The 576,716-nt window shown below is 38.6% G+C and overlaps 5 protein-coding genes, 1 non-coding gene and 5 pseudogenes across 14 annotated transcripts; 7 read left to right on the forward strand and 4 right to left on the reverse strand.

Annotated features, from left to right (window-relative positions):
* Positions 1–52,883: 52,883 nt before the first annotated feature.
* On the forward strand, positions 52,884–78,418 carry HMGCR (3-hydroxy-3-methylglutaryl-CoA reductase). Of its 2 annotated transcripts, none has more exons than XM_028114471.2 (20): positions 52,884–52,986; positions 58,364–58,551; positions 59,226–59,337; positions 59,615–59,702; positions 60,625–60,709; positions 61,623–61,728; positions 64,506–64,612; positions 64,723–64,839; positions 65,264–65,424; positions 65,545–65,792; positions 65,993–66,171; positions 67,427–67,621; positions 68,408–68,566; positions 68,714–68,871; positions 69,848–69,953; positions 75,002–75,172; positions 75,477–75,617; positions 75,701–75,859; positions 76,300–76,454; positions 76,601–78,418. In XM_028114471.2, the coding sequence occupies exons 2-20, from the start codon at positions 58,387–58,389 to the stop codon at positions 76,653–76,655; spliced, it is 2,667 nt and encodes an 888-aa protein (XP_027970272.1). In that variant the 5' UTR covers positions 52,884–52,986; positions 58,364–58,386; the 3' UTR covers positions 76,656–78,418. The 2 variants fall into 2 exon arrangements, with proteins under 2 accessions (XP_027970272.1, XP_027970271.1); XM_028114470.2 differs by lacking the exon at positions 52,884–52,986 and adding an exon at positions 56,302–56,505.
* Positions 77,518–199,138, reverse strand: CERT1 (ceramide transporter 1). Of its 4 annotated transcripts, XM_088023351.1 has the most exons (20): positions 198,638–198,830; positions 192,926–193,060; positions 166,977–167,093; positions 144,373–144,480; positions 143,432–143,570; positions 138,172–138,255; positions 126,032–126,189; positions 121,889–121,981; positions 110,421–110,507; positions 107,949–108,041; positions 107,361–107,438; positions 100,941–101,036; positions 97,682–97,814; positions 96,664–96,734; positions 94,001–94,129; positions 93,344–93,473; positions 92,290–92,426; positions 88,726–88,878; positions 88,183–88,250; positions 77,518–79,711 (listed from the first exon to the last, which is right to left on the reverse strand). In XM_088023351.1, the coding sequence occupies exons 1-17, from the start codon at positions 198,731–198,733 to the stop codon at positions 92,299–92,301; spliced, it is 1,875 nt and encodes a 624-aa protein (XP_087879477.1). In that variant the 5' UTR covers positions 198,734–198,830; the 3' UTR covers positions 77,518–79,711; positions 88,183–88,250; positions 88,726–88,878; positions 92,290–92,298. The 4 variants fall into 4 exon arrangements, with proteins under 4 accessions (XP_087879477.1, XP_087879478.1, XP_087879480.1 ...); XM_088023352.1 differs by lacking the exon at positions 88,183–88,250; XM_088023354.1 differs by lacking the exon at positions 77,518–79,711 and having other exon boundaries at positions 87,056–88,250; positions 198,638–199,138.
* Positions 130,617–132,341, forward strand: LOC114217642 (glucose-6-phosphate isomerase pseudogene; annotated as a pseudogene).
* On the forward strand, positions 130,648–131,052 carry LOC148164362 (glucose-6-phosphate isomerase pseudogene; annotated as a pseudogene).
* LOC114217680 (U2 spliceosomal RNA) lies at positions 172,803–172,995 on the reverse strand. The gene has a single exon (XR_003611020.1). It is a non-coding gene; the product is annotated as a U2 spliceosomal RNA (small nuclear RNA).
* A 192-nt stretch (positions 199,139–199,330) lies between the features above and the next one.
* Positions 199,331–265,411, forward strand: POLK (DNA polymerase kappa). Of its 2 annotated transcripts, none has more exons than XM_088023350.1 (15): positions 199,331–199,427; positions 220,223–220,365; positions 226,841–226,960; positions 235,097–235,249; positions 238,137–238,268; positions 241,379–241,532; positions 245,653–245,892; positions 247,082–247,206; positions 248,794–248,960; positions 251,966–251,998; positions 258,514–258,610; positions 260,804–260,975; positions 262,572–263,528; positions 264,374–264,416; positions 264,597–265,411. In XM_088023350.1, exons 1-15 carry the CDS (start codon positions 199,331–199,333, stop codon positions 264,679–264,681), a joined length of 2,718 nt encoding a protein of 905 aa, XP_087879476.1. In that variant the 3' UTR covers positions 264,682–265,411. The 2 variants fall into 2 exon arrangements, with proteins under 2 accessions (XP_087879476.1, XP_087879475.1); XM_088023349.1 differs by having other exon boundaries at positions 199,405–199,423; positions 220,203–220,365.
* Positions 265,412–265,450: 39 nt separating this feature from the next.
* On the forward strand, positions 265,451–266,063 carry LOC114217624 (uncharacterized protein C1orf50 pseudogene; annotated as a pseudogene).
* An 83-nt stretch (positions 266,064–266,146) lies between these two features.
* Positions 266,147–333,200, forward strand: ANKDD1B (ankyrin repeat and death domain containing 1B). The gene is given in 17 exon segments (XM_088023181.1): positions 266,147–266,158; positions 271,870–272,406; positions 282,119–282,209; positions 283,573–283,676; positions 286,406–286,504; positions 294,900–294,998; positions 295,105–295,209; positions 305,718–305,816; positions 306,566–306,664; positions 310,994–311,092; positions 317,235–317,333; positions 319,855–319,953; positions 322,442–322,540; positions 326,567–326,662; positions 330,571–330,772; positions 332,966–333,027; positions 333,030–333,200. Coding segments are annotated over 17 exon segments (2,172 nt in total).
* Positions 333,201–337,345: 4,145 nt separating this feature from the next.
* Positions 337,346–374,937, reverse strand: POC5 (POC5 centriolar protein). Of its 4 annotated transcripts, none has more exons than XM_028114577.2 (12): positions 374,809–374,937; positions 371,153–371,246; positions 365,120–365,261; positions 363,089–363,172; positions 360,816–361,021; positions 358,717–358,893; positions 356,524–356,628; positions 354,753–354,932; positions 352,281–352,434; positions 348,624–348,898; positions 341,143–341,319; positions 337,346–337,690 (listed from the first exon to the last, which is right to left on the reverse strand). In XM_028114577.2, exons 2-12 carry the CDS (start codon positions 371,234–371,236, stop codon positions 337,550–337,552), a joined length of 1,725 nt encoding a protein of 574 aa, XP_027970378.1. In that variant the 5' UTR covers positions 371,237–371,246; positions 374,809–374,937; the 3' UTR covers positions 337,346–337,549. The 4 variants fall into 4 exon arrangements, with proteins under 4 accessions (XP_027970378.1, XP_027970375.1, XP_027970376.1 ...); XM_028114574.2 differs by having other exon boundaries at positions 363,089–363,175; XM_028114575.2 differs by lacking the exon at positions 374,809–374,937 and adding an exon at positions 374,549–374,792 and having other exon boundaries at positions 363,089–363,175.
* Positions 352,681–353,739, reverse strand: LOC114217577 (eukaryotic translation initiation factor 3 subunit F pseudogene; annotated as a pseudogene).
* Positions 374,938–381,127: 6,190 nt separating the features above from the next.
* Positions 381,128–381,846, forward strand: LOC114217557 (phosphoserine phosphatase pseudogene; annotated as a pseudogene).
* The last annotated feature ends 194,870 nt before the right edge of the window (positions 381,847–576,716 follow it).

A 576,716-nucleotide genomic window follows, 5' to 3' on the forward strand; every position in this document is an offset into this window, starting at 1 on the left:
AATTCAAACTGATTTAAGCAGATAAAAAGGGTGAGCTGGGTCATGTAACTGAACCATCCATAAGTACCCAGGTTGAGAGGAAATTTAGCTCAGCTTTCTTCTGAATTCATTAGTTTGAGTTAAACACTCAAATAAATTGAAACACATCAAATGTATAAAAATCCAGAATCCTTGAGGAAAACACAGGCTCATCGACCTCAGCTGCAGCAACTTCTTCCTAGAAACATCGCCAAAGGCAAGGGAAGCAAGGGCAAAAATGAACTATTGGGACTTCATCAAGATAAAAATCCAGAACTTCATTTTAAAATAATAATTGGTAATTTAGAAGGTTGATAGGTACCATTTTATTATTTTAAAAATTAATAAAGGGGAGGAAATAAAGCATTTATCCTGATGTTTCTATACAATCAGTATTTCAAGGTGACCAAATTGTTGATTAGGGAAAATTTTCCTTATAGAGAAATCACAGCTGATAAATACACGAGATACAATAGAATTAGAAAATCATCATTTTGCAACCCATGAAACAATGGATCTAGGCAATGGTCAGCAATAGTTGCAATAGTTAGGCAGAAGAGTAAAAAAAAAAAAAAGTAAAGTAAATAACTAGACCTTTGTTTTTTCACACCTGCACACCTACATCTTCCAAGTTTAAATCATTCCTAAATTCCTAGGTAAAAGGCTGATGGAGAATTTTACAGTAGACAAGTCAGGATGACAACACTTAAAACCAATAATAATCTTAACATCACTAAAAGTCGACAACCAAATATGTACCTCCTGGCACAACACTATATGAATAAATGGCACTTACCTGTGAAGCAGTCCAAAAAAAAAAAAAGTTAAAAACCTGAATCTAATCAAGACTCTAGATCTGTCAGTTATTTATATGCAGGAAGAGGGGGCAGAGGAATAGACGAACACCATGAAGATGAAATTTACTAAACCTAGGATATGGGTATTCTATAGAACAAATGACCTGGTTTCTTTCAACAATTAAATATCATGGGATTTAAAAAAAGGGAATGAGAACTCTTTTACATTTAAAGAGATCCTAAGAGGGGCGCCAGGGTGGCTCAGTCGTTAAGCGTCTGCCTTTGGCTCAGGTCATGATCCCAGGGTCCAGGGATCAAGCCTGGCGTCAGGCCCTTCGCTCAGCGGGAAGCCTGCTTCTCCCTCTCTCACTCCCCTGCTTGTGTTCCCTCTCTCTGTCAAAATAAATAAATAAAATCTTTAAAAAAAAAAAAGAGAGACCCTAAGAAAAGGGGAAAAAATCAAGTAGTTAAAAAGGAAAATTGATTGTTAATATAAATACTAATACAGAGTGAATTAGCAAAAAAAAAAAGAAAAAAAACTTGAGAAGAGCATTATATCCTTTTTAAACCAACAAATATTTGTAAAAAATTAAATAATACAAGGTAGAATAAAATTAAATTTGATTATAGTAAAATTTAAATCTTTGAGGATTCTTGAAACCAATTAATCCTTAAGAACTATAATCAAATTTTATAGCTTGATTCCATTTAGGCTATAAGTCTTTAAATAAAAAGTCCTATATGGGAATTCTTTACTTGTTTTAAAGGTGAATTAAAAGGAGAATGTCACCTCTACCACGTCAAATTTGCATTAGGAAGAAAAATTCCAAAATCATATCCAATAGCATGTATGCTAACCCACAAATGCTGGTGAGGGTCAGTGCCCTGAAGGAGGGCTGAGAATAAGGGCCTTTCCCTTATTGGCCTAGCCTTCTTATGGATGAAGCAGACAATAAAAAAGTACATGAATGAATGAGATAATCCAGAGAGTGATGCATGCCTGAAAGAAATAAATAGGTTGCTGAGATAGAGAATATGATTAGAGATAGCCTCTCTGAGGAGGTGACATTTGACCTAAGACCTAAGGCATGGACATAATTGCAGAGGTTCCGAGACAACCTAGAAGAACAGAAAGGAGACTTGTGTCCCTGGAGCTGGGGAGTAAGGGGAGAGTGGTATGAGATGAGGCCCAAGCACTAAGCAAGAAGTAGAGTACATACAAGGTGTAATGTGATGAAATTTGTTTGCAAGTATGGATTTAGAAAAAAAAAAAACTTATTATTTTGTACTTACACAATATATTTGCTTTTATAATAAAATTCTTTTCTGCCTAGCGCTTCATATCATTTACATCCTATCCAGGTTGCTTTAGATCTCAGAACTATGAAATGTGAGACTTTCATGGAAGATTTGATTTATCATAACCAAACACAACATGAATCACCAAAAGAGTAAACCCAGCAGATATTTTTCACTCAAGTAATATTATCCCCCCAAAATAAAGCTATATAAAGTGTTTCACCGAGTATTCTATAGTATTTTAAAATGCTTTTTCCAAAAGAATCTTCATTTACTCAAAGATTTAAACATTTTTTAGAAAATGGCATTCAAGCACAAATTAGAACTGTTTTATGAATGAGGGATGCCTGACAGGCTCATTGCCTTTATTTTTAAGATGATTTATTCAATTGTAGTAGAGAATGCAACCTTTGATCTCAGGTTTGTAAGGTCAAGCCCCACAGTGGGCCTAGAGCTTACTTTAAAAAAATTTTTTTTAAATAAAAGAACTGTTTTGTGAATGAGATATAGACATAACCAGAAAAATCAGGATACCTGAAACCATTTCTCAAAAACTGCAAAATGTGAGAGCACACAAAGGCAAGCTTACACAGGATTGGATGTCGGTTCAGGTTCAGTACCCTCATTGTTTTGTAGTTGTCACTATAGTTGATTCATTTGTATAGGGATATGCTGACCACAACTGTACGTATGTCCTTTCTTAGTGCAGAATTTAAGATAGAAGCTCAACTTTAAAATGGCACAAAAAAGATATGAAAACACTACAGAAGTACTATGAAATTTAAGATAGTAACCTAATAGAAAATTAATATTTTGTGATGAAAAATTTCTGGAGAATAACTAATAGCATCTGTTATTCTGATAAATGACAAAAGGTATATCATAATATTGAAGTCCATTAAATCAGCAGAGGAAACTGAGAAACCTAATGGGTAAGAAGCTATGCTTGGTTCTGATAGTAGATCACAGGGTATAATCAGTATGTGCTACCAATATTTGTTTGGGAAAACAGTGTTTCTCACAAGCTAAATAGGGGGTATGTTCAAGAGAGAACCAGCCTAGTTATATCCTGTCTGGAGGGAAAACAGTCTCAGCAGAGAAGATGGGAGTGGACTTCTGTGTTCTGCCTTCCAAGAATGGAAAAGGGATCATTAATAGGATATGTGCTCCCAGATTAAGGGAACTTCAGGAGAGAGATCACCAGTGGAGGATCAGGTCCCCAAAAACATTACAAAATCACTTATGATAGGGCGCCTGGGTGGCTCAGTTGGTTAAGCGACTGCCTTCGGCTCAGGTCATGATCCTGGAGTCCTGGGATTGAGTCCCACATCGGGCTCCCTGCTCAGCAGGGAGTCTGCTTCTCCCTCTGACCCTCCCCCCTCTCAGGTACTCTCTCTCTCTCTCTCATTCTCACTCTCTCAAAATAAATAATAAATAAATCTTTAAAAAAAACAAAAAAACAAAATCACTTATGATAGAGTCATCTTTAAACAAACAGTGGACGCAGAGAGTGCAAAGCTGCCTTAGAACAGTATCACTTAATGCTATGTTGGTAAATGTTTAACAACCGGCCCTCTGGGAGGGGAATGGGGAGTTCTGATTTGTAGAATTGGCAGATTTCTGTGGTGTAAACACTCCAAAACTTATTCTACACATTATTTCTTCTTTCCTCGTTCTCCTCCTCCTTCACTTTGTTAACCGCAGAGTCTGGCTCCATAGTAAAAGCTAACAGAATAATGAGGAACTAATGAGTTGTGGGTATTTATTGCCTTTATTTTTAAGATGATTTATTCAATTGTAGTTTATATACTTTAATTTTTAATAGTGACTATATTCAATAACTTACAAATTCCTGAAAATTTACTTAGCTCTTACAAACTAGTAGAAGCTGGTCCAGTGCTCCTTTGACTCCACCCTTGTAAGAACTTCCCCACCTCCTTCCCCCCTTCTCTGTCTTCCCCATACCCCAGGGCCAGAGCGGTAAGACTTAATGGTTAGCTGAGGGCAAGGGAACCAGGAAAGAAAAAGTAATGTGTAGAATAGGTTTTGGAAGTCTCAGTTCGCTGAGAGTCCTACTTGGGGGAGAGCGAATTAGCCCTGCATTCAACAATGTAGATATTACAGTAGGAAGACCATGTAAAAGGTAGAGGACTGGAGGGGGGCAGGCAAGAATGAAAACAGAGGTGAAATGATTGCTAAAGGAGAAAGGTGACAAAACATAACAACCACCACTGTATTTGGGCTTATGTTAATTGTGGTTGCATCGCTTAGACGTAATCTACCTCAGTCAATGCTTGCCAGCATGGGTTGACTGCGACTTCTTTAATTATGTAACTGGCTTGTGAAATGACGAACTAGATCTCAACTATGAATTGCCATAAAGAAATCATGTTACTTTTTTCTTTGTTAGGAAACACTACCAACTGAAAAGCCAGTTGCAACTTTATGGCATTCTGTGCCTGTGCCATGACATTTGGTCTTTCTCCCTAGAATATCCTTTCTCCCTTTCTCTTCTCAATCTTCCTTTGTCTCATTTAATGCTTTCCTTTACTGTGCCACACCTCTCCTTTTGTAATCATTGTCTACAGTGTGATATTTTAAACTAACGAATACACATTTACATTTTTTTCACAATACAGATGATAGGAGAAGAAACAAACACTATATAGTCTAATTATGCTTTATCTGCATTTCACTGGCAGTTGTCATATGTCAGGGAACATGCCATGACTGTTTTAATAATATATGGAAGTGCCAGGTCAATTAAACGAAGAAACACTAACCTTTTTAACACAAGGTGCTAGAACAACTAGATAGTAATATGGGAGAAAATAATGAAACTTGTCCCCTATGTTATTACATACACAAAAAATAATTTGGAGTAAATCATAGAACAAGTGTCCTATAATCCAGGGATTCTATTTCTAGAGAAATTTCTGCACATTGGTATCAGGACACATGGACATTACTCATAATAACCCAAAATATAAACAACCCAATTATCCTTCCATGGGAGAATAGACCTAAATGTTTATCAGGGGGAGAATGGATAAATAAATTGTGGGATATTATGTGATAGGATATCTTATGGCTGAGAAAAGAAATGAACATACCAACACTGATGAACGTTTTAGAACCCATTCTTACAAGGTTTAAAAACAAACACACATAAAAAGTATATTATTTAAACCCATTGTTATGTGATAAAACTCAAACTAAAGGGATAATTTAAAAAGAAAATTCAGGGTAGTGATCACCTCTCTGGGGAGGCAGTTGAGTGGTATGGGGAAGAGCTCACAGGAAACTCAAAAGAATTGGTAATGTCCTATGTCTTCGGTTGTGTGGTTAATCACAGTTGACTGTTATTATTATGTTTCATAGCTTCCATATGATGTATATATAAAAAAACAAAAATTATATATATTACAAATATAATATACATGCAATATTTTATAATAAAACACAAAAGTATATATGTATTTTTATTTAATTAAACAAAAATTACATGTGTACATATACTATACATATATATAATATTTTATAGTTAAACGAAGAAGTATAGGGGGAAAATGTAAGGGTATAAATGTGCTAAAATGCTAACAGTCACCCTGAGTAGTAGAGTTCTATGTAATTATTTTCCCCATTATAATTTTCTACATTGTCCTAATTGCTTAAATGTTATATAATACTTTTACCAAAAAAAGTAATTTTTTTTTTAAAGATCTTATTTATTTATTTGTGAGAGAGAATGAGAAAGAGAGAGAGAGCAGGATTGGAGGGGAAGGTCAGAGGGAGAAGCAGACGCCCTGCTGAGCAGGGATCCCGATGCAGGACTCGATCCTGGGACTCCAGGATCATGACCTGAGCCGAAGGCAGTCGCCTAACCAACTGAGCCACCCAGGCACCCAAAAAAAGTAATTTTTTTGATGTCACAATGTCACGATGCTATTGCGCAAATTTCAACTATGACAACATTGCCTTTAAATATTCAGTCCTCCCTAGTCAGTCTTACTTACTTTCTATCTTTTGAAGATATACTACCTGTTTCTGTGTTTAAGTTCTATCTTTACTATTTCTGACAGCTCTATGCTTCCTTTGAGTTCTGATTCTATTACTGAAGCCTTGAATGAAAATGATGACTGCTTTTTCCCACAGCCCTTTAGCAACATCTAGTGGGTGTCTAAAGACAGGACAAGACAAACATTTTCTTACATAATTTAAAGAGCAACAGTTTTTGATGGCAAATCTGACTTAGCAAAATAAGTCTTAAGTCCTCAAGACAAAATAATCTCTCCTGGGATTAAATAACTTTAGATACATGGTGTGTATGCAAACACTTAGGGTAAAATATCGCTGGCATCTCCTCATCTGGCCTGCTGTGAACTTGACATTTGTTACTACATATAATGGGCATTATCAAGAGTTACACAGTTGTGTAAAAACCTCCAAAAGCAAAAAGGAAGAACTTGTGGAGAATGGCATCTATAAGGAATAGAAGTTTCCTGGAATATAAACTTCCCCAAAGATCTTTGCCATTTTTTTTTCCCTTTGACTTGCTGCATTACCTCTCCCACCTCACTCTCACTAAAGTTCTGGACCTAGATAAGTAATGGGTAGTAGCTGATGAGTGAGAGAAAAGCAGCTCTGAATTTCAGTCTTTAGATGTAGATAAAGAAAACATGGTTGCAACCCCTCTGGTCCTTAGCAAAACGAGTCCTATCAAAGACAGCTCTCTCCCTAGAAAGCCGGTGACACATTCCTAAAAGTAATTTGCACTTTGATGTTTTCAATATATGAGGATCCTCTCTCAACATTATCCGGTAACAAGGAAGAGATGACCTGAGATCAGGCACCTTGGGCCCTTCAGCTTCTTTACTTCTTAACTCTCTTACCTTAGAAACTTTCTGTAACTTCTCTCTGCTTTAATTTTCTAGCTGCAAATTAGGTAGAGATTAATCCAGGCCCTGAAATTTTTATAGACATTTCTCCATAATCAATTAACAATTATTTATGAAAATGCTTTTACTCGTAGGAAAAATCCACAAAGACAAGATAATAGTATTAACATTCCCATGCACATGTATGAAACTAGTTTCTCCTTAAGGCTATCAACACGTGAGCCTGGGTTGAGTTCCAAATGAGTTCAGAAACCTAGTTCTGCAGTCTGGGACCATTTTTATTCCAATTTGGCTTGTGGGACAGGGAAATAGAGGCATTACTGATGAATTCTTGAGGCGGTATGGTGAAGAGGCAGCAAAAATGAGGCTGGGGACAGGGGGGATTTGCCCTATCAGCCATCCAAATGTATTTTAAAGCTCTATAATTAATAGAAAATAGCATGATCCACTGGAGCAGAGATAAACAAATAGCTCAGTTAAAGAAAATGGGAACCCCATAAACAGATCTATGCATGTATGAAAATGCTTGGCAATGCAGATCAATAGAGAAAAAAGGAAATATTTAAGAAATGGCATTGGTACAGTTACTTGTGTACAAAATATTAAATTTAAGCCCATACATCAAATTATACACAAAAATCACTTCCATATGTATCAATGAAAAAGCCAAGTTTCAATATGTTTAGAAGAAAATGTAGAACATCTTTATAATCTAAAGGTAGGGAAGGCTTTCATAAACAAGATACAAAAAGCAAAATTAATAAAGAAAAGGTTGATAAAATGAAGAAATTAAGAATTGTGCTCTTTGAAAAGACAAGGAGAGAGAAAAAATGGCAGTGCACAAACTGGAAAAAGATCATTTGTAGAATATATAACCAAGAAATTATTAATAGCTAGAGTATATAAAGAAATATTCTATAGCAATAAGAAAAAATCAAGCGATGACATAGAAAAAGGTGCAAAGGTCATGAGCAGGCATTTCACACAAGAGGATACCAACTGGTGGGTAAACACATGAAAAGATGCTCAACTTCACCTGTCATTCAGTTCATATCTACCCAAGTATATTCCCTTGGAAATCTTACAAATGTGTATGAGGAGACAAGTACAGAATATTCACCAGAGCCTCATTCATAATTAGCAAAAAGTGGGGAAAGTTATTAAGAGGAGAATAGATAAATAAATTGTGAAATATTCCTATAATAACTATAGCAGCAAAAATGAATGAATACAGTTATAAGACACACATAACTCAGAAACAAAGTGTGGCCAAAGAGTAAGGTATGGTAAGAACATGCCTATTTATATAACTTACAAAGGAAAAGCCAAAACTATTCAAAATACATTGCCCAAAGATACACAGATCATATAACATTATAAAGACAATCAAGGTCAAGTGGCAGTGGCACAGTTTTTTTAATTCAAATTAATTAATTTAATCTTCCAAATTCTCACATAAGGACAGAAACTAGATGGCAAAACTAAAAACTCACAGATAACACTTACCAGTCAACAAAATGACAAGGTCTCTCCACGGACCAGAAAACACAAATGGGTGAAAATAAACACCCACAGTTGCAAGAGTTGTGTGGTAGCAGATCTGTACAGGAGAAAGCCAAGGGAAACAAGGATGTCTCACAGACCTGAGAACAGGCAAGCTCCAAAACAGCCAACGGATACTCATTGGAAAGCATGAGGGGCCCATCTCAGAACATCCATTTAAATGGAGAAGGGTGTTGTCCAATGCAAGAGGGGATATGAGTATGAGGGTCCTTGGTAAAGTCTGAAAAGGACTCAAGCAGCTAGGCCATGTGAAGTTGGAAAGACAACCAGACAAGGCTGTCAAAATTCCATACTGAGGGCAACGGCTGAAAATACAATAGAAAAGAATAGAGATGCAATGTGCATCTCATAAGAATGCTACCTATGTTTCTGTGTTTTTTATGCATACATTATGATGATGGGAAAAACGTTTTTTGTTTTGTTTTGTTTTGTTTTTACAGTTGGTCCCAAGCAAAAAGTTTGAAAAGCATACTTCAGTTGCTTTCCAAAATCTTTGGAATTTTAATCTTTCCTACTCTGCTTCTGAATTATGTTCCTAAAACTCTCCTGTGGTCTTTTTACTTAGACCTACCTACGGACATTCAGACCTGTTTTTCTCTAAGTGAGATCCACTGATACTGTGCATCCAAATCACCTGGGGTACTTTTTTAAAAAATACAAATTACTCAGGCCCCTTCCTACACCTAGGAAATCAACATCTGGTGGGGAGGCTGAGGAGAGTGCATATTACACAACTCTCTCCTAGCATATTGTTGGGCACACTACGTGTGAGAAACTTTAAGCCTTGAAAACTTAAGTATGACCCAAATAGGCCCACACATCCACCCATGAGGGATACAGGCACTGTAAGATACAGGACAAGGATATTTCTATGGCAAGTGAGTGGCGCACATAGGAAGAAGTGAGGGGGTGTTATTTTCTGGTCTCCTAAACCTAGTTTGGGGTCCTGTAGGATTAAAATGAATCTTGGCCGAGCTGAACACATTAGGAGCCTCTTTGTTTCAAGCAATAGATCCTGATGACAATGGAGATTGAGTTTCTACTTGTTCTGGCTTAGATCTACTTGGGAGACATGAAAACATATACCCCTCTATTTGACCTCTTTAGAGAGGGGTTCTGTGATAATCAAGTGCCCCAAGTCTGGACTAAATAGAGGTTTAACGAACCAATGCAGAAAGGCCAAGTAGCTTTTTGATACATCGGTCAAGAAAAGATGAAGAGAACGATGAGCCTTTCTACCCTGGGACAAAGAGGGAGAAGAGACATTCTCTTCTCTCCTTCTTCCCTTGTTAAGACCTCACATGACTGAATGGAATTTTAAGTCTTTGAGCAGAGAGTGAAGGTGGATGATGGTGTTTTTCTGGAGTCCCTTCACTGGGTTCCTGGTGCCTTGTTTTGTGCTGCTTGTATGACCTACCTCAGTTATAACACACATGTTAGTTTTTAGTAAAGCACTTCAAATGTAGAAGTTGTTTTCATATGTCAATTAGTAAGGCCTAATCACCCAGGAGAAGGGCTCAATAACTTGTATTTTTAGTAGGCATCTCCTATGACTTTGTAGGAAACTCTAAACTAAATGGAAAAGCTGTGGAAGAGAATAAGCAATATATAGCCTTTAAATTTCAACATTTATTCAGGTCAAAGTGAAATCAGGTGTCCAAGCTGCCATTGCACCATTCATTTTGTAGTTTGTGACATTTGTAAGTCAAATATATTGTGTCATAAAGGAAGGGCATCTGGCAGGCTTATTTGTGTTTATATATTTATCTGGTCCCAGCTGACAATGAAACCCACCTTCTCCAAGTGACGCCAGCACTAAATAATTTCAAACAGGAGCCCTCTGCTCAGTAGTTCCTGGTAAACTGGGTGAATGATACTCCCACATCAATCCAAATTCCTTTCAGAAATTATACAGGGAGTCACCTGGGGTGCCTCACTATTCTTTTTATTTGCCTGTACTGTTGACTGAAGGATCCTAGGCCATTACTTGACATTGCCTGCCACCATGTGGTTCTACTCCAGGTTTCTGAGGTCTTCTTAGGCTCCAGGTGTTGACTGTACAGATCCCTCAACTATAGATGTCATGTCTTCTGTCTTCGACACTTTCCCTACTTAATGTCAGGCATTCCAGAGTAGCACTGAGGTTAAAGTGGCACTGATTTTTTTTTCCTTCTCTACTTTTCTTCAAATCCTTGGAAAAGGTAAGGTCAGTGCATATCCTGCTGACTTCAGAACTGCCCCTTCCCAAGGGGCCCTATATTTTCAGACAAAGCTCTCGTGCCCTGACTCCTTAGGTTGAGAATGAGTTTTCTCCCAGGAACTTCTGCCATTCTTACGGCCCTCTGCTCTATCATACTAAGACTTTCTCAAACCTGTAGGATAAATAGGTTATGCTCCCATTCTGGGCTTACCACTGCATGGCATATTCTGAAGAAGTTGCAGCAAAGAGTGTATATACAGTTTGTCTGCAAGCTGTCAGATGGCTAGATTGCAGAAAGTCTAGAAGATATTGTTTGGGAATGTTCTAAGATACAGTTACAGTCATCTCAACTTACTGAGTGAGAACATGCCAATTACTATACATACATTCAACCTTACAACATTTCTGCAAAGTAAATCATCTGATTTTATAGGCAAGGAAAGGGGCTTAAAGAAGTCAAGCAGTTTGCCCAAGTCACAGAGAGTAGGGGAAGGAGAGATTGAAAGGAGACTAGGTGTGCTCCCAGGTCCAACTCCACAGTCTATAGTCTTCTAAACTCAAGACTTTTTGAAGTGGAAGGGCTTTAAGAAACCAAATCAGTCGAGATCCTAGGGGATCAAGATTGTACTTCACTGTGTTGTTTAAGGAAATGCAGCTATTCAAACACAAATCAGACAGGCGGATTATTCAAAAAGAAATTTTAGATACAGGTATTTCCCACTGCTTCATTGCTATCAGTTCAGTGAAATCACAGGTCATGATAACACTGCAGAACTATTTGGTGGAGGCCACTTGTAGGCAAACAGGCTTGCACAATGGAATGTAGAAAGGGCCATGTTGAACACCTGGCTGAATACAGATGGGCCCACCTCAAAATGTCCAGAGTCCCTAATTGGCCAATGGGCTACTTACAACTAGGTACAGTTCCCAAAAAAGGGAAGATTCCATATGTCACCATACCTCCTCATCTTCCCCCTTTAAAAATGGCCCCCACCCACTGCTTCTCCTCCACTGTCCTGCTCACAGCTCCCTTGCCGTGTATTCAATAAACTTCTATCTCCTTTGTTCTACCTCAGGTGAATTCTTTCACTGCTTATGCCACTGGCTTCCACTCAATCATTGCCCCACATTTGGGGGGCCCCACTGGATGGAGAGACACCCCATGTGGGCACCACAATTAAATCACCATTTTTGAAAACCCAGAATTCAGATATTTTGAGTATGAATCATTGTTTAAGTTTTTGTAACTGGAGTACAGACCTTTCCAATAAGTTTAAACTGATCTGAAACCAAATTGTGTTAAGTGAGAAGGCACAGCTTTCCTGAAATGATAAATATTAATATATAATTAGTAAAACTGTCTTAAAATTCCAGCCTCTAGCAAGCTTCACTCAAGCACAAGGTAATGTTTGGGTTCATCTAACAGTGAAAGAACATTCTCTTTTATAACTGCTAATCTAAGAGCTGGAATACACTTTTTAAAAATGTTTATAATACTGAGACTTGAGTATATCAAAATTGAGAAGAGCTCTGAATTAATAGAATCCATGGGTTCTGATGAACCTTGAAATATCATGTGGCAAGATATTGAAAGGTAGAAAAATAGGCCACCCCCAAATATTCCACACTGCATAAGGATTATTTTGAGCCAAAGGCAAATGAGAAGAAGTAAATACAAGAAAAAGCTCTCTGTTCTCCCTCATTTGTCTAAAAGCAGGACATAAATTTGTAAAGGTGTCCCCCCTCACTTCTTGAAAAGAAAAAACTCTTATGTTTCTTTTTTACTCTTACACTCTAATTTCAGAACACTCTGACACCAGATATGTGGGAGGTTTTCCCTCCAAGAAATTCTCAGATACCAGCTGGGTGTCCTACAATTTAACTTGATTCTGAAATTACCTGGAGATAGCTTCAGATCCCACAGGTTAAGGGCTTAGTCCCACAAGACTGCCCCTTCTTCAAACATTAATCACAAGTCCAGGTAACAACCAACAAGCTACACATTGAAGGTTCCCATGATCCCCTCCTCAGGTTAGATCTTTTGCTAGTATGGCTCACAGAACTCAGGAAAACAGTTTACTTGCTAGATTATCGGTTTATTATAGAAGATTGTATCTCAGGAATAACCAAGTGGAAGAGAGTCAGAGGGCAAGGTATGTGGGAAAGGGCTGAACTTTCATGCTCTGTCCAGGTGAGCCACGCTTCTAGCACCTCCATGTATTTACCAACCTGGAAGCTCTCTGAACCTCATCATTTAGAATTTTCATGGAGGCTTCATTACACAGGCATTATTGAGTAAATCATTGGCCGTTGGTAATTGATTGAACCTCCATCCCCTCTCTACTCACTGTAGGTCAGGAGATGGGGCTGAAAGTCCCAACCCTCTACGCACAAGGTTGGTTTCTGTGGGCCATCAGCCCCCATCCTGTTGTTATCTAGGAACTTTCCAAAAGTCACCTTATTAATATAAATTCAGGTGTAGTTGAAGGGGCTTGTTATGAATAAGAAAAGACACTTTCACCTTAATCACTCTGGAGCTATTTGAGGACAAAAGACCAAATATTATAGCAAAAGATGTTCCCATTGCTCTAATAACTTAGGAAATTACAAGAGTTTGGGGAGCCATGAGCCAAGAATGGTGGTCAAAGACCAAACTATATGTTTCATATATCACAATTTCACTCCTCTCTACAAGGAAGGACACAAGGTATTCATCAGAGACAACTCTAGACTCTTATCAGCCCAGAGTCTGCACAGAAATCTACATAACAAATTTTGTGAACTGGTCCTTATCTTCCATTGGCTCCCCCCAAATTTACCTTCCCACAATTTGCCATCCTAGAAACTCAATTTTTTTTCTTTCGTCTTGTCATTTCTCTAAAAATTTACTGTTCTTTTGTTAAGATGTATGTAAACTCGAGGTCTAACCACCCCCTTTGAGTTACGCATCACTGAGTTCTCCCACATCTAGGCACAATGTCAGTGAACTTCTGTTTTCCTCTTGATAATTGGTCTCTCTTTTTTTTTTAAAGATTTATTTATTTATTTGAGAGAGTGAGAATGAGAAAGAGAGAGAGAGTGTACATGAGAGGGGGGAGGAACAGGCTCCTCGTTGAGGAGGGAGCCCGATGCGGGACTCGATCCCGGGACTCCAGGATCATGACCTGAGCCGAAGGCAGTCGCTTAACCAACTGAGCCACCCAGGCGCCCCTTGATAATTGGTCTCTTATAATCTAATTTGCAGAACCTCAGTTAGAGACCCTAGGGGAGTAGAGGGAAAAAATTTTGTCTCCTTCCCTACAATATTGTCAATGCAAAATGAACAAACCTTTTAGAATCTCTAAAAGAAAGAGAGAGTTCTAGTTGTCCTAACTTGAGCCCAAGTTAGGACAACTCCCTAGGAAACATGGTCTTAACAGGGAAGTAAGTGTTCCAGAAAGTGGACAGTTTTTATGTGGTATATACTTTTTTACACCTCATAAAAGCACAAAAAATTGTAGATTAACATATAGGTAGGAATCATGAGTTTTAACATCAAGGAGCTCAGGGAATACCTTAAGGACAAGATGGTTTTCTTTAGGCTACTCATTTACAAAGCTTGGCAGGCCGTGAATGAGGCTTTTGGTTTAAACAATGTTTATGTACAGTCACGCTGATTTAGAAATAAATCCAAAATGGTTTCCCTTATATTCAGGCCTTTAGAGAGTTTTTCTCTCATCTGTATGAGTATTTAGATTGTCTTAAATATGAAAATGTAATTTTTATATCTTTCCCCTTTATGCACAAGAAAAATAAAATTCAAATCTTTATGCTTCATATCCTTCAAAGATTTGAAGATTAGGCCACCAGCCACACTTACTTTAGTTCTCAAGAAAAGAGAGATTCATTTTTCAGTTACTGATGATCAGGGTTCTAGGTTTCAGGGACTACCTAGAGAGAGACAACAGTTTGAAATACAGAACCTGAGGGAAACAAAAAGAAAAAGGGGAAAATTTCCATAAGTCTAACAAGGGAAAACAGCAAAGTGAGGTGGGAGGCTCCATGGGTATAGTTATATGGTTTTATTTACTAAGGCAACACTGGCATGCCTTGCTTAAGAACAGTCTTCATTAAAATTTGCTAAGAGGATAGATCTTATGTTAACTGTTCTTGTAAAAAAAAAAGTAATTAAAATAATAATAGTAATAAAGAGAACAGAAGGAAACTTAGAGGTGATGGATATGTTTAATGCATAGAGTGAAGTAATGGTTTCATGGGTATATACTTATGTTTAAACTCATCAAATTGTATACATTAAATACGTACCACTTCTTGCTTGTAAGTCATACCTCATTAAAAAAAAAAAAAAAAGAACAACAGTCATCATATGGTTGTGGCATACGTCTCAAATCCCATTTAAGGACTTGTTTGAATGGTCTCTGATAACACTGTAAGTAGGCAACTTCCCTGTTCCTGAACCCCAAACAACAACCCTCAACCCCCAACGTTACATTACATTACCCAGGGCATATGGAAGTCTAGGAAAGGTGCGTGGTGTGTGTGGCTAGAAACCTAGATGAGTGGAAATTCTTATATATACCTACACTTGTCAGAGAAGAATGAACTGAATGATTCTGAAATCCACGAGGATAGGGCAATATTAATAACACCACTTAAGGGCGCCTAGGTGGCTCAGTCAGTTAAGCAGCTGCCTTTTGTTCAGGTCATGATCCTGGGGTCCTGGGATCTAGGCCCACATCAGGCTCCCTGCTCAGCTGGGAACCTGCTTCTCCCTCTGTCTGCTGTTTCCCCCTACTTGTGCTTTCCCTGTCAAATAAATAGAAAAAATTAAAAAAAAAATAATACCATGTAACATTAGCATTGCCATGACCTGCTCAAAATTGATCAATGACTACCACTGAGGTGGTAAATGAGGTGTTCATTGGTCACCTAAACTGATTGGATTTTCTTTCTTTTCCTCATTCCTTTGTATTATGGAGGGGGGAAAGATCCCATACACCATATTTTATCATTAAGAACATTTTATGATACATGATTGTGTAGTTCACTATTGAAATAATATGGTTAATGGAGTTTATTTTTGTTTGTTTTCTTGCAAGTTTTTTTTTTTTTTTGGTTAATGGAGTTTAAATGAGTAGGATGCAGGTTAATGGAAAGGACACAGGGATCTAGTGCTTGGAGTTGATAATATACTCAAAGGAAAGAGACAAAAGAGCTGGGCCATCATATTTTCCTCCAGGTTTTTTAACATGAGACAGCAAGATTATCAAGGAGACAGGAACTCAGAGTGAAAACACCGTCTTGGAGAAAAAAAAAAAAAATCATTCATTTAAGGGCGCCTGGGTGGCTCAATTGTTGTGTCTGCCTTCAGGTCAGGTCATGATCCCAGGGTCCTGGCATCAAGCCCTGCATCAGGCTCCCTGCTTGGCGGGAAGCCTGCTTCTCCCTCTCCCACTCCCCCTGCTTGTGTTCCCTCTCTCGCTGTGTCTGTCTCTGTGTCAAATAAATAAATAAAATCTTTAAAAAAAAAAAGAAAAGAAAACCCTTTGGGGCATCTGGGTGGCTCAGTAGTTAAGCGTCTGCCTTCAGCTCAGGTCATGATCCCAGGGTCCTGGGATCGAGCCCCGCGTCGGGCTCCCTGCTCAGCGGGAAGCCTGCTTCTCCCTCTCCCACTCCCCCTGCTTGTGTTCCCTTTCTTGCTGTGTCTCTCTCTGTGAAATAAATAAATAAAATCTTTAAAAAAAAATCATTCATTTAGCTGAAACGCATCAAAAAAGAGGAGAAAATCTCAAGACTTGCTCTAATCAAAGTAAACAACAAAAAGCAAGAGAAAGAAAGTTGTAACACAAATAAGCATGCAGTTGAAACTGCTAACGGCCACTGCTCCTTTGCTCCAAATGCAAAAAAAAAAGAAAAAAAATTACCTAAGAAGCAAAGAACTAACAGAGTTTCTGAGACCAATTATCTCTCACTTGAAATCAGAAAGAATACTGAGCAGGTCAAGACACAAATCACAGACCCCTGAAACAAATAATATATTATATGTCAATCAATTGAATTTAAATTGAAAAAAAAAAAGAGGCAAACGCTTAGGAGAGTAAAGGACTACTTGCCTCATTGCACCTGCTAGAAATGGGTGGTCTCATGGAAGACATGGGGCAGTGGATGAGACAGTCATTGTTCCTTCTTCTCAGGCCACCTACTGTTTTGAAAGCTCTAGTTGACAAGAAGCTCTGATATTACTTCTCAAAGCCTCATCCTAATTTTCCCCTGATGTGACCTTGCTTTTGGCTTGAGAGATAGTCATCTCAGAGATAGCATCTGAAAAGCTGTAATGTGGGCTGTTTTTGATACAACCAAAAGTCAAGAATGTGTCCAATCCTAGTATTTTTCTGTTGACTTCTTTAAAATGTCTTATTTGGTAAAGTAAGCAATAGACAATAAAAGGAGAAAAGCATAACACAAATAATCCTACTGTCAAATGGGGTACTTCCTGTCCTAGATTGTTTACTTACTCCCCCAGAGTAAGGTTCTTTAGCCTTTATTTAGGCTTATTTTGCCTCTCTGGCTACCTACTCCCACTATGGTTCTGAGGGGGAAACTGTTCTATTAAACCATGGGCTTTCCTCCTTTGGGTCTCAATTTCCTCATCTATAAATGAGGTGTGAAAATGCATCCCTGATACCTCACAAAATGGTTGTGAGACTTAAAAGGAGCTAAATTAAACGTTGGGACTTGAGGGAGTCCAATTAAAGACATCCCTGTTTCCGCTAGTCATGTTATGAATAATTGAGGAATAAGACAGATGAATATGTCAGATAGAAAACTACAATACCATATTTATTAGTGATAAAGCTAATACTGGAAAATTTGCTTATATCCGCAAGCAGATAGAATTCCAAACATGGAATCCAAGAATTAAAAGGATTTACCCAGGGACTGACGCTCAGTCAGTTAAGTGTCTGCCTTCAGCTCAGGTCAGGATCCTAGGGTCCTGGGATCAAGTCCCGCATCGGGCTCCCTGCTCAGCAGGGAGCCTGCTTCTCCCTCTGTCTGCTGCTCCCCCTGCTTGTGTGCTGTCTCTCTCTGTCAAATAAATAAATAAAATCTTAAAAAAAAAAAAGAAAGAAAGAAAATTGGAAGAAGGTGCTCCATCCAAGCTGGGGCAATCTTGCCTCTCATAGCATCTCTGTGTTAATTCGGGAAAGGCTCCTTTCTCTAAGCTCTTCTCACCTCTGCCCCAGTGCCAGGGTGCTCGGTTAAAAAGGAGAAGACAGACTGGATTTCAGCAGCTTGGCCCAAAGACACTCAAGCAGTGAACAACTTGCACAATAGTACACTGTGCCCCTTGACACTCATGTGTCAAGAATATACATCCCTAAGAATGGACCAGAGGTATAATCATAGGTCTTTCCCTTTCAGCAGCTTGGCCCAAAGACACTCAAGCAATGAACAACTTGCACAATAGTACATTGTACCCCTTGACACGCATGTGTCAAGAAGATACATCCCTAAGAATGGACCAGAGGTATAATCATGGGTCTTTCCCTGACTTGGTTTCCTCACACGTTTGCAGTGATAAGTACTTAGCTGGACTTGAGGGGTCTCCACTGCAGATCTCTGGCCACTCTTTCTGTACTTCCTCCTTTCTGATACTCTGCTCACAAATTCTATCTGCCCAGGCCTTTCATGTCCCAAACTCTATTCCCCAACTCAGGGAGACCTCTGGGCTCTGCCTGGGTTTCTCTGGTCTGTATAAGCCTGGAATCTCTCTCTAACTGGTGAGTTTGGACACTCAAAAGGTTTGCCTTGCTTATTTCCTCTCTCTCCCAGACAACTGTTCTTTGCTGCTTGACAACAAATATCTTCCAAATCATTTTTTCATACATTTGGTCTAAATTTTGTCTAGGTATGAAGGTAAATACAGTACTAGTTACTCCTTCTTGATCAGAAATGGAAATCTTTATACATGTATTTTTAATTTCCATTAATACTTCCATGCTGGTTGTACCAATTTCTACTCCAACTAGCAGTGACTTGTAATAGCCCATGTGTTCATGTGCCAGCCACAAGACAGAATGTTATGGGTGAAAATGGTATCTTATAGTAGTTTTAATATGGGTTTATCTTACTGTAAGTGATATTTAAGAACCATTTGCATTTCCTTTCCTATAAACTCTTTATTCATATCCTTTGCCCATCCTTGCTAGGTTGTTGGTCTTTCCGTAATGATATATTGAGGTCCATTGCTTCAAAGGGTCATATCACGAGTTGAAGGTCACACCAAGTCAAAGGATAATGCTGTTGTTATGGTACATCTTATACCATTGGTGTTTTATTTATGAAGTACCATAATATTTTAGATTTTATCTTAGTATTTCTCAAGCAGAATATAAAACTGAAAACCCTTTCTAGTAGCTACATTAATGTTCTTTTTTTTTTTTTTTTTTTAAAGATTTTATTCATTTATTTGACAGAGACAGACACAGCGAGAGAGGGAACACAAGCAGGGGGAGTGGGAGAGGGAGAAGCAGGCTTCCCGCTGAGCAGGGAGCCCGATGTGGGGCTCGATCCCAGAACCCCGGGATCATGACCTGAGCCGAAGGCAGACGCTTAACGACTGAGCCACCCAGGCGCCCCTACATTAATGTTCTTAATACATGTCTTTTTTTAAAAAAGATTATTTATTTATTTATTTGAGAGAGAGAGAGAACGAGAGACAGAGAGCATGAGAGGGAACAGGGTCAGAGGGAGAAGCAGACTCCCTGCCAAGCAGGGAGCCCGATGCGGGACTCGATCCCGGGACTCCAGGATCATGACCTGAGCCGAAGGCAGTCGCTTAACCAACTGAGCCACCCAGGCACCCAATACATGTCTTTTTAATTGTAACATTCTTATGGGTACAAAATGGCACCATATTGTGCATTTTTTACCCTGAAAATGTTAAAGAGAAGTAATGAAAAATGAAGTTTACACTGCCCCATCCAACGTTTAACCTGAAAAACACCCTTTAGATATGTCTTTGTTCTATCTTTTTTTTTCTACCAATAACTAACGAGTCTCTCTTTTTCTCCTTAATTGTTATCCATCAACTCCTCCCCTAAATTTTGACCAGAGTAATCATCAGATCATTGGCTATTTTAATGAAAGCAATTTCAGGAAAGTGGGAAGGGGCAAAATCTAGAATGTAATTGTTTGGATATTTCATGTTAAGCTGTCCTGACGTTTTCGTAAAGAAAACAATCCACTCACCACAGCAATAGTTAAAGATGTAAATTTTACTGATTACTTCATAGGAGAGATAGATGAAGGAATTTATATCACATAGCTCACAGAATTTTCTAGAAAATTCCTCATTAGACTTCTCCCTAATCTTCTTTTCCCCAACTAGCAGCCACCAGCTTTCCTTCTTATTCAACTTCTCACACTAGTCTGCATATTCCACCTGCTCATGAATACTAATACTGTCTTTAATTTGAGAAAGGTCACCATATTGAGGAGAGTAACAAGCCATAGACCAACTGCCTTCCTTTAGAAGACAATGAAGGATTATACATGTAAAAAAATATATATATGTTCTGCAACATTGATTTTCTTTCTGAATTGCTTGTGGCAGCCTGATTACTTAATACAAAAAACACTTCCTTCTACGTAACAGTAAGGTCATCAAGGAACAGTCCGCCTGTCAGATTTCATAAAAAGATCGTCCCCAAACAGATATATATTAAAACAAAATAAACAAAAACCCTCTACCACCACTCTTACCATATATACAAACCTCACTGTTGTTGCCGTTAAATTGTTTGAAAATCTGCTATAACATCATGTTCTCTTGCCTCTACCCTGCACAACTATGAATTGTTGCTCTGTTGTACCATCATGGGGATGCATGGTTCTTTGGAATGCATTGTAGCTGTCCCCTCCAACATAGCGGGGAAAGTAATAACCTTTATGAATGTTTATAACAAGCTAAGTAACGACAACTTACACTATCAGCCCACCATGGAAAAAATATGCAATACCAAAGATTCTTGTAGTTTCCTCTTAAAAATCTGTAGATGAAAAAATACACCTGTGTGGAGTTTAGGATTACATAAGAAGATATGGTATTATTCCACGTAGAATAAAGGAGAGACAGATTGGATTTGGCAGAAAGCTCTCTATTATTTTGGGGTACTATTGTTTATCTTCATTTTTAAAAGCCAAAAAAAATACGTGTGTCTGTTTGTCTTAATACCTTGGTTTCAAAATTGTTACTGTTTAGACTTGTACAGCTCAAGGGAAATCTTAAGTAATCCAACCATTAACTTTTGGTTGAGTAATAAAAGCTCTCATATGGTCCTTGCTTGCAATCCTGGGCCCTCCTTCTGTAATTAATGCTACACTTCTTTTTTTTTTTTTAAGATTTTATTTATTTATTTGTCGAGGGGGGTGTGGAGAGCACAAGCAGGGCGAGCTGCAGAGGCAGAGAGAGAAGCAGGCTCCCCACTGAGCAAGGAGTCCGATACAGGACTCGATCCCAGGACCCTAGGATCATGACCTGAGCCGAAGGCAGATGCCTAACCGACTGAGCCACCCAAGCATCCTTAACACTAAAGTTCTTGTGCATTTAATATGAACTAGACAGGGATGGTACAGATAGATAATCATTCTTGTCTCAGTTTGAGTTTGGTGATACACAAGTAAGCCAGTTATTGCAATGCAGTATGTGAAATGGGAGGCACTTCACTTAGACTGGGGTCTGGAGCCTGGGGTGGGAAGTATTAAGGAATGCTTTCAGTTTTTATGGTCCGGGAAACATTAGATAGATAGATACATAGATGGCATTAAAGTCTTAGATGATGGATTTTTTTCTGTCAATAGCTAACCCTTGCTCCTTAATCATTGACTGACCAATTCATTTCTTCTCAATTGAATTATAAGGTATGTTGAATTACTATTATATATTATAATGGAACGGGAGTTTACTTTTTGGTTCCATTCATTTTTTGCATTCTTGTGCTGTGTCTAAACTTTTCATTATCATGGTTTTTTGATATTTTGGTATCTGGTAGGCCTAGTCTCCCTAAAGATTCTTCTTTACAAAATTTTCCTTGTCATTCTTACCAGTTCTTTCACGTGAATTGTAGGATTCTTTTGTCAAGCCCTCTCCTCCCCAAACAATTCCTGTGGCGAACTTGATAGGGGTTACATTAAATCCACATATTAATGTGGGCTGAATTGACATGTTTCTACTCTTCAGTCTTTTCACACTTTTTTTATAAGGAGCAAAGATTTATTCATATTACCTTAGAAAATTAGGGGTTTATCATAAGAAGAGGTAGTGGATACATCTATTTACATTCTGTGCATATTTCTGAAGTTTGCTGTTTTCCTCCTCATGGCACATTTATGTTTTTTTTTCCTTTAAATTTTTTATTGTTATGTTAATCACCATACATTACATCATTAGTTTTGGATGTAGTGTTCCATGATTCATTGTTTGTGCATAACACCCAGTGTTCCATGCAGAACGTGCCCTCTTTAATACCCATCACCAGGCTAACCCATCCCCCACCCTGCCTCCCCTCTAGAACCCTCAGTTTGTTCTTCAGAGTCCATCATCTCTCATGGTTCGTCTCCCCCTCAGATTTCCCCCCTTCATTCTTCCCCTCCTGCTATCTTCTTTTTTTTTTCTTAACATATATTGCATTATTTGTTTCAGAGGTACAGATCTGTGATTCAACAGTCTTGCACAATTCACAGCGCTCACCATAGCACATACCCTCCCCAATGTCTATCACCCAGCCACCCCATCCCTCCCACCCCCCACCACATATTTATGTTTTTTTAAGTTATCATTGATACTTTAGATATTTTGGTTGCTATCATGAATAGGATTACTTTTGCTTTATATTTCCTTTTAAAGACTTTTTTTAATGTTTTATTTTATTCAGCTACTTTATCAAGTGCTGTTCTTTCTTTTCTTCTTTCTTTTTCTTTTCCCCCCAGAAGTTTTTCCATGGATTCTTTTTGGGCTTCTATGTAAACAAAATCATTTTCAAATAGTGACTATTTAGGCTCCTTTCATTAAGTTGTTTTCAAACCAGTCACGGCGGAGACAGCATGAAAGATGGGAAAGTGGGTTTGAAGGCATGGAGATCAGATGAGAAATTATGGTGATCAAGAACTGAAGCAGATTAATAAGGGTTGAATGGAGAGGATGGATTAAGAGAAATTCAAAAGGTAGAAAGTGCAGGACCCAGTGACTGGAGTCAAGGGAGTACGAGAATGACCCTTAGACTTCAGCTTTGACTGAGTCTGCAGAAATAGAACTAAGCAGATAATTCTTGTGGATAAGAACAGGGTTACTCAGGTTACAATTAAGGGAACTTAATTGTAGCAGTTTATGGTGTGTTCATGAGTAAAATAAGGATACGAGGATTTCTGGGCTGCAGAGTCTGGGGCCGGGTTTGGGGATAGCAAGTCAGTTAAGCCAGGTGTTCTTGTTCTTGTAGCAGCTTGATGGGCCCTTGCATTTATGGTGACAGCTTCTCTCTGTCCCTGTGTTATTTCTATCAACAATCTCACCCTCTGCCTCAGGTCTACTACTTACTCATAGTTTCTGCTTATTCATGGCTTCTGCGTACTGTGTTCTGAGTGTCTTTTGGATTCTGCTCCTGCTACCATCTACTTGGCTCTTTCCTCAGTCCTACCATTCAAATTTCCTAGGAAGAGAATTGGCATAATCAATCACTGTCCTTATTATAATTGAGCTTTCCTATCAGGGCACTTAATAGGCAGATGATCCGTTTCTGGAATGGCTGCCTTTAGGCAGGTGTTCACTCTTCATCCACTTGGCTGAGGTAACCTGTGGATAAGGGAAACACCTAAGACTTCTAGAGTCAGCAAGATTTTTGAGGGAAGGGGCTCAACATCACCAATACAGAAAGGGCCTGTGGATATGGCCACAGGCTACGGTTTATTCTCTCTGGTATTACACTACACAAGGAAGAACGGGCTTGGGAATTGGGAGCGAGGGAGAATCGCAAATTAGGTTTCCAACACATTTCGTTTAAGCTGCCTGTAGTATGTCTCCCTAGATATGTCCTGGAGGCTATGGGAAATTCTGGCCTGAAATTTGGGAGGTTCTGCAACATTTTTCAGGTCTCTCTGTTAGTACCTACTATATTATAATGATTAATTAACTTGTTTCAAAACACCAGGTTGTTAGCCCCTTGAAGCCAAGAATTTGGTCTTTTTCATCTTCATATTCTCAGTGCCTGACACATAGTAAACACTTAATAAGTATTTGTTGAATGAATGAGTGGTTGTGGTTTGGAACCTGAACATTAAGAATGTTTCATAGTAAATTGATAATACGACCATAGTATCATGGTATTTTCCCTATTTTGTACTTGAAAAATACTAGAAGGAAAAGGAAACATTTTATCTTTTGACATCTTTCAGTATATATCTATGATTTATATAGTCCTGGTTCAACAAATGTATTAACTTACATCATCTTTCATATTGTATTCTTTTTTCCATCTAGCATTTTTTTGTACATGGAATTCCAAATATTAAGGTATCCACATATGGATATATTTATCATCTTTCATTGTTTCAATATATCGGTCTACTCAGCCATGTCCCAGTTGTTGGAATTTGGGAAATATTACAGTGTCCATCAGCACAAGACTGGTGTATGTGTATAAATTAACTTTAATCTCACCATAGAGGTAATTAGTTAATGTTTAAAGTCCTCCAATCAAGAATACACACTCCCTAGAGAGCTACACAAGCATTCCAAATATCTTACTGAAATCTACACAAGGGTTTATTAATTAGTTAAGGAATATTAGATACAATTTTTAGACACAATGTTTGATTGAGTGGTGTTCCAGGGGCACCTGGGTGGCTCGGTCGGTGAAGCGTCTGCCTTCAGCTCAGGTCATGATCTCTGGGTCTTGGGATCGAGCCCCGCATCGGGCTTCCTGCTCAGTTGCTTCTCCCTCACCCTTTCCTTCTGTGCGTGCTTTTTTTCTCTCTCTCTCCCCCTCTTGCTCTTGCTCTCTCTAAGTAAATCAAATCTTTCGAAGAAAATGAATGTGTTCAACATAGGATAGCTGACAGCCTGAATCTAGGTGTGTAGAAGTCAGATCTACCACCTGGACTTTGTAGTACTGTGAGCCAATAAATTCCCCTTTGTGGGCAAGCCAGTTCACATTGGATTTCCTGTCCCATAACAACCCAAAGAGTCCCAGAGGATACAGGATTTATCCATTTGCTTCCACGATAATCATAGATTCTTAGCAAATCTTAGAACTTGAGCCTCAGAAAAGTTTAAGAACTTGGGAAATGGAATACCATTGGATGGTGGAGCTGGGATGACACATAAATCTTGTGAATCCATAGCTAATGTGTGCGCTCTCTCTCTTTCTGTACATTATTTGAATAGGTCACACAATCACACATGGGGAAACTCGTAATACATCAAAAGGTTAACAACGTCCCCCATCTGCCCTGTTCCTGGCACCCTACTCCCCATGGAGGGTTTCTTCTTTATCTTGCTGGAATACGTTAGTTTTACATATTCCCTTTCTTACACAAAAGAGGGGATCACACACAGTTCGAAACTTTTAAAAAAATTAACATAGATTGAAAATCTTGCTATATTAGTAACAATAACCAAAGAAAACACTTATACAGTGCTCTCTTTGTGCCAGGCACTGTTTCTAAATGTTTTATATAAATTAACTATTTAATCAACACAACAATTGTACTGATAGGTAATATTATCCTCATTTTAAAGACAAGAAACAGGGTGCGGAGCAAGATGGCGGAGGAGTAGGAGACCTTGATTTCGTCTGGTCTCAGGAATTCAGCTGAATAGGGATCAAACCATTCTGAACACCTACGAACTCAACAGGAGATCGAAGAAGAGAGTAGCAACAACTCTCTGAACAGAGGAGCGACCACTTACTGGAAGGTAGGACGTGCGAAGTGAATCCGAGGCGATATTCAGGAGGATAGATGGCGGGGGAGGGGCCTCCGTCGGCCGCTTCTGGCAAGTGATAGAGCCGCGGAGCACAAAATCGGAACTTTTAGAAGTTGGCTCTGCTGAGGGACGTCGCTCCAGTGGCTAAGCGGGGGGCGGTACCCTCGCGGGACAGTGCGGTCTCAGGACCCTCGGGGTCACAGAAAGACCGGGGGTACCTGAGTGCGGCAGAGCTCCCAGGTATCGGAGCGGGGAAGCCAGCTGCAGAGACGGAGCCGAGGCGCAGGCTCTCAGCTTGGGGTTGCCATAAACTGTGATCCATGGCCCAGTCGGGCCACTGCTCCTCCAGCAGGGACCCAACAAGCGGCAGAGCTGGGGAGACTCCCCTTCCTCCCCCGGAGGAGCGGCGCGGGAGCACACTGCAGGGATCTGCTGGGTTTGGAGACTCCACACGGGGTCGGGTGCCAGAGATAGAAACGCTCAGTCACAGGCCTGGTGAGCACGGAGTGCGACCGCAGACCGGGGACACGGGAGTGACCGCTTTTCTCTGGGGGCACACTGAGGAGTGGGGCCCCGAGTTCTCGGCTCCTCTGGGCGGAGATTGGGAGGCCACCATTTTCACCCTGGTCCTCCAAAGCTGTACTGAGAGCTTGCAAGAGAACAAAAGCTCCTGAGAGCAAACCCGAGCAGCTTGCTTAGCCCGGACCGACAAGGGCGGGGCAATTCCGCCTCCGGCAAATACATTTGGGAACCACGGCAACAGTCCCCTCCCCCAGAAGATCAGCACGAACAGCCAGCAAGCCAAGACCAAGTTTACCCATCAAGGAGAAAGGGAGAACTCCAGCGCTAGGGGAATACTGCACATAGAATTCATGGCTTTTTTACCATGATTCATTAGTTTTTCAAAGTTAATTTTTTAAACTTTTTTTTTAATTTTTCTTTTTCCCTTTTTCAACCAACATCTTATCAATCCCTTTTTTAAAAAATTTTTTTTATTTTTCATTTTTAGAGTCATTTTATCCCTTCATAGTAGTTACCCTTATTTTTGTCATATATATATAAGTTGTTCTCTCTTTAAAATTTTGAGATACAGTTTCTTCTAACAGATGAAAATATACCCTAAATCACTAGTGTATGGCTTTGTTCTAGTCTCCTGCCTGATCACATTCTCTCTCCCCCTTTTTTTTGTTAAATTTTCTTCTTTCTTTTTTCAAACAACTTATCGTATCAATTCCTTTTATAAAATCTTTTACAATTTTCATCTTTACAGTCATCTTCCATCCCTTCATTGTATTAACCCTTATTTTGTACATATATAAGTCTTTCTTCCTTTAAAATTTTAGGAGGCACTTTTTTCTAACAGACCAAAATACGCCCAAAATCTAGTGTGTGGCACTGAACTATGCACTAGCCTGATCATATTTGATCATATTCTGTTTTTTTTGTATTGTTCTGTTTTTGTTTTTATCTTTTTTTTTTCTCTCTTTCTTTTTTCTTTCTTTCCCTTTCTTTTCCCCTGGTTTCAGGTCTTTTTTGATTTGTATAGAGTATATTTGCTGGGGACGTTGTTAACCTGTTAGCATTTTGTTCTCTCATTCATCTATTCTCCTCTGGACAAAATGACAAGATGAAAAAAATCACCTCAGCAAAAAGAACAAGAGGTAGTACCATCTGCTAGGGACCTACTCAATACGGACATTTGTATGATGTCAGACCTAGAGTTCAGAATCATGACTTTAAAGATATTAGCTGGGCTTGAAAAAAGCGTGGAAGTTATTAGAGAAACCCTTTCTGGAGAAATAAAAGAACTAAAATCTAACCAAGTCGAAATCAAAAAGGCTATTAATGAGGTGCAATAAAAAATGGGGGCACTAACTGCTAGGATAAATGAGGCAGAAGACAGAATCACCGATACAGAAGACCAAATGATGGAAAATAAAGAGGCTGAGAAAAAGAGAGAGAAACAACTACAGGATCACGAGGGCAGAATTCGAGAGATAAGCCATATGATAAGACGAAACAACATTAGAATAATTGGGATCCCAGAAGAAGAAGAAAGAGAGAGAGGGGCAGAAGGTATATTGGAGCAAATAATAGCAGAGAACTTCCCTAATGTGAGGAAGGACACAGGCATCAAAATCCAGGAGGCACAGAGAACTCCTCTCAAAATCAATAAAAATAGGTCAACACCCCGACATCTAATAGTAAAACTTACGAGTCTCAGAGACAAAGAGAAAATCCTGAAAGCAGCTCGGGAGAAGAGATAAGTAACCTACAATGGTAGAAATATTAGATTGGCAACAGACCTATCCACAGAGACCTGGCAGGCCAGAAAGGACTGGCATGATATCTTCAGAGCACTAAGTGAGAAAAGTATGCAGCCAAGAATACTATATCCAGCTAGGCTGTCATTGAAAATAGAAGGAGAGGTAAAAAGCTTCCAGGACAAACAAAAACTAAAGGAATTTGCAAACACAAAACCAGCCCTCCAAGAAATATTGAAAGGGGTCCTCTAAGCAAAGAGAGAGCCTAAAAGCAGCATAGATCTGAAAGGAACACAGACAATATACAGTAACAGTCACCTTACAGGCAATACAATGACACTAAATTCATACCTTTCAATAGTTACCCTGAATATAAATGGGCTCAATACCCCAATCAAAAGACACAGGCTATCAGATTGGATTAAAAAACAAGACCCATCGATATGCTGTCTGCAAGAGACTCATTTTAGATCCAAAGACACCCCCAGATTGAAAGTGAGGGGGTGGAAAACCATTTACCATGCTAATGGACACCAAAAGAAAGCTGGGGTGGCAATCCTTATATCAGACAAATTAGATTTTAAAACAGACTGTAATAAGAGATGAAGAAGGACACTATATCCTACTTAAAGGGTCTATCCAACAAGAAGATCTAACAATTGTAAATATCTATGCCCTGAACATGGGAGCAGCCAATTATATAAGGCAATTAATAACAAAAGCGACGAAACACATTGACAGCAATAGAATAATAGTGGGGGACTTTAACACCCCCCTGACTGAAATGGACAGATCATCTAAGCAAAAGATCAACAAGGAAATAAAGACTTTAAATGACACACTGGACCAAATGGACTTCACAGACATATTCAGAACATTCCGTCCCAAAGCAGCTGAATACACATTCTTCTCTAATGCCCATGGAACAGTCTCCAGAATCGATCACATCCTAGGTCACAAATCAGGTCTCAACCGGTACCAAAAGATTGGGATTATTCCCTGCATATTTTCAGACCACAATGCTTTGAAACTAGAACTCAATCACAAGAGGAAAGTCGGAAAGAACTCAAATACTTAGAGGCTAAAGAGCATCCTACTAAAGAATGAATGAGTCAACCAGGAAATTAAACAAGAATTAAAAAAATTCATGGAAAGCAAAGAAAATGAAAACACAACTGTTCAAAATCTTTGGGATGCAGCAAAGGCAGTCCTGAGAGGAAAGTATATAGCAATACAAGCCTTTCTCAAGAAACAAGAAAGGTCTCAAATACACAACCTAACCCTACACCTAAAGGAGCTGGAGAAAGAACAGCAAATAAAGCCTAAACCCAGCAGGAGAAGAGAAATAATAAAGATCAGAGCAGAAACCAATGAAATAGAAACCAAAAGAACAGTAGAACAGATCAACGAAACTAGGAGCTGGTTCTTTGAAAGAATTGACAAGATTGATAAACCCCTGGCCAGACTTATCCAAAAGAAAAGAGAAATGACCCAAATCAACAAAATCATGAATGAAAGAGGAGAGACCACAATCAACACCAAAGAAATACAAACAATTATAAGAACATATTATGAGCAACTCTACGCCAGCAAATTAGATAACCTGGAAGAAATGGGTGCATTCCTAGAGATGTATCAACTACCAAAATTGAACCAGGAAGAAACAGAAAACCTGAACAGACCTATAACCAATAAGGAAATTGAAGCAGTCATCAAATTTCTCCCAACAAACAAAAGCCCAGGGCCAGATGGCTTCCCAGGGGAATTCTATCAGATATTTTTTTAATTTTTTTAAATTTTTTTTAAGATTTTATTTATTTATTTGACAGAGAGAGACACAGTGAGAGAGGGAATACAAGCAGTGGGAGTGGGAGAGGGAGAAGCAGGCTTCCTGCCGAGCAGGGAGCCCGATGCAGGGCTCGATCCCAGGACCTGGAATCATGACCTGAGCCGAAGGCAGACGCTTAACGACTGAGCCCCCCAGGCGCCCCTCTGTCAGGCATTTAAAGAAGAATTAATACCTATTCTCCTGAAATTGTTCCAAAAAGTAGAAATGGAAGGAAAACTTCCAAACTCATTTTATGAGGCCACCATTACCTTGACCCCCAAACCAGCCCCATCAAAAACGAGAATTACAGACCAATATCCTTGATGAACATGGATGCAAAAATTCTCACCAAAATACTAGCCAAAAGGATCCAACAGTACATTAAAAGGATTATTCACCATGACCAAGTGGGATTTATCCCTGGGCTGCAAGGTTGGTTCAACATCCGCAAATCAATCAACGTGATACATTAACAAAAGAAAGAACAAGAATCATATGATCCTCTCAATAGATGCAGAAAAAGCATTTGACAAAGTAAGCATCCTTTCTTGATCAAAACTCTTCAGAATATAGGGATAGAGGGTACATACCTCAATATCATAAAAGCCATCTATGAAAAACCTACAGCGAATATCATTCTCAATGAGGAAAAGCTGAGAGCTTTTCCCCTAAGGTCAGGAACACGGCAGGGATGTCCACTCTCACCACTGCAGTATTAGAAGTCCTAGCCACAACAATCAGACAACAAAAAGAAATCAAAGGCATCCAAATCGGCAAAGAGGAAGTCAAACTCTCACTCTTTGCAGATGATATGATACTGTATGTGGAAAACCCAAAAGACTCCACCCCAAAACTGCTAGAACTCATACAGGAATTCAGTAAAGTAGCAGGATATAAAATCAATGCACAGAAATCAGTGGCATTCCTATACACCAACAAGACAGAAGAGAGACAAATCAAGGAGTCAATCCCATTTAAAATTGCACCCAAAACCATAAGATACCTAGGAATAAATTTAACCAAAGAGGCAAAGGATCTGTACTCAGAATACTATAAAATACTTATGAAAGAAATTGAAGAAGACACAAAGAAATGGAAAAACGTTCCATGCTCATGGACTGGAAGAACAAACATTGTGAAGATGTCAATGCTACCTAGAGCAATCTACACATTCAATGCAATCCCCATCAAAATACCATCCACTTTTCTCAAAGAAATGGAACAAATAATCCTAAAATTTGTACGGAACCAGAAGAGACCCCGAATAGCCAGAGGAATATTGAAAAAGAAAAGCAAAGCTGGCAGCATCACAATTCCGGACTTCCAGCTCTACTACAAAGCTGTCATCATCAAGACAGTATGGTACTGGCACAAAAACAGACACATAGATCAATGGAACAGAATCGAGAGCCCAGAAATGGACCCTCAACTCTATGGTCAATTCATCTTTGACAAAGCAGGAAAGAATGTCCAATGACAAAAAGACAGTCTCTTCAACAAATGGTGTTGGGAAAATTGGACAGCCACAAGCAGAAGAACGAAACTGGACCATTTCCTTATACCACACACCAAAATAGACTCCAAATTGTTGAAAGACCTAAACGTAAGACAGGAGTCCATCAAAATCCTAAAGGAGAACACAGGTAGGAACCTCTTCGACCTCAGCCACAGCAACTTCTTCCTAGAAACATCGCCAAAGGCAAGGGAAGCCAGGGCAAAAATGAACTATTGGGATTTCATCAAGATAAAAAGCTTTTGCACAGCAAAAGAAACAGTTCACAAAACCAAAAGACAACCGACAGAATGGGAGAAAATATTTGCAAATGACATATCAGATAAAGGGCTAGTATCCAAAATCTATAAAGAACTTATCAAACTCAACACCCAAAGAACAAATAATCCAATGAAGAAATGGGCAGAAGACATGAACAGACATTTTTCCAAAGAAGACATCCAAATGGCCAACAGACACATGAAAAAGTGCTCAACATCGCTCGGCATCAGGGAAATCCAAATCAAAACCTCAGTGAGATACCACCTCACACCAATCAGAATGGCTAAAAATAACAAGTCAGGAAACGACAGATATTGGCGGGGATGCGGAGAAAGGGGAACCCTCCTACACTGTTGGTGGGAATGCAAGCTGGTGCAACCCCTCTGGAAAACAGTATGGAGGTTCCTCAAACAGTTGAAAATAGAGCTACCATACGATCCAGCAATTGCACTACTGGGTATTTACCACAAAGATACAAATGTAGGGATCCGAAGGGGTACGTGCACCCCAATGTTTATAACAGCAATGTCCACAATAGCCAAACTGTGGAAAGAGCCAAGATGTCCATCAACAGATGAATGGATAAAGAAGGAGTGGTATATATACACAATGGAATATTATGCAGCCATCAAAAGGAATGAGATCTTGCCATTTGCAACGACGTGGATGGAACTGGAGGGTGTTATGCTGAGTGAAATAAGTCAATCAGAGAAAGACATGTATCATATGACCTCACTGATATGAGGAATTCTTAATCTCAGGAAACAAACTGAGGGTTGCTGGAGTGGTGGGGGGTGGGAGGGATGGGGTGGCTGGGTGATAGACACAGGGGAGGGTATGTGCTATGGTGAGCGCTGTGAATTGTGCAACAGAATCACAGATCTGTACTTCTGAAACAAATAATGCAACATATGTTAAGAAAAAAGAAAAAGAAGATAGCTGGAGGAGAAGAATGAAGGGGAGTAAGTCGGAGGGGAAGACGAACCATGAGAGACGATGGACTCTGAAAAACAAACTGAGGGTTCTAGAGGGCAGGGGGGTGGGGAGATGGGTTAGCCTGGTGATGGGTATTAACGAGGGCACATTCTGCGTGGAGCACTGGGTGTTATGCACAAACAATGAATCATGGAACACTACATCAAAAACTAATGATGTAATGTATGGTGATTAACATAACAATAAAAAATTTTTAAAAAAATTAAAGACAAGAAACAGTTGTGGGATTGAGCCCCGTATCAGGCTCTGTGCTTGCACAGTCTGCTTCAGATTCTTTCTTCCCCACCCTTCCTTTCTGCCCCTCCCCACTTGCTGTCATGTGTGCTCTCTCTCTCTCTAAAATAAGTAAAAAAAAATCTTAAAAAACAGGTGACCAAATCACAGGTGTAGAGAGTTTCACAAAATGACATCTATGGAACCAACTTAAGAAATAGAACTTTAGGGGCACGTAGTTGGTTCAGCCAATTAAGCATCTGCCTTCAACTCAGGTCATGATCCTAGGTTCCGAGGATCGAGCCCCTCATTGGGCTCCCTGCTCAGTAGGGAGTCTGCTTGGGATTCTCTCTTTCCCTTTCCTTCTGCTCCTCCCCCTGACTTGTGTGCACGTGCACGCTCTCTCTCTCTCTCAAATAAATAAAATCTTAAAAAGAAAAGAAACAGAACTTTACCAGCACCTAGAAGCCCCTTCCTGTACCCCTCCAATCCCTCTCCTGCCTACATATAATCACTGCACTGACTTATAACAGCATAGATTTGTTTTACCTGTTTCAAAACTTCATGTAAATTGAGTCACATAGTATTTACTATTTTGTGTGGGCTTTCTCCCACAAAATTATGTTGGTGAAATTTATCCATATTGTTGCTTGTAGTTTCAGCTCATTTGTTCTCATTACTATATGTACAGTATTTCATTGTGGAAATATATCACAAATTATTTGTCTATCACAGATTAGAAAACCCAGAAATGGACCCAGAACTCCATGGTCAACTAATCTTCAACAAAGCAGGAAAGAATATCTAATGGCAAAAAGACAGTCTCTTCAACAAATGGTGCTGGGGAAAATGGATGGCTACATGCAAAAGAATGAAACTGGACCACTTTCTCACACCATACACAAAAATAAATTCAAAATGGATTAAAGACCTATATGGGAGACAGGAAACCATCAAAACCCTAGAGGAGAACAGAAGCAGCAACCTCTTTGACCTAGTTGGTAGCACCTTCTTGCTAGACATTTGCGGGAGGCAGGGAAACAAAAGCAAAAATGAACTAATGGGACTTCAAGATAAAAAGCTTCTGCACAGCAAAGAAAACAATCAACAGAATTAAAAGGCAACCTATGGAATGGGAGAAGATATTTGCAAATGACATATCTGATACAAAACTGCTACAGCTCAGCAATTGCACTACTAGGTATTTATCCAAGGGATACAAAAATACATATTCAAAGGCACACATGCACCCTGATGTTTATAGCAGCATTATCAACAATAGCCAAATTATGGAAAGAGTCCAAACATCAATCAACTGACCAAAGGATAAAGAAGATGTGGTAGGTATACAATGGAATAACACTTAGGTATCAAAAAGAATGAAATCTTGCCATTTGTAACTACGTGGATGGAGGAAGAGTATATTATGCTAAGGGAAATAAGTCAGTCAGAGAAAGAGAAATACCATATGATTTCACTCATATGTGGAATTTAAGAACAACACAGCTGAACATAGGAAAAGGAGACAAAATATAAGAGACTCTTAACTGTTGAGAACAAACTGAGGGTTGATGGAGGAAGGTGGGCAGGGCAGGGGTTAAATGGGTGATGGTATTAAGGAAGGCACTTGTGAAGAGCTCTGAGTGTTATATGTAAGTGATAAATCACTGAATTCTACTCCTGAATCCAATGGTGCACTAAAAGTTAACTAACTAGAATTTAAGTTAAAAAAAAATATGGGAGTAGGGGAAGCAGATATGGGTATAGATGAAATAAGATTGGCCACAAAGGAAGATGGTTGAAGGGTGCAGGAAGATTGCTTCTGTTTCCCTATCAATTTTTGTGTATGTTTGAAATTTGTTATAGCAAAGTATTTTTAATGTGTATACAAATTTGTTAAAATGATTTTCTTCTTTTTTTGTTTTCACCAGAATAGGGAATTCCTGTCTATTGTTTGTTATGAGATTTTAATCATGGGTGAGTACTGAATTTTATAAAATATTTTTTCTGCATCCATTGAGATAATAATACAATTTTTCTCTTAGTATGGTGAATTAAAATACCTGCTTTTCAGATGTTAAACATCTATTGCATTCGTCGATTAAATCTCACTTGGATGTAGTGTATTATCCTTTTTCTATTTCATAACATTTAATTTTCAATCTTTTTGTTGGGATTTTTGCATTTATGTTCTTGAGAGAGATTGGGCTGTAATTTTCAAGTTTTGGTATTGTGGCTATGCTCATTAAAAAAAGTTGGAAAATGTTTTTCTTTTAATTCTCTTGACTATTTTACGTGAGATTGGTGTTATTTCTTCACTATGTATTCGGAAAAACTCATTGATGAAGTATTCTGGGCTTGGGGTTTTCTTTTCTTTTTTTTTTAAGATTTTATTTATTTGAGAAAGAGAGTGAGAGAGAGAGAGAGAGAGAACAAGTGGGGGGAGGGGCAGAGGGAGAAGCAGACTCCCCACTGAGCAGGGAGCCCCATGTGGGGCTCTATCCCAGGACCCCAGGATCATGACCTGAGCCAAAGGCTGACACTTAACTGACTAACCCACCCAGATGCCCCTGAGCTTGTGATTTTCTTTGTGGGAAAGTGTTTAATGATAGACTCAATTTCCTTTATATATATTACATTACTCAGATTTTCTATTATACTTTCATTGTGTTTCTAAAAAATTTCTCATTTATGTAAATTGTCAAATTTATTGGCATAAAGCTGTTTATGATATTATCTCATCTTTTTAATATTAACATGTTGTAATGATCCCTTTTTTCATCCTGAATATTGTTAATTTCTGTTTGTTCTCTTTTTTTTTTCTTAATCAGTCTTGTTGGCTTTATCAACTTTCTTCATCTTTTTAAACACCCAACTTTTAGCTTTGTTTCTTCATTGTAGGTTTTTTATTTTATGGATTTTTATTCTCATCTTCATTATTTCCTTCTTTCTACTTTCTTTAGGTTTAATTTGACATACTTTTCATAGCCTCTTGACAAGGAAATTTAAGTAACTGATTTTTTAGCATTTTTTTATCTTCTAAATATATGCATTTAAGATGACAAATTTTCCTCTATGTGCCACTTTAGCCACATTTCACAGGTTTGGATATAAATTGAATCCTTATTATCATTCAGCTCAAACAATTTTTTTAATGTGCTTTGTGATTATTTCTTTGACCCATGGATATTTGAAGTATATCATTTAATTTTTAGGTTATAGGGAATTTTTTGTGACTTCTAGCTAAATTCCTCTGTCGTCAAAGAATACTCTGACTAATCAAACATGGATTGACTTCCAGCTTGCTAGGAAATATGACAAAATTATCAGTCTTATTGTACTGATTATGTATTCTTTTTGTACTCTATACCCATCACCTAATTTTTCTTAGTTACATTATTTTTATACTATTGGAGGTTATATTTATAGTTAAATGTATACTTATATAGTTATAGAATCATAATTTTTGCCAATATTAGTCTTAATTCTATATTTATCTATTTTTATTTATTTATTTTTTAAAGATTTCATTTATTTGACAGAGAGAGAAAGCACGAGCAAGGGGAGCGGGAGAGGGAGAAGCAGGCTCCCCGCAGAGGAGGGAGCCTGATGGGGGACTTGATCCCAGGACCCTGGGATCATGACCTGAGCCGAAGGCAGATGCTTAACCATCTGAGCCACCCAGGCGCCCAGTCTTAATTCTATATTTAAATTGATATAAATTTACTAGTCTTATTACTGCATTTTCTTCATACTTGGGCTCTCTATTTTTATTTATTTCTTGGGTCACTGAATTTCTTCAACAAGTAACATATCCAAGAGCACTCATGAGTGCTGTACTCTATGAGTATCTTCATCCTGATAAAGTCTGCCTTTTATCTTTATACCTGAAGGACAATTTGCTTGGTTTCAGTAGATTTTGGTCACATATATTTTCCTTCTAACAATGTGTAAATTTTGCTCCATTTCCTTGCAGCATTAGATTGCCTTTTGTCCTCTTAATATTGATTTCCAAATGCTCTCTTCATTAGCTGGATTCATCATCTATACATTTTTTATGAATGCCTGAGTGTTACATTCCTTAAGTAATTTCATGTTTAGGAATTTCTGTCTGCTGCATTTACAATTAAGTTCAACCTGGCTGGGTGTAATATTTTTGGGTCATATATATATATTTTTTAAGAGCTTATAGACATAACTCCATTGTCTTCTGGCATTAAATGGTGCTATAGAGAAATCTAAGATAAACATTTTTTCTCTTATGGTTTTTGTGCCTGGAATCTAAAAACTTCTCTTGGGACACCTGGGTAGCCAGTAGGTTAGGTGTCTGCCTTCAGCTAGGGTCATGATCCCAGGGTCCTGGGATCCAGTCCTGCATCAGGCTCCTTACTTGGTGGAGAGTCTGCTTCTCCCTCTGCCTCTGCCCCTCCCCCTGCTTGTGCTCTCTCTTTCTCAAAATAAGTAAATAAAATCTTTTTAAAAAAAGAAAGACTTCTTTCTTTATATGTGAAGTTTAGCAACTGAACCAGACAATGTCTTAATTACAACATTCTTTCTTTCAATTTCTTTCTGATCCATTGCATGTCCTTTCACCTGGCATGTCAATATATTGAATTCACAAATGTTTTTCTAGTATGTTTTTTGCTGCTTTAAAAAACTTTTAATTATAACATACACGAATACAGAGGAAATAGTATAATGAAATCCTATGTAACCATCATCCAGCATCATCATTTATCAACATCCCCCAATTTTGTTTCTGAATACTTGTTTTGTTTCACTTGGAGAGTTCTTTATGTCAAGGATGGCAAATTACTCTTATGTTAGCTAATTTTTTTATGCCCTACATATTTATATTTTATTATCACATTGCTTTAATTGATTTGTTTTTTCACTTTGCATTTTCTATGGCATCTCAAACCTTTCTCTTTACCAGTAATTATATATTTTAATCCTGTCTAATCAATTCACTGATATTTAAAATTTGTTAGTTCTATAATGGCCTTATTTTGGAGCTCAATTCATTTACTTAGTGCTGCAACCTCCTTTTTCAATCCATTCTGTTATTTAATCATCTAGTCTTTGAATTTCTGTTCTATTGAATTTATATTAATATACTATTCTATAATGAGAAAGAGTTGGGAGAATGTTCTTTTCCTTGAGTTGTATTTTCTTCTAGAGTGAGTTCATTGTCTACATTTTACTTGCTAGCTTACTTAATTCATTTATTGTTTTAGTATGGTATGTTTCTCTAGTTGCCATGCCATTTTTTCCCTTCCTGCTCATGTTTAAAGTAGTCTGCCATGTCTAGACTCTAGAGCAGTGGTTCTCAACTTAAGGTGATTTTGCATCCTGGAAAACGTTTAGTAATATTTGGAGACATTAACGGTTGTTACAACTGGGGCAGGAGTTGGGGGAGAAGGGTGTGGTAGTTACTATCAGCATCCAGCAGATAGAAGTTATGGGCCTGCTAAAGGGATTCTATAATGCACAGGATACCTCCTGTCCCCAACAACAAAGAATTATCTAGTCCCAAACCGTTAAATGCTCAAGTTGAGAACTCCTATTCAGAGCTATCTATTCATATGTGTATGATCTATGATATGGAGAAAACATCCTCATTACTCTTCAAAATATATGGAGGAATCCACAAACCTTTGTGCATCAGAGTCCACACTTTCTGCCCTCAAACATTCACGGCAAATAGCTGTGTACACAGTGTGTACTGATCACCAGTGAGAGCTTTGTACCTTCAAAACACTTAAGCTCACTAATAATCATTTACTGAGAATCACAGGGTGTAGGGAACCATTTGTCAATAGATACAGTCTTCCCATCAGGGATGGGAAGTGCCCTGAAGTGCCCCAGGGAAGAAGATTGAAGAGACAGATGTCTCCACACGGACAGCCAAGTAAGAGCCAAAATACCATGGCAGAAAGGAGCCACAAAAACACTATATTCTCTGTAAGTGCTGCATTTGGAACTTCTCTGCGATTTGCTAGTCTAGGTAAACACAGAACAAGCAGCCAGATATCAATATCCATTTCTCACATCCAGGAGAGGGCCAACTCTTCAATGCCATCTATACCTGCCTTGGGCTTATGGGTTTCCCTTCCACAGCTATAGTTCATGAGGGAACGTAAAGCTGGTCCAGTGCAGGTGGGAGACACTCCTGGAGGTGTGGGCCAGAAGGGAGTGGAAGATAAAAAGGCAGGAAATGCATTAGTACTTTTCTCCCCAGCTGCCTCCCCAGCACTGATGATCCCAGAAGGCTGTAAAAAAATTCAAGAAATTCTGTGACTATCTCCATCTGTTTAATTTTATAGCTATATAAACTCCCATAAAATGGTGGGTAAATAATTTTGTAACTATGTGTTTCTTGGATCTCCATCAGTGGCTAACCCACTTGGCGCAGGCTGAGAAGATCTAACCAAATCAGATGGCCAGACCCCCAATAGTCCTGGAGTTAGCTCTGGTTTCTGAACGTTAGGAACCTGACAATTTTATAGACTCATTTAAGGTGTTTGACAGCTTTCAGCAAATTGGTCAATTGGTAAATTGGCTTTTGAAGAAATTCTTTTCAGGAATATGACCTGGATCCAACTTGTCTCCTTGACACTGGTCCTTTACCACTTACACCAGCCCTTAATATGTCACCCCTTCTGAGCTCTGGCACTGCCAACCTGCTCCAGCTCCTAGTCTACTTCTCAGGTCTCGGACCTCACCCCTATAATGTCTACCACAGAGCCATTGATCAACTTGCCTGCCATGCCTGAAGTCCTTCTAAACTCCTTTTTACCCATAGCTCTCATCGTTGATCCCTTTGAAGCATTGTCTCTTTTTGTGTTAAAGCTCACTGTTCTTAACTCCACCATTATCTGTCTTTTGAACTCACTATTACAGGTCAAGGGTGCTACCCTCTCTTGCGTAGGCTGGTCCTCCTGTATTATAGTGGGAGGTCTCCGGAGTGGTTCTAACTCATCCTCTACAAGCTGTTTTTACTCCTATCATTTCTGATACCAAATGTGTGATGTTTTTTCTGACAACACTTCTCCAACTCTCTGACACCAGCTGGGTAACCTACAATTCAATTCAATCCAATTCTGACACTATTTACTGGGCATTAGAGTCAGTTCTCTGCAAGTGAAGGACACAGTCTTGCAAGATTGCCCGCATTTCAGATACCAGTCACATGCGCTTCTGACCAACTCGCTCTTAATTCAGGGATTCCTATAAACCCCTTCTCAGGTTTGATAATTCACTAGAATGACTCATAGAACTTTATATTACCAGTTTTTTTTTTTAGTAAAGGATACAGTTCAGGAATAGCCAGATGGAACAGATACATGGAGCAAGGTATGGGGGAGCTTCCATGACCTCTCAGGGCACATGACTCTCTCAGCACCTTGATGTGTTCAGCACCTCAGAAGCTCTCTGAACCTCACCATTTAGGGATTTTTATGGAGATTTCATTACACAGATATGATCAATTAAATCATTAGCCATCAGTGATTAACTAAATCTCTTAGCCCTCTTCCCTCCCTGGAGGTTGGTTAGGAAGGGGGCAGGTGCTGAAAATTCTAACCTTCTAATCATGCCTTGGTCTTTCTGGTGACCAGCCTCCATCCTGATGGTATCTAGAGGCCCCCAGCTACTAGTCTTCTCATTAGCATACAAAATACTCATTGTTCCACAGGTTCTGAAGATTTTAGTAGCTGTGTGCCATGAACCAGGACCAGATCAAATATTTATTATTTTTTAAAAGATTTTTTTTAAAGATTTTATTTATTTATTTTAGAAAGAGAGAGAGAACACAAGCAAGGGGAGTGTCAGGCAGAGGGAGAAGCAGGCTCCCTGCTGAGCAAGGAGCCCGAAGCGGGGCTCGATCCCAGGACCCTGGGATCATGACCTGAGCCAAAGGCAGATGCTTAACCAACTGAGCCACCCAGGCGTCCCTCTAATCCTTATTTTTTAATTATATCACAGTATCCCAAACAAAACAAAAACTAACCAATTCGACCATCAGTTGCTACATTTCTGAAACTGGGAATCAAGATATTCCTACCTAACAGCAAAAAAATTGCCCTAAATTATTTAAAGGGCAGTTGTCGTTGCATTTCTGGATCTGATAACATACCATCAATTATCACATATGAGCATACCACAATGTTTACATGTTTAAGTTACTTATATTTATATATACTAAAATATGCTCTCCTTCTGCCTCAGTGTTCCCAGGGATAACCCCACAGTGGTCAGGCTTGCACTCGGAGGCCTGTCCCCTGCCTGTGACCTCACCAGGAGTGGGCAGTTAACCCAAGCTGGTCCAGCTAGCCTCTTCCACATGATTTTGAATTGTGGGGTGTAGAGGCTGGGAGTTGGAAGCTGCCTGTCATCACAGTACTTCTCTATCATCTGTAGTTTTGCTTTCTGTGGTTTCAGTCCCCCCGCTGTCAACCTGGATCAGGATACCAAGGCAGATGTGCCTCCTTCTCATGAGTCACCAGATGTCAGAGTACCTATTCATTCACCTCATGGCATCTCACCATGTAGGCATTCTTCATCTCATATCATCACAAGAAGATGAAGGGTGAGTACAGGATAAGGTATTTTGAGAGAGAGAGAGAAAAGCCACATTCATGTAACTTTTACTACTGTACATCGCTGTAATTGTTCTGTTTTATTATTAGTTATCATTAATCTCTTACTGTGCCTAATTTATAAAATCAAACTTTATCATAGGTATGTATGTATAGGAAAAACCTGGCATATATAGGGTTCGGTACTATCTGCAGTTTCAGGCATCTGTTGGGGGTCTTGGAACGTATTCCCTGCAGATAAGGGGGGACTACTGTCATAGCAGAGCTTTAACCAGAAGATCCCTGAACTCATGCTGTTGAAGTTCTTACCCTCCCTGAAAGCCACTTATTTAAACTTTTTCTTATATTTTACAAGATCTGGCCTTGCATTTTCAGATTTGTACCATACCAAGCACTGCTTTCAGCAAGCAGAAAAGAGATACTTCATTGTGGCTGGCTCCACTGATTGGCTGACTTGAGTAACCATTCCTAAACCCCTCTCCCTTGCAGTTTCTCCTGATAGAGAATATAAGATAAAGAAATTTAAATATTCTTTTTCCTGCTTCTCTTGCATCTAATGGTGGCCATGTGATGGCGTTCTGACCAAGAAGACATAAGCAGAAGGCTTCTGAAGAAGTTTAGGGCAAGTTTTTTTCTCATTAAAGAGATAGATGCAATTGGCATGCCCCTTCATCTTATTCTTCCTTTGAACTGTAGGAGAGGCAAAACTTTTCCTCCATTCTTTTAGGGTCTCTGCCTGGTCTCTTCAGTTGACATAAGATAGATTAAGAGGACAAAGGCATGCAAATTTTATATTTATATCTACAGGGAGACTTCATAGGAAAATGAAGTCCCAAAAAGTGGTTGGATCCGAGTGTTTTTATACTAGGCTGAATAAAGAGTAGTAATGGTGAAAAAGTAACTAAAACATATGGGAAGGCTAAAGGAAGATAAGGTTTATTTTAACAAGGTCTGTTTGTACAGATTTTCCTTGGCCTCATCTTCTCATCCCTGGTCATAAGAACGTTCTTTTCCTCCTGGCATAAGGAGAGCATCTTTCACATGGGAGTTTTATCTTCTGCTTCCAAGAAGAAAAGGGAAAGTCAGAATGCCCTTTTTTGACCTGCTATTTTTCAAGTGTCTTTAGCTCAAAATAATTTTTTCTGCCAAAGTGGCATATTTTGAGGTGGCATATTCCACTACTCTCAAGAACCTGCATCTAATACCTGGAGCTTCAGCAACCACCTTGGAACCATGTGTCAAAGGCCAACAGAATTGTAGAGGTGTTATCCCTGACACTGAGCTGGTAAAGCAATGCTCACAACCACCTCCAAATTTCTTGATATAAAAGGGGAAAGATATGTTTAAGCCTCTATGAGTTAGGTTCTCCATTACCTGCAGCTGAAATGAACTATTCAAAAGCAGCTCCTCCATAAACACCCATGGTCTTAGTGCAGAGAAATACTTCCTGGTAGTAGGCAGTAACCAAAATGTACATTTCACTAATTCTATGCTGCTTTCAATTGTTTTCTAATCACTCCACGTGTTCCTCCACCAGATGAACTACTTAAAACATGGGAACCATACCATCCTCCTTATTTACAATTCCCACAATCAGCAGGGCTGGACCATCAGAAAAGTGCTTTCCAAATACAATATTCTGTTCATGAAGCACTAGGATTCCAGATAAGGTACACCCCTAGAATCTGTAAACAGTACCAGGGAATAGTACCCTTTGAAACCAAAGAAAAAAATGAACGTGATTCACTATTGGCAGAAGTAACTCACCCTATGAGAGAGCTTACAGAGGTGTGGCTGCAGAGAACACAGGGTTTTGTATATAAGAAAACCAGAATATAACCACTTGACAAAAGATAAAATTATATCTACACCTCACACTACACACAAGAATAGACTCCAAAGGAAGTAGAGATCTTGATGTAAAGAATAAAGCCAAATAAGTATTAAAAGAAAATGCAGATGAATTCCTTTACAACCCAGGTGTGGGAAAAGGCTTTTTACCTATAATTAAAAATCCAGATGCCATGAAAGAAAAGACTGCATTAAAAAAATTTTAAAGATCTTTTTGCATGGCAAAAAATCACTATAAGCCAAGTCAAAGGACACATGACCAACTGGAAGAAGGTATTTGCAGAACATATCACCAGTAATGGGTGAATACTGACAACAGGCACATCTCATATCTAATAGCACAGAGTGGAGTGACACAGATTAGAGCAATCCTGTGGGCAAGCAGGAACATAGTAGCATTCACCACCTACCTCCCACTCATTTTAGGATTCAATAGTTAAATCTTAAAGGCAGAAAGATTGAAAATGCTTAACTATCTTTAGGTAGACTCTCCCAATAGTCAGGGGTTTCAGACCTAGTGTGCGTAAGAATTTCTGTCAAATCTGTAAAAACAAAATATGCACTATATTTTATGAAATGTAAAGAGATTTCAAGAATATTTTTGACTCTGACATTTTCCCTCCCCACGCTGTTTAAAAAAAAAAAAAAGCCTGAGATTTTACTGGAATTCCATTTTTACACTGATTTTAGAGGCTACTCCCCCCCACCTCCGCCCCAGAGATAATATGCCTCCTCTGTCTGGCAAAGATGAAAATTTAGATACTGGAAACATAGTAACTCCATCTGTGCATAAATTCTCCATGAATTTCTATTTAACTACCCATCTGCTCTCTTTTCCTTTCTTTGAAATACTTACTGCAAGAAATGTTTGTTGATTTCATATGACTAGACAAATTCCTGCTTAACAGTGTTTCTAAGAGAGTTTTCCTGTTAGAATCATCAACAAATATATATTGATCACTTTCCATTTGTAAGCTAGAGTACTGGCAAGCTTACAAAGTTTGACTGGTACCAGTTACAGGGGCCAGGCCAACTCAGAGGCCAAGGATAACCAGAGTGAGAAAACAAGATACTTTTGGAACGTGATTGATGAATGGAATACTATTGCCTAGCCATGAGGAGGGAATCATAACAATTTCAGGGGAACAGTTTCAGGCCATTTCCTAAAGTACCTTAGGGATGTAATCAAAAGAGGCCCAATGAGAAAGTAAAAGAATGAGAAGACAGGTAGCTCATAATGCAGTCCTCATAGCAGATGAGGTACTTGGGGGTCGCATCTCTTCACCACGTGCCACCTTCAGGTGCAAGTGTGGTCGACAATTCCTAGCAGGCTGAAATCTTCTCTCTTCAAGTGCCCACTGTCAGGTCTTTCAACTTTTTTGCCTCGGGGCTTTCCCAAAGCCTCAGTATCTCAGTCCTTGCACACACACAGCTGGAAGTATGCTCCAGAAGGCATTTCTCAACCAAGGAGGGACTGGGGTTGGTGAATAAATGGTCCCACCTCACCTGGCCATCCTTCAGAGGTTCATTATACAGGGCTCTTCAGAGGGTCCCCAGCAGGATTGAGCCCCACTTGCCCACAATGGTAACTAGCTGGATATTGGCCTTTCCTTCTCTTCTACACTTTGCATGCTTATTCTGACTTTCCAGGGTCATCCCCCAAAGAAGCCATTGCGCCCCAGTTTTTGACTCAGTCTTTGCCTTTGGGGAACCCAAACCAAGACGGCCCTACTCCTTTCCTATGGTAAAGGAGGAACAGGATCCACTAAAGAGGCAGGTTGAAGTTTTAGACTCAGCTGGGCCTGCTGGAGAAGAGTGGACCAGAGGGAAGTGGCTAGGTCAGGAGGAAAAGAGTAGAGAGGAATGCCTCCACCGTACCTGAGGCCTGTCAGAGTTGGGATGCCTTCCTTCTCTGTACCACACTATACTTCTCTCTTTTTCTTTTTGTTGCAGTGAGAAGGCCACCTAAAGACAGAGACCAGTCCAACTGCTTTACTCTCACTTTATTCCCTATTAAACACAATGTCACACAATGGCCACGTATTGCCATCTGTGCTTTGAGCTCTTTACCAAAACTGGGATTATCTGGTGGTCCAACCAGTCCTAGATTCCAAAAGAAATATATTTCTCTTGGTGAGGAGTAGGGTAAAGACATAGGGCTTTGTCCACAGCCTGGAGCCAAGCCTCTAGAGTTTCCAGAACAACTTTTTCAATAAAGGGCCAGGGAAGAAGAGGGGTTGCCCTGGCTGCTTTCATCACCTTTCTGAGGGTAAAATTATTAGCCCATGGTGACATCAATTATAATTTTCTTAACTTTTCTTGGTGTATATGGGTCAGATTTCTTCCTAAATTATTTATAGTGAAGTATATTTCAGAAGAAAAAGCAAGTGGTAGATCAAAAAGAGGCATTGAGCAGAATATTTGCAGATGTTTTATGTTTTCCCTTGGGGACAATGAGCAGTCTATCTTTCTGAAAGAAGCATAGAGACCCTGGCAGTGCCTTTCTTGAGAAGAGTGGATACTTTGCTAACCCTATTCACTTTCTGTGAGAAGGGGAAAATTAGCTTCAGATATGCCTGGACCCAACTAGGAAGAGTTTACCAAGAACAACTCATAGCACAAATTACCCAAAGCCTAGGAAGTGCAAAATGGAAGGATAAAAGTCAGTTTTTAGAGATGAGCCAAGACTGATTTATCAGTGTTCACTGGACCTCCGAAGGATTGGCCTTTGGAAGCATCATTAACTGTAGCTTTAGTTTAGTCCAGCTGAGACATATGGGGGAAGAGCTGCAAACCTTCTCAGGGAGGCAAGATCCACAGGCAGAAGAAACTTCAGAGTGGGAACCTATTGTGGTTTAGAGTTAAAATCGCATGGAGACATGCTAGGTATTTAAAATACACAGGAAAAAGCAGTGAGTCCGGATAATGAGAAAATCAAGACAATAAAACTGTTTAGAAAGTTGCTGGAGCTCATTCATTCATTCAGTGTTATAGGTGCTGAAGACAGAGCAATGAATAGGACTATTGATGCCCACTATTTATTCTAAAAAGAGAGCCTGCTTTGCTAGTTTATCAGATTACTTCTCTACATTGGACCATTTGTAACAGTATATATTTTTGGCGGATTTAGCTAAAAGTCAAGTCTAGGTGTTAATGAGAGTTCCATTGACATTTTAAGCTCATGTTTATAAAATAATGTGTCTTTGATCTTAGGTTTATGTCCTTTCCTATGCCCCCATACTCTTGATAGTAAAATTTGTTTCCTGTTCTTGAGTTAAATTAGTCAGCAACTGTATTTGGTCCTCAATATGTGTGCTCACCTTGTATAGGGACAACATAGAAGTAAGAGAAGTGGGAGCCTTTCTTCAGCTTTGAGCTGGGCACATTGCTGCTGAAAATAAAGATCACATTCCCAGCTCCCTTGTTGCTAGGTATGACCTTGTACTCCTGGTCACTGAGATAAAAACTGTGAAAAGGGAGTGGACTCTGCTGGAAAGGGCCCTTCTTCCCCCTCTTGTTTTTATTCTGCTCCCTCCAGAGGATTGAAATGAAGGTATGAAGGCCAGAGCTCTACTTGCCATCTTGAACCTCAAGGTGACCGTGAGGATGGAAGACATGCTAAGGATGGTGGAGCAGACAGATAGAAGGGTCCTTGGAAGCATCCTGGGCTGCCCTGTTAATCCTAGACTACTTGTCTCCCATTTCCTTTACCCAAGAAAGAAAGAAATGCTTATTTTGTTTAAGCCACTTTTAGTTTAGGTTCTCTGTTACTTGTAACTAAGTTTATTGCAATTTGTAGCAGATATAGTTAGGGTCCTATACACTGCTTGGGCCACTTTTACCTATCAGCAACAGTAATTTTGTATTAAAATATTACCTACTGTGTGCAGCCTTGGGCAATTCCTCTTTGGCTTCTCTTTCAATGGGGTTGCTCAGGAAAGCTGAGGAGGGCCTCCTTGGGTCATTATCCTTTGTTTCACATTTGCCTGGTGTGATCTTCTCTACCTCCTTCCAAGCTCTTCTCTTCTCCCCCCTTCACCGTCACAATTTTCTTCTGCTGTCTCTCAACTGGGAGCCATTCAAAGCTGGAAGGAGAAGATGGCACTGGGAGGATGAAAGTAAACAGGAGGAAGACATGGGGACATAATAAGTGAGCTGGCTACAGCCTGTGTCATAAACAGTGCACTCACCTCTTAACAACTGAGACTAGGACCCTGGTTGTTACTGAGGGAGGAAAAAATAGTGCTCATATTTGGGTCAAAATTCATTCTTCCCTCTTTCCTTTCCCCTCCTTTCTTGGTCTTCCATTGACTCCTTTGTGAACCAGTCACCTCAGCTAAGAATCCCTAAGAATCTCAGAGATAGAGGACACTCACTCCTGATTATAGATAGGCTGCTTCTACGTTGCGTGAGCATTCTTTTTTCCTGAGGCGAGTAAATTTCTTTAAAAGAAAAACAAATTATTCCAAAGCACATACCTACTCCCAATTGGTTCTACAAAGCTGGGGAAAGGCCTAAAGAGTGGAATGGGGAACTGTGAGGAAGAAAACAAACAAAAACACAGTTAAACAGTGAAAGCGGGTTTGGTGGGCAGAAGACATCTTGAATCATGTGCACCCGTTCCTGTGGAGACCTTTGCTCCTAACTGCAAGAGAGGCTCCAGGTGCTGCAGTTCTAGGAAGTTTTAGGAACAAACAAGAAGCAGTTTCCCTACTGAACTAAAGCAGCAGCAGAAGAGGAGTAGCTGAGACTTTTAGCCACTGTGAGATGTCACCTTCGTGACAGTAGAAACTTGGGATTTTCTGCTAACCTGTTCCTGACTTCCCCCACCTTTTAAATCTCTCATATTCCACAGTACTTTAAGATTTCTGCTTAATTAAACTTTCCACTCTTGATCCATCTCACCACCATTCTTATTCTCACAATCTTGGCCCTATTAGCTCAGATAGCCTTTCTTCAAACCACTTCCTTATCCCAAACTCCATACCTTATCCCTTTTCTCAGTGGACCCTCTGCAGATCTCACTCAGAGCACTGACTGTGTTATCTGGAAAGGTTCTATTTGTGTCTGCTTTCTTTTCTTTTTTTTTCTTTTCTTTTCTCTTCTTTTTTCTTTTTTTTAAGATTTATCCATTCACTTGAGAGAGAGAGAGAATCACAGGGGAAGGGGGACAGGTAGGGGGAGGGGGTGTGGCAGAGGGAGAGGGAGAGAGAGAATCCCAAGCAGACTCCCTGTGGAGCATGGAGCCCAATGAGGCCGATCCAATAACCCCAAGATCATGACCCGAGCTGAAACCAAGAGTCAGATGCTCAACCGACTAAGCCACCCAGGCTTAGTTTTTGTTTTGCCTAGCACAGAGTAGGCCCTCAGTGAATATTTCTTGACCTTAGGCAGAGAGGCAATCAATCATAGTATCTGCCAAAAGCTAAATGGCCAATTATCACTTACAATGTACTAGTTAAAAAATTATTCCCTGAAAAAAAAAAAAGGTTGTGTAAGACACACAGAGAGAAAACTGTCCAAGGTTGGAAGATACAAATTTGAGCACAGCTCGGAACTGTGAATGAGAAATAAAGAAAGAAAGAAAGAAAGAAAGAAAGAAAGAAAGAAAGAAAGAAAGAAAGAAAGAAAACTCTTTTTGATATTATGAAAGGTCTTTTGCAATGGAGTGTCAGAAGCTTAAATAATTACATGTGTCATACAATGCAATACATATTATGTTAATGCAAAAGAGAGTAGAGTGGAGTTGTTGAGAGAATGTACTTGGGAGTCAGATTTCAAAGTTCATATTCCAGTTTGCCACTTCCAGGCTGTGTGAACTTACTTAATTTTCTGTTTCTGTAGCTTCATCATTTGTAAAATGCAGATTCTCCATGCCTTCCTCATAGAACTGTTATGAGAATTATTATAAATAATATTAATATAATAACAATTAATATAAATAAAGCACTTAGGAAAGTGGCTGATACACAGAGTTACTTAAGTATTTATTATTATTATTTTTGTTGTTGCTATAATTTCCTGTCTTAAATAATGACCATGACCATAAAAAGAGGGGAAAATGAAGTTTTATATATATATATATAAATATACACACATACATATATAATATATATACATATATATACATTTACATAAATAAATGCTTAATGTAATGTGGATTAAGATGGCAATATGGGCCATCCATTAATTTAAAAGAGGCTCTTAAAATTATGCTTTTGTGAAATAAGTCAATCAGAGAAAGACAAGTATATGATCTCACTGATATGAGGAATTTGAGAAACAAGACAGAGAGGAGCATAGGGCAAAGGAGGAAAAAATGAAACAAGATGAAACCAGAGAGGGAGACAAACCATAAGAGACTCTTAATCTCAGGAAACAAACTGAGGGTTGCTGGAGTGGTGGGGGGTGGGAGGGATGGGGTGGCTGGGTGATGGACACTGGAGAGGGTATGTGCTATGGTGAGCGCTGTGAATTGTGTAAGACTGATGAATCACAGACCTGTACCCCTGAAACAAATAATACATTCATCTACCCCTCTGATTTCCCCCCCCCTTCATTTTTCCCTTCCTACGGAAAGGAAAAATGAAGGGGGGGGGAAATCAGAGGGGTAGATGAACCATGAGAGACTATGGATCTGAGAAACCAACTGAGGGTTTTAGAGGGGAGGGAGTGGGGAATGGTTTAGCCCGGTGGTGGGTATTAAAGAGGGCATGTACTGCATGGAGCACTGGGTGTTATATGCAAACAATGAATCATGGAACACTACATCAAAAACTAATGATGTCATGTATGGTGATTAACATAACATAATAAAATTAAATTAAAAAAAGATAGTAGGAAGGGAAAAATGAAGGGGGGGAATCGCGGGGGGGAGATGAACCATGAGAGACTATGGACTCTGAAAAACAAACTGAGGGTTCTAGAGGGGAGGGGGTGGGGGGATGGGTCAACCCAGTGTTGGGTATTAAGGAGGGCACATATTGCATGGAGCACTGGGTGTTATAGGCAAACAATGAATCATGGAACATTACATCAAAAACTAATGATGTAAAAACTAATGATGTAATATATGGTGATTAACATAACAATAAAAAAATTAAAAAAAAACTAATGATGTAATGTATGGGGACTAACATAACAATAAAATAAAATAAATAAAAAACAGTTATTCAAATAGATAAACTCTAAAATTAAAAAAAATTATGCTTTTATAAACTCCTTGCTCTGCAAGTAAACCCACAAGAAGACACATAGATTCCCTTGACCCCATCCCCCTCATTCCCCTTCTATCTTGTGTCCATGCCAAATTTTGTGATTTATCATTAAGTACAAATTACTAGTTAAGTGCAATAAAGATTCTTTTGAAATACATTTTGGGACCCATATAGTTATTTTAAGTACATAAAACATAAAACCAGACAAAGTTTCTTTATTGCTAGATTTTGAACTCATATACTCATTGGAATTCTCAATTAAGCAGAATTTGGGAATAAAAGTTTCCAAATATTGGTCTAAAGCCTTTGTGGAAACACCTTCATAATCTTTATTTGGATTTACATTAGTATGTATTTGTGTAAACTATAACTTCTAATTCTGTAATATCTGGCCCTTTAGGTTTCTAGGGACATTAAAAATGTGACAAAATTTCTGGGCTGTCAGTACTTACAGATTTTTCTTCCTTCGTTCCTTCCTTCCCTCCTCTTTCTTCTTCTTCCTCTTCACTTCTTCCACTTTTTCTTATTCTTTTCTCCTTCTCCTTCCTCTTCCTTTTGATAAGACTCAGAATATTGCAATCATTGGTTAGTTAACCCTAGTCTTCTTCACTAAAAACTGTTTCCTTCCACTATAATTAATTCAACAAATATTTAATGACCATCTATTCTGGGAAGGGACATAAGGTTCATAAAGGTAGTTTCCATCATGTTTGTCGCTGTATCTCCAATGCCAACTGTGGTGCATTGGGGTGACCCAAAAGTATTAGGTAAAGAGATGTGAATAAACGTCCTATACTGAAGCAGTGAAGTATAGAAGAATCAGCATAAGCTTTAGATGTGGGCTCAAATCCAAGTTTTCCTAATTATTATTAAGTGGTCTATAACAAGTTGCTTAACTTTTTGAGGTAAATGGAGACAATATCTGTTTTATAAGGATTATGAAAATTTAGCAAGATGATAGTTTACTAAAACTCCTACTGTATAGTATGTTCCAGGGACTGTGTTTCAAAATATAGGGCTTTAAAAATTCAGTGGATTATAATTCCTGTTCTTTTATTTTATTTTATTTATTTATTTATTTATTTTTTATTTAGAACAAGCAGGGGGAGCGGCAGAGGGAGAGGGAGAAGCAGGCTCCCCACTGAGCAGGGGCTCTCTCCCAGGACCCTGAGATCATGACCTGCGCCAGCGGTAGATGCTTAACCAACTGAACCACCCAGGCGCCCCTATAATTCCTGTTCTTAAGAAATTTCCACATAATAATATAAATCACAGAATATTATGGAAATATGTGTTCAAAGTAGGGAGGAATGACATGTGTTTGAAGGAATCAAAAAAGGAGGTGGCCTATGAAATGGCCCTTAAAGGACAGTTAGAATTTCAACAATTAAAATGGGTAGGCATATCCAGGTTAAACAAAGAGAACATCAGCAGAGAGGTAAAACGGTACTGAGTGTGACTGAAAAAAAGGCCAGTTACTCTTGGCTGAAATGTAGGGTTGATACAGGTAAGTAATGAGAGATACACAAGAAATGTGGGGTGGGGACATATTGGTGGTGTCAGGTTCTTTAATCAAGTAGACAATGAGCAATTCCAGGGGGCAGGCCTATAGAATAATAGGATCCTAAGGTGGAAGTGCCTTCAAAGTGGAGAGACCTGATAGGAGAGGCTATTGCACTCTTTCATCTAAGAGATAATAAAGGCCTGCAGCGAGGGTTAGGGCACAGAGAATGCAGAAGACACAGGAGAGGCACATTTCAGAATCAGCGGTGTGTGACTAGCGAGCGCTCCACACAGAAGCACTGTGCTGAGGGGCCCCAGTGACTGGAACTATTTATACAGATGGGTAAGTCGCAGGAAGGTGTCGTTTTAGATTTTTGAATATGAGTCACCTTTGAGGTTTGGGTTGCACCTGGCTGCCACCTTCTCTTTTTTCAGCTTCACCTCTTCTCCACATCTCTCTCTCTCCACTAAGTAACTGGGCTTTCTACCCTCAACCTGACCCTGCGTTTATTGTCGCCCACTGCTTCCCACTGGTGCTTCCCATAGTACTCTCGCAGCCAGGATGGCCACAGGTCAGGTCCTGGCCTGTAGGACACTCCACCCGCCAGATCCCCTATCGCCTTCGCCTGAGCAACTTCCATGTTTGCGCCCCCATGGCCCTTGGACCAATAGGCAGGCCCTAGTTCTGAGACTCGACTGGCTATTGGTTGGCCGAGCCATGGTGAGAGATGGTGCGGTGCCCGTTCTCCGCCGCAGTAAGAGCTGTGGGAGGTTGTTAAGGCGACCGTTCGTGACGTAGCGCCGTGAGGCCGAGCAGCACCCAGGTGATTGGTTAGACGATCGGACGATCCTCTCTTATTGGTCGTAGGCTCAGCCGGCTCGGAGTGTGCGTATGTCGAAGGTTCCTTCCGCTTCGCGTCTCCGTTGACTGGAGACAGGCGGAGCGCCGGCTCCCGGATTCGGTGGCCTCTAGTGAGATCCGGAGGTGAGGCGGGCGGTGGCAGCGAAGGGGGGCCGGGGCGGCGGGGAGCGGGGCAGTGGTGGGTGGAAGCGGGGTTAGGGCTGGGTTGATGGCGGTTCTCGGGCTCCTCCTGGCCCTGCCGGCAGCTCCTGCGGACCTGGCGGGAGCTGCAGTGGCGGCTTTGCGGGTGTGGCGGCCCGGTTCCACGGAGACTGTAAGGAGACATCCTTGAGGCGCGGCCAGCCGAGTGGCGGCCCGCACCAATGCTGGGGGGAGCCCGGCGGCCGGCCTGGGCCTGAGGGGCGGGCGGCGGGCCGGCTTCTTGGCTGCCGTCGTCACCGTCGGTGGGTCGGCGGGGCGTAGCCGCGGTCGCCCGCCCAGTCCGAAGTCGTCGGTGTAGGCTGGCAGTCACGATCATCGGGGCGGAGAGAGTGCCAGGTAGCGTGACCTCGGAAGCCCCTCGATTCGAGAAATGCTGGGGGTGCGTGTGTGTGATGTGCTGGGCCCGCAGCTCGAGGAGAGGCCTCGACAAGGTCTATCAGGTGCAGGCGTTCACGCCCAGGCGCTGCTGTTCGTCAGCACCTTTCTTTAAAGTGATGGGGAAGATTTCCATAAATGCTCCTGACTCACACAGACCCTTGAAAAGAACCGTGGATCTGCAGAGAGGTGCCGGGTCATTTCCAGGAGAGACGAGTTGAGAGGATGCGGAGCCCAATGTAGGGACTTGCCCAAGGACTTCAAGTCTTCTTCTTCTTCTACTCCCCCACCCCCCTCAGTTTTCTTTTTTGTAAGTGTCTTTAGTCTCCTTAGTGCTGATGTAGTTGAGTCCAAACCTGGTAGGTTTTCCGGAATTATTTGGTTTGGGTTAGGAAAGACGTACCTTGGAGGTTCAAATATAGAACAGTCGGTTTCTGTCGTAGGAGAAGGCAGATGTATTCCATCTTAAATGGTCGTCTGAAATATTTCATAGCTTGGTTGAGGGCATGCCGCCTTAGAGTTGGCCCTGAAAAGTCATAAGAAACATTTGTTTCTGGGCTATACTAAATAATCATGCATAATTTCAGCATCTTAATTCAGAGAATGTGTTTTTTGCTCATGAATATATTTTACTCTCCATGCAATGAAAGACATTTTCTGATTTAAAGGTAATCTAGCAAAGGCCTGGAGTGTACTATGGGATCGACTGACTGGTTTTTGAGGGCCTGCTGTGTTGTGTCTTCACAGGATTTGTGATAAACTTGGTAGTAAGGACCAATGGGATTTAATAACATGAAGGTTAAAAAAATGTGCAAAGATTAATTATTAACATATGAGGCTCATGTGTGGCATGAGCCTTTCAGGATGAAGTGTGTAATGTGCTCGTGTGTGCTTTTTTAATTCTTGTATGATCTACTTTTTATACCATGGATGGACAACTACATGTATATCAATATCTATCTAGGTTGACCCATATGAAATTGCAGGTATTTGAAACTTGACTTTTTTTTTTTTAACCTACAAAAGTAGCAGTTTCATATGGTTCCACTTAATACTTGTCTTTGTCAAAGAACTTTGGAGCCCTAGCTTAGTAAGTGAATAAAGAGAGATGTGACTTACAAAAATAAAGATGTGACTTACTCACAAGGGTGTAATAGAATGGGGTGTAGAATCCAGCTTTCCTGATTTCCAGTGCAAGATTTTTTTTCCCCTTAGGATACTAGGTTGAGCAACAGAATGCTAGATCCTGTTGGAACTAAAAATGATACAATGTAAGACATGGTTCTTGTCTTCAAAGAGTCAAAATTTACACAGCATTTAATTTGAGAGCTGTGTAAGGTATAATCAAATGCTAGGATGTATAGTGCAGGAGGAGTGCAGGGTAGGAGGAAGGAGATTGAGTTGGATGCCAAAGCATCCTTTTCTGCAATTGGCTATGGTAGGTGGTTTCTTAACATATTGGACTGGAGTTTGAGGATTCCATTGAATTTAAATCATCTTTTCTTTTGAAGAATCTGTGAAATGTTTGTGGCGTATTTCAGTGTGTATAAGCAAGGCATCCATTGCCTATTTAGCTTTTTTTTTTTTTTAAGTAAAATGTTTTTACTGCAGCATAGCCTGAATAGTGTCCATTGAATTTGCATGAGCTGTCCTATAGCCTGCTAATGCCACTTGCAACTGCTGATGAAGGTGGAAGACTGGATTCTTTGGCACTTAAATACTTTGCATAATCACAGGGAAATGGGTAGGGTGCTTATGAGAAATGAGAAGGTGTACAATTATGGTTACTTTTGACACACCTTGTACGTTCTTTTACTGAGTTTGTATTTCCAAATAGGTGAGCTTCTCTGTGTTTGGGGCTGGTTCACAGAATCATGTGTAATTTTTTTCTGAATGTTGCAAAGAGTTTATACCTAGGAAAGAAATGTCCCAGAATTGACAATGCTACCATGAAATCTTTTAAAGGGACAACATAATGTGCCTAACATATAATTATGGGTTAATGATGCTAAACCAATTTGTGATCAGATTGGGGTGTCTTCCTGCTAGCAGCTCAGATTTTAATCGAACTGAATTAACTTTTTAATAGTGAAGAATACATTGACATAATAGGGAATAACCTAAGTTGAGAGTTTTTTTGGCGGGGAGAGAATGTTAGAAATCGTTTTGACCTAGTATTGATATGTATTTTTAGTTGATTCGTTTTCTGGAACATTGATGCTAGTTGATCCTTTAGACCAGTTTGTAGGATTTTGTTTCTTGTTTTTGAATATAAGAAGGATGTTATGTGACAGAAAACTATCCTGAGGGGCGCCTGGGTTGCTCAGTCATTAGCGTCTGCCTTCGGCTCAGGTCATGATCCCAGGGTTTTGGGATCGAGCCCCGCATTGGGCTCCCTGCTCTGCAGGAAGCCTGCTTCTCCCTCTCCCTCTGACCCTGCTTCTCCCTCTCCCACTTCCCCCGCTTGTGTTCCCTCTCTTGCCGTGTCTCTCTCTGTCAGATAATAAATAAAATCTTAAAAAAAAAAAAAAAAGAAAACCATCCTGAAAATCTAGGCTCTTATGAGGCTTTTGGTTATAATGAAGTGGGATTCAAATCTAAGATATGATTAATACTCTCCAAAGCTTTAAGTCCAAGTCCCTGCTCATTTAATAGAAACTAATTTTGTTATTGTTCATTTCTGGAAACAGTGTATAGACTGTAGCCTCTCTTCCCTACCCCATTCCCCTTTAATATGTTCCCTGAATGCTCTACATTCAGTCTTTAACTGGGGTGGGGAGGTTGGGGGTGTGATAGCAGGTGGGCAGTTATATTTATAGCTTTTTGGCTTAAAGTCATTTTTAGGTCTATTTCAAGATGGGTCAATAAAATACTGTAGTTTATGAGTTTATTTTTAATTAAGCAGGTATTTGTTGAGCAACTGCTGTGTGTGGGTGCAAGGTTCTGGAGGATAAAATGAGGAACAAGACTCAGGGAGGAAGGTTGAAAAAGCATGAATAAACAGGCAGATGCATGCCACATTTATAGAACTTAGTGACTGCCAGCCTTTTAAAACTGAGACCCACAGTAAGTAATACATGTTATGTTGGAACTATACACAGTCATATATATATATATATATTAGTTTCATGAAACATCAGGTTTTAAGAAATAATACCTACTGGGGCACCTGGGTGGCTCAGTCGTTCAGCGTCTGCCTTCGGCTCAGGTCATGATCCCAGGGTTCTGGGATCGAGTCCCGCGTCGGGCTCCCTGCTCTGTGGGAAGCCTGCTTCTCCCTCTCCTGCTCCCCCTGCTTGTGTTCCCTCTCTCGCTGTGTCTCTGTCAAATAAATAAATAAAATCTTTAAAAAAAAATACCTACCTATACTATATTCTTACAGCTATTTTTTTCTATTTTATTTTATTAAACAATGTTTGTTCTTACAAAATTGATTTCATGATTGAATTGATCCAGTGAAAGGTTGTCACCTACAGTGGGCAAGGCAGCTGTCCATTTGGGGCCAGCTGTCCACTTGGTGCAGCTGAAATGGGGAGAACATCGTGTGACACAGTGGGGGATGTTGTTCAGGAATTGCTTTGGTTCCTAAAAGCTACTCTTATTTTCTTTCCCTTAACCCTTTACATAGAGTAATTAACTTTGTTTTTCTTCATTTGTTGCCTTTTAATTTTGTCTTCAATAAATGAGTAATTTTCTTAGTTATTACCATAAACATGAGATTCATTTGAATTCTTGCTAGTGTCTCAATCAGTAGCCTTACTTTTTAAATCTTAATTTGAAATAGATTTTTATGGGTAGTTAAATATGCTTTATTGTAAGCATTAATTTTAGTATAAGAAGACTTACAAGTTCCTGTATTAGAGACCAGTGACTATGTCAGATTTTTTAAAAAAGCAGAATATCAAAATTATTGTAATTTAGCCAACAGACATGAGGAAGTTTAGTCATGGTAGTTACTAGATCAAAATTACCTGTATGTTCTCCAGGGGCGCCTGGGTGGCTCAGTTTGTTAAGCGTCTGACTCTTGATTTCAGGTCAGATGGTGATCTCAGGGTCTTGAGATTGAGCCCTGTGTCAGGCTCCATGCTCAGTGGGGAGTCTGCTTGGGATTCTCTCTCCCTCTCCTTCGGCCCCTCCCCCTCTGCGTGCGTGCCCTCTTTCTCTCTCTCTCTCTCTCTCTCTCAAATGATCTTTAAAAAAAAAATTACCTGTATGTTCTGTTGGGAATTTTTGAGTGTCATAGACATCTACTTTGGCCAGCCATCCTCTTTTTCCAGTACTGTAGTGGCATTTTATTAGCTGTAAAATTTGGAAAAGACTTTTTCTCTGGTGACAGCAAGAGTAGGAAGTTTTATTAAACATCATTTTGCTAGTAACATTATGCCATATGTTAGATGGGATGGAAAAGTGTAATGGACCCCTACCTTTGAGGAGGACACTCAACAAGTAGATTGTTTGCTATTTGCCTTTTGTGTAACCAGAATGTGGAGAATATAGAGGGTGCTTATGGACATTTTATACAAGGGTAATTAGAAAACAAATGTGAATAGTTGTTTCTCACTTTTCCCCCCCTGCTTTGTTGCTCTTCCTTGGCTCAGATAATATCGTGGGCTGAGATATTTATTTGGTTTCATCATAAATGCTTGAATTCATACAACTTGTAAGAAATAGCTAGTTTTTAAGTTGGTTGCTAGTGACTGATAGAGGATTTAAGTTTTGTGAGTAAAAAAGTAATACCAGAGTCCTCTTATTTTAGTTTTATAATTATTTTACAGAACTAATAAGGAACACTGTCAAATAGTGTTATACGTATGTATAAGACACTGTGCCTACAAAAGTAGGGCTTACAGTGCAAAATCTTAAAATCTTTTCCTAAAAATACAGTAACTGTGTACTGAGTGTTCACACTTGATATTCCTTTCAGGATCCAAGAATTCTGTAGCTACAATGTTGTCAAGACTTTTCCGAATGCACGGCCTTTTTGTGGCCTCCCATCCGTGGGAAGTCATAGTGGGGACAGTGACACTGACCATCTGTATGATGTCCATGAACATGTTTACTGGTAACAATAAGATCTGTGGTTGGAATTATGAGTGCCCAAAGTTTGAAGAGGTTTGTGAAATTAATTTGATATTCACTAAATTTCATTTTCAGTTTCTGAAGAGCATTCATTTCCTTTTAGTGACCATATAATCTAAAAAGTTACAAGCAGGGGCGCCTGGGTGGCTCAGTCGGGTTAAGTGGCTGCCTTCGGCTCAGGTCATGATCCCAGGGTCCTGGGATCGAGCCCCGCATCGTGCTCTCTGCTCAGCGGAGAGCCTGCTTCTCCCTCTCCCTCTGCCTGCTGCTCTGCCTGCTTGTGCGCTCTCTCTGTCAAATAAATAAATAAAATCTTAAAAAAAAAAAAGTTACAAGTAAAATCTTTTAGTATTCATGAACTTACCTCAAATTTCTATTTACTTACGTAGTTTGGAAATACACTCTTTGCCTTTTCTGCATAAAATGAGTGTAATTGACTTTACTTGAGAAAATAATAGCTAACAGAAAAATGATTGGCTTTAAACAGATTGTTTAAAAATTGGATTTAATTTTTGATTTGCATGTTTAATATTTTTATTTGACTTGTATTGTGCCTATATTTATATTATCATGGTAATATACAAACTAATGATACATACAAAATAAAAATTCTTTTAGTTGCTTATTTTATTTTATTTCTTTTTTTTTATAGTTGCTTATTTTAAAAGGTAAAGCTATTGGGATTTTTTTTCTATCTCTTCCAATAGGATGTGTTAAGCAGTGACATTATAATTCTGACAATAACACGATGCATAGCAATCCTGTATATTTACTTCCAGTTCCAGAATTTACGTCAACTTGGATCAAAATATATTTTGGGTAATCATTTTATACATTTAACTTCTTGTGCTATCAAATTTTTGATTTGCTATGGAAATACATAATTTTGTTTGTTCAAATCATGTATGTGGAAATGTGTATATTGCTTAAACTGCACTGCATGCATTTAGTGATTTCCCAATTGGGAGTAAACATTTTGATATTTAAGATCTTAATCATCGAAAATAATACTTCTTTCAGAATATTGTAGGGGACTGTACGTTATTATTTTTGTAATAAAGGATGATTTTTTTCCGTTTGAATTTTGTCATTTTAGGTATCGCTGGCCTCTTCACAATTTTCTCAAGTTTTGTGTTCAGTACAGTTGTTATTCATTTCTTAGATAAAGAATTGACAGGCTTGAAGTAAGTATTTAAAACATAAATACACTTTTTTTCAAAATATATTATTAAGAACCGTTCTCCAAGTTATAAAGTATTATAATATATACATTTCAAAAAGTTTATAGGAAATATGGGGAAAATTTTCATGCTGTCATTTAGCTAATGTTAATACCTGTTAATGTTTTGGTATATATCCTTTCCTACTTTTTTTTTTTTTTTTACATTTAAACAAAAATTCTGAGAACATATAACTTCTTTATGTCTTTATAACTTCTTTATGCCTAATAATAGTTTATCAACATCTTTGCATGTCCTTAATGCTAAACTAAATTATTTGTATTGGTTGTCTAGTATTCCCCTGGGTGAATATATTGTAGTTCATTTACTTATTCCTCTAGGATTGAATTGTTAGGTTATTTAATTTCATCTATTAATAACACTGTGATGAATGTCTCTGTGGCTAAACTTGTGTTCATATTCATTCTTAGGATATATTCCTAGGAGTGAGACAGTGACTATGTTAAGTTTTTAGGGCTTTTGAGTGCTGTTATTGCCAACTGTCTCTCCAGAAAACTTGTTCAGTTTATCCTTCCACAAATAGTGATTAATGTTTAAAAATTGTATATATTCCACTTTTTTTCCCATGTTGATTTAAGGATATATTTTTTACTTAGGATGATATTTTGCTATAAAATTATCAAAAAGTATTTCTGTGTAAATACATTTACATTTTTAGCATTACAAATATTTTGAGCAATGCATATGTTTAGTTTTGAGGATGTCAAAGAGGAGTGAGTATAAGGTGTACCTTTTAGGCTGCGAAAAGGTATACATACTAAGGAATTGTACAGTATATGAGGCAGTTGTTTTATTTTAGAAAGCATTTTTAAGCCACATTTTTTCCTGTTAAATGTACCTGATCATCTTGATTTTTTTTTTCCAGTGAAGCTTTGCCATTTTTCCTACTTTTGATTGACCTTTCCAGAGCAAGTGCTCTAGCAAAGTTTGCTCTCAGTTCCAACTCACAGGTAAGTATTATTTTTAAGACATGAATGTTAATAGTATTCCTTTCTTTCAGTTTGTTTACATTAATAGGAAGCATTAATAGTTTCTTCATAGTTCAAGATTCAGGATTTGCCCGCAGTTTTAAGTTTACCTGTCAAGTCTTAAGACTGGTCTTCCTAGGTGCCCCAGGAACTGTCCCATTTACCTAACAACTTAATTATAATTCCATAGCTTCTGGAATTTGGAATCTTTCCCATTTTCCTATTGAAGGTTTTAGAAACTAAGGTAGTAAGACTTTTGGATAAGTAAGAGTATCTACCTACTGAAACCTATCAGAGAACAGGACAGGATGTAATGGAAGAAAGTTTCAGGGTAGATTTATTTCTAAAACTTTAGCATTAACCCTAGCATTATTTTCCATCTAAAGTTTTATCTTGGTGTTCATTAGTCATTTTAAATAAACTAACATTTTTAATAATCTTGCATCAGAGTACCTTAGTATAAAATAGCATGTAATTCTGCCTTGATTATGTATTTGATGGATGTTTAGACCCCTTGAGCATGTTGACAAACATATGGTTTAGGTTTCATAGTATTAACAAGGTCTCAAAAAATTTGCAACTAAGAATGGTCAATAGTAGCCAAATATAAAATGTTATAGTATTTCATTATGTGGTATTTAAATGGCAGGATTGATGCACGCTTCAGAGGAATCTTCCCAAGTAGCATCTCACTTAGTGGAAAGGGAAAGCAGGACACCGTACATGACCTTTTTCTTAATCCTTTGCATCTGGAATGCCTGTTAGTGGTATTATATTGTCTGTTTTACTCTTTGTATGGCAAATTAGATTTTAGTAGAGGCCCTGGGATGCTCTCAACGTTTTTGAAAGTTGTTTTGTACTTTACTCTCATTGATATGTTTGGTCTGTGTTTTAGGATGAAGTGCGGGAAAACATCGCTCGTGGAATGGCAATTTTAGGTCCCACATTCACCCTTGATGCTCTTGTAGAATGTCTGGTGATTGGAGTTGGTACCATGTCAGGTTTGTAAGCAATTTTTAATATATTTTAAAATAAGTTTGTAGATGAAGGGAAAAAGGAACATCTTAGGTTGCATTGATTATTCTTAAATTCTGACTTTAAAAGTCTGACATTACTCTTAAAAGGTTTTAATTGAATGAGTATATGGGTTTATCTGACCTTATGTCTGTCTGCTTTAGTGAAAACTTAGTAGCAGGTTACTGATTTTTCACTAATGCCACCTTCTCTTTCTATGCTCCACTCTTTCGATGACTTTGTAGCGTTTGTGTTTTTTTTTAATTTAGTTTTTAACCAAGATTGTATTCCAAGGTTCATCTGGAAAGCACCTTCCAGTTCCTGCTGTTGCGCAGACTAAATTAGTAACTTGGTTCCTTGTGTTTTAATTGTCATGTAGGAGACAGTGAAGAGTCAGGAGTGGGCCAGATCTAAGTTAGATCCACCTAATAGGCTGGTTGGGATGATTTAATCAGATGGCATGCAGTACATCTTAGCGAGTACCTAGCATTAGTCTCAACACATGTTTCTTACTCCTTAATTGGATAGTAGAGAGTTAGATGTTAAATATCAAACATAGGACTCCATTATATAGGACAAAAATTGTGGCCTGGCATGGAAATTTGCCAGAATGAATATATCATGCTGTTGTTAAGGATTCCTAATCATTAAGACTAGACTTTATGGTTTTCTCAGGGAGCTACCCTTTTTCTAGTCTATTCCTTGGGAGGCCTGGGTGGCTTAGTCGCTTAAGTGTCTGCCTTTGGCTCAGGTCATGATCTCAGGGTCCTGGGATCGAGTTCTGGTTCTCCCTCTGCCTGCTACTGCCCCTGCTTGTGCTCTCTCTCTCTTTCTGACAAATAGATAAATAAAAACTTCAAAAAAAAAAAAATTCCTTAAAATCTACTTTTGAGGTATAGTTTTGAGTTTTGACAAAGATAAAATTATTAAACCACCACCACAATCAAGAAAAATGTTTTTGGTTGGGTGAAAACATACCTATGTGATTTTATTCAAATAAAAGAATATATAGGAAGGTGAAGAAGATTAGCCAGGAACTGACAGTAAGCCATGAAACCAAGGATTATTCATTTGAAATTGATGTGGAAAGTAGGATGATGAATTTTGGCATGCTGGGTCAGAGAAGTAGACAAAGGACATGATAAGATTTATAGTTGGAAATTAGGAGACATATACAGCTATACAGAAATGCTATAATTAGGGATTTGGCTTAGGGTAGAAAAGGACAGGTTTAACACATTAATGAGGAAGTAGCCCTTTGGAAAACCACTAAAAAAGAAAAAAGTCTTAACTTCTTGGAAATACATAGACTGGTGCTGTCTCTTCCTGTAGTAGCCGAGTGGCACGGAGAGACTGTTCCGGGATGGAGTGAGGAAGAATGCAGAGCATATGGCAACAACAGTAGTTACTGTTGTGCATACGGAAACAGCTGATAACTAAGTTGTAAAAGCATTAGTCAAGTATTGTTTCTGCGATCTCAAGTCTGAAAAGATTACATTTGGCTACTATCTAAAGTGTCGGTTGTTCGGAATGCTTTTGTTAAAGCTAGCTGTTTATTCTCTTGAATTTCCACGTTTGAGAGTAATTGCTGTAGATTTTTTTTGAAGTATAGTTGACACGATTCTGTAGAATTTTAAGAACAATACAGTGTATGCTTTCGTTCTATTATTTAGTCAAATGATCTATAATAATGCAAAAATAAAATATACTGTTGAGTTTCTTGTATTCTAGTTAGCAGTTTTGTAACAGGAGGGAATAACTTTTTATTTACATTTCAAAACATTTTTATATTTAATATGAGTGACATCAGGAATATGTTTTATATTCAAGTTTATTTGTAAAGTTGAGGGAATAGAGTTTGGTAATCAGAGGTCTTTTCAGCTCTAAAATTCTGTTACCTTCTATTTGAGAAGATTACCAAGTGATACCTTAAACATTTTATAGTGGAATGTTTGTTAATTTTGGATCTTGAGTTGCCTTTGCACATTATTTAATTTTTCGGTTAGATTAGTGAAATTAGCCAAAATTATAAGAACATAAATAGATACAGTAGAGATTATATTGAAATTAGGGTTCAGTAGTACACATAAAGTCTTTATTATGGTACCGTATCAGGAATGGCGTAGCTGGCAGTAAGGTTTACTTTAATAAAAAGTCTTTGGTCCACAGGTGAATTGCTTTTCTGGTAAAGAGTGGAATTGGGTCCTAACTGTGGGAGGTTTGCACGTTAGTATAGCCTGGCCTTGTTGTTCTTATTTCCGAAGAGTACTACCATTTCATAAAAGGGGATTATCACACGTATATTTAGGTACAGCAACTGTGCCTGGCATTGTGACGGATTTGAGCCATGGGAGAAGACAGGTTCTCCTTCCTTGAGGGAGCTATTCCTGCTGTGCTGTAAGGCTTGGCATCTTACTGGAAGAAGGAGTTCCTCCTTCTTCCAGTAGATAGCAAAGAGCTTACTCTACTAATATTTTCTTTTCTTAAAGATTTTATTTATTTGAGAGGGAGAGAGAGCACAGGTGGGGCGAGGGTCAGAGGGAGACACAGACTCCCTGTTGAGCAGGGAGCCTGACCTGGGACTAGATCCCAAGACTCCAGGATCATGACCTGAGCTGAAGGCAGATGCTTAACGACTGAGCCACCCAGGCGCCCACCAATATTTTCTTGTATTTGTCTGCTTAGAGGAAAAGTCCCTGTGATGTATGCTGTATCAAAAATACATGTACTTTACTAATTATACATTTAATTTTTCTCTAACCAGGGGTGCGTCAACTTGAAATTATGTGCTGCTTTGGCTGCATGTCAGTTCTTGCCAACTATTTTGTGTTCATGACTTTCTTCCCAGCTTGCGTTTCCTTGGTTTTAGAGGTAAGAGCAGTGCCTACGTATGGCATCAATAGAAAAGTGATGTTTCTCATCACATCCGTTCACATAGATAAAATCAGTACCTTCTAATGTAACACTGGTTTACTTCATAGCTTTCTCGGGAAAGCCGCGAGGGTCGTCCAATTTGGCAACTGAGCCATTTTGCTCGAGTTTTAGAAGAAGAAGAAAATAAACCAAATCCTGTTACTCAGAGGGTTAAGATGATTATGGTAATTACATAGTTTTCTTCTCCTTTTAGTATCTTTAGTTCCAGTGTCATATTCTGCTTTTTGACTTTTTTCTCTCCTTCCGGTTATCTTTCTACAATTGTCTCTTTCGTTGATGTTCCTCTTCCTTTTTTTTTCTTGTTTCTCATTTCTTTGAGGCTCCTCATCTCTCTCCCCTAAACAGATTTTTGAAGTGCCTCCATTTTATGTCTCTTTGAAAACCTGTTCTTTGCTCTTTGAAAACCTGTTGTTTGCAATGTCTCCAGTAGTTCAGTGGGCCACCGCTTTAGTCACAAGTGTGGGGCTCTCTTTTCATGCTAAGGGGGAGGCCATGGGAGATAGTATCTGGTTATCCAGATGCTAAGGATGAGAAGTTGAGGTTCCATTGATATGCAGAGGATACATAATTTATAACATTTTATTTCAGTCTCTAGGCTTGGTTCTTGTTCATGCCCATAGTCGCTGGATAGCTGATCCTTCTCCTCAAAACAGTACGGCAGAAAATTCTAAGGTTTCTTTAGGATTGGATGAAAATGTGTCCAAGAGAATTGAGCCAAGTGTTTCCCTGTGGCAGTTTTATCTCTCTAAGTAAGTCACCTGAGACCTGCTTTGTTGGGTATTAATCATAGCACTCGTTGTTACTAAAAGTTAGTTTGTGCCTTTTTTACTTCTGAGTAATAACATTTTAATTTGCTTTCTTTTCTTTAGAATGATCAGCATGGATATTGAACAAGTTATTACCCTAAGTTTAGCTCTCCTTCTGGCTGTCAAGTACATCTTCTTTGAACAAGCTGAGACAGAATCTACACTCTCATTAAAAAACCCTATCACATCTCCTGTAGTGACTCCCAAAAAAGTCCCAGATGATTGTTGTAGACGTAAGCCTGTACTGGTCAGAAATAGCCAGAAAGTCCATGCAGCGGAGGAGGAGACAGGGATAAACAGAGAAAGAAAAGGTGATTTCTTGTTCTCTTTATTTTCTGTTCTTCCAATACTGATTGTCAAGAAGTTGGGTTCATTTTAAAACTTATGTTCACATCCTTCCCACCGTCTCCTGGGACTGGGCTCAGGGTCTCCAGGGTGCGGTGGGAGGAAAGAAAAAACAAAACAAAACGTATGTTCACAGTTACGAGATTCCTTTTGATCTCTTGAACAGTTGAGGTCATCAAACCCTTAGTGGCAGAAACTGACAGCCCAAACAGAGCTACGTTTGTGGTTGGTAACTCCTCCGTACTTGATACTTTGCTGGAACTAGAGACACAGGAACCTGAAATTGAACTTCCCACGGAGCCTCGGCCTAATGAGGAATGTCTGCAGATACTTGGGAATTCAGAGGTGAGGAAAATAAAATTAACTCAAGGTTTGTATTTTTCTTAAGAAAAGGAGGGTTTTTTTGTTTTGTTTTGTTTTTTATTAGAGGAAGGAAGGAAGTCGTAGCTCCTGAGTACCTACTAAATTCTGGGCATTGTGTTGTGTGGTTTGCAGGTAGTGGCCTTGTTTATTTATTGCCCACAACCTTGTGAGATAGTTAGAATTACCTCCATTTTTCAGGGAAGAAAGAGAAAGCTGGGGCTCTGGGAGGCTTAGGTATTTCCCAAAGTAAGACATTTAGGAGATGGAAAGCTCGGACCAAGAGTCCACGGTTTCCTGACCCGAGGTCAGTGCCCTCTGTACTTCATTGGTGTTGGCCAGACAGACAAGCCCACTACTCTGTTCTCGTGAGTTTTGGGGCCTAGAAAAGGCTTAACTCAAAAATGAGCTTCGAAGACAGAAGAAAGGTTTTTTTGTTTGTTTTTTGTTTGCTTTGAAAATAAGCTTGATGCTCACGAGGAAACTTGTTTTCCTTTCTGACATGTGAATGGATGTTCTGAGTCCATTCAGACTTTAGTGTGAATATTGTGTTCCATCCGTATCTACTTAATCTGGTTCATTCTTAATTTATGTGCCCATGAGTGAGAGTAGCATCAGGTCTGTTTTTTTTTTCCACTTTTCCTCGTTCCTCTTAACATGCGTACCGATAATTTGAACTGTCTTGCTTATATACAGGGTTAACAAAATTTAGAGGGTGGGATTCAGAATCTTAATTGCAAATTTTTTTTCCTATGAACTTGACTTGCAAAATTTAGTGTTTTGGTTTTATATTTGTTTAGTGTCATTTTTTATTTTTTTATTTTTATTTTTTTTAAACATTTTATTTATTTGAGAGAGAGAATGAGAGACAGAGAGCATGAGAGGGAAGAGGGTCAGAGGGAGAAGCAGACTCCCCACCGAGCAGGGAGTCCGATGCGGGACTCGATCCCGGGACTCCAGGATCATGACCTGAGCCGAAGGCAGTCGCTCAACCAACTGAGCCACCCAGGCGCCCTGTTTAGTGTCATTTTTTATAAAGAATTTGCTTTCATTTTGATATTCTTATTTCCATACAAATCATCTCCTTTAGAACTCCAGAGTTCTTTGAGTTCTCCTCTACTGAGAACATTGTTTGTATTAAATGCCTTATTTGTTATGAAGAATATGAAATGCACTTCTTCAAGTTTTTTGTCATCCCCTTCCACCAATCCCTGCCAATTTTTTTGTTTCATTTCTTTAGAAAGGTGCAAAATTCCTTAGTGATGCTGAGATCATTCAATTAGTCAATGCTAAGCACATCCCAGCTTACAAATTAGAAACTCTGATGGAAACCCATGAACGAGGTGTATCTATTCGCCGACAGTTACTTTCCAGAAAACTTCCGGAGCCTTCTTCTCTCCAGTATCTACCGTACAGGGACTATAATTACTCTTTGGTATGTTGTTTTCTTCATTTGGGAAAGTTTGCTTTGAAGCTTTTATTCTTGTAGCTTTACTCTTTAGCTTTTTAGTGTTTTTCTCGACTAGTCTTTTATATGTACATAGCGTATAAAACATTTTTTTCAATCATTTTACTGTAACTTTGTATTCTGTTTATGATTATAGGTCCTAGAAAGGAAAAATATTTTTCCTGTTACTTATATAGTCATATAGTTACTTAGTGATTTTAGGACTTTTACCTACTTCTTTTTTTTTAAGCCCTTATTTATTTATGAGGGAGTGAGAGAGAGTGTGTGTCTGTGTGTGTGTGCGAGCACAAGCAAGGGGGAGCAGCAGGCAGAGGGAGAAGCAGGCTCCCTGCTGAGCAAGGACCCTGGGATCATGACTTGAGCTGAAGGCAGACACTTAACCGACTGAGCCACCCAGGCGTCCCAATACTTTTTAAATACTAGAGAGTAAATTAAAGGGGCGCCTGGGTGGCTCAGTCGGTTGAGCATCCCAACTCTTAGTTTCAGCTCAGGTGGTGATCTCAGCATCATGAGATCAAGCCCTACGCTGGCCTCCATGCTCAGCAGGGAATCCGCTTGAGATTCTCCCAGCCTTTGCCGCTCCCGGCTTGCACGTGTGCCGCCCCCCAAAATGAATAAAATCTTAAAAAAAAAAAGAGTAAATGATTTTGTTGAAAAATACACTTAAGGTTTAAGTTTGAAGAAAATTATTAATGACAAGGGCTGTGTATTTGCAATACAGATTTTCACTTGGTGCCTGACTTTACCTTTTAGGTGATGGGAGCTTGCTGTGAGAATGTTATTGGCTATATGCCCATCCCTGTTGGAGTGGCAGGACCTCTGTGCTTGGATGGAAAAGAATTTCAGGTTCCAATGGCAACAACAGAAGGTTGTCTGGTGGCCAGCACTAATAGAGGCTGCAGAGCAATAGGTGTAAGTTGGCATTTATATATTTGCCTGTTTTAAGATTGGCCCTGAGGCTAGGTAATGAGAAAAGATTTGGGGACAGTCAAGGACACCTTTTGCGACGAGCCGAAGTGTTTGCAGGATTAACGGGCTTCTGTAACATCCTCTGTGTAGCTTGGTGGGGGTGCCAGCAGTCGAATCCTCGCAGATGGAATGACTCGAGGCCCTGTGGTGCGTCTTCCCCGGGCTTGTGACTCTGCGGAAGTGAAGGCCTGGCTTGAGACACCTGAAGGATTCACAGTGATAAAGGAGGCTTTTGACAGTACCAGCAGGTATGGCGGGGGCGGGGGGGGGGTTGTATATGCATTTATGTTTATTTCAGAGCCAGTGTCATCTTCTGTGATTGGTAAATGTAACTGTTAACATATATTGTCTGCTTCAGGTGACCTAACAAAATATTAACTTGAAGTCTATTTATTCAAAATGAATAATATTTATGCTTGGTTTGGGGGATGTGGGTGGGGACATAATGTTGATCCAAATGAATACCTCCATAGGAGTAAATAGAAAAAAATAGTGTGAGCTACTCAGTTTGTGTGTTGTTTTTACAAGGTTCACTTTGATTATACTGTTACTTTGTCCTAGAAGAGCATTGACTTAGAATTGCCCTAGGGAGGAGTTGCCTGAAAAAGATTTTCCAAGCAGGATAGAAGTAAATATTTGTATAGTAGATTTACTTTGAATACAGAAAATTAAATTTATAAAGAAGCATCATCAGTATAAATGATAGCCCCGTTTTATTTTTTTATTTTATTATTTTTTTTTTTAGAGAGAGCACGTGTGTATTAGTGGGGCGAGGGGCAGAGGGAGAAGGAGAGACTCTCAAGCAGGCCCCATAGTGCATGGAGTCTGACGTGGGGCTCCACCCCAGGACTCTGAGATCATGACCCAAGCTGAAACCAAGAGTTGAACGCTTAACCAACTGAGCCACCCAGGCGCGCCATTGATAGCTCCATTTTAGTTGAAGCTTATATGTTTGTTTAATTATTTATTTATTTTTTGACTTTTAAGGTGTGTCTGTGATGATGGCTGTCTGCAGCAGCTCTCTCTTCTTGTGACATATAAGAATAAGATAGTTGAATTAGTGTTCTAATGTAATGTTTACTTAAAGAAGAAAATACATTTAATAAGTAATCTCCGTGAGCATGCTCTTATGTATAAAATAAATCAGCTGAACTGGATTTTTTAAGATAACTTCCATCTTCTCAAAAAAATAACAAAATAAAAAATCTTTGCTTTTGTTTACAGATTTGCACGTCTACAGAAACTTCATATGAGTATGGCTGGTCGCAATCTTTATATTCGTTTCCAGTCCAGGTCAGGTGATGCCATGGGGATGAACATGATTTCAAAGGTGAGCCTGGATAGACTATATTAGAACTTGCAAGACTGATTGTCCCAGGGGAGGGGAACAGGGTGTCAGGGAGATAAGAGTGGGGAGCAGACTTGCTGTTTATGTCCTATATTTTTGAATTTTGTTTCGTGTATATATACTACTTACTCAAAGAGTTAATTGATTAAAAGATTTTTATTGAAAGCTAAATATTGATTCATATAACTCATCAGGCATTTTTTTTTTTAGGTCTTGAAGAGGGTTTATATTTTATTTTATTTTATTTACTTATTTATTTTTATTATGTTCAATTAGCCAGCATGTAGTACATCATTAGTTTTTGATGTAGTGTTCAGCGATTCATTAGTTGTGTATAACACCCAGTGCTCATCACCACACATGCCTTCCTTAATACCCATCACCCAGTTACCCCATCCCCTCCCCCCTCCCCCCTTCTGGAACCCTCAGTTTGGTTCCCAGAGTCTCTCTTGGTTTGTCTCCCTCTCTGATTTCTTCCCATTCAGTTTTCCCTCCCTTCCCTTGTGGTCCCCTGCTATTTCTTGTGTTCCACATATGAGTGAAGCCATATGATAATTGTCTTTCTCTGCTTGACTATTTCACTTAACATAATCCCCTCCACGTCCATCCATTTCGATGCAAATGGTGGGTAGTCCTCCTTTCTGATGGTTGAGTAATAGTCCATCGTATATATGAACCACATCTTCTTTATCCATTCGTCTGTTGAAGGGCATCTCGGCTCCTTCTGCAGTTTGGCTATTGTGGACATTGCTGCTATGAACATTGGGGTGCATGTGCCCCTTCTTTTCACTACATTATCTTTGGGGTAAATACCTAGTAGTGCAATTGCTGGGTCGTAGGGTAGCTCTATTTTTAACATCTTGAGGAACGTCCATACTGTTTTCCAGAGTGGCTGCACCCAGTTTGCATTCCCACCAACAGTGTCAGAGGGGTCCCCTTTCTCCACAGCCTCACCAACACTTGTTTCCTGTCTTGTTAATTTTTGCCAGTCTAACTGGTGTGAGGTGGTATCTCATTGTGGTTTTGATTTGTATTTCCCTGATGGCTAGTGATGTTGAACATGTTTCCATGTGTCTGTTAGCCATTTGTATGTCTTCTTTGGAGAAGTGTCTGTTCATGTCTTCTGCCCATTTAACTGACTGCATTATTTATTTTTTGGGTGTTGAGTTTGAGAAGTTCCTTGCATATCTTGGATACCAGCCCTTTATCCGTAATGTCATTTGCAAATATTTTCTCCCATTCTGTGGATTGCCTCTTAGTTTTGTTGACTGTTTCCTTTGCTGTGCAAAAACTTTTTATCTTGATGAAGTCCCAATAGTTCATTTTTGCCTTTGTTTCCCTTGCCTTTGGGGACGTGTCTAGCAAGAAGTTGCTGCGGCTGAGGTCAAAGAGGTTGCTGCCTGTGTTCTTCTCAAGTATTTTGATGGATTCTTGCCTCACATTTAGGTCTTTTATCCATTTTGGGTCTATTTTTGTGTGTGGTGTAAGGAAATGGTCCAGTTTCATTCTTCTGCATGTGGCTGTCCAGTTTTCCCAGCACCATTTATTGAAGAGACTTTTTTCCATTGGATATTCTTTCCTGATTTGTTGAAGATTAGTTGACCAAAGAGTTGAGGGTCCATTTCTGGGCTCTCTATTCTGTTCCATGGATCTCTGTGTCTGTTTTTGTGCCAGTACCATGCTGTCTTGACGATCACAGCTGTGTAATAGAGCTGGAAGTCAGGCATTGTGATGCCCCCAGCTTTGCTTTTCTTTTTCAACAATCCCCTGGTGATTTGGGTTCTTTTCTGGTTCCATACAAATTTTAGGATGGTTTGTTCCAGCTCTGAAAAATGTCGATGGTATTTTGATAGGGATTGCATTGAAAGTGTAGATTGCTCTGGGCAGCATGGACATTTTTGCAATGTTTATTCTTCCAATCCATGAGCATGGAATGTTTTTCCATCTCTTTGTGTCTTCCTCAATTTCCTTCATAAGTGTTCTGTAGTTTCTAGAGTACAGATTCTTTACCTTTTTGGTTAGGTTTATTCCTAGGTATCTTACGGTTTTTGGTGCTATTGTAAATAGAATCGATTCCTTAATTTCTCTTTCTTCAGTCACATTGATTAGTGTCATCAGGCATTTTTTTTTTTTAAGATTTTTTATTTATTTATTTGAGAGAGAGAGAGAATGAGAGATAGCACAAGAGGGAAGAGGGTCAGAGGGAGAAGCAGACTCCCCGCTGAGCGGGGAGCCCGATGGGGGACTCGATCCCAGGACTCCAGGATCAAGACCTGAGCCGAAGGCAGTTGCTTAACCAACTGAGCCACCCAGGCGCCCCAGGCATTTCTTGAATAGTATTTGTATTTGATATGTTTAATTTAGATTTGGCATTGTATGTGTTCTGGGTCTACTCAAAAGGGCTGGGACAAATCTTGGGGTTAGTGCTTCTTAACGTTGTCCTATAAGCCTTAAAAGCTCACCTCTTCTAGAGACCCCAAGACTTGTATGTAAGAGGCCAAGTTCATTTGTATAATCCATTTATTTTAATTATTTTCTTATTAGAAGATTGTGTATGGCTTACATTTTATTCTACTGATATTTGTTATTTACAAATATTCGCAAATGTGTTAAAGTCAATTAGGTTATCAGAATTTATTTTGTGGTTTACCTGTATATGAGGACTGTTTGAAAAGAAAGAGGATAGTGACTAAATATGTAGCTTTTAAAAGTTCTTAAAAATAAACAGTACAATGGCTCCTCAAAAAATTAAAAAGAATTATGATCCAGCAATTTCACTTCTGGGTATTTACCCAAAATAATTGAAAAGAGGGTTTCAGAGACTTATTTGTACAGCCATGTTCATGGCAGCATTATTCACAATAGCCTGAAGGTAGAAGCAACCTAAGTGTTCATGGACAGATGAATGGATAAATGTGGTGAGTACATAAATGGGGTATTACTAAACCCTAAAAAAATAGGAACTTATCACATATGCTAAATGAACTTTGAGGATCACTTGCTAAGTTAAATAATCTGGTTAACAAAAAAGACAAATACTATGCAAAATTACACTTATGAGGTACCCTAGAGTAGTTAAATTCATAGAGAAAGGAAGTGGAAGGGTGGTTACCAGGGGTTGAAGAGAAAGGAAATAGGGATTTGCTGTTTAATGGGTTTGGAGTTTCAGTTTTGTAAAATGAAAAGAGTTCTGGAGATGGGCTGTACCACAGTGTGGATGTACTTAACACTACTTACCTATACACTTAAAAATAGTTAAGATGGTAAGTTCTATGTCACATGTGTTTTAACCACAAGTAAAACACATTTTTTTTTAATTGCCAGTAAGTATGTTTTCAGTTATTGAGGTACGAGTTGGTAATTGAGTTAATTTCACTTAATTGGAAGTCTTGTTTACATTTTTGTAAGGTTAATCCCGATGACTTTCATTTACAATAGAATTTACTTTTATGTCTGACTTCTCTTTACTGACTTGGTAACTTGGGCTTTTGGGTAACACTTGAATAACTGGAAGAGGTAATTTATTACACATCGATCATGGGTTGAGTTACTCCCAGTGACATGATTACGAGTATTAATATTCTCACTGAGTATTTTTAAATTCATTTTTAAATTAAATTTAATTAAAAAATTTTATTTAAATTCAACTTAGTTAACATATACTGTATTATTAGTTTCGGGGGTAGAATTTAGTGATTCATCAGTTGCATATAACACCCAGTGCTCATTACATTAAGCGCCCTCCTTAAGGCCCATCACCCAGTTATCCCTCTCCACCCACCTCCCCTCCAGCAACCCTCAGTTGTGTTTCCTAGAGTTCAGCCTCTCTTATGGTTTGCCTCCCTCTCTGTTTTATTTTATTTTTTCCTTCCATTCCCATGTTCATCTGTTTTGTTTCTTAAATTCCACATATGAGTGAAATCATACAGTATTTGTTTTTCTCTGATGGACTTATCTTGCTTAGCATAACACCCTCTAGTTCCATCCATGTCATTGCAAATGGCAAGATTTCATTCTTTTTGATGGCTGAGTAATATTCCTGTGTGTGTGTGTGTGTGTGTGTGTGTGTGTGTGTGTGTGTGTGTACACACACACCACATCTTTATCCATTCATCTGTTGATGGACATCTGGGCTCTTTCCATAGTTTGGCTATTATGGACATTGCTGCTATAAACACTGGGGTGCATATACCCCTTCGGATCACTACATTTGTATCTTTTGGATAAATACCTAGTAGTGCAATTGCTGGGTCATAAGGTAGCTCTATTTTTAACTTTTTGAGGAACCTCCATACTGTTTTCCAGAGTCGCTGTACCAGCTTGCAATCCCACCAACAGTGTAGGAGGGTTCCTCTTTGCATCCTCGCCCATTTTTTTTTTAAAGATTTTATTTATTTGAGAGAGAGAATGAGAGATAGATAGCACAAGAGGAAAGAGGGTCAGAGGGAGAAGCAGACTCCCTGCTGAGCAGGGAGCCCGATGTGGGACTCAATCCCGGGACTCCAGGATCATGACCTGAGCCGAAGGCAGTCGTTTGACCAACTGAGTCACCCAGGCGCCCTCTCACTGAGGTTTTGATTTGTATTTCCCTGATGCCAAGTGATGTTGAACACTTTTTCATGTGTCTGTTGGCCATTTGTATGTCTTCTTTTGAGAAGTGTCCATGTCTTCTGCCCATTTCTTGACTGGCTTTTTTGTTTTTTGGGTGTCGAGTTCTTTATAGATTTTGGAGAGTAGCCTGATCTGATAAGTCATTTGCAAATATCTTCTCCCATTTTAATGTTCTCATTATATTCTCATGTATATCCCTGTTCATCAGTGACTACAAAGAACTTTGTTTTCATTCCTAGAAAGAAACAGTAGGAGTCTATACCTGACTGAGAACTTCATGGCTGTGATGGCTAATAAAGCTGTTTTTATGTTATGCTCACTTTCTTGTATTTAGAAATATTATAGTTATTGTACTTATTAGTATTAGCTACAAATAAAGCTTCTGATCTATGCATTTTAATTTTATGTGTTGTTGACAGGGCACAGAGAAGGCACTTTCAAAGCTTCATGAGTATTTCCCTGAAATGCAGATTCTAGCAGTTAGCGGTAACTACTGTACCGACAAGAAACCTGCTGCTATAAATTGGATAGAGGGAAGAGGAAAGTCTGTGGTTTGTGAAGCTGTCATTCCAGCCAGGGTTGTCAGAGAAGTGAGTGACTAGATGATTATTTTATTTTGTTAATCTTTAATTGGGTTAAGGATTGGGGAAAGGAATATTAACATTTTAAGTAAAGCTTAATATATGGGTGTGTTCTATGTTAAAGATGAGTGTTGTATCTTGCCCATCTGTGTGTGGTATTCACGTGAACAAACTTGACTGATACTCTTTGTTGAGGACAAGGCTTAAGTGGGGCCATATCTAAACTCTCTTGCTTTACCGAAAGATAGATCTAGGTAGTGTGCCCTGAATCTTCTGGTGGAACATGTAAAATGTCCACACCTCTGTTTGCTAGGTATTAAAGACTACGACAGAAGCTCTGATTGAGGTCAACATTAGTAAGAATCTGGTGGGCTCTGCCATGGCCGGGAGTATTGGAGGCTACAATGCGCACGCGGCGAACATTGTAACTGCCATCTACATTGCCTGCGGACAGGTGAGGGCTCAGCCTCCACTCCTCTTCTCTTTTGTACTTCTAAGGAAGAGAAGTTCTATACTTTTCCTTTTTATTTTTTTCAGGATGCAGCACAAAATGTTGGTAGTTCAAACTGTATTACTTTAATGGAAGCAAGTGGTCCCACAAATGAAGATTTATATATCAGTTGCACCATGCCATCTATAGAAATAGGAACTGTGGGTGGTGGGACCAACCTGCTCCCTCAGCAAGCCTGTTTGCAGGTATGACACCTCAGCCCCAAAGTCGGTTGACCTCAAGCCTAGTTCTGACTTCCTGGGATTCTCTATTTCTGCCTGACATCCTCTCAATCACCTGTATTTTAGCTGGTCTTTTCATTCTTTTGCTTCTCACGCCAGCCTAATCTAGTGTGTCCAAGTAAGCATGCTGAGGCATATGCTTAGTAAATTGAGAAAGTAGTTTAAGAGAGCGAGTGAATGTTCATCTACACTGAGTAAGTGCCCTGCAAACCAGGTTGTGGATGTTATGTGTACTGTGGTCTCTCTTGTCAGTACTGGCTATCAAATCTTGGAAACTGAGTATTTTTGCTGGGGTCTGGTTCTACTCTGATGCCATTGTAGTTGCCCTTATTTCAGTTGGTAGAGAAGGAAGTTGTTGCCATGACTTTAAGGGTGAGTCCTGCTGTGTCTGTCCCTGGCTGCAGATGCTTGGCGTTCAAGGAGCATGCAAAGACAATCCTGGGGAAAATGCCCGGCAGCTTGCCAGGATCGTGTGCGGTACGGTAATGGCTGGGGAACTGTCACTGATGGCAGCGTTGTCAGCCGGACATCTTGTCAAAAGTCACATGATTCACAACAGGTAAGACTTAAAGATCTATATAACTTGTTTTCCCTATACTTAAGATCTGCAGTACAAAGACCTACTATGCAGGTACAGTAGTCCTAACTTAAAATTCTGCATTCTTGGTATTTTGTATATCTCTACTTTGTCTTTTTCTGCCCTAGGTCAAAGATAAATTTACAAGACCTTCAAGGAACTTGCACTAAGAAGGCTGCTTGAATAGCCCAGCGGCTCTGAACTAAAACATGGGCGTTGGGTTCTAAAGGACTAACATAAAATCTGTGAATTAATAAGCTCAATGCGGTGTTATGTTGAGGATGAATAGACATGATCTGTGAGCCAACTGCTTGGTGTTTGGCTGTTTCTGAAAGGTCTGAGATCCTTCTTTCCATGCAGATTTCTCAGATCTAAAAATAGTATAGTACATTACGTGCTGTGCTCTGGAAGGATCTCAACATGAATACCATGCTTTAAGGCATCCACAGATGGTAATCTACAGCTCACTTCTGAAAGAGAATACAGGCTGGAAAAAAGTGTTTTCTTTTGATGAAATCCATGGAGCTCGTGATGATCAGTGTGAGATTGACCCTCTCCATCCTCCCTTCCCCTCTGGTTGAAAATGGATTTTTAAATTATACTCTAGCTGACAAACTGATTTCATAGTTAATTTATTAAGTCTGGGTTATAGGACTTTAAGAGATAAGAGCTAAGTTTATTTTTTTGTAAACTAATACTTCATTTGGTGCTGGTCTATTTTGATTTTTTTTTAGGGGGGTAGCCATTGTGATTCTTCAGGAGGGGACTTCCTTTCTTCAAGGGAAGAATTACTCTTATTCCCCAACGACTGAATTATGTGCTAAGCAGTGCTAAATTGTTCTCTGTCAAGAAAACAAATCACTGCATTAATCTCTGCGGACTGTTTATTCAGAGAGGCCTTTTGTCTAAGTATAAATGTCTAGATTGCTAGAACGTATCTTCTAGCGTAAGGCTTTAAGGAACAGTTTTGCATTCTTTGTTAAAGATACAAGAGCTTTTAATATCGCCTAGACAAAGGTGACTCTCTTCCTCAAGAACGTATAAGTCTGTGACCTCTCAGAGCTCAGAGGGTGGAAAACAGGTTTGAAAGAAAAATACCATTTCTCTAAGCCAACTTTAATTACTTAAAAGACAACTGAATTTATTTAGTGGAAAAACCTAGGTGGGTTTTTGTAAAGAACTGTATCAAATCTGTATATGTTGTAATAAAGCTGCTTCTGCTAGGAGTTTACTGAAAGTGTTAAAGAAATAAAAAAAAAATCAACTTGTATACTGATAAAACATTCTAAGCTTGGGCCAGAGAAGATAGTTTTCTTTAATGTTGTCCAGGAAACCCTGGCTTGCTCATTGAGCCCATTGAAAGGGAAATCAGCTTTCAGAGCCAGTGAAGGTGCCACGTGAATGGCCCTGGAGGAGAGTGCTTCGTTCCTGCGGCCAGGAGGTTGGAGACTGAAACATTCACACAGGGCTCTTTGATAGACCCATAAAAGCTCTTAGCTTCCTCAGGGGGGTCAGCAGAGTTGTTGAATCTTCATTTTTTTTTTTAATGTGCAAGTTTTGTATAAATAATAAAGAACTCATTTTATATTACATCTAATGCTTCAAGTGTTGGTCTTGGAGAGAGAAGATGGACTCTGAAGAACGTTCCAGGAATGCCGTGGCAGCATGGAGAGCCTCTGAGTGATTGTGTCTGCAGTACTGTTGTGGGAGGATTGACCTTTGCTGTTGTATGTAAAGTTTAAATTGCTCTGTTGTGACTTTGAGCCAGTGACTTCTTATTTATCTGAACTTTTCATGGAAATGGCAGTGAAGTGTGAGTCTTTATTCTGGTGACTGTAACCAATATTGTCTTGCTAAATTAATGTTTTGTACAATTACTAAATTGTATACATTTTGCTATACTTTTTGCTCAGTTCCAGTAAATTATGAAAAGGAAAGTAATGCTGTTCAGTGTAAGCAGTAACCTTTTCTTTTGTTTGGATTGCCCCTTGGCCTGAGGCCCAGGAAGCTTGAAATCAAGTCTGGCCAGAGTGGTAACCTAATAACTCCTCTGAGTGTCCTGTGACCATTTATCATTTTCCGTTATATGCTCCCAATTCCTACGACGTTAATGGCAGGCTAGTGTTGTATGTGTATTAAAATAACTTTTTTTTTACTCAAGAGAATTTGATTAGTTCAGCTTTATCTCATCTCAGCTGGACTACTTTTGGATCTGGGGGCATGAGGGTTGGTTGAGAGGAAGAGGGCATAAAGACCGGCAGCCAAAACCAAACGGCTGTTTGTTGGGCATTGAAGCTGCCTCAGCTTCCGTGGGGAGCAAATCTTAGCACAGCTGGAGCTGGCCTCTTTAAAGGCTGACTGCCCTCCGCTATATTTAGAAGTGAAAGGTGTGTGTGAACCACTTAAGAACCAAGACCCAGACACTAGAAAATCCGTTTGAATTTGTCTCCTGAAGTGACATGTCATCACGTGTGGACAGGTGACAGTGGAGAGTTTGCATGCCCTTTTCTGCTTGGGGGACACACGTCAGGATTTTCTTCATCTTAGGAGAGGACAGAGAATTACATTGAAAGGAACGTCTCATGTGAAAGGGTCTGAGTTCAGACAAGAGGACACAGAACAGCAAAACACATCAGTACGAATCCACTGTGTGCGTAAGGTTGAAATAAGAGCGGTAAACTCGTTATAGAATGGTTTTTAAATACTAATGTTTTTCCGAAAGTATCTGCTATGGATAAGACTTGAATTTATTAATTAACTTTACCCAGTTAGCAAAGATAATTAACGAATAACCTCTGCACTGGAAGCTGAGAGGATCGCAAATGATTTCGTTTACAATTCTATTTTAACAGATTACTTTTTCATCGTGATGTACATGGAACCTGCCACCCCCTTTTTCTCTTTTCCTCCCGAGCAGGTTTGAGAGCCACTGACGGAGGCACGGGCACTCTTGTGTCAGGAGCTGAGACATTTTCAAGCAGCTGCTCCCTAAGGCCAGTGTTAGAGCCTTGTGCTAACAGCTGGCCTCAGGAGGCAGAACACGAGAGTGTTTTCATCCAGTGGTTCTCCCACTTCAGTGTGCAGCACACACCTGGAGGACTTGTCACAACACAGATTGCCGGGCTCTGCCCCCAGGGTTTTCGTTCTCTTGCTCTGGGCTGGGCCAGGACGTGAGCAGTTACATTAATGTTGCCGCTGCTCTAACAGTTTCAGATCTCACTCTGAGGTGCCTGGCATTCCTGTGAATGAGGGTATTAGAAAATTGTTGATTCAGAAGCACACAGTTGGAAAACACCTATGGAGGGACCAAGTACTGGTTAATAAGACTTAATTAGAATGGATCCTAGAATTAATTTCGTTAATATACCTAACCTACTAGAAGAGTGCGTTACTTGGATTTGGTGAGACACGCCTCCCCCCCCCCCAACAATAAAGTGTCCACATCTCCAGTGTTAGCAGCCTATTTGCCTCACTCTCCTCCCCCTTGGTCCCTGCTCTCTCCGAAGGGGCCAAGAGTGGGGGGGGGGGGGAAGGAAAAGAAACAGGTGTGTTTTAAAAGAGGTTTGCAACTACCACTATCTACTCACTAGCCTCACCTCGCTGACCTTGTAGCCCCAAAGTTTGACTTCTTTGTAGTTTAACTTCTGAGGATTGCAGCCCTGGAGCGAGCAGGATTACTCAGCAAGAAGCTGATTTGACAGACCACTCTAATTGGTTAATTCTGAAGCCAGTTGTCAGCAAGCATAAAGGGAGAAGGGCCTTGTGCCAGGTGCCAACACAGAGTACCTCCTGTGTTTTGTTGAGGCAACTCTTAGCAAGAAAGCACAAGGAAGTAATCAAATTAGAAGGGCTGTAGTCATCTACCCTATGTTGATTATGGAATTCCTTTGCTTTCCTGTCACTTGAAATTTGAAATGGTCAACAGGGTTTAGTGGATGGGGTGGGGATAGGGGACAGTTGAGGGAGCAATTCTGAGTCTCCATTTTAAAATTATCTGGGATTGCATATGTTAGAAGCGTTGGACACAATAAAGCAAATCTTTAAATAATGTGTGATGGAAGAACCTCCCTTCCCAGCGCTCTCCTACCCCTGAAGCTCACAAAGGAGATAAAACACAGGAACCTCTTCCTCCCTGCCCATTTCACTGCCTGGACTTGGGCTGTAGCCTCAAAGGGCTCTTAGAGTAAAACCATCAAGTTTTAATGCATTGTTTGCCTTAGTCTTTTTTTTTAAGATTTTATGTATTTATTTGACAGAGACACAGCGAGAGAGGGAACACAAGCAGGGGGAGTGGGAGAGTGAGAAGCAGGCTTCCCGAGAAGCAGGGAGCCCGATGGAGGGGCTAGATCCCAGGATCCTGGGATCAGGGCCTGAGCTGAAGGCAGACGCTTAACGACTGAGCCACCCAGGTGCCCCATGCCTTAGTCTTTTCTGATGTAGGGTATATATAACCTGTGAGAGTTCTACCTCATTCTTAAGCCTTTATTGCTCGTAAGAAATAAATACACTCAGATCTGGAGCAGCCCACTCACCTCTGGCCATCTGGATGCTCTCACCCACACTACAATCCTTGGTAAGTGGCAAAAGCTTAAAGTTGCCTTGCTGGGTATTTGTAATTTTAAATGGAAAGCTCTTGGGGAAAGGCCCATCTTTTAACTTGTTTAGGACAGTGCCTACTTAGGCCAGTAGATTACACACCTTGAACACCATCAAAAAAATTCTGGACACATATCTCCAATAAATGTGTATTTCTTGATTAATTATATTGAATTATGTACATTGTCAAAGGACTAAAATGATAAAAGTATATACAAATAAAAACTGGAGATCTTTTCTGTATTCCAGTGGTAAATTTTGCCCACATTTTCCTTTAGACTGAATGGAGGTCTCTTGAAGACAGGGATGGGACCATGCCTTCTCGTTCCCTTAGTGCAGTACCTTACATTTAAAGGTCCTCAGTGCTGTTGAATGGCTGGCACAGTAAGTATAATCAAGACTGATCCAGAAGAGAAAATAACAGTCATTCACAGGGGAAGAGGGCGGCAGTGTGGAGGGAGATGGGAATTCAGAGACCTCCATTCCAGCCGTGGCTCTGGTGCTAACTAGTTGAGAGACCTTAGGTTATTTTGCTTCATGTCTCTTCCTCTTTTTCTTATGAAGTGAGACAATGCATTAGTGGCTTCTAAGGCCTTATGTAACTCCACATATTCTATGAAACACTGTATTTAGGCTCTTCTGTATAAACAATCATTCTATTACCCAGCGACAGAAACAGGAGGTATTTTGTCAGTGGCTGTGGGATGGATCTCATGTCTGTCTGGTTTAGGGGACAGCCCAGTACCTTCTACAGACCACCACAGGGGCTGTGGACAGCGGCAGCTTAGCCAGTGGCCTCCTTTTTCGTGAGATCTCAGCAGCTGCTCAGCTAGACCCCTCCGGGCTGCCACACTGGCTCTGCGATCCCTTGCACATGGCTACCATCCCTGGCTGGGAGAGCTGCATGGCTTCCTGAAGTTTACATCCCAGGGGAAAAGAAGATAGTGGTGTCCCTCTTCCTGTGTCTCCTCCTTTTGTATGTGACATACCCTTCTTGGCAGCTTTACCCCCTTCTCCATTTATCCCCGTTTTCAAATACATACCTTTGGTTGAAGTTAAAAACCCTCTGCCCCTCTCAGCTCCATTGACTATGTTTTACAACCTATCCATCTCTTCTTTTTCAGTAGTTATTTACTGCCTCAAACATACATTCTATTGAAACTGCTGATTTTAGGGTGGTGGTGGGGGGGCTGTGTTCTTAGGCTTATCAGCCAGTGGGGCTGTAAGCTGGAATCTAGCTTATTAGCTGCTAGACTAATACAACAATGTCTCAGTAGTTCTGGAATCCAACTCTGGAGGAAGAAAAGCAAAACAACTGAAGAGGGAGAATTGAGGGGCTGGTATAATTAAGGTCAGAAATTAGAAGCCCGAAGTATGTTTTGAATGTTGACTGAAGGGAGGAGAGAGAAGTTCCTTAGAAGGTAACTTGCTTCTGACTGCTGACAGACATGGAGGACATCCACCTGACTGGGGTGATGCATTCGTAGAGGGGACCAAGGGGCGTCAGGCTGGCAAGGCAGACAAGGTGCGGCCAAAATCTTACAAGTAACTTTTGTATCAGACTGAAGTCAGGGAGAGTGGACTCTGTTCTAGAGATTAACGGCACTGGTAAAACATTTAAAAAAGCAAGAGGCATTATGTATTATAGGGTAATTTGATAGTGGCAGAGGAAAGAACTGATCGTAGGAGAAAGGCAAAGACATCACTGAGGAGACTGCGATTCTCCAGTTTGGAACTCTTTCCCATTCAGCCGCTATTTCATAAACATGGGACTAACTGCCTGCTCCAGTTTGAAGCACAACGCTAGCACTTCCATTTCTCCAGTTTTAAAAACTCGTTATTTCCCCTCCCCATTTCTGACACTGGCACAAGAATTATTTACAAGGAAAAATGACATTAGCAATAGACTTAATTCCACATCCAAACAAAACCAGGCACCAAGCCCCATTGATTTTTCTTAGATGTGTCAAACAGTAATGCTCAAAAAAGCCGTTCAGTGCTGGTAGAATTAATCAACTCCCAACTACTTCACATAGCCTTCGAGGTTTTCCACGAACTGCCTCTGCCTCTCGTTTTCTCCCTTCCTGGACATACACCTGCACGCAAAACCATGGACAAGCCAAGTAACTTACAGTTCGGCCCTAAGCCCCCAAATGTTTGCATCTTGTCATTCAGCTCAAAAGACAATACCTAGTAAGTGTATGGTTGACTAAATAATTCCTGACATTTGCAGAGTGCTTTAAGTTCTCAAAAAGTTCTAAATACATTATCTCACTCTTCACCGAACAACCCTGTGACGTAGGTGATTTTGTATTCCTTTATAGAAAAGAAATTCAGACACTGAAATGACTTGGCAAGATCAAAACTGTTTAAGTGAGAGAGCCTGAAAAACTCAAATCTTCTGTCTTCTAAGCCATTCCTTTTTGGTACGTTAAGCACATGGTAACCAGAACCTGATAAGAAATTCACTTAGAAATAACAAACTCTACCGGATATTAGGAATGAAAAGTGAAAAGTCACAAACCACAAATAATGGTTTTAAATTAAAACAAATAGGCAATTTACCAATTAATTTGGTGCTATCAACATGGACAGAAGTTGGTGGACTTGTTAAAACACAGCTGAGAAGAATCAAAAAAACAACAGAAACACTTTTGCATGTCTTAAATGTGGCTAAATATATCATTCAATGCACCTTACTTAAATGCTTCTGATTACAAAGCCTATTTCCTCTGTGATACATTTCTAAGAAGCTTGGTTATGACAAAAACAACATAGGCCAGATGTTCTGTTTACTGTTATAGCTCCACTCCTGTAACACTGTGTGGCATGTAGTAGGTGCTCAATAAACATTTGCTCTGGGAATTGCTGCTGAGTGCTGGAGAATTAATGCTACCTATATATGGTCTATGCTCATGGCTAATATGCCTTGGACATTGACTGTATCCTAATGTAGGTGCTGCACACAGACTCCCCTCTGCTGGACCCCGTTCCCGTTTTGGCCTTCCAATTCCAAGGAAGAGTGCTATGAAAGAACCATAGCGAACTGATAGAAGGGGATCTACAGCTTGCTTTAGTTGATACCTCAGTGGTCATTTGGCAGCAGTAGGTGGCTCACACCAACAATGATAGCTATGTTGGAGGTTGTCCTTGGATTGAAAAATTCAATAAAAAAACCTCCTTGGGCTTGGTGGTTTTTGTTTTTTTAATGATATGAGTTCTCTGTCTTACCCCTCTGAGCTAGAGGACGGGAAGGCAGTTAAGGCATTTAATGATGGTCAGATTTATTCTTTAAGATAAAATTTATACATCTGGTGGGATTTTATGACACATAGGTATTTGGGATTTTTGTGAAGCCAACAGTGAAGTATGTTAAGACCCATATCCCAAAAATGCTAGTCTTCAAGGATGTCAGTTCTTTCTAGTCTGACAAACCCTATACTCTAGATATTAAATACCTAAGGCAGTAAAAATCAGCAGAATCTAATGAAAAGACAAGACTTCGGAGTCCCTCAGTGGGCCTGGAACCCTTGGTGGCCTGGTCCCTCATGGTAGAATAGGGCTGGCCTCACCACCAACCGGCAGCAGCAGCACTGTAAGGGAAGACGTTCATTAAAAGGCAGGAATGGTGCCTGGTACAGACACTGAATGGAGACGTCCTCATTCAGCACCTCGACAATCAGAAAGCCTGGGTAAAAAAATCCTGGCTGGACATCTTTTAGGATGTTTAAAGACTGTTAACATTTGTTCTAGTACTAAACTTGAATTCTGTGGAAGAGAGTGAAGAGGCCAAAAAGTACCTTTATATTTGTTTAAGGCTATCCAGAGTATACAGACATGGAAGGTGCAGAGAAAATGTTTTAATGGGTAAACAATGCAAATGCTAACAAAATGAGTCCTGTTGTAATCTAGTTCAAAACAATGGCAAAATCTAGAAGATGCCATAAAACCAACTCAATCTGAAGTAGCTAGTTAGAACTATACTTATTTGCACGTTATATTTCAGGTCAAGCCTAAGGCAAAAAGTGCAGGTACTTAAAATCACTCTTTAAAAATTACTTAAAGTGTGCCATGAGGACCACATACTATTTGTCAATAAATGTAACACATTAAAAAAAAAGTCTAATACAACAGCCAGATTTTCTCTCCAGCACCCTACCAGATTAAGTAGTCAGCCTGTGTTTAGAGGTCACGTCCTTTTAAGATGGCATGTATCTTTGAGCACTAGGAGAGAAACATGCTCAGTGCCTTTCAATATAACCCATGGAGGAACTCACTGAGTGAATTGCAAATCCATACTTCCCATCTTGTGGTTGTTCTAGAGCATATATTTCCTAAGTGTACCAAGTGGAGTTGGCCACATTATTTAAATAAATTAATGAGATGATTTATTTATGGCTAAGTACATGTAGTTGAATTATAAGTGTGCATGACTGGCACTGTGCTTTCATTTTAGAAATACCCAACTGCATATGGCTTTACTTTTTAGCAATTTGAAAAAACTCCGGACCAGCTTCCTTAGTAAATTCATTTCACACTGTGATCCACTACACACGTGTGTGTATATATATACATATGTATATATGTATAAAGACCCACAAAATATGAAAATATTCACGTTATGTACTTGATCTATTCCATTCTATTTTGTTTAAAAAAAATTTATGTTTTCTTGATCCCTAACTCGGTTACAATCCAGTTTAAAAACTACTGAAGTCGAGTTCCTTTAAGCTTTTAACTGCTCAGAATTATGCAGGCAGTATCTTGGGGTTAAGGAAAACAATCAAGCAAATACATTTGTCCATAGTATTTTAATACTTTTCCACTTTTAAATACTGGTTTTAATTTTGTGATTGTAACATGGAAGATCCAACTTTATTATTTTTTAAAAACATCATCAGGATCATAAAGCTATTATAGAATAGTTATACTCTACACACTCCCAAGGTACTTTAAAATGATTATGTTTTGAGTTTGTAGATGAACAATGACAGTATTCCAAATACATTGTCTGTACAACTCGGACTAAATACTGGTGAAAGTGTTTAATTGGACAAACAACTGATAAGCTTAAAGATAACCAGCACAATTTCACAAGAGAACCAGCTCAGCCCAACTACAATTTTCTTAATAGCAGCTGACACTGATGTTTGTACAGGTGTACAAATTAGCCACTGAAACTGAACAAGTGGAAAACCTGTTGCTCCTTTCCCTTATTTTGTATTCTTAAGCCTCTCTCCCAGCCATCCCCTCCTTAGTCTGGTGGTCTTTGTGGCGATCCCAAACCAAGAGCTGCTGTGATCAAAATTAGGAGTCCTCATTTCCAAGTGAAACACTGTGCTCTCTTGTCCTGTACAGTGGGCACTCGGGGACAAATCCATCATTACCAATATTTTTCAAGTTTCTATCACAGTACAAAAGAGTGAGTAGAAAAGAGAGTAAAAGGGTATTGTGTTTTGTTTGGGGAAGAGAAGAAATTACTGTGTTTGGGAAAACATCATGTCCATTCAAACGGCTAGTACCTCTCCAAATTTTGACCTCTTTAAAACTCTTTTTGTATTCCCCAACTGATTTCTAAATCTGATCGGATGGGATTAAGCTCTAGTGAAGTACCTGTACAGTTATCTAAAGGTAAACATGTCTTTTTCTTTTTTTTAATACAAGTATTTTTAGTGTAATCATTTCATTTACAGAATTGCAAAAGTGTATCATTAACATTTAGTGCAAATGCAACTAAAGGTAATTAGATTTAGACACTGCTTTGTAAGCTTTCCATACCTTTGTAAAATGAAGCTATCCAATTGAGTTATGAGTTACTTCTCCGTGTTCATGATAGTTACCAGACATGGCAAACAGAGAAACATTTATAGTGGGCATAGAGAATTTTTTTGAAGATTCCCATCAGCGGCTATGGTGAATAAACCCTCCCTCCCAACCCTCCCATATCCCATCCCAAACCCACAGCTGATTGTAAAATAAAATACACATTTGAGGTATAAACTTTTCTTTTTCAAACATCACAATATAAAATGTTAACTGGTGATGTAGTAAACTCATATGATAATTTGTCTTATTTGCCTTACTAGCATTACCACCATATAGGCACTTTTCCACACAGTCAAATTATGAACAGCGTTTTTCTGTAATAAGGCATATTCCATGCACATCATTTAGAGAAAGGTAAATTAAAAAATAGAAAAGATTTATGGAGCATGAAATCTGCGTGCATGTAATATAAGCATATGTTTTATATGTATTATTTCTCTCTGTACAGAATAATAAATACCACTATATCTGATGCAAGTAATTCTCTTCCAGGATTGTGCATATTAAGTGATCAGACTAATCCCATCATTAAATTATCACCTTGCATTCATCATTAAGACTCCATTACCATGTATGAAATATATACAGGACATGTTCCAAGTGACATGACTTTCTGCTTTACAAAATGGGTCTGATTTCTGTGTTTCTACAGAGATGAACAAGTCAGCAAAGCATCTACAAAATGCCTCTGACGTATGTAAGCACATTTGTGTATAAACACAATGAAGATTTTGAAGTGGGCAGTCATTTCTACTTCAGTGAGTCCCATTCCTTGCCTCAACTCCATGCTTCAAGGTTTTTCAGAGGCCTAAAACTAAAGAAGGTATTTTACACTTAAGTTCTTACAGCAACTAAGGGAAGAATTTCAGTTTGAATCACATGGAATCCTTTACCGCTCTGCTGAAAATTCTGAGCAAGAGGCAAAGAGGAGCACTGCTCACGTTTTCTATGCACATCTTGCAACAAAGCCTTTAAACGGACCCAAATTAGAAGAGCTAACATGCCTGTTACGAATACCAGAGACACTGAGTCAAATGTCAAACCCAGACAGCCTGATTTACCTTAATGAGAAATACCGTGTATCTTCTAAAAAATTTCAAGAAAACATGAGCTTGTTTTATCCTTACCATTGTACCAGAAAGTAGTTTATACCCACAAGATTTGTATGTTTCTGTTTGGAGGCAGGCAGAACCAATTGAGGAATTACCAAATTGTGTTTGTAAACAAACTGAAAAAAATCTGTAGCACACAGTACACAACTAAAAATACAACAGAAATAGAAAGATACCTGGGGGGGGGGGAATAAAGCTTTTCACACTTTCTCCATCAGAACCAAGGTTCTTCATAGGAGTAAGACTATAGAAAAGGCAAAATCACAGGTTACTGACAGCCCTCAGTTATTAAGAGACACTAGGTAACAACATGAATCATTATAGAAATCAGCAGCAATGAATTCTATGATTATACAAAGCAAAAAAGTCAAAAAATTCTGAACACAGATTTAACCATAGGCCTGAAAAAAGAGCCCCATCCAGGTATTTGGTGCACAGAAAACACATGCCCCATGTGCATTCAACTTTTGTGCTTTTCTTTTGTGCACAAAACCTGATACAAATGAGGATCTTAGGCCGGACCATAGTAAATTAAAAATTCTGAAAAAGTTTCCAAAAATTAAAGCATCAATTCCTAGTTGTGATTCAAAGTTGATTTTTTTTCTCTTCTAGGAGCAAGCAAATAAAAATATAGCCATATACATGTAATTTTACATGTATTTATAGTTATATGCTGAGCGAGGATATCTAACAGGAGACAGCTAGTGTTAGATGTTCACCTTTGCTATTGCAATATTTCTTCATTTTTGTACACAAGGCCAGGGTGTTGGGCCACAGACAAGGCTATAGATCCTATGTTCCAGCTTAGAGCATTCAATTTTGTTTTTTATTTTTCCTCCAACATGGAATGTCACACAGCCTTGCTTCAGTCACTGCAGGAAAGAAAATAAGTAAAATAATTAAGCAATATATTATTACTAACAGCTGCAAGACTACCCAAAGATGTTCCTCCTACCCTCTGAATTCATAGAATGCATAGATCTCCATTACAAATTTATGCTTTAAAGATTTCCACCTTTAAAAACATAAACTTATTAACCTTACATATTTAAAACTTATCTCATCAGCAAGGAATAGAAGGCCTAAGGAATATTTTGAAAGCTAGAAAAAAAAAGGAAATACGCCACAGATAAATAAGCAAAGAGGAAATAAGTCAGAAGTCTCTGGATTTGTACCCCCCCAAACCAGCATTTCTTTCTTCTTAGTCTTCAATAAAAATTATGCTATACAATACCATTTATCAAGAATTTAAAGTTTTATTTAAGCTCTGGGAAAGAGTCTGTCTTATCTTAAACAAACATATTCAGACATTGTCACATAAGTTTTAGAGTTTTGACTATGAGGGGCGCCTAGATGGCTTAGTCAGTTAAGCGTCTCTCAATTTTGGCTCACGTCATGATCTCAGGGTACTGAGATCAAGCCCCGCATCAGGCTCTGCACTGAGCGTGGAGCCTGCTTAAGATTCTCTCTCCCTCCGACCCCCACCCTATGCTAAGATCCACTTCATACCTACATCTATCCAAACATTGTGAAACAAATACTACTACAGGTAAACAAAGATTTTTCACCATGTGTTAAGGTTTGAATTTGGTTCTTTGTCAGAAAGCTCAACTGGATTCAAGGCCAGAGCTAACTTTTGGCCAGTGAATCTTTTCAGGTCTCTCTTTACGTACACTCACATTCACCCAAAAACAATGCTTCCCCCTTCCTCTGAGATAAATTTCAAGCCCCTCCCCTCCAGGTCCTGTGTGCATATATATGCGTGTGCACACACAGACATACACACACACAGTCAATAAAACAATGCCCCAAATCCAACAGTTCTGAGACAAATATTGTTAAGACTATTAGCATGTATTTTTCAAATGCTTAAGAAAATTATTGTTCTTTTCGAACACAGTTGAAAGCATGTTCTAGTTGTAACTGCATTTTCATTTCTTTTGCTTAATACACAGTTATATTTTCTGCCCTGCTTATCAGCAAGGCTCAGGGTAGAGGTGAAGAAGTGAGAAAGCAGATTACAGCAGCACACTTGGTCTTGATTAGAGCAAACAGCATTCTTTAGCCATCTTAAGGCTGTGGGGAGAGACATCCAGTTAAGTCAGGTGACAAGCCTGCTGCCATCACATGGCATCACGTTTCTGGTTTATTTGAGATAACAGTGCAGAGACAAAACCAGCACATTTCATGTCCAGATCTAGCCATAACAATTCTAAAGTACAAGATATTCTAAAAATTGCCAGCACATTTATGCAGTGCACTTATGCTTGAAGAAAGAGTCTCTCAAAGCTTAGGCTGTATCCCAAAACACTAAGCATTCAGATAAGACCAGAATCTGTTTAACATTTTCAGGTAAGCTTTTTCCTGGGAAAAGCTAAGTATTTGCGACATCACTGCAACAACTCTTGTGTTAGTATATGACAATAAAGTTAGCCTTTGAGGCTTTTTTTTCCTTTAAGAAAGGCATACCAAAAACAGCATCAGAAATCAGAATTAGTTAAAAATACCAGTCATTATACAATTATTGAATGTATCACTTTTATCTAAAGAAAGTGACTCAAGAATATACATTTCTCAGCCAATAACTTAATATTCAATATAGAAGAGAATGAGAGGCCATTCATATACACTTGTGACTTATGAATTATATTTTGGTAATCTCTATCAAAAATTTAAATGTTGACACATACTGAGAGTTCACAGCAACAGAATTATACAAATTGTTCTCAAACGGACCAAGAAATGTTCAAACTATTCATAATAAGAGAAATACAACAAAAACTACACTGAGAGAGTATTTTTTACCTACCAAGGTGGAACAATCCAAGTTCTATTTCATACACTGAATGAGAGGGTCCAGGGAAATAGGCACTCCAATATGCTATTGCTGGTGAGACAGTAAGTTACTACAACCTCTACAGGGGGTGATACCTAAATTATAAATGCACAAACCCCCTAGAGGTGCTGGCAGTGTTATATCTAGTAATTTATCCCACATATCAACTTGCAAGTGGATATAATTATAACACTGTTCTAGCAAAAACTGGAAACAACCTCAATGTCTAGCAGTGGTTAGATACATTATGCACATCCGTATGCTGGGATACTGTATAGCCACAAAAAAATAAGGAGGGAGGTCCACGGTGTTATGCAAAGACCTTTAAAGTAAAGCAAGTGCAAAAACAAGATGCAGAACAGTGTGTTTTCTTAAACAACAACAAAAAAGTATGCGTGGGAGGAATACACATGTATTTGCTTGTTCAGGCATACAAAATTCTCTGAAAACATACTCAAGAAACTAGTAATAGCAGTTTTGCTCTTCTGTTTGGGGCTGGAGGGAGGGCAAAACTGGGTGAGTAGGGGGCAAGGGATAAATGTCACTGTTTATCTTTTCAGACTATGAACCATGTTAACATAGCTCAGGTCATTATCCCAGGGTCTTGGGATCGAGTCCCGCATTGGGCTCACTGCTCAGTGGGGAGTCTGCTCCTCCCTCTCCCTCCCCCCATGCTTGCGCATGCGCTCTCTCTCCCCCCAAATAAATAAAAAAAATCTTTATTAAAAATAATAATAAACACGATCCCAGGGTCCTGGGATTGAGCCCGGCATCAGGCTCCTTGCTCCACAGGGAAACCTGCCTCTCCCTCTCCCACTCCCCCTGCTTGGGTTCCTCTCTTGCTGTCTCTCTGTCAAAAAAATAAATAAAATCTTAAAAAAATAATAATAATAAACATTCCAGCTCTTTGTGCAAAGACATTCAGTGCATATTTGGCAGTCAAAATATGGAACCGATCCAGACATTTATGTGGGACTGGCTAATATATTCTGCAGCATTCATATAACAGATTTTAAAGGAATGAGATAGTTTTATATGTCTCATATCTTTATATGAAACAACAGTCAAGATATATTGTTAGGTAGAAAAAGCAAGCTGCAAACAATAAGTATAGAATAAACACATTTTTAAAAAATAATAATATACATCACTCACAACATACATACAGAAGTATGGAAGAATAAACAACAAACCTAAAGTAATTTCTGGGAAGGGAAAAATATGGGGAATTTGTCCTTCTGGAATTCTATGGCTTCATAATGTTAAAATCTCTTAGCAGAAGCAGATACTATCTAACACAAGCAGGAAAAAAACACATTTTAAAGGCCAAAACTACTACAACTTTAGGAACATCATAAAACATAGAAACTACTTCCAACAATTAACTAAATTTTAATATCTGCAAGGTTAAAGTTTTTTAAAAAGGATAATATATATCTTCCAGTACCTGTTAATACTAGAACAAAATGGGTTTTCCCGCAGTTTTTTCTTGGACGTAAGAAGTAAAACGTTTTAGAAACTTTGGATACTCTCGCTTTGCCACTGCCCTTAACACTGAGGCTGGTGCCCATCCTCCAGGGTTCACTGCAAGATAAAAGAAAACTAAACCTGTTAAGATACAATTCTCCAAATGTATGTGAAGCACTCATTTTGTTCCTTTGTTTTTAAAAAATTTCTCACGTTGGAATAGTTAACATCTCTTAAAGTCCTGACCTGACCATTAATTCCTTCATGCTACCACCAGACAAGAACACACAGCAAATAAGAAGGCATTTATTACCTGGCTAAAATGTTTCTGGCCTAAATTATATGCAAATATTAATATAGCAACATTTTAGGTTATGTTAGATTTGTCAAACTCTACTATATTCAAACTGTCTCTTTAAATGTAGTAGCAGTTATGTCCCTGTATAAAAAGAAGGTTCGAGGATTTGATTAAAGGGAATCCAATGACTCTTGCAGGTCGGAAATGGATGTAGTAAGAAACCTAAGCAGGCAATGATTCAGAAAAAGCCTGACAATGAGAAAAAGAATTGTTAATTTCCTTAATCATTATTGCTTATACTCCCAGTTATACATATATTTTATTAGACAAATATATAATAAGATGGTTCTTAAAGCCAAGCATATGTGAAAGTGATCTAGAGATGAAATATTAAAATTTATCTACCCAGCCCCAGTCTCAGAAATTCTGATAAGAGTAGTTCTGGGGTGAAATTCAGACATGGGTATTTTCAAGTTTCCTGATAATTTTGATACACATCTCTCCAAATTAAAAATCATTAATCTAAATGATAAAAAAACTAAAAAGACATTTAGATCATAGTAAGAAAATCCAGGGGCGCCTGGCTGGGGCTCCGTTAGAAGAGCATGTGACTCGATCTTGGGGTTGTGAGTTCGAGCCCCATGTTGGGTGTAGAGATTACTAAAAATAATAGTAAAAAAAAAAGAAAAAGAAAATCTGTATGACCAAGTTGCAAAAAGAACCCCCAAATACATACCATTAGCTACATATGTAATCTTGCATAGGATATTGTCCCTGCTGATCTCCTGGTTCCCCTCTGGTGGGCTTACCAAGGTTTGACAAATCATAGCAATATTTATCTTGGCACGGACACATCGATTGTTCAGCTGCCAAAACAAATAACAGAAACGAAACATCAGTATAGGAGATGCCTAGTATTTTATAATCCCTATTGGTCTAATAGTACATTAGGTTATCCAAAACCACAGCTCATCACCAACCTCTCCAACCAAATCTTATAAGGACCAATAGATAACACATGCCAAGCCTCTATGACAGCAGAAATAATTTTCTCTCCTCTTAAGCAGTAGATGGACCTAACCCGAGATAGAAACCCAGAGGTTTTGCTAGCAGTTGATCATGGCTTGAGAGAGAACTGTGGAAGCAGCCTTCCACTATCCACCTCTTCAGTTCTGTGTCATCTAACCTCAGAAGGAAAGGAAAATAGGCCCTTGCCGGGTGTTCACAGCCATCACTGCTGCCCTTGGCTAACACATGGGCTATACTGTTCCAAGGAGCCAATCGGATATAAAACAAAATCTAAGAAATGTGTGTCATATGTGCTTATCACTCTTGTTCTGCACTGTTTAGCTTTATACTGTGCGACCATACACATTTATACAAGTGCACTTACAGGAGCACTGTCGTGATCCACAGAAAAATTACACACTATCCAGGTTTCAGGGTCATTTTCAGTCAAAGCTGGGATCTTTCGAATGGCAGAAAGATATAATACATCTCGCTGAGAAGCAGGCCACACTCTCTGTGGAAGAAGTAAAATATCTTTTGAAAATATAAAACACTCTTAAATTCATATGTAATATGGAACTAACAGAGAAACAAATGTAAAACCAATAAATATCTTACGCAAAGGTAAAATCTGTCAAATTTTAAATGGAAAGCATCTGAAAGTACCCAGCCAAGAATTATGAACAATGAATTAATGGCTTTGCAGAATAATAGCATCAAAGGAATAATCTATTTTTTTAAACTGTGGTTATATGTAACAAAATTTTTGCCATTTAAAGCATTTTTAAGTGTACAATTCAGTGACATTACATTCATAATATTATGTAAACATCACCACTATTTCCAAAATTTTTTATCATCCCGAATAGAAACTTTGTACTCAGTAAACAATTAATTCCCCATTACCCCCTCCCCAAGTCCCTGGTAATGTTCTGCTTCTAGGTACAGTATTAAACCTCTGTTTAAAGTGTTCAGAGACTTAAAAGCTAAGATTTCAGTGTAAGAAGACTGCTCCTTTTTATACTACAATCACATCTGAAGAATACCAAATCAATTAGATTGAATCTTTCAACTTTATGGTATGCAAGGAAACATATCATGTTGGAATGATATGGAAACAAGGTCTATGAAAAGTGAGACTATGTACTTTTAGTGAGAGAAAATATGTGCAACGCCTTTCCTAATTGTTGAGTATAATAAATAGCCAACAACAGTGTCAATACAACACAAATCATTCGGAAAGTAAAATGGTTAATGTTTTAAAGATGCTAAATTTAAAAAATAGAAGAAAGCAGGCTGAGCAAATCTATGTGAAGCCAATAATAAAGGGAAATCTGGCTGTGTTAGAAGTAATGAATGCAAATCCACGGGACGATGGTAAGATGAAAATTTAAAGAATGAGAATGACTTAAAAGTATCAGGAGAGAAGTAGCCCTCTTTAAGATCAGATTATAAAATAAGCCAAATTTAAAGGTAAAGTTGTATAGCATTACTGAATTTTGTTGAAAAAAATTATGCCAGGACAATTTGTTTGAATTATTCAAACACTTGTAACCCTAACTTAAATTTTCTTACATTTAAGTGACATTATTTTAATAGTTTTTAGCTTTATTTTTCAAAAAGTGATCGTAATACAACCTATATAAATCCTTTTTGATGGTTTTTATGAAATGAAATACTTCCAGCAGATTGTTTTCCAAGATCAATTATCTTCAGATTGTAAGATTCTTCTGACTCTAAATTATCGGTCATTTCTATTCATTCTAAATTATAAGGCAATTAATTAGTATTTTTAACATTTATTGAATTTTAAGTTTCGCTTAGACTCCCCAAATCTGTACAGTGAAGCAGAATCTTCATTGTTACACACTTTTTTAATTGAAGCAAAGGTGACCTATAATTTATTTTTTATACATTTCTTGAGCAGCTACCATGTAAAATCAAGCCCAGTTCAAAATCATTACATACAAGATGCCTCCCATGACAAAACTGAGTTCAAGAAATACAGAACCCACAATACTGTCATATATTCAGCTCAATTAAAAAGCTTTAAATAAGAGAAAAATGAAGTACCTACTAAATTACTGTATTTCTTATATAACCTACAATATTACACCGAATGGATCTTTCCAAAATTATAGTTCCTTTTTAAAATTGAATGTTATATTAGTTTCAGGTGTACAATATATTGAATTTGACAATTTTATACATTACTCAGTGCTCACCACAGTAAGTGTAGTCACCATCTGTTACTGTAACCTTATTACAGTATTACTGACTACATTCCCTATGCTGTACTTTTCATCTCTGTGATTTATTTATTTTATAACCAGAAGTTTGTACCTCTTAATTCCCTTCATTTATTTTGCCCATCCTCCCATGTACCACCCCTGTTTATTGTTCTTTACACAATATATTATTTGGCAATTTTCAGGGAACAAAGCAGAATAAGGTAAGAGAAATACTAATTCTTCTATTTTAAATATCTAGAATAGCAGAGGAAGAGATGAAGTAAAAGTGAAATGAAAGGTGAACCAATTTAAATGACAATGTTTCTGTATTCTCTGATATATGACCAATTCCTTAAAGTTATGCTTAGCAATTTTCACTTGCTTTCAGATAATCCACTTAGATGACTTTCATTATCCACCAGTCTGAACATATATTAATAACATACTTTCCATTCCCCTCATTACTATGGTCACAGGAAACTATGATTCACTTTTGTATTTGGTAACAATCACTCATCTATAAATACGAGATGCTACAAAAACATTTAGCAGGGTATCAGTATTTTCTAAACTTTAAGTGCACATAACTAGCTGAAGATCTTTATCAAACACACTGTTCCTGGATATTTCTCAGGTTCTTGTCTCAGGTTCTCTTTAAAGGAGCTGATATCCTTTCAAATAGGTGACATTCATGCATCATTAAAAAAGTCTTTGGATCTTTTATGGCATTTAATTTCCTACCAAATTTTACTTAAGAGAATTTCTATGTCTCAGTTTGAACTACAATGAAATCCTTTTGGGATGAAGAGATCTTTACCTTGTGCGTTTGATAAATGATGATTGCATTATCAGCTAATGTTTCCACCACATGAAAGTTTTCTATAGTTGCTGAAATGAAGAGAAAATATTAGTAGCCAAAAAGATATTACCTCTTCCTTGAATGTGATTAACTTCAGTTATACTGATGGACACTGTGATAACATGAGCAGGATTCTGCCCTATCTTGCCTAAGTCCAAAGGGAAGGGAGTTAATACTTCAAATTAGGGCTACAGACAGTGGCCATGAGACCTGATCACCAGGAAATCTCACTTTCTTTGGCCCAATATCTAGCTTCCACACAAGAAAGCAATTCTAATCACATTGCATTATTCAAAACACAAATTCCTATCTAATACTATGACCATTTCCTGTAATCTCTAATTTACTGAAGCTGAATAAACTGTTCTATATAGGCTTAGGTGACTATATTTGTGAAAAAAGAACGTCAAACTGTTACTGATAAACATCTTAAGATGTTCAAAACTACCTGTATTTATTAAATTTGGTGCCTAAGAGGAAACACACACACACACACACACACACACAAACGACACACACACAACACACATATGCCAAGAATAACTCTAAACAGACCACAGCAGGACTTGTCTAGGGTTTACTAAGGAAACAAACAGTCTGGGAAAGTAGATGATAAAACAGAAACCTTTAATTTTAGTCCTGGCCCTTCTACTAATTAGGCTCTGTGGCTTCTGACAAGTCGCTTATCCTATCTGAATTTTACTTTTTTACCTACCTATCATGCAGGATTATTGAAGTACTGGATCAAATGCTATAATATAGTTAGAAGCATTTTGTACAGTGTTTTCACTGTACAAGCTTTATTTCACTGTAAAGCTCTATATAAATGTAAGTTAAAAAAAAAAGTAAATGCAAGCTATTATCAGATTTTCCAGATATTTTCTACATGAACTTTATAAAACTGTAGATGAGATGCAAACACTGGGTTTATTCAAAATAATAATTATATTAGGATATATTAATAATGGCAGCTTACTTTCCCAATCATTGCGAACATCAACATTCCAGAAGTAATTGCAGACCTCATGTCCTGTAACACCTTTCACTGCATGGGTAGCTTTCAAAGGATCCAGAACAATTCCGTTTTCTTCTACTTCCCTTCTATATACCTAAAGAGGATATATTTAAAAACCTGTTTAAAAAATAAAAATCAAACTCCTAAAGTACAAACCTGAAAGCAGGATTTTAAGTTTTGCTGCTTTTTAGAATTTCATTTATGAAAATCTATTTATGGTAAATATTCTGCTAAAACAAAATCTAAAATCTCAAATTATTGATAACACATAAAAATACTTAAAACTACAAATTTGGGGTAAACTTCAACAATGAAAAACATGCATATGCAATGAACACCTAATTACCTGAGTGGTTAAATTAAGCCTGGTTAGAACATCATTTCCTTAAGGATACTGATTTAAGGCAGTTTTGTTCAATGCTATATACCCCGTATTTAGAATAGTATCTGAAACACAGCAGGCTCTCAATTATTTGTTGAATGACTCAAAGCTAAAATGACATGAAGATCTATGCTATCTTGCTTTTTAAAATTTTTTTAGAAAGAGAGAGAGAGAGTGTGCGCGCACAAGCGAGCACGCAAGTAGTGGGGAGGGGCAGAAGGGAGGGAGAGGGAGAGAGAATTTTAAGCAGGCTCCACTTCTAAGGTAGAGCCCAACACAGGGCTTGATCTCACGACCCTGAGATCATGACCTTGGCCAAAATCAAGAGTTGGAGGCTTACCTGACTGAGCCTCCCATGAACCCCTATGCTATATCTTCTTTTATTTTATTTTATTACGTTAATCACCATACATTACATCATTAGTTTCTGATGTAGTGTTCCATGAATCATGTTTGCGTATAACACCCAGTGCTCCATTCAATATATCTTCTTTTAAATACTGAAGTTGTGTATCTAAAGTGCTGAGTTAAATTAATTAGCTCAAAATTATAGGTTTGTTACTTTAGGGAGTTTTAAGTTCTTTTGAGAAATGAGTAATCATGTTACTATAGGAAGAACCAGCTCTCAATTTATGGAGTGCTTTATGGGTCCAGACACTGTTAGGTTAGTTTCTCTCTTAAAATCTCTCTCACCAAACTACTTTTCCCTACATGCTTATTCATGTTATTGGGACTGCTATTTTCCCAGTCACCCAAATTGGAAACTTTAGACTTTTAACTCCTCCCTCACACTTCACATAGCTCTTAAACTTGTCACTAAAATTCTATAAGACATCCAACAGCTTGACTTTTATACTACTGGTTACTTCTTTTAGGTAGGCTTTCATCCCCATGTACTTGATTCTCTTAAGTGGTATACTTGGTCTCTAGTTTCTTCCTTATCAGTTTAGTCTTCCTAAAATGTTACTTTGCACACAGTGGCTAACCTACTGCTACAGACAACAGACTATTCTCCTTGGTGGGCTATTTTATACTCTCCATAATCCAATCCCTCTCTCTCTAAGGTTGTGGGCTGTAGGAATACTTAGTCTCTATTTCTCATTCCCATGGAGGGACTTTATCTAGACTATCACTCCTGGTTTCTCTTCATCCCTTCACTTTCTCTTCCCTAGGGGGGCAACAATGATTTATTGGAATGTTGAGTATAGAATAAGAACTGGAAGGCTTGCCTCACCCCTTTTTTTTAGAGAGAGCATGTGTCTTGGTTTTCCTCTGGGACTTACTCTTGTGGGGAAGGCCTGTGATTATCTAGCTATGTCAGAAACATTATGTTTAATTCTCAGGTAACATATTAGCAAGACCTTGTCACTGCTGCTCTGAAGTTATATTCTCCAATCAGCTTATGAGATTTATAGCTAATATTTTAGCATTTCATCTGCTTATTTCTTATTTCTTAATTAGTTCCCTATTCAGGAGGAAAATAAATTCCAACATCTGATATTGTATCTCTACTGCTAGAATAATTCTGGTCAACACAGTCTATGCAAAACTCCTGAATAAGAAGATCGCTTTCAAGTTTTTGCTTGTGTTTATATTTTTTATCTAAAATATCCTTGCCTCACCTTTGTCACTATCTTGCTTCCATTTCCAGACATAGTTCAAATGCTTCTCCTCAGTATAAAACAATCTGTTTCAAATCATCATAGAGATCTTTCTTTTCCAATTTTCTCCACTACTTATCTGTGCTCTTCGTTGAATACATTATCAGAGAGAAACAAATAATGTCAATATCCTCCTTCCCCAACGAAAGTTTCAGCTTGGAGAAAGTCTTATTAAAAATCTCTTTGTCTGGGGGCGCCTGGGTGTCTCAGTAGTTAAGCGTCTGCCTTCAGCTCAGGTCATGATCCCAGGGTCCTGGGATCGAGCCCCGCATCGGGCTCCCTGCTCAGCAGGAAGCCTGCTTCTCCCTCTCCCACTCCCCCTGCTTGTGTTCCTGCTCTCGTTCTCTCTCTTTGTGAAATAAATAAATAAAATCTTAAAAAAAAAAATCTCTTTATCTTTAGCATAGTGCCTTGGGCATAAGGTATTCCAAAATTCAATGCAGCTGCTGTTTTGAATCCATCTCTAAATCTTATTCCTTGCTCTTATTCTCTGTCTCTTGTGTTTAAGGATGTGAACAAGATTAGCAGACTCATTTCCAAATATTGAAAGAGGATGCAATGAGAGAAAGGACAAGAAGTGAGGGATAGATGAAAAAGGGGAACAAAGTGACATCTGGGTACAATATTTAGTACACTAAAAAATAAAGAGAAATACCCAAATGGAGAGCCATCAACTAATTACGACTTATTCATACCTAAACCCCAAATTTTATTTTCTCCATGGCCCAGGCAAAACAGAATGGTTTGTACATAGATTTTTACTGTGATCATAAAGAAACTGTGTAAAGGGGCGCCTGGGTAGCTCAGTTGTTAAGCGTCTGCCTTCGGCTCGGGTCATCATCCTGGGGTCCTGGGATCAAGCCCTGAGTTGGGCTCTCTGCTCAGCGGGAAGTCTGCTTTTCCCTCTCCCACTCCCCTTGCTTGTGTTCCCTCTCTCACTGTCTCTATCAAATAAATAAATACAATCTTTTAAAAAATAAAAATTAAAAAAAATAAACTCTATAAAAACCAAAGTACATTTTACTTCTTAATATCTGGTGTTTCTTTGATCATATGTAGTAATTTGTTTAAAAGGAATTTTAAAAATGCTACCCTCATTCACATCAATGGTTAGTAATGATACTATGACTGTAACAGAGCTGCAGTTAGCAACCTATAAAATTTTACTGGGAATTACCTTCATTTCTCCTTCTTCTACAACCAACTGCCAATTAGCATCTCCACCCACATCCTGTAACGAGTAAGTCATGTGGTTTTGCACCATCTCTTCAACCTTGGAAAGAAAAATAAAGCCCTAAGAATCCATATCCAATGAATAGCCATGACGTAATCTCTAAAACAGAATGGTATTCAGTTTGTTTCAGTTCAGAAATGTTCTGAGAAAGCTGAGCAACCAAATGCACAAAGGTTAGTAGATTTTATATAGAGTTGAAGAGTTTAGTCCACATTCCAGATATCATATCCAGGTTAATGACAGGGGGGAGAAACGGAGAGAAAGAAGATGCTTCACTCAAATAACATACATTGGCCTAATGTGCATAAAGTGAGCAAAATAAGCATTTTCTGGAAAAAAAAATTCCTTCACCATAAAATGCTTCCTTACAGAGATAATGTCTTAAAACAGAAAATCACGTGACCCTAAGGGTAAAAGGGACACGAAGAGATGATCTAGTCCAGTGTCTACATTTAAGACTACAAAGATAATAGAAAGTTTGTTATATGGCAAGACTTCCCTACGAAAAGATAACTTTCATTACTTTGCTGATAAATTTCACTTCTACCATGAATATAAGCCACATTAAAAAATAACCAATCCCCCATCCTTTTGACTCCAATTTCACTGTTTCACATTCTTTTAGGGAAAATGCAAATATTCATATATGCAAACATTTACAAATAATCACCTTTTAGTGTCTTCCTTTAAATTATTAGTCTTTTTACTGAAATTTAAATAAAACCTGTGCTTTTAACTGTCACAAATTACTCCTACACATTTTATATAAGCAAATAAAACTGAGTATTTCACACTCCTAGAATCCACAATCACATTCGCTGGTAAGATTTCATGTGAGTGCTATTTGCAAACTCTCCTAGTTTGAAACGTGTTTTTAAACAGAAGTGATAAAAAGATGGTTTCTGAAGGACTTGCTACTTTAATCATGTATGCAGAGACACTTTTTCTAAGCTCCATTTTCTAACCTTTACATAATTTTGTTTTATATAATAAGTACATTAAGAGAAGGCAGGAAAGAGTTGGAAATGTGTATAATATACTTCCACTTAATTTATTCCTAAGTTTAACTACTTATTTTACATAAAATCTACTGCATTCGTTAGGGATACAGAATAAGAACCAGGTTTACACATATTTTGAAATAAATACAGTAATGGTTTGAGGGCAAAAATTGCTAAAATTATTAACTCTGGGGGTATAATTTTTCTACACAAAAGGATGTTATCAATATGTTACAGTGACATGTATGCCTACATAAAGTTTTCTAGATTTCAGAATGCATTTTTGCTTGAGGTATGACTTTAAGAATCTCCCTAATTGGTAATAATCATAAAAAAGTTTTTGATAAAAATTTTATACTGAGGTTCTACAATCTATTTTTGTATTAACTAAAGCACTAACGTAACATTTTATACCTTTATTCATAATCCTCAAAACACTGTGAATGGTGTTGGGCTACTGACTTGAAAGAAATTTCAAAATGTGACAAACAGTACATTCTATAATTTAAAAACTTAAAAAAAATTTTTTTACACTGTTTATGTATTTAAGTAATCTCTACACCCAATGTAGAGCTCGAACTCATGACCCCCAGATCAAGAGGTGCATGCCAGCCAGGCGCTCCATATTCAATAATTGTATAAAGGCTTCATTAGAAAATATAACTCCAGGGGCTGCCTGGAAAAATCTGCGTGCCTAATTTTGAAATCTGCTCTGAGAGAATGAGGACTAATGCAGGATTTCCAAGTTATGAAGACATTCAAAACGTACCTGATTTCCCAAAGAGGAAGGAACAAAGAGAGTTCCAGTTAGTACGCATCAATTGAACAACTGCTGTAGCACTGGCTTGCCTCATTTGTCTGTGTCACACTGTGATTGGGAAAAACTTTTACCCTTTTTAGATCCAAAGATCTTAAAAATTTTAAGATATGAATATGTACTTTGTAGGTGGGATACTAGGAGTTGAGAACACCAACATTTATTATGAGATTAGAAGCAGAAAGAAATGCTTCCCAGAAAAAGACCTACTTTAAGTAGACCACTTGTGAAAGAAGAATGTAAAGGATTCTACTCTGCTAAAAAAGAGTTCTGTTTTAAAAAAAATTTAGTGCCAGTTTCAGCTCTTTTGTCAGAAACTATGTAGGTAATTGTATTTTTGTTGGGGAGATGATTCCTGCTAACTTATTTCAAATGTTTGAATAATGAGAAGATATTTTTGTGTTTTGACCCCAAAGAAACTAGATTCCACAAGTGAAAGCTATTTACATAGGTTAAAAGAATGTACAGTAAGCACATTTAACATCGTCTTTTTAGACAGATGAAAAATTATATTACTACTGTGTTACCACCGCACCTACAGAGAAGTGTTCATTCAGCCTTTTGTTCTTATGTACTTCCCTGACTTAAGAGGGCTTGAAAAAGTTCAACAAAGAAATAAACAAGATGAATTTAGTGCTGTGCTTCTAGGAAATTAAAGAAATTGAAGTACCCAATTACTGTAGTAACCATCTCTGCAAAGCTTTCATCATGGTATCTTTATCCATTATGGCATCTTCCTTGAGGTAATATCACTGAGATTAAGAAGAGAGGTGATAACAGGTAAAATCTCACTATAATGAATTTCACGTTCACCGCAATAAAATCTGAAGTAGTAAGTGTTACTATTGGGGCAGTGACTCGGGCATTCGTGACCACACTGACAATTTGAATCTACCCTAATGATCTGCTCTGTTTATTGTTTTGTTATGACTACATATCAAAAATAATTGGGAAACAAGGGGCCATTAAGTTGAATGACAAGAATAAACACAAGCCAAATTTACCATTTTAGTAGGCTCAAAATTTGATACACTAGGAAATATTATTACTAGTAACATCTGCTGTCACTTTAAAAAACAAAAGACTGGATCAAAATTACTAAGGCAGGTTTCATCTGCTTTAATAGTGTTCACTAGTTTTAATTAGACTAAAATAATTTCAGGAATCGTGCCCTTGATTTTTTTGGACCTAGAGCTGAAAATAAGCTGACATCACAGCATCTTAGTAAATGAACTATGAAAAATGGAGATAAAGCACATTTAAAATAAGAGATGATGGCACACCAATTCTAGTCTTTTCTTCCACCTCCCATTTGAGTCACTCAGTATGCCAAATGGAGGCTAACTGGATCTTTCTAACATTATCAATACAAAAATTTTTATTGATGATAAAATAAAAATGTGATGAACAAAATTCTAATGAACAAAAGTCCAGAAGGATTCAAAGACTGCTCAGACCTCTTTTCTCTTACTCATGTGAAAGGAATACAACTATGCTTATTACAGAGTCAGAGGGATTTGTTGGATAGAATAACTTATTAATAACAAATTAAGAGTGTACTGTTAACCCAAAAGAAAAATGGACAGGACATGAATAGTCAATTCACCGAAGAAATGCAAAAGGCCAAGAAGCAAAAATACTACTTTTAGTCTATCAGACTGGCAAAAATTGGCTGAATTATATATAATATTCAGTGTCAATATAACAAAAGAAAACTGAACTGGGAGTGTATCTGGTTCAACTTTTTAAATGAACCGTGGCATTAAGAATAAAAAAACCTCAGAAGTGTGTATGGCTTTTGTCTTAACAATTCTACTTCTAGGAACGTATTCTAAGGAAACAACTGTACAGAGTGTACAAAGATATATATACACACACACACAGATGGTCTGTATATCAGGATGCTCCTGTAACACTATTATAATATTTATTTATAATAGAGACAAACTGAAAATAAATGTTCAATATTAGGTGAGTAGGTAAGTCCTGTATGCACATCCATATTAACAGACAAGGAGATTAGGACCCATGTTTACCGATGGAAAATGGGCTTAATTATAAACAAAAAACCAAAAAACAAAACAAAAAAAAGCTGGTTACAAAATAGTATATGTGAAATTGCCTACTTCGGTAGAAAAAGACAATTACTAAAGTGTGTGTGTTTAACAGTATGTGATTTTATTTACTCTACTTTCAAGTTCTGCTAAATTAGAATGTATTATTGTACAATAAACAGGGGAGGGGTTAAATAAATAATTACCACAATAATAAAGTGTCACTACGGACATAAAGGGGGGAAAGAGCTTAACTGCCAGAGCCCAAGTCTGCTAATGACAACAAATACTTTAGCAAGGACAATAAATACTTAAAGAGCTCAATGTCATTTTTTCTGCAATTTTGCCTCTTTTGGCATATAAAGCAGTACAACAATTAAAAGCTAAAAACAGAATCTGAATTATCATGAGCATCATATATTAAAAAAATTTCACCAGAAAGATCTTTTTCAAATTATACACGAGTTACACAAAATATTAAAAAGTACGCTACAATTTGGCAAAGTCTTGTAAAAATCTGGGCTCCTGTGTCTCTAAAATATTCATCTATACTTGAAGAATTTCAGGTGTTTTAAAGCTCTTTGGTTTGGGTCCAAGGTGGGCATTCTGAAGCCTTAATTCTTAAGCATCTATTGTGGCTTACCCTCTTTTACTGCTCTCATTACATTTTCATTTATAGCCCGTTTATTTGTATAATTTAAGGGTAAATGGTGACCAGTCCTGATGAGCTTTAGTCTGTTACTTTATTATTTTAATGCCAAGTGGAGTGTAGCAGAATAAACCAAAGTATCCCAATATTATCTAGTTTTGTCACTGATTTATTGCGAATATGAAATGCTTTTAAAAAGCTTTCATAAATGAACAAAATTAAGAAATACTGGAATAAGTTTGGTTCTGGGCGATTTCTGATGCAGAACTGATACATCTCTTTCTCAAAAAAGTTCAAGGAGAAAAAAAGCAGCAAAAGTAATACACTTTGGGTCTTAACCTTCATTTTCTTCTTTACTGCATAGTTAAAAAACAAATGTAAATTTTATTCATAAGTGTAAACTAAGAAATCTGTTCTAAATTATGACTTTAAAAAACAATTACAGAATACAGTTGACCCTTGAACAATACAAGTTTGAACTGCACAGGTCCACTTATATGTGGATTTGTTTTAATAAATATAGAGCAGTACTGTAAATTTATTTTCTCTTCTTTACAATTAATAAAATTTTTCTTTCTCTAAGTTACCTTATTGTAAGAATACAGTATATGATACTTGTTAGTCAACTGTTTATATTATTATAAACTATTATGAACTATTTGTAGTTAAGTTTTTGGGGAAGCAAAAGTTGTATGTTAATCAACTTTATATTATTATAAACTATTATGAACTATTAGTAGTTAAGTTTTTGGGGAAGCAAAAGTTGTATGTGGATTTTTGACTGAGGGGGGTCAGTGCTCCAAGCCCCCCCATTTTTCAAGGGTCAAGTATACTCTGATAGAGAAAAAATAATGCAGAAAATTTTGGTTATTCAAAGAAATTATTATAATAATAGCTAGTAGCTATATAATAGCTAATAAAAGCTCACACTTATCTAGCTTTTACAAAATGCCAGGCTTTAGCCAGATCACAGTCCTAGCCAAATCACAGAAGTGAAGCACAGAAGAGTTAAAAAAGTTGTCCATGATCACACAACTAACCAGGATTTAAACTCAGTCATTCTGACTAGAGAGCTCAGCTTCTTAACATAAGCTAACATAATGTAAAATACAATCACTATAAAGATACAAAGCTGAATGGCAAAGATATAAGGATTGAAAACTTTAAAAACTAATGCTGATACTAAAAAACATTCCTTCGATAATACTTTGACTTTATTATGAAGGCAGGGACTGTAATCATCTAGCTTCCTGTCTTAAATTCCTAAATACTTAATAATGCATCTGAACAAGAATATTAATTTATAACATCCAAGGGTAATTTGCATAACAAAAATAAAATCAGTTCAATGGAGCTTAGTATGACAAGAGTAATGAGACAAATATTTTAAAAAGAAACTTCCTTGTTGAATTATCAGATACTTTAAATTAGATTAGAAGTGGGGCTGCTTAAACCTGCTTTTATGCTGTAACGTATCCTGTAAACCATGCTCATCAAAGTTGCTGAATCCTGTCTGAAGAAACAGATACTACATGATATTTAAAAACCAGGTATCTTCTACTTGTTTCAATTCAATTTGAAATCTTTCAGGAGTACCTCCTATATGGCAAAATTCTAAGCTATTCACAGCAGAGGATACAAAGGGCACATGCAAGCCTGACAGAGGAACTATTTAGTAGATAAGGAAGGCCTTTTTTTTTTTTTGCCTTTTTAATGCTTATTGTTACTATTTAACTCAAAACCAAAACAAGTGGCCCAACCAAAAGATATCTAGGAACTGGGAAAGCAGGCCGAAATATAGCACAGACAGACTCAAGTCCACTCTATACAGTCATACAGTACCTGGGAGCTGAATCTGTGAACATCGTCAGAGGCACTGACTAGATCAATGGAAGACATGGAGGAAGAGCGACTATAGGGCTACCAGAGACAGACAAAGAAAAAACCAAGTAATCAGAACAAAGGCACAACAGAGCATTCAGTACCAACTTCCAAACACAAGATAAAGAAAGAGAGAACAAAGCACTATATGAAACAAGCTTAGCAGCAAGTGCTGACTTCATGCACCTATTATGGTTTATGCTCCAAAATCTTTCTAAAAAGAATGCAGTGCTTCCAATAATACAAAATAATATCACTTAACCCCAAAGAAAAAGTGATTTAACATAACTGGTTCCACTTCTGGCTAACTATTTTGGACTAGCCATTCCCTATACCCCCCAACCCCCTTTCCCCTTAAACAAAAAAGAAAGAACATTATATTCAGAAGAAAATTTCTAACTGTTTTGGAGGATGTATATGGAAGAAAGTATACAATACCAAAAAAATCTCATTCCTAGATTCAAGAAAAGGGAAAACTTATACAACAAGATAGTTCCATCAACAGTGAAGAACAATATATATTTTCAGTAAACTCTGACATTAGCTTACCTTTTGGACAAATCTATGAGTCCCCACAGAAGAAAAGGCATCTCCAGATGGCATGGATGTAGGCCAGTGTAATCTGACCTTTTCACTCTGTGACTAAGAAAACATATAACATTAGGTGGGAGGGTTTTAAGGTGTACTTTGCAGCTAAGAATGAATACTAAAACCTGAAACTACCAACATTTAATGACTGAACACTTTAGTACTTATAAATATTTGAATTACAAAAATACTCTGAAGGTTCAAGCCTTGCCATGTCCTGACACTTACTTCATGTATTCTAATTCAATCTCTTCTTTCAGACTCCATACATAACACTTTGAGTAGGGATTGGTTCTTTGAATTTGCTAGACTCTCCAATACCAGTATGGCATTATTTACCACGAATCCGTACTAACACTGCTGTTGAAGTAATTTCTTATATCTAAACTCTGGCCAAATTATTCTAATCATTCCACTTCATCAGGGTTGTGCAGGGCCATACCATCTGAACCACTGTCATTGTTTGCTTCAGCTGTGTTACAAAGAACGTAGCACGGATATCTTTATCTCCTTTCCATGAACGTGTTCGGCCTTCAACCCACTGTGTCACTCCTGTTAAGCTGCCACTTAACTTCCTTCCTCCTCCTGAACTCGCCCAGTTTCTTCTCACTTACTCAGTATCTACTAAAGTACCAGAAGCGGTGCTGTGCTGTGCGTGTGCTCATCTTCTAACTATGCACAAGACAAGGGGTAATTTCTATTCAACACTATCTGAACAGAACTGCTAAGATCTCATTTCTCACTCACCACTTCACTGAAAATTTCTTTCCTTATGTTGGTAAATAACATAGAACAATGTAAACTCAAAAATGTGTCACTGAAGAATACCTTAGTAGTGGCTGTGCTGTTGGGGAGTCGTGTGCAAAATCTACGGTATACAACGAGGGAAATGATCTGAATCTTTGGAACTAATTTCATGGATTACTGACGCTTACTATTCTAGAGCATCACCACACTATAATTACCCTTGTGATATCAACATGCCCATGAGGCAAGGAAGATCATGGTCTGTTTAATGACCCATTTTGTAGAATATCTACCACAGTGTCAAGAACAGACTAAAATCAAATAGACCCATGAATATTTTTTTTTCTAAAGTTTACAAAAGTTTTCATCGATCCTCTTAAACTCCAACTCAACCACCCTATTTGGTAGAGTAGCATTTTAGAGCCAGAAGCAATGATTTGACCCATCTTGTGTAACTCCTTGTTTTACATATTAGAAAACCAAGGCCCAGAGAATTTAGGCAGTAAGTTTACAGCCACATAGTCATTGGCAAGACTAAGATTGAAGTTGTCTTGACCTACTCTCCCCAAAATACCACAACTTAGATTAAAACAAAAACAAAACAAAAAAACATCAAAGTGAAGAAGAAGAAGAAGAAGAAAAAACATTTAAAAAGCCAACACAAAGATACTTCTTCAGGTAATACTTTAGGCATCTAAAAATGGAGCTCATTTAGGAACTGAAAGCTTCCATTCTTATTGAATGCTGCATAGCATCTTTTTTTGGCATAAAAAATGACTAATAAGCTTTATAAATGAATGTAACAAAAACTTTTTATCACTGATTTAGAAAAGAAATAATGAAAGATAAACATGAAAAGCAAAAGTCACTATTGCAGGTGACTTACCCTCAGGGAGACAGACCAGTGAATGGGCATAATGGCCATGACTACCTTAGCAATGACAGGAATGAAAAAGCCAACTTTTCTATGCAAGTTCATTTGTAGTATAACCAATACACTTACGAATTTATTTGCAAGATGCTTAAAGCCCTGGGAAGAGTAACTAAAATTCACCCTTAAGTACCATCTAGTGGTGATATATGGTAACTGCATTGTTACAGAATTAAAAGGATGCAAAGGATCAAACTGATCCTGAGACTAGAGTTGAAGGATTTAAGAAATGTTTTCCTTCAATTTCCACAGAAATAGCTGGGTATAACTGCTGTGAATTTGATAATGATAAAATACTGAACAAAGTTAAAAGTGAGGAAGATATCGAAGGTGAAGGTAGTGAAAGCAATAAGGGAGTTAAATTCTTGGTCATCTTCCTTGTGAATTCCTATGGTTGGTAATTGTGATACAGAGAAATTCAGACTGTTTCACTCAGATTAAACATATGCTTGTTCTTAACAGACAATACAGTTGGATACTTCAAAGGGAAGAGGCAGAATATTTCCATTTAGGTTCATGTTAATTATGCATCATTCCTTTAAGTGATCAGTGGTCTCCTTTCTACTGCTCAAAAATTCATCAATGAAGGAACTGACCTGTAAAGATTCTTCTACATTTGTGACTCCGTGTAGACACAGTTCATTTTCTAGGTTCACAGTTCATTTCTATTAGGTTCACAGTTTTCAAATTCCATTTATATAAAATAACATACATCAAGGAATGCCTAGTGTTAGAATTTTTAATAAAAGATATACCTGTTCCTCTATTTTATCTTGTCTGTCAAGAGCAGCTTCCACAGCATCAAAGAACTCTTCTTCATTAATCAGACTGTTTGGACCTTCCTATTCAAACACATGGGAGAAAAAAATCACTTAAAGAAAACAGAAAAAATTTCCCTTACTGAAAAGCAACTTAAAAAAAGACCCTTTTATCTCATCATGATTACCAAGCAAAAGAGCTATTCATTACTAAATCTACAGGGCACACCAATCTTTATGCTTACTTGCCCCATTAGCAGCATTTATGTGAATGACTCTCTTCGAAGAGTTCTCTCCCCGCTTGGATCCTAATTTCCCAGTTCCTCTCTGCCCAAGCCTCTTCTTTGGAATTAAATGTGGGTGTTCCTCAGGGTTCCACACTTGCTCTCCCCTCAGCACTTACTCATTTCTAAGGCTTTGGTCATCATGAGGTGATTCCCAAATTCATAGCTTATCCATCTCTCTCCTGTTAGACCTTTGCATCCAATAACACTTAAGACCTCCTCAGGTTAATGATGCAGTTCACATGCAACATGTCTAAAACCTGTTTCCTCCCCTACCTCTACACCAATCTAAGGCAGATTGCTGGGCCTGTCCTGGATTCCTCCCGCTCCCTTCATTCATTCACCACACCCTTTAATCTTACTTTCTAGATATCTAAAGTTTATCAGTGCCTATTCCTACTGCTCTATGTTAATTTAGGCTATTTTTAATTCTAACCTGTAAGACTGAAAAAGTTTGGGAAGCCCCCAGTTCACAACTGTCAACTTCAATCCATTCTCCTCACTGCAGGGAGCAAGAATGATTTTTCTAGGCTCTAAATCTGAAAACTTCATTTGCTTAAAATCCACTGCCTGAGGCTCTGTAAGGATTCTTCCATAACTTGCTAGCCAGTCTAACCATTCCCTCCTCTCCATCGGCTCCGCCCTCCAAAGATAAGGCCTTTCAGTTTCCCCGGGGCAAAATGCTTTTTTTTTTTTTTTTTGCTTCTGGCTTCCAAATGTTTTCCTTCTTCTCAGCCCCTACAAGCAAACACTCTAGGCTACTCACCTGGTTAATAGCTACTCAGCCTACTCATTCTCACGGTTTTACTTAAGATGTTGTTTTCTCTGGGAGGCCATCATCTCCGACTCAAAAACCTCTTAGTGCTAACAGTGCTTCATAACTGCCTGTTAACTAGCCTGTTTTCCCATTACATAGGTAGGGCCCTCAGGCAGGATCATGTATATCCCCATGCCTAGTACAGTGTCTTACATACATAGTAAACCTTAAGGAATGAATTTAAGATTAAAAAGTAATTTCTGAAGCTACAGATGACAGAAACATTTAGGTTTTGTTCAATAATTAGAACATCATAAATGTTTGATAAGAACCAAAATAAGGTGATAATCAGAATCAGTGTCTAAAATCCATGCAAACGTAGTACTCACACAAGAATATAGAATAATTTAGAATATAGGGGTGCCTGGGTGGCTCAGTCATTAAGCGTCTGCCTTTGGCTCAGGTCGTGATCCCAGGGTCCTGGGATGGAGCTCCACATCTGCATCTCGGACTCCCTGCTCAGCAGGAAACCTGCTTCCTCCTCTCCCACTCCCCCTGCTTGTGTTCCCTCTCTCGCTATATCTGTCAGATAAATAAATTAAAAAAAAAATCTAAAAAAAAAAAAGGAATATAGAAGGCTCAAAATATCAAAAGGAAGGGGAAAAAAAGTATAAAAACAGAGGCCCTAAAGGCCCTAGTTCACTTAAGAACTGGATATTTAACTTGATACCACAGGGGGTCAGTGAGAAAAAAACTGAAGTACCCTTAACCATTTTCTTCTTTAAAAAAGAAAGAGGAAGTACATGTCAGATGGATGGAAAAATGATCGTTTATTCAACAAATGCCACTAAAATAAAATACAGATTCCTACATTATACCATAATCCTAAAAAATCCAGATGTACTAACAATATATTTAGAAGAGACCATTAAAAACCCAGTAAACATAATTATTTAAAGTAGGGAATGTTTTTTTAAGCATGATACCAAATGTAGAAATAAGTACATCAAAAGACTGAGGGATTAATTACATGAAAGTATAAAACTTTTATATGACAAAACCAACAATCAAAAGTTTAAAAAACTAAAAAAGGAAAAAAATAATTGAAAAATGAAAAGCTAATCCTCCACATCTTCTAAATCAACAGAGGAAAAAAAACTCAAAACCAGGTAAAAATATTAAGGGGCATGGATAAATGAGTCATTAAAGAAGAAATGCAAATGACCAGTAAACTTTTTTTTTAAGAAAGTCTACCTAATCACATCAATAAATAATTTTAAAAAATCTGAAACTAGTTAACAAATGTACTTATTAGCACAACATACCTCTGATGAGGGAACAGAAGGCAAGCTGAAGACAAAGCACAAGCTGACACCCTGAAACCTCCCCCCACCCCCTATTCCTGGGTGGGACACGTGTGACATCCTTCCAGGAATCTCCCAACTATCTTAATGTTAATGCCTTGCTAGAGGAGAAAACAACTTTGACAATGGCAAGGCCTCCAGTATCCTGTGAGTCTTCTTTAACACATGAAAATCCTCTTGAAACTTCCCTTTTTCCTAACCTCCCCGACCCCATAGTGTATAATCAGCCACCCCTCACAACCCCAGGGGCAGCAGCTCTTTCTGCCCACGGGTCCTGCCCCTGTGCTTTAATAAAACCACCATTCTGCACCGGAGACGGTCTCAAGAATTCTTTCTTGACTCCAGACCTCCTCTCACCAAACTTCACCTATATTCCAAAACCACATCATATGGTGCCCAATGTGGGGCTTTTGAGTCTTTGGAACTGAACTCTGAGCTTCAGTACAAACTTGGTGAGTACTTTCTCTTTTCCTTTACTTTCAATTTCTGTTGCTCTTCAAGGAGTATGGTCTTACTGGAACATTTTCATGTCAATTGCTCAGGCTGCAATCCTCTAGCCCATGGCTACTCTATGGGGAGGAGAAAGCCTGCCTTTTGGCTGGAAGTTAGTACCCTGTCCGGGATGGTAATAAGACCCAGAAACTTGATGCCCACTCTGTATTCCTGTCCTATATACAAAGTTGTCTGTCTTGGGGACACCTAAGTCACCAGGATGGCTGCCAACCTTAAGACTCCCATGTGAAGTTTCCTCCTGACTGATCTAATGTGATCCCGTCCACATCCCTGGTCTAGCTGCTTCTGGCCGTGGGACCTCCACTGGGAGCCAGCTGAAACCAGTACCAGATGGAATTAAAACCCAACTGGGGACCATTTCCTAGGGAAGTTGACTATAAAGACCCCATGTGTTGGAATGTCACTTAGACCATGATGGATTTCCATTTTTACTATTTCCCATCAAGATCCTCTACTACTTAAAGCTACAAAATTTAGTAATTTCCCCCTTGTAAAACTTTTCCAGTATTTTCCATGGGTTAGAAATGGCAGAGCAGTATGCAACCATCAGGGCACAGGACGGCACAGCATGTTTTTCAGTCCGTTCACCAGGCACCCATAGGCAGCCTAGGATGTGATGTGGGGGGAAGGGACGCCGGCATCCCTTCAGGGCCTTTTATGGCAGGAATGCCTTCACAGGAAGGCAGGATGGTGATCAATAGTGATTTTTGTTTGAGGGACATCTCTTTTGACACACGAAACCTCTGACATAACCTGCGTGGGACGCCACCTGGGAGCCAGGGGGGATTTGGTAATGGACCTTCTTTACTTTTCTGGGAGCACGGCCTCAGTAGGCTTCTTCTTTGGTTCCCAAGGACTCTCCCTTGGGGTGCCTTTTAACCTACTGGAAACAATTCAGATTGCAAAATTTAGGAAAGGACTGAGCTCCTGTAACACTGCATGGCCTCAGGATCTGTCAGTTAGATCTCTTCTGCAGGAAACAGGGCAAATGGACCTACGGTACCTTCACTGCTTGTACATAGGCCTTCGCTGCTCTACACCAGGACCCCGACCTAAGGGCCTCTTGCAGAATGTGTATGCCCGAATGTGTTGGCTTGTAACCCGCCCCCACAACATACTGGATGATAATTATCTAAATAGGCCCCTCCAAGTAAACCCAGGTTTGCTGGAAGAAACACAGGCCATCCCAAAGGGGACTCTGACTCTCTCTCACTGTTCTTCCTAATAGATGTAGGGGCTTCTTCCTTAATTCCCGGGTTAATGGCTGTAACTGGAGCCATCTGTGATTAGTCTACCTCAGGACAAGGACCTTAAGGAATATTCCCAAGCAGCTGCTGAAACTCCCTTTGTTTTGGGGAAATTCCCTGTCTTCTCTTGGCTGACATGGACTGCTTATTCCCCCCTTGTTGGCGGGGAAACATGGCGTCTGCTCCTCTGTTGGAGCTGGTAAGCTCTAGAACCGGGAACCCTCTCTCTGCCTTCTGGCAGCACTTTGCCTCTTTTTTTTTTTTTAAAAGATTTTATTTATTTGACAGAGACTCAGCGAGAGAGGTAACACAAGCAGGGGGAGGGGGAGAGGGAGAAGCAGGCTTCCTGTGCAGCAGGGAGCCCAATGTGGGGCTCCATCCCAGGAACCTGGGATCATGACCTGAGCTGAAGGCAGACGCTTAACGACTGAGCCAGCCAGGCGCCCCAGCACTTTGCCTCTTCTGTCTCCCCCTCCCCCTGATTTTGCACCACCTTGGGTGCGACCTGCATAACTGGCTTCTAGACCATCCTCAGTACCTCAGGCATCATGGCTCCTTCTCCCTTCACTGTCAAGGAGCAAGAAGAGCACCCCCTGGACTTAATACCATCTACTCCAGATTTCCCCACTAGTGTCTCAGGTAAAAACTGACAATGAGGAGGATCCAGGTGGAACATAATTCAATATTTAAACTAATTTAAGGTTGTTGGCTTAATTAAGATACACATGTCTTTTAAGTTATCAGCAGTAAACGTGAAACTTTAATTCTATCCAGGTTTGCTGAAGGTCAAATAAGCTCGTATTATCTCTTTGCAAATTGTTTAGCAAAAAGATGACTAAAATGATGATTGTCTCAAAGTTTTCATGGGTAATTGTTAACATAGCTTTCAAAGTCTCTGGTAACCTGAAACTTTAAAGTTTTGCTTGGATGATAAATGGGATTAAATTTGTTGGACATCTAGGTCTCTTCCAAATAGGATAAAAGGGCTAAATCATTGATTACTGGATGTAAGTTTGTGCTTTTGACTTCTTACTGCAAAGGAACTAAGGATGTTTAAATCTGTTGGTAAGCATATTTTGTGCTTAATTGATTGATAAATTTGCCATCTAAAGAATTCTGGTGTAACAGGCCACAATTGGTTACTACTTAGTCTTCACTGGAGACTAAGGTTTCTAAGAGTGCAAAATTCTGCTAAATGTAATTAAGACTGATGGAAATAAGGGAAACAACTCTGTATATAGAAAGTAGAAGATATGTAAGGAAGAAATAAGGAATGGGAATGAAGGTAAAAGAAGGTAATTTTGTCCTAAATAAGATGGTTGTTTGAAGAGATGGCTTGGGACAAAATCTGAATGCAAAAGAAAGTTGTAGAAGGTTTGTGATGGGACAACTTTGGAACGGAATTTTAGGTGTGGTCAGGATGGACCTTAAGATTGAAATGAGTGGATTTTCAAGTACATTGGTATAAGCTTGAAAGTCTGCTTTCTCTCTGTTCAAAAAGACAAGTTTTCTTGAACTGTTGTCTGCTCTTGATAAGAAAATGTAAACAAAGGTTTTTTTCTCTTTTGTCTGCTCAGAAAACCAGTTTATGTTTTGCCTTTATCAGGTCTTTATCATCCTAATCCTATTTAGGTATGTGCTTTAAAACTTTCTAAGGTTTTAATAAACTTGCCCAAGATTTAAATCATGAACTAAGTCTCGTTGACTAATTAGGCTTGTTTGTTTGGTATGTTACCTTCTGGTAAAAGGTCATCATCACTCCATTTTGATTATTAAAGTGTTATGTGTCACAGAAATAACCAGATTTCCTTGCCAGCTACATTGTAACCTCTCATCAGATGTTTAACCATGTCCATTTTTTAGTCTTGTCATTTATAGCTATTCTCTTGTAAAATGTTACATCTTCAAGGAGAACTAAGGCTGCATTCAAACTAAACAAGAATTAGTAACATGGGACTAAAAGAACTAAAAGATTATAGTGTTGTGACTCTCGTTTGAAAAACTGCTGGCTCTTTACTATTTGCTTTTCCAGACTAAGGCTTTCTCTTAAGACATCAGTAATATACAGAAATAACAATAAAGCATATTAAAGCATTTAACTTTTCTCTCTACCTGAACCCTCTCATTCAAAAGGTCTCAGTGAGTATTCGTTCACCCATGGCAATCATAATCATTTGCATAAGTTCAGTAAGAATCTTCTCCTTGTAACAGGACACCACTGGAAATGTTGGTTATTTTACCAAGGCTTTGACTGGAATGTCATATTTGAGAGACATGCATAGACTCAGATATGACCAAACACCTTTTTTAAGATTTTATTTATTTATTTGACAGAGAGCGAGAGAGAGAGCAGGAACACAAGCAAGGGGGAGTGGGAGAAGGAGAAGCAGGCTTCCCGACGAGCAGCGAGCCCGATGCGGGGCTCGATCCCAGGACCCTGGGATGACCTGAGCCAAAGGCAGACGCTTAACGACTGAGCCACCCAGGCGCCCCTGACCAAACACCTTTAAGGAACTAAGACTGACTTTATGAAACCTGGAGCCATAAAGCCCCTTGGAAATGTTGGCCTGATACCTTGCTTACAGAGTTACCAGCAGCCTCAACAGGTGAGTAAAGAATGTCACTTCCTGGCAGGTGCAGGAAGCTCAGGATACTTTGGGGACCTCGTGAAGAGAAATTCGCTCAAATCTACAGGTATTGCAGGCATGTCTGATGGCAAGTACTTGGCTTGGCTTCTGGCCTGGAGAGGCTACTAAAAGTTCAACCTAGAGATTCCTCATAAAGGTTCCAGCAGAGCAGATTCTAAAAGATGTATATGATCATTATTCTTGCTGAGCTTATGTAAATAATTATGCCAGGTTTGTTAAAATTGGACTTGTTTTACAAAAGAAGTAGTCTTGATTTGGCTATTTCTGGAAATGAGGGTTATTTAAAGAGAAAAATTATGTTTCAATAACGCACCTTTAGTTTTGATTGTCCTTAGATGTTGTTTGCTTAAGCTAGATAACTTGAGGTAAACTTCACAGAAATAGCTTTTCTGTTTCTACACAATAGCTCCTGTATAGATAATCTTATTGCATGTTATTCTGTGGGGATAATAACAGGACCCCATGGGCATATGATTATTTAGGATTAATTTCCCAACAATTATATAACTCAACTAGCACCTTGACCAGTTGTGTGTGGCTGAGATGACAAAATCCTTCCCTAAAAGCCAGAGCACACCCCACTCCATAGGGTTAACTATGGACCTGTGGAGATAATGGATGGCCCTACTTTCTTTATGACTGGATTGGATGATGTACTTGGATGCCCTTATCTCTTGATAAGTCTTCTCTCATTTGCCAGTAATTCCTTGTAATTAGGATATTAATGCCTTACCTCAAACAGATGGAATTATCCCTTAGTCATATTTATCCTAGAAGCCACCTCTATTGAGGTACAAATGCAAATAGAGGCTCTAGCCAAGCATATAACAGTCTTTTTGGTAGGAGCCTCAAAGCTTACTTTGGGACAATGACCAACTGTAATGACCTCACATCAGGTCCAGAGACCAAAAGCCACCAAGAGATTATGGGAAACGACTTACTAAACACTAGGCAATGCTTATAGATATGCCTGAAATATATTTAAAACTTGTCAAACTTTAAACCCAGCTACCCTTAGGCCTGGACCTGACCATCATACTTCTGTAGTATAGAACATAACTGTTCAGAGGTTATTGATCTTGTTTATTCTAGCCGACCAGATTTAAGATGCCCCTATTAAAAATGCAGGTGACAGTTGGTTTACCAATGGCAGTAGCTTCATGGAAAAGAGGGGTAAGAAAAACCAGGTATGCTATAGTCAGTCTTAACTCAGACTGCTGAAGCCAAAGCCCTGTCAGCAAATACACCTCCCCAAAGCAGAATTAACAGCGCCCACCTGTGCTTTACAATTGGCAGAAGTCTTAAAAATTAATATCTACAGTGACTCCAAATATGCCTTCCTAGTACTGTATGCCGTATGGAGCAACTTAAAGAACAGGGGATTATTGTCAAGACATAACTCCCCAATCAAATATGGGCTTGAAATTATTACACAAATTTAAAGGATGGCCTTCCAAAACCGAGTAGCCCTTGAAATCCCGACTACACTTCAAAGAGGCCCAGTATTATATGACTGGCTTCTTGCTGGGACCCAATGGCTACACGACTCTAACTTGTCCATAGCTTCCCCCGGGCTGGATAGGTCACTGTACTCTGGGTTTTGCCTGGAGGCATAGACACATTATTAAAACAATTACCAACCCAGCTAACCTTCCAAATTTAAAACAATGGTGGACATGTTTTGTGTGACATTGGTATGACCACACCTAGCAACCATCTTTGTTCCCTCTTTGAGACTGGAGATTGTTTGGCACATGAAAACTCTTAAGTACATGGTCAAAGCCCTAAATGACACTCAAAATAGCATTTCTCTATTAAATACGAAAGTAATACAAATGCGTGAAGTAGTTTTACAAAACTTGCGCTATCATAAAAACAATGCTGTGTATACATTCTAGACTACCACAAAAATATTTCTGGGTTTCTAACTGACATGAATACTCAAGTTGGCACTTTTTTTTTAAAGGTTTTATTTATTTGAGAGAGAGAATGAGATAGAGAGAGCATAAGAGGGGGGCGGGTCAGAGGGAGAAGCAGACTCCCCGCCGAGCAGGGAGCCCGATGTGGGACTCGATCCCGGGACTCCAGGATCATGACCTGAGCCAAAGGCAGTCACTTAACCAACTGAGCCACCCAGGCGCCCTCAAGTTGGCACTTTAAATGATCTCCTTCCTGTAGTGATTGCTTAAAACTCCTAAACTGGAGGAAAATTATCAAAGGTCAACTATCCAAGGTCTTTTATTCAGACCAATATTAACCTTATTTTGTCATTTCCGGTGTCTCCCTTCCTAGTGTGAAGACTTCTCCAATGCCATAACTTCCAGCTAACAGATCCTTTCTACTCAAGGAGGTTCATCTATGTTGATCTCGTTGGATTCAGCTGCCTCCCCTTTCATAACTCCCCTATATGTTCCCCCAAATGACCAATACTGACCCATATGTAGGGACATCTCTATGCCCTATTCAGCCGGAAGACGTTACAGAAGATGAGATCTTCCACCTTCAACAACCTTGAAGATTTAAGGGTCAAAATTGTTCAGGGGGTAAATGATGAGGGAACAGAAGGCAAGCTGAAGACAAAGCACAAGCTGACACCCTGCAACCTCCCCCCACCCCCTATTCCTGGGTGGGACACGTGTGACATCCTTCCAGGAATCTCCCAACTATCTTAATGTTAATGCCTTGCTAGAGGGAAAAACAACCTTAACTTGACAATGGCAAGGCCTCCAGTATCCTGTGAGTCTTCTTTAACACATGAAAATCCTTTTGAAACTTCCCTTTTTCCTAACCTCCCCCAACCCCATAGTGTATAATCAGCCACCCCTCACAACCCCAGAGGCAGCAGCTCTTTCTGCCCACGGGTCCTGTCCCCTGTGCTTTAATAAAACCACCATTCTGCACCGGAGAATTCTTTCCTGGCTGTTGGCTCCAGACCTCCCCCCACCAAACTTAATCTATATTCCAAAACCACATCACCTCCTTTTTCCATCTTGCTTTTTCCCCACAAAACCCTTGTTGATAGAAGTAAAGATAAACAAGCATACAATTACACTTATATATGGCTGGTAGGAGATACCATATATTGTTAAACACATGGGCTTTTTGTATTTTCTATAATCTTCCTACATGAACATCTGGTTTTACTTATAATATGAAAAAAATTAGGTAATTTAAAAGAGTTGACAGTTCACCCCCAAAATAAACCAAAAATAGCAAAAACAATGTGCTTAGCTTCAGAATAAAAATAAAATTGTAATAGCTTGTATTCCAGTAACCTTGTTTTTTAAAACCCCGAGGGTAGCTAATTATACAATTTTTACACATTCTAGAAGGAATAATTGACAGCTCAATAACTGTGACGTATCACAGCTCAAGTCTCATCATTTATGAATTTCCACACCTGGAAATCAATTCCAACATAAAACATACTCAGTCAATAGCAACTCTATTTTTTTCCTTTCTAAAGACAGCGAGAAATTTTTCTTCAATTTTTTTTTTTAAAGATTTATCCATTTATTTGCGAGAGAGAGAGTGAATGCAAAAGAGTGGGGGGGTGGCAGGAGAGAATCTTCAAGCAGAATTCCTGTTGAGCACAGAGCCCAACTTGGGGCTTTGATCTTAAGATCCATGAGATCCTGACCTGAGCTGAAACCAAGAGTTTTGCTAGCTGACTGAGCCACTCAGGAGCCCCTCTTCCCTATTTTTTAAAATATAAACTAACCATAATTATTTTTTTAAATATTTTATTTATTTGAGAGAGAGAGAGCGCTCCCGCGCGTGCACATGCACACGCGGGGGGGTGGGGGGGGGAGGAGCAGAGGGAGAAGCAGACTCCCTGCTGAGCAGGGACCTAGAAGTGGGGCGGGATCCCAGGTCCTTGGGATCACAACTCAAGCCAAAGGCAGATGCCCAATTGACTGAGCCACTGAGGCGCCCCTAAACATAATTTTTAACATTCTACTTCTATCTCAATGATACCCTTTACCACTCCATTTTTAAAATGCATTTCAGGAATATCAACAATATTAGTGACTATTACCAAATATATTTCTTATACCTTTTTCCCTCTAAAGAAATATAGTGGAAAAACAGCTTATAAAATATTAATATCTGTGCGTGTGTAGAGAGAGGGAGAATTTATTAATCGTTCAACAAAGAAACAAAAGAGGAAAAGAAGTTGGTTTCAGGTATTTTCAAACAACAAGGACAAGGCAATGAGGACAGTTCGAGCTCTGCTATGGACAGGACCTCACAGTATATACAGCACACACTAAATCTTTTTGTCTGTATAGTACTCAGGGTTTTCCTCCCTAAGTCGCGTTTATTAAAAAAAGAAAAACAAGAATTAGAAGACAACATTAAAAATTACCGTCCTCCACAGGAAAGATAAAAACTTGTCCTATAATGCAGACAGGCCTAATAAATGAGTCTTTGAAAAGCCTACACTAAATTCTCAAGTCAATTAAAAAAAAAAATCTATTTCAGAATAAGCCTTTATATATTATGAAATATACATTTAATTAAACACTGAAGAACATACTACATATCTAGAATATTTAAAGGCTGTAAAAGTATTATTTAAAAATTAATCACTTTTGAGACAGATATGGCCTATATTTTCCTCCTTCTAAAATAAAAATATAACTTCATACCTCATAATCTGGCCCTCCAAAGTGGGATTTTTTCTTCAGTTCTGTCATGGCATTTTTGTATGCTTCCTCTATTCTTCTTCTCTTCTCAATTTCCTGTTTTGTTTTAAAAAGAAGCAAGTGAAAAATTATCATTTAGGGTGGGGATTTTCTCTGCATTTCACTGAAATTTTATAATTTGGCCAAACAACAATAACAAAAACCCCACTCTATTCCTGTGAAAAATGAGCTTGATTCGGCCCTAGAAAACAGTTTTTCTCTGAGCTATACATTACACACAAGATACCATTTAAATCACTACTAAGATCCATCTTATAGGTAGGTTATGGATTTATTTTTTTTTTAAACATTTTATTTATTTGACAAGAAAGACACACAGTGAGAGAGGGAACACAAGCAGGGGGAGCAGGAGAGGGAGAAGCAGGCTTCCCTGCTGAGCAGGGAGCCCAATGTGGGACTAGATCCCAGCACCCTGGGATCATGACTAACCAACTGAGCCACCCAGGAGCCCTAGGTTATGGATTTAGATGGATTAAGTATCTATACTTAAAAAAAAAAAAAAAAACAAAGAAAAAAATAAATTAACACCACAGAAATGCCTACAAGGTATTCATGTGTTTGCTTTCCCCCCTCCCCCCCAGTAAAAGCTGTATCTATTTTGCTTTCAAGAAAAAAAGCAATGGATACCAGGAAGAAAATAACTCAATTAACAGATGAAATCAATGAATGTTAAAATATATTCTAAGAAAGATAAATTTCTGGTACTTTCCCACTGCTGGTTAAAACTATTTCAGGGATGAAAAAGAGCTCAGATTTCTACTTTAACCCTCTCCTTCAATCTGTAGTTCTAAGTGGTTAAAAGACCCAAGGTCAACTTAGAAAGGTTGGCTCTGACACCAATCTCAAACTTATTTCTACAACAATGGATTGCACTGGTCAAATCTGATAACTGAAGTCTAACAAGCTTGTAAGGAACCTAATGCCTTTATTCTCTTACCTCAAATACTTAAGGGCTAAATTAAAGTCCACATGAACTCACACAAAGCTAACTACTTCCAAATACCTATCTGAATTAAAGTTCATGCAAATCAGTGAATTAGTTCATTAAAACCAAAGGGTAATTTCTGCATACTCAAGAGAAAGCGGGTCTATAGACCCACCAGAATAGCTAAAATTACAAAACAAAACAAAGAAATACCCACAAAAACCTGACAATACCAAGTGTTGCCAAGGGTGAAGAGCAAATGAATTCTCATCTATTGCTGGTAGAAGTATAAACTGATATAACCACTTTGGAAAATTGTTTGCCAATATCCACTGCAGCTAGCATATACCCCATGAACCAACAATTCTACTGCTAGGTATGTACCTATATCCACCAAAAGCTAGGTACAGGAATGCTCACTGCAGCTTTATTCATAATAGCCAAAATATAAAAAAACCTAAGTGTCTATCAACAGGAAAAACTGATAAGCAAATTGAAGGCTTACAATGAAATATAATGAAAAAGAATAAAATGTAACAACACAAACGAGTCTCACAGTCAATGTTGAGGGGGGAAAAAAAGTCAAACACAAGTGTATATATGGTCACGTCTTGAGATGGTGGTATGGTATGGACCAGGGAGGCATGAAGGAACCTTCTAGGTGCTATAAAAATTCCTTATCTAATCTGAGTTGTGGTTAAAGGGGTGTATACATAGCACAAAAATCAGCAAGCAGTACACTTGGTGCATCTCACCGTATTTATGCTCTACCTTAATTTTCAAAACTGAACACAACAAAAACATATAGCACAGCAACAATATTCAAAGGGAAAATGAAAAAGCATGTGAAATTACACACACGAGAGCCTATTAATGCAAGCAAACATCTTCGACGAATAGATTTTCTCTTGCTAACACTGTTACTAAAATTGTTTAATCTCACAATTTTTGGTCTTCTTGGACGTGACTAGCTAACAATTAAGTATACTTCTATAACAGAAGGGATTATCATTACAGGTAACCAAGAAAAATCATCACCATTAGATATTAATTTTCTATTATTCAGCTGAAAGAATAATGGAACTGACATTAGAAATCAAAGTATAAACAATTCTGCTATCAAACAGCTGTTATTATATCACCTATTACCTATTTAATTGCTCTCCTTAGATTAAGCTCCTTGAGGGACAATTTCCTGTTTATTGCTGTTTCCCCATTTCTAGCTTAGAGCTTAGCACTGTATAAGCATTTAAATACTTTTTGAATGAAACAGAAATTTCAATTAAACAATATTAAATTATCACTGTGCTTTCCTTCCCAAATATATCAATTACTTCAAAATTTGTTGATAAACACTCTCCATTCAAGAACTTTCTATTCCTTAAGTGTGTATACACACACACACGTATACATGTATGTACACCACACATATATACATAGGTATACACACACACATACATACTACGTATCAAACATACCCACACTCTTACATTTCATATAAAACGTAACTGGGATCCTATTTCAACTTAGAGAAAAAATTATAGCGAGTAAGATTTGACATCAGACCTGTAAAAGACTGTAAAATGCAGTAGTTTCTCAATTTCAATTAATATTGCCATCTTTTGTGGCTTTTCTTTGCTTAGATGTTGCAGAGAAAAGCAACAAAATCATTTTTTCACAGATCCTTTATTGCTCCTCAATGAAGAAAAAGAATAGATAAATAAGACTGACAACAATGAAGTTAAGCAAAAGTTCACTTCCCTTTTCAGCGCTGGAAGTAAGAAACTTGATTGCTGAAAGGATGGGAAAGCCAGGTTTCATTTTTAATGAATATTTTTTAGGTATTGTGATTAGAATATATGAATGAAGATGATTATTCCTTAGTGAAGGATGAAAAGACGAGAGACTGAAACCTTAAGAGAAAAGTGCCACAAAGTTTAAAATAAGCTAGTCTGGACAAGTTGAACGATTCTCTTGAGCTATGTCTAATGGAGTTAAAGGGTTGTCCTGTTTTCTCAACACATTATTTTTGTGTGTACATGGAATCTTCTAAAAAGTAAATTTGATTCACATTGTTAGAGAGTTGAAATCTCTGAAGATAAAATAGTTTGACTCCAGAATAATGAAATGTCTGTACCCTAAATATACATTTTCACTGCTTGTTTTTAAAGAATATCTATTACCAGTCAATATGGTTTACTGTCACCTACACTTGAGAATTCTTTTCTTCTACACAGAGGGACTTCCTTAAATACACAGTACTAATCAAACCCCTGGCCATCCTGCCATTACATCAGTGGTAACATTGCTTTACCTAGTTTCCTGCTCAAATTGATAAGACCTTCAAACACTAAAAGCAATTTGACTCATTCATTAAGGCTGGATTCTGACTAGTGTCTGGCCTAGTATTCAGAGCTGAAATATAAAACAGAGTAAAATTCTTCCAACTGCTACTTAGCATCTCTGGACCAGTCTCTGGGCCTCTCAGTTTCTTCTATAAAATGATGGCATTAGACCAGAACTAAATCTTCTAAGATATGTTATAGTTCTAACATTTTATTATTTTCCTGATGTTGAATTCTAAATAGAAGTTTTCCTACCAAACAAATTTACTGAGCCATAGCTGACGCTAGGAACTAAAGATTCATACTGTAATGTTACTGTCAGTGCTCAAGCTTAAACAAAGGTGGAAGCAGGTGAACATGAGGCAAATGTTCCATGAACAACATATGTTAAATAATAGCACAATGACCCTGGAAAGTATATATGGCTACAAATGCAGTAAGTTAATGTTTAACTTGATAAATTGGTGTTTCAGTTCATATAACTTAAATGTAGCTTCACATATTTCATAATAAAGCTAGGTAATGTGAAGTGGTTCATCATTTCTATTCCAAGGCATTACTATTACTACTACAAAAATTTCTCTATTAAAATCCTATCATAAATTTGTGTTGTATAGTAACTGAATACATAACTGGTAAATCTCACTAGGAAAATGAGTTTAAGATGCCTACAAACTTTCAGAGGAGTAGTACCCCCTGCTACTTCTATCAATCCCAACAGATTTTTCCCTAAGAAGTTAGTTTAAATGTTCAATCAATATATAAAGCTGAAATAAAATCAGATCATTCTTTAAAAGGAAGAAAAATGAGACTTACCTTATCCAGTCTCTTTTGCCAGCTGTCCTCACGTTTTACCATTAGCTCGATACAATGAGAAAGTGTAGCAAGGATTCCCGCAGTAGTTGCTTTAAAAGTTATCGCCTCCCCTTTAAAGTCTATGCCATTAATTCCTCTTGGTGTAACATGTGGAAATACTGGGGGGAAAAAAGTTCCTCAATGAAAGTCTTTCTAATGAAGAAATAACTCTTCATCAAAACTTAAAACTAGAAAATGTTTGAAAGCCAGCAAGTCAGAGCAGACTTTTGGATTATAATTTCCCTCTTGTTGGCCAACATATAAAAATTTCCATTCCATACTTCATAAGCAAAGAAGCTTGCGGCAGCAGATGTACTTTCATATCTTTTTTCTGGGTTCTGTTTCCTAAAATCTATTTGCTGTACTGCACCTAGTGAACAAAGTGGTAGGAGGAATAATACTTTAACAATAACACCCTGCCGGCCTAAAGCAGGACCAAATTACAGCAAGAACTACCGTACATTCTGAGAGACCTAAAATTTAAAAAATATCTAACAATAAACTGTAGAACCGAATAAGGTCATGTAAAACTTTTAAATAAATATCCACAATTAAGTCTGAGACCAATGCACACATTAAATGGCTCTTATGTTTACATTTTATAATTTTAACTCAGAGTTCGCCTTTGAATTAATGAAAAATCTTACAACTCAACAAGATGCAAGCAAGACAGCATAGTATCTTATACTCTTACCTAATAAGAAATCGTTCCAATAGAATACTTATAAGTGAAATAATGATACTTTCAACTTTAAAAACTCATGTAGATATGAGAGCAAGGGTATAATCCACAAAAGAACAAATTGATAAAGTGAACTTCATCAAAATTTAAAATTTCTGCTCTTAAAAGTATTGTTAAAAGAATGAAGGTTATGTAGAATGAATAAGTCTACAGGTCTAATGTATGGCACTATCACTATAATTAATAATACTGTGCTGAATACTAGAAATCTGCTGAGACAGATTTCAGGTACTCCCATTACAAACAAAAATGGTAACTATGTGAGATGATATGTTAAATAGCTTGACTGCAGGAATCATTTCACTATGAATATCAAATCATGTTATATATCTTAAATACATATAATTTCCACTTAAAAAACGTACAAAAAGAGAAGAGACAAACCACAGACTATAAGAAAATCTTTGCACAGCATATATCTAATAAAGGATTTGTATCCTTTATCAATGTTACATATAACATATATTAATATAGAATATCGACACATTCTATACTTCAATACAGAATATACATTGTCATCTCAAAACTTAACGATAAGAAAATATATAACCCAACTAAAAAATTGGACAAAAGATTTGAACACACTTCAATACAGAGATATGGACAGCAAATAAGCACATGAAAAGATGCTCAATACCATTAGTTACTAGGGAAATACAAATAAAAACCATACAAGACACCACTACATACCTATTATAAGACTAAAATTTGATCTATGTTTTTAAAGATTTATTTATTTGAGAGAGAGAGAGCGCACAGGCATGTGAGCAGGGGAGGGGCAGAGGGAGAGGGAGAATCCCTGAGCAGACTGCCTTCTGAGCATGGAGTCCCACACAGGGCTCAATCCCAGGACCCTGAGACCATCATCTGAGTGGAAACCAAGAGTTGGCCACTTAACCACTGAGCCACCTAGGCATCCCAAGACTAAAATTTAAAAAGACTGACCATGCCAAGTATTGGTGGGGATTTGGAGGAACCAGGACTATCCTATATAGCTGGCAAAATGAACCTTGGTGGTTTTTTTTTTTTAATATTTTATTTATTTATTTGAGAGAGAGAGAGAGAGCATGAGAGGGGAGAGGGTCAGAGGGAGAAGCAGACTCCCTGCTGAGCTGGGAGCCTGATGCAGAACTTGATCCTGGGACTCTGGGATCATGACTTGAGCCAAAGGCAGCCACTTAAATAACTGAGCCACCCAGGTGCCCCCCTTGGTGGTTTTTTAAAAAAGTTAAATATACACCTACCATATGATTCAGCCATTCCACTACTGAGTATTGACCTCAAATAAAACGTATGTCCATAAAAACACTGCACATGAATGCTCATAGCAGCATTATTTGTAACAGCCAAAAACTGTAAAACAACCCAAATGTCCATCAAGAGATGAATGGATAAGCAAACTGTTGTATCAATACAAGGGAATACTGCTTAGCAATGAAAAGAAATCAAATACTAATACAAACAGTAGCACGATGAATCTCTAAGAAAGAAACCAGGCCAAAACCCTCCCACATACTGCATAAGTCCATTTATATTAAACCTGAGAATATGCAAACTAACCTATAGTGACAAATAAAGAGATCAGAGTGGTTGTTTGGGAATAGGGAGAGGAGGGATGACAAAGAGATGGAGAAAACTTCAGAGGGCGATAGATATGATAATGATCTTGATTATAATATCTTCAGGATAACATAAAAACTGACCAAATCATGTACTTTAAATAATGTGCAGTTTACTATAGGTTAATTATATCTCAATAAAGCTGTTAAAAAACATATTTTTTCTTATATTTTCTGAAAAGCCTTTCTATCATTGTAACTTCTATATTTTCTATCACTCTTACCAAAACTGCAGTTTCATTATAAACTATTTTTATTAATGCAATGAAATCAAAGGTCATCTGTGTTCTGCATAAAAGAATGTGTACAACTAAAATAATGTGTCCTCTTCTGCTGAATGCTAATTTATATATTTAATATATATATAAGCTATATATAAAAGATGAAAGAGTGACATGAAATGTTTTTGAAAAAACTCTAGAAATACAGAAATGTACATCTTCAGCTGTACTTACTACTTTCAGAAGCAGCCACCTAAAATCCTTTCCAGAATGATACAGGGATTATGTCATAGACTAAGGTTTCAAACAGTTGATATTTTCAACACTTTATTTTAGTGTCTCACACACAGTAATGTCTCTGAAATAAATCTCTCATGTTACATCTGTTAGTAAATGAAAGTCATGATGACAAAACCTCACCTTAATCTGTTATCCACTGGGCTCCTCTAAGTACTGGTTACTTTGATTTTTGCTCCAAGTCTCTTATACCTTATACTGTAGAACTATATCAATCTTGATGGGAAAACTTAAGCAGAACTCTGAAGTACTTGGTAATTTTAGATAAGCATACTCATCTAAATATCTCAGCTAAAAACAGGAAGTGACTATTTTTTTTTCTTTTTTAGAGAAGGGGAGAGAGAAAGGAAGGGGTGGGGGGAGGCGGAGAGGGAGAGAGAGAATCTTAAGCAGGCTCCATGCCCAGCCCAGAGCCTGATGCAGGGCTTGATCTCACACCTTGAGATCATAACCTGAGCCGAAATCAGGAGTCGAACGCTTAACTGACTGAGCCACCCAGGTGCCCCGCCCCCCCCTTTACTTTCTTTCTTTTCTCCTCTTCTTCCTTCCCTTTTTTTTTTAAGAGAGGGAAGTGGGGGGGAACTCTTAAAAGAGACAAAGTGACACGCCATAGTTCCTCTGGCAAAATGATACACTGGAATATAAGGAAATCAAAAATATGTGACTGTAACCACGTCAATGAAAGGCAGAAATAGAAGAAATTAGAAAATGACCTGTAAATCTAGATTTGTAAGTATTAGGCTCCAAAGATTACCATTCAGATTTATAGTTCTTTCAGTTGAACTCTTAACCTTATATACTTTAAAACTCTTTTAAAGGTATGAGCACTCAGAAAATTAAGGAACCTATAAATTCGTATCAACATGTCAAAAATAAAAACAAATGCTGAGAGAAGCTGAGCTATTTGAAATCCTTTCATTTCATTAAGACTCTCAAACACTATTTTTGAATAGCAGGCAACATAAGGGGGAATCCCCAGTTTCTGTAGTGAGTTTTTTTTCATTTCCTTGCATCAAAAAGATTGTATATGCGTCTGTATGTGTGTGTGTATGGTACACAGACACACAGGAACAGAAAAATATTGGCAGGTAAGTCCTTCTGAACATACAGGATGGTAATTTGTTTAAATCTCTCACCTGTCTACTATGATAAAGAAGAAACATGGTTGAAGACTATGACACTGATATCAATCACACTAGGGTCAATAATCAGTTAGTTCTGGACTACTGGCCTATTGTAGATGTGCTTTCTCTTAAGATACAGTTGGCTAAAAAACTGAATTTAAAATATTTTCACATGAAAAAGGTCTCCGAGCTAAATGGGGATGAAAGTGACTGGTGGTACAAATTTTCTGTTTGGACAGTTAATGCACAGGCACACAGATTAGGTTGAAAGAAAGAACAGGGTATTATTGCTCATGTTTCCTAGAGTAATGCATGTTTCATTAACACTTTTCCTCTTCGTGAATTTCATCAAGAGTATACCTTGATTTGATTGATCAGTTATAGTCATTCTTTTATATAGTTGATGACATGACAAAATGCTCTTGTATATTATTTACAAAATACAAAGAGATTTAAGTTAGAAAACTGGTCAGAAAATACAGCTAAATGGTAACAACTGGAAAATATAAAAGACACAAAAAAGTCTCTTCCTCCTCCAAGCTCGTCCGAGCCCGTGTACCCCGCTGCTGTCGCCATGGCCGCGCTCACCCAGAGTCCGCAGTTCCAGAAGCTGCAGAAATGGTACCGCGAGCACGGCTCTGACCTCAACTTGAGTCGCCTTTTCGAGGGGGACAAGGAACGCTTCAGCCACTTCAGCTTGAACCTGAACACCAACCTTGGGCATATTCTGGTGGATTACTCAAAGAACCTCGTGACCGAAACTGTGATGCAGATGCTGGTGGACCTGGCCAAGTCCAGGGGTGTGGAGGCTGCCCGGGAGCACATGTTCAGCGGCGAGAAGATCAACTTCACAGAGGATCGGGCGGTGCTGCACATGGCCTTGCGGAACCGGGCAAACACACCCATTCTGGTAGATGGCAAGGATGTGATGCCAGAGGTCAACAAGGTCCTGGAGAAGATGAAGTCTTTCTGCCAGTGAGTCTGGAGTGGTGACTGGAAGGGGTACTCAGGCAAGCCCATCACGGACGTCATTAACATCGGCATTGGCGGCTCTGACCTGGGACCCCTCATGGTGACTGAAGCCCTTAAGCCGTACTCTTCAGGAGGTCCCCGGGTCTGGTTTGTTTCCAACATCGACGAGACCCACATCTCCAAAACTCTGGCCACTCTGAACCCTGAGTCGTCCCTGTTCATCATTGCCTCCAAGACCTTTACCACCCAGGAGACCATTACGAATGCGGAGACGGCGAAGGAGTGGTTTCTCCTGTCGGCCAAGGAACCTTCTGCAGTTGCGAAGCACTTTGTTGCCCTGTCTACCAACACGACCAAAGTGAAGGAGTTTGGGATTGACCCTCAAAACATGTTCGAGTTCTGGGATTGGGTAGGAGGATGCTGCTCGCTGTGGTTAGCTATTGGACTCTCCATTGCACTACATGTGGGATTTGACAACTTCGAGCAGCTGCTCTCAGGGGCCCATTGGATGGACCAGCACTTCCGTACGACGCCCCTGGAGAAGAATGCCCCCGTCCTGCTGGCTCTGCTGGGTGTCTGGTACATCAACTGCTTCGGGTGTGAGACGCAGGCCATGCTGCCCTATGACCAGTATCTACACCGCTTTGTGGCCTACTTCCAGCAGGGTGACATGGAGTCCAACGGGAAGTACATCACCAAGTCCGGCACTCGTGTGGACCACCAGACGGGCCCCATTGTGTGGGGGGAGCCAGGGACCAATGGCCAGCATGCCTTCTACCAGCTCATCCACCAAGGCACCAAGATGATACCTTGTGACTTCCTCATCCCCGTCCAGACCCAGCACCAGATAAGGAAGGGTTTGCATCACAAGATCCTCCTGGCCAACTTTTTGGCCCAGACTGAGGCCCTGATGAAGGGGAAGTCAACAGAGGAGGCCCGGAAGGAGCTGCAGGCCGCAGGGAAGAGTCTAGAGGCCTTGGAGAAGCTGTTGCCACACAAGGTCTTTGAAGGAAATCGGCCAACCAACTCTATTGTGTTCACCAAGCTCACGCCATTCATTCTGGGAGCCTTGATTGCCATGTACGAGCATAAGATCTTCGTTCAGGGTATCATCTGGGACATCAACAGCTTTGACCAGTGGGGGGTGGAGCTGGGAAAGCAGCTGGCCAAGAAAATCGAGCCTGAGCTTGACGGCAGTAGCCCAGTGACCTCTCACGACTCTTCCACCAATGGGCTCATCAACTTCATCAAGCAGGAGCGTGAGGCCAGAAGCCAATAAACTCATGCCCGGCTGCAGTCCCTGTTGTGACTGGTCCTTCTTGTCGCTCCTCCCCAGAGATGCACTGCACAGTCCTGCCCAGAGCAGCCGCTGGTTGCGGGCTTGGAGCATAAGCCCTTTGGGGGAAGCTAGTCTGGAATTGCCACCCCGCCCTTCCATGTCCACGTGCCCTCTGTTTTACAACTGGCTGAAGTGTTTCGGTGCAGCTGATTTTTCTGACCATGTTCACTTTGTTCATGTACCAGATAGAAAAATAAAGATGCCACAAAGGAGAAAAAAAAAAAAAAAGACACAAAAAAATCCACATACGTGGCCGTCTTCAACATTTAATACAATTTAATCATAAAAAATGAGGGTTTAGGTAGGGAATTTTTCATTTTAGATTGCTTTAATCTAAACTAAAGGCCAAAAAATCTAAGCATATTAAGTCAGCTAGTCTATTTTTTTAATAACAGTTTTATTGAGATATAATTCACATACCACAAAATGGACTCAACATGTACAATGAAACAGTTTTTAGTATATTCATAGGTTTGTACAAGCATCACAACAATCAAGTTCAGGACATTTTCACAAACCACCCTGAAAAATCCCATACACATTAGCAGTCACTTCTGAGTCCTACACCTACCCACCAATTTACAGTCTTCAGAGTATAAGGTTTTTGCTTCTTTTGTTAAGTTTATTCCCAAGCATTTAATTCTTTTTATAAACTGCCATAAAGATACTACTATAAATGAAACCATTACCTTAATCTTCACATTGTTCATTGCTAGTGTATAAATACAATTTTTTTAAAAGTAAGCTCCATATCCAATGTGGGCTTGAATTCATGACTCCAAGATCAAGAGTCACATACTCCACTAAATGAGCCAGCCAAGCACCCCACAATTGATTTTTTATATATTGATCTTATTCCCTGCAATCTTGCTGAACTCATGTAAGTTCTAATAGTTTAGTGGATTTCGTATGCTTTTTTTCTATACAAGATAATGTCATCTTTAAATAGAAATAGTCTTAATTCTTCCTTCTGAATTGGGATGCCTTTTATTTATTTTTCTTGTCCAGTTGTCCTAGCTAGAATCTTTAATGCAGTGCTAAACAGAAGTGTCAAGAATGGACATGTTCCTGATATCAGGGGAAAAGCATTCAGTCTTTCACCATTAAACGTGATGTTCATTGTGGGTTTTTCACAGATACTCTGGGTAGTCATTCCTAGTTTTTTGAGTGTTTTTATCATGAAAGAGTATTAGATTTTGTCAAATGTTTTTTCAACATATACTGAGATGACCACCAGTTTTGGCTTTTATTCTACTGATATGATTATTGTATCAACTGATTTTCCCATGTTAAGCTAATGCATCCCATGCATTCTGGGATAAATCCCTTCTGGTAATGGTATATAATCCTTTTTAGATGTTGCTGGATTTGGTTTGCCAGTACTTTATTGAGTATTTGTATCTATATTCATAAGAGATATTGGTCTATAGTTTTGCAATATCTTTGTCTTGTTTTGGTATCAAGGTAAAACTGGCCTCAACAAACAATTTAAGAAGTATTCCTCCTAAAGTTTGGAAGAATTTGTGAAGAAATAGCATTAATTCTTCTTTAAATGTTTAGAAAATTCAGCAGTGAGGCCATCTGAGCCTGGGCTTTTCTTTGTGGGAAGTTTATTGCTAATTATATCTCTTTATTTATTATTGGTCTATTTGCATTTTCTATGTCTACTTGAGTAAAGTTCAGTCATTTGTGCCTTTCTAAGACTTCTGTCCATTTCATCTAAGTTATCAAATTTGTCGGCATACATTTATTTATTGCTTTCCCCTTTAATCCTATTTCTAAAAGGTCAGTAGTAATAACCTTCCTTTCATTTCTGATTTTAGTAATTTGAATCTTCTTTTTTTATTTTGATCAGTTTAGCTAATAATTTTAATATCTTTTTGGGGTGCATGGGCAGCTCAGTGGGTTAAGCGTCTGCCTTCGGCTCTGGTCATGATTCTGGGATGGAGCCCCACATTGGGCTCCCTGCTCAGTGGGGAGTCTGCTTCTCCCTCTGCTCCCCCCACCCCTGCTCATGTTCTCTCTCAAGTAAATAAATAAAATCTTCAAAAAAAAAATTTGGTATCTTTTTAAAGAACAAAGTTATAGTTTGTGTTTTTTGATTAATTCATCAAAATTTAATTTTGATATCTTTAATTCTGTTAATTTGGTATCTTTTCAAAGAACCAATTTATAGTTTGTGTTGTTTTTTGAGTCTCTTTTTTTTTTAAGATTTTATTTATTCATTTGAGAGAGAGTGAAACAGAGAGAATAAGTGGGGGGAGGGGCAGAGGGAGAGGGAGAAGCAGACTCCCCACTGAGCAGGTAGCCCGATGAGGGGCTTGATCCCGGGGACAACCTGAACCCATGGTAGATGCTTAACCATGTGAGCCACCCAGGCAACCCTCTTTCTTCTTTTATCATAAAGGTGTTTCAGCTATAAATTTCCCTCTAAGCACGGCTTTAGCTGCAGCCCATCTGTTTTGGTATCTTGTATTTTTGCTTTCATTCATCTCACAGTATTTTCTAATTTCCTTTGTGATTTTTGTCTTTAATTCACTGGTTATGCAGGAGTGTGTTAATTTCTATGTACTTATGAATTTTCTAAATTTGTCATTGATCTCAAATTCTATTCCTTTGTGGTTAAATAACATACTTTGTATGATTTTAATCCTTTTAAATTAGTTGAAGCTTGTTTTATGGCCAAGAATAAGCTCTCTCCTGAAGAATGTTACATGTACTACTGAGAAGAACATATATTCTCCTATTGTTAAGTGGAGTATTCTGTACATGTCTACCAGGTCTGATTGTTTATAAGCATTTTATTTCCTTATTGGTCTTCTTCCTACTTTTTCTATCAATTGCTGAAAGCTAGATATTTAAGTCTCAAACTATTATTACCGAATTGTCTTTTTTTTTTTCCTCTTCAATTTGGTCAGGTTTTGGTCCATGTATTTTGGGGTTCTGTTATTACATGCAACTACATGTTACAATTGTTATATATTTCTGATGAATTGAAATTGTTATCATAAAGTCTCCCCTTTTGACCCTAGAAATATAAATTAAAAAAAGATAACACAGCATACAACAGAAGAAAATTTACATTAGAGGTAAATAAGAAGTTTATTCACAAAAGACTGAGCCAACAGTCCTTCTACCATGATCTAAACTCCTGAGGTCTTTAACTAAGGAAGGTGTTTTTGTAACCCAAAATTCCTCCTCTGGTCTAAAATTCAAATTACTTTAATTGCCTTTCTTATCTTAGAACCTGTGGATGTTTTACTCTACTCTTCAAAACCCACCCCTAAACCTATTCTTGAAATACATACAACTTACTATCAGGTTGGTATACTAGAAAAACTTAAACATATTCACTATCACAATATGTGATCTAAACCAAATCTTTAATGATGGCTATAATGGTGAGTATCATTATAATGACCACTCTCAAGAATGAAGTATCATTTCTCCTTTTTCTGATGCTTGCTGGATCTAGTGAAAGACCCTGTCTTTATTTGAGAGATGACTGACACCCTAATCCCAGGCTATGATTAAGTAGTACCAGGTTTTTAAAGACTTCATGTTTTGTTCACTTTACCAGATTATATACAAAGCTTCCAACTTATTTCTAGAGGTTAACCACAGAAAGATACTTTCCATCTATGGTGATTAACAAGAGTTAATTTTCATCAACACTAAGAAAGGAATTACTTTAAGCAGTGAATTCCAGAAGTGTACTTAAAACATGACTCATGATTTAAAAAATTATGCAAACATCTTGTAGGATATTTCTCTAAATGACTTTAATAACCCTGTCTTCTGTTGCTTGGTTTCAAGACTCTTTTCAAAAAAAAGAGATGGGAGGCTTTCCTCAAATGTCTGGATATCTGGCTATCTGTTCATATTTAAGAGTAAATTACTGGAAGCTCTGTAAGCATTAGCAGGGTTTTTTAATTAGTGGACTTAATCAAATGGTGATCTGGTAGTGAGACAGCTTTTTCATGGTAGACATAGAAAATCTCTATTAATAAGTCCTTTCTTTGTGGTCATTCAGCATCTACAGAGTTATGATCTAATTTTGTATCAGAAAATATATGTTTGGTTGATGCGTATTCTGGAAACACAACAGAAGAAAGGAGCTGCAGTAAGTAGACTGTCATTTAGTGCCCGGCTTAGGGTTCTTAGAGATAAACAGAACAATGAGGCTGTTAAATTTCAACAATCAGTATATAAATTTCCACATAATCCCTTTAATGAAAGGCCTATCCTTTACTATGCCAGGTATTCCTGAATCTAGAACCCTCCAGTTTAATTTCTACAGAAAGTAAGTTTCCTTTCAATTCTGGGGAATGTAGGTAGGGGAGCTGACCAGGACAGAAGATTGGACCTGAAAGTTTTACAATTTTTTCAATAATTTTTTCAATGTCCAAACAAAATATTTTTTCTATTAAAGCAGATTATACATTGTGAAGTTAAAATGTAACTTGAAAGAATCTTTCCAAAATAATCCTCTAATTTCACAAAGGCAAATCTAGATGACTCAGTAAGGTTCAATATTTTAGTCCCAATTTGGAAGGATCAGTTTGTAGTAAGAAGCTAGTATTTTGCAAGACTGGGAGGGGGCAGGTCATAAGGAGGAAGAGAGCCATGATGAAAATAAGAAACAGGAAGAGGGAAAGAAAGATAAAATGGGGAGAAAGAAGCATCAGACTTTAGTATCAATAATGGAATATTCCACTGTGATCTCTGAAACAGAAAATTAATGCCATTAATACAACAATTTGAAAAATTATTTAAAAATAGGTATAAATTATACTTCACATTCTTTCATAACTTTAGCAAAAATAAGCACAATTAGATTAACTTATTTGTTTTCACAAAGCCTTATTTTTGTAATTAAAAAAATATTTTGCAAACCTATTCATTTTTTCTTAGGATATGTCAAAAGAAGAGTACTGATTAGGAATCACAGGTTTCTGGTTTTGTTTGTTTAAGATTCCTCATGTAAGTGATACCATGCAGTATTTGTCTTTGGTTTATTTCTTTTACTACAAGGCCCTTGAGGTTCATCCATGTTGTCACAAATCACAGGTTTCTTTCCTTTTTTTTTTCACAGATGCCATTTATTTGTCAGAGAGAGAGAGGAAGAGACAGAGGGAGCGCAAGCAGGGGGAGGGGCAGGAAGAGGGAGAAGCAGGCTCCCCGCTGAGCAAGGAGCCCCTATGCAGGGACTCACAAATCACAGGTTTCAAATGAACAATTCAGAATTCCATCTAATAAGTTAGCCGTTATAAACAGAACAACAATAAATGAGTATATGAAATAAGCCACCTTGCTCCTGGGTCTGAAAACAACTGCGCTATGAAATCAGATCTATTTTTAATAATTTTCCTTTAATAACACTGAATATGTACTTTTCAATACCAGTTTATTGAGTGGAGACAGAAAAGAATGTTGAACAAAGAAGTATACCCTAAATAAACATTCAACTCCATTATAATGCTTCTTCCCCCAAGAAATAAACTTTCAGTACTAGAAACTGATTTTACCAAATACTGCTGAAATAAATAAGTGGGACAATGTCTGGAATTCAGAATGAGTGTTGTTAGATAATGAGTGGCCATTATTATTTAATGTCAGAATGTATATTTTACTTACATGTCTTTTCCTAGAAGGAACTTTCATTTTCCAGTAGTTAAACTGCTTTTAAAAAATTGCTCAATTAGATAATTATTCTTGTTATATACTTAGTTATAACTTTAGAAAAAACACTTTATGTAGCTGAGAGGAAAAAAATGTACTACTTACACTTTTCCTTATTGCCATTAGTGTTATGCAAGAAGTCTCCATCAGAACGTGTTGTAGGAAAGTCATCTTCATCATCTTCTACAACTAAATAAAATATATTTAAGGATATTAGGGTGAAAGGAAATAGGAATTAACCAGTTTATTCTTATGTTCGAATGAGTCAATATATTCTGGATTCTGTGAGCACAAGACCTTATTTACCTTTGTATTTTCAGTGGTTGTCAAGGTATGCCTAATAAACATGCTGTGGAATGTCTTTAAATACATTATTATAAAAACTGCACCCATTCTCATTTGTGTAAGGGATAATACTGAGATATGAATTATTTTGTCCTTTAGCCTTCCTATCCCTTCCTACCTAGCTTGGGCAATTTCATAATTCTACCAGAGGCCTGCAAGGGCTGAAAAGGAATGTAAAAGAGTAACTTGCATGCAGAAGATGCCTTAACCTGCCTCTGGGAGTTCTTAAATTTACTATTTCTGGATATATAGGGAAAACAGAATGACTTACAGGTGTGATATCAGTTTTCATTCATCCTAATGTGTCTGTACCTGGACATCCCTTTTAACTTACCCAATTCCAGAAAAAACAGAATCCCCCATGTTTTCCTTCTGCATACCTTTTTTTCTATGTACTATCCCTTTTTCTACTACCTAACATACTTTAATCCTCTGTATTATGTATTCCACTTTTAATGCAAATTTATAAACCTCAGCCCCCAACCTTATTCTCTGCTTTCTATCACACTTAATGGCTTCTTCTTCTTTTTTTCTTTTTTTTTTTTTATTTATTTGACAGAGAGAGACACAGCGAGAGGGAACACAAGCAGGGAGAGTGGGAGAGGGAGAAGCAGGCTTCCCGCGGAGCAGGGAGCCCAACGCAGGGCTCGATCCCAGGACCCTGGGATCATGACCTGAGCCGAAGGCAGACGCTTAACGACTGAGTCACCCAGGTGCCCTGGCTTTTCTTTCTTTCTTTCTTTCTTTCTTTCTCTCTCTCTCTCTCTCTCTCTCTTTCTTAGGTACTCCCTAAACATTAAGAAGTCTTCATTCTAAATTAATGTCTTACTTCTTGCCTGTATCTCTACATCAAGAGTAATTTTGCTCTACAACAAACATTTCAGCTACTTTAGCTCGTGCTCTCTCTCTCCGATAGATGCAGAGCCCTCTCCTGTTCCTTAATCCTCCCCTAAATGGTAGCAATCACCATGGAAAATACTTTTGTTCTGTGCTGCCATTTTCTAGTTACTGGGCTATTTCATTTTTTCATCACTTAAAAATTTTGCTACTCATCTACAACAACTTCTTCAAATCATAAACTATTATCTACTAACACCTACTATTCATTTCTATGAATGAACAGACAATTCATATGGTCAATTCTAAGAAATTCACAGCATACTGCTCTGCTTTTAAATCAGTACTTACCACCAGACAAGATCCTGACCTTGATTCAATACTATTCGGATGAACTGTTCTTAAATATTACTGAAAGGTTTGTGCCTCATTTATCTCATTAATATCTACTCTGGGTTTCGTATCTCTAACCATCTAATAGCCTAGTACCACCAAACAGGGAATTTTCAACTTTCTTTTTCTAGCCCAACACTTAATATATAAAATTGATGAAAACAAGAGCTGTTCTGGCTAAAAGAGTAGACTGCCCCTTTCCTTCCCAACCAAGTACTCCTTGTCCATCCCTGAGGCACCTTTAAGGGATATCTGACATGGTTTGAAACTACTGCCCTAATACAAATCCTCCAACCCAATCATTCCTGCTTTCCTTATCCTTGCAGTAATCCAAATGAACCACATTAAAAATAGCAGCTATTATTTACTGAAGTTTTGCTGTTGGGCACAGTGCTAATCTATATATTCTTACTTAATTCTCACAGTCATATGTGCGGGATATAATATCCACTTTATAGTTGAGAAAAGAAATGTGGAAAAATGTTAAGTAATCTATTTCAAGTCATCAAACTAAAATGAACAAAAGAACAAGATTAATAGAAACTTTCCTTTAATGTGATACATGTCTTCCTTTAAAATTAAACAGTAAGTTTAGGTTAGAGATAATGTCTTCTATTTCTGTAAATCCATATATCTAAGACTTTAAGGGTTAATTAAATCCTACTGAAGCATGTGTGGGAATGGTAGGGAGGAAGTTGGACTGAAAGTGCCTTACTAACAGTTCTGATAAAACATTTTATATAAAAACACTGAACACCTGAAATAAAATGAGAATTTGCTATTATTATTTCAATGACACACTTAACAAAAAACAGCGATTCTTAAAATTCTTTAAGCCATAAAAAAAGACTTCAAACCAAAAACATTCAACCCAGGAAAGTTATCATTCAGAACTGATGGAGAGACAGTCTTCCACACAAGCAAAAGCTAAAGGAGTTCATCACCACTAAATCAGCCTTACAGGAAATGTTAAAGGGACTTCCGTAGGCTGAACAGAAAGTACTCTCATTATCAACAACAAAAAAAAATATGAAAGAATAAATCTCACTGGAAAGGTAAATACAGAGTAAAGGTAGTGGATTAATCACTTATCAAGTTAGCATGAAGGCTAAACAAACAAAAGTAGATGAATTCACCACCCATAATCCACTGCTGTCATAGACTTAGTATTGATAATTTAATGAAAGATCCTTAGACTCAGTTCATCAACTCTGATCTACAAAGTAGGAAACTATGGTCCATGTCCTTATTTCATCTTTACCTAATATGTATTCTTAAAAGCATCAGTTTTTCTTAAGATAGCATTTACAGGGACATCAGTTGTTATGGGTTGAACTGTGTAGCTGCAACATTCATATGTTGAAGTCCTAACCTTCCATACCACCGAATGTGACTCTATCTGGATACAGCATCTTTACCGAGGTCATTAGGGTGGGTCCTAATCCAATATGGCCAGTGTCCTTGTAAGAGAATGAAACTTAAACGCAGGCACTTACAGGAGGAAGATGATATGAAGACAAAGGGAGAAGACAGCCGAGGAGAGAGACCTAAATAAGATCCTTCCCTCATGGCCCTCAGAAGAAACCAACCTTGGTTACAACTCATCTCAGACTTCTAGCCTCCAGAACTGTGAGAAAATAAATTTCTGTTGTTTAAGCCACCTAGTCTGTAGTACTTTGTGATATATGTTAGTCTACCACTGATGCTATTTATTCAAACATGAATAGTTTAAAATTATTTTTCAAAACTTCTATACAACCTGGTTATCACTGCATCCCAACTTCTACTCCTTCCACTATCACTTTTGCCCTTGACACGTTATATACTATTGATATGATCACTTAAAAATAAATCAATTCCGTATATATCCTGTTTTTGTTTAAAAGGCTATCTACAAGCAAATGAAAAATGATGTGTAGTGTTTAATTTGATTAAAAAGGAATACACACATTTTTCTTAATGAAGGAGAAAGAAGTTCAACTGCCTTTATTTTTAGAGAAATAAATATCAAATGTTAAAGAGCCTAAAACTTAAAGCATATCAAATATAAAGAACTTCAAGGCTACTTAATTTAGACAAAATTAAGTACTTTAAGAGGAATATGGGCTTCTGCTTCTGACCAAGGTAAAATAAATAGGTTTACCCTCTAAGCATGAAACTAAAAAACTGGAGAAACTACACAAAACAATGATTTTCAAGATATTGGATATTAGGCAACAAAGGACAGTGATTCCTGAGAGTCAGAAAACAAATAACATGAGCCCTATGATTGCTCCAGGTTACTGTCTCGGGAGAATTTCCAAGTGGTAGAATAAGGAGGAAAGCAGAAGGAGTCTGGCAGACTCTCTAAGGTGAGAAGTAGATGACAGTACAGAAAGACAAAGGCAAATGGAGGTCAGACAGAGGACTACAGACGAGAGACCTGTACAGAGAAAGAATTCCAGAGAAAACAGAAGGTCCCCTTGAGAATTCAGTAGAGTACTGTTAGCACATACAAGTGAAGAAACTATAGAGGTCAGGGAAAGAACCATATGAAAAAATTCCAGGGACAGTATCCAAAACCTACATGGTACAGGGAAAAGTTCCTGTTTCCACAACACAGACTGGAAAACCTCGTAATTCATAGGCTACTGGTTAGAGAACACTGAAGACTCTTGCCTCAGTAGTGGGGAAAAATTAAAACACATAATTGTAAGGTTCTTATACTATGTTGGAAGTGGTATGTTATCTGAAGGCAGACTATGTGTAGTTAAATGTACATACTATAACCCTACAGTAGCCACTAAAATAACAAAGAGTTATAACTAAAAAGCCAACAAAGGACATAACAAATAAAAATTATTTTAAAAATACTCAATCCAAAAGAAGGCAAAAGGAGGAAAAAGAAGAGAGAAGACCAAAGAATCTGAACTCAGATCAAACATATTTAATAAAACCAAGAAATGAAACCATGTCAAGTAACCTAGTTATACTTAGTGCTATTTAGTAATACTGCTATGAGTAATTCATTTTTGCCTTCATGGCAAATAAAAGGAAAAATGAAGAACAGATGTTAACAGTAGTATCTTTAGCAGTAACAACAAAAAAATAACTTAAAAACTCACATTATGAGTAAGTTAAAAGAAGATCATCTTGCTTAAATAAAAAAAATTCACTGAATATTATTTTTAAATCTCTATGTAGCTCCATTATTGGTTTCTTCTTCTATGAGAAAAAGGCCAGAGGAAGGGATGGGGAGAGAAATGTGAAGAGAAAAATAAAGGGAGAAGAAGAGAAGGAAGAGTGGAAAAAAGAGATGGATTGATTTCAGACTTGGAGGATTTAACATAAACATGCTTCTCTCTAAGACTCATGATGGGGTACAATCTTTTTTTTTTTTTTTTTTTAATAAGCTCTAGGCCCAATGTGGGGCTTGAATTCATGACCCTGAGATCAGGAGTCATATGCTCTACTGAATGAGCCAGCCAGGTGCCCCATGGGGTAAATTTATTAGACATGATCATGTGAAATGTCCCATGTTACCAAGATGATAGATGTATTTTTTAATGGAATAAAGAGTTTAAAAATCACTTAAAAAATTTCAGTTGTATCTGGTATGTGGGGATCAGATTACTTAGGATGCATTATTAAAGTATATAAGTTATATGGACACCAAAATCTGTTACATTGGGAGTTTTCAGCAAAAGTGACTATAATTACCTTTATCAGTTAAAGACATTACCCTTTAAGATCAAGAGGCTTTAAATCCATTCATTCTCCAAGTAATAATAGTGGTAATAGCCTAATTAACCTTTATCCCTTTGAAGTTCATCCTTGGAGACAGCATCAGCACAGGCATCAAAGTACTTCTGTAAAGTATCAACTTGTCTACATAGGATATCTCTAAAGGTTTCCATTTCAGCCAATTTTTCACGTAAACTGTGGCCTTTCTGAAAAACACATAAAAGGGGGCATGAAATCCAAGTTAATAAAACTGGAAATGATTTACTCCTATGATATTTCATCACCTTTTAAGGTGTACATCTTATTATTGAGAGAATGGGGTAAGGAGAGCTGTCAGGTTCAATATAATACTTCCAGGAAAAGACTTGAACATGACTAATTAGTGGCTTGACAGTGATAAGCTTGAAGGAAATAAGGCAGCAGTAAGTCTGACAATTTGCTAATATAACATTTAATATTTTCAAATTAAACACCGTGAGAAAAAATTGTGTAAGACTTTGGGCAAATATGTTACTGGGTGACCTTCCAAAGGAATGGTGAGTGTCATCTACACAACTCTTAAGAGGGTGTTGTTTGGTCAAACAGAATCTTTGATTTCATTGCAATGGAGCTACTTTACAACTCTTTAAGTAGTAGAAGACTGAGAGTAACGTAAATGATTCGATTCCATATAGGTACAAATGAACTTTGTCCAGTGGATATACTTAGTTACTAATCTCTGAATACTGACCAGCTTTGCATATATTAGCAAAATCCTTTCAATATTCCTTATATTCTCCCTTGAACCAATTTTTCTTTATATCTTAACTCATTAAGGAAAGAAATAAAATCTGATATGTTCATTTTATATTTCTAAGAATCATGATTTTGCCCCTTAAAAACTATTCTATAACAACAAAAAATAAATTACACTGTAGAAAATTTCTTTCAAAAAACTATCACATAAGTTCTTTTCACAACATTCAGTAGTAAACTCTATGCTGCCTTAAAGCATACATAACCACAAACCTTGAATGAAGAGGTGGATGTTGCAGAATAACCACTTGCTCCAGACACCAGTGACACCATAGAGCCATGTCGACGTAAGCTGGATTCAGACCCATACCCAGATTCAGTCTAAAAATGAAAGTAAACTAGGTGAAAAAAAATTAAGCAGAAAGTACTTAATCATCACAAGAAGAAAAGTTGTAACTATGTGAGGTGTTGGATGTTAACTAAAATTATCATGGTAATCATTTCACAATATATACATATATCAAATTATTATGTTGTATACTTTAATACAATGTTATATGTCAATTATGTATCAATAAAACTGGAAAAAAAACAGGAGAAAACGAAAGTTTTCCTACAAATCAATAGGGTTATTAATAACAATAATTAGCAGTTTTGAGTCCATTCAAGAAATATTACCAAGCCACTGGCGTTAGTAATGCCTTTCCATTCCTAATTGCCATTTAATTTAGAAATTTACTGAATAACAACATGTTGGGCTAGTGGGCTGAGAGTGTTTAATAACAGGAAAACTACCTAGAGTAGGCAAATTCATAAGGATGAAGTAGGACAGTAGTTACTAGGGACTAGAGGGAGGGGGAAATGAGAAGGAATTTAACAGGCACAGGGTTTTTGTTGGAGAAGATGAAAAAGTTCTGGAGATGGATGGTGATGTTCAACGTGAGTGAACTTCACGTCACAGAATTGTACACTTAAACATGGCTAAAATGAACAAATTGTTATGTATATTTTACAATAAAAAAAACTGGACAGAATAAGGCTAAAAAGATAATAAAAAAACTTTCAGTACTATTTCTTTATAGGTTAATCACTTATCCTGACACAGCTCAAATATACTGTCTCAGTGAAGCCTTTTTTAAAATTTTTTTTAGATTTTATTTATTTATTTGACAGAGAGAGACGGCGAGAGAGGGAACACAAGTAGGGGGAGTGGGGGAGGGAGAAGCAGGCTTCCCGCTGAGCAGGGAGCCCATGAACCCTGGGATCATGACTCAAGGCAGACGCTTTACGAGGTGCCACCCAGGCACCCCGAAACCTTTCTTTTTATACCAGGCAGTTTGTCTCCATATCCTCAACCATTCTATATCACGATACGGCATTTACCACTCGACTATTATAGCTTACATTTTGTAATTACAATCAGAGTTGGATCTTCTAGAAGACTGTATCTTTTAAAAATTTTTGTAGTCACTTCAATAGTTCATGGCAGAAAGAAAGTTTCCAATTTCGGGGTGCCTGGGTGGTTCAGTCAGTTAAGTGTCTGATTTCGGCTCCAGTCATGATCTCAGGGTCCTGGAATTGATCCCCATGTCCCTGTGTCAATCTCTGCATGGGGCTACTTATCCCTCTCCCTCTGCCCCTCCCCCCCACCTTGTGCACCTGCTCTATCTCTCAAATAAATAAAATCTTTTTTTTTAAGATTTTATTTATTTATTTGTTTGACAGAGAGAGATACAGCGAGAGAGGGAACACAAGCAGAGGGAGTGGGAGAGGGAGAAGCAGGCTCCCCGCTGAGCAGGGAGCCTGATGCGGGGCTTGATCCCAGGACCCTGGGACCATGACCTGAGCTGAAGGCAGACGCCAAATGACTGAGCCACCCCGGTGCCCCAATAAATAAAATCTTTAAAAAATAAAAAAAAAGAAAGTTGTCAATTTTGTCAGTCTGTTAAGTAATCACACCATGGAAGATAGTTAATTGAACTCCTGGATATTGGGGTACAGTTAAACTCCACACTGTAATAATACTTGGGGTTGGCATTCTTCGGAGCACCAATTTTATAGCCCACCTTTGTTAAGACAAAAGCAGTACTAATGATATAGACGAAAGAACTGAACATTTGAAAAAAGTAACTTCCAAGTACCTGAAAAACCTGCTCAAGTATTCTGGATCTTTGCTTACTTTCTACAGTTACTTTTAAAAACAACTATGAATAACTTTAGTTCTAGTCACTAAACTCAAGAGGTAAAATAATATCTAATCATTTTCGGTATCACACCCAGTAGCAACAATTAGAAGTTTTTTTTAGCTTATCTGATTTTCAAGATTAAGATTAGGAATCATTAAAATTAAGTACAATATATTATAGAAACTATTTCCACTGATATTTTACATCCTCTGTGTTCTAGTTCCTGAAAATCCATTACATTTCCTATACAGCTATTGGTTTACCCAAGACATCATTCTTTTTTTTCCCTTTTCAAATTTTTAATTTAAACTCTAGTTAGTTAACATATGGTGCAATATTGGTTTCAGGAGTAGAATGCAGTGATTCAAAACTTACATAAAACAGCCAGTGCTCATCACAAGTGCCCTCCTTAACACCCATCACCCATCTAGCCCATCCCCCATCCCCCTCCTTCCATCAACCCTCAGTTTGCTCTCTACTGGTAAGAGTCTCTTATGGTTTGTTTCCCTCTCTTTTTAACCCCCTCCCATATGTTCATCTGTTTTGTTCCTTAAATTCCACATTATGAGGTGAAACCATATGGTATGTCTCTGACTTATTTTGCTTGGCATAATACACTCTAGCTCCATCCCCATCACTGCAAACGGAAAGATTCCATTCTTTCTGATGGCTGAGTAATATTCCATTGTGTGTGTTCTTTATCCATTCATCAGCCCAAGACATCATTCTAACTGAAAAACATTCTTTTAGGTATAAGAACATTAAATTTTTATACCGATTTAATTAATAAATAAAATGTTCGTGCTCTCATTTTTATGTAAATGATATTAATACTAGTTCAGAATATTTTTCCAGTTCAGTAACACTTCATTTAACTTAAGTTTATTATTCTAGGAAGAAGAAGGAAAAGGAGGGAGGAAGAGTGAGAAAGGAGGAAGAGGAATCCACAACCAAAAGAGCACACAACAGCTCATGGAAAAGAAATAAATATCTTAGGCAAAGAGACTAGAAATTTATCCATGTGAAAACCAGTAGTCTCCTAAAATTCAAACTTCCAGGATATAATGTTTGCCAAACATTCAAAGTGAAATTGTCATACTTCAATAATGCTTGTTTATATAAAAACTCTATGAATTATAGTGCAATACATTTTTAACTATCAATTTACTAACAAATTACATATAAACTTAAGACTGCCTGGAATCAAAGCTCTTCTCCAAGACATACCACTCCTCATCTCAAAGCAAAGCAATGTTTTAGTGATGAAGCAAAATAAGTATTTTTGTGCCAGAAAAAATTAATGAAAGGGTAAAGCATGCACTTTATTTTAGTGCATTTAAGAAATTTGATTTTAGCGCAATTTAAGAAAATTGATTTTGTTTTTTTAGAAGAAGATAAAACTAATCTATGACAAAAGTAGGCCAGGGAGCAATGGGGGCAATGGTTACAAAGAGGCACAAGAAAATTTGGGGGTACAGATTACAACTGTCCAAACTCAACTGTCCAATTAAAATGGATACATTTTAAGAATGTAAATTGTACTTCAATAAAATAAAGGAAAAAAGGTAAGCTTGTTTCCATATAATAGAATCCCACCAAAAGATAATTCTAATTACACCAATCATATAGCTCACAAAAAGTAAGACTTTTGAAATACTGTGTCCTAAGCTACTAGGTTCTTTACCTAAAATGGCTCTAGTTTCTTCTCCTCTCTTTTGACAATAACACTAACTAAGTGTAGTCTTTCTACACTTTAATCGTATTGGTTTGGTAAAGTTTCTCATTAGATTTAAATACTGAAGACTGGAGTTAAAAATAAGAAGAATCTATCAGTAACAGAATAAAAACATAAGGTACTTCTCAGTTGTTTAGATACCTATGTGTCATTCATTTCTAAACAAATTAATCTGAATTTCCTATTTAAATACAGAACCATCCTCTAATTTACAATCGAAATTTTATAGTATTAAAATAGATTTTGGATTATTTATTTTTAAAATATTCAAAACCATACAATTTGAAATTTAAATCCAAATAAATCTACACTCTCCATCTAGTTGCTTTTTGTCAATGAGTCTTAGAGGAAGTAAAAACTACTTATTTTTTAAAGATCTTTTCTTTTAAGATCTTGAAACAAAACAGAAATACCACGTTTTTCTAAAGGTTTGTTCACCATAAAACATACTTATCTCCTCGTCTATTTTTTCAGGTTACACTATTTCAAAACAAGTAATATTTCCTCACAACTAAGACATGATAGAAAAAAGACTCTAACAGCAATAACTGATAGTGTTGTACATTTTAAGTAATGGCTAATAACTGTTAGTGTAATTGTATTTCTACCTTTAATAAAGTTTCACTTAAATAAATTCCATTATGAAGCATAAAAAATCATTCCAAGGAAAAAGAAATAAACTATAAGCAATTGTGCTATTATCCAATTTCAATAATGGATATTCATTTGTCACACTATTTCAGTCAACAACTGCACAAAGGTAACTTAAATACAAATAAATGTTAAATATACATATATTCACACAGACGTATCCTCACTGTTTAAAATCTACTCATTCTAGGAATGTCTATAATTGTGCCAATGATACTGACATTGCAGAAAACATTCCTGACAGTATTACCACAACATTTAGAGTAATTTTATGACATAGCCACAAAATGGATCAAATCATTTTTGAGAGTCACAAAATAAAAATTAAAGAATACTCTCATTACTGGGGCGCCTGGGTGGCTCAGTCGTTAAGCGGCTGCCTTCGGCTCAGGTCATGATCCCAGGGTCCTGGAATCGACAGACAGAGACACAGCGAGAGAGGGAACACAAGCAGGGGGAGTGGGAGAGGGAGAAGCAGGCTTCCCGCCGAGCAGGGAGCCTGATGTGGGGCTCGATCCCAGGACCCTGGCTGGGAAGCCTGCTTCTCCCTCTCCTACTACCCCCTGGCCTGTGTTCCCTCTCTCACTGTGTCTCTGTCAAATAACTAAATAAAATCTTAAAAAAAAAAAAAAAGAACACTCTCATTACTTTAAAGAAATAGCTTCAAACTGCATAGTTAAGCTTGACTGCCTTTCTTATTCACATAATGTGGCTCTCATTTAGTTTTAGATTTCTCTAAAAAAATCTAATCTATCATCAAAGATATCAATATTTTAAAAATATTTGGTCATAGGTGCTAAAAATATTTCTAAAAGAAAAGTTATAAAACTATTCTGAAAAGGGGCAATGTTTCTGACATCTCCTTTGGCTTTCCAAGATGTTCACTCTGAAGGCAACAATACTCATCCTGAATTTATAAGGTATGCTTTTTGAAGGCAAAGTGGGGTGAGGGAAACAAGGATGGAAATGGGAAAAAATTACTTTACTGCCACAATTGATATTCTGTTAAATGTTCTTAAAAATTGTAACATGCTTTCAAAACCTCATTGGTATGATTTTGGGACTAATACTTCAAAGGTATGCTGGCTTTTTCTTAATCCCACTCACTGTTCCACAAGAAAAAAGAAGTTGAGCTTACTTAAAACCACTAATTACCAATATATAATATTTTGAAAACACAAAATTCTATCTAAAATTAATAATGTGGAATTCAAATACAGTTACTTTGCAAAAATATCCTTCTTTCCCAATTTGCGTGTTTATAAGCCAGATTCCTGAACATGTTTTGCATAAACAAAGAATGCTATTTTTGTTCAGTGAAACACTTAATTATACACGTCCTATATAGAACAAGGTTTATTGCTTTTAAATACTACAATGAGACCACACCTTTATTATAATATTCCTTTTTATTAAAACCAAAAAAACCCTCACAACAAAAAAACCCGCAATCTTTTGGCCACTAGAGGGGATCAGTAGCATTTTCCAAGTAGCAGTATACTTGGAAAACGGATACAAAGGTTACTACTGGTCAAAGTACAATAGTAACCTCTAGATTAATTCCTTTATGTGTACCTTTACCCTCTGTATCTTGACTTTTTGAGAAAAATTAAAGGCAATAAATTAAATCATGGTTCAAAGTTATGAATTTAATAAAACAACAGAAATACCTAAGAACTGCTTTGAAAAGAAAACTTCCTCAAAGTCACAATTAAATTTTGTATTTTGGCTTAATCATATGAGAGAGAAAACTTATATAATTTTATACAATCTGTTCATCATCCCATCTAGACTCCAAAGGCAGTGGTTAAAAAATATAGCAAAAAGGCTGACTTATTTTAACAGCATCCACCTTTTGAAAAGCTTATCCTTTTTCCTAATAATACTCTCCAGCAAGAAACACAGCAAAGAAATTGAGACAGAAATGAAGTAACTTCCTTATGGTGTCAAAAATCATCTAGTTATTAGTGGCATAGTTCCCTCTGCCCCCAACTATGCTGTCTCCTTCCATTTTAACTATGGAAAGAGAGAATATACAAGATTAAATGCTAATATAAAAACAATGGAGCATTTTCCAGAAATTAAAATTCTGAAACCCATAATATAACCAAATAAGCTTGCTAAGCTGTGAGCATCCATACACCTTACATTCAGTATTATTTTAAAGCAAACCACATGAGAAGCAAGACACTAACCAATATAACTGTGATTTAAAATATCATGTAAGTTGCAGCGGCAACAATTCTATTTTTGTCTAAGTAAACATAAACATATTATTTGAGATAAGAAAATTTGGCATAACAATTTCATGCCCGTAAACATTAAAATCTCATCTACTTAGCCTTTTAAATACTTATGGACACCACCACCCCCACCACCCCACAGAGCAGCTGCCTCCGAAGTTGCAAGAACCCAAGGATAAAAGAGAAGGTTCTAGTATCACTATAACCACTAAAAACTCTACAAGTCAGTCACTATCTTCTTGGGCTTAATTTTCTTATCTTTAAAATAATATGAGTAGCTTTTCGCAACGGGTTTGCCGCCAGAACACAGGTGTCGTGAAAACCACCGCTCAACCTAAACCAAAATGGGAAAGGAAAAGACTCACATCAACATCGTCGTCACTGGACACGTAGATTCGGGCAAGTCTACCACTACTGGTCATCTGATCTACAAGTGTGGTGGGATCGACAAAAGAACTATCGAAAAATTTGAGAAGGAGGCTGCTGAGATGGGAAAGGGCTCCTTCAAGTATGCCTGGGTCTTGGATAAACTGAAAGCTGAACGTGAACGTGGTATCACCATTGATATCTCCCTGTGGAAATTCGAGACCAGCAAGTATTACGTGACCATCATTGATGCCCCAGGACACAGAGACTTTATCAAAAACATGATTACAGGCACATCTCAGGCTGACTGTGCTGTCCTGATTGTTGCTGCTGGTGTTGGTGAATTTGAAGCCGGTATCCCCAAGAATGGGCAGACCCGTGAGCATGCCCTTCTGGCTTACACACTGGGTGTAAAACAACTAATTGTTGGTGTTAACAAGATGGATTCCACTGAGCCACCCTACAGCCAGAAGAGATACGAGGAAATCGTTAAGGAAGTCAGCACCTACATTAAGAAAATTGGCTACAACCCCGACACAGTAGCATTTGTGCCAATTTCTGGTTGGAACGGTGACAACATGCTGGAGCCAAGTGCTAACATGCCTTGGTTCAAGGGATGGAAAGTCACCCGTAAAGATGGGAATGCCAGTGGAACCACACTGCTTGAAGCTCTGGATTGCATCCTGCCACCAACTCGTCCAACTGACAAGCCCTTGCGTCTGCCTCTCCAGGACGTCTACAAAATTGGTGGTATTGGTACCGTCCCTGTGGGCCGAGTCGAGACTGGTGTTCTTAAATCTGGGATGGTGGTCACCTTTGCTCCAGTCAATGTTACAACTGAAGTAAAGTCTGTTGAAATGCACCATGAAGCTTTGAGTGAGACTTCCTGGGGACAATGTGGGCTTCAATGTCAACGTATCTGTCAAAGATGTTCATTGTGGCAATGTGGCTGGTGACAGCAAAAATGACCCACCAATGGAAGCAGCTGGCTTCACGGCTCAGGTGATTATCCTGAACCATCCAGGCCAAATCAGTGCTGGATATGCACCTGTGCTGGATTGTCACACGGCTCACATTGCTTGCAAGTTTGCTGAGCTGAAGGAGAAAATAGATCGTCGATCTGGAAAAAAGCTGGAAGATGGTCCCAAGTTCTTGAAATCTGGTGATGCTGCCATTGTTGATATGGTTCCTGGCAAACCTATGTGTGTTGAGAGCTTCTCTGACTATCCTCCTCTGGGCCGTTTTGCTGTTCGTGACATGAGACAGACGGTTGCTGTGGGTGTCATCAAAGCAGTGGACAAGAAGGCAGCTGGAGCTGGCAAGGTCACCAAGTCTGCCCAGAAAGCTCAGAAGGCTAAATGAATATTATCCCCAGTACCTGCCACCCCAGTCTTAATCAGTGGTGGAAGAACGGTCTCAGAACTGTTTGTGTCAATTGGCCAAGTTTAATAGTAAAAGACTGGTTAATGATAACAATGCATCGTAAAACCTTCAGAAGGAAAGGAGAATGTTTTGTGGACCATGTTTTTTTTGTGTGTGTGTGGCAGTTTTAAGTTATTAGTTTTTAAAATCAGTACTTTTTAATGGAAACAACTTGACCAAAAATCTGTCACAGAATTTTGAGACCCATTAAAACAAAAGTTTAATGAGGAAAAAAATGATATGAGTAGTCTAGGACTGTAATTCTCTGTATTAAACCTGAATACCTAAACATAGGCTAAAAATGCACATACGCAGTGAAGGCCAAATGTAAGGCAGTCCTTTGTTGAACCAGATGGAAAGATAAAACACAACTCACTGATATAATGTACCATATGAGGAGAAGGTCAACTCAGAATAATTCCCAGGAATTACATCACCTTATGAATCAAAGAAAATTTAAAATATATTTAAGAAAATGGTATTAGAGAGGATTTTATCATATTCTAAACTGCCTAAATCCCAGCAGCACTCCACTAAGTAGAATATTTGCTTACTCTCAAGATATTTTTTTCAAATAATACTGGAAAATTGAACATTTGCTCAGATTAGTCCCAGAAAGATTCTTTTCTTTTCAGATCCCATTCTTGTATCATAATTTAAAAGCCAGTATCACACAGATCATCTGAAGGTCGTTTATGGAACTTGATTATTTATTTTGCATTTTCTTCTACTGGAACATGAGATGAGCTTTCCTTTACAGAAATATCTAAACAGGCCAAGTGTTGTAGTGAGATGAAACTGGAGGTGTTAAACAGGGCCTTGTCACACACCCTAGTTAAGTGTTCAAATAATGTTAAATAAGGAAATTAGACACTGCCTTATTACAATCCAAAGTACTACAAAAATGCCCAAATACAATATGGTACCATAGAAGTAGAGAGTAACAACAGCTACCCCCATTCTTTTCTTGACTTCAGAACTCCCTTTCTTGCACTTACAATTTGGGGCTTTGGATTCCATAATGCATCCTTATAGCTAAAGGGGAAATTAGTAAGCTACCAAGTACTTCCTCTGTACTAAAAGCTGTTTGTCACGATCAGTGACACAAAAGATAATCATTATTCTAAAGAATTTTGACACTCTGAAATTCAGACTTATCTTTTAAAAAAATTCCTCCTTTAAGGGAGTCTGGAGGTCCAACTGTCTTTTTTCTGTGACATTAAAATAGAGGTAAGAAATAACTAGATAACTATCAAATTAAGTGGTATAAAGACAGTCTGTTAAACAATTTTTTCCACCCTAGTTTTAGAAAGCAAATACTAAGGGATAGGGAGATCTTTTCTGTTTTGCTCTGAGAGGAGAGCTGATGAGGGTTGAGTAACTTTCTAAAAAAAAAGTTTTAGATATTAATTCCAGAAAGCCACCTTGAATGCATTTTAACAACAGTAAAAGCTAAACTTGGGATATTTACTTTGTCTCAGGCACGATGCCAACACTTTAAGTACATTATCTCATTTAATTCTTATAATAGCCTATGTGAAATGGGTACTATTACTATACCCATTTTACAGGTGATTTTATTTAATGTCTTCAGAGTCACACAACAGGTAAGTAAGGGAGCCAGGATTTAATTCCAGATTCAAGTGCCCATGATGTTAATCATTATGCTACATTGTCTCAATATCCAGAGACTTTGCTTCTATTTCTTTCAAATCTCTTTTTAAAACCAATCCTGAGAATAGTTCTACTGATTAGATTTTATTGCCCCACTCCCACTCTAGTTTTTAAAAGTAGTACCTGCCTGTTATAAGGAAAAAAGTACAAAACTACCTTCAATCTTTTTAACTGAGAGAGTTATTCTTCACTGTGGTGTATTTCCTTATTCTCTGTACATTTCCCCCTCAAAATCTTATTGAGATAAAGTTTCTTTTCTTTTTTTTTTTTTTAAAGATTTTATTTATTTAACAGAGAGAGACACAGCGAGAGAGGGAACACAAGCAGAGGGAGCAGCAGAGAGGGAGAAGCAGACTCCCTGCCGAGCAGGGAGCCCGATCCCAGGACTCCGGGATCATGACCTGAGCCGAAGGCAGACACAACTGACTGAGCCATCCAGGAGCCCCTGAGATAAAGTTTATATCCTGTTTTCCTTTCCATCTAATATAATTTTCTCCTTATAATATAGCTTTGTTAGTGTTTTATTGTACTATAATTTTGGAATTTATTAGGCCAATTATTAGGCCTGTAGATTTTTTTGGTCTTTGCATTTAGTATTTATTGCCTTCCTACATAAAGCATTTTTCTGCAGGTGAGTTGTGTTTTTATGATAGTTTCTCAGAAGTAGAATTGCTAGATTTAAGGGTATGAGCACTTTTGATATCTCCTGTCATGTACTTTCCAAAAAGAGTGCACTGATGTACATTCCATGTGCAGAATATGCAGGTCGTCATTTCACTATAACTTTACCAGTACTATTAGTTTTTATGACCCTTTTTAAGTGAGGTAGATTAAAAATGTGTTCCATTGCTTTTTTATTTTTGTAGAGGTGATATATGTTTACTGTAAATATTTCAAACAATATAGACAATACTGAAAACTACAAAAAAGAAAATTTAGGCCATTTAGAAATGACCAATGTTCCTTCTTCCAGATACTTCTTTGCATGTACAGCCTCACATTTGTACATAAATGATACTATACTGTTTTGTAGCTTTTCTTCCACTCAGTAATAAGTTATAGGTATTTTTTCATGTTTGATAGAGATCTCAATTTCTCCCCTACTCCCTAAAAAGGAATACATGCCTTTTTTGGAAATTTTAGGTTTGGGGCCAAAGTCCCAGAATAAAAAAGAATGTTCATCTGCTGACCATTTTATGTGCATGTATTTCTTTCAGGATCTTTGCGGAGAAGAATTTAGGATTCTAAGAATTCCAGTTTCCTTGGCTAATTATAATCTTACATTTCAATAAACCTGCAAATACTTCTTAAACATTTGTAAAACCTGGTTTTTCTCTTACTGGGACGTTTAAGGGAGCTTCAAAAAGCAACAATAACTGTTTTGCCACTATCCCCTCTTTGCAATTAGATAAAAAGAATAGAATTATGCCTTTTTTATCCCATGCCTGCGGAATTTCCTTCTGAAAGAAAATATGCATTGGCCCGTTTTTTGGGGGGCAAACCATAAAATAAGAAAGTTAAAAGAGTACTACTGATACTTTGTTACGTCTGCTGCTAGCTTTTTAAAAATTTATTTTCCCCTATTAAGTGTTCCTAGAGTAGCAATATAAAGGAAAATCCTGCCTGTGTTGGGGGTGAAGGGGGAATACAGTAGCTTACATTTATCAAGCACTTATGATATAATATAAATACTGAAAAGTATTGCTAAAGATTTCTTCACTGTGAGGCACCTGTCTTATTTCCTTGTCTATTTCTTCAAGTTCCACTATTTCAAAACAGGTAATACCTCCTTACAACAGAGATATGCTAGAACAAAAGACTCCCATTACAGCAATCCTGATGTAACACATTTTAAATAATGGATAGTAAATGAATATGGATGCTGATAGGAGTTTGGTGTAATTCTACTTCTCCCTCTAACAGTGCCTTATAAGCATAGTATGGACTTGATCTTATGGGAAATAGGAAGCCAAACAGGATTTAAAATCGGAAGTAAAGAATCAGATATCTATTTTTAAAGAATTACTCTGGCTATACTAGATAGGATTTTAAGAGGAACAAGACTTAAAAGCAGTTAGAAAGCTGGAGAATTTATCCAAACGAGTCACTGAGAGACCAGAACTAAAGAATGGCAATGGGAAAACACAGAAAGGGAATTAAATGATGACAATACCTAATTACTCCTCTATCCCTCTACAGACCAAAGGGATGTTTCTGAAAAGAAAAAGAGGCTGGAAAATGAACAGTGATAGAATTCCTATCAACCATATTATCTTGTCTGTCAAGGTCATGGGCTTTCCATGACTGAAAAATGACAAGAATTGTTTTCAGCTAGGATAACATTTTAACCTATAGGATACTTATTTATTTTGCTACCTATTCTTACTGTTTCTAACCCAAAGCTATCTTTCATCCTGCAATTCCAAACCAACCCAGAATATTTACCAGACAATAAAGACCATGTGAGCAAAATCTTTTTTTAGGCTATTAGCTAAAAAGATTTGATGAAGAAGAGCTGTTTTGTGTTCTTTGATTTTTCTAGGAAATATTTTCTCCCAGATAATGGCCAATAAACTCAGCAAGTAAAATTACAGAATAGTTTCCACTGATGTCAAATGCGTAAGCCATGCCACCCACCATTACTTTTCTACATCAACCATAAAAAACAGAATCCCATCTGTCTTGGTGACTGTCAGAAATATTCCCTCCTGATTAAATAAAAATTCAAATACAAAAACTGTAAAAAAATGACTTTTGTAGCATAAAGCCTCATTTTAATAATTTCTACAGTAATAATATAGGACAGTTATTGAACTCTAGATTATCTTTTAAAAATCTCTCTTATCTAAAGAAACATTTTGTAAGCTAATTATAGACTAATAAAGAATAGAGTAATATTCATCTAAATTGTCAGTGGCAAGTGATGTAGAAAATGGGGTTCGGAGCCAACAGCCAAGAGAGAATTCTTGAGATGTCTCTGGTGCAAAAAAGTAGTTTTATTAAAGCACAGGGACAGGACCTGGTGGGCAGCAAGACCTGCACTGGGGTTGTGATGTGTGACTGACGCCCTCCCTGGGTTCCCTCTCTGTGTTTCTCTCTGTCAAATGAATAAATAAAATCTTAAAAAAAAAATACTTTGCTAAAGGCAAAAGGTAATCTTAGCTTAACATTATCATGATCCTACAGGATCCTGTAAGTCTCCCTTAACGTATAAAAATTCCATTGGAAACTTCCTTTTTCTCTACCCTCTAAGATACATGTTGGTAATCATCCTCCAAGCATATGTTCCATTGATGTACTTTTTTTTTCTTTTAAGATTTTATTTATTTATTTGACAGCAAGAGAGGGAACACAAGCAGGGGGCTGGGAGAGGGAGAAGCAGGCTTCCCGCGGAGCAGGGAGCCCGATATGAGGCTCGATCCCAGGACCCTGGGACCATGACCCGAGCCAAAGGCAGACGCTCAACGACTGAGCCACCCAGGCGCCCCTACCCCTAGGAAAGTATTAACATCGAGGCAGCCAAGTTTCTAGAGAAATGTCACTCTGCCTGTTTTAAGGACTTGTCAATGGGCTATAGGCAGTAAGGAAATTTAATTTTTTTCTTTTGCCTTTGTTTCCCACGTCAGCAAATATGTGGTATTATAAAAACTTGCAAATTTGGTAAATGCTATACAAAATTATACATTACATTTTCAGAACATTATTATTTGTATAACTGCCAATCCCACCTTACCTTTTAAGCACAAGTAAATATGCAATTAATTATAAATGGACCAAGAGTGGCCAATTCATAGTAACCTGGAGTGAAAGGGCAATCAGATTTTCTTAAGACATTCACTTTGAGAAATGCCAAGAGATTCGAGCAGTGAGGAGTAGGAGCTGAAGCTGAAAAGAAACCAAACAGGAAAAGGTCATGACAAACCAAGAAAAAAGAAACTAAGAGGACGGGAGAGCAAAAGTCATTGTTAAACAGGAACTATGAAAGAGGAAAACAGAATGAAACTAAGCTATAACTGTAGGTGGGAGAGGTGGGTGATAGAGTAACTGAGTTTTGTTAACAATAACAACACTCAGAGTTAAGTATACAGATCCAGTTTTCTTTGCAGGTAGCGCACTGCAATTTTTCTTGGTTCATGGCAATATTCCCATTTCTCAAGGTTAACATGGATTGGCCTGTATTCCCTGTAACCTAAAAAACTTAATTAAAATAAATGGACCTATGACATCAATACCTGTGTGATCTTCTCAAATTTTCAATATTCATCTGATCTGGACAACTATGTTCAGCATTAGCAGATATTGCAAAAGTGTTTCCCAAAGCATTTGCACCATTTTACACCTGTTGCTCCACATCCTCACCAACAGGTGGTATTAAGTCCTTTTTTTCTTTTTATTTCTTCTTATTTTTTAAAGTTACACTGCCTGGTGGATGGTGGTACCTCACTGTGGCTTAAATTTGCATTTTCCTGATGACTAACAGCATAGAGTACCTTTTCATATGTTTACTATCCATTTGAATATCCTGTTTTGTGAAGTGCCAGTTCAAGTCTTTTGGCTATTTTTGTTTTTATTTGAGCTGTGTAAACTTTTCTTACTGATCTATAGGGCTCTCCTTGTCTTTCTGACATAAAATGTTGTCAAGCTATATTTCAACTGGTTACAAAGTTAGCTACCTAAATATCTTTGTTTTTTCACCAATGTATAATCCTTGGATTCCTCTTTTACCATCTGGGTAAAAGGTAAACACCTTCCAAAGATAAAAGAGCATGGCTGATATAAATTAGTGACATTCCCTCTTTTCTATATGATATACTTTACTGAGTATTTAGGCACCATACGGAAGTACAAAATGCAGATGTCAGCTCAGGTGAATTCAGCTTTCAAAAATTCCAGGTTAACAAAAACTTACAAAGTTATTTTAAAAGCCCTTGACAGTTAAATTATTTTTATTCCAGAACACTAAGAATTTTAAAGTAGGCTGGTATTTTGTTTTGTTGATTTCACCTCAAACCTCAAAAGTGCTGGCTGGTAGTGTGCAGGATCTACACTTAGGTGTTAAAAAAAAATTTACTAACCATGTATAGATTACTACTGTAAACAATTTAGTAACTAACTCCCACTGGTAAGAACTGACCAAATTCTTGAGCTTAATGAGAGAAACATCCAGAAACATAAGGAAGTTTTTTTGCTAGTTAATGTAGTCCAGTTGTGATCCCAACTACTTGGTTTTTCTACAACTTCTATGAGAAAATGACAGACCCTTGACTACTCTGGCAGCTGCTAGACTTGCACTTCTCTCAAAAATGAGAACTCGTGAATGTAAAGGAAAAGTAAAATTTGATTCCATCTTCTTCCCTCTATCACCATGATATGATGCAAACAGGTAAACAGAGAACTGGTTGTAGTCCACCAGTCACATGGAATTACTTATACAAACAATAATACACTAGGGGCACCTGGCTGGCTCAATCAGAGGAGCATGTAACTCTTGATCTCGGGGGCATGAGTTCAAGCTCCATGTTGGGGGTAGAGATTAAATAAATGAAAACAAAACTAAACTAAAAATAGTGGTTAAAAATTTATATCTGCATTCTTAAGGCTTTGCCAAGTAAATCAGACTCAAAATGCAAAGCTAAGTTTATATGATAATCATTTATAAAGCAGACAAGTATAGAAAGAATTTCTAGTATCTGTTAAGAACATTTTCCAGTATTACAGTTGATTAAATATGGCAGAGATAATATGACTTTACATGACTTTGATATTTAAGAAGTGCTAAGAACAAGTATATTCTGCCATCTAGCTATTCTAAAATAGTTTCCTAATAAGCTTATGTCACATTTAAGACAAAAGAAATTAAAGTGTCAAATAAGCAGAAACTGCTCTTAAAAACAGAGAAAAAGCACGAAAATCAAGTTGACTCTGAGATAGCATGGGAAAAATTATTTCATTATGGCAAAGAACACAGTTTTTAAGAGGTCTTTAAAGTGAGTTTTGGGCATCATTTAGGCGGCTCAACCGTGAGAGTATTTTGGTAAGAAATTTTTTTCATACTCCATCTCATTTCAAGCAAAATATGTATCTTCTCTTCCAAAAATTGTTTTCCACTTCATTTCCTCAGAAATCCCTAAACTTCTCAGGCTGAGAATAAACCTTTCTTCTGAAAGTATTCAACAGAGCTTCAGATATGAATTAGTGGGCCTTCACAAAGGGATATGAATAAATTTATAAACATTAAATTACAAAACAACTGCCTGCAGATTCCCATTACAGAAAATAAACACTAATAATAATTACCATTTGGATTCTTCCTCCCTAACTGTGTATCTTCCTATGATTCCTCAATCCTTGGATAATTTCCAAAATGTGGGGAAAGTCTGCGTGGCCCATGATCACCAAAATTTCAGATCTACTAAGGTTCTCCCTTATGGAAATAAAGGAATGTCATGATTACCACAAACAAACTGTTGGAGCCAAACAGCATAACTTTCTCAACATGATTTTTTTTTTTTTTTAAGATTTTATTTATTTATTTGACAGAGAGAGACACAGCGAGAGAGGGAACACAAGCAGGGAGAGCGGGAGAGGAAGAAGCAGGCTTCCCGTGGAGCAGGGAGCCCGATGCGGGGCTCGATCCCAGGACCCCGGGGATCACGACCTGAGCTGAAGGCAGACGCCCAACGACTGAGCCACCCAGGCGCCCCTCTCAACATGATTCTTAAATCCGCTAGTACCAGGAGAACCTTCCTGCTAGTTTTTTTGAGGGGTGGCAGAGTATATTTCTTTCATGGTAAGAAGAAACTATGTTTAGTCAAAATCACATTTATTGCAATTGAAGATCCTAGGAATAATCTTATGATTCTTTTAAATAATAGCATCAATAGCTTATCACATTTCTTTGATAAGCTAATCATGCAAAAAATGTTCACAGAGGCCCTTTGATAATACACAGACACATCTAGTAGAAAAGTATGTTTCCCAAATAACCCAAATAAAACCCAAATAAAATAACCAATAAAAACAACATCTTAATCTTTACATTCAGACAGCTTTTAGTTTTCAAATAATTTTCACAAACACCATCTCATTTGACCTCAAGACAACATGAGAGACGGCCAAGAGATTAAAAAAACAGCAACAAAAACCTTATTTTTTAAAAATCATTTATTTAGGGGTGCCTGCGTGGTTCAGTTAGTTAAGTGTCTGACTCTTGATTTCACCTCAGGTCATGATCTCGGGGTCTGGGATGGAGCCCACTGGGCATGGAGCCTCCTGAGGTTCTCTATAGCTCTCTCCCTTTGTCCCTCCCCCTGCTAGCTCTCTCTCTCTCTCTAAAAATAAAATAAAAATCATTTACTTAGTAGTGTCTCCAATCTTAAGGAGAAATGCAGAATACAAATGCACTCCACACAATAAAGCGAGCACACTATATCAAAATAAAATTACTGGTCTGGTATACATACATCCCTTGGTATATTTTAAGTCGAAATAGAATCTTTGAATTTAAGAATGACCTCAGGAATATCTTTCTTTCACAGGGGCTACTGTCTAATGTCACAATGAATTATGCAACTTCCAATATAATGCCAACATTTAAATCAAAGAATCATCTTTTAAAAATTTTTTCTAGTGAGCAAGTTATTTTGGAATGAATACCAAGGAGAAAAAACAGCAGCAGACAGAGAATATAGAACCTGCTGTATTTCTGTCAGAAATCATTCTAACAGCAAACATGAAGATTAAAGGAAAAACAAAAACTTCAAAAATCATAAATTTCTTCCATAAAATCTGTTTTACAAAATACTGTAAATTATTTCAAGTGGAAAATTTATGTGTCCAATGCTTTGCTGATTCCTACAAAGTTGTGTATCTGAGTCTTTAAAGAGCTTATGGTCTAAAATAAATACTAGAGATACGAAGAACATATAAAAACTATGGGAATATTGTGATTCAAGAAGTCTGACGGTTTACGTCAACAAAATATTTCACATAAATTTCACATAAATACATACTTATAGGATGGCAGAAGTGCTTGTTGGCCAAAAGCTCTGGTTCTCAAGTCAGACAGACCTGGGTCTGAATGCTGGCTCCTTTAATTAGCAATTTGACCTTGGACAAATTACTTAACTTCTGTCTCAATTTCTTCATCTATAAATATAGGATAATGTTAACCTTATAAGACTGTGAGAGCAAATGGAGATAAAGTATGTTTATCACCATATCTGACATACGTTAATCCTCAAAAATGTTAGCCATTATCACCACCACATTATTATTATTAAAGAAGTCCTATAAGATAACACTTTTGGTGTATATGAGTGTGTGTTAAACAGATTGATACACAGTTATTAGAATGAGTAAAAGGGGCCACCTGGGAAGGAAAGAACAGAGACCTCCAACTTCTTCCAGATACTAAAAATTACTAAAACCTGTCAGGGAAGCCCTAACAAAGGCTTAAGAACAAGAAAAGGAATGAAGGCCCACCTGATGACATCAGAAGAGAAAAAGGCCCACTGTTCCAAGTGTCTTGTCACTGTAATGAGGAAGTAAGTGTAAATAGAACTGTATGAGCTGGAAGCATGGGAACTCATCAATTTTGAAGTACAACAAATTTGGATGAGTTACTTTGTTTGCTTTGTTTTTGTTCTGTTTTTGTGGGGGTGGTGAGGGTGGTGTGAGGGGGAAGGCACACAAACAGCATACTGTTGTCTTTCCTCCTCTAAGTAACTTAACAAGGTCACCCAGCTATTAAGTAGTATAAGCAATAGTGCCAGGATTCATTCCCATATTTATCAGACCTCAGAATCCACCACTCCAACACTAATCGAAACAATATAATGCTCTTTTTGACAGTCCATGGGCAGAAAGATGAGTTCCTATTTGTCTTTCACATATATGGCAGAACTCAAATGATAAAATCTAAAGGAGGTAAGCTTATGGGAACTATTTCCAAATAGTCACTTTTTTTTTTTTTAAGTACGCTCCACATCCAGCATGGAGCCCAACGCAGGGTTTGAACTCATGATCCTGAGATCAAGACCTGAGCTGAAATAGAGTTGGATGCTTAACTGAATGAACCACCGAGTTGCCCCTCCAAATATTCAGAGTCTACCAGTGGAACTGATAGAAAGCAGAATCAACATAAAATTGAATCCAAAGAATCCATGAACTAAAAGGTAGTAGAATCTCAGGCAAGTTACTTAAATTTAATCTAAACCTCGTTTCCTCTACTATAAAACTATAAAACAGCACTTCCCTCACCTCTCAGGAGAGCAGGGAGAAAATAAACACATGAAGTACATAATGCAATGATTAGTACTTGGGTGATCCTCAGTAAGTAGGAGCTGTTATCGTCGTCGTTATCATCAACATCATCATCATGCTTTAACAATTTGGTATTAATTCTGAATTATCAATATAACAATGCATGCATAAATAGTAAAATTACTAAATTTAGGTTCCACACTCAATATTCTTTAGTGATACTGAAGAATGAATTAGGAAACATTTCCTCACTACCTCCCTTCCTGGTCTATGGGGAAAAAAACTGTTGAATATGTGTAGTGATTGCATTTGAATTTTCTCCCTTCTAAGAATTAGTTTAGTAACTCAGGCAATTTATTTTTGGAATTCATATCAATTTAAATATTCGCTGATATGTTGCTTAGTTGGCACATATCACATAATTTATATTACAATTAAATAACTTAATAACAATTAACATGATAGCTCCTTCACTATTAATCAACTATTTTTAGAAATCAGAAAGGAAAAGTCTGTACAATGCATCTGAAATCCTGCTGTTGAATCTTTCTCTTTTTTTTGAGCCTTTTTCTAAGAACTTAAATTCACCCAAAATCTGTTATCTCAGTTTAAGTCACACTGCTCTGGACCCAAAGATTATTACTATTATTATTATTTTTTAAAGATTTATTTATCTGAGAGAGGGAGGGAGTGCGCATGTGCATGGGGGGAGAGGGAGAGACAAAATTCTCAAGCAGACTTCTCACTGAACAGGGCTTGATCCCAGGACCCTGAGATCATGACCTAAGCCGAAAACAAAAGTTAGCCGCTTAACTGACTAAGCCACCCAGATGCCCCTGAGACCCAAAGATTAAACCTATCCATTGTTCAAAGATGCAAAGAAATCAATGACAGGGAAGAAATATATGCTTTATGCATCCTTCTTCACTCAAGGAGAAAATACAAAACGGGAACTTGCAGAGAATTCAGGTTTGGCTTTACTAAGCAAAACAAGCAAAATAAAATATGCTTAATTAAAACAGAAAAACCAGCCGTGTAATCTATATTAGCTGATTAAGCCTTTAAGTCATAAGTTAAAAATATAAAAATTAGTTCTACTTAATAACATCTTTAATCATTTGTAAGAGGGCTGGCCCTGATTAAATACACAATACTGTCTCTTTACGTGCACATTTAGTAACTCACTGAATGCAGAATTCTTCATCCAAAAACAACAGGTATAATTTAGTAAATTTAATTGTCACTCCAAAGCCTTTTATACTTTACTGTCATAAATGAGAAAATATATCAGCCACTCTGGTAAGTAACTTTACATCTATTACCTCATGTATTCCTTATACACACTAAGAAGAGGTAAATTATCATACACCCAAAGTCGCATATGGTACATAGCAGAGGATGTAGGTTCTGAATTAAGGTCAGCCTAGATCCAAAGCATTAAGAATCTGAAATTCTAGCTCATCTCTTTTACATAAAAGAAAACTGTTTCCCATTTTTAGAGTCTTTTCTGAAGTAATAAAGATAACATTCACAAAATTTTAAGATCTTATTTTAAGTAATTTCTACACCCAACATGGGGCTTGAACTCACAACCTTGAAATCAAGAGTCGCATATTCTTGTGACCGAGCCAGCCAGGTGCCCCAACATTAACAGAATTTTAAATCAGTAAAATATTAAAGCTAAAACAGAGGGGAAAAAATGGGCATCACAGCCAGTTTTCTTTATGCCAGGAAAAATTCATTATCAATAATCAAGAAATAAAAGCTAATGCATGATCAATATCAAAAAGAATATACCTGTGATACCTCAAACAAGACAGGTTTTTCTTGTTTTAGTGTGTGTATGTTGTGTGGGTACATGTTTTGCACCTGTTAAATGACCAAAACAGGTGTTTCAACTACAACTCTGTGAAACCCAAACAAACAAGTACAGACAAGCATATGAATAAGTACAAAGTTCTTTTAAGTCACACTCAGGAATGGCATCATGAATTTACACCCTTCCCTATTCCTTGTTTTATCATAATAAACTAAAATAGCTAATAATGCAGATTTGATATCACACGTTTCTTTAGTCTACATACGACTTATTCATTTTTTGTTAAACATTTATTCTTTTGAGAGAGGTAGAGAGAGAGAGAAAGAGAGAGCATGGGGGAGGGGGGCAGAGGGAAAGGGAGAAGCAGACTCCTCGCTGAGCAGGGAAGGAGCCCATACAGGGCTCCATCCCAGGACTTGAGTTGAGATCATGACCTGAGCGGAAGGCAGACGCTTAACTGACTGAGACACCCAGGTGCCCCTTATTCACACTTTAAATAACAAGAATGTGGCTCACATTTACATAGGAAATACTTTCTAAAGGTTTATTATTAAACAGCTCCTTATTTGAAAAAAGTAAATGATTTACACGTCTACACTATGAAATTACCCAAATGGCTATAGATGACTACAAAAATGAACACTGAAGCTTATAAATATTAGGGTTATACATCCAATATTATTTCAAAACCTTTTATCCAGATCATACAAAAGGCATTCACTATGAAGCAAATCCTAAGTATAAAAATCAAGATTTGTTTTATTAAAAAAAGGGTATATTTTGTTTCAATTAACAATGAAGAACATTTGTTGGTGTGCCTCTCAACTTGCTAGATGGAGTGCCACCCAACTCATGAATTGTTTAATAAAGCCAATTAGATCTTCAAAAAAAAACCAATTAAAAACATTTGTCATAACAAATTCCCTTAGAGCAACTGAAGTGTTAGAAAAAAAATTATTTCAAAAACTTATATCTGGACTGCTTTTAATCTTTACCACCCAAATAATGTTCAACTTTTTTTTTTTTAATTTATTTGACAGAGACAGAGACAAAGCACAGTAGACAGAGCAGCAGGCAGAGGGAAAGGGAGAAGCAGGCTCTCTGCTGAGCAGGGAGCCCGATGTGGGGCTCGATCCCAGGACCCTGGGATCATGACCTGAGCTGAAGGCAGACGCTTAACCGACTGAGCCACCCAGGCGCCCCTAATGTTCAACTTTTTAATAACACATATTACATCTCAAAACTTTTTTAAGTTTTTTTATTTATTTGAGAGAGAGAGAGATAGCAAGAGCAGGAACACAAGCAGGGGGAGTGGGAGAGGGAGAAGCAGGCTTCCCGCTGAGCAGGGAGCCCGATGCGGGGCTCGATCCCAGGACCCTGGGATCATGACCTGAACCGAAGGCAGATGCTTAACGACTGAGCCTCCCAGGTGCCCTTACATCTCAAAACTTTTTAAAGGAGTTACTATCAATCTCTTGCCTAACCCTCCATGGACAGGTAGACATTGGAGCCCCTACCTTGTGCTGTTCGATGGCATCTATCCACTGTTGTCTGTGATCTGGATCCTGAGCACGAAGATACCAAACGCTATCATTTACACTAATATCAAATCGGCACTCATCAAAATCATGAGGCTGTGGAGAAAAAAATAGAAAAGGAAAAGCAAAGCTAATTATATTCTTAGAAGTGTTATACCAAAGAGCAAAAACATGAACATATCCATTCTGGCTGGTGGGAGACTCCTGTTATTTTTTTTATTTTTCTACTCAAATAACTTTTTGAAGATGTCTCAGATAAAGAGCACAAGAGCTCCAAAAACTAAATTTCATTCAACTATTCCTACAAACAAGTTGATACATAAATTTATTTCAAAAACAGAGCTAACATTTTCATCAAATGCTTTGAGTTAGCTTAACTAGTGGGAACGTCACCATAAGCACAAAAAAACCCACCAAAATAAGTTTTAGGGAAAGTGTTTACTACTTTTTTCCCTGCCTCCATTATTCAAAAGTAAATTCTCATAATGAATAGTTGTATTTCATTAAATGTGATAAACAAAATATTTTTACATTCTATCACAAAATAATGTTAACATTTCCTCAGAGTATCTCAAATTAACTTCTAACTTTTTAAATGTCTTTGATAATAACAGTCAGGAGAGCTTCCAATGAAAAGCAAAAATAAAATAAACATTACATTAGACCTACGTTAGATAGAAGAAACTGCCTGCATCAAAAAGTAAACATCTAGTGAAAATATCAATTATTTGGTTCAGTCTTTTACATTCTTCGTAAGAATATATAAAATGAATATTTTACATCCTTGATTTTTGCTCAGTAAATGAATTCAAATATGATGGGATCACATCACATATACCACCTCTTCTTCTACCAGACAGAGTATACAGAGAGTCAATCAATTTCTTCTCCTGTGAATAATCTTATTCTTAGAGGGCAGAAAGTCCTCTCTGGTCAAAGTAATAATAAACTTATTTGATGAATTGAATCTACATATTGCATTTCCAGGATTTATTCGTTATTCTTTCCTCCTTTTAACAGCATCAATCTTTTATCTCTTATGTTTAGCAAAAACACTGTAGCTTCACAATGTTCTTTTGATTACGAAACAGTTTCTCTTTTAAGATTAAAACAACAAATCATAGTTCTGACTGGCTAAAGATGTAAGTTAAGCATTTTCCGAATCACAATGTGCTCAACATCATAGTTCGGATTATGGTGGGAGGTAGAATATAATAGAAAGAAGAAAAAGGAAAAAACAAGACTGCATACCCTGCTTCAGTAATTATGAATAAAGAAACACATAATAGACAACATTTAAACGCTCATCAATAATGACTATAAATTTAATGAAATGCCAAATATTCAAGCCTTAAGAATGGAATCCAGCTACTGAAAGAGGTTCCTTGGAGGGAGCAAAGAACAACCAAGTAAATAATTTTAACTGATCAGTCTACTGTTCTAAATAGCCCAGAAGTTTTTAAACTTTCACTTCATAATCATTCTCATTATATTTCTAGCTACCATTCCTGAAAATGTTTTACAGTTTGTATTGTTTAGTAAACTCATTAAAGCTTTAGAAAATAAAATACATATTAGTTCAAAATTTACTAGTTTTTCTAGCAAACACTTTTTCCTCCTTGACATCTTCAAAACCTCCTCACCATCTTCCAGTGAGTACAGTGCCACATTTAAAATATTCCTGAAAACAAAAACCTACCACTAGGCTTCCTCTGGATATGTGTGAGTTAATAAAATCTAAAATCAGTATGTAAAATTTGCCAAATTTCTAAATCTACCAAGTATACCAATTATGATTTCTTCTCGTTTCAAAGTTTAGAAATGTGGAAAATTCAAGCTTTTGATAGACAGAGTTGCATAGAGATAGAATAAAATGACAGTCTAGAAAGCTGGAATTAAAAGAATTTGAAAACTTCAATTGAATGTCACCCATTACTATGAGATGCAGTATCTCCATACCTATATACAGAGATGGTGGTTGACAGAAAATGTACCAAAAAAAAGGTAGCGAGTTCTACCATCAACAATCTGACAGGTTGGTGGCATAAAAGAGGGATGCACCAATTGTCAGGGGATACAGAGTTTGTAAACACAGAAGCCTTGAGTTCCCAAAATGTGTAAAAGCGAGGCAAGCTAAGTCTACAGGGCAAAGAAAATGACAGACTTCTTAACAGGACGTGTTTCAGAGAATATTGAAGTCTAGACAACCAAGCTCACAACATGTGTCAGTGCACATACAACACCTCCCAACATATAACAGATAATTGCTTGATTCAAACACAAATGCAATGAACACAAGTCAGATTACTTTACTCTCCCAAAAACCAAGTTGTGTCCCCACTGAGAATGCATGCTATAGAAGAAAGCCAACAACAGAAAGGAAAATATCAAGGAAAATGTAGGTGGGCCTCATACTTCACCCTGTCAAAATTCACTGTTAGGGACAAAAAAATTTATCAAAAGGTGAAATGGCACTTATATCTACTGTCTTGGTTTGTCTTAGTTCTTTGGGCTTCTGTAACAAAAATACAACTGGGTAGCTTAAACAGAAATTTCTCACAGTTCTGGAGGCTACAAGTCCAGATCTTATTGTCAGCATGGTAGGGTGTTTGTGAGGGCCCTCTTTCTGATTTGCAGATGGCTGCTTTCTAGCTGTGTCCTCATATAAAAGAGAGAGAGCTCTCTGGTCTCCTCATCCCCTCAGAAGGGTGCCAATTTCATCATGTGGGCTTCACTCTCATGATCTTACCTAAACCCAATTACCTCCTAAAGGTCTCACCTCTGAATACTACCACAATGAGAAATTAAAGCCTAACATAAATTTTGGGAGGACACATTCAGTCCAAAGCTTCCACTATCAATCAAAATAACCTTACAGGAACAAGATGCATAAATCCACAGAGAAAAATAAACAAAAATTTCTGACAATATTATTGTATTTATTTATTAGAGAGAGAGAGAGAGCACGCGTAGAAGTGGAAAGAGGGGCAGAGAGAGGGGGAGAGGGACAAGTAGACTCCTGATGAGCAGGGAGCCTGATGCTGGGCTCCATCCCAGTACCATGAGATCATAACCTGAGTCAAAGTCAGATGCTTAACCAACTGAGCTACCCAGGCGCCTCTTGACAAGATTTAAAAGTGGAATGTGGTAACTGAGTTAGCAGGCTTGAGAAAGCTAAAAATTAAACAACTACAAGAAAAAGAAATCAAGCCAATTTGTATGCAATGATGGAAAAGCAAGGGAACTGGAGGCATCAGGTAGCCATAAAGGTAAAGGTAAGGGTGTAGATGAAAACAAAATTGATCAAGAGTCATTAAAAGATGCAACTAAATCCCTGTAATCCCAAGCATTGGTGACTACTCACCTACCGCTCTACCAGTGTGCAATATTAGAGGCCCCACTCTTACCTCTCAGAGAGATGATATCAGACAGGTTTAAGAAGTAAGGACAGTCCTACATAGTAGTGGGTGTGGGGAAAGGAAAAAAAAAAAAAGCAGATACGGAAGTACTCATATTAAGGAAGTATTCATATTCATTTCTTCCCCCTATTTGACTCCCAGAGAGCTAGCAGCCACACTTGTTCCTTCTCTCCCATTCTGCCTGCACGAAGACTCTTCTATGAGAAAATTAAGTAGTCCAAGAAAAAAAGTGTATAGTAATGATATTTGAGGGTTTTACACCCAGGCACTTACTCAGTATGATAGTTCTAAACCATGAAGATAAATAAAAATTTACCTTTCAAATCTGGTAGATATGTGTAACCAAAATGAGAGAGTAACAAAGAGAATTAAGAAGCATCTGAGATCCAGGAAAAGAAGCAGAAAGGGACTTCCCAGGAAGACAACAAGGAAAATGCCAGAACCAGAGTTATGGAGAAGACGCAAAAGCCAACACTAGAAAAGCATGACAGGGTGCTTTAGAAGAAATTTCTGTGGTGGAGGCAAGAGTATAATGAAAAGACTATCTAAAAGGTTAAATTCAGCGGACAGAATGTAAGAAGACTTAGAAATTCAAAGAAAGTCAACCAAATTTTTAATGAACTTTTATCAGTAATATATAGTAAACTTTATCCATTTTAATCACTGCCACAATCAAGATGGAAAGGTTTTCATTTACATGAGCCCTTGTGAAGATTCCTCATCCTCTCTATGTAAAATCCCTCCCTCTGACAATACCTTCCAGAAACCAGGGATCTGCTTTCATCTGCTATTTATTAGTTTGCGTTTTTAAATAAATTTATGTAAATGAAATCAGTTTGTACTCTTGTCCTTCAGTGGTTTTACTCAGTCTATTTTGATATTATATATATATCCATTTTGTTATATCTTACCAGTAATTGATTCTTTTTATTGCTCAGAATTATAATGAATATAGCATATTTTGCTTATTCACCTGTTGATGAAAAATTTTTTTCCACTTTTTTGTTATTTTGAAAACATTTGTTGTGAAAATTCATGTCTTTGTATGAATATGTATTTTCACTTCTGACCTAGGAGTAGGATGCCTAACTCATAAAAGTAGTATACATTTAAGGAACTGCCAAAAATAGTTGTAAATTCTCACCAGCAGTCCATCAAAATCCAGTTACTCCACATCCTTGTTTGGGCTTACTTTTGGACTCTATTCTGTTCCATCTGATCTAAATGTCTATTCTTGGGGCACCTGGTTGGCTCAGTCAGGAGAGCATGCAACTCTTGTGATCTGGAGTCAGACGCGCTACTGTTGCGCCATGAGGTCCCTTAGCATGCAACTCTTGATCTGCGGGTTGTAAGTTCAAGTCCCACGTTGGGTGTAGAGATTACTTAAAAATAAAAGCTTTTTAAAAAAATGTGTATTCTTACTCCAAAAATGCTAAATTACTGCTGACTAATAGTCCTGAAATCATGTAGTGTTAAATCCTCAAACTTTACTCCCCTTTAAAAAACTGCTTTGGCTAATCTAGGTAGTTTGCATTTACATATATATTTCCAGACACATTTAGTACCGGGTTGTAGTAATTCGATAGGTTTTCTACAGTGTATTATGGGACGGTGTGATCTCTTAACAATATTGACCCTTCCAATCCATGGACATTTCTCCAGTTTGTCATGTCTTCTTTATCTCTGCAATCTCATTTTAGCCTTATTGTACAGGTACAATGCACAATGACAGACTGATTCCTGAGTATTGTGTTTTTTATGTTACTGTACATGGAATTGTTTTTAAAATTTCACTGTTTATAGTATATAATACACCTCATAATTGTTTATTAACCTTATGTTCCATGACTGTGCAAAATTCACTTATTACTTCTACCAGCTGTTTAAATAATACACCTAAGGAATCTATAAAACATTGATGCCATCTGCAAATAGTTTTCCTTCTGCCTTTCTGATCTTTATGCCTTCTTATATTTTTCTTGCCATATTGAAATGACTAGGATGTTCAAAACAAGGTTAACGTTTAAGTGGTAAAGGCAGACATCCTTGCCCTGACATTAATCTTAGGCGATAAGCATAAAATATTTCACTATTAAGTATGATGTTAAATTATGTGTTTTTGTAGATGCCCTCCATTAGGCTGATTTTCCTTTCTACTTCTAGTTCCCTAAGAATTTTTTTTTTCAATTTAAATGAATGTTCAATTTTGTCAAAAGATTCTTTTTTTTGCTCTGCATCTACTGAAATTTGTTATGAATTTTTGTCTTTAGTTTGTTAAAATGGCAAATTACAATGACTGATTTACAACATTAAATTAACCTTGAATTCCTGAGATAAAGTCCGTTTGGTCATGACATATGATCTCCCCTCCTTTCTTTTTGTCCCAAGGGGATGTACCATTCCTGGAGATACTACAATACAAGGTTGACGCATGAAGTGGAGATGGAACAAGCTCCTATTCCACCCCTCTGTTCCCAAAATCCATTTACTATATTGTCCTTGGATAGAGTATATATCAGATATTAAAATGGCAAGAATAGATACTACACATTATCATAGCCAAAAACCTGAGAAGTGATACATAAACCTTTTTACATACTATTGATTTGCTAATATTTTGTAAAGGAATATGGTATTTATGTCCACCATAGAGCTGTAATTAATTTTCTTGTGATGTCTTTATTAGGTTTAGGTTTCACAATTATGCTGGCAACATAACAAGCGTTGGAAAGACTTTGCATGATATTGGGACTATTTCTCTGAATGTATTAAAGAACACACCAGTGAAGTCATGCGGGCACGTTTTCTTGGTGGAGGAGTTGTTAGCAACTTCAGTTTTGTTAGACCTTGGCTTATGCAGATTTTCTGTATCTTAAAAGTATTAAAAGGGAAAAAATAATCCTATAATTACCGATATACATTCACTTTTTCTGATACTCTTCATTAGTTCCTAAAGATCTGTTTGCCTCTGGGGGTTATTTCCCTTCAGCCTGCAAAAGTTCTCTTAGCATTTCTTAATGACATACTGGTCTGCCCACAAGTTGTCTTAGTTTTCCTTTATTTAAACGTATCTTTATTTAACTTCATTTTTGAAGAATATCTTCACTGAATACAGAATTCTGGAAGGATAATGTTTTTTTATTTCATTCCATTATAAGATGTCTTCTGGCCTCCATGATCTTACCAAGCAGTGTACGGTCCTTTGAATCCCCCCACTTATGTGCCATTTTCTCTAGCTATGTTCAAGATTTTTTATCTTTGGTTTTCAGCAGTTTGACTATATGTTAAGTTTCTATTTGTCTTGTTTGTTGAGCTTCTTGAATCTGTAAATTTATATTTTTCACCAGATTTTGAAAGTTTTACTATAATTTCTTCAAATATTTTTTCACTTCCTTTTCTTTCAAGACTCCTAAAAACCCATTTAATTCTGCTCATTTAAAACAAAAACAAAAACAAAAACCCCAAATTGGATTAAGAATGACTTCTTTTGATCTATATTCAAAATCCTGATGATTTTCTCTGTCATCTTTATCTACTGTAAGTCCCAGAGAATGAATGGTTTTTATTTCGGGTATCGCTCTTTGCATTTCTAAAATTCCCATTGGTTCTTTTCGTATATTTTCTTTTTCTTTGCTGAAATGGCCTATCTTTTCATTCATTACAAGACTTTTCTTTTACCTCACATAATTATAAAACCTTATTTAAAATCCTTGTCAGATTATTCTAACATCTTGTTCATCTTGAATTTGGCATTTATGTCTTTTCCCTTGAGAATGTGTTATTTCCTGACTCTTTGTATGCTGAGTAATTCTGAGTTGACCCTGAATATTGTGAATGTTAGGTTGTGAACTCTGGATTCTGTTATATTGTTCTGAAAAAATACTGTTTTTGTTTCAGCAGGCAATTAACATGCTCAGACCCAAATTGCTAATTCTGTCATGTGTTTAATGGGCAGCAGTTAGGATCTCAGTTCAGAGTACTTTCACTCTGGCTTGCAACACACACAAATGAGGGGTCAGGTACAAACTTGGGCAGAGTTTTATATTCAGAATTTGGGGTTCCCTTTCTCTAGCTCCTTTTTTCTGGATTATCTACTCACTAACTGCATTCCTTCTACTGGTACCTACAGCTAAAAAAAAAAAAAATATATATGGCAGGTGTTCTTTAAAGGAATTATAGCTCCCCCACATCTCTGATCTCTGCCAAGGTGGCAAGTTATTCCGATCACTTTTCAGACTACTTTTCATCTGCCTCACATCCAGAGATTTGGGTAGAGTTTTTACACAATTTTGAATTCCCCTTTTCTGGCTTCTCCTTTGTGGATTCCCTCCTCGTTTTCCATCAGCCCTGGTTGTACCAGAACCTTTCTCAGGTTCTGCTGGTCAAAAAGATGCCTGTCTGGTTTTTCTGTTAAAGTTTTAGCCACCCAGTACCACCACAATGGAGACTTCATCCTTATTCTACTCATTGCCAAATATCCTGTCCAGAGCTCATGGAAGTCAAAGACTTAAAATGACCTAAGCCAAACATCTTTTTTTTTTTTTACAAATAAACACAAAATATTAAAATTTCCTTGTTCAACCAATTCAATGACTTAATCAAGGAACTAAATAAACCCTATCAGATTTGAATAAAATACATCAAACAGGTGCTCTAAATTACAAGAAGAGAAGCTGATTCTTGCTCACTGGGGTTGATTTTGAAGGTATCAGGCAGCTCATATTGCTAAGAAATATAAATAAACAAGATCAAAAAAGGGAAAGGAGCCAGGGGAGACTAAGTAAGAGAACTCTGAGACTACACCACAAGTGTCATCGGTGTGGATAAGGGCCTCTTCCTCTTCTGGACCTTGGAAGCCACTACTGGCACTGCTGCTACTAGAAACTGGATGCTGCAGTTGCCAATATTGTCTTGAGAAAAATTCCCTGTCTGCTTTTCTTTATGATCCTGCTTCACAATCAAGGTAGGGCTGGGGGAGACAAGGGGCAGTAGATGTGGGGAGGGTAGCATAACAGCAGCCTGATAATGTAGGCCTAATTCATATGCCCATATACTAATTAAGGGGAGTTGATGGGCTGGAGGGATGCTGGGGTTGAGAGGAGAAAATGAGAATCTGGCTTTTGCAGATTGATTTGGAAGACCTTCTACTCAGACCCACAGCAGGGAATTCTTTAAAAGCTCATTTGATAATGAGCATGCCACTTATTTATCACATTGTCTCCCTTAAATCCACCCTTTTATATTGCTTTATGCTATCGCGACTGGGATGCTACAAACTACATTTTCCTCCACTAGTCTCCTTTGTTAGGTTCTGCCAATAGGGACAACATGCTAGAAGGAGACGAAGTCAGGAGGAAGGTAGAAAAAAAACCTTGTGTTTTTGATAGCATACTGTTTCCATCAACATCTGTCCAGCAAAGGTCCTTCGTCCCGGCAGGGGCAATTAGTTCGAGTCTCCAGCCTCTTTTAGAACTCTGTGAACCAGACTCACCTAGCCACCTCAGATGTACGAGCATCAACTGTGCAAGGGCCACTTATTAGATATTTGAAGTAGAGCTCTACAACGTCCCCCTTCAAACTACTGAGATATTAGTACCAACTATGTTGGGTATACTTTTCCTTCTAGATGTCTGAGACTCAGCTGCAGAGTGCATTTCCTTCTGAGATAGCAGATAAACAGTGAACCCCTCTCCAGATGTCTGAGCCTCAGCTTCAGAAAGTACTCCCTAATCAGGCAGTCCTTTCAACTCAGGTTTAAGCCTTAGTCCCAAAAGGCTCCTGTGATACTGGTACCAGCATCAGTGGGCAACCCATTCTCTTCAGAGATCCAACTCCCAACTCTACAGGGCTCTCTCTCCAACTTACAGGTTCTGATAACCCCAACTTCATCCCTTCACTCCTCTGGCCCTAGGATTTGTAAAAGCTGGTCTCTGCAGTTACTACCTACACACTACCCACAATGTTTTTCTTTTGTTCTTTGAGTTCTGAACACTTACTGCTGAAATACCTGCAGTGGTTTCTGGTTCCCTGAGTGGACCTCTGGATGATGCAATAAGCAGTCCAAAAATAGCAAATGTTCATTTCATAATAGAGTATTAGATACCATTCAAAAACAGTATTTCCAAAGGTTGGAAATTTGACATCTTAATATGTGGGAAGAAAATAAAGAGGTTACAAAAGCACATGTACAATGCGATCCTAATCATGCCTGTTGCCTTAAGAGCACTTTAAAGTATCTATACAACCATTTGTGATTAAAGACTGTGTACAACAGAGGCCCTGTTTGGCACACCAGTATAATTCGGGTCCTAGGACAGTGACCTACACTGAAAAAACATTTATTTATCGAATGTGGAGACTGAAATTCAGAAAACTACCGTCCGCGTAAAAACATGCGCACCAATGTTCATAACAGCTTTATTTGTAACAGACCCCAAAAGGGGGCAACCTAGATGTTCTTCAACCGGTGAATGGTACATAAACTGTTATACATATACTACTCAGCAATAAAAAGGAACAAATTATCAATACACTCAATAGCCTAGGGGATCTTAAGGAAATCACGCTGAGGAAAAAAGCCAATCTCAAAAGGTAACACTGTATGATTCCATTTATGTAAAATTTTCAAAATGAGTAAGTTATAGAAATGATGGAAAGATTACTGGTTGCACGGGTTAGGGATGAGAGAGTAGGCTGGAGGGAGAGAAGAGAGAGAGCAGTGACTACAAAGGGGTAGAATGCGGGTTCTTTCTGCTGGTGGAACAGTTTTGTAATTTATTGTATTGGTGGTGACAAGTTATAAAATTGCACAGAACTACACACACACACCTGTATGCATGCACATGTGCACACACACAAATGAGTACACGTAAAACTGCTAAAATGTGAATAAGGTCTGTGGGTTGTACCAATATCAACTTCCGGGTTTTGAACTGTATACTACAGCTACGTAAGATTTTACCATGCACAGAAACTGGATGAAGGATAAATAAAACCCCTGTGCTCTATTTTTGCAAATTTCTGTGAAAGCACAGTTATTTCAAAATTAAAAGTTTTTTTTAATAAAAAGATATTCAACAAAACGTTCAAAGTGGACTATATGAGATTATCATCACTTGTGCAGGCTGATGACAGAGGCATTAAAGGAGGCTGACTGGCTATATTCAGAATCTAACATACATGGTGTGATCTTGGGAAAGTCCCCCCAGTTAGGGAATGAAAATATTACTATATAAATGTAGAAACTAGATCCTGTCAGCACCCTAAGACATTGACACATGTATCAGTGAACATATCATATAATTTACAGGGAGGAATAAATGCTCTGGGAAGCAGACATTTCAGTTTTCTGGTAAATGCATTCCTTATAAGAATTCCACCCGGAAATATGATAACGATAATCTGAAAGTTTCAGCACAGAATCAAAATAAGGAGAATTAGTTGGAAGATTTTTAGTGGCAAGTAGCATACCAAACTTAATCCAGCGTTTTTTCCAATTTTCCTTTTAAGTCATAGAACCCTTGTTCTCCTCCACACCCTCCAAGTCTTAACGATAACACTTATATATTAAAAATAAAAAGCTGATAGGCTAGGGGTTGGAGGGAAAGAAGAGCAGAGACATCTGTGCCTCTGATGTGATAGCCTGAGAAGGACGTCACATCATTTTAGTGTATTCTGCCAAGGATGCATAACCCGAATCAAATCACAAAGAAACATCAAACCCCAAATAAAAAACATTCTAGAAAATAACTGGCCTGTAGTTTTAAAAAATAGCAATGTTACACTAGACAAAGAAAGGCTAAGGAACTAATTGTTCTAGATTAAAAGAAACTAAAGAGACATGACAACTAAATACAATACATGCTCTAGACTAAACTTTGTACTGAAGGGGAAAAATATACTATACAGGACACTGCTGGAACAATGGATGAAACTGGAATACAGACTATAAGTTAGAAAAAGGATTACTATATGAAATTTCCTGAATTTGCCAGCTATAGTATGGTAATACCTACTAAGAGAGTATCTTTGTTCTTGGAAATTATACACTGAAGTACTAAGATAAATCAAGTATGATATATGGAACCTACTTCTCAAATGACACAGGGAAAAATATAAGGCATGTGTGCGTGTGTATCTAGAGAATGATAAAAGAAATGTTAAAATATTGCTGAATCTAGGTGTCAAAGAAGTTATCACATTACTCTTGCAACTCTTGTATATAATTATTCCAAAATAAAAAGTTAAAAATGATTTATAAAAAGAGCTGTCTCTTTCCTTACAAGAGTCCCCTGAAAGCGAGCTGCTTAATCTCTCTTTATATCCCACTATCAAAGGGAGACAATGTCATCAAACAGTTGACAAAATCACTAATATTAAAATCAAAGATTAAACACACAGGAGAAAAAAAGGAATTCTGAAGAAACAGTCAATGACTTGAGGATCAAAAGATAAACTTACACAGACAATACCATGTGACACACGTACATTCATGTGCACACAAATGTACACAATTTATAATTTCAACCAGGCCTCTTCCTCCAACCTCCAAACTTTTACCTAATTGCCTCTTCTATATCTTCTCCCGAATGCTTAAGAGGAATCTCAACACATCCAAACATGGCCATCTGATTTGCTTCACCAAACTTCTCTTGTAGGCTTCTATATTTCTGTAAATGGTAACTACCAATTGCTTAGACCTGAATCATCTGACCCTTCATTTTTCTCACCTGATATGAGGCATCCATCAGCAAATCTGCAAACCTTGTCAGCTATACATTCCAAATAAATCTGGAATCCAATCATTTCTCATAATCTCCACCAATACTACTCTGATCCAAACCACTGCTATCTCTCCTCTGGATTATTTGCATAGCCACCTAGGGCTGCCTAATTCTGGCTTCCTGCTTCCATCCTTGCCTTCTACAATCTATTCTTAACAAAGCAGCCAAAAGTGATCCTGTTACTAGGATTAAATCACTCTACTGCTCAAGCTTCCAATAATTTCCCTTCTCACTCAGCACAAAAAGTCAAAGTCCTTACAATGATCCACAAGGCTCTAGACAACCAGGAGCACCACCTCTGTGACTACTTTTCCTACTGCTTTCCCCTTGCCTATAAACCAGACAGGCCTCCAGCCAGACAGACCTCCTTATAGTTCAACTAGCCCTGGAGGAACTTAACAACTGCTACTCCTTACCAGGGCTCCATTCACATTAATTTTTCTCTTTGAGATTTCTACTCAAATACCTCATTTCGCCCATTATAGAACTCCCCGCCATACACACAAATTTTAGGCTGTTGTCTTACAAATGGTATCAACTAGAACTGGCAATGTGACATATAAAATAACAGTGCATCTTAAAGTTGATGGTCAGACTCATTAAAATACAAGTAATACTTTGCCAGAGAAACCTTCCAAGACTCACCCTACAATAAAAGATGCTAAAATAACAAGAGCCACTTAATAAAAATGTTACCTACTTTAAGAGAGCAGAACCTAAGATTCCCAGACAAGGTTAGTTTGCATAATCTCACTGTCCCCAGTTGCATAACATCTTTCCTAAGACTTTGTTTTCCTTTTCTGTTTGTAAACCTAACACACAAATATTGAGGGAAATGTATAGGAAAGCAAATTATAAGTATTCAGTATTCATTTCAATTTTTTTCATTTAACATATTGCCTTGATGTATCCTCTGGGTATTTTGTCTCCTATTTTTACCTCAATTTTGGGAATTTCTGAATAAACAAAACTCTGCTTTTAATATTTACCCTGAAGTAAAGGCTGGACCATGATGCAGGCAGCCCTGAATGTATTTTCAACATGCTCTGACATCTAAACCTGTGCTGTCCAATATAGTAGTCATTAGCCATGTGTGGCTAGTTTGAACTAAGATGAGCTATAAGTGTAGAATACACACTGGATTTTGAAGACTTGGCAGAAAACAAAGAATGTAAAATATCTTAGTAGTAATTTTTTTTTTTTTTTTTTTAAGTAGGCTCCATGCCCAGGGGCACAACATGAGGCTTGAACTCACAACCCTGAAATCAAAACCTGAACTGAGATCAAGAGTCAGATGCTTGAGGCGCCTGGGTGGCTCAGTCGTTAAGTGTCTGCCTTTGGCTCAGGTCATGATCCCAGGATCCTGGGATCGAGCCCAACATTGGGCTCCCTGTTCTGCAGGAAGCCTGCTTCTCCCTCTCCCACTCCCCCACTTGTGTTCCCTCTCTTGCTGTGTATCTCTCTGTCAAATAAATAAATAAAATCTTTAAAAAAACCAGATGCTTAACTGAGCCACCCAGGCGCCCCAATAATAATTTCTTATGACTATATATTAGGATGACAATATTTTGGATATATTAAGTTAAATAAAATATAATAAATCAATCTCATTTATTTCTCCTTTTTTGATGTGGCTACTAGAAAATTTTCAATTACATATGTGACTTGTATTTGTGACTCACATACTTCCATTGGACAACCATGATTTAAAACTTTCATTTATTTATCTATGTAACCAGCCAATCAATGAAATATTTATGAACATCTATGATTTACCAAGTACCATTTGAGGCACTGAGGATACAATGGTAAGAATGAACAGGTCCTTAACTTTGTGGAGCTCACATTAACCAAATCATCACACAAGAAATGTAAAACTTCAACTGGTAACAAGCCATAAACAAGAAAGGTGCATCATGTTAAGAAAGCCTATAATAAAGGAAGTAATCTAGTCAGGTAGGCCAGGGACGGTTTCCAAGGAAGTAATACCTGAGCCAAGAGAAGGATGAAATGGAATGAACAGAGGAAGAAAGAAAGAACATTCCAAACAGCAAGAAAAGCACATATAAAGATCCATGGCAGGAAAGAGCAAGCCTAGATAAAACCCTGAAAGTATAGCATGACTGAAATGACACTAGGAGAGGAGGAAGTCTGGCAAGAAATGAAGTTTAAGAAGACGGCAGATCATGCAAAACCTTATAACCCAAGAGAGCCTGAAGCCCAGCAGAGAAAGGATAGTATAATGCATTTTCTTTTTTTCACTGAGCCTGAAATACTTCATTTCACTTGAGAAATTTAGATATTAATTCTTTCATCTTAAATTACTTGAAGACATCAATTAATAGACACAAGGAGATTATTAGGATGACTAAAGGAGGTAACATATGAAATACCTAACAATGCTTAGCACATAACAGTTGCTTAGTCCATGTTTCTTAAGAATCTTATAGTTAAGACAAAAAGATGAGGAATGGTTTGTTGAAAAGTTGTGGCTTGGTTTGGACCCAGAGAAAAGACAGGGTTTTGATAGTGGAGGAGGGAAAAGACATTCTGGATAATGGAAAATTCAATGAACATTGTTAGCAGAGAATGTCAAGGTGCCAGTTAGACCAGCAGTCAGGTTGATTTGGAGGATGTTCATCTGTTCGACTCATAACTACTCCGTTTCTGAGACAATCACTTGACTTAACAATTTACCAAAGTCTGAACCTTTAATATCCATTGTCCATTCGACCGCTAGCACCAACACAACTAATAGCAATTCCTCTGCCTTTATGTGTAATGACTCCATTCACTTAAATGTCAGATCAAATATCAAAGTCCAGAGAATAAGCGCAGTTAAGATAATGAGATATCCATTTTTTACTTGAGCATAGCTATTTTTCTTGTTTTAGGAGAGCAAGAAACTTCAGCATGCATCAGAATCCCTAGAAGACAGAAAGCTAAAGCTCATGGCGAGTTTCTGATTCATTAGGTCTGAGATTGGGCCCGAGAATTTGCATTTCTGTCAAGTTCACGGCAGATTTTAATGCTAATGGCCTGGAGATCACACTTTGAGAACAATGTTCTCTGCCATAGCTCCCTCTTTGTTATTTAATACTTCCTTGTTTTGATAGGGCACATTTTCTAAAAAGAAAGCTTTGTAGAATGTGTATTTGCGTGTTTTTTACTTTTTATTACGGGAATTTTCAAACATATGCAAAATAAAGAATGGGGTAACAAACCCCCTTTTACCCCCCCACCAGTTCAAGCCCTTCCAGATGGATTATTTTGAAGCAACTTCTAAACATATCATTTCATCTGTAGATACGTGAGTATGTATCTCTAAAATAAGACATTTTAAAAGCCACAAGAAGTAAATTTTTTGAGACATCTTAAAATGCTTTTATCTACCCTTATAGTGCCTTAATGGTTTGGCTGGATATAGAATTTAGTGTCGAAAATAATTCTTCAGAAGCATGAATGCATGGCCCATTGCGTTTTAGCTTCTAGTGTTTTGAGAAGTCCATAGTCATTTTGAAACCTTATCCTTTGTTGTGATTTGTTCTCCCTCTCTGGAAGCATGCAGGATCTTCGTTCTTCCCAGTGGTCTGACTCAGTACAAGGACGTGTCTTTAATAATGAGTCTTTTTTCATCTAATATGCTGGGCCTTCCTTGACCCTTTCAAAGTGAAAACGCATATCCTTTTTTTTTTTTTTAAGATTTATTTATTTTAGAAAAAGAGAGGGGAGGGGCAGAGGGAGAGAGCAACCCAAGCAGACACTGTCCTGAGCGCAGAGCCCCATGAGGCTTGACCCCAGGACCCTGAGATTACGACCCTAGTGCAAACCAAGAGTTGGACACTCAACCGACTGCACCACGCAGGCACCCCAAAATTCATGTCCTTTATTTCTATGAATTTTTCTTGCATTCTTTTATTTTTTATGTTTTCTATAAAATGTTTTCTTACATTCATCTCAGTAAACTCATGTTTCTGAAATCAAGATTTTTATACTCTTGTATTCTTTTATTGACGCTACCTTTCTTCTCTCTTCCTCAAGTTTCTACTGCTCAACTATTAAAATTCTTGGATCATTCCTTAATTTTATCTTTTCTCTCTTTCACTATCCGAGCTGAAGGCAGATGCTTAACGATTGAGCCACCCAGGCGCCCCTCTCTTTCACTATCTTTTTTATCTTCTCGATTTTCTGGGAAATGGTTAGAATTCTATCTTCTAACCCTTCTGATTTTTTTCATCACTGCTACCGTATTTATAATTTCTGACAGTTCTTTTTAATCCTTTCTCTTTTATAGTATACATTTTTGTTTCATGATTCCAAATTCTCTGAGAATACAGAGAAACCAAATTTTCTTTCTTTTTGTGGGATATTTGAAAATTTGTTGCCTCATTTTGTATTTATTCTCTTGATCTTTTTCATACTGGAAACCTCATATGCCTGGTGGTCCTTGACTGTTCATTTCTAAGAGCTGGGGATCCACAAAGCTGACCGGAACCTGAAAAGTTCTGTATGGGCAGTTTATCAAAGATGAACTTCACTGCTGGCTAATCCAGTTGGGCTACTTCGTTGAAGAAGTTCTGATGTTATCTTTAGGTCTTTCCTGTTGGGCTGGTCAGATTCTCTAGACAAGTCTCCAGCAATCTCCTGCCCTCAGTATGAAAGTTTGTCACTTAGAGCTTGCTGAACCACGTAAGTGAATAGGGTGAAGTTAAGGTGTCCGTATTCAGTGCACACTTCCCCTAACCACCTCTATTTTAGTATCATTCCTTGTTTTCAATTGTTTCTAACTGTATATCCGCACTCTCCAGCCCAGAGACCACCATTTTATTATCCCTATAGAATAAACCTCCTATCTTTACCAGGTTAGTGCAGGGGTAGGTCAAACACCCAACTGCACAGAATTGGGAGAGAAAAATCTGCGGATCTGACTGCTTCTTAAACTGATACTCTGTATCCTTATTTTTTACAACTTTCACATCCAAATTCTTATTAAAGTGTTATATTATTGCAATGTAAATCTAGTTCTCAGATTTCCCAACTGATAATTTAGGATTTGGTTTCCAGGACCTATTAACTCACTTTGCACTTGTCCATCTGTTTTCCAGCTTCTAAAATGCTCTCTTCTATTGTCTTATCTCTGGTTCTCCCTTTTCGGTTTAACCCACTGACTTTGGGCAAGGAGATCAAGTATATGCATCTTTACTGAGATGAATTTCCTAATTTTTTAAAAGTCAAATGAAACCGCTTAACAACTTTAACAACAGGAGAAAACTTCACTGCGTGAAACTGGGTTTATATACAAGTTTCAAGAATCATTACCCAGGGGCGCCTGGGTGGCTCAGTTGGTTAAGCGACTGCCTTCGGCTTGGGTCATGGTCCCGGAGTCCTGGGATCGAGTCCCATATAGGGCTCCCAACTCAGCGGGGAGCCTGCTTCTCCCTCTGACCCTCTCCCCTCTCATGCTGTTTCTCTCTCAAATAAATAAAATATATTAAAAAAAAAAAAAAGAATCATTACCCAACCCTGTCTCCTTGCCCTCAATACATTATCATTTTAGAGACCACCTTAATTTCTGGATGAGCCTCAACTAATCACGGCTTTTTGGTCTCTTAGTACCTTATGACCAATTTATAAGTGATCTTTTTCCTTTTTAAGTTATAAATTCTCACTAGTGGGTACATATACTTTTAAAGAAATAATTGTTGGATAATATATATTCTCTAACTTGGGGACCAAGAGAATATATCATTCTTTGTCAGCCATGGTTTTCTTGTTTCAGTGACGAAACAACAAAGGTCAAGCACACATAGCACTTACTCCAAAGAAGCTCAACAGCAATACCAGTGAATTGACTACATGATGAATTGTAAGCAGGTAATTTTAAACCTAAAGCTCTGTCACTTAGTGTCACTGTATGCCCAAATTAAAAAATAAAAATTTAAAGAATGTGAGAAATGCTAGCTCTCTATAAATAACCTATTTAAAAACCTAATAATAGTGCTGGTATCTGTAAACTATACTGGGAAATAAATAGCCTTCAAAGGCTCCTAAGAATTCGAGCACAAAGTCTGCAAAATATACATTTAAATATGTTTTAAATGTAACTGATTTTCTGATGATAGTGACAAAAACCAGCCTTTTAGGTTAGGAGAAAATATTTGCCAAATATGTGTCTGATTAAAAAAAAAACAACAACCCATGTCTGATAAAAGTTACAGTATCCAGAATATCCAAAGAACTTTCATAACTCAATATTAAGAAGACAAACAGAAACAAAAGATTTGAACTGACATATCACCAAAGAGATACAAATAACAAGCAGATGAAAAATTATAAATTATTAGTCATTATGAAAATGCGAGTTGAAACAACAATGAGATATTACTACACAGCTACTAGACTAGTTAAAATAAAAACAAAAAACAAAAAACAAGCAATGACAAAATGTTGAGCAACCAGAATTCTCATGCATTGTTGGTAGGAAAATAAAATGGTACTGCCACTTTGGAAAAGAGTTTGGCAGTTTCTTATAAAGCTGAACACGCATTTACTGTACGACCCAGAAATCCCATTCCTAGTTGTCTACCCAAGAGAAATAAAAGCGAAGGTTTACACAAACAGCTGCACATGAATATTTACAGCAGCCTTACTTATGGTAGCCTAAACCTGGATACGAACACATATCCCTCAACGGTAAAGGATACACAAGTGTGTACGTCTATCCAGTGGAATGGTACTCAGTAACAGAAAGGAACAAGTTAGGGATAAATGCAACAACATGGATGACTCTCAATAGCATTATGCTAAATGAAAAGCCAAACAAAAAAAGCTTCATTACTGTATGATTCCATTTATATAACATTTTGGGAAAGGCAAAACTACAAGAACAGTGGTTTCCAGAGGTTGGGGATAGGGAGGTAACTGACTACAAAGAGGCAGGAGAGAACCTTCTGGGGTGATGGAAATTGTCTATATCCTTCTGAGGTGACGGAAAATGTGGTAGTGATTACATGATTGTATACATTTATGAAACCTGTAACTGTACACTTAGAAGGGGTGAATTTTACTGGATGTAAATTATACTTCAATAAATCTGAGTTTTAAGAAGGCATGACATGACTTAAAAAAACAATAAAAAAATAGAACAAGGAAAAAATTTGTCAGGAACATGCAGAAAGCATATAAAAACTGTTTATATACATATATGTACACACACACATATATATGTAAAGAGAGAATGAGAGAAACAGAACAACTTGGTGGAAGAAAAGTGGTCAAAGGAAATGAATGAGAATCTGTTCAAATAGGAAATGGAACATATCCTGGCTCTAATAAGTTATCTGCCATCTTTGTCACCCTTTAATAAAAGCCTCTGCCAGCTTCCCCTTTTCTTTATTTTTAAACTGTAGGCTTTATTTCTAATACAAACATTAAAATAAACTTAAAGAAATCTGAGTGCCTATTATATACTAAGAACTGTACAAGTGCTTCTATGTTATTCTGTTGAATACACATAAGCATCCCATACTTAGATCTTATATCCTCCCCATCCTTAACCAGTTAAGGTGAAAACTCAGAGAAAGGTACCTTTGGTCATAAGAAGAGACAAGATGAAACCCACGTCTGACTTCAGAGCCCACGAATGAAATGTTAAGCACTTTGGAAATTAAAAGATATAATGCTAAATAAAAATACTAAACATAAAAAACTGGTATATGCGAAGCTTAAAAGACCTTCAAGAAAACTAAGAAAATAAGCCTCCTTCTAACTGTTTAAGCAGGCAAATCTAGAAAATTATGTATATTCCTTGCTTTATGGAAACATCAATGCTAAAATATAGACTATATTTATCATAGAGATTTAACAGAAGGCATTAATAGTAGATCACAAATTTTAAAGAGCTGCTTTATAAATATTTAACAGGCATGTTCTTGCAAATCTTACACAAAATAAAATGCATCATATATATACATTTTTTCCCATGCTCAGTGACATGTGATAAAATAACACCAGATGGGAATCAGGAGACTTGGGTTGCAGTCTTAACTCAAGTATTTAGTATCATGGGTTGAATCGCGTGCTCAAAATGTATATGTTGAAGCCCTAACCCTGCATAACTCAGAATGTGACTTTATTTGGAAACAGGGTAATAGAGATGTAATTAGTCAGGATGAGGTCACATTGGAGTAGGTCCCTAATTCAATATGACTGGTGTCCTTACAAAAAGGGGAAATGTGGACATGAATATGTCCATAGAGAGAACACTATGTGAACATGAATGCAAACATGGGACTAATGCATCCATAAGCACCAGAATGCCAGATGGCCAGGAAACCACTAAAAGCAACAGAAGGAACCAACCCTGATTACACCTTGATCTGACTTCGAATCTCCAGATCTGGGAGACAATAAATTTGCTGTTTAAGCCACCCAGTTTGTAGTACTTTGTTAGGGCAAACCTAGCAAGCTAATTACATTCTGTAATTACATAATTTTGGGCAAATTATTTCAATATTCTGGGTCCTACATTTCAACAAGTATCCTTTTTTATATTTTTCCACTTACAAAACCTTTTACCAGGGGCGCCTGGGTGGCTCAGTCGGTTAAGCATTTGCCTTGGGTTCAGGTTATGATACCAGGGTCCTGGGATCGAGCCCCAAGTCGGGCTCTCTGCTCAGCGGGAAGTCTGCTTCTCCCTCTCCCTCTGCTGCTGCTCTGCCTACTTGTGATCTCCCTATCAAATAAATAAATAAAATCTTAAAAAACAAAACAAAACAAAAGCCTTTACCAAATATTTTAAATATTTGAATTATCTGAATTACATTATTAGAGGCACATTCAAGCTATCTAAACACAGAAGATATTTCCAAATGAACTGAACAGACATTATTAGTTTTTCAAGGCATAAATCTTAGTTTAAGATTCTAATTTCTTTAGAAATTCATAGGCAAATGCTCCTCAAATAAGAATTACCAACTAATATCTTATCTAGTACTTTTACTTGTTGTATATACCTTACTCTTTCTACCAGTTCAATATAGCAAAATTACATACTTCATAAAAGGCCAACTTCTTAAATTTCTCACTAATCTAGAGTTCCTTGTGTAACGATTATTTATGGCACATTACTCATCTTTGGTGATATCCAATTTGCTAAACATTATTCTGTATCATAATTTCTTACTTTATAATTCCACCTCCAAAAACCTTTTGGACCTGATTAGTCTTTATTTGGCACTTTAAAACTTCTTTGTTTAGTTTTATCGTTTTCTTCAATTTGAATACCTCCTTCCCTTGCTTTTACATCTCTATTAGCTTCTTTAATTTTGCCAAGATCTTTCAACTTCTCCTTCAACCCCTACTTACCAAAGAACTACTTGGCTTTAAATTTTTAAAATCCAGCAATGAACATTTTCACTACCTTGCAGTTTTCCCTCTGAAAATATTAAACCATGAAATTGTGGATATATTTCCCTATAGCCAACCTACAAGAGTAATAGGAATTCCATTCATTTGGTAATTAAAGAAGTTGTACAAAGTTTCAGGTATACAAAGTCAGATACCTAGAGTGAGTTGGGACTACAGACCCTAGGCAAACCAATTCTAAAGACATTACTATTTTCATTATACCAATATCTCTACCTACCTAATTCCCAAAACATCTTATCTCAGTAAATGCAAAGAAATCACTTCTTTTATCTTCATGAAAGAATCATGAAATGTTGGTTGATGAAATATTAGTAATATAATTTTAAACATGCTACAAAGAGAAGGAATACACAAACCAAGTGAACAGAAGAGAGAGCAGAAACAACCTCAAGTACACACACAGGAATGTAATATATAATGAAGGTGACATTTCAAACCAGTAGAGAAAAGCTGAATTATTCAACTAATGGCATTAGAATATACAGTCATTTGGAAAACAATAAAAAGCTAAATTCCCACATCACTCCTTAGACTAAAATAACTCTCGTAGGAATAAAATTGAAATGTAAATTTCAGATGAAAATATAGCTATATATTATATTGTAGTATTTTAAGTGGTAAATACTATCTAAACATAACTAAATGCAGAAGCCATAAAGGAAAAGGTCAATAAGAGTATGTAAAAATTTTTAATTTCTGTAAGGCTATAAAGGACTATAAAACAAGGAAAGAATACACAAATGACAAATTGTGGAAAGTATTTGCAACAAATATGACAAATGGCCAATTACCATGTTATCAGGAGCTTCTATAAATCAATAAAGAAAGAAAAGAAAGAACAAGAAATGACTATATGGAAGAGGAAAAAGAAATTAAACGGTCTATAAACATATGAAGTTATTCTCATAAATAGAAAATGCAATTTAAAATATTAAGATATTATTTTTATCTAGCAGTCTGACAAATATTTTAACATTTGCCAAAACCCAACTTCCTCAATACTTGAGGGTATGGGAAAAGAGACACTCATACATTACTGGTAAGACTGAAAAGTGGTACTCTTTTGAATAAGTCATTTGACAGTAACTATTAACAAATTTTAAAATAAATGTTTGTTCCCACAACAGTTCCCACACATCTGCAATAAAAAAAATAGATATGATCTAAATGTCCAAAAAGAGGGAGGGGGCAAATAAACAAGATAGGGTACATCCATACAATTCAACAGAATATAGTAGTTAACACCCAAGTAATGCTAAAAGAAAACAAGGTAGAGAACAACAGATTTAATATGATGCTATTTGTGTAAATAAAAATGAAGGATATAAACAAATAAATGCTTGTAAAGGCATTCAAATTATTTGGAAGAACAAAACAGAAATTTAACTTTTTATTTCTTGAATGCAGGACTAAGAGCAAAGAGAAGCATTTACTTTTTAAACCTTTTCATGCCATGGATCACATTTTTTTACCACGAGTATTTTATTTAAATATAGAATTTAAAAAATAAAAAACAGTTTAAATACTACAAAAACACTACTTTTGACTGAAAAAATACAACTAACATATATTGAACATCTACTATTTGGCAAGTTTTGTAGCATGGACTAGGTCTTAAGCAAATAACAAACTATAATAATTCAGAAATTCAATACTCTTTATACCTTTACTCTACATACAGATAGCTTATTTTTCATAAAATGAAAAAGTAGTTTTTTTCTCACTCACTCACTTACAATCCCTTTACATTAAGAATTATTTCCAAATAATAAATCCTCCCAGGAAATACTTTATTCTTTGAAAATATTTCACCCAATTTATCATCACATAGCCAAAGAACGTGATTGAAATAAATTAAGAATGACTTAATTGTTAAACTAAAGTTAAGAGTGAATTTAACAATGAATTAGGTTCTATCAGAAAAGGTGGGCTCAGACAACAGGTTCACCAACAAGTAATATGTTAATGGTTACAATTCTTCAAGTCCAGATTTCTTCACATATGAATACTGTCAATTTTATAAGGGTGCTATGTGGGCAAATTCAACATTGACATTTACTTTTTGTCTTCCGAGATGAAGTGATACATATAATAGCCCATACTTAAGAAAAGCGAAAGATACCTATTTAACAGAGAAGATTAGCATTACATTTTTGTAATTTAACTCAAGTGCATGTTCTATTTGTAAACCACTGTGAGAAGTTCACTGAATTCAGTTATATTTTGTAATTTCCTTGACATATGTAACAGTGAACCTTTGAACCCACAGAGCAAGGAAGAGATTGAAAGTTGAAGGGTTTCAGGAATATAAATGTTTGTGTTTCTCCCTACAACCTGTTTCACTGTATGGAGGGCTACCACTCAAATTTGCTGCCTCATTCATATTTTTACCTTCTCTATCACTACTTAGCTTACTGAATACCACTAGGTCCCTTCCTCATCTCCTTTCATATCGTATCACTCTCCTACCCATTTCTTTGACCATGTACCACAATAAAAGTTCTGCATGCAAATATAGGTATAACAACAACAACAACAAAAAACTACAAAGAAATTAACAAGTTGTTTTTTTCTGAGCAGATGCAATATAATTGTTTATTAAAATTTTTTCTTTTCCTTAAATAAGCCATGCACTATTACCACAGTTCATAACTCAAAACAGGGTAACTATATTTAACTCTACAGAAACCAACATAGTACTCTAGGAATACTAATATTTAGTAAACAATAAAGATAAAATTTCATTCCTCCCATTTTCACATCAACCAACAATGTGTTTTCAAAGAATCAAGTGTAATAACTAACAAGCATCTGACAATATGCAAAAGGAAGGAGAGTAAGAATCAAGGAAAGACACTTCAAAATTAAAAACATGTTTGCATCCATTATTCTGTCCTCTAGCATAATGATCTATTTCAGGGGAAATAAAACCCCAAAATACAAAACTATATACAACTTCAAAATACACCATATAACGTACAACATACATACAAGTCAATACTGAGCTTTTATGTTCAAAGTTTCTTTAAAATTTCTTTAAATTTAAATTTCTTTAAAATTGTTCCCAAGAATGGAGAGTAGTAGTTTCATTCTTAACAAACAATTCCTCTGCAAGTTTTTCCAACTCAATATCCAACTAAGTTTGTTTTCAAACTGAATATACATGAGGGGTAGAATGTATGAAAAATAAGAGCAAAATACTGTAAGATTTTCCTCAAATGTGTAACATAAACATATGTAGGTCAGATTTAGAAGTCAACAGACTCAAAGTATACTTTTCACTTTTATAAGCAATATAATTTCTATCCTGCAAATTCTCTTTGAATGTATCAGTAAAATCTATGATTAGGTTTTAACATACCCATTTCTAGATTTTCAGTATAATACCACCCTTAACTGACCTCCACTTAACTGACCTGCTTTAGCCAACACCTTTTTTTGTTCTTTTATTAAATATGCCATGGCACACTGACTATTCTCAACTTATATGCTATTTTTAGCATATTTAACCACTTCTGATCCCACAGGTTGAGTTATGTTTAACAAATCAGTTGGTTGTTCCCAAACCTGTTTATGCCAGTTTACCTGATGTGGTCCTTACATAATTAATATTACATAAGTCTATGGAATACGAATGCAAAGAGAGTTGTTTCTATGTAAACTAAGTTGAATGCAGACTAAGTAGAATGACTCAATAAAGGTGAGTCATTCTTTAAAAAGGTACTGAATTAGACAAAGATGAGACATCTGTAAAATATTAAGGAAACCATAAAAAATCAGAAGAACATATACTTTGGGTTTTTCAAAACTATCTTTAAGTTTTTATTCCACTTTAGAAAAATCAAAACTGGAAATTGCAAATCATGCATTATGGATATAGTTTACAAGAACAACTTCTCTCAATTCCACATTCAAAGAGATGGTGTTAACATTACATCAAAAAGCTGGCAAATGAATATAGATATAAGTATTTTAAGTTAAAATTTTTAAATGTTGATACATTTTTTTTTTTGTTTTCTGCTTTAACTTCTTCAATAACCTGCCACATAACTGTCCTAATCTCATCAGATATGAAGTCTTCAAATAAATTTTTTTTCTGAATCTCTTAAGGGCTTGCTATAACAACTAGAAAAACAGTACCTGTCTTTATAACTTTATGGAAAGAAGTATTAGACTCTATGCTCCCCAAAGGCAAAGATCTTTCTCTTATTCACAGATATATCCAAGCAGCTAGAACAATTCCTAGGGTACAGCTGATGCTCAATAAATACTTGTTGAATGAAGAAGAGGAACTTACTGTGATGACAGCCTTGCTAAGACAGATGGATCCTCTGCAGCCATACTCTGTCTCGTCTTCAGATTTGTAGTAACTCAGAGTATTATTTTTTAAAACTACCCAACGATCCTGCCACCCATGAATGTAGTTTGTCCACTGGAGGTAAGGGGGTGTGGGGGCGGGAGGGAAAAGGAAAACAAAATATAAAAGTCAGTATTTTAGAAATCCAAACTTTCTGAAACAGCTATCAATTTAATTTTAGAACCAAAATGTGAGGAGTTCTAGCTTAATTATAAAGAGAATAAATGACTATAAAAAGTGAGAAGCTGAGATTTTCTAGATTGTATGATTTTCAGTAATTTTTACAAAATTTTAAATATTATATTTTCTTCTTTTTAATATTTGAGGAATAAAACTGACACAGATTTCAGTTAAAAACTCTGCTTTTGGGGCGCCTGGGTGGCTCAGTTGTTAAGCATCTGCCTTTGGCTCAGGTTGTGATCCCAGGGTCCTGGGATCGAGTCTCACATGGGGCTCCCTGCTGAGCAGGAAGCCTGCTTCTCTGTCTCCCACTCCTCCTACTTGTGTTCCCTCTCTCGCTGTGTCTCTGTCAAATAAATAAATAAAATCTTTAAAAAAAAAATCTGTTTTTTTTGTGTGTCTTCATCCTCCCCTCCTCACCAACTTCATGACACTTAAGATTGTTTTGGTCTCTACCATAATTAACATATTCAATAGAAAAGTAAGTTTGGTTTATAGCCTCTCATTCTCCTACTCCAAGTACTGCATGAAGCTTTCAAATCAACAGAAGTATGAAGCTAATCATAGCCTAATTCTACTTTTGTTTAAGTTGTTCTTATATGAACATGTATATTTATAACTACATCCAAGCAAAAATACTAGATATTAATCTTTAAGTCTATATCAACTTTACTTTTTCGTCCATAGAACTCAATACTACATATTAAAAACAGTTAATTCATTTTCCAAGTTTCTCTGAAGATTTATTTTTTAAATCCAAGAGTAATAATACAACTATTAAAAAAACTGGTTTTCAAAAACACTTGAATTATATCAGTTTCCAGTGCCTATAAATGGTTTCTGTGTTGCTAAAGTCTTGCTGCACACTACAGATCACAATCAATAAACTTGCAAAGCCAGAAATGCAACCTCTATGGGAATTCTTGATTTTGTATATTTTTATGCTCTGGGGGTTTTATGTATGTATAGATAATTCTAAAAACCATCTAATTCCAACACTATCTGCCAAAAACTAATTAAAAATGGACTGTCAAAAATATAGCGCATTGGCTCAGGCTCTCTACCCACTGAGAAATCTTTACTTTTCTATTCCCTACTCAGCATGTTTGAGACAGTTCAGCTCTTAAATCTTCTAAGGCCCACCATTACGACCCTTCACTGAGAGCTCATCCATGCTGGCAATTTAACACATTCTTTCCTATGAGCTCCCTAATCACCATTTCCTTATTTCTAAATCCCTATGAATTACCACCACTTATACACTGACTCAAAACAATGATGGTTACATACAAAACCGAATTCATCTCCCCCAATAAGGTGCACTTTCTTCCCTATGCTCCTATTTCCTTTGCAATACTGGTATTTCTGCAGTCAATTCAGATTCAAACCTGGCTGAGTGTTCCTGTATTGTATGGACAGAGTAGTGCATACAAAATCAGATAGACTCTATTAGTTACGTAAGGAGTTTCGACAAGTTATTTTACTTTTCCGAGCTTTACTTTCTTTGCTTGTTATTTGAATGGCTGAAAAAAAATCATGAATACCCCTACTATATTCATAAGAGATAATGTTTCTTGTCCATCTTTATAGCCTATCAACTCCTATTCATCTTTCCTTCATATTAAACCCTTAAATTTGGCTCTTCTCTATTTTCAATTAGTCCAATCAAATTATCAGGTTACTAGACTCCTGAGAAGGTTTAACAACCTTACCTGTAGCATCTTTTGTATTTTCTTTCATAACTTACACAATCTTATTTACTTATTAAGCACATTGGCTTACTTATCTTACATTAGTCTCACTGAACCACTAGCTCCAAAACTTACATGGACAACTCCCCATTGCCTATAATACAGATTGTTTAGAGTGGTATACCTTAATCCTACCTCATTTCCAATTACTGCCCCTCAGAAGGCTGGTAACTGTGTGACTGTGGTCAAGTTACTTATCCTCTGTTTCTTTGTCAAACTCTCTCTCTTAAAGTTGTCAAGATTAAACAAGAATAGACTTACAACACTGCCAGGGACACAGTATTTTCTCAGTTGGAGATAGAGTTGTGCAGAACTAATGAAGCTTAACCTTCAGTGCAGTTCACTAGAACAGACCTCTTGCAAAGTGACAGAATGGGTTCCAGCAATTGTGTCCATTTTTTAAGTTTTTTTCTATAGAGGACCCAATAAATTAGATAAGCTTCAAGACCCTTTACTCAGTAAATGTTAGCTTCTCCCAGAAGGCAGATTTTTGCCTTTCTCATAACATTCCCTCAGTCTTCCCCATCTAACAGAGACAAGGCAATATGCTATACACAGAAGCAGAATCAAAGATTTCTGTTCCCAATAGTCCAGTGAGCATAATTTCAAGAGGAAAACAATACATTTAGAGGAAGAGTCAGAACAAGTTACAAATAAAATACTATGGGAGCTCAAGGGAAGGAGATCTAAAATGGTTGGCAAAATAAGAAAAGGCTTCATGCTAAGAATAGAGTTTGAGATAAACTCTAAAGATGGGGGCTCCTGGGTGGCTCAGTTGGTTAAGCAGCTGCCTATGGCTCAGGTCACGACCCCAGGGTCCTGGGATAGAGCCCCCCGCATTGGGCTCCCTGCTCAGCGGGGAGTCTGCTTCTCCCTCTCCCTCTGCCCCTCCCCCTGCTCATGCTCCCTCTCTCTCTAACAAATAAATAAAATCTTTTAAAAAACCAAACCTCTAAAGATGGATAGAATTTCAGTCACAGCTAGGTATGTGGAGAAATAGAAGGTAAACCTTGAAGGATGGAGAGAATTCACAAGAAGCTTGATGACATTTATTTTATCCAGGCTTAGTTTCTCTCAAGTCCCACTAAGGCATGAATCTTTTCCCATCAATATCCATCCCGATATTTGTTATAACCAACTAGAATTACTGTCTCTCCAGTGTTCGTGGAACCTACATGCTTAAGAAGTGATTCCATAGGGGCGCCTGGGTAGCTCAGTCAGTTAGGCATCTGCCTTCAGCTCAGGTCATGATCCCAGGGTCCTGGGATTGAGCCCCACATCAGGCCCCCTGCTCAAGGGGGACTCTGCTTCTCCTTCTCCCTCTGCCCCTCCCCCATGCTCACTCTCTCTCTCCCTCAAATAAATAAAATCTTAAAAAAAAAGAAGTGATTCCATAGAAAATATGCTTCATAGATATTTCCATGTATTTTAAATTACCATACAGAAAAAAAAACTCTGGAGTGGTATATTTCTAATATAAGTTTATCCCCTCCCCCCACTCCAAATTCATTCCATTTGGGAGGGGAAGAAACAAAACACGTTAGTATTGAGACTTATCTACATTACTCAATTGAAGGAAAAGAACAGTGGCTGAGTTCTAACTCTTGTATAAATTACCAGGTGAATACAAACGGATCAAAATATATACGTACTTTAACTTTTAAAACCTGTTTTCAATATAAAATATTCTTTTTTAAAAAAAAGATTTTTTTTAATTCATTTGACAGAGAGAGAGAGAACACACGCGCACAAGCAAGGGGAGCAGCAGGTAGAGGGAGAGGGAGAAGCAGACTCCCCATTGAACGAGGAGCCCAACTGAGGGATCGATCCCAGGACTCTGGGATCACGACCTGAACCGAATGCAGACGCTTAACCGACTGAGCCACCCAGGCATCCTCAATATAAAATATTCTTGATTAAAAAGCTTCCAGAAATCATTATATGTAACCATACACTGTTAAATTTCACAGAAATTTCCTTCATAGCTGTTAACAAAAATACCAAAAACTATATTCCTGTTGATTCTACATATGCAGCAATATCAAAGTTATTTACCTACCACAGAAGTGATCAGAAAGTACACTTCTCGACATTTAAATATCAAGGAGATAGTTTTCCATTTTTTGTCATACGGTATACCAACTATACTGCTCTGCAAACAGTAAATACTCAGAGCTTTGGGGACTCTTTCCACCCGTCACCCCTCAGCCCCCCAAAATGGTAGTATCAAATAGGTCAAAAGTTCAGCCTGTTTTATAAAATACTTACCACCACCAGAGTACTAGTTTGGAAGTCAGCTTTCATTTAATGAGAAAAGTGAGGAATCTACCAGAATTGAGAAGCAAAGAACACACCTGAAATTCCACCTGAAAACGTATAGCTCCTACAGAATGTGTTCAATAGATTCTAAACTACATCCTACATTCAATCTAAAGAAACCCTAGGGAGCTTCACTTTACTGAAAGGCTTTCACTGCAATTCCAATGATCACAAGACACATCTTGATTTTTCTGCTATGTAAATTAAAGTTAACACTTGCAAGCCTTAATTCTGACATTCATGTCTTACCTAACCCCTTTTTCACCACTTTCTAAAGATAACAGAAAAACCTAATATGACACAATTCTACAATAAATGTCCAAATGCTTAGCCAAAATATGTATACTGGAAGCAGGGTGGTTTCTTAATAGTCAGTGGCTGCACATGATCTTGTATCTTATGACCAGCTTGCTGAGGGACTGGCCATTTCTAAAACTTTAATAGGAAGAGAGAAGGAAGTAAAAAAGGCAATGCGGATCTTCTCATAGCAAAAACTTTAAATGAACGAACAAGCCCCAAACCATGTACTATCAAAAGAAGAAATCATCCATCTTCTCTCCTAAAAAGGGCCTCATCCACTTTAACTAATTAGCCTTACAGTCCTACTACTATTCTGCTTTGCTAAAATTTTTAAAAAGTGTTTTTTAAATTTTCAGCAAAGGTAAGATGTGTTTTCCTTACTCTGGCCCTTTGCAAGAATATTTTATTATTAATAGTTCTCTTCTTCCTGGACTAAAGGTCAGCCTCTATTCTGACATGTTCCAAGTTACTCTATTTCTTGTACCTATCACGTGTCGATTCACTAGCTCTTTTCTGAACTGGGGAAAAGGATGAGGGGAAAAAGTACAAAAGTCCTCCTCACTGAGACCTCTCACTATATAAAACTTGGCATAGTTTACCACCTCAGATTTCCGCACCATGCCCAGTTGCTCCGGCTACTGTCCATACCGCCCCATCCACAGAATCTTCCAAACCTGCTCTGCATCTCCGGACTAACCTCGTTTGAAAAGGTCCGATATGTACTGCTCCCATACCCGGTCGTTCGCACACCGCTGTTGCCCAACCCGGATTCCTACACCCGGGACAGATGTCGCCGAGTCCCAGGTCACGGTGCGCATCCTACTCCCAAACCGAATCCGGGGTTGGGACACGTCTTCTCCAGTCTTCGGCCGCCACCCCCGGGCCCAGGGCAAGTGAACAGGACAGTCCCCTTCTCCCCCCACCCCCACCCCAACCCTGGCACTCCTGCGGCAGTACTCAGCCCCGCACCCCGGCACATTCCGCAGCCCCCGCCCCGGGACAGTCCGTGACTCCCGCCCAACCCCACCCCATCCCCTCAGCGGCTCGCCTCGCGGCAGGTGGAGTCTGAAGAGGGGGCCCCTCGGACCCGCGGGTTGCTCACCTTGCTGAGGACTCCGCAGCGCTCCACAGGCGGCCCGGACTCCGTCTCCGGATCCTCCTCTGAGCCCGACGAGTTCCAGCTCTGGTTATCCGACATGGAGGCGCGACAGCCGAGCAGGAGACCGGCCCCCGCTCCCTGAGCTGCGCCGGAGGAAGCGCCCAGTACCCGGGGTGAAGGGTCGGAGAATGGCGAAGGGAAGAGTGGCCGCTCCGGCGCGGGGGGGAACTGGAGGAGGGACGAAGTCCGACCGCTGCGCCCCCGCCGCCGCCGCCGCGCCTGACACCGAGCGGACCGGGGAAGGACGACAAGCCTGCCTTTCCAGCCGTCAGCCGCCGCCGTTGCCGTGACCCCTGCGCTGCGCCCGGCGCCACCACCCGAACTCAGCCCCTTCGATGCCAATCTCAAACAGAGAAGGAAAAGGAAAGAAGGGAAGAGAAAATCCAGCTGCAGAAACCCAGGATCACTCACACCTCCGCTACCGCCGCCATCTTCCTGCCTGGCCCACTATTTACCCTCCCCTCCCCTTTCCCCTCCCCTTCGTCCTCCCATTCTCCCCCTGCTCCCCGCCCCGTCCCCCTCCCAACGTCTGACGAAGCACGCCGAGGGCTGGAGGTCCCCCCCCCCGCACCCTACCTCCGGTTCTCCCGGGTGACGCAGGGTGGACAGGTGGGAGGAGCAGAGAAAGGAGGAGGGATGGAGTCCCCGTTCTGTTGCATTCTGGGAAGGACGCTGCTCCGTCAGTCGCGCAGCTTCCTGGGAGTTGTAGTCGGAATCCTGAGGCAACCGGTGAGTGTTCCGCGCCCGGAAGGCTGTCGCCTTAGGGACCGGTCAAGTGGTGGGTGGGCTTCGTTGGACAGTCGTGTGATCCGTCCCCTCGGCCACCCTTCTATCTCTGCCTAGTGTGTTTATGACGAACCTGCGGAGCTTGCGGGCCCGGACGTGAGATAACTCTCTGCTGAGGATGCCGGGCCTGCCTTCCACGGCTGTTTCCTGAAAGCCCGGGAGCATCTTGCCACTTTTCCGGGGTGGGAGTGTACCGGGCGCTTCTGCCTTTACCCCGGGCCAGTGGTTTGCGACCTCTCTAGTGAAAACGGGGTTTCTTTCCGCCAAATTCCCTCTGCAAATGTTGAAGGTCTTTTTATCTCGCTCTTTAGAAGTTAAACTTCAAACTTGATGTTTCCCGCGTTTGGAGGAAGAATTCTCAGTCCCTTCTTACCAGAGCAAGCACTTCATATTGTTGATTGTTACAGAGTGTTCATTTTGTTGGTAGAAATTTTGAAGATGTCAGAGAATAAATGAAGTTTGAAGAATTTTTAAAGTAAAATGGGAATGTAAAATGATAGACTGGAGTTTATTCTAAGTTGTAGATGAGTACCTTACTGAAAGCCAGATTAACCATATCTACGGACCTATCTCAGAGATAGGAAAGGTTGTAGAGTAGAAACTTCATTGTATAAGAAAAACCAAAATACAATAGTCTTACTGAATAATAGATTATGCAATAGGAGTCTGGCTTTAAGACTAGAATTGAATTAGTACAAAGAAAGACCAATAGAAGATCTAACGGATCTTTGTCTATTTTTGCATAAATTATAGGGACAGTTTTTATTGTGAGATCTTTAATTTGTCGCTTCTGTTCTTTCTCCTCTGGTTTCCTACTTTTACATCATGTCAATTTCCTAATAATTGCCAACAACAAAATTCGTTATTAAACGTTAGAAAGAGTACCTGTGTACTGCAGTGGCTGGAGAATAGTGAAATTTTGAGTCTAAGGGAAAAGGCACAGTGGCCGGAAATAACTCTGGTGGCGGTAGAGGCCAACTTAACTGGGATCTTCAGGAAGAAACAATGATGGGAAGTGTCTCTGAGAAGTACCTATGATACCTTTTCGTTCCCCTAGATTGATGCTTATACATGCTGAATCTGTTGTAAATAAGTTACAGATCGTTTTTCCATTGTGAAATCAAGTAGTAATTCATAATTGAAAGCCATACAGTTGAATAAAACCTTGAGATAATGCTTTTGAAAATACTTTGACAACATGCTAATTAACATAATCCCAAGGTTGTCATTCAAAAAAGAAGAAACCCACTTAGCGTGTTTTCCTCTTTATTGAATTACTAAAATATATCTTTAGAATTTTGAATACTGTAACAATTAAGTTTTACTTTCCCTTTGGTTACCTAATATGGTTAGATGTAACGTTTGATTCTTTTTTTTTTTAAAGATTTTATTTATTTATTTATTTGAGAGAGAGAATGAGATAGAGAGAGAGAGCATGGGGGGGGAATCCGAGGGAGAAGCAGACTTCCTGCTCAGCAGGGAGCCCGATGTGGGACTCGATCCCAGGACTCCAGGATCATGACCTGAGCCGAAGGCAGTCGCTTAACCAACTGAGCCACCCAGGCGCCCATGTTTGATTCTTTTGAGCTCTAGGTTTTAAAAGGACATTAGTCTTAAGGAAATGATTGTGAATTATTGAGAAATCCACTTCATAATGTGATTTAGAATCATGGGAGCATAGTATATATTTATATTGAAATTGAACTTTCTGTTGTCTTTTGTGCATTTCTAAGTTGTGTGTGGTTGCAACCACCAGCACTTACATCTCTGAGGTTCCCACTTAGTAGGAAATTGCTTCACTGTAGTAGTCTGTTTCTAGCTATAGGGCTGAGGGAGGGGGCATTTTGAGAAAAAAATCATTTAACATACATTAAAATCCCATGATAAATGTTTAAATGGATGTATTAGACTGCATATATTACTTTGTTCCCTAGAATGTGAGTTCCATGGAGGCAAGAATTTTAAATTTTTTTCATCCATTTTTTTCATAACTTTTTTCTATCCTTAGTCCCTAGAATAGTACTCAGCGCATAGAAGGCATTCAATATAATTGGTATTATATTCTAACTTTCAGTTAATAATTTAACAAACATACAACATCCAGGATATTATGCTGAAGACTGGGTGATTTTAAGATACTAAAAAGTTAAAAAGGGGGCGGGGGGGGCAGGGCTCGGCCTTCCAGGAGATTATAACAGAAAACAATGTAAGAAAAGTACAAATGTAACTTTAACAGCTGAACTAGTGTTTGAAAGAAGGTAAACTTTTTTCCTACCACTTGACAGTAACAAACCCTGTTTTCTAACCCTGTTATCTAATCCTTCTCCTGGATCTTTGTAGGCCCCTTGCCCCAGGTCTTTTTAGTTAAAAACAATGGCCATTTGGAATTCTAAAGAAAAAGGGATTGTCTATATTTGGGGATCTCTTTCCACCAAGTTATCATGTAAACTATTCAAAATAATATAAATTGATCTTTTTAAATAACTTGTTACTGTGTTTATGACATTCAGAGTGTCCCCTAAATGAAGTTCAATGTAAAAGCTACTCTTCAAGCCTCTCTGCCTTTTCAATTTAACCAGAACTACTTGACCCTTTAAATGCATTGTTCCCCCTGTTTTGAATACTAATCAATCATATTAGCTTCTCTTCAATGTTCCTGTGAGGCCTGTTCAAGAACTGCCACTATGGTGATTCATGTGAGTTCAGAGTGAGCAAGCAGATAGTCCCTGGGTATAAAAACTAGCTGGCTTCATCCTTAATAATCATATGAATTTGGATGTGTATTTAATAAATACTAACTTAACAAATAGCATTATTAGTTTAACCAGTCGCTTTTTATCATATATATCCCAACTGTTGTGCTGTTAAATGCATTTGTGAATGAATATTTGCATAAGTATATCAAAATGGATATTCATTTGTGTGGTGGTGAATGCATCTATGTCCATGTCTGAACATGTAAACACTAGTTTCAGAAATGTAAAGGACTACAAGAAACTTGCATGTTTTCATCTTTTGTGATCTTATACAGAATTATTGTAAAATACCCTTACAAGTGTATTCACAAAACTGGGTACACTGTGTAAAGTGAATACAGGAATATTGAGGTGATTGCTTCCCATAGTATCTTAATCTTTTGTGTTGGTGCAAAAAAAGATTGTATTTCACCTATCTATGATTAACATCTGGCATGCTTATCTTCCAAATTCATGGTTTTCAGTTAAACTTAGATCTTAACAGGTATATTCATATCTAGTGTAGGCACCCCAAGTTTACACAAGTGTCTATGAATGAACTTTAAAGGATCGTCAACTTTCTGAGGTAAGCGATTCAGCCAGCAAAATCAAGTGTATTCAAGAATAGCAGAGGAATTGCAATTTTGGACAAGCAGACCATGGTGAACCATAGGCACATCTAGAGAACAGAGAAGAGTCACTTTATAGAGGAAAGGAGGAAGTTGGGAGGGGTTATTTTGAACAAAAGTTCTTTGGAGGAAAATGAGTTGGAAGTGGTAGTGACTTCTCATTGGCTGCAGGCAAGGGCAGAAAGAAGAGAACATACGGGTCTGATCCTGTCGTCTTGGGGAAGCTGTCTACTTCAGTGTCCTATGCTTCATTTCCTGGAAATCTTTAATTTGAGGTCAGTAGTTGATGTGCAGGTCTAGTCAGGGTTTGGAGCTTCCTTTAGATGAGACGCATGAATCTGGGAGTCAACTGTTGGAGTTTAGTGGCCCAAGGTTGGTCCATACACTTGATAAGGGCCTTTCCAATGTGGTTGAAGAGAATCTTTTTGGAGATGTCTTTTCCAAGAAATGAAATCCCCAGGTTGCAGTTTGTGGTGTTGGAGGGCTTCATCTTCCGGGAGTGTGCTGTGAAAAGATTGCCCTATTAGAGCATAATTATTTTGGGGGGATGTAATTTGGCCTTTGCAATACTGAAATATATCTCCTTTTATTAGGTGCAGGTCAAAAGAGGTGGAAGCTGGAGGTATAGAGCACTCAGTAATTATTCCAAAGGGTGAAAGTTTATGAGTTCTAAAGAAATAGTGAGATTTAGGACCATCAGCGATACTTTTGGCCAAGGGAGTTGGAGGGTTTCCACAAATTTTGCCAGTTGAGTTTTGATGATGCTTTTGGTTGGTTTGACTAGTTCTAAACACTGAGTATGGTAGCAGTGAAAATGCTGTAGAACTGGTCAAACAGCACAGACTTGCTGTAATATTTGACCAGCAAAATGGGTTCCCCAGTCACTGTGGAGCTCAGGAGGGGTTCCCCAGATGGGGATGATTTTTTCCAATAGCATTTTAGTTACCAAAGAAGCAGTAGCTTGTCTATGTGGAAAGGCTTCAAACCAGTGGGAAAACATGCAAATCATTACCGAAACATATTTGTATTCATGAGATGGAGGTAGCTGAATAGAGACCATTTAGGAAACCTCAAATAGTCCTTTGGGCAATTTAAAGTGCCCAGGAGCAGTGTGAACAGATTTCTTGAATTGTTTTTTGGTGAGGGCAGCTTGCTATTGCTAGACAAAGGGAAAATCTTTCTTCCAGCTGGATTATGCAAGCTTTGACAAGTGGTATGTGCATGATAGTCTCCCTTCATGGCTTCCTGAACACATTTTCACAGGATCTATCAGATTTTTTGAGTAATAGAACAAACTTTTGCACTTGGTGAAAAAAAAAAAAAGACCAAAAGCTAGTCATAAAATCTGGTTGAATAAAAACCTGTTGTTAATCTGACCAGATTAAAAAAAAAAAAAAATCTGACCAGATTATGTGCGTTCTTTACATATGAATGGTCCCCATAGCCAGACAGCTGTGGAAATTTCTCTTTCCTTCCTGCATATGCTTTACTAGTTTCTTTCTCCTCATTTCTCCTCTTCTCCTGCATTACTATTGTTTATATGTATTGTGTATTACTATTGTCTGTTAATATTTTCCCTCTTGTACTCCTTGTCTACCATAGCAGTCATTGGCAGCAGTGATGGGACAAGCAGAGGAAGGAGTAGATGAGAAATAGTGAGAAGCTGGGAGAAAAGTAATCTGTAATGGAATCTTCCATCCTGTTTTAATTGACTCATAGGAATAGAGAAGGGAAGCTTATGTTATTGCTATTCTTAATTCTTACTTCAATCCTGTTTCCTGCCTCAGTATCCCAGGAGCCCCTAATCCTTTCACATTTTTTCAGGCTCTGTGATTGCTCTTTGTTTCCTGGTCTCAAATCTAGGCTTGATATCTTCTTCCTACATGTTAATCTCATATTTTTGTTTTCCTCCAAGGGGAATAATTATGATTCTAAATGATGAGTAGCATTAAGTTAGGTTATTCCTGTTCTGGAGATGAATATTTAAGTAGGCACTGCCAATAGTTACTTTCCTTGCTTTCTTTTTTCTTCCTTCTGTTTTCTAACCACCCATACTCCATTTGGATCAAAACACTTTTGTTTTATTAACATCAATTACTATTATATTATGCTGATACTGCTAGGTTTTATTCTGTTACTCTCATTCCTAAGGTGACTTTGCATATATGTCTTGGATTCCCTTGTGTATTGATTTATTTTATTTTATTTTATTATGTTAATCACCATACATTACATCATTAGTTTTTGATGTAGTGTTCCATGATTCATCGTTTGCATGTAACACCCAGTGCTCCATTCAATACATGCCCTCTTTAATACCTATCACTGGGCTAACCCATCCCCCCAACACCCCTCACCTCTAGAACCCTCAGTTTGTTTCTCAGAGTCCATAGTCTCTCATGGTTCGTCTCCCCCTCCGATTCCCCCCTTCATTTTTCCCTTCCTACTATCTTTTTTTTTTTTTTAACATATAATGTATTATTTGTTTCAGAGGTACAGGTCTGTAATTCAACAGTCTTATACAATTCACAGCGCTCACCATAGCACATACCCTCCCCCATGTCTATCACCCAGCCACCCCATCCCTCCCACCCCCCCCACCACTCCAGCAACCCCCTTGTATATTGATTTTTAACATCTTTAACTCAAGGACAACTGTATGGGGTGGAGGGGGCTACTCATCGATACCTTAATGCACTGCATGTAGCTACTTAGGAAAATGTCACATCCCATAGAAAGTTCTAACATTTGGCAGTAAGACAGTGATTTCAGAAACAGAATTTCAAAGGGCATATAGGGCTACCCTTTTATCATGTTTCCTGTTGTATAGAGGAGAGCCAAGCCAGGCATGTTCCAAGCAGAAATATTCTTTCTTACTATTGAATAAAATTGAAATTATATTCCATTATCTTTTATTTATATCTGTTTGGTTTTGTGGGATAAAAACTTGTCAGGGGTGGTTGGTATTTCATAGATTTCACTATAACAGTAAAAAATCCTTTAGTCTAAAAACTACATAGTACACATCTATAATAGATGAACAGTGCTATTAATACCCATTCTCTGCATGTACACTCTTTGTTTTTAACCCTCAACCTTTTCAGTCTCTAAATTTTAATCTCTTTAACTTATATTGAGAAATTCACTTGTTAATATGTTAAAGTCCTACTATATAAGCAGTATGGTATTTTTAAATATTGATAGGATCCTCATAATGGTTATTTTGTAAATGTGGTTTTGCTTCCTGTTTTTCTCCCCAGCCCTTTCATTGTTTCACTTTTACTGTAATTTCAGATCCTCTTCTCCTTAGTCAAGTAAGCTGAAAAATACTGTGGTAGAACTATACATATTGTTATGGTGATACAGTTTATGAATATACAGTTTACCTTCATCCTCATTTAAGGTATTTATTAAGACTTGCTATGTAATTGTCCTGATTGGGGTGCTATGAAAATAGGAGATATATACCACACATTTCATAGATTCGTTGCTATCTAGCATTTTACTGTCTAGGAATACAGGCAATAATTAAGTGTAAAAAGATATTGATATGTTTTTAACAGTGACAGCATTATTAAAGGACAAGTAAAGATTTAAATTGTCTGTCACATAGTAAGTGTTCAGTAAGTATTTAAGGATGAATGGAGTAAGTTTATGTGGTTGATGATTAAAGGGAAGCTGTAGGAACTACAATTAACGAGGCTCAGGAAAAAAATCACTAACAGGTTAAAATTAATGAGAGACTAAAGAACCAAATTCCAGCATGACTTTTTGTAAGGAATAAGTATCATTTGTTAAGAACCTACTCAATGTTAAACATTGTTTTAGGTTTATTATATTTAGTATTCACTCTTCACAAAAATCCTGCAAAATAGACATCCTTATTTTACATACAAAGAAATTAAAGTTCAAAGAAGTTAAATGAATTGCCCAAAGTCATAGCTAATTAATAGTCTAGTTAAGATTTTGAAACTCGGAGACTTATAATATGTACTTTCAATATATATAAAATTGATTTTAGACTCAAAAAACAAAAACAAAGACAACTATTATCCTGAAATGATTAAACATTTGAGAATCTGTTAGAGCCTGATTACATTCTGGGTATGTTGCATAGTTTTTCTTTAGTTTGAAATTTTTCTTTTGAAGAAAATTCATCCACATACATTTTTAGGCTGCAGTAGTATATTATTTAGGCAGTTTACAGTGTATTTCTATGATAACTAAAGGGATGTGCTACCAAGTCTATGTTTTAATTATCTATAGATAATTTAAGTGATTTCTTTTGCAATTATTCTTTTATCTAATGTTGATAAAGGAATTATGTATCGATTTAACTCTTGATATAAGAGTATTTCTCAGGAAAAAATGTCATTGGTATCTATCAGCATTTTATTTTTTATATTTTTGAGTAATTTTATGAATAACCTTGAGAAGTAACAAACAAGGGATGGTGAACAATAACTTTATTAGGAATTGCAATAAAAATTAAAACTTAGTAAACAAATTTTTATTCTATGTTTTCCTGAAATGAGTAATGAATGTCCTTTGAAAGCAAGTAGCTGCTCATCAACTTTTATGCATGATCCTGGATGTTTCCATCCTATAAATAAAGATTCCAGGTATAATATGCCTCTTTAATAAATTCTAGCTTATCATTATGTCTGGTTCTTTATCTTGCACTTGTAACATCAAAACGCTGTAACATTGAAAACCTTGACATCTCATAATCTTGTTAAAGAGAAGACATCCATTTTTTTCCTCCATAATTGTAAAATATTTTCATTTTTATATTTACAAACACCACTTAGAAGTACAAGTCTAATAAGGTTTTCATTTCTACATCATCTGTTTCCTTCCTTTCCCTTTTATATACACATCTGCCTTAGACATTTGTTGACTTACAAACCATATTAAGTAACTTTTAGTGCATAAATATCATAAAAGATGAAAGGACACTGTCATATGTCCTTGGGATGTTCCAAGTTCTTGTTGCAAAATACTCTGTGATGAAGTCCTTCCTGTTGAGTGACTAACTGGATGGGGATGCCATATTAGCTTTTCTTAAAAATTCGTTGTTTACTCATTGATTCTTAAGTTTGAGAAGATATCTATTTGAATCATCTGAAAATTCATACTCTGAGATTTTGCTTGTAAGATCAATTTCACCATCATTATAGTCAAGAGTGCTGTTAGTTTCTTTACATTCATCTTCCTATTTGTCTAATAATTGTGAAACTTTTCTGTCAGTTTTCTTCTCTTTGCCAGTATGGGCAGAAAATGAAAAATTCAGAACTTTCAACTATGGTTAGCTTTCATTAAAAGCTTTTATCAGTGAAAGCTACCAAAACCCACCCCCCTGCAAAAATGGTGTCTCTATACTTCTCTTATACTTTCCTTCAAAGATGTACTACTGTGGGCAACACAATTAGAAAACTGAAGGATGATATAATAATGATGATTTATTTCACAGGTCATCTTTCTGGTGATTCCATTATTCACTTTCTTATGATTTTATCTTTTAGCATAAATGATGAATAATGATTAATAATTCCTAGGATAATGAAATAGCAAAATATTCAAGATACAGGAAAGTAAGATCCCTAAGATACCATAATGTATCTTTCATTTATAAAGGGATCACTATAATGTATCTTCAATTTATAAAAGAGTCAAATCCATATAGAAGTTGCAAGATAGAGTGAATTTTATTCTGTTAAAAATTTAATATTTTGTTCTTTGGAAGATTTCTAAGAAAAAATATGATATGAAATATCTGTGCCTACAGTAAAGTTGCTCAAAGAAGAAACTAAAACTGGATCTAATAGATCCTTTTATACCAAAGGTTAATTTAACTATGTTCCTTAATCTTTTTTATAACCAAACACAAACTAGTTTGGATTTCCTTCTATCTCAAGTAAAAGGGTTAGCCATTGTAATTCCAAAATAATAATAATTTGAACAAATAAGGCATTCGTCTTAAAGATCAAAGTACATATTGATATACTACTAGTTCATTTATCTTTACCCAATCCAGTGAAATTTTTGCTTTAAAAAATAGATGTATTAAAGTAGATATATAAAAAATCTTTTATAAAGTATATAATGTTTGCCCATTGAGAATAGTTAGCAATACCTAAAATATTAACAGAATTTTTTAGTTTTTTACATAAGAAAAGCATGGCTATCATAGGATCCCACAATAGCAAGCATTTCACAGTAGAACCACACTTTATAAGTCATGATCTGAGAGAATTATCAAAAACCAAAGTGAAGTCAAGGGGATCAGTGCCCTACATGTAGAAATATTTTCTTTTGCCCGCAAGCAGACATGTGAAAATCTAGGAAAAAATGCTAATAAATTCCAGAGACGAAGGCCTTTTCTAAAAAGACCTTTGCTTCTTTCTAGTGATTATTGCTAGTTTTTTATGGGATGAAACCCAAACTATTTTGTGATTAAGATTAGTATATGATACTGCAGACAGAGGTTAAACAGGTACATAATTTAAACAGATTTTGTTAGTCACCTTCTTGACAAAAGGGTCGGGATATTTTTAAGTCTCGGGAAGCGTTTTTTTCTCTTCCTCCCTGGGGGTAATTTTAGGGAAAAAATGTAAATATATGCAATATGGGATGGGAGAGGATGAGGAAGGCACTGCTGCTATATGTCAAGGGACAGAGAAAACCTTCAGATTTTTAAAAGGACAGATGAAGAGGAAGCAGGAGTAAGGGAAAGTGTTCGTGCAAAATACAGGAACCTGGAGTAGCTCTGTCTTTTGAAGGGGGGGGATGGTGCCTGGGCACATCATAGCCAAACTGATGAAAACCAAAAATGAAGAGAAAACTTGAAAGCAGTCAGAAAGAAATGACACATCACATACAGGGAACAACAGTATGAACTATCATGATCTTAACAAGTAATGGAGGCTAGAAAACAGTGGAGCAACATCTTTAAAGTAATGAAAGAAAAAGACCTGTGAACTTTATATCTGATGAAAATATCTTTCAAGAATAAAAAAGTAAAATAAACCTGCTGTCATCTTAGTTAAATATTTAGCATACTGATTAAGAATGTGGGCTCCGGAGACAGAATTTTGGATTTGAATTTCAGCTTGGACACCTCTGGTGATCAAGGGTGAATTACATAAATTCTCTAAGGTTCAATTCCCTTATGTATTTTACCAGTATATACTTTAGTGAGATAATATCTAAATTAGTGAGTAATCATGAGAAACAAATGAGAGAATGCTTTTTAAACACTTAGTACCTGCTTAGCATATGGTAAGTTGTTTGAAAATATTATCATTTATTCATATGTATTTTTAGCAAGTATGGCCAGCATTTATGGAATTTCATGCTTTTTATTTTCATCTTTTCGCCCCCCCAGCTTTAGAGAGGTTGGATATATCTTGAAAAGGGAAGAAACCACTGACAATATTGTAAACAAGAAATCACTTCTGCTGCTACTTTGACTTGTACAGAGACCAGATTTCGGAAGCTCTCATTTTCAGAGAAAATTCGTTCTTTTTATGAATAATGTTTTCCCTTTATTTTGTGTTGCTTTAGGCAGAAATGTAGGGCTTTTTTAGATAATTGATTTTTACTGGTATTATTACATAAGGCAGTCCCGGGTAGAAGAGAACTGTTTGTTTTAGATGCCATGATTATTGAATATATTACCCTTTGGATCACTAGAAAGGTCTGTAGTTGATTCCTAAATATATTTTAGTAAAGTCTGAATGGAACATCATATCTTAATAATTTTATTTTAGTTTCTTTGTCATTATTTCATATTCTTCATTTAGAGACTTCTTAGGCTTTTAGAGAGTTTTTAAAATCATGATGTCATCTAAAAGTAAGTTTAGGCCATAAATTTTGTTTTATATTACAGTTATAAATGATTTTATCTATCATTTATACCCCTTTCACATTCCATGTGAAAAAAAACCACTGTTCCTTTTTGAAAAGATGTCGATAATTTTCTGTTTTACCTTCTTTGTGTTTATCATGTAATGGCTAAACATGAGGGTTTTGAAGCTAGGCCTGAAATACAGTCTCAAGTCCACCAATTGTTAACTTATCTAAGATACATCTAAGTCTTCACATCTTAGTTTCCTCATATCTTAGGAAAATTAAATAGAAATATACATGTAATATACATGTAAGATCCAAATGTTACTTTCTTATAGTTACTGCATTTAAAAAGACTTCACTGAGGTGTTACCATTAATTGTATTATGTTCTGTATATTAATCTGCCCATCATTCATTCATTCAACATTTATTAAGAAACAAGCTCAGTGGCCTAGCACTGTACCAGGTTTTGCCCTCTTGAAATTTATATTTCCGTTGTATTAGATACTACAAAAAAACACTTGCCTTATTTTTTTCTTACACAAATTCTAGCGGGAAAAGGCATTTGGCATAAAAGTTATTCAGGTTGATTAGTTTATTAGTATATTTAAAATTTTCACCTTTATTCAAATGAAGACATTAATAATCTTTAGGATACAACTGTTTTATAGCAGTGTTACTCAAACTTTGGTCTGTGTACAGTGCTGATCCATAATGAGATAATTACAGAATTTGAAAGTAAGCTATACATTTATTATCTAACAGTTTGGGTGGATCAAGGATCCCAGCATGGCTTAACAGAGTGTCTCTGGATCATGAGGTTGCAGTCAAGGTGTTATCTAGGACTGCAGTCTTATCTGAAGACTGGACTGGAAGAAGATCTGCTTCCAAACTCACTCGCATGGACCTTCTGTCAGGGCTGCCTCACATGGCAGCTGGTTTCCCCAGAGTGAGTAATTCATGAGAATGAGAACATCTGAGATGGAAGTCACATTCTTTTATAACTCATTTTCATGTGTGACATCCCATCACTCCTGCTTCTGCTTCTTCTATTTGTAAGAAGTGATCACTTAATTATATATTATGATATTCATTTGTTGTAACTTTTTCTTCATTTTCCTACCGTCTATGAAGTACTTTTAAAGGTAATTATCTTAGTAGTAGTAAGAAATGCATATTTCATTTGTATGGGGCACCTGGGTGGCTCAGTCAGTTAAGTGTCTGCCTTCAGCTCAGGTCATGATCCCAGGGTCCTGGGATAGAGCTCTGCATTGGGCTCCCTACTCAGTGGGGAGCCTGCTTCTCCCTCTGCCTCTGCCGCTCCCCCTGCTTGTGTTCTCTCTCTTGCTCACTCTCTCAAATAAATAAATAAAATCTGTTTTAAAAAAAGAAATGCATAGGGGTGCCTGGGTGGCTCAGTTGTTAGGCGTCTGCTTTTGGCTCAGGTCCTGGGATTGAGCCCCGCATTGGGCTTCCTGCTCCGCGGGAAGCCTGCTTCTCCCTCTCCCCCTCCCCCTGCTTGAGTTCCTTCTCTCGCTTTGTCTCTCTCTGTCAAATAAAATCTTAAAAAAAAAAAATGCGTATTTCATTTGTAGATTAAATTTTGTTTCTTAGTATATTTGGCAGTATAGAAATGAATAATTCTTTTTTAAAAAAGATTTTATTTATTTTTTGAGAGAGAGAGAGATAGCAAGAGAGAGCACAAACGGAGAGGAGAGGGAGAAGCAGGCTCCCTGCTGAGCAGGGAGCCCCAAAGGGACTTGATCCCAGGACCGCAGGATCATGACCTGAGCTGAAGGTAGATGCTTAACCGTCTGAGCCACCCAGGCACCCCAGAAATGAGTAATTCTTATGCTGGAAGCTACTGTCAACATTTGACCAGTTTCATAATGCTATACTATGTGCAGATTAAATAAGAGGGTCAGAATGAACTGTAATAATTTATTGGCATTAGGTAAGTGGTTTTAGCAAAAATATTAACTTAGGAGGTTTTGCAAATATGCTAAAGCCATTATGGTTTAAAATTCTGAAATCTGAGAAATTGAAGCTGTTAACTTTAATAATTATGAATATTTTATTTTAACCTTTTAAAAATTATAGTTGTATAGTAAGAAGCCAGACTTTAAATCCCAAAACTAGGTTGCTATTATTCTTAGCTTCAAGACTTGAGTAAAGGAGGTGACAAGCTATATGGTTCTAATCTCTGCTGAAATAAGTGGATTTCAGTGTCCACTTTGAGTCTTCACCCTTTGAGGCCTGGTCAGGAAGAGAAAAACATTTCCAACAATTACTAGATTAGAAAAAAAAAAATTCCAGAAGGAAACCACGGCATGGAATTCATTTTCCTTTTTTAAATAAAATTATGGTGTCCTCCAGAGGCAGAGATGCATCTTGCTTACCTGTTAAGATTATATAATACAAGTGTGTTTTTAGATTAAGGGTTAAAATTATCTGTTAATATAAACATTTAGCATATATTTACTTTTTAAAAATATACATATCCTAAAGTAGAATTCTATAGATTATTTTGGGAATATTCTGGATATAATTTAAAATCTTACTCTGAGGAGCACCCGGGTGGCTCTGTCAGTTGAGCATCCGACTCTTGGTTTCAGCTCAGGTCATGATCTCAGGGTCCTGGGATAGAGGCCTACCTTGGGCTCCATGCTCTGCTTGAGGCTTCTCTCCCTCTCCGTCTGCCCCTCCTCCTGCCTACGTGCATGCCCTTTCTCTCTCTCGAATAAATAAATCTTTAAAAATAAATAAATAAATAAATAAACTCCTGCAGTAGACTAATTAGAGCTCAAACCTAAGAAATCAGCAGCACTGGATCAAGAAATAATATCATGAACAGTATCAAGGACACACTAGAACAATGTAGCAGAGGGGATAATTGAAAGGATCATTTTTCCAGGATAGGAAAATAAAATAATATCATGTACAACTTTGTTATTAAATACTATCCTTCCAATAATGTATGATGTAGTATAGTAATAAATAGTATAATAGCTCAATTTCTTATTAGTAGTGTAACCCCACCTATTATCCTGACTTCATTTGCAATTTTATATTGAAAGTAACACTAGAGATTGTAGAACTTAAAAAATCCATTACAGTACCAAAAAAGGTACTACAAGAGGACCCTTTTCTCCTTTTCTAAGAACATACGTTTTCAACTGTCCCTTAAAATTTATGCATTTTACTGTGTACTAGTCTGTGCAGTATCAGTTCTATGTAAGTAAATATTTTTGCTGACTTGATCTAATACCCAAAGAGAGAACCTCTTGGTATACTTCCTTCGTGTTAATGAATCAATGTCCTCAGAAACAGTCAACTTCTATAAGATATAAAGTTAATTTTTCACAGTTGTTAAAGGTCCTGAGTGCCCTTATTTCTGAGTGTAAACAAAGTCTTCATTGTTAGAGATTCTGGAAGACTTTACCAAATATGCAACTCATCATCAAAATAGGAACTTATACACTGAGCTTTGGAGAATTTACCATTGAATTGACACTTTAGTGAATGTGTTTTGTATCAGGATATTTTTCATTCTGTACTAAAGAAGCAGATAATTCAATTATTTATTATATAAAAGTGAATTTTATATGTCTGTAGAATTAGATAGAGTGTAGGCTTTTTAACAGCCTTCTGTCCCATTCTTCTTCATTGGAATAAATTAAATGGTTAGAAAGCTCAGGAAGGAAAAAGGCAATCGAAGAGAGTATATGCATAGTTCTCTCAAACACTTTATGTCCTCGGTGAAAACTTGTGTTTTCTTTTAGCATACATCCCCATGGTTTGGGATCTGTAGAGTTACATTCTTTCTTTCTTTTTTTTTTTTAAGATTTTGTTTATTTATTTGACATAGAGAGACACAGCGAGAGAGGGAACACGAGCAGGGGGAGTGGGAGAGGGAGAAGCAGGCTTCCCGCGGAGCAGGGAGTCCGACGTGGGGCTCGATCTCAGGACCCTGAGATCATGACCTGAGCTGAAGGTAGACGCTTAACGACTGAGCCACCCAGGTGCCACCGAGTTACATTATTTCTATTATTTCTCTTGGTGATACATATACATTTAAAATCTTTCAAATCATTCTGAAATAATTTTAAATTTTTTGTTTGTCTTATTTTGCAAAGATATTAAAAATTAAAGCCAGAAATACAAAGTTGCATCCATGCCTTCATTCCCATCATATAAAAATTGTGTTCATGTAGTTTGAGTACATGTGTTCACATAGATATGTGTAAAATAATTGGAGAGGAACATAGAAAATAATCTGTTAAAATTTGGGGGTTGTGATTTTTATTTTCTTGAAAATTTTAAAAATATTTTTACAGTAAATGAAAATGAAAAAGGAATTTTTTAGTCAGGCATTAAGTGGGAAATTACTTTAAAACTAGGGTAATATTCTTAATTCATAGTATTTAAATGTAGATAGTAAAAACATTTAATTACAGCCTGAAGTTTTGTTTAATCTGTTTAATCTGTTCAAACAAACCTGTTAAATATTTGAACATTTAGAGGATTAAAAATAATATTTGTTCTTAAGAAATATACAGGTTTTTCTGGAAGAATTTTTGGGTTTGGTTATTTATGTGTGTTAGAAATAGGAAGCAAGCTCCACCTAGGAACTCAATGTAGTTTAGTTTTCTATCCTTGTTCTCGATCTCTGCCCCCCCCCCCAGCTTCCTCTCTATCTTCTCTCCTTTATCTCTCTCACTATCCTTAGTATGTTTTGCACATTTTCTGGTAGATTTATTCTAGGTGACTTTGGTCAATGTGCTAATCACTTGTGATATTGTTTACATAGTTTTGTGAGCTTTTTATAGGTAGGAGAAATCCTACCACTCCAAAACTTGTTCCTCAGAACTCCTGCTTAAAAATCTAATTTTCCATCCTTACTACCACCAAAAACAAAGGTTCGCCTTATATTTTTTTAAGTGGTAACCTGAATAGTTAGTGGTAGAATCAGACTGGGAAGAACTTGAATATTTTCAGAGAAAATGTACTTTTAAACCAATATACTAAACCACAAGAACCCAAGTTCTTTCCTTTGCATTGTGTATAACCATTTCTGCTTCTGAGTTGAAGTGAAACAGACTGTCTTTGTAGTATCAAGCTATAAAAACGTTTTATTTTCTTTTTCATAATCATAGGACAAATAGTTTTTTTGGGAGCAAAACAAAATTTCATCTATGTGATCCGTGAACTTTGGCTTTTTCTTGAGGTTGCTTACAGTGAACCTTTTTTCCTTCCACAGTCTCTGTATCTTGAAGAGAGAGAAGTAAGGAAAGTCAGACTAGTGATTATCACAGCCCTGGAAATTTGGCTTAACTTTAATAATAACTATTGATTGAGAGTTTATTATATCCCAGATGCCACTAGGCACTTATATACTTCCCTCACAAAGCCATTTAAAGTAGTATTAAATCTCACTTCCTTTAGAAAAATATGGAAAATACTTTGTGATAATCTTTTGTGCATCTTTTGTGAATATTATGTGATCATCTCTGCTGGGAGCTAGCTCTCCCTTTCAATTTATGAATGTCTAAAGAAATTCAGTCAGAACTAATGGGGAGAATAGACACAACCGGGACTAGTGAGAGATTCTAGAAATTTGAAAATAACAGAAACACTAACCAATAAAAACAAAAGCAGGTTCACCACAGGGACATAAATGATAGTACTAAAAGGAACTCATAGGAATTCAAGTATAGTAAAACTTAGTATGTTTTATTAACTTTGTCCAATAATTTTTTGTAGATTTAGATATAATTGGAACATATTTAATCAAAGAAATTAAACAAGGCAATTTAATTTCCCAAAGAATAAATATAAGCTAGAATCCTTTGAACATTAATGGAACCTAGCAAGCATTCTAACTGAAAATCAAAATATGTCCCAAAAGCTTTAATCATTTTAACTATCAAATATCCTAGGAAAATAAGGTTTATAAAATCAAAGGTAGTTTAGTTCATATACCTGTCCTTACATATTTAATGTTGAAATGAGGAAAAACTACAAGTATTTTAAAATTATTAACTTCAGAAAAGTAGTTTTTGTCACAATCTTTTAACATAGCTGTGTAACCTTGCTATGTGAATAAAAGAATGAAAAAATGTTATAAACTGAGTTTAGTCATCCAACAAATTATTTATTGAGCACCTACTTTGTGCCAAGTACTGTTTGAGGCTTTTGGGATACATCAGTTAAAACAAACAAAAAGCAAAGTTCCCTGCCCTCTTGGAGCTTCCATATTCACAGGAGAGATAGACAATGAGCATAATAAGTAAACCTATATTTATTGCTCTGTTAGGAAATGATAAGGGCTATGAAAAAAATGGGTCATTGGGAAGAGGGGGGTATTTAATCAGGCTGAAATTTAAATAAGGATGTCAGGGTAAATCCTCATTGAGAAGGTAACATTTAAGCAAAGACTTGAAGGGAGTTTAGTCAAGAGAATAGCTAGCTGAAGAACCCTAAAGGAGAGAGTTCAAGGTTAGAACGTGCTTACCAGATTTGAGGAACAGCAAAGAGACCAGTGTGCCTGGAGAGTAGTGAGCAGGGGGGAGAGTATTAAGTAAGAGGGAAGACAGGTAACAGGTAATTGGAATCCAGATTCTGTTGGGACTTTGGCTTTTATTCTGGAGTAAGATTGGGGTGCTGTTGTAGTTTTCAGCAGAAGAGTGATATGACCTCATTTGTGATTTAGAAGAATCAGGCTGGGCTATTGTGTTGATAATTGCCTACATGGAGGGCAGAAATAGACCATTTAAGAGTCTGTTGCATTAATCCAGGCAAGAGATAATGGTGGTTCAGACTAGAGTGAAAGCAATGACAATACACAATAGGTTAAATTCAGGGTACATTTTGAAATCAGAGTCCATAGGATTTGCTGACCATCTGGATGGTCATACAAATTGATGGTCATAACTATTGATTGAGATCTCATACACTCATGGGGTGTATGAGAAAGAGGGAGCTCAAGAATGACGACAAGGTTATTTACATGAGCAACTGGAAGGGAATGGAGTTGCCATCAACTGAGATGAGGCTCAAGGCTGCATCCAAGTGGAACTGGTTTGAGGGATGGAAGCAGATGACAAGATCAGTTTTGGATATGTTAAATTTAGGATGCCAGATGGGCATTTGGACTGTAGCTATAAACTTGGAAGTCATTAACATGTAGAGAATAGTAAACGTATCATGAAACTAGACATAAATGGTCTGGTAATTGGGCATCAACATGACAGAAGATAGCTGAAAACTAACTTTACCTGCCACAGCTTTGCCTGGTGCCAGCATTGCTGGTAATAACCCAGTTCTTCTGACCCAATTAGGGACCAAAAGTAATTCTCAGAGTTTTTGGGCTAACTAAAATATTCTTTATGCAATAGTAGGCATTCAATAAATGTTTCTTTTCCTTTCATGCATTTCATCACTTAAAGGACAAGGCAGCTTGGGGCGCCTAGGTGGCACAGTCGGTTGAGCGTCTGTCTGACTCTTGGTTTCAACTTAGGTCATGATCTCAGGGTCTCAGAGCCCTGGGATGGACTCTGGTGCTGAGCACAGAGTCTGCCTGAGATTATCTCTCCCTCTCCCTCTGCCCCTCCCGCTCGTGCTCTCTCAAGCAAATAACTTTTTTAAAAAAATAAAGGACAAGGCAACTTAAATATAGTATGTCTGCATTCAGCATCTTCACTCTTCAGTGGTGTTGGTTTGGGGAAAATATGAATGAATTACCTTCACCAGTTTTATTAGAAAATGGTAAGTAATTGGGCTACTAAAGCATAACAAAATATAGGATGATATTAGGCTGAATGCGATAGTTGAAGAGAAAAGTCATATGATAAAAAGAGAAAACTAGCTTATATTCTCTTGGGCACTGGGAAACTATAGTACCAAGTGGTTCCTATATTTTGGGCACATTAGAATAACCTGAGCATGCCTTAAAAAATACTGATATCTGGTTCCTACTCCCAGTCCTTCTGATTTACTTGTCTCATAAGTAGAATCAAACAACAACAACCTGAACTCATAGGTGCAGAGAACAGATTGCTAGAGGTGTGGTTGGGGTAGGTGAAGTGGGTAAAGGTAGTCAAAAGGTACAGACTTCCAGCTATAAAATAAATAAATCATGGGGGTATAATTATAGGATGGTGACTATAGTTAATGCTGTATCATATATTTGAAAGTTGCTAAGATCTTAAAAGTTCTCATCACAAGAAAAGAAATTGTATAACTGTGTGGTGATGGATGTCAACTAAAAAAAAAAAAAAAAGGAAAAGAAAAGGTCCTTAAGGCAGCATAGAATAAATAGAATAAATGAGCCCTCCCTAAATCTTGCAAATAAGAAATCCCTGGCATAATTTGTTGTTAGATGCATGGCAGCTGTGCACCTGGTCATTTCTTTAGCGCATAAGTGAACTCAAATTGGAAGCAGCTGTGATGTTATGGCGGCTGTATTAACTTGAAGTAAGACTTGGATTCACACCAGTTCTTTGGCTCTTTGGCTGACTTAGGATGGCCAATTCCCTTAACCTTCCTGAAACTCCAATTTCTATCTCCCTAGCATGAGAATAACCAAATCTGTCTTGCATGGTTACTATAAATATTTTAAAAAGCTAATATATGTGAAAGTAAACAATAAAGAACTATTTAAAGATATTAAAGAATTATTATTTAAAAGGATTTTTCTTAACTTTAGAAGTGACATCATAAAATGTAATAATTTCCTAGAAGTGAACAGATTATTATTTTTTCTATATTTTTTCCACTGCTTTAAAAAATGGAACTCTGGGGTGCCTGGGTGTCTCAGTTATTAAGCGTCTGCCTTCGGCTCAGGTCATGATCCCAGGTCCTGGGATCAAGCCCCGCATCGGGCTTCCTGCTAAGCAGGAAGTCTGCTTCTCCCTCTCCCACTCCCCCTGCTTGTGTTTCCTCTCTCGCTGTGTCTCTCTCTGTCAAATAAATAAATAAAATCTTAAAAAAAAAAAAAGGAACTCTGTATACAGTAGGTAATGAATGCTGTTGAACTTATGTTTAGTAGAGGAAGTGTTATTTTGTATTTATTTTCTATACAGTGTGTTAATATGTGAAAAACATGAACTTTGGACTCAGGCCTGGGTTTCAACACAGATATTATCGCTTATTAGCAAGTTTGTGTCAGTAGACATGTTCTAAGACTCAGCTTTCTTTTCTCTTTATATTGGGGATAATAACATTTACCTTTCAGGGCAGGGTTGCTGTGTGAGGTTCAAGTGTAAAGTGCCAAACATAGTAGCTGGCACAAAACCTGCAGGAAATGTTAATTCCTTTCTTCCCTCTGAAAGTACAATAATCTAGGGATAGTAATTTAAAAATCTGAGTAATAATTTCTCAATGACTAAAAATTCTTAAATGTTTTACTTGTTTGGCTGATTCTATATCATTTTAACTTTTAAGTGCCTACCTCCTCACCATGAATGCTTTAAAAAGCACTGTTTATTTTTTGTGTTTTTTTCAGATAATAAAAAAAGCTTTAAGTTTACACCATGGATAGGACCAAGGAGAAGAATGGCAATCACAAAGATGATTTTCTGCTTAGGGTGGGACTTAATGATAATAAAGCCGGAATGGAAGGATTAGATAAAGAGAAGATTAACAAAATTATAATGGAAGCCACAAAAGTATGTTTCTTGTTAATTTTGCTATCACTAATTTAGTAACTTTTTAACTTTCTGTTTAAAATAAAATCAGTAAGTTTTAAATATCTTTTTTATTGTATTTTTTAATATTTTAATGTATCTTATTAAAACAAATAGGTATGGAATAATCTCCCTTCTGTTCTTTTACTCTTGTTCTGGCCATCCAGTTTTCTGCCTCATATACACATAGTATGCATGTAAAAGTAAAATAACATACATGTTCTTTTCTCACCCTTTTTCTTAATAGAATACTGTAATTGTTGTGTTTTTTGTTTTTGTTTCAATTACTGTAACTTGGAGGTCTTTCTATATAAGTAAAGATCTTCATTTTTATGCCTGCAGTGTGAATATAACAAAATTTATTGAACCAGTCAGAATGTTTATTTATGAACATATAAGTCATTTCTAGTCTTTTGTTTTTAGCAACAGTACTACAGAAAATAACCTTGTATTTTATAACATTACACATGTAAGAGAGATTCTAGAAGTGGAATTATCCTACCAAATACAGATAGCAAAAAAGGATATATGCATGTGCAATTTTTATGAATTGGCCAGTTGCCCTCCATAGTGGATGTATCAATTTAAATTTTCACTGCCAGTACATGAGAGTGTATTACCATGGCGCAACTGTGCCAGTACAGTGTGTAACTAAGCTTTTGGATTTGTCAGTCTACAGTAATATAGTGTAGCATTAATTTGCATTTCTTTTATGAAAAGTGAGATAGTGCATCTTTTCATAGGTTTAAAAAGCCACTTGTATTTTCCTTTTTTTGCAAACTGTCTCTTCTTGTCCTTTGCACAATTTTCCACTAAAATTATTGTATATCTTTTGACTTTGCTTATGGTACTTTTTCCTGTGCAGAAGTTTTTTTTGTTTGCTTTTTTATATGTACTTGAATTATTCAACTACATATGCTTTTCTCCAAAGTCCTAAATGTTTTCTTCTAACATTTTTTGTTTCATTTGTATATTATGAAATATCCATGTAGAAAGGTGTAAAATTTAAGAAAATATCCTTATTCTTAAGAAATGCATACCAGTATCCACAGCAACTCACTTTTAAATGGTTTAGCCAAAAAGAGGAAGAGGAGCATTTGTGTGTGTTCGTGTGTATGCATGTTTGTGCAAGTGCACATATAGGAGTTGGAGTGTGTTTGTGTGCATATACATAGGAGTTGTGGGAGAAACTAAACGTAATAGGAATCTAGGTGAGGACATATGGATGTTTATTGTACTATCCCAACTGTTAGAAAATTTGGAAATTCCAAAATAAAAAGTTGAGCAAAAATTATTTTAAGTGGGTTTAACGTAGAGATACCATTTTAAAAGTAAAAGAATTGAGATGAAGTAAGCAAACAAAATATATGGATCCTGATTGGATCTTGGTTTGAACAAATATTTTTGGAACATTTAAGGGAATTTGAATACGGTGAGTGTACTAGATAGTATTAAGGAATTATTGTTAATTGTATTAGCTGTGAAAATGCTATTATGATTATGTAGGAAAATGGCCTTATTTTTATTTTTTTTAATTAAAAAAATTGGGGGGGGAGAAAGAGCACGTGCGAACAGTGGGGAGGGACAGAAGGAAGGGAAAGAGAGAGAATCTCTAAGCTGGCTCCACACCTGGCTTGGAGCCCCACATGGGGCTTGATCTAAGGACCCTGAGATTATGACCCAGGCTGTAATCAAGAGATGGATGCTTAACCAACTGAGCCACCCAGGTGCCCCACAATGACCTTATTTTTAAAGATGCATAATAAAATACTGTATGGAATAGTTAAATGTCATTATATCTGTAATTTACTTTAAAACAGTTCAGTTAAAAAAAATCAATGAAGAGGGGTGCCTGGGTGGCTCAGTCGGTTAAGCGTCTGCCTTCAGCTCAGGTCATGATCCCAGGACACTGGGATCAAGCTCCATGTCCGGCTCCCTGCTCGGCGGGGAGCCTGCTTCTCCCTTTCCCTTTGCCTCTCCCCATACTTGTGCTCTCTCTCACTATCTCTGTCACTATCTGTCTCTATCAAATATCTTTAAAAAAATTTTTTTTAAATCAATGAAGGAAATAAGGCAAAATGTTTGTTGTTAAATCTCAGTGATAGTTTTATATATTTGTTTATTGTACTACTCTGTTTCTCTGAGAGTTTTGTGAATTTTTAACCATAAAACTTAAAAATAGGAATAAAACCTATGCCCCTAGTTTTCAGGTTAAGAAATAGAATATTTAAGCCATCCTGGATTTCCCTATCTTTCCTCTCTTTTCTCTGTGTCCCGGGAACACTTATTAAATAGTTCATCCTTCTCTTACTGATCTGCAGTGCTTTCTTCTATTCCACTGGATTATTTGTTGTTGTATCTTTACGACATGATCTTAATTACAGTACTTTATAATAAGTCTTGATAACAGCTAGGACAAGTTATTTTTTTGCTCTTTGTTCTTTTTCAAGGGTATCTTAGATATTCTCAAAACTTTGCTCTACCACATAAACCACTGAACAATGTGGGGGTTAGGATCACTGACCCCCTCCCCACACACACACCGTTGAAAACCCATGTACAACTTTTGAATCCTCCAAAATTAACTGCTAATAGCCTACTGTTGACTGGAAGCTTTACCAGCTTTTCCAGCTTTACTGGAAGCTTTACCACAGAAGATCTTAACCAACACAGTTGGTTAACACAAAATTTGTATATTATGTGTATTATATATTACAATAAAGTAAACTAGAAAAAAGAAAATATTATTAAGAAATCTTAAGGGAGAGAAAATACATTTATAGTACTGTACTATATTTATTGAAAAAACTCCATGTATAAGTGGACCTGTGCAGTTCAAACCCATGATGATGTTCAAGGTTCAACTGTATAGACATATCAATCATAGAATGATAGATACATATCATCTGATTGACATGTATGAATCATATACATATACGTATACATATATGATTTATATTTTATATGCCTTACATATATTTATATATTAATATATTAACATATTTATATATTTTATATCTTATTTCTCTAGTGTGGGTGGATGGGAAGTTCATCATAAATATCTTTTTTAAATTGAAATTTTCTAATTGTTACTGCTTCACAGCAATGCAGTTTACTTCTTTAAAAGTTTTATCAGAAAATTTTAAACATACACAAAATTAGAATACTAAAGTGAATTCCTGGGTAATCCTCACCCACCATCAGTAGTTACCAACATTTTTGAAAATGTTGTTTCATCTATGTTACCCTCCCTACTGAATTTTGGAGATGGAAATTGGAGTATTTTAAAACAAATCCCAATAACTTGGACAAATTTCAAGAAATTTACAATTTTTGCAAAACTGACTCAAGAAAATATGGAAAATCTAAATAGATCTTTAACAAGGAAATAATTTAGTAATTAAAAATCTTCCCTGTACCCCTCCCCCCCCAGCAAAAAAAAACAAGTCACAGTGGCTTCAGTGGTGAATTTTTTTTTTTAAGATTTTTTACTTATTTGTCAGAGAGAGAGAGAGGGAGAGAGCACAAGCAAGGGGAGAGCAGGCAGAGGGAGAAGCAGGATCCCTGCTGAGCAGGGAGCCCAATGCAGGGCTTGATCCCAGGACCCTGGGATCACGACCTGAGCCAAAGGCAGATGCTTAACTGACTGAACCACCCAGGCCTCCCTTCAGTGATGAATTTTATCTGACATTTAAAGAAGAAATAATACCAGTATTCCACAAGTCCTTTCAGACAATAAAGAAGGATATAACCCTTACAAACTCATTCTATGAGACCAGTATCACCTTGACATCATAGCCAGACAAGCAGAAGATTATAGATCATTGTAAATAGAAAAGTCCTCAACAAAACGTTAGCAAACTAAATCCAACAATATAAAAGAAAGGTTATATACCATGACAATGCACTTTTCTCCTAAAATCAGGGACAAGGCAAGGATGCCCCCTCTCATGCCGTCTATGCAACATAGTCCTAAAGTTCTAGTGTAGTCAGGCAATGAAAAGAAATAAAAGGCATTTGGATTGGAAAGGAAAAACTAAAACTATCTTTTCACAAATAACATGATGTTACATGTAGAAGCTCTTAAGGAATTTCAAAAGGAATGCCACAGTTTTACCATGAAAATTACAAAAATTAATTGAGGGCAGGTAGAGATTTAAAAAATGGAGAGACGGGGCTCAGTCGGTTAAGCGTCTGCCTTTGGCTCAGGTCATGATCTCAGGGTCCTGGGATCAAGCCCTGCATCGGGCTCCCTGCTCTGCAGGAAGCCTGCTTCTCCCTCTCCCACTCCCCCTGCTTATGTTCCCTCTCTTGCTGTATCTCTCTCTGTGTCAAATAAATAAAAATCTTAAAAAAATAAATAAATGGAAAGACATTACATGTTCAAGAATGAGAAGACTTAATATTGTTAAAAGGATAGTTCTCCCCAAATTGATCTGCAGATTCAATGTAATTCCCCATCCAAATTACAGAGGCTTTTTTTTTTCTGCAGAAATTGATTAACAGACCCTAAAATTTATGTGGAAATGCAAAAACATCTAAAATACCCAAAACCAGAGTGCCTGGGTGGCTCAGTTGGTTAGGTGTCTGCCTTCGGCTGGGGTCATGGTCCTGGGGTCCTGGGATCAAGCCCCACGTCAGGCTCCCTGCTCAGTGGGGAGCCTGCTTCTCCCTCTCCTTCAGCTGCTCCCCCTACTTATGCTCTCTCCCTTCCTCTCTTTCTCTCTCAAGTAAATAAGTAAAATCTTTAAAAATAAAATAAAATAGCCAAAACAGTTTTGAAAAGGAAAAACATGGAAGTCTTTGACTTTCCTGTTTTAGAACTTACTATAAAGCTACAGTTATCAAGACAGTGTGGTACTGTCATAAGGTTAGACGTATTGAACAATGGAGCAGAATTAAGAGTCCAGAAGTAAATTTTTGTATTGATACTTTATTGATTTTTTGCTAAAAGTACCAAGGCAGAGGATAGTCTGTTCAGCAAATAATCCTGGGACAACTGGATATCCAAATGCTAAAAAGATGAACTGAGACCCTCAATTCATACCATACACAAGTTGAACTCAAAACTGAGTGAAATGTAAGAGCTAACGCAGTAAGAACTTCTGGAAGATAGGAGAAAATCTTTGAGACATTTGGTTAGACAAGCATTTATTAGGTACGACACCAGAAGCGCAGTCAATAAAAGAAAAAGTCGACAAGTCAGACCTTATCAGATTTCAAAACTTTTGCACTTCAAAGACACAATTAAAAAAGAAAATGATAAGCAACATACTAGTATAAAATATTTGCAAAATATTTATCTGATAAAGGATTTACATCCAGAATATAGAGAGAATTCTTACAAATTATTAATAAGACAACCTAATAAAAAATGGGCAAAAGATATAAATAAGACATTTCACTAAAGGTATAAGAATAGCTCATAAGCACATGAAAAGATGTTCAACATCATTAGTCATCAGAGAAATGCAAATTAAAACCACATGAGGTGCCATTCACACTATTATAGCCTAGAATGGCTATGAGATAGACAATAACAAATATTGGTAAGGATATGGAAAAATTGGAACCTCATACATTGCTGGTGGGATTATAAAATGGTTCAGCCACTTGGGAAAACAGTCTGGCAGTTCCTCAAAAGCTTTAGCATGGAGTTAGCATATGACACAGAGATTCCACTTCTGGGTACCTCAGGAAAGTGAAAACATATGTCCATGCAAAAATGTATATACAAATGTTCATTACAGCATTTTTCATAAAAGCCATAAAGTAAACAATCTAAATTTCCATCAACTTGATGAGTGGATAGATGTAGATGTTATGTTTAGTGATGGGATGATAGGTAATTTTCTAAAAGTGATTTTCTACATTTTCTTTAATGGCTAACATTAAAATTTTTTAAATACTTTATTTTTGTATTTTTTATTATTTTTTTAGAAAAGGTGGGGTGGGGAAGAGAGTCTTATGCAGGCTCTATGCCCAGCATGGAACCCGACACAGGGCTCAACATCACAACCCTGATATCATGACCTGAGCCGAAATCAAGAGTTGGATGCTTAACTGACTAAGCCACCCAGGCGCCCCTTAAGTGCTTTTTAAGTAAAAGTGAAGGAGGTGACCGATGACCCAAATGACTAAGGCCTTGGATATGCCCCGTGGGTCCTGTCTAGGACACATTGTTACTTTCTAAGTAACATATTGTACTCATCTCAAAGAGTTTGTACTGTGTAAATACTGCCCCCAAAATTCTAGGTAACTATAAATTCATTTTACAGGCAAGGAAATTGAGACATAGAAAAATTAAGTAGTTTTAGGGTTCCTAGCTAGTAAGTAGTGGAGCTAAGTTTTGAATTCAGTTATTCTGATTCTAGTCTATACTGTTAGCCACCATGGTTATACTACTGATGCTTTCCTTCTGACACTTTTCTTATGCTTTGTTTGTTTTCTTATGTAGGGGTCCAGATTTTATGGAAATGAGCTCAAGAAAGAAAAGCAAGTCAACCAACGAATTGAAAATATGATGCAACAAAAAGCTCAAATTACCAGCCAACAGCTAAGGGAAGCACAATTACAGGTATTAATTTAATTGTTAAATAAAGTGGAAGCTGGTAGAATAGTAATTGATAGTTAAAATGCATCATGGTCAAGTCATAACTGAAAACAAGGTAATATATAAATGTTCATTATATTGTAAGGAATAAAGTTTGACAGAGGTGCATACTTTGTTAAATATTACTCTATTCTTTTATATCAAGACCCCATACCTAGGCATTGTCACCTCCATTATACAGAAGAGTAAATGGAGCCTTAGTTGGGGTAAATAACTTGGCTAGCTTCAGAGCTAGGATTTAATCCAAAGCCTATGTTCTTTTTATTATATACATATTTTGTAGCTAGAAAAAGGCCATAAGATAAATGGTTTCTTCAATGCCGATTTTACAAAAATGATTTGGGGGAACATGTTAACTAATTAAATTAGAAATTTAACACATAATTGTGTTGTACTAAAACTAGGGTAGAATGCCAAACGTGCATGAATTTTTAAGATAAAACACCAGACTGGAGGCTTTTGGCTTCTCCACCATCTTTGGGGAATAAATACTCAAGAGTTTCCTCCAGTATTTAAAACTATTTCAGGAGGAAGGTTTGAGTAGAGCAAAGCTGCAGGGCATTGTGTTCTCAATAGTTCTCATAGATCGAGAACTCAAAGTAGTCAAGCTTCTGCTAGTAAAACTGAAGTTTACTTTTATTTTTTATAAAGTTTACTTTTATTATTTTCCAATCATATGTTATTTATTTCCAATCATAAATAACAATAAACTCCTAATTATATGTATATTACTCTCACAATAGACTTCCTTTCTAATTGTATCTGTCACGTAATATTACATGGTATAAAGTTTACTTTTAAAGACAGTTTTTACCCTCTATCAAAATCTGATTCAATTTAACAAAGCACTTTAGGCCATTAATAATGATAAAATTATGTTACTCTTCTATGCTACAAAATTATTCTCCTGATAGAGTTCAGAAATGATAAATTTTATTCTTCTTTATCAAACTATACTGTGTCATTTTTTTCATTTATGCTTTCCTAGAGCACAAGCTAATTTTTTATCTTATGTGTTAAATGGTCTGCTATCATGACAAAAGATCATTTGCCTTTGTCTTTCAAACCATCATTTTTAGTCTTCATAGTGTTCTACTATATGGAGGTACCAGAATTTATTTACCCAATCCCACCAGGGTTTCAGTTTTTTGTTTTGTATAATCTTGTGATGATCATTCTTATCTATATATGTTTGCACTCTTGTCCTGTTATTTTCACCAAACATGGTACAGTTTTACATTTTCAACACAAGAATGCTAGTTTCCTCACATACTTGTTTAAAACTAGATTTTATTAATTTTATCAGTCTTTTAGCTTTTGCTGGTAATGTCCAAATATTATTTCATGGTTATTTTAATTTGTCCTTCTTAGATAATAAGAGGGAAAGAATATGTTCTCTCATATTAGCCGTTAATATTTCATTCCTATGGGCATTTCCTTCCTTTTTTATTCTGTTAGTATATAGGCTAAGTAGCTGGCACAAGAGACCCCAAAATACAATGGTTCAAATCAGATAAGAGTTTCTTTCTTTCTCACATAATAGTAAGTAGTCTCAACTGATTGGGTGGTTCTGCTCACCATAGTAATTTAGGGACCTCGGTTCTACATCGGATTGTTCTATCATCCCCTAAGTGTTATCCTTACCTGGACTGACAAAATGGGATTATCTGTAGTCTATATTTCAGCCCCCAGTAAGGAGGAAAGAATGAGGGAAAAAAAATGAAAGGTGAGTAATTTGCTATTCAGCAAGTAAAAGAGAAGTTGCTCATATTACGTCAGCTCACATTCTTTTGACAAGAATTTAAGTTTCATGGCCACACCTAACTGCAAGAGAAGCTGTACAGAATATTTTCCAGCTGGGTGGCCATATGCCCAGATAAAAATCTATTACTATGAAAGGAAGAGAGAATGGATTTGGGGGTTCAACTAGCAGTCCAAAACAGTATCCTCTGCCTACATTTCTAGAGGAGTTTATGTGTTTTTCTCTTGATTAATACATCTTATCATAAGTTAAAGATTTTTTCCTCTGCCATTTGTTGTAAATATTTTCCCAATATGTTGTTTGTCTTTTAATCATGCAGGTTTTTTTTCTATACTGTTTTAAATGTTTATGTAATCAAAAACGGCAGTATTGAAAAACATTTTTTTCTTGGCTTTTGTATTGAAAGCATAGAAAGTTATTCCTTACAACCAAGCCTATATGTTCTTCTAGTATCTTTATAGATTTTGTTTATCTTTAGTCCATTTGGAATTTGTTTTTGTTTTTGTTCTAGAGGGTGAGAGAGGGAGTGGGGAGGGGGAAAGGATAGAGGGGGAAAGAGAGAGAGAACCTTAAGCAGGCTTCCTGCCTAGCGCAGAGCCTGAGACATGGGGCTCTGTCTCATGCCCCTGAGATCATGACCTGGACCGAAATTAAGAGTCGGAGGCTTAACTGACGGAGCCACCCAGGTGCTCCTGGCATTTGTTTTAATGTGAGATGTTAAGTATTTTTTTCTTAAATGGAGAGTATTACATTTTCACTAATAGTATTATTCTTTCTAAATGGTGATTCATTTGTCCCAACACCATTTATTGAATCATGAGTCCTTTCTCCACTGAACTGAAATGAGGCACTTCCATATACTAAGTTCTCATTGTACTCATTGATTTGTTTCTGGATTCTCTCTCTTACTCGATTGAATCTTTTCCTGTATCAGTACCATGCACTTTTAGTTATTCAATGATAATAACACTTTAATATCCTACCTCGCTACTATTTTTTAAAATTTTTTTCTCATACGTTGTTTCTTTCAAATAAATTTGAGCATCATTTCAACAAGTTAAAATTCCATTCTGTCTGTAATAACATTGTTTTTAAATTGATATTAATCCTTGGCAATTTATTTTCAGAACTTCTTTCTGGTAAGTTTTATTGATCTATACAAATATCTCTAATAAAATTTTAAAGATAAAATGCATATGAATCATGCAATAAAATAACTTTTTGCTGTTTCCTCTTTTTAAAGCTCCTATCCTTAAATATGCTAATAATTTGAAGGATTAGAAAATACTTTACATTGTATAACAGAGTTTCACATTTTGTTACAGTTTTAGTTGACTATTTCTTGGGAGACTCTGACATCTTTTGCAAGGGAAGTGGCAGGAAATATGTTTTATGTTAATTGTTAAATTGTTTCATTTGTTGAACTTCCTTTAAAAGAAATTGTATAAATGGGAGGAGATTAAGGAAATCCTAAAGAATCTAAAAGATCTGAGAGAAAGAGAGGTTTTCATGGGAAATGCATTTCTATTCTAGAGTCATACAATTTCCAAATAATAGATTTTATTTTGTGTACTACGATGGTAGGAACTATTATTGCTAGTCAAGCTGTGGTAACTAACCTCTGTTGGCATGAACTCCCACAGTTTAATCAGAACCTAAGCATTCTCTCCATCCTACCCTCATTAGACTTGTTAAAGATGCAATCATTTTTGTAGCTGCCAAAACATCTTGTTATAACATGGATTCATAAATTGAATAGACAGCCATTCATGTTGTATTAAATGGCAACTACACAGCAAATCAGTGCATTTTGACTATTTTAACAATTGATTTTATGAACTCAGTTTTCCTGAACAATTTTTAGGGTAATTATAAGTTAAGAAAATGAAAAACAATATTTCTGAAATAGTCTCCTGAATGTAATCAAAAAAGGGGATTTTTTTTTAATGCAAATAAAACATAATATTGATATAAAACACTATTGGAGCTTGGTTTGAAGTTATTTCAGTGTTAAAGACATTTTAAGATCCCTTTTAGGGAAACATCATAAAATAATGGAAAGAGTACAGCCTTTGGAGTAACTTGATTTACAGGTCCACTGCTAACATTTTCCAGCTGTGTGACTTAGGGCAGATTACTGCATCTTACTGAGGTTTAGTTTTCTCTTCTCTAAAATGAGAATAATTATCATCTCAGAATTATTTTGATCATTAAATGAGTTAACATAAGAAGTACTTAGCATGTTATATAACACATTTGATATACTCAATAAGTGTCACTTTTATTTCTAAAATTATAGGTTATATCATTAAGCCCTTTCCATATCCCTGGATAAGTACATTACACGAGTACCTCTTTAAACCTTTGGGGGTTGGTTTAGTCCCAGTTTACAAATAAAATGAGAATGAGGGTTAACTTGCCCATTTTCATGTAACTAATAAGTGGCAGAGCTGAAACCCACAAGAAGCTCTTATTCTTAAACATGGTTCTTAACTGGGGCAAAAGGGATAACATACATACATGTGAGAGGCTCAGATCAGAACTTGGGAGTCATTTGGAAGGAAAAATCATGAAAACATCAACGAAGATTTCAGTAGAAGAAATTTGAAAAAAGCAGGGTGGTGTGCATTTGGTAGATGCAGAGAAAAAAATGTTGAGAGGAGGGTGACTAATGAGAGTAGAGGAAAATGGAATGTGTGAGTCACTCAGTGGGGAGGTTTCCTTTTGGCAACTGCACTTGTGCTTTAGGCACAGAAAAGATAATAGATTGCTGAAGAAACTGTCATAGAATTATTGTATGAGGCTAAGGGGAACTTTTTTCCATTTGGTTTCCTTTCTATTTATTATCTTTTTCCTTTCCAATATTTCTGGGTTAACATACTTCAAATGCTGCTCCCTTATTCTCAGTCGACTCGTATCTTAGGTATATTTTCTGGATTAACATATAGTAGTTTTTAATCCACCCTTATTTTCATTAGTCTCCATGATTTGTTTACATCTTTTTTTCTTTTTAACGTCAGGATGCTCTTCTCTAATTTACAGTTTAGGTACTGGAAGAAGTTGTTTTAAATCTGGATGATAGATTGGAGTAATGTTGAAAAGTTCCATTGATTAGGGTGGTGTCTCACTGCATGAGATCAGCCTTCTCCAAAATTTTTCTACACAACCTACCCTCTCTTTTTTAAGCAGAAATGTATATATGTATATATGCTATGAGGCTCACCTCTTTCTGTCTGATAAGGAAAGAATTTGAAGGCAAATAAGGTCCTTTTCCTGGTGGAACTCATAATTTAGTATCTAATACAGTAAGTGCATAGTACAGCAGGAAAACAACTAAGGGAACACTGAATTCTGTGGCATGAAGGACAGAGATCTAATTAAGCTACAGAGAGATATCTGAGCTGACCCTTCAAGGCTTTATGACAGAACTCGGAAGGACATACTAGACAGAGAAACAGCCTGAAGAAGGCACAGAGCACCCCAGGTCGTTCAGTGAGTTGCAGCCTAAACAGAAGCAGACCCTATAGAGGCTCACTGTGGCTACTGGAGACAAATAGGATTCAGGGTGATTATTTCTTTTTCTTTTTTTTTAAATTTTATTATGTTACGTTAATCACCATACATTACATCATTAGTTTTTGATGTAGTGTTCCATGATTCATTGTTTGTGTATAACACCCAGTGCTCCATTCAGTATGTGCCCTCTTTAATACCCATCACCAGGCTAACCCATCCCCCCACCCCTCTCCCCTCTAGAACCCTCAGTTTGTTTCTCAGAGTCCATAGTCTCTCATGGTTCCTCTCCCCCTCTGATTTCCCCCCTTCATTTTTCCCTTCCTACTGTCTTCTTTTTTTTTTTTTTAACATATAATGTATTATTTGTTTCAGAGGTACAGGTCTGTGATTCATCAGTCTTACATAATTCACAGTGCTCACCATAGCACATACCCTCCCCTATGTCTGTCACCAAGGCACCCCATCCCTCCCACCTCCACCACTCCAGCAACCCTCAGTTAGTGTCCTGAGATTAAGAATTCCTCATATCAGTGAGATCATATGATACGTGTCTTTCTCTGAGTTATTTCGCTTAGCCTAATACCCTCTAGTTCTGTCCACGTCGTTGCAAATGGCAAGATTCTGTTGTTTCTTTTTGATGGCTGCATAATATTCCATTGTATATATACACACCACATCTTCTTTATCCATTCGTCTGTTGATGGACATCTAGGCTCTTTCCATAGTTTGGCTATTGTGGACATTGCTGCTATATAAACATTGGGGTGCATGTACCCCTTTGGATCACTACATTTGTAGCTTTGGGGTAAATACCCAGTAGTGCAATTGCTGGGTCATATGGTAGCTCTATTTTCAACTTTTTGAGGAACCTCCATAGTGTTTTCCAGAGTGGCTGCACCAGCTTGCGTTCCCACCAACAGTGTAGGAGGGTTCCCCTTTCTCCACATCCCCGCCAACATCTGTCGTTTCCTGACTTGTTAATTTTAGCCATTCTGACTGGTGTGAGGTGGTATCTCATTGAGGTTTTGATTTGGATCTCCCTGATGCTGAGCAATGTTGAGCACTTTTTCATGTGTCTGTTGGCCATTTGGATGTCTTCTTTGGAAAAATGTCTGTTCATGTCTTCTGCCCATTTCTTGATTGGATTATTTGTTCTTTGGGTGTTGAGTTTGATAAGTTCTTTATAGATGTTGGATACTAACCCTTTATCTGATATGTCATTTGCAAATTTCTTCTCCCATTCTGTCGGTTGTCTTTTGGTTTTGTTAACTGTTTCCTTTGCTGTGCAAAAGCTTTTTATCTTGATGAAGTCAGGGTGATTATTTCTAAAAGAGAAGTGTAGGCTTAACCTGTAGCTAGTGGGAAGCTAGTATCACTAAAATGCTAAGAAGGAAGGCCATGAAAAAAAATTTTGCAGAATGGAAGCAAGGTTGAAGTCCAACAAGGAGAAAAAGGCAAATTATACCCCTGTAACTTTCCACTTTTGAAAAAACCTGCTATAGGGATCGCCACATGATGGAAATTGCTTTCATTCCAGAGCCCACCCAGCTCACTTGCTTATATCTGGCTATTTTCCCCTCAGTTTTTTCTTTTTCTTTTTTTTTTTTTTAGATTTTATTTATTTATTTGACACAGAGACAGACACAGCGAGAGCAGGAACACAAGCAGGGGGAGTGGGAGAGGGAGAAGCAGGCTTCCCGCCGAGCAGGGAGCCCGATGCGGGGCTCGATCCCAGGACCCTGGGATCATGACCTGAGCTGAGGGCAGACACTTAACGACTGAGCCACCCAGGCGCCCCTTCCCCTCAGTTTTTGATTGTTTTGCTATGCAGCTATCCATTGATCCTTTAGTCATAGATTACATTCATTAAACTTGTACCATGTGCCAGCCACTCTTCCATGCTCTTTCTGTATTCTAGCTTATTCAAAGTGATCATAGATCAAAATGGTCACACAGCCAGCCACCCTTGGCTGCAGGGAAAGCAGGGAAGCATATTTAGCTTCTTCAGCCTCTATAGTAGAGGCCACAAAAAAGGAACACTTGGAAATGTGTTACATAAACCCTTTTCTTACTGCCCTACTTTGGTTATTTTTACTTCCTTTCATTTCCCTTTCTTCTTTCTTATCAATCCGATGCTTTCTCACTAGAGAAATAAAAAGTGCTTTAAAGATTAAGGTTCTTCACTGTTATATTTGACATACATATTGAAGTTTCATGACAGAATAAATTATAGCTTAAATTTTCAATTTTGATTTGTATTGACTAACAGTTACCAAATTTTAGCTTTATAAAGGCATTTCTACAGAGGGAATGTTTACATTATGGTTGGTATATTCACTTGTACAATACTATTCAGCATAAACATAATATACCAAAGAAGTATATAATCATTCATTGTACATTTCCTTTGTTTCTGTCTTAAGACATTAATGTTAATGAGTCAAATGAGAGATGTTTATTTTACCTAACCTGAAGCTTTTTTTTTACAGTAAGTTGGTCCTCAGATTTATAAAGCAGAAGAATCATTTGATACAATCAGTTGGAATAGTTCATTTATTCAGTAAATATTTATTACCTATCATGTGGTTGTAGTTATTGAGAGATTAAAGTGTTGGTAGGGCATGATATTTGAGGTTTAACTGCCTGTCTTCATGAAAATAGATGCAATTACCAGTGTTAATAAACAACAATCAAGTATATATAGATAGGCGGGTGGATGGACAGGCAGAGAGAGATGCCTACTAAAAGTGAGATTAATGTGATGACTGGTGCTGTTTCAATAGCATGTTGACTCAAAATATGTTAACTTTTTAAAAATTAAGGTTGACAGATTTGCAATGGAATTAGAACAGAGCCGGGATCTGAATAATACTATAGTGCACATTGACATGGATGCTTTCTATGCAGCTGTAGAAATGAGAGACAATCCAGAATTGAAGGATAAACCTATTGCTGTAGGATCAAGGACTATGTTGGTAAGTAGGTAAAGATCAAAGACAAAAAGGAAATTTCATAACATATTCGAGTAAGCCTTACTGGTTCATGAAGGGAGAAGCCTTTAGTAAGCTCTGCCAGTTTGCTGGGCATTTTCCTGTGTGCTTTATATGTGTTCAATTACTGAATCCTTTCAACATCTCTTGCGGTACAAATTTTTATTTCCATTTGACAGACAAAAAACAAACTCAGAGAGGTGTTTAAAATCTTCCCCAAAGTTACAAACCTGGTGAATGGTAGAGTGGCATTGTATCTTTCTGTTGCAAGCTGTATTTTTCTTAAGTAACTGTTCCGGTAAAAGGGAATTGGAGAAGAAAGAAAAGGAAGTGTTACTCCAGAGCAGGTTTGCAAGCAGGCCAAATCTAGTCTTTTTTTGTAAATAAAATGTTATTGGAACAATCACACCCATTCATCTGTTGTTGTATTAAAAGAGCAGAGTTGAGTAGCTTGCAAGAGAGACCATATGATCTGCAAAGCCCAAAGTAACTACTATCTGGACCGTTACAGGAAAGGTTTGCCAACCTTAGGTCTAGGGTAATATATTTTATTATAGTACTACTGTAATTAGTTTTTCTCATGACTTGGAACCTTTGCTTTTCTGATTACCATGTTGCTCTACCTTATCACCACCCTAACCATAGAAGGTAAAGATGACCAGGATTGCTATATGTGGCTAAAAGTGTGTGGGGAATTAATAATGGCCCCTGGAATAGATGGATTTTGGTATGAAAAAACATGTAAGAGAAACAAGGAGAGTTCTTCCCTGTTCCTAACTCCTTCAAATGCTTTAGATAGCTATAAACCTAATTCCTACTGAGTTACTATTTTATTATAATCTCTTTGTTTATCATCTCTGCTCCCATAAGTATGCAGGCTACTAACAATTCAGGTTCCAAACAATGTTTACCGAAAGACTATTTCCCTTTCCTACAAATCATCAGCTGATTTTTGAAAAAAATGTATTTAATTTTATTGAGAATATATATCACCATATATTTATATGGAATTATCTATGTGTGCATATGTATATATATTTTAAAGCTAAACCCACTGCTAGATCTGCAAAATATTTTCCTTCCTATAAATTATATCCTCCTAAAAATTATTTCCAAATTCAAAATGATTATTTGCCATATTTAAACAAAGATTACTCCTTTTGTATTCTCAACTAATAGACTTCATTTCTAATGAGATTTGAAGTAGAATTGTTTTTGTTCTATTAAATTCATAAAAGCGTTTTTACAAATTAATGGTAGTGATGGTGCATATATGATTATTTCAGTCTATTACAGTTAGAATTCTTTTTTGAATAATTTGATGGATCTTCAAAATGTTCTAAGTTAGCACTCATAGTTGGAACATAGACCCTTAGCAGTTATTTATTGCTGCATAACAAACCCCTTTAAGTACTTAGTGGTTAACCATTTATTTGCTCATGATTCTGTAATTTGAGCAGAGTACAAAGGGGATAATTTTACTCTATCTGGGGTTGGCTACAGTTATTTAGCTGGGGCTGCAGGATCCAAAATGGCTTTATTAACACCCTTGGCCTTTCAGCCAAGGTGGCTGGAATGGCTTCCAGCCATTGAGCTTTCCCCTCTCCACATGGTACATCATCATTTAGCAATTTAACCCAAGACCTTTACATAGTTGCTGGATCCCCAAGGAAGCAAAGGCGACTTCATAATGCCTAGGCTTCAAGACTCACATAATGTCACTCCCTCACATTCTTCTAGTCAAAACAAGTCATAGTGCAAGTCACTTGGCATGAGGGACTAGAACCTACCCTTGGATAGGAGGAACTATAAAGTATTGTGGCTGTGATTTACAATCTACCACAAATCTAGAAGATAAAGGAAGTCGTATCATAAATTTTGTTCCAGATTTACTACAGATCTAGCTTTCATATCCATTCTGTTAGACTTATCTGTGTTTAAAACACTGATTTGTCTTTCTAATGCCATCTGCATTTTCTCTTCCAGAATACTGATCAAAGATTAACATAGTTTTGAGTACTATCAAGATTTTTTTAAATGCCATTTGAAAGCCACTTACGGCAAATTGATACTATTCTGAAGTAATCCCTTCATGTGATAGATTCTGTTTTACATTTCTTTGAATTTTCACTAGAGATTTCATTTGTGATAAAAAAAACTTTTTTATAAATGGTACTGTGGTATAATCATCAACAGGATTTAAAAGTAATGTTCTCCTTCTTACTTTCATAAATTTTTAGTTCCATCTCCTACTAAAAATGTTTTCACCAAAAAGGATATTCAAGCCTTAAGAAATAAAATGTAATTTTAAAAGCTCTTTTAAGCTTTCATCACTTCAGTTTTTGAAATTTAATTTGGCTGACTATATAATAGAACCTTTGACTTTTGTTCTAAATGAAAAATTTCAAAACCTCAAATACTGCAAATTCCAAATCTGTACTATTATACCATGCTGTTACTTTCTATACTGTTACTTTCATTTAACATCCATACTGTTTGTACTATAACATTACTTTATAACTATTATTTTCATGTAGTATCACCCACTATCATCCAAACTTTGATATATACTATGTTACAGGTATGCCTTAGAACCAGTCAAGTTTAGTTATTGGAAATGTAAGAGAACCTTTTTATTAGTCTTGTTTATTACCTGGTATCACATAAATATGGAGACAGTAGTGAGAGAGAGGGTCATGGTATCACAATACCATGATAGGATAAAGTAAAAGCTTGATTCAAAACTATGGCCTATAAAACAAATGTCCTTGACTTGAAAATGCCCATCAGTAATGTCTTTCTTATGAATGCATTGATCGGTATGTCCATTTAGGTTTGTATATTTTTTCCCATGTGGTCCGTTTTCTTTCAGTCTACTTCGAATTATTATGCAAGGAGATTTGGTGTTCGCGCAGCCATGCCAGGATTTATTGCTAAAAGACTCTGCCCACAACTTATTATTGTGCCTCCAAACTTTGACAAATACCGAGCTGTGAGTACAGAGGTAAGTCTGATGAAGCACTCTTACTTACGGCCTTTCACTGATTTCCTGTCACCTACAGAGTCAAGTCCAAATGGCCTTAGCACATCAGAATTCAGCCTTAATTTATTCCTTTAAGTCTTACCTCCTACCACTTTTGATAACTGAGCTGAGTATACGGAATACACCCTTCTATTTCCCAGATCTTTGCTCTTCCACATATTTTTTCATCTGTTTAGAAACTCTTATCTACCTAGAAAACTTTGAATTGTCTTAATTATAATCTATATTAACCTTAGTTGTTTTTTTCTTAATGTGCAACATACATTTTTTTCTAGAATCACCTTATATTTATAATTTACATAATCTATTCATGTTATTAATTTCAACCTCTTGTGAATAAATTTTTTATCAAATGTTCTTAAACAGTAATGAAATTCCTTTATTTTGATTAACTCTTTTCCTTGCTCCACAGTCTAGTGAAGATGCTTATGAGCCTTTAATGTTCGAGAGACTGATAATCAAGGAAAAAAGGGAATCATCTTGCTTTGAAAAGGATCTCTGAAATATAAAGATTTGATTACTTAGTAAAATTGTCTGAACTGTCATATATGAAAAATTGCCATTTTCTCTATTTTTGATAACTCGTTTAGATAGTGCTAAAACTTAAATCATAAATTAAAATTTTAGAATACTACATCAAACAGTTTCAGACTACTGTAGTAAAATGTATTGTGTTAAAGACTGCTGTCTGAATTGAAACCCTTAAAAAACTATGGCTTAAGCACTTACTACCATTTAGTCATGTAGATGATCTTTATATTCGCTCCTCTTATTTGTATTCCACCTCATGTACTCTAGAAATGAAACCTCCCCAAATTGGAATGGTACACCACCCCAAATTTTTAAAAAATTCTGTTTTTCATTCTTTCAAAAACAGTCTGTGGCAGCAAGTGCTTTTGCCTATCTCTGAAAAGGTGGTGGAGAAGGGGGAAGCACGTTTATGTGTGGTTACTGCTTGTCTTTTTTACCATATTCCTGATGAGAAAGAGATAAAATGCTAACCATAAGTATTACGGGCTTTCATTAAGTTTGAAAATCCTTCAGAGACCTTCTAAGAAAGAATTTTTTTGAGCCCTGCTTTACCTCAGTAAAACTTATGACAATATGGTAATGAGAGCTAAATTGTTTTTAGTTCTTTTCTGTCTAGTTACTTACAGAAATTGGAGAAATCTTTCTCAAATTTGAGCAGGATGTAACTAGTTTATTTGCAGATAGCAAATGGGTTCTTTTTTTTTAATATTTATTTATTTGAGAGAGAGAATGAGATAGAGCATGAGAGGGGGGAGGGTCAGAAAGAGAAGCAGACTCCCTGCTCAGCAGGGAGCCTGATGCGGGACTCAATCCTGGGACTCCAGGATCATGACCTGAGCCAAAGGCAGTTGCTTAACCAGCTGAGCCACCCAGGCACCCGCAAATGGGTTCTTATGTGTGAACGAACTACAGCACAAATTCACTGACTCTAACTATATTAGTATATATGACTTGGTTTAAAAGTTTAAGGAAAGCCATTTTTATTTTATCCAAAAGAATGGAACAGCTTTAACTGTTGGAAGCCTAAGTGCTTGAATTTTACTGGAACATGTCTATTTTTGTTCTTCAAGCAGTATCCTATGAAAAGGAAGTTAGTGAGTACTCCATGTCTCTAGGGAGTACTTCTCATTCAGAATAATCTTAGTTGGCTGCCAACTCCCGACTTTCCAGAGTTTCATTTTCACTAGAAAGATTCCATTTGAGTACATTATAAAACTGGTTTCTTCCAGAAGAACAAAGCTAATTAAGGTACTCTCTGAGTAAAGCTTGGCCAAGTTTTATATCACCATTTTCTAAAATTACCTTTGACTCAGCTGTTCATAATTAAATTAAGCTAAAAAGCTTTATTTTATAAAACTTCAAAAAAGGTTTCCTCATGATACAGCAGACAGATTTTAAATACTAGATGGAAGGATAACGTAATTCAACAAATACATTTTTCACAAATATGTATATATTATTTTGGCAACCATTTCCTCCAATTTCAGTTAATACTTCAGTGGTTAAAAAAATTTATAGTTCCATGTAATAAAACTATCTTTCATAAATGGCATTTCTGGAACCATGGAAATTCTGATCTCTTTATTTATCTCAAGATGCAGCTCCAGACTTTTCCCATTTAATATAGTCACAAACTTCCACTGTAGATTTTGTCATCTTTTCCATTCCAAATCTCGATAATTGAGCTTTGTTTTCTGAATGGATACATGCATTAGTGTGTTTTGAGTGGAGTTTTATGTGCATATTATAATTAATTAAAATAAAACTACTTTCTAAAGCAACATAGTACTATTATATAAGATTATTCCTTCTTAGGGGCACCTAGGTGGCTCAGTTGATTAAGCATCAAATTCTTGATTTCGGCTCAAGTCGTGATCTTAGGGTTATGAGTTCAAGCACTGCTTTGGGCTGCATGCTGGGTGTGGAGACTACTTAAAAAAAAAAGGATTATTCCTTTTTAAAATAAACAAAAAAGGTGAGGGGGAGCAGGATCCTATTGTTCCCACTTCTACTTTTGACCAGTTACTTAAAATTATGTTACTTAACCAGAATGATGTCTGAGATTTATTTGAATCATTCATTATATCTAGATAAAGGTGGCTGAATAGAGCTTGTATCAAATGAAGCTCTTTCATGGTCTTCTGCCTTCATGATCTATTTTATTTTTTATTTTTTTAAAAGATTTTATTTATTTATTTGACAGAGAAAGACACAGCGAGAGAGGGAACACAAGCAGGGGGAGTGAGAGAGAGAGAAGCAGGCTTCCCGTGGAGCAGGGAGCCTGATGTGGGGCTCCATCCCAGGACCCGAAGGCAGCCGCTTAACGACTGAGCCACCCAGGCGCCCTCTTGATCTATTTTAATGCAAAAGAGAATTTGGACAAACTTGTGCTAGCAATAAATTATTTATTCCCTAAATCCATGAGCTATTGATTGCAGGATTTTTACTATAGTTGCAAAGTAAGAATATTAATGTTTCTTATCAGCTGTTATATTACAGGCTATGGCAGCAGAATTGAAACCATTTTGTTCCTTTTGAAGGTTAAGGAAATACTTGCTGATTATGATCCCAATTTTATGGCCATGAGTCTTGATGAAGCCTACTTGAATATAACAAAGCACTTACAGGAAAGACAAAATTGGCCTGAGGACAAAAGGAAGTATTTAATCAAAACAGGGAACTCTCTAGAAAATGGTAAGCAATTTATTAGAATGATCAAACTAAAAAACAAACAAAAAGCCCTTTGAATTAACTCATTTAACTTATCAGCATGCATAGGTGGTAGAACTAGATATACCTTTATTATGAAAAAGTATTAAAAATGAGAAATCAGAAACTTACAGTATACCAGTGGAATTTCTAAGTTAAATTTGTAACTTTTAAACAAAAGAGATTGGTTTAAATCATTTTTATTTTATTTTATTATTATTTTATTTTATTTTAAATCATTTAAATCTCTAGAGTTTAAGAATGTGCAGAGCCCCTGAACAAAGTAATTTCATAGCAGTTCTTTTCCGAAGATCTAATAAGAAAGGATTGAATCGTGTTGAATCTGAGGAGGTATCTATCTAAGGTGGCCTTTTGTTGTAGTTGTTAAAAGAAATTAAATTTTTTAAAAATTAGCCTCAAACATATCAAAACATTGGATGGGGTTTTTTCCCGTTTTCAAAATTATCTGTAATCTGGTTATACAGTGATTATGACTGTTTTCAACCTTGCCAAAATTAATGACTCCTAACTCTCTTCTTTGCCTTAGAACTTATTGTGATTCTTTCGTATACACTGATATAGAAGTTTCATCACCCTGAGGTTTTTTCCAATGATCCCTTTGTTACTAATCCAAAATAGTGTCAAAGAACATGTAGCTATTACACATACTGCTTTCAACCCTCTGTCAGAGGTATGATTACTTCAAATAGCTGTCCTGGACCCCTGAGCAAAGTTCACCTGGATGAAAAGGTAGAAACAGAGGGTTTACTCACAGCCCACAGCTGTATTTCAAGTGCACAACTCATTGACTTCTTCAGGTGGGGACAGCCAGTAGTAGGGAAACCTGTTTGTAACCTTCCCTGAGGCAAAAATGGTGGATCTTCGATGGCATAACATTCTAACTCTCATATTGTTTGGGGCTCACATCTTTGGAGCAAGTTTAGTGTGGACATCAAATCACAACTTCACTATCTTATTTAGAACTCTAAGGAACAAGTCTCTCGCTTTAATAGAAACATTAAATAATAAACAAGCATCATCATTCCTGAACACAGAGGCTTAGAGCAAAAGATTTTCTGAAGTAAATCTTTATTGTTTGGTGGAAGAGGCACACAAAGCCTGATGTCAGTTTGCTTTACATACCCATTTATTTCCTTACTTTTCACAAGAGAAGGTGGGGAAACCATTATATGGTTATATCAGAGCATCTCCCTGAGGACCTCCTATAACAATTATGTTCACAATATGTTAAAAAAAAATTACCCTGGGACTAAGGTAAATATTTTTATTCTCTATTAATGTTCTTTTCATTTATTACACTATGTGCAAACTTTCTTGGAGATGTGAACTTTCAATTACTTATGTACTTTACTCTTCCTGTATTTCATATTTTTAAGCAATTTAAGTAGTTATAACTTTTTTTTCTCATATATAAATCCCTGTGGGCTGGACTTTTCAGCATATCTGATTTCACATTATGCCATGGGAAGCTGTCAACAGTGAGTTGGCACCATGGCAGCTGATTGATATATCTTCCTCTGAAGTCCAAGACATTTTTCTGCTGTTTGCCCCTTTTCTGAAAGGTGCAGTCTTTGGAAAAGTATTGCTAAATACTTTGTCTATAAACAAATAAAATAATTATTATTATTTTATGTTTATTCTGCCATATAAATCTGCATGGTAAGCGGGAGGCAATATAAGAAACCGAAATACCATATACTTTTAGCACTCGCCATCCATATAGTCCACATAAAGATGGGATGCTTTCATCCTAGTGTTTCAGATGATAGGAAACCTTAGTTTTGTACTCTGATCACCTCAGTTATGGGGATTATAAAGGCTTTTTTTTTTTTTCAGAAAGCAAATAAGAAACTACTTGAGCATTAGTCATATAGCCAGGCTGCACAGAGAAGTAGACAGATTGAATAATAGGTAACTGGGCCATTCAGTAGCTGCTCTAACAAGGACAGAACCTGAAGGCAGCATGCTTTGCTTCCTACTCAAGTGTTCCATCAGTGACCCACCTAAGGGTACTGTGATGGACACATGAGGTACAAAACACGGGATAACTCTGCAGAAGGGGCTTATGAATGTCACAGGTACCTTACTCGGTTTGTAATTTTTGTGCAACTGTCTTTACCTTGACTTTTACCCATCCAGATGGGGCAAAGGGGGCCAGGTAGACACCACTTCAACTGTGCCGCAGCCGTAATGCTTTCTGAAATGCTCTGCATTTTATTGTTTCTTTAAAGATTTTATGTATTTATTTGACAGAGAGAGACACAGCAAGAGAGGGAACACAAGCAGGGGGAGTGGGAGAGGGAGAAGCAGGCTTCCCACGGAGCAGGGAGCCCAATGTGGGGCTCGATCCCAGGACCCTGGGATCATGACTTGAACCGAAGGCAGATGCTTAATGACTGAGCCACCCAGGTGCCCTGATGCTCTGCATTTTAAAACCAGACTATGGAAAATGAAAGTAACTGAAGGACCTAAATAATAGCTAATATTAAGTTTGAAAATAAGGCTTATTTTGTATATGGCCTGGGAATTCAGATTTGGAAAACATTTGTCTGTAACTGAATTCATATTATGTGCTTTATAATTTAAAACTAATCTGGTGTTTGTCATATTATTTATATTATCTTTAGAAAACCTTCCTTAAAAGGCCTAGTTCATTTTTAAAATAATATGCATTTATATGTGTCTTGAAACTAGAAATTTAATTTTTGGCTCTGCATTTACCTCAATTTGGAAAACATTTATATGTAAAAAAATTATGAAATGAGATCAGAAAGCTCTGTTGTTAATCTTAATTTTTATAAATACATTAAATTGTATTTCTCTTCCATTAAGCCCAGAAAGTAATCGTTAATGGATTTGTTCATGAGGACATTGTTAATATTGGTATAGATTTAAATATATTTTACAGTCCATTTGTGAAAAATGGCAAATAAAATGAGGTAAAAACCAGATTACTATTTTTACTTTACTTTTTAATAGTAATATTAGGTTGTAGCCTACTGATAATATTATAGCTAATCTGATTAGACTTTAAGAATTTGTATATTTAGGGGCACCTGGGTGGCCCAGATGGTTGAGTGTCTGCCTTCAGCTCAGGTTCTGATCCCAGGATCCTGGGATCGAGCCCCACGTTGGGCTCCTGGCTCAGCGGGGAGCCTGCTTCTCCCTCTCTCTCTGCCTCTCCCCCGGCTATGCTCTCTGTCTCTCTCTATCTCTGTATCTCAAATGAATAAATAAAATCTTAAAAAAAAAAGAATTTGTATGTTTGAAGAAGTGTAACTTCCAGAAGTAATTACTGTTTATTTCAAAAGTGCCCTCAGTAAAAGTGATACTTTATACATAAGCAAGTCAAAATCAAAAAAGCATTTTTTTAAAAGATTTTTTATTTATTAGAGAGAGAGACACAGTGAAAGAGGGAACACAAGCAGGGGGAGTGGGAGAGAGAGAAGCAGGCTTCCCGCTGAGCAGGGAGCCCGATGCGGGACTCGATCCCAGGACCCTGGGATCATGACCTGAGCTGAAGGCAGACGCTTAATGAGTCACCCAGGCGCCCCTAAAAAAGCATTTTTAAAAGAAGAAAAGTGAAAGTATTTTAATATCTGAGAAGTCTCTTCCATGAATGAAGAAAATTTAAGGTTTTTTCCCTCCAAAAACAAAACTTATTTCTCAGGCATAATTATTCTTAATTGCTTAATTCCTTTTTCTCATTCCTAAATTCTAATTTAATGGGTAAAGGAAAAAAAAGCTTTCTTTCTTTTTTTTTAAAGAAAAAAGTAATGTGACTCTGGGCCCAATTCTAGGTTTCAATTAATTTAGGTAAGATAACACAAATTCATGATTTTTACATAAGATGTTTTCTCTTCAAATGTATACTATGGAAGTAGATAATATTCTTTTTAAGAAAAACTTAGAATCAGTATTTTCTTTGGTAAACAAAGAAATATAAATAACATTTCTGATCTTGGCTCTTAGAAACAAAACTAAAGTAGATTTGTTTTGTCTTTAGAAGGAATGTAGGAAAACCTCATTTATGAAGTATGTACTTCTTAAAATGAAGATAATTACTGTTCTGTTTATAATTTAGAGAAACCAGGAAAAGAAGCTAATAAACTGAATGAGCATGAGCGATCCATCTCTCCACTACTTTTTGATGATAGTCCTCCTGATTTGCAGCCACAAGGAAATCCTTTGCAAGTGAACTCCGAAGAACAGAATAATCCTCAAATACTCCAAAATTCAATTGTTTTTGGAACATCAGCTGAGGAAGTGGTAAAGGAAATTCGTTTCAGAATCGAGCAGAAAACAACACTGACAGCCAGTGCAGGTACTTAAGAGAGATTTGGTGGCTACCATAGTTAAAATTTTCAGACTGGCTCATTCAAGTGTGATATTAGTATTTTCTCATTATGAAGCATATAGTAATGTTTTACTTATCCTTTTTGATTCAACCTCTAATGACTTTATGTAGTCAGAATACTGTGAACCTACAGGTAAATTGGAATTAAGCAGAAAAGCCTATGAGCCAAAAGAAAAAATCTATCCTAAATCTCACGTAGCTATCCTTTTTAAAGCATACAATATATTTTAACTGGTTTAGTACATAATACTTTATTAGTTTTCCTTTTGAAGTCTTCAGCCCTGTCCAGGATTACTGTGCAGGAGAGACCCCAGGTGACCACAGAGTAGAAAATAGAAGAAGCCCTAACTAGCAACATAGCAATCTGGGGCCAGCTGGTGAAAGGAAAAAGAGTTTTACAAATGTCAGTAACCCATGAGGGTACCACTGTGTCTTAGCATAGAAACTGATATTCATCATGAGGACCCTAAATTATCATTATGATTAGGTTAATCTTTTTTTTTTCTGTACCAAAGTGTGAGAATAAGTAACAAATTTTAGTAGGATGTGTATAAAAATTGAATTGAATCATTTAATGATTATTTTTGAATATACCTATTTCAAGTTATCTTAATCATTGAATCTCCTAGAAATTTTAAAACACCTTTCTGATAAATTCTAATTTGCTTTGTGAATAACATAAAAAGAGTGCATATATTTTATTATCATTGTTTTAAATATAATACAACCCAGAATCTTTGTTTTTTTTTGTTTTTCTTTATGTAGATAATTTATACAAAAGACCTTTTCAAAGAGTGAACATCCATCCTAAATTATATTCTGGATCTTTTCTATAAGTCAACCCTGTATTGCAACTAAAGATAGTCTGTAAACTAATAATAATATCACTTAAATAAACGCAGAAATTACTCTTAGACTTTAAAATACCATGGAGATTTAAATATTCCTTATTTCTGCTTCCACAATAAGTAATACAGTTCCTTTTCCTAAAATTGCATTGAGCCCTGGGGACATAGGTAGTTATCAGATGTTATTTTTAAAGTACCATTCCACATCATTTCAGACTTTTTGCATTCACCATTTCTGTATTGTCATCTCATATTTTAAAATGATACATGTCAACTTCTTTGAGTCATCAGAGTGTTCTTCTTTTAAGGCATTGCCCCAAATACAATGTTAGCAAAAGTATGCAGTGATAAGAATAAACCAAATGGACAATACCAAATTCTCCCCAGCAGACAAGCTGTGATGGACTTCATCAAGGACTTACCCATTAGAAAGGTAAGATTTTGTATAAAATTTCTAGAAATTTTATTTATATAAAATATAATGTTATTCATATTTAAATATAAACTACATTTATAAACACATATATATATATTCTGAAGAGATGCTACTTAGGATGGTAGTAATCATTCTTTGCTGAAAAGTTTTAGAACAGTAGGTAACAAGCAAAAAGTATAATGGATGATTGAATTTGGATCTGAAGAAATCTTTCTATGAAACCCTAAAATTGAGGTTTAGGAAGTTTGTTTGCCAAAAAGTTTTAAGAAAGTAACAGATGAAAGACTTTTAAGTGTACCTCTGCCAAGAAGAACAGAAATTAAGAAGAATACTTCTAAGGGTCCTTTCAGCTGAAACAATATACTATCTTGGTTCTAAAGTCTAAATTGCCATCAGATTAATAGGTATGATACTTCAAAGAGATTTAGAAATTTATTGTTTTTGCCCAAAAAAAAAAAACAAAAAAAACCCAAAATACATTTCTATCTTTAAAATGGTAAAACGATCCCTTAGGGGTTATAGAAAGGGCGTGTTTTATTATTTTTTACAGCTTGTAGATTTCTCTGCATATATGCTTTTTTTAAAAACAATAATTGCACTACACTCTATTTGATGCTCTGGGGCTTGCTTTTCTCACATCACATACAGGAGTGAATTTATTTTTTTATTTTTTTTTAGAGATTTTATTTATTTGAGAGAGAGAGAATGAGAGATAGAGAGCACGAGAGGGAAGTGGGTCAGAGGGAGAAGCAGACTCCCTGCTGAGCAGGGGACTCGATCCCGGGACTCCAGGATCATGACCTGAGCCAAAGGCAGTCGCTTAACCAACTGAGCCACCCAGGCGCCCGCAGGAGTGAATTTAAATAAACATTTTTCAATGCCCAGAAGAAAGGCTGTATCAGAGAATATAATGTATGATCACTGAATAGAATATGTAAGGTGTAGCTATAAAGCAGTGTTTTCCATTGTGTTTTTCAAGATATGAATAGCTATTCCATTAAAAAAGTTTCTGGGGTCAGAGAACTTTGGAACATATCAGCCTTAGTGGGTAACAACAGATAATATTATATTAAAGATTAATACGTTTTGCAGTAAAAAGTTTATTTTAGATTTGCTTATTCCACCATTTACCAAGTTTCTATGACCATAGAACTCTTTTTTTTTTTTTGCCTTTTAAAAAAAGATTTTATTTATTTATTTGAGAGAGAGAGAGAGCATGAGTGGGGGAGAGGGGCAAAGGGAGAGGGAGAAGCAGGCTCGCTGCTGGCTGGGAGCCTGATGTGGGACTTGATCCCAGGACCCTGAGATCATGACCTTGCCTGAAGGCAGACTTTTAACCGACCAAGCCACCTAAGCGCCTCTTTAATGCTTTTTTTAAAGTTTTGTGAAATTTTAAATTTTAAATTTCCATGCAACACTAGTTTAGGAGATGTGCCTAGAAATAAAGTAGTTTTCTTGTATGACTTGTGAAGATGGTCACATTATTTATACCTTTTATTGGTTATAAAAGGTATAATGAGATTAAATATCTGTTCTTGCCTTAATGTAAAACTGTATTAATGATAAATATTGACTCTTTTCTAGGTTTCTGGAATAGGAAAAGTTACAGAGAAAATGTTAAAGGCACTTGGAATTACTACTTGTACAGAACTCTACCAACAGAGGACATTGCTTTCTCTTCTTTTCTCTGAAACATCTTGGCATCATTTCCTTCATATTTCCCTGGGTCTAGGTTCAACACACCTGGCAAGGTATCTGTATGTATAGTCATTCTGTTTTTTCCTTATCATTTGCTGAAATAACAATTTTAACCATTGACATGGAGGCTATAGGATAACATGTTTTTTTCTTTGTTTTTAAAGATTTATTTATTTATTCCAGAGAGAGAGAGAGAGAGAGAGAAGGAGGGGCAGAGGGAGAGAGAGAATCTCAAGCAGACCCTGCAAGAGCACAGAGCCTAACGCAGGGCTTGCTCCCAGGACCCCGAGATCATGACCTGAGCTGAAACCAAGAGTCAGATGCTCAACTGACTGTGCCACCCAGGCGCCCCTATAGGATAACATGTTTTAAAATTTTTTTAGGCTAGTTCATTCTGGAATATAATTTTTGAATTAGAGTCAAAAGATTGCAGGTGGGAGGAAAGGAAAAGAGGAACAAAGAATCACTCTTTGGCTGTTGGCTACAGCAATTGGTTAGACAAGAAGAATGATGAGTACTTTCTTTTTTGTACCTACCTTGTTTTTTGTTCAGAACACGAGACTAATGGTGGTCTGATTGTTGAGGAAAGAAAGGTGGCTTATATTCCAGAATTTACCCCATAAGTGAGGAGATTTAATGATTCTTTGAAAGCCTTCATGAACAACTATATTTCTTTTCTTTTTCCAGACGTGTAAATGATTGGCTGATTCATTTAGCACTGAGTACTTACTTCATTAGTTACTGTTCTAGGCACTGGGAAGAACAGTAGAAAATAAGACAAAATCTTGCCTTCATGGAGTTTGCAGAATAGTGTGGCAAGTAGGAAGTAACCAAATAAACAAATGAAAAGAGTAAGGCAGAGGAAGGGACTAGAAAATGACTTGGGGAGTAAGAGTGGGTGTTGGCAGCCATGATCCAGAGGCAGGGACCTGAAGGGGCCAGCCATGCAAAGATGTAGGAGAAGAGGAAATGGCTGAAAGAGAGGTCCTGTGATTCTTCCCTGCCACTCTTTCATCTCAGTCTTTTTTTTTTTTAAGATTTTATTTATTTATTTGACAGAGAGAGACACATGAGAGAAGGAACACAAGCAGGGGGAGTGGGAGAGGGAGAAGCAGGCTTTGAGCCCGATGCGAGGCTCGATCCCAGGACCCTGGGATCATGACCTGAGCCGAAGGCAGACGCTTAATGACTGAGCCACCCAGGCGCCCCTCGTCTCAGTCTTAAAAAGAAATATCCTAGAGCTAGAAGGGTACACTGTTGAGAGTGGGTGAAAAGAAGGGAATTTTTAAAAAGAATGGGAATTAACATGGGGCACTATTTTTATAATTTTGTCATCATCCTGTCAGCCTGCCCCCAAAATAATTCCTTTATATACCTAAACTAAAAGAAAGCAAGATTACTGAGGAGGCATATGAAATAAGTTTGATAAAATAATTAAACCTGCTAAATCTTACAGAGATTGCAGGTACTGCTTTACTCATCTGTCCACGCTCATTCTTTTTTGTTTTGTTTTGTTTTTTATTTTTAAAGATTTTATTTATTAGAGAGAGAGAGAGCGTGTGCACGAAAGAGCACAAGCAGGGGGAGTGGGAGAGGGAGAAGCAGGCTTCCCGCTGAGCAGAAAGTCCCATGTGGGACACTATCCCAGGACCCCAGGATCATGACCTGAGCCAAAGGCAGACACTTAACCAACTGAGCCACCCAGGCGTCCCCCTGTTCCTCATTCTTTAGCTCATAGTTAGCTGACTTTGATCTTCAGTGGATATAATGAAAAGATCAGAGAAGGAAATCACACCACTATAAATAATCTAGTATTTAAGGTAATGGGAAATAAAACTTTTTTCTTTAACCCAAGAATTATCCTCTTTTTTATTTCCATAGGGCTTGAAAACAATGTAGTTCTTGATATAACATAGCATATATTAATCTGTGGTATTTAAAGATGCAGGTAATGCTTTGAAGTGAAATTCATAGGTGATTTATAATAATGTAAAATAGCAAACCTCCTTTCCCTTCTATGTACATTCTCTATTCCCCTATTCTGTTTTATTTTTTAATCCTTAATACTTCTTACCTTCTGACATACTCCAGATTTACTTCTATATTTGTTTATTTGTCTCCCTCCAGTAAGATATAAGTTTCTTAAGGATAAGAACTTGGTCTGTTTTGGTCATAACTGTATACCCAATGCCTAGAACAGTACTTCATTCCTAATAGGTTCTTTGAATATGTGGAAAATGAATAATCTACATGTCATTTCAGCTGTTTAGTTTCAACTACTTCTATCAGAACAGCTAGAATTCAACCAAACTAGATGGTTCAGATTCCGAATCACCATCCTATTGCTGTGTCCAAATTCTAACTGAAGTTCTATAGAGTGGTATAAATGAAAAATAAATAGCTATAGGAGAACACAGTTATATACTAGGCCAAAAACTAGGTAATTGATATTTAATCATATCATATAACTGTAAGCCATTACGCTACTAACTCTTACTGGTTTTTATAAGTCATGGTTTTTATATTCACACTTCAGTAGAAGCAGTTTATAATAACCTATTTTCAAATTTGTTCTTTTTGATAGATATAGACTTGATCCATTATACATATAATCATATTAGCATCTATCTGTATTTTTTGTTGGTAGTTTTATTTTGAGATTTTAAAAACTCGCTGTTCTTGGGGCGCCTGGGTGGCTCTGTCATTGGGTGTCTGCCTTCAGCTTGGATCATGATCCCGGGGTCCTGGGATCGAGCCCCACATGGGGCTCCCTGCTCCGCGGGAAGACTGCTTCTCCCTCTCCCACTCACCGCCCCCCCCGCCCTGGCTTGTGTTCCCTCTCTTGCTGTGTCTCTCTTTGTCAAATAAATAAATAAAATCTTAAAAAAAAAAAAACACAAAACCTCCCTGTTCTTCATGGTGTATAAATTTTAACCAAAAACATTAAAGAGATCTTTAAATGGTAATTGATATGTTAAATCCTTTTGGTTGACTAAAAAGAACTGAGTCTCCTTTGAAAAAGCAAAGAAAACTTTTTTTTTCTTTTTTTCATTTCAAGGGATGGAGAAAGGAAAAGCATGAGCGTTGAGAGGTAATGTTGTTATTTTTAATTGTTCATAATTCATGTTATTTTTAACTTTTAATCTTTAGTAAAATATCGCTGAAATAGAAAAATCTGTGTGCAAACCAAATGACATTTTTCAGTAGTTGACATTACTAAAGTAAATATTCCAGTACAATGCTTTATTATCTTTGCTTGCTATGCTCTCCGTGGGAAAAAATTTAACTACAGTTATTTTTTTTAATGTTGGTTTCCTCCTATTCAACGAAAACCAGTCATCTTATGGATTCTAAATCTTAATTTCTAGCGTTGTTTATAAGAAAAATTACTGAGTAGTTATTTGGGAAATTTAAGAAGGGACCATGGAAATTCTTCCTGAAACTCTTCAAATGTTAGTGAAAGGGTCAAATAGTAAGATATTGATGAAAGAGAGGTTACAGGGGACATAGTCCAGTGGTTTACAATCTTGTTTGGAAGACAAATGAAATCTTGATGAGACTTTATTGTTTTCAGAAATATGTCACTGTTTGAAAGTCCCTGAATTATCTCCTCCAAACACCAAAGTTCCACTGAGATGTTTAAGAACCACTGAATTAGTACAAGGTTGTGTTCCTTTTTCACATATATGTTTTTTTCAAGTGTATTTATTTATTTTTTTTAGTAACCTCTACACCCAGCATGGGGCTCAAACTCATGACCCTGAGATCAAGAGTCCATGCTCTTTCACTTGAGCCAGCCAGGAACCTCCCATATATGTTATTTTTTATCAGAAAGGCTGAATGACTTTTATAAGACAACATACTCAGTAAATGACTTTGATAAACATTGCTGTTTTAGGCTGTGATTTACATAAAAACACTCAAAGGAAAAGAGGGGGAAAAGATTCTAAAAGTGAGATGGTACTGTCCTATTTAATGAATTTTTTCTTCCATTTAGTTATACTATACTGTCTTCTCTCTTTTTGTTATACTAATACACTTAGTATACAAGTATATTAATATTAGTTAATTTAAGAAAGGGCCAACGGAACGGGAAAAGATATTTGCAAATGACATATCCAATAAAGGGTTAGTATCCAAAATATATAAAGAACTGATACAACTCAACACCCAAAAAATGAATAATCTAATTTTAAAAATGGGCAGAAGATAGTATTTTTCCAAAGCAGATATACACATGGCCAACAGACACATGAAAAGTTGATCAACATCACTTGGCATCAGGGAAATACAAATCAGAACCACAATGAGATACCACCTCACAACTGTCAGAATGGCTAAAATCAACAATACAAGAAACAACAGATGTTGGTGAGGATGCGGAGAAAGGAGAACCCTCTTACACTGTTGGTGGGAATGCAAACAGATGCAGCCATTGTGGAAAATAGTATGGAGGTTCCTCAGAAAGTTTAAACTAGAGCTATCCTACTATTCAGCAATTGCACTACTAGTTATTTATCTAAGGAATACAAAAATACTAATTCAAAGGGATACATGCACCCCAATGTTTATAGAATCATTCTCTACAGTAGCCAAATTATGGAAACACTCCAAATGTCCATTGACTGAAAATGGATAGAGAAGAGGTGGTATGTACATATATATACCTATACATACAGTGGAATATTACTCAGCCATCAAAAAATGAAATCTTGACATTTGCAATGATGGGGATGGATCTAGACAGTATTGTACTAAGTGAAATAAGTCAGGCAGAAAAAGACAAATACCATATGATTTCACTCATGTGGAGTTTAAGAAACAAAAACAAGCATAGGGAAAAGAAGAGAGGTGCAAACCAAGAAACAGACTCTTAACTACAGAGAACAAACTAATGGTTACCAGAGGGGAGGTGGGTGAGGGGTTGGGTAAACAGGTGATGGGGATTAAGGAGGACACTTGTGATGAGCATCAGGTGTTGTATGGAAGCAATGGACCACTATATTGTACACCTGAAACTAATATTACACTGTATGTTAATTGGAATTTAAATAAAAACTTAAAAAAACGAAACAAAAAGGAAACTATACTGGGGGTTGGTGGGGAGAAAGGGCCAGCAAACCAATAGATCTAATTAGTTAACAAAGAAGGAAGTACAAATGCCTCTTGAAACATTGAAAATATTCCCAGTCTTTTTTATAATTTAAGAAATACAGGTTGAAGGTTCTTAAGATAGCCTTTTTCACTAATGGGTTGGCAAAGATACTCTATTGGCCAGACTATGGAAGTGTAATAGCTATGAACTCTGGAGGGAGTATACTAGTTTTTTATTGGTCCTGTAACATATAACTACAGATTTAGTGGCTTAAAACAATACAAATTTATTCTCTTACAGTTCTGAATCAGGAGTCCTAAAATTAAGGTGTTGAAAGGTTGCAAGCCTTCTGAAGTCTCCAGGAGCGGATCCATTTTCTTACCAAAAACTTTTAGAGGCTGCTTATGTTCTTTAACTGATGGCCCCATCCTCCATTTCAAACCTAGCATTTTGTCTTTCTATGATTCTCACCCTCCTGTCTTCTGGACAGGATTACATGATTACAATGGACCCACCTGGACAATTCAGGATAGTCTCTCCATCTTAATTTAATCATATCTGCAAAGTCACTTTTATCATGTAATGTACTGGGTTCCGAGATATTAGGATTTGGACATCTTTGGGGGCCATTATTTTACCTACCACAGGGGGCAAGCATTTTGGCAATGTCTGTTAAACTCACAGATATACATGCACTTTGATCCCACAGTTTTTTTTCTAGGAATTCATTCCACACATGTAATCATATGTCATCTTATAAGTATATCAGGTTATTTGTTATTTTTTTATGATAACAAAAGATAGAAAGTAACTTAAATATCTAAAAATAGAGGATTGGTTAAATGATCTTACATCTTTAAATTAGAATATTAGGCTGCTGTATAAAAATGAGGGAATTACTTATTCATAAGGAACTCTCACCAGGATGAATTGAGAAAAGAAGGTGCTAAACAATGTGTCTAATAGGCTTTTTTTTTAAGATTTTATTTATTTATTTGACAGAGAGAGACACAGCGAGAGAGGGAACACAAGCAGGGGGAGAGGGAGAGGGAGAAGCAGGCCTCCCGCTGAGCAGGGAGCCCGATGCGGGGCTCCATCCCAGGACCCTGGGATCGTGACCTGAGCCGAAGGCAGAGGCCTAACTGCTGAGCCACCTAGGCGCCCCTGTGTCTAATATTCTGTTTATGTAAAAAATGCAGGGGAAATGTTTGCTTGTTTGCTTATACAAAGAATATTCTGGAGAAATTTAAATGAATAGGAAGCTGGAAACATTGGTTGGAGGAGAACTGGGTAGCTGGGGTTAGAGTTAGAAGGGAGACTCTTCACTGAATAGTCATCTGCTCAGGGTTTGAGCTCTCTTTAGCATCTTCCTCTTTTATGTTAATATGACCTCTTGCCTTCTTTCAATACTCTTGTGCAGATGAATTCAAATTTCTACTTTTAATCTTACCAGCCCTCCATTTCCAGTTGTCTATTAGACAACTCTACGTAGGTGCCAGGAACCATCCCCTTACATCTACTTGAAGATACTTCTATTCCAAAAAATATATGTACAATAATTAGAATAATGTTCTCCTGTATACTTTCTTAAGATAACCCTCTGTAGCAGTCTATATACATATATACCATAATGTATTATAAGTTCTGAGGGCATTATCATTATCTGTTGGTGACTTTAATCAACTTTAAAAAAAAATTCCAGTGTAGTTAATGTACAGTGTTATGTTAGTTTCAGGTATACAATATAGTGATTCAGCAGTTCCACATATTACTCAGTGCTCTTCAAGATAAGTGCATTCTTAACCCCCATCACCTATTCACCTGTTTCCCCTACCCACCTCCCCTCTGGTAACCATCTGTTTGTTCTCTGTAGTTAAGAGTGTATTTTTTTTGTTGTCTCTTTTTTTTCCCTTTGTTTTGTTTCTTAAATTCCACATATGAGTGAAATCATGTGGCATTTGGCTTTCTCTGACTGACTTATTTTGCTTAGCATTATGCTCTCAAGATCCCTCCATGCCTTTGCAAATGGCAAGATTTCATTCTTTTTTTATGTTTTATGGCTGAATAAAATATATATATATATCTTTATCTATATCTATCTATATATATATATATATATACACACACACCACTACATCTTTATCCATTCATCAGTCGATGCTCTTGGGCTGCTTCCATAATTTGACTATTGCAAATAATGCTGCAATAAACATAAGGGTGCATATGTCCCTTCAAATTAGTGTTTTCAAATTCTTTGGGTAAATACCCAGTAATGTGATTACTGGATCGTAGGATAGTTCTATTTTTAATTTTTTGAGGAACCTCCATACTGTTTTCCAGAGTGGCTGCCCCAGTGTGCATTCCCACCAACACTGTAAGAGGGGTCCTTTTTCTCCACATCCTTGCCAACAGTTGTTTCTTGGGTCTTTGATTTTAGCCATTCTGACAGGTATGAGGTGATACCTCATAGATATCTCATTATTTGCATTTCCCCGATGAGTGATGTTGAGCATCTTTTCATGTGTCTGTTGGCCATCTGTAAGTCTTTTTTGGAGAAATGTCTGTCCATGTCTTCTGCCTATTTTTTAATTGGATTATTTGCTTTTTGGGTGTTGAGTTGTCTCATTCTTTATATATTTTGGACATTAGCCCTTTATTGGACATGTCATTTGCAAATATCTTCTCCTATTCCATAGGGTGTCTTTTGGTTTTGTTGGTTGTTTCCTTTGCTGTGCAGAGGCTTTTTATTTTGATGTAGTCCCAGTAGTTTATTTTTGCTTTTGTTTCCCTTGCCTTGGGAGACATATCTAGAAAGATGTTGTCAGTGATGTCAGAGAAATTACTGCCTGTGCTCTCTTCTAGGATTTTTATGGTTTCAGGTCTCACATTAGGTCCTTAATCCATTTTGAGTTTATTTTTGTCTATGGTGTAACAACACGGTCCAGTTTCATTCTTTTGCATGTAGCTGTCCAGTTTTCCCAACACCGTTTGTTGAAGAGACTGTCTTTTCCCCATTGCATAATCTTGCCTCCTTTGTTGAAGATTAATTGGCCATATAATTGTGGGTTTGTTTCTGGCCTTTCTATTCTGTTGCATTGATCTGTGTGTTTATTTTTGTGCCACTACCATACTGTTTTGATTACTATAGCTTTGTAGTGTAACTTGAAATCTGGAATTGTGATACCTCTAGCTTTGCTTTGCTTTTTGAAGATTGCTTTGGCTATTTGGAGCCTTTTGTGGTTCCATACAAATTTTAGGTTTGTTTGTTCTAGTTCTGTGAAAAATGCTCTTGGTATTTTTTTTTTTTTGAGATTTTATTTAAATTCAAGTTAGCTAACATATAGTGTATTATTAGTTTCAGGGGTAGTATTTAATGATTCATCAGTTGCATATAACACCCAGTGCTCATTACATCAGTGTCCCCCTTAATGTCCATTATCCAATTACCCTCCCCACCCCCCAACCCCCGCTAGCAAACCTCAGTTTGTTCCCTATAGTTAAGAGTGCTGTTGGTATTTTGATAGAGATTGCATTTAATCTGTAGATTGCTTTGAGTAGTGTAGACATTTTAACAATATTTGTTCTTCCAACCATGAGCATGGAATGTCTTTCCATTTGTGTCCTCTTAATTTCTTTAATCAATGTTGTATAGTTTTGAGAGTACAGGTCTTTCACTTCTTTGGTTAAGTTTATTCCTAGGTATTTTACTGTTTTTGGTGCAATTGCACATGGGGATTGTTTTCTTAATTTCTCTTTCTGCTGTTTCATAATTAGTGTACGGAAATGCAATGGATTTCTGTACATTGATTTTGTATCCTGTAACCTTGCTGAATTCATTTATCAGTTCTAGTAGTTTTTTGGTGGAATCTTGGGTTTTCTATATACAGTATCATGTCAAATAGGGAAAGTTTTACTTCTTCCTTACCACTTTGGATGCCTTTAATTTCTTTATGTTGTCTAATTGCCGTGGCGAGGACTTCCAGTACTATATTGAATAAAAGTGGTGAGAGTGGACGTCCTTGTCTTGTTTCTGACCTTAAAGGAAAGGTTCTCAGTTTTTCCCCATTGAGAATGATGTTAACTGTGGGTTTTTCATATAAAGCCTTTATTATGTTGAGATATGTTTCCTCTAAACCTACTTTGTTAGGGGTTTTTATCATGAGTGGATGTTATACCTTGTGAAATGCTTTTTCTGCATCTATTGAAATGATCATATGGTTTTTATACTTTCTCTTATTGATGTGATATATCAGACTTTAATCAACTTTTTAAAAAATATTATAAATAAAGCAAATGTACCTTTGGTAATCAGTTTAACTACAAATGATCTTCCATTATTTAGGTAGATTTTAGATGTTTTTACTTAATTATATCTTACTTCATCTGAAAATTTTATTTTGTACTGCAGAAAATATAACTTGATGCTAGGCTGTTTAAACATACTATATCACTCCTATATTATCCTGAATTATAGTTTACTCTGTGCACCAAAATGATTTTTGTCTTTCTAGGACATTCAGTGAGATAAGTAAAGCAGAAGAACAATATAGCTTGTGCCAGGAGCTTTGCAGTGAACTTGCTCAAGATCTGCAGAAAGAAGGACTAAAGGTACTTTATTTTGATGTGGTGTTCTTAGTTTAAAAAATTTTTTTAAAGATTTTATTTATTCATTTGAGACAGAGAGATACAGAAAGAGAGAGAGAGAGAGAGCATGAGGGGGGAGAGGCAGAGGGAGAAGCAGACTCCCCACTGAGCCGGGAGCCCAACGTGGGGCTCAATCCCAGGACCCAGAGATCGTGACCTGAGGTGAAGGCAGGCATTTAACCATCTGAACCACCCAGGTGCCCCTAGTTTAAAAAATTTTTAATAATAAAATGCTACCTTAAAGGAAGAGTTAGGTTTTGTATTTGAGTACAAATTAAGAAACTTTAGAAAGGATTATTCCCCATTCCCAATAGAGACAAATTCTATTTTGACCTGTAATTCAGGCCTATGATAAGATGATTAGATGAAGAAGCAACTTACAAGGGTGGGCTGGCTCCAGTATAATTCCAGAATTTATACTACTTCAGGAGTACACTTGAGTAAGTTCAAAATCAGAGTTATATTGACATTTGAGAATAAGGCAAAGGTAAGGATTTCTGTAGAACTATACTTATTATAAATATCTTTCCAACCATCCTTTAATGTTTTTCTCAGGTAGACAATGCTTTTCTAGAATAAGCATTTTGTTTCAAGGCCCTTGTTCCAGGTTGTTTCACACATTGAGAACAAAACCCAGAAGGTTTTAAATTTCTGTTTTATAATCTCCACTCACAACAATCCATATTCAGTATTTTCCAAACTCTGAAACCAGAGGTGGAGTTATTACAAAGTATAATACAAACGTATTCAAAGGTTATTACAAAAAAACAGAAAACAAAGTTTATTACAAAAAATGGGATATCTATATAAGTATATTTCTTTTTTTTTCCTAGTGCCCTCCCCTATATATTTCTTATTATCCTTCTCTATGACACCTTGAGTATAAAAAGAGTTGATTTAAAAATTTTTTAATAAACCTGTGATTTTAGAATCATTTCATATATACAGAAAAGTAGTATAGATAATATAGAGAGTTCTGATATACCCAGTTTTCCTCATTATTAACATCTTATATTATTTTAGCCATGTTGTCATAGTACATTTGTCAAGCCAAGAAACTGACATTAGCACATTGCTATTAACTAAACTCCAGACATTATTTGGATTTTACCTGTTTTTCCATTAATGTCCTCTTCCTGTTCGAAGATTCAGTCCAGGGAACCACACTGCATTTTGTTGTCTTGTCTCCTTATCTCCTCTAATCTGTAACAGCTTCTCAGTACTTCCTTGTTTTTCATGACTTTGATGTCTTAAGGAGTATTGGCCAGGTATTCTGCATGGTGTCTTTCCTTCTAGGTTTGCCTGATGTTTTTCTTATGATTAGACCAGGGTTATGGATTTTTAGAAAGAATACCAGAGGTGAAATGTCCTCATTACATCCTTTCAAGGTATAGGATAGCCACAAGGTATCACGAGTGATAGTAACCTTTGTCACTTGATTAAGTTAGTGTTCGCTAGGCTTCTCCACTATGAAGTTACTATTTTCCCTTCCCATACTCTATTCTTTGGAAGTGAGTCAGTAAGTCAGCCTACTCTCAGAACTTCCAGGAGGTAGTAAAATATATGTAACACAGAATTTACCATTTTAACTATTCTTAAGTTACATTTCTGTGGCATTAAGTTCATTCATATGGTGCAACCATCACCACTATTAATCTCCAGAACTTTTTCCTTATCCCAAACTGAAATTCTGTACCCATTAAACAATAACTGCAAAGGGAGTTCTTACATGTAAATGGGTTAGCATAGTATCTGGCATATAGTAGGCACACAATAAGTGTGAGCTGTCTGCAAGACCCTTTCAATGGAGACCCCTTTAAGAAGCCTTTTTCTTCTCTTTTTAGGTACTGAATTCTGAAAGAGATTTAGTAAAAATAAAAGTGATCAGTTAATGTTGCCTTTTATATAAAAAGTTCTTTTATAAAAATCCATTTGGGTAGGGGAGTAATAATTATTCGCTAAAATGCGATTTTTAGATTACTCATATATTTCAGTTATTCTTTTTGACAGATTTCATTACCACGTTTCATAAATAATTGATTATACTTCTGTATTATGTGTATGTAAGAGATGTTTTTGAATTTTTTCTAACCTACAAAATAACTTTTTTCTAGAAGTTAGAAAACTGTATATAACAATGTATTTTGTTGGTTATAGGGTAGAACTATTACCATTAAACTGAAGAATGTAAATTTTGAAGTAAAAACTCGTGCATCTACGGTTTCATCTGTTGTTTCTACTGCAGAAGAAATATTTGCTATTGCTAGAGAATTGCTAAGAACAGAAATTGATGCCGATTTTCCACATCCCTTGAGATTAAGACTTATGGGTATGCCTTTTCTTGTTTTTCCTTAAATCTGCTAGATTTTCCCAAAGAAATCAACTTGGGAAATATTCTCTCCTTCACTTTATTTCTTAAACCTGTTTAGGAGTTTGTACCTATGCTGACATTTTTCTTAATTCTTAAAACCTGATGTATGTGAAACCATACTCATTAATTTAATTCCTGTAAGAACCAATTACAGTTGTTCTTTTCCTTCCTACTTACTGAAATCCTTGGGGCTAGGTATGTTTCAAAATTTAAAACCTTTCAGATTTTAGGAAACATATATCGTACATATTGAGTATATTATGTAATACTTCTTTGGTATCTGAGGCAGCACCTCATGATAAACACATTAATATTTTTGTAGCAAAACAAGAAAATATTCACACTAGGTTGGAAAGAGTCTAAATAGCCTCACATCAATTCAGTCATCAATTACCTTTTGTTGCTTACAATTTTCAGAGCTATTTAGATTTCAGAATTACAGATAAGGGTTTGTGACAATATAAAACCATATCTGCAGCCATGGCATGGTGAACAAACAAATTAACAAACCAAGTTTCTAAAGTGAATTGGGTGAGAGGATGTCCATGGATAAGCTCTCCAGATGCCAGCTTTACTGCCAAGAGTGGATCATTAGCCATACTTTCATATATGAAACATTGCACACACTTGAAATCGATTGACTAAAGTATGTTGATTGAGAGAGCTAAAGAGTGGATGTTTATAACAGCTTCATTCATAATTGCCAAAGTTCGGAAACAACCAAAATGTCCTTCAGTAGTAGGTAAATGGAAACTGGGACAGACAATGAATATCATTCAGTGCGTAAAAGAAATGAGCTATCAAGCCATGAAAAGACATGGAGGAACCTTAAATATATTTTATTAAGTGAGAGAAGCCAATTTGAAAAGGTTAAATACTGTGTGACATTCTGGAAAAGACAAAACTGTGGAGACAGTGAAAAGATCAGTGGATGTCAAGGATAGGTAGCACAGAGGATTTTTAGAGCAGTAAAAACTATTCTGTATGATGCTATAGTGGTGGATACATATCATTAAATACGTCAAAATCCATACGATGTTCAACACCAAGAATAAACCCTAATAAAAACTATGGACTTTGAGTTTTAATGTTGTGTCAACATAGGTTCATCAGTTGTAACAAACATACCACTCTGGTGCAGGATGTTGATTGGAGGAGGCTATATACTGGGCAGAGGATATGTAGGAACTTTATACTTTTTGCTCATTTTTGCTGTGAACCTAAAATTGCTCTAAAAAACAAAGGCTACTGGGAAAAAAGAGCTAGAGTTGGTATTTAATAGTATCTTGTATCAGATATTAATTGAAAGACATATAATCATGCCAACTCCAACAGATACTATTTAGTGATACCCAGTTTTATAAAGGAAGGTAAATTTCGTACAAAGTACTCATTTTGAAAAAGTATACTTTAATTCAGAAAATATGCAGTATTGCTTATTTTTCTCTAAACATCCTTTTGTATATATGTCACAACAATTTTACGCAAAACATTGTTATGCATTATGAGTGAATTGGCTTTGTTAAGAAATTAATTGCGGTTGGTTTAATTTAGGTGTACGGTTATCCAGTTTTCCCAATGAAGAAAACAAGAAACACCAACAAAGGAGCATTATTGGCTTCTTACAGGCTGGAAACCAAACTCTGTCAGGCACTGGGTATATACTAGAGAAAACAAACAAAGATCAGTTTCTAAAACCTCTAGAAATGTCTCATAAGAAGAGTTTCTTCGATAAAAAGCGATCAGAAAGGAAATGGAGCCACCAAGACACACTTAAATGTGAGGCTGTGGATAAACAAAGTTTACAGACATCACATTCATTTCAAGTTTTAAAGAAGATGATGAATGAGAATTTAGAAACATCGGAGAATTCAAATAACTCTCAGATATTTACCTGTCCAATTTGCTTTAGGGAACAAAGAAGCGTCAGTCTGGAAGCCTTTAATAAACATGTAGATGCATGTCTTGATGGACCTTCGATCAGTGAAAATTCCAATGTGTTCTCATGTTCACATGCTTCCCCTACAGAAGTTAACAAGAAAGAAAATGTACATCCTTCTTTCTCACTCCATGAGAAGCAGGATTGTGAAACCCATCAGAAGAATTCAGAAATCAATTCAGTAGATTGTATAGAGCTAGTAGAGACTGAAGATAACCCACGTAAAGCAGAAAGTGTAGACGGTTTAAGTGATAAGCACAGCAAAGAGGAATGTGCTAGTCTTCCAAGCAAATCATTTAATATTGAGGAATGTTGTCACAATTCTTCCTCTACTGTTTCACTGGAAGATACTGGGTCATTAAGTCGGCAAGAATCCTCCCAGCCTCATTTACATGAAGTGATAACAGACCAAGCTCTAGTTTGTCCTGTTTGTAACCTAAAACAAAAGACTTCAGATCTTACCCTGTTCAATGTGCATGTGGATGTATGCTTAAATAAAGGCATTATCCAGGAACTGAGAAAGGATAAAGTTAATCTAGCTAACCAACCCAGAGAAAGCACCAAAAGTACTGGTGAGTTTGCAGTCATTTTAAAGAACTCGATTTTCTAGGAATGTTTTATTAAAATTAAGATTGTTGTTAAATCTAAAGCACATACTATTAAAGGGACAGTTTGTGTATGCTGCCATTTAGGGAAATGTTAGTTACCTTAGCATAGGTTAGAATTAACTGAAGCCATTAGATTTTAAATTTTGGCAAAACTGTTCTGGGCTTGATTTAGCACAGAACGAACTCGAAAGCTTGGGAGCTGAGTAATCTAATCAAAGTCAGAATTCCCATGAAATGAATAAGACAGGGATAAAAGGTACAGCTTAGGGAATATAGTCAATGGTATTGTAATAGTGCTGTATGGTGACAGATGGGAGCTCCATTTGTGGTGAGCACAGCATAGAGTATAAATTTGTTCTATTACTATGTTGTGTATAAACTTGTTCTATTACTATGTTGTGTATAAACTTGTTCTATTACTATGTTGTGCACCTGAAACTAATATAACATTGTGTGTCAACTATACTTCAATTTAAAAAAAAAAGAAAGAAAGAAATTCCTTTTGCTAAGGCACAGTGGTAAATTAACATAATCACACAGCCAGAAAGCCTCTTTAAGTTGTTTTTTGGTAGTCTGACTCTAGCCCAACTTCAAAAATAAAATTAAGTCTTAGTAATACCATAAAATAAGTAAATTACAAAGAAGTTATGCAATAAAGTTAGTTTTTGATGTGTCTAAATATGAACTATGTAGTACTAAAGAAGTTTTTATTATCTCTAATCAGTCAGCTTTAACTTTTTAGATTTTTATAGAGCTTTTTAATTATTTCATGTTCATTATGGCATTTCTTGACTTTTCTTCCACCAAAGATAACTCAGGCCGAGTTCAGAAGACTGCAACAAAACCAAAAAGGTATGGCTAATTTGAGTTTTAACAGAGCTGGCTATAAAATTGGTATATTTTGAGGTTTAATTTTTAGGTGTTGTTAAAATTTGCTCTTATAAATCAAGTAAAATTTAAAAAATCAATGATTCGTAAAACATTTTTCAAATATCTTCCTGCATTTTAACTGTGTGTTCTTTTCTATTCCAGGCCAGGATTGGTGACAAAGTACTCAGCATCAAAGAAAACAAAACCAAATAATCCCAGACACACTCTTGATGTATTTTTTAAATGAACATTGAACATTTTATCATTGAACATTTTATTCTTAATAGAAACTTTTTATTTTATAATCAATGAATCTTTTCTTCTTCATTAAGTTTATAGATTGATGTAGTGAAAGGCAAGTGCAATAATTCTTCCCCAAATGACATTTCTTTTATATGAATTTGGAATATGTTCTAATTAACTTTTGTAAACACCTTTTGGATAGCCATGAGAATTGCACTTCTATTATACATCAATCAGACAATCAGTCCTGTTAGAGATAATTTTAAAATGAGAAATTAGGAATGGAATCAGAAAGTGATTTGTTTCCTTATCATGTTTTATAGTGAATGTAAAAGCATATTTATAAGGGCTCGCAGAGGTTCACACAAACCTAGGTTAGCATAAGAATTTTCAGTACTGGGGCACCTGTGTGGCCTAGTCAATTAAGGTTAAGCATCTGACTCATGATTTCCACTCAGGTTATGATCTCAGGTCCTGAGATCAAGCCCTGAGCGGGGCTCCACACTCAGTGGGGAGTCTGCTTAAGAATTCTCTCATTCTCTCTTTGCCCCTCCTCCTGCTCATGTTCTCTCTTTCTAAAATAAGTAAATCTTAAAAAAAAAATTTTTTTTCAGCACTTAACCACTTTGTTGGTACTGGACTGCTATATTTATTTTAGTAACTTCTACAACTTTGTATATTCATATTTTAGATCCTACTGTCTTCAGATACCTCATGAGCATTCATAATTAAAATTTATTGGGGCGGGTGGTAGGGAGGTTTCAGGTGTTTACATGGTGGATGCTGCAAAGCTGGGGCAGACGGAGGAGGTCCCTGAAAACCAGAGAGTTCAGCCGGCAACAGATTGGGGAGGAGCCCTCCTGGGGTGCACCTTGACCCCCAGTGGCCTGGCCCTGGTGAGCCCCTACCACACCCACTGGGCCAGGGACCCCTTAGACCTTGTGGCACTTGCAGAGCAGGTGCAGAAGGCTGATGAATTAATCTGAGCAAATGCCACCAACAAACTGACAGTCATAGATGAGCAAATCCAACATTTACTAGAATAAGCCAGGAAGGTTTTGGAAGATGCTTACAAAGATGCTGACTTGCACCACATAGCTTGTAACATGGTAAAAACAAAAAAACAAAAAACCTGGCAACATTTACTACCCTTATAAAGGGGAGAGTGGTCAGCAGTATTTTTCTATTATTTCTCCAAAAGAATGGGGGACAGGTTGTCCACATGACTTCCTTGGTGCTTACAAGCTACAGCATGACTTGTCCTGGACTCTGTATGAGGATATCAAGAAGCACGATGCTAAAATCAACGTAGTGGACAAGTTGCTAAGCCAGCCAGCGGCCCTGCCTCTAAACATTGAACCCACCTTCCAGGGATGGACTCACTGAGAGTGGACTCCGATAAATAGTTCTCACGGCAAGGACCAGTCATCTCCTTGTTGCCCTCATTCTCTGCCTTGATGGGAGGTGTCATGAGAATTGAGGTATTGTGGGTGTATCATGAACTTCTTGAAAAGAGACCCTGTGTGGGGCACCTGGATGGCTCAGTCAGTTAAGCAGTTAAGTGTCTGCCTTTGGCTCAGGTTATGATTCTGGGGTCCTGGGATCAAGCCCTAAGTGGTAGTGAGGCCCCCTGCTCAGCCAGGAGTCTGCTTCTCCCTCCGCCCCTCCCCCCACTCATGGGCTCTTGAGAGCTTTCTCTCTCTCTTACCTCTCCTCTCTCTCTCTCAAATAAATAAAATCTTTAAAAAAATTATAAGTTCTATGAAGAATATGAGCTTGGCAGAACAGGGATGGAAGTTTTGTTACCTTCAGGAAAATAGTATCACAGTATTATTTTCTGTATTGAAAGAATTGTTTAAAATAGGATTATCCATTTTTTTTTTTTACTTAGAATTCCTTTATCTTATGAATAAGCACATGGTTCACTTTACAAAATATTTAGTCTAAAATTCAAGGTAATTAAATTTCTTTGTAGGACTTTAAAATGGTGGTATTTCATTTCTTGAGAGTTATGTTTATACTTTACACAGATCTATAAAAAAGGATAAATTGTACTCTTTATTTTTATTATAACCCTTCAGAGAAAAGTGTGCAATACAAAAGATTAGTGTGTATTAATATCTCATTTATCTTAGTTGTATTTCTATCACATTTTATTAATATTCGTGAAAGAAGATAGCTTAATACTAATTAGCTTAAATAATTAATCCAAATACTTTTGTGCTATTAATACAATATTTTTCCAAAAAACAATTATTTAACGGAAACATGAAGATGGGACCATTTTTCTGTTATTTTTTAAGGAACTGAAATTTTTGTCTCTTATATTTTTGTTTTCTCTTTTCTTTTCATATTTTATAACTCATTATCTAAATTTATGAAGACATAATATTTTAGAAATAGGTTAAAATAGGATCTTACACAGGCTTTGGCCAAAGTGGTAACTTGACTTGAAATAGATTGTTTAAAGTTAGATTTAGGGGCGCCTGGGTGGCTCAGTCGTTAAGCGTCTGCCTTCAGCTCAGGTCATGATCCCAGGGTCCTGGGATCGAGCCCCGCATCGGGCTCCTTGCCCAGCGGGAAGGGAAGCCTGCTTCTCCCTCTCCCACTCCCCCTACTTGTATTCCCTCTCTCGCTGTCTCTCTCTCTGTCAAATAAATAAATAAAATCTTTAAAAAAAAGTTAGATTTAATATTTATTAGCATGCCAGTTTTAGGCCTTATATTATCATATGCTATAGCAAATTCAGAATTGTAGAGCTGTGGGTCTTGATTGTGTGATTTACATATCTAAATTCTTTACAAAATTAAGTTCAGTGAAGTGCTGGTTTCATGTATTGAAAAGTTAATAGCATCATATTTAATTGTTCCTATCTTGCCTCAGATTTATTTTTATTGTGTTATTTTCATTTCAATGATTCATTTAATTGAATGTTATCATTTAGTAATATTTAATAATAATTTAAAATAAAATTGCAAGTGTTGAATTGATCTTTTAGCCAATAAAAATGGTTTCCTTACTTTTCTACTCTTTTCCCACCTCTGATTCTTTCTCTTTTATTCTCTTTCCCCAGAATTCTCTCCACATTCTTTTCTATCTGTTTTATCTAATGTACCCAACTCATCTACTTTTTATTATGATTTTGCTTTGGGGTATTTTTAGGAAATAAAGCAAAACTGCAAAGGACAAGCACCTATGATCTTACCTACTTAGAGCATCAAAATACAGGGAACCACCTGGGAGAACATATTTGTGACACATGCAAGTGGCCAAAAACTAGATCCAGAATATGTAATCCAGAAGATATAAATGACTCCTATGTTTAAGTAAGAAAAAGACAAATAGCTAGTAGAAATTTGACCAGATGACTTTAAATGTCACTTTACATAAAAGGAAATCCAAATGACCAGCAAACATGCACACATTCTCAGCCATTTTAGTAATAGGGAAATGAAAAAACCACAAAGAGGTATCATTACATCCCTACCAGATTAACAAAAATGAAAAGATCCAATGTTATTAAATTTTGGTGATGATGTGGAGCAATGTGAACTCTTCTTTGAAGACAATCACTTTGGAAAACAGTTTGCTTTTCTTCGGTAAATTTGAAGATGTGTACATTTAGCAACCCAGCAATTGCACTCCTAAATAAACACCTTTGCTGGTTATCTTCCATTTGCTCTCCAGATTTACTCTTGACCCTTGACCCTGCTTTATGTCCAGTAAGGGGCTATGGCAATGGGGGAACCACTACAGATTTCAGGGAGAAAAGATGAAGTTGGGTATTTATTCCCACATGTACCTTATTATATGATCATCTAGAGCTGGTTAGGTCCCTTGACCAAAGGTCACAAGTTTTTTATACTGTGTCCTCTCCTGTCTCTTCAGTTTTTTTTTTTTTAAGCTTTATTTATTTAATCTCTGTACCCAATGTTGGGCTCCAACTCATGACCCTAAGATCAGGAGTCACACACTCTTCCAACTGAGCCAGCCAGGTGCCCCTCTCTTCAGGTTCTGATGATCCTTTCCTTCCCTCACCCCTTCAGCCTAGGGGTGGCAACAGAGCCTTGCTGTTATTAGTTTTGGGGTGCTGCAGCATCTTTTGTGTTTCCCCACACCTTTGTAAATGGTCCTTTTTTAAAACTCATCTCAAAATATTTTTTTTCCTTCCAAAGCCCTGATATAATGTCTTGGGAAAACTACTGAACATGTTCCTTAAGAAGTATGTACAACAATGCTCTTAGCAGCACTGTAATAGCAAAAAAAGGGAAAATAAATATTAATTTAATTCTACCATTGTATATTCATGTATATTCAAGCAATAGAATTCTACACAGTGGTAAAAAGGTAGGAAATAGTTAATCAGAAAGTAGTGGGAAACTCGACTGCATAATTTGTGGTAGTGGGGGACTGCATTTGCGCTTTCCCCTGGGGAAAAAAAAGAAAAAGAAAGTAGAGGAATATCTACTAGTTAGCTCAGTGGGTTAAGCGTCTGGCTTCAGCTCAGGTCATGATCTCAGGGTCCTGGGATGGAGCCCCACATCTTGCTCCCTGCTCGGTGGGGAGTCTGCTTGTCCTCCCCCCCACTCATGCACTCTCCCGCACGCGCACTCTCTCTCAAATAAAATCTTTAAAAAAAAGGAAAGTAGATGAATATCACGAACAATCTGGAGTAAAGTAAGTCATAGATAGCAAGTCAGCATGCCATCAGCATGAATACATTTATATAAAGTTCAAAACAGTTAAAACTATTGTTTTAAGGATTTATCTGTATGAAATAAGATTATTAAGAAAAGCAAATATGTTATTGTCCTGAAAGAATAATGATTTCCTCCGTGGGGAGATAGGGAAATGTGCTTGGGGAATGTACATAGAGCTGCTGGGATGCTGACAGTGTTCTGTTTCTTGGGTGGTTGACTGCATAAAGGTTTACCATAAAACTATTCTTTAAACTGTACATATATATTTTATATACTCTTGTACATATGTGACCAAAATCATAATAAAAAGCCAGTACACAAAATTCCTGAAAATTCAACAATCTGCTCTTGCAAGCCAATACAAGCCAGCGCCCACATATCATGATTGGCATTCAAGGCCAATCAAGTCACACTGCATAGCTTATAGTTTCCTGAATAGACCAAGCTATTTCTTCCTTCTGGTATGGTGCTTGGTTGCTCCCTCTGTCCAGAATGTGCTTCCTGGGCATACACTCTCTTTTCCCACCATACACAACTATTCATCTTTCAACTCAGCCCAGGGGCCACCTTCAGGAGAGGGTCCCTGCCCTCTGGAAAAACTGGTCAGTCACTCCTTTGTGCTCCTATTTCTCTATGAGGACAATGAAACATTGCGTTATAAAGGTTTTATTACTATGGCCTTTTGGGGTGGCTTGGAAGTATTTGGAAGAAGGCTCCAAAACATACTCTTTCACCTAAGGCTAAAAAAATGCTTTTTGAGGAAATATTCCATTTTGAAAACTGTACTTGGTGCCTAGTGCTGATTTTCTTTTAAGTAATATTCCATTTTGGAAAAGTAGTGCTAAATTTGAACATACCTGGTGCTGGTAAGATTTTAGTGAACTTCACAGAACAATGGTGTTTATTTCCCAGAGCAAAAACTGTCCTTTTGTTGTATAATTAAGGGATAATCACTTTTGCTTTGTAATACAAAGCAAAACAGTTGGATTAACAGTTGTTCAAGAAAAAAAAAATGTTATTATGGTGAGTATTGGAAACATAATTCTATTTATTAAGCAAACCGTAATATTGAACTGTTCTCCTTACAAATGTGAAGTAATTTATGACAGTCTTTTCTTCTTCTTTTCTGTTAATAACAGTTTTATTTCCTCAATATTGCTCAGAGAGACAGAAGTAAATTCAGAGGCAAATAGTGTTAACTCTACTTCTAACGCCAGTTTCTTAAGTTTATTATGATTTCAAACTCAGAATACATTCATATACATAGAAATACATACATTACATGTGTGTGTATACACACACAACCTATGCCAAACCCTTGTCTATTATTGAATTCTGTCTACCCTTGTAGGACCTCTTGAAAATGCCCACTTCTGGGCGCCCGGGGGGCTCAGATGGTTAAGCGTCTGCCTTCGGCTCAGGTCATGATCCCAGTGTCCTGGGATCAAGTCCCGCATCAGGCTCCCTGCTCAGCGGGGCGCCTGCTTCTCCCTCTGCCTCTCTCTGTCTCTTATGAATAAATAAAATCTTAAAAAAAAAAGAAAATGCCCACTTATTTTCATTCCTTTTGTCAAGTCCTCATCAGTTGCCTAATCTCATCCAACACATTTCTCAGCTTTCATTAGTTTATTTCTCTTTAAACCATCTTGTGCATTTTTATAGACAATGCTTTCCTAATATTCTTAGGCGTGTGTGTGTGTGTGTGTGTGTGTGTGTGTGTGTGTGTGTGTGTATAAAAGGGTGAGTCAGTTCTGGGGTCAAATCTAGTTCCGTTTTATGAGGACTTAATTTTTTTTTCCACTCCTAGAACGTGCTAAACTTCTTTGACCTCTGAAACCATCCACAGGTGTGAGATGTGCCATGGTTTTATTTTGTTTTATAATGCATCAAACCCCCTGTGCTTGAGTGCGGTGGATTCAGGGCAGAGATCCTGGTTGTCCTTCAGTATTCTACTCTTCCTTAATATTGTTAGAATTTTAGCTAGGCACATAGTTGCCTAGAATCCTGCATTTAATCAATTTTTTTATTTCATAAACCACTAAGAAGAAAATACTACCTAAGATGGGTAGTCCAATAGGTTATGACTGGGTTAAAATGGGATACCAAGGGGGAGCCTGGGTGTCTCAGTCTGTTAAGCATCTGACTTTTGGTTTTGGTTGCGGTCATGATCTCAGGGTCCTGAGATCGATTCCCACTTGGGTCTCACGCTTACTGGGGAGCCTGCTTAAGATTGTCTCCCTCTTCCTCACCCCTCCCGCACTCATGCTCTCTCTCTCTGTCTCTTGAAACAAATCTTAAAAAAATAAAATGGGATACCAAAGTTTACACCTTCAGAGAAGAAATGAGGGTCTTACTTTATTCAAAAGAAAATTCTGGAAGCCCATTTAGAAATGATTTAATATTGAAGTTCTTATAGTGGTGGTTATAAATCCAGCCTGGACATTTCTCAAAGTTGTACGAAGAACTAAAGTGTGAGCGGGGCGTTCTCTCAGAGCGCTCTCCTTCAGGTAAAACCAAATCCGAGGACCGCGCAGGCCACACCCGCAGGTGGTCCCTCCCAGGCTGCCGAGCCGCCCGGGCAGGAGCACGGGGGCAAGCAACCCGGACACCGCAGGGAAAAGAGAGCGGCCCAGCAGTGCCTGCCGGCTCTCCACGGGCGGCGAACGAGGGCGCACGTGGACCCTGCCCCGACCATCCCGGGTCACCGGGGTGCCGCGAGGGAGCCGCTGCAAGGGGCGGCCGCGGCCGTGAAGGGCCTTGGGACAGACCTGAGGGGTGCGGCGGCCCGGCCCTGGATCCCGAAGCCGGAGGGGCCTCGAGAGGCGGCGGCGGCGGCGGCGGCACACGAGATCCGTGAGTTCCAGGAGGCGGGCTGTAGACCGCGCGGTGGCGGCGCCGGTGGGCGGATGGGGGCGGGGGCGGAGGGAGTCCGGGCCAGGCGGTGGGGGCTCGTGTGCAAGGTGCCGCCCGACCGCCTCAGGACCCCGTGGGATCTGGGCGCCCACCCCCCGCCACCGCATCACCTGTGGGTTGGTTTGCCACTTGGCAACCCCCCTCCCCAAGTTTTGACTCCGGCTGTTTTATTTCAGGTGAAACCTATATACTGTGGTTGGAAGGAAAGAGCTATTCTTTCACTTTAGGGAAGAGGGTTTTTGAAGAAATGATTAAGCCCTATTGCAAATAAGGAAGAGAGTTTCATGTGGTGTTATCTCCTATATCCTGACTCACGCGGTGACTTACTGTGTGACTTTAAATCACTTAATCTTTCTGTGCTTAGGTTTCTAAAGCATGGGGTGAGTCTTCTGTGCCTCTTTGAGAATAAACTTATAGCATAAACTGAGGCACATTGTTGAAGAGTCTTCAAAAGTTGAGAATGATTTCAAGGCTGTTAACAGAGCACTAGTCCCTTAATAATGTTCAATTAGTTCATCCATCCGTCGGTTCGTTCATCTAGAAATATTCTCAAGAGTTGACGATTTACTAGACATATTTTAGATGCGACTTAGGCAGTGGGAGCGTGACAGTCCACGTTCTGGTTTGGGTGGAGGGTTGAAAGACGCTAAAATAAGTGAGCGAATAAGTGAGGAACGTCTTTCAAGGCAGTGATAATTGCTGCGGAGGCCACATAGCCTAACCCCAGCTTACGAAGTTTTTCTCCTGTGTTTTCTTCTAAAAGGTTATAGGTTTATGTTTTACATTTACATTTATGATCTATTTTGAATTAATTTTTATATAAGGTATGAGGTTTACATCAAGGTTCGAATTTTTTCATTTGGACATCTGTTTCAACCAAATTTTGGTTTCCATTTGTTGATGCCAGTATATAGAAATATGATTGATTTTTATGTGTTGACTTCGTATCCCACAACTTTGCTAACCTCATTTATTAGTTCTCGAGCTGCTTTGTACATTCCTTTGGATTTTATACGGAGATAATCAAATTGCTTGCAACTAGACAGAGACAGTTTGATTTCTTGCCAATCTGTATGCCGTTTAATTTACTTTTACTGCTATACTGTACTGGCTAACACTTCCACACAATGTTTTAAAGAGCGAGAGTGGACATTTCTGTTTCTTCCTGAGCAAAAAAAGCTTTGAAACTTTCATGATTAAGTATGATGTTGGCTGTCAGTTTTTTGTACATGTTCTTTATCAGGTTGAGGAAGTTCCCTTCTATTGCCATGTTGCTGAGAGCGTTTTTGTTTTTGTTTTTACTCATAGATGGATGTTGAATTTTTTAAAATGCTAAAATGTTATCAATAGATCATATAGTTTTTCTTCTTTAGACTATTTGTATGATAGATTACATTGCTTGGTTTTCAAATAATGAACTAGTCTTGTATTCTCAGGATAAACCTCACTTGGTGTGTTATATTTTTTATGTATCATTGGATTTGATTTGATAATGCTTATTCAAGGAGTTTTGAATCTATGTTGATGAGGGATATTGGTTTATAGTTTTATATTACTACAATGTTTTTGGTTTTAGAATGAAGGAAATGCTGATCTCATAAGATGAGTTGGGAAGTTTTTCCTCTTGTGGTTTATGAGAGAGATGGTATAGATTTGGTGTTATTCTTTAAATGTTGGGTAGAATTCACTAGTGAAAGTATCTGGGCATGAGGACTTCTTTCTTTTTAATGCACATCTGAATGCTTTTTAAGGGCATGAAGATTTCTTTTTAGAATATTTTAAATTACAAATACCATTCCTTTAATAGTTATAGTATTATTAGGTTATCTATGTAATCTTGAATAAATTTGAATAGTTTGTGGTTTTCAAAAATTATTTCATTTCATCAAAGTTGTTGAATTTATGTTCATGGAGTTGTTCATAATATGCCTTCATTATCCTTGTATTGTCTGTTGGGACTGTAGTGCTATGTCCTCTGTCATTCCTTATATTGGTAATTTGTGTCTTCTTTCTCTCTCTCTCTCTTTTTTTTTTTTGTCAGTTTTGCTAGAAGTTTACTGATTTTATTGGTATGTTCAAAGAACCAGCTTTTGTTTTCATTGATTTTTTTTCTGTTGTTTATCTCTTTTCAATTTCACTGATTACTGCTTTTACTTTTGGTATCTTTCTTCTCTCTGCTTGATTTAGGTTTATTTTCCTTTTTGGTTTTTCCTTTCTTTTTTTAAGATTTATTTATTTTAGAGAGAGAGCGCATGTATGTGGGCAGGGGGTAGGGGCAGAGAGAGAGGAGAGAGAATCTCAAGCAGACTCCCCGCTGAGTGCAGAGCCCAGCATAGGGTTCCATCCTAGTAACCTGACATCATGACCTGAGCCAAAATCAAGAGTCAGTCATTTAACCGACTGAGACACCCAGGTGCCCCAGGTTTTTACTTTCTTAGGGTAGGAGCTTAGATTACTGATTTGAGACTTTCTTTTCTAATAATTTAATGCTATGAATTCCTCTCTTAGCTTGGCTTTAGCTGCATCCCACACATTTTGATATATTTTATTTTCATTCAGTTCAAAGTATTTTCTAATTTCTCTGGGTTTTCCTCTTTGATACGTGGTTCGTGTGTGTGTGTGTGTGTGTGTGTGTGTTTATGTTGGAAGTTTTGATAGTGCTGGGCATAATACCTTCCCTCTTGGCTATATTGTTCTGGGGGTGGATAGTGGCTTCCCAACCCTTCCATTCATCCATCTAACAAATATTTATTGAACACCTACTAACACTCAGAACTGGAGTTATTTCAGCTTCCTCTTTGTATTCTGGTGAAGGAAACAGATAGTGAGCAAATAAGCAAATATATATGTATTACAAAGTCAAGTAATATCAAGTGATATGAAGAAAAAAAATGAAGTAGGGTACAGGGGCAGAGAACAACAGGAGAAAGGGGATTGGGTGGTCAGATACGATTTTTTAGAAGTGGTACCAGTTGAGCAGAGACCTGAATGAAATGCAAGAGGGAGCTGGGCCTTGTTTTTCTTTTTCTTTTCTTTCTGTTTTTTTTTTTTTTTTAGACTGTATTTATTTATTTGAGAGAGAGAGATCACAAGCAGGGAGGAGGGGCAGAGAGAGAAGCAGGCTCTCCACTGAGCAGAGATCCCGATGTGGCTCTCCATCCCAGGACCCTGGAATCTTGAGCCGGAGGCAGATGCTCAACTGACTGAGCCACCCAGGCACCCAGGGCCTTGTTTTTCTACGTCAGCATGGTCTCCTCCTGTTCTGGTCCTTTTACTTCATACTTGCCCAGCTCCTGAAGGTATTGGAGTTTTTGACCCCTAAAAGTTTAAGTGAATGATTCAACTCTGTGTAACCTGTTGTTTTGGGCTGAACATTTATCTTCATCTTAAACATTTCAAAAAAAAAAAAGAGACATATATAGTAAAGTAATCTAAATGTTATTTAATCAAGCTGAAAATTGATATGCTTATTATTTGTCTAGATTATTTTTTTAAATCTGTCACTTACTAGCTAGAAGGTAGACAGTGGTATGTTGGTAAATGTTTGATTACCAGCTCTGGGGGTGGGGTGGGGTGGAGTGGGGGGGAATGAGTTCTGATTTGTAGTATTTTCCCGTTTCCTTTGTGTAGTACTTTCACCATGACTGATTTAAAGCTACAGTATCATTGGACACAGTTGGGAAGAGCTACAGCCAGTTCTTATTAGTCTGTACAAACTGGCTTCTTCACACTGCCAAAGGTAGTTTTATAATCTCCATTTACATTTGAACGTAAACATTCAGAATTGTTACAAGATAACTCAGTAAATTGTGGGCAAGTCTGCAAACATTTTGAAGCCTAGGGATTCTGATGCAATTGGCTTGGGTTGAAGAACTTGGCATCAATTTTTTTTTAAGGGATTCAATTGATTTTATTGTGAAGCCAGAGCTAAGAACCATTGATTTAGTGGATTAAGAATCTTGTATGATGGGGCACCTGGCTGGCTCAGTCATTAGGCATCTGCCTTCAGCTCAGGTCATGATCCCAGGGTCCTGGGATCGAGCCCCGCATCGGGCTCCCTGCTCAGCAGGAAGCCTACTTCTCCCTCTCCCACTCCCCCTGCTTGTGTTCCCTCTCTCGCTGTGTCTCTCTCTGTCAAATAAATAAATAAAATCTTAAAAAAAAAAAAAAAGAATCTTGTACGGTGCTTCCCAGTTGTCTTAGAAGCTCCTTCAAAATTACTTTTTCTTATAGATGTGGTAGACAAGGGACAAGATATTTGACTTCAGGGAAGGAATAGAATCCACGTGTCATATTTCAGGACACCACAAGGTCTTGATTTACCATGGGACGTACCCAGGAGGGAAAAGACCAGGAACTAGAACTATACTCCCATTGGATTAATATAGAGGGACAAAGAGCTGGGGTCAGGGCTATGTGGGAATGAGGAGAGAGTTGAAAGAAGTCTAGTCTAACTGACAGAATGCATTAGCTAAAGCATGTGACAGTGGGCAGTTTGAATCTCCACTGCAGTAGTAGACTCTCATGCTGACACCCTGGACACTTGCTGTGATTGAAAGCTTGGGGTTTGGATTCAGGCTGCCTGGGATAGTTCTATTATTTATGATCTTTAAGAAATGAGCAAGTGGTTTAGCTTTTCTAAGTCTCATTTTCCTCATCTGTAAGATGGGGGTGATAATGTCTACTCCATCAGGTTGTTAATTTCATAAAAACCCCACTGTGCTCGGACATTTAGAGATCAAGTAGAAGAGGAAGAGCCAATAAAAGAGACTGGAAAGCAGCAGGTAGTCTATCAGAAGCCTGAAGAAGAATGTTACAAGGAAAGTATGGCCCTCTGTCAAATCTGCCAAGAGTTTAATGCACACAAAGAGAAGCGATGACTGGGCTTTTTGGCAAGGTGGAGTGATCCTGATAAGCGCAGATTCAGTGAAGTGATGGGAATGAGGTCTGATTAGCACGGAGGTGAGATGAAACTGTGAGGTGAGGAAGGATAGACATCAATTATAGAACACTTATAAGAGTTTTGGGGGAAATGGTAGGTTGAGAAATGGAGTGGCATTTGGAAAGGATGTGAAGTTAAGAGAGTTTTTTTCCACTGGAGTATTATAGTGTCTCTGTATATGTTGAAGGGAATGGTCCCCTGGAGAGAGATTAAATGATGCAGAGGAAAATGTGACAATTTCCAGGAGATTGATACATGAAATAATTGAAAAGATGAGAAGGGTGGGATCCAGTGCTCAAATGGAGGAGTTGGCCTTGGCTAGGTGTGGGGATGCTTCATTGACTATAATAATAGTAAAAGCAGAGAGTGTGTATAAAAGTAGGTAGGTAGGTTGGTGGACTTAGTGGTTGGAAAATAAGGGAGTTACTATCTGATTGCTTATGTTTTCTGTAGGCAATATTATCAATTGAGAATTGGATGTTGGTGATCATGGAAACTAAATTAGGTACATTAGTAGATTGTGATATTTGAAAAGAAAGGAAAAGTCATGGAATTGAAGAATGGAAGGCTAGGGAAATGAAGTAGGATTCCTGTGACGAGATTGTACTTGAGATTAGTGGGTAAGAATTTAGGAGTATGGAGGTGACTGGGTGGCTCAGTTGATTAAGTGTCCGACTCTTGATTTTGGCCCAGGTCATGATCTCAAGGTCATGGAATTGAGCCCTGCATCAGGCTCTGCACTTGGTGTGGAGTCTGCTTGAGATTCTCTCTCTCCCTCCCCCCCCACTCCCTCTGCTTGTGCACGCATGTGTGGGCTCTCTTTCTCTCTAAAATAAATAAATAGATCATTATGTAAAAGAATTTAAGAGTATGTTAGTTATATGCAGTATGTTAGTCTCTGTAGTCAGGGTAGACTAGCTTTTCCTGCAGCAGCAAATAACACCTAAATCTGAGTGACTGAATATAATCAAGATCTCCTTCTTGCTCAGACAACATGTCTAACAGGAGGGTCCCTGCTCTGCCTAGCTTCTCAGGAAACTGTGTGTCAAGAAGTGTAAAGAGACCAGAGCACTTGGGTGGCTCAGTCAGTTAGGTGTTTACCTTTGGCTCAGGTCATGATCCTGGGGTCCTGAGATCGAGCCCCGTGTCGGGCTCCCTGCTCTGGGGGGAGCCGCTTCTCCCTTTCCCTCTGCCCCTCCCCCCAGGCTTGTTCTCTCTCTCAAATAAATAAAATCTCTAAAAAAAAAAAAAAAAAGTAAGAAGAGGCCATTTACTCTACTTGCAAGCTAACAAGTTAGCCAACCATGGTATCATGGACATCACGGACACTAGCAGAAGACACTTCTGGATCAGACACAGGGGACTTTAGTACTCACAGGAGGAGCGGTAGCCAGAGTGTCCACATTTGTGTAGATTCCCCAAGTCCCCGTTCCACAGGGAGATGCTAAGCGCACCAAGTGGCACCTGCATAAGCTGTGAGTTGTGTTATGGACGAATCCTGCACTTAGGGAACCCAAACCTTTTCTCTTGGGCCAGAAGCATGCCTTACTCTCTCTATGTTTTAAAGCAAGCCATAAGCAAACTAGCCCCTTGCTCCAAAGGAGGATATTAGCTCTCTTTTTTGACACAGTTGACTGTGCCAACATCCTGGAAAAGATGGTCTAGAACAAAAGCAGTCAGTGCTTCTGCTTATAAGTTGTACAGAAATGGGGGTGCCTGAGTGGCTCAGTCAGTTAAGCATCTGCCTTTGGCTCAGGTCATGATCCTGGGGTCCTGGGCCCCTTGTATTAGTTTGCTAGGGATGCTGTAATAAAGTAAGCTGGTTGGCTTAAACAAAAAAATTTGTCTCAGTTTTTGAGTCTAGAAACCCTAGATCAAGGGGTCGGCGGAGTTAGTTTCCCCTGAGGCCTTGTTCCTTGGTTTTTAGATGGCCATCTCCTCCCAGTGTCTCCACGTGGTCTTTCCTGTATCATATCTGTATCCAAATTTCCTCTAAGGACACCAGTCATATTGGATTAGAGCCCATCCTAATGACCTCATTTTAATTACCTCTTGAACGATCCTATCACCAAATATAGTCACATTTTAAGGTACTATGGGTTAGAGCTTCAACATGTAAATTTTGAAGGATTACAATCCAGCTACAACACTGCAACATTTAAACACATGGCTTCCAGGGTTGATAAAATGGGAAGAGAGCACCTGGAAGGTGACACGGGAGCTTTTCACCAACTCTGGCCCAAGGAACATACCATCACTTCTGCTTTCAGTACAGGGGACGGACCTCATCTAAACTGCAGCCAGACTGGGATGTGTTTGTATCCATGCACTCAGATAGGAGGGGAAAACCAGATGTCGATGAGCACTAGCCATGTCTCCCACAGCACAGTTGTGTGTTTCTCTCCAGTACTCTTCAGCTGTTCAGGTGCAGAAACGGAACAGATAGCAGGTGGGTTTAGTCTCAGAATTAGGATTCTGCCAGCTAGTCTGATGAGGAAAGAGAGTGGCAAGGGAGGTAAAGGTGTTTGTGTAGAAGGGATTTCAGAGGTGGACTATAGGATCTAAACTGGGTAAGGAGTGGAGTAAGGGAATAAGGGATGTTTATATGAAAAGCTGGTAAGAACAGTAGATTGGAGGACTCGATGAGGTTGTAGAATTTCAGGACTGGGAGAATTAGAACAGGTAAGTTGGATGGATGAGGTGGTGGTCAGACGATGGGATTTTGGGGGGGCATTTCCTTTTTTATTTAAATTCAATTAATTAACATATAGTGTATTATTAGTTTCAGAGGTAGAGTTCAGTGATTCATCAGTTGCATAAAACACCCAGTGCTCATTCCATCATGTGCCCTCCTTCATGCCCATCACCCAGTTACCCCATCCCCCTCACCTCCCCTACAGCAACCCTCAGTGTCTTTCCTATGCTTAAGTGTCTCTTATGGTTTGTCTCCTCTCTGATTTCGTCTTGTTTTATTCTTCCCAGGTTTTTTTTTTTTTTTTTTTTTTTACTAACCAGAATCATGCTCTATGTATTGTTCTTTGATGTGCTTGTTGGAGATGTTCTTAGCCTAGCACACTCCTTTTATCCATTCTGTATTCCACAGAAATAGTGTCACTGTTTGGGTTCCTTCATTCTGCTGTTATAATTATACCTACTTTTGTGCACAAACTAGAGCACCGGGGCTGGAATTTGAGGGGAAGAGTGCCAGTTTGAGCCCTTGGCAATCTGAAGTGAAGGCGTGTTGACTTGGCATTGAGCAGGTGGCAGGCCGTGCATGCTGACTTGGGCAGGAGGGCGGCTGGACTGTGAATTTTGGACCCAAAGGCCAATGGCATCATGTGTGACAGGGACGTGGCTGGTTTTGCTTTTAACTTTTGTTTTTCTGGGAAACTCTCTCTCTCCTTCTATTCTAAATGAAAGCCTTGCTGGATAGAGTATTCTTGACTGTAGATTTTTTCCTTTTAGCAGTTGGAATTTATCATGCCGCTCCCTTCGGGCCTGCATAGTTTCTGCTGAAAAACCCACTGATAGCCTTATGGGGTATCCCTTGTATGTCATTGCTTTCCTTTCTCTTGCTGCTTTTAAAATTCTCTCTTTATCACTACTTTTGGCCATCTTATTTACTTTGTGTCCTGGTGCAGACCTCTTTGGGTTGGTTTTGTTTGGGGGTCTCTGTGCTTCCTGGATTTGGATTTTTCTTTCCTTCCCCAGATTCAGGAAGTTTTTAGCTATTATTTCTTCAGACAAATCTTCTGCCCCCTTTTCTCGCTCTTCTCCTTCTGGGATCCCTATCATACGACTATCACACTTGACAGTGTCGCTGAGTTCCCTGGGTCTATTCTCATTTTGTGTATTTTTTTCCCCTCTCATCTGCTCAGCTTGATTACTTTCCATTACTCTGTCCTCCAGGTGGCTGATCTGTTCTTCTACTTCCTCTTGTTTGCTATTTATTTGAGGTGGTCTATTTTTATTTCCATTTAGTGAGTCTAATAGCTCTAATTGGTTCTTTTTTATGTCTCCTATCTCTTGATGGAGAGTCTCATGGAAGTTTTGCACTCTTTTCTCAAGTCTGGTGAGGATCTTTATGAGCATTACTTTAAATTCTCTATCAGACAGATTAGTTATCTCTGTTTCCCTTAGGTCTCCTGCTCTGATTTTGTTCTGCTCTTTCATTTGGGACATATTCCTCTGTCTCCTCATTCTGTCTATTGCTGTGTCTGTTTCTATGTGCTAGGGAAGTCAGCTACATCTCCTGCACTTGAAAGTAGTGGCTTTATGAAGAAGAGGTCCTGCAGCGTAACGTCTCTTTTTCACTAGAAAATGTGCTTCAGGAGGTGTCTCCTATGTGTGTTGCTACAGGGGTGTCCTACCATTGTGGCTGGGATGTGTTTGCCTTCAGTCCAGCCTGTGATGGCACTCTGCCTGTTGTGGGCAGAGTCTGGTGCCTGTGGTGTTAGTGGGCTGGTCCTGGGCTGCCTTGGGCTTGAGTTGAGTCAAACCAGGTGTTCGCCAGAGATGAAGTAGCACCAAACTGCAGGCACTTTCCCTGTATTGTCCCCTGAGAAGCTTTTGTTGATGGGTGGGGCCTGTAGTCAGACCAGCTGCCTGCCCCCAGCCCACTGCTGGGGTCACAGTCAGACTGATGTGTGGTTGTCTTCCCCTCTCCCTGGAGCAGGACTCACTTTGGAGTAGTGCTGACCCTTGTCTGGGCTGCGTGCACACTACTGGGCTTGTGGCACTGCTTTGATGGGATCTTGTGAAGAACGATCGGAGTGGGTGGATCTGCTTCTCTGTGGCCTCTTGTCTATGCCAGGCTGCGGAGAGTCTGTTCTGCCAGTTTTCGGGCTGCTTTCTGGGTTATTTATGACGATGTGGGTGGTCTGTAGGCAGCCACATGGCAAGGCATGAGCCCAAGGCCCTCCTACTCCACCATCTTCCCAGCAGCCTCAGACAATGGGATTCTTGAAGATGTCAGAGGTAATGTAGTTTTTGATGATGATGTCAAAAGAATGACCCTGGGGTGCCTGGGTGGCTCAGTCATTAAGCGTCTGCCTTCTTCTAAGGTCATGATTCCAGGGTCCTGGGATCAAGCCCTGCATCAGGCTCCCTGCTCGGCGGGAAGCCTGCTTCTCCCCCTCCCACTCCCCTTGCTTGTGTTCCCTCTCTGCTGTGTCTCTCTCTGTCAAATAAACAAATAAAATCTTAAAAAAAAAAAAAAGTATGACCCTGAAATTGGGTGGCTGAGATCAGGTGGAACGAAAGATTATTCTACATGAGGGAGTCAGAGAACTGGGAGACCAGAGTATGGGATTTGTCATCTGTGTGGATGTTGAAGTCACTTAGAGTGGGGCCCACAGGAGGGTTAGAAGGCAAGAGGGGGATCCAGGTGAGAGAATGAATGTGTATTTCCCCCATGAAGATACTCTCGGTCTTTGATTAGACTTGGTAGTATTCTAGAGTCTTTGGCAGATTATATTTTCATTATTATTATTGGGAAACTACTTGGCAACTCATCCACAAAACCTCTTAGGGGGCTTTCTTTTTAGAGATGGCCTGTTGCTGATTTCAGATCATTCCAATTCTGACTTTATCCTCCTAAGAGACCCTACATATTAAAAATACTCAATAATACTTTCAGATCATTCCAATTCTGACTTTATGTCCCCTGAGAGATCCCGAGTTCTCCTGCATATTAAAAATACTCAATAAATCCTAAAATCTTCTCTAGGCTAGTTAATAAAACCTGCCACCTGAATGTGTATATGTGTTTAATATGTAATGTTTATAGTAGGTATGAATCTACTTTTATCTCTTTTTATATAAATGAAAATAAAACATGTTTATCCCTTTAGCCTTTGTATATGTTTATATGATGTGCTACATTTTAATGATTTGTTTCTGCTGGCCGGGCATCTGCAGTGGGTTCTGCAGACAACAATTTTATCTCTGTAAACTTGTATGGAGCATTTGGGCTCCTGCCTGTCTAATCTTATACAGACATCATTAAAAAAAACCGCAAGTCCATGGCCACCCTCCGACCTCCTAGAGGCAGATACTACATTGCTGACTTCAGGGTGGTCCTTGGAAATGATGTTTTGTTTTGGACCAGGAATATTTTTAAGGGTGTGAAAACATTTGCATTGTGAGCCTCAAGTGAAATCTTGATAATACAGCTCTGTAAAATATTGATGCAAATTTCCTATGTTCAGATTGGCAGAATGTGAAAGGCTCAAGGCTGTTGTGTCGTTTTTAAAGTCACCAGGTTTGCCACGTGAGGTTTGCCTTTTTTTTCTTCACCCCCCCCAAATTCCTTCCGTCATGCTTGCTTGCTTTCTTTCAGTACTGCCAAATCAGAGAAGCTTTCACAATGCTGCAAAAAGCAATAATTTGGATCTTATGGAGAAGCTGTTTGAAAAGAAGGTTAACATTAATGCTGTGAACAATGTGAGTAGAAGTCACAGATGTGACAAGTGAGTACTCTAAGGGTGGTTTGGATTTACACAGTCCAACTGAAATAATAATAAAAATAAAAATGATTGTGCTGGATGAGGTGAGGGAGAGCTCTGTTGTTGGTAATTCCAGAATGTGTAAGCTAAAGGTGGAATCAAGCAGAGGAATATATAATCTTATCAGAGGGGAAATATATAGTCACTATGTGCATCTGTGCAAAGTCTGTGGGTAGGCAGTAAAGCCAGTTGTCAAGGTTATGGGCCTGGACTTGATCCTGGATTGCAGCCTTTGGATCACTGGCCTCACACATTCTGGAAAGGCAGAACATCTTTTGCTTCACAGTTTCGTCACTGCTTTCTCTCCAGGGATGTCCTTTGTTGTTTGGCCTTCCAAATTTAAAATCCAAAGGAGCATGGGTTTGTATTTTATCGCTTTTGAAATATAGTGCCTTTGCATGTCGGACACTGGGGCCTTTTCTAAAGCTTGGCTCTTACTTTATTGTTCTTCAAGTGTCTGGGTTTAGGAGAGAAGTCTACTGCTAGAAATATGAATTTCCTACTGCTTCGTTTTGTAGAGATTTCCTGACAGCTTTTCGGGGCAAGGTTTATCAAAGTAGACAGGTTTAGGGCTGTGTTAATTGCCTAGGACAATCTGTGCAGTGGATCAAAGAGGAGATAACAGAGGTGGATTTAATGCTAAATGAAGCAGAAGCTTTAGTGTCCTTACTGGTACAGACCCCTTCCAAGGCATGGGGGAGGGCTCTAGCAATGTATTCTCATGCTTATATGGTTTTGTAAAATCTAAAAAAGTAAGAAACTTTAATTGCCATCAGTTCAGCTTTTTGACTCTGGCTTTAAAGAGGGCTCTCTAGAGAGTGTAGACTACGTTTCACAACACGTAGATCTGTCCCAGACAGTGACGTCATATGAATTGAAGTCATGCATCATATGCAGTGGAAAGATATTTACTGGTTGTGCATATGTATATGGAAATTTATGTGTCTGTGTGTATATTGTATGCATGTGTATCTCTGATATGGTTATATATAATATTCATTGTCCGTAGGTATCCTAGAAAGAGTAGAAAAATAACAAAGTTTTGCAGGATATCAATTTTAGGAACCAAACAAAAACAAAAACAAAAAAAAAGGAAATGAATCAGAAAGGAAAGAAAGAAGCGAGCAGGGGCCTTTGCAAGTAATATCTAGATAAATTGTTGAGTAAGTAAAGCAATAATCATTTTTCCAAGTAGCAGGAAATAGATTCTCTAATGTACTTTTATAATAATTAAAAATTTTTTCACATAAGACTTTCTGATATTTTTAAAAATATTTTATTTATTTGAGAGAGAAAGAGCACAGAGGGAGAGTGAGAGGGAGAAGCAGACCCCCCCCCCGCCCCCACTGAGCAGGGAGCCCAATGTGGGGCTCCATCCCAGGACCCTGAGATCATGACCTGAGCCAAAGGCAGACATTTAACCAACTGAGCCACCCAGGTGCTCCAAGAAATTCTGATAATTTTAAACCATATTCTTATGTTAAAGTAGTTAAAAAGATTTAATGCTAAATGAAGCATGATTTAGGAGACAATCAGGGCATTTTAACTTATGGTCACTGTGGCAAGTTACCAACTCTCAATGAACTGTATTATACTTTCTAATGACATCTCTTTTAGTCCCATTTACAGCAATTTGTTTACATGGTTACTTGTAGAGTTCCTTAAAATCTGTGATGATAGAGATGAAAAAATATTTATAAGTGGTTTTATTGAATTATCTTGGATGCTGTTTTGGCTTGACATACCAGAACACAACTCTAAATTGCAGACAATGTCAGGATAACTCATGCTTTGTCAAACTCCAGTTTATCATCAGTTTAGCTACCAAGGATATCAGATATTTAATTTTTGCAATACTTTATTCGAAACAAAGGAGGAAATCCATGTGCAGGCACCTTCTTTGGAAGCAAAAACAGTGTCTAGAATATGGGAAATATGACATGTGTTTTACTTACAAGCAAAACATCTCTTCTCTGAAACAATGAACTGTCTCTGGACATCCCAGGAGCACCTTGTTGGCTTTCCTTTGAAGCAACAGATAGTCATAGCTTTCTTTTTCTGTGTCTGCATCGTTCTTTTCTTTTCTTTTCTTTTGTCTTCTCTTTCTTTCTTTCATTCTGAAGCAGTATGTTTCAGTAAAATAAACTACAAAAAATTATAGAAGGAAGACCATATACGGGGTTGAATATCTAGGAAAATTTTTGTTTTGCATTATCAATATATTCTAAGCAGAAAAAAATTGCTGTTATTAATAATTGCATATGGGAGAAAATACAACTTTTGCTTTTTATTTTTATTTATTTATTTTTAAAGATTTCATTTATTTGAGTGAGAGAAAGAGAAAACACATGTGGGAAAGGGGCAGAGGGAGAGGGAGAGGGACAAGCAGACACCCTGCTGAGCACAGAGCCTGATGCAGGGCTCGGTCCCAGGACCCTGAGATCATGACCCAAGCTGAAGTCAGACGTTTAACGGACTGAGTTATCCAGGCACCCCTACAACTTTTACTTTTTTTAATTGAAATCCATTACACTGTTACAATCAATCATGGGTTATGCCATGCACATATAAACATATGATAGAAAAGTATGACCGTTTAAGACACAGGAATCATAAAGAGGCTAAATAGCAATTAGATGACTGAAAACACAAATTATGTTTCTTCAGATGAACCGCAAAGCCTTGCATTTTGCAGTGGGGGCAAATAATTTATCTGCGCTGGATTTCTTGCTTAATCACAAGGCAAGAGTGGATATTGCTGATAAGGTAAGCTCCTCTTCATTTGGTAGAATGGATTGGAGCATAACCAGTGTATGGGGAAAATCTGGTCACTTCAGTTATCTTTTTTTCACATACACACAGAATATTTCCACATTCAGTTTTCACTTTGGAAAGATCTCTTATTTGGTAACTAAATTGTTTACCTATTACTTGTAGGACTTAGGCTTTTGCTAATTTTCTCATATTGACCTTATGGCCAGTAATATGCATTTGTAAGAATAAGGTGGTTGCCCATAGTATAATTTGGGACATGGGGGACAGAAGCTAACTGGCCTCATGGACATTAAATCTTGACTTTGCTGTGTGAACTCTAATAAAGCTTATTAAGTACGTACTATGTACTGGGCACCAGTCTTAGGACTTTGATACTGAGTGCCCAACCTTGTCTCCCAACCTTGTGAGAAAAGTGTTACTAAAAATACACAGTTTTCATAGGAAGAGCCTAAGACAGAGAAGTTGAATATCTTGCCCAATAATTACATCTAAGAAGGGGTGAAGGCAGGATTTGAACCAAGTTTACCTGGTTCCAAAGACCATGCTGTTAGCCCTAAAGCAGCTTAACTATTTGTCTGCCTTGATATCAAAACCCACCCTAAGGATTTTCTCCCTACTTTTCCCAACTTCACTTACTACTTTATCATGGCGCAAGAAAACCACTTGGGCTGGATATACCCAATATCACATTCATCATCTCCAGTTGCAATGAAAGATGATGGTCTTGATTTTTAGAATCCTATGGACTGTGGCTCCTGGTTCTTAGTTAACCAAATGGGCCATTGTTCCTAAAGTGTTCTGAAGGTTTTCACAGAGCTATTCTATTTTCTGTCTGGATTGACTCATTGGAAGATAAAACTCAGCCCTGCTTTACTTTCATTCTTCCAGGTCCTGGGTTTAGTATGTGCTTAGTAAATCTTTGGAAGATGAGTAAATGAAGTCAGATCAAACCAGCTGGTCATATTGTTGGTTTTGTTGGTGTAGACATGGCCTAGACATGATAATGATGAAATTTTTTTTTGTTTTACGAGGGGAGCACATCCTTCTCTGTTTTATTCCTCTGAGATTGGTAGGCAAGTCAATTGATATGTAATAGAATCAGAATGAAGAAGTACCCCTTACTAAAAATTGGCACTGAAAGCACTCCAATTTTGTGAGGGTAATAAGTTGTATTATGGTTATTGTACTTAACATGTTGTTTGGGTCTGGAGATTCTTATTTGATTATTTTGCAATGTTAGCCTGCAAAAGATGACTTGGTAATAGACCTGATTGCCAAGAGTCTATTCTTAATTTTGACGTTGAAACCCTGATACAGTAACTTTTTATTTTAATTTTTAAATTGACCGTACAATTTTCTTTCTTTTTGGTGTACAGTTATATGAATTTTAATGTATGTGTAGATTCATGTAATCACCAGCATAATCAACATACAGAACAATTGCATCACCCAGAAAATATCCTCATGCTGCATCTTTGTAGTCAAACCCTTACCCACCCTGGAAACCACTGATCTCTGCTCCATCTCCATAATTTTGCCTTTTTAAGAATGCCATATAAATGATGTCATGTAGCATATAACATTTTGACACTGGCTTCTTTCACTCAGCAAAATCTCTCTGAGATTCATTCACATTGTATGTATCAATAATTCCTCCCTTTTTGTTGCTGAATAGTATTTTAGTATATAGATGTGCCACAAGTTTATTTATGCACTCACCTGTTGAAGGATGTTAGAGTTGTTTCAGTTTTTGACTATTACAATTAAGCTGCTATCCCTTTCACGAAGATAGCGCCAAAGGCTAAGAAGGAAGCCCCTGCACCTCCCAAAGGTGAATCCAAAGCAAAGAATTTGAAGGCCAAGAAAGCAGTGCTGAAAGGCATGCACAGTCACACAAAAAAAGATGATCTGCACATCAACTACCTTCTGATGGCCCACGACACTGCATTTCCGAAGGAAGCCCAAATATCCTCGAAAGAGTGCCCCCAGGAGAAACAGGCTTGACTGCTATGTCATCATCAGGTTCCCCCTAACTACTGAGTCAGCCATGAAGAAAACAGAAGAGAACAACACACTTGGGTTCATTGTGGATGTTAAGGCCAACAAGCACCAGATCAAACAGGCTGTGAAGAAGCTCTATGACATGGATGTGGCCAAGGTCAACACCTTGATCAGGCCTGATGGAGAGAAGAAGGCATATGTTCAACTGGCTCCTGACTATGATGCTTTGGATGTTGCCAATAAAATTGGGATCATCTGGGCACCTGAGTGGCTCAGTTGGTTAAGCGACTGCCTTCGGCTCAGGGCATGATCCTGGAGTCCCGGGATCAAGTCCTGCATCGGACTCACTGCTCAGCAGGGAGTCTGCTTCTCCCTTGGACCCTCCCACCCTCATGCTCTCTCTCTATCTCATTCTCTCTCTCAAATAAATAAATAAAATCTTAAAAAAAATTGGGATCATCTAAACTGAGTCCAGCTGGCTAAATCTAAATGTAAATTTTTATACAAACAACAACAAAATGAATAAAGTTGCTATCAACATTTGTGTACCAGTTTTATGTAGGCGTAAGTTTTCATTTCTCTAGTATAAAGCCCTAGGAGTGAGATTACTGGGTCATGTAGTAAGCTGTATACAAGAAGCTGCCAGACTATTTTCTGTAGTGGCTGTGCCTTGCATTCCCAGCAGCAGTGTAACAGAACTCCATTGTTCTACATCCTCATCAGCTCTTCTAGCTTTCATTTTTTTCTCCTCAATGTTTGCCTTTCTAATGGATGTGTATTGGCATTTCTTTGTGATTTTAATTTGCATTTCTTTAATGGCTAATGATACTGAGCATCTTTCTTGTGTTATTTACCATTTGTATATTTTCTTTGGTGATGTGTCTATTCAAATTTTTTGAGTACTTTTTTTAATAGAGTTGTTTGTTTTCTTACTGTTTGGTTTTGAGAGCTCTTTATATATTCCAGATACAAGTCCTTTGTTAGACCTGTGATTTGCAAGTATTTTCTCACACTCTGTAGCTTAGCTTTTTCACAGAGCAAAAGTTTTAAATTTTGATGAATTCCAACTTATCTGTATTTTAAATCTTTTTTAAAAAGGATTTTATTTATTTGACATAGAGAGAGAGAGTACAAGCAGAGGGAGAGGGAGAAGCAGGCTCCCCACTGAGCAGGGAGCCCAATGTGGGGCTCGATCCCAGGACCATGAGATCATGACCTGAGCTGAAGGCAGCCGCTGAACAGACTGAGCCACCCAGGCACCCCCCAACTTACCTGTATTTTAAAAATGAATCTAGGTGTTGTGTTATATCTAAGAAAGACTTGCCTAATGTGTCATGAAGATTTTCTCATATTTTTCTTGTAAAATGTTTAGAGTTGTGTGTTTTACATTTAGATCTATTGTCCATTTTGAGTTATTTTAAGTATAAAGTATGAGGAATAGGTCAAGGTTCTTTTTTTTCTTGCAGAGGGATGACCAGTTTCTTCATCATTTGACACCAGTGTCACTTCAGGTTTCAGCACTTTTGCAGTGCTCTTTGGACCTGCCCCACGGGTCCAGTCTGAGACCTGGGCAGTGGTCTGCCCCATAGTTCAGCATTCCAGGCCTTTGTCATGCTGTGTAGGGTCTGGTCCATGTACGGATCGGAGTGAGGCCTCACACACAACTTTATGGGCTTACTTTCTCAAGCTTCCACCTCTCCAGCCTCATCACCCCCACATTCCCCGGCTCCAGGGCCCCTCCTCCCCTTTTCCTGGTGTTCTGACTAGAAAGTCAAGGGGGTGGTCTCTGAGCTCGGCTATGTACTTCCCATGATTAGGTCTGCCTCTGGGACTGAGGGAGAAAAATAAGCAACATGGGTCCCACCCCACCCACTCTTATGACCACAGTTCCTTTGGTCCGAGAGGATTTCTCTGTCAGTTTTAGGTGCTTGCCCACTTAGTGCTGTTGCTGTCCCTTCTACCACAGGGTTCCAGCTTTGGGAGTGAGGCTTGCCTGGAACAGGACCAGAAGAGAATAGAGAAACAGTATTTCCCCTACTTTCTCTGTCTTGCTCCTTAGCCCAGAAAGAGAGGGCTTCTCTTGGAGTTCTTTCTGTCTGTGCCCAGAGCACACTTCTGTGACTTATACTGCCTTGAGTTCAAGCTGGAAGATATGGAAGGAAAAAAACAAAAACCAAATCAGGAAACCCTCTTTGTTTATATTTTTTAGTTTTGGTTTACTTCCCAATCTACCTGCTACCATTTACTTCTCAGAGTCCTCAAATAGCTACTCCATGCATTTTGTCTGGAGATTTCAGTCACATCTGGTGAGAGAGACAGTGTACTTACTCCATCGTACCCAAGACCATAATCCCAAATCTTTAACATACTAAAAAGTGGAAGGAATTGTACAATGAACACTTACACATCCATTGCCCAGGTTGATAGCATCTTTTCTTTTACACAGCATGTCTGAGGATCACCATGTTTCTAATATATTAAATACACTACTGGTTTCTGTCAGAGTGTAAGTCAGTTATTCCTGAAATGATGAAGAGATGTTCTAACGACTTATTCTTTTTGAGGCTTTTCCAAACATACATTTGGAAGCTAGCATCAACTTTTTTGTAATTTGGTCTTGTGAGATTGAAATGCTGTCAGATGGGAAATATGGTATTAGTACATATATATTCCAGATGTATCTCTGTACTCCACCTTGAAAGTTTCACTAAGTTTAATATTTCTATAACTTAATTATTCACAGTGGTATTAGAACATAACTAATAAATTGCTTTTTATAATTCAAGCAATGCTGTGTTTGGTCAAACTTTCTTTATCTGGGTCATGAGCCTTGAGTTTGTCTTGGCAGATCTGTCTTCTAACACCTATTTGTAAAGAGCCAAAAATTGAACCCCTTCACCATCAGTATTTATTCATTGCCTGCTCTGGGTAAGTCTCAATGCCAACTACTGGGGATTTAACAGCATTTAAGTTCTTGTTACTCAAAGTGTCGTCCTGAGACCAGAAACACTGGCATTTCTTCGGAGCTTGACATGCAGAATCCCAGAGCCTACCCCAGACCTCCTGAATCAGAATCTGTGACTTAACAAGATCCCCAGGTGATTGTGTCAGGAAGCACTGGCAGGAGATACAGTCCCTGCTCAGAGGGGTGTACAGTCTATTAAGGGAGCAAGGACCAAGACCATTGACATGATGTATCTTTCAAGGCACTGCAAGCTAAGGATCAAATGCATGGCCCAGGTGCTGAGAGCTTCAGGTTCAAAGTTGGTGGCATCCCTGAATCTTGGGAACAGGCACACTAGATAAATGGAGGCTCTTACTCCAGATGTGAATCAAGGATCCCAGATGGAGAGCAGGTGGCGTTTAGAGGATAATGACAGGCATCAGCTCTCAGAGCTTCTTATCTCTGGGAAGGTAGTCCGTGCATGTGCTCCTCAGGGGACGTTAATGACCTTCTCACTTGTGATCACACTGGTGATAGGGACAGAGTGTCACCGACGGTGGACCTTTTACACTTTACAGAGCATTCTGTACACTCTGAGTGTAATCCGTGACACATGCTCACAAACTGTCCTAGGCATGTCAGTTTATTATCACAAGACATAATTTTATGAATATTTTTGTAAGGGAACTAACATTTGTGAGCAGTGATTCTTTTCCTCTGAGGAATGATGGCTCCACTTGGAATATATGGCTTCAAACGTTCCTGTTGTTGGCAGTTTGAATTCCTGGCTCTTGGATTTTATGATTAGTGTTTGAAATCTTTCAGTGTTGCCTGCTTTGAAATTAGGAATGACCTATTAGGAAAAAATAGAGCTCCTATCAAAGTGTGAATTATCTTCTTTCAAAAATATTTCTGGGGGTGCCTGGGTGGCTCAGTCGTTAAGCGTCTGCCTTCGGCTCAGGTCATGATCCCAGGGTCCTGGGATCGAGCCCTGCATTGGGCTCCCTGCTCCGCAGGAAGCCTGCTTCTCTCTCTCCCACTCCCCCTGCTTGTGTTCCCTCTCTTGCTGTCTCTCTCTCTCTCTCTCTCTGTCAAATAAATAAATAAAATCTTTAAAAAATATATTTCTGACTTATTTTTTGACATATGTGAAACTGGATTTAGTATTCCTGAATAGAGACCATTAGTTTGTAGAGAAGAGCAATTAAGGAGTAGAATTGTATTTAGGGCACATTTCTTGAAAAACCTCAACTAGTTATTGTACATCATTAGTCCTTGGGAAAAAGTGCAGAAATTGGTGAGCACTTTCTGCATATTGGAATTGTAAATATATAAATAGGCTTGAATAGACTAACTCACTGGGTAGTGTGGCAGCCGAAATGTAAATTTTATAGAGTATGACATTTAAAGCAGGGTTTATCAACAGTGGCCCTATGACATTTTGGTCAGATGATTTTTTGTTGTTGTTGTGGGAGGCTGTTTGGGATTATAAGATGTTTTGCGGTATCTCTGGCTTCTACCCACTAAATGCCAATATCTCCACTCAGCCCCAGCAATCAAAAGTATCTTCTGACATCTCCAAATGTCCCCTGGAGGCAAAATTGCCCCTCTCCCCCACTGAGAACAACTGAGTTAGAGTTACACCTCAATAATCTGGGATTTCCTTTTCACTTCTCTGTATCTGTACTTCCCTGAGAAGCAGAGAATACGTTAATGCAGTTTCTGTGGTAGCCAAAGTAAATGCCAAAAGGCAAATTAAAGTGCCCCCCACAGACCCTCCTTCCTTGTTGATTTAGTCATATTGTATACATCTAGCAAACTGGTTTCATGGCTTACAGAGTCAATTAAGATGCAAGTAAGATGTGCTGAGAAGGCTTACTTTTTGGAAGGATGGCATTCAGAAGGCATTTAGAAGGACTTTAACAGAGCACTGGATGATTTTTTAACAGAGATGAAAGGAAACAGAGAAGCAGACACAGGAACTTACAGGTAAGGAACCTGAGGCTGAGTGTTAACTAGAACATAGTATTTGAAGTAGGAGAGCCAAATTGAAGGTCAGTTTCTTTTGACTCTACAGATCACACTCATAAAGTGTGCTCTATATTACTTCTCTAACTTGGGGCCTAGGATGCAAGTCCCAGCTTCCCTAGTTTAGTACCCTCCAATTCCACCTTCCTGAGATAGCCAATGTTAACTGCTGGCTCTTTCCTTTCACACTTTTCTCCTGCTCATTCAGTCTACAAGTCTAACTGCCCACAGCGTCCCTAAGGGTCAGTAGGTCCTTACTGAGTCTCTGTCAGTCTATTCCATGCATGTGTGCATGCACATGCACACCTATATAATTTTTAGAGAGAGTATTTCAAATGATTTATATAGAAATAGGATTCTTTTTATAACCTCAGTCTTCTCTGTTTTTTCTTTTTTGTGCACCTGCTCCTTCTCCAGTAACTACCTTTAACAACGCGGAGAATGTGTGTTTATTTCTGTACTTTTGCTCATGCTCAGTAATCATATCTATATTGGCAGCGAACATCTATCTATCTACATGCCCACCTTAGACAGATATAGATACATATGTGTACACATGTGAGTTTTTGTCGTTGCTTGTTTTATAAAAAATGGGATTATATTTTTTTGTGCATCTTATTTTTCACATTTAACAGCTACCTCGGAAATCTCTCCAAGTCAGTTTTTATCGCTCTAACTCATTATTTGTAATGGCTGCTTGATGTGATATGACTGTGCCCTAATTTGCTCAGCGTTCTTATATTGATGGACATTTACCTTGCTCTCCTTTTTAAGGGTTACAATTAATATCCTTGTTTACATAACATTAGGTTCTAAAACTCTTTTTCAGGGGATAGATTCCTAGTAGTGGGATTGCTGGTTGAATTGAAAATTTCAATAGCTATTGCCAGATTGCTGAAACCATAATTGTTCATTTCCACTAATACCTTAAGAGAGCACCTTTTTTCGGTCCACTTTTTCAATTGGTTTAATTGCCTTCTTTTTGTTGATTTGTAAGAGGTTTCATGTATTAGAAAAAGTAACCATTTATCTTTATTAAAATACATTTTAAAAAATCTATCATTTGTTTCTTGACTTTATCATCTTTCCTTTTATAACTTGTGGATCAAGACACTGTACCTTACAGTCTAGATTTTCTTCTAATATTTTTGTGTGCTTTTGTGTGTGTGTGTATAATATGATATAGGATTTAATTTTATTTTCTTCCCTGTAGAGAATGACTTGTGCCTGTACCACTTATTAAATGTCTTCCTTTCCCCCATAGAATTGAAGTATCACATTTGCTGTATATTAAATTTTTTCCCTATTTGTTAATTTTCAACACTTGAGTATTATCTTGGCCTTTGTTAACTGAGGTAGTGTGTTGTAGCTCATTCCAGTGATAGACGCTTTTCTTTTCTCTTCTTGGGGAAGCACGGCTTGACAGTAGTTCACCTTGCAGCCTGGTCTGGAAGTCTCGAGATCATGCTCATGCTCATTAGAGCTGGAGCAGACCAGAGGGCCAAGAATCCGGTAGGTATGTGGGTCACACCTGGACATAGTTCTCCCTGCCCCAGTGCAGGATGGGGAAGCTCTCAGATCATTGTGTATATATGTCCCCCACCTTGGCTCTCTTCAGGATGGAATGAATGCCCTCCACTTTGCAGCTCAGAGTGATAATGTACGCATCGTGGAGTACCTCATTCAAGATCTGCATTTGAAGGACCTGGCCCAGCCTGATGAGGTGTGTTTGCTATAGCAGGACAGGTCCTATGTATACCGCCCCCAAATTCCTCTTTCTTCCTACTCCTGCTAGAGCTGCCAAAGCAGCCAGCACAGACAGACCTGGCCCTATAGCTAGCTCCTCCATCACTCTGGCAGAGGACAGAACAGATGAGAAGTGTTGGTGTTGGTGGGGGCCCAGGCATCTCCTGTGGGAAGGGCAGGAAGTATTGAGCAAGCATCCAGATTCTTTTTTCCCTCCCGGTCCCTTCGTCCTGGCTGATTGTGGACAGCATCCACCCTATTTTGTATTCAGAATGTATGTTTGCATTTTACTCCATTATGCTTGGCCTTTTGGGAGTGTATTTGATCCAAGACTATGCAGTAATGGAATCAGGGAATATAATGCGGTGTTACCATATTTGTGTACATTCTTTTTCTTTTCATAAGGAGATATATACTAATAACAGTCACCACCTATTGAGTATTTATTAGTGTTGCTAGGTACAGAGGAAAGCTATTTACATACATTATTTCATTGAGATGTCTAGGGCCTGGTGTATATGGATGCTTAACAAATCATTGCTATGCAAATCAATGAATGAATTATCCTGTTAATTCCCATAATTCCCATAATCATATACAGAAAGATTTTGCTTATTTTTAAAGGTGATGAATTTGAGGTTCAGAGAAGCTAAGTACCTCGTCCAATGTCCCAAAACTGGAAAGTGAGAGCTAGGATTTGAATTCAGGTCTAGCTGACCCCAGTCACCATGCCGGCATGCTGTCCTGTCTCCCTTCTCAGATGGGCGTTCCCTATGTGCCAGGGACTGTCTTTTTCCTGGAATATCTTCTTCTAGACTTTTCTCTAGGCTTTTCTCTCCCCTGTTCTGTCTAGGGGAGAATACCCTGTGAGACTGAACTTTTGATTTCAAATGGGACCTCCTTTTCACTGTGCCTAGAACATTATTCTCCATAAAGTCTCTCCAGAAATTAAGCAGTAATACCTCATTTCACCTCTTGTAAAAAACTTTCACATTCTTTTCTGACCTTAGTCTTTTTTTTTTTAAAGATTTTATTTATTTATTTGACAGAGAGAGAGAGCACAAGCAGGGGTAGCGGCAGGCAGAAGGAGAAGCAGGCTCCCCACTGAGCAAGGAGCCTGATGTGGGGCTCCATCCCGGGACCCAGAGATCATGACCCGAGCTGAAGGCAGATGCTTAACCGACTGAGCCACTCAGGTGTCCCTGACCTTAGTCTTAACAACAACAACAACTCTTTCTTCAAATGAAGTCTATAAATTTGTTTTACTTCCTCTGAGTATGACTGAGTAACTATACATTTACAGCTTAGAGGCAGACAGACTTGGACTGTGGTCTGGGCATATATATTAGCTATGAGCTTTAAGCAAGTTTTCCAACTGCTGAAAGCCTCAGTGTGTATAAGGGATGATTGGGGAGGGGGGTGTTTTGGCTTCCATATAATTTTTATCAGCAATACCTCCATGGTTTCACATAGATGATTGATATTTCCCCAGTTTTATGTAAAAAGGCCTGTGCCATTGAACTTCATTGTTAAGCCATTCCACCACCCCTTTCCAGTCACACACTACCCCTAAGCCGTTCCTACGTAGCAATATTGGAACAGCCACTGTTGGGATGTTTGAATGAGTTAATGAGTATAAAGCACTTACTTAGCCAAGAGCCTGATACATGGTAAGTGCTCACTAAATGGTAGTTATTATGACAATTATTATAGGATAAAATACACTGATATCCTCTAATTGATAATCATAGTCAAATAGTGACACAGTGAGGAAGTTAGATCATTCTAGTTTGATTGATGCTAAATAGGGATGTGACCTGTGAATGAATTCCACTCAGTTCAATTTAGCAGATCTTTGTTGAGGGCCTGTTATCTAGGAGACACATGACAGTCTTTCCTTTCAGTGGGCTCTGGCTGATTTCACAGGAGACAGCAGGGTGTGGGGAGGATCAGGTAGGCTGAAGGGGCTCAAGGACCAGAGCAGGTTTCTGGGAAGTCTTGGCCACATCTGCAGCTTCTGCTGGCCAGCAGCCTTCTTGGCCACCATCTCTTTAGCTGGCTTTGGGGCTGTCCTGTCCCCACCCCTCTCCCTCCTCCCCTGTGTGTTGGGAAAAATGCGGAGGAGTCTTGGCAGCAGACTCTGCAGACATGTCCAGCTGAGAGATGTTAAAATTAAGATGGATTCAGAGACATATGAGGAATGAGCAAATAATGAGTCCCCTGGCTCATTTAGGGAGAGAAGAATCTCTGAGTCCACTTTTAGTTCTGTAAGAAACCTAGATGGATCAATGCAAAAGACAAAGTCTTCTCTTTTTCTGAGATCTGTGAGTGGGTCAGGGATGTTGGCAAAACCCAATAGGATCTGGGATCAGGAGCTCAAGGTGTATTAATTCATCATTACATTTTTCCATCTGTGTTTGCTTAAAAGTACTGTGGAACTCACTGAATGCATTTGATAGAAATGACTGCTTCACCTTCACAGCTGGCCCTCTTGCCTACTTTCTTCTCAGCAGAAAGTGATGGAGAGCCTGCTGACCTGACCAGCATTGGCAAAATTCTCTTTAGCCCAGAGGGAACTCCAAAAGCTAGCAAGGAAAGCCTTGTGGGGAGGAGGTCTTTATTAATAAAAGAGATTTCACTAGGCCCAGAAGAGTGTGGGTGGGGATGAGAGAGATGGAAGACACTGGAAAATATTTTGAGGTTTCTTCCAGCTCTGTGGCCTCTCCAGGGGAGAGAGATTAGAGCAGCCAGGAGAAGTTATTGGTAAAGTAGTATAGATGTTTTGAATCTACATGTGAACTTCCATCTAGTGGTCAAAATAAGTACTCAAAATGTTTGGGGTGGAGCAGGGGCAGAGAAAGGAATGGCCTTAGAGTATATGAATAGTTGTTGAATATTTTCATAAGAGTTTGGTGGTACCCTGTTAGGTTGGTTTCAGCTGTAGACTTATGGGAACTTCCATTGGTTTAAAGGAATCTTATAGGAAGTCTTTAGAGATCAAAATGCAAAGAAGCTTCCCTTTTTGGAGGGTTGGGAATAATGAGCATGAGGGGATTTGGGAAGACATACCTACTTACATGGACCTGAAGCCGGTATTTAAGGGCTCCAGTGTGCAAGGGGGGGACCTCACCCCACCCACCCTAGTTTCGTGACTGCATATTTAACACGCTGCTCCTTCAGCACTTTTTTTTTAAAAAAAGAGAGAAAGAGACAGCGTGAGAGAGAGAGCACAAGCCGGGGGGGTGTTGGGGGGGCGGCAGGCAGAGTAAGAGGGAGAAGCAGACCCCCGCTGAGCAGGGAGCCCAAAGCGGGGCTCCATCCAAGACCCTGAGATCGTGACCTGAGCCAAAGGCAGACATTTAACCGACGGAGCCACCCAAGCGCCCCTCCTTCGGCACTTTTTAATTCATGGCAACTTTCTTTTTCCCTCTCAAATCTCTAATTATTAAGGAAACTGCTTGGTTTTCCCTTATGCCGGGGTTCTGTTGTGAGGGTCACAGGGTAACGGGAAATGTCGTGGGGGGTAGACCTGCACACGGGGCACTGGGGGGCTTTGTGCTGGGTTCTCCCTGGTTTCCTCTCAGAGGCTCTCCTCCCATCATCTCTGGGGTCGCTGTGGGAAAGGATGGTCAGTTTGGACTTTGGGTAGCCATTTATAGTGGCTGTTTATGAAATTTTTGCTGAATTTGTTAACCTGTCAGATTTGATAACCCTGCTAATAAACTTAAAAATGAAAAATAATTTCTAATAAACAGTTGCAACCTCTCAGAATTATTCACATGCTAACAATTTAAATACATTGAATTAAAACAGGTTAAATAGACATTGTGTTAATTAAGGAAAAAAGATAACAGAAATTCTGGCCCCTCCTTATTTTCATTAATTAGGAAAGGGAATCGGGATCCTGAGCTGGGAAGGCACTGTGGTTTCTCTGAAACGGGAGTTCTGACGCCAGGTTCCACTGTCCTGGCTGGAAGATCTCCCTGCCTTGCAGGTAGGAGTCAGTCCCGGGGGACTGTACTGGCTAGAGGCCAACTTGAATAGCATTTTAGAAGGGTTTGGTGGTTAAAAAAGGAAATAAGACATGGTAAGAAACTATATATTTTTTTAAAAAACATGTATTTTTAAAGTTGATGTTATTTTCTCTAATAATGTAGGCTAAAATGGGAGAAAAGATTTATATCTCATTTTACTGTCACTTCATCTTTATTCTACCTTCTGATATGTTTCTAAGATATGGATTACTTTAAATGCCCTTATTTTGTGTAATTTGGCTTTCACATTTTTTTTTTTCTTGCTGATAACATTTTTAAAGGGCATCCAAAGTTTAAAGTAATAGCTGTTTTCTTGGTGAGGAAAAATATTTCATCCGTGATAACCTCCTATTACTTATCAGATTAGGCTTTCTTTGGGGGTGGGTCCTCTGTCACTTTGTTTAGCCATGCAGAAATGCAAGTCTTTGTAGCAGCCAAGGGTAAGAGTAAGGGCATTTTATTTTTTTTAAGATTTTATTTATTTATTAGAGAGAAAGAGTGTGAATGCAGGAACAGGGGGAGGGGCAGAGGGAGAAGCAGGACTTGATCCCAGGACCCTGGGATTGTGACCTGAGCCGAAGGCAGATGCTTAGCTGACTGAACCACCCAGGTGCCCCCAAGAGTAAGGCCATTTTAAAGTTGAACAGATGAGCACTTGGTGTTATACACACCTAATGAGTCGTTGAACACTACATCAAAAACTAATCATGTACTATATGCTGGCTAACTGAACATAATATTTTTTTAAAGATTTTATTTATTTATTTGACAGAGAGAGACACAGCGAGAGAGGGAACACAAGCAGGGGGAGTGGGAGAGGGAGAAGCAGGCTTCCCGCGGAGCAGGGAGCCCGATGCGGGGCTCGATCCCAGGACCCTGGGATCATGACCTGAGCCGAAGGCAGCCGCTTAACAACTGAGCCACGCAGGCGCCCCTAACTGAACATAATTAAAAAAAAAAAAGTTGAACAGACCCTTGGTATTTCTAATAGTATTTGTCCCCAAACTGCTAACTATGTATTAGTTAGACTTTTTTCTGTTATGAGTGATAAAAATCTAGTTTAGTCTAGATTAAGCAATAGAGGTAATTTATTTATTTCTAACTGAAGAGTGTGAGGATGTATCTGAATGGCTTGAGGCATGGCTGGATCCAGCTCTTCTTTTCCTTCCTCTCTAACTCTCTGTTGTCTCTCTGTTGGCATTATTGATAGATACACTCTCCACATGCTGGGAAAGCTTGCTCCTAGCAGTTTCAAGATATTCTTATAATCTTTTTTTTTTAAAGATTTTATTTATTTATTTATTAGAGAGAGAGAGCACACATGTGTGCATGAGTGGGGGGAGGGGCAGAGGGAAAGGGAAAGACTTTCAAGCAGACTCCCTACTGAGTGCTGAGTCTGACTTGGGGCGTGATCTCGCAACCCTGAGATCATGACCTGAGCTGAAACCAAGAGTCAGATGCTTAACTGACAGAGCCACCCAGGTGCCCCTCTTACGGATATTCTTATGGATTTTGATTCATAAGAAAGAAAATTCCTGGGCGCCTGGGTGGCTCAGTTGGTTAAGCGGCTGCCTTCGGCTCAGGTCATGATCCCAGGGTCCTGGGATCGAGTCCCGCATCTGCTTCTCCCTCTCCCTCTGCCTGCCTCTCTGCCTACTTGTGCTCTCTATCTCTATGTCAAATAAATAAATTAAAAAAATCTTTAAAAAAAAGAAAATTCCTATCATCAAATGTTCATATATAAATCTCAGGAACGACTCTGTTTGGCCCTGCTTGAATCATCTGCCCAATCCTGAACTGATCACTGTGACCAGCATGGGTTAAGTGGTCACTTCATGGGCCAGTTAAAACCTGGCAGTTGACAGCACTAAATGGATAAATGGCAGAGTACATGTGTATATAATTGGGGAAGTTCTCTAAAGGAAAATGAAGCTGCTGTTACTAGAAGAAAGAAACATAGAGACAAAGCAGCAGATGTCTACTCTAGGACACAACACCCTCATGTATTATTTATGGTCTCTGTGGGTAAAGGGCTAACAAAACCCCTTTTGCTTCTGCATGAGAATTTAAACTTTGGTTAGCTTTTTGGCTCTGTGTCACTGCAAACAAGATAAGCATTGCTTGTGATAAAAATGACCCCTAATTAGGAAATTGCATTTGCATTGGGCTCCCTGCTCAGCGGGGAGCCTGCTTCTCCCTCTCCCACTCCCCCTGCTTGTGTTCCTGCTCTCGCTATCTCTCTCTCTCTGTCAAATAAATAAATAAATCTATCTTTAAAAAAAGAAAAAAAAGGAATTGATTGACTCACTCAAATACTTCATGCACAGGTAACTTCAGGTATGTCTGAATCCAGCAGCGCCCATGATGTCAGCAGGGCTCTTGTCTCTTTTTGCATTTTTCATGTGTGCTTGCCACTGTGCTGGCTTCATTCTTAGGTGGGTTCTTCTTGTCAGGTGACAAAGAGGGCTGATGACTGCTTAGCCGATGACTCTAGATACAAACAGAATGTGCCAGAAAAATATCCCATAGTTGACTCTGATTGGCGTAGCTTGGCATGTGACCATCCCTGAGCCAAACAATGTGACCAAGGGATAGACTGTGGAAGAAGCAGGAGCCTGTGATTAACAGTTCTAGAAAAACAGGGCACAGGCTCCCAGGGGAAAATGTCACCACCAGTGCTCTTGTCTCTTGTTCCCTTGCATTAGCAATTTAAAAGGCCTTCTTCCATCATTTCTTGTCACTTGCCTTCCCACCCACAAACACACACTCATACTGAGTTATGTACCCCCACATATCACCAGCTCTCAGTTACTGCATTTCATTATAATTACTTGCTCATGTGTCCATCTTCCCTGTTGGACTCAGAGCTTCTTGTTGCTGACCACAATATCTGGCATATTCATGGATGCTCAATAATTGTGGAACAAATAAGTAAATAATTTATAAGGGTGTGTGACTAAATGTTTTCATGTAGTGTATAATCATGTCTCTCACACATCCTTTTTTGTGATTTTTTTTAATATAAACCTTTATCCATTGTCACCATTTGCAGATATTTGTATAAGCCAGACACAATAATTTTTGGTCTGTCATTTCCAAAGTGTTGTTCAGGGATCAAGACTAAATTCTGTTTTTCAATTAGGTGTCTAATAACTTGCAGAAAATCAGAAAACTGGGGGCCCAAGCAATCCGTTTCTTCTCTTTCCACTTCCTTAGTGAACTCATGAGAATGATGATGAGAGCCAAGCCTTCCAGGGTTGAAGGTTGGGGATGTAGGCCTCATTGGCAAACATGTCTGGCTCAAGAATAATGAATTAGGAAAAATTTTTGTACTACTTTGTTTCTCCAGCTTCCATAAATGCGTGAGTACAGAGTTCCATAGGGCTGATCCTTGTAGACATTTTTTTTTTGCCATTATTATTTCAGCATTTTCCTTCCTTATCCTTCCTTTTTTTCCCAGTTAATGGGGAATCATGTGTTGTTTGTCTCAAGTTAACAGTCTCCATGATCTTTTCATTACCCTGCATTAGCAGATCAGATAACAAATCTCAGATTTAGGAACCTTCTTATAAAGAGGCTTGTATCTTGTTTTCCACATTTCAAACATCTTGCTAAGCTTTTGGTTAATAACACACCAAGCCAATTTGTGAGTGTTTTCTTTAATTGAAGAAAATACTTCTGCCTCCATCTTGCCCCCCAACTTCCTTTTTCTTCTTTTAAATATCTGGAGTTAGAGGGGTGCCTTGTGGTTCATTTGGTTAAATGTCTGACTCTTGGTTTTGGCTCAGGTCATGATGTCAGGGTTGTGAGACAGCCCCACATTGAGCCCTGCCTTGAGCCTTGAGTAGGGCTCCATGCTCAGCACAAAATCTGCTTGAGATTGTCTCTCCCTCTCCCTTCCCTTCTGCCTCTCCCCCTGCTTGTGTATGTGCGAGCACTTTCTCGCTCAGATTAAATAAATAACATCTTTTAAAAAAATATCCTGAGTTTGAAAATTAAGTCTTCTGTGGGTCTTTCACTTTCTTGATGACATTTTGGCTATTGCAAATGGACCCTTCAATGGCAGTGTGAAAAATTTAAGAAATTACCACAGTCAGAAAATTCTACATTTGAACTTTCCTCCCCAACAAATCATACCTAAACATCCTTATTAAGCTATGTCCTCTGGATGTTGCCTAATTTTTCCATTCCAATTCATATAGACCTGTTCTCAAGAGTATTCCTGTTGATTTTTGGTGAATGTTGGAGATAAATATATGAGCAAGCAAGGAAGGCCTAAAAAGAAGCAGTAGAGGGCGCCTAGGTGGCTCAGTTGGTTAAGCGACTGCCTTCGGCTCAGGTCATGATCCTGGAGTCTCGGATGAGTCCCACATCGGGCTCCCTGCTCAGCAGGGAGTCTGCTTCTCCCTCTGACCCTCTTCCCTCTCGTGCTCTCTATCTCTCATTCTCTCTCTCAAATAAATAAATAAAATCTTAAAAAAAAAAGAAGCAGTAGATAAAATTCCATGTCTGATTGAGCCATCTAAATATTAAGTCCTGGAGAATTTCTGCTTCAAACATTTTTATCAGTAAAGCAAGGCTTAATGTGTGATGTGCTTGCTAGGCACCTAGTAGCTTCTCAATAAATAGTTGAATGATAGAACTATTCAATAAACACGGAAAGTTACTGGACCATTTCCTTACACCACACACAAAAATAGACTCCAAATGGCTGAAAGACCTAAACGTGAGACAGGAGTCCATCAAAATCCTAATGGAGAACACAGGCAGCAACCTCTTCGACCTCAGCCACAGCAACTTCTTCCTAGAAACATCGCCAAAGGCAAGGGAAGCCAGGGCAAAAATGGACTATTGGGATTTCATCAAGATAAAAAGCTTTTGCACAGCAAAAGAAACAGTCCACAAAACCAAAAGACAACCGACAGAATGGGAGAAAATATTTGCAAATGACATATCAGATAAAGGGCTAGTATCCAAAATCTATAAAGAACTTATCAGACTCAACACCCAAACAACAAATAATCCAATCAAGAAATGGGCAGAAGACATGAACAGACATTTTTCCAAAGAAGACATCCAAATGGTCAACAGACACATGAAAAAGTGCTCAACATCGCTCGGCATCAGGGAAATCCAAATCAAAACCTCAATGAGATACCACCTCACACCCGTCAGAATGGCTAAAATTAACAAGTCAGGAAACGACAGAAGTTGGCGGGGATGTGGAGAAAGGGGAACCCTCCTACACTGTTGGTGGGAATGCAAGCTGGTGCAGCCACTCTGGAAAACACTATGGAGGTTCCTCAAACAGTTGAAAATAGAGCTACCATACGATCCAGCAATTGCACTACTGGGTATTTACCCCAAAGATACAAATGAAGGGATCTGAAGGGGTACGTGCACCCCAGTGTTTACAGCAGCAACGTCCACAATAGCCAAACTGTGGAAAGAGCCAAGATGTCCATCGACAGGTGAATGGATAAAGAAGATGTGGTATATACACACAATGGAACATTATGCAGCCATCAAAAGGAATGAGATCTTGCCATTTGCAACGACGTGGATGGAACTGGAGGGTGTTATGCTGAGTGAAATAAGTCAATCAGAGAAAGACATGTATCATATGACCTCCCTGATATGAGGAATTCTTAATCTCAGGAACAAACTGAGTGTTGCTGGAGTGGTGGGGGGTGGGAGGGATGGGGTGGCTGGGTGATAGACATTGGGGAGGGTATGTGCTATGGTGAGCACTGTGAATTGTGCAAGACTGTTGAATCACAGATCTGTACTTCTGAAACAAATAATGCAACATATGTTAAGAAAAAAGAAAAAGAAGATAGCAGGAGGGGAAGAATGAAGGGGAGTAAGTCGGAGGGGGAGATGAACCATGAGAGACGATGAACTCTGAAAAACAAACTGAGGGTTCTAGAGGGGAGGAGGGTGGGGGGATGGGTTAGCCTGGTGATGGGTATTAAGGAGGGCACGTTCTGCATGGAGCACAGGGTGTTATGCACAAACAATGAATCATGGAACACTGCATCAAGAACTAATGATATAATGTATGGTGATTAACACAACAATAAAAAAATAAAAAAAACAATAAACACGGAAAGTTGGTAGAAATCCTACGTTTGAAAATGAATCTTGTTGTCTGGCTGTGAGTTGGCACTTCCCCAGGTGCTTGGGAGGAACGCTTCTGAACAGTACTTTTCTGCCCCCATAAAAATGATTCTGTGCTGATGGGGAGTTCCCACAATTTTGGGCAACAACTCAGAACTGGATCTGGTTGGGACTTACAGAGATTATTATTGCCTGGGAAGGGCCTACACGCCATGACCAGAAGCACCGTCTTGGTCTCCTTGTAACCAGCAAACTGCTGTCCATCTTGTCAGTTGTCTTGCTTGTCCAATAAATGTGTAATAAACACTGGAGGTTTGTGATTGATTTTCAGAAAGGAAGAAAACCATTTCTTTGGGCAGCCGACAGGGGCCACACTGAAATGATAGAAAAACTTATCTTCCTTAATCTACACACTTCAGAAAAGGACAAGGTGAGTTGGACTCTTATTTCTTTGCTGAAAACAAGAGAAAGGGGAGTGACACCTGGTATATAGATTTAGTGATGTCATTTTGGTCAGGAATGTTCAGTTGTTACTACAGTCAGAGTATGGAATATCCAGATAAAATGAACCTACTTTTGCAGTGGAACATCCAGATTGCTAATTTTCACTCCATAAATGTTTGTGAAGTCAACAGACTACATGGATTTTTCCGCTGTTAACTCCAGTTTCCTCTTTTCCTCCCCTGAGGTCTGCTGGAGACTCAGTCTCACCTGACTGGGGAGGGAAACCCTAATGGACACCCATATCTTTCTGCACATCTTTGATTATTTTCTTAAGAGGAATTCATACATACACATGGAATTGTGCGTCCAAAAGTTTTGCACATTAAATCATTTGGTATACATTGCTAAACTATCTCCCAGAAATCTTTCACCAGTTTACCTTCACATAGGTCATATGGGATTGCTTCTAAATTGTTTCACTTTTTGTTAGCAAATTAGCAGCAAAGGTAGAACAAGGAGCATGGATGGTTTTTCCCTACTGGTTCAAACAACTATGTCTTTTCATTTGAAACTTTAAAAAATTGTAAATTTCACTTGAAACTATGGATAATGTGGCCCACACTCTGGACCACAGCTTTAATCAAATGAAACCTCTCAGGAGCCCCATTTCAGCCCTGTTGGAGGGGCATGTTGCTCAGTGCAGAGGACTCTATCATGAGTTTGTCTCTGTTGCAGGAGGGGAATGCTGCCCTGCATCTTGCGGCAAAGCATGGTCACAGTCCTGCAGTCCAGGTGCTGCTAACCCAATGGCAAGAAATAAATGAGATCAATGAGGTACGTGAAGTTGCTCATTATAGGTAAGCACAAGACTCAAAAGTGGAAGGGTGGGAGGAGTGGCTTTCATGGGAGGAAAACAAAGGTGTTAGTGCTGCAGAGTGTAAAATGTCATGCTAAAAAATCCCTTCTTTTTTCTTTAAAGTATCCCAGCAAGTCATTTGTTAATCCATTCATTTATTCACCCATTCCCTCAAAAATATTTAATATGTAATTTATGCTATGTAGAGTATGTATTCTTATTCTAGAAGCCTACAGGCCAAGAAGGGCATGAAAGAAGGTGGGAGCTGAGAGGGCCAAGGCAGAGATTAAAAAGGGCTGTGCTCACCAGGGGGCGGGCTTGGCTTTGATTTGTAGACCTTGCAGGGTTTTAAGCAGCAAAGAGAGATGGACTCCATTTTGGGTATAGGCCTGTGACTGTCACAGTGGTTTGAAGAGGGGCTTGGTGCCTGGAGAGCCTGGAGGTGGGGACACCCAGTCAGGTGATACTGGAAATTGCTAAATCAGGAGCTATGGAGAAAACCTACCACCAGGACACTCACAGGGAGCAAATAGGATGAAGTAATAGGAGGAGGCAGAGGCCGTAGGATTTGTGACTAGGGTTAGAGAGAGGGAAGAATTTTTGATGCCCAATTCGCCGGTTTGGATTACTGGGAAGGGGTAGTGCCTGCCCCTGAGCAGAGGCGAGCAGGTGATTGAAATCGGTAATAAGGATTTTGGAGGACTTTACTCTGAGGCACCTGCAGGGTGCACGTACATTCAGGTGGGGAGCAGTGGGGAGACAGAAACTCTCTGGGGTTCAGTGGAGGTTAGGGGGATGGAAACTGGGCGAAGGCTTAGGTGGAGAAGCTGTGGCTGTGGAGGCAGATTTGTGAGTCATCTGCTCTAGATAGTCACTTTTAACCTTTGGGTCAATGAATTCTACATGATCTCTTTGGAAAGAGCTCTTTGGTATCTCTCTGAGCAATTCTGTAAGAAGACAATCATTTAATTTAAGGCACCAGTGATTATAAGGTATATCATTATTTTATATGACACTAAGAAAAAATAATGCCACCACTTAAACCATGACACATACAAGCTTTTTTTGTCCCTTAGAATAGTTAATACTTCTTGAAAGAGTTTTTTGGACTTTTATCTTAGATTTTTCATTAGACACATATAAAGGAACAAATAAAAAAGGTAAGTTGGTTCCTGAACTTCACACTGAGCTTAATTCTTCTAAATCACTTTCTTACTCAGAGTCTTGATGTCTTTGCTTTTCCAAACAAAATACTGTCCTTTTTGCCTTCAGAGGTGCTTGCGATGCAACATTTCTTTAAAGGGTACCCCACTAGAGTTTCTGAGATTTTCTTCTAAGCTGACACCCATTCTGATTTAATGCACACTGCAAGCAGTGACAACAAAATCACATCTACTATCTGGTTGACTGAGATTGTGAGATGCATCCTGATCCCAGATACGTTAAAATAAGCTGGTACTTAGAACTGGTGGCTTATGACCATAAAAGTAGCAACTGTGGGCAACATAATGAAAATGGAAGGGTATGAGAGTGAGCCTCCATGATGTCTGGGCCAAGTCGGTGTTCTTTTTGGACCAGAGAAGCCCACCAGGCTAGTCCCTTGCATCCCTGGACTTGTGCACCCAGAGATTAAAAGCAGGGCTCTGACTGTGTGGGTCAGGTCTTGGCTCCATCAGTCTTCTAGGTAGGTGATCTTGGGTTTAGTCCTTAGCCCCTCTTAGCCTCAGTTTCCTCTTCTGTCAAATAGCCTCCTAAGGCCATAGTGAGGTTTAAATGGGAAGGCGATGTCACACACAGAGCACCAGGAATAGCGCCTGGCACATGGTAAGTGTGCAACAGATGGCGTCTGTTATCACTGGTGTGGTCTGGGTGCAGTATATGAGTTTGGACCCGTGGTATATATTGCTATTATCCTCATTTTATTCTCTTCAAGTTTCTGGGGGCAGTTAAGCCAAGCTTTCACTTGAGGATCATGGACAAAAATAGAGCCTTCATTTGTTTACTTTTGTGTGTGTTTTCTGACTGTCTGGCATAATGATGATCAGGTTTAATTGGTTTAACTTATTTAAAGAAGATCTTGAGAATTTGATCCTCTTGAATAAAAGTTATGAATGATGTGTGAGAAGCTACAAACAAAACAAAACATGAATCACCTAGGGTAAATCTTAGGTGTGATTGGCCTTCACAAACCAATATAGGTATCATAGCCACAGGATTTTTTTTTTTTTTAAGATTTTATTTATTTGACAGAGAGAGCACAAGCAGGGGGAGTGGAAGGCAGAAGGGGAAGGAGAAGCAGACTCCCCACTGAGCAGGGAGCCCGATGTGGGACTCGATCCCAGGATGCTAGGATCATGACCCAAGCTGAAGGCAGATGCTTAACCAACTGAGTCACCCAGATGCCCCCTGTAGTCACAGGATTTAATTGAAAGTCTTAATCATGTTTGCCCTGTTCTAATACTTTACCACTGGAATGTGTGCACTTGGACTTCACCTTTTAGCTATTTTTGAGTTAGGGCACATTGGAGAGAGCTCATAAAATCCAACTAACTGTCATTGCAGATTATGATAGGTTTCATCTGCACAAAATAATGACTAGTGATAATATTAGCCTTTTGGATAGGACCCCAATATTCATACAGTCCTTGGCTGCCTGTGTTTCCTGTTGTAAGCTGTTGCTGCACCAGTTGGAGTGACCCCTATGAATATACCCTAGAGGAGTTGTCTCTAAAGAGGCTTGGTAGCAAACTCCTATCAGTAAGGAAAGTTTGGGTGTGCATCTGTCACATATATATTTATAATTAAATTAATACACTACAAAACATAAACCAGAAATATACAGTTAAAAATTTAAGATAAAAATAAATATAAATAGTAGTTCTTGTATTTTTTCACACTGAAATGATTATTTTAGAGATGTTGGAAATATTTTCCTTCCATTTTCTTTGTGTTCCTATGCATATATATTTTTATCGGCTGCCCAGAGTTCATTTAACTCTTCTTCAGCTCTTGGACGTTTTATTTCATTTTCCTTTTCTTAAAAGTAATGCTGTCACAAACCTCTTTGTATAAAAACTGTGGTTTGAATTCCTCACTATTTCCTTTGGGTATATTCTTAGAAGTAAGATTGTTGGGTCAAAGGTACAAATGTTTATTAGACTCCTGATATATTAAAGATGTGAATTCTTTCCTTCACATTTTTTTGCTAATGCTTTTCCCCACTGTGGTTTGCCATTTGGCATCTCTTTTCCTGGAAAATGAGAAGGCCTATTATGGGGAGAAATTCCTTTGTAACAGATGGCAGGCCCAGGCACTCAGGTAAAGCAGCGTGGATACAATTTTTCCATCCCTTTGAGATGGGGACATTAGTTCCATGCTCCTGCATCCGTCTTGACAGGATTGTTCATATCTAATTAGCTACAAGTAAAGCCTTCTGAATTTGAACTAATGCATTTGTTAAGCAGAATACTGCCCAAGGAGGGAGATGGTTAAGGAATGGGAAGGAATTCTGCATTTCTTCCCGGTATTTTTAGGAAAGAATCTTCATGAGGAGGGGGAAATATCCATGTATTGTGTGATACCAGTTCCTTCTTTTCTTTCTGCGTTTTGGCCTAAACTAAGCTCTCACTTTGTCCTACTAACATTTATCATAATGAGTTTCAGGAAACCTAATTACTGAGAAAGAGTATTACTGTTTGTTTTTTTTAAAGGACACACAACAGTTTAAATCAGTTTTAAACTTTAAAGCTGTACTTGGTACAAGTGTGCACCATTTGTATCTATATATCTATTTTGATAAGTTTCACACTGCATTGTAACTAGTATTTCCATGATTATCTTGCTTACTAGGCTGTTCCCTTCTTGTGGGCAGTGTTTCATCTTTCCAATCACAATGCCTTCGCCGGACAGGCAGTAAGTGAGAAATAAATGTTTGCTAGATAAATTAATAAAGATTAAGGGTATAAATGGTGGATGGAAAGCTTGCAAGGAGGCAGCATAACAGGATAGGCGAGGGTGCAGGCTTTGGAGCCAAACAGCTGAATTTGCATACTAGTCTTGTCCCTTTCCAGCTAAGGCTTAGTTTCCTTTTCTGTAAAATGGGTTAATATTAATCCTGACCTGACAGAGCTGTGCTTTTAACTCTGCCAAGGCATATAGTCTTGGCAATATAAGTTGGCATATAGATGCTCAACAAATGCTATCCATTAAGAGTAATACATAAAAGGTAGGGAGAAAACATGCTGTTTCTCAAGTAATTTCATTCCTTGCCAAAGGGCGATTAATTTTAATTTTTTTCCTTTTTTTAGAATGGAGAAATACCATTCTTTCTGGCTGTTAAAGGAGGTCATGAAGAAGGCGGCAAAGTGCTTCTGGCAGCGGGCAGCGATGTCAACATTCCAAATAAAGTATGTGCTCCGTGCCGTGTTCACTCACACGGGGTGGGGGTGGGGGGCATGGGACTCAGAATGTTCTTTGGGCAATCTGGTCTTGAACTGATCCACTCACTAGGCTTTTGTAGAATTAATATTTATAATTTGCTTTGTTTGAGGTAAGAATTAATGATTTACCTCTGATATTCCCCTAATTACTTTCTCTTTGGAAGCATTGCCATTCTTCCTATTGAAAGGAATAATTGAAAACAGGGGCAAAAGGAGCAGATAGTTGATACTTCTCAAATACAGAGACTTTCTCATTCTACCTTGTTTTCTCCCTAACAACTATACATGCCTGGCTTACACATAGTAAATGCTAAAAACAAAACAAAATAAAACATTATTGTGTGAAAGCCCAAGTGGTCAGTCTGGAGCCTGAAGAAGACATGATGGTGCCTTCTTGTAAACGCAGAATGCTTTTGTATTTAGGCATGATGCTAAGATCCTGTGTCACTTACCTTCATTTTTTGGTGAGGGAACTGGAATTTAGGAAAGTTAAGGAACTCGTTTAGGGTTATCTGACTAATCAGTGGCCATGGTGAGGATTCTAACCCTTGTGGTGGCCTTGCCTTTCAGATGGTTTTACCTTCTTTTTCTATTTCTTGAAGTAATTTTAAATTACAGTGAAAGTAACAAGAAATTTGAATAGTACCAAGGGGGTATATTCCAACTGCACATCTTGGTTTCACCTCCCCAGAACTAATGGGATTAATAGTTTGTTGAATCTGGCAGGAATTTTCCATGCATTCACATGGAAACTGTGATGAAGCACGCACATGTGTGAGTACTGACACTACCACATGGATCTGCGGCTCTGCACCTTGCGTTGTCTTTTTTTTTCTTTTAAGTGCACCAGTATGTTTTGGAACTCTCTCCATGTCAGTACAATGGACAGGCAAACCTTTAAGATATTGCAGGTTTGGTTCCAGGCCATTGCAAAAAAGTATCACAATAAAGTGAGTGAAATGAATTTTTTGGTTTCCCAGTGCGTATAAAAGATTACTGTGGTCTGTTAAGTGTGCAGTAGCATTAGGCCCCTAAAAACAATGTACATACATTAATTAAAAAATACTTTATTGCTAAAAAAGCTAACCATCCTCTAAGCTCTCAGTAAGTCATAAGCTTTTCACCGGGGGTGGGGGGGGGCAGGCACGGAGGGTCTGGCCTCAGCGGTGAGGGCTGCTGACTGATCAGGGTAACGGTTGCTGAAGGTTGAGGTAGTTGTCGCAGTTTCTTAAATGAGACAACAGTGAAGTTTGGTGCAGTGATTGACTCTTCTTTTTGTGAACCATTTCTCTGGAGCAAGGATGCTGTTTGGCATTTTACCCACAGGGGAACTTAATTAAAAATTGGAGTCAGTCCTCTCAAACCCTGCCCCTGCTTTATCAGCTAAATTTATGCAGTATTCTAAATCCTTTGTTGTCATTTCAACATCTTCACAGCATCTTCACCAGGAGTAGCTTCCATTTCAAGAAACCACTTTTTTTGCTCATCTGTAAGAAGCAACTCCCCATCTCTTAGTTTTTTTATCACGAGATTGCAGCAATTAAGTACATTTTCAGGCTCCACTTCTAATTCTATTTCTCTTACTGTTTCCACCACATCTGCAGTTACTTCCTCCACTGAAGTCTTGTGCCTTCACCTTGTAAAAAAAAAAAATGTAGTATCTGTGAAGTGCAATAAAGCAAATCAATAAAAGGAGGTATGTCTATAGAAACAATGCCTTTTCAAAAGGTGTAAGGATAAACGCTAGGATCGAGAACAGAGTCCCAAACTGGTAATGTTTTATACTCTTTATTCTGCTTGTGGAAGTGTACATTTGTACAATGCTTTTAAAAAGCAGTTTGTCACTTACCTTTCACCCAGGTTTGAAAAATTCTGTTAAGGGAATAATCTTAAAAAGGGAAAAAGCTACATGCATTAAGATAGATAATAAAGTTATCTCCAATAGCCAAGAATTAGATACAGCCTGTACATGCTATGAATTCTAGAGGAAAGCCAAATAATGTTTGGTGTACCTTTTTCTTGGAAAGTTATGTAGCTGTTAAAAATATTAATGGTAAATACTAAATATATTACAATAAAAAAATGTTCATGATATGGGACGCCTGGGTGGCTCAGTCATTGAGTGTCTGCCTTTGGCTCAGGTCATGATCCCAGGGTCCTGGGATCGAGCCCCGCATCGGGCTCTCTGCTCAGCAGGAAGCCTGCTTCTCCCTCTCCCACTCCCCCTGCTCGTGTTCCCTCTCTTGCTGTCTCTGTCAAATAAATAAATAAAATCTTTTAAAAAAATGTTCATAATAGAACACTAAAAAAAAACCAATATGTATTTGTGCATACATCTTCACTGTCTGAAATTTATATACACATGGACAAGACTGTGAGAGAGTGGAAAATAAAGATACTATGACTTGATTCCCACTGGAGTTGCAGGCTTATTTGTGCAGTAAATGAGCACCATTATTTATGCAGTAAATGAACACCACATTAAGAATTCATGGAGCCCATGAAATTCTCAGAGTGTGGAGAGCTGTGCTGTTTTTCAGGCATTCACAGGTGCCTCCCTGCCCTCAGTCTTCAGCCACCCTTGGAGTCCCTGGAAAAGCCTCCCTCATTATCAGGGTCCTATTGGGCTCACTCCTTTTGGCTAACTCCATTGTTCTGTGCCCTCCCTCCCTTCTGTACTTAATTCTGTTAGCCTCCAGAGAGGTTTTGCTTTGTAATGGCTTTCACATGCTCACATTCTCCCCACCCAACTAGGATTGCAGACTCCACATTGTCCATATCCTTACAGCCTCAGCCTCATCTAGGCAGCCTGGAAATTGTCCTGAGTCCATTTTTCAGCTTTTACATTTTTCTTGAGTTTTCCCTTGAGTTCATTAACACACTTCCTGGATCAACAGCCTCAGCCCCCACTTGCTGTTCACACCTGTCTCCGCCTAACCCAGGGAAGACCCTGGGGGACCCGAGCGGTGTGCAACAAGAAACCAGCAGCATGGACAAATTACTGGGGGGACATGTTAGGCTTATTTTGCTCTTACATCTGTAGGTGATTACTGTGTTTGATCTTGGAAATGCTTCACCTCTTGACAGTGATTTTTCTTGCTGTCCAGGAGATTGCTTTTGTGCCCTAACCCCCAACTAAGGGGAAGGGGTAAAGGATTGAGCCATTTCTGGGAAGGTAATTGGAGATTATTGGATTTAGCTGACAGCAGAGGCTTCCTCCATTTGTGCTGGATGTTATGCTGCCCAGAGTTTGGGCTGTAGGTTCTCTTCAGGGTCGTACTAAATGCCCCTGGTCCAGGGAAGACTTTTGTAGATGCTAACAACTCCTTTCTGGAGGCCCTACCCTTACATCTTATTAAACATATTTAAATGCCCCAACATTCCACATTAAAAAATTGTTTTTGCTGTAAATTATTTTAAAAGGCTTTTTAATTGGTGCTTTCATAATTATTTGGTTATGATAAACTCCCCTAATTTATGATTGACTCTGGTTTGTAAGAACTCTGTGTATACTTGGGAATTTGAAGAGGTGAAAAAATTTAACCTACAAATTGTTTACAAATGTAATGAATATTTTATGACTATTACATTTAACAATCAATGAAGTATGAATATGTCAATTAAATATTTATTCACTTCAATTTCACAGTTTTCTTTGGGTATCTTGGAATCAATAATTTTTTTGGTAAAGGTTTTAAACATTTCTGTGGCTCTTAAAAAGTCTGTAGGCCCTAACTCAGTGTTGATGGTGCCCCCGGGGTAAGATGCTAGACTCTCACATCTCTTCCCACTACCTCCTGGCTTTGGGTTCTATGCAAACTTGCTTCTGATTCAGATCTTCTCATTGGAGGGGGCACTTCTTATCATTCTGATCTCAGCCCCAATGTTACCCTATCCTAGAGGATTTTCTTGATCACTCACTGGAAAGTAGCCATCCAGTCCTGCTGTTTTACTTTGTGTTGTTGCACTTAGTACGAGCTGTTATTATTCTCATAACATCTAGATCTAGTAAATAGATTTATTCTCAGTCTACTGATTGATTAATCTGTCTGCCAGTCTGTAGGTCTACTGATTGTCCACCTCTGCTGGAATGTACTAGTGGAGATCTTATTTACCATCCTGTTTCCCCACTATCTAACATAGTGCCTGGCACATGATAAGTGCTCAAGTTTTTGTGTTTGTTTTTGGTGTGTGTGTGTGTGAAATGAATAATATGATAGTTATGACTACTGTACATATTTACTAGCTCATTTATTCTCCCAATATTACTATGGCTTGAGAAAAAGAGGTATGATGGTGTGGTAAACAGAATAATGCTCCACCCCAAGGGGGTCCCCTTCCTAATCCTTGGAACATGTGAAGATGTCATGTTACAAGGCAAAGTGGAATTTAGGTTGTGCATGGAATTAAGGTTGCTAATCATCTGACCTTAAAATGAGATTATCCTCAATTATCCAGGAGGGCCCAGTGTACTCACAAAGGTGTTTTAAAGCAGAAGAGGAAGGCAGGTGAGGAGGTCAGAGCGATGCAGGGTGAGAAGGACTTAGCTGGCTTAGAAGTTGGAGGGAGGGGCCATGAGTGTGGGCAGCTTCCACAAACTGGAAAAAAAGAAGTGGATTTTCCTGAGGGCCTCCAGAAAGGCCTTAATTTTAGCCCAGTGAGACCCATTTCACACTTCGGACTTCCAGAATTGTAACATAATACATTTGTATTGTTTAAGCCACTGAGTTTGTGGCAATTTGTTATTAGCAGCAATAAAAACTAATACAGGTAGTTATGTCCTTTTTTACGGATGAAGACAAAGAGGCCTGTACTTGAGAGGTCACTTATTCAGGGCCATAGACACATTTAGTAGCAGCTCAAGCTAGAGTCCAGGTGGTCAGTGTGTGTACTGTTCTTAGGAGCATCTTATCTGTTGCTTCATAAGAAACTACCGGAAGTGCAGTGGCTTGAGCCGACAGTACGCTATTATCTACCGCTCACGGCTTGGGGGCTTGGGCTGCGCAGAGAGATTCTTACTTTGGGTGTGTTATGTAGTCACAGTCAGGTGTCAGCCAGGGCTTTGGGCATTTGACTTAAGTGAGCTGGACGTCGCTGGTGGCTCGCTCCCGTGCCCCGCAGTTGGTGGCAGCTGTCAGCTGGGAGCTCAGCTCGGGCTGTGGAACAGCACTGACGTGTGGTCTCTCTTCTCCCAGATTGGCAGCTGGTTTTTAATAGGCAGGAAGCAGAAGCTGCCCGGCCGGTTAGCGGCTACACCTGCCACTGACACACTGTCCCTTCTGCCGTACTCTGCTGATTGGTCCGAGCACTCACAGGGTCCACCCAGATGCAAGGGTAGACCTCGTGTTGGGGGAGTGGAAGGCTCACATTGCAGACAGGCACATGAGATGGCAGTTACTTATGCAGCCATTTTTGGGAAAATGTTACATCCTATAGAACCTTGTTTGGTGGACCTAGAAACACCTCATAGCAATCTTACAATTAATCAATCAGCAACTATCCAGTGACCTTACATTATTGCAAGGCACCACGCTAAAACCTTTTGGAGGTTGGCAGGATAATCAAGAGCAATTTTGCCATCTAGTGTGGACACGAAGTGAAGAGACTTGAGCACACAGAACAGGGAAGGAGAGGCACTGAAGCTGGGTAAGGGGCCATCAGGGAACACTGCACAAAGATAGCAGTCATGCTAAGCTTTGAAACCAGACCTGGCAGAAGGGAGAGCTGCAGGTAAGCCGGCCAAGGGGCAGGGGGTTGTTGAGGCATTTCCTGGGACCAATACCAAGTCAGCCGTTTTGGTTCAAGGGGGGGGTTTTGCAGGGTGTATGGAGAGAAGACTTGGCCCTTGTCCACTTTGTACTTCTTAGAGAAGGGAAACAGGGATTTAGCTCATATTTGCCTGAGGCATGTGTTACCTGGGACTCTCCTATGGGAAACACTTAGGGGAAATAAAAAAGAGGCCCTCAAAATAATCAAAAACACATTGGATTTTATTTCTTAAATTGTTGTTCTGTTTCATTGTATTAATTAATTACCACGTGATGAATACCAGAAAGCATGCTGGATTGTAATGGGGGTCCTCCTTGCCCTTTCCACCTGTGTCTTGCAGCTCAACATCAGTGCTTTGCAGATGGCAACCCAGAATGGCCATACATCCCTTGTCAGCTCTCTTCTCAGTGACAATGTCGATCTGCACCAGAACGCAGAAGTGAGTCTATTCTAGTAACATGGACTTTGATCCTGGGGCCGTGAGGCTGGCTGTGTGGGGAGATGCTCCTTGCAGATACTTTGGGGGGATGAGATGTTCACAAAAGAGGAACTCTTTCTGGGAAAGCTGACAGACTTCTTTTGGAGACTGAGTCTTAATTTTGAGAAATAAAATCCAAGGGATGAATTTTAGAAAGTCATTGAAGTTCCGGAACAAAATGAATTCTTTGTGTTTTAAATATTGATATTTGCTGCAATAAAACTTTCTCAGGTGTCTAGAGACGCTTTTATTCTTGTATTAAATCTATCAGTCTGGGAAAAAAAGGACACTGCTATAAATGGAAAGGAGAATGATCATGTTCCCCCTCTTTACCGAGTGATCTTGTTTTTTTTTTTTTTTTTTTGAAAGTCAATTCTTTTTACTGATTTAGGTTTTCTGAAGTTTGAGTTGGCTTTGGTAGCATTAACAAAGGACCTCTGTGCTGAAATTAGATGGAAAACATTCCTCTATTTTTTACCCTATTTTCATTTCTCCTGTGAGAATGTTATTTCTTCTGATCTTGCTTAGCCATTACTATTTATTATATGAACTGGAGAGAAGGGATGTGATTTGATCACATCTGGTAGTTTTTGGAGAACAACGTTAGGGAATTTGCTCTGAACTCACCTGGTCTATCCAAGGATGCTTCCTGTTTCTTGGGCGGGGTGGGGGGGCAGTTGGGTCCCAGCAAGGCCGGTGGCTCCGGCAGGAAGAACATTGCCCACTTCCCTGGGCCAACGGATGCTTTCTCTTTTTTCATGCTTGGTGCCTCAAGAGAGAACATTCTTCCTTAGTAGAAGAGGCCTGCACAGAAAGCCTTCCTCCCACCCTGCCCCAACCAGTCCCAGCATGTCCATATCCTTGTTCATGCCTGTGGCAGCCTGACCTATGCAGCTGTGGAGTCCTACCACCCCCTCTTCTCCTCTTCCTCTGTGTCCTGGTGTGGCTCTTGCACACTCAGTACGTCTCTCTTCCATAGGTTTCTTTCCCAGTAGGTTTCCTGGGAAGGAGCCTGGTGCCAGTGTTAGAGTCAGGTTGTCGGATAGGGGTTCGAATCCTGTCTCTGCCACTTTCTGGCTCCAAGGCCTTGTGGAAGTTATGGAACGGCCCTTTGCCTCGTATATAAAGTGGGGAATAGAAGATCTAACTGCTAAGGTTATTGTGAATGAAAACTATTAGCCCAGAGTTTAAAACAGAGTATAAACTGTTGGGGAAGTGAGTATGCATTAACTAGAATTATAAAAATATGTTCCATGTGCCTACCTGGTGCTTATTATTGATATCTCTTTCCCCTGAGCAACCCTGCCCTCTGTCCCCATCACCTGCCCTCGCACATACCTGCCTTGGCTCTCAGCTCGCCTTCTGTGCATGGCCTCCCTGGATCTTCTGAGCGCCCTGCTCTTTCACACGTGCACCCCCCCCTTGCCACCCACTGCCTTCCCTCCACCCTGACTGCCCCTCAGCTCACTCTCACACCTAACCTCTTTCTCCCCACCTTTCTTTCTTTTCGGCTGCCTTCAGTACCCCTGGAGACCTTTCTCTAGGGCCTCCATGTGCCAGCGGCCACTGGGTGGTGGTGAAGCAGCAGGAGCTAAGTGTGGGGTCGTAGAGGTGGTCATGACCACCTGGTGGGGCTGGGAAAGAAGCCTGCCTGTGGGGATGGCTGAGAGGGGCTGGGACATTCCAGGTGAGTGAGGGTGAGGCTGTAGGACAAGCAGCTTAACCGCAAATGAGGAGGAAAGGGGAGCAGGCTGGAGGGGTTTGGTGAACATCCTGCGGCTGTATACTCTATCTACATGGGAGAGCTACACATGAGAATGGTGTCCCTGGGTGAGTGGGGCATTAGTCCCACAGAGTGCTATGGGGAGAAAGAGCTCTAAATCACATCAGTTCAGGAAATGCTGAATGTGCATGCCTTTTCCGCCTTGTAGCTATTCCCACCATAAATTATGTCTTAGAAGGCACTGAGAAGTCCTGCAGTTAAGCCTATTTCATATTTCTTGTCATTCTTATCTAAGTGAAAGTGTCAGTTCTTCAGGAAGGCTTTTTTTTTCATCTTCAGAAAGGTTAGCCGTCTGCCCATCCCACACATGCTCTCCTGCCACTCTCCTTTTCCTCCAAAACACTTTTCACAATTTGTATATTTTGTGATTTTTTTTTTAAATTAATATTTTCTTACCCCACTGGATTGAAAGATTCCTGAGAATGGGCCATGTTTACCACTGAATCCTTAACCTCCTGAAAAGAGCCTGGCCCATAGTAGGTGTTCAGCATATAGTTCTAGAACAAATGAAGGGGGAGAGCACAACCTTGGGATGGAAATGATGCTGAACACTTGCTACTACTGACCTGCTGCTGTGCTGGGCAGTTCCAGTACTAGGAGATTATCAGGACATCTCTGTCAAAATGAATTGCTTTTTGGTCTGAATGATGAAGCCAGAATCTTTTGGATTTGAAATTTTCTTTCTCTTTCTTTCTGCAGCCAAAGGACTCCCCTCTTCATTTAGCTGTTATCAACAACCATATCTCAGTTGTGAACAGCTTATTAAGTGCACAGCACAACACTGACATCTTAAATCAGGTAAGCCAGGTATATCAGAACCCAGAGAGTCTGTTTTCTTATGATTCGATGCATTGTGTGGTTAGGGGTAGTTTTGAGCAAGTTCAAGTTACCCTAAAAATTTCCAGGTGGAATATACATATTTTCTTTATCCCTTTTCTTCTGTGACCCCCACTCTCACTTGCACACGCATACTTTTTCAAACACACAACTGGGGTTCAGCTAGTGCATTCTTAAACCTGTTTGCACTTAACAGTCCCAGCACCTCTGATAGATAAACAGTAGCTCAGAGGTAAATCGCCAAAGGCTCTTTAAATCAAAAGCCACTCCCTCAGTATGAAATATAATTGGCTGGTGGTAGCCCTTTGCCACAAGGAGGAAGCTTTGTTTCTATATTAGAGACTGTAAATGTGTCTTCCTTTTACCCAAAGGCAAAAGAGACCTCTTTGAATAATAATAATAATAAAAATCACCATTCAATCCAGTGGAGCAGAATCACATGCCCCGTAAAGGAATCCATCACTGGCTGGAAATGCAAATGCTGAGGTGGAAGATTAAGAGGATGGGAGTGGGCACTGTGTGAATCAGGGTCAACTCTGGGGCTGAGCTGCCTCTCCCAAGAGCTGTAGGGAGTAGGAAGAGAAACCCCTGGGGGGTGGAGCCCTTCTGGAACCCTGGCGACAGATGAGAACTCTGGACACCTCTTGCCTTTCTGCCTCTCCCTACAGAAGCCTCAGCCTGCGCCCTGAGGGGAGGGAACGGCCAGATCCAGTGTGCATGCCTGTCCTAACCCGCTGGGTGGCCCTCAGCTTCCGAATCTGGGGAACCCAGAGCACTGCCTCAGGTCTCTCCAGTCTCTTCCATCTCCAACCTAGGAGTTCCTTTGTGTGGGAGCAGAATGGACACTTATCTACACTTCCGTCCCTTCCTTCCCCCACGGACCTTCCTCCCTGTGTTCCACTATCCCAAATGTTTGGGGGAGGCAGGGGAGGACCTTTTTGTTATTATATATACTTATGTGTCCGAGTCTGTTAGTGCCCCAAATATTTCCAAATGAGGAGAATCTTTGTTCCATACACAGAACTCACATAGGATTTTGGTTTCACCAGAATTGGCTAGATTCACTCCAGAGAAGGAGGGTTTATTAGTCTGCGCCCCCCCCCCGTTACAGAATTAGACTTTATCATTTCAATTTTCTGTTATATTGGGAATACACTCAATGTATAACAATAAGAAAACGTAAATAAGGTAAAAACTTATATTTGTTTGTAATTCCCCCCCAAAGAAAGACAACTCTTGTTAATATTTTGGTTCATTTCCTGCCTTTTAGACTTAGAGCAGTATCGTCGCAATGAAATGTTATTGGTATTTGATGTATGACACTTGTATCTCTGTTCCATGTTGATATAGACCTTTGATAGTTTGTCATTTAAGTGTGATGTTGTCGATGAGCCCCCAGAGGGGCACATTGCCACCCAAAAGTGAGTCTTTAATAAATGCTTTCTGATATTAATTATGCTAATGCCCCAAGCAGGTTGGCCCTGTGCTCTGGTTGGAAGAGTACTGATGCTATTGCCCAGCTGTGTGACTCTGGGGAAGTTGCTTCCTCTCTCTGGTTCAAGGGTTGGCCTAGACCATAAAAAGCGTTCCTTTCAGTACTAATATCTTAGAAATATCTGCACATTAGCATATCCTTTCAGTGAAAGGTTAAAGTGGGTGACTTTCTTGTGATTTTGTATACTTCTTTAAAACACTGTTATCCTCTTGGTAAGGAAATGATTAACCCAGAAAGAAATTTCACCATTTTTAAATGTATAGTTCGTTGGCATTAACTACATTCACATTGTTGAACAACTATGGCCACCATCCATCTCCAGAACTTTTCCATCTTCCCAAACTGAAACTCTGTACTCATTAAACACTAACTCCCCATTCTCCCTCCCCACAGTTCCTGGTAACCACAACTCTACTTTCTGTCTCTATGAACTTTACTATTCTAGTATCTCATATTGAAATCTTTTAAAAATCATTTTTAATTGTTGCTTACTAATCCAGCATTTGGATATACCATAATTTATCAAATGAGTCTCCTAGTGAAACATGCAACTTCCTTTCAGTTTTTCACTGTTAAAAATAACACTGCAGTGAATGTCCCCTGTACCTATGTAACAGTATGATCTTGGGGCGCCTGGGTGGCTCAGTCGTTAAGCGTCTGCCTTCGGCTCAGGTTATGATCTCAGAGTCCTAGGATCGAGCCCTGGGTTTGGCTCCCTGCTCAGTGGGGAGCCTGCTTCTCCCTCTGTACCTCCCCCTGCTCGTGCTCTCTCTCTCTCCCTCAAATGAATAGATAGAATATTTTAAAAAGTAAATAAAATAAAAATGTGATCTTAATCTATTTTCCCTTATGCCCATATAGGACACCTCTGCATTCCCTGTGTCTTTTCATTATGTAAGTTTTTTTCCCCTCCTTAACGTGTTTAGATTACATTTTTGAAATTTCTCGTGGCAGAGGCAGCAGACTCCTTTGCATGTTGCTGCTGATCTTGGCAATGTGGAACTGGTGGAAACCTTGCTGAAGGCAGGCTGTGACCTGAAGATTGTTGATAAGGTAAGTGCATGGCCTTCACTGTGTTCAACAGAGATGGTTGTGAAGAACCTCCTGTTGGCTGTAAGCCTTAGCATACCCCTTGTGGGAGATGGACACACATTGGAGAAACCTTTTGTCCTGGCAATCAGTAAAACATCCTGATTTCGATTGAGGTATGTAGGTAAGATATTTTACTCTGAATAATAAAATATGTATTTCTTAAAAATTAAAATTATTTATTAATTTGGGAAAGATGATAGATTCATGTGGTCCAAAAATTAAAAAACATAATCAGTAAAGGTTTTACAATAAAAATGTCCCACCCACTCCTGACCCTAGTTGTCTGGTTCCCACACTACTCTTGCCACATGGATCTATTGTCATCAGTTTCTTAGTTCTTTCCGGTTTCTTTATGCATAAACAAGCAAACATAAATATATTATACTCTTACCATATTCCTCCATCCTTTTTACATTGTGGTGATGTACTTCTCCATATTGTCCTGCATTTAGCTTTTCTCCTTTAAGTATATAAAGTGGAAACTTCCATATTAGTACAAGGAGAGTTTCTTCATTCTTCTTTATATAGCTGCACAATAGACTGTGGCATGGACATATCATAATTTGTTTAGTTCCCAGCCGATGGGCATTTGAATTGTTCCTAAGCTTTTGCTGTTATAAAAAGAGCTGCAATGAACAAACATACACATGTCTAAACTTGCTCTTACTTAAAAATTCTTTAATTGTAAAATCAAAATAACATAAAATTTATCATCTTAACCATTTTTTTTAAAGATTTTATTTATTTATTTGTCAGAGAGAGACAGAGCACAAGCAGGGAGAGAGGCAGGCAGAGGGAGAAGCAGGCTCCCCGCCGAGCAAGGAGCCCAATATGGGACTCGATCCCAGGACCCCAACCATGACCCGAGCCGAAGGCAGATGCCTAACCAACTGAGCCACCCAGGCGTCCCTCATCTTAACCATTTTTAAGTGTACAGTTCAGTAATGTTAAGTCTGTTAACACTGTTACGCAACCAATCTCCAGAACTTTTTCCTCTTGGCAAACTGAAACTCTGAAGAGCAACTACCCATTTCCTCCTCCTTTCCCAGTCCCTGGCAACCACCACTTTATTTTCTGTTTCCACGAATTTGACTATTCTGGGTACCTCATATAAATAGAATCATACTGTGTATAGACCACATTTTGTTTATCCTTGCATCTGTGGACAGACGTTGGGTTGCTTCCACCTTTTGGGCATTGTGTAGACTTGTTTTTAAAGAAAGACAACTTTGTTTTTTTTAAGTGATGCAGTAAGGTGGGCTCCATCACAGGAGGGTTGCGGGGCCATCGTCCGCTAGGTTCCAGCTTACTGAAAAGCGTAAGCACAGGAGACCAAGGTATGGCAGTCCTGTCAGGTGCTCACCCACGTGCACCTTATTTCATTCCTCACATCTGTTCTGTGGGGTGGGCAAAATTATCCCAGTTTCCAAGAGTTTTCAATGATATCAAGGGTCACACGCACAGTAAGATGCAGAGCCAGGCTTCAAAGCCAAGGCTGCTTGTTGGTTGTCCAGCGCTTTACCACAGCTGTGAGCAGAGCTAACTATTTCTACAACTTGCAGTTTTTCCCTTCCTTGTCTTCACCCACACTCTTCATCAGCTCAGCACATCCTTAATTCCTAGTGCAAGCAAGGTTCACCCTCCATACTCTTTCAGAATCTCACATTTTACATTTGTGGGACTTGAAGGATTGATGTGTTATTTTACTTTTCTCTAGAGGTCAATTTTTTAAGTTATCATAAAAAGTAGTACAAGCCCACTGTGGACAATCTGGAAAACACAGAGAAGCATAAGGAAGGAAAACGCAACCACCCATAACTCTGTCACATGGGTGGAATTACACCACTTCCGCCATTGTGGCTTGTTACTGGCCCTTAACATTTGGCGTTAGTATTAACAGTTCACATTCATATTTTCCCATGCTTTCTCTTCCTACTTGATTCTACTTTCTCATTAATACTTAACCCCTCTGGGGCAGTCTTGTAGGTGAAGAGCCTGTAGCATTGGGAAGGGAATTCATGCTGGGCCCCCAGTGCTAGTGGACTGGATGTCCTGGCAAATGCCGTCAGTGCTGTAACTTGACTCACAATTTGATTTTCCCATTTTTCCCTTCTCCTCCTCCCTTTCTTCTCTGGGCCTGGCACATGATTGGCCCCCAACACCTAATCAGTTAAGTAATAAAAACTACCTTTTCTACTCACTCCCACCATTTTTACCAAGGATAAATGGCTGTAAGAGTGAATCAGAGTGGGCTGGGAAAAAGGAGCCAGGGTTTGGTGTGAATATGACTTTCCCAGAAACCTGTTCTCTCGGTCAGAGGTGTCACCAAGCTCCTGGAGGGCTTCCCCCCATCAGCGGCAGGATTATTTGGGTTTCCACTCCATGGCACACTCCCTGGGAAGGTTTTCCTAGGAACTTGAGAACACTGGCTGAAGCTGAATGCTGCTAATCACGGTTACACAGATGGCTTCCTAAGCCAGAATTCAGGCCGCCTGCAATGAAGGACTTGCTAACTGCCTGCAGAGCACAGTTCTTCCTAATTCATTACTGTCTCTTTTGACTAGAACCTGGTAACTGTCAGCCCTAACCTTCTGGCCCACCTGGGTCTTAGCACCTCCACTAATAGCCAGATCATTTGGGTTGGTGGGAGTTGTACTTGCTCAGCCATGTGAGAGAATTACTGGGATAAATTGCTAGATCCCTAAGCATAGGGACATGGGTTGCTAAGAACTTTTTGTGGGATTATTTCTGACATTCATTTTGATTACCTTCAGGATCCCTGAGCAAATTTTTAACGTGCCATTTAAAAAATAGATGAAAAACACCGTCTTTTGCTCAGGAAAAGAAATGTATAGATGTGCAGATTGTACACTGCCTAAAATCTAGGGCACATTACTTGTAAAACTGTGTGCTGTAGCTTTGAGCTATATCGATCTTGACAAAGGTGCACCTTTTGTAATTTGTATAAGATACCAGAGGGGATCCCAGGCCACTCATGCCCAAAATTATGTCCAGAATATCCTTTATTGCTCATTCCGTTTGGTTAAGTTTCTTATTCCTCACCCTTGGTTAGAGGCAGTATAATAGAAAAAAAATTCTAGGTAGGAGTCTAGTGAGCTGAATTCTGTACGAGTTAGAAGTGTTGTCATGGATATTACTATTCTCAATGAGAACCAGCATCTTCTGTCTTATTATCTACTCTCCACAACACATGGCTGCAACTTCTTGGTCTAAGATGGCTGTTGAAGCTCCTGCCATCATGCTAGCATTCCACTCAGGAGGAGGAGGAAAGGAAGGAGAATAACACCTTCCTGTCTTTAAAATTACTTCCCAGAAATTGCATGTGCCACTTCCATTTATATACCAAAACTTAGGTCACATATCTAAGTGCAAGGGAGGCTAGGAAATGTTTGGAGTGGCCAAGTGCCTAGCTAAAATCGGGAGGTCTTTTCCCATAGAAGAAGGAAAAGGCTATTGGGGGAAGGAAGTATGGCACACTGACTAAAGTCTCAGCTACAGGTAGAGTCAGCCCTGAGTAGAAAAATGTGTGATCATATTATTTATTTGCCGAGGACTCCCCAGTGCAGTGAGCCAGGGAGACCCCCGCCCAGGGGTCTTGGAGAAATGTTTGGATTCTCACTGATAGAGCATGTGTAAAATATCATCTGTTGATGGTCAGTTCCTAAGCCCAAATCTTTTCCCCTGCCCTGTTGACACAGCACCTGACACTACCAATACCTAGCACCTCTTGAATAATTACCATGTGCCATGCACAGTCCTACGGGCTTGATATGAATGATCACATTTACACCTCACCACTACACCATGGGGTAGTCTTTGAGACCTAGAGGAGCTAAGGACTGGCCCAAGTTCCCAAGTGCAAGGAAGCAGTAGGGATCAGGATTTGAATGCAGGTCCCCCTGTTCCAAAACTGGAGCTCCTGAACACTAGGCCATACTGCCTGACACTTTCATTTTTACCTTTTAGCAAGGGAAGACTGCCATGGCCGTGGCCTCCAGGAGCAACCACAGCCTTGTTGTGGACATGATCATTAAAGCAGAGAGATACTATGCCTGGAAAGAGGTAAGGAAGCATGGTTCCAGCTCAGCAGTGAGCTCTTCTGCAACCACCATCTTCTTATGGGCAGTGTGGGGTTTGTGTAGTTCTTTTTTCTGCTCTAATGGGCAGGGTCCTGGTCAAATTATAACTGTCCTTTTGGCCTGTGCTGCTCCATTCATGGAATGAACAGCTGCTGCTTCCTCCCTCCGTCTCCTTTGCCAGCTTCAGGAGTCAGAACTGAGGTGTGTAGAGCTCATTGGGCTAAGCAGGCTGGCCCGTGTTGGCTCTAACTGGCCCCGCATAGCTGGCTCCCAGGTTGTGCCGTCTGTCATGGAGTCTGGCTCTGGTACCTTCTGGAAGTTCTCAAACCCAAAGTTCTCATCATTCTTTTTTTTTTTTTTATGTTATGTTCATCACCATACATTACATCAACAGTTCTTGATGTAGTGTTCCATGATTCATTGTTTGCGTATAACACCCAGTGCTCCACGCAGAACGTGCCCTCCTTAATACCCATCACCGGGCTAACCCATCCCCCCATCCCCCTCCCCTCTAGAACCCTCAGGACAAACCAAAGTTCTCATCATTCTAATGAGTGATAAAGAAGTTTATGTTCATGGCTTTGCTGTTTTCAACACACCGTTGTGCTGGCTGCTACTCAAGTATCCTGTGATAGTCACAAAAACCTTATTCATCTTTAGAACACAGAAAACTTGCCAAGACATTCTCTCTGCCTTCTTTCATCATTACTTCCTCTGATAGCTGCCACGCATACAGCTTCACAACAGAATGCCCTTCCCTCCAACATCGAAATCTAAGCCCTCAGGCAGGATTTGCATTACTGGGCACCACGCTTAGTTTCTACTTTGGGTTGTTGCCATCCTAGGCTGAATGGCCCCCCTAGTCCAGTAGGTTGGTGCCAGAATTCAGGTCCTAACCCTCAGGTGTTTACCCCTGAGGAGCCTCAGGCCTGGTTTGTGGTCTCATTTGCCAATCCTGAGAAATTTCCCTTAAATCCTTTAAGGCAAAATGCATTGATTTGCCTCCTTCTTGCTCACAATCCTATTTAATTGGCTCTGCAGTCCTGATATATATATATATCTGGATGATATGACATATATGTCATTTGAAGTCCATACCATCCTCCTCAAACGTTTCTTGTCTGTAAAACAAAACAACATTTTTATGACCATTAAAGTTCTCTCTCCTCCTCCTAGTTGATTTTTGTTCCTCCTGCTCCTTCATTCTCTTCTTCTTGGCCTTAGCTTCATTCTCATTTTCTTAGATCATCACCGTATTTGATTGAAGGTAACCTCCCCAACTTCCACATTTTCTCTTGCTTTTTAAGTGACTGTTTTCACGTTTTCTTTGAAAATAGAAATATTCATTGGTTCTATTTTTAATGTCTGCTAGCATTTTTAGATTCTTTTTCCTAGAGGAGAATAAATTACTTTTCCACCAAATGAATAAGCCCCTTTTCCTAACAAATCTTTGAGATGTGAGAGTTAGATGAACTTTGGGAATCCTATACAATATATAAATGTATGAAGGAGAACCTCAGAAATGAGAGTTGTTAACCTTGGTGACCACTGGGGACCGACATCTGGAGTGGGAGGAAGGCTTGTTTTTTAATATATATTCTTAAATGTTTTTAACCAAATATATTTATTACTTATTTTATTTCAAAGATTTATTCATTTATTTTAGAGAGAAAGCATGCAGAGGGTAGGGGCACAGGGATAGGAAGAGAGAAACTCAAGCCGACTCTGAGCTGAGGGCAACTCAATCCCAGAACCCTGAGATCACCACCTGAGTTGAAACCAAGAGTTGGCCACTTAACCGACTGTGCCACCCAGGCGCCCCTATTTATTACTTACTTTAAGTTCACTTTGTTCATTAAACAATTATATCTTTTTTTTAACCAAATGCATTTATTATGATTTCAAATTCTCTTTATTTAACAAATTTATATCCTGGCCTAATATAAAATGATTCCTAATAAAGAACATTAAAGAGAGGATTGAAATTTCCTCTCTTATATCCATCATTAAATCCAGTGGTTCAGAGGCAAATGGGAAGCTTCCTAAAATCTGGCTTATGCTATTTTAATTTCCACCAGTTTTGGCATATGATAAGTGCTTTGGCAGACAAACTATTAATGCTTCTCTGAACTGCTGAAAAAGACCTGGGCTTTCCAAATCCATGACCCTTTCCTCTGGAAGCCTGAAGGACCACCCAGCCCAATCCTGGAATGCAGAGCATGTGTGTTTCTCAAAGAAATAAAAATGCTGTGGTGCAAAGGTTAATGCATTTTGCAGTTCTTCCCTCTATCTTGTGGTGTTTCAGGTTTTGTTCTTGTTGGAATCCTCATTGTTTCAGGAGAGGGAATGAAGAGAAAAGGAAAAAGTGAAGTGGCCACGGCTCCCAAGTTTGTGGGATCCCTCACCCTCAGCCTTTCCTCTTTCAGGACTCCCTGGGAGTTAGGCACTGCCGGAGTAAAGCTAAGGTTGGGACAGGGTAGACCCTGCCTGCCTTTTACAACCTCTGAAACAATTACGGGTAATTTATATCTCCCATTCCTAGTCCAACTTCTTTTCACAAGGTCCAGATACTAGAGAAAATACTGGCCCGTCTCCTTGGGCATGCTTCCCAGGATGTTGGAGACCTTCCGAGGAGACTGCAGATGCTATGAAAGACAAAGACTGCTCTGTGATGGGGGCGGAGGTGCAAGCCCCACCACGTTCTTCTCAGGTTTTGGCAACCAGGTGCCCGTATCATTTTAGTCCACTTCCTGCCCCAGCATGGACTCCTGTCTTGCTGTTCAGATTATCTTTAAGATTCATTTTTAATTAAGTGAAAGACAAAAATAGGAGTTGCCATATATGAAAAAGGAGAGTAGATAGTAAGTCCCAACCTTCTTGGGCTGTGTGTCCTGTGTGTCCTTAACTGATCTGCAGCCTCCCGAAGGACGGTGATCTGGAGGCCTGACAGCACGTACAGCAGGTGCAGCTCTAGGAAACCATGACACCTGCTTTCACTTTGAGGTCTTTCTCCAGTTTCTTTGGCTGCATTCTGCAGAAGGGACAAAAGGAACCTTGGAAAACTGAGAAAACAAGATTATCAGTCCAGGCACAGGGCATTTGGACTAAGCCTGGCTGCAGTGACTTAAAACAAAATTCTATCGACCCCTGTCCTCTCCATTCTTTCGGTCCCCAGAGTTAGGCTTCTACTTTGCTCTCCTCACACCAGAGAGCAGGATGAGTGGAGGCATCAGCTTTGGGGTCTTTCTAAGAGTATATCCAATCTGGGCCTCTCTGAATCTTTTTTTTTTTTTTTAAAGATTTTATTTATTTATTTGACAGAGAGAGACACAGCGAGAGAGGGAACACAAGCAGGGGGAGTGGGAGAGGGAGAAGCAGGCTTCCCGCGGAGCAGGGAGCCCGACGCGGGGCTCGATCCCAGGACCCTGGGACCATGACCCGAGCCGAAGGCAGACGCTCAATGACTGAGCCACCCAGGCGCCCCTCTGAATCTCTGATATGAGAAAATCAAACACGCACAAGAAGAACAGGGGATATTGGCTGAAAGTAAGGACTTCAAAGATGAATTTATTGTTGTGACATTTCCTTAGCTAAGGCACCCCCTCTGTCTTCTGTTGGGCGAGTAAATAAACAGCAAGCTGGGATAGAAGCATACGACATGGCAAACCCCCTCACATTTCCTTTGTCAGACAGATAGTACTCAAGCTTTTCATTTCAGACATCTGTCTCCATCCTGAGTGACGGAAAGTGATCCAGGTACAGATAATACTGAAAACGTAAGTCTTGGGGACCATCGTACCTGGTACATCTGGACAACTGTGTACATACCATGAAATAAGGTGATAAGCAGAAAATGTCTGGAATCGTCTAACGTAGTTACCTTTAATTTAGGAGCATGGTGAGAGCATCAGGGACCCATCAACCAGCTTTACTTTGACATTCAAGCAAGATCACAGTTTGGAGACCAGACATATTTGCAGTCTTCTCTGGAACCTGGCTTACCATCAGCTAAAGGCCAATGAGTGGCAGAAGCTGGCCCGTTCATAGAACTTTACAGATGACCAGATCAGAGCGATTGAGGAGCAGTGGTCAGGTGAGCGTGGCCTAGATAATGCAGACAGGAAGGAGCAGCAGTTCTTCCTGGTGGCAGATCTTCCAAGTAAGTGGTTGGTGCTCACAACAAGCAGACTACAAGGGCCCAGGAATTGGGACAGTTAGCTTAGGACCACAAAGATGATTGAGAACTTTGCAAACCATGAACATTCATGGACTCTGCAATAAACTGAAGTTTGCAAAGGATAATTACTTTTTATTGAGCCATATTGAAAAGTTGGCATTTACCCTTTTAAGGAAATGAAGGTTCCCAACTGAATAGGCATTAAGGAAGCAAGGACTTAACAGTTGGCTTGTCCCTGGGAAACCAACCTCTCGTAGTGTTCCTTGAGATTGTCTTGGGGTGAAAAGGTTCATTCTCTAACAAAAGGCTCACTGTTTAGGGCTTCTACTCCAGGAGGAATCCAAGCCACATCTGGGTATAGAGTTCTTGTAGGATGCAGACTTGGGTGAGACCAGCTGTCCCATGAGAAATGTGGGAGACAGACGCAGGGCTCTCCCGAGTAGAAGATCCCAAGCCATGGAATCAATTCAGCCAGACTCCAGCTGTCAAAATTAGTGAGGTCAGGTCAGCTGGAGTCATTAGCTTTGCTTTTTTATGATTTGACCAAAACTTAGGAAATAAAGTGTGTTTGGCATTAATCAGCTAATTAGCTTTAAAAACAAGGAAGGAGACACTTTTCTTGGCAAAACATTCTATTCAGAGCACTTTCCTTACATGGATATTATGAGATGTGAACAAGTCCCATGCTCAGGGGTTGATTTGCGTTACTGATTGCTGGGACTGTAGATGGCAAAACCACAGCCCATGAATACGTGCTATTTACATCAAATAAAAGTAAATCATGGCACTTTCTATTGCTAATTCTATGGCTACATTATGGAAGATAATGCATTGAAAATGTTGAATATTGACTATAGTTTCTGAAAAGATTTCTTTTTTACTGTTAAGCTTTCTCCTTTGTCAGTAATTAGGCATATGACATTCTGTGAAGTTTTCAGGAAAATTTAGTTGCCTTCTGGAAATCTCTCCTGACCTAAAGAAATGATCTGAAAATATACTGTATCTTCAGAGTAACTGCCAGCAGGATAAAGGGGATTTAAAGTGTTTTAGTCAAACAACGTGGAGTGTCTAGAATGCGTTTAGCTCTACCAGGTGAGGGATGCAACCGCTCTATAAGCCAAGGTGCACATTTGGTGGAATTTATAATCTAGTTGGCATGGTAACAGCAACATTCACAATCCAAATACAATCCAGCGTAATGGTACTGGCACTAAGGAGTTTGTGGGCTTTTAAGCAAAGGAGAGACGCGTTGATGGTGGTACTGAAGAATTAGTTTGGCAAGGGCAAGATCAGGAAAGGAACAGGATTCACCTAGGAGTATGTTCTTTATGGGTACGGTTCCCTTTCCCGGAAACACCTACTTCTTTAACAGTCTATCAAGCAAGCTTCCTCCCCAGAGCTTAGGCCCTCCTTTTGTGGTATCTGCCTGTTCCCATACACACTGGCTAGAACTAGGAGCCTGTTTTGTGTTTTTAACTGTGAACTCCTGTTGCGAGAGACACATCTCAGCACTTCCCTCCAACATCTCTCAGGGGCTAGGTATCCAGTGAATAATCCTGGCCCAGGGGATGCATACTTCCATCAGAAGCTGGAGTAGCATGATGGTACACGTTTGCTGCTCATAATGTGGTTAACAGAGAGCAACACCAGCACCTGGGTGCTCATTTGAAGTGCAGATCCTAGCCCCAGGCAGACTGCATGAGACTCGCCATTGTAACAGGATCCCCCATTGAAATATGCACTTTGAGTGTGAGAAATGGTGGTGCATAGCAGTGCCAACTGAACGTTGAAGGAGAGCTCTGCATCTCAGATTGTTCCTTACTGTTGGGCAGGGACTCAGCTGCTTCATGTCTTATCTGCTCTTTTGGTGTGTCAAGCACAGTAGGTGCAAGGTAAGTGCTGGAGGGAATCCAAACTCTGGTCACCCTAAAGAAGTTCCAGTGAGGGGAACTGGAAGGGCTTTCATCCACTGGGCTTTTTATATAACAGCCATCAGAAGAGGAATGAGTTACAACCACAGTCATACAGAAAATTCAGTGAGAACTAAGATCACAATAAAAAGGGACATCAGCATGTGGGGTTTCGCCTCTGACTATGTATATGGCACAGGAAAGGGAAGTTTCCGTGAACACGGCCACAAGGCTCTGCTCATCTGGCTGCATGGGACCCTGATGTGACACAGGCCACTCCGGTCAAGCATCTGTATGAAGAGCTGGTACGTGCAGGTTTCCCAGAACTATCTGGTGAGTTAGTTTTCAAGACAGAAGCTCTTTCTCCCTTAAGATGGTGGGGGGACAGTCAGCAGAAACAATACTGTCCGTTAACAGCGGCAATCCCAGTCTGATGAGCGCGGTGGCTCATAAAGAATAAGCAGCTCCTCTGGTGAGTCGATACTCAGTCGATACTGATCCCACGTTAGCCGGGCAGTTCTCTGTGTCACCCCCCTACTGGGCATTTGAAAAAGTGGAGGAGGATTTCTGTTGATGTGTATGTGTGGCAGGGTGTGGAGGTGTGTGTGGGGTGTGGGGAGCAGGAGAGGGCAGGAATTAAGGTTAGAGACAGTTTCCACAACTAAGCATGGTCTTGCTCAAAAGGCCATTTTGCCCCTGTTGAGGAAATCTGCAAGTTAGTGTATTCGAAAATGTTATCTGTACGTTAAAAGAGCAGACAGGCTTTTACTTGGGCAGCTGAGGTTACTGCTGAAAATCACTTGCCCCAAAGACTGTACTGTCAGGGAAGATGCTTTCAAAACTGATCGATAAATTAGGGGGTGCTATAACTCTTATGCAATAATAACTATTCAAGCAAAATATAGGCACACCTGCCATTATTTTCACCGATGCAGTTTTACCCGAAGCCGAGCATAAATGCCTGAATCACACCACTGATCCAATACTCCGTTTCAAGGGATCGTGCATGGATAACGGCTCCTCCCGTGACATTATCTTCGTAGCACTGGGATTGTTCCCTCAACTTTAAATTTGTTCCTGTACGAATTCTCAGGGGAGAGTAAGAGGCACTCCCCTGAAGTGGTGCAGGGATGTGCTCGGGAGCAAGGCAGTGTGGGCCCGTCCCTGACCTCTAGGGCTGATGGCAGTGTGATCTTGAGCAAGTTCTCCAACCTCACTGTGCCAGTGTTCTCCTTTACTAACTAGAAAATTGTCTGTCGAAGGTTGTTGTGGGATTGAGTCATAGTGCCTGCCACATAGCAAGTGCTTAATAAATATTAGCTGTTAATAATAAATGTTATCCTATTTTTTCCAGAAAAGATCTGTCAATTCAAAAATGAAACTAACTCAAAGTCCAAAAATGTGCAGTTTCATAATGCCTAAAGAAATTATATTTAATATTCCACTCAGCACCATCCTTTAAATTCAGTTAATGCCATAAAATTCTAGCAGTAGTATTGATTTTCCTTTCAGCTGTGACAGTGGTGATGACAAGAAGCTCTACCGGATGAAAAAATGGTATTAGTACTTTCCAACTACTGAAATGAAAGGTCAGAAGTTTTTTTTTTACTTTTACTTAAAGCAAATTGCATATGATTTTTGCATTTCTGCCATTTGATACAACATATGTGATAGCATAATCTAGGTTTTGCACACCACTTTTTTTTTTTAATGTTGGTAGGAGCAGCATCCTGGTATATGAAAAAACCAAGGGATTTAGAATAGACAGACATGGTTTTAATTAGGGTTTGCCACTTCTTAACTGTGAGCCTTTGGGCATACTAATACTCAAGTTCTCAGATCTTCAGTTGCCTTCTTTATAAAATGGGGGAGTGTCTCTCTCTTCCACAGCATTGGAGATGAAGGTTGAATGCCTGTTAAATGTCTAATCTCATGCTCACGGTATTGAAATCATCCACTGTTCATTATTTCTCTTCAGTGAGAAGAAATAGTTTTGGAAATTTACAGTTACTGTTGGCTTTAAATAACACACATGTGTAGTATATTGCTTAGAAAAGACCAGAAGTGATTACACCAATGTTTGTTGTTTTTTTAATCTCTTGGTGATGTAATTACAGGTGATTTTCATTTTCTTTGTACTTTTTGGTACTTTCCAGGTTTTTTTTGACAGTCAGCATGTAGTATTTTTATAATCTGAGAAAGTTATGAAATAAATATGAAATCAAGTATCAACTCGTATCAGTTTATGTGCACCTGTTCATTACAATTTAAGGCTCTCCATTCTCAAATTCTGACGCTTAATTCTTCAAGGCCAGAGATAAAATCATGAGCAGTATCAGTATAGTTATTCTATCATGAATTTATAGTTTTACATCTTTGTCTCATGCTGATTGTAAATGGCCCACTTACGTTTATGTTTAAAATAGGTAGTATGTTCACACAGGCAAAAAGTTTTAAGAAAAAGGTATTCAGTGAAAAGTCTTGTCCCCATCTGTTGTTTTTTTTTTTTTTAAAGATTTTATTTATCTGACAGCGAGAGACACAGCGAGAGAGGGAACATAAGCAGGGGGAGTGGGAGAGGGAGAAGCAGGCTTCCCGCCGAGCAGGGAGCCCGATGCGGGGCTTGATCCCAGGACCCTGGGATCATGACCTGAGCCGAAGGCAGACGCCTAACAACTGAGCCACCCAGGCACACCCCCCCACCCCGATCTGTTCTTCAATATGCCTGGTTTCCACTCACCATGCTACTTACTCCCTCTTCCAAAATCTGAGTAACCTCTTAACCCAAAAGTAAACAAATAGAATACACACTTACTGTATAAGTGTTTTAATTGTGGTGTTTATGTTAAATTAGGCTAACACTAATTATTTGATTCTGCTTTGGACAATATACAATTTCTAGAGCTTAAAGCTTAAAAAGATGCTTATGATATTCTTAATTTCAATATTCATAATATTCCTTTAGTTTGCCCATATGGTTATGGCTTGGATACTGAAAACCATTCCTAATTGTCATCTAGGTTCTTCAAAAAGCAGAGCTTGAGACCAAAGTCTACGAGTAGCTGTTTCTTAGGAGTGCAAATCCAAGGAAGCAAGAGGGAAAAAGGGAGTGAGATGAGAAAGGAGGGAGAGCCCAGACCAGGGTGAAATACCAAATTGGCCACCACTTGGTGGCTTCCAGGGTACTCTGAGAGATGGGATGGACTAGTACACCTCAGTGCAGTTCATACAGGGGAGAAAGGAAGAATTGATCTGTTACCACAATGGGGTGTTAATTCCGGGCTGCATATGAGTAGGCTCCAAATGGAGCCTGTGGTCTGTTGTGCTTCACTCAGAGTGCATGGTGAAGTCTAGAGAAGAGTGTGGCCGAGGTATGGGTAGCACAAGAGGCGCTGTTGGTTTGTGTTTGTTGAAACCCCTGAGGAGCTGTTTGCCACAGTGGTAGCTGGGCCAGAATTCAAAACAGTGCTGCATAAGAAGGGTCTAATACGCTGATTCTTTAGTTCAGAAAAGTACAGAGAAGCCTTGGTGTGCCCTTTAGAAAACAGGATATTTGCCTATCTCCCATTTATTCTCATGTTCTATTACAACGTGAGGCAGTAAGAGAAACTATTTCCTATAATAAAGTTAGAGCATAGAACTAGATCATGTTTAAAATAGAAGAGGTTTCTAAGTAAGTCCACCCAATTCTGTCAAAGATACGAAAATTGAGGCTCTGGACAGATTCTTTAGAATGGACTTGTTTTTATGTAACCCAAAGTACTTCGTGAAATAGGAGGGGTAGGTCCAGCTCACTGTTTCACAGATGTAATCCTAAGATTCACGAAATTAAATGTCTGGCCCAAGATAACCCAGTCAGCCAGCAATAAAACCATTAGAAGCCTGGTCTTGATTTCCTCAACCACTTTTACCCAGACAGTTTCTTCTACGGAAAAGTCTCTGCCCAGGCCTAGAAGGTTTGCTGAGTTGCCCAGTGCTATACCTTCCCCCACAGGGCGATGTTTAGATGTTCAGAGAGAAAAAGGGTTCAATGCCATACAGTTTCAGAAGGGCAAGAAAGAACATCAGAAATAGGATCTATATGTTGGCTAACTGAACATAAAATAAATAAATAAATAAACAAACAAACAAACAAACTACATAAAAAAAAAAGAAACAGGATCAATCCAAGAGGAAATTTTTTTTGATGTTTGTGTCTCTCTTTTTGTGCTAGTAAAAAAAAATCTTTCCCTTTTAACATTAAAATTATTCACAGGTCTCACCAATTCCCATTTTTAATTGTAATAGTCTGAGGAAAATGAAGACTAATACACTACCATCACAAAAACTTTGTATTAAAGTATCATTATTACTTTTTTAAAATTTTAAAATAAAAATACCTTAATTTTTCTGTTAGTTTTAATATTTTTAGTAAAGTTCTCAAAGTTTACTCAGTAACACTGGAAATGATTTAGCCTTTTGGAAATAACGTTGAGAAAACAGAATTTATATACTCTTATGGTGTAATCAGTGACAGGCTGAACCTATTAAAAAATTAAGTCATTTTTTAATTTAAAAAAGTTTTACTTAATTGCTTAAATTAAAAAAAAATAACATTAAAATTAAAATAATCCTACATATAGTTACAAAGGATGGTATGGCTTGAAAAAGTCTCTTGTAATTTTGAAAAGATGAACATGATATATCTATGATGTTCTGAGAATATGAAATTTTAACAACTAGAGACTTCTAATTCTTGGTAAAACCAGAAGAATTAAAAGATCTCAATATGTGCATATTCATTTTAGTCAACCACTTTTATGGAATGAATGCTTGTGAGAGACTGGGTGTGAGTTGACCTGGTTCCAAGGGATCTAGAAGCTGAGGTACTTTCAGGATGAATCGTCCGGGGATATTTTGCTGCAGCAGCTTGAGGAATGGTTTGCTGAAAAGGTAAAAATATGCTTTAACAATCCCATAAAATTACACCTATTAAATACCATTTCATTATATATAATTTAACCAAACTAGTATCTGTTAAGCATCCAGTAGATACATGCGGTAAGCTGGTGAAGCAGCCATTAAAACAAATAAGATGTGGTCCTTAATCCGTAAGTTAGACTGATGTGCTCAATACCCACAATTCAGTATCAGAGCTATATTCCAGGGGATCACAAAAAAAGCCATGGAAGTCATTCCTCAAAGAGGACTCCAGTGGAATCTTGTAATGTTTACAGAGGCCAAGTACAGAAATGGACTTTATGGTGTTTGGGAGAAGGGTCAGCCCCAAGCCCTCCCTCCCTTCACTCCAATCAATTTTCTTCTCCCTGTATCTGTTAACAAATGGAGTTCAATCTCAGGGAACATGGGAAAGCTCTGAGGAATCCTGCCTGGTCCTTGCTTCAAACCGAGTAAAGCACATCTCTCGTATTTCAACCTGGTTCACCTGGGAGCTGACTAAACCTTTTATGATTATACAAGAGGAGATATTTCCAGAAGCCTGGTGCTCCTTACTGTGGATTACAACTTTCTATACAAATAATTAGACGCTGAGGACAAATCTCAAGAGGAGGATGCCCATACCATCTCAGAGCTCAGGGGAACATCTTGGACCCAGGCACCAAAGCATTAGTCAGTGCGCAACCGACTTCACTTCATCTATACAAGTAGATATTACATGCATTCGTATGTGTAAAATGTACAAGTACAAGGATTTCCTATATTATACTGGATACAGCTTCTCAGTAGGCAGAAGTGGGACCTGTTATCCAGGTCTCAGTCCACGTCACTGAGTAGTACATGTACATTCCTAGTTGGGTCGTTCACTTAGAAAAGTCATCTTTAAAATACTTGAAGTAGAATTATATATATTTGATCAAAACATTCACTGGATATTTTAAAAACACTTTACTTAAAAAAAATAATGAAAACTCTTACAACAAAGGTCTTCATGACAGATCCTGCTTTAAGAGTTCCTCTTTAAAGAAATGGAAAAATAATTTCCTGTCTTAAAACTATTTTATATAAATGTTTCATTGTACAGAGATAAATGGATAACCATAACAGATGGAGGAGATTCTTCCAACTACTATGAAAATTTAGTTGCTAACAACCTAATCTGACCCTGTTAAAAGAGCTATTTCTCCTTGGGGAGGATGGGCAAGAGGAAATGCAGAAACAGATTCACCTTACCACTGGTTTCATGATCTCCAGAAATATGGCAGAAAATGAAGTAGCACTAGGAACAAGCAATTATCCAGCAGATGGGGCTAAAGTGTCAGAAATCTGACTACTGGTTTATTAGTAACTGTTTCTGGTAGTTACAGGTCTTAATTTTGGGGATAAAATGAAAAGTAGTACAGGGGCACCTGGGTGGCTCAGTCGTTAAGCGTCTGCCTTCGGCTCAGGTCATGATCCCAGGGTCCTGGGATCGAGCCCCACATCAGGCTCCCTGCTCGGCGGGAAGCCTGCTTCTCCCTCTCCCACTCCCCCTGCTTGTGTTCCCTCTCTCGCTGTGTCTGTCTCTGCCAAATAAATAAAATCTTTAAAAAAAAGAAAAGTAGTACAGAGGACTGCCACAGTGTCTGTTATATAATCCCAATTAGGTAATCATGAAGCAGTTTCTGGCTGTCTCGTTCACGACCAATTACTAGAGAAGTACGAGAAGTACTATATATACTGAATTAGCAAAGGGCAGCTGGGGAGGTAAATCTCAGAAACAGGGGTTGTAAGTCTTTATTTCCTTGTGTTGTTTTTTTTTTTTTTCCTTTGGAATATGAATTCCTATCATTAGTACAAAAACAAAAGGCTGCCTAAGTTAAAATTAAGCATATTATGTGATCTCTTTATGCCTTCTTTATCTTACAAATGGACAGTCCCTCTCCCTCTCTATACACATATGTGCTGATAAAAATAGAAATGAGTTCATTTCTTATTTCTGATACCAAATCTCGCATATTCAAACATGTATTGAGAAGTCACTTAAGGACTTTCTGAGTCTTTGCAACCTCTGAAGGCTGATACTCCTCCACCCTCCATACCCTCCATCTGGACTTGGTGCCTCTGTGTCAGTCTCCACTTCACTGTGGTCATTCTTTACCTGAGGCTAAATTTAAACACTCCAGCTCCTCTTAATCATCTAGCAATCATCTACTACCAGAAAGAAAAGGATGTAAAATCATTTCACATATATTTTTGCTAATATTTTGACATATTAAGTAGACAGGAGTGTTGTCTAACACTGAAAATTTATATAGGGGGCATTCTCTTTTAAAGTCAATTCTTGTTTCTCTTTAAGGATGTGATCTTGTAACTTTAGAAAGTTAAAACTTTTTGAGACCATTGTTGATTCATATGCAATGTTAAGAAATAATACAGAGGTATCCCATGTACCTTTCTCTAGTAATTTTTATTAAGTTAAATCTGCTTGTGGTTTTACAATTTATAAAGTGCTTTTTTTTTTTTTTTAGTATATCTCATTCAATTTTCACATTATCTCATTTAATCCTGAATCCAGAAAATAACTCTAGGAGCTAAGTACTCTTTACACTCCCATTTTACACAACAGGAAATGGAAGCTCAAATATTTTACTTGATTTGTGTTATGATCACAAAGGCTTAAGTAAGGAGCAAAACTGAGATACTAACTCAGGCTTTTTTGTTTATTTTTGCTTAAATTCCAGGTATTGTCTTTTATATCATGTGAATTTACTGCAACTTGAATTTTTTCCCAAACTACAAATATGCTGAAAGTTGTATTGAAAAAAGGGGCAGAAGGGCGCCTGGGTGGCTCAGTTGGTTAAGCGACTGCCTTCGGCTCAGGTCATGATCCCGGAGTCCCGGGATCGAGTCCCGCATCGGGCTCCCTACTCAGCGGGGAGTCTGCTTCTCCCTCTGACCCTCCCCGCCTCATGCTCTCTCTCTCTCTCATTCTCTCTCTCAAATAAATAAAATCTTTAAAAAAAAAGAAAAAAGGGGAAGACTTAAAAAAAAAGCAAAAATTAAAGACTATAAAAACAGGGAAGTGCTTCTTATAATCAAATACCTGCTACATGAACAGCAGGTAATGAGTAAACAGCTTTTGTCTCTTCTTTTTAAATTAATGAGAAATCATTTGTATATTTCTTTTGGTCACCAACACAGTGGATTACTTTTTGTGTTGATAATTTTTACACTGTTGAGAAGAAACAGTGTTTCTGAAATTAATTTCCTAAAAGAGTTAAGGGAGATTCAGAACAGGTTTGATAATTGTAAGTATACAAAGTATCATAATAAAAGGTAAAACAAGTAGGAGTCATCATGAATTTTCATCTTCTCAACATGTAGCTTAAGTGTTTATTAGTCTATAAACTCTGAGGAAAAAATTTTTTTGACAAAGGTCATCAAATATGTACTCACCACTGTGACTGGATGATGTTTTTCCACAACAACTGAGCTCATGGGAGGAGAAACTCCCATTATAGCTAAGCTGCTACTAATTCTGTTTTTTGAGGCAAAATCACATCTCCCTGTGATCCGGGCTGTAATTGTTCTTCCAGCTTTCTGTTGTGCAGATGTCACAACTCTGGGCACATACTAAAAAAAAAAAAAAAAAAAAAAAAAAAATACCCAACTGGTAGAAATTTCATGGTAAAATATATAGTACTTTTGCTTCTATAACTTATGAAGGAAATACATAGGCACTTAAAAAATAACTGTATATTAACCAACTGTAAGATGGAAAAAATAAACTTAAAACAATGAGACAAAAAGCAGAACAAAGAACCAAGCACCCCAAAACATCCCTTTAACCCTGGGTGTACCGACCATTTTATAGGATCTTGCAAACTTTTTATTTATTTATTTTTATTTATTTTTTTTCTTGCAAACTTTTAAAAAAGTTCTTTATTCTGAAATAGATAGATTCATAGGAAGTTCCAAAGATAGTATAGAGAGGTCCTGTGAATTCCTTACCGGGTTTCCTGCTATGATTACATCTTATATAAGTATAGTATAATTATGATGTCAAAGCCAAGAAGCTGCCATGGGTATAATGCCTTGGTATTATAGATCCATGTCATTCTTTTTTTGGTGCTGATTAGCAGTTTATTTTATTTTTTTAACTTTATTTTATTATGTTATGTTAGTCACTATACTTTACGTCATTAGTTTTGGATGTAGTGTTCCATGATTCATTCTTTGCATATAACACCCAGTGTTCCACACAGAACGCGCCCTCTTTAATACCATCACCAGGCTAACCCATCCCTCCACCCCCCACCCCTCTAGAACCCTCAGTTTGTTTCTCAGAGTCCACAGTCTCTCATGGTTCGTCTCCCCCTCTGATTCCCCCCCTTCATTTTTCCCTTCCTACTATCTTCTTCTTTTTTTTTTTTTAAAGATTTATTTATTTGAGAGAGTGAGAATGAGAGAGAGAGTACATGAGAGGGGAGAGGGTCAGAGGGAGAAGCAGGCTCTTCGTCGAGCAGAAAGCCCGATGCGGGACTCGATCCCAGGACTCCGGGATCATGACCTGAGCTGAAGGCAGTCGTTTAACCAACTGAGCCACCCAGGCGCCCTTCTTTTTTTTTTTTTTAACATATAATGTATTATTTGTTTCAGAGATACAGGTCTGTGATTCAACAGTCTTGATCCGTGTCATTTTTATCACGTCTAGATTACTGTAACTATCACCGTAATCAAGACACAGAACTATTCTAGCACCACAGTCTCCCTCTTGTGACTCTTTAGAATCGTATCCGTTTCCCTTCCTCAACCACCCTTGGCAACCATTATTGTTTTATGAACAATTTTGATCCTTATGTATAATTAATTTTACACATATGCTTCTCATTAGACATGCTTTTGTGTTCTTTTTTATTGCTTTGTTAATATACTTTTTCTCAAGAATACAGAGACCTGCTATAATTTTTAATGAGAGGTTTTAATAACCAACAAACTGAGGTTTATCTAACTCAGTTCTTTCCCTATTTTAATAGGAAACAAATTTTTGTAAATGAGGATTCCCCTTTTGAGTTATTTCTATAGAATATTTTGCAAAAATGAAATGATGATATCAAAAGGTAATGCCAGCTTTTACAGCTTTTGTTACTTACTGCTGGATGATACTCCAGAAAGATTATATTTCTATCAGGAATAACATATATATTTGATTTAATTTGTGGTTCCTTAATTTTTTTTCAAGATTTTATTTATTTATTTGAGAGAGAGAGAGACACAGCGAGAGAGGGAACACAAACAAGCAGGGGTAGCGGCAGGCAGAGGGAGAGGGAGAAGCAGGCTTCCCGCGGAGCAGGGAGCCCAACGCGGGCCTCGATCCCAGGACCCTGGGATCATGACCTGAGCTGAAGGCAGACGCTTAATGACTGAGCCACCCAGGAGCCCCCTTATTAATTTTTCATATTTGCAGTTCATTTTGTCAACTATCCATGTTCTTTAATTACTTGCCAGGAACGGGTATTGCTCTCAAAAATGTCTAATTGCTCCTGATGAATGTTTAATTGCTCCTGATACAGATACTTATCTAATAGAATTTTCCCTATTTCATTTTATCTGTTTTATTTTTCAATGCACATAAATTTAAAAAATTATAGCTTATTTTATCATTAATTTCTTCCATAATTGAATCAAGCAGCCTGCTTTGGACAGCTGTGGTAATTATACTCTTCTAACATTTATTTATTTGGGTTCAACTTACTAAAACATTTGAAATTTCAGTGTGAATTATGAATCTAAATTAATTTTCCCTCTAACGATAGTTTTTCCAAAAGCATTATTAAATAGTGATCTTTCCTCATTGTTCTAGTCCATCTGAGGTTTCATTCACTGAAGTTCTTTACATATCTGCATCTAGCTACAGATGGTCACAGCTGTATATTGAAAGAAGATAGTGGATTCCATGAGAAATGTCTCTGGGAAAATTAAAATGATAGAATATTGATGTGTCGGGAGGACTCTAGGAAAATAGCACTCAGTTGAGGTTTTGTAAATCCTTGGAGAGTTTGGATTTGAGACTTAATTACAGTCGCACAGAAAACCAAGCAAAGAAAAATGAAGGAATCAGTTCCAGGAACAAAAAATTGTACTAGAAAGGAAATGTAGGCATAGTATACATTTGTAGCTTAGCCATATTTACATAGTCATCATAAATTTTAACAATGCAAAGCTGGAATATCTGTATCTAAATATATAAAGTGGAGGAGCGCCTGGGTGACTCAGTTGGTTCAGCATCCGACTTTTGATTTTGGCTCAGGTTATGATCTCAGGGTTGTGAGATTGAGCTCCAAGTCCAGCTTTGTGCTGAGCGTGGAGCCTGCTGAAGATTCTCTATCTCCTTCTTCCCCTCCCCCTGCTCACATGCTTTCTCTCTCTCAAATACATACATACATTCATACGGTGGATGAGGGAGGGGAAGGGAAGAAATAAGGTGGTATAAAAAGGCCAAATTCTTTCATCCATAATAAAAAGTCCAACAGATAATGTCTGAAACTGATGCATGTGGAAATGATGATATGAGCATATTATTTAGGGAAAAAAAGGTAAATAGGAGAAACAGCTAATAGAATTTAGGGAGAGATGTTTAGACAACTGTTTCTCACTATAATAATGTAGAAACTATTTGGCTATTTAAACTAAGTTTTTGTGGGTCTTATGAATTTAAGAAACCAAAACTCTGATCCTAAAATATTTACCAATATGTTTTTGTGGACTAAATTCATGCTTTTGACCTTAGGGAAACTTTATCCTATTTCTTATTAAAAGAAGGTATAAAAAGGACTTTATAAACTGCTGAAGAGTTTTAAAAACCATTTTAAAATGTAAAATATAAAATGTGCCGGTAAGAGTATTTTTATGAAAAATTGAAAACTGAAGTACAATTAAGTTGGTAACCTTATTCCTGCCCAGTCACATTTGAGGGGTGTAAACACTCCCAACTATAACAGCTGTTCTTACTTGGAGGATGAAGGAATGAACGAAAAACTATGTAAGTTTTGAGAGGGAGACATGTGGAATGAGAAAAACTAGAGTAGTTGGGAAAATGCCCATGGCTGATAACCTTCACCCAACCAGTTGAGAATTGCTTTAAAATGCCTTCAACAGGGGGTGCCCGGATGGCTCAGTGGGTTAAGCATAGTGGGACTCCCTACTCAGCAGAGAGTCTGCTTCTCCCTCTCCCTTTGCCCCTCCCCCTGGTTCGTGCTCTCGCTCTCTGAAATACACAAAATCTTTAAAAAAATAAAATAAAATGCCTTCAGTAAGATGGAAATACATACTCCAGTAAAGAAATAAAGACTAAAAAGGAACCTCTATACACTTCTTTGAAATAGTTGTCTTAATTGACTTGCATGTTTACCAGGTCTGCTTTTTGTTTTCAAATGGTTTGTTCTATAATCAGATTGCGTTGCAAGTTTTGTTAGGTTCTTGCTTTACTTTACAAAAAGTGAAACTGGAAATTACAGAAAAAATAGTCCACTGAGTGTAGCTTATATAAAAAAGATGGCTTAATTACAATCTGTGAACCCATACTCAGTTCAGCTACACTAGCAAATTAATATATACACTTATGTTTGAACATAAAATGGTATGTAATATATGTATATATAATTTTTAAAAATTTCCTGCTTTAACTTTTTTAAACTGACCTTTTGACTAAATGACCACTTACTCGTCCCAGTCATGTTGGATCTCATTAAATTTATCAGCTTAAGTGACTTAAAAAAATGCCCTAAAATGGAAATTCTAGCATTTTATGCCATATCAACAAATGCAACAAAATCAAAAGGATTAAGAAAGCAAAGGGAAATGATATATTTTTTAAAACTCAGTATTTGTGTGTTTTTTTTTTTTAAGATTTTTATTTATTTTGACAGAGAGAGATACAGCGAGAGAGGGAACACAAGCAGGGGGAGTGAGAGAGGGAGAAGCAGGCTCCTCGCTGAGCAAGGAGTCCGATGCGGGGCTCGATCCCAGGACCCCGGGACCATGACCCAAGCCAAAGGCAGACACTAAACGACTGAGCCACCCAGGAACCCCTCAGTATTTGTTTCTTAATATTTGACATGGAGACAAACCCGATTATCGGTTAAGAAACAGGGCTCTGTGACCAAACTGTCAAAGTCTGAATTCCAGCTCTGTTACTGCTTGTGTCCACAGGCAAGTTATTCCCTTTCTCTCCCTAAACCTCAGTTTCCATTTGTAAAATGAGGAAAGCAGTGCTGGGTGCCTAAGACACCCTCTCACTTTCCATTCAGATGAAGAGGAAAGTTAAGAGGGCACCTTTACTAAAGAGTTTAAAAATCCAACTGGAACCCCTCAATTATTCCAACTGGGAGTTAGAAAAAATAAAGTGCCACCTATTGTCCAGCCTTGTGAACTGCAACATATGTGCTTGTGTAACTGCCTAATGTAGTTCTTGAAAAGTGCTTTCCACCATGAAATTCTGGTATGTTATTTAACATATTGAGGACGTCTGCAGAAATTAAAAATTTTACAGATGAAGGTGTTATTTTACTAGGATGGTAATCCTCCTTTCTCCAGTTATTTGTTTCCCAGGCTCTGCAGTTTATTCTCTGTAAACACCTCCTTTTAGCAACTGAAAATACTAAGACTGGAAGAAGTTTTGAATAGTTCCTAGGAAGCCTCTGTGATTAAAATGAAAAGAAAGGTAACCAGGCCTACCTCACAAATCTCTCCTTTCCTAGTCCTAACAATGATGGTTTCACATTAGGTAAGTTAGCCAACTAATATTCTTGTTCCTCCTTTTGTTATTATGGTTCTTTTTAAAAACAAGAAGACACATTTGAGGTGAATCTGAATCTGATGACTATAATTATATAAGGAAGGAAGAAAACTAGCATTATACTTAGAGTGATTTACTTCTGATTTTCCTCTCCCCCTAACCCTAAAGGCTGTATTTATGTGAACAAAATTGAATGTGTATCTATTAATGAAGGAGGATGTAGCTGGAAGGGCTGTCTACACAATATTGTGTTTTTCAGGTTTCAAAGACTTCAAAATTATCTCAAATGGTTTAAAAAAGTAACAAATAGGGTGGTAAGCATACTCATTCATTCAGTTCTTCCTGTGCATGTTCAGGTTTATATATAAATGCAGATGTACAAATGGTGTAGTCATATTTGAAGGGAATTTTGAAAAATCCAGGTCTGTGTATTATCTGAATATGCAACATGAATGACAAACCAGAAATTTAAATAAACACTCACTGTGTTTACTTAAATGAGATCATCTGTATAGGATCACACTTGAAAATGTGTAATCATGAAAAATAAACACAGCTGAACACGTCAGAGTTGAATTTTAGTGTCTTATTTCTAAGTCAAAACTCCCTCACACATTCAAATTTCTCTTAACAGCTATATTTTTTAACCTCTTTGAATCAAGAGCAAACGTGATAAGCATCACATCTCAACATATTTTTCCCTGAAGTTAATAGCTTCCAAAAGGCAGAAATTCATGTCGGCTGGACTACTCCAGATGACCAGTTGACTGACTCAATGCCTTCCTTAGCTCCAGAGAGCCGTCCAGGGCAATGGCAGCTTCTGAGGGTCTGCCAGGGGCGCCATAAGACATAAAACCTATTCTGCCATCTTCTGTCCCCTCAGGTAAGTGGTTAGGGTCCAGCAGGAGAGGGACACAAGCAAATCAGAATCACCTCAGGAGCTTTATAAAACTAGACAGCCTTTGTGCCTAACCCAAACCCCTGTAGGGAAGGGGATACATTGTTTTTAAAAAAGCCCTGCAGAAGTGAGTCCGGTAAGTTTGGACTGTATCTCCACTCCCTTCACTTTTGAGAATCGCTGTTTGAAGAATACAGGTTTAACAAGAGGAGGCTCAGGAGTCAGAACCCTGACATGCTTTGTAACTCTTCCATATTAATTAGCTTGATTAATTTCCCTTCAGGCAAGTTCTCACACAAATACTCCATCCCCATTCAACAGTACCATGCTCTATGTACTTCCCTTGCAAGTAGCTCAGTGACTAGGAAAAACTACTTCCATCTTTATTCCAATCGTGAATTACAACCTAATCAAATCAAGACGGAGTAACTACAGAGTAGTGTTAACGATATATCTACATCCAGGAAAAGGCAAAGCTGTAGTTGAATACAAAATATACAAAGGAGCCCTTAATCTTCTAAGCCCTTCGAAATACGCACTAGAGTTCCCTTCAAAATAGTCTGTCATCAACTCTTTTATTTTTTTTTTAAAGATTTTTTTTTTTTTTTTTTTAATTTGACAGAGGGACACAGCGAGAGAGGGAACACAAGCAGGGGGAGTGGGAGAGGGAGAAGCAGGCTTCCCGCGGAGCAGGGAGCCCGATGCGGGGCATGATCCCAGGACCCTGGCACCATGACCTGAGCCGAAGGCAGACGCTTAACTACTGAGCCACCCAGGCGCCCTGTCATCAACTCTTTCTCTAATCTATTTTCCTGAATAGTTCTTGAAAAATGTGATATAAAAAATTTATTTTTGTTTTAATTATCACTACTATAATAGAACTTTCAGCTAGCTACGGGTGGCTCAGTTGGTTGGGCGACTGCCTTCGGCTCAGATCATGATCCCCGAGTCCCGGGATCGAATCTCACATGGGGCTCTCTGCTCCGTGGGAAACCTGCTTCTCCCTCTGACCCTACCCCCTCTCGTGCTCTCTCACTCTCTCTCTCTCTCTAAATAAATAAAATCTTAAAAAAAATTGTTTTAGCTACTTCATGTATTAAATATTTTCTGTGGCTGGGCCTAAATACCATACAGACTTTTCCTCCATGAGAGAATAGGTTGGTTCTATGTTCCAAGTCTCCAATATACGAGCAAGTTTTGAGCCCCCTTCCCCACGTGGGCGCCTGTAGTCCCTGTACTAACCATTTCTTCTGGTGCAGCAGCCGCTGTAGACCCAGCGCCGAGGGTTGCAGAAACAGGAAGGTGAGCAGAGGAAGTGGAAGGAGCCCCAGCCGACGGGATGGAAGCGGCGGAAGGAAACGCAGCGGCCCCGGCCGCTCCCATGGCAGCTGGGGGCGGGGACTGTGGCAGTGCAACCACTGGGGGCACTGGAGGGGCCAGAGGATCCGAATGAGCAGAATGTTCTTTGCCTTGAACGCCAGGGCCATACTCTTCTTTTCTATTTGTGAAGTCTATCCCTATAAATTACAAATTAATTCCATTAAAATTCTTCCAGGTTAAGATTCGTTTCATGCCCCCCAACAATGAAAATACATAATAGCTAACTTTTGGTTCTAAAGAAAATGTAGAAATTTGTCATGTATTGCATACTATGTTTAGCATTATTAACTGGGTAATGTTAGCACTAACCACTAAAGACTTCAGACCATTTTCTTCAATATGTGAAAGCTAATGAAGATTTGCTCTTATGTAAAAGATAAAAACAAGTGTGTACTCAGCTAGGATATCAGCTGAGTAAAATGTATTGCCAAAACAGCCATTACAATAATATGGTCACAATCAATCTAAGGATTTATGTCCTTTTGCATCATTTCATACAACTGTCCTGATTGATGGCCTGGTATTTAGAACTGTTGAATTTTTTTTTCTGGTATCACTATACCCTCTCATTTCCATCTGTTGTTCCTATCCAAACAAACTCAACATATTTTAAACTTGATTTTTCAGCACACAATAATAAATCAGTAAGTAACACTAAAATTTTTACTTTTAACATTGTAAAAGAAATCAGTTCTTGCAAGTAGATTATATAACTCATGAATTAAGGTATATTTGCACACTTAACTGATTTTAGTGACACCCTATATAGTAACCTTCTCTCAAAAATGAACCTTACCCTTAGATCAAAGGAGTAACATTGGCTTCCAGAAGCTAGAGCAAAGCGTTTCTTCAAAATTTAGATTCCGCCCCCCCACCCCAGTATTAAAATTTCCACTTAAGTCTGTATCTATGTGGCATCTAACACCAGGGTGAGGGTTTGGAAATTCAGTCACTGAGATGTTTCAGAATGTCTGAAGAGAGGGTGTTAAATAGCCCTACGTTTAAATGGTTTTTGATGTTGTCCTCTTTGTACTGGAAATTTGGGCTTCTGTGTAAGTCCTTCTCTTAGGCTATCTTTATATAAAACAGAGTAATAGTACCTCATTAACAACGTTTAATGAGGATTATAATGCATAGATCCTTTGAAATCCTTTGATGAAGAGGGACTAATTCAATATAAAGTACTGCTTTTACTTTAAAAACAAAACACACATACAGAATTTTAACATGTTTTTGATAGCAAGTGATTCTGATTGTGTCTTTTTAGGTGGGTGGCAGACTTAGATGTGGAGCCAGTACAAAGGTGAGTTCTCACGTTGGGATTCCCTGGAATAGAGGTAGCTGACTAACTCTTCCTAATGTGGGCTGATTTATGCAGTTCCTTTTTGGCCAATCACCGTAAGGTTAATAATTATTCTCGTTTTAACTGGGATAAGTTTTTTCATCTGTAAAGCATTTTTCTGTTGTTCCTAAAATTGCTTTAATATTTGGCAGGTACCATTTTAAAGGCCATTTTTATTGTCACATTTTGCCTTCTTCATGAAACTTCTAATTTCTAATCTTTAAAGATTTAGGATACTACACAGCATGAGATGCACTGCAGATCATGGACAGCAGAGAGGACACACAAAAAACCAAGTATTCTGTTATGACAAGATAGATAGAACATTATTAAAAACTGTGTTATAAAAAACAGTTGTTTTAGGGGAAGAAGGGCCAGAAGTAATTTTTTTTCTTGTGAGAATTAAATTTTTTTTAAAGCTGTTAATGAAATGCCACAAAGTTACACATCACAGAGCAAACCTAGCATTAGTTAACATTGAACTTTTGCTTTTGGTATGGTAGTTCTACCAACGCTACTGCTAGTGTGTGTCTTACTACTCCTGTCATTTTTATCCCCCGTGTGATGATAAACAAACCACCAGGCCACTCACACAGTTAAGATCCCAGGACTTGGCATTAGCTGCAGATAAAAGGAGATTTAAAAGCAACAGGGGCAAAACAAATCATGTTGTGTAATTATCAGAATACATTTTCTCCAAATCCTGTTCTGGATATTTGCCTGTAGGAGAGAAAGCTGTATTTGAATTTAAAATTTAAGACAGTAAAGTTATTAAGGTGGTAAAACACTCCATCCTAGTCAATTCATAACCTTCTTCTGTAGGTTATGAGAAACAGGTCTCTTACAATTGAATGTAGGAAGTATAATTTGTCACTTAACTTGTGAAATCTAGGTCTGTTATAAGTAGATACTTAAATTCTTCAATTTAATATATACAACTTGCTAATAATTACAACTGGTGGTGGTGAGTTTGCTTGCAGTGTTGATACTCAATTAAAAGACCATTTATTGGAGAAATCAAGTACTCCTTTGGGTATTAAGCAAGATAAACTTTCTGGCCTGAGATTCTAGGATTCTAAATTTCTAAGCTACATGGGGACCATACACCATGACTGCTTCAGAAAAAAGTTATTTGCCTTAACTTGCTAGTATCAACAACACACACAATTTAAATAATAAATGTTTGAAGATGCTTTAAAATGAAGGTATGACAACCACAGAAAAGTTATTCACCCTGTACTGGAATGTTGATATTACAAAATGAAATTGTCTCATTGATAAATAAACTGCGAATCTCAAATATGATTTAATATGAGGATATACTGCAAAAAATGTTCATGTATTTACATAAAACAGGCTGACTTGAATCAAGACAGCAATAATTATATCATTGCTATCATCTTACATGTCAAAGTATGTTTTGTCTTTTAAAGAGCTTCCAATTATACTTCACTGCATTTCCAAAAGAACCCTCTGTGAAGCAGGTAGGGAAGATTTATATTATTTTCTTTGTTCAGAGAAGAAAACTAAAACCCACTAAGGAAAATAGGCCTCGGTCCAAATTAGTGGCAAAGACTCTAGTCATGTGCTATTCCAAACCCTGCTGAAGAAACACCCACATAAACCACACAGATTCCAGCCAAAACGTGGACTTTTCTTTTCTTGAAATAAAAGTATTTTACTTGACTTCTGTACATAGGCCTATATTTTATTTGCTGAAAATTAGTTTTAGTTGAGGTCTCTCTTAAATTGAAAACAAGCAATTTTTAAAATGGGAAACCATGACTAGATAAATATTTAATCAACAAAATGGTGCAAGGAATTTGGCTACTTAAAAATAAATAAATAAATGAAAATTTTGTACTTGAAAGCATTGCAATTATTAGCTAAAAGAGCCTTAAAATAATGTTTGGTATTCGAAACATCATTTTAACATTGAGTGTAAACACCTAAGAATTGACAGTTTACTTGACCAGATCTAAGATACCATAAGTAACCAAAACTGGGTGAATTTTCATGGCAGATTTAAAAAGATATGACACCATCAAGTTAAAAATACCAGTACCAGGATAAGACATAGTCACTGCAGAAAATCAGTACTACAGACCACACCAATCACTGAAATCTCCTCAAATCCTTTTTGAAAGTAGGCGGAGAACCTTATACAAAATACTAACCTGTATCACCTCTGTTTTGAAATATAGTCATGGCTTCGAGATTTAATGCACACACACCCCTCATGAAAGCTTTCTTCATGGAATCTTCAAAGTGCTCTTTTTCATGCTGCATTCTTTGAATCTCAGCTTTTGCATTTTCCAAAGCTCCAGATAACTAAATAAGGGGAATTTTTAAAAAGAAGAAAAAGATTTGAGACACACGGAAGGATATTAATAATTCAAAAAACAGACTTACATTATGAAGTTATTTATTTTTTTACAAAAGGCAGGCTATGTTTATTTAGAGTCACAAGGAGTTGATTGACTCAGTGTGACCCAAACCACAAGGAAACCATTCTACTTCACTCCATTCTGAGTCCTAGGGTGGCCCAGACTGGCTGGAGTGCTGCTTGGGGCCCATTCACAGGCTTATAAGTTTCTCAGTGACGGTAATCTGTGACTCTATGAGATTGGCCAAGTAGCTGTTGAGCATGGTGTCAAAGTCATTGGGAATTATCTTGGGTACTTGGTTAACCAGGCTCCTCAAGGAACGGCCCACAGTACTGTCAACTGACACCTTTTGAGACAGCACATCCTCTGTATACTGCAACCCTGTGCTTAGGGCATCTGGATGTGAACCGATGCCCCTCCTACTTGCTGCAGATTGCTTGAGAGTGTGAACACCTGGTTGGGGCTCAAACAGGTCATCATGATCAGGTTGACTCCAATGTGTTCAGTGTCATAATATGAATATTTCACTGTCAGAGGTGTGAACATCACCCCTAGGGTACTCCCAGGGATACCCATTAAAGTGCTGACCTAGGCCTTGATGCTCATGGAGGCTCATATCCACAATGAGGTGAATGGGGATGGAGACTACCCTGCCATAGTACTCATGTATCAGCACAGGGTACTCTGTAACATCATGGCCTGTCGCCGTACTGGCCCAGGATGAGCTCATTTGGAGAGACTTTCTTATGTAATTCATACATGTTCTTTACCAAATTTCATGTCAACAGCTACCTCATCTTCTGACTCATTGGGAGGTACTGAAAAGAAGCTGTTAGTGACTTCCGTTGAATGCTTGGCAACAGTTCTCAGCAGGGTCTCAATAACTGGGGCAGTGCCCCCATTGCATCATGGCTCTCCACAATGGATGCCAAAATGACCTGGTGTGGCTGGACCACATGGCTGTGGGGGGGGGGTGCGGGGGGGGCAGGGGGAAGGGAAGAGGACTGCGGGTCTGGATCCAAGCCATGGTCCTAGCTGCTTTAGCCCCTGGGTCTGGGGATGAGGCTGGAGCCAGTGCTGGGAGCTGGAACCAGTGCCAGGGCTAGAGCTGAGCCAGTGTTGGGGCTGGGGCCAGGGGCAGGGCCAGGGCTGGAGTAGTGGCAGGAGTACTTGCTGGTATTGGCAGTGTGGCCATCTTGTCAGGCTCTGAAGTTATTTTATGTGAAATACTAAAAACACTTTACCACATACCTCTTCTGCTATGTATCTCAATTAATTTTAAAAGGTGCATTTTACCTCTACTGTCTCTATCAAAAAACCATTTTCATTTCTAACCATAAAATCAAGTTTCAAACAAGGGGAATTTCATGCCAGTCCCACCAAATCTTGCTGATGTGTTTTAATTATACCAAACAGATATGTAATTTCTTACCATAAAACTTATGTAGAATATTAAACAAAATACATTAAGAGCCACAGACAGACTCTCATCTCTTCAGAAAAAAAATACCTAAATGCACTATTAACAGAATCTTTCTTTCCTGTTCCTCCTTCCTTCCTTCCTTTTAAACGTTATCTATAGAATTTAAAGTGCAAAGTGACATTAAGTACAACACTCTATCCCATAGACCAAATCTGAAGGGACCGCCATTTTTTGTTTTTTGTTCGCATGTCATTTTGAATTGCAGAAAATTATTTGTACAATGAATCTTATTTTTAACGTTAAGAACTTAGTGCTATAATGATGAAAAAAGGGTTTTCTTTTACTATTTGATTTTAAGAGGCCTACTGCATTTTTATTTCATTTTGGGCCTCAAATATTTTCCTTTGGAAACAATGTTGATTACTAAAAGTCAATAGGAAAATAACTTCAGTTTATATGCAACTGCTTTACATCAACCTTATCAGAACATAATTTACTTAAATTAACATAAGGATAAACATTTTTGTTTTGGGTCTTTACTTTTGGCTCAATAAAGGCCAAATGAAGAATCTTAAGAAAGCATGCTTTCTTAGAAATATAAGGGTCTATAGGTGATTTACATTTCCAAGGGAAACGTACATGCAGGAGAGCCAACACAAATTTGGAGGTCAGAGTTAAGTTAGTCTGCAGGTCTGACTTGCTAGTGTTCTCTGCCAGGATGTCTAATTTGAACCTACATGGCACTAAATGGAACTGGAAATGGGTTACTCTGCCTAAGTATAAACAGTTTTTTTTTTAATTTTTATTAAAAGAAAGTCAAAGTATGAAAAGAAGTTTACCACAGCAACTCTGGTTTCATAATCATTGGAAATCTGGACACAAACTTCTTCCGCTCTTGCTTGACAAGCTCGTTCTACTACCTCTTTCCACTGCTTCTGTGCTACAGACCGCCAGCCTTTCCAGACCTTCTTCAGTAAAGTTCTCTGGAAGTACTGGTCAGCTAGTTTACCTTCGTAGACCTAAATGAAAGTAATACACAACCTCAAAAACACAGTGACTGGTAAATACATTGGCAGGGATACTAAAAAAAACATAATGTAACCCTGTGGTAAGCAGTGTACATACATTACCATCTAAGCCTGTGTGATCACGTTATTCTCATCTGCAGACAGAACAGGCTTAGAGAGGTTACGTAACCTGCCCAGGTCACCCAAGTAGAAAGGGAAAAGCCAGCCTCGCCTCATTTCGGAACCTAAGCTCTTATCCTTACATCACTGCTGTATGCCACCAATCGGGTTAGGAGGAAAAAACAAAACAAAATAACAAATGAAAGGAAACGAGTAACTTGCCCTCGGAGTTACGAATCTGTAGCACCTTTTAGCTGAAAGCAGGCCAAGATGAACGAGAGAGAGTGGCTGTAAGGCCGAGAGGGTGGTGCCTGTTGCTTCAGGTGCCACTGCTTTCTCTTCATCCTGGTGGCCGCTGCCATAAGCAAGGCTAACTTAATTCACACGCTTTGCCACCATAGAGTGCTAAAGAGCTCCAGATGGAAGCATATGCCAGTCTTCTTTTTATCAATGAATTTAAATTCTTTTCAAGAAGTAGTTCCAATTTCAATTTTCTTAAATTTAAAAAGCTATTCAAAAACTGATGGCAGTCTCAACTATTTCACTAACATTTAAACATATTCTCATTATTTCACTTTCAAAATATGACATTCTCATTTAAATAGCTCTTTTCAATATGACTAGTGTAGAATTAATCTACTGGGATTAATAAAAAACAATGAAAGCACTAGAAAATATCCTTTAAAGAGAAATCCTGTTCCATGATAGTAGCAGCCTTTTCCTTAAGTATTAATCTCTTAGAAGTAAACACACAGAGATCACTCTATGGCTCACGTGAGCATTAAATAAAACACACACACACACACACACACACACACACACACACATCAATCCTCTATACTCTTGAGTCTCTATACTGTCTTCTTGTGGGATATACATATGTTCTCATACTTTTCCACTTCTGATACAGTAATTTATTATTTTTAGTTTGTATTTACTCTGCTATACTGATTCAGCTCTTAGTTAATGAAAATAAAGACGTTCAAGTTTAAATTATAAAGGAAAGATAATTTTTATGAAGCTACATAGACATAGCTTTCTTTGATTCTCTAAGGATCAAATGTTTGATACAGTACTGCCTCTTTATGAAGAGGATATATTCAGGCATTTCTGAAGTAGAAACAATATAAGAAGCATATGATATGTTAAAGATTATAAATTCTTTCTCCACATAATCACATCTGACATTAAATTTGTTAAAGGGGTTCCATGAAGAGGGCATCTATAAGTCAAGTATAATCCTTACTAACTTACTACGAAGTAGGAAACGACAGATCAATTGGTCTACAAAATATGAGGTATTTTTTCCCAAACTACACTAAAATCCTTTGAAATAAGAGCAACATTAAATTATAAATTCATTTTGATTTATTAGAAAACAAATCTTTCTTTGGCTTTCACAATAACTCTAAAATGTGATCCTAAACCCTTTTGAGTTCAGAAGTCTAAAATCTGTCAGTTTCCATTTTGTTTCCATACTTACATCCTGTCTGCATTTAACATGGCCAATTCGCCAGTGGAAGAATGTTCTCATCAGCTCTATCCTTTCCTTTTGCTTGCCTATGGCATGAGACAAGCTAGAAATCACCTGTAAACAGCAATTAACCCAATTATTGTGATGCTACAATAACAGTAATTGGTAAAGTGACTTTCTCATATATCAAAAAATGCCCAAGAGAATACCTCTGCATCACTAGTATATTAATCCAGTTGCCTTCATTATTATCTTTAAAAAGACCAAAAACTTGACCACATGAATGCACTACATATCAATGAGTGAAGAGGAACAAAAGAGAAAAGAAAGAAAAATCTTCATTATGTGTATCTTTGCAATAATCAAAAAAGTTTATGTATATGAAAATTAATATGGTCATTGACGTTTAACTCAAGAAAGACAACTACACATTTGAATATTTTGCTACGTATACAGAAAGTCCTGGTTCATTAGACTTGACAGTAGGGACCAGGTTTTAAACATCTTTCTGGTCCCTAAACACCTTTGGTACCTTGGATTAGAAGTTGCTAAGGATTTTCTGGATTCAACAAACTCATAAAAGCAAACAATAGTTATACTATAATGTACTTCTTCAGTTTTTCCTGTTCTTTAAAAAAAAAAATCTATGAAGGCTTTTCAATCCTAAAATGATATTCTATCTTACAAAGAACTGAGTAGCTGAAATATATTTTTTAAATTGGCCACATTAAAGCAAGATTTAGTCAATTGGGCATATTTACTGAGAGACATTTATTCTGGCTCTTCTTTAAATAATTTTCAAAAGTGGAAAAGGGTACACATGCTAAGACATTAGTAATATTCTATTTCTTGAGCTCTATGGTGGCAAACAGCTGTTCATCTTACTCATTTTCAAACTGGACACATGTACACCCTCGTGTGTGATACTTTGAAATTTAAAAATATATATTTAAAAAAAATATATATATATATATTTAAAATATTTTAGGGCACCTGGGTGGCTCAGTCAGTTAAGCATCTGCCTTCGGCTCAGGTCAAGATCTTAGGGTCCTGAGATTGAGCCCCGTGCCTCAGGCTCCCTGCTCAGCAGGAAGCCTGCTTCTCCCTCTCCCACTCCCCCTGCTTGTGTTCCCTCTCTCACTGTGCCTCTCTGTCAAATAAATAAAATATTTAAAATCAAATCAAATCAAATATTTTAAAACCTTAGGACAGATTTTTGAGGGCAATAGAGAAAATGACTGACGTTAGTATCTATTGTTTCCAAAAAGGAAACTATATAAAATGTTTGATTTTACATGATACCCTGAACACCAAAATAAATATACATTTTAAAAAATATATAATCTTTATCTAGCTCATTAAAACAGTGAATGCTGTATCTGCAGATAAGTAGCTGAGGTGTCACCTCTGAAAACCACCATCCTTGGGTGGGGGTGAGGGGGATGGGGAGGGAAGCAGTGGATATATTGCCCATTCTGCTTGTTGAAGGTGCTGCTGGGAAGCACAAAATTAGCAAAGACCTGAACCTTACTCTCTCATTCTTAAGAGGCTAAAAGAAGGTGAAGTAAAAAGTACTCTCTGTGTGGGGCACCTGGGTGGCTCAATCTGTTAAGCATCTGACTCTTAGATTTCGGCTCAAGTCATGATCTCAGGGTGGGGACATCGAGCCCAGTGTTGGGCTCCTCCCTGGGCGTGGAACCTGCTTGAGATTCTCTCTCTCCCTCTCCCTCTGTCCCTCCCACCCTAGGGCGCTTGAGCTCTCTCTTAAAAAAAAAAAAAAGTGCTGAGTCTGTAATAAAAGGAAAAAAACTTCATCCATGAATAAAGAAATATCACAAATAAAATATGAGATACCTAAAATGGCCCCTAAAAACATCGTTTAACATGGGGGTAATGCTGGTTCCGTGATGTTCTCTTAAGAGCAGTTAGAAGACTGGGGGAAAACAGTGTCCCCACATTTAGCACGCACTTTTAAAACTTTAAGCACGCTGATGTTGGTGACAATGATTAAATGACATGACCTTGGCATGTTTAATAGGATGAATGTATCTTATTTCTATGCATCTGTTTTTTTTTTTTTTCCAGTTTCTGAAACAATCTTCCCTTTGTATCCTGTATGACCTAAATAATCAGTTCCTGGCATTTATTACCTAGCAAGATCTTTACTGCATCTCACTTAAAAAGAAATTTAAAAGTGAAGACCTCATCTTTTCTCCCAATGGAAACTTCATAGGCTTTTTGCAGCTCCTTTAAGCTGTTGATCTGGTTGCACAGTTGTTTTAAGTGTGCTGCATGTTTTTCTTTCTCTTTTTTCATTTCCATTCGGTGCCAGTCAATAAAATTAAGTCTCCATTTGCTTAGTTCAGATATGATGTTTGTCTGAAAAATAAATACACCAGCAATTAAGCAGTTTGTTTAACAGTGCTTCTTTTTAAAAATTTTTTATTGTTATGTTAATCACCATACATTACATCATTAGTTTTTGATGTAGTGTTCCATGATTCATTGTTTGTGCATAACACCCAGTGCTCCACGCAGAATGTGCCCTCTTTAATACCCATCACCAGGCTAACCCATCCCCCCACCCCCCTCCCCTCTAGAACCCTCAGTTTGTTTTTCAGAGTCCATCGGTCTCTCATGGTTCATCTCCCCCTCCGACTTACTCCCCTTCATTCTTCCCCTCCTGCTATCTTCTTCTTTTTTCTCTTAACATATATTGCATTATTTGTTTCAGAAGTACAGACCTGTGATTCAACAGTCTTGCACAGTTCACAGCGCTCACCATAGCACATACCCTCCCCAGTGTCTATCACCCAGCCACCCCCTCCCTCCCACCCCCCACCACTCCAGCAACCCTCAGTTTGTTTCCTGAGATTAAGAATTCCTCATATCAGTGAGGTCATATGATACATGTAACACTGCTTCTTAAAATTACAATGAAATTAAGAAACATTAAAAATAATCAGAACAAGCAATCAACATAAGAGCTATTTATAAAGACCACTAATGAAAACGTTTCCAAGTTCAACAGTCATGGCTCTTCTCAGTTCACATTCACCATACTAGGGAAATGAATTTTTTTCCCCTATTTTATTTTGTATGAAACCTTGTTGTTTAAAAAAAATTTCAGGTCTCCTTGACTAGTAAACAGATACTTTGTTTATTCAAGGACTTTGATGTCCATCTTAAGATGGATCAGGGAAAGCAGAAATGCAGGGGTATGGCCTAGGCTCAGCCATAGGAATGGGAAGTTATTTAGATAGAGGCAGATAGTGGAAACCATGGGGGCTGATGCTTTCTTCCCCCAAATCATTTATCACAAAGGACATCTTACAACAAATTGCTAAGTCTGATCCCTTTTCACCCTACTGACTGGCATAAGTAAAAATACACAAATAGTCATGTTATCGAAGAAACTGGGTAACAATATGATTAACTGAACATAGAACAAATTAAATGACTGGCAGTAGCTCCTCCACTGGACTTGCACCACGATTAGAAGTATGACACCTGTTCCAAGGGTGAAAAATGCGAACAACTATACTAAAAGATTATTTCTAGAATTTATGCTACCAAATAATAGAGAAATATAAATGCCATAGAACTCTCATGACTGTAATTTCACTGTGAATGTGAAATCAGTTTTCTCAAACTATGTTTCAGAAAAACTGTATTTCTCCATTATATGTTAAATAGCACAAAAAAAATCCGTATCTGTAATACTTTGTTTTATTTAGAGGCCAATAATATCACTAAAATAATTAGTTTTTATAGTCTTAGCAGTTACACACTGTGGTTGCTAAAAGCAGCTATAAAATGAATATACGTTGCTAAAATTGGATCTTGTGTTTCATATAAAAGTAGACATTTCCATTAGTCACAGCTATGATATGGTAAGGGTTCACTAAGTGTCTCTGTCACACATAGGCTAAGTCTTTTAAAAACATCTGAGAAATGCAATGGAACCTGCAGAGCTGTTCCAGCAACTATTGAAAAGTATGCTATTCAAAGTATAGGTCCTGAACTAACAGAATCACCTGGAAGCTTGTTAGAATTGCATAATCTCGGGCCCTGGTCAAGACCAACTGAACAACAAGCTGCAGCTTAACAGAATCCCCAGATGATTCGTATGGACATTAAAGACTGAGAAGTACAGATTTAAAACACTGGACTGATCTTCTCAGGAAACTAAAGATTCTTTTCACAAAATTTTTTGATTCAAAGAAAACAGTAAAGAGTGGGATCAAGAGCAGAACTGTTACCCTACATATTAAACGACTGTAATTGAACAAGTGTAATACCTTAAGCCCTGAACTCCAAAGATCCAGTACGTTTTCCATCTTCTGAAGGTTTTCATCCGAAATAAGAAAATCGCTCACAACGATTTCATGGACGTCTGCATGACTAGAAATAGATGCTGGTGAGGAAGAGTCACCTAAGAGGTTAGAACTGAAGAAATCCATGACTGGGTGTGAGGGCTTCCTCGGTGACGACACTGGCGATGACCCTGAAGAGGAGGGAAAGGTGTGGTGGTCAGGCTGGAGGATGGATATAACCCAAATGTAAGGAGTTCTAATGGAGGGTGAGATGGCAGTTACCCACGGAGGTGGAGCAAAATGCAGAGATGCTTATGCTTCTTTTTCAGTATGCTTACTCTTAAACTGCACTTAGGCTGAAATTAATACTGTAATTTCAGTACTGTCACTGATTTGGGACTGACCAGCATGGGATGCCTCCTACCCTCCCTCCCCCAAAATGACCTCTATCCTAATCAAGCATGCTTCATATATCCAGGTCCAGCCTGAGCTGAAGGTATTATCATCCACATCATCATATCAACAGTTACTAAGTGCTTACTATGTTCCTGTAAAGATGAGCTCTCCTAATACATGCTGCCCGAAGAGACAGGCATTATTATCTCCACTTTACTGATGAGGAAATAGGTTCAGAAAGGGTTAAGCAACTAACCGAGGTCCCAGTGGTTGTGTACAGGTCATTATTACCTTATGTCAAACACTGGTATGGGTTTTAACACCACTAAAATTCAACTTTCTAAGTAGAAAGAGACTAGTAGTTTAGTTTGATCAGATAATCAGTTTTAAGACACACTGTTGGCCTTCAACATATAGGTGAAAATATACGTATCTATATATATATATATATCCATATATACATAAAATTCCCACCCTCTGCCCATATACATGGTGGGACAGTGGGGGATGGAGGTAGGGGTGAAAGCCAGAACCAAAAGAAGAACTGGCATCTACCTTAAAAAGCACAACCTAGAAAAGGTTACTATTTTATCACACGTGCAGGTTGGAATTGCCATTTCTCACAGATCTTGCTTCTGTTATGAGGGTGCTAATAATCAAGATTAAAAGGCCTCCCTGTCTTCCTTAGTGAATGAGATGAGTCAAAGATAAAGCTACTGTAGAACTTGTTACTTAAAAGTACATCAAGAATTCTTTGCGAAAGGGAAAATCATTCCCTAATATATATTTTTACATAAAAATTTATCAACAAATGGTTTAGGCTAGTCAACTATGAGATACTACCTACATATTCTGAAGAAAACCCAAAGAATAAAGCAGAGTGACAAAGTACATGAATGTTCTCTTTCACTGGATTTCACCAATAAGATGTGCACTCATGGGAAAAGCAAGAGGCTCTGCTTTTTATTTTTTATTTTTAAACATTTATTCACCTTTTAAAAAATAGAATCACATAAATGAAGAACTTGAAACATCCTCCAGGGATTACACTGCCCAAGCCTTTTATTGACAAGTGAGGAAAGTAAAGGATAGAGGCATTTCTTATGTGGTGGCTTAAATGGCCCGAACATTATATAACATTGAGTCACAGGGCAAGGAAAGTGTTTTATTTTAATTATTTTAAACATTCTGTGTCAAAGAAAAAGCTTCAGTCTGGTGCTAGTATGCTTTTATAACCTCTGTAACGCTTGCTCCTCCCGCCTTTCAACAGAGAAAAAGCAGACTTCAGGCTGAACACAACACCACCAGTGGTATCCAATCAAAACTTATTAATTTTGTTTTAGTTTCATCTATTTTTACCATGTTTTCTATTTGTAAAAAGGGCATATTAGTTTTATGCTATAATCAGCAATGACACAAATTTTCCTTTTAATGAATTTAAGCTAAAAGTCAATATATCTGAAGAAAAACACAAAATGATAGAACAAGTGGTATGAAGGTAGGACAAAAATCATACACAAATGCCTGAATGTTGGGAAATAATGCACTGGTTCATGAAAACATTTAAACTGGCCAAACTCTCTGACATCCCAATAATTCTTTTAAAGTATTTTCCCTCTATCCTAGCAGTTTTAAGAAAGATTGCCACACACTGTAATAGATTAACCTGTCTCAACTGTACTAATTTTGGAATTTTATGAAATTATTTTAAACAGTTATTAATTAATAAATTAGCAACAGCAACATTTAAGAATCCTGCCAATAAATAATATGCTGAAATTATTCCTCTTAGTACACAAATAATATTCATCAAAGCACACAATGTTGTATACGAATAAAAAGAAGCTAAGGAAAAGTCATACCATCTGTCTTTAGATGACCTGAAATATTTAAATCACCTCCTTTTCCAACTTCCATCTCTGTTTCTCTTACTGCAGGGCTATTTCCTGCTGAAAAGAAAATTTAAAAAAAATTTTTATTAAACCAAACGACTCTTATATCAAATGCCTAATTGCACATACCTAATTTAAGAAGGTAACAGTATCTAAGATTTTAGAACAAGCAAAATACAACATGCTGGGGAAAGAGCAACACTAAGACAAAGAATAAGAAGAAAGAAAAAATCTGAGACTAGAAAACGTCTTACTGTATCATTAGTAAACTCAACTTTACCCACCAAACACAGATGAAAGGGAATTCAGCCTACTATAGCATTCAATTCGCACTAAGAGACTAAGTGGGTGAATGACATTAGAATTTAGAAGAAGCTATGCTATCTTACAACACCAGATATCTTCAGGGGCCTGCTGCTTTTCACTAGCTGCAATCAAACTAAAGTGACACGGGCTCCCCCAGAACAGGGACTGCCTCACTTCCAACTTAGGAACCCTTGTTCAATACATGGTGAAAAGAAAACGGGGGAAAACTTCCCAAGGATGGCTGTGTTGGAGGCTTATATATACTTTGTCAGTTTCCATATACTGTGCTTATACCAAGGAACAGCAATGGAGGAAATGGGATGATAAATTTATAAATTCTAACCACGTCTACATGTGAATCGGGATGTCTAAATTCACTGCATGTTGTATGCTTAGATCTCAAACCCTTTGTGGAAAACGCAGAGTAGTAATGAATAAATCCTATCTTGCATGCTAGAAAAGAACTGGGGTCTTGAATCCCAAGTGATGACCCTGAAAGGCTGGAGAGTCGGGGCAAGGATAGGACTCCCCTGTTGTGTCACTGGGAACAACAGTACAGTAGTACTGCAGCCAGGGGAAAAGGAAACAAGGTTTTGGTGACCACCAGAAGGGTAGAGGCACAGAGGGCAAACATACAGACTGACTATTTACACATTTTATAAGACAGTATGCAGCACTTTGGGTTTGCTCAGTAGGAAATACAGGCTGAGGTACCTAGTGTAATCAAAACATGGTCAAGGTCACTGATGTAGAATGAATAAATCCCAGGATTCTATCTCTTGAAATCAATTAAAATTTGGGCAGAAAATATTCAGTGTTAGCATGTTTCAGTGTGAGGTTCTGGCCCTATTTGATGATGGGACTGAAGAGCAATGAAAACTTCATGTCTACAGAAGGAGAGGAACCGAATACCAGGGCTGTAACCGCCCAGAAACCCAGGAGCCTGCTGACTCCGAGTAGGCTGTGTCATGTGCCTCCAAGGAGAGATCACTGGAGTTATGCCTTTTGTTGATAACTGCCTATTGCCGGGGCCATCTTAGGAGGGCTTTCCGTGCCCTTTTAAGGAATATTTCCTTAGAGTGAGCTGTCTGGGATTTTGTACTTTACTGAATAAATAATGGATAGGTGAAAGGAGCTTTATCCTCCTTTTTCCACCTTTCATTCATCTATCAGTATACCTCCTGGTATATATTAGCTTTCAATTCTGTCTCTGACATAGTCCAAAATGGGCTCACCTTTGTGGTGATAACCCAAACAGTCTTCCGTACTCATAGAAATGCTGCCAACAAAGTCCTACTAGCAATGGTTCATAAACTTAAAAGGTTCTGAGGGCTACCTACGGACCATCTTTAAGTGGTTAGCCACTTCTATGGACTTAGTTTAGATAAGCCTGGTATATAACCAATTGGAACAAGTAGAGATTAAGTATACTTCCACTGAGAGACACACAATGGCTACCGTGTTGCTTTATTATTTTTCATAAAAGCAATAGTCAAAGTTCATATAAAAATCCAGCTGTCACATTAAGAGCCAAGAGTAACATAATAAAATGGAAAAATTTTCCCCAGATGATAGTGAGACACAAGACTGACTGAGAAGAATCACTGGAGAAGCATTTTTGCAATCCTAAGTCAACAGCATTCATGAGCTTAGTAACATCTTAAATTAGGAGATATCTTTAAAAATATACATAACCTTGATTATGAAGAATATCATCAATTATAGTAGGAACCCTCACATCTGGTACCAGCTCTCCCTTAGAATGACATGGCTGTGAAGCACCTGACTCGATGTTTGGAGTCACGATAGCATAACGAAGCAGTTCTTCGTACTCTTCCTGTGAGAAGCCGATAACAAAGAATATTATAACACAGTCACAGTGGACATTCAGGCAAAGAACAAGAGTCCTATAGCGGGAACTACCTTGTATACCATGTCAGTAGTCAATATCAATGCATTTCAAACTGGTTTCCAAGAAGTGTTTCAGGGGATCCACAATGTTTTCTTCAAATTTTATTTTTAAAGCTATTTAGCTCTTTTACAAACAGTAATAAAAGGAGCATGAACTAAAAGATATACCATATATGCTAAATTCTAACAGGCCCAAAAGTATAAATTCTTAAATTCTTGTGTTGGTTGGAATAAAGCTGCTTCTGCCATCCATGTACATGTCAAAGTCTTGTAAACGTGTCATGGATTAGAATGGTTGTAGCTCTGCACAAGTCTTTTGTTTTGAAGTCACACCTGTACACATTTCTGCTCATGTAACCTGTACAGGTAAACACACACTGTAACACATGTGGCCACATCAATTTCAAACCACTCAAGCTCAAGCACATCTGATGGTGCCAGTCCCTCCTTATGAGAGTGATGAGCTGTGCAGTAGCAAACGACTTCAGACCATGGTACACGCTTATCATAATACAAAGAGTTTTAGCCCTTCTTCCAAATTTGAGTATTCTGGGTGCTTCTTCTGTGATTTTTATATTTATTAAAGTTTGAAGAAGCGACAGATTTTGTTGGTGATTCAACACTGAATCAAACATTTTCTATCAATCCTTTTTTATGCTTTGGATCAGTTTATTTAAAAAGCTACCAATTTTTCATAATGCATAGAGAAATTGAATCACTATGTTGTACACCTGAAACTAACAACACTGTGTGTCAACTATACTCAAAACAAAACAAAAAAGCTTCCATTTTCAACTGCTTATATTAAGAATTAGAATTTTCTTGATATCACGTAGCCCAAATAAAATATAGAAGCAAAAAGGTCACTTAGGCTTATCAAACTATGCTGGTCTTCTTTATCCACCAACGTCAAATGTGCGTTTATAAAAGCAGCTTCATTGTTTTTGCTGACTTTGTGAGGAATGTCACAAATTTGCATTTATAACATAAATTTATACAATTGTATTTCTGCTTTAGCCTTTTCCTATTGGAATTTGAAGTAAAATTGTTTGAGAAGAGGTTTTATGCTGGTAGATGTTTGAAAACTGCTAGTCTTTAGGGTAATTAAATGCAAAGAAGTGACTTGGTTTCAGTTTCAACCTTGATCTGCATATTTAACATAGATAACACAGCTCTTTACACGTCCTGGCTAATGGCAGAAGAGAAACAGATACTCCAAAGGGAGAATCATTAGAAAGAAAACTCAATCATCAGAATTTGGGGCGCCTGGGTGGCTCAGCCAGTTAAGCATCCAAGTCTTGGTTTCGGCTCAGGTCATGATCTCGGGATAATGAGATCAAGCTCTGCGTGGGTTCCCCCTCAGCACAGCGTTTGCTTGAGATTCTTTCTCCCTCTCCCTCTGCCCCTCCCTCCCACCCTTTCTAAAATAAATAAATAAATCTTTAAAAAGAATCACCTTCATATTGCTATGGTCAACTCCTTTGTTAGAGATGTCCCCTTTATAATAATAAACACATGTCTGAATTTTAAACTTCCATTTCCTGACAGAAAATAAAAGCCAGTATTTCACATGATCCTTATCACTGAGGCAGGAGCCTCTTTTTTTTTTTTTTTTTAAGATTTTATTTATTTATTTGACAGCGAGAGAGGGAACACAAGCAGGGGGAGCAGCAGGCAGAGGGAGAAGCAGGCTTCCCGCGGAGCAGGGAGCCCGACGTGGGACTCAATCCCAGGACCCTGGAATCACGACCTGAGCTAAAGGCAGACACTTAACCGACTGAGCTACCCAGGCATCCCTACAATTCTTTAGATTTAAATAATCTTAAATTTTAAAAATACATTTCCTGAATCACATCAGTTTCCCAGTTATTACAATAAAAGGAAATAGCCAAATTGTTTGATAAATTGAAGCCATACACAAGATAATCTACTGGTTTCCATAAAACTGAATGAGTCAGTCCTAACAAAATATATAAAATTTCAAGTTCAGTAACTCCCTACCACAGAGAAGGCTAACAGTCCAGCAGCATCCATTTTCCCTTTTTTCCTTTAAGTTACTAAAACCTCAGGGTTTGACCTAGGCAGATTGTTACTGGCCATGCAGCAGCATTTCTCAAGCGCCCTTCCAGCAGGTATGGCCAAGAGACCTGGTCTATGGGATCTGGGTGGAAATGATATGTACAACTTCAGGTTATGTCCTTGGAAAGGAAGCTGCTTGCTTACGACTCAGCTCTTCCCACGGGTTAGAGGTGGTGGTGAGCTAGCACCTGATGATGCAAACCTGGTCAACAGCCCTGGGCATGGCGGAGCAACACGAGAAAGAGGCTGGGTCCTCAGATGAACTCAGGACTCTCTATCAGCTCTGACTTACAAGAGGCTATATATCAGCTCAGGCTTTGAAGCAATTCACTTAAGCAACTCTTATTTGATTCCTGTTAAAGTGGCCAAAATAACACCCTATTATACTTCCCAAACAGCCAAAATAAACTTGATTTTGGCTAAGAACATAGAAAAATGTGGCTGTTAGACACTGAATATCTGTGTCCTCCCCAAATTTATATACTGAAACCTGAATCCCCAGAGCAGCTGTATTTGGAGATGGGGCCTCTAAAATAACTAAGGTTACATAAGGTCATAAGGGTGGGGTGCTGATATGTCAGGATTAGTGTCCTAGGAAGAGAGGACAAGAGTTTTCTCTCGGCCCATGCACATGCACCGAGGAAAGGCCATATGGAGGCCTCAGCGAGAAGGCAGTTGTCTGTAGGCCAAGAAGAGAGAGCTCACCAGAAACGGACCCTGCCAGACTTTGCTGTGGTACATCCAGCATTCAGAACTACAAGAAAATAAATTTCTGTTGTTTATGCCACCCAGTCTATGGTGTTTGGTTATGACAGCCCAAGCAAACTAATACAGTGGCTATCCTGTATTTGTATTTTGAGGTCAATTAACTTTTTAGTTGGTGGCGATTATAACTAGATTTAGCCAAATCAGCTTTGCTCAGTCAGAATTAGTTTATTACAACTTCCTGCCTATAAAGGGAGGGGAAGTAAAAGTCAGTGGCTTTAACTTGGAGCTTCCCTAATCCGTCCTCTGTTCTGGATCAGAAAAGGAAAAAAAAAAAAGCAAAAACCAAACATATATTTCAAAGCTTCCACAACAATCACTATGACTTAAGGGAGAAGTAAGTAGGTATATATTAACAGTATTCTATGTATGTATGTTAGCTTATCTTAGGTAAGATTAAAATATCAGGTATTTAAACAACTATTTTAGTTTCATATATGTAGATATGGGCCAAATACGCTATTTTTTATTTAAGGATCAAAATAAATAATATTGTCTTTCTTACTTGTCAAAGATAACCTGTCTTAAGGTAAACAAGAATCCTAAAGGAACAACCAAAACTTGTAATTTTGCTCCCCAGGAACAACCAAAACTTGTAATTTTGCTCCCCACCAACAACAGTTGGGACTGGTGTCACCCTGAACTATAGCTGAACCCATACACACCACGTAAGGTCAGGGCAACCAGCTGACAGTGTGGAGTTGTGCTTAGAGGAAGTTATCAGTCAGTAAGTACCATGGATGCTGCCCATTCCTCAGCATTTATCAACGATAGTTTTATGAATCATTCACATAATTTAGACAGTGAAGAAAACTCCCTTAGAAGGAATACTGATTTATAAGGGGCTTTAGTATTAAATGTTTAGTTTTACGTATTTACTATATATGTAAAAGCATATAGTTATTTTGTTATTTTTAACATTTTTGGTATTTATATTTTGAAATGTTTCCAGTGATGGAAATATAGGCAGGTTTTCAACTGTCATTGAAAACTAATGGGGTTGTGGCTGAGGGTAGCTGAAGGTTACTAATAAACAGAATCTCAGTTTGGTTGACATTCTAAGCCGGTAACCAGTAACACAAAATTATTTTTGTCATGTTTCTCTCAAATTCTACTCTGGAGATTTGTTCTTTCGATGTAAAGCTTTGTCTCCTGACAAAATGACAACTTGAGAACTTACAAGGTGTTTACATTTTTTAAAGCGTTCTAAACCCAACAACGACAATCTGTGGGGTTTTTTTCCCCACCAGCAACAAGCTATTCTCAGTCACTAGATGAGTGTCCTACAATTCAACTCAATTCTCACACTATCCACTGCAGATAGCATCAGATTCCACAGAGTAAGGGCTCAGTCCCATAAGACTTCACCTCCCCCAACCCAAACCTCAGACACCAGTAGCAAGTCTAAGTCATTAACTAAGCCTTTGACCAACCAGCTACACAGACTGGAGGTTCCAAAGATCCCCCTCCCCAGGTTTAATTTGCTAGAGCAGCCCAGAGAACTCAGAGAAACATTTTACTTACTAGATTACCAGTTTATAATAGAAGGATATAACTCAGAGCAGCCACATGAGAGACACAGGACACAGTATGGGGAAGAGGGGCAGAGCCTCCATGGCTTCTCCTAGCCAGTCACCCAGCATCTCTGTGCATTCACCAAGCTGGAAGCTCTCTGAACCCTCTTCCACTGGGTTTTTACGGAGGCTTCATTACACATGCACAATTGATTACGTCAATGGCCACTGTTGGCCGAACTCGATCTCCAGCCCCTCTCCCCTTCCTGGAGCTCAGGGTGGGGAGGACTAAAAGTTCCAACCCTCTCAACATGTGGTTGGCTCCTCAGCAACCAGCCTCTATCCTTAGGTGGGGTCCAAAAGACAACTCGTTAGCATAACAAACACATTTATCACTCTTATTATTTAGGAAATTTCAAAGGTTTTTGAAACTGCAAAAAACAGGGATGAAAACCAAAATGCATTTATTATAAGTCAATCACAAGTATAGATGAGTTAATCAGTTCTCTCCTGAAGGAAGTCTGGAAAAGTCAGAGATAAAAACTGCAGGAAAGCACTGTTACCTTAAAAGACAGCACTAGTAGAAGTACATCCAAAGGGAAAGCAAGGATGAAACATCTATGTCACAATTCTAGACTACTTTTATCCTAGTAAATAGTCACAGGTATTTTTCCAATAGCTTCCCATTTCTAAATCTGTAATTTCAATTAAAGGAACATATATGTTTCATAAAATATCCTCCTAAAACTTTTCTCATATTACACACTGTCAAAAACAACTTACTCATATTTAGGCAAAAACATAATGTCCAGCTTTTCCCCTCGTAAGTGACAGAACTATAAAACTCAAGATATACCATATCAAACTCTCTCATTTAAAATCTATTCTAGAAATCTGAATCCATATTTCTGATAATAAAACATTTAGAAATAAAAAGAAATTTAAAACAGTTCATGTAAAAACCACACCATTTATCTGTCACCGTCCAGGTCCTGTGCAACAGAATGTGCTGAACGTTGTAGCAACAGGGATTAGAACCTCGAGTAGAACACGAGGGAATCTAAGTCCCCAGAACTCTGGGTGGTTTGATATTGTACTAATTTGCATTAAAGCGAATGCAGCATTCAGAAGAGATAGCTACCATGAAAAAAACCTCAAGAAAAAAAAATTCTTGAGATTTCCAGCTTCTCTCATTGTGCTGTTTGCAGCTTCTGCACGAAGAGTGTTTGAAGAGTTCTGATTATTTTCTGAAAGGTTCAAACAACGTAAGGTATGTCCCAAAGTCTGTGAAATAATTCTCGACATTTGGTATTAGTATAATTTGATATACACTATACACAAATCATAATTATAAATGTAAATTTACATGAATAAGTGAAAAATGTATTCCTAGTTTTCCCTCATATTGTCCTTTGCTTAAAGTAAATAAGCCACAACAAATTTAGACATGTCTTCCTACCTGAAGATCTGAAGACACAGAACTGCGCCGGTCAGAGCCATTCTGTATAACAGGAAGTGAGCCTTTCTCCTCATCTGATGACATTCTGCATAAACTATAACACAATAGAAACTCACTTGATATTTAAACTAAAATAACATGTTTTCTATAGATATAGATACACATCCTATCCTGTAAACAATAATCCTGTGAAATATTAAAATCACTCAACATATTGAGCACCCACAAAATAACTAGGCAAGGAAAAAAATAGTAAAAGACTCAATTCCCAACATCAGTGAGTTTTTAATGTAGTCAAGGAGATAACACAAATATATGAAAGGTTAAAGAGAAATGGGAGTTTGTCAGACACATCCACAATGGGGTCTGTTGAGAATAATCGATTGTGATTAATATTCTTTTTTTTTTTTAAGATTTTATTTATCTGAGAGGGAGAGTGAGCAAGAGAGAGAGAGCACGAGGGCGGGGGGTTGGGGGGAGCAGAGGGAGAGGGAGAAGCAAGAAACAGGCCTCCCACTGAGTAGGGAGCTGGATGCAGGGCTTGATCGGGGGACTCCAGGATCATGACCTGAGCCGAAGGCAGATGCTTAACCAACTGAGCCACCCAGGCGCCCCATGATCAGTGTTCTTGAGCAATGTGTGGCAACCTGTGTGCTGTATGTTTTCCTGTAAGATACTGAACCAAGAGAGAATGAACAATTTGTGCAAATTCTTTGCTTGAGAAACTTACAATTCAGGAATATTATTTTAAGGAAAGCAAGACTATTCAGAACAACAGATTCTTATATGCCATAGAAAAATTGTTGAAAGTCTTAACCAAAAAAATAAAACAAGCACTTTTAGTAACACATAAATATATTTAAAGGACAAGTAGTGGGGCACCTGGGAGGCTCAGTCAGTTGAACGTCTGACTCTTGGTTTTGTCTCAGGTCATGATCTCGGGGTCCTGGGACTGGGCACTCAGTGTGGAGTCTCCTTGGGATTCTCTCTCCCTCTCTCTCTCCCACTTCCCCTGCTTGTTTCTGTTCTCTCAAATAAATAAAAAATCTTTAAAAAAAAATAAAGGACAAGTAGTAACTATTCAAACTATCTGAACACCAGTTACATGGAAGACAATGGTGAGAAATATAAGATGAAGTCCTGTCCTCATGGACTTTATAATCTGTAGAGACAGCCAGACATATATAGAATATAAATGACTAACAAATAAAAAAATGCTAGTAGACCCTAAAACAACAGAGGTACACAGCAGGGAGGAAGGAGTAGCTATTTTTCATGGGGTGGGATCATAAGGGTGAAGAAGCGGGAATGGAGCCAGAGTAGGTTTTCACTGAAGAGATGAACCGGGTACTGAGACCTGACAGACAAAGATGTTAAGGATGTGCCAGACAGATAAAAGATGTTAAGGACGTGCATTAGAGCAGCAGAAGCAAAGACACAGAGGCACAGGCATGTATACCAGGAACAAAAGTAGCCTGTAAGGCTGAAGCAAAGGGTGCAGAGCAAGGCTTGGCTAAGGATGGAACAGGCAAGGTAAGGGGCAGCCAGAACATGGAAAATCAGGATTATGTCAGGTCAAAAACATGTGGTCTCTACTCTAGAGATGTTACTGAAATGTTTTAAACAAGTGATGACATGATAAGCCTTGTTTGTAATGTTGACGGCTTCCAGATTTCTGGCTTGGTAATCAGATGGATAATAGTGCCACCCTCCAAGGCAAGAAATGTAGGAAGGTAAGCAGGTTGGAGGGAAGGACAATGGGCTCAGTAACAGATGAGCTGGGTGTGAGGCACCTGTGAGGCACTGAAGTGAAGCCGCAGATACTGCCCTTCACAATGGCTACAATATGAATGGTGCTTTCTGGAGTTAAGCAATGAGGGAGCTCTGTCCTGGAGGTACAGGCTAGAGATAAAGTTTGAGGAATCATCAGCATAATGGGAAATACTGAAAATGGGAGAGGATAAGATCACATATGAAAAGGAGTGTGAAAAAGAGTTCTTATTCTGAGGTCCATACACCCAAATTATATGCAATATTTTTAGTATAAATGCACATGTGTGTTTTTCTAGTAAGGGGATCCTTAGCTTCTAATATGTGTTCAGAGGGGACTATAACCCTAATAAAGTTAAAGGCCTACTACTGTAGTGAGAAGAGATTAAAAACTAGAAACACTTAACATTTAAAGGGGAAGTGAAGAGCCAGCAGAGGCAGAAAAGGAGGTCAGAATGGTAGAATTATCAGAAAGAAAAGCATCATAAAAACTTGGGGAAGGGAGTGCTTAAAGTCAGATGCCAAAGAAAGATGAAAATTGGGGTCTCCTGAATATGGCAGGAAGTTGCGGATATTTATCCAACCAATTTCAGCGGAAGGTGAAACAGGTCTCAATCACAGCGGCCTGAAAAATAAATGAGATAAGGAAACTGACGTAGAAAGGGCAGATACAGGGAAAAGTACAATATTAGAATGGAAACATAGGTTGGGACTTGTTCATGGAAACTTAGCTTTATTCAATGAGTATTACTGTGTACACAAGTGATAAGTAAACTAAATCGCAGCATGACTGTCTTTAGTTAAGCCAATTAGGGAGGATAAAATAAGCACACACATGCCCAGCAAGGAAGGGCTGCTTCACGGACATCCAAATCCGTAACCTGGTTCATTTCTATTTTCATTCACTTCTTTTAGGATGTATTTGCATACCGAGTAGATAGTAGGAGCGGAAGTGGGCTGGTGCTGATTACTCAAAAAACAAGCTGAAAAGTTGGGTCTGACTTCAAAGAGTCTCTGAATAGATACTGCAGCCATAAAACAACTACTGTATTTTTGGAAAATATGCCATAAGTCTTCCATCTGCCCTGCTTTGATGCCAGCAAGGTACGACAGTTTCTTTGAAACTCTACAACCGTAGCATTTTCTTACTGTTTCTAGGTTCAGAAAGAAAGGAGAAAAAAAAATGAAGCTTGCTTTAATGGGTGGCAGATGTTAATCAGTTGGCTAAATTTCCAATATTCTCTAACCCAAGGTACCAGAAACCACGAGATAAGAAGTTGTGGGTACTTCTCGATTGCCAAAGAAATCAAATTACGTCTTGGTAAATATCTGGCTGATAAGGAGAGAGGGGTCCGGGAATTCAAATGTAACCCCCAGAGACAGAGGAAGGAAGGGTGAATTAACGTGCAAGCTGGCAGCAGGGTGACGTCTCTGCGCTCTTCACCCATCTTAGCTGCTGGAGAGGGGATGCGCCAGCCCCGCCCCACGTAAGGGACTAGAAGCAGAGGAGGACAGCAGTTGTGAGTAACCAAAGGGCTAGAAGTTCTCTTCGATCACCTTCTTGCCCACCCTTGTTTGACTCAAACTCTTACTTAAAGCGTTAGCCAGGGTTACTTTTCCCCTTACGTTTTAAACGACCGGAACCTGTGGCGACAGTCACCGATATACTTCAAGTACCCCTCAAGGCCCTCTTCCCGGACGCCTTGGAGGGAAAACTTCTGCACCTTGTCCACCCGCAGAGGAGCACACAGCCCATGTCTCGGGGAAGACGCCCCCTGCTCCGTGGTGTACGAGTCCCGGGAGCGGAAACCCGAGCCGCGGCACTTGCAACCCCACTCCACTGCCTCCGCCGGGGACGCGAGGCCCGCCGCGGCGCCGCTACCCACCGTCGCTGCTCTCCACAAACCCGGACGCCTGCCTCCCCGTCTCGTCGCCGCGTCTCCGGCGAAACAACAGCGGTACCGCGGCTACCTTGGCAGCAACCTGACAGTTTCAAACTGCAGAGAGGAATAAAGGACGGCCCTGTGCATTGGCCCCGAGCTTCAGCAACCTGGCATTTGATTGGTCCCAGACTCGGGGGCGGGGCTCTGGACAACTGCGGGGAGACGCCGGAATTAGGTTGCTTAAAGAGAGCCCCGCCCCCGGCGCCGGCCGATACCGAGGGGGCGGGGTCTTAGGAAGTCCCGCCCAGCGTCTGGGAGCTAAAGTACTGCGCGTGCTCAGTTCCTTGAGGCTGCAGACTGAGGCGGCTCTGGGACCAGGTTCGGTTAGAGGATGCCCAGCTGGGCTAAAGTCCGCCCGGGCGGTATGTTGTCATCTTTCGATAATACCCGAAGCCAGGCGTGTGGTCCTCATGCATAAGAATCATCTGCGTCCATAATGCCCTGCGACAGAATCACTCGGAGGTGCTTTTCAAAAGTACAAATTCCTGACACCCACCCCTCTGCTTGATTCCTTCCGTCTTAGAGCCAGGGAATCTGAATTTTTAACAAAGACCACCAGTGATTTTGATGGAGCGGTCAGCGGACCACGATTTAAGAAACTGCTGGACTAGGTTTTACTAATGACCTCAAAGGTGTCAGATTGCAAGTCAGGCCCTTCTGGCAAAGTGACTATGAACCTTAGAATTATCAGTCATAATTATATCCTGGCTCTACCACCTATTCACTGTCACCTTGGATAATGCTACCCACATAATAGTGTTGTAGGGAGATTAAATGAGTTAATATATCTAAAATACCTATTACACAACATCAAAAATACTAGCCTTTAGATTTATACTGGCAACAGATATGGTGAAAGGTACATTAGGATCCAGGATGCAAAGGGAGCACCCCAATCTGGAGACCAAGTAATGAGGTCTGGGTGAGTTTTCAGGCTCCCTTTGTTACCTGGAGGATGAGGTATCGGGGTTTTTTTATTTGTTTGTTTGCTTCCATAGATAGAAATGGCATAACCTGGATCTCATCTACCTACTTGTTGGCAGAGCCAGACTTCTCTTGTACAATGAAGAGCCAGCAGTTTCTTTGGAACAAGCTATGCTTGTGTTCCTCCCCCAAATCCCCTCTTGCCCATGGTTATTATAAACAGAACAAATTCCTACTAATGCATATGAATTCATACCTAGTTGAGATCGGTTTTTTGAATTGAATTGCCACCTGGTGACTTCATACACTGTGATTGTTACTGATGCACTTATCCTTTTGCTCTCCTGCCACTTGGCACCATGTTGCTCTTCTTTCTCTTCTCTCTTTTGGGGGTAGGTTTTCCTCGAAAACCATTGGGTAAGACATCTCCATTCTTCTGTGAAGCTACAGAGAGAAAGAGACCAAACCTAATCTGGATGTTATGAATTTAACACTGATTCTTTTCCCAAGCTTCCTAGAGAAGGGGAGAGGGGGAGAGATGGAGGGAGAGAATCAAGCACCCGTAAATTCATAGTAATTAAATTGCTAGCTTGAACCCTTCACAATTACTCATTCAACAAATATTTATCTAACATTCATCGTATGCAAAACGTTTTGTTGGTGCTAGGAATAGAGTGGTGAACGAAATAGACACAGTCTGCCCTCACAGAACTTAGAGTCTAATGGGAAAAGAGAGAGCCCATCTTTAACAACTATGCATGATTATAATGCTTTATTTTTTCTATTTTCATTTAACCTGGACTTCCTCTTTTTTTTTTCTTTTTGGTAGAGTAGACATTTCAATAAATCTGTTTTCTTTCTGTGTTTGTGTGAAAAAAAAGCAAAAGACCCCCACACATGTGAATAAAAAATTATGAATTATGTTTGAAGAGAGGGGAAATCAGGAAATGCCTGTCTAAGAAAGTACATTTAAGCTGAGGTGTGAAAATGAACAGGTGAAGAACTTATTTTATTTAATAAACACACATGTGTTACTATGTTCTGGGCACTGTACTCATTAACTCATTTAATTCTCAGATTATCTCTATGATATAGATGCTATACCCATCCACATTTTACAGATGGGGAAACTGAAGCTCAGAGAGTTTATGTGGCTTGCCTAGGATCACACAGCCAATAAGAACAGACCTGGTGTTCAAATCAAGGTAGTCTGGACTCCAAAGTCCATGTTTTTATCACTCAGTATGTTCTGTTGATAGCATGACAGTTATGGATTGGATGGTATCCTCCAAAAAAGATAGTCAAGTCATAACCCCTAGTACTTGTGAATATGATCTTACTTGGAAATAGGGTCTCTGCAAATGTAATCAAGTTAAAATGAGGTCATTCTGGATTGGGGTAGGCCCTATCCAGTAACTAGTGTCCTTATAAGAGAAACAGTTACAGGGAAGAAGATGGAGGTGTTACTGAGAGTCAGATAGAAAAGAAAAGTTCAATTTTAAATATGCTGTCTGAAATGCCTGGAGATACTCAGTTGCATTGTCCCATTAGGCCATTTGACATACATGTTTAGAGCTCAGAAGAGATCAGGACTCAGATAAATAAAATGGGGAGGCTTTGCATATAAATCTGTGGAGGACTCCAGAATGGCTCCAATTCTTCATCTCTCCCTATCAGTGTCCTTTGCCCTGCCCTCTCATTAATGGCCAATGGGATGTTAACAAACATGATGGAAGCCAAGGCTTAGAAGGCACGTGGCTTGGCTTACTTGTGCCCTCTTTTATGATCATGGGAACAATCCTAGACTAGCCAGTTGGAAGATGAAAGACATGTGTGTTAGACTTGAGGGGCCTGGTCATCCCAGTGGAGGCCATTCGATATCGGTCTATAGCCAGGGGACACCCAGAGAGTATGTAAGTGCAGTCAAAGATGGCAGGACCACCAGGCCAATCTGCAGTCGTGAGCTCAGTGAATGTTGATTGTTTAATGTCACTGTGTTTTGGGTGGTGTGTTATATAAATTTACTGTGTAAGAGATAACTGATAAGATGCAATTTAAAACTAAGGAACTAGATGAGACAGCTTTGGGAGGGGGCAGGGAGTGGGGAGAGCAAGGTGAGTAGAGAAGAGGGTTGAGAACAAACCCTGGAGTCAGCTGATGTTTAGGGGTGGGTATCAGTGGAGGAGCAGCAAAGGAGACTGAGAAGGAGGGGCCAGAGAAGTGGGAGGAGAACCTCGAGAAGCTTCAGTAAAATGCCGGTGAAGTGACTCATGAGTTTGACGATATGGAGGCCTTTCCACGGGCCCTGAATTCTGAACCTCTGCTCTAATAATCTTCATCTTTTAATCGCCACCGTTTTAAATTCAGCCATTTGTTGAGTTCGGCTTGGATTCTTTCTATACCTCTATATCTTCATTTCTTCTTTCTACAATTCACCCTTCACAATGCTGACAAATTGTCTTCTTAAAATAACATTGCATTGCATAACTTCTTCCTCAAAAACCCTCCATGGTGTTATATGGCATGTGAAGCCCTCCTAAACTCAGAAGATCTAGGCTGGAGTCTTTCAGTTGTCCATGTAGTAGGTGTAAAACTTTAGGGAAGCTTTGTATCTTTTATGAGCCTAAGCCTCATTTTTTTAAAGTTGAGGAAATAATAGAACCTACCAAAACTAAATCTAAATCTGAACCTGAATCAACCTATCTACCTATGAAAATTATTCCCTCTTGAAGCTGGGGAGAGGTCCACCTATTTATTTATTTATTTTTTAATTAATTTATTTGACAGAGAGAGAGAGACAGCGAGAGAGGGAACACAAGCAGGGGGAGTGGGAGAGGGAGAAGCAGGCTTCCCGCTGAGCAAGGGGCCCGATGTGGGGCTCGATCCCAGGACCCTGGGACCATGACCCGAGCTGAAGGCAGACGCTTAATGACTGAACCACATCAGGCGCCCCGATGTCCACCTACTTAGATTACGTGTCCCAGTCTACTTTGCAGTTGAGTGAGGCAATAGAATACGTGTGGAAGTGAAATGTACCACTCCCTGAACTGGTTTTTAAGACTTTAGGTATGGGGGCGCCTGGGTGGCTCAGTCGTTAAGTGTCTGCCTTCGGCTCAGGTCATGATCTCAGGTCCTGGGATCAAGCCCTGCATCGGGCTCCCTGCTCAGCGGGAAGCCTGCTTCTCCCTCTCCCACTCCCCCTGCTTATGTTCCCTCTCTCGCTGTGTCTTTCTGTGTCAAATAAATAAATTTAAAAAAAAAAAGACTTTAGGTATGTTTTTTTCTGAGCCTTCTCCTTCCCCACTGTGTTGAATGATCATGTGGAATAGAACTCCTTTGCCAGTTCTGTAATATTAAAAAAAAAAATGTTCCTTTCCCTTTAAGTCACTGTATTTTGGGGTCAGTCTGTTACAGCCGTTACTCTAATATCGCTTCTAGGTGTGTATAGATGGATATATGACATTGTTGTTGGGAGGCAACGTATGTGAAAGTATTTGGAAATTTTTTTTAAAGTGAGACAAAATCACATAGGGTTTGGATATATAAGATTTGGTGTTTAACCTTTTCCAAGAAGTCAGCATGAACCTAACGTGGCTCTTGGTACCTGTTGGGAATACTTACTATTCGTGGTGGCAGGATTTGAAACCCATGTCATTTTTGCTAAATCTGGGTTAGGGGACTGATTCAAAACCTGTTTCTTTTTCAGGTCATCCCTGACTCATCTAAAAGGGTTTCTGTCTCCTTACCCTATGACTTGTTTCACTGGGACTTTAAGGGAATATTCCTCAACCTGGGAATCTTTAATGCTGATGACTTGTCCGAGGGTAGCAACTGTAATTTAGCCCATCACTGTGATTTTATGGAGGGATAAATTAGATCTAGAGAGAAATAGATTTGCTTTTCTTGAGTTGCAAATCTGGAGACAGAAAAAGAAAGGCAAGTCCGGAGGAAGGGAAAGGAATAGGGGTGGAGATGGGGAGATTTCAGAGTCAGAGCCCTTGCCAGGGCCTCTATTTGGATAGAGGCCGCCATAATCTTCCCTATTTTTCCACCAGACTCCCAGACTCAGATTTTCTTCCCTTCTTTCTTATCCCAGCTACTCCTCAGTTCAAATGTACCTGCCTTTGCCACAGCCCCTAAGGCTGGATTTTGTTTCTCCCGGTCACAGGTGCCTGCCGTAATAATTTAATCTATACACAGAGAGAGGAACCAGTCTCCAGAGCGCTCCTCTCCCTGTGAGCTGTGAACACTGGCCTTCTGGAAACAATGTTTTGTTTTTTTCAATCAGAAAAATGACTGGAAGGTGGAATTTGAGTTCCAGCAGGAAGGTGTGCAAAGAACAGGGTGGATTATTTGGGGGCAAGAGGCTCACAGTGCATATCCCCTAGTAGAACTTCTGTAGCTGGACCACACAGTCTTCATAGAATCCTCCACACACTGAGAGCCCAAACCATGGATTCATAGAACACATTTAAGTGAGGCAGAGCGGTGGGAGAAAGACTGTCCCTTAGCCAAGACACAGACAGTGTGGTAGCGGGCACCATGGGCACTGAGGTCTACAGATGTGGCGCCATGGCCGTACTGTGCAGGGGGCAAGTATTTGCCGTGGAGTAAATTTGCTTGTTCGGGATATTTTGATACCCTGGATTCCACAGTTACATTTTCTTACCCAGCACTCCCTGGCCCTTTTATCACAGAAGCGAGTTCATTTCTTAGCTTCCCCATCAGCCTTCTATTCTTCCTAATTATAGGGACTCATCCTGGGCCCTCTCCATTAGCATCCTCTAGCCATGTAAAATCTTCCCTACCCTTAGCATTTCTTTCTCCGGGATAAAACCATCTAGGTCTAGCTGCGAGAGGCAGGATTAAATAGTTTTTCAGAGAACAGGTTTAATTAGTCCCACTGATGTTTTGAGTACTACACAGATGCTGTATTCTTGGGTCTTTAGGGCTTCAGAGATGGGTTTGCAGATCGGGGGTAAATCAGCCCAGGGATAAGAATCTGTGCAATTGGAGTTTAGGAAAGCAGATGCAAAACCTACCAGAAGCCACCGCACTTACCAGCAGATTTCATATGATTGTTTGGTAAAAGCTCTGCAGGTCTGCACAGGTCACCTCTCTCCGGACTCTGGGACTGAACCTCGGAGCCAGCCTTCAGCCCCCTGCAGTCCAGAGGTTACAGCTGCAGAAGCCCAGGAGCAGGGGACAGGGGCCCAGGAAGGAGCAGCTGCATGCAGGCTCCTGCTCTTGCAGAACTCACAAGATTTCTCATAAAGAAGTTTGTAGTCAGAACTTGATGCTGCATTTTTATTCAGGAAAGAAGAGGAAGAGAAGAGTGTCATTTCCTAGGAATCCAGCACTGGAGAAATGAGGAAAATTCTTCCAAGGATGGTCTCCCATTCAGAGTTGAGGAAACTTTTCTGTTCAGCTGATGCAGTATGTGTTGCTGTGAATAGCACAATCATCAGAGAAGATGGAATTGGTGAGCTAGCCAAATTCTGGGGAGTTGAGGATGCTCTGTCAGAAATGACACGGGGAGCCATGGGTGGGGCAATGCCTTTCACGGCTGCCCTCACAGAGTGCTTAGCTCTGATCTAGCCCTCCTGGGAGTAGGGTGTTCATAGTAGAGCACCCCCCACACCTGACCTGGGCATAAGGGAGCTAGTAAGTCCCCTGCAAGAGCAAAATGTTCAGGTTTTCCTCTTATCTGGTGGCTTTAGGAGCATTGTAGGGCATGTTGCTTCAAAGTTCAGTATCCCATCAAACAACATATTTGCCAGTAGGCTGAACTTCTGCTTTGATGGTGACTATGCAGGTTTTGAGGAGTTGCAGCCAACAGCCAAATCTGGTGGGAAAGGAAAAGTTTTTAAACTTGTGAAGGAAAAATTTCATTTTGAGGGAATAGTCATGATTGGAGATGGAGCCGTAGACATGGAAGCCTGTCCTCCTGCTGATGTTTCCATTGGATTTGGAGGAAATGTGATCAGACAACAAATAAAATATAACGCAGAAGGGTACACTAATTTTGTAGAGCTTTTGGGAGAACTTGAAAAATAGTATTGATTTCATATAGTTCATAACAACTTCAGGTTAATTTTTAAAAGTTATACAGTTTGAGGGATGCCTGGCTGGCTCAGTTGGTAGAGCATGTGACTCTTGAACTCAGGGTCATGAGTTCAAGCCCCATGTTGGGTGTGGCACCGACTTAAAATAAAAATGAAAAAAAAAGTTGTACAGTTTGATATTGTTTGCTTACAGTTGCCTATTACAACTTAATATATAGATTTGGTACTGTTTATCTGTACTTCCAAGTAAACTATGGAAAATGGCTTTTTTAAATTGCAGTCCCGATATTATTATGACCATTAATTATCTGGAGAGTTTTATAATCTGCATTCTTTGAGTATTCTCCTAGCTATATTTTATTTGAAGCCTTTAAAGGTAGATAGTAAATTAAACACCTTCACTCTTGGAAATATAGGTTAAGCAGCTTTTAGTGAACATTGGTTTTCCCTTTGGTAGGTAAATAAAAGCTTATCCATGTATCAGAAAAAAAAAAAGAACCTATGCAAGTCTAAATTATGCCCCCCCACCCTTCCTTCTTTCCTGTGGAAGGAGAAGAGAAGGTAGATCCAGCATTTGAGAGCAGATTTGGAGTGTTGTGGTAGAACCTGTTTCATCTCCTTGATAGTACCATTTGTATAGATTTTTTTTTTCTGTTTCAGTTTGTGAGGGGTCATGCCAATCATTCCGCCTCCCATCTATAAACATGTTCCAAAGTTCAATTGTAAATGTATTGTTTGTAAGTTGAAATGCATCTTTCTACAGAAAATGAAAATATTGTAACTCCAAGATAAGCTCAGTTATGATTCTATGATGGGGCTGAAATGTCATTCACAAGCAATAAAATAAAGTAGAAAATAATACTGTTGCCATACTAGTGAGTTTGATGAGGAGGAGAAGTAACAGTGAATGAACAAAATTTCATTGTGTGTTTATCTTGAATGCCGATGAAAAGGACACGGTTATGGGAGTGGGGTTATGCGGTGCACCCAGAGGGAGCGAGTGAAAGCGAATGGAACACGGGGAATCGATGGGGTATGGCAGGAGATGAGTAGACATGAAACCCATCTATGTTTCCTGCTCTAAGATATCACCCAGGGCTGCCATGATCCCAGCCCCTTGTGAGCGTCTGTGCCTGCTGATCTCACACAAGTTTACGGCGAAAATTGAAATGCTGGTCTCACTTTTGGTGAGAATGGTCTCACCATTTCCAAATATATTGGAAGATCGGTGAAAGAAGATTGGGATTCCCAGATCATGGCCTCCATCGTGTTGCTTACTACTCAGGGTCTGTCTTCAGTCTGATATTAATCCCCATTATATATCCCCCTCCAATCCCTTGGGTCTTCTGAGTCCCTAGCCTGCATCAAAATCACCTGAATCGTTTACTAAAAACACAGGTTGCTGAGCTCTACCCTCAGGATTTCTGATTAGGTACTCTTGGGGTGGAACCCAAGAATTTGCATTTCAAACAAGTCCCCAGGTGATACTGATGCTCTGTTCCTGGGGCCACACTTTGGCTTAGGTCAGTCCAGGTCCTCCTCTGAATTGTGAGTAGCATTCTGTGTGGCTCCAAGCTTCAGCCTTCTCCACCGGGGTCGCAATCAGACATCTCTAAGGCTCTGCCCAGGACCTGCCGGCCTCCTATCTAGTGCTCTGAACATTGAAGTCCATTTCTTTCCTCAGTCCCAAAGATACGTTCGTTTCCAGACTGAAGACTACGGAGACCTGTTCTGACAGCTGTCCACCTTGGACACCTCTGGGGTCCTGGGGCTTGGAAGTCTCCTCTCTTCACCCTAGTTCCCTCTATTCTTTTCAGTTGACTGCGACATATTCACCCCCCTACAAATCCACTCGCTGAAGCTCAGCTTTTTACCTCCTCCTCCAAGTAGCCCCAGGTCCTAATTCACCCTCTTTGCGGTGGGGGTCTGATCCTGAAAGCCAGTTTGTGTCACATCCAATAGCTTTTAGCAGGTATCTGTTCCCTGCCTCAAAGCTGTGAAGTGGCTTCTGGGGAGCCAGGCCTACAGCCTTGACTCCCCGATCTGTAAGTTTGGATTCTTCCCATGTACTATCTCATCACTCAGATGGTGACTGTTCTCCTAGGGAAACATATATTTTGCTATTAGTTGTTACACAAAATTCTGCGTAAATAAACTATGGGACCCCAACTACATTTCCAATAAAATTTAATTTAATGCTATACAGGAAATTGTAATGATTTTTCAGATTTTTTTTTTTTCAGTTTCAAGCCCAGAGCAGCCTTGGAGTAGAGCCAAAGTCTCTATTTCTTTTGTTTGGTCCCTACCAACATTTTTTTTTTTAAAGATTTTATTTATTTATTTTGACACACACACAGAGAGACAGCAAGAGAGGGAACACAAGCGGGCAGGCAGGGAAGGGAGAAGCAGGCTTCCCGTGGAGCAGGGAGCCCGATGTGGGGACCCTGGGATCATGACCTGAGCCGAAGGCAGACGCTTAACGGACTGAGCCGCCCAGGCGCCCCCCCCACCAACCTATCTTAAGACAGCCTTCTTCTTGACTGGTTTCTGTGAGTCACAGGGGCTGGCTCACACACAATCACATAGTGTCTTCTCAGGTACCCAGGAATTCGCCCCTTTCCCCAAATGACCTGCTCCCGGGACCTCGAATAGCCCCAGAGACACTGCTGATGCCCGCCAAAAGTACCTTCACCTTCCGCGCCCACCAAAGATGGCTCTGCTCTCTCCTGCATCTGCCAGAGGCACTGTTGCTGGTCAGCCTGCTCTGGCCAAGGTGCTAACGTCTCTGCTGAATGTAGTGGCACCTGTTGTTGGCAAAATTGCTAGTGTTCTGCCCTGTTGACACAGACCCTGACAGTGGCCCTGACTTGATAAAGACTTCACGGCACCAATCGGTTCTCTACGAATGTGGGAAGGATCCTTTTATCTTTTGTCTTACGTGTTTTTCCTGGGTTCCAAAGTAGTACCTCTGGTGGTGTCAGTGCCTAGAAAGACTTTAGCGAAGGAGCTTTTGGCAGAGATGGCCAGCTGTCTACCAGAATTCCATTATGTACAATTAGTACTAAGAAGTCGCTGCCTGAGCATTAAAAAAAATTTCTGAGCCCCCGACCCCTCCTGTGCGTTTAGTAGAATTACGGAACTAGTCCACCGCAATTTCACAATCGCAGTTTCGCGGAGCCGATGTGTATCATTTCCAGGCCAAGGAGTTTAAGAAGAAGGTGTACCTTCTTTTTCCTTTCTTTCCCCTTCAGCTGGCCCTAAGACCTCAGGGAATGTCAGAGTATAGGATGGAAGGAACCAGGACACCTCGGACTGTTCTATAAGTAAAAACTACATTTTCTGTGCACTTAAAAGTGATTAAAGTGATAAATTGTTAAGAATCGTTTACCACAATTAAAAAAAAAAACATTTCTACTATTCTAAGCTACTAAAAATTTGAGGCTTATGTGTACAGTAGCTAATGTTACCCTAATTAATTCTCGTCTCCCTAAATTTGTTCTCATTTAGGGCTCCATTTCCCAGAGCCTTGCGTCAGGTTACACAGAGTGTAGTAGAAACAACACTCAAAATTCCTTTCTTCTTTTCACATTGGCCCTTTGTCCTTGGCAAGTCTTTCTGTGCCTGGACTTCCTTAATGCTCCTTTAAAGACCTTTTTAGAAACAGACTCTTGTATTATAGCGTAGTGATTAAGCTCACAGGCCCCAAAGAGAGGTTTCCTGGGTTTGAATCTCACCTTTGCCCCTTACTAGCTGTGTGACCTTGGGCAAGTTACTTAACCTCTGTGTGTGTCACTTGTCTTAAGCGCAAAATCATCGGGCAATATTATTACTTACCTTTAGAGGTTCTTGTGAGGATTCCATGAGTCAAAAGATGTACAGTACACATACCTGGCTGAAGTACACATCACTGTTTCACTGTTGATAATATTCACAGCTCCTCTGGTCACACATGTGTGAATCTTGGATAAACAATTTAAATTTGAGCTGAGCTTCTTCCTACAAAATAGTAAAATGCCATATTAATAACAGATGTGATTTCCACTCTGGGGGAAGGGCATATCCTTGCATTTTGTGGTGCTCAACTCCAGAAGTACCTGAGTTATGTATCAAGGATTGTGCGAGGCCATGTCACGTATTTTGTTCTTAGTTGTTACAAAATTCTGCATAATTGAATCATGAGATGAGAAATACTTTCACAACAGTTGGGTGATATATGGGGAATTGTGATATAATATTAACCATTATTATAAGTACAATACTGTATTATATATTTACCTGCCAAGTATAAGAATTCTTTTTTAGAATGTTATTTACCCTTTAGAATTTTTGTTAATAAGAAAAAAGCAAGTATATAAAAGCAAGTCAATTAAAAGTTATTTATCTTCTAGAAACACCAGAAGAGAATGACTCTGAAAAGTGAGATTTTGCAATCTTCCTCGAGGGTCATCTTTATCCACTGAGATATATAAGGTACATAATCCTGATAGTATATAAAGCAAGTTCTATCATAAACCCTTTAAAAAATATGTAGATTCTGTTAACATGAAAAAAATAAAAAGTTTTTTTTAAGCTATGGGTTGATAGAATTTTATATTTAAAGAGAACTTTGTGTTGGTTATCATTCAGCTTACATGGATCATTATTTTCCCAAGATGAGTGGGCAGGTATTTGAAACTATTTTAATGAAAATTTAAAAGTCATTGGTTTATTTTCTATGAATTGTATACTCATCAAATGTATGTAAACACATAGAATTCTAAGAAAAACATATGCCAAAACATGCTCTTCTTTTTTTTCCAAACATGCTCTTCTGTAAAATCAAATTTAAATAAGATTGCAAAATACCATGACAACCCTATCTAAACTATAATTCAAATAATTGAAATTACAATTGAAAATGTTGACAAAAACATACACAGTATAAAGGCATTAAGTTCACCATGAGAATAAATGAGGGGATGTAGTCAATTTGCTGAATTTCTAAGAATCAAGTCACATAGGTTACCCACATTTCTTTAAAAAGAGCTTTAAAAGTTAACAGATATTAATTCACTTCTGGCCAGTGAATATATGATATATATTAATGTAATATGAATATATAATCTAAATTATTTTAAATTACAAATAATCCTGTCTGAATAAAATTATGGAAAATCTATATGGGAGGGTTTTTATCTTTTTTTTTTGAGGCAAAAAGGGGTTTGAAGAAAACTTAATGGAAATATTGCTATCCAACACTGTCATTTAGAAATTACTTTTTAAGGAAAGAAGATTCAATTGTATTGCTAATTAAATATTTTTCCCTTCTAATAATAAAATTCTAATCCTAGGTAACTGTGAAAACTGTAAATTTTCTCTTGTACACTTTGCTGATAGAAAAGAATAAGATAAAAATAAAATAAGACTCATGTTTTTTCAGATTTTATTTATTTATTTGAGGGAGAGAGAGAGCATGCGCGTGAGGGGGGGAGGGGCAGAAACAGAGACTCTCGAGCTGGCTCTGCCTCAAAGGTGGGCATCTGGCATCATGGGGCTCCATCTCACAACCCTGAGATCATGACCTAAGCTGAAACCAAGAGTTGTGGCTCAACCGACTGAGCCACCCAGGTGCCCCAAGACTCTTTTTTTAAATTAGAGGTTTTAATTTATTATTTTATTACTTTTGACATGGATTTCTCCCCCCTTCTTTCTCAGTTCCCAATTGCCACCCATAAAATCCCAAATCTTATTCGAGGCCTATCTCAAATACTACTCCCCCTAAGAAGACCATTTTTGTTTTAATATTATTTCTTTTTTTTTTTTTAAAGATTTTATTTATTTATTTGACAGAGAGAGAGACACAGCGAGAGAGGGAACACAAGCAGGGGGAGTGGGAGAGGGAGAAGCAGGCTTCCCGCCGAGCAGAGAGCCCGATGTGGGACTCGATCCCAGGACCCTGGGATCATGACCTGAGCCGAAGGCAGACGCTTAACGACTGAGCCACCCAGGTGCCCCGTTTTAATATTATTTCTTATGATCTCTTCCCACCTCATGCACTCCGTCTGCTTAACTCACATTGTATTGTGCTGTGTATATGCTGCACATTGGTAGGTCCTCTGGGGGCAGGGATTGTGACTTCTTTTTGTGTCACCTGTGGGACCAAGCACAGACGTTATGTGCAGTGGGCCCTAAATAAACATTTGCTGAATTAAAAGTGTTAAGTACATAACAGTTTTCCCAGTCCTCTCTACAATAATTTGTGTTTGCTGTTGATCCGAACCTCTCTTCACTTATGTAGGCCTGCAAATCCCTTCAGAACAAAGCCCAGCCTGCGGCATGAGTCAGCGTACAGGGTCTCTGCGCATTCCCTGCACTGGTAGCTTCCACAGAACGGAAGGAAGAGTCTTTCAGCCACACCAGGGGGCAGTGTGACACACATCGGCATGGCCATCCAGGCAGGTAAAACAATGGAAAAACAATGCAGTGATTCTGCAAAGAAAACATTTAGAAAATAATTTACTACAGGGGGATAAATGACCTTAATTTTCTGTACTTTAATCAGACATCCCAAGACTGCCATGATTTATATCACTGCTGCTGACAGGGAAAAGTGAAAAAAAGTTTTATTATTTGTGCTGTCAACAGGTACACAGAAATAGGTATGTATCTGGGCAGACAAGGGTCAATCTTTGCGTTTATATAAAGGAATAGAAGTGATCATATTGAAAGTTAATGTTCTATTATTTTGTAAATATGGGAATAGCTGTAAAAGGCACAATTATTATTTACAATTCAAATGGTCAGAGCATCTTACCTAGGAAATAAGAGATTAATCTGCTTCTCAATATGCAGTATTTTTTGAGTTACAAAATGGTTGAATTTTGGAGCAAGTGAATGATTTGTGCACATTTTTCTCTATGCCTACAGATATCATTGTTGCCTCCAAGTTGGGATTCCAGCTGAAGTCCCACTGAATTTGAGATATGGTGAAATAAGGGACAATTGCATTATTCTGGCATCAGTACCCTATTCTCCTATGAAGTAGCACACTGTGTAATACTTGTCAGGTATCATCACTTCCACATTTCAGTTGATGAGTATTTATTGGAACTGTAAGATAGAGGAAGCACTCACTAACAGGGAGAAATCTCTCCTATAGGGCTTATTGTGGACATTTGTCATTGTGGAAATTTCTGATCGCCCAGCACCCTCTGAACACTCTTCTAATGTTTGCAAACATGCTCTTTTATGAGTCTCCCTTTCCCAGGTTGAAGCTGAAAGCTGGCTTTCCCAGATTCCCTTGCAGCAAGGGTACAGATGTGGGGCCTGGATTCCACCAATCAGATACACTTGCCTGTGACTTTGTTTGGGAGATGAGCAGTGGGAGAAAGGAGGTACGCAGAATGTGTTATTTGGCAAGTGTGGCAACGAGGGCGTTGGGCTCTTTAGGGGCATTACTGCCAGAGTTTCTGGCATCCACTCCTGAGCATCACACAGCATGAGCTGGACCCCATCCGTGCCAGTGATGGTGGTGGGGGGGGGGCTGACTAGTGACAAGCAGGGACGTTTGAGCTGTGGTGGCTCCTGCAGGGTATTGGACATTGTTCCCAGCTGCTCAGCGTCCAAGCCTAGTCTCAAGCCCTCTCAGCTTCTGTGAAATACTTACTAGACTTTAATTAATTCTTCTTCCTCTTAACCCAGCCAAGGTAGATTTTGTTGTTTGCCACTTAAAACCTTGATGGAAACAAGGAATGAGAGGACATATTTTTTTTTAAGACATAAATTTTGGGATAACCTGTAAAAATTGTACCATGGGTCTAGGGAAATTTTCTTATGAAAATAAGAAAGGAGGAAAGAAAGAATACAATATAATACTTGTAACCTGGACCTAATTAAAGGTCCAATAAATGAGATAAAGCAACTGCAACTCAGTGAAAATAAAGTCATTTTAATATTGATATCTATAAGAAGCATGCTTTCTATAAATAAGGGAGAGATAATTTTAATGTTTGGAACTAGGATTTGAATGTCATATCAGGAAACACTGAAATTTGATATCAAAGAGTAATTTAGCAAAGTACCAATCTTTTAGAAAAGCCAAATAGAAAACTGTTGTTTTTGTCTGATTAGTACCCTATTTCCCTTCGAGTTACAGAATCCCTCTTTATTCTTGGGAACGCTTGAGAGGATAAGAAATAACTGTTGAGAAGGATGGGGCAGGAGGTTATAACATGATAAAATTTTTACAACTTATCCCCAAATTTATGAACCAGGAAGCAGGCTTTCACCAGATACTGAATTGATCACTTCGATCTTGGATGTCCACCCTCCAGAACTGTGAGGAATAAATGTTTACTGTTTAAGTCACACAGTCTCTGGTGTTTTTGTTGGTAGTATCGCCAATGAATTAAACATTCACGCAGCCCTCACCTCAACGAAACACTGATCTGATTTTTTTAAATTGCTATAGATAACTTTTAACTTATTCTGGAAATTCAAATAAGTAGAATATAGAGTATGCACCTTCACCCTGGCCACTTTCACCCAGTGTAATGTTTGTGAAATTCATCCATGTTATGTTTGTTTATCAGTATAATTTGTTCCTTTTTTTACCGAGTGCCATTGCATTGTATAAATGTACAATGTTTATTCACCTGTGGGTGGACGTTTGGGCTCTTTCCAGTTTGGGCTGTTATTAACTTTCATATATGTCTTTTTAGGGACATATGTTTTCATTCTCTTGGGTAAATACCTAAGACTATAGTTGCTGCTGTGCATTAACTGTTTTTACATATTGTTGGCTTTGATTTGCTAATATTTTATCTAGGGCTTTCATGTCTGTATTCCCAAGGCCAAGGGAAGTCACCATGACTATCATTCAAGGAGGGAAACATTTAGTCCTTTGCTGGGAGGTTGAGGCAATACTAACCTTTTGGCTCTTTACCTGTGTGGGAGCCATCGTAGCAACAGTCCCTTAATCCTAAGCAATGGTTGGTGAAACCAGAATACATACCAACTGGATGGAATCATCCATCACCACAGAAAGAAAGGTACAAGAAATGAATAATATGGCCATGACAATGAGGAGTCATGCTGAGATTTAGAGGCCACAAGACTCCATCTTCATAACTAAGTAAACTTGCTCTACGCTCCTTCCAATCTCTGGTTTTTGGGGTTTTGGGGGTCAATGTACATATAATTCTTAGGCAACCAATCTGTAAGTCGATGATCTTCTGATGGAAAGGCAGTCAGAGACTGCCTTTTCATGAGAGGGAAAGGCTGTACAGAGGGAAACTGTACATTTTTGGGAGGCTACTGATATAATTTAAAATGTCAAAAAAAAAAAAATGTCCTCATGAGACACACTGTTTTTAGTTGTGGGGGTGTAACCACTATACCACTGTATCCAAAGGTGGGTTCAGAGAAAGTACAGTCGCTCTGAATCCATGGAGTTACAGCTATTGACACTGGATCAAATGTCCTCTTTCTTTCTTTTTTTTTAAAGATTTTATTTATTTGAAAGAGAGAGAGAGAGAGAGAATGAGCAGGGGGGAGGGGCAGAGGGAGAAGGAGAAGAAGACTCTCCACTGAGCAGGGAGCCCAATGTGGGACTCAATCCCAGGACCCTGGGATCACGACCTGAGCTGAAGGCAGCTGCTTAACCAACTGAGCCACCCAGGCGCCCCAAATGTCCTCTTTCTGAAGTGTGAAGTGTCTTGGGAGTGTTACTGCTTTGAAACCTGTCAGATTCCCAAAAAGTAAAGATTAGTTATTCCACAGTAAATAATTTTCTTTGCAAGTTAAGATTTATAACGAATTTACTGCAACTTCTCTTTCCTGTATACTTCTTAAATACCTGACGGAATCTTTGGCATGTACTGAAGCAATCAGTAAATTTTTAAGAAAGTAATCAATATTCTAAGATGTCTCATCACAAAATTAGGAATTATGTAAAGATAATTGAGGTAAAAGATAAAGAACACATTGTTCTCCTGACTCATTTCAGTTCCTCTCTGATAATGAATTTTCATGAGCTGCTTGGACTATTGAGGTAAATTGATATTCTAAAGTCTGTGATTATTTGTGACAGGAGTACAATACTTGTAGGCTTTTGTTTGTATATTTATATTTATACTGAATATCTATGACCAATTGTGAGTAAAATACCTTCTGTTATTAAATTGCTCATTTAGTGTAGTACTTGCCAAACATCACTTGAGTAAATACTTAGTACATGTGAAACACAAGTGCTTTATGACTAGCCTTTAAAATATTTAATTAAGAAATGGAAGAGCACAATATAAATAGCTTCTTTGACTTTGTGGGGAAGGATCTATTAGAGTAATTTTTATCAACACCTTCAAGAGCTGCTTTTTTTCTTTTAACTAAGTGAATGATATTCTTTCAAAATATATTGCTTGATTTCCTGCCATCTTAAGCAGAACAAATAGAATATAATCTACACCTTCTACACCTTCTACAGGTGATAATTATGCATGTCAGTTCACCAAGGGGTGTTGCCCTTGAGGTTTATTAAAGGGCACAGACCAAAGGAGGAGATCAACGAAGCAGCACAGCAGTTGGGGGCCACATAGTAAATGATGGGGCCATCTATTAAATGTTTCCTCTCTCCTCCCATTCCCCTCTCTCATACTCATTGACTTCTAATCTATTCATTTAAACTTAGGAAGATTGAGGGTGGAGACAAGGAGCCAGATAACCTTGGTTATTCCCTCACTAACTTTATTTTATATTCTTTCACATTGTTGTTTTGGAGGGGTGCGAGGGCGACTCTAAATGTTGTCATGCAGGTATCAAGTGCGTATATTTATAGGCCTTTTTCTCTCATTCCCAGGACACACACACACACACACACACACACAGAGAGAGAGAGAGAGAGAGAGAGAGAGAGAGAGAGAGAGAACACAAGCAGGGGGAGTGGGAGAGGGAGAAGCAGAGTCCCCGCGGAGCGGGGTGCCCGATGTGGGACTCGATCCCAAGACCCTGAGATCATGACCTGAGCCGACGGCAGACGCTTAACGACTGGGCCACCCAGGCGCCCAATATATACAATTCTTACTTGTCAATTATATCTCAGGAAAGCTGTGGGGGGAAGACCTGTGTACTAAAGTGTAAGAAAAGCATGGATGCGTCTCTTAAGACATGGCTTTTTAAAGTTTTTTTCTGTTTGTGTCTTTTCTTAGAAGCAGGTCCTGGGACAAAGATTCAAATAAGCAGGCGAAGGATACATGGGTAGTGAGGCAGTGCAGAGTGTGTATGACGCAGCCAGTCACCCCTGTGGGCAGCTGGGGGGGGGGGAGTGGGCGGGCTGGGCACTGGGCAGACAGTAGAGTGCACGCGCAGTCACCACGACCACCTTCTTGGTCCACGCGCAGTATTCGGATTTCCGCCCCCTGCACTTGCCTGCGTGGTGCATGTGGGGGGCTTAGGCGGCCACAGAGAGCCCGCAGGTGAAGGGATGCAGTTCCAGGTGAGGTAGAAGTAAGGCACGGTAAAAGACAAACTGCCACATAGTAGACAGTTTAAGAGTTAATCTGAGCAGAAATCAACAGGAATCCCGCATTGCCGATTGAAGAGTAGTGAGGAGCACTTTGGCACAGACAGGAGCTGGGGAGAGACTTTTATAGAGAAAAGGCGGAAGCAAGGTAAGGAAATGATTGGCTCTAGCTTAAAGCCTACTTGGCTGTTTGGGATTCGTTGAACTTAGGTTTCAATTTTGTAACCTTCAGGCATTTACAAACTTAGATTTTGGTTTGCTTAGGAAGTGGGCCACAGCATTGAAGCCGCCTATCACGTGGCCTCCTTGTTTAATTAATTTAACAGGTTTCTTGCCCTGAAGTGGCCATGGGGAGGTGGTAAAGTTGCGTCACCCTCAATATCTACAGTAGCTGGAGACCTTGACATGAGAGTGGCCCCTGTGATTTGTAGACTTGCATTTTGAGAACAAATTGGCAACCTAAAGAAAGAGGTAAGCTGAGGGAAGCTCAAACTACCTGAAATTGAGTTTATTCTGGAACAGTAGAGGAATTGCAATTTGGGAAGCACGAATTGTAGCAAGCTATAGGTGAATCCCTTGGGGGTTTGCAGGGGTTTGTATTTATGGGCAAAGAGTGCAAAGAAGGGGGAGTCCAGCCAATAAGCTCATTGGCTTGAAGATAGGGGAGAGATTCTCTCTCTCTTTTTTTTAAGATTTTATTTATTTGACAGAGTGAGAGAGCACAAGCGGGGGAGCGACAGGCAGAGGGAGAAGGAGAAGGCAGGCTCTCTGCTGAGCACAGAGCCCCATGCGGGACTTTATCACAGGACCCTGGGATCATGACCTGAGCCAAAGGCAGGCGCTTAACCACTTAACCAACTGAGCCACCCAGGCGCTCCCCAATAGGGAGAGATTCTTGATGGATGTTCAGTGAGATCCATGGATCTCATTGGAGATATATTTGAGTCTTTTATAAATCAGGCGTTTATGGGAAATCAGTCTCTCGGTTCTTCAAGTTTTGTTTTCCCAATGGCACATGCATGAGACTCTCTGTTTCATAAACTCTGGTTCCATCTTAGATTGAAATCCTTTCACAAAATCAAGAGATGATTGTGAGTTTCCTTTAGCTGTATACTAATATCTAGAAGCATTGGTCTGTAATGTTTCTGGAGGAAAAACTCAATTCCTATTAAGTAGATCCACATTGCCTATCTTTTCTGGTTGACTTCCCGAATAAGTTATCCAGCAAATTGTCTAACTCAGCCCTCTACTTTTATAATAATTTAACTACTGCCAATTTGAATGTATTCTGTCTTGAATAGTCAGCTGTGGTGAGATGAGTGAGGGGTGATTGATTTTCGAGTGTCAGTTTGCTCCACTCCCTCAAATCAGGTAGTTTTTAAAATTATAGAGTAATGATTCTGAAAAATATTATGTCAAGCACTGCTTATTTATGAAAACTTTATACTGTCTATGGGAACAGTGAGTACAAATAAACAAGGATTCCGTATGTTGTAGCAGAGAGCTCTTTTTATTGGCTAGCATCTTTTTTTGTGTGTGGATCCATTCCTTCCCAAATCCATTTGACCCTCGAGGTATTTCTCCAGTGGGGTCTCACACATCCACATACCCTTACAGGGTTGGCATATATATTAGTTTTATGTGTCAACTTCGCTGAGCCAAGGGGTGCCCAGATTAAACATTACTTCTAATTGTGTCTGTGAGGGTGTTTCTGGATGAGATTAGCATTTGAAGCCATACATCCAAGTGAAGTAGACTGCCCTCCCCAACATGGGTGGGCCTCATCCAATCCATTGAGGGCCTGAATGGAACAAAAATCAGAGGAAAGGAGGATTCATTCCTGTCCCGCCTTCTTGCATGAGCCAGGACATTGGTCTTCTGTCCCTGGCCTGGGATTTACACGATCAACTCCTGTGGTTTTTTAGGTCTGTGAGGTCGGACTGGAACAACACCCGTGGCTCTCCTGGGTCTTCAGCTTGCAGACAGCAGATTGTGGGACTTCTCAGCCTCCACAGTCATATGAGCTAATGCATCATCATGAATCTCCACATATATATTATATAATATATATAATATCCTAGTGGTTCTATTTCTCTGGAAAACCCTGACTAAGGCAACATGTGACCGGGGTGGGCCAATCTTAATACACTATTTGGTTGAACACACAGAAGTGGAAACATGACCCAGTCATGGCCAACCTGTGTGTGTGTGTGTGTGTGTGAGAGAGAGAGAGAGAGAGAGAAAGGGGTGGGGGAGAGGAAGCGGGAGAGAGAGGGATGGAAGGAAGGAGAGAGAATGATTATGGATGCTGGGAGAATGAAATTCTCTTTCTGCCTCACGTGCTAATCTGATAATAAAAGACTAGGCATGACTGTGGTCACTCTCTTGCCTCCCTTAGGGGGAGAGAGATTCTATGCAGAATGCAACCAAGTAGAGACAAGTAGTGGAGATAAAAAGTCCTGGAGACTTCAGTCCCTAGATCGGGCTGTGCTTGAGCTCAACACCAGGGGCTGTTTTTCTGTGAGCTAATTCCTCTTCCTCTTCTTTCTCTTCCTCTTCAGTTTAGTTTAACTTAGATTTCTAGCAATGGCAGTAGAAAGAGTTCCGACTAAAACACCTACTCAGAACTGGCAAGAAACTGAAGATGAAAATGAGAAAATGTATCAGGAAAAATTTTTGAGAAATTAGCTTGATTAAAAATCTCCTTAAATACAATAAAAACTGATTTAATATCAATTAGCAAGATGTTTTTTGAAACCAGAATAGGTGTGAAATTATGACAACTTTTCAATGGCTCTTGCATTACAACACCCCTTAGGAAAAAAGATAGCTAATATTTATGTTTACTTACAGAAAGTGACTCCTGAATATTTTCGTCTCCTGGCATCCAGTTCCAATGAGTTTGTGAAAGCTGGTGAGTAAATACATATATTCTTTTGTAATTTTAGTTCCTATGTGTGACTTTATTTCCAGGGGTAAGGGATTAGGGTGTGAAGTTACTCCCAAACACGAAAAGCATTTCTTGATGTGCAATATTTACGTTGTCCAGTAAATCATATAGTACTTGTAATTCCTTTGAGAATTTGTCAGAAAGCCTTGAGATTTCAGTGGATGTCTGGCCTTGGAAACCTCAAAGGTTCATTATGGGATGGTCAATCTTGTGGCAAATCCCTGTTCTCTCCTAATCACCAAGACCTCTCACTGCCACCAAACAATGATCTCAGCTATAGGTGCCGTACCTTAAAAGTGATCCGTAGTTGTACAGCAAACATGAATAATCTGTGGAGGGGCAGTGGGCTGGAACCTCTTAGTGCAGAAGTTCAGAGTTGTATGAGTTCTGCCATTAACATATCCATGGAAACACCTAGGTTGCAAAAAGCAAGGAGGGTCACACAATGATTGAGACAAATCATCTGTTCTCAAACTTTGTTTTCAGGACCCCTTAAACTCTTAAAAATTATGGAAAAATTCAAAGAGCTTTTGTTTATGTGGATTATATCCACTTAGGTTTACAGTATTAGAAGTTAGATCAGGAAAATCTAAGTATTGGGAAGCTTACAAGCACATGGTGTAGGATATGAGTTTCCAATATCCTAATTTATATTGAAAGATTAGAGCTTGTAATTGGCAGCAATTACTGTGTTCTTCTCCTTAAAGTAACTAGAATGTGAAGTGAAAATGTCCACCAAGACACAAATCCAAATAACCATACTTTGCCACTGTTTTTTCAAGACAACATGGTGTTCTATCAAAAACGTGTCTAGTTCAGCTCACAACTTAAATACTCACACAGGTTGTTTTTCTTGAACCAGGGATTGTACCTTGGTATAGAGCAGAAGTGCTTTATGAGAACATAACATAGAATGTTAAAAAGGCGTGTACTCAAGGGTTGAGTGTTTTATCAAGGGCATTCTTACGTGAAACTGGCTTTTTTTTTTTTTTTCTTCCCTGCGAGCACATGGCAATGAAGAATAATACAATGAAGAGTTTGGTGCCACTGCTTTGATTGGTGCTAAGATGTCAGCAGTTTTACCCACATTGCTTTTGCACCGTCAAGCATAGATGTCAATACAGTGGAAGTGGCACTTACCATCTTAATATTGTTATGAAAATAATTTTGACCCTGTGGATTCTTTGAAAGAAATTGGGAACCCCCAAAGGATTGCAGACCATACTTTGAGAATCACTGATTTAAGAAATGCCATCATTCTGTCATTCAGAAAAAGCCTTATCAGGCACTTCTGAGTACAAGGGATGTGTCAGTGAACAAGGAGCTCTGTCTTCATGGAGGTTATTGTCTAGGAGGGTGGGGATAGACAATAGGACAATAGATATAATAAATAGGTAAATTGGGAGATACATCAGGAGATGATAAGTGCTACGGATATACAGGAGTACAGCAAGGTAAGTGCGATTGGGTGTGCTCGAGGTGACAAGTAGCAGGTGGAAATTTTAGACTGATCAGGATAGACCTAATTGCAAAGGTGGTATGGAAGGAAAGTCTTTTTTTTAATATTATTTTTTGATTTTAATTCCAATTTAGTTAACATACAGTGTTATATTAGTTTCAGGTGTACAATATAGTGATTCAACACTTACATATAACCACCTGGTACTCATCATGACAAGTGCCCTCCTTAATCCCCATCGGCTATTTCCCCCACCCCCCACACACCTCCCTTCTGGTAACCACCAGTTTGTTCTCTATAGTTAAGAGTCTGTTTCTTGGTTTGTCTCTCTCTCTCTTTTTCCCTTTGCTCTTTTGTTTCTTAAGTTCCACATGTGAGTGAAATCATATGGTATTTGTCTTTCTCTAACTTATTTTGTTTAGCATTATACCCTCTAGCTCCATCCTTGTTGCAAATGGAAAGATTTCATTCTTTTTCATGTCTGAAAAATATTCCATTGTGTGTGTGTGTGTGTGTGTGTGTGAGTGTATGTGTGTGTGTGTGTGTGTGTGTGTGTGTATGTACACACCACATCTTCTTTATCCATTCATCTATCAGTGGACTAGATACTTGGGATGCTTCCTACTTTGGCTATTATAGATAATGCTGCTATAAACATAGGGGTGCATGTATCCCTTTGAATTAGTGTTTTATATTCTTTGGGTAAATACCCAGTAGTGTGATTACTGGATTGTAGGGTTCTATTTTAAACTTTTTGAGGACCCTCCATACTATTTTCCACAGTGGCTGCACAAGTTTGCATTCCCACCAACAATGCAAGAGGTTCCCCTTTCTCCACATCCTTACCAACACTTGTTTCTTGCTTTTGATTTTAGCCATTCTGACAGGTGTTAAGTGATGTCTCATTATAGTTTGGGTTTGCACTTCCCTGATGATGAGTGATGTTGTACATCTTTTCATGTGTCTGTTTGCCATCTGTATATTTTCTTTGGAGAAATGTCTGTCCGTGTCTTATGCCATTTTTAATTGGATGATTTGGTTTTTTGGGTGTTGAGCTTTATAAGTTCTTTATATATTTTGGATACTAACCCTTTATTGGATGTATCATTTGCAAGTATCTTCTCCCATTCTGCAGGTTGCCTTTTAGTTTTGTTGATGGCTTCCTTCACTGTGCAGAAGCTTTTTATTTTGATGTAGTCACATAATTTTTTTACTTTTATTTCCCTTGCCTCAGGAGATATAGCTAGAAAAACGTTGCTATGGTCAATGGCAGAGACATTACTGCTTGTGTTCTCTTCTAGGATTTTTATGGTTTTAGACCTCACATTTAGGTCTTTAATCTATTTTGAGTTTTTGTATATGCTGTGAGAAAGAGGTCCAGTTTCATTCCTTTGCATGTATCTGACCAGTTTTCCCAACACCATTTGTTGAAGAAACTATCTTTTCACCATTGGATATTCTTTCATGCTATGTTGAAGATTAACCAACCATGTAATTGTAGGTTTATTTCTGGGTTTTCTATTCTGTTCTATTGATGGATGTACCTTTTTTTGTGCCAGGACCGTACTGTTTTGATTACCACAGCTTTGTAATGTAACTTTAAATCTGGAATTGTGATACCACCAGCTTTGCTTTTCTTTTTCAAAATTGCTTTGGCTATTTGGGGTCTTTGGTGGTTTCATGCAAATTTTAGGATTGTTTGTTTTAGTTCTGTGAAAAAAGCTGTTGGTATTTGATAGGGATTGCATTAAATCTATAGATTGTTTTGGGTAGCATAGACATTTTAACAATATTTGTCTTCCAATCCACGAGCATGGAATGTCTTTCTATTTCTTTGTGTTGTCTTGAATTTCTTTCATTGGTGCTTTATAGTTTTCAGACTATAGGTCTTTCACCTCTTTTGTTAGGTTTATTCCTAGGTATCTTATTATTTTGGTGTAATTGTAAATGGGATTGTTTTTTTAGTTTCTCTTTCTGCTGCTTAATAATTAGTGTATAGAAATGCAACAGATTGCTGTATGTTGATTTTGTATTGAGGATAGACTCTCCAGGACAAGGAAAGAAAATGGAGATTAATTAAGAGACTCGTGCTTTAAGCTGATGAAAGATAACCGTGTTGGGCCAGGTGTGGAACAGGCAAGAAGAGGGAATCAGTAGAACTTGGCTTTGATACAGAGTGTAAGAGAGAAGTCAAAGGTAACTTCAGAATTTTTGGTCTGAGTGTAGTATATCTTGTACACAAAAATTAACTCAAAATTTACCATAGGTCCATGTATAAAATTATAAAACTTTTAGAAAAAAACACAGAAGAAAACCTTCATGACCCTTGGGTAGGTAAAGAGTTCTTAAACATGACACCAAAGGCATGATTCATAAAATAAAAGTTCTATACATTGGACTTCATCAGAATTAAAAATTTTGCTCTGTGAAAGACACCATTCAGAAAATGAAAATAGAGATGTCATGATCCCAGGGTCCTGAGATTGAGCCCCCACTTCGGGCTCCCTGCTCAGTGGAGAGTCTGCTTCTCCCTCTGCCTGCCACACCCCCTGCTTGTGCGCACTCTCTTTCTGTCAAATAAATAAATAAAATCTTTAAAAAATGAAAATAAAGTGACAGTATGGGGAAAATCGTTTATAAATTACATATCCCAAAAGGATATTTCTGTATGTGTACACACACACACACACACACACACACACGCACACGCACACACACACACATACTCTTTAAACTCAACAGGAAGAAAACAAATTTGAAAGTGAGAAAAAGATTTGAACAGATACTCCCACAAAAAGTGGCAAATAAGCACATGGAAAGATGCTTAACATCATTAGCCACTAGGGAAATGTGAATTAAAGTCACTATGAGGTGCTGCAGTGTATGTATTAGAATGCCTAAAATAAAAAATACGGGCAATGGTAAGTGCTGATAAGGATGTGAACAACTGGGTCTCATACATTGTTGGCAAGAATGGAAGATGGCATGGCTACTCTGGAAAACAGTTAGGCAGTTTCTTTCTTTCTTTCTTGTTGTTTTTTGTTTTTATTTAAATTCAATTAATAAACATATAATGTATTATTAGTTTCAGAGGTAGAGGTCAGTGCTTCGTCAGTTGCAGAGAACACCCAGTACTCATTACATCACATGCCCTCCTCAGTGTCTATCACCTGGTTACCCCATCCCCCCACCCACCTCCCCTCCAGCAACCCTCAGTTTGTTTCCTGTGCTTAAAAGGCTCTTATGGTTTGTCTCCCTCTCTGATTGCTTCTTGTTTTATTTTTTCCTCTCTTCCCCTATGATCTTGTGTTTTGTTTCTTAAATTCCACATATTAGCGAGATCATATGATAATTGTCTTTCTCTGATTGACTAATTTCGCTTAGCATAACACCCTCTAGTTGCATCGTTGCAAATGGCAAGATTTCATTTTTTTGATGGCTGAGTAGTATTCCATTATATATATATACACCACATCTTTATCCATTCATCTGTTGATGGACATCTGGGCTCTTTCCATAATTTGGCTACTGTGGACATTGCTGCTATAAACATTGGAGTGCAGGTAACTGGTAGTTTCTTATAAAGTTAATTATCCACTTACCATATAACCTAGTAATCCCACACCTAGATATTTATCCTAGAGAAATTAAACTTTATATTCAGTGAAAACCAGTTTATGAATATCCATAACAATTTTGTTTGTAACAGGCAAAAATTGGAAATAATCCAAACATCCTTCAGCAAGTGAATGGATAAACAAACTGTAGTATTTCTATATAAGTGAGTACTGCTCAGAAAAAAAGAAAAGAAAAGAGGACTACACGCAACAACTTGAATGGATGATGTCAAGGGTATTAGCTTGTGCTAAGTGAAAAAAGTGCATCTCAAAAGATTACATACCATACGATTCCAGTTATATAACATTCTTTTTTTTTTTAGATTTATTTATTTATTTGACAGAGCGAGAGAGCACAAGCAGGAGGAGTGGCAGAGGGAGAGGGAGAAGCAGACTCTCCAAGGAGCAGGGAGCCTGATGGGGGGCTTGATCCCAGGACCCTGGGATCATGACCCAAGCTGAAGGCAGTCACTTAACCAAATGAACCACCTAGGCACCCTAACATTCTTGATATGATAAAATTATAGCGATGGGGAACAAATGTGTGGTTGCTAGGGATTAGGGCTGAAGTAAGGAGGATGTGACTATTAATGGGTAGCACCAGGGAATTTCTTTGGGGTAATGGAACAGCTCTTTATACATTGTATCTACTGCTGGCTACAAAAATCTAAACATGTGATAACATTTCACAGAACTGTGTACCAAAGACAAAAAAGAGCACATGTGGCGGTGCCTGGCTGGCTCAGTCAGTTAAGTGTCCGACTCCTGGTTTTGGCTCAGGTTATGATCTTGGGGTCATGGGATTGAGTCCCATGCCAGGCTCTGCGCTCAGAGGGGAGTCTGCTTGAGATTCTCTCTCCCCCTCTGCCCCTCCCACACTCCCCCCCCAAATAAATACATAAATCGTTTTTTAAAAAGTGCATGTAAAAACTAGTGAAATCCAAGTAAGGTCTGTATTTAGGTAATAATATTGCACCAATCCTAATTCCCTGGTTGTTATAATTGTACTATGGTTATGTAAGATGTTCTTTTGTGGGGAAGCTGGGAAAGGGTTCTCAGGAACTCTATACTATTTTTGTAAATTCTCTGTGAGCCTAAAATTACTTCAAAATGAAAAGAAAAAAGATAGCATTTCCATTAACTGGGATGAAAGAGGCTGCATATAGAGCAGATTTTAGAGGAGATGAGTTCAGTTTTGGATATCCTAAATTGGAGATGTCTATTTTATATGCTTATGTGTACAAGTCTGGAATTTGGGAGAGGAATCTGAATGAGATATACATTTGGGAAATGATATTTAAGGCCAGGAGATTGGATAAGCTCATGTAGGGCAAGAATATAAATCAAGAAGAAAAGCAGAGTCAGGACAGAACCTTAGGATACTCCACTATCAGATGACTTCAGAAAATAGAGCTCGGAGAAGGTCATAGTTTCAAGTGTAGTATTTCCCTTTTATTGAAAACTCTTTGGTGGGCGTGCTTGTGTGCGTGTGTGTGTACGTACGTGTGTGTCAGTGTGTGTGTTTCTTTGTGGCTTGACAGAGTTCTGTTCCAACCAGTAGATAGTTTTGCTGATAGATTTGAACCTCTTTCAGTTATTATGGCCTTCTTTCTCTGTTCCTCTGTAATTTGTCAACTGCATTAAAATTTCAGAGTATATCAATAGGAATGCCCCTCCCTTTCTGTCACATATTGAACTCTGGTCAATGATTTTACAACCTGTTCCCCTAATGCTTGCTACCTCAGGGATCGTATATGGTAATCTCAATGCTTTGGGAGAAACTAGCATTAGTTCCATCAAAAGAGGATGGAGCGGCTGCCTTCAGCTTGGGTCATGATCCTGGGGTCGGGGGATCGAGCCCCACATCAGGCTCCTGGCTCGGTGGGGGGCCTGCTTCTCCCTCTCCCTCTGCCTTTCCCCCTGCTCATGCTCTCTCTCTCTCTCTGTATCTCTGTGTCTCAAATGAATAAATAAAATCTTAAAAAAAAAAAGAGGGTGGAGCATCGTTGTAAGACTACTTTCCTTAATGAGGAAATAAAGACAAAATCTGATTCACATGTAGGAGAAATTTTCTCATTATCTTCTTATTTTGTTTTCCTGAAATCATGGCTCATTTATGGTCAGTCTCTGCTCTTGCCATTTTTGTCTTCAACCAAATGTTTTATTTCCTTTGCCACTATCTTCCCATTATCATTGCTATTAAAAAATTAATTCACTTAGTTAACTGACTTTAGCTTCATGTTTAGGCAGATCACTGTAATTATAAGTTTAGGAATGCAGCCTTGCTTAGAAGAAAATTATAATCCCTAATGCATATGTTAGGAAACAAGGAAGGGTGAAAATCAGTGACCTAAATATCCATCTCAGGAAGTTGGAAGACAGCAGGCTATATCCAAAAAAGGAAAAAGGAAAAAGGAAGATATAATAAAGTTAAAGGCAGAAATTAATGGAATAGAACAAACATATAGTAGAAAGGATCAACATAAATAAAAGTTGGTTCTGTGCCAGAAAGACTGACCAAAAAGAAAGAGAGGCTACAAATTACCAATATCAGGAATTAAAAATGGGACACCACTTTAGATCCTATAGACATTAAAAATATATGAGAGTACTATAAGAATTCATTCCATTGAATTAAAAAATAAGTGAAATAATTTAATTCCTAGTAAACACAATTTACCAAACTGACATCTATTTCTAACATAAGTAGAAATAGAAAATGTGAACAATCCTTTTGCAAATTGCCTATTTATACTCTGCCCATATTTCTATTGAGATTTTTGTTTTTTTAAAAAATCGGTTGATGGGACTTCTTTAAATACAAATACATTAACCCTTTGTCATATATATTGCAAGTATTTCCCCCAGTGTTTTTACTTTCACATTTTATTTATAAAATATGGAAATTTATGTTATAAGTTAAATTTGCTGAATTTTTTCATTGTAATTTCTTTTGCTTTTATGCTCAGTCTATCCCTATATGGTTTCTTCTAGTTTATGATGTTGATGTGTGTGTATTTTTAAATTAATTCTTTAAAACTTGTGGAACTTAGTTTGATGTGTGACATGAAGCAAGGGATCTTTTTTTTTCTCCTAAACTAGTCAATTTTCTCAGCATCATTTAAAATTTAATCATTGATTTTTTCCCCCACTGGTTTGTGATGCTTCCTCGACCAAATATTAAAAAGTTGTGTATGCTAGGATCTGTTTCTTTTTAAATTTCTCTATTAATTCTTCTATGGCATTACTCTTTGAAATTTTTGTCTTTCCCTTCACACCTTCTTTCAGAAGAAATTTTGAATAATTTTATCATGTTAAATATTCCATGCAATTTATGTAGGTATTTTGTTAAAGCTAAATGCTTTAGGGGTGAAAACTTGATATTTTAATAGATACAATATATCAAAGTTGTTAAAGTACATATTTTGAAATCTGACATACATTATTTGTAAAATGGGGATAGCAATACTTGATAGATTGGCTGGAAAGATGAAATAAAATGAAAATAGGATATAAAATACCTTGAGCAATTCTTGGCATATAATAGAGGCTTATTAATTAAAATAACTAAAAATTACCTCTTACTAAATGATGCCTTTTATTACCATTAGTAGTATTTGGTGTTTCCATTGTTATATGTAGAATGTAGAATGTCTCTCCTTTTATGTAAATCTTCTATACCTTTCACCAAAATTCCATTTTTTCATATTAATCACACTTTTTTTGGTTAGTTTTATTCTTAGCTATTTTATGGTTTATATTGTTGTTTTACACAACTTGGTTTTCTCCAGTTACACCTTTTTGGTATTGATGCTGTGTAGGCAACACTTTGAAAGTGTATATTCGTCTTATTTAAATTTATCTGATTTTTTTGCCAAAATTAAAAAAAAGAGCTTTTCAGTTGATTCGCATATGGGCTACAAATAATGATGGTTTTGTGTCTTAATTTTCAGTAAAGTGCTACTACTACTTTCAATTTCCTTCCTTTTTATTTGGGTTCAACAGAAGAATGATAGTAGTAGATTTGCTTGTTCTGATCTTTATTTCAAATGAGAATGCCTCTAGTTTCTCACTGTAAGTTATTTTGTTGATGTTAGTTTAGAATAGGTACTTTTTTTTTTAAGATTTTATTTATTTATTTGACAGAGAGAGACACAACGAGAGAGGGAACACAAGCAGGGGGGAGTGGGAGAGGGAGAAGCAGGCTCTCCGCTGAGCAGGGAGCCCAACATGGGCTCGATCCCAGGACTCTGGGATCATGACCTGAGCCGAAGGCAGCTGCCCAGGAGCGCCTAGAATAGGTACTTCTTCTGTTGAGAAAGCACCCTGTTCCTAGTGCACCAAGTATGACTCTCAGGCCAGGAACTCAGATGTTCAAGAAAAGTAACAGAGGTAAATTTGTATTTGGGGCTTCATTCTGCCAGATGGCGAGACCTTCATCTCTGTTAACTCACGTTACTCCTCTCCTTTCCCAAGGGCTTTAGGTGGTACCAGGGTGCACGGGGTGGCGGGAGGGCATCTTATCCACACTGCACCTCCTTCACTGGTCTCTTCTCCGTTTCTCTCTCCCCCTATAGTGAGCTTTGAGGCCAGGGCACTAGGGGCGAGGCCACGAGGGGCAGGAAAGGTTGGGGAATTCTTTCCATTTTCTCTCTCAGATTGCACCGTGATGTGCCAAAAAGCAAGGAGTGTTCAGAGAAGTTTTGCTTGCCTTGAGCTCCCTATCTTCCCTTGACCACTTGTCCTCCTATTGTAACTTCCACAATTTAGTAGCTGTGAAGTGAAGTCAAAAGTGAGGCATGGAGGGCCGCCTGGGTGGCTCAGTTGGTTAAGCAACTGCCTTCTCCTCAGGCCTCAGGTCATGATCCCAGGGTCCTGGGACGGAGCCCCGCAACCGGCTCCCTGCTTAGCAGGGAGCCTGCTTTTCCCTCTCCCACTCCCCCTGCTTGTGCGCGTGCGCGCTGTCTCTCTCTCTCTGACAAATAAATAAATAAAATCTTTAAAAAAATGAGGCATGGAATGTGGAGTTGTGGGAATGAGAAGGGGAGTGAGGATTCCGTCAGCAGTGGGAACACAAGAACAAAGGGAGAGGGGAGGATGGAATGAAGGAAAGTTCCAGTAGCAAGTAGAAAGAATAGGTCTGGGTCAGTGTAGGTTGGATGCTCTTACATATAAGCAAATTTGCCGACTCTTTCTAGTGAAGGACTTCCTGTATTTCACTTAGAAATGATGCAAGAGAAAGTAGGCATAACCCAAAGAACTTCCCTTTTACAATATTTTGAAATACAAATACACACGTTTTAGATTTTGTATTTAAGTATATACAAAGCTTTCACAAAGGGCAGAAAATTGAGGCAGTAAAAAATGAAAATGCAAAGAACAGGATTTTGACCTATAGCTCTGATTTTGATATAGCATAGCTTGGGAGATCAGAGTTTTTTTTTTTTTTTTTTTTTTTTTGCCACAGTGTATTTAAACAAGAGAATGTTTTGATTTCCTTGGGAAGAGAAGTCTACTCTACATTCTTTCCAGTCTTTGAAGAATGCAGCAGGCAGGACAGCTAGCTCTTGGGTAACTGATCAGTTGGGCAGGCTTCTTTATCCAGATCACAGGTTGCCATTATTCCTTAAGCTGCCGTTTTGTGCTGTTATTTTTTTACTCGGTATCTGATTCATTCTGAGTCATGGGGAGCACACTCTTATTGCAATGAGGTGCACTGTGGAGAGGGCTGGCCGGCTTGTTCTGCACCATTAAATGCCTGCTTGAGTCTTTCTATCAGAAATGGCTGGGAAAGTTCCATCACAGGGAGAAGAAGATGGAAGTGCCAGGGTTCTGCTGGGGAAGACTTGAATTAAGAGAAATGGGCAGAACAAAGAGAGTTTTCTGGGTTTTTCCTAGGAAAAAAAATAATGGACTAATGTGCTTGATGGGCATCTGTCTCTCTTGTGTGTCATGATTCTCAAGCAACCAAGGTACGTATCGATAATAGCATTCTCTCCTGGTGAAAGATTCCATTTGAGTATGTCTGGTTCCAGTTGGAGGCTGAGGTGGGGAGATCACCTCAGTGGCAAAACAACATTACCCTGTGTCAAGTCTCCTTGGTCATTAGTCTTCCCCAGATACACTTACTTGTAATCTCTCAGTAGAGAATTGAAAGAGATCATCCCAGCCACACTGAAGAGACATGGTTTTCCGGGACGTGAGAGGCTTCCGTTCATTAAGAATCTGCTGAAGCTGAGCCCTAGCTTGGAAAATTTAATCTGAACAGAAGTGGCCCTATACTCAATGACAGTTTCTGCCAAGGAGATAAGACAAAGCATTATCCCTTGAGGATATTAAAAGCTACAGTAGAATGCAAGGGTGGTATATTTCTCTCCTTTCCTTGTTTCTGTTCTTGATACAATTATTTTTATGTTACATTTAAAAGAATGAGTGGAGACAATGAATCAAAAACTCACTCTTTGACCTCTCTTTTACCTCAAAACATGAAAATCCAATTGATCTGCCATAGCAGTAATACTTCCATTCCTGAGGGACAAGAACCATAACACCAGTAAAATGATAGAAAAATGCAATTTGTTGCATTAGTGGCAAGCAATTGGAACAAAATGTATTAGTAGTTTAGAAACCATTCTGTGTGTGATTATCTGTATGCTTTGTATTAAGAAGAAATACTGATAATGGAAGGACATGGGGGATAACCATCTTTTCATTAGCACGAAAACTTTTACTTGAGAGTCCTATAGTTATAAGTTATAAAAAAGCAGATCTGCCTCTGAGACAGCGTAGCTTGCAGTAAAATTCATTTTCAGCACTTCTTCTGAATTCAGCTCACATAGCCGTTTTGTAGGCTAAGGAGGTTCAAGCTGTTCTAAAACAGTCATCAGGATCTATTACACTTTGTTCCCTGTAGCTTTTGTTCCCAGTTGCATGTGATACTGTAGTTGTGAAAGAAAATTTAAAATACATGCTGACTTTACATATGGAAGGATTATAGTTTTGCTTGGTTCAAAGCATTCTCACATATACCATCTAGAATCTAGTCTGAACCCAGGGCACAGATAACATTTTGAAAGAGGATACCAAATTAATATTCCTTTTATGTTACAAGAAATATCTTAGGAGAAAAAAATATTTCTCAAGTGTGTGGCTTGGTTTACATGTGGGAAACAGAAAATTCAAGCCAAAAATTTAAGCCCCAGAGGTTTACTGCAAATACCTATGTCACTGAAGCAAAAGCATTTTGCCTTTTGAAAAATTAAAAAAAATTTTTTTTAAAGTTATCCCTCATTGGAGATTATATTGATTCCATTTCTAATTAATGCTGTAGGTATCGTATAATTGTATGTTTGAATAAAATTATTCTCTTTTTGAATGTTGCAGATTATAGAGAAAGACCTATTTTTGAAAGGGTTAGAAAACAATGAAGAGAAGACACTAAATTTCATGCTACTTTATCCCTTCAAACTTGAGGGAAAACTCAATATTTTCTCCCAAGAATGAACTCCTGCTCCTATGCTCATTATCGCTTCATGTTTTCTAGTCATTCAGTCTTCTTTGAGACCCCTTTCTTTCCTTCTATTTGCAGTTGCCAAGTCCCACCACCTGTTCTCTTGTAAAGCTGCTTTCCATAGCATCTCAGAATTTTATGTCTTTGAAGGATGTTCCTGGAGTCCAGTTTTTTCAGCACTTGTAAAGTAGCATAAACTTTTCTGCAAATGATACCCAGAAGCCCTCAAATTACTACTACTACTATGACAGTTGATTTGGTTAAAGCAAGGATGGAAGGGAGGGTCACGGTTCTCGATCTGTGTGGTCCGTTCTTGCTGGCTAGCTGTTGCCTTCAGAGATGCTTTATTGAATCCCGAGGGGTCGTTAGAATGGGAGAAACAAAGGTTCAGTGGTTAAGTGTCTTGTCCAAGACCATTAAGCCAGTAATTGCAGAGCTGGGGCTAGAAGTCAAGTTAAAGTTTAGTGCCCTTTGGTTCCATTACCCCTATCATCACTGTTACCATCTGATACCTGCCTTAGTTTTTTTGTTTTTAAAAGATTATTTATTTATTTATTTATTTATTTATTTATTTATTTATTTATTTATTTATTTAAGAGACCGAGAGAGAGCGTGCACAAGTGGTGGGGTTGGGCAGAGGGAGAGGTACAAGCAGGCTCCGCACCACAGGGCTCAATCCCAGGACCCCAGGATCATGATCTGAGCCGAAGGCAGACGCCTAACCTAACCGACTGAGCCACCCAGGTGCCCCTGATACCTGCCTTATGCAGTATGCTCTTGGTGGTCTTGAATCTCTCCTGTTGTACTTCCCCATTTCCATGAGCTATTTTGTGTTCTTTATATCTTTCCTTTGTGCTGCAGCCTCCTGTGGCTCTCATTGCCTATAAAATCAAGCCTCAGTCTTTATGGGTTCACTTCAGGTTCTTTATAATCTGAGTTTTTCCTTACACTGTTCCTCTATTCAAAGCCACTCTGCCACCCTGGTTGGCTTCTTTTCTGATCCTCGAACACCTCCTAGTCTTTCCTTATCCTCTTTCCTCTGCCTGGAATGCTGCCTTTCATCTATGCTGTCCTTCAGGGCAAGATCCTTGAAACCTGTTCTGACTATACCAGTTCAGTTTCCCCTTTTGTCTTTTCAAGGACTGTATTCTGTAACATTTTATTTGCCCTTTAGATTTCACGTGGGTAAGAATATGTATCGTTTCATGCGTAAAAATCTAAGTTCTCCTAGGACATAGACCATGGCTTATTTTGTAATATGGCTTATTTGCCATAATACTGGCACCATACTGTGTGACAACCAGTTATGGTTTGTGAGTGAATTGAACTGGACTGGGGTAATGAAAAGCTGTCCCTGCTCTTGATCCAGAAGATTCCACTGCAGCATTTTACATGAAGCTGATGATGGTTACTCCAGTCGACTCTGAACCATTTCCTTTCCCACCATAAAAAACTGGATCTAAGATTTTCTACTTGGTCACATTCTGTAACTATGCCATTAGCCTAATCATTAAACAATTCTAATTGAATATAAACAGATGTCAATGATAATAATTATATAAATGTTTTATTGTAAATACCTATCTCTATAAGTTTTCAATATATGTCTTTAAACTTGCATAGTATAATGAATATAATTCCTTCTCAAATTAATAAGAATCGCACCAAAAGCCATATTTGCTCCTGGACCAGATGCTGTCTATAATACGTCTCTCATATCCAGATTACAAACTGAGGCAGGACTCCATGCCTTATCTATCCATATATCTACAATTGGAATTCAGATGGCAAGCTTATTTGAAATGAAAAATGGAGTCAGAATTCTCTTTGGTTATTGGTTTGACAATGAGGGATCATTTTGCTAGTTGGGTTATACAGTGTGTTTTCTTCAATATACTTTTGTTAATACCTTTTTAAAAAGACGTGCAAGCTACAGATTTAACTCAACTTATTAAAAGCATGTTAATAATACTGAATATCTTAGTTTTCCCAACCTGTTGTGAGTATATTAGGCTAAAGAAGATGCCTCTAGATGAAAGAGTAAGAGGTATAATTAATAGTTATTTGATCAATCTTGGCAAAGCCTTTTTGATATATTCCCAGAAATTGAGAAATTGATATCTCTAACGATGGGTAACAAGTCTCTTCACAATTCAGAATGATTTCCATTCCTTTGCTTTCAACAAAATTGAGGAAGATCTAATTGAGTTGTCAGCTGATGGATCACAAAAATAGTATTTGAAGATATGCCATTGTGTGGTTTTGGCATGTAAAGTAGGAGAAGTTCAAAGAGTTGAATGACATTTTATAGCAAATTTTGCTCTAATGCTATCTGTTTATATGTATGAATAAAGATTCTCAGAGCTCCCAAAAAACATATTAGAATGGGTACTGAACCCAGTCTCATTATAGCCATTAATAATTATCCACCAAAAATGAAATGAAATGAAAAATCCTCATTCATTCCATTAACAAAAGAATTTCCAATTTAAAAAAAATGTTTAAAATTTACAATGTGTTTATATTGCTTTTCATAAAGTACCTATTAATAATAATTGTAATCACTTAATCCAGAAGGAAAATTTTACCTTGAAGGATGAAATGACATCGGTAAAGAATTTTCAAGTTTAAAAATATTTTACATGAAGATATTCTGTGGGGAAGGGGGAATGGAAAAAGACTTCATGGAGAAAAAAAGAATGATATAAAGTTTCTAAGTGTTGAAGATCAGCTTGTTCATATATATGTTTATTTTTCAGTGAATGGTGTTGGGTAGCAATAGCTTCGGTATTTTCTTGGATACAGTATTCCATTATTTGAAGATGTTAATATTTATAATATATCAGAAATCAAATCATTTGTAACTATTTAAATTTAAAATAATTTAGATGTGAATTAACCGTGTATGAGTGGGTACATAGTTTCCCAAATTATTTTACAGGGATACATAAGCAGAATCTTGGGAACTCCTTTGGCCAAGAAGTACAGCCTGGTAGCCTTATCTGGTGCCTGCCACTCATTTGCTCTCTGCTTCTAACATATATGGATCCTTATTCAGTTCTCTGAATGCTCCTAATTGCTTCCTGCCTAGGGCCTTTCCCCCTATCCCTATCTACTCAATGGCACCAATCTGCCCCCAGGACTAGCTCAACCACCCTTTCCGGATGATGTCCACTTGTTCCTTCTGAAACAAGCTTCGGTGATAGGTCTTAGGGAAGTGTTCTCTAAGATTACCAAATTAGGTTCCTTAGACTCTTCCCTAACCCCATAACATCTGGATCTTTTTCTCTATACCTCTTGTCACAATTATGATTTTAAAATCGATGTGAATCCCATAAGGGCAGGGACTCACTGTCTTACCCACTGCTATATCTCCAAGAGAATCCAGCACAGAAGTGGTGTTAAAGAAAAAATTATTCATAACCCTTGTTAAAGATCATCAGGCAGACTTGATTCAGTACTGCTGTGGTAGGTGTAGAGAGCATTTCTACAGAATTTTGCAGTGAGGGAGAGAGAGATTGGATTCAACTTTGAATACCCCATAGGCAAGTGGGAATTTATAGCCGAGGAGTAGTGTGGGAGTCAGTGCATGGAAAATTACTTAGAGGAAACATCAGGGATCGGGGGCATTTTGGCTAAACCAATCTAACAGTATTCTTACTGAGGATGGGCCAGGGGGATGGGACATGATCAGGTGTCGAGGGTGGGAGGTTCTGGTTAAACTGACTAAGCAGGGTGCTTGCTAAGACTGGATTTTACAAGAAAGTGCACAGATGGATCTAGAAGAAAGTTCAGGAGGCTGACTCACATTTGGTCAAGCAAAGAATCTTTGTCAGTAGGTTCGTAGAAGTGACTCAGTATTTGTTGAACAGATGAATAAACAACATACCTTATCCTTGATGGCTGTCTGTGGCCACAGATACTTTTGTAGAGTATTATTATTAATTTGAAAAGGAAGGATTTCTTTGTTCATGAAAGATCTCAAGAAAACCTTACAAATAGTTCCATGCATGGATCAAATAAGATTACATACAAGAAAAGACTTTGGAGGAGTTAAAGTCAATATCCAGTGTTGAATATTTCATGTAAACTCCCTGCATCAGGTGAGTTCTCTGGGAAATAGTCACCAAGATGCACTGAGACATGCAGGAGATTTGTTGAAGAAGAGGCCTGTGAAAGATAAAGGGGAGTGAGAGTGGAAGGAGGTGGGGAGAGCTGCGGCCTGTGAACAAGTCTGCCGCCTGTGAAGAAGGGGGAAGGAAGGAGGTTTCGGCAGGGAGTCTCAGACTGCAGTGCAGTTCTAAGAATGTGTCAGCTGGATCAATGTAGAGTTCTCCAGCCCAAGTCGGCAGTTACCGGAGTCTCTCAGCCACACGATGTCCTGCACTAGTACCCTTGCCATGCACAGTCAAGTCTTGGGACAGTCTAAGGGAAGCATGCCTTGTGCAGACACGATGATGGATCCAGAGGGCTGCAGCTGGGGCTGTTGGTCCATTCCACTCCTGCCGACAGATCTGAGTGGGGCGTTCTCATGGCCACCACACACAGAAATTGGGAGGAACACCATCTGCAGTATCATATTCTAATTTATCTATCAGGTCATTCTACACACGGCTGGGGGCAGGGCTGACATTCCCTGATTTCCAGTTTGTAATTCATGGGTGTATTTTCTTTGACTAGGGCTGAACTTAATCAGTTAATGCCACCAAGTTTTCTAGCCTACCAGCTATTTGCCATCACTTCGTTGCATGGTGCAGAGAGCCTGGATCTCACTTCTTTGGGGCCACCGGTCCATTTACTACCTGGAACTGACAGGCTGGTCCTTGGTTATTCCAGTGTTGGGTTAGGGAACAGTGAAAAACCAATGAGGAGTCAAGGCAGGCCTTTAACAAACAGTCTTTCATTGTTGTAAAGGCTCCCTGTGTTAAACACTTCATAATTTGATAACAATGGGAATTCAAAGGAACAGAAATACAGAAACGTTTAATTGTAAATGTGCCTGTAGTAGCTGATAACTGTTACCTGCAGTGAGTTCCTCTTTGGAGAAGTATGGAGACACAGGGCATAGTATCTCAGCACGCAGAAAAGCCTGAAGAAGACCAGCTCCTGTCTTCTTAGGGATTCATCTGTCCTCAGTAGTTATAACTGAACCGTCAGCTCCATTTGTCTCTAGAGCAATTTTGTTAATGGTTCTGCTACAGTCTGTCATCAGATCACCTTTGGAGTAACAGTTTCAAGTCTGGTCACCATGGCGATAGCACATGGGTCAGTTTGCACTCTTGCATGACCCAGACTTCACAGACCTTGATGTTAGGCTGTGCTCTGTAGTCACTTTTGGAGATACGTAATTACAAAGCAGTCATGTAGAGCACTAATACTAATCCTATGAGGGTCTAATATTAAAGTACTATTGAGGGCTAAAAACCTTTCAAATTTGTCCTCTCTCTTTCATCTGACATGCCCTCCATAGGGCAGCCTGGTTTTGAGTGGCTTCGTAATTGCATGGTCGTTTTGCTGGGTGTCCTTCCTTTCCTCCCTTCCTTCCTTCCTTCCTTCCTTCCTTCCTTCCTTCCTTCCTTCCCTTTCCTCTGTCACGATTTTTTTACATCAAACTATTTGAAAGCCTTTCTGAAGTAGAATATTGGTTAGGAAAAGCAAAACATACACATTTTTCCATATATGGTAACCACCTGTTTTCATTATCAAAGGAATAAAAGGGTCTCTGGTCAGGACAGGATCAGAGAAATGAGTGAAGGGGTTCAAAAGGAAACAAAAATTAATGATACCTACCTACCTACCTACCTACATACATACATATATAAATCCCTATCATACCTTGCATATACTATGTGCTTAAAAAAAACACCACCACAGGATCAGAAGCCTCTCCTGATTTCTCTTTTGTTTTATGGATTGCCATGGTGATAGGAGGGGGAGAGAATTAGGAGAAAACTAGAACTAAAAATAATATTTGAAGCTTATAAAAATCCATGTGAACCTTTATTTCACTTGGACATTGACTGATCCCTATTATGAGAAGGATACCATCTTTCTAAAAAAGTCTTCTAGCACCCACCCAGTCCTTCCAGGACTTCAGAGATTGTGGTTGATGGAGAATTAGGTTCTTGTGTCTGTAACACTTTTTGGTTTCACCCATACAATATTTGGCATGAAGAACAAAAACTGTCATAGCTGGGGTTATCTGAGGGTGTTTAATGGTGTCAGGCAGGAATTGGAGAACCTCAAATGGAAGGACCGTTTTCAGTTGCCTTTTCAGCATGCAGAAAGAACCTGTGCTCCAGAGAGAGAGAGAGAGGGAGAGAGAGAGAGAGAGAGAGGTAAGGGGAAGGACCAAGCTCTACTCATCATAGCCACAGTAATACTGCAGAGCTGACCAGAGGAAGCAAACCCTTTCATGCTACTTGGTGGTGATTTAATCCTCAATGATTATGCGTCAACAAGTGCACAGACCAAGAGTGAGGGCTGGCTGTGCCAGGGACAAGGGGCTTTGAGGAAAAAGGACATCCCAGCACAGTGGGGAAGGAGTGGAGAGAACGACAGGGACGATGGGACTGAGCATCCTGCATGCTGCTTCCTCGTCACTCTGGTGAACACAGCTTCCCGACCTGTACTCTGCAGAACACCGCTTCCGGCGGATGTCGAGATAGGACACACCAAAAGCAGGAGTCCGTGGTCAAATACGTTAGGGAAACGCTACCGACCGTAGTCTCTGAGCTGGAGATGTGTGATGTACATTAGTTATATGAAGTAAAGAAAGCATTCTAATTTTATTTAAACCCAGTGTTTCTTAAACCTTTTTGAATATAGAACCTTATTTTTGTTTGCTCATTTGGATATTTATTAGTAGCATCTTGAGGGAAGTGTGTCCTGGTGACTACAGTATGGAAATGCCATGTTAATGGTTATTAAAGTGTGGAGCCGTGAGAATTCGATATCGGACCCCAGTAAATGGCCTTTCAAGTTCTTGCGTATGTACCCAACCCTAGTTGTGCATCAAATGCCCATTCTGGATTTCACCCCAAATCTAAGAAATCTGAATCCAGGTGATAAGGCCTTAGAGTCTGTATTTTAAAAATGTTTCCTGGGTAATTCTTTTTTTTTAAATTTTTTATTGTTATGTTAATCACCATACATTACATCATTAGTCCTTGATGTAGTGTTCCATGATTCATTGTTTGTGCATAACACCCAGTGCTCCACGCAGAATGTGCCCTCGTTAATACCCATCACCAGGCTAACCCGTCCCCCCACCCTCCTCCCCTCTAGAACCCTCAGTTTGTTTTTCAGAGTCCATCGTCTCTCATGGTTCGTCTCCCCCTCTGACTTACTCCCCTTCATTCTTCCCCTCCTGCTATCTTCTTCTTTTTTTTTTCTTAACATTTGTTGCATTATTTGTTTCAGAGGTACAGATCTGTGATTCAACAGTCTTGCACAATTCACAGCGCTCACCATAGCACATACCCTCCCCAATGTCTATCACCCAGCCACCCCCTCCCTCCCACCCCCCACCACTCCAGCAACACTCAGTTTGTTTCCTGAGATTAAGAACTCCTCATATCAGTGAGGTCATATGATACATGTCTTTCTCTGATTGACTTATTTCACTCAGCATAACACCCTCCAGTTCCATCCACGTTGTTGCAAACGGCAAGATCTCATTCCTTTTGATGACCGCATAATATTCCATCGTGTATATATACCACTCCTTCTTTATCCATTCATCTGTCGATGGACATCTTGGCTCTTTCCACAGTTTGGCTATTGTGGACATTGCTGCTATAAACATTGGGGAGCACGTACCCCTTCGGATCCCTACATTTGTATCTTTGTGGTAAATACCCGGTAGTGCAGTTGCTGGATCGTAGGGTAGCTCTATTTTCAACTGTTTGAGGAACCTCCATAGTGTTTTCCAGAGTGGCTGCACCAGCTTGCATTCCCACCAACAGTGTAGGAGGGTTGCCCTTTCTCCGCATCCCCGCCAACATCTGTCGTTTCCTGACTTGTTAATTTTAGCCATTCTGACGGGTGTGAGGTGGTATCTCATTGAGGTTTTGATTTGGATTTCCCTGATGCCGAGCGATGTTGAGCACTTTTTCATGTGTCTGTTGGCCATTTGGATGTCTTCTTTGGAAAAATGTCTGTTCATGTCTTCTGCCCATTTCTTGATTGGATTATTTGTTGTTTGGGTGTTGAGTTTGAGAAGTTCTTTATAGATTTTGGATACTAGCCCTTTATCTGATATGTCAGTTGCAAATATTTTCTCCCATTCTGTCGGTTGTCTTTTGGTTTTGCGGACTGTTTCTTTTGCTGTGCAAAAGCTTTTTATCTTGATGAAATCCCAATAGTTCATTTTTGCCCTGGCTTCCCTTGCCTTTGGCGATGTTTCTAGGAAGAAGTTGCTGTGGCTGAGGTTGAAGAGGTTGCTGCCTGTGCTCTCCTTTAGGATTTTGATGGACTCCTGTCTCACGTTTAGGTCTTTCAACCATTTGGAGTCTATTTTTGTGTGTGGTCTAAGGAAATGGTCCAGTTTCATTCTTCTGCATGTGGCTGTCCAATTTTCCCAACACCATTTGTTGAAGAGACTGTCTTTTTTCCATTGGACATTCTTTCCTGCTTTGTCAAAGATGAGTTGACCAAAGAGTTGAGGGTCCATTTCTGGGCTCTCAATTCTGTTCCATTGGTCTATGTGTCTGTTTTTGTGCCAGTACCATACTGTCTTGATAATGACAGCTTTGTAACGGAGCTGGAAGTCTGGAATTGTGATGCCGCCATCTTTGCTTTTCTTTTTCAATATTCCTCTGGCTATTCGGGATCTCTTCTGGTTCCTTACAAATTTTAGGATTATTTGTTCCATTTCTTTGAAAAAGGTGGATGGTATTTTGATGGGGATTGCATTGGTTGTGTAGATTGCTCTAGGTAGCATTGACATCTTCACAATGTTTGTTCTTCCAATCCATGAGCATGGAACGTTTTTCCATTTCTTTGTGTCTTCTTCAATTTCTTTCATGAGTATTTTATAGTTTTCTGAGTACAGATCCTTTGCCTCTTTGGTTAAATTTATTCCTAGGTATCTTATGGTTTTGGGTGCAATTGTAAATGGGATTGACTCCATTTGTCTCTCTTCTGTCTTGTTGTTGGTGTATAGGAATGCCACTGATTTCTGTGCATTGATTTTATATCCTGCTACTTTACTGAATTCCTGTATGAGTTCTAGCAGTTTTGGGGTGGAGTCTTTTGGGTTTTCCACATACAGTATCATATCATCTGCAAAGAGTGAGAGTTTGACTTCCTCTTTGCCGATTTGGATGCCTTTGATTTCTTTTTGTTGTCTGATTGCTGTGGCTAGGACTTCTAATACTATGTTGAATAGCAGTGGTGAGAGTGGACATCCCTGCCGCGTTCCTGATCTTAGGGGAAAAGCTCTCAGCTTTTCCCCATTGAGAATGATATTCACTGTAGGTTTTTCATGGATGGCTTTTATGATATTGAGGTATGTACCCTCTATCCCTATACTCTGAAGAGTTTTGATCAAGAAAGGATGCTGTACTTTGTCAAATGCTTTTTCTGCATCTATTGAGAGGATCACATGATTCTTGTTCTTTCCTTTGTTAATGTATTGTATCACGTTGATTGATTTGTGGATGTTGAACCAGCCTTGCATCCCAGGGATAAATCCCACTTGGTCCTGGTGAATAATCCTTTTAATGTACTGTTGGACCCTACTGGCTAGTATTTTGGTGAGAATTTTTGCATCCATGTTTATCAAGGATATTGGTCTGTAATTCTCCTTTTTGATGGGGTCTTTGTCTGGTTTTGGGATCAAGGTAATGGTGGCCTCATAAAATGAGTTTGCAAGTTTTCCTTCCATTTCTATTTTTTTGGAACCTATTCAGGAGAATAGGTATTAATTCTTTAAATGTCTGGTAGAATTCCCCTGGGAAGCCAACTGGCCCTGGGCTTTTGTTTGTTGGGAGATTTTTGATGACTGCTTCAATTTCCTTAGTGGTTATAGGTCTGTTCAGGTTTTCTATTTCTTCCTGGTTCAATTTTGGTAGTTGATACATCTCTAGGAATGCACCCATTTCTTCCAGGTTATCTAATTTGCTGGCATAGAGTTGCTCATAATATGTTCTTATAATTGTTTGTATTTCTTTGGTGTTGGTTGTGATCTCTCTTTCATTCATGATTTTGTGGATTTGGGTCATTTCTCTTTTCTTTTGATAAGTCTGGGCAGGGGTTTATCAATCTTGTTGATTTTTTCAAAGAACCAGCTTCTAGTTTCGTTGATCTGTTCTACTGTTCTTTTGGTTTCTATTTCATTGATCTCTGCTCTGATATTTATTATTTCTCTTCTCCTGCTGGGTTTAGGCTTTATTTGCTGTTCTTTCTCCAGCTCCTTTAGGTGTAGGGTTAGGTTGTGTATTTGAGACCTTTCTCGTTTCTTGAGAAAGGCTTGTATTGCTATATACTTTCCTCTCAGGACTGCCTTTGCTGTATCCCAAAGATTTTGAACAGTTGTGTTTTCATTTTCATTGGTTTCCATGATCTTTTTTAATTCTTCTTTAATTTCCTGGTTGACCCATTCATTCTTTAGTAGGATGCTCTTTAGTCTCCATGTATTTGAGTTCTTTCCAACTTTCCTCTTGTGATTGGGTTCTAGTTTCAAAGCATTGTGGTCTGAAAATATGCAGGGAATAATCCCAGTCTTTTGGTACTGGTTGAGACCTGATTTGTGACCTAGGATGTGATCAATTCTGGAGAATGTTCCATGGGCACTAGAGAAGAATGTGTATTCCATTGCTTTGGGATGGAATGTTCTGCATATGTCTGTGAAGTCCATCTGGTCCAGTGTGTCATTTAAAGTCTTTATTTCCTTGTTGATCTTTTGCTTAGATGATCTGTCCATTTCAGTCAGGGGGGTGTTAAAGTCCCCCACTATTATTCTATTGCTGTCAATGTGTTTCTTCGCTTTTGTTATTCATTCCCTTATATAAGTGGCTGCTCCCATGTTCGGGGCATAGATATTTACAATTGTCAGATGTTCTTGTTGGATAGACCCTTTAAGTAGGATATAGTGTCCTTCTTCATCTCTTATTACAGTCTGTGTTTTAAAATCTAATTTGTCTGACATAAGGATTGCCACCCCAGCTTTCTTTTGGTGTCCATTAGCATGGTAAATGGTTTTCCACCCCCTCACTTTCAATCTGGGGGTGTCTTTGGGTCGAAAATGAGTCTCTTGCAGACAACATATCGATGGGTCTTGTTTTTTAATCCAATCTGATAGCCTGTGTCTTTTGATTGGGGCATTTAGCCCATTTACATTCAGGGTACCTATTGAAAGGTATGAATTTAGTGTCATTGTATTGCCTGTAAGGTGACTGTTACTGTATATTGTGTGTGTTCCTTTCAGATCTATGCTACTTTTAGGCTCTCTCTTTGCTTAGAGGACCCCTTTCAATATTTCTTGGAGGGCTGGTTTCGTGTTTGCAAATTCCTTTAGTTTTTGTTTGTCCTGGAAGCTTTTTATCTCTCCTTCAATTTTCAATGAGAGCCTAGCTGGATATAGTATTCTTGGCTGCATATTTTTCTCGCTTAGTGCTCTGAAGATATCATGCCAGTCCTTTCTGGCCTGCCAGGTCTCTGTGGATAGGTCTGTTGCCAATCTAATATTTCTACCATTGTAGGTTATATATCTCTTCTCCCAAGCTGCTTTCAGGATTTTCTCTTTGTCTCTGAGACTCGTAAGTTTTACTATTGGATGTCGGGGTGTTGACCTATTTTTATTGATTTTGAGAGGGGTTCTCTGTGCCTCCTGGATTTTGATGCCTGTTTCCTTCCCCACATTAGGGAAGTTCTCTGCTATAATTTGCTCCAATATACCTTCTGCCCCTCTCTCTCTTTCTTCTTCTTCTGGGATCCCAATTATTCTAATGTTGTTTTGTCTTATCGTATTGCTTATCTCTCGAATTCTGCCCCCGTGATCCTGTAGTTGTTTCTCTCTTTTACTCGGCCTCTTTATTTTCCATCATTTGGTCTTCTATATCGCAGATTTTCTCTTCTGCCTCATTTATCCTAGCAGTTAGTGCCCCCATTTTTTATTGCACCTCATTAATAGCCTTTTTGATTTTGACTTGGTTAGATTTTAGTTCTTTTATTTCTCCAGAAAGGGTTTCTCTAATAACTTCCACACTTTTTTCAAGCCCAGCTAGTATCTTTAAAGTCATGATTCTGAACTCTAGGTCCGACATCGTACTAATGTCCGTATTGAGTAGGTCCCTGGCTGACGGTACTACCTCTTGTTCTTTTTGCTGAGGTGATTTTTTTTGTCTTGTCATTTTGTCCAGAGGAGAATAGATGAATGAGAGAACAAAATGCTAACAGGTTAACAACGTCCCTAGCAAATAAACTCTATACAAATCAGAAAAGACCTGAAACCAGGGGAAAAGAAAGGGAAAGAAAGAAAAAAGAAAGAGAAAAGAAAGAAAGAAAAAAAAAACAAAAAGAAAAAGATAAAAACAAAAACAGAACAATACAAAAAAACCCTAATATGATCAAATATGATCAGGCTAGTGCATAGATCAGTGCCACACACTAGATTTTGGGCGTATTTTGGTCTGTTAGAAAAAAGTGCCTCCTAAAATTTTAAAGGAAGAAAGACATATATAAGGGTTGATACAATGAAGGGATGGAAGATGAGTGTAAGATGAAAATTATAAAAGATTTTATAAAAGGAATTGATAAGAAGTTGTTTGAGAAAAGAAAGAAGAATATTTAAAAAAAAAGAGAGAAAAAAAAAGGGAAAGAATGTGATCAGGCAGGAGAATAGAACAAAGCCATACACTAGTGATTTAGGGTATATTTTGATCTGTTAGAAGAAACTGTATCTGAAAATTTTAAAGAGAGAGCAACTTATATATATATGCCAAAAATAAGGGTAACTACTCTGAAGGGATAAAATATGACTCTAAAAATGAAAAATAAAAAATGTTTTTTTAAAAAGGGATTGATAAGATGTTGGTTGAAAAAGGGAAAAAGAAAAATTAAAAAAAAACAGTTAAAAAATTAACTTTGAAAAACTAATGAATCTTGGTAAAAAAAGCCATGAATTCTATGTGCAGTATTCCCCTAGCGCTGGAGTTCTCCCGTTCTCCTTGATCGGTAAACTTGGTCTTGGCTTGCTGGCTGTTCGTGCTGATCTTCTGGGGGAGGAGCCTGTTGCCGTGGTTCCCAAATGTCTTTGCGGGAGGCGGAATTGCCCCGCCCTTGTCGGTCCGGGCTAAGCAAGCTGCTCTGTTTGCTCTCAGGAGCTTTTGTTCCCTGCAAGCCCTGGAGGACCAGGGTGAAAATGGTGGCCTCCCAATCTCCACTCCGAGGAGCTGAGAACTTGGGGCCCCGCTCCTCAGTGCGCCCCCAGAGAAAAGCAGTCACTCCTGTCTCCCTGGTCTCTGGCCGCACTGCGTGTTCACCCGGCCTGTGACCGAGCGTTTCTATCTCTGGCACCCGACCCCGTGTGGAGTCTCCAAACCCAGCAGATCCCTGCGGTGCGTTCCTGCGCCGCTCCTCCCCGGGAAGGAAGGGGAGTCTCCCCGGCTCTGCTGCTTGTTGGGTCCCTGCTGGAGGAGCAGTGGCCCGACTGGGCCGTGGATCACAGTTTATGGCAACCCCGAGCTGAGAGCCCGCGCCTCGGCTCCGTCTCTGCAGCCGGCTTCCCCGCTCCGATCCCTGGGAGCTCTGCCGCACTCAGGCACCCCCGGTCTTTCTGTGACCCCGAGGGTCCTGAGAACACACTGTCCCACGAGGGTTCCACCCCCTGCCTAGCCACTGGAGCGATGTCCCTCAGCGGAGCCGACTTCTAAAAGTTCCGATTTTGTGCTCCGCGGCTCTATCACTTGCCAGAAGCGGCCGACAGAGGTCCCCTCCCCCGCTGTCTATCCCCCCAAATATCGCCTCGGATTCACTTCTCCACACGTCCTACCTTCCAGTAAGTGGTCGCTTCTCTGTTCAGAGAGTTGTTGCTACTCTCTTCTGTCTCCTGTTGAGTTCATAGGTTTCAGAATGGTTTGATCCCTATTCAGCTGAATTCCTGAGACCAGACGAAATCCAGGTCTCCTACTCCTCTGCCATCTTGCTCCCGCCGACTTCCCTGGTAATTCTTATGAGCTGGCCTAGCACTGTTCTGTGGATCAGCATTTAGAAACCATTACATTACAGAGTTTGGGTTCAGTTGTTCCAATAAAGCTTTTGTTGCCCCTGTCAAGCCCAGGCTAAATAATCCATATAGGTAGTGTCATATAAACTGAATATAGCCTACCTGTATATTAGAGTCAAAATTCTGGTGCCTAAAGTCTTCAGTATAGAAGGATTTCATCTAGGGAAGTATAGGCCAACCAGCCCTTTTAGTATTTCAGTAGGAAAAATTCTCATTATTGAACATGGAGTGGCATTTAAATGCAGAGAAATCCTTTATAGGGGAATCTACTCATGCAGTCTGCTCCTGAGCATCCTCCATGGAGCCTGCATCATTCTTACAGTTTGGCTTGACCATTTACTTGAAGGTAGTGAAACATGAGTGCTGATGGTTCTGATAGATTCCTTATACTTAGCTAAGGTACAGTTCCATGGTCAGAAGCAACTGTGTCTAATCACAGTGATGTTGCCGGTAATGGTTCAGAGCAGTGATAGTTACAGTAGAGTAGGTAGGATTGGTACGTTAAGAAAAATTCTGCTAAAATAAAAAACCAGAATGTTTCTGCAGTATAAACTCGTTTTATCATCAAAATAAAGTATGAAATGATCCAGCAATTGCACTACTGGGTATTTACCACAAAGAACAAATGTAGGGATCTGAAGGGGTACATGCACCCCAATGTTTATAGCAGCAATGTCCACAATAGCCAAACTGTGGAAAGAGCCAAGATGTCCATCGACAGATGAATGGATAAAGAAGGAGTGGTATATATACACAATGGAATATTATGCAGTCATCAAAAGGAATGAGATCTTGCCATTTGCAACGACGTGGATAGAACTGGAGGGTGTTATGCTGAGTGAAATAAGTCAATCAGAGAAAGACATGTATCATATGACCTCACTGATATGAGGAATTCTTAATCTCAGGAACAAACTGAGTGTTGCTGGAGTGGTGGGGGGTGGGAGGGATGGGGTGGCTGGGTGATAGACATTGGGGAGGGTATGTGCTATGGTGAGCACTGTGAATTGTGCAAGACTGCTGAATCACAGATCTGTACTTCTGAAACAAATAATGCAACATATGTTAAGAAAAAAGAAAAAGAAGAAGATAGCAGGAGGGGAAGAATGAAGGGGAGTAAGTCAGAGGGGGAGACGAACCATGAGAGACGATGGACTCTGAAAAACAAACTGAGGGTTCTAGAGGGGAGGGGGGTAGGGGGATGGGTTAGCCTGGTAATGGGTATTAAAGAGGGCACATTCTGCGTGGAGCACTGGGTGTTATGCACAAACAATGAATCATGGAACACTACATCAAAAACTAATGATGTAATGTATGGTGATTAACATAACAATAAAAAATAAAAAAAGGCAATATAAAATAAAGTATGAAAAATATGATAAAATATCATTTTGGTCTAATACATGGGAGCATAATGCACATTTGCTAGGCTATTCAGAGTAACCTCAAATGTGATGTTTTTCCTTAGGGTCTTTTACATATGAGAATTAATTCCATGATAACAAACCTAGATTAGAAGAGCCTGAATACTATTAGATGAGAATTTTTCTTCTGAAGCAGAAATTGCCAGGCAGAAAAGGAATGTGATGCTTGAAAGCTGTGCTTCTGAAAACTTTAATGTATGTATCAGTCACCTAGGATCTTGTTAAAATTCAGATTCTGGCTGAGAATGGGAGAGGTGGGGCCTGAGATTCTACATTTCTAGCAAGCTCCTGGGTGAGCTCCTGTTGCTCTGTGGACCACAGTGGTTTTCGAAAAGCTTTCCTCTTCACGGGCATATTGTGTGATTTGGCTATCAGATTGGTAATCCTTGGTATGAACTGGTGACAGTGTATTTTTAATCAGTTTATCATGTGTGGAGACAGGGTGGACCCAGGCATTATTAAATTTTTGAGTTATTATACATTAATTTTGTTGTTATTGATGATATGAAAGAAATTAGTCCTATCTCAGACACAGTTTGCCTTTTTTCTTTGATTTTTATTGAATATCTTTATCCAGATACATGTTTTTTTTAAATTTTTTATTTAAATTTTTATTTTATTGGTGTAGTGTTCCATGATTTATTGTTTGCATATAACACCCAGTGCTCCATGCAGTACGTGCCCTCCTTAATACCCATCACCGGGCTAACCCATCCCCCCCCCAAAACCCTCAGTTTGTTTCTCAGAGTCCGTAGCCTCTCATGGTTCATCTTTCCTTCTGATCCCCCCCCTTCATTTTTCCCTTCCTTCTCCTAATGTCCTCCATGCTGTTCCTTATGTTCCACAAATAAGTGAAACCATATGATCATTGACTTTCTCTGCTTGACTTATTTCATTTAGCATAATCTCCTCCAGTCCCATCCATGTTGATGTAAAAGTTGGGTATTCATCCTTTCTGATGGCTGAGTAATATTCCATCGTATATATGGACCACATCTTCTTTATCCATTCGTCTGTTGAAGGGCATCTCAGCTCTTTCCATAGTTTGGCTATTGAGGACATTGCTGCTATGAACATTGGGGTGCATATGGTCCTTCTTTTCACTACATCTGTGTCTTTGGGGTAAATACCCAGGAGTGCAATTGCTGGGTGATAGGGTAGCTCTATTTTTACTTTTTTGAGGAACCTCCACACTGTTTTCCAGAGTGGCTGCACCAACTTGCATTCCCACCAACAGCATAAGAGGGTTCCCCTTTCTCCACAAACTCTCCGACATTTGTTGTTTCTTGCCTTGTTAATTTTTGCCATTCTAACTGGTGTAAGGTGGTATCTCAAGGTGGTTTTTATTTGAATTTCCCTGATGGCTAATGATAATGAACATTTTTTCATGTGTCTGTTAGTCATTTGTATGTCTTCTTTTGAGAAGTGTCTGTTCATGTCTTCTGCCCGTATTTTGACTTATTTGTTTTTTGGCTGTTAAGTTTGAGAAGTTCTTTATAGATTTTGGATATCAGCCCTTTTTCTGTAGTGTCATTTGCAAAAATCTTCTCCCATTCCATGGGTTGCCTCTTTGTTTTATTGACTGTTTCCTTTGCTGTGCAGAAGATTTTTATCTTGATTAAGTCCCAAAAGTTCATTTTCACTTTTGTTTCCTTTGCTTTTGAAGATGTGTCTTGAAAGAGGTTGCTGTGGCCGATGTCAAAGAGGTTACTGCCTATGTTCTCCTCTAGGATTTCTATGGATTCCTGTCTCACATTGAGGTCTTTCAACCATTTTGAGTTTATTTTTTTTTAATTTTTTTATTGTTATGTTAATCACCATATATTACATAATTTGTTTTGGTGTACTGTTCCATGATTCATTGTTTGTTCATAACACCCAGTGCTCCATGCAGAACGTGCCCTCCTCAATACCCATCACCAGGCTAACCCATCCTCCCACCCTCCTCCCCTCCAGAAATCTCGGTTTGTTTTTCAGAGTCCATCATCTCCATTTTGAGTTTATCTTTGTGTATGGTGTAGGAGAATGGTCAAGTTTTATTCTTCTGTATACAGCTGTCCAATTTTCCCAGCACCATTTATTAAAGAGACTGTCTTTTTTCCATTGCATATGTTTCCTGCTTTGTCAAAGATTATTTGACCATAGAGTTGAGGGTCTATATATGGGCTCTCTCTATTTTTTTCAAAGATTTTATTTATTTATTTGACACAGAGAGAGAGACAGCGAGAGAGGGAATATAAGCAGGGGGAGTGGGAGAGGGAGAAGCAGGCTTCCTGCTGAGCAGGGAGCCCAATGTGGGGCTTGATCCCAGGACCCTGGGATCACGACCTGAGCCGAAGGCGGATGCTTAATGACTGAGCCACCCAGGTGCTCCTGGGCTCTCTATTCTGTTCCACTGGTCTGTGTTTCTGTTTTTGTGCCAGTACCATGCTGTCTTGGTGATCACAGCTTTGTAATATAGTTTGAAATCAGGCAACGTGATGCCCCCAGCTTTGTTTTTCTTTTTCAACATTTCCTTGGCGATTGGGAGTCTTTTCTGATTCCATACAAATTTTAAGATTGTTTGTTCCAGCACTTTGAAATACACAATTGGTATTTTGTTCAGGATGGCGTTGAAGGTATAGATTGCTCTGGGTAGCATAGACATTTTAGCAATGTTTATTCTTCTGATCCATGAGCATGGAATGTTTTTCCATCTTTTTGTGAGTTCTTCAATTTCTTTCATGAGTGTTCTGTAGTTGCTAGAGTATGGGTCCTTTACCTCTTTGGTTAGGTTTATTCCAAGGTATCTTATGGTTTTTGGTGCTATTGTAAATGCAATTGATTCTCTAATTTCTCTTTCTACAGTTACATTGTTAGTATATAAGAAAGCAACTGATTTCTGTGCATTGATTTGGTATCCTGCCACATTACTGAATTGCTCTAGTAATTTGGGGGTGGAATCTTTTGGGTTTTCCACATAAAGTATCATGTCATCTGCGAAGAGAGAGAGTCTGACTTCTTCTTTCTCAATTTGAATACCTTTTATTTCTTTTTGTTGTCTGATTGCTGTTGCTAGGACTTCTAATACTATGTTGAACAGTAGTGGTGAGAGTGGGCCTCCTTGTCATGTTCCTGATCTTAAGGGAAAGGCTCTCAGCTTTTCCCCATTGAGAATGAATATTCTCTGTGGGTTTTTCATAGATGGATTTTATGAACTTGAGGAATGTTCCCTCTATCCCTATACTCTGAAGAGTTTTAAGCAGGAAAGGATACTGTATTTTGTCAAATGCTTGTTCTGCATCAATTGAGAGGACCATATGGTTCTTCTCTCTTGTCTTATTAATGTGTTCTATCACACTGATTGATTTGCGAATGTTGAACTACCCTTGCATCCCAGGGATAAATCCCATTTGGTCTTGGTGGATGATCCTTTTAATGTACTGTTGGATCCTATTAGCTAGGATTTTGTTGAGAATTTTGGAATCCATATTCATCAGGGATATCAGTCTGAAATTTTCCTTTTTGATGGGGTCTTTGCCTGGTTTTGGGATCAAGGTAATGCTGGCCTCATAGAATGAGTCTGGAAGCTTTCCTTCCATTTCTATTTTTTGGAACAGCTTCAGGAGAATAGGTATTATTTCTTCTTTGAATGTTTGGTAGCATTCCCCAGGGAATCCATCAGGCCCCGGACTCTTATTTTTGGGAGGTTTTTGATCACTGCTTCAATCTTGTTACTGGTTATTGGTCTATTCAGGTTGTCAATTTCTTCCTATTTCAGTCTTGGTAGTTTATAGGTTTCCAGGAAGGCATCCATTTCTTCCAGGTTGCTTAATTTATTTGCATATAGTTGTTGATAATAATTTCTAATAATTGTTTCTATTTCCTTGGTGTTAGCCGTGATCTCTCCCCTTTAATTCATAGTTTTATTAATTTGGGTCCTTTCTCTTTTCTTTTGGATAAGTCTGGCCAGTGGTTTATCGATCTTATTAATTCTTTCAAAGAACCAGCTTCTAGTTTTGTTGATCTGCTCTACTGTATTTCTGGTTTCTAATTCATTGATCTCTGCTCTAATCTTAATTATTTTTCTTCTAATGCGTGGCTTAGGCATCATTTGTTGTTTTTTCTCCAGTTCTTTAAGGTGTAAAGTTAGTTGGTGAATTTGGAATGTTTCCATTTTTTTGAGTGAGGCTTGGATGGCTATGTATTTCCCCCTTAGGACCGTCTTTGTGGTATCCCATAGGCTTTGGACTGATGTGTTTCTGTTCTCACTGGTTTCCATGAATAGTTTAAGTTCTCCTTTGATTTCCTGGTTGACCCAAACATTCTTGAGCAGAGTGGTCTTTAGCTTCCAAGTGTTTGAATTTCTTCCAAATTTTTTCTTGTGATTGAGTTCCAGTTTTAAAGCATTATGGTCTGAAAATATGCAGGGAATAATCTCAATCTTTTGGTATCGGTTGAGACCTGATTTGTGACCCAGTATGTCGTCTATTCTGGAGAAAGTTCCAGGTGCGCTTGAGAAGAATGAGTAGTCTGTTGTTTTAGGATGGAATGTTCTGTCTATGAGGTCCATCTCGTCCAGTGTGTCATTCAAAGGTCTTGTTTCTTTGTTGATTTTCTGCTTAGATGATCTGTCTATTGCTGAGAGTGGAGTATTGAGGTCTTCTACAATTAATGTATTATTATCAGTATGTCTATTTTGGTTAACAATTGGCTTATGTTGTTGCCTGCTCCCATGTTGGGGGCATAGATATTTACAATTGTTAGATCTTCTTGTTGGATAGACCCTTTAAGAATGACATAGTGTCCTTCTGTGTCTCTAACTACAGTCTTTAGCTTAAAATCTGATTTGTCTGATATGAGAATTGCTACCCCAGCTTTCTTTTGAGGTCTCTTGGCATGAAAGATGGATCTCCATCCCTTCACTTTCAGTCTGGATATATCTTTAGGTTCAAAATGAGTCTCTTGTAGACAGCCTATAGATGGGTCCTATCTTTTTACCCAATCTGCAACCCTGTGCCGTTTTATGGGAGCATATAGGCTGTTCACATTGAGAGTGATTATTGAAAGATATGATTTTATTGTCGTCATGTTGCCTGTGAAGTCCTTGTTTCTATAGATTGTCTCTGTAAATTTCTGTATCACTCTTGGGGTCTTTCTCCTTTTATAGAAACCCCCCCCCCCCCACTTAATATTTCTTGCAGGGCCAGCTTAGTGGTCACATTTTCTTTCAGTTTCTGCCAGTCTTGGAAGGTCTATAGCTCTCCATCCATTCTAAATGACAGCCTTGCCAGATAAAGTATTTTTGGCGGCATGTTCTCCTCATTTAGTACTCTGAATATGTCTTGCCAGCCCTTTCTGGCTTGCCAGGTCTCTGTGGATAGGTCTGACATTATTCTGATGTTCCTCCCTCTGTACATAAGGAATCTCTTCCCTCTAACTGCCCTTAAGATGGTTTCCTTGGTTCTAAGATTTGCAAGTTTTACTATTACATGCTGGGGCATTGGTCTGTTCTCCTTGATCTAGGGAGGGGGTCCTCTCTGCCTCTAGGACACGAATGCTTGTTTCATTCCCCAGATTAGGAAAGTTCTCAGCTACGATTTGCTCAAATATATCTTCTAGTCCCCCCCCCCCCCACCAGGGATCCCAGTAATTCTGACATTGGAACGTTTCATGGCATCACTTATTTCTCTAATTCTGTTTTCATGGATTTTAAGCTGTTTCTTCCAGGCCTCCTTGTTTTCCTTCTTTTCTATGAGTTTGTCTTCTAGATCACTAATTCATTCTTTTGCCTCGTTTACCCTAGCTGTTAGAGTATCTAGATTAAATTGGCTCTCACTGATAGCATTTTTAAGTTCTGCCAGATCAGCTCTCATTTCTGCCCTTAGAAACTCTATCTTGCCATTAATCGATTTCTCCTCCTAGCTATCGTCTTCATAATTGTTACCCTGAAATCTATTTCCGACATCTTGCTTATATCTATATCCATTTGTAAATCTGTGGCAGAAGTCACATTCTCTGAGTCTTTCCTATTTTGGGGGGTTCCTCCTCCTAGTCATTCTGTTGAGGGGTGGTTGAGGGAATGTACAGAGTCCAAATTATTGACCACAACCCAAGCAAGATACATCTGTTTTATAGGGACCTTAGGGTATTGGCCTCTTGTTTTCCCAGCCTGTCTTCTGGGGGAGGGGCCTGTTGTGCTGTTACTCAGGCAACCCTGTTTGGGTGGAGTTGCCCTGCCCCCTGTGGGGGGTGGATGGGTTCAGTGAAAACCGTTTTTGGGGGGCTTTTGTTCTCTGGTGGCTTTCCCTGGAGGCTTCCTGTGTCTCTTCCGAGAGTCAGAGCAGAAGTGACCATTCCCAAACCTCGGCCTCAGAACAGAGAGATCACAGTCTGTTCTTCAGTGAGCTCTCCAGGCCACACTGTCTCCGTTTCTGTCTGTGCTGCTAAAACTGCAGCGTCCTGGGTTGTGCACTCCTCAGCAGCACTCCCAGCCCTTGCTTCCAGGTCCAGGTGTGTCTCTGCCTTTTGTGCTTCTAAAACTACCAGCTGCCCCCAGTTTGCACACGTGCCCCTGCAGCTCCAGGTTTCAGTCTGGGGGGGCTGCCCTGAAGTCCTTTCTCTGCCGCTACCAGTCTGCGGTCTGCAAGTCTGTGCCCCATCCCCAGCACAAGAGGATTGTGCTCTGGTGGTGCAGGATCCCAGAAACTCCAATCCCTTCCGTTTAGCCTCTGATATCTGCCCTCAGAATCATTGGCTCCCCACTTCCTACCTCGAAACCAACCGCCTGAGATATTCTGTTTTTAGAGATCTGGATTTTTCTTCTCACATCTTAGGGTGATTTCATTGGTGTTCAGAGTGGTCTGGTAGATATCCAGCTCAATTCAAGGGACTGGTTGGAATAGCGTCCCCTACTCCTCTGCCATCTCTGCCCCTCTCCAGATACATGTTTTAAGTTTGTATTGCTTTCTGGGTTCTGCATCATGTGTGGAAGGGCTTTCAATCCAAAAATTCTAAAAATATTCACCCATATTTTCTTTCAGTACTCCTATGGTTTTCATCTTCTACTTTTATTGCAGTTAAAATTTTTAGCAGCTTTATTAAAGTATAATGTATGTACAACCAAGTTCACTCATTTTAGGTATACAGTTCAACAACTTTCAGTGAGTTCCGAGTTATGCAGCCATCCTCACGATCTGATTTTAGAACATTGCCGTTACCCAAAACGTTCCTTGTGCCAATTATAGTTATTATGATTTTTGATTTATCTGAAGTTTATTTGCATAGAAAGAGAGGGATAGGAATCTAGCTTTATTTTTTTTTCAAATGGCTAAGCTGTTGCTCCAATATCTCTACCACACAGAGTTGAAATGCCACCTTTTATCATAAATTAAATTATTATATATACTTGTGTTTAGGTCTATATTATATAATGTTCCATTAACTGCTATTTATTAATTTGGGTTGGTTATATTTTATAAATTAGTGAAACATTATGATGTTTTAATTGTGGACTTGCTAGTTTCAGTTATTACTCTTTTTTTTTCCAGAATTTCCCCAAATATCTCATATGCCTATTTTTAGGTCATTTTGTCAAGTTTTCTCATTTCCTCACAAAGTATAACTTTTTGGTGTTTCTTTAATTGCCATCACATTGAATTTATAAATCCAGCAGGGAGAATTGACCTGTTTACAATTCCTATCTAAAAACGAGGTGTGTCTTTTTATTTAAACAGTTTTCTTTTTTTGTCTCTGAGTTGAGTTGAAAAATTGTCTTCATTTGGGACTTTAGCATAGTTTTTGCTATTACTCCAAGCATTTATTTTTTTATCAATATTCAAACTGGAATTAATATTTATAAAGTGCTTATGTTTATTAAAAATAAATAAAATAGTATTTTGTACCTACCCGTCCAATTGATCTTTTATTTCTTTTTTTTTTTAATGTTTTATTTATTCATTAGACTCAGAGAGAGAGAGAGAGGCAGAGGCAGAGAGAGAAGCAAGCTCCCCGCCTAGCAGGGAGCTCGATGCGGGACTCGATCCCAGGACCCCGGGATCATGACCTGAGCCGAAGGCAGACGCTTAACCATCTGAGCCACCCAGGCGCCCCGATCTTTTGTTTCTAATGCTTTTTTTTTTCAGTTGGTTCTTTTTGGTTTTCAAAATATGTAATGATAATATCTTTAAGTAATAATATTGGTGGCTCTTGTGGGCATCTTTATTTTATTCTTGAGTTTACTGGGAAGGTTTCTAGTCTTTTACCATTAAGCATGAAGCTTAATGTTGGTTTATATTAATATCTATTTCACGAAGGATTTGTTTCTTTTTTTAAAAACAGGAAGAAACACTGAACTTTATGAAAGGCTTGCTTTTCTCTTTAAAATTTTCAGTAATATTATTCTATTCCTTTTAGGAAAGTCTTCTTTGGGATCTTTTTGTTAGTATGTTTTGCAGAACAGTAGTTCCTTAATTTTGTCCTCTGCTTCCGTGGCATCAAGCCACATGTTGGCTCCCCTTTGTCCCTTATACCCACTGTCCTTACATTGCTTTTGTCTTTTCATTGTGTAATCTTTCCCAAGTTCTCTTACAGATCACCAACTTGATTCTTTCCTATTTTGATTATGTTTCTTTCTGCATTTAGCATATTGCTAGATCCTTAATATTTTTCCCGAGATGTACAATTTTACTTAAAAAGTTAAATTCTATTGTCTTTATTCTCTTTAATTTCTTCAGGTGTGGAGAATATCTTTAAAAGCAGGAAAGATTTGTTGTCCTGAAATTTGTTGTGTCTTGGGGTATATCTTCTCTCCAAGTAGATTATGTATCTGTTTTTTTTATGCTATATTTAGTTTCATTCTTCCTCCATATTTTCCTCCTTGTTTTATATACTATTATGAATATTTAAAGAATACTAGGTATTCATAAATCATGTAAGGAAAATAAAAATAGTGATCTCAGTCATCCCTGTATCAGGTAAGGATTTGTGTAAAGCTGCATCTAACCAAACTGGACTACATTTGGCTTAAACAATTAAGGACTTGACATTTTAAACCTAATAAGAAGTCTAGAAGTAGGCAGTCTGGAAGGTAAGTAATGCTTTCTCCATGTCTTCATAGCTGCAGGTCGTGCAATTTTTTTTTTTTAAGATTTTATTTATTTATTTGACAGAGAGAGACACAGCGAGAGAGGGAACACAAGCAGGGGGAGGGGGAGAGGGAGAAGCAGGCTTCCCACGGAGCAGGGAGCCCGATGTGTGGGGCTCGATCCCAGGACCCTGGGATCATGACCTGAGCCGAAGGCAGACACTTAATGACTGAGCCACCCAGGCGCCCCATGGTTGTGCAATTTTTTAACTTCATTGTTGCCTCTGGATTGTAAGATGACTGCCTCTACTTCAGTACCTAAGGGAAAGGGCAAAAGATATTGCTGGCTGAGTGACTCCCTTTATAGTGTGTTCCTGGGAGCTGTGTACAGTGACTTGTGCTTTCTTCTTATTGGCCAGAACTCTGTCACCTAGACACTTCCGGCTTTGAGGAAGACTGGGGAATGTAGTTTAACAGCTGGGCACATTGCCATCCCATTGAAAATAAGGATACTGTTGCTAAGAAAGGAGAGTGGATATCAACAGACACCCAGCAGCTTCTGCCACTTTTCTGTTCTTAGATGTCTGCTTACAACGATAAGACCAGAAGCATCTCCTTCTTGTTCAGTGCAATATCAACGTACATTCACAATCCTCAGTTCACAACACCATCCATTTTGGTAAGGACCAACTCGTACACAAATGTGTGAGCTGAAGGTTAGGACCCTCCCAATAAGAATCAAAGTATTTATTGTCTTTTTGTGTGGATAATATTTGGGGAACACTAAGCTTCTTTTATTCTTCACATTTTACCCAGTGGCATTCTAAGCGTATGTCTGTTCTATTTAATGTGCATGAGTTGGAGATTATAAATCTGATAGAAAAGAGAAAGGGGCAAAGGAAATGGGAATAATAAAACTTTATCAAGGATGCATACCAGCATTTAATTGTTAAATAGAACTGGTCAAAACTTTGCTGTATAATGCTTTGGCCATAAGATATGGTTGAAGAATAAAGTAAATGTATACATGGCATTAAAGCAGAAATGTTAATAGCTGTGTTGCCAGTAATGACTGAGGAGCATGCACTAATATTTGGGAAAATGCTGTGTTATTTTCCTGCATAACCATCCCCTGGGAACATATGCGTTTCTCACTACAAGGACTTCTGTCTCGAAAGACACTCTAGCAGAGAACCATTATAGACTTTTAGTGTAGTAATAATGCTATTTTTCCCATTTAAAAAAGATATTTTCAAAGGATGACTCTCATAGGTTGGTTTAGGTTTTTGTAGGGCCTGAAGATTAATCAAATTCTTAGGCTTTCTTTAAGAAAAGAATATAAAATAGGTACAGATGTAAAAATTTATTTAAAATGAGACAAGATAATAAAAATAAATTATAAATTTAAAAAGCTGACAAATAAGGATGCCTGGGTGGCTCAGTTGGTTGAGCGTCTGACTCCTGATTTCAGCCCAGGTCGTGATCTCAGGGTCCTGAGATCGAGCCCTGTGTCGGGCTCCTGAGTGCAGAGTCTGCTTGTCTCTCTCCCTCTGCTCCTCCCCTCTCTGTCTCTTTCTCTAGCTCTACACAAACAAACAAACAAATAAAACTGACAAATATACAAGTACATAAATATCCAGAAAAGTAGAACTCCAGAAAAGTAACATAATATTAATTAAAATACTAATTGCTTGACATACCTCTCTAGTACTTTTTAACCCTTACTGTTTTTTGTGGGTTTTTTTTGGCTGTATAATCTTTGATCATACTCTTCATATGATAATGGTTTTGTACTATATTCTATAGAGAGAATAGAAAGAGGATTTAATTTTTCCTCTATCATAATTGATCAACATTTATTTCATAATAGTTTAGAAAAGTTTTAGTTAGGGTTCTTGTTGAACTTTGGAAAATCTCTGATATGAGCAATAAAATTTCAGGGCATTTTAAATTTTCTTAAGCAGTAACTATTCTTAAGTACTTTTTAAAATGATGATGCTCATTTACCAGCACATCGTGGGTTGTCCTCATTGTCCTGGCACATTATGAGTTTTGTTATGTGACAGGAGAGAAATTCCATTTTGACTAGGCATTGACGAGAATCATATTTTTTACCTATTACATGTCTGAGGTAGAAAGTATTTTCCACAAACTAGCTTCTGGCTTCTTACATATTGCACTGTTCTACCACTACCCACAAAATTCCAGTGCTGAGTGCTATAGGACACATTCACATCTCGGTATGACATCTATCTTCGCACCATTGTGTCCTGACACTGAGTTGATACAGTGGAGTATTCCTAAAACTATTCCTACAGTCAGATAGCTGTCCATAACTTGTCTATGCAGGAAGTATCTCTGTGAATCACATAAAGGTAGTCTACCATCTCAGATGAAATGTATCCCCCAAGTGAACTTATACTTAACTGGATCTCCAAATGCCCATAGCCACTCCAGTATCACACGGTAAGATCAGAGGCGTGGAGTGGAAGTTGAGGGGAAAGGAGTCAGCAACCTTAACCAACTGCAGTGAAAATATCTTACTTTGGCAAATTGTACAAATCTGCTGAAAGAAAGAGTAGCTATAAGATTCCTTCCCTGGGAAGCATACTCTGAGAAGCTGTTTAGCACACATTGTGTTTATTAGTAAGTGCCCTTAAGGTCAGTACCCATGATGAAAATGGAAGAAAGCAGGACTGAGCAGAAAGAAGTTGAATTGCCTGTGCTGACTGCAGACTCTGGAGCTGGAATGGCCTTTCCAAGGTGTCCGGTTTTTCATTTTAATTATTTTTGAATAGGTAAAGTATTCACATGGAAAAAAAACCCCTCAAAATATTCAAAAAGAGCAGCCAGAGGAAGTCCATTCTCCTACCCTTGACCTTAGCCTCCAGATACTTTCTCCAGAGTTAACCTATGCTACTAGTTCTGTATGTGTACTTCCAGAGATATTATAACTATATAAAATCACATCCATATTTCTATTTCTTTTCTCTTCCTTTTATACAAATGGCAGCACACTATACAAGAGGTTCTTGGTTTTTTTTAAACTTTTTTATTTTAGATTTAACAGAAGAGTTGCAAAAAATAGTACAGAGAGTTCCCATACACCTTTCTTTTTTTCCCCCCATACACCTTTCACCCAGCTTCCCCTTATGTTAGCATTTTATATAACAGAATAATTATTAGAACTAAATTTCCAAGTACACTTGTCATACTTATTAGTACTGAAGAGAAGCACCAAGGATTGGGGTTAGGAAGATGTAATTAAGTAAAGCATTAAGAAAAAGATATCTTATATTCCCAAACATTCCCATTCTGTCAAGTCTATTAAAAAAAAATGGAGGCAGAGTTAATATTACTGATGGTTAGTTTTTATGTGAGCAACTATACATTTGAATATGAAGCATATTTTGTCATGATTTTTGCACTGCTACTGTTAAAAAGCAAAACTGCATAAATTTGAAGATCAAAGTGGCTTTATTCAATGATTCATTAATTGGGCAGCATCCCATCTAGCAAATAGAAAAGAGCTCCGAGGAGCTGTTCAAAACATAGGACTTTTATAGGCAGAAAGAGGGGTGAGACAGGAAGTTTCTTGTTTCAGGTGAGGTCACTTGCCTTTAGGGGACGGTGTGGGGCTACCCTTCCTCAGTAGTGCTAACCAGGGGATTCCTGGAGGCCTGAACTTTAACTCTGTGTTTGGTATTTATATTCCAAATATTCCCAGTCCTTGTGTCTGGAATGTTCTTAAAAGATATCTCACCTCTGTCCCCTGTCATCAGAACTGTCACCAGCCCATCCCATCTCTCCCAGCTTCCTCTCTCATGCTTTACAAAGATGGTTATTGGCTCTTTAACTCTCTTAGGTGGTTAAGTTCCGGTTCTTTTGGGTCTCAGCTGACATGTTACTCCCTCACCAAAGACTGTTTCATTCAATCAGCTCTAGCACAGTACTTGTAGTAGACATTTAATTAATTAATTTTATTCCTATTTTTGCTGATGACTAATGCTTCAGCCAACATCACATATCTCCATTCACATCTCAGCTTATTTCCTCAGGATACATACCTAAACATAACTAACTGGGTTTAAAAGGTATGTATATTTAAGACTCTAAATATATATATATATATATATATATTATATACATATGGCAAAAACAATGTATATATTGCAAAATTGCTTCTAGAAATTGGAACAATTTCTACTCATATTTTTGATGTGGTCTTTTTGCATCCAAACAAGGAAGCAATTAAATTTGGGGAGCATTGTTTTCAGGCTTCCTAAATTCTACATCTGTCTTTTGAATTGATTGAAAATGTATTTTCATCCCTTTTTTATTTTCCTCTGTTGCTGGCTTATTAAAAAAAAATCTCATTTCAGTGAGCAGACATTTTATTGTCATACAATTATTTATTGTCTTACAGTTTTCTTATTCAGTATCACTTGATCTCCGTTCTGAAAGGCAATATATTATTTTTTGCCAAAACCACAAACGATTCCCCTAAAGGTTTTTTTAATGCCTCAAATTGAGCTGTCATCTAGTTCAATGATCCAACAAGAGTGATAATACATTTTATATAAATAATTTAGGAGGATTCCTCCTGCCAAAACAAAAAATACCTTTAAAAATAAACCAATATTAACAGTAATAATTCAGAAAAAATATGACAGCAAATCCACAAATGATATTTCACATTTATCTTAGGCTTTATGTGTGAAAGCCATACCATATATTGCAAGGAGTAAACTTTATTTTAATATCAGGTTCTTAATTCACAATATTATGTAGGAGTTGAGGGGACTGAGTAAGAGAATAAATGTTCTTTCACAGAAAATATGGCAAAAAACAATCACCAAACAAGTAAATGAAGTTTTCCTCAACTGGGTAGTATATGAACAACACAAATTGGAGTTTGAATATGTTAATATTTTATATTAACCCTGAATACTTGATAGCCTATGGCAGGGGTTGACAAACTTTTCCTGTAAAGGGCCAGAGTAAATATTGTAGGCTTTGTGGGGCCATTGGGCCTCTGTTGCAACTACTCAACCCTGACATTACAGTGCAAAAGCAACTACAGGCAATGAGTAAGCAATGGTGTAGCAGTGAACCATTAAACCTGTTCATCGCAACAGGAGGGCAGGAGGGCTGGAATTTGCTGACCCCTGGCCTATATGCCAGAAGTGACAGGCCATGGGAAGTATTGCTCCAGAATGTCACCGAGAGTTCAAAAAATGATCGTTAGGATATATAGGAACATTTATAAGAATGTGTTACAGAAAGCACGAAGAAACCACACATTAAACACGGCAAATAAAAAAAACAGACCCCATACATAGATAAAGTCTGAAATAATGTCATAAAAGTTTTCAAAGCTGGTAGCAGGAGATGAGAAAAGACAGAGTAAGCTCTAATAGAGCAGCCTCTCTCCCCTTAAGGCAAGAGGGAGAATAATTCAGAGGGTGCAGGTGGTGGGTGGGAACTGAGGGCATTTACTGAAGCTTGGACTGCAGACTGGTCTTAATGTCACAACCCACAGGAGAAAAGACCTTCTTCCCTTGGTCACCTAGGTTGAAATGAGCTGCTGAGCTTGGTGTGTAGCGAGTAGTTTCTACTTGATCTCACCCTGCCCTTCCCACCGGTGCTGATCTTGAAGGTCAGCAAGGAAACTAGATCACCTCATTATGATGACTCAAGACCCACTGGCTTTATTTATCCCTCCCAAGGTATACTCACATATGTTGGAGAGGTTCTGAGATGCTGCCTTCTAGGTGGTGAGCCCTATTTCCCCAACCCCTTGCCCTCCATTTTCCCTGTCACACCTTCACAGTGGTGCCTCTCTGGCTGATGGCCTTCAAGCATTGCATGGCACAGCTGACCCCCCACTGCCTCAGGAGAAAAGATAGATTTTTTTTTTCCTTGTAGAGATGACATTCAGCTCTGACCAAGCTATAGTGGCTTAAATGGATACAGATCTGTTTTTGTCATAAGACAAATTCAGAGGTATATAGCCTTGACTCCTTTTGTGCCACCATTCTTAGCCTGGGGCTTTATCCTCATGGTTGCAAATGGCTGCTTGCACCCCCAGATCATGTCCACAGTCTGGGTAGGAACAAGGCAGATGGGAAAGAGTTGGCACTAGCTGACTATTACTTATGTAATTTTGTTCAGGCTTTGTCAAATGGCCATATTTAGTTGCCATTGAGTCTGAGGAATTTATATATATATTTATGTTATATATATAAATGATTGTTGGGTTAGCCAAACTGTATACTGAATTCTCTCTCTCTCTTTTTTTAAGATTTTATTTATTTTTTTTGACAGAGAGAGACACAGTGAGAGAGGGAACACAAGCAGGGGGAATGGGGGAGGGAGAAGCAGGCTCCCGGCTGAGCAGGGAGCCCGATGCGGGGCTCGATCCCAGGACCCTGGGATCATGACCTGAGCCGAAGGCAGACGCTTAACGACTGAGCCACCCAGGCACCCCTGTATACTGAATTCTTAACTTCTTATCTATTCCATGAGCAGGACAGGCCTTTCCTCTAAGTACCCCAAAGTACAGTCAAGATCAAGCTATGACTTTTGAAAAATAGCTCTTTAGGGGCACCTGGGTGGCTCAGTTGGTTAAGTGTCTGCCTTGTGCTCAGGTCATGATCCCAGGGTCCTGGGATCGAGTCCCTCATTGGGCTCCCTGCTCAGCGGGGAGCCTGCTTCTCCCTTTCACTCTGCCTTCCACACTCCCTGCTTATGCTCACTCTCTCTGGCAAATGAATAAATAAAATATTAAAGAAAAAGAAAGAGAAAGAGCTCTTTATTTCAAATAGTTTAAGACTCCAGAGAAGCTGCAAAAATAGTAATATAGTTACTATACTTTATCCAGCTTCCCAAAATGATAGTATCTTACGTAAGCGTAGCATATCATGATAACCAGGAGGTTGATGTTGGTATGATACCATTAATTCAGGTACAGACCATATTTGAATTTTACCAGTTTTATGGGCACTTTTTTTTCTTTTTGGTGTATAGTTCTATGATATTTTATTGCATGTCTAGATTTGAGTCACCATTACCACAATATGGATACAGGAGTATTCCTTCACCACAAAGAAACCCTCTTGTGCCACCCCTGAAGAGTCACACTCTTCCCAACCCCTTAATAACTACTCCCCTGTTCTCCATCACTATACATTTTTCACTTGGAGAATGTTTTGTAAATGGAATAATAAAATATCTTGCCCTTTGAGATTGCCTTCTTTTCATGTAACATATCATCCTTGAGATCCACCCAAATTTTGATTGTAACAAAAGTTCATTCCTTCTCTGAGTAGTATTCCACTGGAAGGATATACCACACAGTTTGTTTATCCATTCACTCCATGTAGGACATTTGGCTTGCTTCCAGGTTTTTTTGCTATTACAAATTAAGCTATTATAAACATTCATGTACAGTTTTTTTTGTGAATGTAAGTTTTTGTTTGTCTAGGATAAATGTCAGGAATGCTTTTGCTGGGTTATATGTTAAGCATATGTTTAACATTATAAGAAACTGCCAAGCTATTTTCCAAAGGGTGTATACCACTTTATATTCCCGTTGTTCATAATGGCCAAGAAGTTGAAACAATTCAACCCAAATATTCACCAACTGATGAACGGATAGCCAAAATATGGTATATCTGTACAATAGAATGCTACTTAGCTATTAAAAGAAATGAAATACTGATACAAGATAATCATAGAGTAAATAAAAAAATTATGCTAAATTAAATAAGCCAGACACAAAAGACCACCTTATATGATTTTGCTTATATGAAATGTCTAAAATAGGAAAATCTACAGAGAGGGTAAATTAGCTAGTGGTTTGTGCAAGGGGTAGGGGAGTGACTGCTAATGGGCATGAGGTTTGAATTTCAGGTGAGAAAAATCTAAAATTAGATTGCAGCAACAGCTGTCCAAATCTGTAAATGTGCTAAGACCCATAGAATTGTTCACTTACAATGAGTAATCTTGTGGTATACAAGTTATGAGTTCAGTAATGCTATTAAAATTTACATGAAAGTGTAAAATATTTAGAATAGCCCAAGACCTTTGATAAACAAGAGTAAATTTGGAGGACTAACACTATATTCAAGACATTATAAATCTGTAGCAATCAGGACAGTGGGGTATTGGCATACAGATAAACAAATATATCAGTGGAATCAAATAGTAAGTTCAGAAATGAATACACACATATATTGACACCTGATTTTTGTGACAATGGTGCACAGGCAATTTTAGTGAAGAAAGTATAGTCTTTTCAAAAAATGGTGCTGGAGTAATTAGACATTCATATATAAAAAAGCAAACTTCAAACCTCATACCATATACAAAAGTTAACTCAAAATAGATAATAGATCTTACTGTAAAAGTTTTATAAAACTTTTGAAAGAAAGAAATCTTTGTGTTCTTGAGTTGAACAAAGATTTCTTAGATATAAAGACACCAAAACGTGATTCATAAATTAAAATATTTGTAGGTTGGCATTCATCCTTGAAACCCTCTGCTTTTGAAAGACACTGTTAAGAAAATGAAAAAGTGGACCACATTTAGCAAGAAACATGTTACAAATCATCTATCTGATAAAGAACTTGTATCTAGAATATATAAAGAACTCTAAATCTCAAGGAACTAACTTTCACATTTAAAAAATGAGGAAAAGATTTGAACAGACATTTCACCAAAGACCTACAGATGGCAAGTAAGTGCATGAAAATATGCTCAACGTCATTAGGGAAATGGAAATTAAATCCACAAGGAGATAAAACTATATACCTTGTAGAATGACTAAAATTAAAAAGACTGACCATACCAAGTGTTGACAGGGATATGAAGGAACTAGAACTCTCATACACTACCAGTGGGTACGTAAAATGGAACAACTACTTTGGAAAATGGTTTGGCAGTTTCTGAAGAAATTAAACATATTCCCACCATGTAATCCAGCTATTCCATCCCAATTTACCCAAGTGAAATGAAAACATTTTTTCCATACAACGACTTGAACACAAATGTTCATAGCAGTTTTATTTGTAGTAGTTGAGAGCTAGAAACATCCTAAATGCTTATCAACAGGTGAGTGAATAAGCAAATTGTGCTATATACATGCAATGAAATACTACTCAGCAATTAAAAAAGAATGAACTAGTGAATCATGTGGCAACATGGATTAATCTCAAATTAGTAATGCTGGGTGAAGTAAACCAGACAGAAAAGAGTATATACAATGTGATTGCATTTATGTAAATTTTAGAAAAATGTAAATTAATCTATAGTGACAGAAAACAAAATAGTGGTTGCCTGGTGTTATGGGGTATAGGGTGGGTCAACTTAGATGTGGGAGAGAGATTATAAAGGGACACATGGAAACTTCTTGAGGTGATGAATATGTTTACCATCTTAAAGCTGGTTTTACTTATTTGTGGGTGAGATTCAAATTGACCAACAGTGAAGAATAACACTGCTATTTTCTCACCTTCAAAAGTGTACTCAACAACAACAACAACAGCAACGTTGTATTAGGTTTGTCATTACTCCTCTTTTCTCCAGGGATTTGACAGTCTAAATAATGATCAGTTTCTATTCTACTTTATTTTTTATTTTTATTCTTATTTTTTTTAAAGATTTTATTTATTTGACAGAGAGAGACACAGCGAGAGAGGGAACACAAGCAGGGGGAGTGGGAGAGGGAGAAGCAGGCTTCCTGCAGAGCAGGGAGCCCGATATGGGGCTCAATCCCAGGACCATGGGATCATGACCTGAGCCGAAGGCAGACGCTTAACAGCTGAGCCACCCAGGCACCCCTATTCTACTTTATGATTTATAATAGCAGTGTAGCTTCTGAATAAGGAAAGAAAGATTGCTTTATGGCTTGCCAAAAAAAAAAATGGTCAAAACGTTGATGTGCCATCAACACGTGTAACAAATGAATCACTGAGCTCTTGGCTAGGAGTTTGGATGTGGAATTCCAGGAAGTCATTGATGACGACCAGATGACAATGATGAAAAGGAAGAGGCCAAAGTCTCACTGTTTAGTGTTGATTCTAATGAGTGATTCTGGATGAAGCATTTCACCTTTTTGATATCATGGTCTTTTCATCAATAGAAAACAAATTTAAAGACTGTCTATAACTTTCTTAGTAAGAATTTTTTGAGAGGGCTGAACTTGAAATATCCTTTTTTTGATTTTTTTTTCTTGAACTTGAAATATTCTAAGGACTTAATTCAAGAAAGGTGGACTCATATGGCTTGGGAATATATGAAACTAGTAACAGTGGAGGTAGTGTAGATTATCTTTATTTTCTGTAATTCTCAAAATTCTGTTATGAATAGGTATTAATATTATAATTAGGAAAAATTAATGCATATTATTTAGCCAAGAAAAATGGACCCAAACCTCCTTGGTGAGCATTGTTATGTCCAGATGGGCTATATTACAGAAAGAGGACAATCTGACTAACTACCCACCTTTCCTAATGCCCTTCCTTCTTCCCTTTCCTATGCTTTCCCTTTCCCCACATGCCCAGCTTTGTTTTGCTAGTGTGGTGAAGGCCGGCGTAATCATATTCTTCGCTATGGTGGGCTGAATAATGGCTCCGGAGTAGATCAAGATCCTAATCCCTGCAACCCATGAATGTTACCTTATATGACAAAAGGGACTTTGCAGATGAAATTCCGGATTTTGAGATGGGGAGATTGTCCCGGATTATCCGGTGAGCTCTAAATGTAATCACAATTGTTCTCATAAAAGGGAGGCAGAGAGAGATTTGACTACAAAAGAAGGCAACGTGAAGACTGTTACTCTGTTGTCTTTGAAGATGGAGAAGAAGGACCCATGAGTGAAGGAATGCAAGGCATGCAGCTCTAGAAGCTAGAGAGGGCAAGGAAGGGCTTCTACCCTAGACCCTCTGGAGGGACAGTGCCCTCCAATATGTTGACTTCAGGCCAGTGAAATTGATTTCAGATTTCTGACCTCCAGAACTGTCAGCTATGTGAGAATAAATGTATGTTGCTTTGAACCACCAATTTGTGGTGATTTGTTATGGGAGCTACAGGGAATGAATGCACTGGTCATACCCCGAACAGGCCAGAGTGGGCTCTTGGAGTCAGCAGCCCTCTCTGGTCCTCTGTTGCAATAGGAACACCCAAAACTCAAGCAAATCTTTCTCTTGCCAATAAATATTAAGCTTCATGGCTTAACGGTGACTTACAGACTTGCAACTACCTGGGGAGGAATGACCCACATGAAGGGGACTGAAAACTCCACCCTGCTGTAGTGTGAGCTGGACACCTATCATCCCATGCTTCTCTGCTCTATGTTAATAGAGTCCTGGCCCAGTCTCTATGACCCAGGTAAATGTACCATTACAGACTAATCTGCCCTAGTTGGCAGGTTGGCAACATGGAGAGGTTATCACTTCTGGGATAAGTCTTCTGTAGCAGAACGTCTCAGGGTAAGCTTGCTGTCAGATATTTGTTATGTTTCTCTGTCCACGCAAGACATAAGTCCATCATGGTGTCCTTATTCACAAAGCCAGCACTGGGTCTCCGAATGCCTCTCAATACCCAGCGTCCAGTGGCTACTGCTCAATAAGGGACATGGCTCAAGCAGTTTTCTCTTCTAGTCCTAAGGGTGTGCCAGACCTGAGAACACTCATGACAACTCTAAGCGGACTGTATTTCTCCCACCAGACTGAGGACTGAAATGACCTGATTTGATTTATAAGTGTTTCTTTCCTTTTTAAAAAATATTCCTTAAGAATCTCTTCTATGAATCATGAATAGCATCCATGGAAAAATCATCTCAATTATGAGAAATCTCCAACTGTGAGGACTCATTAATTGTTCTGAACTCATCAGAGTAAGAGGTAGTATAGAGATAAAAAAGATGTTTAGCTGTTTTTCTTTTACAGTTACAAATTCTTTAGTATCTGTTCTCTTTGTTGGTTAGTTTTTGCATGTTGGATATCAAATATTATTGTGTGCTGCTCTGTGTTCAGCACTTCCCTCAACTTCAGGTCACATCAGCTTCCAATTTAGTTTTTACTTAAGGTTTCCAGTGTCCTGCTTGTGCCTCTGGATGATCTTGAGCTCAGTTTTGCATCTTCTATCCAGTTGTGTCACTATTGTCATTGACATTTGAGGCAATAGAACATTCATTACCTCTTCTAGGTCCCCAGGAGCCAGTGGACAAACTCTTTGGGTCTCTGATTGTCCTAAGCCACACCCTCTTCTTGGGATTTGAGTTTGGCAAAAGTAGCTTTAGTACATTAGTAGGAAAGACAGTTTATGAGCTCGGCCTTCAGCATATGGTCTAACTGAGAGGCAGTAGTTTTCATGTCTTGGTAAATTCAAGGGTAGCAGAGCTAGCTTAACTGAATCTCTCGTCAGGCTATACATTTCAGGGCGCCTGGGTGGCTCAGATGGTTAAGCGTCTGCCTTCAGCTCAGGTCATGATCCCAGGGTCCTGGGATGGAGCCCCGCATCGGGCTCCCTGCTCAGAGGGGATCCTGCTTCTCCCTCTGCCTCTCTCTCTCTCTCTCCCTCTCTTTGTCTCTCATGAATAAATAAATAAAATCTTAAAAAAAAGAGTCTATACATTTCATGCATTTTTGGGGGGTTCATAAGTAGTTTAAACATAAGTGTCTTTTGTAATAAGCTATGAGATGGAAATCTGAAATGTGAGCGTGCTTTATAAATTTGGAATTGATTAACTGCAAGTGGTATACTCCTAGAGGTCACCAAAAGTGCTCCCTTTGTTGGACAATTTTTCCCTGTGTCTACTATTTGTACCTTCATAGTTACTATTCCAGAAAGCTGTTTAGAGTAATCCTGAGAACTGTAGTGATCAGATAATTAATGCTGTCTGCAGAAAAGAGAAGCTTAAATCCTAGTTTTAAAAGGAAAAATTTCTTGACAGGTGACTGCTAGTGTTGAGGCCCCCTTTATTATTGTTTTTAAAGACCCACATTTTAGGTTGGCAGAAAGAGAGAACACGCATAGTTCTGGGTGAAATGCACAAAACAGAATGGCCATGAGTAAGTTTATTAGAAATATCTCTGAATGTTTTGTTCTTGTTCTTGTTTTTGTTTTTTGAGGAAGAGGGAGAGAGAGAGAGAGGGAGAGAGCGAGAGAGAGAGAGAGAGAGAGAGAGAGTGTGTGTGTGTGTGTGTGTGTGTGTGTGTGTGTGTGTGTATGTGAGCGTGGGGTGGGGGGGCAGAGGGAGAGGAAGAGAATCTTAAGCAGGCTCCACACCCAGTGTGAAGCCCAACTTGGGACTTGATATCACGGCCCTGAGATCATGACCTGAGCCGAAAACTCTGAACTTTTTTTAAGGAAATTATCAACTGTTCTGCATATTCATACATACAAACTATATATCCTGTAAATTGCTAAATGCAAGCAGCTTACTTTTCTCAGCAAGAAAATAGAATCACTTAACTCTGATACTTAGTAACACATTTTCCTCTCTATAGTGTCTGGTTGCCATTAGGTATCATTTTATTTCCTGCTCCAGGTTGCTGCCATTCCAAGGCATGGATCCCACCCTCTGGCATTGTCTTGTGGGTTTTTGGCTGTGTGAAAATCAACACAGTTCTAAAAATCCCACCCTTCTGGAGTTCATTCTTAAATCTCTGTTTGTATAACTAACTTCCAGTCACCTCGGCTTTGCTGGTAAGGGGACTATTTCTGATAAATTGCCATCTGCCATTAAAGTTCCTTCAGATCTCACTTTTTATTCTATTCTATTGATTTCGTCTAGGCTGCACTGGGGAACTTTCATTAGCTGAAAGCTTCTTTCCTCTTCTTTGCTCATCCTTGACCATCCTCCTCCATCATTACTAGCTATGCCAAGGAGATGACCAATGCTGAGGACTAGCTTGAACAATGCGGGTGGGTCATCACTTTGGGGAGTGTGAGGATCACTCTGTTCATAGGGAAGAAGTGATCCTTCAAATGAAGGACTGAAGGGTGTGTTGTTGCCTCACACATACAGCCATGGACTGGGGGCCTTGGAATAAACACTAATAATAGTAGTGGTTATGATGGTAATGCTCACTCTCTTAGGTCATATTTCTCCAGATGGAGATTTATGTGTAAGAAATTTCTTAGGAAGCGCTCTTAGGAATAATACTTACAAAGGAGTGAGGGAGGCAGGATTGGGCAGAGGAAGAAGTTGCAATAAGATGTATCCCAACAGCCAATTCTGCTGATTCTGCCTGGAGCTTAGGAGCTGGAATGACCCTTCAGAGATGTCCTGAATTGAGTCAAGGGTGCAAGGTGTTAATAGTCATATGCTGGTTGATTCCGGTGACACCCTATGAGAAGAGTATTATTACTGTTATTCTCATTTAACAACTGGGAAATCAGGGCCTAGTGAAATTAAGAAATTTGCCTAGTGGCACATGGGCAGTATGTAGCAAAGACATATTTTGAACTGAGGGCTCAGGTAAAGGGCCCATAATTATAACACTTCTCTGCTTGTCTTGCATTTAGTCTTCTGGAGATAATCACCTCGTCTTTTTAGTTCCTGAACTTCCATATATTTAAAAAGGTGATGTTGATGGTGTACCCCCTCCCTCACTGGTAAAATGTCACTATGTATGGGAGTAAGTCTGGATTTCTTTGCTTGGTATTCCCAGTAACCTTTTACAGTTAGCATTTGGCATGCTGCTATGGCCAGAATTTGTTTGCTGTGCAGAGAAGGAAAAGAACTATACTTTTCTCTTCCCTCAAATATAAGTGCTGTCTCCACACAATTATAGAAGTTTATGTTCATCTCTCATAAGGCATGAACCATGGAAATTGAACGTCTCCCTAATCCCCATGACAGAGCTGTTTTATAGCAGTGAGATCCTGTATAATTGAAGGCTTACTTGTTCTTGCCATTAAATAAATTTGTTATTGGAACTCTCATTTATTGCTGGTAGGAATGCAAAATGGGACAGCCACTTTGGAAGACAGTTTGGCAGTTTCTTACAGAGCTAAACATAGTTTTACCATATGATCCAGAAATCTCTTAGGTACTTACACAAATGAGTTGAAAACTTATGCCTACACAGAATCCTGCACATGCATGTTTATAACAGCTTTATTCATAATCTCCAAAAGCTGTGCGCAAATAAGATGTCCTTCAATAGGTGAATGGATAAGTAAACTGTGGTACATTCATACAATGCAATATAATTCAATGATGAAAAGAAATGAGCTATAAAGCCATAAAAACACACAGAGGAAACTTAAATGTATATTGCCAAGTGATAGAAGCCAATCTGAAAAGGCTATATATTATATGATTCCAACCATATGACATTTTGGGAAGACAAAACGGTACAGATAGTAGCAAGATCAGTGGTTGCCAGGGATTTGAGGGGAGAGTGAGTGATAAGTAGGGGAAATGCAGGAGATTTTAAAGTGCCAAAACTATTTTGTATGATACTGGAATAGTAGATACCTGACATTATGCATTTGTCTAAATGCATAGAACTTTACAGAACGACAAATGAACCTTAATGTATGAGAATTAAAAAAATTATTTAGGAGGTCAGGAGATTCATGCATGGAACACAGACACAAGAAAGACACAAGAAAATTCAGATGTATTACAATTGTTTTAAAGAGTTTCACTCAAGAGCGTAGGTATAAGTAACTTTGGAGAGAAGGAGTCTATAAGACTAAAGACAAAAGAAATGGTATATAAGCACTGTATCCTAGTTGATTAAGGTGTGTCTTTTGGGGGTACAGGTTAACAATGCCCCCCTTTTTTTAGAAAGGGAGAGACACACAGAGAGAGAGGTGGGGGAAGGGCAGAAGGAGAGGGAAAGAGAGAATCTTAAGCAGGCTCTACGCCCAGGGTGGAGCCCGATGTGGGTCTCTACCTTACAACCCTGCGATCGTCACCTGAGCTGAAATCAAGTGTCAGACGCCTAACCAACTGAACCACCCAGATGCCCCAGTACAAGTTAACAATTCGGATACTACTGTACATTTATACTGGAATTGAACAATTAAGTATCTCCCATACAGAATTTCAAATAACTTATGTAGGTACTTTGCTCTAAAGGAGGGGGGAACATAACTGCTTACTCCTTAAGTGTGGGCTATGTGTAGTGACTTCCTTCCAAAGAGCCCAGTTTGAAAAGGGGAGGGGGAGAAGAGTAGAGAAGAGTAACTTTACAGTGGAGAAACCTGACAAACACTACTTCAGCCAGATGATCAGGGTAGACATCAGTGGTTCCAAATCATATTGATGGTATGTAACTGCTTCTTTTAACACTAAGACTTGGCTTCCACAGGTGTGCTTCTCATTGGCATCATCAGATTTACATTTCACAATCAGAATCAAAGGTGGTATATGAATACTTATATTCCTGTCTCAAAACTCTCATTATAGAGTCTTTTTGTACTTCAGTATAACAGAACACCATTACAGTGGTATTTTTTATGTGTAAAACACCATGCACTCATAAGATAGTCAGGTTATAGGGGAACTTTTTGAGCAGTGTGATAAATCCTTACAGTAACAGCTGTCATCAAAATGATGCCCTGAATCTACTCCAAAAATCGCAGCCTGCCTATTCTTTCCTATGTCTTGACTATAGCATCTCTTGACCAAGACAATGCTATTGTTCAAAAACTGATTCCTTGTGAAAAATATGATGACAGTTTTGTCAGTAGCTGTGTTCCATAGTTCCCTGATCTGGAATTCGGGGCAGACAATCATTTGATGGGCAATTGTTGAATTCAGGGTATAGAGATCTTCTTGTTGATAGAAGAATAGGACACTTAAGGATATATAAAATGGCAGAGAACACCAGCTCTCCACTGGCAAATGTGAAAACATTGGAGGTGAGATGGCAGCCTACTCAAGTGTTCTTAAATGATAACCCATGATAAAAATGTGAAGGTTTTGTTCCCATAGGAAGCATCTTTTACCATTTTACCAAATTTGTCTTTTATCATGGCCAGTCAGACTGCCATTAACATGGGCAGTGAGACAAATTAAACAAATCCTCTACCTCTACCAGTTCTGAGGGAAACCACTTAATGAGAGACAATTTGGGCATGGCAAGATGTATCATCAGTTAATGTAGGATGCTTTCTCATGTAACAAGCAGGATCAAATATTCTCATCACAATAAGGCTATGATATTTTGTGGTGTAAAATAACATCAAAATTATGCTATGAATTTACCAGGGGGATTTGAGGGTGAAAATTAATCCTTATGGTGACAAAATGTGTTTAATGATTTAGACCCTCCAGGAAAGAATGTGCTAGATAGAGCCCAGAGTAGAAGATTCCTTTCATCCCTCAGTGTATCCTCTCTCAGCCTAGAGCCAACAGAGCCCTGTGTTCCCCTTAGATGAGCTATGGAAATGGATTCATGCCTTCAGAATTTTTAAATGCCTCCTACTAATATAAGAAAATCTGTCTTGTGTACAACCAAGAACACATTAGTTACTGTGTCCAGCTTCAAGTTCAGCCTTTCTGGGTGAAATCCATTGCTCTTCTAGTTCCATTGTGATTCTGCCTTGACATTCTGAAGTCTGAAACTTGATTCTTTTTTCCTACTCTATGTGTAGGAGAGTCATCTGTATTGACACATGTGACTCTAAATCATTTCTTTTCATTACTATCTGAATATGCTGTGATTTATTCCTTTTTACCATTTTTTTGTTGAAGAACATTTGAATTTTTCCATTTTGAGCAATCACAAATAATACAGTGGTAAACATTCTTGCGTGTGTGTCTCTTTGGTCACATGTACAAGAATTCTTCTAGGGGCTATACCTAGGAGAGGAATAGCTGAGTCGAAGTATGTGCATTCCTAACTTTTTCTATTGTTAAATCGTTTTCCACTTTATATTCCTATCGACTGTGCATGAGAATTTTATTTCCTTTTGCTTATCTTATGGGTGTGATATGGTACCACATGGCACCACATTATATTTCTTATTTTCCTCTGATGTCAACTTTTTTTTGTAGCAGATATTGTTATTAATCCAATTTTATTTTTTAAAAGGATTTTATTTATTTATTTGAGAGAGAGAGACAGACAGAGATAACGACAGAGAGAGCACAAATGGGGAAGAGACAGCAAGGGGTGCTTGATCCCAGGACCCTGGGATCATGACCTGAGTGGAAGGCAGACCCTTCACCGACTGAGCCACCCAGGTGCCCCAACCCAATTTTATTGTTGGGGAATCAAAGACTTGGAAAAATTTGTCCACGCCTTCATAGTTAGTAGGGGATAGGAAGTTACAAATGATCCCCGAGCAAACATTTTAGCTTATGCTTCACTGTTGGGCCAAGATGTGTTATTATAATGCAGAAACCATGCAGGGAGGCATATTTTTCTCTTCATTCTGTACTCATCCAGCAGCCTGCCCTCTCTCTGAACTTTTTTCCATTCATCTTTTTATCCTTTTCCTGTTTCCTTTCTCCCATATTTTCCTTTCCTTCTCTCTTTTCCTCAATCCCTCGGTCCCTCTTTTCCCTCCCTCCCTCCTTCCTTCAACCCTATGCTTTAAAAAATGACTTCAGCTGGGTTATCCTGCATAGCTACTCATAAAATTGAGAAAATTAAGTGAATGTGTATAATAAAATCTTGAGAGACTAGCTGATTTTTCTTTACATTATATGTAAAGAAATTACAAACCCATACATATCAAGGCTGAAAGGCAAAGAAACAAAGCTGAATACATTTGTGTGTGTGCAATTGGGGAATGACTGTTAGCAAAAACTCTCTCTGGAGCAGCTGTTTCTTATACACACCACTTGCCTCTTATAATTAGAACAAAATTTAAGTTGCCGTAGGAACTGAAATTATATAGCAAATTTATAATTAAAATGTTGAATGGAGAGTTGCCCCACCTTTCATTCCTGCATTAATTTCTCTGTGAAATTTCTTTGGCAAGTTCTATTTTTAGCTAAAAAAGAATTACCTCCTAAGCATGTAATGTGAGGAATATGATTGCAAAATAAAATACAAGCTCAGGGTGTTCAAAACCTTGCAGTTGGAAGAGCAATGAAGCAAATTGGACTTGGTCACCAAAGCACAAAATTCAGCAATTTCTAGGCCTCGGGTTTATTAGAAAGAAGATAAAAAAAGTTAAATCAGTGTTTTTATACAGAATGTTAAAGTTTTGGCTTTATCGTGTTGCTTTTTTCCTTACTAAATAGCAAGTTTGTCCTCTGTGCCTACACAGGCCCTCTGTATCCTTAGGACATGTTGCCTTCTGTGAAGCTGTTTTGTTTCTGTGGTTGCCACCATCGTAGAGACAAAGATCCTTGGCAACAGGGCCCATGACTTGTTCCTCTTTGATTCCTCACAGACATTAGCTCCCCGTCTAACACATAGGAGGTGCACAATACATGATTACTGAATTAAGTTAAACTTAATTCAATTAAGGTAATAGACATCTTGCTTTCTAATTCTGATCATGTCTCTGAAGAACTGGCCCTAAATACATGATGAACTGCTAGGATTGCAACGAATCTCTTCATGTCCACAGGTACAAATTCTGGAAAACAACTATGTTAGTAGAAAAGTTAAAGTGTCCTGGGTGAGATATTGGGAGTGAGGTTTTGGGATAGGTTAGCAGATCATCAGTAGGAGCGATTCCATTTCTAGAGGTGCGCATGAATATGTGAAGATGATGTCTTATCCTTGGATAGGTGGATTCAATCTTGTACACAACTTATTTTCTTCATTTTTAATTTCTTAAAATTAATTAATTATTTGAGAGAGAGCAGAAGTGGGGGGGAGGGGCAAAGGGAGAAGCAGGCTCCTCTCTGATCAGGGAGCCTGATACGGGACTTGATCCCAGGACCCTGAGATCATGATATGAGCTGAAGGCAGACGCTTAACCGACTGAGCCACCCAGGTGCCCCAATTTATTTTCTTTAAATTAAGACTTACAGGAGTTTTGTGGGTGAGGGATTGAAAAGAATATTCTAAAAACATGAAATGAAATCACCCCCAAAATTCTGAAAGGGTAGTAAGGAGTGAAGACTTGCCACACAAAGTATTAGGACATACAAACTGTCATTTTATTTTTTTAAAAGAGTTTGTTTATTTATTTAATTGCTAGAGAGAGACACAGCGAGAGAGAGAACACAAGCAGGGGGAGTGGGAGAGGGAGAAGCAGGCTTCCCGCCGAGCAGGGAGCCCAATGCAGGGCTCGATCCCAGGACCCTACGATCGTGACCTGAGCCAAAGGCAGACACTTAACGACCGAGCCACCCAGGTGCCCATAAACTGTCGTGTTTTTTTTGTTTTTTTTTTTAAACACAGTGTCACTGGGGCAGGAGTAGATCGACTTGTTTATCTGTTTACCTATTGACAGACATTTAGATTGTTTCCAGTTTTCAGCAAGTGTGAATGGAGCTTCTGTGAACATTCATGTACAATTATTTGTGTGGACAAAGAATTGAGTAAATATCTAGGAGTGGAATTGCTGGATTGTATGGTAAGGGTAGGTTTAACCTCATCAGAGATTGTCACATTATATGATTTTGCATTCCCACCAGCAATTAATGGATTTTTAGTTGTCCCAGGTTCTCTCTAATATTTGGTATTGTCAATATTTTAAATTTTAACTATTGTAGTGGAAGTATGGCAAATCTCAATACAGTTTTAGTTTGTATTTCCCTTATGACTAGTGATGTTGAGCATATTTTTTTCATGTGCTTATTGGCCAATTTTTACTTGGGTTGTTTGTCTTCTTATAATTGAGTTTAAGAGCTCTTTATGTATTCTGGATACAAATGCTTTGTCAGTTGTGTATTGTATTAGGCTTCTCCAGATAAACGGAACCAATAGAACATATATAAGAGGAGATTTATTACAGGAATTGGCTTACATAGTTTGGAGGCTAAGAAGTCCCTGGATCTCCAATATGCAAAACAGAGAACCAGGAAAGCTGGTAGGATAATCCAAATCTGAAGGAGTGAGGATCGGGATTGATGGTTTAAGTCCATATCTGAATCCAAAAATTTGAGAACCAGGAACACTAATGGATGTCTCAACTCAAGTAGAGAGAAAGCAGATTAAGTCTTCCTTTGTCTTTTTGTTCTATTTGCGCTCTAAAAGGATTGGATGATGCTCACTTACTTTGGGGTCATCTACTTTACTGAGTTCACCAATTCAAATGGTAATATTTTCTGGAAACACCCTCACAGACACACCCAGAAATAATGTTTTATCAACTATCTGGGCATCCCTTAGCCCAATTAAGTTGACACATAAAATTAATGTTCATATATGTATTGCAAATATTTTCACACAGTCTGTGGTTTGTCATTTTGTTTTCCTTTTTTTTTTTTAAAGATTTTATTTATTTATTAGAGAGAGAGAATGAGAGATAGAGAGCACGAGAGGGAAGAGGGTCAGAGGGAGAAGCAGACTCCCCGCCGAGCAGGGAGCCCGATGTGGGACTCGATCCTGGGACTCCAGGATCATGACCTGAGCCGAAGGCAGTCGCTTAACCAACTGAGCCACCCAGGCGCCCTGTCATTTTGTTTTCTTGATGGTGTCTTTAGAAAAACAGGAGTTTTTAATTGTGATGAATTTTTTTTTCTTTTACGGTTCATGCTTTTTCTGTTTTGCTTAAAAATTTCTGCTTATATCCAGAGTGTAAAGATTTGGGGTGCCTGGGTGGCTTAGTCAGTTAAGCATCTGCCTTCAGCTCAGGTTATGATTTCAGGGTCCTGGGATCAAGTCCCGCGTTGGGCTCCCTGCTCACAGGGACCCTGCCTCTCCTGCTCCTCCCTGCTCATGCACTTTCTTGCTATCTCTCTCTCTCAAATAAATAAATAAAATCTTAAAGAAGAAAAAGAGTGTAAAGATTTTCTTTTATGTTTTTCTACTAGAAGTTTTATAAGTTTTACTTTTATGTTTAGGTCTTGTCTAATACAAGCACTTTAAGCTATAAATTTCCCTCTAAGCTCTGTGTTAGCCTTATCCCACAAGTTTTGATATATTGTATTGCCGTTTGGTTTGAAATATTTAATTTTTTTGTGATTGCTTCTTTGACCTATATATTATTAAGTATGTTGTTTAACTTCCAAATATTTGGGAATCTTCTTTATATTTTTCTGTTAATGTTTAATATTAATTATTAAATATTTATTTGATTTAATTACCTTGGGTCAGAGAACATACTTTATATGATTTCAGTTCTTTTAAATTTGAGACTTATTTTAGGGCCCAGCAAATGGCCTATTTTGGTGAACTGAATGTGCTTGAAAAGAATGCTTATTCTTTTTCTGGGTGGTATGTCCTATATTTGTCAGTTAGGTCAAGTTAGTTGGTTGTGTTTTTCAAGTCTTCATCTGTACTGATTATTTTGTATACCTGCTTTGTCAATTACTGAAAGAAAACCACTGAATTCTCCACTTATATTTGTGTATTTGTCTATTTTTCCTTAAATCTCTGTTATAGGGTACAAACGCTAAATAAGGTTTCTGGGACCATATTTCCAATGTGTGGAGGGGTTGATTTTTTTTCCCCCCCACATCAAACAATTCTCTACACTACACTAACTGGGTGTACTATAATTCGACTCAATTCTGACACTGTCTACCTGGAGATAGCATCAGATTCCACAGATTAAGGGTTTAGTTTCACACAACTGCCTCCCCCCCCAAACCTCCAGCTTCAGATGCCAATCACAAGTCCAGGCTGTTACCTGTGCTTCTGACTAATTAGCTACAGACTGGAGGTTCCAATGACCCCCTTCAACTCAGGATGTCAATGGCAGGTCAGATTGTTACCTATACTTCTGACTAACTGGCTATTGAAGGGAAATAGAATTTTCTATCCCAAAATAAGCTTCTTTGGCATAAGGATTATTTTGGGCTGGTTGTTTTTAAGAAAGAGCAGACACAGGAAAAGTTCTGAAAACTGAGTAGAAGTTACCCATTTGTAAGAGAAATTTATATTTATAAAGGAAATCCCCATATGTAAGGATGTGTCCCTCTCTGTAAGGAAGAAGATGACTGAATTTCTAAAATTCATCAATGGAGAAGGCCGTGACTTAAATCTGCTTAACAACAATACCCTTGTTTACTGTGCTTTTCCTGGTAACCTCCCATTACTGGACAACCCCCCCCCCCCCCCACCAACCCTCCCTCCCTTGCCCCACAACCTCCAACCTCTTTCTTTTGTTTTTGGCTTAAGATAGTATGTAAGGTGATGGTTTGGTCTATTTCTGAAGTTACTTGGTTTTCTGGTATCTTCCATGTATACAGGAGACATATATGTTACTAAACTTCTCTTTGCTTTTCCCCTGTAAATCTGTCTTTATTATTGGGGAGAGGGAAGAGGTCTCAGCCAAAAACCTAGAAGGGTAGAGGGAAAATCATATTACCCCCGCTTCATTTTAAATCAGAGGTTCCCATGACCCCCTTGTTGGGTTTGATTAAATTGCTAGTGTGGCTTACAGAACTCAGGAAACCTATTTACTTACTAGATTACCAGTTTATTACAAAGGATATTAAAGGATACAAATCAACATCCAGGTGAAGAGATATGTAGAATGAGATCCCAAACAAAGGAGCTTCTGTTCCCATGGAGTTTGGGGCCTGGTACTATGGCACATGGAACAGTTCTGGTTTCTGAACTTGGAAGCTCAGTAAACATCCCCCTTTTGGCTTTTTATGAAGATTTCATTACACAGACATGATTGATTATATCATTGGCCTTCGGCGACCTCTAACCCTTCTCTCCTCCCTGGAAATCAGGGGGTGGGAGTGAAAATTCCCGTTTTCTATTTATGATTGGTTCCCCTGGCAATCAACTCCCATTCTTAGGTGCTTTCCAAAAGTTACCTCTTTAACATAAATCCAGTTGTGGTGGAAAGGGGCTTGTTATGAATAAAAAGACACCCATTTTACCTTCATGGCTCTGAAATGATTTTAGGAACTGAGGACATGAGACCAAATATAATGAAAGATTCTTCTACTGTTCTTAACACTCAGGAAATCCAAGGTTTGGGGAGCCGTGAGCCAGGAACCATGGTAGGACCAAATATGTATGAAAAATATATTTTGGTCATCTGAATGTCCAAATATTCATTTTTTATAAACGATAATATTTCATACACATCTAGGGTTATTGTCTTGATGAATTGATCCCTTTATCTTTATGAAATTTACTTCCTTACCTCTGGTAATATTTCTTGTTCTGAATTCTATTTTATCTAATGTTAATATAGCCACTCTGGGTTCCTAACAGTTATTGTTTGTGTGGTATATCATATTCCATACTTTTGCTTTTGACTTATTTGTGGATTTCTTTTAATCCACTTTGATAATCTTTGGCTTTTAATTAGAATGTTCAGATTATTTACATTTAGTGTGAATATTGGTATAGTTGAATTAAAAACTACTACTTGGGGGCAACTGGGTAGCTCAGTCACTTGAGCATCTGACTCTTGATTTCAGCTCGGGTCATGATCTCAGGGTCGTGAGATTGAGCCCAGCATTGGGCTTCATGCTCAGCATGGAGTCTGCTTGGGTTTCTCTCCTTCTGCCCCTCCCCCACCACTTGTGCTCTCTCTCTTTCTCTCTCTCTCTCTCTCAAATGAATAAATAAATCTTTAAAAAATTTTTAAAAATGAATAAAATAAAAACTACTATTTTGTCACCTTTTTTTCCCCCAGTCAAATAAAAGCATTTTATTTTTTTATTTTTTTTAATTAACATATAATGTAATATTTGTTTCAGGGGTACAGGTCTGTGATTCATTGTCTCCCCCTCCGATTTCCCCCCCTTCATTCTTCCCTTCCTGCTATCTTCTTTTTTTTTTAACATATAATGTATTATTTGTTTCAGAGTTACAGGTCTGTGATTCAACAGTCTTGCACAATTCACAGTGCTCACCATAGTACATACCCTCCCCAATGTCCATCACCCAGCCACCCCATCCCTCTCACCCCCCTCCACTCCAGCAACCCTGAGTTTGTTTCTTGAAGTTACTTGGTTTTCTGGTATCTTCCATGTTTTGTTTTTCTCTCCCTTGTTTCATTTTTCTCTCCCTTCCCCTATGATCCTTGTCACCTCTTTGTTATTTGTTCCTTCTTCGTTCCTTTTTTCTTCTTTTTTGGGGTCAATTAAGTATTTTCTATATTTCATTTATTTTCTCTATTGACTTATTAGCTGTATTTAGTTTTATTCATTTATTTTTAGAGATTGTTTTCAAGTCTAGAATGTGCATCCTTTGCTTTTCAACTTTCTGCTGTGGGTGACATGGTTTGCTGCTCTTCCTCCCCAGTAATTTAAGGCTTTTTTTCCATAGAAGAAAAGGGTATGGGCGGGCTTCATGCCTTTCCCAGTCTACCCAGATCTTTCTCATGAATACCTTTGAAGGTCTAAGGAGAAGAACTGCAAGTGGGCATAAGCTCCCCTTGTGTCTGAAGCTCCCAGGGGGTTCTATGATCTCTACAGTAGTCCACATGGGGACTTTAGAAACTTGTTAAAAATTATGGTTGAATTCCTCTTGCCCACTTTTATGGTCCTCGGTGTCTCTTTCTTCCATACTCTGCCACAGGTAAGTTAGTGCTTCCAGCTTCTTGGAGGCTCCTGTCTTTCCTTGGCTTGCTTTCTACTTGGTTGCCCTCTGATCTCAGTTCTCTGATGGGTTACAGAAAAGTTATGAATTTATAGTTCATTCATTTTTCTCTTATACTTGGGATGGGACAGATACCTTTCTAGCTATGTGCTAGGCAGAAACAAAACTCTCTTTAGAGCAAGAATTAGAAATAGAAAAGCTGAGAAGCCAAATAGGGAATAATGAACAACTCAAAGATTTGCAACAAGAAGTGCTTTTCAGCCTGGTAGTTACATTACCCAAGCAGAACCTAGAACCATAGAGCGTTTGTCTGGTGGGAGCTGGAGCCACTGAAGAAACCCAGACATTGCTTGAGGTGGCACCTGTGGTGTAGAAGGAGAGAAAAAACACTTTTTCTTCCTCTTGCCTTTCAGTTTTTTGACAGTGCCACCCATTGGACAAACAAGCTGTTTCCAATAGACGTAACAGTTGGAGAATGCAGCCTGCAGAGATCAGATACCTCCCTTATTAAATAGAACAGAGCAGGTGAGGGATTAAATATGGAGCTGAGAGCAAACACCCTAAGACCAGCACGGGGTTTATCTTTTATTTCTGAATAATGTGTTTATGCTGCCCTACTGATTTTTCAATTTTAGACATTATCCATTGATAATCATTGAAAATTTTATTTTCGTGAACTGCTTCCATCCTCCCCCACTCTAAACTTCCTCTATCTTGCAAATATAGTTATATCAGAATTTTTGTCTAAAGTAATAGTGAGTGCTAGATTATTCTGAATATATATATACACATTGTCCACAGCTGAGCCACATAATGCATTATGATTACATTTCCATTAAATTTTTTTAATTGCAGCTAAATACACATAATATAAAACTTATCATCTTGATTACTTTTAAGTATATAGTTCGTGTTAAGTATATTTACATTGTTGTGCAACCGATCTCCAGACCTTTTTCATACCTGAAAACTCCCCAATTTCCCCTCTCCCCAGCCCCTAACAGCCATCATTCTACTTGCTGTTTCTGTGAGTTTGACTATTATAGATACCTCATTTAAGTGAAATTGCATAGTATTTGTCTCAGCATACTGTCCTCAGGGTTCATTCATGTTGTAGCATGTATCAGAATTTCCTTCATTTTTTTAGGTTAAATAATATTCCATTGTATGCATGTACCATATTTGGGATATTCACCTGTCAATGTTTATTTGAGTTGCTTCCACCTTTTGGCTGTTGTATATAATGCCACTATGAACAAGGGTACACAGATACCTCTTTGAGACCCTGCTTTCACTTCTTTTGGATGTATTATCTAGAAGTGGAATTGCTCGCTTTTATGGTATTTCTATTTTTAGTGTTTTGAGGAACCACCATACTGTTTTTCATAGTAGCTTTCATTTTACATTCTCACCAACCTTGCACACAGGGCTTAATTTCTCCACATCCTTACCTACACTTATTACTTTCTATTGTTGTTATTATTGTTTTTTATAGTAACCATTCCCCCAGTGAGTAATGATGTCGCTCATCTTTTTATATATATTGGTCATTTGTGTATCTTCTTTGGAGAAAGAAGACATTTGCCTATTTTTATATTAAGTTGTTTTTGTTGTTGAAGTTTAAGGAATTTTTTATATGTTCTGGAAATTAATCCTTTATCAGAGATATGCTTTGCAATTATTTTCTACCATTCCTTTTCACTTTGTTATTTGTGCCCTTTGATATGAAGTTTTTAGTTTTTTTTTAAATAAAAGTTTTTGCTTTGTTGATTTTTTTCCTTTTTTTATAGACTTCTTATTTTATGGATATAGTATTTTTATATTCTGATTGATATTTTAATTACAAGATTTTGCTTTGTTTTGTTTATTTGTTTCTTCTCTCTGCTTTCTCTCTCTCTCTCTCTCTCTTTTTTTTACCAGAGTTCCTCTTGTTTGTGACTCTTTTTATTGGTCTCTGTGTTAGGGTTTTCCTCACATATCTGGTAATTAGTGATTGCCCATTCATATTTAAGAATGAGGTCCTAAAATACTGAATAGAAATTTTATGTGCTGAATGGAAATTCTAGGTGCTTGTTGAATTGAGTACTCCAAGTTGTATGATTTGGTGGGGAATCTAGGCCATCTTCTAAGGGGAACCTTAAATATCAATACTTACAAGTTTTTCTTCTTAGGCCAGTTTCTTCAAAGAGGAACTCTCTGCCTTCCTGTCTGGGGTGATATAGAACTAGCAACAGTTTCCTGGGAGCTCAGTATGGATTAGGTTTCAGTCTGTATAATTCTCTTTTTCAGTAAATCACCCCATCTCTGCACTCAGTTATGACTGGTCTTGCCCAGGTCATAGTCTCCTGATCAATTTTCTGATCTTCTGATTTCTGGTCCTTTATTCATCTTCCTGCCTTGTCTGAATGGACTGGTGAGTGCTTTGGGCAAACGTGTCCTATCTACTTCTTATAAAGATTTTCAAACAATTCTCTTGCTTCAGCTCAACCTAAACTGTGGACTCAGAGATATCTGGTTTATCTAATTCTGGAGAATTCCCAAAGTTCTGTAACTTATGAAGTTTTTGAGATATAATTAGCTTACTTCTTATTGGATTTCCTATTACAGATTCAGGTTTCATCTTTCTCTAGTCAGTTAAGCTACTTCTCATTTATTGTTTTTCAGTTTCCAGAATTTGTTGACGTCTCTCATATGCTATAATTAGCTCCTGGTGTGTGTGTGTGTGTGTGTGTGTGTGTGTGTGTGTGTGGTTTTTAATTCCTTTTTCTCTAATTTTAGTGGAATTTCAGGAGGTAACGGGAAAAAACCCAATTATTTTCAATCCACTAAGTTTACCCATGAATTTATGTGTATTGCATTTTAAATTGAGAGGAAAAACCCTTGAGATAAAAAGAAATGGTTAACAGTTATAATTAGGCAAATTAGTTTATTAGCTAATTCAACTTAAAAGTAAAATATTTTATTATTAATAGTAAGGTAATGAGGAAAAATAGAAATAGTGAACTGCTTATTAGGTATTTACTTCAGTTTTTCTCTTCATGTGACGATTTTTTTGTCATAGAATATAAAAAGGGAACACATGATTTACAAGTTTATAGTAACAACAAAAAATTACAATACTAAAAGTAAAATGCAGAATATAAATTTATAAATATTTCTTGATCACAAATATATAAATCTGGAATTTCAGGATTAACAAATGGTTCTTTATTTTGCCTCTACTCTCAAATATAAATTGTTATTATAAATATTACTTATTTTTCCTTCATCATAGTTAGAGTGTTTTAATGTTCACAATTGGTCAGTTTTTGTCCACGAAAGGGTGAGAACTAATATCTGGGTGGGAGCAGGGCAAAAGGAGAACAGACCAGAAAAAAAGCTACATATCATTGACAACTCTGGACTTTGAGTTAGGCAAGCAGCTTTTAAAGCAGTTCTTTGACAATTTTTTTCTGGATGCTATAACTGGGCATGACTTTGGATTGCTTTCCTATTATCAGAAGGTTATCGTAGTTGTACTTGTTAACATGTCAGTTAGACCATGTTGGAAGTGGCATGTCTAGAACTGAATATGTGGGAAGAAGGGTATTTTTCTCTGCTTTGTAAATTTCGTATAAATAGTATTAAGTATCAATGAAGAGAACTTCCAAAATGTCCAACAAATGGGATCAATAGGATGCAGAGTGTAAGACATAAATAATAAGAAGAAGGATCCTGGGTGCTGGGAGGGAAAGAGTGTAGTGCTCCGAGTCAGCCAGTGTAGGGAGACATCCCCACCCCCAGCTCTTAACAAAAGAGTGGCTGTGGATGCATCTATGATCCCACCAACCTGGGCATAGCTCATTAGGATAGGAGTAAGCTTTGGTCCAGAACTAAACAATGATGGTTTAGGAGGCAAATTCTTTGAAACTCCTCTTTTCGAAAGTCTAAATCTTCCAAAGGTCTAAATCTCCCCTACTCTTTGCATCTAAGCTGGACTTAGTGACCAGTTAAGCAATAAGAGTATGGTGGAAATGATGCTATGTGACTTAGAAAACTAGGTCTTAGAAGGCAATATATTTTTCACCTGGTTCACTGAAAGAGTCACATTGGAGCCTTGAACTACCATGAAAGAATTTTATCACCTTGAGACTACCATGCTGCAGTGAAGCCCAAACTAGCCCCTATGGAGAGACCACACAGAGAGCCCTTGAAACCTCAGAACCAGCAGAGGAGCCTGGCCAGCTGCCAGTTGTTTGAGCCCTGCTAGCCTCCTAACTCCAGCCTTCCTGTCATTGCAACTGCACTGAAGACCTGAGCCTCAACCCTCCAGCTGAGGGCTTCTCAAATCCTTGACCCCCAGAAACAGGAGAGAAAAGAAAATAATTGCTGTTGTTTTAGGCCACCAACATATATTGTTAATGGACATAGCTATAGATAATTGACTTACAGTACCAAATCTTTTCCAATTATCTACTGCTATACAACAAACTATCCCAAAACTCAGTGGTACAAAGCAAGCATTTTATTGTGCTCATAGGTGATGTCGATCAAGAATTAAGACTGGGCACAGTAAGGATGATTTGTCACTGCTCCATGACATCTGATGCATCAGCCAGAAAGACTCAAAAGCTAGGAGTGTTTGAATGGCTGGGGACTGATATTATCTGGAGGCAGCTTTACTTACATATACCTGGTGATTGATGTTGGCTGTTGACTAGGACCTCAGCTGGGCATGTCAGCCACAATACCTACCCTGCCTGGCCCCCCATGTGGCCTGGAACTTCTTCGCAGCACCATGGCTGGATTTCAAGAGCAAGCTGCTAGTTTCTTAAGGCCAGGTCCTGGACCTGGACAGTGTCACTTCTGTGTTCACAATAACCCACATTCAAGGGGAGAAGACATAGACCTCCATCTCTGGGTGGGCGTAGTGTCCAAGAATTTTGGATACTCCAAACCATAGGCTAGATAGTGGTCTATAACATGATCTGGCTCAAAATGATAAACTGGGTAAATTATTTTACCTTTTTCCAAAATTTAGACTAAGTAATACAAAGCAATTATCTAGTTAGAAGTGAGAGGTAGAGATGAAAGAATACCATGCTGTATGGACAAGGCCATGGGTAAACCAAGGTTATGAAGAAGCAGAAACTATGAGAAAAGAGAACTGTATTGAGTAGAGATAATGAAGGGGGAAGGAGAAATGGAATAAAAGAAGATTCATGTAGCCCTGGAGAGGGACCATGATAAGGCAGGGGAGCCTCTGGAATGGCCCCTTGCTTGGCAGTTCCTGTTCAGTTATAGTTCATTCATTGGTTTTGACATTGGTCTTACCTTTCTTACACAGTTTTCTAGGTCACAGTCAATAATGGTGTCCTCCTTGGCAGTAAAATGTAGTGAAATGAATGGGGCTAGGAAACAAGTTTCTTCTTTCCTCAGAATGTTTACTGACGTGATAGTGAGAGCCACCGTTAGAGAGAAATAACTGTGTAAAATGGTTGTTGCTGAGTAGTAAGAAAGAGCCACTCTGTGGTCATTATTGCCCTCTGAACTTGATCATTGTAGACTAGGAAGAGATATAGGGAGTGGGCACAAGAAAATACTGTATTATTTTTAAAGATGTATTATTTTGTAATGCATTTTGAAGAGGATATGGAAAACTTAGAGATCTGCTTTTATCCAACCACAGGAATTATTTTTGCCAATAGGGAATGACGAAAACTTCAAAATACATTCATTCAATAGATTTTCCCTGAAATTCTAGAATACTTATTATTATCTGGTATATTGGTCACATGTTTACTAAATTCAGTGGCATACTCTTTTAAAAGAACTATTTTGTCACCCAAGAAATGAGGTGTTTTCCTCATACTCTTAAGATAGGGGCATTTGGATTTCATCTACTGCTACATACTGATCTTCTCACGTAAAGGAATAGTTAGGCAGTCATTAAGGCAGTACCATCAAAACAGCTTTGACTCCCAGAATATCATTAACTTATTAGAGGGAACAAAGAATTCTAAGTTGTAAATAATACTAATACATGTCTCTTTCTTATAGAGCTGTTCTGCCAAAGACTCATGTAAGATTCTGCCAATAAAGTAGAGTGTTTTGAGCTCTTTTTGTTGTGACAGGAAAGATATGATGTGAAGGCAGGTCAAAGTAGGGTTGTAACTGCTGACAAGGGTCATTCTTTGAAAAACTCCCGGGCTTTTTACACATTTTTACCATGACACACTAACATTTAATCCTTATTGTAGTTATTTAACCTAATCACTGTGCCAAAGATATAATTGATCTTTCTCCTGTAGGAGGAACATAGAATAACAATGCCCTAATTTTGTATGTCTCTGTTCCATAATGACAGGCTGTCATTTTCTGTAATTTACCAGAGAGTATGAACAATGCGTGTAGGCTGAATGTAGTTGCTTAGTAACCACCTTTTAAAATTTTCTTAAATGTCATTGCTTCTCTGCTCGGGAAACACTGATCCAGCTAATTTGCACTGAACCACTTTCTAAGCGACTCCACATATTAAACATCCTGTGCCTTTTATTTCAAATTATTTGCCTTTTAAAATCTGTTAAGGTAACCACCTTTGTTACGATCATTATTTGTTTTTGAACAAAGTGAGGCTTTCAAGTAGTTGTCTGTCCATTGTCATTTCCACCACTGTTTTTTTGTTGTTGTTGTTGTTTTTTTGTATCTCTTATTGCAGTTTTAGAGTTGAGGATAAATATTTAAAAAGAATCTTGAAAATCCCCAGTTTCACTATGAAAGATTCTAGATGCTTTCTAACACCACCAATCTGGTTTTCTTGAATTGAGTATCAAAATTTGTACCATATGAGTGTTTTCCTGGCTTCTATTCCTGATCCACCTCTTGCTGTTAATTGAACATCTATGTTGCTATTTAAGAGAATATGGAGTCTATGCAGATACCTAGCACAGAGCTTCGCTTTTTATAGTTGTGTCTACCCATATAAACCGACTTGAATGATGAAATGGTTAAAAGCTATAATTCTGTTAAATAGCTGTTGTTAGGACAGGATATTTCAAATCCTGAATTACTGCACCATTTCCAGTCCACTTTCTATAGCTCCCCATCTTTCCAGTAGGCAAAATGCTCCTATTGATGTAGAAATAATTCATAGCATGAACAAAGTCGACTTACTCTTTGATTCTAAGTTTGAGTTGGATATGAGATAGAAGAGACTAGAAAGGATTTGAGGAACTGAAAGAACATGTTTATATTTCTGCCCCCAGTCTTCAAACTTAGTAAATGACATCTAAGCTAGAGGAGAGGAGAGCGTTTGGGAGAAGACAAAGGAAATTAGAAGCAGTGTAGTGACTTTACTCTTTGGATCCCATCTGTGTATGTGTCTCCATGCTCTCAAATCTACCTTAGACCTCAGGATCCCAGAGAGGAAAGTATCAGGCAAAATCTAGAGCAACTGCCAGCCTCCAAGATAGCTAAGAGTGAAAGTTGATAAACCACTTGGGAGGAGGCCACCTAGCATTGTTGAGAAAGCCTTCACCAAAAAGAATGCTGCTTGTACTTTCTGCCAGGGATGAGAAGGAGTGCAGAACTGAACCCAGATGACTGGCAGTACCAGAGAACTGAGGAGGAGCTGGTGGTCACGAGCTTTGAGCTCTGCTTGGGGAAGCACTAGATACCTTGAACCAAAAGTTCAATATAAGAATAGACACCAGCAGAAACATGACCTCAGAGAAGTGACATATAGCTTACCGATGTTGTAATGCTCCCATATACTTCCCTAGCACTCAGTTACTACCCCAGAGGTGATGATGGAAGATGGAACATTCAGTTCACTATGATTTAACCTGGTGGTGATTTGACTACAAGTTGGAATTTATGGAGAGAAAAATCAGTGCTGGACTTAGAAAATCCGGGAGCTATTTGTTTTAAGTTGCATTAGTAGGCAGACTGGAGAAACAGATTTCTAGCTGATTTATACAAATAAAGAATGTTTGCACCCCATTTCATTTGTACCTGTGTGGCTCAGCCCAGTTTTGTGTTAAGACAGAAGGGGTTGAGGGGATGTGGGTGGAGGAAGCAGAGGAGTGTACTGAAGTTTCTCTCTCATATGGGACAATGTGGCTGATACGGTCAAAAGTAGATGATCTGTAACAAGGAAACCTGGGTTGAATCCTGGCCTCAACAATTACCAGTTTTGTGTTTTAGGGCCGAGTATTTGATTCTACTGAATCTGATTTTCCTCATTGGCAGAAATATAATATTCAACCTCATAGGGTTATTGTGAGGTTTTGAGATACAATATATTACACTTTTGGCACATATTGTATGGAATATAATCACAGTGTGTCATATTCTTGACTTCCAGTGTTTTCCTTCATTCTCACCCCTTACCACCTCTCTCCTCCACAGTCCTCCACCCCCCAGCAGGAAAGAAGGCTCCGTGTGGGCGGAACATCTACCTTATTTGCTTCTGTATCCATAGTGTCTGGCACACAGTAGGTGTCAAATGAATAGTTGTTGACTGAATAAATTGGGGCAGAGCTCTAGGGAGGTAGCTGGGAGTATTAAAGTAGAGTCTACCCATAGAGTAAGTCCCAAGTTCATGAAAGGGAAATACTTAGACCTGGGTGGGAGGAATGGAAGCACAGGTGGTTGTAAATGGTAGGTTTCAGGAGTGCAGATTTTCATTAGAGTGAGGGAAACAGAACACATTCATACTCACATGCACACTTATATTTACAATAGAAAGGGAACAGAAATCCGTGGTCTGTATAGACAAAAGAATCCTGAGCTATAAAAGCATAGTTTTATAGACTACTGGTTGTGTTTTCCAACAGTGTGTACATGTTTGTGAGAAAGTACGTGTTATGTCTATTTCTAGTGTGTCTTTCTGAATGTCTGCAAAATACTTGGACTAGATTTTTCAGTCTTACCTGATTGTTTTGTATCTTCTATCTCTCCATCATCTATAATATGCAAGCTAAGTACTTCTACATGAAAAATGTATATAGAATTTAACTATGTTGCAAGGTCATTACTGATGCTTTAAGGATCTTTAAGAGCTTGTAAAGATGAAGACATTTTAGAAAGATTTTCCTTTGACATTTGAAGACTACTGTAGGTTTTTAGAACACAATTAACCTTTAGGCCTGGCTCATTTACAAAATGGGTAACAGACTTGATCTGGGAATAAGAGCAAAGTCTTCATGGGTAATTGGATTAGGGCATAGTATACCTTCGTTCTTTTCTTTCTTTTTTTAAATAAAAAAACCTTTAAAATCTCACATTTGTAGTTTTTATTATTTTTATCATAACTGCTGGGAATGATGGGTAATGGTTTCCTAAAAGAAGAGAATTTTATGTTCCTAATGATTAAAGATTTAATGTCCTTGACATAGTAAATGATGTTGTTTACTTCTGTTTTTCTTGAAAATTGTCATCATTTGCTTTTCATATTCATTGCACATAAGGAATACCCTACATACAAAATGGTTTGCCCTTATATTATGACATTATCATCAAGCCATAAGTAAATGTTCTTTTATGTATGAGAAAAGGAAAAGGTTAATTCTTGGGTTCTTTTGAAAGTAATTATTTGAATAGGTCATCATTTAATAATGTAGAATGAACACTTCATGCTTCCTCTAAAGATATTTCTCTGAGACCAGCAGTAGCCAAGAGTTGACTAGGAGAAGCTAATTATAGACTCCAGATGAGCAGGAAGGCGTTGGTCCAGTGATTCTCAGACTTTCTCATCGCATGAATCACCCGAAGAATTTGTTAAACTACAGATCTCTGGACCCCATACCCAGAGATTTTGATTGAATGAGTGATGTAGTTGATTGAAAGGTGGCTTCCAAAAAGATATAGTCACACATTCTATCCCCTGGAATCTGTGAATGAGACCTTATGTGGAAAAGGGGTCTTTGCAGGTATAACTAAGGATTTCCAGACAAGATTATTCTGGATGGTCTGGGTAGGTCCTAAATCCAAAAACAAATGTCCTTATAAGATACACACTGAAGGAGAAAAGACATGCAGGGAAGATAACCATGTGAAGGCAGAAATTGGAGTTTGCAGTCATAGGCTAAGGAACACCTGGAGCCGTTAGAAGCTAGGAGAGGCAAAGAATGATTCTGCCCTAAAGACTTCCAAGGATGCACAGTCCTGCTAACCCCTTGATTTCTAACCTCTGGCTCTTAGAACTGTGAGAGAATACATTTTCGTTGATTTAAATCATTTAGCTTATGTTAAATTGTACAGCAACCCTAGGAAACTAGTACAGGTGTGGATGAAGAATGTGAACTTCCTACAAGCTGTTGCTGCTGGGAAGTGGACCGTGATTTTAATGGTACTGCTTTAGTAGATGCTTTAAGTTTGGATGGAAGAGAAATCAAGTTCAGGATGTTCCATAAGTCAGTCGAATACAATAAATTTAGATTATCAAACTGCCCAGGATCTCTGGAAATGGAATGAAAACTTGGTTTGCATTGCTTTCTCTCCTCTCTGCTATTTCCTGCTGTGTGGGTGTTCTGTGCTCACAGAGCCTGTTAACTCCTGGTTATCCTCAAACCTCAGTTTGAACTTGGGTTCCTGGGTGGGGACCTCTGGATTAGGTTAGCCTTTATTGTAACCCTCCAGCAACAGCCTGTACCTCTGCATAGGTAGCACTGACCACCATTGTCATGATTGTTTCGATGTCTGTCTTTCTGGAACATTGTTAATTTTTAAGGATAGAGGCCATAAAAGACTTACAGCTCTATCTTCAGTTCCTAACACAGAGTTTGACATGCAGTAGGTGTTCAATAAACATGTCTATGAATGGAAGGTGAGCCCGCCCTAAAATAGAGTTAGAGGTTCAGAGATTACTACTCCTCGTAGAATATTTACTGTTTCTCTATTGACTGCAGATTTTTATTAAGCAGATTTAGTAGATAAAATAAGATTCATTAGAAGTGGACCAACAAATAATTATTATGTATTTTTTTTCCTGTGCAGAATGATTTATTGAATTAGAAGCTCTGTATCAAAATATATATTTTAGAAATATATTCAGGCCCTGTCAGCTCCAGCTGATTGGTGTGATCCTTCTTTTTACCTCCAAGGCAAGGTTTTGTCAATATGTGTTATATACATGCCAAAAAAAAAAAAAAAGATACTTTCTAGAAAGTACTCATTTTTAACAGCCACAAAATATGTATGTTTTTACTAGGGTTTTAAAGACAGGGTTTGAAACTGTAGCTTCATATTTTTTTTCTAACCAATGACATGAAATCAGCTTTTTTAGTAGACCATCACCTTTCATCTCCAAGAACAAAGTGACCAATTTGTAACTATGACTACCTACATAAATTCTGCTAAGAATTTATTAAGTCCTATGCTAGCATACAGATTGGTATTCAGTTTTGATGGCATCACTAGCTAGAGTTCTAGCTGTGCAAGGTGACCCAGGAGATTTCAGCAGAAATTATTTAACAGTAGCCCATTCTTCTTCTGTGGGATATATATATTTTTTAACCTTTCAAGGTTTAATTTTTTTTCACCTTTACTGAGATATAATTGTCAAATAAAATTGGATTTTATTTAAAGTGTACAATGTGATAATTTGATATCTATACACACTGTGAAAGAATTCTTGAGTGGGACATCTTAAAGGGTTTTTATCACCTAGATAATGTATTATATATTAGCTACTAGCTAAGCTCTGTTTTGCTACTAAGTGCAGTTTTGAATTAAAAAATTTAAATTCAAGTTTTAAATTCATGTCTAAATCCAAGAGACCATATTCTTCTCATAAGACCACATTAAAAAATAAAATAACTTGTATAGGTAGTCCCCTTCAGGCTAAAATGGGAAAACGGAATGTTGTGATTTACAGAAAGTATGTATTGTAAATCATCTGAATGACCAAACATATATTTTTCATATTATTTGGTCTTAGCCCCATGATTCCTGGCTCATAGCTCCCCAAACCCTTGGAATTCTCTGAGTGATAAGAGCAATGGGAGCATTTTTTGTCATAATATTTGGTCTCTTGTCCTCAGTTTCTGAAATCACTTCAGAGCCATGAAGGGCAAATGGGTGTTTTGTTATTCATAAGAAGCCCCTTCCACCACAACTGGGTTTATGGTAATGAGGTGACTTATGGGAAGTACCTAAGGATCGGGGCTGGTTGCCAGAGGAGCCAACTATGTGATTAGAGGTTGCAACTTCCATTTGTCTCCCTGCCCTGTTTTCTGGGAGAGTAGAGGGGGTGGAAGTTGAGTTCATTCACCAATGGCCAATGACTTAATCAAGCATACCTCTTTTAATGAAGCCTCCATAAAAGCCCAAAAGGATGGGTTTTGGAGAGTTCCCAGGTTGGTGAATATAATACATGGAGATTTGGGAGAGTGGTGGGGTGGGGGAGGGCATGGACACGCCCTGTCATTTCCTTATACTCTGCTCTATGAAACTCTTCCATCTGGCTGTTCCTGAGTTATAGCCTTTTATAATAAATGGTAATCAGTGAAGTAAAATGTTTCTCTGAGGTCTGTGAGCCATTCTAGCCTACTAATTGAACCCAAGGAGGGAGTCATTGGAGTCTCCTACTATAGCCACTTGGTCCAGGAAACAACCTGGACTTGCCTTGGCATCTCAAGGGAGGGCAGTCTTGTGGGACGGAGTCTGGGTGCTGTCTCTGGGGACCTAATGTCACAATTGAGTTGAATTGTAGGAAGCCCAGCTGGCTTCTCTTCCTTCCAATTTTAAGAGGAATGCATTTAATCTTTCACCATTACATAAGAAATTAGCATCAATTTGAAAATACAATCTGTTTTAGTAATTCAGTCATCTTGCTGTTCATTAACCATAAAGTAGCAACTTGTAAGCTCCCAAGATCCATTTAGTCTAGTATACAATTCTATTCTATAGTCAGTAATGTTTCTGCAAATATCAAATACATTGATTCCTTTTGTTTTTTTAAGATAAAATCTACTATTGGGTGAATTGTCATCAATCTGAAATTGTATTTGTTTTAATGGGAAATAGCAATTTCTTGACTGAGTACATATAACTAAGGATATATGATTCACTTTTGTTGTGTCACTAAAGTTCTTGTTCATCACTTGAATGATATCCAGATTAAATAATTAGAATCCCAATATCTGTTGATCTGTCTTATGTCTCTTCACACATGAGGGCACTTATGTTCTAGAAGTCTCTCTAATGTCTTCAGGAGAAAAATGAACAACTCTTTGGAATACATCTGGAACATTCATAAATTCTCTTAAGATCAGGGTCAGAATTATCTTTAATCACTTGCCATCTCTTGTAGAACTTGTGTATATTTTAGTTCTGCTACATCATAAATAAATTCCCGTACTTGAGGCAGCATAATCATTTCCCTGCTCATGGTACCTGAAAGAACCTAATTAACGTATCTAAAAGTAGAGTAAGAATAAATTATTAATTTCAGACTCTTTCCTTTGCTTGACAAGGAATTTAGTGCACTCTACATTCCTCTGCCCTCCCTCCTCAGCCCCAACCATCCCCCTAATACTTTTTTTAAAGATCTATTTATTTATTTGAGAGAGAGAGAGCACATACAAATTGGAGGGGTAGAAGGAGAGTGAGAGAGAATCTCAAGGAGGCTCCGCGTATGGAACCTGACGCGGGGCTTTATCCCATGTCCCTGAGATCATGGCCGAAGCCAAAACCAAGAGTCGGATGTCCAACCAAATGCACCACCCAGGCGCCACCCCGCAAATACTATTAGCAGCCAATGTTAATTTAACATTAGTCTGTGGATTTATCTTGCTGGTGGGAAGAACTGAAATATACTAATAAAATAGCAGTTTTATTTTGGAAGCAACCTGGGTTTAGAGAGAAACTATGTGAGCATCATGTTATTTAGATGGATGGCAAGATAGCTTTGGGATAAATCTAGTTACTTAGTGTGGGGAATTTTATTAACAAAGCTAACATGTAAAACACAGATCAGGAGAGAGTTGAACATCCTTTATCTAATAAGGCCATGGTTATTGTTTGGCAAATGGTAAAATAAATAGGCAAAATAAGCAAATCTCAAATAAAGAAACTGGAGTGTGTTTCATGTAGGCTAAACTGGCTGGACTTCACAAGAAAAAAGGTTTTACTGTGGCAGTTTATTGCCTCTGGGTGTTTTCGGGAAAAACTCACCCCCAGCAACTCTTGCTGGAGAAGATGGAACAGCGGTTGAAGCTTCCATCCTCATCTGTTCTCTGTCCTTTCGTAGACGACTAACATCCCCAAGTGACAGACATCTTTAGCCTTCCCTCTGCTTCCTATGCAGCACAATGATATCACAGTCTTTGAGTAGACACAGAAAGCCTTCTGATAACAGGTGTGGGATAGGGAGTAGAGCTGGTTCTTGTGATCAGAACAGAATTTCCACTCTTTTTTTTTTAAATGAGATATAATTCACATATAACATTGTATTAGTTTCAGGTACACAACATAATGATTTGATGTATGTATATATTGCAAAACGATCACCACAGTACTTTTAGTGAACATCCATTACCACACAGTTGCATTTTTTTTTCTTATGATGAGAACTTTTAAGATCTGTTCTCTTAGCAACTTTCAAATATACAATATTATTAACTGTAGTCATCATGCTATACATTACATTCCCAGAACTTATTTATTTTATAACTGGCAGTTTGTACCTTTTGACCCCCTTCATCCACTTTGCCCACCCTTGCCCCCACCCCCATCTCTGGCAACCACCAATCTGTTCTCTGTATCTGTAAGTTCAGCTTTTTTTTTTTAATTAAGATTCCACATATAAGTGAGATCATACAGTATTTGTCTTTGTCTGATTTATTTCACTTAGCATAATGCCCTCAAGGTCTATCTATGTTGTTGCAAACTGCAGGAGTTCCTTCCTTTTTATGGCTAGATGGTATTCCATTGCATTCCAAATGCGAGATATGTCTCTCTCTCTCACATATATTTGCTTTATCCATTCATTGTTGGTGGGTACTTAGGTTGTTTCCATGTCTTGACCATTGTAAGTAATTCTGCAATGAATATGGGGGGGGTGCAGATGCCTTTTCAAAATAGTAATTTCATTTCCTTTGGATAAATAGCCAAAAGTAGAATTGCTGGATCGCAATTTTTACTCTTTATGATCATGGCACAGTGCAGTGCTTGGCTCTCGGAATCATGGAAAAGGGAGCACATCGAACACTGCTAGTGTGAACTCAGACCATCTGTCAGCTGGTGTGGATTCCAAAATATTTAGTGTTTCAGTCATTGGTAAGTGCAGACTGGGACCTTTCCCAAATATTTAGGACCAGAAAGAATGTTGCCAGGGTTTTCTGGTAGATGTTTAACAACCACGTCTCTGAACAAAGAAAAAACTCAGATTTATAGTGTTAGCCATTTTCTGTGGGATAGATCCTCCCACTGTGGCCGATTTCAAGCTACCAGTGTTATGTTACTAACCTTGGGGTCAGGCAGAGAAGCACAGGAGCCCATATTTAGCATTTCCATCAGGGAAACACACCACTATCATCTCAAGGGCATAGATAACAGGAGATTGAAGTAAAATTAGAAAGGTATGGAGTTTTGAGTATTTATTACCTTTGTTTTTAGTACTGGAAATGAAGAGGTAAGGTCTTATTATTGGCAAATAATCTGATTATGTAGAACATTTAATAGGTTTGGGGGCCCATTTTCCTTCACTTGTGGTTTTCTCACTTGTTCTTTTTACTTTTAGCTGCTCTGGTTCAGAAGGGTTTTTATACAGTGTCTTGGTTTCACATTTTGAGGTTTGCTCAGTTATTTTGTTCTGACTCCCTTTGTGACATTGATGCCTGACATATTTCTAAAGGCTAACATTCTGAGAGTGAAATGATAGCTCATTACCGAACAAGGCTTTGTACCCACACATCATTGTGAGCATATTAAATGTCACTCCTTCCTGTTTTCCATAACCCCAAACTGTGTTTTCCTGTTGATTTATTCTGCTATATCAATTTGCTTACTAAAGTGTTTTTAAAATATATCAAGTTTTTGATTTTCAATAAATGACAACTTTAAATTTGGACATATCCAACTTTCTACTCATTATATAAAGAAAGCAGTTTATAGTTAGTCCCAACCAATGTAACCTTATGTTTCCCCATTATTTTATTTTGTGTAAAATAAATTTAACATAATATTCTATACATCCTATTTACAGTTTCTTGTTTTATAAAAGTCAAGAGAAACAATATAAGGAACATAGCCTGTTTCATAATCTGGGGTCACGATTTACCAGATAACAAGACAAAATAAAAGGCAAAAGAGTTTCTTCTAGGAAAATTGATCCTGAATTCTTATCTACATTCTCTGCGTTGTTTAGCAAAAATACAAAACTAAGACTTTTTTAAAATTTAAGTAGAGTTGACACACAATGTTATATTAGTTTCAGGTGTACAACATTGTGATTTGACAAGTCTATACGTGGTGCTGTGCTCACCGTCAGTGTAGACGCCATCTGTCCCCATACAGTGCTATTACAATTCCATGGACTATATTCCCTGTGCTGCGTCTTTTATCTCCACGCCTTATTCCTTCTATAACTCCAGGTTTTGTCTCCCACTCTCCTTCCCCATTTTGTCCAGCCCCTCATCCTCCTCCCCTCTGGCAACCATATGTGTTCTCTGTATTTATGGGTCTGTTTCTGTGTGTGTGTGTGTGTGTGTGTGTGTGTGTGTGTGTGTGTGTTTATTCATTTGTTTTGTTTCTTAAATTTTATATATAAGTGAAATCACATGGTATTTGTCCTTCTCTGTCTTATTTCACTTAGTGTAATGCCCTCTAGGCCAAACAGCTAAGCTTTTCATTGCCCTCTGTGGTTTTCCAAACCACTGCTCGTTCAGTGCCATCCTTCTGTTCCAGAGGACCTGCCCCCCATGGTTCCGTCCCACCAACTCCCTGGCCACGTCTGCAGCCATTACTCTCCTGAGAAGTTTCCTCTGGTTCGTGGCATGAATTCCAAAGTACAGGCTTTGCTTGAGAGATTCATATCACAATCGTGAGTTTTCCTTTTTTATTTAACTGGAACAATTTCTTTATTGAAACGACCAAACCTGAAAAAGAGCAACCAAGAAAGCAAGTAATTGTTTTCTTGCAAGTTTTAATTAGAAAGAAATGCCACATACATTTAGGTATGTGCTTCCTTAATTCTTCTCATTTCTTTGGCAACCTTATACTTGGACTACTTTCATAATTTTTAAGAAATTCAGCCTGAATTCTATCATAGGGTCAAAAGTCAGAGGACTATGTATTTTTAGTACCTGGTGGTAACCTCTTGTTTCAGCCAGACGGAATAATGGCCTACCTGCTAATGCTGAAAAAAATGGACTAAATTTCTATCTCTGGCAAGTAAGTTAGAAAAGACTGTGAAGTTCCCACTACACCCTTTATCTGAGTTTCTCTGCATTATTGCTCTCAATTAAGAAAAGAGAAAGAAAGAAAAAGCAGCTTGTGAAGTTCTCCATACTAAGAGTAGAAAAATTCTGTAGTTAGTTTCTTTAAGTAAAGAAGATGATTTTCCCTGTGTTCTTAGAGAAAATGGACGCGGCTTTCTCCCCATCCACATTGGCACTTCCTAAGTGCAGGCTGGAAGGGAATTGAGGAATTCCTGGATAAGAAGCTGATGGAGCCCAGTCAAGAAGTCTGCCACTTCCCTAGATTTCCACTTGATTGAGTATAAAATAGTCACAAAAAAGTATTAGAAACTGAGAGTGGAGAGTATGAAGGAGTGGCCACACCTTGCCAGTTTGTCAGTGATAGCGCAGGTGGCCTCAGGTGAAGGACGGACTTATAGGAATCAAGGCTTTCCACTTGAGACTGGGAAGTCAGGGGGCATGGTTCTTGGTAGATCTCCCTCTCCAGCCCTCGTTTAGGAGGACTGCTGGTGTGATGGTCTGGCACAGGCTAGCAAGGTCAGGGCATGTCACACTCGGTGGGCCAGGGCTGGTTTTTCCTGGCTTATGCTAAACACAGACAGAGAGTCTCATCTGGCTCCTCAAGAAGATGAGCATGACAAAGAAAAAATTGAGGCATTGATGCAGCTAATTCTGGGCTGCCCAACAAACAAACAACCTCAGCTCCAGCCTGGAGACTGCTCTTCCTGCTGTGTCCACCTCTGGCTTTAATGACCCAGGCCATTCAGTATTTATACTCCGAATGAAAGAAAATTGCATTAGTGCCCAAACTTTCATTTCACTTATTATCTGGATCTGAAAGATTTAGACTAACATCCAAATAATCTTTGACAGAAACCGTCTTAATTCCCAGAATTGAAGAAGCACAAATGCCTCATTAAGGATAAGGAAACAGGCAGAATCCATCAGACATATGAAAAGGTATTTCTGTTTGAAAGAAGGGGGCTATGTTGAAGAACCAGAGCTGATGTCTTCTTATGAGCTATAGTTACTGGACTATATTAAAAACTTTCAAGTTTTTAGTCTGTGATCTTAACACGATGGAGAAGAGGTTGTCAAGTCTATAAATAATCAAGGTGGGGGGCACCTGGCTGGCTCAGTTGGAAGCGTATACAACTCTTGATCTCGGGGTCATAAGTTCGAGCCCATGTTGGGTTCATAGATTACTAAAAAATTAATAATAATAAATAAACTTTTAAAAAAGAAATAAACAAGGTGGTTGTGAAGAACAACAATCTGAGTTCAGAAAACAACATAGAAGAAGAAGAATTGATTGCCATTTTTTAAAACCTAAATGAAGATCAGATTTGCCGTTGCAGGACATTCAGCCAATGAAGTAAATGATAACTCCTGGAATTAATCCAAGTTTCAGAGGCAAGGAATAAAGATAGTAGAACAATGTGAAAAAATTTCAAAAGATAAGTAATGAAGGACTGAGTAAGGAGATCTAATATACCTACACCGGAAATTCTAGGAGTGCCTGGGAAGCTCAGTTGGTTAAGCATCCAACTCTTGGTCTCAGGGTTGTGAGAGTGAGCTCCGTGTCAGGCTCCACCCTGGGCAAGGAGCCTGCTCTCTCCTTCTCTCTCTACCCCTCTCCCCCTCCCCCTTTAACAACAACAACAAAATGCTAAGAAAAGAGAACAGAGTGGATGTAGGAAAAGAAATTTTCAGGAAATAAAGAGGTCAGGAAATTTTCTTGTAGAGAAAATCAACAACTGGCTACTTAGAAAGAAAAATGTGATTACATTAGATTCCTACTTCATAAATTCTAGATAGTTTAAATATTTAAATATGAAAATAAAGTCATTAAAAAATTCGGATGACATAAATGAATATATTATACAGCTCTAAGTAAGGTCTTTTAAAGTCCAGCACCAAAGTCAGAAACTAGAGGAGAGCACTGATAGATTTAATTACCAAAGAATTAAAAATATCTGTATATCAAAATTATTATGTACAAAATGTGAAAGCAAATGAAAACAAAATGTGTCATAGTCTTTGTAACAGAAGTTATAAAACTGGCCTAGAGGAGGTGCCAATAATAAATATTTGTTGAACACAAGAATTAATAAGTGAAAACAGAAAGCACTCTTTTGAAACACTAAGACACGAATGCCCTGGTGGAAACACAAAGGACATGAATAGGGAATTCACAAAAGAAATACAAATGCTTAACAAACATATAAAAATTTCAGATTCATTAGTATAAAATCAGTCTAATTAAAATGTCACCATTTTAAAACTAATTCAATTGGCAAATATTAGAAATAATCATAATATTTTAATCCCGCGGATTCGCACATTCTCATACCCCGGATAACAATGTAAATGGCATGCTCTTTCTGGATATCAGTTTGCAAAGATGGAAATATTATTTGCATAATCTTGCATAATCTGGAAATATGCAATAAAAGTTTCAACATACTTATATTTGTATCCTTGGAAACAGCCATTTCACTTGTGGAATTTTATCCTGAGGAAAAAAATTAGAAGACTACAAAATGAAACAAACTAAGTCTGTAACACACTATTATTAACTGTTTTGAAGAACAGTTAATGAAAGTGAGGAAACAGTCTAAACTTGAGTAGGAAGGCAAGTTAAAATGCTACATGTAGCTGATAATGTAATAGTACCTACCTTTGGTGGTGTGCTTGCTATATATGCCAAGCATAATACTTAGCATTTTACATGAAACGTCTCCTTGTGCTTCAGCGAGTGTAAATTCTAATCTGATACCCATGTTGCAGATGAGGAAGCTGCAGCCTAGAGATGTGAGGTTTAGAGGCTTCTGTTTGAGAATTCATGTAACTACTCTATTATAAACTGCCTTTAATTTTTTTAATGCATCAATATGATATAGAAAAAGACTGGCAAAACATTCTTTAAAATGTTACTAATGGAATAATTGGTAATTTTTAATTCCTTCTTTTATATACTTTTCTATTTCTCCCAATTAGTGTATAGGTATTAATATCAGAGGGAAAACTGCAACAGTTTTAAATCCCCTGTATTAACTGAGCTCAGGCCCTAAACCACCTCCTCCCCTTTCCCAGGACCCACCCTTGACCCAATTTCTTACATTTACTTTATTTATATATTCTTCAATGGCAATTCATGTCCCTTATGATAGTCTTGACAGAATCTATCAGATCATTAAGAAGCTATTGCACATAAACATAAACTCTACCCTGGCCATACATACAGTATAGGGGTTAAATGAGTGGGGCCTGAGTGCTGGGTTCAGATCTCCACGTGAACTTAGCATTTATTTCCCTTGGGTGAATCATTTATTTATAATTATTATTCAATAATCAATTATAAGTTAATTATTTTCTCAGGGAAGTGAAGAGAAAAATAGCTTTTTCCTTTTTGCAGTGAAGATTAAATGAGTTAATACACATAAGGCACAGTGACTGGCCCATGGTAAGTACAGCATGTGTTAGCTGTGATTTGTATTAATATACTTATTAAACCTTGAAAGTAAGTAATATATTATAGAAAGGCTTTCAAGAAAATGAATTCTTTTAGGTCTCTTGTTGGCTTACCCTGTTAACTGGGGAATAGAATGAACTGGAACAGACCATTGTCTGAACATTATACCCAGTGGCATTTTCACAGTGGTATCATTTCCTTGTCAACCTGATAAATGAAGAATATTCAAGAAATTGAAAATTCTGGTTAATAAAGAAGTTAATAGAGACTGGGGTTCAACAAAAGTGAATTTGGTTCTTATTAAACTCTAGAAAGATAAACCCCATTCTTGGTGGGTGGGTGGGGAAGCAGTTCCTGAGGAAGGGAAACTGAAAAAATAACACCATGAAATAATTATGCTCCCCAGGTGTGAGCACAACTTTTGAGAAACACCAAAGGGGACCATGTGAATAGACTATTTGATTGGCTTTGCAGTAGCACTAATAACTGCTTGACTTTTGCCAGTGTGGTAATTTAGGAATGATTAAGTGGAACCTGCCAACAATGCCATTTTACTTGATTGCAACATAATTGCGTTTATGCCATTGGTATCAAACTGTGCATAATGACAGACTATTTTAACTCTAATAACAAATAATACACTTTGTTTTTACGTAGCTAGATAATATCCTACAGAAGCAACATCCTCATGTCATAGAATAATGGTTTAATATGCCTATTACAGGAAGACTTGCTTTTTCAGACTGTTGAGATATTGTTCACAGACAAGGTTGATGGCTTGGTTATTTTTATTTCACAATGTAAAACTAGGTTGATGTGTGCTTGTTGACTGTGTTACAAACTTAACTAAAGGATGAACTTGAAACATAGGTATAGAATTCAACAACACACTTCGTTCTAGTATGCAGACAGCATTGGATCTTCACAGCACCGTGAGTGTTAATAATATGGAAAACCTTTGTGACATTTTAGATGCTAAGTAAGACTTGAAATTGAAGGCAACAAAAGCAAGTTAACAATAAAATAAAGGCTATTTTGAGAATCTGTAATGCATTTGTGACTTAACATCTGAAAATTTTACATAACTGGTTTATCCTAAAGCTGTGACACATACAAGAAATTTAGTGCTTATTGATCCAAAGTGTAGCTTTTGGTGGCAGAACAAATTCTAGCAATTACCAGGTAAATCCTGTCATCCCCTCCTGTCTCAACTCCAGCACCATTGACATTTTTGGCCAGACAGTTCTTTGTTATGCGTGGGGGTTGTCCTGTGTCTTCCTTGCAGTCTCTTTAGCAGCATCTCTGGCCCTCCCCACTAGATGCCAGGAACTGCTGCCACTACAGGTGGGAGCCACCAAAAATGTCTCAGCATTGCTGAAACTCCTGAGCTGTAAAATTGCACCCAGCTGGGAACCACTGTTCTAGAATGATACAGGTAGCCACACATGCAGGGCTTGAATTCCCACCCCAGCATCCCCACCGAGTGGTTCTCTAGACTGTGCTTGAAATCACCCAGTGAACTCAATAGGTCCTGACAGAGCCCCTTGTTCTTTCTTCCCGTGAGCTGAAATCTCTCCCATTGTGTCCTCAAGGACCGTGCAAAGTCCCCTGCTCCTTCCAGACAAAAGCAATTTACATGTTTAAAGACAACTCTGGTCATCTTAAAGATGGTGCTCAGCTCTAAGGCCCCACGGTGATTCTTTGGAATCATCCAAACTCTTTTTCAAGTAGGTGGTGGCTATGTGGTATAATTTCCAGTGTCCTGAGCACTGCACTATCCTCAGAATGCTTCCCCTACCTGGTTCTCTGATGCCTGAGTTCTACAACTAGAGCTGAAGTCCATTGATGAAATGAAGTTGGAACCTTCCTGGGAAAGTGAACACACTCAGCCTTATTAGCAATTTATACCGGTTTGTATAGAAAACAGGAAAATCAGTGCCAACAATCACGTAACATGTGCATGCATACACAAAAACCCCAGATGAAATTATCCCCAATATTTGGAATTTAATGGATTTTTTTTTTTTTTTTAACCCTGCTTTATTTACCTGACCTCTTAGCCTGACACAATCTTACACCATTCAGACTATGGGTACCCTCAGCCCCTACACATACAACCACTGTCACCACCACCTTCATGGCAAACAAGAGGAATTCTTTTCTGGACTCTCTAGGATTATTTTTGAGCAGTCCTGGCTCCAAATCATGCCCCTCCAAATCCTGAATTACTTTATTATTTGTGTAAATTTAATTAAACTTTATGCTGGGATATAACACAGTTATGGACAAGTGTATAGGACATAAATGTGCAGTGTGATGATTTTTACGAAGTGAAAAGAATAGAACATTTCAGTACCCTGGAAATCTCTCGCATGCCTACTGTGCTCTGAGGGTAACCACTAATGTAACTTCTAACAGCATAGATATGTCGTGTCTGTTTTTGAACTTTGTATGAATGATAGCATGCAGTATGGCTCTATTCTGTTTGACTTCTTTCATACAACAAGTTGCTTATGAGATTCTTCTGTGTGTATGTGTTAAATGTGTTCATTCTTATTACTGTGTGGTATTCTGTTGCATAAGTAGACCACAGTTTATTCTTTATTCATTCTGCTGTTGCTGGACATTTAGGTTGTTTTCAGCTTGGGTCTACTGTGAACATCACTGCACATGTCTTCTGGTGAATGCATGCATGCAGTTGTGTTGCGTATATACCTAGGGAATGAATGCTGGGTCATAGGGTATGCCTATGTTCAACTCCAGTGAACTGCCAAATAGTTTTCCTAAGTGTTGATACCAATTTATGCTCCCACCAGCAGTGCATGTCAATTTTTATAAATTTAGCCATAATTGTGGCTATGTGGTATAATATCTAATTGTGGTGTTAATTTGCATTTCCCTTATGACTAATGATGTTGAATACCTTATTTGTTTATTGACTATTTGGAAATCCTCTTTTGTAAAGCGCTGTTTGACATTTTTGTCCATTTTTAAGTGGATTGTCTGTCTCCTTATTGATTTTTAGGATTTTTAAAAATATATTTTAGATTTAAGTCCTTCGCAGGATTTATGTATTACAAATATTTTCTCCTATTTTGTGGTTTACCTTCTCCCTGTCCTAATGGTGTATTTGGATAAGTAGAAATCTTAATTTTAGTGTAGTCCAATTTATCATCTTTTCCTTGGATTAAAGTTTTGTGTGACCTATTTAAGAAATCTTTGTTTACCTTGAAATTATCAAGATATACTTCTAAGTTATCTTCTGGAAGCTTTATTCTTTTCATGCTTAAGTTGACAATCCACCTGGAACTGATTTTTGCCTATGGTGTGAGGTAGGGGTCAAGGTTATTTTTTTAATGAGAATATCCAAATGATCCAGAACCATTTATGAAAAAGGTTATCCTTCCTCTGGTGCACTACAATAGAACCTTTGCCATAATAAGCAATTGTGAATGTGTGATGTGAATCCTGAATACTTAATTCTGTCATCCAAATTTCAGTCTGCTTTTGTCTTTTGGGATTTAATTTCTGTACTGTCTTCACAATACTTGATTACTCTAACTCTTAGCTTTCTCTAACAGAGACTGAGCTATCTAGTTTTTTCACCACCACCACCACCCCCCATCCCACACATCCTTGCTTCAGGATAGGTTTACCATGCTGAAAGCCAAGCACATAGTAGTTCCTCAGTAAATATGTTACACAAATTGATGTTTTCTCCTCATTCTTACCCTCTTCTTCCTATCTTTTTTCCTGTTTTACCTTGATTATAAATCTGGAGAAACCAACTGAGGGAAGCACAGAAGCTAAACATTCTAGGTAGCAAATAAGCCCTCTTCATTACATAAGCAAGGAGGAGAAAGTTGGCTGTCTTTGTGCTAGTTGCTTTCTGTGAAGCTCTGGATTTAAGGAAGTGGGTAGGGAAGTGGGTTAATTTCAAACCATTGCCAGCAGACTCTCACTCCCCCAACACACCAGCTGCTCCCTGGAGTGAGCATATGCTGCTTCTGAACATCAGAGGGATTCAATCACCAATTCTAAAGTCGAAATTCACCTAATATTTGAATGAAGGCTAATACCTGTTAGCTATTTTAGGAAAATAAACATATGTGTACACACACACACACACCTATGTGTGCGGATATAAAACTGAATGTACCTTAAATGCAGGCAGCTAGGACTTACGGTACTCTGCCACTTCAACAATAGTCATCATAGTAATTACAAGGACAAAGCAGTAACAACAATGGTAAGTGGTGCCATCAAGAGCATCTTGCCTTTCTGCTAAACCATTTCAAATAAGCCTGCATTACATGTCTCCTTACTACACAAATACAACCAAAGACTGTCCCACCATCGTTCCTCCCTTTCCAAATAAACCGTACCCTCTAAGCCCTCTAATAATCTTGAAATTCTGATATCTAATATAGCTACTAGTGATGTTGCTGCTGCTGATATACTAATGGAATTTGATGTATTTTGGAGAAATTGCCAGGTACTCTAAGTTTTTTACATACATTATTTCATCTTACCTTTACAGCGGTCCTATGAGGCAGTTACTATTATTTCTGACTTTTTACACTTTTCTCCCTCTTCCTACTTCCTCTGGAATCACAGGTTAGCAAGTCGTGGAGTCAGGGCTCAAGCAAAGGCCTGCCAGACTACAGGAGTGGCTGTCAGCACAGTCCACCCTAGAGCCATCAGTCATGTCCTTGGCACAGTGTCCTGTGGGCATCCACATGTAGGCAGTGTCCTCTGCTCCGTGACCAGAGCGTGGGTGAATGTGGCTGTGGGAGGGCTCAGTGGACCAACAGTGCTGCAACTCCCAATCTTGCTTCTGGATGCAGCTAGAGAGCACACCATAGGAATTCTGACTCACTGCCTTGGGCTGCAGAATTTCTCTTGTTTATTGCAAGGCATTCTCAACAGAGGCTTTTAGACAGGCTGTATTTATAATAATGTCTGCTCAGTGGTAAGGAAAGCTGGATTTCCCATTTGGATAGCTCTGACAATCTGTGACTATTAAGTTTTTCATTGTTGGGCCAAGAAAAGTTAAAACTTAAATGTCATTTGGTCTCTTTCTTTCCTTCCTTCCCTTTCCCTCCTCCCTCCCTCCCTTCCTTCCTTCTTTCCTTCCTTCCAAGTAGACTCTACCCTCAATGTGGAGGGGCTCAAATTCATGACATTGAGATCAAGAGTTGCATCCTCTATCAACTGAGCCAGCCAGGTGTGCCTCCATAGCCTAATTTTCAGTAAGTGCCTTGTGAATCTATAACCACCTTACTAGGAAGTAGTACTCCTTTTATTTGTTTGCTACCATTCCCTGCCATGGTCCCTGTCACCACCCTTCCTACTCACCTACTCTTTTTTTAAGCAACAGGTCATACCAGAAATCTAGGTGATCTACTTTCATTTAAATGTCTGCATGTGTTGTGTCCTCCACCCATTACACCTCGGCCTTCCTTAGGCTATGCGTCTGTGGACCCTCTCTCTCTCCCTGGCCTTCTGCAATGATATCTCTCAAACCAGAGACTGGGTCCTTGAGTTCTATAAGGTTCTTCAAACCTGGTATTTTTATTTTTCATGAAAATCTAAAACTTTTTTTTTTTTAACCAGGTGAAGGCCCCAAACTCTTTTTCACAAAGATAATTCATGATTAAGAGTCATTTTCGTACGACTTGAGGTTCATAAATCAGTGTTCCTCAAATCTGAATCCCTGGAATCCTTACGGTCCGCAGACATACTCTCAGAGGGCCACAGAGCTCAGAGTATTTGGGTTTCCTGATGGAGACCCGCCCTGAGGTCTTCCTTGGTCTCCCATTGCACCAGCCCCTTGCCCCGTTGCACAGTCTTCTGATTATCCCGGCCCTTTCTCTGGATCCCCCTTTTTCCTACAGCTGCTACCGTCTCCTCCTGCATTCATCACGTTGAGTCCTTTTCCATCCCATGTGTCCTTGTCACTTTTTGAGCCTGCCCTTCCTTCACCTTTCTCACTGCCTGACCTTTCCCCTCTACTCCTGGCAATTCCATTTCTGCGTATGGCTGTAAGGTTATTTATTTGGCAGGAAATGGAAGAGCAGAGAAAGTCAGCCTGAGCCAACAAGCAGTCTGGAGAATACAATAGTTAAGGAAATGTGCTTTTCTTTTGGTGACACTGTCACTGGAATTACACCGTAGGGAATAGAGTTCTGTGTTAGTGGATTGGAGTAAAAGAAAACACTTGTTTTTTTAAAAAAAGATTTTATTATTTGAGAGAGAGGGAGAGCATGAGCTGGGGGAAGGGGCAGAGGGAGAAGCAGGCTCCCCGCTGAGCAGGAAGCCCGACGAAGGGCTGGATCCCAGGACCTTGGAATTATGATCTGAGCTGAAGGCAGACGCTTAACCAACTGAACCTCAGTCGTCCCGTGGATTATTTTATCATAAGCTTTTTAAGGTCCATCCATGTTGTTGTGAATGGCAAGATTCATCCCTTTTTTTGACTGGGTATGCATGTATTTATTTATCCATTATATATATATATATATCACATCTTCTTTATCCATTCATCTAGGGATGGATTCTTAGGTTGCTTCCCTATCTTTGCTATTGTAAATAATGCTGCAATAAACATAGGCATGTGTATCTTTTTGAATTAGTGCTTTTGTTTTCTTTGGGTAAATACCCAGTAGTGGAATTACTGGACCATATGGTATTTACATTTTTAATTTTTTGAGAAATGTCCATTCTGTTTTCCACAGTGGCTGCACCAATGTACATTCCCACCCACAGTGCAAGAGGGTTCCCTTTTCTCCACTTCCTCGCCAACATTTGCTATTTCTTCTCATTTTGATTCTAGCCATTCTGACAGGTATAAGGTGATATTTCATTGTGGTTGTGATTTGCATTTCCCTGATGATAAGTGATGTTGGGCATCTTTTCCTGTGTCTGTTGTCCATCTGTATGTCTTCTCTGAAGAAGTGTCTATTCAGGTCCTCTGACCCTTTTTGAATCGGATTAGTTGTCTTTTGGGGTGTTGAGCTGTATGAGTTCTTTACATATTTTGGATATTAACCCCTTATCAGATATGTCATTTGTAAATATCTTCTCCCACTCAGGAGGTTGCCATTTTTTTTTGGTTGATGATTTCTTTTGCTGTACAAAGGTTCTTATTTTAGTGTCGTTCCAATAGTTTATTTTTGCTTTTGCTTTTCTTGCCTGAGGAGACATATCTAGGAAAATGTTGCTAAGGCCAATGTCAAAGAAATTACTGCCTATGTTTTCTTCTGGGAGTTTTATTGTTTCAGGTCTTACATTTAGGTCCTTAATCCATTTCGAGCTTATTTTGAGGTATGGTGTAGGCAGGTGGTCCAGTTTCCTTATTTTGCATGTAACTGACCAGTTTTCCCAGCACCATTTATTGAAGAGACTGTCTTTTCCTCATTGTATGTTCTTGCCTCCTTTGTCATAGATTAGTTGACCATGTAAATGTGGGTTTATTTCTTGGATTTCTATCCTGTTCTATTGACGTATATGTCTCTTTTTGTGCCAGTGCCATACTGTTTGATTACTCTAGCTTTGGGGAACTCCTATTTTTCTTTATTCCCATTCCCATTCTCATTTTTATTTTATTTTTTTATTTTTAAAATTATATACCTATATAATAGACAGAAGTGAAAATCCAGTTTAAAAAGGCTATGGTAACTTCCAAATATATAATTGAAAATGAAAACACACACTATCCTATGAAAATTAATAGAGACATTAATGCTGAAATATATGTGAATGCTGAAATATAACAGCTTTATGAGCATGTGTGTGTCGCACAGGCTGGGTTCCCCGAGGGCTGGGAGACCACCCTCCATGGTTCTCTCATATTTCTGCCCAGCTTCTATCAGTTTTGTTCTGAGCTACCTATTCGAGGACGTGTATATGACAATGTGAATGCTGAAATATAACAGCTTTATGAGCATGTGCGCATGTGTGTGTCGCACAGTCTGGGTTCCCCGAGGGCTGGGAGACCACCCTCCATGGTTCTCTCATATTTCTGCCCAGCTTCTATCAGTTTTGTTCTGAGCTACCTATTCGAGGACGTGTATATGACAAACAGGCTCACAGATGTAGTATCTGCTTCCAGGACAGAAGGCAGATTTGTTTCCTGACCAGTATAATAAATACAGTGTCTCCCTCTGGGGTAAAGGGTAGGCAGGTTTGGTAGTTGTCCCATTTAAAAGATTGGGGTTTCCTGTGGAAGTGGGTTGGGTGAAAGGTGATAGGGATAAAGAGCACACTTCATGGTGAGTACTGTGTAATGGATAGAGTTGTTGAATCACTATAGTGTATACCTGAAACTAATATAAATCGTATGTTCACAACACTGGAATTAAAATGTAAAACTGCATAATAAAAAAAGATGGGGGATTTCCTGAGCTTAGGGCTCCTTAGCTGTGACATAAGCCTACTGTGTGTTCTGCAGCACCGCTGAGATGTGTGGAGCAAGGAAAACCAGTTTGAACAAGCAGTTCACGCTAGCCCCTGTGCCAGAGGCAATGACGTTCTTGGTCCTCGACCCCGGGGTTCTTGTGTCTTCTCCCAGCGTCTCTGAACCTGCGGCAGGTTAACGTGCCAGCTTGGAAGTAGGATAAGAATCTCAGACCCGTCACAGTTTCTGACCCAGAGAAGCAGGCTCTGAGCAGGAGATTTGCATGCACACAGCTAGTGGGGAAGGCTCTTGAGATGAGCACCAGCGTGAGGAGGAGGAAAGCGGGCTGGGCTGAGGGAGAAGAAGTTGAGCTGTTGAACTGCAGCAGAAGCCCCAGCCCGGTTACGGGCAGTTCCAAAGCCAGGATGGCCTTTCACAGTTGTTCCCAGTTGCACTGAAGGGCCTGGGACTTTGTGCTGTTTGCACGGACCCGTCTTTGGATTTGGGCTGCTCCCAGGAAGGAGGCTTGCCCTGGGGTCAATCAGCTCGCATGTCCAGGAGACTGACTCTGCTGAGAGCTCTCAGCTGCCCGCAGTCCTGGGAGCTAACGGAATGGATGCAGGCAGGACGGCTTGGAGTTTCCTTTAATTCATCCCTCTCCTTCTTGTAAAGATAGTTTGCAGACATCAGATTCTGACTCTGTTTCCTTAGGAATGTCTCTTGTGGGTGTTCTTTCCACTCCCCTTCTGCATCTTTGCCTTAGCACAGACTTCTGAGTGACACGCTGCCATCCAGGCTGAGCCACCAGAGGAGGCTAGAGACCTCTTCAGGTTTTTTTTTTCCCCTGACCTGCCTGATGCAGCTTCTTTTGTGTTCATTTGAACAGAAAGATTCTTCTTCCTTGAAACTTGAGTTTCACTGAGCTATTTTTTTTCTCATTTTCAGCCTTCCATTCAAGACTCCTAAAGTTTCTCCTTTGCTTGGTAAATCATGAAGCTATTCTGGCTTTAGACAGATATTTGCAAATATCGTCTGTGGTCTAGGAATTGTGCTATACACTTTAGATCTAATGGATGCTTCTGGTTTGTTTGGGAATAGTTCATTCAACTAGAGCTCAATTCAATCATCAGACATTGGCAGAGTTTCCTACTTTGTGCAGGGCTTCCTGAGACTTTGGGACAGTATAAGTTAGAATGCTTTGTAGCTGCAAGAAACGTACACCTGACTCAAAGTGACTTTTAAAAACAAAGACGCCTACAAGGCTGACCAGGACTTTTGAGATTTAGCACTGGAAGTCTTGCACTCAGGAAATCCCTCAGGCCCGGACAAACTGAGATGGCTAGCCAGCCTAGACCTACCAGGCTTGGTGCTTTTTTCTCAGTGGTGGGAGGTATGAGATGTAATAATTTGACCTTCATTTTAGGTGGGATGCCTTGGCATACCCCAGAGCATGGAACCTTTAAAATCTCCACAGATACAGGCGGGATCCTGTATCTTCTTGAGTTTTTCTCCCATCCTCTGGAATTCAGTACTTTAAGAATGCCTCCGTTATACTTGCTTCTTGCTCATCCAGTCAAATCGATGTGATATCAGTAATATAGGAGACTAATGTGATATTTGGAACATTGTATGGTGGGACTTAGGATGTTCTTACAGCTCTCCCCAAAAATCCTTAAAGAAAAAAACCTTTTCTTTAATCTCCAGATTCTGATCTTTTTACACACAAAATGTGAGAGAAGAGCTTAGATGTGATCTAAGCAGTTTTTAGACACCGACTTTGAAATATCGGTGTGGGTCTAACTTCACAATATGGTGTCTGTTGTCTTCATGCTGTGGCCAAAACAGATAGCAAGAGCCTTATTTTCATTATGCATAAATGCCAATTCCCTGCTTAAGAGCATTCCATTTTTTAAAAATAGGAATAAACTTTTATTCTGTTATCATTGAAAATAAGATCTCATAAGTTGTGTTTGGGTATAACAAATTTAAAAAGTAACATTTCTGTTTATCTCAGGCCCTTGTATAAATTTTAAACTTGCCACAGGAGGCTTAATTACCACTCAGAAGAACTAAAGGGGTACTTTAGTACACTGCAGCTGGGGGATAGCCATGCTTTGGTCACAACCTTGGGATTCCAGTAAAAAGATTATTCTCTAGGCATGGCTTAACTGAGGCTGAGCTCAAAAACTTCTTTGTTCCTTTTTTAAAATAAAATTGAATTCAATTGCTTTTTCTGTACTTGAAATAAAGTTCAAGCTCCCTACCACAGCTTTCAAGGCACTGTGCCCCACCCCCACCCCCCACGTATCCAACCTCATTTCATGTCACGTCCCTCATCATGAACTGCATTTGGCTGCTAGGCATTTCATTTCCTCAAGTAAGCACTTTTCCTTCTCAGCTCTGGGCCTTTGCATCTGCTGCTTCCTCAGGAGTGGAAGGCTCTTCCTTCCTCTATCACATGGCTGCTTCATTGTCATCCTTCAGGTCTCAGCTTGACAGCTTACAGGTCATTTCTGCAGGGAGTTCTTCTCTGGTGACTTCACTGAGAGTGAGTCAAGCCTCACCTCTCTTGTCCCTATTACAGCAACCAGTATGTGAGCTTCACAGGACTTACCGTAGCTTGTAATTTTCTTCTCCTCCGACCCTCCCCTCTATCGTATACTCCATGGGAATGGAGACCATTTCTGTTTTGCCCTGTGTTACACCCAGAATCTTGTATCTTACCCTGTGCATTACTTTGCTAAGGCTTCCATAACAACATACTAAAGTACCACAGAATGTACTTTCATAAGAAAAATCTGGGTAACTGGATGGCTTAAAGACCAGAAATTTATTTTCTCACAATTCTGGGGGCTGGAAGTCCAAGGCCAAAGTGTTGGTAGGATTGGTTTCTTCTGAGGCTCTCTCTTTGGCTTGTGGATGGCTGTCTTCTCCCTGGTTCTTCCCATGGTCTTCCCTTGGTGCATATCTCAGTCCTGATCTCCTCTTCTTATAAAGATACCAGTCATATTGGATTAGGGCCCACCTCAATGACCTCATTTTAACTTAGTTACCTGTTTAAATACCGTATCTCCAAATACAGTCACATCCTGAAGTACTAGAGGTTAGGACTTCACCATATGACTTTTAGGGGACACAATTCGGCCTATAAAACAGTGGCACATAATGGACACTGCACAAGTGTACACTGAATGAATAAGTGACTACACAATCACCAGAGTTCAAAGATTGTAAAACAGAAAGGAAGCTTGATGCTTATCTGAGTGTCCCTGCTGTAGAGACAGTGGGTTAAGTGTTTGGCCAGTGGCATTTGTTTTTGTATAAACTCCAGAGGCGCTTCTCATGCATAGTCTTGAGGATCACGGATCCATTCCAATCCCTCTGATTTTGAAAAGAAAAAAGGCTAGAAAATTTAGGGACTTGTCCAAGATCAAACAGTTAAGGAGTTGCAGATTTAGTATGTAAACCGAAATGCCTGGCCTTCTATGCTCTTTCTGGTGCATCATATTCAAAGAGAGCCACGTTTTCCTGGCTAATGCTAAAATGTAGACTTTAAGCTATGTATGAAAATGAAGTCAGCACTCAAGGAGTATGCCACTGAGCCTTCATTTGCCTAGGTCAGTGTTTTGCAAAGTAGGTACACTTGTTCATTGGAGGAGAAAGTGTTAGCGAACCTCCTCCTATTGTAGCAAATCTGTATTATACATAGAATACAGCGATAGTCTATAGAATAGTGTGGCAATCACCTTTATTCTCCTCCTGGGCTAGGCAGAGTTGAGAAGAGGGCTAGCCTTTGCTTTTGAGAATACATGACAACAGCTGGAAAGCCTTCAAAGCTGATGCTCACCTGCATACAATCCCAAATGCCCACGATCCACGATCCTTATTTCTATAAATCTCTATCATTTCACCTCTGGTAGAAGAAAGGAAAAAGGGCAGCAAAAGGGGAGAGCAGATAAATACCACCAGGTCAGTCCCCTGCGTGGAGGAGCCTATGTGTGCTGTCCTCCAAACTGGGGGTCTACAGAGTTTGTACCTCCTTGTTTAGTCTCCCCGTGTGAGCTCCTGTGATGTCTAATATGGGGAGCGTCACTGGACTTGGGGGCCTGCTTAATCTATGCGCCTGTCATTGACGTGGGTGAGAGCCTCTGTATCAGTGTCAGTAGAGAGGTGAATGAGGATGAACCACTCAATGACTAACTCCTATCATGCTAAGAAAGCCTTCCCCTGCTATCTTGTTCCTGCCTGGCCATGTGAAAATACTAGAGTCAAGACATTACTGAAGTATTCTCTCCTCTTCTGAGCAACCTTGCTGTGTTGATGAGGTGGGGAGGTTCGTAGGAGATATCTCACCCTGTTTGTTTTTTTTTTTGTTGTTGTTCTAAACCACATTCTGTGGTGGCCCGAATGTTTTGATTAGTTCTGATTCTGAGGTACTAGCGCCAGCACTAAATTACAGTGTCCTAATTGTTTTCTGATACATATCAGCAATTGGTATTGATTATGATTAAAACTAGGGAGTTTGGGATTTTGTTTATTGATCAGATCTGAACACTCAGTGCCCCGTGCTATGGTGGAGAAACACAGAGATGTTCAGGTCTCCTAATCCTTGCCCAATTGCCATTACCTACCATCTCAGATTTCAAAGGGAATCTGTGGAGTAGAACATTCTCCAGGCAAACACCCATACTTTAGTACTAGTGCTAGGAGATTTGCAAAATAGATAAAATGTTCACTTGTGTGTTTCTAGGATTATTTCACGAAAAGGTTTAATTTATCATCATGTTGGTCTACCCAAGAACACTGATGCATAGTCATTAATCTATAAGTAACTTTTAAGTTAAAAAAATAGATTGGGTCCGTACTTTTAAAATTATCTATCACCATTAAAAATATCTTTGTTTCCTATAATATAATTTTGATCTCGTTTTTTTGCATCATTTCTGGTGAATAATCCATTTGTTGGAAACTTGAGTTATAACAGATGGCGTGAAATAGAAATCTTACCTCTGTAATTTAAAATCCATTTTCGTTCATTCCAGTTTATTTTTGAGGTATCTGCCTTGCAGTCTTAGACTATGTAAATGTGTTTGTGACTTGGGAAAGAAACGTGCCACTGACTGGCATAATTGAATTGTAGAATAAATTTCCTTTCTCCTTTTTCATCTTTATTAGGGCTGTGTCTAGACTGTGGGCTAGCACCACCCATTTTGTGTTGCAGAGATCTATCTGATGCCAGGAGGGGCCATTAATAAGTCACCCTAGTCCATTAAAAACATCTTAGGGCCAGATAAACCCTGACCTCCATAACAAAATGTGATCACCTGTTTCTTACTGCTTTACTTGCTCTCCAGATTCCTAAACTTTGGCCTGAATTCCCTAGTGAGAATTTCTCCTTGCATTTTGTGACATTTGGCTTCTTTGATTCCTCAGACTTGATTTTGGCCTTGCACTAGAACTCCTGCATCCCTTACTTCAGGGGCTAAAGGGTTCCATTTCCTCTTCATGTGTCCCTGGTTTGGGACTTGCTTTGTTATATGTCATGTCAGTCGCTATCCTATTAATTGACCTGTTTGATGGGAAATTTTATAAAAGAGGCTACTCAGGTGGAACTCTGGTGAGCTATCTTGGGTAGCTGACATCTTGCAGGGGTGAGTTCTGTAGACACTGATTATTTTAAATAATACCCTGCAATGTAGTCCGTCTTCCTTTTATTCCATCCAAATAATATTTGTATTCTTCAATGTGCTGATTTCTAGTTGGCAGATCACTTCTACTTTTATTCTGGGGCATATATTGGTTTCCTTATGTGATTTAGGTAGAGTTAGATGTATAATTACTTTCTTCTCTTCTGAAACAAGTTGGGAAAAAAAAAAAAACTTGTACTTTCTTGATGTATTTGGCAAGATAGTTCCTCTCAGGGAGAGAATTATGTTTGGAGAAATACCCAGATAAGCACGTGGGGTAGGAGGTGAGGCAGCAAAAGCCTAGGTGTCAGCTGGTGACAGAACTTGAGGAAAGAGGGCAGACCTGCATGGATGAGGAGAGGACTGTATTTGTCATTTTCATGAGAGAAGAGGTGATGAAGAATAGAAGGATGAAAGGAGAGGTACCTGGTCTCTGAGAGGGGGAAGGAACAAAAGATGAACCCTTCAAGGTAAGGTGAACACAAACATTCTGGAGAGTAAGAATGATTAATAGAGGTTTTTAGATGACTTTCTTGTCACATCTGTAATCTGAATCCCAGATACTAAAAAAAATTAAGAATGTTTTGGGTAAGAATACATGGGTTTTAAAGCAGGTAAACTCATTTCATGTTTAGGTTGATCATGTTGAGGTGTCACGTGAGGGAAAGCCTCCTGAGTTGGGGAGAAAGCACACCAGGGGTCCTCAGATCCAGTTGTCTTGGAGGAGTTTTGGAGTCCTGAAGGCCAGAGAGCTGAATGAGATGAGACAATTTTACTCAGATCTCAAGAGGCTGAAGATTCCAACTGATGTTCATATTATACTCATATGTGACCTGGATATTGGATAAGAGGCTCAAGGTTCTGAGTAATAGCCTTTGGACCAAAAAATCAGGAACCCATTGATCTATGGAAACTTTCAATTGCCAATTGGGTTGGTGTTAATCAACGGCACAGAAGATCAACAGGGGAGGCTCCTGGGGGACTCATCTCTTCCTACAAAGGGGAAAATTTGGCTCACTGCTTTTATTTCTCTTGCTACTGTATTCTATTCATTATGGAACATGCACTATTACAGTGATGGGTCGGGGAGAGGGCACAGTGACGATGGATCTTGGAATGCACTGGAGAAGAATACAGAAGTTTAACTGAATCAGTTTGCTATTCAAACTCTGGATTTGGGATTGAGATGCTTGAGTTATCTGTTTACATGAAGCAAATGTGCCATCATGAGGTCTGTAAAATTTCCTAGATCCTGTGGGTTTGACCAGCTCGTAACAGTGGGATTTAATTCAACAAATTTACTTCACACCTGCTAGGTGAAAAGCACAGTGGAAAGACTCTGAAAGTAAATAAGATCAAAGAAGAGAGATATTCTTGCTGAAGAGACCAGAGACGTCACCAAGGAGAACAAGGATTTTGGATCTGTGAATGGCAACTAGTCTAGCTGAGTGTGTGTTAAGGGAAATTGTGGGAAATATGCCCGCAAGGGAGGCAGAATTATCAACTTTATCTTTAGAATTCTGTTTTGAGATGTAATTTTTTTAAAAGATTTTATTTATTTATTTGAGAGAGAGGATGAGAGAGAGAGCATGAGAAGGGGGAGGGTCAGAGGGAGAAGCAGACTCCCTGCTGAGCAGGGAGCCTGATGCAGAACTCGATCCTGGGACTCCAGGATCATGACCTGAGCCGAAGGCAGTCGCTTAACCAACTGAGCCACCCAGGCACCCGAGATGTAAATTTTTGTTTACAATTCAGTTTTCTACTTGCTATTGCTCTTCAAAAAAAAAAAGAGAGAGAGAAAAGCTGTGAATTAGCACAGTGTTATAGAGTAAAATCTTCTGGGGAGAGTTGTTGAAGAGGTTTATGTGAGCACACATGTATTTTTAAAAATTTATTTATTTTTAATTTTTATTTTTTTAAAAGATTTTATTTATTTATTTGAGAGAGAGCACCAGCAGGGGGAGGGGCAGAGGAAGAGAGAGAGGGACAAGCAGACTGCCCACTGACTCCCAGGACCCTGAGATGATGACCTGAGCCGAAATCAAGAGTTGGGTGCTTAACTGACTGAGCCATTCAGGCACCCCTCTTTTTTTTAAATTTTAAGACAATTTTTAAATGGAGTATAGTGGACATATAATATTAGTTTCAAGTATACCACATAGTGATTTGACAATTATATATGCTACAAAATGCTCACCACAGTAAGTGTAGTTACCATACAAAATTATTACAATATTATTGACTGTATTACTTATGCTTTACCTTTCATCCCCGTGATTTATTTATTTTATAGCTGGAAGTTCATACCTCTTAATCCCCTTCACCTATTTCACCCATTCCCCCACCACCTTCCTGTCTGGTTCAACCACCAGTTTGTTCTCTATATTTATGAGTGTGTTTCTATTTTTTGTTGTTGTTTGCTTGTATGTTAGTTCATTTGTTTTGTTTTTTAGATTCCACATATAAGTTTTCTTTCCATTTGTCTTTCTCTGTCTGACTTCCTTCTCTTAGCATAATACCCTCTAGGTCCATTCATATTGTTGCAAATGGCAAGATACCATTCTTTTTTATAGCTGAGTAATATTCCATTGTGTATGTATGCCACATCTTTATCCATTCATTTGTGGATGGACTTTTAGGTTGCTTCCATATCTTGGCTATTGTAAATAATGCTGCTGTAAACATAGGGGTGCATACATTTTTTTGAACCTGTGTTTTTGTTTTCTTCATTACTGGATCATATGGCATTTCTATTTTTAGGTTTTTTGTGGAATCTTCATGCTATTTTCCACAGTGGCTGTGCCAATTTACATTCCCACTAATAGTGCACGAGGGTTCCCTTTTCTCTATTTCCTTGCCAACACTTGCTATTTCTTGTCTTTTTGATTCAAGCCATTCTGACAGGTGTGAGGTGATATCTCATTGTGGTTTTGATTTGCATTTCCCTGAGGATGAGTGATGTTGAACATCTTTTCCTTGTCTGTTGGCCATCTGTATGTCTTCTTTGGAAAAATGTCTATTCAGGTCCTCTGCCCCCTTTTTAATGGGATTTGGTTTTTTTTGAGTGTTAAGTTGTATGAGTTCTTTATATATTTTGGATATTAATCCCATATTGGATATGTCATTTGCAAATATCTTCTCCCATTAAGTAGGTTGCCTTTTGTTTTATTGATGATTTCCTTTACTGTGCAAGTTAGGAGTTTTATGGTTTCAGGTCTTACATTTAGGTCTTCAATCCATTTTGAGTTTATTTTTGTGTATGATGTAAGAAAGTGGCCCAGTTTCATTCTTTTGAATGTAACTGTCCAGTTTTTCCAGCATCATTTATTGAAGAAATGATCTTTTCCTCATTGTATATATATATTTTTTTAAGAATTTATTTATTTATTTGACAGAGAGAGACACAGCGAGAGAGGGAACACAAGCAGGGGGAGGGGAGAGGGAGAACCAGGCTTCCCTTGGAGCAGGGAGCCCGATGCAGGGCTTGATCCCAGGACCCTGGGATCATGACCTGAGCCGAAGGCAGACGCTTAACGACTGAGCCACCGAGGCGCGCCCCCCCCCCCAGTGTATATTCTTGCCTTCTTTTTCATAGCTTAATTGGCCATGTAATCATGGGTTTATTTCTGGACTCTCTTTTATTTTCCATTGATCTATATTTTTATGCCAATATCATAGTTTCAATTACACACATGTATGCTTAAAGCATGAATTACACATTACAGCACAAGACCAAATCTGTGTTTTTCACATTTTAAGGATGAATTTTTGATAGTTTTGATATAGTTTGATATGTTTTCAGAAGGTTAGGGAGAGATGGGCTTCCCCTCACCCCAATTCAGATGATTAGGTTCCTGCCTATAAACTATTTCTTTTGGCTACAGTATTTTGTTTGCTCAAAACAGGTCTTCAGAAGGCAAGGAGGGTACTAGTTCACTGTTAGGGGCCCCTTGAAATAATTCTGATCTGGATTACTTGGAATCAGAGATCTCAGAGGCCATAGTCCTGAAAAAGAGAGACTGTGGTTAGGCTTAAGTCAATAAAATACCCTAGTAACTCTGGGTGTCTTATGACTTCTCACTGTCTTGGTGCAAACTGAGTAGAACTGCCCTCTATCCAGAATGTCGCGAACAGAGTTGTGCTCTATTCATGTGAGTGGTAACATGGAACTTCAGACCCCAAAAAGTGATCCATCTCTCTGCACGATTCAGTGACTTGACTTTTTATCTTCCTCCTAAGGTTGAGCCATCACTTCTGGGACTTGGATCCTGGGAGAACATGGTTCCCATCTATCATCCTACCTCTAGGCAGACATAGTTACAGACAGAGCTAATGTCTATGATGTAAGAACCAATTTTAATAAATCTATCTCTTAAAGTACTATTTATGGTCTGGCTGTGATGAATAACTCTTTGTTACCTAAAGACAGTAGATCTTAGTGAGAATTATCATTCTTATAAATTCTTGAGTTGACTAGATCCTGATTGTAAATACAACATGGAATTCACTTTTGAAAGTGAAATTTTAGTCCTATTTCTTACTGGCGAGCAAGAATGATTGTAGATAATCCCAACACTTCAAATGATTATCAATAACTGGAGGTAAGTATGACCCTGCTTCAAAATGTATCCATAGAGTACTGCTTTTAGCTTCAGTTTAGGCTTTAGTCCTTCCATGTGATATTATAGCTGTGAAGGAACATGAATTCTTTTATATTAAAGGACTCTTGAATGTTCCAGGACTCTCTAATGTTGTTGAACATTTTTACCCCAAAATTTTGCCATAAAACAAAGCGAAGTTGTCTTCCTTTTTTTCCTTTGTTTCCACCCAGGAGCTACTGGTAGTGATCATATGAGAACAAAGGCTCTTGATATATAAAAACCCTCAGACGCCTTCCGGCTGCTACTCCTCTGCTGGAGTCCTCGTCCTTATCCTCTGGGGCAAATCATGTAGTAATTAATCAGTTTGATTAATACACGCATTAAGAAATGAGTATCCATGTTGCCAAATAAACTGGAAAAAGAACAGCTCCTTTGGCTGGCTATGGTGTTATATTGCTTTGGACAGAATTTTAAATGGAAATCCAGATGACTTTTGAAACAATATACAGAACATTTAGATCCTTGAGCTGAGGCTGCTGATGAAATTTTAGGCAGAGTGTGTAAGAGAGAGATAGTGGTGTTCAGACAGCCAATCCAACTTGTCTCCAGTGTCCCAGCTGACATTACGAGGTGGCTATCTACCTTGCTCCGTGAAGCTCAGGGTTCTTCAAGGCATCCTGGAAAAAGATGATTGTACGCCTACCTCCTTTATTTCTTTTCTTGAAAATGCCTTGACAGCTTTAAAGCTCTCTAATATAAGATATTATTTTGTCATCGATAGTAGGTTGAATAGAGTCCCACAAATTCACATCCATCTGGGACCTCAGCATGTGATCTTATTTGGAATTAGAGTCTTCACAGATGTAATTAGTTAAGATGAGGTCATAATGAATTAGGGTGGGTCCTAGATCCTGTGACTGATGTTCTTATAAGAGGAGAAGACAGTCATGTACATGGGCACACAAGGAAGAAGGCCATATGAGGCAGAGGTTGGAGTGCTGCAGCCTCAAGCCTCAACCCAAGGAATGTCAAGGATTGCTGGCCACCACCAGAAACTAGGAAAGAGGCAGGGAACAGATTCTCCCTTGAAGCCTCCAGAAGGAACCAATCCTGCTGACACCTTACTTTCAGACTTCTGGCCTCTAGAACTGTGAGAGAATAAATTTCCATTGTTTTAAGCCACCCAGTTTGTGGTAACTTGTTAAGGAAGCGCTAGGAAACTAACATACTTTCCTCAAGCACTTGTTGGATGATACCACTTGGTGTCCTAGAAAACATATGAAGAATACACAAGTTGTACTAGATGCCCCCATGGATATGCAAAGGGTTTCTGTGTCTGTTTGATTTGGCTGATCATGTGTCTTTTTGACCAGCTCACCTTCTTTAGTTAGAATAGGCACATGTGGCTCTGGAAGAGATACAAGGGTCATGCTTGGCTTGAGGAAATAGTCACATATGGACATAGATCAGGAATCTGCTTTAGTTGCAAGTAACCTAAAAATCAAATCCAAATGAGATTTAAAAGATGTCCTCATGTCTCTATCCATCTCTCAGCTTTCTTTCTCTTTTTCTATTGGCTTCATTCTCTCCTCCTGCAGAGAGCTTCTTTCCACTGAGCCCCAGGGAACACAGATGTGAGCAAATCCAGTTTATTGTATCCTCACAGACACATTTTACAGTAATGGTGGTTCTTTTTCTTTTAATAATTTTTTATTGTTATGTTAAACACCATACATTACATCATTAGTTTTTGATGTAGTGTTCCATGATTCATTGTTTGTGCATAACACCCAGTGCTCCACGCAGAACGTGCCCTCTTTAATGCCCATCACCAGGCTAACCCATCCCCCCACCCCCCCTCCCCTCTAGAACCCTCAGTTTGTTTTTCAGAGTCCATCGTCTCTCATGGTTCGTCTCCCCCCTCCGACTTACTCCCCTTCATTCTTCCCCTCCTGCTATCTTCTTCTTCTTTTTTTTCTTAACATATATTGCATTATTTGTTTCAGAAGTACAGATCTGTGATTCATCAGTCTTGTACAATTCACAGTGCTCACCATAGCACATACCCTCCCCAATGTCTATCACCCAGCCACCCCATCCCTCCCACCCCCCACCACTCCAGCAACCCTCAGTTTGTTTCCTGAGATTAAGAATTCCTCATATCAGTGAGGTCATATGATACATGTCTTTCTCTGATTGACTTATTTCACTCAGCATAACACCCTCCAGTTCCATCCACGTCGTTGCAAATGGCAAGATCTCATTCCTTTTGATGACCGCATAATATTCCATCGTGTATATATACCACTCCTTCTTTATCCATTCATCTGTCGATGGACATCTTGGCTCTTTCCACAGTTTGGCTATTGTGGACATTGCTGCTATAAACATTGGGGTGCACATACCTCTTCGGATCCCTACATTTGTATCTTTGTGGTAAATACCCAGTAGTGCAATTGCTGGATCGTATGGTAGCTCTATTTTCAACTGTTTGAGGAACCTCCATACTGTTTTCCAGAGTGGTTGCACCAGCTTGCATTCTCACCAACAGTGTAGGAGGGTTCCCCTTTCTCCGCATCCCCGCCAACATCTGTCGTTTCCTGACTTGTTAATTTTAGCCATTCTGACGGGTGTGAGGTGGTATCTCATTGAGGTTTTGATTTGGATTTCCCTGATGCCGAGCAATGTTGAGCACTTTTTCATGTGTCTGTTGGCCATTTGGATGTCTTCTTTGGAAAAATGTCTGTTCATGTCTTCTGCCCATTTCTGGATTGGATTATTTGTTCTTTGGGTGTTGAGTTTGATAAGTTCTTTATAGATTTTGGATACTAGCCCTTTATCTGATATGTGATTTGCAAATATTTTCTCCCATTCTGTCGTTTGTCTTTTGGTTTTGTGGACTGTTTCTTTTGCTGTGCAAAAGCTTTTTATCTTGATGAAATCCCAATAGTTCATTTTGGCCCTGGCTTCCCTTGCCTTTGGCAATGTTTCTAGGAAGAAGTTGCTGTGGCTGAGGTCGAAGAAGTTGCTGCCTATGTTCTCCTTTAGGATTTTGATGGACTCCTGTCTCACGTTTAGGTCTTTCAACCATTTGGAGTCTATTTTTGTGTGTGGTGTAAGGAAATGGTCCAGTTTCATTCTTCTGCATGTGGCTGTCCAATTTTCCCAACACCATTTGTTGAAGAGACTGTCTTTTTTCCATTGCATTCTTTCTTGCTTTGTCAAAGATGAGTTGACCATAGAGTTGAGGGTCCATTTCTGGGCTCTCGATTCTGTTCCATTGATCTACGTGCCTGTTTTTGTGCCAGTACCATACTGTCTTGATGATGACAGCTTTGTAATAGAGCTGGAAGTCCGGAACTGTGATGCCGCCAGCTTTGCTTTTCTTTTTCAATATTCCTCTGGCTATTCGGGGTCTCTTCTGGTTCCATACAAATTTTAGGATTATTTGTTCCATTTCTTTGAAAAAGGTGGATGGTATTTTGATGGGGATTGCATTGAATGTGTAGATTGCTCTAGGTAGCATTGACATCTTCACAATGTTTGTTCTTCCAATCCATGAGCATGGAACGTTTTTCCATTTCTTTGTGTCTTCTCCACAATTTCTTTCATGAGTATTTTATAGTTTTCTGAGTACATATCCTTTGCCTCTTTGGTTAAATTTATTCCTCGGTATCTTATGGTTTTGGGTGCAATTGTGAATGGGATCGACTCCTTGATTTGTCTCTCTTCTGTCTTGTTGTTGGTGTATAGGAATGCCACTGATTTCTGTGCATTGATTTTATATCCCGCCACTTTACTGAATTCCTGTATGAGTTCTAGCAGTTTTGGGGTGGAGTCTTTTGGGTTTTCCACATACAGTATCATATCATCTGCAGACACTGAGAGTTTGACTTCTTCTTTGCCAATTCGGATGCCTTTGATTTCTTTTTGTTGTCTGATTGCTGTGGCTAGGACTTCCAATACTATGTTGAATAGCAGTGGTGAGAGTGGACATCCCTGCCGTGTTCCTGACCTTAGGGGAAAAGCTCTCAGCTTTTGCCCATTGAGAATGATATTCGCTGTAGGTTTTTCATAGATGGCTTTTATGATATTGAGGTATGTACCCTCTATCCCTATACTCTGAAGAGTTTTGATCAAGAAAGGATGCTGTACTTTGTCAAATGCTTTTTCTGCATCTATTGAGAGGATCACATGATTCTTGTTCTTTCTTTTGTTAATGTATTGTATCACGTTGATGGATTTGCGGATGTTGAACCAGCCTTGCATCCCAGGGATAAATCCCACTTGGTCCTGGTGAATAATCCTTTTAATGTACTGTTGGACCCTATTGGCTAGTATTTTGGTGAGAATTTTTGCACCCATGTTCATCAAGGATATTGGTCTGTAATTCTCCTTTTTGATGGGGTCTTTGTCTGGTTTTGGGATCAAGGTAATGGTGGCCTCATAAAATGAGTTTGCAAGTTTTCCTTCCATTTCTATTTTTTGGAACAGTTTCAGGAGAATAGGTATTAATTCTTCTTGAAATGTCTGATAGAATTCCCCTGGGAAGCCATCTGGCCCTGGGCTTTTGTTTGTTGCGAGCTTTTGTTTGTTGCTTCAATTTCCTTAGTGGTTATAGGTCCGTTCGGGTTTTCTATTACTTCCTGGTTCAATTTTGGTAGTTGATACATCTCTAGGAATGCACCCATTTCTTCCAGGTTATCTAATTTGCTGGCATAGAGTTGCTCATAATATGTTCTTATAATTGTTTGTATTTCTTTGGTGTTGCTTGTGATATGTCCTCTTTCATTCGTGATTTTGTTGATTTGGGTCATTTCTCTTTTCTTTTTGATAAGTCTGGCCAGGGGTTTATCGATATTGTTAATTCTTTCAAAGAACCAGCTCCTAGTTTCGTTGATCTGTTCTACTGTTCTTTTGGGTTCTATTTCATTGATCTCCGCTCTGATCTTTATTATTTCTCTTCTCCTGCTGGGTTTAGGCTTTATGTGCTATTCTTTCTCCAGCTCCTGTAGGTGTAGGGTTAGGTTGTGTATTTGAGACCTTTCTCATTTCTTGAGAAAGGCTTGTATTGCTATATACTTTCCTCTCAGGACTGCCTTTGCTGTATCCCAAAGATTTTGAACAGTTGTGTTTTCATTTTCATTGGTTTCCATGAACTTTTTTAATTCTTCTTTAATTTCCTGGTTGACCCATTCATTCTTTAGTAGGATGCTCTTTAGCCTCCATGTATTTAAGTTCTTTGCGACTTTCCTCTTGTGATTGAGTTCTAGTTTCAAAGCATTGTGGTCTGAAAATATGCAGGGAATAATCCCAATCTTTTGGTACTGGTTGAGACCTGATTTGTGACCTAGGATGTGATCAATTCTGGAGAATGTTCCATGGGCACTAGAGAAGAATGTGTATTCCGTTGCTTTGGGATGGAATGTTCTGAATATGTCTGTAAAGTCCATTTGGTCCAGTGTTTCATTTAAAGTCTTTATTTCCTTGTTGATCTTTTGCTTAGATGATCTGTCCATTTCAGTTAGGGGGGTGTTAAAGTCCCCCACTATTATTGTATTGTTGTCAATGTGTTTCTTTGCTTTTGTTATTAATTGCCTTATATAATTGGCTGCTCCCACATTAGGGGCATAGATATTTACAATTGTTGGATCTTCTTGTTAGATAGACCCTTTAAGTAGGATATAGTGTCCTTCCTCATCTCTTATTACAGTCTTTGTTTTAAAATCTAATTTGTCTGACATAAGGATTGCCACCCCAGCTTTCTTTTGGTGTCCATTAGCATGGTAAATAGTTTTCCACCCCCTCACTTTCAATCTGGGGGTGTCTTTGGGTCGAAAATGAGTGTCTTGCAGACAGCATATGGATGGGTCTTGTTTTTTAATCCAATCTGATAGCCTGTGTCTTTTGATTGGGGCATTGAGCCTATTTACATTCAGGGTACCTATTGAAAGGTATGAATTTAGTGCCACTGTATTGCCTGTAAGGTGACTGTTACTGTATATTGTCTGTGTTCCTTTCTGATCTATGCTGCTTTTAGGCTCTCTTTTTGCTTAGAGGACCCCTTTCAATATTTCTTGTAGGGCTGGTTTTGTGTTTGCAAATTCCTTTAGTTTTTGTTTGTCCTGGAAGCTTTTTATCTCTCCTTCTATTTCCAATGTTAGCCTAGCTGGTTATAGTATTCTTGGCTGCTTATTTTTCTCGTTTAGTGCTCTGAAGATATCATGCCAGTCCTTTCTGGCCTGCCAGGTCTCTGTGGATAGGTCTGTTGCCAATCTAATGTTTCTACCATTGTAGGTTACATATCTCTTCTCCCGAGCTGCTTTCAGGATTTTCTCTTTGTCTCTGAGACGCGTAAGTTTTACTATTAGATGTCGGGGTGTTGGCCTATTTTTATTGATTTTGAGAGGGGTTCTCTGTGCCTCCTGGATTTTGATGCCTGTTTCCTTCCCCACATTAGGGAAATTCTCTGCTATTATTTGCTCCAATATACCTTCTGCCCCTCTTTCTCTTTCTTCTTCTTCTGGGATCCCAGTTATTCTAATGTTGTTTCGTCTTATCGTATCGCTTATCTCTCGAATTCTGCCCTCGTGATCCTGTAGTTGTTTCTCTCTTTTTCTCAGCCTCTTTATTTTCCATCATTTGGTCTTTTATATCGCTGATTCTCTCTTCTGCCTCATTTATCCTAGCAGTTAGTGCCCCCATTTTTGATTGCACCTCATTAATAGCCTTTTTGATTTCGACTTGGTTAGATTTTAGTTCTTTTATTTCTCCAGAAAGGGTTTCTCTAGTAACTTCCACACTTTTTTCAAGCCCAGCTAGTATCTTTAAAGTCATGATTCTGAAGTCTATGTCCAACATCGTACTAATGTCAATATTGAGTAGGTCCCTGGCAGATGGTACTACCTCTTGTTCTTTTTGCTGAGGTGATTTTTTTCGTCTTGCCATTTTGTCCAGAGGAGAACAGATGAATGAGAGAACAGAATTCTAACAGGTTAACAACGTCTCCAGCAAATATACTCTATACAAATCAGAAAAGACCTGAAACCAGGGGACAAGAAAGGGAAAGAAAGAAGAGAAAAAAAAAAGGAAAAAGAAAAAGATAAAAACAAAAACAGAACAAAACAAAAAAAACAGAATATGATCAAATATGATCAAGGCTAGTGCATAGATCAGTGCCACACACTAGCTTTTGGGCATATTTGGTCTGTTAGAAAAAAGTGCCTGCTAAAATTTTAAAGGAAGAAAGACTTATATATGTACAAAATAAGGGTTGATACAATGAAGCGATGGAAGATGAGTGTAAAGATGAAAATTATAAAAGATTTTATAAAAGGAATTGATAAGATAAGAAGTTGTTTTTAAAAAGAAAGAAGATTTAAAAAAGAAAAAGAAAAAAGAAAAAAGAAAAAAAAAGGGAGAGAATGTGATCAGGCAGGAGACTAGAACAAAGCCATACAATAGTGATTTAGGGTATATTTTGATCTGTTAGAAGAAATTGTATCTCAAAATTTTAAAGAGAGAACAACTTATATATATATGCCAAAAATAAGGGTAACTACTCTGAAGGGATAAAAATATGACTCTAAAAATGAAAAATAAAAACTGTTTTTTTAAAAAAAGGGATTGATAAGATGTTGGTTGAAAAAGGGAAAAAGAAAAATTCAAAAAAAAAACAGTTAAAAAATTAACTTTGAAAAACTAATGAATTATGGTAAAAAAGCCATGAATTCTATGTGCAGTATTCCCCTAGCACTGGAGTTCTCCCGTTCTCCTTGATCGGTAAACTTGGTCTTGGCTTGCTGGCTGTTCGTGCTGATCTTCTGGGGGAGGGACCTGTTGCCGTGGTTCCCAAATGTCTTTGCCGGAGGCGGAATTGCCCCGCCCTTGTGAGTCCGGGCTAAGCAAGCTGCTCCGGTTTGCTCTCAGGAGCTTTTGTTCCCTGCAAGCCCTGGAGGACCAGGGTGAAAATGGTGGCCTCCCAATCTCCGCCCAGAGGAGCTGAGAACTTGGGGCCCCGCTCCTCAGTGCGCCCCCAGAGAAAAGCAGTCACTCCCGTCTCCCTGGTCTCCGGCCGCACTCCGTGCTCACCCGGCCTGTGACCGAGCGTTTCTATCTCTGGCACCCGACCCCGTGTGGAGTTTCCAAACCCAGCAGATCCCTGCGGTGCACTCCCGCGCCGCTCCTCCGGGGGAGGAAGGGGAGTCTCCCCGGCTCTGCCGCTTGTTGGGTCCCTGCTGGAGGAGCAGTGGCCCGACTGGGCCGCGGATCACAGTTTATGGCAACCCCGAGCTGAGAGCCCGCGCCTTGGCTCCGTCTCTGCAGCCGGTTTCCCCGCTCTGATCCCTGGGAGCTCTGCCGCACTCAAGCCCCCCCGGTCTTTCTGTGACCCCGAGGGTCCTGAGACCCCACTGTCCCGCGAGGGTTCCACCCCCCCTTAGCCACTGGAGCGACGTCCCTCAGCGGAGCCGACTTCTAAAAGTTCCGATTTTGTGCTCCGCGGCTCTATCACTTGCCAGCGGCCGAAGGAGACCCCCTCCCCCGCCATCTATCCTCCCGAATATCGCCTCGGATTCACTTCTCCGCACGTCCTACCTTCCAGAAAGTGGTCGCTTTTCTGTTCAGAGTGTTGTTACTCTTCTTATCTTCGATCTCCTGTTGAGTTCGTAGGTGTTCAGAATGGTTTGATCCCTATTCAGCTGAATTCCTGAGACCAGACGAACGAAATCCAGGTCTCCTACTCCTCCGCCATCTTGCTCCGCCCCCCTCCAGTGATGGTGGTTCTTAACTGGCGTTAATTTTGCACTGCTAATGATTCTTTGGCAATGTCTGGAAATATTTTTGCTTGTCATAATTAGGACTTGTTACTGGTAATGCTAATATTACATCCTAGAATGCATAGAACAGACAATTATCTACACCAAAAAGTTAACAGGGCTGATAGTCAAAAACCCTGTCTTAGAGCAGCTTTCCTAAAAGTGCTTGTGGAGATGTTTCTAGGTGATTCTGATTGGCCCAGTTTTGGCCACGTGTCCAGCTTGAACCAATCAAAGTAGCCATAATAACAACCCCACGCCATACCAACAGCCAGGTGCAGGATCACATGAACAGCCCCATTTATACTACATAGAAGAGGGGTGGTTCTCAAAGGGAGGAATGCTTGGGGGAAAATATATGCACATGACAAATTTGGTTTAAGGAGACAAGTGGAGGAGCTCTGATTCTTTTGACTGTTAAATAGTACTTAAAAGAAACCAGGTGGTCTTGATCATGACTCATCTCTAAAGCAGCACATCCGGGGCTTTGTTATTCCTTCAACAAATGCTTACAGAAGGTCTAGTCTGTGCAGGCTCTGTGCCTGGTGCAGAGGTCAAGGTGGTGAGCTTTGATGTCAAGATTACTACACTATGGTGACCCTTGCAGGCTAATGGAGGAGGTAGGTAGAAATAAACACCCACCTAAAACTGAGGTAAGTGCTAAGAAAGAAAAGAGCCCTGACAGAGTAATGGGAATGACTTATCTTGTAGATGGGACACTTACTATTGGGCATTTGTGAGAGACAAGGGTGATAACTGCATTTGTGGAGAAATGTCAGCTAGTGGTTGCTGGTGTGGACCAGGGTTGGCCCTAACCTAGACAGATCCTCTTCAAACCACCATAGGTTTTGAAAAGAAGGTGGTAGTTCATTTTTGTTTCTTTAATCTGATGCTTGAGTAAGCCAGGAAAGAAAATAGATGAAGCAAAATACCTAAGTTGTCCTAATTCAGTAGGAGCTTGAAGGAAGACAGAACATTAAAAGTGCCTTAAGGAGGCCTAACCTAAGAACTGCTAGCATAGGCCTGCAATAAGGTCTCTGAGCCCTGTCCCTGCATGGATAGCCTTGTCCCTGTTCCTTCTTATCTTTAGTAGGGCCACTGATGGGAAAGGGTGGATTTAACTGTGTGATGCTCTGGGCTTCTGCCAGAGAATGCTAATGTTAGGTGGGAGTAGGTCAGAAAGGGAGCATGACTTTTTGAAAAATATAGCTGTATAAAGTTTTTGGGGGCATATACCATACAATTCACCCATTTAAAGTATACAGTTCAGTGGTTTTTAGTATATTCATAGATATATGCAACTATAAATTGACTGTAAGTTGATTTTAGAAAATTTTCATCACCTCTGAAAGATTGCCCATTACCACTCTTTCCCTCTTTTTCCAGCACTAGGCAACCTCTAATCTACTTTCTGTCCCTGTAGATTTGCCTGTTCTGGACATTCCGTACAGATGGAATCATACAACATGTGGCCCTTTGTGTCTGGCTTCTTTCACTTAGCCTGTGTTCATGGTTCATCCACACTGTAGCATGTGTCAGTACCTCATTCCTTTTCATGGCCGAAATATACTGCATTGTGTGGATGATCCACATTTCATTTATCCATGCATCAGTTGACAGACATCTGGGTTGTTTCCAGCACTGATTTTTACAAATTAGTTAGCTGTATGTGCCATAGGAGCAAGTGATGAGTCCAAATCTGTCCATTGGTTTTGTTACCTGTGAGCCACTCTGGCTGTAGGGTTGGGGAGAGAACTCTCACCTGACTGGTGACTCAGGGCTTAGTGTATTTCAACTGTCAACGATCTTCCTTCCTCTCCTTCCGTGGACGTCTGGATTTGGTTATGCCAACCACTAAGCCCTTTCCACAATTCCCTTGGTTTCTGTTTTGTCCTCTCCTCTAACACTGTAGCTTTATCATTGCCAGTGGTTTGGGGTTTGCCAGCCACTGACATACTCCTCCAAGTGCTGGGTAACCTCACCAGCGGTGCAGAGATTTTCCATATAATCTCGTATCATAAATTCCTAGGAAGTTGCCTCATTTTGTACTTACAAGCTTTTTGACATTCAACATGTCATTCAGTGTTAACGATTCCTGTAGGCATCATGCTTTACGATTTGCAAAAACACACTGACGTATTATCCCATCTGATTTTCATTCCTGTGCTGAGAGATAAGAAGGTGGCTAGTACTGTTCTCATTTGGCAGAGAAGCCAGGACTCGGAAGCCCCAGGCAGCAGCAGTGTTGGCTCCAGAATCAAGTTTCTTGACCAACCCTCTCTTCTCTTTCCTAATGTCCCACAATGACTCCACAGTGCAGCGCTAACCACAGCAAGATGGGACTGAATTGGTCTGTGAATGACAACCTGTCCATGTATGTCAGGGTCCTGACGGCTCTCCTTGCTTCCTCAGCGGGAACCTTAAGAATTATCCTTCTTATTTGGAGGTAGCAGTGGCATCTGTGTTCCTGCTTGCCTTTTCTCAGATGTAGTTATGTCACTTAGTCTAAACAGGGGAGGCGAGTGGATCAGCATGGTCTCGGTGACGAGGTAATTACAGTGGCTGAGCACACGCTCCTATTTCTGTCGGGGCACCGTGGGAGTGTGAGGACTGGGAAACGGTATGTCTGTGGGAGAGACAACAAGTGGGCTAAAGGCAGAGGAGGGAGGGAGGGAAGGAGGGTTTGCTCTTGGTGGTGTTTTGTTTGTTTAACATTATTGTGGGGGGTAAATGGTTCTTGATTTCAGTCTTTTTCCATTAAACTGCTGTTGGCACACTAGGAGAGCATGCATAGCATGAATACATGTTTTGACCTTAAATTTTAGTTTCTTTTTTCCTCTAAGCCCAAGCTACTGTTAAGTATGTTCTAGGATTTTCTCAGTGGTGTCTTGTTCATGAATAGTTGTTCATTGTTCTTGTGAAGGGAAGCAGAGTTAGGAACAACCTATGTTGCCATCTTGGTGATATCACTTTCCTAAATAGCTAATTAATATGTCTCTTATCTCTTTCATTTATCCTTCTCAACTTCCCCAAACAATGGGTAAAACTGTACCTATTCCCCCACCTGCCTCACAAGAGACATAAAATCACAAAGAATCATACCATCACCACCAAACAGCCAGATACAAAGGAGTCTGGATGACCATCCACAAATACAAGAATTGCCCCTGTTTGATCTAAGTGTGTTCTGCCCAGGAAGCTCCACAACAGTAGGACTATGCCCACTTGTTTGTTGCTGTATCCCCAGATGGGGGGCCTGCCTAGGATGATGACTCTCACAGACCAGGCACTCCATAAATATTTGTGAAATGAATGAACCAGAGTACGTAGTAGGTTCAACAAATGTTTGATTGGTTCCATCTTCTTTTTCTCATGTGTAAAGTAGTTACATCTTCTTATTGAAGTAAAAAAAGAACATGTCCCTTGGCCATGAGAAATGTCAAAAAATATGAAACTATTAGAGCAAGTATAACCAGAATGTGGGATATAATCAGCTATGACCTCATTTTTGTTTTTACCTCACATCATTTCTTTAGAATTTATTCAGTGGGGGGTGGTCTCCAGATGAAAACTCTGGAAGACCCCAATTTTTTTTTCTTCTCACCTTTGAGTAGTAGTCAGTGAAGTAGAAGAAAGGAAACTAAACAGAAATAGGAATCTGTCTTAAAGTTTCCCACAGAAAATGTCTGCATAATTATTTCAGAATAAAGCCAATATAATGTACTTCATCTAACTAGCTTTTGAGGTATAGTCTGAGATTATACTGCTCAAGAGGAAGATTAAATCAGGTGGGTTGGATTAACCCTGAATTTACCGAATTCTTTTTCATGTGACTGAAGAGTACATTTGATTTAGGATATAGTGGAAGCCATGAGGGCAAGAATCCAAGAATGGCCTTGATCCATGGTGTAGTCACTCCAAAGCAGGTTTTCTGTGAGGCATGCTGGATTACAGGAATGGACCATTTGGGGAGAAAGAAGTCAGGGGCTTGGGCTGAGGCTAGTAATCTTTCCCAGCTTCCCAAATGATAGCGTCCTAAGAAGCAGGGTGAAAGTGGGTTTGGTCAATGTTGAAGTCCCCAGTATCTGATCCAGTGAGTAAGATATAAATCAGAAGTCTCCAGAAATTGGCCATACTTGCATACTTGAAATCAGGTAGGTGACAGTATCATGCTTCTGGATAATCCATTGCATTTGGGGGAAAAGATTAAACCCATACCGGATGGTGTAAATTAGAGCAAGGTAAGTCTCAGGGTCCCAGGAAGGGGAGCTCATAAAGGGCTTAAGTCCAGGTGCTGGAAGCTGGGGAGATAACTAGAAAGCCTTGGAAGGATTAAGGATTAGGAAGACATGGGAGCAGTTTTGGGGTAGAGCGGAGCTGTACTTCTGAAGGCTTGTGAAAGCCCTAAGTTCACTACATGCACACTGTGTGTAGGATGCCAAGACTGATTCCAGACCCCATCTTCAGATGGGAATGATCTCCCCGAACTTTCTGGGGACTTCCCAGGCTTCCGGATTGCAGGTAGGATGTGCTGAAGCATAGTTGGAGGAGACCAGGACTTGTGAACCATCCCTTGGCCCTGTATTTTAGAAACAGAGCTCTTAGAAATGCTATATCGGAGCTGAACATTTGCAAAAGATTCCTCTCAAAAGCCTAGAGTATTTGAATAGGACTTGTAGCCTACATAGCACTGAAATACAAAACACAGAAGAACTCTTCTCACTATTGTGATAAAGACCTATAGAATCTTTTGTTCTGATGAAATGACAGTTGGTAGGCTTCTGAATAGCTTCAGAATGGGTGCTGATGACCAGAAAGACCAAGCCATACTTGGAACTCTCAGCCTGACCCCTGGGGAGGTAAGAGGGATAGGAGAGTGAGTCAACAATGATCATGCCTATGTGATGAAGCCCCACAAATACTCCTACTAAACTAGGGTTCAGAGAACTTCCAGATTGGTAAACTAGGAGGTACTGGGAGGGGGGAGTGCCCAGAGAGGGTATGGAAGCTCCACACCCCTTCCCCATACCTTGCCCTATACATCTTTTCCACCTGGCCTTTCTTGAGTTACAACCCTTGTATTAAGTCATTAATAGTAAGTAAAGTGGTTTCCTGAGTTCTGTGAGATATCCTAGCAAGTTATTGAACCCATGGAGGGGGTCATGGGAACCTCTGATTTTAGCCAGTTGGTCAGAAGTATAGGAGGCCCGGTATTTGAATTGGCATCTGAAGTGGGGGGCAGTCTTGTGGGACTGAGTCTTTGACTTGTGGAGTCTGTACTAATTCTGGGTAGTTAGTATGAGAATAAATTAAATTCTAGGACACTGAATTGGTGTTTGCAGAAAATTAGAGAATTGCTTGGTGTAGAAAAGCTATATATTTGGTGTCAGAAATGTTGTGAGTAGAGAAACAGGTTTTTCTTAACCTTCCAGTGAAACTATTTACATTTTAATCCTTGTCTCAGCATCTACTTAAAATAGATTAAGGTTAAGATAGATTTAAAAAAACCAGCAGACTCTTTTTACGATATCCCCTACTGTCAGCATACGCAAAAATAGAGAATTAAAACAAAAAATAGAGAATTTAGCCACTGGAAGGTAGCATGAGTATCTGATAGGCGTGCATGACATTTTTATCTTCTCTGTCTGTATATAACCTCTGAAATGCTAAGGAGCACATACCCAGAGTGAAATGTACTTGGAAGGCTATGAAGAGAAGAAAGAGAAGAGAAATACATTAAAGGAATATTTGCCACAGATTTGGCACTGAATCAGACACTCTCCACGTTAAATAATCTCATTGTAACTTCACATCCTTGGGAAGTAGAGACTACTGCCTTTTCAACTGAGGGCACTGCTATACCATAAGGCCAAGGAAGGTAGTGATTGTATCTTCCTTGCCCTTGTGTCTAGTTCTTATCACAGAGCGTGAGACATAATTAAAACCTAAAAAATATTTGTTTCGTGAATGAACAAGTGATTTTTTAAAGTAGCTTGTTCAGGATCCCAGAGTAAGGTCACAAGTTTTCATTCTCACTTACAGTTCCCATGCAACAAAACTTTGGAGTTGGTGAGATCCCATCTGGATAGGAGAGCCATTAGTAGAGAGTGTTATTTGTAATAGTTGTTCGTAGAGCTGGGATTGCACCATGTCATGCTACTCTAGGAACAGTAACCTTCTATAGGTTGCCCCAAACAACACTATAAAACTTTGACAAATACAGTAAGCCTGAACAGATTTCTTCTTGATGTCTCAGGAAATAAAAGCAAGGGGTGTACACTCTTCTCCCTATGTTTAATGTAATTTATAGACAATTGAACAGAATGTTAGTGGCATATTTATTGTCATTTCAGTGACAAACAATTTGCTGTGACTTTTTAATTAAGCAAATGTTACATCTTGATGAAAGATGTAGGCTCTATGGGGAAAAAAGCTGAGTTGGAGAAATAAGAGGAGGAACTTGCTCATCACAAAGAATTTCTGGCATATGACACCCCTCATGCCATTTGGTATATGAGAAGGGGTAGGCTGCTCATTTTGAGTGGCTCTTCTCCACTTGTAACCTACCACTCATTCTGTTGCAATTAACTCAAATTAAAAGAACTGGCTCTTCAGTTATGGAATTTGGGGGGCTCTTGCTAGATGAGAGGGGTTACAGATGCTCCCAGGGGAAACAAAGGTCAGAAAACAGGAGGGAAAATGGGTTACTCCAGAGAGTGGATACTGCAGGAAAAGGACCAGACACAGTTCCCAAATCCAAAGCAAATACACTTCTACTGGGAACATGTACAGTTTACAAGGTAGTGAGTGTTAGAAGCAAATGTGAGATCCGCTAGTCATTGCATAATGAGCTTACTTTGCCTGCTTGATTCCAGGGAAGTGTCAAATATGCCCTCAGAATCCATGATTTCTTCATTTGGTAATTTGTTTCTCTCATATCCAGCTGGGATCTCACCAACTCCAAAACTTCAGTGAATGGTTTTGTGAGTAAGAATGTGAACTTGTGAGCCTAAGGCTTATCATGGAGTACTCTGTTTTGGATTGGTTCATTCTTTTTGCTCAACATAAGAAAATAGTATCAGTCAAGGGTTGGGCTGCATGACGACCCCAATTGTCTGGGGGCAAAGCAGGCTTGACCTCAGAGAGAAAAAAATACATATTTTGGTTGTTCTGGCCCTCCGCCATCAGTGTGATCCAGCTTTCTGTTTCTGCTCTGTATAACGTTTCTCTACCTTATGCTTCTACTTACTGGTTTGCTTCTCCTGCTTTGTGATAAGAACCAAAACCACTCACAGAGCTGACTGTCGCCATAACTTTACTATTTCAGGAGATTCTCTTCAGGAAGATATAAGTTGTAAATAACTTTATTGTTCATTCCAGTAACTTCCTGAAAGATCCATCAACTCTTCCATAGAAGGCATCAAAAACCAGTTTACAGTGAAGACTCTTTGAACCCTTCCCCTCAAAATTTTCACCTAGCCATGCACACCAATTCTAAATTATTATATCATAGTCCTGACCGCCCCCACCCGAATTAAGCCCCTCCCACTCATCAAAAGGACCCGCTTTAAACCAGACTTAAAAATTTCAATCAACATCTTGACTCTGCTGTTTACTTTTTACGATGCTATTAAGACTCTGTTGAGGTGGTATTCTCTCTCACTCAGTAGGTAAACCAAGTAGGTAAACAAGAAACTCAAATTTCTCTTACGGACAGGTTGTTTGGTGATATTTTGAGGAGCCACCATTTGACAGTGGTATTTGTGTACTGCATTCTCTACCTCTTTAGTTTCTACTTTATTCCCTGCCAAATTCTATATTTTAAATCCCAATTTACAGAAATGTAAGAGTTTGATAAGTTTTGATTAACTGCTGTCATCCCTGTTGGACAAAGCTGAAGCATAAGGCATCTTTATGGACTGATGGTCAGTTCAGGGATTTATTGCCTTTGGGTCAAATCCCTCCCCTGGTCCAAAACACATAGTCAGATGGTAAAATATGTGGTACAACGCATGGGCACACAAAGTTTAAGGAATTGACTTCAGGCACTTAAGCAAACATCTGTGGACAAGAACTCTTTAGAAGGGGGCTGAGGACATAGCAGGCCTTCTCATAGTGGACCCTGGTAGAGCTACAGAAGAGAGCATTATTTAGGAGCGGAGAACAAGGAAATGTGGTACTAACATCATCGTTTAAAGATTGGGCCCACTTTATTTGTTAACAGCAATGGATCCAACTGGCAAAGACCAGAAGGTGCCAAATATTTGAGGTTCCTCCAGCATTTTATTTCAGCGACTCATGGTATCTACCACGCTTGTCCCAAGGATTGCTGTGAGGATTCAATAAGGTAGTATGCAGGAGGTTATTTTTTTAAACCTGTAAGTAAAATAGTGTCAGGTACCATTCATTTACTTATCCATTCATTTATGGAATAATCACCTAGTATTTACTCTATGTCAGAAATTGTGGTCAGCTCTAGGCACACAAACACAAATGAGTCTTCTATCCCTTCAGAAAGCTCACAGTCTAGTGGAAGATACAGATATAAAGACAAATCATTGAAAAATAGAGTGTATGTCTTGATAAAGGAACATATAAAGTTTTATAAAAATATAGATAAATAATAGATGCTTAAAATATCTGTACTCTTCATATATTTTTACTAAGCCCTATTTTGTCCCGTGAAATATGTATTATTTCCCCTAATCTTATAGATTAAATTACTAAAGGGCTAGATAATGTGGGCAGTAAATGTTAGATCTGGCACTCAAAGCTAAATATTCTAACTCAAAGTCTAGTTGTGCGCCCCCTCCCCCCATGTCAAGCTGCTTCACTCAGGATTGGGAGAGACTTGAGTCAAGACTGGAAATCCAGGAGCTAATTAAAAAAAAAAAAAAAGCACGTTTTGAAGAATATTTAATGAAATAAGGAACTGTTCATGATGCAGTAAATGAAAAAAAATAGGAAGAATAGGATACAAAGCACCTAAGAAAATGAAACTCCAGTATCATGAAAAATTATGACTATTTAATATGTTTTCATAGCCCTCACCTGCCCATAGATACTAATGAGCTTACAACAATAGTAAAAACCCTATTTCCCGGGCCTTGCTTCTTTCCTGTATTATAAAGAACTTCTGCTCTTTATAAAACATGTTCTGGATTATATCTTGGAGTTCTGGAAGTGCAGGTTCTTATATATACTTACCAACAAGGATGATCCCAGTGGGCACTGAGGCTAGACCTCTATGCCAGGCCCATCACAGATGCACTTGAGCCATCTCCGGGCCCCAGGAAGGCTCTCTGTCATAATCTGTAAAGGGGTCTCAAGGAAGAGGTGTCTGGGCCCCAGTGTGTCAGAATATAATGAAATTGCTTTTACAGTTTTTATTCACAGCATCCCCCCATACCCTTATAGGGCTCAGAAAGTAATTGAATGAGAAAGTCCAATACCCATGTATGTTGTGTGTAGAACCATCCCTTCGTCCAACAACTAAGGGCTTTCTCACCAGATCGGGCTCATCATGAGCACTCCTCAAGAGAGCTCCCTCCTGAAGACTTCCCAATATTCATACAAATAAGGTTCTGGAGGACAGCGCTGAAGTGACAGAGATAAACCTTAGATACATCTGAGTCACCATGGATGCAGTGCTCAAACTCAGCTTGTATTTCTTTGATTAGCATTGGATGCAGGTATCATGGGGGTGGAAAGGGAGAGTTCCTCTTTATTATTTTCTATATTATGTATATTTAAAGTATTAATTTTATAAGCAGGAAAGATTTAAAGAAAAAAACACAAAGAACATAGAGTAAGCAATTTGAGAAGGTTATGGATTTTTGAAATAGGGATGATTTCAAATCACCCCTTGGGGTGATTTGAAATATGACCCTTCAAATGAACTGGATGACCTCTTCATCTTAGGCTTCTGCAAAACTCTTGGGTTTCATTGAGTTTTTTCTTTCTTTGACTTCATATCTAAGCCAGAGACAGTAGGACTCTGTATGAATTATTGAACATTGGAATTGTTGTTGAAACACTGACATCAGGGCTTCTTTGATCTTCAGATTATAATGGTTTCCATGTAAGTCGCATTTAACTGTGGTTGATAGAAAATAGCAGTATTCACTTTAATCAAACTTGGTTGTAATTTAGGAAAAGAATTATAAGCCAGGGTAGCTTGACACAGATGTAAATTCTCATCACTGAGCTTAGCCAAACTCACATTTGCTTCAAGGCTTGGAGCTGTATAATAGAAGTTTCTTTCAGGGTTATTTTAGTAAATTTCAATAAAAAATTATCAAGTATAACAAAACATTCTTGCAAAGACAGGAGGGATTCATGGCATTTCACTTGACATCAAAAGAACTGATGAGTTTGCTATTGATAGAGAATTTTTGCTTTCTTATTTGCTTCAAAGAATGATACTCATTTAGTAATTCTTAAACACATACATCTTTTCCATTTTTGTTTTTCCTGCTTGGTGCCAGAGTTTTCTTGGCTAGTAGTGGAATCTACTGAATAGGCTGGCTCTACTTTTTATCCATATATTCTATGGATCTTGTGGGTTCTGAATCCAAGGCACTTGAATAATGATGGGGACCAAATGTTCCAGAAAATATAAATATTGTATATAACCAGATATTGCCAATGAATAGAAAAAAGAAAGGCTGATGTGGGCCAGAGCAATCCATATAGGCTGTATTCCTGCCAAGTTGAATGTGTGCACAGCCAGAAAGGGCCAAAATCCTTTGGTGAGCAATACTCACAGATGAGGAATAGGTCATAACATTTTAATATATTAACCATTTTAAAAAATCCTGTTAGTAATTTCTTTTCATCCCTGTGGCTCTTCTCCCCTTTATACCAAACCAGAGACATCAATTTCCTCTGGAAAGGAGTATTATCCAGGGAAAAAATGAGGAAGCAATTCTCAGGTTTGAGTTTCAAAATGGACTTCTGGGCCTCTTTGTAGTTTGAAAGAAAAAGTTTTGATTTCAAAAGCCTGAGTTTTGAATATCAAAAGCTAAGATCCTGAAGGACTCAGTGCCTGAAAGTTTGCCATTAACACATTAGTTGGAAGAAAAGCACGTGGATGTCAGAGCATTTTTCCTGTTGGAGAGGAACTCAGGATCCTACAGTTTTGGGGAGAAGAAAAGAGAACTGGAAGGCAAGACAGTTCAATGCCAATGGAGTTTCTTTGAGAGAGGGTCCTGTGCTCTGACTCCTGAGTGGAGCAGAAGCCAGGGTTGAAGATCAGAGGTGTATGTGTGTTCCAAACCATATACAGATTTGGGTTTCTGACAACAGGCAGGATGTGTGCTTTGCTTTTGTTTTGTGATTAAAGCCAGGCCAGGTGTCAAGCATCTAAAAATGCCAGTGTTCAAAATGGCATGGGAGCAATAGAGTAGCGATGGGTAGATGAAGCCTCTAGGCAGATGGTCTGAGGGAGCCCACAGAGTCCCTTTGGGCTATTGTGAATAATGCTGCAATGAACATGGGAGTGCAGGTGTTTCTTCCAGATAGTGATTTCATTTTGTTAACATGGATCATATGGTAGTTCTATTTTTAAGTTTTTGAGGAATCTCCATACTGTCTCCCATAATGGTTAGCCAGTTTACATTTCCATCAGCAGTGTTCAAGCAGTCCTTTTGTCCCACATCCTCACCAACACTTGTTATCTCTTGTCTTTTGGATGAAAACCATCCCAATGGGTGTGAGGTGGTATCTTATTGTGGTCTTGATTTGCATTTCTTTGATGATTAGTGATGTTGAGCACCTTTTCATGTACCTGTTGGCAATTTGTACCTTGTCTTTGAAAAATGTTTGTTCAGGTCCTTTGCCCATTTTTCAATTGGATTATTTGTTCTTTTGCTATTCCGTTGTATAAATATTTATGTACTTTGGATATTAACCTCTTATTGGATGTGTGGTTTAAGAATATTTTCTCCCATTCTGTATGTTGCCTTTTCATTTTTTTAAATGCACAAGCTGGGGGATGGGGAGGAGGTGGTGGCAGAAGGAGAGGGAGAAACAGACTCCCCGCTAAGCAGAGAGCCTGACTTTGGCCTCAGTCCCAGGACCATGGAATCACGAGCTGAACTGAAGGCAGACTCTTAACCAACTGAGCCACCCAGGCACCCCTTCATTTTATATATATGTTTCATATATCTATATATATGAAATCTATCTAGGCTCGGAAAAAGCCTTTTACTTTATTTATTTTTTTATTATTATGTTATATTAATCACCATACATTACATCATTAGTTTTTGATGTAGTGTTCCGTGATTCATTGTTTGTGCATAACACCCAGTGCTCCACGCAGTACGTGCCCTCTTTAACACCCATCACCAGGCTAACCCATACTTTAGTGCACACTCATTTGTTTTTGCTTTTTGTCGCCTATGCTTTTGGTGTTACATCCAAAAAATTGTTGCTGAGACCAGTGTCAGGAAGCATTTTTCCCTGTATTTTCTTCTAGGAGTTTTATGGTTTCAGGTTTTACATTTAAGTCTTTAATCTGTTTGAGTTAATTTTTTCTATGGTGTATGATAGAGGCCGTTTCATTGTTTTGCAGGTGGATATCTAGTTTTCCCAACACCATTTACTGAAGAAATTATCCTTTCCCCATTGTGTGTTTTTGGTGCTCTTATCAAAGATTCATTGATGGGTAGGCTTACTTCTAGGCTTCTGATTCTGTTCTGTTGGTTTGTGTCTGTTTATATGCCAGTACAATATTGTCTTGATTACTAGAGCTTGGTAATATAGTTTGAAATTAGGAAGTGTGATGCCTCCCGCTTTGCTCTTCTTTCTCAGGATTGCTTTGGCTATTCTAGGTCTTTTGTGGTTCCATATGAATTTTAGAATTGTTTTTTCTTTTTCTGTGGAAAATTGTCATTGGAATTTTGATAGGGATTGCATTGAATCTGCGACCACTTTAGGTCATTTTAACAATATTGATTTTAACAATAGAATTTTAACAGTATTAATAACAGTATCAACAATATTGTTATTGTTAACAATTTTAAAAATATTATTAATCCAATCCATGAACATGAGATATTTTGCCATTTTTTTGCATCTTCCTCAATTTCTTGCATCAATGTCTTATAGTTTTCAGTATAAAGATCTTTCACTTCCTTGGTTAAATTTATTTCTAAGTATTTTATTCTTTTAATGCATTTGTGAATGGGATTCCTTTCTTAATTTCTCTTTCCAGTAGCTTATTGTTAGTGTGTAGAAACACAACTGGTTTTTGCATACAGATTTTGCATCCTGCAACTTTATTGAATTCATTTATTAGTTCTAAAAGTTTTTTGGTGGCGTCTTTAGGGTTTTCTATATATAAGATCAAGTCATCTGCAAACAGATGATTTTGCTTCTTCCTTTCTGATTTGGATGCCTTTTATTTCTTTTTTTCCCTTAATTGCTCTGGCTAGGACAATATTGTGTTGAATATTGGGCATCCTCTATGAAGGATGCCTACTCTAGTGACTCTCATTGCCTTTTCATTTTGTTGATGATTTCCTTTGCTGTTGAAGTGCATCCCATCTATACCCAATTTGTTGAGGGTTTTTATCATAAAAGGATATTGAATATTGTCAAATGCTTTTATTGCATCTATTGAGCTGATCATATAATTTTTATCCTTCATTCTGCTGATATGGTGTATCGTATTGATAAATTTGTGTATATTGAACCATCCATGCATCCTAGAAATAAATCCCATTTGATCATGATATATGATCCTTATTTTATTTTATTTTAATTCCTGTATAGTTAACATATAGCATTATATTAGTTTCAGGTGTACAATATAGCGATTCAACAGTTCTATGTTTTACTCAGTGCTCATCAAGATAAATGTAGTCTAAATCCTCTTCACCTATTTCACACATCTCCCCTTCTACCTCACCTCTAATAACTATCCATTTATTCTCTAGAGTTAAGAGTCTCTTTTTTCCCCCCTTCTTTCATTTGTTTTTTCCTTAAATTCCACATATGAGTGAAATCATATAGTATTTGTCTTCCTATGACTGGCTTATTTTACTTAGCATTATACTGTCTAGATCCATGCATGTTGTTGCAAATGGTGAGATTTCATTATTTTTTATGGCTAAATAATATTCCATTATATATATATGTCACTTCTTCTTTATCCATTCATCTATCAATGGACAATGGACAAAGTATCAATGGACACTTGGGCTACTTGCTTAATTTGGCTATTGTAAATAATGCTGACATAAACATAGGGGTGCTTATATTCTTTTGAATTAATGTTTTCATATTCTTTGGGCAAATACCCAGTAGTGTGATAATTGATCATATGGTGGTTCTATTTTTAATTTTTTGAGGAACTTCCATGTTGTTTTCCACATGATATATGATCCTTTTAATGTCCTTTGAGTTTGGTTTGCTATATTTTGTTGAGGATTTTTGCATCTATGTTCATCAAGGATGTTGGCCTGTAATTTTCTTTTCCTGTAGTATCCTTGTCTGACTTTTGTATCAGAGTAATGCTGGCCTCATAAAATGGGTTTGGAAGTGTTCCTTCCTCTTTAGTTTCTTGAAATTGTTCTAGAAGGATTGGTATTAATTCTTTAAATGGTAGAATTCACTGTGAAGCCTATGTATCCTTGGCTTTTTTTGTTGTTGTTGTTGGGAGGTTTTTGATTATTGATTCAAAGTTTTTACTCATTATCGGTCTGTTCAGATTTTTTTTTTTTTCTTCCTGATTCAGTCTTGGTAGGCTTTATGTTTCTAGGGATTTATCCATTTCTTCTAGGTTATCCAATTTGTTGGTGTATAGTTGTTCATAGTAGTCTTTTATGATCATTTGTACTTCTGTGATATCAGTTATTGTTTCCCCTATTCTGATTTTATTTATTTAAATCTTCTCTATTTTTTATTTAGTCTAGCTAAAGGTGTGTCAGGTTTGTTTTTCTTTTTTTAAAAAAAAAGCTCTTGGTTTGACCGATCTTTTTTATTGCCTTTCCTGTCTCTATTTTATTAATTTCCACTTTGATTTTTGTTATTTCCTTCCTTCTAACTTTGGGCTTAGTTTGTTCTTCTTCTAGTTCCTTGTGGTGTACAGTTAGAGTGTTTATTTGAGGTCTTTCTTTTTTCTTAATGTAGGTTTTTGTTGCTATAAACATCCCTTTTAGACCTGATTTTGCTGCATCACATATTTGTTATGCTATGTTTCCATTTTCCTTTGTCTTCGGGTATCTTTTTATTTTGATTTCTTCTTTGACCCATTGGTTGTTCAGGAGTATGTTATTTAATCTCTACATATTTTGAATCTTCCAGCTTTCCATCTGTTGATTTATGTTTTTATACCTTTGTCGTTGAAAAAGGTGCTTGATATAATTTCAGTACTCTTAAATTTGTTAAGATTTGTTTTGTGACCTAACATGATTTATCCTGGAATGTTCTATGAATGCTTGAGAAGAATGCATATTCTGCTGCTTTTAGATGGAATGTTCTGTATATATATATGTAAGGTCCATCTGTTTTAATGTGTATTTCAAATCCAATACTTTGTTATTGATTTTCTGTCTGAACAATTTATTCATTGTAGAAAGTGCAGTATTGAAGTCCCCAACTTTTATTCTGTTGCTGTTTCTCTCTCTTCAGATCTAATATGTTTAGGTACTCAGTTGTTGGGTGTATAAATATTTACAACTGTTATATCCTCTTGATGAACTGATCCCTTTATCATTATAAAATGACCTTCTTTGTCTCTTGTTACAGTTTTTGACATAAAGTCTGTTATGTCTAATATAAATATAGCTACCCCCCATTTTTATTTGGTTTCCATTTGCATGGAATAGCTTTGTCCATCCCTTCACTTTCAACCTGCTTATTTCCTTAACACTGAAGTGAGACTTATAGTTGGGTCTTGTTTTTTTTTTTTAATCTATTCTGCCACTCTGTATCTTTTGATTGGATAATTTAACCTGTCTACATTTAAAGTAAATACTGAAAGGAAAGAAAATATTAGTAGGAAAAATGATATCTTATTAATTGTTTTCTGGCTAGTTCATAGTTCTTTTCTTGTGTTCTTCCCTTGTGAATTGACGATTTCCTGTAATGCTATGCTTTGACTTCCTTCTCTTTCTCTTTTGTGTACTTGCTGTATGGTGACCATGAGGCTTACATGATACATCTCATAGTTATAACAGTCTATTTTAATCTGATAACAACTTAACTTTTTAATCTCATACAAAAACTCTACCCTTTTACTACCCTCTATTTTGTTGTTGAGTCATAATTTACATCTTTTTATACTGTGTATCTATTAACAAATTATTGTAGCTATATTTTTAAAAATATTTTTGTCCTTTAACCTTTATACCAGAGTTCAGTGGTTAACATACCACCATATTACAGTATTCGAGTATTCTGAATTTGACTATATAATTGCCTTACCAGTGTGATTTATGTTTTCATGTTTTTATATTACTAATTAGTATCTTCTCATTTTAGCTTGAAGAACTGCGTTCAGCATTTCTCATAAGGCATGGCTAGTGGTGGTGAACTCTCAGCTTTTGTTTGTCTGGAAAAGTCTTTATGTCCCTTTCATTTCTGAAGGACAGCTTTGCTAGTAAAAGTATTCTTGGTTGGAGTTTTTTTCTTTTAGCACTTTGAATATACCATGTCACTCTCTCCTTGCCTGCAGAATTTCTCTTGAGGAAGTAAAGGGTTTACCGGCATCCCTGGCCCGGTCCTGACCCAGCTGGATCCCATCCGCCCACCCTGCCAGTTGACTCTGCTCAGAATCGATCAGGGCCAGGGTTGAATATCACCCTGGTCTCTTCCCAGAGCACTTCAACCCCATGGCTCGGAATCTCCCTGTCCCCTACCTGCACCTGCTCTTTCTCTGAGGGGGTGCTGCTGGCTTGCTCTGTACTGTCCACACTCCAGAGTCAGCAGTCTGGGGACCTTTTTCCTCTGGTACCCAGGCCAGGCCTCCTCCAGAGGAGGCCCAAGAATGATCACCTAAGGCTAGGTGGAGAAGCAGGGGCACGTACTTGGGGAAATCCTATGTGGCCTTTATGGTTTTCAGGAATAGCATTATCATGAATGTGGAAAGGGGATTAAACTGCACCTAAGGAATACATAAACAATGATACATTATAAAGATGCAGAGCTCTAAAACAGAAAATAGAAGAGCTGAGTCTTGTTCTGTAAAGGTAATATTAATCACAAGAATTTGTGAGAATTTACTATTTATGGCTAATTACCACATGTACTAACATTTATGGGTAATTTTTGTCCAGTTAATTTTGTTGTTTTATTGGCATAGGCACCATTACACAAATAATAATGGTAATAATAAGTTTTTATTTGCTGAGCTCCTTCTAAGCACGAAGTACCATTATATAAATTATTTTATTTTAGTCTTATACTCTGTGTTTTTAGTCTTCAGTTACTCATTGAATATGGTCACTATTTTTTTTAACTTTAAGAGAAACAAACTATATTTTGTAAAATAATGCCTGGATCCTAAAGCCCTGGAGGTTCTGACTAATTGTATTTGTAATTGTCATTTATCAGAAATTTGCTGTCAAATTTATATTGGTCACATCAACAAAAATAACTTTTATTTTTTTGTAGGAATTTCTCCAAGTTCTTCTTAGCCTCTAGGAGGAAACAATGAAAGAAGAAATTAAATGAGAGCTCATTCAGAAGCATTTCCTCTTCTCCCCTCCCCCACCCCAATCCTTCCCCTCTCCTCTGCTCCCCTCCTCTCTGTCTCCTCTCTCCCTACTAAGTCTGGCAATGGCCATTAAAATAGTGGCAGGTGTAGTGTGGGGACATTGGGGAAGGAGGCCATCTACAAACACAAGCAAAAAGGTGTTTTGCTTCCTCACATTATTCTGAGAAAAGACAAAAGTTACCAATTTTAAGTTTTACGATACTCTAGAAGGGCCCATGCTCCTCTGTAGACATTCAGCCGTGGTGCACTAGAAATTTAAGATTGAATCTAGCTCACTGGTTCTGTTAACAAAAGGAATCATACAAAAGGTCTGTGTGACATGCTGTTTTCTTCATGGGTCAGGAGTTGGTTCCACAGTTTAAGTGATGACTCGAACATCAGACAGAATTCTGTGGATGGTTTGTGATCCAGGGGATTGCGTTTCAGAGGGCAATTTTTGTTCACTGAACTTTATGAAAAAGAAAGATGCTACAAGTTGATGGTATGAAAGTTGGAAAATTCATGGGCATGAGCACTGTCCTAATGGCACATTTAAAGTTTGACGGAGCTTTCAAGAAAATGTAAAAATGTAAACAGAGTTTACATTCAAGAGAAAAACACATTTGAGAATAAAATGTTAAATATTTTATGGGCCATCTATATTACTTTGATGTCAGTTTCTTTTGTTGAAGAGTCATAATAAGCAAATCCTCTTTATCATGTTCTAAGAGCTAGAATCTAATTTTAGGAATAATTGGCTAAGAGCTCCACTCTGCAACTTTCCTTGCATCTCTAATCATTTGAAGGGCATTGGGCATAGTGGAAAGGGTAAGAGAGTTGGATTCTAGTTTACACTCTGTCACAAATCTCCTTTGTGGTCTTAAGTCATTCAACTGCCCTTAGTCTCAGTCTTTCTATCTATAAGATGGAATAGTTGGATCATATATACTCAAAAGGTTGCTTCTAACTCCAAAATGTTGTGGTGCAAAGTGCCCTTATAACCACATGTAACTTTGTTCTCACTTCTGTAAGCTGTGATTCATGGACTTAGCTGACAGAGTTTTGTTGAAAGGAGATGCTGGCTTTTTCAAAGATGTGGTTTTTATCACTTGTTTGAGAACCAATCCATTGCTGACCCATTACATTGATGTCAAATGGAAAGCTGAGGCTGCTTTAAGTCAAATTTGTTGTTAAAAGAAAGCAAGTTCAAAGCTATGTCCCCAAATAGTCAGATTCTCTTTGTGATATCTTGCAAAAGCTACTAAATGAAATTTACGTTTTGAAGAATATTGGATTCTTTTGCATAACCTTTGATTTTGTACATTTTCTTCCACAGTGTGTCAGTGGATTTTGTATTGACCGAAGAATTTAATTCTATCATTTTTTTCCAGGTTTGAACTGAATGTGGCTTTCCAGATTTCTTTATTTTTTTCAAGGTAAATTGAAATAAATCTTTGAGTGCTAACTTTCCTTTTTCAGTTAACACATCATCTCTACTTAACACTTCTTTTCCCAGGGCAGTTCTAGAATTGATCTCTTACCAGATGATTTCTTGAAATGATTGCTAGCTCCAGGACTGTAATGATACCTCCCAGACCTCTGGGTAATCAGGCTCCATCTGGGCATACTTGATATGCCCCCTTCTCACTCATCTAAGCCCTCACCAATTCCTTTCTTTCTTCTTTCGTAGATCTCAAATGGCCCATACACTTCTCTTCATCTACACTCCTTCTACCCTTGTCCCAGCCTTCATCAACTCTCCCCTGGACAACAGCCTCCTGACTTGTCTCTCTGCTTCCAAGGTTATGCCCTCTGGTCCATTCGCCACATGGCAGCCATATTGGCCATGCATGTTGAGTCATGCCGCTAACCTCACTCCCATCCTTTGGAGGCTTCCTTTTGCATACAAATAAAATTTCAACTTCCAAGACTACGTCTGTAGTAAACACTGCAGTATCCTGACCAGATTCCCCTTCAGGGAAGGATTTGTTGCCCTGGGTTACTGGCAGTGCTGTTGGTAGGTGCCTTCAACTGTCAGAACTTCAGGAATGGCTTCAGCTTCCTGAAGCTGCATTGCCTAAGGTCCTGCCCTTCCCAGGGTGGTCCCTAGCCGGTGACAGGTCCATGCAGGGGCATAAAGGCTTGGCTGTCTTGGCTCAGCTCTGGACTCCCCTGAGGAACCATTCTGACTCCACATGGGATTAACTGCAACTGTCATTTGGGCCTTAATCTCAGTTCCCTTCTTGCTCTGCTCCATCTTGCTTACTTTCTTCCCCTTTCCTGCAGGTGTTGATCTAAAGGAAACTCTTTAATAAATATCCTGCAAGCTAAACTCCACATCTGAACCCAAACTGCAGGAAAGGCCTATAATGCCTGTATTATCTGCTCCTTGCCTACTTCTCCAACTTTATCTTGTGCCACTGGTACCCTGGTACATTACTCTCCAGTCTACTTTCAGTTCTTGGATTGTTCATTCCTACTCAGGGTCTTTGTACCTGAGGTTTTCTCTTCAAGGGAGCTCTTCTTCCAACTGTGTCTCATTCTTGCTTATCTATCCTCAACCTGATTGTCAACCCCATAGAGAAGCCTTCCCTAGCCCTGCCCCCACCATTGTCACTAACCTAACAGTATAAATTGGATTATTTCCCCTATTCTCTCTTAGAGTATTCTTTTATCTTTGTCTGTAGAATTATTTACAATTTGTGGTTATATATTCACTTGTCTGTTTATCAGTTTATACCCACTGTATCCTCAGCACTTAACTTAATGCTGAGCCCCTAGTAGGTGTTCCATAATAACTGAATGAATGAATCAACTGGAGGATGCTTAAGGGAAAGCCTGAATATCTCTAGCCCTGTGGCCACTTCTCAGGATCACTATTCAGAGAGCTAGACTCCCTTAAAGACTAGGTAGGGCTGCCCCAGGGTAGGACCAACACCATCATAGCCAACTGCCTAGCTGAATGTTTTGACACGGGTAAGTAGCTTCTGCATCTAGTGGAGAGCCATCTGGGCTCCTGGCCAGCTGCTGCCACACTTGTCTCCTCTTAAAGTCCTATCTCCACTACATCAAAAAAAAAAAAAAAAGGTCCTATCTCTATAACCTCCTTTCTTCTAGAGCAGTTTGCTCCAGTTTTCGATGATCCCTTTATGCTTTATTTTTTTTAAGATTTTTTATTTTTTATTAGAGAGAGAGAGTACAAGCAGGCAGAGCAGCAGGTAGAGGGAGAGGGAGAAGCAGGCTTCCCACTGAGCAGGGAGCCCGATGCAGGGCTCAATCCCAGGACCCCAGGATCATGACCTGAGCCGAAGGCAGACGCTTAACTATCTGAGCCACCCAGGCGCTACCCGTTCTGCTTTATATTCTCATCTTGCCTGTCCCGCCTTGACTCATACCACTGTACCCAGCCCCAGTAAAAGCACCTCATTCCTGTGTACTTCATAGCCCTTTGGAGAGACCCTCTCATCTGAGCGCACATACAGCCTGCCCATAAAACCCAGGATCACTACTCAACTCCACTGCAATTCAGATACTGTTACTTAACATTGAGGCGGTACGAGACAGAGGCTAAAAATTTTAAAAGGATGGTCTCATTCAATTCCCATTCAATCCCAACTGTTCTATGGAGTAACTACTATTATTATCTCTATTTGAAAATGGACTAGATTGATGAAAGTGATTCGCCCAAGGTAAGAGGTGACATTGGGATTCAAACCCAAGTGGTTTGATTGTAGGGCCAACCCATGCTCTTAATCCTCCACTGCATGAGACTGTAATTGTGTAAGTCACTCCACTGAGTCCAAAGGGCATTGCTTTATTTTCTAGTAAACAGAGTTTCTTTTAAATTATGCTTTGGTTTCTTTCTTTCTTTGTTTTAAAACAGAGAGATTTTAAAAAAGGAAATTCTAATGATCTACCTTAGAAAAATCAGTCTCATTGTGTTAGTGTCTTACTCATTTTGCTTTTGAGTCCTATTCTAGGGTGGGGAGGAGGGTCCATGGTCATTGTGGGGCCATTTGCACTTATATCCTCTGCTCCACAAGGGTGGAAAAGGTCAGGGAAGAGACAGTGAGCACACTGTGGTGCTGTTACAGTGGACAGGAGCAGAGTGAGCCAAGACAACTTTCTTTTTTTTCATTTTAAATTATCCTGTGTTCTTTCTCTTGCGAAGTAACTTTTGTTACATTATGGATAAACAGTAGACACTTATATAATATTGATATGTAGAAATGTTACCAATGTATTTAACTACACCATGGGTTTGCTTATAAGAAGTGTCCATAGGGGCGCCTGGGTGGCTCAGTCGGTTAAGCCACTGCCTTCGGCTCAGGTCATGATCCTGGAGTCCCGGGATCGAGTCCCGCATCGGGCTCCCTGTTCGGCAGGGGGTCTGCTTCTCCCTCTGACCCTCCCCCGTCTCATGCTCTCTCTCTCTCTCAAATAAATAAATAAAATCTTTAAAAAAAAAAAAAAAAGAAATGTCCATAGGGGATGCCTGGGTGGCTCAATCAGTTGAGTGTCTGACTTTTGATTTCAGCTCAGGCCATGATCTCAGGGTCATGAGATTGAGTCCCGTGTTGGGCTCCGTGCTCAGTGTGAAGTCTACTTGAGATTCTCTCTCTCCCTCTGCCCCTCCCCCCCAGTAAATAAATAAATAAATAAAGTCTTAAAAAAAAGAAGTGTCCATAGATTTGTTATTTTTTAAATATACTGTCTATAATGAAAGAGTTTACATAATGATTTTTCTCACACACGGTTGAAATTTCATGTTTGATTTCCCAATATGAAGCCATGCATTTTAACTTAGATACTCAAAAGTAAATTAAATAAAAATTTAAAAATTCATTATGTATTTGCTCCTTGAATTATAAGAATTAAAACAACAGAAAGTGAACTTTTTCACCCACCAGATTGGTCAAAAATTTTTACCAAATTCTTTTTCAAATTTTACCAATTTTTTAATCAAAAGATAGATAATGCTTAATGTCTGGAATTGGTATGAATTTAGGGGAAATATGTTTGTTCTCTTACCTACTGGGGTAAGAGGGAAATATCTCTGTCTCAGCCATTCCATTTCTTGGAATATACCCTCCAGAAATACTCAGTCAAGTGCGTAGGAATTGATGTATAAATCATTGCACCATAATTCTAAGTAGTGTAAAACTAAGATCAACCATCAGTAAGGAAAGGGTAATAATTATGAGTGTAATTAAGAGTATAATAATTATCAGTATTACAGATACCATAGAGCTGTTGAAGATCTAAATGGACTGACATATTTAAGACTTATTTTAATGATTGTGAAAACAAGTAACAAAAGAGCAAATATAGTATTATCTTGCTTCGGTTAAGAAATATATCACATTTATGTGTATAGACATATGAAAGAGCAGAAACTTTGTTATTAATGTTTACCTCTAGGGAAGGAATGGGATTGGCCAGTCTGGTGAGGAAGTAGAGGAATTGTCACATTCACCGTGTTTCTATACATTTCTCTTTAGGTTTTTGTCCACTGACTATCCATACATGAATTACCTTTCTACCTTTATAACATAAATGAAACATTCTTACTGTGAATCTCTAAATTTGTGTTTAGATTAAAATTACAAGCTCTATATGCGGTGCATGTGGCATTTGAATTATGCTACATTATTGGAATATTATTGTGATGGGACCTTAGGGTAGATTTTGTTACAAGGAACAGAAATCCATTTAAAAAGCATATGTAGAGGGGCACCTTGGTGGCTCAGTCGTTAAGCGTCTGCCTTCGGCTCAGGTCATGATCCCAGGGTCCTGGGATCAAGCCCCGCATCGGGCCCCCTGCTCGGCCCGGAGCCTGCTTCTCCCTCTCCCGCTCCCCCTGCTTGTGTTCCCTCTCTAGCTGTCTCTCTCTGTGTCAAATAAATAAATAATCTTAAAAAAAAAAGCATATGTAGAATTAAGGGGGTTTATTGAAAAAATGTAGGAGAATCTTAAGGAACTTGTACAATCCAGCCTCAAGGGAACAGGGAAGTTCAGAAACTTCTCTCCATTTCTGTCTCCAGAGCTTCAAGGTCTCTCACATCTGTTTCTCTTTGCACATGTGCACAGTTCTCCTCTGCAAACTGCCTGCCTCTGTTGTTTGTTCGTTTGTTTTTAATCATCCTTGGCTCTCTCATTTTATAGGCCCCCCACCATTTTGGGCTGAGGAAATCCTGGGAGATATGTACTTTGAATAATGACTTTAATTCTACCAGTTTATTCCATCTGATATTTTATTTTTAAATTTTGAAATGAATTTCCAACTATTAATATTATTTAAAAGTTCAAACATGTATAGTCACTGTTTTTGGTTCAAGTCCTGCTACTAAAGTGCAGCCAAGATTTATAGAAAAAGGCCTATTTAGTCAGAAGTTTGTGGGCAGTGACATACGGGGTGGGGCCAGGCAAGCCAGAAAATGTGTTATTTTGTATCTTTGTATGGCTAAAGGCAAACATGTTATGAGCAGAGAGAAGGGCTTACTGCTACTGACACAGTCTGAACTAGTGTCCAATGATTATTTACTCTTCATTCTGCTTTACCTTTACTAGTTTACAAGAAGGGAAGTTGACGACTTACACTTCTATTGGTCCTCATTGGAACGTAGCCTGTAAAGCTAGCCCATTAGGACAGAGATTTAGGATAGGAATTGATTGACAGTTGGGCAGTGTGTCACATGTTTGTTAGCTGAACGGAGCAATTACTCTCCTCAACATAGGCAGTCCTCACTTCCCACAGTAGTTGGGAATCTAAAAATTACCAGGCAGAACGATTTTAATAGTCAATGCAAAAATTATGATAGTTCTGTGATCTTCTAAAACTTCTATCAAAAGTTTTTTGATAAAAAACCCCCAAACTCTTGGGGCACCTGGATGGCCTCATCGGTTAAGCAGCTGCCTTCGGCTCAGCTCATGATCCCAGGGTCCTGGGATCAATCCCCACGTCGGGCTTCCTGCTTGATGGGCAGCCTGCTTCTCCCTCTCCACCACTTGTGTTCTCTTGCGTGCACGCTCTCTGTCTCTCTCTCTCAAATAAATAAAATCTTTAAAAAAAAATTAAAAACTCTCTTCCTGTCACATTTGTATAGGGAGATGAAAAAAGATAGTAAAACAAATATATAATCAGTGCACTATGATTTATAACATTAGATACATAAAGAATTAAAGTGCTTTCTTTGTAAAAAAGTTATCAAATGCAATTTGAAGAATAATTGCCTTCTTATAATACATTTGATATGGAGCGAGCATCTTTTCTAGGCCTTGGTGATTGTCGTACTCCTTTCTAGATTTGCATTGGCTCCCAACATTGTATCCTTTGTGCTTTCGATGTTGTGAAATATTTCTGAGAGAGACTTTGCTTTTTCGTCAATGTGATCCCTAGTACCAGCACTATGCTTAGCACATAAGAGGCATTCCATATGTGTTTATTTAACAAACACAATTAAAGTGGTATTTCGTGCTTTCATTCACTTGTGCCTTCAGGTTTTGTTTTTCTTAATATCTGATACCTTTGCTTTAATGGGACTCAAATTATTTCCTACCAGTTAATGATCCTTTTGGTTCCCAACAAAATTTGCAGGCCAAGCACAATTTGCAAGAACTATCTCATAGACAGGAGGAGTCTCTGTCACAGTTGACTTACTTCTTAATGGGTGTGTTTCTTCCTTTAAAGTGTGACTGCCCTTCTGTTTACTAGACTTGCCTTGTACCAAATCAATACAAGAGAGTTAGAGGAAAGGGCAAATAATCCTTATAGTAGTTACAGCACTATTTCATGATGAGAAAACAAGATTGGAAGGTTTTTTTTTTTAAAGAGATGGTGAAACCTTATGATGATTTTTTTTAAAGATTTTATTTATTTATTCATGAGAGACAGAGAGAGAGAGAGAAGCAGATGGAGAAGCAGACTCCCCACCAAGCAGGGAGCCCGATGCGGGACTCGATCCCAGGACCCCAGGATCACGACCCGAGCCGAAGGCAGACGCTCAACCATCTGAGCCACCCAGGTGCCCAAGATTGGAAGGTTTAATGACTGACTGGATTTACATTCCAAGAGAGTCTTGATCTTTTGTTACTTTGTAAGTGAGTGGATAGCCCTTAGGTCACAAGAATATTTTTTAAGAAGATTTTTTAAAATTTATTTAACAGAGAGAGAGTGAGTGCACAAGCAGGGGGAGCAGCAGGCAGAGGGGGAGAAGCAGGCTCTTTGCTGAGCAAGGAGCCCGATTCAGGCCTCCATCCCAGGACCGTTAACTGTCTGAGCCACCCAGGCATCCCAAGAATATTTTTTAAAATGTAATTTTATGTTTGCATTATCACTTCCCTAAGACCCTCCAGCTTTTTTTTTAATCTTTTTGTAATCTTTCCTTCTTCCTTCCTTCCTTTCATAGGCCTTATCTTTTAGATCAGTTTTACGTTCACACCAAAATTGAGGGGGAAGATACAGAGGTTTCCCATATACTGCCTACCCCACAAATGTATAGCCTCCCCCCATTATTGACATTCCCCACCAGAGTGGTTCATTTGTTACAGCTGATGAAACGAAATGCACTTTTGGTTATTCCTTTAAAAGGAAAGGTGTGTGCCCTCTCCCCTACCCACAAGGTAGAATTTAGTTGTGATGGCCAGAGCTGCAGCAGCCACATTAGGTCCTGAGATTGAACCAAGTGCTGAGAATGGTTGAGTCATTCTCACATGGGGTCTCCAGCATCATGGGGCAGTTCCGTGAGCCTAGGTTGCCTACCTCAGTCAGTTATGTGACAGAGAAAAAAATTGCTATCTTGTTTAAGCTGCTGTTTCTTTGGCCTTTTCTACAGTTGTACCTAAGCCTTTATCCTAGCAGATACACAGTATGCATAAATTCCTACCACTCACAATCTATTCCTAGGGACTAAAGCATAATACCATCTAGATTTTCTTCTTAAAACTCCACTGCTCTGGGAGAGGAGACATAGTAAAGTGTTTTGGTCAGAAACTTCTTGACATGATTTAGCTTATCAAATTATTTTTATTCTTGGGGCACCTGGGTGGCTCAGGTAAGCATCTGCCTTCAGCTGAGGTCAGGATCCCAGGGTCCTGGGATTGGCCTGCATCGGGCTCCCTGCTCAGTGGGGAGCCTGCTTCTCCCTCTCCCTCTGCCCCTCCCCTTACTCTCTCTCTCTCTCTCTCTCAAATAAATAAAATCTTTTTAAAATTATTTTTATTCTCCATTTTCACAGTTCTGGATTAAAGGAAGATTCTGTTGTTAATACTGGCATTGTAGTAGATGAAAAAGTCTAGAGTTCATGTTACTGCTTGAGAAATAAAATAATTTAAGTACTTTTAAATTGGCAACTGGCTTTTAAGTGGGTACAACTGTTGATGGACATTATTTTTATGGAATTTTACTCCCAAATGGCAAAAATATTCTGTTCCCAATAGATTTGGCCATGGAACTTAAAACAATCATGTCATGAGGGCAGATTTTTTTTCTGCTTTTCTGCATCTCCTCTTCCTCCTCCTTTTTTCAGGATGTAATATTCTCTCCTCTTTCCCCTCATGCTTTCTCTTGTTCTTCTACCCCTATTTTACATCTTTGATTTTCCCATCCTGTCTGCTCAACATTGCAAGAGATTCACAATCTGCAAACTTCCAAATCACAAAGCAGTGTTTCTCAAAATGAACCACTCCATCTGTAACTGATAGGCTAAATTCTGAAATGTGAGCAACAAGGAGGTAGATGGTTGACCTTGAATAAAACACTTCACCTCTCTTGATTTCAGTTTCATTGTCCTGAAGTATGGGATTGGATGATCTTTAAATAGTTTTTTCCCTAACAGCACATTCAGGGCCTCGTCTTTTTGTTAAAGACTCATGTAGAGGTGCCAGTACTCATTCTGATATGTAATAAATACCACCTCCATCCCCCTCTTTATGGGCACCCTCACCCTTCTTTATTTGCTCTAACAAGACAACTTCGTATTGCTGCCAAAAGGTCTGTAGATATGGGAGAATTAACTTATTTGAACAGAAGTGTGTCAGTGTTTTTATACATTAAAAAAAAAGGTAGAGGATATGAATTGTTGCAAAACACACAAAAAAAGAAAAGTGAAATGTTGACTAAGAACTTGGAAAAGCTGCTTACCTACTTATTCTAATATTTGCCCACATCCACTTTTGTGGCTTTATGAGTGTAGTATAGCTTAATTTGTTGTTGTCTTTTTGGCCTACAGACAAATACTCTAGGAAATTAGTATTCATTTATCAAGTCATTAGTAATTTCTTCATATATATATATATATAGAGAGAGAGAGAGAGATCATATATATATGATAATTTGAATGCTGACTAAGAACTTGGAACTAAAATTTGAATGTTGTTATATATCTGTCTATATCTATCTAATCTTAGCAGAACAACTAAATTGCTCCTCATTGATTGGATAAAAAAGTGGTTATTACTGAAATTCCTGGCCAAGGTGAAGTCTGTAGACTATGGCCTATCTCTTTACTGATCACAACTAAAATTCTGGGCAACAGACAAAAGGCAACTACTTGAGGACTCTGAAAAGTAAGCGATAATATGGAAAACGGACACTGAAGTAAAAATTTGATTAACAAGCTGTAGCAAAGAGGAGTTTCGTTTTTTTGTTTTTGTTTTTGTTTTTCTTCCTTTGACTCCTGGATTTGAACTGGGGGTAGGCTGACATGTACAATTTGGCAGCAAGTGCCAGCAGAAAAACACTGGGAGAAGTCATTTATTCAGAAGACCAGGAAAAGGGATGCCTGATTTCCAGAGTGTGGAAATAACTTTTTTTCTGTACCTCCCACCACCTTCTTGTTCTGACTCGGCTAGCCTCAGACATGGCACTGCACTTCCATCACTGTGATAAAGGCACTTTTAACACCAAGAGAAGACTGAGTTCTAGGCTAAAGGAACTGAGAAAAAGACTGTCCAAGGAGTGTGAGGGAATTCTTTTAGTTTTCTATGTTGTTTTTCTCTCTTCTTTATTCTGAAAGCAGCACCAGTTATGTGGAACTGTACAAAGCACAGGAGGCTAGAGCCCCATCTTTCTAGCCAAGGGAACTAGAGAAAATGGGTCACTGTGAACGAGAGTGTGGGAGAAATACCAGAGAGGGAAGACTGGAGATGAGGATCCCTTAGTTCTCTGCACAAACCAGGCTCACCTCCAAGTTTGGCACATGTAGACCAGACACAAAGAAACAGCAAAGATTTCGAAAAGTAAACTGGCATATAAAAAAGCTGACCAGGTCCCATGCTAACTTCCAGGTCTTCACCAAGTAGATCCAAACAGCATAGTAAAGTCTTTAAAAATGAGCTGATATTGGGGCTAATATCCACAGAAGGCGAAACGGACTGTGGTTCAAAATGACCAGGTTGAAACACACACATTCGGGGCGCCTGGGTGGCTCAGTCGGTTAAGTGTCTGCCTTTGGCTCAGGTCATGATCTCAGGGTCCTGGGATCCAGCCCCATGTGGGGCTCTGCACTCAGTGGGGAGTCTGCTTGTTCCTCTCCCTCTACTCCTCCCCCAGCTTGCACCCCTCCAAAAAATAAGTAAGTAAATAAATAAATAAATCTTTTTTTAAAAAAAAGAATATCTTAATTAGCACACAGCATGAGGATCAGAAGTTGTGTTTGGATCCAAATAACTTAATCCCCCTGGGAATGGTGTTGAGGAAGAGCAAAGGCCTCAAATTTTGTCTTTGGAGGTTGTTCCAGTCTTGTCTTTGGAATGATCACTCATTTCATCTTTCTTTCTTTTCTTTCTTTCTTTCTTTCTTTCTTTCTTTCTTTCTTTCTTTCTTTCTTTCTTTCTTTCTTTTCTTTCTTTCTTTCTTTTTCTTTCTTTCTTTCTTTCTTTCTTTCTTTCTTTCTTTCTTTCTTTCTTTCTTTCTTTCTTTCTTTCTTTCCTTTCTCTCTCTCTCTTTCTCTCTTTTTTTTAATCTCACTTTTGCTTTATCTTTTTGCAGTCTCAATTTAGAACCCTGTCCCTACTATTTTACGCATACCCTGTCTAGGAAAACTCCATCCCTTTCCACATTAAGGAGGCTTCATAGTCCTAAAACTCGTCTTGTGTTCTAAAAAGTCTGGTGCCTAAGACTCTGAATACTGAGAGATTTCTTCTACTCATGCTTCGCTGGTTGCGAAGATGGGAGTGGTAGACGAAGACATGTGCTCTGGTCTGTAGAGTGTCCTAATTCCTAGTTCCACCAGTAGCAACCACACCTCATTTCCTTTTGAGTTACCCAAGGACAAAGTGTACCTTATTACAACAAATGTAATTTTTCTTTTCTAGTGACAAAAACATCCTTTCTCAAATGAGAAAAGTAGAACCCCTTATTAACATTTTTTTGAAACTTCTCCTTACAAAATAATCACCCTGGGCATTACTGGACTAAGTAACACTTGTCTCCTCCTATGTCTTGCTTTTATTAAAAGGGCCCCAAATTATGTTCTTTATGTTTTCCAAATATTTATCAAGGATGGGTGATCTTACTCCCACTGTCAGTGAATGTCAGTGAAATGTCAGTGAAAACTAATAATTAACATAACTTGCACATTTATATAATGGCCAGTTACAGAAGCATATTTTTATAGGAGCACAATCAGAATTTCCTCTTCAAGCAGCCTTCCCTGAGGCCTGTTATATTAAATGGCTTTATCCTGTACTTTCATAGCAGCCTTCATATACATCTGTTTCATCACTTACTATGTTATACCGAATTCTCTGTTTATGTTTATGTTTCATCTCGCACACTAGATTGGCAGCACATATACCATATTCATGAGTTTTCAAAGTGTGCTCAATAAGGTGCTCCTAGTTATTATGCCTTAAAAATGGTTTTGTTGATATATGATTAGGAATGATGATTAAACAGGTTTATTTACTGCAGGATCTCTCAGAAACATTCATAATTTTATTTACTCAACAAATGTTTATTGAGTACCCATTATGCCAGCCGCCATCCTGGACCCTGGGAGAAGTCCACCGGAAGACATAAAAACAAGACACTGTTATCATAGAGCTTAAATCCTGGTGGGCAGACACATAATAAGTAAGTAAACAGAGATTTGATGTGCTGAGTGGTGCTAAGTGTCACGAGGATAAACAAAGCAGGTTGAGAAAATGCAGAGTGATAGTCTGGGATGAGGAGGTTGGGGGGGTAATTATATAGGATGGTGGGCAGGGAAACCTTCCTTAGTAAGATGACATTTATGTGTTATACACAACTGATGAATCGTTGAACAGTACATCGAAAACTAATGATGTACTATATATTGGCTAACTGAACATAAAAAAAACAACCTGGAAGAGGTGAGGAGGTGGGCCATGCAGATAGCTGGAGAAGGAATATTTAATGGAAGAGTAAATATAAAAGCTTATATGAGTATGCCTGGTGTGTTCCAGAAATGACAAAGAACCAGGTATGCCAGGAGGGGATTAATCTAGGATGAAAGGGATAGGAAAGGAGATAAAAGAGATGAGGTAGAGATAGGAGGGGGGGCCAAGGGAGCAAAAGACAGACCATCTATGGTAGATCACGTGAAGGTCATCCTTGGAACTTTGGCTTTTATGTTGATTTAGATAATGACAGATTGGTGGTGTGTGGGCAGAGGAGTGACATAACTTGGGCTGCTGACAGTAGATTGAAGGGGAGAAGGACAAAAGTGCAGGAACAAGTTAGGAGGCTGGTGTAACAATTTAGAAGAAAGTTGGTGACGGCTTGAACCAAAGTGATAGTGGTGGAGATGGCAAGAGGGTGACAAATTTATTATTTTTTTTTAAAGATTTATTTATTTGAGAGAGAGAATGAGAGATAGAGAGCACATGAGAGGGAAGAGGGTCAGAGGGAGAAGCAGACTCCCTGCTGAGCAGGGAGCCCGATGTGGGACTCGATCCCAGGACTCCAGGATCATGACCTGAGCCGAAGGCAGTCACTTAACCAACTGAGCCACCCAGGCGTCCCGACAAATTTATTTTTAATTAGACCCAGCAAGGATTTCTTAATGGATGGGATATGGGTCTAAGAGAAAGGGAGGAGTCAAGGATGAGTCCAAGGATTTTATTTAGCTCAAGCAACTGGAAGAATAATGTTTCCATTTACTGAGATGGGGATAACTGTGGGAGGCCAGGATTGTGGGAGAAAAGCCTGAGTCTTGATGAAGCCACGTGGGCTTTGGGGCACCATTAATGTGGACATAATAAATATCTAAGAGGGAATATAATAGGTTGCCCTTCTTAAATTTATTCCATTATAAACCTGTGCTTTATCTTATGGATCTAGTGTTTCACAGCACATACCTTGGAAATAAACATAATTGAACTGAATTAAACCAGAAGATGGTATAAAGAGGAACACCTCTGAGGAATACGCCATCACCAGTTAGTTTAATAATTACCAACATTCAAATATGCTATGGTTTTCAGAAAGACCCTGCATGGAGGGGAAGAATTGGAAAATGTTTTTGCACTTTGATAAATTATAAAATGGTAAATATTATAAAGTATTATGACTAATTTTTAGCACACATACGAGAACTTCTACATTCAAAAGAATACTGCCTCTTTTGAAGTAGTCCCTTCAAATGGCTAAATACTTTTTCTAATGATATTACAATCGGTCAAAATATATTTGAAATCACACTTGGACTATCCTTCGTAGACATAGGGCTTTGAGACTCCTTAGAGATGGCAAAATGTCTTTTGAGGTTGGATTTTAATTTCTAAACCTGCCAAAAGTCATTCAGAGTCAAGCCAGATATAAATGGATGAATAGATTGAGAAACATTTTACTGTTAAATGTGAGTTTGGTCTGTAAGATTGAATTTCCCAATGGCTTTGAGAGACATTCTGAAGAAGGAATTCAAAAATATTTTTGAACAATGGTAATATCCCTGGAATAATTACACTTCTTCCATGGCATCTGCCTTCATTTAGCTATAGAAGCTTTGCTGCTGAAATCTCTACATTATAGTCACATGCTCAAAGTCAAATGAATGATTCTAATTAACTTAAAAATGAGGGAAAATGGTAAAGAGGTGAAATTGGATTCCCACATGCTGATTCTCATCACCCGTCCCCTCTCCCTTTCCCTTTCTATTTTTGGTCTGCAGTTTTGTTCACAGAAATGCTGTAAGACATCAAAACTATCTTGATGATTGTAATTTAGGTGTGAGTTAGTTCTGTCCTGATAGGTCTAGGTGAGAGAAAGAAAGGGTTATGGATTCTTGTGGATGATGGTAGAAGAACGAGTTTGTCTCCAAGATCTATTTTAGACTAAGAAATTAATTCACCAAATGGGCCTGGCCTGATGCCCGATGTTTACTGTTTTCCAATTGGGTGCAAACATGTCTGCGAATTTTTGGTGGCGAGCCAGCTGTTCTGTACTCATTCTGGTTGATTAAAATGCTCTCAGTAGAGCTTCTGTGCAGAATTGATCACTCTGTTTTTGCCTGCTGGGAAATGGGAACTGCCATGGCTTTTTAAGCTGAATGAAAAAATTATTCCATTTCAGCAAAGCTCTCTCAAATCCAAGGTTTCCGAATTTTTCAAAGTTGAAGGGTCTTTCTGGATTGTATCCCATGCCACAGAACCCCAAACTGTGCTTCATGGGGAATGTTTTGGCCAAACCAGGAAGTAACAAAGTAGATTCCAATTAAATACTACTGTCTCACCCTAGGGATCTACCTGACCATTTGGAGATGCTTCACATGCACAAGAGAAAAAAAAAATATAACTGTACATATATCTCCCTCAAGAAGAGGGCAGTGATTTGCTATCACTGAAATAGACACTTATTCTGGATATGGACGTGAATTCGCCTTCCCTGATCACCATGCTTCTGCCAACAGCACTATTTGTGGACTTACGAAAATCTTTCTTCACCATTATGGTATCCCACATAACATTTCTTTTCACCAAGGAACTCACTTTACAGCAAAGGAAGTAAGGGCATATAAAAGGCTAATTGTTTTCTCCCCAGCTCCCCATTCAAGCAAGGAAATCTTCACAGGTGATTGGTAAACGGTAGTAAAATTAATAAGGAATCATACTCATGTAGCCCAAAGAATTCACAAGTCTTTATTATAACCTGAGGGGTTCTGTAAGTATAGCAGTGAAAATGGAATAAAAATTGATATCCCTACTCGCTTTTAGTGAGACTCAAGTACAGAAAAATGAAATAACCCTGACCAAGATAATTCATCTGACATTGTTGAACTTGAATTGCTTCACTTCCTCTCACTTCTAATACACTCATCTCCCACATTTGTCATTTCCTTTCCTTCCCTGTGTCCCTCCCCCACTCTGTCCCTTCCTCCCCCTTTTCCCTCCCCCACTTTCTGATTTCTTCTTCATCTACCTTTAAATAGAGAGATTCCTCAATGTTCTGTCTCCAGCTTTCCCCAAACTGATTGATTGCTTTAACTGTCATGGTTTCAAACCCCTCTCATAATAAAGCCTTCCAAATTTCAGACTTACTATTTAAAGATTTTGTTTTCATTTGAGAGAGAGAGGGAGAGAGAGCAAGCGAGAGCACAAGCAGGAGCGAGGTTCAGAAGGAGAGGGAGAAGCAGGCTCCCTGCTGAGCCGGGTGCCTGATGTGGGGCTCCATCCCAGGACCCCGGGATCATGACCTGAGTTGAAGGCAGATGCTTAACCAACTGAACCACCCAGGCACCCCTCCAGATTTCTTATCAAAGCTCAGTTATTCCTTCCTAAGCTCAAATACTTTTAGATGTTTCTCCTTATGTATCACAAAGGCCCCTCAAACTCAATGTATCAAATATATTTATATTATGTCCCATAAAATCTGTTTCTTTTCATGGTTCACTCTCTCAGCCTCATCACATGTAGTGGGTACTTTAGTGCCCCACCACGTCCCTCAACTTTACTCTTAACGTGCTTAAACCAACATCAGACTTCCAGTATCTGCATCTCTGTGCTTGGGTACTTTATCCAGAAAGCTGGTAAGTGTTTCCCTCGTGAGCTACTGGACTAGAAATGACAGAGAGTGAACAGACTGAACCAGTGACTGAGTTGTGTGTTTCATTCCATTTCCTGGATTTCTTATTCTCTTGCCTGCCATGGGATTATGCTCCAGTCTCCTACGATGGAAGTTGTTTTCACAATGCACTCTTTCTTGGATCATTGGACATCAATGACTTTTCCTTACTCCCCTACCAAACTAAGGGGCCATCAATCACTTATGGTAAAACAAGTGATGGGTCACGTAGCTTGTGGGAAGCATTATTTCACACCCTGGACTCTGAGTCCGGAATCAGCATTCTCAAACATGGCATTGCCTTCCTTGTTTACTCTTCACCATTAATTGAAAAACAACTAATGTGCAATCTGCATAATTTGTAAATGACTCATGGATACCCTATGAAATGGTTTGAGAAACACTGAGATTATCTAGAATGGTATACTTCTTAAAATTCAGAAAATCTGTTTTTTAAAAACCAACAGAAACTTCTGAATTCAGACCTTAACCAGTGTACCCATTGCACTGAAGAAGAATCATTGAATAGTACATGGTCATAAAGCAGTTTTATTCCTTTGGTCAAACCCACATGGTCGACTGGTTCCTTCTCTCTCTTGGACATAATTTCTGGTAGACCCAGAATCTTTTCCACTTGCACATAGATAGTCTTCTGGTTACTTTTGGTCACACACACATATGTACGTGCATACAAAGCAGTTTAATTTCAGGAATTTGAAAATACACTCTTGTGTAATAATTAAAACTCTAAACTCAACTTGAAGGTAAAGCTCCTTTTCTCCCATGGTTTGGGCCTGCAATTGGAAAGGCTAAGATGGCTTCTCTATATCTGTGCTTTGAAATTATCCTTCCCCATGTCCTTTGCTGGAGTTTGTCAGGGAGGGTGGGGTCAGGGAAGGACTTCTTTCCTGGGACTGTCGTGACTTGAGATGGCACTCCCTGGGTTTGGTGGGTGTCAAAGCTGACTCTCCATGGGCTTGGTAGATTTTCAAAACTGACTCTCTTGCAATGCATTTGTAGGTTCTTCGGAGACACCTCATACCTGTCATTTTTTTCCATCTGAAGTTATGTAAATGTGAGGGAACTTATCTCTCTCCAAACTGGCCACCCCCACCCCTTCAACCCACAAGACTTCTGTGTCTGCCGGTTTCCTCCTGCTTCCTTCCATTGAGGCAAACTTGCCTTTAGCAGGGAGCTCTCTTGGGCATGGGTCTCTTAAGGCAGCCTCCAAGTGGACTATAATCTGGTTCCCAGAAGACATTCTTGCATCCTTTGCTCTGACAGACTCTGGGAGCGCAGACCCCTTCCAATTTGGCTACTTGTCCTCACCCTTTAGGTGAGCAGTTTCCAGTCACTGCCTCTGGCCTTGGAGGTTTCTCAGGTGTAGATTTCCACTGACCTCCTAGGCTCAGGTTCCCCACAGTTCTTTTTGAAGTCTCTGTCATCCTCTCCTATAGAAGTGGAGTGTTCACAACACACCAGCACTTCTCCTCAAGGAAACCCTGTCCCGGACCTCTTCACCCTTAACCTTTTGATACTCTTGAAGTGCACATTGGCGTAAGAGTTTCAAAACACTTCCTTTGCGGAGGTGAGTTGCCAGTTCCCTTTGGCAAATGTGGGCTAATTTCTACCTACTCTTTTGTTCCCCCACCTTTTGAGACCTCACACCAAAATTGTGACAGAAGAGACCCTTACTGATACTAGTTTTTATTCATTCACACTGATATTCTTTCACCAGTTGTTTATTAATAAACACCTGCTCTTTGTACCGTGGTAGCTACTAGTGATACAAGGATCAAGAACATGGGGTTTCTGATCCAAAGAAGTCCAGAATTGAACAAATTATGCCTTGAAGACAGACGGGGAAGGATCTCATTCCTGAGTTTCTAGTATTTGGCTGGGTAGAGGCTGTCCAAAGAGGGGACTTGCTCTCTGTGCCTGCCATCTGCCCAAAATAGCCCCTTATTTGGAGCTATCATCCTTTGTTCTGTGCTCCTCCTCAGGACATCCCAAATACAATCCCGAGGCAATCAATTGCCTCAGCACTTACCCTGTTTGACGTCTCATGTGCTGTTAAGTAATTAGAACTGATAACTCCTGGGTACCTAATGCAGTAGTTTCCACCTTTGAGGATAGGGAGCATGATAACAGTACTTTTAAAATGCTCCCCAAATGATTCTACAGTGGAGCTAAGGTCCATGCTTATTAATGAAACACACATCCTTCTAATCAAACCTGCTGCTCAAGGAATTTAATCTAGCTTCTGTGATCATTGGGAGAAATATCAATTATGTAAATCCAAAGACATGATATAATATACATTTCAAACAACATTATTTCATTGTTACTTTGTGGGGTCCATTGCTCACGTCCTCACTCTTTATGTATCTTCCATCAGTCCAAAGATAGAAATACCTGATTCTGCAAATGTCCTTCTTTCCTATAGAGGGAAAAGAAATATAAGACCAGTCCTATTCACAAAGAAATGAGAAATTGCACTAAAAATCAATACCCTTTTAAAGACCTGGAGCATCATTATTGCTTTCTCAGACAAAATTAGCAGTAATACTTGTACATTACATTTTTATTGCAGAGTGAATTTGCTGAAAGGACTTTATGGTGAAAAATTATATTCAAGTCTAAAGTATGAGACTTGCTTAAGAGTGTCTTCATGGGATTATAGAATCTTTTTGCTAGCATGCTTGCTCATAATTCTAATTTCTCCTGATGCTATTTTCATATGACCTTGAGGGTCAATCAAGTGTCAACAAATTCAAAACTCATGAGTGTTTTCTATAACCACGTTAAGACAAGTGCCTGATGCTGTCCATTGCTCTGCTCTTTTATGGCTTTTTATAATGTTTCTCATATTTGTTGCTGTTATTTCTTGTATTTATGTGTATAAATATTTCATGCATGCTCACATACATTCATTTACTTATTCCCCAAACATTTATGGAATGTTTGTATTAGAGATGTAAGAATGGAAGGCATTGTCCCTGCCCTTCCTTGTGCTCTGACACCCCTTTGCACTCACCCCTACCATAGCTGCATCCACTGGGCTGTTCGAATGGATTGATTTGACTCTCAGGGACTCTTGTCTTGTGCCTCTTTGAAGGTCAGCTTCTAATATTTGTGGCCCAGGGCAAGAATACAAATGGCAACCTATACACTATGCATCTAAATATTTAAAGGTCATATATTGAGCTATCACACCTTTAAATAAAATATGCTCTCTCCTCTTGCACATATACCTTCATAAGAGTTAAATTGAAAAATACATGTAAGGCATATGACTGAAGACAACAGATATCGAAGGTGACTTGGTTTAATTAGTTTTTGCATATCCCTGCAAACAAATAGTCTTCCATTAAATTGATTTTTCTTGCCTTCATTTTAGCACACTCACTGATTATATTGTAGTCAGAATTTATAGATAATTTGTGTTCTATTGAAGGGAACGATCCCAAGGAATAAAAATTGAGGGTAATCAAATTTTAAAATCTGAAATCTAATTTGTTTTGAAATTTTAGTTATGTAACATTAAATGTTTTAAATAAACCATTTGCAATTTTAGTTTTCAAGATCCATCTAGTAGCCAATATCCAATATAAAGAACTAGTATACATTTCCATACATATTACATTTAGTTCCACAGAAATGCTAATTTGAAAGCAATATAAATTGGTTTATGAAATGCTTCTTGACTCCCATCTTCAACTCTTGCAAATACCATGCTAATTAACGTGGCAGGAGAGTTCTGTCCTGTCAGGCTGTCAGCAAATCCCCTCCTTCACTCCTGATAACAGTTGGAGACCATTCATTCTCTCAACTAGCCTGATATCAGCCCCCTTTTTATTCTTAACCCTCATATCTGCTGAAGCCTCCCTGGGCATCCTCCTCCAGCAACAATATCCATGGATAAAGCTTTCTCTACCACGTTCTACCAACCAGTCTACTAGTCTTTCAGAAATTTGTTGGAATCCCTAATCCATTCGTGGCTCCCCTCTTAGTCTTTTTATTGCTATGAGTTTATTCCTTTTTTATTCTTTTGTTATCATCTTAAGTGGATTTGGGGGTGGGCAAGGAGGTTAACGAATACATGTATTCAGTTGCATGACAGCAATTTTTATAACTAGTTAAAGGGAAAAAAGGTAATAGGAAAAGGATTTAAAAATCTTTATCATCCCAACAAAACCTATAATCACAATAATATATTCCCTAGTGGAGCCCAATGTGACATATAAATAAAAACTCTTCTTTTTTTTATATTTAAGGTGACAGTATTAGAGGAATATGTGCAGGGATCTGCCTTCGTGTACAGATCATGAATATGCAGACACATTCTCTTATTCCTGCTTATGATCAGGAACACACTCACTGTGAGAACAGCAGTTAAGGGGAAGGACACTATTGGTGGCTATAAGAGACTGGGGCTTGCTGTCCACCTAATGATCACTCTAATCACCCAGGCCTCAGAGACACCAGACTCTCACAAACTAAACTCATTAATTATAGTCATTGGACAGAGCATTATGGAGTAAGAAAGTGGAGCAGGTTGATTCCTCTCCTCCTGAAATGAATTTTTTTTCTATTTTTTTTTATTGTGGTAACATACACATAAGATTTCTATCTGAACCATTTTTAAGTGTACAGTTCAGTGGAATTAAGTATATTTATATTGTTGTGCTACTATCACCACCACCCATCTCTAGAGCTCTTTTCATGTTGCAAAAATTTAAATTTTATACCCATTAAGCAATGACTCCCCATTTCCCTGCCCCCCCAGCCTTATACAACCACTATCCTACATTCTGTCTCTATGATTTCGATTGCTCTAAGTACCTCATATAAATGGAATCATACAGTCTTTGTCTTTTTTGACTGGCTTATTTCACCTAGCATAATGTCCTCAAGGGTCATCCATGTTGTAGCATATGTCAGAATTCCTTTCATATTTGAGGCTGATAATATTCCATCATATGTATATACCACATTTGCTAATCCATACATTCATTGACAGGCACTTGGGTTGCTTCCATGTTTTTGTTATTGTGAATAATGCTGATATGAACATTATGTAAAAATATCTTATTGAGAAGCTTCTTTCAATTCTCTTGAATATATATCCAGAAGTGAAATTGCTGGATCACATGGTAATTCTGCTTTTAATTTTTTGAGAAACTGCTCTACTGTTTTCCATAATGGCTGTACCATTTTACATTCCCAACAAGAGTGTACATGGATTCTAATTTGTCTACATCATTGTCAACACTTGTAAATTTCTGTTTTTTGTTTTTGTTTTTGTTTAATTGAACCATCATTACATCCCTGGAATAAATCCCATTTGATCGTGGTGAATGATTTTTTTTCAATGTATTGTTGGATTTGGTTTGCTAATATTTTGTTGAGGAGTTTTTGCGCCTATGTTTGTCAGAGATATTGACCTCTGGTTTTCTTTTTGTTGTTCTGTCTGTATCTGGTTTTGGTATCAGGGTAATGCTGGCCTCGTAGAATAAATTTGGAAGCTTTCCTTTCTCTTCTATTTTTTTTTTTTTTTTGGAATAGTTAGAGAAGAATAGGTATTAACTCTTCTTTAAATGTTTGGTAGAATTCATCTGTGAGGCCATGTGGTCCTGGATTTTTGTCTGTTGGAGTTTTTTAATTCCTGGTTTAATTTCACTGCTTGTTATCAGTCTGTTCAAATTTTCTATTTCTTCCTGATTCAGTGTTTGTTTTTGTTTTGATAGTAGTCATCCTAATGGGTATAAGGTAGTCTTCCTGATATAATTTTACACATTTATTATAGACCGACTTTTTGGATTCTATCTACTCTTGTACTGTTGCTAGGGATACCGGAAGAGCAAATACTTGAGCTTTTCAAGTGCTGGAAGATTATCTCCAATTTTCCAGAGAAACAAGAAACATCAATTACCTAGCATGGCTTTACTTGACTGTCAAAAATGCTCACATATAAAGGCAAAAGATTAGCATTCACATATTAAATCCTTTCCAGATTGTCAGCTTCATGGAGCAGTAACATTGTGGCTATATTGAGATTCTGAACACAATGTGGGGCTATGGAAGCAAAGTCCCTTTTACAGCTGCACTCAGTCTGACTTCCTGAAGCCAAGAATTTTCGACATTATTGATTACCTGCCTTCAATACAAATTGTGGGGGAAATTATAGTAAAGAAGGAAGCTTTTCCAGTCTAGAACTAACTAACTGAACTGAACTAACTGAACTAACTAACTGCATTTTATATGATCCAATGCTAAGTGCCCTCTAGGTTAGTTATGATTTAGACTTATGCTTAGACTTTCTTTCGAATATCTCATTAAATCTAATGCATTCATCTAAAGTGAGAAAGAAACAAGTAAACTAAGGTTTCATGTGGGGAATCACACTTTCACCAGTCCAAAAATGAAGATGTCCATATGTTTTCGGTATCCTACGACATTATATGGTAGGTGGGGAAAGCACACAGTCCAAAGACCCAGGTTTAGGCCCTGGGCTTTGGTATTTCCTAGTACCTCACTTTCTGCAAGTTTCTGAAACTCTTTAAGAAACATATGTATGTATTTCACAGTTAATATGATTATGTGAAGGAACAAATGAACAAGGTATATGTACTATGATTAATTTAATTAAAAAATATATCCTTTTTGGTGAGTCTCTGATTACTCAAGTGACCAAAAAGGTAATGTTTCTTCAATTAAACCCACTCTTTAGTGCTCCTTTCCTCACATGATAGAACATTCTTTCATTCAGAAATTACTAATGGCACACCAACTACGTGCTAGGTGCTGTTCTAGATGCTTGAGATACATAGTAAACAGATCTCTACTCTGTAGGATCTCTCTAGCAGGAGGAAAATGACAACAAGCAATAGATATAATCAGTAAAATACTTTGCACATTAGAATGTCCCAAGTGCTCGGGGGAAAATTAAAAAGGCAGGGTAAGAAGCATCAGGAGGATGGGGATGGGGACAGGGGTGGTTGAAAGTTTAAATCAGGTGGCAGAGGAGGCATCATTGAAATGAAAGTTGATCAAGGTCTTAACAGAGGTGACCAAGTTAGCCATGGGATTCTTTGGTGGAGGACTATTCTAGGAAGAGAGAACTGTTGGTACAAAAGCAGAAACTGTTACATTTTAGAGATGAGGAAACTGAGATCCAGGAGGTTAGGTCACTTGCCCTGGATCCCGTAGTTAAGAAGTGTCAGAACTGGGATACAAAGACAATTTGTCTGGTTTCAGAATTAGTGTTCTAACCTCTTCATCATGCTACCCTGTGGGCTTGTGATAAAAATCTGTTGAATGAATGAATGAATGAATGAATGAATGAATGAATGAATGAATTATACTAACTACAAATGACCTCTGCTGGTGGTTTAGAAAATGGAGTGTAAAAAATAAAAGAAAGAAAGAAAATGGAGTGTAGGAAGATAGGGGGTGGAGTGGATTAATCATGAGACCAGAGGATCTTTGTTATTTTTTAAGGGGGTTTACCATGGAGAAGGGGCTTTATGAAAGATGTCATTTTACTTTTGTGTGCCTAGAAGGAAATACATCTAGGCAGCACAGCTCCATGGAGATCTGGGTTTCTTACCCCAGCAAACTCTGCAGTTAAAGTGTTTCCTCTGCCCCTGGCAGTGCTGACTTAAAGGGAAAGAGAAGTCATGGAGTGTACACTGCTAGTGCTCCCAGAAGTGTTCCCTTATTACTTCTCCCATTTCCCTCCATCCTTCCGCTCTACGTGGGTGTGCCAGAGGTACACACAGAGTCTGGAATGAAGGAGGACAACGAGGGTAACAGGCTGAGGGGTAATAAAACTGAAAACAGTGAAGCCAAGAGCAGTGTGTTTGCTGATTATAATGGAAACATAAAAAAACATAGAAAACAGGATGTTTGACTTCAAGTCCATTTTGCAAATGATTCTTCAGCCTGTTTTTTTTTTTAATTTTATTTATTCATTAGAGAGAGAGAGAGAGAGAGAGGGAGCACGCGTGAGCACGAACAGGGGGAGGGGCAGAGGGAGAAGCAGGCTCCCCACTGAGCCAGGAGCCCGATGTGGGGGTCGATCTCAGGACCCTGGGATCATGACCTGAGCGGAAGGCAGACGCTTAACCGTCTGAGCCACCCAGGGGCCCTTCCAGCCTGTTTTAAATACATTGTCAGACTCTTGCATCTCTTTATTGTCTAGAAATGTGGAGTTTGCATGTTGACCTTTCTGGTGGGGTGGTGTAAAACTAGTTGAGTGAGTTACTTATCCTGGGACTTATGGTGAGTACTGAGTTGACCCTTTAGGAGATAAATCCAAAGGTTTAAAAAAAATAATGGAAACATAAACTCCCTTATCTATAAAAATCATGTTGGGTTATCACATTGATGAGCCTTTATAGAGCACACACTTCTTGAGAGCTGGGAGTAGGCAAATAAGACACATAATAAAACAGCTATGATCTCTATCTTGAAGGAATTTGCAACCTGATGTGGATACAGCTCTAATCCCTTCACTATGCTGACTGGTAGATACGCAATACATATACATATATTGTTTCACTGAAGTATAGTTGACACACTGTTACATTATAGTGGTTTGACAAGTCTGTACCTTATGCTATGCCCAGCAAAGGTGTAAGTACTATCTGTCACCATGCAACACTATTAAAATACCATTGACTGTATTCCCTATGCTGTACTTTTTACCCTCTTGAATTATTTATTCCATAACTGCAAGCCTGTATCTCCTACTTCCCTTACCATTTTTCCCATCCCCCCACTACCCTCCCCTCTGGCAACCATCAGTTTGTTCTCTGTATTTGTGGGTCTGTTTTTGCTTTTGTTTGTTTATTCGTTTTGTTTCCTAAAGTCCACATGTGAGTGAAATCCTGTGGTATTTGTCTTTCTCTGACTGACTTACTTCACTTAGCACAATACCCTCTAGGTCTACCCATATTATTGCAAATGGCAAGATCTTATTCTTTTTTACAGTTTGATATTCCATTATATATATACCACATCTTTTTAATCCATTCATCTATCAATAGACACTTGGGTTGTTTCCATATCTTGGCTATTGAAAATAGTGCTGCAGCAAACTTAGGGGTGCATATATCTATTTGAATTAGTGTGTTTTTGTTTTTTGGGTTTAAATACCCAGTAATGGAATTACTGGATCATATAGTACTTCTACTTTTAGTTTTTTAGGGAAGCTCCATATTGATTTCCAGAATGGCTGCACCAATTTACATTCCCACCAACAGTGCATGAGGGTTCCCTTTTCTCCACATCCTCGTCAACTCTTGTTATTTCTTATCTTTTTGATTCTAGCCATTCTGAGAGGTATAAGGTTATATCTTCATTGTGGTTTTGATTTGCATTTCCCTAATGATTAGTGATGTTGAACATCTTTTCATGTGTCTGTTGGCCATCTGTATGTCTTCTTTGAAGAAATGTCTATTCAGGTCCTCTGTGCACTTTTACTCAGATTGGTTTTTTGCTGTTAGGATTTTGATAGGGATTTCATTGAACCTGTAGATTACTTTGGTTAGTAAGGCCATTTAACATTATTAATTCTTCCAATCCATGAGCGTTGAATATCTTTTTACTTGTTTGTGTCATCTTTAATTCTTTGATCAATGTTTTATAGTTTTTGGAGTATAGGTCTTTTATCTCCTTCTTAAGTTTATTGCTAGGTATTTTATCCTTTTTGATGCAATTATAAATGGAATTTTTAAAATTTCTCTTTCTGCTACTTTATTATTAGTGTATAGAAATACAGCTGATTTCAGTGTATTAATTTTGTATTCCACAAATTTACTACATTCATTTATTGATTCTAGTAGTTTTCTGGTGGAGTCTTTAGGATTCTCTATATATTACATCATGTCATCTCCAAATAGTGACAGTTTTACTTCTTTCTTACCAATTTGGAAGCCTTTTATTTATTTTTATTGTTTGATTGCTGTGGCTAGGACTTCCAGTATTATATTGAATAAAAGTGTGTGCATGCATATTCTTATCTAGTTCCTGATCTTAGAAGAGAAGCTCTTAATTTTTCACCAATGAGTATGATGTTAGCTGTTGGTTTTTCATGTATGGCCTTCATTATGTTGGGGTGTGTTCCTTCTATACACACTTTGTTGAGAGTTTTTATAATGAACAGATGTTGACTTTTGTCAGGTGCTTTTTCTGCATCTAATGAGATGATCATGATTTTTTACCCTTCATTTTGTTAAAGTGATGTATCACATCGATTGATTTTAGATATATTAAAACATTCTTACATCCCTGGAATAAATCCCATTTGATTGTGATGAATGATCCTTTTAATGTATTGTTGAATTCAGTGTGTGATACCACTCCCACCACCCCAACATGCTATCATTGTTCTTGCAAATCAGGTAAAAGGATCCCAAAGAAAGTAGAGAACTAGATCTCTGAGCATGGATGCAGATTCGCTGTCATTTATGGTCAAGTGAAAAGAGTGGTTGTTGCATGTGATGACAACCTTAGATAAGGGCTTTAGCCAAGCCTACATCTTTGAAGAAGAAATGAAAGTAGCTTGAAAGACTCTAACTTGCTTTACTAAAATTTCCCGTAATATGCCACTCTTCAGGACTGTATCAGTCAAATCATCATCATCAATGGCATATCCTCATCATTATCATGTCACTCATCATATATTTACTTAGCACCAGACCCTGTAGAAGACATACCTTATAACCCTAGAAAGCAAGTACTATTAAACATGAAAGTAGCGTGAAAGACTCCAGCTTGCTTTACTAACATTTCCCCTAATAGGTCACTCTTCAGGACTATATCAGTCCAGTCATCATCATCGTGGCCCTCACTGAGTGCTTACTTTGTGCCACACAACAAAGGACAATCCTCATAACTATATATCTGTTTATCTATTTATGTATCTATGTACTTGTCTATGAATCATCCATATCACAACCCAATAACTATATAAGACACTCCTCATAAACCTATGAAGCAAGTACTACTATTATTGCCAATGCCATATTGTAGTTGAAAAAAGAGAGGCTTCTAAGAAACTTGCTGAAGTCACACAGCAGGAAAACAACAGGTAGGAATCCAAGCTATACAGCGTGTCCCTAGGCCTCCTGCTCTTGACTATAGCATCCTGCTGACTCCTGTAAACTGATAGGATGTCCATTGACACTCCATCACTTTCAACAACTTTTTCTAAGGGTCATTCTACTACAAAGCGGGCAGTCCCTGACCCTGGTGCTTTAGTGGTGGTGCCACTACAGAGAAAATCACACTTCCACAGTACTATAGGGTTGGTGATTTTCAAATACAGATAAGTGGGGCTTTGCTAGAACATATATTCAGGTAAGATCACAGAAATGCACCTAGTGAAGCACTATTTGTGTGTATTTCGGTGGCTTAGAATATTTATTAAATGATGTAATCAGCAACTGATAGTCTTTAGGTCAGTTTTCCCAAAATTAAAGGAAAGAGTGGACTTGTGAATTCATCAACAACATCAGCTACATGTTTATAGACACAGTTTATTTTCAATTCATGTAGGAATTTATTTAAAACTTAGAGGATGCTTAAGACCTATTCTTGACTTTTTCCTGTGTCTCATGTTGAATACAATAATGTTGTGCACTGGGTATGAATCTCTTAAGTATTCTCAGGTTCCATATAACAGGATTGACAGTTTATAGAGGGATTAGCATCCTGAACCTGTCTGTCCCTGTGGTTCTAAGAACTGGCAATAGAAAGGACATTCTGGCTTCTAGGAGGAAAGCCTATTTTAATTATGCTTTATATACAGAGCCTTGGGATACACGCATCACAGAAACTATAAAACAGAGAATTGGATTGCTGAGGCTCCAGGGAAAGCCTCAGAGCACAGCTGTCTTTACACAGTGACAGAGCAAATTCAGAACACAGAGGCTCAGGCAGCATCAGTCTCTCCATTCCTTATAGCCCTGCATTAAACTGTCTTGTGTGATAGACAAAGAGGGGAGAAGCTTAAATTGTGCTTTCCTGTTCTGGAAGAGAAGGGCTTTATGTCAGTAGCTGTAATCTCAAGTCATTAACTTTAAATCAACACTGCAAAAGAGCTAGGATGCAAATGTACTTACTGAAACAGTGCAGGAATAATAGAGCAATGGCTCATTTGAAGAGCACTTTTGAATGGCAGGTATAGCTTAATTGAGAATTGTCTGCAAAGAGGAAAATAGGATTGATGTTTGTTTAATATTGACTTGTTTAAAAGCAATGGATCAGTGCCAAGTTGCTCTTCATTTCCTCTCTCTAATATTATTTTTTCTTTAGAGAGTTGTTTTCAGATTTTTTTCTCTCTCCCTTAAAGGAAGGATGGCTAATCACAAAATAAGAAATGTGAAGACCATCTACTGAATACAGAGAAAGACCTATAGTTGTTTTATGCCTTAGAGCTGGCAAGAGAAAAAAATGGAATTTAATTTCTTCATCAACTGCTGTTAATTCATAATTTTCTCTGTAATGAGATTGGAATGAGCTGTGCAGGGAGGATGCAGCCTGCATAACATACAGGGCTTTCAGATAGATTCCAATCTCAGTGGTTAGATTTCTTCTTCCTCGGAGCTTCCCAAAGAAAACACACAACAAAACATCTTGATCAATTGGACAATACCATGCTTTTTTTTTTTTTTAACTTAAAATCCATTCCCAGATCCCATACAATGGGCATTTCTTAATATTTGAGATAAAGTCCAGTAAGTTCTTTAGGGAATAAAATCATCTGTTTACCAGGAACTTAAATAAGAAAAATTATATAATCAATAGATACCTAGAAAGTATGTGATAAAAATCCCAAATATGTTTCCAGTTTAAAACTTTAGAAATAGAATACCTTTTGTGATTTGATAAAAGCAGCTCTTTGCCCAAATAGCAGCTATATTGCACCCAGTGGGGAAACCTAGAAGCATTTCCATTAATTTCAAAAACAAGTCAGAGATGCTGGCTGGAAGTCATTATCATTTAACCTGATCGCAGCAATTCTGGATGATGCAATAAAAAGGAAACCACAGTGATAGGAATGGGTGTTGGAATGGAGAAGGAAATTCTTTAGTTTAAACATTTTTGCATAAATAACAAATAGAGATTATTTACCAAGCCCAAGAAGATCTACCAAAGTTATTGGAGGCTCTAGTCAATGTCTTCTGTTCTGTCAAAGAGCAGCCCCACATCCTGTTTGGCAGCCTGAAGGGGAGTCTCACTCAGAAAACAGAGCCATCCCAAATGAACGCTCCTGCCCGCACACCTATTGACACATGCATAGCCTCCATGCGTCTTATAACTGGTGTACTGCCCTTGCTTTTGCCCATGGCCATTCCCTTCACTTGTGCACTGGCTCTTCTCCTTCTCCCCGAGTTAGGAACATCCCTCTTGTACTTATCGCCTCTCTCTAACATTATCAGATCTGCCCTCTGCTGGATCATTGCCATTAGCATCCAAACATTCTTCAGTATCCTCCATCTTAAAAAGCCATCCTTTGGCCTGACATCACCCTCCAGCTACTGCCCTACTGCTTTGCTCCCCTTTCCAGCAAAAGTCCTTCTAAGAGTTCTCCTTACCCACATTTCACACTTCTTGGCCTCTCATTACTTCTTGAACTTTTGCCCCCTACCTCTTCACTGAAATAGCTCTTGCTGAGGTGACCATTGACCCCCATGTTGCCATGATGTAGGGGTCAGTTCTTAGTCCTCCTCTTACTCCATCTGTCAACAGCATCAGACTCAGTTGCTACTCTTTCCTATTGAAATGATTTCTTCACTTAAGCTATGTGACACCATTTCTCTTGATTTTCCTTCTGCCCCATTAGCTGTACATTTAGCCCTTTTTTGCTGGCTGTTCCTCACTTCCCATTCTCTAAATATTGGAGTGTCTCAGGGTCATTTCTATGAAAGAGAAGTGAGGTGAGGAAGGTAGGTAAATCCAGCAAATAATTGGTTTATGTGATTATGAGGGCTGGCTAGTCAAATCCAAAAGTCCATTGGGCAGGCTATTAGAAAGGCAGGCTGGGACTCTTGGGCTTGAACTGAAGTTGGAATCCTCAGGTAGGATTTCTTCTTCAGGGAAGCCCTCTTCTACTCTTCAGGGTTTTCAAATGATTGAATCAAACCCACCCAGGTTATCCAGGATAATCTTCCCTCCTTAAAGAAAATTGATAATCTACACAATACCTTCATAGCAACACCTAGGCTAGCGTTTGGTTGATTAACTGTGGACTGTAGTCTAGCCAAATTAACACATAAAAGTGACCATCACCCTCACAGTCATTCCCTCTTTACATGGCAGAACTGACTTTTGATTCTAAGTCAACCTAACCCCAAAGCCAGTGCCCACTTCTGGTTATCATCTCATCCAATGTTCTAACAAGGGCCTGCCTCTTAAAATTGCCCTCACTATTACCAGAAATATGGAAACATAATTTGCCTAACCATTTTTCAGAAATGGGGAAAGGTATTCTTGCTCTGGGTGGAGGTTAGACAAGAGTGCATTTCAGCCATAAAATTCAGTAGTCCTTTGGTTTGGTGATACTAAAATTTGCTTAGTAGAGATCCTTCAGGGGGCTCTACAAAGAAGACAGACTGATTTATAAAGGGCAATAGTGAAATAGGTACATTTATAGTATTTAATAAGGCTGCTTAAAAACAGTTTATTGTTGGGTTTGGAAATAATATTTTTACAATACTATTTAAAATATGAATCTGAAGAATCTCAGAATAAAGGGCTTATTAAGTAAATGAAAACTTGAGTCTGTCCTGTTTGTAGTTATCATTCTTGTTGAATTCATTCTAAATTAAAGAAGTTTTACAATATATAACATTTAAAGAAGTAACTCCATTGTTTTATTTACTAAAGTCAGTTGTAGTGTGCTGAATAATGGGAGCCAAAAGAGGTTCAGGTGCTAAATTCTTGGAACCTGTGAATGTTATCTGGCAAAGAAACTTAGCATATGTACTCAGTCTAGGCTCTTGGGACGGAAAGTCTCCTGAGTCACCCAGGTGAGCCCAGTGAAATCGCAGCAGTCCCTTCGAGGGCCCCAGGAGGAGACAGTGTGATGATGTTAGCAGAGGCCTCAGTGGTGGGGTTTGAATGTGGAGGAAGAGGTCACAAGCCAAGGAATACAGGCGGCCATTAGAAGGTGAAGATGGCAAGGGACCAGGCCGTTCTTTCAGTTTGCTCAGAAGGAAACAGCCCCGCTGACACCTTGTTGTTAGCCCTGTAAAACCGCCGAGTTTGGACTTCTGACCTCCAGAACTTTAAGGGAGTAAATCTGTGTTGTTTTAAAGCCACTAAATTTGTGGTAATCTGTCAGGGCATTAATGGGAAACTAATTTATCAGTAGAGAAATTGTTTGCTGGTTAATTGTTCTCAGCTTGATGACAGTTAGAGGACAATCCTTTACTGGCAGGTGACAAATACTTCTGGTTGGCTAACACAGCTTCCATCCATAACCTCTTTATCCCTAGCTGGAGATGGCCTTTGTTGGGAGACCATTCCCTGTGGGCCTCTTGCATTTCTTCTTGTCTTCTGCCTGAGTTTGTGTTGGACTTTGACTCTAAGGGTATGTGTAGAGTGAAGATTCTTGGTGGATAGAGACAGTGTCTACCTCTGAGGCAGAAGGCAAGATAATAAAGATAAGGTTCTTCTCTGGGGCAGAGGTTGGGCATGTTTGCCAAACATCCCTTTCAAAGTCAGGGCCTTACTAAGCTCAGGGTTTCTCACTTGAGACAGAAACCTGCCTTGTTCTCAGCATTTACCTGGACCTGCTTCTACATTGCCCTTGTGGGACTCGGAGTGGGTGGGGGCAAGGGCAGTCATGCAAACATCAAGTTCACACTGCCCACTGTGCTGTGCATGATCCAGTCCTTTGGGTTTGACCCAGGAGCCTTAGACCTTCTGCAGACTAGGTGGTTGGCTTTACAGTAAGGTAAAAATCTGTTCACCCAGCTCTTGAAGGCCTTTCAGCTGGAGGTAGCCATGTAGCATAGTTTTGGCTTGTGACTATGAACACAAGTCTGCTGAGGGTGCAGCTAAAGACACTTTCTTAATTATTCCATCAGTCTCCTCCTTCCTTCTCCCTAGCACTCAGTTATGATGCCTGAAGATGCACCATCTACTTTGTAACCATGAGGTCAAAAGCCAAAACATTAAACATGACAGAGCAAAAAGTCAGAGTCTAGATGCCTGATGAAATCTTTGAACAGGAAAACCAACCATGGACAGCCTACTTCCAGATTTTTATGTGAGAAAAAGAAACTCCTATCTGTTTGTGCTCATGTTGAGCAGACATTCTACTTGCAGCTGATGGCATCTCTGATTAAAAGTGAAAGATTTAGTTCTAAGAGAAATATGTTATGGGGGCTGTATTCATTTTCTATAAAATAATTTTGTTTTTTAAGGGGTCAAAGTAGTGTATTTTTGAAAAATTCAAACAACACTGAAAAGCATAAAAAACAACCACTATTGCAACACCACTACCAGAGATTATCACTAACTCTGTCTTGGTGAGACTGCTTTATTGGAAGGCTCAGAATGGGCTGGATCTGGTTTAGGGTGCTGGTTAGAATCTTAACCCTATCATTTATTAGCTGTGACCTCAGGCAAGTTGTTTAATCGTCCATGCATCAAATTTCCGATCTGTAAAATGAACGTAACAATGGCACCTACCTTTTGAGAACTATTACATAATGTACATAAAATACTCAGAATAACTCTTTACACAGAGTAAGCATACGCAAAATGTAATACGGTCAAACTTGCAGACTTTTCTCTGTGAGCTCACATGCATGTATATACACACACAGGCACACCCATGTTTCAATCAACCTAGAGCCTTACTCTTGAGAAAGGACATTTTCAGCTTTGAATATTTGTGGGTCCTTCTCTTGGGCTCCCAGGGAAGCTTTCTGGAGTATCCTTCATCATGATCATTTGTAACTCTTTATATATGTGTATATATATAAAAAAACATAGATAACTCTTTACCAAATGTTTTTTCTTGGAGCACTCTCTACTTTGTGAAGATTGTCTGTCCCCGGCAGCTGACCTAACTTGGGCTCCAATAAAACTCTTTCCTATCTCTTTAAAATTTTTAAAAAGGTTTGTTCATTTTTCATCAACATTGTGCATGTGATATTGTCACTTTTTTTCCACGTAACATTATTTCGGAGGCATATTTCCATGCCAATAAATACAAATCAATATAAATCAACCACTTAGAGTGGTTGTCTGGTATTTCAATATATAAATGCATTTTAATTTATTTTAGCAGTCTTCCATTGATGAGAAATTGTTGTTTTTGTTTTTAAAGATTCCTCTTATTCTAAACAGTCCTGTGTTGAACATCTTTACATGTCACTTTGCACATTTGCCTTATTATTTCCTTGGCATTATTTCTTAGAAATAGAGGTTCTCAAGAGTTCAAACTGATATGAAGAGACAGCTGAGCTGTCAAGTGTTGAAGTTAATTAAGGCAAGAATGAGCCAAAATTTAAGTTACAGTCAAGATATTGCTCTCTTTCTACAATAGTTAAGAGTCAAAAGCTAGAGCTGGAGGAGGCGCTGACTCGCCATCTTCCATTTTCCCCACAGAACCTATGGGCGTTGTGTCAATGTTCAGGGAACCCTGAACAAAAGTCTCCAGCACTTTTGTAGACTCTGGGATTGTCAGGAACCAGGAGAAGGAAGGGTCAAGAGTGGAAAAGTACTGGGCACTAAGCCGGGTTGGGGGAAGTGTCTTCCAGGTTTCCCCTTCACCCCATGATGAGGTCCTCCAGAGGCATCTGAAGAAGACCTCTGCCCAAGGCCTCAGAGAGAGAGACTGAGGGATGCAGGTGCAAGGCTCTGATTATAAATACGCAGTTTGACCTGGGGGCCCCTGGGACCTAGATTCCATCTCCCCTCAGACGGCGATGCACAGCGCTGCACCGAGTCTCGTGTGGGGAGGCCAGCTTCCTGGTGAGGCCTGTCAGATAAAGCCTTTCTAATTGCCTGTGGTTGGGCCTGAAAAATCACACATAGGGATTTTAGCCAGGAGCCCGACTTCTCATGAATGCTTGGTAAAGTGCACAGTGTGAAGGCTTTTACACATGATAACCTTCAGAAATGTGACACTTGGCACTATTACCACAACATCACCCACACTGAGTTATTTTTCTCTTAAATATTTGACAATCTTGTAGTTAAACATGGTTTTGCCTTGTTTCAGTTTTTGTCTACTGGTTATCGGGGAATTGGAACCCCTTTCCATATTCTGGGGTTAGGTCCTCATTTTAATTATTAGAGCTTTAGATCTGGTAGAACAGGACCTGTACCACTATTATTGTTTTGCAGTTTTTTTTCCTCTCCTTTTCTCATGTGTTTATTTTTCTAGATGAATTTTAGAACCATTTCATAAAGCTTCTCTTCCCCTTAAACTTCTATTGAGATTTTAGTTGGGTTTGTTATATCACTAGATGAATTTGTGAAGAAGGGGCTGACATCTTTATAATATTGAGCTTTCCTGTCTAGATCATGATCTATATGTCTTGTTAGTTTGGGCTAGTTTTTAAATGATATAGGGGTGTAAATAATTTCCTTGGTTAAGGAAGAACAATAAGATAGTTGACATAGTTTTTCCATTTTGCCTAAGTGGGAGCAGGACAAACCCTTTTATATCAGGACCATAAAAACCATATAAAATGATACATATGTATACATATGCATATAATCATATATATGCATTCCTCTTTCTGGTTTTGATAAGCATAAATTTCAGCTGTCATGGTTTAGTTAATAACCGGAGTCCCCCACAACACAGTTCAAATTTTAGTTATCATCGTGTGTTAACTCTGAGTAATAGCATCAAGTGCAAACTTGACTGCTAGCTTTTCAGTCTACAAATCACTATGTGATAACAGATCAATAAGTTGATCAGTGACCAGTTATGTCTCTTCCTTCAGTGTCTGTCTGTGCGTGGTTGCTGCATATCTGTTACTCAGTTCATCCGCACATGGCAGAGTACGCAGTGGTGTTCCCTCCTCATCTCCCAGCAACACACACACACACACACACACACACACACACACACACGGGAGGCTTTGTGAGAGGGGATAATCGAAAGAGAGCATTGACCAATAAAGATGGAAGGGCCCCCAAAAGACGAGAAGCGGAATGCTGGAAGTGTAGTCGAAATAGGAGGTTAACGGAATTCCAGAAGGAATCGTCTCTGCGGGGACGTTGACCCGGCTGCTATTCAGGAGATGCCAGATCCGCAGCCAGAGGAACAAATCAGACTTACATGAACCTCAAGTGGTAGTGACAGGAAGGGTCAACAAGTCTCAGAGGATGTAACACTGGCAAAAAAAAAAAAAACCCCAAAACAACAAAACCCTCACATTAAAGGAACTCTTGGAAACATTTCACGACATTGAAAACAAAGGATAAAATGTTGAAAGCTGATCCAAACTTAAAGATTGAGATGATCTGCCACAGCGTTGGAAAGATGCTTGCTCTGAGTCATAAATTATATGACAAGAAGAAAGTGATCACCGCTTAAGTTACTCTTGAGAAATAGAGAAATGAAATAAATTTAATTCTCAATGTTTCTAATGTTTTTAATCAAAATATATGAAATTCTGCCGTTTTTCTATTTCTCTGTACATTTATTATAAAGAGCAAGAGCTTTTTAAAAAAGATTTATTTACTTAGTTTACAGGGAGAAAGCGCGTGCGAGCAGAGGGAGGGGCAGAAGGAGAGGGAGGGAGAGAGAGAGAGAGAGAAGCAGACTCCCTGCTGAGTGTGGATTCCCCACTCGGGGCTCGATCTCATGCCCCTGAGATCATGACCTGAGCTGAAATCAAGATTTGGATGCTTAACTGACTAAGCCATGCAGGCACCCCCGTGAACAGCAAGAGCTTTTAATGCTTGGATAACATACATGGAAAAACAGCTTTTTCCTTCTCTGTTGGGAAAAACCTAGTTTTTCCCTTCTGTGAGTTCCTTCCCTATGTGTTTCCTTCACTACTCACACAAAACACTTCACTTCTGACATTTCTGGTCACCAGATGGGTAGGGGGTTTTCTCCACACCAAACAATTTTTTTTTTTAAGATGTTATTTATTTGACAGAGGGAGAGGGAGAGAACACAAGCAGGGGAGTGGCAGGCAGAGAGAGAGGGAGAAGCAGGCTCCCTGCCGAGCAAGGAGCCCGATGTGGGGCTCAATCCCAGGATCCTGGGATCATGACCTGAGCCAAAGGCAGATGCTCAGCTGACTGAGCCACCCAGGTGCCCCACACACCAAGCAATTCTTGGGGCTACCAGCGAGGTGTCCTACAGTTCAACTCAATTCTAACACCATTTACCTGGATACAGTGTCAGATCCCACAGGCTAAAGGCTGGGTCCCACAAGACTCCCTTTCCACCCCCACATACACCACACTTCTGACACCAGTCACAAGCCCAGGTTGTGCTTCTGACCAGCTGACTGTGGATCGCAGATGGCAATGACCTCTTCTTTGGGTTCAATTAATTTGCTAGAGCAGCTAACAAAACTGAGGGAAACATTTATGTTTACCAGTTTATTAAAGTTTGTGAGAAAGGATATAGATGAACAGCCAGATGAAGAGATACATAGGGCAAGGTCTGGGAAGGTTCCGAGTGCAGGAGCTTCTGTCCCCACAGAGTTAGGGTGTATCACCCTCCCACTGTGGGGATGTTCCCCAACCTGGAAGCCCTCCGAATCTCATACTACTTGAATTTCATGGAGGCGTACTTGCCTAGGCATAACCAATTATTAAGTTAGCTTCTGACCCTCCCCCATCCCTGAAGGTTAGGAAGTGGGGCTGAAAATTCCAAACTTCTAATCATGGCTTGGTCTTCTGGTGACCAGTCCCTACCCACAGTTGACTCAGTGGAACAAAAGATATTCCTAGTGCTCTTATCAGTTAGGAGTTTACAAGGGTTTTAGGAGCCCTGTGTCAGGGACGGGTCAAAGACCAAATATTAGAGAGATGCTGCTAGCGCTTTTATCACTTGGGAAATTATAAGGATTTCAGGAGCTCTGTGCCAGGAACAGGGAGGCAGAGACTAATACATATTTCCTGTTAGGCCACTGATAACATTTTCTGAAGATCACAGAGCAGCTGTAATTTTTTCCATTAAGATCATTTTGCATGGTTTCATCCTGTACAGTCATCCTCTGTGATCGTGCACTGCCATGCAAAGTGAGCACAATCTGTACTAAGGAAAAAACAGAAGACAGAGTGAGCAAGAATACTAAGTTGAGTGAAAACCCCCCAGCTCAGGGCACCCTGGGTGGCTCAGTTGGTTAAGTGTCTGCCTTCGGGCTCAGGTCATGATCCCAGGGTCCTGGGATCAAGTCCCACATGCAGCTCCCAGCTTAGCAGGGAGTCTGCTTCTCCCTCTGCCTCTGCCTCAGCCCCTCCCCCTGCCTGTGCTCTCTCTCTCTCTCTCTCTCTCTCTGACAAATAAATAAAATATTTAAAAGAAAAGAAAATTCCCCAGCTCAGAGCAGATGGCAGGAAAAGGAAAGGCTCTTCCCCTTGGTGAGAAAATAATGCCCCTGAGCCTGACACTGGCCTGGAGGATGAATGTGCTGGTACAGAGTTATGTGGGGACACTGCCGCTTAAGAAGTTCCTTCCAGAAATGAAATCACTGTGTCAAAGAGCTATGCGCACCATCATGTTCACTGCAGCCTTATTCACAATAGCCAGGACATGGAAGCAACCTAAGTGTTCATCCACAGATGAATGGATAAAGACAATGAATATGTATACAATGAAATAGTAAAAAGAAGGAAATACTGCCATTTGGGACAATGTGAATGGACCTTGAGGGCATTATGCTAAGTGAAGTAAGCCAGCCACAGAAAAACAAATACCCATGGTCTCACTTATATTTTCAATCTAAAAACAAAAAACAAAAAGCCAAACGGAACTCCTACTCATACCTACAGAGAACAGATTGTGGTGACCCAAGGTCAGGGGAGTAGGAGAGGTAGAGGAGGGTGGTCAAAAGGTACAAACTTTGGGGCGCCTGGGTGGCTCAGTCGGTGAAGCGTCTGCCTTCAGCTCAGGTCATGGTCCCAGGGTCCTGGGATCGAGCCCCGCATCAGGCTCCCGGCTTGGCGGGAAGTCTGCTTCTCCCCCTCCCTCTGTCCTTCCCCGCGCTACTGCTCTCTCCCTCACTTGCTCACTCTCTCTCTCAAGTAAATAAATAAAATCTTTTTTTTTTTAAAGGTACAAACTCCCAGTTATAAGGCAAATAAATACTAGGGGTATACTGTACAACATGGTGACTGTAGTTAACCCTGCTGCATATCGGAAATGGGCTAAGAAGTGTAAATCCTAAAAGTTCTCATCATGACGTAATTTTTTTCTTTTGTATCTATATGACATGATGGATGTTACCTAAATTTACTGTGGTAATTATTTAAGTCCACTCAGTATGTTGTACACCTCAAACTTATACAGAGTTGTATGTCAATTATATCTCAGTAAACCTGAAAGAAAAAAAAGAAGGTTCTTCCCAATGATCAGTTTTTTTTAAATACAGTGTTTCTCTAAAGCTTTTGCTTATTAGAGTAGGAGGACTTTCTGGCTCTGGTTGCCCGAGTCTACATCCTTGCTCCTTTTCCTTCAGGAGTCAAGATTGTCTAAGTCAAAAATGCCCACTGTCTTAGTTGCTGTGTCAGGGAGGGTGATAGAATTTATTCCAGTTCTTTCGTATGAAGTCATCCTGGCCACTTAATCTTCCAGTGCAGTGACACAATGAAACCCTCTCAGCCTAATGGGTTCAGGCCCATCTTTCCTGGGCCGATAGCCAGGAATGGATTGATGTATGGGTTTGAAGGGAGAAAGAAAGCACAAAGAATTTTTCAAGCCAAGGAAGAAACCAGAGAAAGAAAGAAATACAGTTTCTGTCAATGGCTTTAAGTGAGGATTTTCCCTTAAAATCCCAATGATGATCTACAATGCTGTGGTGATTTATAAGGCCAGCAAGGACTGGCTGTGCTTAATGGGGTCATTTGATTTTAATGCCTCAGATGGGACTGCTGCTATTTTTGGCCCAATAGACAGGTCTGCAGTGGTACACATGAGCAAATTTAAAAACGTAAATCATGTTTGTACTGTGATATTTTAGAGGGGGAGAGTCCAAAGAAGAAAGGACAGACTGTGAGATGTAATCTTAGACGAAATGCATAACATTCCCTCATCTCTGGGGTAAAGGTGCACAAAAGGCAGAGGCCTCTGTATTTATAGATGTTCTGACTTCAGCGCTGAGATGTAATTTAAGGAATTCAAAGACCTGTCTCATTGGATATACGTCCTTGCTAAGTTCCTGGACTTCCTGCCTTTATCTTGACCTCTTAAGTCTTTATGGATCTACCTTTGATTAGCAGTATGACCTTGAGCAAACTGTCTTTTCCAGCCTCAGCCTCTTCATCTGTAAAGCGAAAGGATCGAAGGAGAATAAAGTGTCTTTCAGTTCAATGGCTTCATGACTCTCTAAAGTTCTTCACGAGAAATGCTTTTAATTGGAGGGACAGTTTCTGACAATAAGTTGGGTTTTAAATATGAATTAAACCCAGCCTTGGTGTACAAAGGATTTAAGGTGACTTGCTTTCACTTTATTTCTCTGGCTTACATATATGAGGAAGTTTCTTTTCTTCCCAGCCCTGCACATGGCTACCTTCAACTAAACTAAGGCATGGTCTGGGATTTCTGAGGTTTTCGAAAGTATTTTATATTGCTTCTTTGATTGGCAGTACAGATTAACACGTTACTGAGGCAATTAAGATTTCCCTATAGAAACAAATGATATTAAAAATATAACATCGGGGGCGCCTGGGTGGCTCAGTCGGTTAAGTATCTGCCTTCAGCTCAGGTCATGATCCCAGAGTCCGGGGATCGAGCCTTTCGTCAGACTTCCTGCTCAGTGGGGAGCCTGCTTCTCCCTCTCCCGCTCCCCTTGCTTATGCTGTCCCTGTCTCTCTGTCAAATAAATAAATAAATAAAATTGTAAAAAAAATATGTAACATCGTTAATATAATAGCCAGTGAGAAATGCTATAAAATAATTTGTAACAAAATAGGAAGAAATTATAAACACTTAAATAACTGTCTTTGTGCCCATTTTAAGAACAATCGAGCATTGCCTATCTACCCTTTACTCTCATCTCTGATGTAGGTAAAAAACAAGCTTTGACTCACCATAAATATTTTCTTATGATGAGAGTATATTGGTTATATTCATAGCTCACATCTGGCTCAAACTCTCAGAGGCTTTAAGACATCTTGACATTAAAAGCTCATTCAGGACTTCCAAGTTCTTGTAAAATAATGACAGGACTTGTAAGTCCTAATTTTCCATACATCTTCCAAAAAGCATGTATTTCATAAGGAGAATAAATGCAATAACGTATAATTCAAGTCTGCAACAATCCTAGGAGATAGAAAATAATACAGTCCTCTTCAATTTATATAGAGTGGAGAAATGAAAACACGGCACAGCCAGCTGGTGAGCTATGCTGGAGTGATGCGTCAGGCCGATACTAGCAGTAGAGGGATGAATGCAAACTCCTTCAAAAAGAAGGTCTCACGGTGAGTGGAGAAACCCTAAGAACACTGTAGGGCACTGTGCCAGCTCCTTTCATGTGATCACCTTACATTTTATGTGCCCGGAAGTCATGAAAGGAAGATACTCCACATCAGCTGTGAGGCATCCTTGCTGTAAATGTTTGACCTCAATTGAATTCCGGGAAAGAGAACCATGTGAAACGTGGGATATTCTGTAGACAACTGACCTGTACTCTAAAGAGGATTCAACGTCGTGAAGAACCAAGGGAAGTAGAAAGATGATTTGGGATTGGGGGAGATAATGAGACATAATGACCAAACTCAGTATGGGAATCCCACACCGTGGGCTGGGCGCACAGCTACAAAGGCCCGTGGTGCACGGGAGGGGGTTGCAGTACAACTATGTGTGGTGTGATGTTACTGAATGAATGTTGGTTTTTCAGGTGGGGTAATGGTGATGTGGTTGTGTAGGAGAGAGCCCTTGTTTCTGAGAGACGCAAATTGGAGAATTTAGGGGTGAACTGTGATGAGGTCTGGAGTCCAGTTTCAGAGTTTGCTAGAAGGGGAGCACGTTTACAGGCACTGAGGGGTGCGGTGGGTGCAATGAGATACTAGCAGCTGGTGGACCTAGTGTGGGATATACTGTGGTAGCAATCTTTCTGTGGGCTTACAATTTTCCACAAGAAAAGAAAATTTCAGGCTGCTTTGTTTAAGCCTTTGAGACATTTAGCTACGTCCTATGCACTTTCTGGTGATGTTTCCCAGGGACCTCTCCCTGTGTGTGTTTATCCTCCCTATGGCACACGGAGAGTGCAGAGAGGAGAAAAAAGAGGGAAGCTCCTGAAGCCTACAAGTTCCCAGTTGGCACCAGACAACTGTTATGTCTGGAGTTTCTCTGGCCCGGTGTTTCTCGAAGTGTGGTCTGTGAACCACTGGTGAGCCTGCATGACACTGGGCCTGCCCCAGATCTGCAGGAACTCTGGAGGTGGGCCTCAAGAGTTGGAATTATAGCAAGTGCCCTGTGATTCTTTGGCACACTCAAGTTCGAGAAGCCTTGACTGCTTCATCAGGGAGCTATTTCATGCACTGTTTGTTCTACCAGATGTGTAGTGTGGCCTCTGACACAGCTCTCTGACTCAAATGCATCTAATTCCTAAAAGAATCACAGCTTCCTTCTCTTCTCTTACTGTACCTGCTGTCATTCCCCCAATACGATTATTCAGAACATTGATTGTCACCTTTAAACAGAACAACAGCTTTCTTAACACTGAGTTAAGATTTTATATTAACTAGGAGGAGGACATAGTAACCTTATACCATCCACTGCAACTGACAAAACTAGTACCCAGAGGAGATAAGATATGGGACACTTAAGCTTTGATGGGGCTTGAGGAATGGACAGGCAGAAAGAACATACTGGAAGTGTGGAATTATGTCTGAGCCTGGTGGCACACTAAAGTTGGGGCCCTCATCAGCTGGGGCCATGAGAGGGCCCAGCGTTTTGAAAGAGTGTGGCATTTTGAGAGAGCTACGAAGGAGGAAGGGGTGCCAAGGGTGGGACAGAGGGTCCTGGGAAAATTTGTGTACAGACTTCTGAGGGGGAATTATAAAAACTTCTTTTCCAGTTCAGGAATGGTTCTTGGAAAGAAGAAAAGTTTTTAATACTCTATTTCCAAGTAATTGGGTCCATATAGACACGTTCTTGGTTGTGGACCATGGTTGTGGCTATTGAAATATCGTCCTTAGCCATTAGTACTGGAGCTCCTCCTAGTGCAATGCCTCCTCGGCCTCTTGGAAGAGAGCACCACTCCCCCCAACCCAATCAGGAACATGTGGGATTGGAAACTGAATGAAGTTTCCAGTCAAAGCTAATCAAAGGTACAATACCATTTCCATAATTTCTGCTGCTCACTTATGACGGGTGAGTTCCACTGGGAAAAAGAAGAGGAGTGAATGAAGTGGATATGGGGTGTCTTCGGGGGTTAATGAAAGTTCTACAGTTGATTGTGGAAGTGGCTCTACAACCCTGTGAACATACTAAAAACCAGTTGTACCCTTTACATGGGCGAACTGTATGGTGTGTAAATTATATCTCAATAAAGCTGTAACATAATTTTATTTATTTATTCATTTATTTTTAAAGATTTATTTATTTGACAGAGAGGGAACACAAGCAGGGGGAGTGGGAGAGGGGAAGCAGGCTCCCTACTGAGCAGGGAGCCCGATGAGGGGCTCGATCCCAGGACCCTGGGATCGTGACCTCAGCTGAAGGCAGATGCTTAACGACTGAGCCACCCAGCCACCGCAAAGCTGTAACATAATTTTAAAAGTCACTGGAAACATACCTAGGAGTTCAAAGAACGGAAAATTCTTTGTGAATTATAATGTGACTCTCTGGCCAAACATGGATACCTACGCATCAGACAAGCTAAGGACACATTGTAGGACGCTTGTCATCCAAGACAGGAGAAAAGTAATTATGAAACTTTTTAAGAAGCATAGATAAAAATGATAAAGATAAGAATGCCTGTTTCTTTTGCACTACCTACCCATTACTTCTGTATTTTTTTAAGTAGGTAAAGTCACCAGAGGGACTAGAAAGAGGAGGTGAGAATGTGGGCTATATTTCAGTAAAAATTTATTTTATTATTTTTCCTAAGGATACAGTGTATCTCAAGAGCTGACGCTGAGATGGTGTGGGTGGATTGAGATGAGTGGGATTGTTCATGTACCGTTATTAGAATAATTGGATTTTCAGAAACAGAAATTCATAGGCAACCATGACTGTTAGCCTATATCCCTTGCTGCCAGTTAAAGTTTTAGGGATCTGAAAACCCTCTGTGTTGGTTTGTTTTTGCTTGTAGGGCTCAGAGACAGTAATGTCTTTTCTTTAAGCCTATCACCCAAAACACTTTAGGACTTGGAAGGTGGGAGAAGGAGGTAGAAGAACAACAATGCGTTACTATGAAGTAATGAACCTAGTGGCCTTGGAAGCATCAGAAAGTGAAACAAGTATTGAGCAACCCTAGCTTCATCTGACCCCCCTCAGTGAAGAGTGGGGGCCCGTAGGGGTACAAGGTCTAGGCACCTGGGTCAGGATGTCCCATTTCTCGGAGCTATGCATGTAGAGCTGAGAGAACTGTGGGGTGCCTTGGGAGAAACCAAAGCATAAGTCAGGCAGACTATTCAAGCTATTTGCCCATCAGAAGAGGCCAGGCCAAGAGGGAGAATTCAATACATAGGCTCTAGAGAGAAACCACTTGAGACAAGAGGGTCGAATCAGGAGTTGGAAGTGGGGCTAAGAGGCCATTTCAGTGGATCAGGTGGGATGAAGAGGGGCAAAGAAGGGGAAAGAACTGTTAATGGCACAGCCTATTCCTTGTTCCATTTCACCTCTTACACAAGGGCTGAGTTAAAGAATTATGGAATCTAGTAGTTCCATTCACCAGCCCGGCAGTCAGCAAAACCTCCAAGGAGAAGAGTGTTGATGTTTAAGGACCTCCAGAGTGATTGCCAGATCCATTGCTAAACCACCCTTACTACCAAAAAGTTCTTCCTTACATCAAAAGGCACAGTTGCGGGTGTTACGCTGAGTGAAATAAGTCGATCAGAGAAAGACATGTATCATATGACCTCACTAATACGAGGAATTCTTAATCTCAGGAAACAAACTGAGTGTTGCTGGAGTGGTGGGGGGGTGGGAGGGATGGGGTGGCTGGGTGATAGACATTGGGGAGGGTATGTGCTATGGTGAGCGCTGTGAATTGTGCAAGACTGTTGAATCACAGATCTGTACCTCCGAAACAAATAATACATTGTATGTTAAAAAAAAAAAAGAAAGAGAAAGAAGAAGAAGATAGCAGGAGGGGAAGAATGAAAGGGAGTAAATCGGAGGGGGAGACGAACCATGAGAGACGATGGACTCTGAAAAACAAACTGATGGTTCTAGAGGGGAGGGGGTGGGGGAACGGGTTAGCCTGGTGATGGGTATTAAAGAGGGCACGTTCTGCGTGGAGCACTGGGTGTTATGCACAAACAATGAATCATGGAACACTACATCAAAAACTAATGCTGTAATGTATGGTGATTAACATAACAATAAAAATTTAAAGAAAAAAATACAAAAAAAAAAAGGCACAGTTGCTTCAAGTCAAACCCATTTCTGACCTTGGCCACTTATTGGCTGGGCATCAACACGCAGCTGGTGAAGGTGTGGGAAGCCATAGGCTCTCTAAGGGTTAGTCTCCTCATTTGTAAAATTGGCATAATGATAGGGCCTGCCTTACAGGGTTATTGGAGAGATTGAATGAGCTGAGATTTACAAAGCATACAGATTGGATCTTGGCACAGGGTATGTATTGCTTTTGGCATCAGAATCAGTCCTAGTGTTAGTGTTTCTCTTGCTCTTAGTACTACTGAGGCACATATCCCGTGTTACTCAAAAAAGCCTTCTATCTGACAAATAACAGTATCTGTAAATTTCTTGAAAATACTGTTGACCAAAAAAAATGTAGTTACTGGTTTGCTGCGTGCTCGTTGTGTGATAGGCCTTCTAGTGTGTTTTATTTAGATTTTAGATTATCTCTTTTTATCTGCAGGATGACCCTTTAGATACAAAGAATCCCATTTTACACATTACAGAACAAGCTTGGAAACTTAAGCGACTTGCTCAAGTTCCCCCAACTAGTAAGTTTGGAAGTGGAACTTGAATCTAGTTCTGTATAACTCCATCGCCTCTTCTTAAGAGTGAGAGCAACCACAGGAACACAAGACTGGTGTTTTGCTCTCACAGTGGCTTTGAGGGCACCTTGTTAGGGCCTGGGGAGCACAGTCTAAATCTCAAGGTTAGGTTGGTACCAGCAATTCCTTCACTTTCCTTATAAATTTGTCATGGGTCTATAGATTTACCCATTATGATTCCTAAAATCTTCTGGAAGCCATTCATGTTTTTAGTGTGTACTGGTCTTTATATTAACAAATTCTCCAAGCCAGTAGGTTTTTTAAAAAGTGCAGGGTTTGGGGCGCCTGGGTGGCTCAGTCAGTTAAGCATTTGCCTTCGGCTCAGCTCATGATCTCAGGGTCCTGGGATCGAGCCCCGCATCAGGATCCCTGCTCAGAGGAGAGTCTGCTTCTCTCTCTCTCTCTCCCTCTCCCCCTCCTCCCTGCTCGTTCTTTCTCTCTCTCTCAAATAAATAAATAAAATCTAAATAAATAAATAAATAAATAAGTAAATAGTGTGGGTTTTTTTCTGACACAGCCTCAGAGGAGGAGAAGACCAAGTGGGTGCCCTTTCCAGTCACACCCCTGTCCGCTCCATTCAGAACTGTTCCACTTTCATCTGGTTTGTGTTTTAGGGTTCCATGTAAGAAAATATCTTTGAAGGGAAAAGAATGATCTGCTGCTAAAAATATAAATGTTTGAAAACCAAAGCCTCTATTACCAACTATTGTTGGTAATACTTGTATTTAATTTTCTCAAAGCCAAATTGTTCAAATATGCCCTATTCTCATTTCTTGCATTCTAAGATTTCAAGAATAATTGTCTTGTTTCTGCTATATATACCCTTCATGGTTTCCTAGATTTATAGTAATTTCTGTGTTAGGCATGTTGATTTTTCCCAACTAATATGCTTTCCCTCTCATAATACCATATACTTCTATGAGGGCTCCTTACCCAGCCTTGGCTGGTCATGTATCCCATCCCACAGGCAAACTGACTCATCTAGTAATTGATCTGTGGCTGAAGCAGAACAAATTTGAGTCTTTTCCTATATCAGTGTTCAAAGCTTTAGCTGGCAAATGAAATCATGCAGGGATAAGCAAAGCAGAGAATGGAGGGAAAATCAGAATCCTGATGAAATTGTTTGAGCTCCTGGATCCAGTTGGACCTGAAACCATGTTCATTTCTGGATTCTCCATTTAAATGAGCCAAGACTTCACCTCTTCCTGGATGTCTTCCAAGATTAATCCAATTAATCTTGATTGCTGTATCTGCTCCATCCCTGGCATTTAAGGCTTTGCACATTACTCATTTGTGCTTGTTGAGAATGCTATTATAAAAAACTGTCCTTGGGACGCCTGGGTGGCTCAGTTGTTAAGTGTCTGCCTTTGGCTCAGGTCATGATCCCAGGGTCCTGGGACCAAGCCCCGCATCGGGCTTCCTGCTCCAAGGGAAGCCTGCTTCTCCCTCTCCCACTTCCCCTGCTTGTGTTCCCTCTCTTGCTGTGTCTCTCTCTGTCAAATAAATAAATAAAATCTTAAAAAAACCCAAACCTGTCCTTAATTTATTTCAAATGTAGACCCCATCTGTTTCCTCAACCAAGAAGCAAGCTCCTCAAGAAGGGGGCCATTGTCTCAACATGTGTAGCTTCTGAGTGAGTCTTAATGATTGAGCATTTGACTTTCCCAGAGGGTAGTAGTGCTTTTCGTTTAGGGAAATTTGAACATTTTGCCTTTTTTTTTTTTAGAGAGAGAGAAAGTGCATGTGTGTGAGTGAGTGGGGAGGGGCAGAGGGAGAGGGAGAGAGAGAATCTTAAGCAGGCTCCATGTTCAGTGTGGAGCCAGATACGGAGCTCGATCTTACAACCCTGAGATCATGATCTGAGCTGAAATCAAGAGTCGGACACTTAACCTACGGAGCCCCATTGCGTTTTTTTATAGCACAGTGACAGTCAACTTTTGAAAACTCTGCCCAATGGTCGGCCTCACGGACACATGTGTTGTAACCATGTCCTCAGTTCTGAACTTACCATTTGCCTTCACATACATATAGTTTTCATATTCTACCTTTGTCCACCAATTCCTTTAACCTGTTTTCAGTGGGAGATGCTATATAAGAGGCAAAATGTTTTTGTCTTTTAATTCCAGTATAGTTAACATTCAGTGTTATATTAGTTTCAGGTGTACAATATAGTGATTCAACAATTCTATACATTACTCAGTCCTCATCATGGTAAGTGTGCTCTTTATCTCCATCACCTATTCACCCATCCCCCCACCGACCTCCCCTGTAGTAACCATCAGTTTGTTTTCTACAGTTAAGAGTCTGTTTTTTGGTTTGTCTTTTTCCTTTGTTCATTTGTTTTGTTTCTTAAATTCCACATGAGTGAAATCATATAGTATTTGTCTTTCTCTGACTGACTTTTACTTCACTTAGTATTATGGTCTCTAGATCTATCCATGTTGTTGCAAATAGCAAGATCTCATTCTTTCTTTTATGGCTGATTAATATTCAATTATATATATATATACCACATCTTCTTTACCATTCTTCTATCAGTGGACACTTGGGCTGCTTCCATAATTTGGCTATTGTAAATATTGCCGCAATAAATATAGGGTGCATATATCATGTTGTCCTATTTTTTTGGTAAATACCTAGTAGTGGAATTACTGGATCATATGGTAATTCTATTTTTAATTTTTGACAAACCTCCATACTGTTTTCCACAGTGGCTGCACCAGTTTGCATTCCCACCAACAGTGCACAAGAGTTCCTTTTTTTCCACAACCTTGCCAATACTTGTTGTTTCTTGTGTTTTTGATTCTAGCCATTCTGACAGGTATGAGGTGACCTCTCATTGTGATTTTGATTCCATTTCTCTGATGATTAGTGATGCTGAGCATCTTTTCATGTTTCTGTTGGCCAACTCCATGTCTTTGGAGAAATGTCTGTTTATATCTTCTGACCATTTTTTTATTTGGATTATTTGTTTTTTGGTGTTGAGTTGTATAAATTCTTCATATGTTTTGGATGCCAATCCTTTATCAGTTATGCCATTTGCAAATATCTTCTCTCATTCAGTAGGTTGTCTGTCTTTTAGTTTTGTTGATTGTTTCCTTTGTTGTGCAAAAGCTTTTTATTTTGATGTATTCCCAATAGTTTATTTTTGGTTTGGTTTTCCTTGCCTCAGGAGACATATCTAGAAAAAGTTGCTATGACCAATGTCGGAGAAATTACTGCCTGTGCTCTCTTCTAGGCTTTTTATGATTTTAGGTTTCACATTTAGGTCCTTAATCCATTTTGAGTTTATTTCTGTATATGGTGTAACAAAGTGGTCCAGTTTCCTGCTTTTGCATGTAGCTGTCTAGTTTTCCTAACACCATTTGTTGAAGAGACTGTTTCTTTCCCATTGCATATTCTTGTCTCCTTTGTCAAGGATTAATTGACCATATAATCATGGGTTTATTTCTGGGCTTTCTACTCCGTTCTGTTGATCACTATGTCTGTTTTTGTGCCAGTACCATACTGTTTTGATTACTACAGCTTTGTAGTATCACTTGAAATCTGGAATTGTGATATCTCCAGCTTTGTTTTTCTTTTTTGACATTGCTTTGGCTATTAAGAATCTTTTGAGGTTCCCTACAAATTTTTAGGATTGTTTGTTTTAGTTTTGTGAAAAATGCTATTGGTATTTTGATAGGGATTGCATTAAATCTCTAGATTGCTTTGGGTAGTATAGACATTTTCTATCAATATTTGTTCTTCTAATCCATGACCATGGAATGTCTTTCTGTTTGTTTATGTTGTTTTCAATTACTTTCATCAATGTTTTATAGTTTTCAGAGTTCAGGTCTTCCACTTCCTTGGTTAAGTTTATTCCTAGGTATTTTATTATTTTTGGTATAATTATAAATGGGATTGTTTTCTTAAGTTCTCTTTCCACTCCTTCATCATTAGTATAAACAAATGCAACAGATGTCTATTCATTGATTTTGTATCCTACAAACTTGCTGAATTCATTTATCAGTTCTAGTAGTTTTTTGGTGGAGTCTTCGGGTTTTCTATATACAGTATCATGTCATCTGCAAATAGTGAAAGGTTTACTTCTTTCTTACCAATTTGGATGCCTTTTGTTTATTTTTCTTGTCTGATTGCTGTGGCAAGACTTCCAGTACTATGTTGAATTAATGTGGTAAGATTGGACATCCTTGTCTTGTTCCTGATCTTAGGGGCTCAATTTTTCACTATTGAGTATGATGTTAGCTGTGGGTTTTTCATATATACTTTTCTTTATTGTGTTGAGGTATGTTCCTCTAAAACTACTCTCTTGATAGTTTTTATCATGAATGAATGTTGTACTTTTTCAAATGCTTTTTCTGCATCTATTGAAATGATCATATGGTTTTTATCCTTTCTCTTCTTGATTGATGTATCACGTTGATTGATTTGCAAATACTGAACCACCCTTGCATCCCAGGAATAAATCCCAGAAGATTGTGGTGAATGATTTTTTTAATGTATTATTGAATTTGGTTTGCTAGTATTTTGTTGAATATTTTTGCACCTATGTTCATCAGAGATATTGGTCTGTACTTCTCTTTTTTCTGTAGCATCTTTATCTGGTTTTGGTGTCAGGGTAATGCTGGCCTCATAGAATGGACTTGGAAGCTTTCTTTCCTCTCCTACTTTTTTTTTTTTGAATAGTTTGAGAATTAGGTATTAACTCTTCTTTAAATGTTTGGTAGAATTCACCTGTGAAGCTGTCTGGACGTGGACTTTTGTTTATTGACAGTGTTTTGATTATTGATTCAGTTTCATTGCTGGTAATCAGTCTGTTCAAGTTTTCTATTTCTTCTGCTTCAGTTTTGGAAGGTTATATGTTTCTAGGAATTTATCCATTTCTAGGTTGTCCAGTTTGTTGGCATATAATTTTTAATGATATTCTCTCATAACCCTTTGTTCTTCTGTGGCATTGGTTATTTCTTCTCTTTCATTTCTGATTCTGTTTATTAGAGTTCTCTCTCTGACTCTCTGTCTCTCTCTCTCTCT

This window comes from Eumetopias jubatus, unplaced genomic scaffold (assembly GCF_037043125.1).
Source record: "Eumetopias jubatus isolate StellerSeaLion01/CBP00866 unplaced genomic scaffold, mEumJub1_p1.0 scaffold_5, whole genome shotgun sequence".
NCBI classification, from domain to species: domain Eukaryota; kingdom Metazoa; phylum Chordata; class Mammalia; order Carnivora; family Otariidae; genus Eumetopias; species Eumetopias jubatus.

Coding starts and splice junctions, on each gene's coding strand:
- CERT1 (XM_088023352.1), bottom strand. CDS start 198,733: ATGTCGGATAACCAGAGCTGGAACTCGTCGGGCTCAGAGGAGGATCCG. Junction 110,508..121,888: donor TTGGAGGGCCAGATTATGAG/GTATGAAGTTAT, acceptor GTGTTTGAATAG/GAAGGTCCAAACAGTCTGAT. Junction 108,042..110,420: donor AAGATAAAATAGAGGAACAG/GTATATCTTTTA, acceptor ATGTTTTCTTAG/TCACAGAGTGAAAAGGTCAG.
- POLK (XM_088023350.1), top strand. CDS start 199,331: ATGGAGTCCCCGTTCTGTTGCATTCTGGGAAGGACGCTGCTCCGTCAG. Junction 248,961..251,965: donor GGTTCAACACACCTGGCAAG/GTATCTGTATGT, acceptor TTTCATTTCAAG/GGATGGAGAAAGGAAAAGCA. Junction 264,417..264,596: donor ACTGCAACAAAACCAAAAAG/GTATGGCTAATT, acceptor TTTCTATTCCAG/GCCAGGATTGGTGACAAAGT.
- HMGCR (XM_028114470.2), top strand. CDS start 56,448: ATGCATGCCACATTTATAGAACTTAGTGACTGCCAGCCTTTTAAAACT. Junction 59,703..60,624: donor AAAGAATTGACAGGCTTGAA/GTAAGTATTTAA, acceptor TTTTTTTTCCAG/TGAAGCTTTGCCATTTTTCC. Junction 65,793..65,992: donor GATAAACAGAGAAAGAAAAG/GTGATTTCTTGT, acceptor TCTCTTGAACAG/TTGAGGTCATCAAACCCTTA.
- POC5 (XM_028114574.2), bottom strand. CDS start 371,236: ATGTCATCAGATGAGGAGAAAGGCTCACTTCCTGTTATACAGAATGGC. Junction 356,629..358,716: donor CCATTGGGAGAAAAGATGAG/GTCTTCACTTTT, acceptor TGCTGTTTACAG/GTGATTTCTAGCTTGTCTCA. Junction 337,691..341,142: donor AACATCATCCAGTCACAGTG/GTGAGTACATAT, acceptor TTACCTTTTCAG/CAAACCATTCCTCAAGCTGC.